Source organism: Podarcis filfolensis (assembly GCF_964270895.1).
Source record: "Podarcis filfolensis genome assembly, chromosome: 6".
NCBI lineage: Eukaryota > Metazoa > Chordata > Lepidosauria > Squamata > Lacertidae > Podarcis > Podarcis filfolensis.
Window position 1 is genome coordinate 86,653,815 of NC_139609.1, and position 571,750 is coordinate 87,225,564.

Genomic DNA, 571,750 nt, shown 5'->3' on the forward strand with positions numbered 1-571,750 from the left:
CCCTGGTCTCATGAGACAGAGCGTTCCACCAGGCCGGAGCCAGTGTTGAAAAGGCCCTGGTTGAAGCCAATCTAACTTCCTTATGGCCCAGGACCACCAGGGTGTTGCTATTTATGGACCTTGAGGCTCTCCGTGGGGCATACCGGGAGAGGCGGTCCCGTAGGTACGAGGGTCCTAGGCCGTGAAATAAGAATAGGATGTGTCACATGCCAGTAGTGATGTTATGGGAACTGGCCAGTTGGTGCCTGTGATATCTGCATAAGTATCCACAGTCCAGACAGCTCATATAACTGCAACGGTCTTTTTAGCTGGGGCAATTTTCTTTTCTTTTCTAAGCAACAATATAGCACAATTTGACTGGTGGGAGCAAAGAAAAAAGTTATGCCCCAAATAGATGGAGTTCTTTGTGGAAAGTTCTTTGGATTTCATGCACCAACAGTGCTTTTAATATTGCAAACTGATTGTCTAGCAAAAGTTCTAGAACCCTAATGCCGTTTAGAGTAAGCATATCAAACCTAGGCAGTGCTGTATTTTAATGCATTTAAAATGGAAAATATCTCAGGGAAAATTCTTCCACCAGAGTGCAGTTCTACCCCCAAGAAAACCAGTGGTGGAATCCCCAATGGATATTAAGGCAGCAGGATAGCAGGCCAGGAGGTATGTCTGCTGTGCTAAGTCGGCTACAAACTCACATCTGGCTGATGAACTTGCGAGACCTTGTTGAAGTGAAACCCAGGGGAGCTTTTTGCGGAACATACTCTCAGATAAAAGCAGAGCTTTGCTATAAAGCAAACAGCCCTCAGGGCCAGTAAATTTGCAACAGCCTAGACATGAATGAAACATGCTCCAGGAAAATGTGTGAAGAATGTCAATGGTCAAAGGTTTTTAAGGAAGAGTTATTGCACGCTACTGAGCTCTGATAGAGCTCGTTATCACAAAAACGACATTTTCTGTATTTGGCATGTCAAGACAAAGGAAGGCTGCAGTCCAAGGAAGAGGAAGATTCACATAGTGAAAAATCACAGATGTGAACAAAGATAGAGTGGGCAGACTTCAGGCTTCTGAGATCTACTTAGTTTTCAGCTAGAACCCCAAAATCTACCAACCACAGCCAGACAAAGACAACTGTGGCAATTAAAAACCAGGGTGCCTCTGAGCATATTCTGAGCATAGCACTTTATTTTCACTGAGAGAAATGATTGGAGCTTTCTGCACCTCCATTAGCTTTCTTAATTTCAGCAGTCCAATTTAGCTGGGAAAAGCCATTTGGTTGTTGCCATGTTTAAAGCAACTGGGAGTTGGAAACTCTTGTCAAGCTGCTATAAATCAACCAATAGATCCCGGCCAATCTTTTCCCCACCCCTGCTTTAAGTAATCTACAGGTATACCTTAGAAGTGGTAACTTGGACTAAAAGGATGGAGAGAAAAAGATGAAAGAAGAACCATCAGCTATGATTGCTGCGGTTATTGGGAACTGGAGCACAATACCTTGTGGAGGGTCACTGCTTCACCATCCCTGCTTTAATCAGAACAACGATAAAGGAACAGTTCAGTGCAATGTAGCTCCACTGTTTCCACAACATCCAAATACTGTTAGTAATAAAAAAAATGCAAATAAGCAGGAGTGAATTGGACAGAAGGTTGTGCAAATACAGTTATACTATAAGGAGGGCATTCCAGAGACTGAGGTTTGGAAAAATGTAGATTTTCCCAGATAGATATTCATATCAATTTACCATAGTTGCTGTTGTGCAAGATAAGATCGTCTAACAGAAGAGCAGTTTTAAAAAAGGCAACATACAATTAAGGATAAAAGGCTGTCAATTGCATAAAGCAAGACTCCCCCTATCTCAACTCGGCTTTGTCTCATTTTCTTAATTTATTTCGTCTGCTCCAAGATGAAATACAGTTGGCTTTGCCGGACTGCGTTTTCTAGTATGTGTGAGTTCCCAGCTACTGGTATAGTTTTGGTCAAAGCTACAGGGCAGCTGTTTTGGACATGACTAAAAAAAGGAGAAGAAAAGGAGGATGGAGGGGCAGACAGTATGCACAAATTGGCTTTCGCTTTTGTCTGCTCTGAGATTGATCTTGTATTCCCCCTCGCTCAACAACAGGGAGATGTACTAGATCAGTTCCAGGCAAGACAGAAGTATGGGGAGGAGAAAATGCAAGTGAATTGAATTGCTGGTCCTATTTTTCTCCTCTTTTGTCCCAGCTGAAATGAGTCTGACTCAAGTCCCCTTTTTATGTCTCTGCCACTCTTCCCTGCCTTTCATCTTGCGCCAGGGCTAGAGTCGGCCACCCTTTGTCTCCCACCTCACCTTGATCTCATTTTATATCTTGAAAGGGTATATAGTAGAATCCAGATGTGCGGCTCAGGTTGGAGGCTGGCAACTCAGAGTTTGGTGGCCACTTGAGAAAGGAGAACAACACTGGACAGATCTATTGTTGTTTAGTCATTTAGTCGTGTCTGACTCTTTGTGACCCCATGGACCAGAGCACGCCAGGCACCCCAGTCCTCCACTGTCTCCCGCAGTTTGGTCAAACTCATGCTGGTAGCCTCAAGAACACCGTCCAACCATCTCGTCCTCTGTCGTCCCCTTTTCCTTGTGCCCTCCATCTTTCCCAACATCAGGGTCTTTTCCAGGGAGTCTTCTCTTTTCATGAGGTGGCCAAAGTATTGGAGCCTCAGCTTCAGGATCTGTCCTTCCCGTGAACACTCAGGGCTGATTTCCTTCAGAATGGATAGGTCTGATCTTCTTGCAGTCCATGGCAGCTCATAGTAGAGAGTTTTGACTAAACAGTGATCCACCTGGAGCAGGAATCGGCAAGCCACTCCAGTATCCCGCCCAAGAAAACTCCATGGACAAAGACAACAGGACTGATCTATTAACTCCCTCCAAAGTTGCCCAGCTCATTCACAGCCCTTCAACAAGACAGCTCATAAAAGAGATAAAAGCACCTACATGCTTAAAAAAAATGTATTCTGTTTCACTGTGCTTATCACACTAGAGGAAATGTGTTAACTTCACAGGAATGAAGCCAGAATTTAACACCTTCTGATGTCAATTTATCATGTCACGGGTTAGCTGCAGGTCAAGCTACTTAGTATTTTAAAGGCGAAAGAAGTTAGGACACCAAAACAGGCATGATAACAAATGGTATGGATTTTGAAACCAGTGGGAGCAGATTCCCAGGCCCTACACTAGCAACTGACAAAGCTGACCATTTTACTTTTTCTCAGTTTCTCATTTTTCCAGTCTTTCTGTATCAGTTTGCCATTTAAAAAAGGTCACCATGAAAATTCACCAGCATTTTAGTAGGAATACACATATTTTTGTTTCAAGTTTTGCTTAATATACACAGTTTTGCAAGCAATATTCTCTAATAAAATTCACGTTTAGATTTTATTTTATACACACGTTTCCCTAATGTACATATTTTTCTAGCTTTTTCTGTTGGAATGCTGCATCACAAAATCCAGAAAAATGCAAATTTCAAAGGGTGGCTGTGTTTTGCTTCACATATAGTTTTGGGAATTGTGAATTAGTTCAGTTCACATTAAAATGCAAAGTGAATTGACTTTCTCCCTCCCCTGACACTAAACCACATTGCATGTTGTGCTTTGATAGACTAAGCAGCCATGTAAGTATAGTTGTTTGTCCCCATACTACAGAAACCATAACATTGAAGCTTGCCAGCACCATGGAAATAGGAGACAGGGTCTCAAATGGACAGAGCTTCCTGTAATTTGAACCCCTTTTCAGAGCTCTGAAGATAAAACATTCAAAGAATGTAGGCTACAAACCATGAAAACTGGAGCGCTTGGATTTAAGATGACGTCTCAGGAGAGTTGCCCTGGATTATTTGGTTTTCAGAACCACATTATTTGGTTTTGACTTAACTCTTAAGGTTGTTTCACACAGTTTCTCCTGCAAGTGAGCAATTACAGCCTGTCTTTGCAGGGAGGTGCCAACTATTGCACAGGGGAAATACTAATATGAAGCAGATGGTTACAGCCAGCATCAAGTTCCATGAACATGGTACCACTTTTCTCAACATCCACAATCATCAGACTCATGATGGTAGTCATATTCCCATCCAGACCAATTCAAATGAATGTTTCTTTATTTAAAGATTTACATATTGTGCCCTGCACTCTCATTTCACTTGGGAGGCCTTAAAAAATTAGAACAATGAAAACCAACGCAGTGTCTAAAAATCCACTTCATACCAGCAAATAATGAAGCCACAAAATCAGTGTTAGCAGCAGAAACCAGCCTAGTCGTAAAAAGCACAGCAGAGGAGAGACTGGAGTTCCTCAGATGTAAGTGGAAGTGACCGGCAAAAAGCTTGCAAAAATTAGTTACATTGAAACCCCATTGAAATTAGCAGGACTTCAGTTAGCTGTGGCTAATGTGGCCTACTGATTTCAATGGGATTGAAGACTGACAAACTGCAGCTCAACCAGGACTCGTAGATCTCATTTCTAAAGGCACATGTGTGGCTGTTTGCAGTCTGAAGGCAAGATGACAGTCAACATGGCAAGTTGATCGTCACTGTCCAAGCAAAGAGTTGTTTGGACAGATGTAGGTAAGCCCACAGTCAACAGCTTCATAAGTCCAGGTGGGACCCAACCAACACCTTCAGTTGACTCCTGCTGACCTTACACCTTCAATACCAACCTTAGGCCATCTTCAGGGTGACAATGAAACACATCAGAAACAAGAGGTGTACCTAAGGTCCCTTGTGCCCTTAGGAAGGAGCTATATTGGTACCCCTCACCCCAGAAAAAAAATTATTTTACTGCAATTGGCAGAGACCAGTTTTGCCAACCCCTAGATACGCCTCTGTCAGATATGCGGGTGGCACTGTGGGTTAAACCACAGAGCCTAGGACGTGCCAATCAGAAGGTTGGCAGTTCGAATCCCCGTGATGGGGTGAGCTCCCGTTGCTCGGTCCCTGCTCCTGCCAACCTAGCAGTTCGAAAGCACATCAAAGTGCAAGTAGATAAATAGGTACCGCTCCGGCAGGAAGGTAAATGGCGTTTCTGTGCGCTGCTCTGGTTCGCCAGAAGCGGCTTAGTCATGCTGGCCACATGACCCGGAAGCTGTACGCTGGCTCTCTCAGCCAATAAAGCGAGATGAGCGCCGCAACCACAGAGTTGGCCACAACTGGACCTGATGGTCAGGGGTCCCTTTACCTTTACCTTTAGGTACGCCTCTGTCAGAAACGAGACCAGCAGCTCTGTCCTCTAGGAGTACAAGGGTGGGCAGACTTCTGGTTTGTTAGATCTACTTCCTGTTTTACTTGACCTCCAAGATTTGCCAACCAGGGGAAGGGATGTAGGTCAGTGGTACAGCATTTGGTTTGCATCTTGAAGGTTCCAGGTTCAATCTGTGGAATCTCAAGGTAGGGCTGGGAATGTCACCTGCCCGGAAACATGGAAAGCCACAACCAATCAGTGCAGGTAATACTGAGCTAGATGGACCAATTGTTTAGCTCAGTATAAGGCAGATTCCTATGCTCCTAACAAGAGCCAGATGGGTTCAAAAGAAATACAGTTGGAATGAAAGAACAGACTGCTTGCTATTCTTTCATACCAAGCTCCATCCTTGGTTAGCTTTCTACATTTCAGCACCCCAATTTAGGTGGGAAAATCATCCTGTTGTTGCTGCCATAGTTAATTGTGATTCAGAAACGCTTACGAACCTAATGAGATCCTGATCTTCATTTTGCCCACGCTGGCAAATAATATAAGTCACTTGGGTCTTAAAGCTAGAGTCCATCTGTTGAAGATCCTGGGTGCATTGCCCTTGTGTTGGGGCAACTAGGGGCTGATACTGCAAAGTATGGAGAGTATGGCAAAGGGAAGCGCATACCCCTCTGTAGAACCAAAAGAAACGAAGGGAAAGAGGAAGCAGGAGTGTAGCACTCTGAGAGTTGACAGCAGCAGCTGGAACTATAGCCGCACTTGGGGTCAAAGGTGTTGCCAGGGTGAGATTGGAGATCCCTGTGACTGTTGCTGAGATAAGCTGACTCGTTGCCTTACTTTCTGCGTAACAGGCAAGAACAGGCAAGGTGCAGTCGTCAGCTCTCCTTGTGTAATCCATACATGGAAGAGGTACGGAATGGAATTTGGCTTTGCGGCATGCCTAGCCTGAGTGTGCTATGCTCATAACGCATGGCACGCACAGCTAATTTAGCGCATGCAGCCGAAGCATTCAAATAAGCAGATAAATACAATAAAATTAAACAATGTCCCTGTCACGACCTCCAGATGTGTGTGCCAAAAAATGCAATATGCAATCGAATAAAAAATAAATCTCACCACTTGTGAAGGATGCCATATGGCCCCCAGAAAACCCCCTGGCCACAGGCTGAACATCAACAGGCAGCTGGGTGAAATTGAATGAGTTACGGCTTTCCCCTCCTTTTAGTCCCGTTTTATTCTGGGATGCCACCCAGAAGACCTGTTGAGACGGAGGCCTGGGTTAAGTGCACACCTCTGACACAGGTCACAACAAAGCCATTTTCCAGGATGGGTTTATGATGAAGTAGCCCGTCTAATGTGATTTTGACCTGCTGTTTCAGAGGTTAACAGCCAGAGTGGCCTCCAATTGTTTGTCTTAGCTGACACATCTGCTGACATAACCCAACTTCAATGGCAACAGATGCTCTTAGGCACTGGAGATGCAACTGCCGCACAGTGGGACCAATTTTCAAAAGGAATTGTCTTCCACTTGGGCTGCAATCCTAAGCAGTGCTTAAAAACAAAATACAACTCCCCCTTCTATGTAGACATGTACAGGATTGGGCCAATGTGAGCAAGCTCCTTTCACACACCACACAACTCAACTCAACTGACCAATTCTTCGTTGGCGATCACTCGTAGCCGAGTAAGATTGTCTTCCATAAACACGGTTTTAACAATGAATCTAGGCATGGGTGCAATCATATATTAGCAGTGCTTTTTTCGGGGGGGATGGGACACAGGGGTACGCATACCCCTAAACATTTTGTGAGTCTAAGTTTGACCTAGTATTTCAAAATGGGTAGGAAAACAAGAGTATCCCTAAACATTTTTTTAAAGAAAAAAAGCACTGTATGTTAGATCAGATATGGGCTGGACATTACAGTGGTACCTCGGGTTAAGTACTTAATTCGTTCCGGATGTCCATACTTAACCTGAGACTGTTCTTAACCTGAAGCACCACTTTAGCTAATGGGGCCTCCTGCTGCCGCCGTGCCACCGAAGCACAATTTCTGTTCTCATCCTGAAGCAAAGTTCTTAACCTGAAGCACTATTTCTGGGTTAGCGGAGTCTGTAACCTGAAGCGTATGTAACCTGAAGCGTATGGAACCTGAAGTACCACTGTACATATATATATGTAGATGAGATCAAGAAGCATTGCTGGAAAATGACTAGGATTAAGTGGTTCCTCGGTCATCTTGGAAATGTATACTATGGCACCAAAATGAAGAAAGCTGGGGTGGGTGGGGTTTTGCTCTCAAAATATTGTGTGATCTGTTCAGTTCTGGGGCTCAAAGCAAATTTGTGGACTTGCAATTCTTTAATCTGAAGCATATATCTATAGTACCACGCTCCAGAATCCAAGAATTCTAGTAAAAAGCAAAGTAGATTCCACAAGTCCAAAGTCTGCTCACGTCTGCTCTATAGTACAGTGTACACTAGGGTTGCCATACTTCGAAGAGCAAAAAAGAGGATGCTACGACAGCCATTCAAAGCAAATAAATGCAATTTGTTTCAAATTTTACCCTCCAAAAAGAGGATGTGTCCTGGAAAAAGAGGACACATGGCAACACATGGTAGTGATAAAGCAGGATATCAAATCCAAACCTCCTCCTCCTCCTCCTCCTCCTCCTCCTCCTCCTCCTCCTCCTCCTCCTCCTCCTCCTCCTCCTCTTCTTCTTCTTCTTCTTCTTCTTCTTCTTCTTCTTCTTCTTCTTCTTCTTCCTGTGTGGGAATCTCTTGCAGACAGCCTGTGCAAGTCGTGCATCCATAGCAGTCACCAGAGGAGTAATGACCACTGGGAGGACTGAAGAGAGAAAACTCTGTGGTGCACCTGCAGCAGCACAACCTTCAGCTACCCCAGCTGCAACAAAACATGTCCCTCCTGTATTAGTCTCCACAGCCACAGCAGGTGCCGTAAGTCTCCAACAGTTTGACTTCCCCCACACTCTTCCATAGTCTCCCAAGACTTCTTTCTTCTGGAAGACACCTGTGTGTGAATTTGTTTTATGTGTGGAGATCAGTGCATGCTGATCAATGCATAGTCTTTGCAATAAGGCTCTATTCTGATGGCATGAATATCATGATGACCAGTAGATTCTTCTCTGCTACAGCCTTCATCCGCCTTCACAGCTGTTGTAACACACCGCTTGTTATCTTGTTATCTTCCAGTTCTGCCGTTGAGGACTTCTTGGATCATGCTTTGTCTTGCTCCTCCCCTTTGACCTTACTGCCTTGGCTGACCCTACTGGGAGTACAGAACTCCCGACAGCTTCGCTCACAAGGATCACAGGAACGTGCAAGACCACTCACCATGACAAGGCGATGATCCTGCGAGTGAGTCTCCTGAGACAGATGGAGGTCAACAAGAAGTGTGAGCTACTAGAGCTGCAGTTTTCAGGCACCTGAGGGTTTTTGCCTTACAAATGATGGTCCTCTAGACTGTCAGATCAAAGACTAGTTTCAAGAAAGGAGACCAGGCATTGCCTTGATGTTGCGCAGCGATAGCTAGCACCAAGGAAGCAATATGCTCATGCAAGCAGGCCACTTGGTCAAAGCTTTCCAAATTACATAGGCACATCTGCAGCTACAGTTTGGCATCAGTTTCAGATGTTGGAAAACAATTTGCAAATAACTAGCAACAAAAGGAATAGGGTATATTCCTCATAATTCCTTCCTGATTGTGATCTCTCAGGGAAAGGCACTTGGATAATGAATTTGTGGTTAGTATATAGGCTTATGCATTTCTGACATATCTAGGCAAAAGAACAGACACTCTCTTGGCTTTTAAATCAGAACTAATGACTGCAGAAGAGTTGTTTAATAGCGGGGGACCAAGCAGCGACTCTCTGTGGGAGAATTGAGGAGTTTCAAACAGGCAAGGGTGTTGAAAATCTTGTTGGAAGTCATGGCGAAAGCATTCGCAGTTTGTTTGAATAGATGAAGGGAGCAAAGGGCAGGAGGCAGTAGAAACTGGGTAGTTGGGTGGGAGGTAGAACTGAATTCCAGGGGCTTCTAATCCTTGAAATATAAACTATCTAAAAGACCCATCCCTTTCCCCCTCAAGCAGCTGCTGGCTGACTTGACCTTGTCTTTGCAGGCATGTGATGGGGGTGGGGAGGACTGGGGAGAGATTTGTTCCTGCTGTCTTGTATTCTCAACCCAGTTGGGAACTATGACTTGTTAAGATCAAGGGGATGCAGCAACAAGGAGAGGTCAGGACCTCAGCATTGCTCCCAACCCCCAAAACTGGTACGTTGTAGTAACATGAATCTGATAATTCACAAATTTTGCAGCAGGACATCCACAGTTGTGAAATGGGCTATGTGAAGTTATGAGTGGACATTACAGCTACATTACAAAACAGTCACCTATAAGTCTATCAGAAGCCTGTTATTTAACTTAAGGGAGGATACTTCTGCTTCTGTTGGTTGTTCCACAACAGATTGGCCAAAATTCTAGAATTCTTATCACTCAATTCATAGAAAGTTTTGCCAAAATATTGGAGAGAGTTAGCAGTTTTTGGAATATCTAACGTCCTAAGCTCAGTGTATTTGCACAGGAGCTTTCTGGGAATAGCAGGTCTCTTATGTTTGATCTCTAGTTCTTTTATATCTAGGAGGAGTGTGGCCCATACTGCTTCCCTAACAACAACAACAACAAGCTCTTTTGCTAATAAAATGTCCCACCAACACTGTCTTAAACGTGTCCTACAACAGCACCAACAAGTATTCTCTTGTATCACGGAGGAGGGGGAAAGTCTACAAACACTTTCTGTATCTTTTCTGCAACCAAGGTGTTAGATAGCAAAGTGGGGTTGAGTCTCTAGCATGGGTGGGTGGGTGGGAAGTAAGTCATCCAAAATAAAGACAGCCGTGAGGGGAAAACGGTTAGATACCAAAACTGAGCCTATCTTAGAGGAGAGGAGTTTCTGGGTCTACTCCTCCGAGATCAATATATGGTCAACACAGAAATAGGAATGGTCTTTCCTGAGAAGAACCCATTTTCCCCCTCCCACTTGTGAATGGCCCTCCAGGTAGCTACAAGTTTAAAATGGTGGGCAACTCTGATCTTCCTCCTCTATGACCAAAACTCTTCCCACTACATCTCACTGGCTCTTCTGCTTTTAATGACAATAACCAGACAATAACTTTGCTTTTCAAAGGGAGCATGAGCTCTCTCTCTCTCTCTCTCTCTCTCTCTCTCTCTCTCTCTCTCCCCCCCCCCCAAACAGTTTGCACAGGACAATAAGTTAACAAAATAAGCAACAAAATAGTAATTGGTGACAAGAATAAATATGAACACCAGTTGACTTTTTCACGCAAACTCTTGTCATGAGCTGTTGAGTAGAATCGGTGGGAGGCCTTCGGTGAAGACGGAGGTGGAAGAGGCCTTGTAAATAAGGCAATTAAAACTAGAGTTTCATATTGCCAAATGTGCTGGAACAGTTTGTGTTTATTGCAAGGTAGAAGGAGAACAGAGAAAGACATCTGTTTGAAATCTGTTATGCTGTTCCGCAAATTCACTGGAACAGATAGACAAATAGTCTGAATGTAAGGCAGCTTTTTGGTTTCCTCCTTTGAGAAAGTCATGTGGGCAGTTCATCTGCATGAGGATCATGTGACTCAGCTGGATGATCAGCTAACCTATAGGCTAGGGACCAAGGCTGAGTAAGTGATAGAAGAAGGAGAGATCCATCTTTGATGGTTTCTTGGGCTGGAGAGGAGATCTTCCAAGCCTGACTGCTGGATCCTAGGGGAAGAGATAAATTTAATAACTGGATTCATGTTTTAAAGTTCTGCTGCACAACTAGCAAATAATAAGGCAGATATCCTGGAAGAGGGCCCTTATTTATTTAATTTATTTCATAAAATTTATACTCTGGTTGACTGTAGAAAAAACCCTCTAAACAGATTACAAAACAGTAAAATCAAGAAACATTCAGAACCATACTTTGAAACATGGAAAAGTTAAAATACTAAAACAGATTAAAATTACCTCAGCTTTCTAAGCATCTTGTAAAGCTTCTCTGTTTACAAGCATTGCTTTGTTTAACTGATGTTTTCCGGTTATCGTTGTAGCCGGTTTGCTTGGCTTTGAATTTCTGCAAAGGGAATTACACAAACTATAAACACATCATGGGTACTGCAAAAATATTACTGCTGCATTAAAAACGGCAAGCATTCCCGACACAGTGGTTAAGCCCCCACATGCCTCAGCTAAACTTTCCCAACAGATGATTGTCTCCCCTGTTGACAGTGTTCGTGTCAAAGTATACAAAGAATATTCTAAGGCTCAAAAAGCTTTGGTTTAAGAGAAAACTTAAGGCTGTTACTAATTCACTCATGCGCCAAACAGCATAGACATGGTAAGTTACAACTTGCACCAAAATTTCAGCACCATGTAAGTAGTAAGGGTGTATTGCAGACTCACTGAGTGTGGCTCCTAGAAGCTGTCAGCATGAACTGCGGCCGCACCCAAAAACAACAACTTTGACTGGCTGGCTAAACCAGCTGAGGCCACCAATGGTTTTCAAACCCTTGACAAGACAGAAGTACTGTTCTTGGGGGACAAGGGGTGGGTGGGTGTGGGAAACTCCCTGGTCCTGAACAGGATATCTGGGAGTCATTTTGGATTCATTTTGGATAGAGGGGCACGTCAATTCTGTGTCCAGGGCAGCTGTTTACCAGCTCCATCTAGTGTGTAGGCTGAGACCCAACCTGCCCGCGGACTGTCTCACCAGAGTGGTGCATGCCTTGGTTATCTCCCACTTGGACTACTGCAATGCACTCTACATGGGGCTACCTTTCACGGTGACTCAGAAACTACAACTAATCCAGAATGCGGCAGCTAGACTGGTGACTGGGAGCGGCCGCAAAGACCATATAACACTGGTCTTGAAAGACCTACACTTGCTCCCAGTATGTTTCCGAGCACAATTCAAAGTGTTGGTGCTGACCTTTAAAGCCCTAAACGGCCTCGGCCTCGGATACCTGAAGGAGCGTCTCCACCCCCATCGTTCAGCCTGGACACTGAGGTCCAGTGCCAAGGGCCTTCTGGTGGTTCCCTCCCTGCGAGAAGTGAGGTTACAGGGAACCAGGTGGAGGGCCTTCTTGATAGTGGCACCCGCCCTGTGGAACGCTGTCCCATCAGATGTCAAGGAAATAAACAACTACCGGTATCTGACTTTTTAAAGCTACCAGAATGCTAGCCCGACTATTTCAAGAAGGTAGCCCATCTAGGAAAATGAAGGAAAACTCACATCCTAAACCACCTCTGCCTTACAGTCTATCTTCGTAAGAAGAAAGGCTAAAGAGTACAGCCTACACATCTGGAGTAGAGTCCCTAAGACAGTTGGAGACATACAAGACATACCTTGTATGCCTCCTTTCTGCAACTCCTGCAGCCATGTTAGTGCCAAACGTATTGCTCTGCTTTCTTTTGGACCACATCAGTGAGGCAGGGGTCTTGTTGTCTGAGCAGCCCAGGACCTCCATGCACACTTCCCGGGCTTGTGCCTCGGGGAGGTCACTTTAATGCTGCTAATGCAGCAGTTGGACTTCACCCCTGGAGGCGCACTCCATTGTCTCTTGAGACGGATGTCAATAATGTTGACAACCAAACTCTTTGCAAAGCTTACAGTGGTGCTTGAATTGGTAACCTCAAGACTGGATTATTGCAAGACACTGTGCTGGGCTGCCTTTAAGGTTATTTCAGAAGCTGCACCTAGTGATGAATTGTAGAGGAATTGTAGATGAATAGAGGAAAAGGAACGAAAGAAGGAGGTGCATCTAGTACAAAATGCAGCAGTGAGGTTGTTTTCTGGGATGACCTATCATCTGCATATATCACTTCCAGGGATAGGCAAATATCTCTGTTTTGGTTTCTCTCTCTCTCTCTTTTTTTGCAGATATTCTGCTTAAGCTGTATTAGTTACCAAGGGCACCTAGAAATCTATAGGGCACAGCTTAAATTGTAATTGACTTTTTTGTGTATCTGGATGTAGGGCACCATGCATGTGTTCTTTTTTTGACCTGTATGTGTGCACTTCTTTTGCAATTTCTTCCACAATGATTTTAATCTTTGTAATAACGTTTTATAAAATACAAACAAAACCCAGTCACACGAACATTAAAATAAACATCCATAATTCAAATACACAATAAGTTGTCCCAGCCCCAACACTAGGCAGCATTGCAGAGATGGGCAAAGATCTCCATTCTTTGTGGCTGTAAAAATTTGTTTTACAAGCTTTCTTTTCTTGCAGCCTCTTTCTTGTGCTGCTTGTTTTGGTTTCTCTATTCTTACTTACCATGGCCAAAAATGGCAGAAGCTGAAAAGCCAGGGTGAGGCCAAGGAGGGATGTATTTTCTGTTTTGCAGTACAACCCCCCCTCCCCAATAATATAAACAGTCATTATAATGGATAAGATATAAGATATTGTGCTATAAGATATTGTGCCAAGCCCAGCAGGAAGGAAAGGGAGGTTCTTTTTCTAAGGTACATTAAGAAATTGCTCATACTGCTATTCCTTAAGAGGTTTTTGTTGTGAATGCCTGATTCTCAGGGCTGTGTGGAGAAAAAAATATATTTACCTCAGAATCTTCCTCACTGGCTTGGAAGGGGATTGCCTTGGATGGACAATTATGCTTCACCTCAGATCAGAGGCAAAGAGTTGCCTCACCTCATTTTGGACGGCTGACCCATTTACTACAAGAGGAAAAGCAACAACTGCCTATACCTTTTTTAAAAAAATTGTTTGGCAGAACTGGCTGGAATTGTCAGGCATATTAGCCCCTTTAGGGTGGAGCGAAATGAAGTCTGCCAAATGTCTGACACATAGATCCAGTGATTTTTGTGCAAGGAGCCTTCTAATTTTGATGGATTTTTTAAATAATTAAAAGGTTTGATGCCCCTCCCTGTGCTTTTGAGGTGCTTTTACATAAATTTACTGGGGTAAAAAACAAGGCTATGTGCTGTCATGGCTCCCAGTTGCTGAAGTCTTGAAAAATGATTCTTCCCAAAGTCTTTAATGTTTAGATTACACTGGTACCTCAGGTTAAGAACTTAATTCGTTCTGGAGGTCCGTTCTTAACCTGAAACTGTTCTTAACCTGAGGTACCACTTTAGCTAATGGGGCCTCCCACTGCCGCCGCGCCACCGGAGCACGATTTCTGTTCTCATCCTGAAGCAAAGTTCTTAACCCGAGGTACTATTTCTGGGTTAGCGGAGTCTGTAACCTGAAGTGTCTGTAACCTGAAGCGTCTGTAACCCAAAGTACCACTGTACTGCAGTACATATGCAGATCACTGGTTTAAGGCACTTCTGGCAATACACATGGTTAAGCCTAAATACAGCTACAACGAAAGCAAATACTCTAACTGCCAAAAGTTTAGATGTTGATCTAACACTGACATATTCCTTTGCACATCCATATATCTAGGAATGGGGCAGGCACATTTAGGGCAGTAAGTGTTTCTGCAATGTCTCGCTATATCTAGTAGGCAGAATCCTTTGTTCCCTTCTCTTTTGGCTCATCCTCATGGTGACAGGGCAGGTGTCTCTACCTCCTGAGAGGACCAGTAAAGCATCCTCCTCTGGAAAGAAAGAGCTACTCCCAGTATCTGACAGTATCTGTTGACTAGACCTCAATGAGTGAGTGAGTTTATGTGAAGAGAGGCAGTGCCTCAACTCAGGTGTGGTGAAGCTTTGGTCCTCCAGATGTTACTAAACACAACTTTCACCATCCCTGGCCAAGAAGCTGCACTCCAGTCTGAAGAATGTGTAGTATTCCACATGAACACATTTAGAGAGGAGCACTACCTTCTGAAAGTAACACAAAGTGTTGATATTAATCTACGATACTTTTATGGCTTGGGACTCCAAGATATTTCAGAGCACCCTTCCCAATGTGAACGTACCTGTAAATTTTGATTTTGATCTGAAGCTCTCCTCCAGGTGCCCTCTCTAAGGAAGGTTCAGATGGAGATGACAAAGGAGAGGGCCTTTTCAGTTGTGCCTCCCTGCTTGTAGAACACTCTTCTCAGTGAGATCCTCTTGATGACATCAATAACACCATTTCTGCACCATTTCTCCTCCCAGGCAGTCAGTGATTATGCTGTTGATTGATGATATGCTTTTGTCGCTGCGGTTTTTGTTGCTTTTTCATTGGGTGTCCTATGATTATTCTATGGCTTTAAATGTGTTGTATTTGTCCTTTTCTCAGATTTTATGTAATGCTTCCTGCTGTTAAAATTTAGTGAATTGCTTAGAGATTCCTTATGTAGCAAGCAACTAAGATATTCAGTTATTATTGTTTTAGTAATGATGATGATGGGTTGTATCCAACAAAGTAGACCTGTTCGTGCTTCTGCTTCTTCAGTGGAACTCCCCCTTTCTCCACACGCCCCAGATCTGTTCTGGGGGTTCCCTTAACTCTTTGGAGTAAAATTTGCAGAGTGGGGTGGAGCACAGGGAGAGCAGAGAGAAGGGAATTTTGGTTATGCAAGCAGAAGTCCTTGAATGAACAGGACAACCTAGTTGGATGTGCCTCTAAAATAATAACGAAGATTTATCATGTGGAACAATGTATTTTTCAGTCTAACACATGATCCTCTGCCAATAACACATGCCTGTTTGCTTTATGGAAGTGAAATCAGGGTGTTGATTGGAGGAGATGGAAGCACTAAGCTTAAGCAGCTGCTGGCCAAGAATCTGTAGTTCTTGAATTTCTTCCATGGTTGCATTTCTTGCTGGACCTCAGGCACTGTTTTTCAGGCAAATCAGTAGCCCTGAAAAAAACATTAGTATTTCAACAGAGGTTCTGAGGTTTATTTAAGTAGGACCACATATATCTGCCTGACTTTTTTCAGGGTTTTGCCATGAAGTTGCTGCTATCTTCATAACTATCAAGCTTTATAAATACATTCCCAGGGATTGTGCAGCTTTTTTCTTTGGTCCACTGAAAATAATTAAATGTATACTCAGCCCATGCATTATTATCGTGTTTTTAGAGTGGGAGATGGGGAAAGGAAGAAAAATAAATGATGATAAAAATCGCCCTTTGGGATTGTGGTGCATATCTGTGGTAACGCCTTGGTTCTCAACTGGAGAAGAATATTTGTTTTCAAAACTCTATTTGGGCACTGTTTCCAGAGCGAAAAGTGAAAAATAGTGGAGGTACACAGAAGGCATTGAAACAATTTAGGGTTGAATCTTCAAAGAGGGAACAGCCAAAGCAGCGGAATTTAACCCATCATGCATCAGCCAAAGAGTAGGGATTAAATCCTGCTCAGTTCAGCAGCTTCCCATTGAAACTCTGACTTAAATGATTTCCCCCATTTCATTTTAGCATGACTTTTGATGCCAGCCCCTTCCTGATTCAAGTTCGTTTAAGGTTGATTCAGATTATCTTTTTTCTGTAGACGGGTGGGAGCGGGAGGGTGCCTTATTGTTTGCTGAAGAAAGCAAGATGTCTTGGGCAAGCTCAATTTCAGAGACCCAGGTCCCAAGTCATGTAGACAGCAAACCAGGGATAGGTAAACCGTAGAACTCCAAATGTTGTTGGACTAGAGTTCCCATCACCTTTGACCGCTGGCCATGCCAGCCAGTAGGGATGGCGGATAAATCAGATTTTGTTCACATTTTAACAAGAAACTGCCTGATTTGCACTTTTCAAAGGAATACAGTGGTACCTCTGGTTCGTACTTAATTCGTTCCGGAGCTCTGTTCTTAACCTGAAACTGTTCTTAACCTGAAGCACCACTTTAGCTAATGGGGCCTCCCGCTGCTGCCGTGCCGCCGGAGCACGATTTCTGTTCTCATCCTGAAGCAAAGTTCTTAACCCGAGGTAATATTTCTGGGTTAGCGGAGTCTGTATGTAACCTGAAGTGTATGTAACCTGAGGTACCACTGTATGTGAAATTCACACTTCTCTAAATTTTGTGATACACTTTTCCAACCAAATCATATGTGCAAAAAAATGCATATAGTAGGGGGATATGTGCATACAGATGCATATATTAGTGAAAATCACATTAAACGTGTAGAAAAGTGCTCAAAAAACATGTATGTTACTTAAAGCTGCACTGAAATATAAATTCGCATGGATGCTTACTGTAGACGAATTTTCATGAGGATTTTAATAAATGACGTAAAATTTCAGACTGCTGTGGAAATACAGAGAGCTGAGTTTAAGACTTGAAACTATGAGGAACCGAAATTCCTTCTGGCTGGGGCTGATGAGAGTTGGAGTCCCACAGCATCTGGAATGCCAAAAGTCTCCTATTCCTTTTGCAAAGGTGAATAGCATCACCTGATTGTGTACATGGCTTCTTCTTCCAAATTCTGCAGACCTCTATCCCTAGCTGGGTTAGAATGCCAACCTCTGAAGGAATGACTAAGCAGTGGGCATTTTTACATTCCCAGGCAGACCAAGAGAGCTGGGCTCCCAAAAGTTGCCTTCAGGCTGGAATGCAGTAGGGACAGCTTTCCCAGCATAGAGATGGAGTAAAGGGAAATTGCTGGACCATAAAGAAGGCTGATTGCCGAAGAATTGATGCTTTTGAATTATGGTGCTGGAGGAGACTCTTGAGAGTCCCATGGACTGCAAGAAGATCAAATGTATCCATTCTTAAGGAAATCAGCCCTGAGTGCTCACTGGAAGGACAGATCGTGAAGCTGAGGCTCCAAGACTTTGGCCACCTCATGAGAAGAGAAGACTCCCTGGAAAAGACCCTGATGTTGGGAAAGATGGAGGGCACAAGGAGAAGGGGATGACAGAGGACGAGATGGTTGGACAGTGTTCTCGAAGCTACCAGCATGAGTTTGACCAAACTGTGGGAGGCAGTGGAGGACAGGAGTGCCTGGCGTGCTCTGGTCCTGGGGTCACGAAGAGTCGAACACTACTAAACGACTAAACAACAACAATAATTGTATTTCAGCCTTTAAAGGTGCAAAGGCTTTGAAAGGGAAAAAAAGGCAATGTCCCAATGACTCAGAGAAAGGGTTTGATTGCCATTGATATATTATTATGTGTCTTACAAATAAGTGAACCATTAATTTGTACCAGCCACTATGATGGCGCTTTGAAAAAAGAATAACTGAAAAGCCTTTTTTTTTTTTTTAAATATCCTTGTGGACATTTGCTGAGTGTAGGAAAAAATGAGGAATAAATTAAAATAATTATTTGCATCATTTTTTTTTAAAGCCCTTTGGATTTTTGCTGAGCGAACGAACGGAAAGCTAAATAATTTCTTCAAGATGGCCCAATTGCCATTTTATGTGGTCTTTTATTGATTCAGTTTTCCACTGGGTTGACCCACACGATGCTGGAATATGATGGGACTTCGGTCAGATTCAGCCAGGCTCTTCTGACATTCTTGCAAGTTATTATTAAAACCACAGGATAAAACCACCATCATTTGTCTACTAGCCCTGATGGCTGTGTCCAGTGTCAGTATGCCTCTGAATACTAGTTTCTGGGGAGCACAAGAGGAGAGAGCTGTTGTACTCAGATCCTGCTTGCAAGCTTCATGCAGGCATCCGGACTATGATGAGCATATGGCCTGATCTTATGATGTTGGAACACCAAAGTCAGGTGTCAAAAGGAGGGTCATGGGCTTGAGCCATGCCAGTTGTGTGCAAGGTGCAGATCTGCCTGGTCAAAAGCCTTCCCAGCCCCCTGACCCTCTTCTGTCCCCAGCTCTGGAGATGGCACAATTTATTTCCCTCCCATTGGGAGCAATGGGTGGGAAACAGTTTTAGAAAGACCATCAGCTGCAAAATGCCAAATATAACTTGCTCGATGGTTCCTCTCGCTTCCTTCTCTGCAGATTGCTCTTCCAGAAACGTCAAGGCCAGTTCAAGCATTTCTTGAGGACATGTGATATAGGCTGCAATTGTACATACTGGGGCGGCTGACCTTTTTAGTCTGAGGGTCACATTCTCCCTTGGTAACCCCTCCAGTGTCAGGGACTGGACAGAGGAGGAATGGTGGGAACTGCCTTCCCTGCCTGACCTTTCCAGAGAAGAGGAGGGCAGTATAGATTTACAACAGTGGTTTGCGGGGGGTCATAGCTCAGGGGCAGATGAGGGGGAAAGCTGGGAAATAATGGAAGAGGAGCAGGAAGAAGAAGCACCAGGGGAGAGACAGCTGACAGACTCAGTGTCTTCAGAAAGCATTCCAGATCCCCCTTCTCCCAGAATCCGGTGGGCATTGAAAGTAGGAGAGCAGAGAGCTCAGAGGCAGAAGGCACAGATCAGCCACCATAGGGATGACGTATAAAGGGAGAGACGGAGAGGGTGGGATTTCACTCAGAGCATCACTATTACTCCAATAGGCAGCATTTATTAAGCCTCTCTCTGTGAATATTGAATAAAAGACATTGGTAAGAACTCTCCCTGATTGTCTCTTTCTGGCAGCCTACTGTGGGGGCTTTGGATTCCCTGAAGTCTGACAGCCAGGGACCACATGCTGGTGGCAGGTATGTCCAAAAGTAGGTGTGGGCACTTCTCACTTTAGCAGGATGCACCCACACAGGCACACAGCCCAAGCTTCTCAGCTGATTCGTGCAGAGCAGCTGCCAAAAGGGTAATCATCATAATAATAATGATAATATTTATTTATACCCCGCCCTCCCCAGCCAAGACCGGGCTCAGGACGGGTAACACCCAATATAAAAACAAATTAATTGAAATACAACTTAAAAACAAGATTAAAATACAACATTAAAACATTAAAATATTAAAATACAGCCTCATTTCAACGGAAACGCAAATCAAAAACTTTTTTGGGGATGAAAACGTCCAGTCTTCACCAAGGCTAACTTTCCAGACTGGTCCTACATGGGCCAGAAAAAAAGGCAGGGAAGTCCCCAAATAGGAGTTCCATCACAGGAGGGGAAAGGAAAAAAGAAGAGGAGGGAGGGAATCAAATTGATTCCAAGCCGAAGGCCAGGCGGAACAACTCTGTCTTACAGGCCCTGCGGAAAGAAATCAGATCCTGCAGGGCCCTGGTCTCATGAGGCAGAGGGTTCCACCAGGCCAATGTTGGAAAGGCCCTTCCCTCCTCATCCCTGGCCATTGACCATTTTGGTTGGGGCTGGTTGTAGTAGTAGTCTGCAACATCTGGATGACAACACATTGAGTACTCTCTGGTGCTGCCCTTTCCCACATGCCACAAGTGTCTTTCACAAGTAGGCAACATATTTTACCTTGACAAACCTTCCCACCACTGTTTTCACCTCTTCTGAGTTTCATTCAAAGCTGATGTTCCCAGTAAAGTTTAATAGTGTAGTTATAAACCTCCTCAAACCCTTTAATCCTTTGGCAAACAGTTCAAAGGCTACAATGGTTTATTGCAGCTTTGTTCCGGCTCAGAACGTCTCACATTTCATCTCATAAATAAGATTCCAAAGGTGATAGCGGGTAATTCTTCACTGTGATTTGCAAATGTGGGTTTTCCCTCCCTAAGGCCACACATAGCTTCGCAACATGGAACACCCTTGCCATAGCCCAACAGACACACAGGAAAACGACACTCTGGAAGAGCAATCTCCTTTCAGACCGATTGCTCAACATACAGAACCTGAAGGCTTATTTTACAACACTGGGCATTAAGTCAAAGTAATCAACAACCATCTGAAAGGCCCCGAAGAAAGAGATTTTTTAATTAGGGTGGCATCAAAACATGTTTTCACTTCTGCAAGAGAAGAAAAGGGAAAGGCCTGAGCAAAAGGTGCTTTGGATGCACGCTGGAGGAAATGGCTTTTTTGAGAGGTTGTGCATAATGACTCCTGGTTACTGTTGGCCTTGAGGCCAAATGAACATAGCTAAGCAAACAGAAACCCACAGTTGTTAATTTGGAGCTATCACCTGCTTCATTCATTCAGTAGAGTGATCTTTTCCTGCATTTCATCTCCCTGCTCCTTGCAGGCGTAGTCAATGCAGTGCTCTCCAGATATTGCTGGACTGCAGCTGACCGTTGGCCATGTAGAATGGGGCTGGTGAGAGGTGGAGCCCCAGCAACACCCAAAGGCACCACATTGGCTACTCTTGGTTTTGACTTGGCAACATTATTACCTTAATGGAATTGCGATTTTGAGCAGATCCAGACGATAAAAACATTTATGAAGGGTGGAGGGGATTTCCCTTGCTTTTATTGTTTCTGTTCTGCACTGTTCACTGGGAGAATTTCTAGAACGGATTTCAGAATCGGAAGATGTGCAGTCCTCTTAGTTAATAGTTCCTTTGGATCTCTTACACTTGCCACATTTCTCTGAGTGATGATAGGTTTCAGGTTTGGTTCCTTGCAGAACCAAGCTCAGCTCAGATTCTTGCAGAAACCAGCTCAGCTATCTGTGTTGTGGGAGGTCAGAGCTATTTTTCTAGAAAAATGAACACGTCCCTCATTCTCTTAGAATAGCAATGGTGCCCCACCCGAGAGGTGGTTAAGAGGTCAAATTTGTAATCAGAGTTGACCTAGAAAACACAGAAGCCCCTGGACCTGTTTGTCTATAATTCAGTAGGCTTTAGTCACTCTGCAGGGGATAGTATGTCTGCAAATTTCATCTACTTCTGTCATCAGGGAAAAAGTAATTTTTAAATTTCCTACTCAGACAGATCATGAGCTAAATTTGGCAAACTATGAAGTGCCTCAGATCAAGACAACCTGTTTTATAAATTGCCAGGAATGTGATCAGTGCACATTCCTAATATGTGAACTTCCACACAACTCATTGAGTGCTACTGAGGCGTTTTTGCAATTTGCTATAAATGGAATTAAAATGAAGGACATGTGCAAACAAGTCAACATAACGTGCTGTCTTTTCTATATCTTGCTGTCCTGGTGATCTGCTTTGAGTGTAACTTTGTACAGAAAAGCAGGAACACTATTGTCCAGTAACACTTTTTTCCCTTGGCCAAAATCCTTGGCCTACTCACAAATAAGGTTCAGTCAAGCAAAGCTCCTTTTCAGTGCCAATTGAAAACTTCCCTTTTGGAGATTCAGCTCATTGTATTGCTTCACTGTAGGGATTAGTGTTTAATTTCACTTTAATTAGCCAGAGTTTGTTGCACATGGGTGTATTGCTTCAATGAGTGATTTCTTTCCATTAGTTCCCACCTTCTTTTTTACAGCACTGCTATTTAGCTATAAAGCTATAACGATAATAAAAATGGAATAATTTGCTTCCCTTAAAAAGGAACAAGCTAACAAAATAAGAGACAGTCGACAGTGGAATGTCCTACCTCGGAACTAGAGCATATCCTCCAACATTTCTTCAATGAAAATAGGGACACCCTATTCCATGATACCTTAAAAAACAGAGACATCACCTTGCCAACTAAGGCCCGTATAGTTAAAGCTATGATTTTCCCAGTAATGATGTATGAAAGTGAGAGCTGGACCATAAAGAAGGCTGATCGTCAAAGAATTGATGCTTTTGAATTATGGTGCTGGAGGAGACTTTTGAGAGTCCCATGGACTGCAAGAAGATCAAACCTATCCATTCTTAAGGAAATCAGCCTTGAGTGCTCACTGGAAGGACAGATCCTGAAGCTGAGGCTCCAGTACTTTGGCCACCTCATGAGAAAAGAAAACTCCCTGGAAAAGACCCTGATGTTGGGAAAGATGGAGGGCACAAGGAGAAGGGGACAACAGAGGACGAGATGGTTGCACAGTGTTCTCGAAGCTACCAGCATGAGTCTGACCAAACTGCGGGAGGCAGTGGAGGACAGGAGTGCCTGGCGTGCTCTGGTCCATGGGGTCATGAAGAGTCGGACACAACTAAACGACTAAACAACAACAACAAATTCCATGATAATAACAATAATTTTATTATTTATACCCCACCCATCTGATTGGGTTGCCCCAGTTACTCTGGGCAGCTTCCAACATATGTAAAACATAATAAAACATTAAACATTTTTTTAAAACCTTCCCTATACGGGGCTGCCTTCAGATGTATTCTAAAGGTTGTATCTCCTTGACTTGAGGGTTGCATAACTCCAAACCATCCAAGGGATTTCCTAAGGAAAAGTGGGACATTCCGGGATCGAATCAGAAACCAGGATGGCTTCTGTAAGTCAGGGACTGTCACTGGAAAATAGGAACACTTGGAGAGTCTGCTAGTGGTGGGCTTTCCTTCACTGGATTTTTTTAAAAACAGTCAGGGATGCTTTAGTTGTGATTCCTGCATTACAGGCAGTTGGATTATGTGACGCTTGGGTCCCTTCCAACTCTGCAGTTCTATGACTCTGTGACAGGCTTCTCACTCTCTGTCATGGCCTGCTGTCGTGTGTGTGCATGTGCCATTGGGAAAGGAGGTTTCAATGGGATCTGTTGAGCCTTTGGGTAAACCTTCTGCACTATGCTTTTGCTAGGGGTAGTTCTTGAGAGAAAGCAAGGATCTGCCTGCATCTTGATCACAAGTCATTCCAGTGCACATGTGGACTGTCAAAGACTAATAAGAAACACTTCACTAATAAGAAACACTTCGGTGTTGTGTCTGAAAACCAGAAGCATACATTATATCTGTGATGCCTTTCTCGGAATTAAGAAAGAATCCTTTTAAACAGCAGGTACCTCTTAAAAATAAAGTCCATCTGGCAATCCTGCTAGCTGCCAACTGCCATGAACTCTAGAAATGTTTGCTGGGTCTCCAATTCTATTTTAAAATGACCAAAAAAAGCCATTCTTTTCTTTATCACTTTATCCCCCTTTGGTCTGGAAAAGTTGTAGTGCTTAATGCAATTCAGACGCATCCTGGTTAGCAGCAAAATCATGTTACTCAAGCCACTGTTATTTATTTATTTGTTTTCCTAAAAAATGAAATCTTGGAAGAAAGCCGGAAGCCAGTGTTATGAAAAGATCTGGCAAGGAGGCAAGGACCGAAACCATTTCCCTCTGAGTACAAATTTGTGTTGATTCTTCAACACTGAACGTCTCACCACACTCTTGACGGTTGAGCAATGGGTAGAAGGCATGCTGGCGCTCCGTGCAGTTCTGAATTGCCAAGAGGGCAGGAGAAGTCTAGATCTCTTACTTCTTGATACAGCCCCCTTTTGTCCCAATTTCTGACAAGTTTTTAAGAACACAAGAAGAGCTCTATTGGGTCAGGCCAAAGGCCCATCTGGTCTCATATCCTATTCTCACAGTGGCCAACCAGATGTCTTTGGGAAGCTCATAACAAGACCTGTGGCCAATAGCTCTCTCCCTCTCTTGCTACTTCTCAAGCTCAGCTGGTATTGAGAGGGACTGTGCTTCTGAAACTGGAGGTAGACATAGTAGGGGTGTGCATCCATTTTGGGTACTTCTTTGAATTATGAGTTGGATTTCCTGAGTCAGTCTGAGCCATTAACAAGGCATCTCAAGTCGGACCAGGGACTCCCTCCAGTCCTAAGTTGCTCTGCAGAATCGGGTGCTCAAAGCACGCTGAATTTTTAAAGAAATGGGCGTTAAAAAATAAATAAAGATAGGGAAGCCAAGCTATGGAAATAGCTTGAGCTCAAGTAGAAGGAAGGGGTGTCTCTGTGTGTATCTCTGTGTGTGCATCTGCACATGGAGAACCTTTTATTTCAACTCATAGGTCTATCTAGGTTTTAATCACAGTGAATCCCCCCCCAGGGCACTCCAATCACAGTGATTTGGGAGGAAGGAATTAAAAATGGTGTTTGCTTTATGCTCTTTCACCACCTATGCAAATTAATTGAGAGATCTCTTTTTCTCCCTAGTAATAATAATAATAATAATAATAATAATAATAATAATAATTTTTTATTTATATCCCGCCCTCCCCAGCCGAAGCCGGGCTCAGGGCGGCTAACAACAATAAAAGAGTAGAAGAGCTTGTATCCCCCGGAAATACATAGAGGGGATGGGGACAGAAGTCCACCTCCCACCAATGATCCTTGCGATGAGAGGGGCTTTGCATGTGACACTTTCCCCATTCCAGTCTTTCTTCGGGATGCATGGTCTCTCTCCACCCCCCATTCCCTTACCCTATGGAAGTCAATGGAGATTGTCTCTTTATCTCTTCAATTAGATGCCTACAATTTTGCAGACTCAGAGGCACCGACTTGGGCCCCAGACTGTGGAAGCACATCTGTGGCCACAGCAGGTCCCAACAGAGGCCCTGCGGTGCCGGTGTAGGTCCTGGTGGCGACAGGAGGCGGAAGTCGGGCACCCACAGCAAAAAAATTGTGGGTGCTCAAGACCCCTGGCCCCCCTGGAGATGGTACCAGTGGGCAGGCTTAATCCATTCCCATGCTGCATCCAGTTCCACGGAAAGGAAAACTGTTTCAGCTGTTTCTAGATTCCCCATTGCAGCGAACAAGGGGGAAACCAGCTTTGATTTTAACGAAGGTTGGAAAAGCGCTGAGCAGCTCAAAACAGATAAGACGTCTTCCCAAATCTATGAATACAAGTCAGCTATTGAGACTGGTGAGCACTGCTGGTACATTTTCACCATGACTTACTGTACATCCCTCAATAGCCCTCGGTCCTGTATACCTGAAGGAGCGTCTCCACCCCCATCGTTCTGCCCGGACGCTGAGGTCCAGCGCCGAGGGCCTTCTGGCGGTTCCCTCACTGCGAGAAGCAAAGCTACAGGGAACCAGGCAGAGGGCCTTCTCAGTAGTGGCGCCTGCCCTGTGAAATGCCTTCCCACCAGATGTCAAAGAGATAAACGACTACCTGACATTCATAAGACATCTTAAGTTCAGGGAAGTTTTTAATGTGTGACATCTTAAGTGTATTTTTGGACTTTGTGGAAGCCGCCCAGAGTGGCTGGGGAAACCCAGCCAGATGGGCGGGGTACAAATAGTAAATTATTATTATTATTATTATTATTATTATTATTATTATTATTATTATTACTATCCTCCAAAATAAAAAAACCGTCCAAGTCGGTGAGCGTCGCTATGTCTTGTGCTAGCAAATTCCACAGTTTTGTGGAAGTTCCCTTTTGTCCGTTCCAGCTCTCCTCTCAATCTGCTTCTTCTTTCCCATGGATAAAGTTATAAGCCTCTATTGTTTCCACTCCTGTTCTCAACTAAAAGGTGCCAGTTTGCTTGTGACCTTTCCTCATAGCGAAATTGCTCCCTCTCACCTGGTCATTCTGTTGCCCTTTCCTGCACCTTTCTCAGCTCTGCAATATCCCTTTTGAGGTGAGGCAACACACCTCTGCCTTTCCGCTCTCTAGTTTCCAAGCAGCACAGTGCCCTTTTGCACTGAGAGATTCAATTAGGAATTTCATTAACAACTCGGTATTGCAGTTGGGTTTTTTGTTTTGTTTTGTTCATAAAGTTATTCAGAAAAAAACAAAACCCTGGGGCATAAATTTATTTATTCTCTGAAAATTAAGAAGGGCTCAGTCCCATAACCTTTATGTTATGGGGCCGTCTGGAGGCTCACGTTGGAGTACATATAATCCTCTTTCCCTCAGACAAACAAAAAAGATACGATCATAAGGATAATAAAAACGGAAACACTAGTCAGGACTATTAAGAGCCTAGAGCACATTCAAGTCACCACCCAGTTCTCCTCAGGAGATCGTGGAGCTAAGCGGATGACATAATGAGTGCCAACAGTTTGCATGTTTCTAAATAAGACTTGTGTTGTCATCATTCGCTATGAACAAAGATGAATTGTGAATGAGGTTCAATTATAGGAGGTAATATCTAGAATAATAATAATAATAATAATAATAATAATAATAATAATAATCTGCCACTCTGGGCAGCTTCCAACAAAACATTAAAGCACAAAAATGAAGGAATAAGAGCTGATCTTAATAAATATGATTACTGCAGAGGAAATTATGCAAATACAGGATCTATTATGAGAGAAACTACCCAGACTGCTTGTTTGTTTATCTATTAATTTTTCATAACCTACCCTTCCTTCTCACAACTAGAAAAACCAGAAATGTAAAACAACACTGTAACATATTACAAATAGCGGTTGATACCAACAGTGTAAAACCCTGATGAAGCTATCTTTCAAAACCCAGAACAAATAGCTTTGACATTGCTCCTGCAGCTGAAAAGGGGGACTGCCTGATTTCCCCTTGCCGGGGAGTTTTATATACGGTAGTTGAGGTGCTACCATTGAGAATGTCCCGCTTTGCAGCCTTTTGTTTGCCTGGACAATAGAGAGGGGTCTATGACTGTGTGTAGAAAAAAATCAGTCTACAATACAAAAGTTAAAATGGACATGCATTGCTTTGCACAACTGGATGTCTTCCTCTGGCCCAGCTGCAACAAAACTTGTCTCTCTGACATTGATCTCTACAGTTACAGCAGCCACAGACAGGAAGTGAAGTCATGAACTCCTGCACATCAAACATATCCTATTCCTCTGAGCAATTACCTTTCCCTCTAACGTGGGCATTTCAAATCAGTTTGCAGCAGAGGCTGGTGGGGCACTGCTTTCCTGTCTTCAGAATGTGTTGTGTTACTGCTGCTTACCCAAAGGGAGACAGAGGCAGCGGGAGCTCAGTGTGGTGCAGGTGGAGTGGTGGGAGAGTCCCATGGACTGCAAGAAGATCAGACCTATCCATTCTTAAGGAAATCAGCCCAGAGTGCTCACTGGAAGGACAGATCCTGAAGCTGAGGCTCCAATACTTTGGTCACCTCATGAGAAGCGAAGACTCCCTGGAAAAGACCCTGATGTTGGGAAAGATTGAAGGCACAAGGAGAAGGGGACAACAGAGGATGAGATAGTTGGACAGTGTTCTTGAAGCTACGAAGGTCACGAAGAGTCTGACACGACTAAACGACTAAACAACAACAACATGTTAGTCAAAAAAAGCATTATAAACATGCAACAACAGATGGCGCAGTAGAGCACAAAATGTTTCTATGCAGTTTTACATAGTGTTTCCCCCCCTTTTGTTTGTTGTTGTTTAGTCGTTCAGTCGTGTCCGACTCTTCATGACCCCATGGACCAGAGCACGCCAGGCACTCCTGCCTTCCGTTGCCTCCCGCAGTTTGGTCAAACTCATGTTCGTAGCTTCAAGAACACTGTCCAACCATCTCGGCCTCTGTCGTCCCCTTCTCCTTGTACCCTCCATCTTTCCCAACATCAGGGTCTTTTCCAGGGAGTCTTCTCTTCTCATGAGGTGGCCAAAGTATTGAAGCCTCAGCTTCAGGCTCTGTCCTTCCAGTGAGCACTCAGGGCTGATTTCCTTCAGAATGGATAGGTTGGATCTTCTTACAGTCCATGGGACTCTCAAGAGTCTCCTCCAGCACCATAATTCAAAAGCATCAATTCTCGTGGTCAGCCTTCTTTATGGTCCAGCTCTCACTTCCATACATCACTACTGGGAAAACCATAGCTTTAACTATACGGACCTTTGTTGGAAAGGTGATATCTCTGCTTTTTAAGATGCTGTCTAGGTTTATCATTGCCTTTTGTTAAAACGATTTAATTTATGACTTATGTATAGTGTCCTCGCCTCCTTGGGCTTCTGTGCTCTTTAGTGCACCTGATGAACACTTTAGTGCACTCTTGCCTCCTGGTATGTATGAGCTACCATAGAGAGCAAGAGTGCCCCATGCTAGGAAGGTTGCAGAATGCAGAGAAACACTCAAAGCACCCAGAGATGATGGTCATCATGGAGGTCCCCTTCGGGTAGACTATGGTAGGGTCAAAATGGTTCACCCTCCTTCCCATGTACCCTCTTTTGCTCATCACTCAGCCTCTGCCAGTCTTCTGTCTTACATTCATGGAACTGCCGAGCTCCTCCCTCCGTGTGTAGAGCAGATGAATCAAAGCCAAGCTATATAACCAGAGGCACCACAATGCGTGTAATTATCACAGAGGCGAAAGAACGAGCATGCTCTGATCCGTTTGCTAGATGTCAGGGAGCAGCTTCAAGTTCTGTGAAATGCAGCTGCCCCACCACCTGTATTCTCATCCATTCTCAATATTTAATACAGGAAAACGGTTATGTCCCTGCGGAGATGGCAGTATTGAGTCAGTGGCTCATGTGCTTTTGGCTTACACACTTTATAAAGATTTGAGGAATGAGGTTATTACCCCTCTATTATTGTCCATGCTGGGTCAATCAACCATTGCTACTGTGTCCTTTCTTTTAGCAGATCAAGATGATCAGCAAAAACTGCAAGGGTTTTAGCAGGGGCAATTAGAATAAGATTATTTGATTTGATTATTGATGTAAACCCCCCAAAATGTATTTTCTATAGTTTAGTTTTTACCTCTGTCTGTACATTTTATTTTATTGCTATGGCTAGTGGCTGATGCAAATAAAGGTTCTTCTGATTCAGATTCAGATGCTTCTTATTTTGCTAAGAAAGCTACAATGCAATGCCACCTAGTGGCCCAGAAATCATGCATTTTCAAGTCTGCTCATTTATTCATCCTTGGGTGACATTCCTTGCAAAATTAAAATAAAATAAAATAAAATAAAATAAAATAAAATAAAATAAAATAAAATAAAATAAAATAAAATAAAATAATTGCTACATTGGTTATATATACAACTGTATACCACACTATTGAGAACGTGTTACAAATCCACTTGGGTTTTGACTGACTGTCTTTCTTTATGGAGGATAACCTTCAAGCTGAAGGCACCCCCAGTTTGAGGGGGTATCTCACCAAAAAAGCCTTTAAAGACAAAAAGCCCTAGGAAGTGAGAGCTGGGGAAGTTGCACATCAACAGCTAGCAACTGGATAGCAGTCTATGGTGAGATGGATTGTATTCAAGTTATAGTAACGATGACTAAATTTGTACCTATATTTAAATCAGCACCTGCAAGTTTCAGGCAAATCTGTGTCCTCTTTTGACCTCTTTTTTTGGCAATGCAGTTTCCCACTAACACATTGCTGTGTCAGTGGCAGCCTTCCAGCCAGTGGAGGAGCTTCATGCTCCGGCACCAGGGGATGGGAGAGCAGCATAGCTGTCAACTGTTCCTTATTTGGTGGGAAAGTCCCTTATCCCAGCACTGTGTCTGGCTGCTGTCCCTTATTGATGATGCCCCTTAAATTTCCTGGGTTTCAAAGGAAGCAGCTCCTCTCCCTCCCTCCCTGCCTGCCAGGGAGGAGGGAGGCTCCAACTGTGTTGCTTGGCTGCGTTGCTCACCCAATAAGGAATCTAAGAACGACTGGGGGTGGAGCTTTCATGCTTTGTGTCGATCAAATCGGCCGTGTTACCTGGGGACTCGCCTTTGCTCAGCGCTTCCCAGCAGAGAGGTGACGGTTGTTTCCCTTGCCCCTTTGCCGGGTTGCTGCGCTGTGGGAACCACCGCTTGAGGCTTCATTTGGCTGCTGGCTGGGTTTTCTGCCTTTGGCTTGGAGGGGCTCAGAAGTTGAACATACCTGTGTTCAGAAAATCCCTTATTTTGGCTGCTGATCCCTTATTTTCGAGGCTGCTGGTCCCTTATTTTCAAATCTGTAAGTTGACAGCTATGGAGAGCAGGCGGGGGCGGGGCTGGAGCACATCCTGGGGGTGTGGCGTGAGTCCTGGGGGCGTGGCGCGCCACCTGTGGGGGTGAGGCGCCCATGTGGGTGGGTGGGGTAGTCGCGATGGCTCCCCCGCACTCCTCTTCCTCCACTAGTGCTTCCAGCGCACCGGAGGCATCTCCCATCCAGGTTCCACTAATGATATTATAGTTTTCTCAAGTAAGGGTTAAAATTGCAACCAATTTGCCTGACTTTGCAAGCACACTTTTTGGCACATAAGACTGCACAACGCTCGACATGGTCGAGAAGCAGAACTTTTTCAGAGTTCCAAAAATTGCTGAAATTACACTTTCCCTGGAGTATATGAGGTCATTTATGGTCTGACGGCCTAATTGCTTTTCTATAAATGATCAAGAGCTCGAAAAACCAAACAAAAAAAGATGTTATTAATCCAAAGGAATTTTGGATAATTTCAGGCAAATAGGTTGCGCAGTTGAGCGATCCAAAATTTAGGATTGGATACACATGCTAAGGGAGTATTTTCGATTCCAAGAAAATGCCAGGAGAGCAAGACCAGAAAGCAGTTCAGGCATTTACCGGCATCCATGTAAATACATATATAGCTATTTATAGCATGGGTAATTCAAGAGCACGAGTTTCCTGAGGAGAAGGGGCAGGAAGCCGCTAGCCCACCCAGGTGCCATTGATGATTCTTAGGGTCATGTACTGTGCTGAAAGTTTGGGAGAGAAATAACAATTCATAACTGCTGACGGTGCAGCATTTGTCATGACATGCCCCAATTACTATTCCCATTTCACAGAGTATGCATGTACAGTTTCCATAAACTGCAGCTGATTTTCCTCATAGCCTGTCAATTCTTCTACGGTACTACTTAAATCACTGTGTGTCAGGTTAACAAGAAGCCCACATTTAGGTCTTGCATTGACCTAAAGTAGGTTGTACCAGCCAACACTGTCGTCGTCTTCTTCTTCTTCTTCTTCTTCTTCTTGCTTCTGGGTGAGGAAAGAGGGAACAAGGCAGACAATTAAGTCATAAAATCAGCATGGGGTCTTTGTTGTAAGATGGAGTTTCTGAGGAGTCCTGTTTCTGGAAATCTGGAACATGGTGATCTTAAATGTTCTCATCCTACATGCTTTGTATTGTGCCTTCAAGATGATGATTGAATTTATTACCTACCCCTCACCAGCAAGTCCCAAGGAAGGTTGTAATAATTAAAAATTAAAAACAGTTAAAACCAATTACAGTCACAGAAACAGGGTAAGCCTAGAACACATACATCTCAGCTATCATAATCCAGGGTACAGAGGTGTCTCTGCAGTTATGTCAAGGGAATTCCATAACTTAGGAGCTGCACCAGAAAATGCTTTTTTTCCCTGGAGCAGCACTCAAACTACTACTTCTTTTTTTTAAATAACTTTTTAAATTCAAAATTGATACAAAACATATTATCCAAAAACATATCATCCTTATTTCCCCCCATTTTTCCTCCCCTCCCTCCCCCCACAGAAACCCCCCCACCCCTGACTTCCCTCAGTTCCAGTCCTTGATTTCTCTAAAAATGCTGTTTTCTGCATGTTACACAGTTGCATAGATGCTCAAACTATTTAGCTGATTATTATCAATAAAAAGTTTGTGAATGTTTATTCAAAACCTGCCAAGGAGTCCAGTTCGCTTTGTTGCATCTTCAGATACTTTGTAAAGGTTTCCCATTCATCCTTAAAGTCACAGTTATCCTTGTCCCGTAGCTTGTATGTCAGTTTTGCCAATTCTGCATAGTCCATCAATTTTTCTTGCCATAATTCTTTAGTTGGGGTTTCTTCAGTCTTCCATCCTTGTGCTATTAAAACTCTTGCGGCCGTTGTCGCATACATGAAGATGTTTTTCAGCTTTTTTGGCAGATCTTTCCCTACAATCCCTAATAAAAATGCTTCAGGTTTTTTTAACAAATGTTAAATGGAACATTTTCTTCAATTTGTTGTATATCATTTCCCAAAATTTTTTAATTACCTTACAATCCCACCACATATGATAAAATGTCCCCTCCTTTTCCTTACACTTCCAACATATATTTGAACTAGTTTTGTACATTTTCCCTAACTGCACTGGTGTTGTGTACCATCTGTACATCATCTTCATGTAATTCTTCTTCAATAGGGAACAATCTGTAAATTTTAAATCAGTTTTCCATAATTTTTCCCAATCTTCCATCATAAAGTTGTGACCTACATCTTGTGCCCATTTAATCATAACTGATTTTACCTCTTCATCTTTCGTCTCCCATTCTAATAGTATGCTGTATGTGGTATGTATAAAGAGAACAAAGGCTCCCTTCACTTATATAGCATTCCAGTTATGATGACGAGAGTCCTCTCCAGATCAAAAATTTGGCACTCAGTGGCTGATTCATTTCGCAGGTTATCTTTCTCCTTCTTCCAAAACACGTCTGTTTCTTAAGTCCAAATTCAGAGACATCTTAAAAGAAACAGAAGACTTCCGCTCATGGCGACCACATTGGGGAGTTTCCAATACGTGCAGTGCTATGCCCTCTGCGTCCCTGACCCCGCATTCCATCAGAGAGAGAAGCAGTTATTGGACGATCCATGAGAGAAAGCTCTCCCCCCCCTGACTTGGGGGGGGGGGAACGGGACTTGCAAGGATAATTGCTCCCAAACTATCCTTAATTAACTGCACGGCTGGCATCCGCTACCACGGGATCATAGCTGTCAACATTTCCCTTTTTTTAAGGGAAATTCCCTTATTCTGAATAGGATTCCTTGCAAGAAAAGGGAAAAGTTGACAGCTATGCACGGGATTGGCAGTTCACCATGACGGCTGCGCTGGAAGTCAAACTATAATACAATCGTTAGCGGTTCTCTAAGCATCCTTAACAAACTACAATCCTTAGGGTTCTCTGGGGGAAGCCATGACTGCGTTTAAATGTGTAGTGCAGATGAGGCCTTGTTCTGTGGACGACCCCTTCCACAAACACATTTTTGGAAATCTTATTCGGAATAACTGACATGCTTAAACATGGTTCCGAAGCTGGTCCTGATCCAAGCAGTTTGCGGGGCCAGCTTTCCTGAGATCTTCATCCTGAACTAGGACAGTGACTTGAGCCTTCCATGGGGTCTGTGGAGCTTGGATATTCTCTTTTTAAATCATAGTTTTGTAATCCTCAGAAGATCACTGGTTGCCAAGATTTAGATAATGCTGGGAAGAATGGGAGTATCTTGTTTTTGGTTTGAACCTCCCAACAAGAGAAGCCAACAATCATAGGTTACAACAGGATCCTTGCTTGAGAATAGTTATTTTGTTTAGTGCCCAAAGCCTGTTTCCACACTGGATACTGTGGGATAGTCACAATTTGTTCTGTTGCTTTTTATGCAGCATCTAGATGGTATCATGGACAAGGCACCCCTGTCTCATGTTTTCCTGATCAGTCTTTCTCCCCGGCTTGGAAAATCATATGACTTTTTAAAAACCCAGAGAAAGAGCTGTGCAATTTCAACTCCTACTGTTGGAATGAATGGCATATGGTCCATCACCTCCATGTGGGTACAGTCCTTTCATTGACCCAGAGTAGAGGACACCAAAGCATAAAGCAAAAGCAAAAGCAAAAGCAAAAGCAAAAAGCAAAAAGCAAAGAGCAAAGCAAAGCAAAGCAAAGCAAAAGAAAATAAAAACCAGAAATGAGGAAACAGGAAAAAAGAGAGAAAGGAAACAGGAAGACCTTGTGTGAGAGACAGGGAAGGGAAGATCTCTCAGGGAGAAGAAATATTTTATGAACAGTACAGGTAAAACTCTACAGGGCTGCCTTCAGATGTCTTCTAAAGGTTGTATAGTTACTTATCTCTTTGGCTCGGGGGTCACATAACTCCATTCCTTCAACATTTCTTCGATGGAAAGAGGGACATCCTAAGGAAAAGTGGGACATTCTGGGATCAAATAAAAAACTGGGACAGCTTCTGTAAATCCGGGATGTCCCTGGAAGATAGGGACACTAAGAGGGTCTGCCATTGAGTTCAATGAGAATTATTCCATGGCAGATTGATATGGGACTGTTCCTTTCTTCTCTCATTCCTTCAAACAATCCATCATATTTTCCTAAGTTTGTATATAAAAATGAGTTTTACTTCTTGTCTGATTGTTTGACAGTTTTTAAATAAGCCAGACCTTCCTGTGCTCTTCTCCGGAAATAAAACTCCTGGAGTAGGACACCAAGTGCCTTCAAAACAAAGAGGGAAGATGGTATTTATTGAGAGAGTGTTGTGTTATGTTCACACCATACCTGCCTGTGTGCTTCCTGACTTTAGGTAATGCGACCTCTCTCTCTCTCTCTCTCTCTCTCTCTCTCTCTCTCTCTCTCTCTCTCTCTGTGTGTGTGTGTGTGTGTGAGAGAGAGAGAGAGAGAGAGAGAAAGAGAGAGAGAGATATTTTCCTAGAAATACTGATTCAGCGTGAAGCCGTTCAGTGATATCAACAACTGTAGGAAGAGGCTGTTAAGTTGTGGGTGAACATATCAGATGACACAGCGATTCTTCAGACAGCTCTTGTTTATTCACAGGACAGAACAGAACTGGGCTGAAGGGTTCAGCCAACCTGCTTATATAGAGCTCAACTACAAAGCAACAGTAACAATTTTTTGTAACTCTCCAATCACTGAACGTCACTTTCAATTCCTTATTTGCATATGTGAACCTGAGTGAAAACTATCTACAGTATCTTCCTGCTGGCCCAGGGTGAGAACTTCAGTACATAACAGAAGCAGTAGCCAAAGGAGACTGGGATGTATCGCTCAGGTTGCTTAGAAGATTATCATAGCTTTCTGTGGCTGTCAGGAGGACGAGAATAGGCACAAAATGGAATCCAACTGGGCAACATCATGGGATGGGATGCTATACTAGCCATTTTTTAAAAACAACAACGAGAGGCCATTATCCTGTTTACTCTGCATCCAGTCTGCCCCCGCTGCTGGTTTGCGAATCAGTTACCCACAATAATATGCATCTACCTCAGTTCCTTATGAAATACTGCATCTTCAGGCATTCCCCCCCAAACCAGCTTTGATCCCAACTGAGAAAATGAGCAGCCTAGTTGTGTCTTAAGCCGGTAACGTGTACACAGTCTGTGTGGGGATGTCTTCCCCTGAACATGTGCTATTCATTTTAATGAGGTTGGAACAGGAAAAGGCCTGAGTTTCTTTTGGTATTGTCATGGTTGTGGCTTTAATAGTGGAAACGGCTAGCTGATAGGATCAGTGGATGCTGTGTGGTGCTTAACCACAACAGGGAGTTCTTAAACCCCCAGGTTTAAAAGAGATGTCGCAGCAGATTATATTGTTCATGGAAAAACGCTAAGTGTTCTTTTTAAAGCTAAGGCAGTGAATCACAGTAAGGACATAAAGCTGCTTTTTGCCCTCCGTCAAATGTCAACATCCCATCAGGTTTCCTGAACTGTTTCCATCCCAGCTTATTATTACAGGAACTGTAACTTTAAGAATGTTTTTCCTCCTCCATTCCCATCATCCTTTCCTTATATGCCATTTGTTTTATATTGTTATACTGAGGGCAGGAGCTGTGTTACTGCTAATCTTTATGACCCTCTCTGAGAGTGGCGGGGGAGGATTTTTTTGGCTGAGCAACAGGGTAAATATGCCTCAAATGCACAAATAAATAGATAAAGTAGCTAAAGTTAGGCAGTTTTTATGTCCCATTATTAAAGGCACATATGTCCTGTTTGCAATCTTATGATAAGAGGTCTGCAGTGAAGCGAACACAATCAGGAATATATTGGAGATTAGTCAATCGTCAGTCAATTATTTCACACCAAACAATCAGCATCTGTACAATATTCTAACAACATGGGAAGTAGCTCATCTAGGAGAAGGAAAACTCTGATCCTAAACCTCCTTGCAGGATATCCTAAATATCTTAAATATCCTTGCAGGATATCTTGGGAAGAAGAAATTGTGTCCTCCCTGAAAGAGGGCACGTGTTGCAGTGAGACCTGGAGACTAGCCTCCTGTGTTGTGGGTGGGTTGGATTGGTTAGCCACAACACCTGATTGGTAGGTCTCTCAATTTTGGGTTCAATCTGGCCAATGGGGCACAGTCTAGATGGATTGAGGGACCTATATACAGTGGCGTAGCGTGGGGGGTGCAGGGGGGGCGGGCCGCACCGGGCGCAACATCTGGGGTTAGGGCAAATCCATGGGTTAGGGGGCGCAAATCCACGGCTTAGGGGGCGCAAATCCACGGGTTAGGGGGCGCAAATTACTTGCCTTGCCCCGGGTGCTGACAACCCACGCTACGCCACTGCCTATATATACCCATGCACGTGACCCAGAGCTTCCTCTTTTGGCTCGTGCATTTGGAACACCCGCCCACCTCTCCCTACTTTTAGGGCTTTGTGCAATTGACCTTGCTATGCCGTTGTGTGTCACCTGTCATTGGGACAGGGACACGGCAGGAATTTCCCCACTTGGCTGATTGGCTGTTGCCATTTGGGTTTCGCCTGCCGCATAGCAAATCGTTACAACTTGTAAGGTTGCAGATAGGCACTGGTTCAGGTGATAGGGATGGGAGAGCGGTTTCACCATCCCCACGTGAAGGGTATTCCGTTAAAGGAATCCAGGGACTCAACTGGTTTGGTCAACCCCCAAGAGGGGGTTGTGCCCATGCCAGAGTCCAGGGGGGCATCAGAGTGGTGAACATAGTCTGTTCCTGGCTTTTCACCTACCCAGGTGTTCACCCTTGGCTGATCTATGCTGGTGCCCTGGGTCAGCGCTGCCTGCAAGGGTGCAGGGATCTAGTCGAACCAGAGCCTATGCAACCACTCACCTTCTGTAATCAATAAAGTTGTGGCCTAAATTCTGCCAAAAACCAAAACTAAAATTTGAGTCAAGTGTGAATTTATTTAGGGGGAGGTCTCTGGGTCTGAACACGCAAAAGGCTAAGGAGTAAACCCTTAATCCCCCTATGGGGGAATTAAGTACAGTGAAAGCTAATTGATCTGACGCAAATAACTTGAACCAGGTTGAATATTTAAGCACCAAATTGCAGAAACCATTAGTTAGTTTTTTTAAAAAAGCATTTCGCTGTAAATAAAGAACAAATGATGCACAGTTTAATAAATAATAAGAATAATCTTGAGTACCGCTCATTAAAACAGCACTTTGTTGAAGAAAACCCTGCGCTGCAGAAATGACAGGCATTAAATCACCTATGACAAATGCCTCTGGAAAGACCTTTTATTTGAACACCCCATTTCCGAGTGCCTAATAAGCATACAAATAAACTTATAATGCCTTCCACTGAGAAGGCATTTAATATTGTTGAAACTGTGAATGTCATACAACAGTGACTGTGAAGTCAGATTGCTGCCTGGGTATATTGTATACCAGCATTTCCCAATTTGGAATCCTACAAGTGTTGTTGGACTACAGTTCCCATCAACCCCAGCCAGGCTGATCAATGGTCAGGGAGGATAGGAGCTGCAGTCCAACAAGCAGCAGCTTTCTTTCCACAAACAGGTGGGGAACCTGCCCTCATTTAATGCATTTAGGTGAAAATTGAAAATAAGCCCAACTTATCTCAGGTATGTTTACCAGATAGGAAACATTATGAAAAGCCCAAAGCAGGCAAGCTTCTACATTTTTATTCTTTATGGTGGAATTTATTGTGCTCCCCAAGTTTTCCTTTTAAAGATGGGGCTGTTACAGTGTTAGGGTACCTGTATGTTTTGTTCTGGGACGCGGGTGGCGCTGTGGGTTAAACCACAGAGCCTAGGACTTGCCGATCAGAAGGTTGGCGGTTCGAATCCCCGCGACGGGGTGAGCTCCCGTTTCTCGGTCCCTGCTCCTGCCAACCTAGCAGTTCGAAAGCACGTAAAAGTGCAAGTAGATAAATATGTACCGCTCCGGTGGGAAGGTAAATGGCGTTTCCATGCGCTGCTCTGGTTCGCCAGAAGTGGCTTAGTCATGCTGGCCACATGACCAGGAAGCTGTACGCCCGCTCCCTTGGCCAATAAAGCGAGATGAGCGCTGCAACCCCAGAGTCGGTCACGACTGGACCTAATGGTCAGGGGTCCCTTTACTTTTACCTATGTTTTGTTCTGCAGTTCCAGGGTACATTTTTTTTGTCAGCACTGCAGAAAATCCTAGTCACAGTTCTCCCACATCAATTCTAGTTTGACCCTTACTGATATCACAAATGCGATCTTGATTTACAGAAAAACTGGGAAACCTTTCTATTTTTTATTTTTTTATTTTTTGCACACATGAAATTGGTATACAAATGACACTTGGGGCTTCACGATTACCTTATCTAGGACTCTAAAATGTAAACAAAAGAGTGCAAGGCTGGGTTTTCTGGTGTGAGATCTCCATGCGTAAATCTTCATGTTTATCTCTCCAAGCCAAGTTTAAGCTTCGCAAGGCGCTGAAATAAATTACAAATGTCATCTTAACAGCTCTGCAAGGCAATAACAGACACATGTTTAATAAATCATATTATACCTTAAGGGAATAGCTAAGGAATATTACTGGCAAGATTTTGAAGGAATGCACTTGGGGAATGCTCAGAAATCTGCATCTTTCTGAAAAATAGCCCTGCGTAGCTGTATTTCATGGTGGCTGGACAAGTTATTTGGCAGTATAAACATATATATACTAAAATTGTTGCTGAGTTTATTGGCTATAATTCCCTCCCCCCCCTCCATTGCTGGGAAATGATCAGGAATTTAGGAGAAGCACCTGCATAGAGGAATCCTGTCCTTATATTGTGGTCAAGAGATGTAACTCCAGGTGAGATTTACAGCCTGTGCTATAAAGGCGATAGAGGAGCAAAGCCACCATGACTGTTTAGATTTATTAATTGAAAATATTTTTAGACCACCTTTAACGGTAAAACCTTCTCAAAACTGCTTATGATTAGAATGCAACAGAATACAACTATCACAATAAAATTGTTGGTAAAAGTCAGAAATATTAAAGCAACCGGCTATCAGCCTAAAGACACAAAGGCTGCTGGGTGTTTATTCATTTCGCTCACGTGGCATTGCAGTTCCACATCCCAAATTCGTTGGCGGATTATTGCTCTAGCTTTCTCATAACCTACAGCTATCAGGGCCTGTGGGGAAAACCCCAAGCCTCTTAGCTTTTCATGAAGTGTAGCTTTCCATTCGGATTGGTAGGAATCCAGTAGGGTTAAGGGTGCCAACCCAACAGGGAAAAAGATAAGTTTTAACCAATTATGGATCTTCAGAATCCCTATCCGAGCGCTAACAGGGATTTGCCTGACCTCCTGGCAGACAACTATGTTAGACACACAAGAAGGGATCCCTAGCAGGCAACGATAGAACTTAGTTTGGAATGATTCTAAGGGAACAAGGTTAAAGTAACTGCAGATCTGAGACCCATATGTCAGTTGTGATGTAATAACACTTAGGGAACAAGCTGTGCTATCATAATGATTAAGGTTTTAAATGATAATTTTAGGTTATATGGCGGGGCTGGATGAATCCCAAGCCGAAATTAAGATTGCCGGAAGAAATATCAACAACCTCAGATATGCAGATGACACAACCTTGATGACAGAAAGCGAGGAGGAATTAAAGAACCTTTTAATGAGGGTGAAAGAGGAGAGCGCAAAATATGGTCTGAAGCTCAACATAAAAAAACTAGGATTATGGCCACTGGGCCCATCACCTCCTGGCAAATAGAAAGGGAAGAAATGGAGGCAGTGAGAGATTTTACTTTCTTGGGCTCCATGATCACTGCATATGGTGACAGCAGTCACAAAATTAAAAGACGCCTGCTTCTTGGGAGAAAAGCAATGACAAACCTAGACAGCATCTTAAAAAGCAGAGACATCACCTTGCCAACAAAGGTCCGTATAGTTAAAGCTATGGTTTTCCCAGTAGTGATGTATGGAAGTGAGAGCTGGACCATAAAGAAGGCTGATTACCGAAGAATTGATGCTTTTGAATTATGGTGTTGGAGGAGACTCTTGAGAGTCCCATGGACTGCAAGAAGGTCTTAAGGAAATCAGCCCTGAGTGCTCACTGGAAGGACAGATCGTGAAGCTGAGGCTCCAATACTTTGGCCACCTCATGAGAAGAGAAGACTCCCTGGAAAAGCCCCTGATGTTGGGAAAGATGGAGGGCACAAGGAGAAGGGGACGACAGAGGACGAGATGGTTGGACAGTGTTCTCGAAGCTACCAGCATGAGTTTGACCAAACTGCGGGAGGCAGTTGAAGACAGGAGTGCCTGGCATGGTCCACGGGGTCACGAAGAGTCGGACACGACTAAACGACTAAACAACAACAACAAAGTTTTAATTTATATATTTTTTAAAAGTTGCTATATCTGTATTGTCCCTGTTATATCTAATTGCAAATTCAAATGTATCCCTATCGTGTTTTGTGACTTCCTTGATATTGTATGTGGGCTGGAACTGGTCTGTGACCGAAATAATAAAATTCATTCATTCATTCACAAAGGCTGCATTCACACCATTCATTTAAAGCACGTCCTCTGACAAAGAAGCCTGGGGACTGTAGTTTGTTAGGGTGCTGGGAATTGTAGCTCCATTAGGAATAAAATACTGCTCCCTGGATTCTTTGGGGTGGGGAAATGTGCTTTTAAACGTATGGTGGCTACACAGCCTAAAATGTAGAGGAAAACTACCACCAAAATCATGAGCAGGTGAGTAATAGAATTCAAGGAAAAGCTAGCAAAAACAAGTCAATCTTTAGGACTTTCCTAAACATCAGAAGAGGGACGCGGGTGGTGCTGTGGGTTAAACCACAGAGCCTAGGACTTGCCAATCAGAAGGTCGGCGGTTCGAATCCCCGCAACGGGGTGAGCTCCTGTGCAAAATATGTTTCTGGGTGTGAGGAATTAAAATCTGCTATTATTTCTGTGACTGGACATCATTTAGCTTGGTAAGTCTACCTTTGATGAAGAAGCACACAAACTGCTTTCAGAAAACCAAAGAATTTTAATTTTAGGTTCTGAAAATGTCAGGCAATGCTTAGTAATAATAATGATGATGATGTATAATATAACTGCAACTTGGCAATCATTTTTAATGGTTTCTGTGTAATTTTACACCCATTTTCTTACACCCAAGCAAAACTAAATTGTACTCATTTAACCAAAATATATTTTGGATTCCAAAGTCGTGTTTGCAACTTTTTAGGACCCCTCGTTTTTGGAATTTGAAAGTTGAAAAATTCAACATGCTCTACTCCATTATACATACAGTTACCTACACAATCTTTTGGCAGGTGTTACTGCAATACATCAACAGTGTCTCTGAAAAATTCTACACATCATTTGGGAAGACAGGCAAACTAATGCCAGTGTGCTGGAAGAAGCAAAGATCACCAATGTCAAAGCGATGATTCTTCAACATCAACTTCATTGGACTGGTCATGTTGTTTGGATGCCTGATTATCATCTTCCAAAGCAACTACAGTGGCGCCTCAGTTTAAGAACAGTCCTGTTTAAGAACAATTCGTTTTACAAACTCCGCAAAACTGGAAATAGTGTCCCGTTTTGAGAACTTTGCCTCGGTCTAAGAACAGAATCTGAACAGTGGAAGGGCACCGGAGGCGAGAGGCCTCTTTAGGGAAAGTGTGCCTCAGTTTAAGAACAGTTTTGGTTTAAGAACGGACTTCCGGAACAGATTAAAATCATAAACTGAGGTACCACTGTACTCTATTCCGAACTTAAAAATGGAAAGCTTAATGTTGTTGGTCAACAAAAGAGGTTTAAAGACTCTCTCAAGGCAAATCTTAAAAAATGTAGCATAAGCACCGACCACTGGGAAACACTGGCCTGCGAGCACTCCAATTGGAGAACAGCCTTTACCAAAGGTGTCATGGGCTTTGAAGATGCTCGAACTCGGGACGAAAGGGAGAAACGTGCTAAGAGGAAGGCATGCTTGGCAAACCCTTAGCATGATCAACGCCTGCTCAGAAACCCATGTCCCCACCGTGGAAGGGTGTGTGGATCCAGAATTGGCCTCCACAGTTACTTATGGACTCACTGTTAAAACCGTGTTTATGGAAGACAATCTTACTCGGCTACGAGTGATCGCCAAAGAAGAAGTCTACTCTGAATAGCATTGGCTACAACCCAAAGTCTTGTTTTCCCTATAACTGCAGCCAGCTGTTCACTCTTAATGTTTCATCTGTCAATACAGTCATACCTCGGGATAAATAAAAAAATTTTTTTTCTTTCCAGTAGCACCTTAAAGAACAACTAAGTTAGTTCTTGGTATGAGCTTTCGTGTGCATGCACACTTCTTCAGATAGAACTGGAACTCGGGATAAATGTGCTTCAAGTTAAGTATTTTCGGGTTGTGCTCTGCAGCGACCCGGAAGTAACGGTGCGCGTTACTTCTGGGTTTCGCCACGTGTCCATGCGCAGACGGTCAAAATGACATCATGCGCCTGCGCAGGAGCAGCGAAACGCGACCCGCGCATGCGCAGACGCATTTTGCGTTCGCTTCAGGATGCGAATGGGGCTCTGGAACGGATCCTGCTCGCATCCTGAGGTACCACTGTAGATGTTTTGCTGACCCTTTTTAAAAATTCTGCCGGCAGCAGGGTGTATATGTTTACTGCATTATTCCTGTCCCCTAATTCCTACTGATAAGGATTAGAATTAAATAAATCACACAGATGAGAATTCCTTCAAAATACGGCTTGAAAAATGGTCACAGAGTCACTCTCTCACTGCTGAGAACAGGGGGTGGGGGTGGGGATCCAATTCAAACATACCATTCTTTCCCAAAAGAAAATTTAATGCAGCTAAGCCCAGTTCTTCGTAGATAAATATTTTCACCCATGATTTTTTAAAATTTAATGTTATGCTCCATGCATGTTCTTTCACCATCCCCCGCTTTTCCCTTCTAAATTTGAGAGCTCGGTCATGTGCATCGTGGAGGAAGGAGTTTGCCTTGGACACTGGAAAGCCAGTTTCATATTCCACTCCATCTATCAAGCTTTCTGGGTGGTCTGGAGGAAGCTGCTTGCTTTCAACCTGTCTCCCAGGGAAGCCATGAGGTGGGCAGGGTAATTCAGTGTTCCTGCTGCACTGGCATCTCTCCAGCTTCTTGAACTATTGATCATTGCATCTGCATTTCATAGAATCGTAGAGTTGGAAGGGACTCCAAGCGTCATCTAGTCTAACCCTCCGCAATGCAGGAATCTCAAATAAAAGACTTCCTTTATCCTGTATCTGGCTGCCTTATTTACTTCTTATAAGCTGTTTCCTTTATGAATAATTATTAAGATTTTTCTAATGATAACTTAAATATCTTTTATTTGGCTGTTTGTATTGTTGCATGTTATGCTTATTGTATTTCTGTATTGGGGGGTGGGGGGTTTATGTTATGTTGTAAATAAAATTTCCAATAAAAATGAAAAATAAGGGCGCAATGCAGGAATCTCAGCTAAAGCATCCATAACAGATGGCCATTCAACCTGCAAGGGATCAATACTTTGATGTTCACCTACTCTTCAGAACCCTATTGCCCATTAATATTAGTTAAACTATAGAACTCACTCCCAAAGGAAGGAGTGATGGCCACCAACTTGGATGGCTTTAAAATAATGATGATAATAATAATAATAATAACAATAATAATAATAATTATTATTATTATTAATACCCCGCCCATCTGGATGGATTTCCCCAGCCATTCTGGGCGGCTTCCAACAGAATATTAAAATACAATAATCTATTAAACATTAAAAGCTTCCCTAAACAGGGCTGCCTTCAGATGTCTTCTAAAAGTCTGGTAGTTGTTCTTCTCTTTGACATCTGGTGGGAGGGCGTTCCACAGGGCGGCTGGTGCCACTACCGAGAAGGCCCTCTGCCTGGTTCACTGTAACTTGGCTTCTCACAGCAAGGGAACCACCAGAAGGCCCTCGGCACTAGACCTCTGTGTCCGGGTAGAACAATGGGGGTGGAGATGCTCCTTCAGGTAAAAGAGGATTTGACCAATTCATGGAGAAGAGGGCTATGAAGGGCTACTAGCCGTGTTGGGTATGTTCTGCCTCCACACTTGGGGTCAGTAATGCTTCTAATAACAGTTGCTGGAAATTGCAGGAGGGGTGGCTTCTCTTATGCTCAAATCCTGCTTGAGGTTCCCCATAATAGGCATCTGGTTGGCCACTGTGAGAACAGGATCCTGGACTAGATGGGCCATTGGTCTGATCCGGCAAACTCTTTTTCATGTTCTTGTGTTCCTATGATTTTAATAGCAGCAGTTTTGATTTCCTACACTGCCTCGTGTAAAATAGAAAGACAGCTTAAGAAATTTTGAATCAAAGATGATTTGTTAGGTGCATTTTATAACAGGGGAGCATTCCCTCCCTCTTCGGTCATTTCATAACCTCACACGGCCTGCAACATGCAGCAGAGCTTTGTGTGGGAAATATTCTGGTTTATCCAATTAAATTTACTTCTTCTGCTGTGTATATACCCTCTCTGGTTATTCTGGCAAGCTAAAGTCTAGCTCATCTGTCCATTTAGGTGGCTTATGCTTATCGGAGCCAGTAATCTGCTGAATTGGATGTATGGCAAACTCATTAGTGTAAATGATTTATTTTTTCAAATGCGCTCCAGTTTCTGAGCTAACACATTTCTGCTCCAGAGGAGAGGTTAAATAACCACAAGGCAGGAACCACGAGCTTGTTCTGGACCTGCAACAAAGGAAACAGGCCCTCAATATTCCATAAGCCTCCATTAGCACCACTGTTTCGTCTTTCTCAGGCAATAACGTAATAGTATCCTCTCAGAAGTTTGGTGCCTTAGATAAAACACTGCTATTATGAGTTTGTGTGTGGTAAGCTCTATGCCAGACCTGGATCCAGCAAGTGTTAAAATTTAATCAAGACTTCTAATTCTTGAAATAGCCGGGCTAGCCTTCTGGTAGCGTCTAAAAATCAGATAGTTGTTTATTTCCTTGACGTCTGATGGGAGGGTGTTCCACAGGGTGGGCACCACTACCAAGAAGGCTGTCTGCCTGGTTCCATGTAATCTCACTTCTTGCAGTGAGAGAATCACCAGAAGGCCCTCAGAACTGGACCTCAGTGTCTGGGCTGAACAATGGAGGTGGAGATGCTCCTTCAGGTATACTGGGCCGAGTCTGTTTAGGGTTTCTTCTTCTTCTTCTTCTTCTTCTTCTTCTTCTTCTTCTTCTTCTTCTTCTTCTTCTTCTTCTTCAAAATTTAACAAGGGATGGGGGGAAAGCAAAAAGAGAGAAAGATAAAATAACATAAAGAAAAAAAGAGAGAGAAGAAATCTCCTCCTGAAGGGACACATCTGCCCTGCTGGGCCTGTGGTTCCTCATTGCTGCTTTATTGCAATGTCAGAGAGTGACAGGATGGGACCCTGGAAACTGGCTTGTTAATGACGTCCTCATAACCTCCTGACCTTGGAGCTTATTAACTATTAAAAAAGAGCTATGGGCTCTTTTTCACTGTTCATCACAGATCAGGGTGGAAAGACAGTTGGCTGATTTAGAACTGCCAGAGCTTTCAATTTCATGATCCTAATATACGCTCCCAACCTGACCCGAAGAGGTCAAGGCTCAACCTAGGGCAATCATTTTTCAGGAAACCTGTACATTCCTTACATCCATTTAGCATTAAAGAAGATGATAAAGCATCTGTGTTGGTACCCAACCGCCTGGATCTCCATTCTTGGCATAATTTTATGAGCAGCATCTTCAGATGCTTAAGGAGGTGAATCTCCCTTCCCCAATCTGATGCCCTTCAGTTGTTTGGGAGCTGGAGGACACAAGGTTGAGGATGGCCGTCATATTAATAATATAAACTGTCAGGGAACTGCCATCGGAGCCAAGAGTGGAGGTAAGGCTCCCCAACGATGCAGGAGAAGGGACCAGCAGGGAGAGAGAGAACACTTCCTTTGGGGAAGGAAATCGGCATGACACCAGGAAGAAAGGGGAGCAGGGAAGGACTTCGGAGAGATGGCTCCAAGACTCTTCCACAGAGACCAGTGGGGAGAGCCCAGGACCTCTGCTGGCCGCGCCCACTCTGCGCAGAAGACTTCCGCGCAGGGAGGCTAGGTGGAGACTTGGCGTCAAAGAGCTTTTATGTTGGAAGAAGTTCAGGAAAGGCCCACTGACGGATTCTGCCAGTGACTGACACAGCCACAGAGAAAGGGCTGTCCAGCCAGGGAAAGGTTTAGCCAGACAACGTTGCCTAGAGCAGCAGCCCCCTTACGCACGAGCAACCCCCAATACCCATTACATAAACAATTCCAATTCCAATTCCATTGTTATGGCTTTGCATGGAAACTCCTTTGTAATCACTGTTTTGAAAGTACAGAATAAATCTTTTTTGATAAACGACTGAGCCCTGCATTCTCACCTTTAAGATAACAACAAGAAGAAGGAGAACAAGAAATTATTATTTCAGGGAACCTAAGGTAAAGATGAGACATACTGTACTTTAATAAGCTTCAGCATCATAAAACAAGGTGGCAACATTCTGAGCCTGAATGATATTAGAACGAAGATGGGCAGTGTGATAATTCTGGACCCCCAATATTTTCATCTGAGAAACTGTATTATGTGAAGGATCAGACTTTACAGACCACAGCCATTATGGATAATACGTCAGCTCACGGAATATAGGGAACTACAGCTAGGTGGTTGTATTCCTAGCCTTTGATCCGTATTGTTGGATCATCTACTAGTCTCCACTAGCATCCATCAGTGCAGGTCAGTGAATTCTGCATCTTTAGTGGGGAATGCTGGTAGCTTCGAGAACACTATCCAACCATCTCATCCTCTGTCGTCCCCTTCTCCTTGTGCCCTCCATCTTTCCCAACATCAGGGTCTTTTCCAGGGAGTCTTCTCTTCTCATGAGGTGGCCAAAGTATTGGAGCCTCAGCTTCACGATCTCTTCTTCCAGTGAGCACTCAGGGCTGATTTCCTTCTGAATGGATAGGTTTGATCTTCTTGCAGTCCACAGGACTCTCAAGAGTCTCCTCCAGCACCGGGAGGCAGTGGAAGACAGGAGTGCCTGGCGTGCTCTGGTCCATGGGGTCACGAAGAGTCGGACACGACTAAACGACTAAACAACAACAAATATAGCCTCCTTTGCTGTGTTAGCAGGGAGCTGGTGCAACAACCCCGCTCCTAACTGGCCACACATACATGTGATGTCTGGCCAGAGCCAGCAGGGCTGCAGATGCAGCAATGGGTGAATCTACCGCTTCCCTTTTGGATTGCTCTTCCTCAGATGAAATGCAGCAGCTGGAGTGCTCAGTGGAAGTGGTTATATTAAACATATCACACCAGTTCATTTCTGGGCACATTGGAAAGCTTGGGTGCTTCTCTGTTAGGCCCTATAACCACTCCACTAAAACCAATGGGATAAAAACATTTTAACTCTAAGCTCCTAAAGTGACTCAGTTTTGAGGAGCTATCTTTTCAGCAAGTCTTCACTGAAGGCCTCATTGCTATGCTTAAAGGTGTTTCAAGAGATGTGGTAGGTTACATTAAAAAAAAAAGTTAACTTGCCTTGTGGTGTCTTTGAAGTGTATGCTCTTAGTATACTGCTTGGCGGTCATCAGGTACTGATTTCAAAAGTATCGTTTTTAAATTTATTTGTTTAATTTCCATCTGCTATAGATTGGGGCTTGGGAAATTTATTTCTTTTCTGTGTCAGAGATTGAGATTTCGGCCCTTTGTAGTCGACAAAACGAAGGATTCATCATTCTTCCAAGGAAACATTTTTTAAAATGAAGTAATGGTAATAATAACATGTAGCCAGATGGCATCGCCAGATGCACAAGGGTAAGAATACTCTGCTCTCTGCAAGTGAATATCTTTGCCCCTCCCTTTAAGTGAATGGGATGGCCTGTATGATTTTTGTGTGCACACAAGGTACTGGATTGGAGAGTGCTGCTTCAGAAGAGACAAACATGTTAAGGTACCAAGGGGTTGCTTGAGAGCAAGTAGGCAAATGCCTCCCTGGTCAGCTGTGAAACCTTGCTTTGGGTGCCAAAATAAACTTTCTCTGTGCAGAGCGCCACTCTCCCGTGGCTGGCTCATTCACTGGCAGAATCTGTGAGTGGGCGGTCCTTAAACCTTCCCCAGCAGAGTAGTTTCTTGATGCTCAATCTGCGCCTCCCCTCTCGGTTCGGAAGCCTACTGAGCAGGGAGGAAAAGTGGGTGGGGTGGAAAATAAGGATGATATATTTCTGGATAATATGCTTTGTTTTAATTTTGAATAAAAAGTTATTTTTTTAAAAAAAAGAAGACGAAGAAGAGGAGAAACATCTCGACCAGAGAAGAATGGCAAACCAAATTGATGGACTATGCCAAAATGGCAAAATTCACTGGGAAGCTCAGAAATCAAGAAGACAAGAACTTTAAAAAAAGAATGGGAAAAGTTTATAATTTATATACGAGACCATTGTAAGCAGGTTAAAACATTGGCAGGATTTTAAACACCCTTGTAATGTAACGGAATGTATGGATAACGTAGAAAGACAAAAAATGGGAGAAGTATTGATATGTAGTTGAAAATAATATTAATAGGACCCATGGAAGGGATGGAGGGAAGTCAGGAGATTCAGAGTAATCTTGATATTTGGATTCTGAATTTGTTTCTGTTGTATGTTTATATTTTTTAAAAAATCAAATAAAAAATTAGATTTAAAGAAGAAGAAGAAGAAGAGGAGAAATGTGAGTGTATGGGACATCAAAGATTTGTCAGAAAATTCTTCTCCAAAAGATTTCATCTCGGCTTCATTGTACACGTTGCCTTATTAGAGTATCACCTGTTGTCCATCCCCAACTAAGTGGAATGCTAGTCTGCGCCAGCTATGAGGATTAGGATAAAATGAATGCCATATCTGAATATGTACACACTGGAACTACTAAAGATTGCTGGTTTTCGAAATCTGGAAGATCCCTGCGATGTGCACTTGAGGCACAGGCACTTAAACCTTCCATTTGGAAACAGATTAAAACCAGAGGCAGCCCGAACAGGAAATTAAAATGCTTCTCCTTACTGCCTGAAATTACTTCGGAATGTGTAATAATAGCTTAACGGACAAGAAGTCCAGTGATCCGAAATTAGCAATTACAAATGGCCAAGTGCAGTGTCATTTCATGGAATGACACTCCATGAGTCAAATATACAACCATAAAGAAAAGCAGATTTTCTTGATGAAAAAAAAGAAAATAAATCCCTTGCCCATTTTTTTTCTCTGTTTAAGAGCTGCCTTGATGTTTGCGTCCGCTCACCAGTGTGTCAGCCAATATGAGTGAATAGAAACCAGCTGACAGCCTAACTATAGTGACTGCGCTGTGTTCGGATTTCCTAGAGACAATCTCCCTATTAAAGAGGTCATCTCTCTTTATGCCAGTGATGGGGCCTATTGGCCACGCTGACAGGGACTGATGGGTATTGGAGTTCAACAGCAACTGGGGGCACCACAGGTTTCCCAAACCTCTTTAATACTATCCTATTCGCTGGCTTATAGGGACGTGGGTGGCGCTGTGGGTTAAACCACAGAGCCTAGGACTTGCCAATCAGAAGGTCGGCGGTTTGAATCCCTGCGATGGGATGAGCTCCTGTTGCTCAGTCCCTGCTCCTGCCAACATAGCAGTTTGAAAGCACGTCAAAGTGCAAGTAGATAAATAGGTGGGAAGGTATATGGCGTTTCTGTGCGCTGCTCTGGTTCGCCAGAAGCGGCTTAGTCATGCTGGCCACAAGACCCGGAAGCTGTACGCCGGCTCCCTCGGCCAATAAAGCGAGATGAGCGCCGCAACCCCAGAGTCGGTCACAACTGGACCTAATGGTCAGGGGTCCCTTTACCTTTACCTATTCGCTGGCTTGGATTTTCTTACGCCCAGGTCTAAGTTCCACTCCTGCACGAAGTGAGAACTGTCAGACCATCCCAAAATTGCTCCTCTTATTTGCTTCTGGAAGGTGTGCCAAACATTCTCTTCCATTTCACCTTTAGTTCAGCAGGACACTTTTGCTTTTTACTGGTCCTGCCTTTTTGCTCCCCCCCCCCAAACCTGTTGAGTTTCTTTAAATTTTCACTATCGGTTTCCGTGAGCACTGGAAAAGTAACCAAAGAATGATTCTAATAACAAGCAAACAAATAAATCTAACTTTTCCTGAGTTCAGTTGCTTGAATTGATTGGTTCACATGCTTCAGTCTCCCAGTACAAAGGATTTTCCCCAGTCTCCATCTGCAATGAATTTGAAATAGTTTTATTTGTTACATTGCATTGCTTTTAATTGTTTTCATATAGATGCAGTTTTTAATTGCTTGTATATATGAAATTGTGTTTATATATGGGATTGTTTTCATTTTTTACACAAGGAATGGCTTTTAACTGTTTTTATTGTTGTTTTTTAAACGGAAAGTGATTAATAAGTGGAATCAAATAAATAGATACCTGAGTGTTACATTCTTATCCAGAAAAAATGAATTTCAGTATTTCACACAATACTTGACAATATTGACTGTAAGACTCCGCTGGCTATTGGTGTTCATTCATTTTAAAAATGAATGAAAAAAATGAAATTGATGCACCCCCATTCATTTCTAATTAATCTCTGTGAGAAATGAGTGAAAATATTTACGAAGGATGTTGACAAGCTGGAACATGTGCAGAAGAGGGCAACTAGGATGATCAAGGGTCTAGAAGCCAAGCCTTATGAGGAACGGTTGAAGGAGTTAGATATGTTTAGCCTGGAAAAGAAGAGACTAAGAGGAGATGTGATAGCCATCTTCAAATATCTCAAGGGCTGTCACATGGAAGATGGAGCAAGCTTGTTTTCTCCTGCTCTGGAAGGCAGGACTCGAACCAATGGCTTCTAGTTACAAGAAAGGAGATTCTGACTGAACACACAGGAAAACTTTCTGACAGTAAGAGCTGTTCAGCAGTGGAACAGTCTCCCTTGGGAGGTTTGGCACTTTCCTTCCTTGGAGGTATTTAAGCAGAGGTTGGATGGCCATTTGCCATGGATGCTTTAGCTGAGATTTGTGCATCACAGGGCATTGGATTAGATGACGCTTGGGGTCCCTAACGTCCCTTCCAACTCTAAGATTCTATGATTCTATATAGAAACAAATGGGAGAAATGAATGGCTTCATTTGGGTCCCCCCATTACTTACTATAAATTTTTTTTTTTTTTAAAAAAAAGGTTATACAAGTTTCTGCAAAACACAGTGTTATCAAACAGGATTTGGTGACATAAACAATCATAGTTCACTGTCAAATGAATTCTCCATTCATTTCTCATGGCAAGGATTCCTGAAACTGAAGAGAGACAGTTCAGACGCTGCAGGATTTTGCATTTAGCTTTGCCCTTTGCCGGTACAGTGGTACCTCTGGTTAAGAACTTAATTCATTCTGGAGGTCCGTTCTTAACCTGAAACTGTTCTTAACCTGAAGCACCACTTTAGCTAATGGGGTCTCCCACAGCCGCCACGCCACCGGAGTACAATTTCTGTTCTCATCCTGAAGCAAAGTTCTTAACCTGAAACAATATTTCTGGGTTAGTGGAGTCTGAAGCGACCGTAACCTGAAGCATCTGTAACCCGAGGTACCATTGTACTGCACTGAACATTCATGGGCTTTGCGCCAAGTGCTGTAACCCTGCACTTATCATGCACTTCCCAATTTTATCCACCCCCCATTCATTTTCAATATAAATTAACATCAGTCCTCGCTGCAGTCTCTCAACAGTTCAGTTTGAAAGCATTTGAAAAAGAGATGTTCCTCCTCTGATTACTTAATCGTAACTCTCCTGCTTCTTCTGCTTCTGACTGACCAGATATTTGCATGCTGGTTTGCAATCCCAAGCGGCACTTCTTATCCAACATACCACCACCTCATCTGCTTTTTCAGCCCATGTATTAACTTGGGATTCAAGCTGTCTGAAAATACTGGCAAGAGATTCTGAGAGAAATAAAGCTACATCAAGTACAATATATGAAAATGATGAACCAGGAAATAGAGTGGAAAATCAAACAGATGAGACAAAAGACATTTGAATCGGCTAATAAATGTGGGAAATTGCTAGCTTGGCAAATGAAAAAAAGACAAAAACTTAACACTATTACAAATTTGGAAGTGGAAGGAAAGAATATACAGAATCCAGTGGAGATTAGAAAATGTTTCCAGAGGTATTTTAAACAATTATATACACAAGGGCCACAGAAAGAAATTGATATAGATCAATTTTTGAAAATAAATGGACTACAAAAAATCTCTCAAGAAAATAAGTTAATGCTGAATTACAAAATAACTGAACAGGAGGTAGAAGGTGCCATCCAGAATATGCAATTGGGTAAATCTCCAGGACCGGACGGCTTAACTTCAAGATATTATAGATCCTTGAAAGATTGGATAATACAACCATTAAAGGAAGTTTGTAATGGAATTTTGGAAGGGAAAAAAGCACCAGAGTCGTGGAAGGAAGCCTACATTACACTTATACCGAAAACTGAGTCTGAACTTAAGAATTACCGCCCCATATCTCTGCTTAATGTGGATTACAAAATTTTTGCAGATATTTTGGCTAAAAGATTAAAAAAAGTACTAGTGCAAGAGATACATAAAGACCAAGCAGGCTTTCTCCCGGGCAGACATTTGTCTGACAATACGAGAAATATAATTAATATCTTAGAAAAACTACAAGTTAATATTAATACTAAAGCAGTTTTGATATTTGTAGACGCGGAGAAAGCCTTTGACAACATTTCTTGGAGCTTTATGAAGAAGAACCTCCAGGGGATGGGGGTTGGTCAAGGTTTCGGAAATGGTATAGGTGCAATATATTCAGAACAAAAGGCCAAATTAATTGTCAATAATGTGGTGACGGAGGAGTTCACGATAGAGAAAGGGACACGACAAGGTTGCCCAATTTCCCCATTGCTTTTTATTTCGGTCCTGGAGGTTCTCCTAAATATGATTAGAAGGGACCAATTTGCAGAAATTTACTGGCAGCTTCGCTTGCTCCATTTGGAGCCCACACGCTTCCCTGCGTGTCTCTGCTTCCCCGGGCTTCCAGCTCCAGTTAGCAGAGCTTAGCACAGCGACAGAAGTAAGAGCCGATGATAGCCGTGTGTGCCCAATAAATCAGGCAGACGCTCGGTGTCTTCCTTATCTTACAAAGAGCTTTAATCTCATACAAATCAACAGATCGTAAATCCCGGTGACATGCAACTCATTTTCTCGGTGCGTTCCGTGAACGACTCAACTCACACTGTGTGTCAGCGTAGTCAGACACTCCCACTTCAGTCAGTGTTCTTTTGCCACGCCTCAAAGAATGTGAGACGTCACTCAGAACTTCTTAACCCTGTAAGTTCTGACTCTCACCATAACCAATTGGTTAAAGGTATACAAGTCGGAGCCAAACAGTACAAATTGAAAGCATTTGCAGATGACTTAGTATTGATATTACAGGAGCCTGAATCTAGTACTAAAAGAGTACTGGAACTGATTCAAGAATTTGGTCAGGTTGCGGGATTTAAGTTGAATAAGTTAAAAACTAAGGTTTTAGAGAAAAATCTAACAGCGATTGAGAAAGAGAGGTTTCAGAAGGAGACAGGTTTAACATTGGTGAAGAAAGTAAAATACCTGGGGGTTAATATGACTGCTAAGAATGTGAATTTATTTAAAGATAATTATGAAAAATGCTGGACAGAAGTGAAAAAAGATTTAGAAATATGGTCAAACCTGAAGCTTTCTTTGCTAGGCCGTATTGCTGCTATAAAAATGAATGTATTGCCAAAAATGTTATTTCTGTTTCAATCATTGCAAATTTTGGATAAAATGGACTGTTTCAAGAAGTGGCAGAAAGATATTTCCAGATTTGTCTGGCAGGGCAAGAAGCCCAGAATAAAATTTAAAATACTAACCGATGCAAAAGAAAGAGGTGGATTTGCCCTGCCAGACCTCAAAACTTATTATGAATCAGCTGCATTTTGCTGGCTGAAAGAATGGCTGCTTCTTGAAAACACAGACATTTTGGATTTAGAAGGTTTCAATAATGTATTTGGGTGGCATGCATATTTGTGGTATGATGAGGTCAAAGCACATAAAGCGTTTAAAAACCATATTGTCAGGAAAGCACTGTTTAATGTTTGGATAAGATATAAGGACCTACTGGAAAATAAAACCCCAAGGTGGTTGTCACCGATGGAAGCGAAGGCTCAGAAAAAACTCAATATGGAGGCCAAATGGCCGAAATATTGGGAAATTTTGGAACAAGAGGGAGATAAATTTAAATTGCAGAGCTTTGAAAAAGTAAAAAACAAAGTGCGAGATTGGCTTCATTGTTATTAAATAATGGAGGCATACAATTTGGACAAGAAAATTGGCTTCCAGGTGGAAAAATCAAAATTGGAAACAGAACTGTTAGATCCCAAAACTAAGATTCTGTCAAGAATGTATAACTTGCTGTTGAAATGGAATACTCAGGATGAAACGGTGAAATCTGCTATGATTAAATGGGCTCAAGATGTTGGACATAACATTATGTTGGCTGACTGGGAACAGTTATGGACCACAGGTATGAAGTTCACGGCATGTAATGCCTTAAGAGAGAATATTATGAAAATGATATACAGGTGGTACATGACACCAGTCAAGCTTGCAAAAATCTATCATTTGCCCGATAATAAATGTTGGAAATGTAAAGAGACTGAAGGTACATTCTTTCACCTTTGGTGGACGTGCCCAAAGCTTAAGGCTTTCTGGGAGATGATCTATAATGAAATGAAAAAGGTATTTAAATATACCTTCCTGAAGAAACCAGAGGCCTTTCTCCTGGGCATGGTTGGCCAATTGGTGCCAAAGAAGGATAGAACTTTTTTTATGTATGCAACAACAGCAGCAAGAATACTTATAGCGAAGTATTGGAAGACACAAGATCTACCCACCCGGGAAGAATGGCAGATGAAAGTGATGGACTATATGGAACTGGCGGAAATGACTGGCAGAATCTGAGACCAGGGAGAAGAGTCGGTAGAAGAAGATTGGAAGAAATTTAAAGACTATCTACAGAAACATTGTAAAATTAAGGAATGCTAAAAGGATGTTGGAATGAAGTAATGTGGCTTTTGCAATAATGTTATATAGGGTAGGAAGAATGGATTGTTAACAGGTCAGAATGTAAAGTTACAATATATTAAGATAAATTAATAAGATAAATACAAGAATGGAAAGGACTTGCTGAAATAATCAATTGAACTAGAATACAAAAAAGGTAGGTGTGAGGAGGTCAAGGAAATAAGTAAATGAAAGACAAGTCATGGAAAGATGGATTTCTTTTTAACTGTTTTTACTTTTTCTGTATTTTGTATTTTCTGTTTTTTCTTTTTCTTTATTTTTGTAAATTTTTTTGAAACTTTAATAAATATTATATTAAAAAAGAAAAAAGAAAATACTGGCTCAAAATCATGTTGGCTTCCTCATACCCGTCCTTAGAGAAGACGCTTTTAGAGATGCAGGATAAAAAAGGGGCTGGAGAATGTTCAGAAGTTCCATTTCTCGCATTTCAGAGACCTTGTGTGCCAAATAAGCCTGAGATTTGTGGTAGGATATACACACTGGGACGCGGGTTGCGCTGTGGGTTAAACCACAGAGCCTAGGGCTTGCCGATCAGAAGGTCAGTGGTTCGAATCCCCGTGACGGGGTGAGCTCCCGTTGCTCAGTCCCTGCTCCTGCCAACCTAGCAGATCGAAAGCACATCAAAGTGCAAGTAGATAAATAGGTACCACTCCAGTGGGAAGGTAAACGGCATTTCCGTGTGCTGCTCTGGTTCGCCAGAAGCGGCTTAGTCATGCTGGCCACATGACCCAGAAGCTGTACACCGGCTCCCTTGGCCAATAAAGCGAGATGAGCGCCGCAACCCCAGAGTCGTCCGTGACTGGACCTAATGGTCAGGGGTCCCTTTACCTTTACCTTTTATACACATTCATTGAGGAATCCTGCACCTGAGAGTCTACAGTGGCAAAATTCCACAGCTGGTGGCTACAGTTCAAAACTACAGAGAAGTTTCATCCTTGTGTAACAAGCTGAACCACGGAGGTTTCAATTGCAGGACATCTTTTTTTAAAAAACCACATAATAGTTATTTATAAGGCTGAGCAGAAATAGTTTGATATTCACTTTTGCCAGAAATCTCATCCAAAGCAAAAGACTAGATGATTGGTTTCATCCCTTTGGGATGCTTTGTTCATTTAAAGACAAGGAAGCAATAAGTCACTTTGCTAAACACAAGTGATATTATTACATTAAACAATGCATTTCAATCAATGCACAGGCCAAACAAAACACCATATGTGGCAATGCATTTTCTTCCAAGGTCACCAGGAATATTACTACGTTTAGCAACAGTATGGGTTGTACAGTCTTACCACACAAGTTGGAGTTTTCTTAGGGGGGCAGTTGCACACAACTTTGTGCAGTGTTGATTAGACAACACTAAAACTGGACCCATACTAATTGAATTATTATTATTATTTATTAAATATTTTAATAAGCCATGTTTTAGGATCAGAGCCTCCTAAAGTTGCTTCCAACAATGTCTCAGCAATATAAAACCCATATAATAAATTAAAACCAGGAAAGCTCAAAAACACAGACATAAATAACAGTATCAACAATTAATTAAAACAACATGCAGCCCTGTAAAATTGCAGATTCACAAAGATAGGAGTAAACCCACACCAGAATACAGCAGCTGTATTAGAATCCTTAGGGTGCAATCTTAAGGGGTGTGTGTTTGGGTGTGAAGACAGTCCTGCTACCATATCCTAAGCACTGCTGGGCTCCTGGGCTGGTCTAAATTTCTGCTCGATGTGTGGGTGTGTCAGGTGACTGAAACAGCATTGGACATAGAACTAACCCCACCAGTTTGGCCCAAGCGACGCTGAATCTGTGGTGTCAATAGACCAGGGTGTCAGAGGTTTTGAAAGCTATGGGGAAAGGGGTGGGATCTAAGATGAGATCTCCCTCTCTGTTTTTATGAGCGCTTTCTCTATGACATCAGAGAGGGAGATCCAATATATCCTTGCATGCCCTTCCAAGATCCTAAGAATCGCCTAAGTCACAAGAAGGCAGCGGCAAGCAAAAAGGTTTTCAGGGCCTGTGAATTTACAGAATTTAACCTTAGACTTCACAGTAACAAGAAAGAGACCCAAGTTTCAAAGGGTGCGTGAGTTTCATAACGTCTCCTCTTCTGGCAAGAACTCAACAAGTTGTGGCTTTTACAACAGCTGTTCAGGACCGTAGTGATGGATGAGGAGTGATGGAAGTTCTTTGGGAATGAGAGCATGATTGGAATTAAATCTTAACTGCTCTCTGCAGTTCTGTGTATACTCACAAAATCCTAGTGGGATAGTTTTCGCGAGATCTTCCTTGATTGTATTACTGCTTCTTACTTAACAATTTGCAATGTCCACATGAGGCACAATGACCTAGTTATGAGAAGCAATCATCAAAGGATGCCTATTGAGGTGGAATAATTTTATAGTCACCTCAAGGGAATTCCTCCCACATTCACAGTAGACTGGCCGATGGATCACGCTCTGAGATTTTTACATGTTTTTGTTTTGTTAGTTTAAAAAGTCAAGTTGCATATTCATACTCTGTTTTTGTTTCTCCATGCAATAATTATTTGCATATGTTTAGTTGCTTAGTCGCGTCCGACGCTTCGTGACCCCATGGACCAGAGCACGCCAGGAACTCCTGTCTTCCACTACCTCCCACAGCTTGGTCAAACTTGTTCGTAGCTTCGAGAACACTGTCCAACCATCTCGTCCTCTGTCGTCCCCTTCTCCTTGTGCCCTCCATCTTTCCCAACATCAGGGTCTTTTCCAGGGAGTCTTCTCTTCTCATGAGGTGGCCAAAGTCTTGGAGCCTCAGCTTCAGGATCTGTCCTTCCAGTAAGCACTCAGGGCTGATTTCCTTCAGAATGGATAGGTCTGCTCTTCTTGCAGTCCATGGGACTCTCAAGAGTCTCCTCCAGCACTAAAATTCAAAAGCATCAATTCTTCGGCGATCAGCCTTCTTTATGGTCCAGCTCTCACTTCCATACATCACTACTGGGAAAACCATAGTTTTAACTATACGAACCTTTGTCAGCAAGGTGATGTCTCTGCTTTTTAAGATGCTGTCTAGGTTTGTCATTGCTTTTCTCCCAAGAAGCAGGCGTCTTTTAATTTTGTGACTGCTGTCACCATCTGCAGTGATCATGGAGCCCAAGAAAGTGAAATCTCTCACTGCCTCCATTTCTTCCCCTTCTATTTGCCAGGAGGTGATACTGTGTCTTATTTCTCCCTTCCCCAAGATTCGTTCATGTACAATGTGCTGTTGATTTCTCTTTGATATTATTAGGCTCGTATCAATCATAAACTCAAATGCATCCACCTGATATCTGCTAATATATTTTAAACAAACCTTTGCAAGCAGATTTTAGCATCTCGAGTCCATTTCAGTTACCACTCAGTTGCCCATTAGGGTAATTTTTCATTTATTTATCTGGGTAGGCTCCTCTAAACAAAAATGGTTTTCGATATTGAAGTGCTTTGCCAGAAAGAGTACAGTGAAGGTGCCTGGCTGATGTCAAGAGGAGTTCCAAAGTGTAGGTTCTGCCATGCTTGAAGATTGATTTCTTACAGGTGCAGAATGGGTAATATCTGGCACCTGTAAACAGTGACAGTTCCACAGATCAAAGCGGCGGCCGGGGGGGGGGGGATAAGGTTACCCCACAAGAAAATTGGTCCCAAGCTGCTCAGGATTCTATATGTTCATAGTAACCCATTGAACTTAGCCCTTATTTCAAGTTTGAAAACTCATTGGAAACTCGGTACTTCCCCTTGGTAGTACTGTTTAGAGAGAGTACATTCCCTTAAACTTTATCTCCTTGGAATCAACATATTTAGAATACATTAGGGAAAGAAAGTCAGTCTCCAGGTGTTCAGCTAGTTGCGCCATTGCAACTCCCACTGCATTCTGCTACTGGGGAGTGGAAAGAGAGGGCCGTCCAACTATGCCCAGTATCTAAGATAAAAACTGCTATTTGAATCAAGGGCAACATTGCACCACCTGTTCCTTGGCCCTCTCAGGCCTCCAATGACTCCAGGATTAATGGACCTGCATTAGAAGAGGCCATAAGTAAATAATAATAAAAAAAATCATAGACAGTGCTGATGGAGAGAATGCTTTGCCCACAAAGCATAGCAACCTACCCTGACATGGATCGGTCAGGGGAAAAACAATGCTGTCCAGGGTTGTAAAGACTGCGGAGAGAATAATTGGGTGCACTCTTCCCACCTTGGATCAAATCTACACTTCCAGGTGTCATGAGAAAGCTGCAGAGATAGTGCAGGATAGTGCGCACCCTGTAAATGATCTCTTTCAGCTTCTGCCTTCTGGAAGAAGGTACAGGGTTATAAAGACTAAGACGAGCCGCCTGAGAAACAGTTCCTATCCAAATGCGATTTTGGCTTTAAAGGCAGTGTAAGGTAGTCTCTATGGGAGTACATTGTATTTAATTATGGGGTATCAGAGTTTTTAGGGGCTAACCAGACTGGGATAGCAGGCTTGTTGGTTTTTGAATGTCTGATGTAGATTTTTTCAATTTCGTTGTTCTGTATGGGACAATGACAATAAAGATTATCGTATCGTACCGTATCTTCCACCATTGCAACCTTGCATGAACAAAGTCATCTTATATACACCAAGCAAAGTATGTTTATGGTGAAGTTTATGGCAGAAGAAACGTGCCCTGGACTATACGTTTATTATTAATCTATTGTACCCCGCTTTTCCTCCAGTTCTGGGCACCACAGTTCAAGAGGGACACTGACAAACTGGAACGTGTCCAGAGGAGGGCAACCAAAATGGTCAAAGGCCTGGAAACGATGCCTTATGAGGAACGGCTAAGGGAGCTGGGCATGTTTAGCCTGGAGAAGAGGAGGTTAAGGGGTGATATGATAGCCATGTTCAAATATATAAAAGGATGTCACCTAGAGGAGGGAGAAAGGTTGTTTTCTGCTGCTCCAGAGAAGCGGACACGAAGCAATGGATCCAAACTACATGAAAGAAGATTCCACCTAAACATTAGGAAGAACTTCCTGACAGTAAGAGCTGTTCGACAGTGGAATTTGCTGCCAAGGAGTGTGGTGGAGTCTCCTTCTTTGGAGGTCTTTAAGCAGAGGCTTGACAACCATATGTCAGGAGTGCTCTGATGGTGTTTCCTGCTTGGCAGGGGGTTGGACTCGATGGCCCTTGTGGTCTCTTCCAACTCTATGATTCTATGATTCTATGATTCCTCCAATGAGCTCAAGGTAATGTCAGTGGTTCTTCCCTCCTCCTTTCCTTCCCTCCTCCTCACAACAACCCCGTGAAGTAGGCGACTGGCCCGAGGCCGCTGCCAGGAGCTGGTGTCAGGAATAAATCGCATGGGGTAAGTGAAGTCATCTCTTTATCAGAAGAAACATGGCCTCCTCAGGAGCACCAGGCCTGATGAGCACAGCAAATACTTCTTGATTTGTCTCACCCCTGTGAGGCAGTTGTGAAGGCTGAAGGTCTTTGTCTTCCTCCAGCTGCCTAAATCTCCTCATCACCTTGGTCCTTCCCAAGCAATCTGAGCCTGTGCTAATGTTCAGCCCAAGGGCCACATTTCCTCATGGGCCATGGCTGGGGGATGGAGCCATCTGTAAAAGTAGTTGACATGACCCTTAACTTTGTACAGTGGGCTGCTTTCCAGTTGCACAGGGGTTTCCTTAGTCCACAACACACATCTTTGTGTCCTCTTTGCAGGCAAATAAGAGGTGTTATTGCAGTTCATGGAGGCTTTTCAGCCAAGCAAAAGCGTTCAAGGGGAGTGTGGAGAAGAATGGCAAGGGTGTGGCCTCAAGAGAACCCTGAAGGCTGTCTAGGAAGATCTGGGTGGCTCCAGCCCTGGCTGATCAATCCTGAGCATAGATGGAATGATGATCCAACTCAGCATGAGGCAGCTAGGTTTGTGATGATCTTGTACGTCTGCCCATGCGTATCCCCAGAATGACAGCCTGATACATTTTAAAGCAAATCAGGTCCTTACTGTCAACTGTGGCCTCGAGTCGTGCAGCCTCCAATCTGGCATTGCTCTTTGGCAGATATACTGTACATTGAGTCCTCTTGAGTAGAAGAGACTTTGAGTGCACAAATATATTTGTGCAAAGAGTCGGAGGAAACTGGAATGAGGAATGTAAAGAGATGATTTAGAACACCAGGTGGGAAGCTTATGAGAAACTTAGCAGCGTACTTTTTCCATTGGCTTGGGAAATGAAAACACGAGTTTTGTTACATGACTGCGGGTGAGAACAGAAGTGTGTGTGTGTGTGTTTGTGTGTGTGGGAACCTACCTGAATAATTTACAGCTTTTAAAAAACACTAGCGAGAGAGCCTCAAAGATGAATTATGATGCCAATTATTGGCACCTTTCCCCCCTCTCTTTATTGCTTTTCTAATAGAACAAACAAACACTAAAACTGTTTCCCGCGGTGTAATTCTATCCTCGTGTCTGGCAGCTGAGGATAATATTCCTCATAAGTCTACTTAGTATAGTTAAGATTCTTCCAGGATTTGTCCTGGTGTAACACTGTGCTGTCTCAAGGCCCAAAAGCAGAAGCATTGGAGATTTGGCAGGGGAGGAGTGGGACTTGGCTAGAAATCTGTGCTTGCATAGAGGTCAGCTCTACCTGAGCTGAGACGATACTGTCACAAGGGGCAAAAGAGGTGGTCTGAAGGGAAACACTTCCATTTAAGTAAGTGGAAAATCCTCCCCCCTCTCTAGAATGATAGAATCATAGAATTGTAGAATCATAGAATTGTAGAGTTGGAAGGGACCACCAGGGGTCATCTAGTATAATAATAATAATAATAATAATAATAATAATAATAATAATAATAATAATATATTTACACCCTGCCCATCTGGCCAGGTTTCCCCAGCCACTCTGGGTGGCTTCCAACAAAATATTAAAGTACAATAGTCTGTCAAACATTAAACAGTCCCTAAACAGGGCTGCCTTCAGATGTCTTCTAAAAGTCTGGTAGTTTTTCTAAAAGTTCTGGTAGAATTTTGAACGCTGAACCCAAGTGTCTTGTAGCCTGGAATTTGGGAGCAATGGGCTTTAATAATAATAATAATAATAATAATAATAATAATAATAATAATAATAATTTATTTATACCCTGCCCATCTGGCTAGGTTTTCTCAGCCACCCAACAGAATATTAAAATACAATAGTCTATTAAACATTAAAAGCTTCCCTAAACAGGGCTGCCTTCAGATGTCTTCTAAAAGTCTGGAAGTTGTTTTTCTCTTTGACATCTGCTGAGAGGGCGTTCCACAGGGCGGGTGCCACTACTGAGAAGGCCCTCTGCCTGGTTCCCTGTAACTTGGCTTCTCGTGGCGAGGGAACCGCCAGAAGGCCCTTGGAGCTGGACCTCATTGTCCAGGCTGAACAATGGGGGTGGAGACGCTCCTTCAGGTATACAGGACCGAGGCCATTTAGGGCTTTAAAGGTCAACACCAACACTTTGAATTGTGCCTAGAAACTTACTGGGAGCCAATGTAGGTCTTTCAAGACTGGTGTTATGTGGTCTCAGCGGCCACTCCCAGTCACCAGTCTAGCTGCTGCATTCTGGATTAGTTGTAGTTTCTGTAGATAAGTTTCTGTAGATTACTACCTTCAAAGGTAGCCCCACATAGAACACATTGCAGTAGTCCAAGCGGGAGATAACTTCCTGCAATGTAAGAATCCTGTAATGCAGGAATCCTTTGCCCAAAGTGGGGCTCAAGCCTACAGCCCTGAGATTAAGTCTCATGATTTACTGATTGAGCTATCCTGCCATCTCCTTTCCTCTCCACCCACCCACCGTTATAATGGAGGACGGGATGCCAAATATCTCTTAAATACTGCTAACAGTATATCAGAGCCCGCTAGGGGGAACTGCATCTCAGAAAACAAGTCTTACCTTGCTACATCACTTGGTCATCACAAGGGTCTCCAGGTGGGGAAAAAAAGGCTCCTGCAGTTTTAATAGGGGCATAGAAGGGGTAGTTTAGCAGGTGTGGCTTGGTATCTCAAGACTAAGCATAGGCAAACTCGGCCCTCCAGGTGTTTTGGGACTACAACTCCCATCACCCCTAGCTAACAGGACCAGTGGTCAGGGATGATGGGAATTGTAGTCTCAAAACATCTGGAGGGCTGAGTTTGCCTAGGCCTGCTCAAGACCATCAACTGAGCACCTGGCTAGTGGATGTTGGCAGGTTGGTGCAGGCAAGTTGGCATTGCTCACCTGCCTTCCTAGCACTGCCAGTTCTGGGAGTGGGGATCTTGGCATGGTGTGGGCACAGCAGCAGGAGTGCTGGATTGGATCCGCTGCTGCACTGACACCGTGCTGAACTCCTCACAACATCCCCACCCCCACGCAAGAACCAGTAGTGATCCTTTGGGAAGGCAGATGAGCAATGCTACTCTGCTGCAGCTGGGCACAGGGTTAATGTTATGTACTGAAGTTCTCACCCTGGGCCAGAAGGGGGATACTGTAGATAGTTTTCACTCAGGTCCACTTTTGCAAATAAGGGATTGAAAATGATGTTCAGTGATTGGATAGTTACAGAAAATGGTTACTGTTGCGTTGTAGAGGAGCTCTATATAAGCAGGCTGGCTGAACCCTTTAGTTCAGTTCTGCTCTGGCCTGTGAATAAACAAGAGCTGTTTGAAGAATCGCTGTGTTGTCTGATATGTTCACCCACAACTTAACAGTTAATGTGTTGTAGATCCTGACTTTTGCTCATGAGAGTCCCTGTGTCACCTAGCTCTTCCAAATCAGCCTTCCAACAAGTTCAGGGACAAGGATATTCTCCACTTTCAGGTCCTAGCAGACCACAAGCAAGTTTTTCCAGTAACAAAGCAACAACCAATGTGAATCCAGCTATTGTTATCTCAGCTTGCCATATATATATATTTAAAAATAGGATTCCTAATTGCTTGACAGCTGCTTGGCACTTTATATAAGGTGAATCCATACTCAGCATGGGGGTCGAGCAACGAGGAAAGCTGCACCTCTTACTCTTCTGTCTTGCTGTCAGAATTCATAACTCAAGTTCAATAAAGGCTTGGGCTGCTTCCCAGCTGCATCTGTGTGACAGTGTGAAACCGCAGTATTTCCAACCGATCAGGTGTGCTGTGCAGTCAATGAGTCACACATTGCTAGGGGCCATGCAAAAAGAAAAAGACATTGTAGCAGACAGGCAACTTTAGAAGAATTCTTGGCATGCCCAAGGTGAAGTGGGATCTGCAATAAGCATTCCAAGTTGGAGCTCCTCATGGCTCCTCAGGTGTAAAGAGTATTTTTTTTCTGGATAATCTAAGTGATCTTACAGGTCTGTTCAGGGCTAGGTAGTATTTCAGCTGCTGTAGAGTTGTTTGGGGATTTTATGGTGTTATAGGTTTAGGGTAAACCCTTGTTGTTGTTGTTGTTTAGTTGTTTAGTTGTTTAGTCGTGTCCGACTCTTCATGAGCCCATGGACCATGTTTTTGTTTTGTTAGTTTAAAAAGTCAAGTTGCATATTCATACTCCGTTTTTGTTTCTCCGTGCAATAATTATTTGCATATGTTTAGTTGTTTAGTTGTGTCCGACTCTTCGTGACCTCATGGACCAGAGCATGCTAGGCACTCCTGTCTTCCACTGCCTCCCGCAGCTTGGTCAAACTCATGCTGGTAGCTTCGAGAACACTATCCAACCATATTGTCCTCTGTTGTCCCCTTCTCCTTGTGCCCTCCATCTTTCCCAACATCAGGGTCTTTTCCAGGGAGTCCTCTCTTCTCATGAGGTGGGTAAACCCTAGAAATTAATAAAAGCTAGAGTTTTGGTTATTTTTGATAGGAAGGGAGAATGCAAGCTGCAAAGGAATTCTTGTGGTTGAGCTAATAGAGAGCAATTGAGGAACATTAACAATACTCCAGTCCCCCTTGCCCCAGGTGTGAACAGAGACTGGGGATTTGGGAGGTTGCCAGGGTAACTGCTCTGGGAGAGGGCAAGGGGTTTCTGGGAAAAAGAGCAGCGATACATCTTTGGAGGGGGCTGGCTGCAGGCTTCTTTGACTGCTGCCTCTTGAAATCACCATTTTTGTAAGATCTGGACCCCCTTCATGCAGGTGTAAATAGTTGAATAGACCACATTTCTTAAAGCCACAACAGTCTCCACCGTGTCTTCAGTTCTCCAAAGGGACACAGACCCTTTGTGGGTGCCTGGGACCCCATGGGCTCCTGCTACTGTTCAGCAGAAAGAGGGGCAGGCACCTGGCTTTTGTAACAACATGTTAATATCAAGACCTTGAACATGGCCTGGTAGCTGATTGGTAATCAGCACATTTCCTTCAACACAGGTGTAATATGTGCACACTCAGACAGTCCATTCACTGCATATGCCAGTAGCCCAATCGTGAAGCTACCAATATGTGAATTGTATATTTTTCTAGGTATACATGGAGAGGGAATTTTGTTTGCTGATTCAAGAGAAAGGATGTCGCTGGCCCAAATAGGACTAATTTAGCCAGCTAGCCCTGGTGATCATCTAATGTTTATCGGATGGTTTCCCCCCCCTAAATTAATTTTTGAATTCTGAATTTATTGTTATTCATGTTTTATACTGTATTTTAAGCTGTTTTTTGTTGCATCAATTAAGTGTTTTAAATTTGTTGTTAGCCACCCTGAGCCTGGTTTTCTGAACCGGGAAGGGTGGGGTATAAACAAAAAAAAATTATTATTTATTATTAAGATGCATTTGCAAGCAGACTGGTTGAGCAGGAGGATATATGAAAACAACGGCCACTTAGCAGCATGTTTTCAATTTCACATGTAGCAATTATGTACCACATGGCTGGCCAACCTGCTGTCTGGATACCACAACTGGCAAAGGCACTTGACTTTTATGGGGCTCCTGGGCTGAGGGCAACCACTGCATGCAGAATGGATTAGTCAAGGCAATTTGTACACCAGTTTATGAGTGCAACCACTGCAATTATGAGGTTCAGTGTGGCATGGAATTGCACACCCAAAACCAGCCCTTGAGATCATAGCTATAGAGAAAGAGGAAGGCTCCCATTTCTATTTCTTTCTAAATTTCCTTGGATTAGAATCCCGGTAAATGCCAATTCCTATAGCCAAAGAATTCTCAAGCCCAGATTATATCATCTGAATTATAAAGCCCGTTTGCTTAAGCCAAACCAGAAACTGCAGAATTGAACCCAATGTTGTTTCTTGGCCTTTGAACTCAGTTCCATTTCTTGGGCTGGATAATTTGTGGTAATATTGTGGATTTCAGGAAAGGAAAAGAGCAGGGAGAACAGGAATGGATATTATATCCCCTCATGTCATGGCATACAGCTACAGACTTTGGAATTCCTTATACAGTGGACACTCGGGTTGTGAACGTGATCTGTGCGGGATGCACGTTCGCAACCTGCAGCATTCGCAACCCGCAGCGGCGCATCTGCACACATGCAGGTTGTGATTCAGCACTTCTGTGCATGTGCGACCATCAAAACCTGGAAGTAACCCATTCCGGTACTTCTGGGTTTTGGCGGTCCGCAACCCAAAAAAACACAACCTGAAGTGTCTGTAACCCGAGGTATGACTGTATAATGTGTTGAAGAGCACAAGAACATGAAAAGAGACTGCTGGATCAGGCCAATGGCCCATCTAATCCAGCATCCTGCACTCACAGTGGCAGGTGGCGCTGTGGTCTAAACCACTGAGTCTCTTGGGCTTGCCCACCTGTTCGAATCCCTGTGATGGAGTGAGCTCCCGGGGCACTGTCCCAGCTCCTGCCAACCTAGGAGTTCAAAAGCATGCCAGTGCAAGTAGATAAATAGGTACAGCTGCGGTGGGAAGGCAAATGGCGTTTCGGTGCGCTCTGGTTTCCGTCACGGTGTCCCATTGCACCAGAAGCAGTTTAGTTCTGCTGGCCACATGACCCGGAAAGCTGTCTGTGGACAAATGCCAGCTCCTTTGGCCTGAAAGTGAGATGAGCGCTGCAACCCCACAGTCGCCTTGGATTGGATGTAACCATCCAGGGGCCCTTTACCTTTACCTTTACTCACACTGGTCAACCTTTTGCCTGTGGGAAACCTGCAAGCAGGGCGCAAGCACAAGAGCACTCCCTCTCCTGCAGTTTCTGGCAACTGGTATTCAAAAGCATTGCTGCTTCTGACAGTGACATAAGCCACTGCCTTTTTACCAAGTGATTAGGGATTGAGTGACTCCTCTGGACACATAAAATCTCAAAAGTCCGAACAATAGTCCTAGAATCTGCCAAACCATCTTATTCACCAAACCTGCCCACAAAGCCCAGAAAGCTCATCTCAGGCTGAAAGTTAAAGCTGTTAAACCTAAAGTGGTATCTCATAGGAGCATGGCAGTGGTTCTCATAGAATTGTAGAGTTGGAAGGGATCTGAGGATCATCAGACTCAACCCTCTGCAATGTGAGAATATGCAACTGTCCTTTACGGGGATCGAACCTGCAACCTTGGCGTTGTCAGCACCGCACTCTAACTAACTGAGCTATCCAGGTCTTCATTATAACTCCTGTTGCCTAACTGCAAAAGAAGCAGAAGCAGAAGCAGAAGCAGAAGCAGAAGAAGAAGAAGAAGAAGAAGAAGAAGAAGAAGAGGGAGTAGGCTGAGTTATGGGACTCATAAGTATGAAGGAGATAGTGGCTGCAAATGGGAGTTTGGGGGAAGATACCGTAAAGATCATTCCCTGTTCGTGAGTGAGCCTCCTCAGAACTCCTCCAGTTTGAAAACACTTTAGGGGACAGTTCCTTTTAAATCTGGGATGGGAAATCTGCAGCCCTCCGGATGTTGCAGGACTCCGGGTCCCATTATTACTGACCATGAGAATGGAGTCCAATGGCATTGGGAGAGCCCTGCTTTACTTCAGCAGTCATGAGGACTAGAAACTCATGCTCCCCCTGAAAAAGAAAAGCAAGAATTCTTAGTAGCCAAAGGAACTCAATGCATACTTCACTAGGAACACCATTCCAAGGTATGTATTGTCAGGAGCTCGTCCTACTCTCGAGTAGGGCCCTGGCAGAGACACATGCCCAACTGGCATGTTCCCTCCCTCCTGGTCGATTGTTCGGGAACTTCAAAAGCTTTCTTCTGCCTGAACATCACAGTGACCGATGCCAACAGACATCAGCACACTTAGGGGTCCGTAGAGTCTTTGCAGCTTGCGTAACAGATCCCAGCAACTCAGCATTTTGGCTAATCTACTTTATTTACATATAAACACACACGGAGCACCTTAACATGGCTCCCTCTCTTTCTAGCATCAGACAACAAAGAGAAAGAACAAAGGACAATAGGCCTACTTCACGGAACACAGTAACACAAACATCCTGTCTCCATCACTTCCCAGTCTGTGGAGTCAAAACATACACCATCATTTGATGGACAAAAATCCCATGACTGCAATCATGGAGCAGGAATTCTAACATGTATCACATGGGACTTTAGGGTGAAGGGTGGGCTGCTAATAATAATAATAATAATAATAATAATAATAATAATAATAATACCATTTGTGACCTTGCAACAACGAAAAGTGTCCCTAGATGATGCATAACAAATGTGGTTTGTTGCTTACAACAAAAATGTCTCAAATTGACTGTAATTGACCTGTATGAAGCTCTACGATTTGAAAATAGAGGCACTGAATGTACTTTCAATAATAATAATAATAATAATAATAATAATAATAATAACCTTAATTAAAACATATTAAAAAAAGAACTAAAAACAGAAAAACAAATGTGGTTTATTCCAGTGGGATGGCCACCTTTATGAAAGAAGCCATCTGTGTTCTGTTCCGTGAACTGGAAACGTGCTAAAGTATTATTGCATCATATGCTTTACACCTGTTTTGCTTTATGCCAGGAAAAGTCTTTCAAGAAGGGTTTTCATACGGAACAGAATAATTCATAAAAGTCGAATAATGTTTTTTGGGGTGAGTTTAAAGGCATTTGATCTCCTCCACGTCCTTCCGTGATTTTGACAGTGAAAAGAAATTTATATTGTGGATGTTGTGTGTGCATAGGAAGGTAATGATTGAGAAATAATTAATGATTTGAATCCGGAAGTTTTTGTTTAAAGGCAGACCACTGCCATTTCATTTGCAAAGCCACAAAGCAATATCTCATGCCCTGGCTGCCTGTTACTGAAACAGATCTTCAGCTCCTTGTCATTCCTGATGTATGCACATTCTCCCTTTGGAATAGCATCAAAAGACCCAATGAGATGATGAAGAAAATATGGGCACCTGGCACACACCTGAAGTTGTAAAGGGCACAGGAACAGATGTATGTCCACATCCCAAAGGCATTCGAGATTCCGGTGCTCCGGATACTTCTCTGTCCTCAATCCTTCATGCTGCGCAGTCTACACTGAATGACAGGAGCTTTCCAAGATTTCCGGCAGAGAGATCTTCTGGTGATACCTAGGGGCATTATGTGTCCTTCCTGAGACCCCGGTAAGTAAGCCAGAGCCCCACTTCTCTGGTGGTGTCAGGGTGCCCCTTGGATTCTGCCACCTGAGGTAGCTGTCTCAGTCTGCCTCATGGATGGGCCGGCCCTGGCTCTCCCAATGAGCTACTCCACCACTGAGGCATCAAAACCGGCCTTCATCTGCATCCCATTGAAGGTGATATCTGAAGAACGTTGTGTCAGATATCGCTGTGTGGCAGAGAGAGCCCTGTAACAGGACATCAGGATTGGCTAGCATGGTGGCTTCCAGAGGTTGTTGGACTCCATCTCCCATCAACCCCAGTCAGCACTGACAGTGGCGAGGCATGGTGGGAGTTGTAGTCCAGTAAACATATTGAGGGCACCACGTTGACTATCCCTGCCCTAAGTGAAAGGAATGGAAGGTGGTGTGTTGACTCATCTGCTTGGTTTCCAGGATTCCTCACACCCAATTAAAGCGTCACACCCATGTGGATGTCTCACACCAAGTCAATTAACCAGCAGATTATTTCAAACAGTAGCAGATATTTCTCCAAACTCTTCCACACCTGAAACCGCACACCCCTTGCATGTCAATAGCCTGTTAGGAAAGATTCCCCCAAACAGCAGTGTGCATTGTGGCTCTATAATTGAAATAGGTATCTCAAGATCAATTTCACCTCAAGGCTGAGGTACTCAGGTAATATTGCACAGGTAATATTAAGATCCACCTGCACTTTTGACGTCCGTGATTGATGGCCTCGGCTCATTTGTCCTGAAAGGGAATGCGTTGTTTGTGAAGTCTTTTGCTTAAAGAACAGGCGGGCAAGAATCATCCAGTAAACAGTCTGATTCCTCATAGATCTCAAAGGGGAAGACCTAAGCACATGCTTAACACTCTTCCTCTGAAATCAGAGGTACTTTTAAGTACTTAGCTCCGACCAGATCGTTCCCAAGTTTTGTTATATGAGATCTTATGTAAACTTAACTGTGCTTTCTTTCAAAAATGTGGAATCCACTCTTGAAGTCCAAATGATTAAGTCTGTTGTTTTCAGGGTGTTAGCTCTGGGCAAGACTGAGTCGGATACCACCCATAGAGTGTTGGATTCTGGACAGCTGCATTTGCAAACCCAGTCCTAACACAGGTGCTTCTGAAAACCAGTCGCTGGGGAACAACAACATGAAGTGGCTATTGCTTTTGGCTTCTCATAGGCATCTGACTGGCCACTGTGAGAAACAGGATGCAGGGAAAGCTAGGCCTCTGCTCTGCATTGCTGCATTCGAGAACTTCCTAATCAGAGGGAGTGGGTGGCACAGTGGTCTAAACGCTGCAGCCTCTTGGGCTTGCTGATCGGAAGGTCAGCGGTTCGAATCCCCGTGATGGAGTGAGCTCTTGTTGCTCTGCCCCAGCTTCTGCCAACCTAGCAGTTCGAAAGCACGCCAGTGCAAGTAGATAAATAGGTACCGCTGCAACGGGAAGGTAAATGGCATTTCCGTGCACTCTGGCTTCTGTCACAGTGTTCCATTGTGCCAAAAATGGTTTAGTCATGCTGGCCACATGACCCGGAAAGCTGTTTGTGGACAAACGCCGGCTCCCTCAGCCTGAAAGCATGATAAGTGCTGCAACCCATAGTTGTCTTTGACTGGACTTAACTGTCCAGGGGTCCTGTACCTTTTTTTTTTTACCTTTTTAAATCTTGCCCAGTAGTTCAAAGTATGGATAGATAGGCCTCAGGTTGCCCTGCTGTCTTTTCAAGCAAGTCTCACACTTGCTGCAGGTGTACTTTTGCACATTCTCGTCAGGACGACAAACATAGCACAGGTTTTGCAGGTCACAGCGGCAGCTCCTTCGCTGTCCATGCCTCTTGGTCTACATACACCATGAGACAGCAGTCAGTATCCCCCCTCCAAAAAAACCGCCCTCACAAACACCCCTGTTTACATGTCCTGCGCTCGGAGAAAGTTCATCGCTTCCATCTGCCTTCTGTTTTCTGCCAGTAATGTTATGTTGAGAGGATAATGACTGGAATTGACTCCTGAGAAAACTTGGGGATGATCATAATTTGCCAAAGTTTTGAATGTGTCATTAAGATAACATTGAGGGAAGACAACATGTCTTAAGAAAGCTTGCTGCTTTCTTGTCCTTAGAGATGCTAAAGAGCAATTGGCTTTCCCTTCCAAATAGTTATATTTTTAGAAACGCAATAGGTTTGCTGGCTGTCATCAACAAACTCTCCTGTGAATTCTGTACTAATGAACACATAAACAAGAAGTTTCAGTCTGGCAAGAGAAGTGAATGTAGGCATATAGGAGCAGAGGAAGCATGGGTCTGTGGCCTGATCCAGCCCTTCTTGTGTTCCTATGTGAAATATACTCGGAGTCGAGTGTGGATTTCATGCTCTTTATTCAGCTCATAGTAGTGTGGAGGAATGGAAGTTCCCCTGAAATGTCTGCCTTATATACATTATTTACACAATGGGTCCCATGTGATTGGCTAACTCTGGGATTCTCCTGTAGGCCAATGAGGCTGCGGATTCACTTCCACCTGGAGTTGGATTGGGTGGCTCCTGTGGACCAATCAGACTGCTGCATTCTGGATCCTATTGTTCTAGGACCAATCAGACTGCTGCATTCTGATTCCTATTGTTCTCGGACCAATCATACTGCTGCAATTTGGATCCTATTCAACTCAGTACATAACACTATGAATATGGGCAAGCAGGGTTAATCTTATTTCTCACTGTGCAGCATGGAATATACACAGCTCTGCTTTCTGTCCCAGTTCTGCCACATTCTGCTTAATTAAGGTTGCAATCCCATGTTCCCTTTTGTAGGTTCCTATGCTGCATTTCAGAGAAAGCAAACAGAAGATAGTTCTATGGAATTCCTGCTTTATTCATACACAGTTAACATCACACGTGAACTGTGTTAACAAACTGTCTTCCCAGATTCTTCCATACAATTGACCTTGCTGTTGAAGATGCCCTTTTGCTCCTTAGATATCCATGTTGCTTTAGGCAATAAGTTGTTCTGAAAGAACACAATTACGGGAACCCAGTGATCCCTGATTTTGTCGATGAATCACTTTTAATTATCTGGCCACATGAAACAGGCAAGGTGAGGTAGAAGAGGTGGGAGCATCATTCATATTGCCAACTTGAAAGCAGCTGCAGGCAGCCTAAATAAGATGTATGTGAATTTGTTTTTAAAGATCCAGTTAATACTGTGGCCCAAAGCGCAGGGGGGGGGGATAGTTTGCAACGTGCCATGGCATGCAACATATTCCGTTTTTCGCGGCCAGAATTTTAGTAGCTGTGTTACAATCTTAAAAACAGTTTATTCTCAGCTACAAAAGGAAGTCCCTACCTTGTTCTCTTGTATGAATCTCAGCAGGGGCAGGGTATATATATATATATATATATATATATATATATATATATATACATATATTATACATAATTTTATTTGTGTGGCATATTTCCATAGTTAAAACCTTGCTCAAGGCGGCTTGCAAGATGAAAAAATACACTAACTACAAACATAGCAAAATAGTCACAAACAATAAATAAAACACCAAAAAGTGCACAACCAAACTAAACAATTTCCACAAAATCAAAATCAGACCTAGAAAAGGCTACTCTAGTGAAGGTATAAAAACACATATACCCAGAAACACACTGCACACTGATTGATCTCTAGAAAAATAAATTTAATGAACGTACATTGAAGGAAGCCTACAGATTGCATTGCAACCGCACCAGCATTATTGTAATTTGGGAAGGAAGAGGAAAGATAGCATGTACCTGTAATTATCTTTGCCATTATTATTTATTAGGCAATTTTCGCAGCCTTAACAGGGTGGTTCTGCATTCCTTAAAGTGTGAAAACAACTTTTCCCCAGAGAATCAACATCTTCCAAGCATGCAGCTTGCCAAGTGAAAAGTAGATCTTGGCTGTGAAATGATGGGCTTGCCATCAATAAAACCCATTGCTTTCTTTCAGGTTGGTGCAAATTAATTTCCCTTCGCAATCGTATATCCTCAAGGGAGTTCACTGTGTTACAGACTATCCACACCTTTTTCCATTGGTTACACAATGGAGTCTGCTTTTATGCAAGTGTCTGTGTTGCAAATGATCTGTAAATTAATACTGGTGTTATCAAATCTGTTTCTCAGCATATGATTTGAAATGGTAGCATAACAAATAATCAACAAACAGATGCAAAAGCACACTAGCACTCTTTATACAAGTGCTCGGGTGATACAGAAATAACCCAGTTCCCAGCTTCTCTCTCTTTCTATGGGGTTGCTTCGAGATGATCTATTTGTTGAGCATTTGTCCTGATTTATTTGCAGGTAAATCAGGCAATTTCAGATATTCAGTGAGCCATCAATCTGATTTGTTTGCATGGAAGATTAAATTGTGTCATTCTTTTATTTATCGATTGGATTTATATCCTGCCCTTCCTTCCCCAGGGCAGCAAACAGAGATATAATTTAAAAAATAAAACAGAAAAGCAAAACAATCTAAAACAGATTAAAACATCCTGAAAACAACCACAATTAAAAATATCAAAAAGCAAAGGCAGTTAAAAATATACTTCCACCCCATGATCTTGAGGCTGCCAGGAAAAGCATTCTTCAGTTGCCTGGGTAAACAGAAATATGTTCAAATTCCTCCTGGAAGTTACTAATGATGGCAACAGGGCACCTCACTAGGGAGGGATTTGGCAAATGGAGAACCACCACTGAAAAGGCCCTGTCATGGGGCAGCACCAAATGGGCAGCCTCTTGTCACCAAGGTCTCACCTACCAATCGTAGGGTCTGTGATGGTTGCTACTGGGGAAGGAATTTTCTTAGGTACCAGGGTCCCAAGCTATTTAGAGCTTTAGTGCAGCTTTCTCCCGATTGAAGTGCAGAGTGTTTGAGGACCGAGACATTAGCAGGGAAACCAAAATGATGGTTTACAAAGCTATGGTACTACCAACCTTACTGTATGCTTGTAAAACATGGAACACTTATAAACACCATCTCCAACTCCTTGAAAGATTCCATTAATGGTGTCCCCAAATTTTTTTACACATCACTTGGGAAGACAGGCAAACTAATGCCAGTTCACTAGTGTCAAAGCAATGATACTTCAACATCAACTCTGTTGGACTGGTTATGTTGTGTGGCTGTCTGATTATCGTCTTCCAAAGCAATTACTCTATTCCGAACTTAAAAATGGAAAGTGTAATGCTGGTGGTCAAGCAAAACAGGTTCAAAGACTCTCTCAAGGCAAATCTTAAAAAATGAAGTATAAACACTGACAACTTGGAAATACTTGCCTGTGAGTGCTCCAACTGGAGAACAACCTTTACCAAAGGTGTCATGGGTTTTGAAGACGTTCGAACTCAGGGCAAAAGGGAGAAATGTGCTAAGAGGAAGGCACGCTTGGCAAACCCTCACTGTGATCAACTCCTGCCCAGAAACCTATGTCCCCACTGTGGAAGGACGTGTGGCTCCAGAATTGGCCTCCACAGTCACTTATGGACTCATTGTTAAAACTGTGTTTATGGAAGACAATTTTACTCAGCTATGAGTGATCGCCAAAGAAGACATACAAACACCTGGAATTTGGCCCAGTGGCTTATTGACAGCCATCACAGTGCTTTCAGGACAGCTGTCACATGGTCCCATCTGGCTGCCCCACTTATCAACCTAGCAGCTGCATTTCGTACTAGTTGGAGTCTCCAGACCAAATTTGCATTCACTGTTTTCATAATTAGCGCATACATTGCCACGAGGTTACGTGTTTCCCAAATCGTCAAGGTGAACCTGGGACAGCAGCAGCAGCAAGCGCAAAAACCCTCAGGGAATGAAGATTTAGCTTCTGCAGGAGGGTCACAGAGTTTAGCAAACAGCCTTGCTGGGATCAAACATTGCAGCTCCATTTGAAAAGCACATCGTTTGACTCGCTTGAGTAAGTTGCCCTGGACATCAATTTGGCAATCTATGAGTTGCTTTCAGCACCTTAAAACTCTTATCGTTTTTGGAGAAATGACTTTCAAACGGCTTCAGTACCACAAGTGGAAACATGCAAGCATCCTGAAGATTCCATGCTGATAATAAGTTTAGCTTCCTGTTCAGTTTACTGGCACTCACCCAACTTGAGCACTGCAGCTTCTGAGCAACAGAAGAGCAGGAAGTGGGGGCCATGCTGAGTAGCCCTCCCCCTGGACCCCTGGACATCAAGAGGAACGGATGTCCTACTTTGCAGAAGACTATCTTCTGTTTGAAGGGATTGCTAGAGAACAGTCCTCTGAACAAGTCCCCTATCTGAAGGGTTGTCCAGTCCAAATCTGGTTTAAAGATAGCAAGAACCGTCCCTCTGCCTCTCACACTCCATTCTAAATACAGTGGTACCTCGGGTTACATATACTTCAGGTTACAGACTCCGCTACCCCGGAAATAGTACCTCGGGTTAAGAACTTTGCTTCAGGATAAGAACAGAAATCGTGCTCTGGCGGCGCAGCAGCAGCAGCAGCAGGAGGCCCCATTAGCTAAAGTGGTGCTTCAGGTTAAGAACAGTTTCAGGTTAAGAACAGACCACCAGAATGAATTAAGTTCTTAACCAGAGGTGCCACTGTAATAGTTGTGGCATCTCCAGTGATGTCCCTGAGGCTCTGTGCCCAGTGTGACTATATTATTAATAATAATTCTGGCTGGGTTTCCCCAGCCACTCTGGGCGGCTCCCAACAGATTATTATTATTATTAATAATAATAATAATAATAAAGTGACAAAACATTGAAGATTAAAAACTTCCCTAAGCAAGGCTGCCTTCAGATGTCTTCTAAAAGTCAGATAATTGTTTATTTCCTTGACATCTGATGGGAGGTCATTCCACAGGACGGGCGCCACTACTGAAAAGGCCCTCTGCCTGGTTCCCTGTAACCTCACTTCTCGTAGTGAGGGAACTGCCTGAAGACCCTTGGAGCTGGACCTCAGTGTCCGGGCTGAACAATGGAGTCAGAGACACTCCTTCAGGTATACTGGGCCGAGGCCATTTAGGGCTTTAAAGGTCAACACCAACACTTTGAATTGTACTGGGAAATGTACTGGGAGCCAATGTAGGTCTTTCAGGACCAGTGTTATGTGGTCTCGGTGGCCACTCCCAGTCACCAGTCTAGCTGCTGCATTCTGGATTAGTTGTAGTTTCCGGGTCACCTTCAAAGGTAGCCCCACAGAGTGCATTGCAGTAATCCTAGCGGGAAATAACCGGGGCATCCACCACTCTGGTGAGACAGTCCGCATACCAGATGGAGATGGTAGACAGCTGCCCTGGACACAGAATTAACCTGTGTCTTGTTGGAAAGCTGTGAGTCCAAAATGACTCCCAGGCTGCGCACCTGGTCCTTCAGGGGCACAGTTACCCATTCAGGACCAGGGAGACCTCCACACCTGCCCTCCCCCTGTACTTCTGTCTTGTCAGGATTCAACCTCAATCTGTTAGCCGCCATTCATCCTCCAACTGGTCGCTCCCCTAATTTTTTACGGTGATCAACTCCTGCTCAGAAACCTATGTCCCCACTGTGGAAGGACGTGTGGATCCAGAATTGGCCTCCACCGTCACTTACGGACTCAATGTTAAGACTGTGTTCATGGAAGACAATCTTACTCAGCTACGAATGATCGTCAAAGAAGAAGAGAAGAAGTCACCAAAGTATTTTTAGGACTAGAAATGAGACTTCCTGGAGGCTGGGAAGTATTGTCTGTGGGTAGCAGGGTGGCGCTGTGGGTTAAACCACAGAGCCTATGACTTGCCGATCAGAAGGTCAGTGGTTCGAATCCCCGTGACGGGGTGAGCTCCCGTTGCTCGGTCCCTGTTCCTGCCAACCTAGCAGTTCAAAAGCACGTCAAAGTGCAAGTAGATAAATAGGTACCGCTCTGGCAGGAAGGTAAACGGCATTTCCGTGTGCTGCTCTGGTTCGCCAGAAGCGGCTTAGTCATGCTGGCCACATGACCCGGAAGCTGTACACTGGCTCCCTCAGCCAATAAAGCGAGATGAGTGCCGCAACCCCAGAGTCGGTCACGACTGGACCTAATGGTCAGGGGTCCCTTTACCTTTACCTAGCAGCTTTCCAGGGTCTTGGGCACGAGACTTGCGAGGACGACAAAGCATCCTTATTGCCTCCCATCGATATGGCAACTTGATCAGCTTGCGAAGGCTGCATTTAAAACATCAGCAGAGCAATAAGGGCAATATTAATCACTGAAATGGAACGTATTTATGTAACAACCTTCATTCTTGGAAAATTGAGTTCTCTCCAAAAGTAATACCTTTGGTATTTGTAATGAAATTTTTTTTGGAGGAGAAAATGTTTCTTTGATGAAAAACACACCTTAGGCAATTTTAATGAACATTCTTGTTTCCTTTTCAGCTGCCGCTCCCAAGCCTAGCAAAGATGCAAGCAGACGGCGCCCTCTTCTGGTCCACAAGGGTATAATTGCCAAAGAGTTTTCCACTCTGGGAATAAGGACGATGAAATGTGTGTTGTGGAATCCCGACATGGTTCTTTAGAAGTACCGTAAGTCCCATGCATTCAAAAGGGACTTACTTGTAAATACCATTCAAATAAAATAATGGCATGGGCGTTTTCTATTTTTTAAAAACTCCACCAACTTTGTGTGAAAGAAGCGAAAGATTTTGCCTAAGAAGATTCAAATTCTTCACTCTAAATATTTATATTTATTTGATTGATTAAACTTTTGAGTCTCTTCACATGCACCTCACATTGTTATTATTGTTGCTGTTTTTAAATTGCTTCAGGATGCTTTATGGGAAGCAGCTGAGAAATGAAATAAATGAAAAATGAATGAAATTAAGCGACTTACAAATAATAGTAAAATGTGCAATACAGCAAATAATTTAAAGTGATGCACAATATAGGGTATTTATTTCTTTAATGGAATTTGTATACTGCTTAATCGTAAACAAAACCTATAAGCGGTGTAACACGTGTGTGTGTGTGTAGTTATTAAATGTCAAAGTTAAATTGGTTTCCCCCCCTAAAAAATCAAAATCAAAATCAATGCAACAGATGAAAATTGAGAACACAATTCATCTAACAAGCCCTGTCAGGTGGAGCCCAGTAACTAATTGGCAACCAGTGCAGATCTCTTAGTTGGGGTCAGGGCCGGATTTAGGTTTGATGAGGCCCTAAGCTACAGAAGGCAGTGGGGCCCGTCATACGTCTAGCTGTCCTTTGTCAACAACAAATTGCCGCTTTTTTTGTGTTGAATATATGCTATATGGTAATTTGTGGACCTAATAGTATCTAAATCCATTTGCACATAACAAAATATGTATTTTATTAAAGTAATAGATATAGAAATGAGCAAACCGGAGATATTTTAGGGAGCAGGCTAGCTGGCGGGGCCCATTACTTACATCATAGGAGCCTATAAAACACAAAACACTGTTGCTGCATGTAGGTTTTATTTTATTTGTTTTTATCTTATATTTTGGAAATGTACATCCAGGTTTTTTTCCCTTTAATTTTTTTTGGGGGCCCCCAAGAGAGTGGGGTGCAAAGCTATAGCTTGTTTAGCTTATACGTAAATCTGGCACTGGTTGGGGTGTTATATACTGACAGGTTCTCACTCATTTCTGACTGAAATTGAGATACTTCCACAACATTCCCCTGACCCACCAAGGTTGTGACTCTTTCAAAAAGAAAGAAAGAAAAAGAAATGAGATTTGTCTGACATAGCTTGTTTTTGAGAAACCCATGCTGGGTCTTAGTAACCAAAACATCCTTTTCTAAGTGCTCATAGAACAACTGTTTAATTATTTGTCCTAGGACCTTTACTTGTATTGACATCAAGCTGATTGGTCAGTAGTTACCTGGGTCTTCTCCCCACCCCCTTTTTTGAGATGGGGGCAATATTTGGCTGCCTCCAGTCTGCAGAGACTGCACCTGTTCTCCCAGAATTCTCAACAATTAGAGACAGATACTCTGAGATTCCATTTGCAAGCTCCTCTAGTGTCCTGGGCCCTGGAGTTCTGAATTCATTTAAAGTAGTTAGGTGTTCCCTTCCTACCTCTTTCCTATCTTGGGCTGCAGCTCCCTCCTTGCATTGTTTGTTCTGTTATCATCAAGTTGAGCATACATGTGGGATGTGAAACACAGAGCAGTCAAGTACAACATCTCTAGAGTGGACATAAAAAGGGGGTGTCTGGACCAGCCAGTCGGAACTTCCTGTTTCCTCCTAGGCTGGGACAGACTTCCTCTACATGTGACCAGAGGTGGGCATGGCCTCACCAGTGCAGGTAACAAAATACCTCAGCGGAGGCCACCATCTCTCTCTCTATGACTACATTCAAAGAAGCAACATCTGCTTAGCCTAAGGTGCTCTCTAAGATGCTTCTAGCCAAGAGAGGACAAAGGAACTGTCTCCTTATGGGATAGTTTCCAGGTGTATGTTACTTTTGTAACTTAAGTCTGCCTTCTGGGATCCATCTGTGAACAGAATGTGAGTGAGTAAACTCTTTTTATACTTTTATAGAAGACTGTGTCGTGTCTATCTTTTTATGAGGGACTAGAGGGGAAATTATCAACGAAACTTATTTTAGAGGCTTTAGCAAGCCTGAGCAAATGCATCTGCTGTGCAAGTTTAAAAAGGGGAATGTTACTCTGCTAAATTGTACAACTTGTTAACACAAGTTGGAAAGGATATAATCAAACAATATATCCTCTCCTGCATCCCTGAACATTCCCACCATACATCATTTTCCTTTTGGGTGAAGACAGAGGCAAAGTAGAATAGTAGAATCATAGAGATGGAATGGACCCTGAAGAACATCTAGTCCAACTCCTTGCAATGCAGTGGTCCCAATCGGGGATCAAACCTGCAACCTCGGTGTTATCAGCACCATGCTCTAACCAGCTGAGCTATCCATAGGTGTTGAGCAGTTCCACCTTCTCTCTGTCACCCAGGAGCATTGCTCTGTCTTTTCCATGCAGAGGACCTATGACCTGCTTTTACTTCCTCTTGCTTCAAACATAGCCGAATAAACCTTTATTATTATTTCCTCTTGCAAGCCTGAGCTCATTCTGAGGTTTGGCCTGTCTGACCTTCTTCCTGCAACTGTTGGCTACTTGTGCATACTCTTTCCTCATGATTTCCCCTTCCTTCCATGCCCTTCTTAACTCTCAGCTTTTCTGTAAGCTCCTTATGCAGCCTCACGGGTTTCTTTCTTGTTGGAATTGTCTGCCTTTGTGCCTTCAATATTCCACCTCTCAGAAACTCCCATCCATCTTGAACTCCCTTCTCCCTGAATATTTCTGACCATGGGATCTCACCCAGGAACTTTTTGAAATCAGACTTCTTAATCAGCTAATCTTAATTTATTTCGCTTGTGTGTACTTCCTCAGAATAACTGCACATCCTGTAAATTTGTAGGGAAATATTAAGGAGACATAATCAAGTCTCTGTTGTTCTTTCTTGTAGTTGTTAAACTGTCTCGAAGGCTGACTTCCACCATCAGAAAAGAAAGTGTGTGAAATATGGCCAGGAATAGTCTGTGATATATATAGCTGGACCCCTTATTCAGTTCTTCTGAGTTTAGGATTGAAAACTATTTTTTGGGGTGTGTGTGTGTGAATATTCAAATTCAGTGGTGTTTTCTTCTTCTTCTTCTTCTTCTGTAGCCCTACAGAAAACCCTAACCCTCCATCACTACAGTGACCACCTTGCTTTCAAGGTTAAAATTAGGCCGCAAATTCTTGTCTTGGTATTTTGCTGCAATGCCTTTTCACAATGCCAGCCCTGTCCACTTTAAATCAAGCAGCATGGCAGGAAAGAGGAACACAGAGTACATCCAAATTTACGGTTGTTATCTGTGTTAAAATGTCATCTCTAAATTCTTCATTTTCATAGTTCACCTTGCACTTTATTATGTGGCAAAACCAAAACATGAGTTCAAAGAAATGTACTTTCCAGGAGAAAAACACCCTTTAAATTATTTCTGCAGTCATGCAGGATTGCAAGACACACAAAAGAGGCCTTCACTTCACCAGCTGAGCACTTGGGTTTTTGATTAGGAGGATAGGAAAAGCACTTTCAAGCGCTGACTCTCCATTCATATTGATTTTCTCATGCTTTCTTTGGATATTTTTATCTTTTAGAAAGCTTCAAAAACATACCTTATGTTTCCTTCGGGGGCTTTGTGGGTTTTTCTTCCCGCGTTTCTGCCTATTTCTTACTTAAAATATTGGTTTTCAAACCAAACGCTTTCCACTCCAACAGAACTCTGCAGTTCTGAAGAGGATTCTGGGAGAAGATTCAGCCAGGCTAGGCTTTCTCAGTGGAGACAAGTCCTAACCACCCCTAAATCATTGAGCTGTACACTTGTAAGTCACAGGTAATGTTCAACAAGTGTACAGTCTGTACAGTGAATATTGGCAGATTCAGGACAAATAAAAGAACGTCATTCACACAGTTCATAGTTAAACTATGGAACTCACTCCCACAAGAGCCCATGATGGCCACTCGCTTGGATGGCTTTGAAAGCAGAGTAGACAAATTCATAGACATCAAGGCTCTCAATGGCTGCAAGTCATGATGGCTATAGTTGGTTGCCTTCATGGCTTGAAGCTGCGGGAGGGCAGAGTGCTTGCGAGTTGCCACTGTGAAAACAGGATGCTGGAACAAATGGGCCATTGCAGGTTCTTCTTAGTTTATATACAATAGTTGAGCTATACAAATCAACAAATTACACTCTTTCACGCAAAGAGTTGTACATGTGTAGCCTCAACTCCCATCAACCCCCACCATCTTGGTTTGGGATAATGGGAGTTGGAGCCCTGTCAGATGGGTGGGGTACAAATAAAATTACAATCTATAATAAAAATATTATAATTATTTTAACTATCTCTGGAAGTCCATAGCCATCACCCCCATCTCTGCTGTGAATGCTGGAGCAAGCAGGAGTGTTTACTGTTGCTCCAGGCAGTAGGACTAGAACTCATGGCTGTAAATTGCGAGGAAGTGATGTGATATTGGCCAGATAAGATCTTGACCTTCTTAGTCCTTCTCTCCCTGCCTATTACAGAAAAGGGAGTCACTAATGGGATTACCTTGGAAAAATAAGCAATAAATTGATCAGACAGCCCCAAGCTCTTATGAGTATGAAGTGTCAAGTATCATAATTTAATACAATGGCACAGGCATTTCCCATTACCATCTCATCACGGCAGTAAAAATGGAGTGGCCCAGAAGAATGTGAACTGAGTACATCTCTCAGTAAATCACCCCCTGTATCTTCTAAATCTGAAGTCCTGCAATGTTCACTCTGTTCCAGCTGTATTTCTCGTCTTCACTTCCCAGAGATAACTGTTTGCACTATATTCCACCTGTCTTACTGTTATTAATTGTGAGACAGGCAGAATTAAGTGCAAACCGTTATCTCTGGGGAATGAAGAAGAGAAATAGAGCTGGCAGAGATCTTGAATACTTCAGGTCTTCAGAAGATACAGGGAGGTGAGTTATGGAGAGATGTTCCCACCTTTGCTTGGGTCTCTCTCTCTCTCTCTCTCTCTCTCTCTCTCTCTCTCTCTCTCTGGAGGGATATGTTTATGTTTGTATTTCGAAAGTCTGGGCAGGTTTTCCTTGTCAAGCGATGCACCTTCAAGGTACCAGTAGACAATAAAAGAATAATACTGCTACTGTCCTTGTTTGCTTCAATGGCAGTTCCAGAAAAGGAGCACTTGGAGAATTGCATCCTATAATATAGTATGTAGAGCTTATGCATGCATCATATCACTTAGCCATGTGCTTAACCATAGCAATGGGATATGTTGGTCTTCTTCTTTGGTGATCACTCGTAGCCGAGTAAGATTGTCTTCCATAAACACGGTTTTAAAAGTGAATCCGTAAGTGACTGTGGAGGCCAATTCTGGATCCACATATCCTTCCACAGTGGGGACATTGGTTTCTGGGTGGGAGTTGATCACGGTGAGGGTTTGCCAAGCGTGCCTTCCTCTTAGCACATTTCTCCCTGAGTACGAGAGTCTTCAAAACCCATGACACCTTTGAAGAGCATGCAGTGCCACGTACTAGAGATACAACCCCTCCCCTAACACTCCATAAACCCCAAACATACTGCACACCCAGTCTTAGAAGGGGCAGTTAAGACAAAAAAACAAATCCAGCTGGGAAGGCGGGAGGGTGGAGAGTCCTCAGGTGGGAAGAGATATTGCTGGAAAGTCTAGCATAACAATTGCTTGAAATTTCATAAGGTAGCCTCTCTGCAAGCAAATCAGAACGAATGCTTTATAAACAACTGACATCCCCACAAACTTTGTGCGAACAAATCAGGATGAATGCTCAGTAACCGGGTCACGTGGAAGCAACCTGGGGCAGTTGAGTCAGCAGGAGAAGCTGCCAACTCATTAGCTGTTAAGAAATTAGACACGTCCCAACTAAGAATTAACGCCACGTGGAAGTAATCCCTATTGAAATCCAATGAATAAGTAAGCTTGAGTAAATATTACTAGGATTGGGCTGTTAGGATATGTTTAAAATTATTCTGAAATATTAAACAATAATATTAGTGTGATGAACTCTGTTAAGGCATAATGCTTAACATGCACATTAATGTTTTAATGATGATGATGATGTTGATAGTAGTAGTAGTAATAATAATAATAATAATAATAATAATAATAATAATAATAATAAAGACCCTGTTTTTGAAAAGGAAAAGCAACTGCATATTGAATAATCCCTGAGCTTGGTAGTCAGTATTCTACCCTGTGACACCTGAGACACTGCCCACATATATTTTCATAATCAAGAGAGCTAGCAACTAAATACCTTTCAATCAGGCATTCAAATCATGCCCTAAATATCACATTCACCTAAGACATAAGAGAGACATGAGGAGCAGGTGAAAAAGAACCAGAGAACAAAGTAGGGTACTTAACTTTATCCAGAGCTGAAAGCAATAGTTCCACATTTTGGAAGGGAGAGGGAAAAAAACCACACATTAGGTTTAGGATGTGAAGCTGCCCCAAGACATTTGGGTTTGAGGCAAGAGAATTCTACAGGCATGCATTTCTTCTATATGGCCATTGGGGTGGGGTATAAATCCTGGTTATGTAAGAAAATGGGTCACGGAATAAAGAATGTGTCTGAATAAGCCTGGCAAATTGGGCTGCTTGACTGTTCCTTTCCCTCAGTCTCTTGGAATCGGACAGCCTCTCAGCCTTCCTGCAATGTATGCTACTGATGTGTCACACCATGACATAACTACAGGGTCTGAGTATGTCAGCATCCATTAATCATAATGAAGGATGTAGACATATATTATAATAGCAGCTTTTGCAAGAGCACCAAAGGAGTCAGTTCTTTCGTACGGATCCATTTCAACAGCCTGATTGGTTCCCAAATCTTTCTGTTTCATCTCCCCTTGACTGGAAAATGTCACCAAGTACTTTGAAACAAGTATGAAGATAGAGTGGTACATGATGCCAGCCCAAAACAATAATCTTTCTTTGGCTGTGTTTACTTTTTCTGTTGTTGTTGTTGTTGTTATTTAGTTGTTTAGTCATGTCCGACTCTTTGTGACCCCATGGACCAGAGCACGCCAGGCACTCCTGTCTTCCTCTGCCTTCCACGGCTTGGTCAAACTCATGTTTGTAGCTTCAAGAACATTGTCCAACCATCTCATCCTCTGTTGTCCCCTTCTCCTTGTGCCCTCCATCTTTCCCAACATCAGGGTCTTTTCCAGGGAGTCTTCTCTTCTCATGAGGTGGCCAAAGTATTGGAGCCTCAGCTTCACGATCTGTCCTTCCAGTGAGCACTCAGGGCTGATTTCCTTAAGAATGGATACGTTTGATCTTCTTGCAGTCCATGGGACTCTCAAGAGTCTCCTCCAGCACCATAATTCAAAAGCATCAAATCTTCGGTGATCAGCCTTCTTGTAACTGCTGCCAATCCAGCACGTCAGGAAGAGCTTTGTACTATAATAGTAGTGAGGCAAAGAAGAGCCCACACTGGGAAAATCAAACTGACATGACCATGTTTGCAATTAAATGACCATCTTTCTTGTGGTCTATCCCTGTAGCTTGGCATCAGCTGGACAATGGATGGACAACTGAACTGAATCATGGGAGAGGTCTTGATTACACTGCATGGACGGAACCACTTTTTTAAAGCCCTAATTTAAGGTGGCCCTTGGCAAAATTTCAAAAGCCCTTTCCAAGTCAAGGAAGCAGAGGGCACAGAACTGTAGGGTTGTATCTAGTGAGGATCCAGTGAGACCCATTGGAATGAATGGGCTTAAGTTAGTCAGGTTCATTCATTTCAATAGTCATTGCTCTGACTAGGACTAACGTTGAATGCAACCCATAATATTGGGGGGGGGGATCCTCATGGAGGATAAGGCTACAAGTCATGATGGCTATACTCCACCTCCACTGTAGGGGGCAGTATGCCTCTGAGAACCAATTGCTGGGAATTGCAAGTGAGCAGAGTGCAGTTGTTCCTGTTTGGAGCATCTTGTTGGCCACAGTGGGAGCTAGGCTTGATGGACCACTCGGCTGATCCCACAGAGTTCTTCTTATGTTCTTAACATAATGCTCAAGATGGACAACACTGACGGTCCATTCACTGATTCACCCCATGGTAGGTCCACAAATAACCCATGAAATCTTTTATTTCTCAAAGTTTCCATTCACATACAAACAAGGATATCTCAGGACAGGTGTGATACTTCTTGCAGACCTTTACAGTGGCACCTCGGGTTAAGTACTTAATTCGTTCTGGAGGTCCGTTCTTAACCTGAAGCTGTTCTTAACCTGAAGCACCCCTTTAGCTAATGGGGCCTCCCGCTGCCGCTGCACCGCTGCTGCACAATTTCTGTTCTCATCCTGAAGCAAAGTTCTTAACTCGAGGTACTATTTCTGGGTTAGCGGAGTCTGTAACCTGAAGCGTATGCAACCTCAAGCGTATGTAACCTGAGGTACCACTGTATTAGCAATGTTGTACCGCTAGTATCTCATTGCTTTCAAGCTTCTCTTGTCGGGGTCTTAACACACCCATTTAATTCGACCATCCCTGCATTTTAATGTTTAATGCAAAAACACTTTCTGTATTCACAACACCCTCCTTATTCATCCTTTATTCAGCTACTCTGTTATCTGAGTTCTGCTCTCCTTCTTTGAAAGAGGATGTGGGTCCTGCTGCCCGTCGAAAGAGACTCATCAGCTGTCTTGCTTAGCCTACTGTTCTAACAATAATCCACTCATTCAAATGCATATGTTTAATTCAGCTGGGACACACTGATAGTTTTATTTCTCTTTGCACATTGGCACGGGACATGTCTCACATAGTGCAATGAAACATATTCCCCACCCCAGTAAATTTGCACAGGATTTCAGAAATGGGGGCTCCGTGTTTTTCCTGAGCACAGCTTGAAACGGTGCAAAAAAACAAACAAACCCAAAAAACAACCCCAAACCCTTCAAAATCCGTTTGAATGGAGACCATTGCATAAAATGTTTCTGCTCACTTCAAGCAATGGCATCTGTAAGGAACAGCCTTACAGAGCTGAGTCCAGAGCACCCCTCCAAGGACTTGTGGGGAGCCCTTGTGGGGGGGAATGATTTCTCAAGGAAGGCCACTTTAAGTCAATTAACTGGCAATTTCAAAATCCAAGTACAGTGGTACCTCGGGTTACATACACTTCAGGTTACAGACTCCGCTAACCCAGAAATATTACTTTGGGTTAAGAACTTTGCTTCAGGATGAGAACAGAAATCGTGCTCCTACGGCGCGGTGGCAACAGGAGGCCCCATTAGCTAAAGTGGTGCTTCAGGTTAAGAACGGACCTCTGGAACGAATTAAGTACTTAACCCAAGCTACCACTGTAGATGTCCTATTTGATAGATTAGGGATGGGGAAACTGTTCTCCTCTAGATGTTGATGGATCACAACTCCCATCAGCCCCAATCATCATGAACAATGGTCATGGATGGTGGGAACTGTAGTCCCAAAATACCCCTCAACCCTGTGTTGCATCAGAAATTAGTTCCATTTGGGGGTCTGCTATTTTGAAGTGATTATGGCTTCCCCCTCTGTGCCTATGGTTGTAGTTGCCCACCTCTAAACACACACACACACAAACACACACACACTCTACAGTTAATGATGTGACAAATATTTTAGACATCTGATCATGATAGTGCTACCCCAGTTATATAGACAAATCAAGCTGTTTTGTTTTCTCTCCCTGTCCAAGAGTGACCTCTTGTGGTTGTGGGACTGCTCTAGTTTTCAGGCAACCTACTGAGATATATCATGTGTTAAGCAATTTTATTAAAAGAAATGTTTAATAAATGCGTTCGTTTATTTTAACTCAATAATTTATATGCCAACCATCTGCCAAAGATTGCTCTCCATGGATGTTCAGCTGCGTAGACATATAAAGCATAACAAAAGCAATTAAGGAACTCAAAAACGATTTAACAGAAAACGAAAGTGCTATCACAACAGGGAAGGAACAAACCATTCAAGATGGGCAGCGGGGAGACGAAATTAAGATGCGCAGACTGTGTGACTTATTAAATTCTTTTTAAAAAGTATTCCTTCTCTGCATAGAGGGGGGTGTCAAAAAGGAACAATTGCCACCCTACTAGGGAGGTTCATAAAAAACTTTTTTTTGAAAATGCCTGCTCCAAAGGTCTTAGCTCACTACACTAAGGATTATATAGCTATATCTGAAATTTCATGCATATCAGTTAATATCTTGACCCTCCTCCACAAAAATAACTTACTTGGCCGTTTTCATATGTCGTGAAGGCTGAAATTTCAATTCAGTGGAGTCAAAACACAATCCATCCTGTAGATTTAAGTATCTGTCTACAGTCGCCTCCTTGTTATCAGAGGCCCATAATCCACATTCATTTGTAAGAAAATATGAAATAATGTACAGTGGTACCTTGGGTTAAGTACTTAATTCTTTCTGGAGGTCTGTTTTTAACCTGAAACTGTTCTTAACCTGAAGCACCACTTCAGCTTAATGGGGCCTCCTGCTGCCGCCACGCCACCACGCGATTACTGTTCTTATCCTGAAGCAAAGTTCTTAACCCGAGGTACTATTTCTGGGTTAGCGGAGTCTGTAACCTGAAGCGTATGTAACCTGAAGTGTATGTAACCCGAGGTACCACTGTAAAGCAATTTTTTGCAGGCAAAAAAAAAAAAAATCAATGCGTGTGGGGGGGGGGGAGTGACAAGAAATTTTCCGCACCGCGTACCACCTGCACAACCTCTGCACAGTCATCAAATAACTTCACAGCTGCGGAAATGGGAGGGAGGAATAACTGAGGGCACTTGGGTCCCAGCTGCTGAAAACAGGTATAGGATTCTGGTGTTTCGCCTGTTCATAGGAGAAGAGAAGGAGAGGATGCAGGAAGCTGGATTGTACTCAAGGGAAGAATGTGCAATTGATTCATGTACTGATAAGCTAAACATGGTTTGTTGTTCGTATTGACTTTGCTTTGGAAAAAGCATTGACATTTGCAGCTGTCCACCTGCATTTAAATTATATCCCTGTGATGTTGGGACTAACAGATGGGCAGTGAAACTGAATCCTGTGAGGTTGCATGGAGACTTATATTTCAAGGCCTGAACGATGAACACCGACCATTCATTAGTGATCCGAAGAGCTCACTTCCCATTGTGCATTTGACACATGTGTCAAATCTCACATGGATAACTAATTGGATTTGAATTTGAATTTGGATTGTTGTAATTTTCCTATTGTTAATGTGAACACTATTCTTTCTATCCCCAATGCATTTTGCAACAAAAAATAAACACAAATGCAATAAAATGAATGTGGCTCTGCTTCTAAAATAGGAGAGTGCTTGGAATAAAAACCAGGAGTGATTGCCTGCACCATAACACAAATCCACAACAGTATCAATGAAGACAAGTTGTCCTTTGAAGACAAGTTGAAGGAACCGAGCATGTTTAGTTTAGAGAAAAGAAACTGAGGCAAGGCCCAAGGACTGTCACACACCAGATGACCTCTACAAGTCACCTTCAACTCAGTGTTCCTGTGATCCAACAGTACAGTCCTGGAGGAAAAAGAAGAGAGAACTTTTTTATACTCATCAAAATGAAGTTGTTATTATTGTCTGGTAGTTCTTCCTGCACTGATTTTGCCTTTCAAAGGGAAAAGAAAAATAGCACAGGAGATTAGAATACTGGTCAGAGGTCACACAGCACTTGCTGAGTAACACAAATGAGGCAGTTTAGAATTCTGCTGACTCACGGAAAAGAGCAAGCCTGCTGACTCACAGAAGCTAGTCGATCAGACATGACTCATTGCTTCCTTTTGTTCCAAAGAAAACATTCTCAAATGGCCAACACGGTCTTGCCTCTTAAAATAGAAATTTAAACAACTAAAAAAGATATTTCTTGCTGTTTTACAAGCAAATTGGATACGTTCTGTCAATTTTGTGTGTTTGAACGCTCATTTGTTTTTGCATTTTTATGCACTACATCAAAGTCACTGAAAAACATACAGCTATCATACCTGGCATGTGTCTGAATGGAGAGACCTAAATGGGCCACCTGATCCCCAAATGAGTTGAGAATGAATACTGTATTTCCCCGTGTATAAGACGCCCCCAATTTTTAGGGACTCCAATTTAAGAGAATGGGGGGGGAGATTGCCCCATGTATAAGACAACCCACAGTTTTTCACATAATTTTAAAGTAAAAAAAATCTAGTCTTATACACGAAAAAGTGCGATACTGTGGGCTGGATTCAACTAGTCAGTCCTGCTAGTGGAATCTCATGCAAGGACTTCTGTTTTGTGAAAAGGGGCTCTCCCCTCCTTCCACCATAGCTGTCAACTTACAGATTTGAAAATAAGGGACCAGCAGCCTCAAAAATAAGGGATCAGGAGCCAAAATAAGGAATTTTAGTTAATCAGCAGCCAAACGAAGCTTCAAGTGGTGGTTCCCATAGCGCAGCAACCCGGCAAAGGGGATGCAGCAAGGAAAACCATGTCACCTCTCCGCTGGGAAGCGCTGAGAAAAGATGAGTCCCCAGGTAACGCGGCCGATTTGATCGGTACAAGGCATGCAAGCTCCACCCCCCCAGTCATTCTTAGACTCCTTATTGGGTGAGCAACGCAGCCAAGCAACAAAGTTGGAGCCTCCCTCCTCCCTGGCCGGCAGGGAGGGAGGGAGAGGAGCTGCTTCCTTTGAAACCCGGGAAATTTAAGGGACATCATCAATAAGGGACAGCAGCGGGACATGGCGCTGGGATAAGGGACTGTCCCGCCAAATAAGGGACGCTTGACAGCTATGCCTTCCACATCTGGCAAACCTCCCACCCCCCCAATCACTTCTCCTGATCCGGGGCTGGGGATCATTCTGTTACTTGTACTGACAGAACAATTCCTACAGCATTGCACTAAATCCCTCCCTTTGCTTTAAACCAAGATAATTCTGTCAAAGCTATTGTTTTCATGGCAAATGAATCTGTCATAGGTCCATCTAGCCCAACCTTGTTTGCACTGGCCAATATCAGCTCTCCTGGGCATTCACAAGGGATCTTTTCCACAGCTGCTACCTGTGATAATTTGACATGCCAGAGATTGAACTTAATGCTTTGCACAGAAACTGCCTTATACTAAATCAGATCATTGGTCCATCTAGCCCAGTATTTTCTTTTCTTTTCTTAATGTTTATTTATGATTTTCAGTTATATACGTTTCAATAGTTTTACAATCGTTCTAACATTTCGAAACTCCTTCCTCCTCTTTCTGTGGTTCCTTAAATTTATTTTTTTTTACATTTCCTACATATTCTAAATTAACTTAACTTACTCATTTATTCATCTCCTTTAAATATGTACTCTTATAAAACTTCAGGTTATTACAATAATCCTGCCAATGTTCTTAACCTGTTTGCAGTTTGTTTGTAGATATTCAATAAACCATTTCCATTCTTTTATTAAAAAGTTTGCTATCTTGATTTCTTATTTTTCTGGTTAGTTTTGCCATTTCTTCATATTCCATGAGTTTTTGTATCTATTCTTCTTTTGTCGGGACTTCTTCTTCTTTCCATTTTTGGGCAAATAACATTCCTGCCACTGTAGTCACAAACATGAATAAATTTCTATACTGTTTGGGTAGTTCTACCCCTGTAATTCCCAAAAGGAAAGCTTCTTGTGCCCCCCCTCCCCAAATGCTATTTTAAACATCTTTTTCAATTCATTATATATCATTTCCCAGAATTTTCTGTACTGGCTAGTAATGGCTCGCCAGGGTTTCACATGGCTAGCCTTTTTCTGTCCTCCCGGGAGATGCTAGTCGTTGAACTGAGGATGTCCTGCATGCAAGTCAATTGCTCTACCACTGAATTACAGCCCTTTTCCATGTGCTTTGCCACTGAACTAAGCAGTACACTGTAGTTCCCCTTCAAGATGGATCTGGCAACCTTAATGTATGATCCATGCTTTACTGCAACACAACAAATAACCACGCTATGCAACCAGCAGGTTCAGAAGGTAAAACTCTTCCTGTACATTATATCTTTAGACAGCACCATGGGTCTAGGGTTGAATATTTGACCTTCTAGCATGTGCAAAGCTAGCATGTCAAGGAGAAGAATTGTATAACATTCTCCTTCCTGACAGGCAACGACTGATGCTATTCAATTTATTACAAAGGCAGTAAGTATTGCATATGGGAAGCTAAAATTTACTTTACTCCCTCAAATAGCAAACTCCGGTGGGAAGTTCCTGCCCCCCAACAGGGCTGCTCAGAATCATGAAGGAGATGTGCTTTGGGGGACCCCCTGGTCCTGAATGGGGTAACTGTGCCCCTGAAGGACCAGGTGCGCAGCCTGGGAGTCATTCTGGACTCACAGCTGTCCCTGGAGGCACAGGTCAATTCTGTGTCCAGGGTGGCTGTCTACCAGCTCCATCTGGTATGCAGGCTGAGACCGTATCTGCCCGCAGTCTGTGGTGCATCCTCTAGTTATCTCCTGCTTGGACTACTGCAATGTGCTCTACGTGGGGCTACCTTTGAAGGTGACCTGGAAACTGCAATTAATCCAGAATGCGGCAGCTAGACTGGTGACTGGGAGTGGCTGCCGGGACCACATAACACCGGTCCTGAGAGATCTGCATTGGCTCCCAGTATGTTTCCAAGCACAATCAAAGTGTTGGTGCTGACCTTTAAAGCCCTAAACAGCCTCGGTCCTGTATACCTGAAGGAGTGTCTCCACCCCCATCGTTCAGCCTGGACACTGAGATCCAGTGCCGAGGGCCTTCAGGCAGTTCCCTCATTGCGTGAAGTGAGGTTATAGGGAACCAGACAGAGGGTCTTCTCTGTAGTGGCGCCCGCCCTGTGGAACACCCTCCCATCAGATGTGAAGGAAATAAGCAGCTATCTTATCTTTAAAAGACATCTGAAGGCAGCCTTGTTTAGGGAAGTTTTTAATATTTAATGCTGTATTGTTTTTAACATTCAATTGGGAGCCGCCCAGAGTGGCTGGGGAAACTCAGCCAGATGGGCGGGGTATAAATAAATAAATAAATAAATAAATAATTATTATTATTATTACTTGCAGACGTTTATCTATCATCTATCTATCTATCATCTATCTATCTATCTATCTATCTATCTATCTATCTATCTATCTATATATCTGTATCTACTGTATATCTAGATAAACCTAAAAGGACAACCCTCCCCACAAAAGCAGCCCACTGAGGACTGAACAACAACAAGGACTCCCACAACATCTGGAGGGCCACAGCTTTTCAAAAAACCATAGATCATAGAATCCTAGAGTTGGAAGGGACTCCAAGGATCAACTAGTCCAACCCCCTGCAATGCGGGGATCTTAACTAAAGCACCCATGGTGGTGCATGACCAACTCTGCATTTGCAGACTTTTCGTGGCATGACATAACCAGGAAGTAGAGAGGGAACTGCAAAGCTGTGTTGTGCCCTGCAGTGCAAGGCCTGATATAACAGCTTGGAAGCAGCTTGCTTGAGGAAACCATTTACTCAGTATATATAAGAACATAAGAAGAGCCTGCTGGATCAGGCCCATCTAATCCAGCCCCTGTTCTCATAGTGGCCAATCAGCCCCATCTTTACATTCAGCTGGAGGGTGCCTGTTACGTGTGCCTGGACCGGGACAGCTTGGCCGCAGCAGTCCACCCATCGATAACTTCCAGTTTGTTTTGCACAAGGCTGCCCTTCCATTTGTTTTGGATCCTGCAACTACTGCAAAACGCAGCTGCACAGTTGTTCTCAGGATCAGCTAAAAGCATTGCACAGGCTGCCAATTTGCTACTGGGCTAGATGAAAGGTTTTGCTGACGATGTATGAAACCTCACATGGTTCTGAACCAGGGTATCTGAGAAGCTGCTTTCCCCTCTACCTCACCCCCTGGTTGCCTAGATCTGTGGATGAAGTTCTGTTGATGGCACCACAACACAATTGCAGGAAAGCATGCTGTGACCTGAAGTGAACCAAGTCCTCAAATGGTTATGTTTCCGATGTTCATTGAAAACTGTCCTTTTGTTCCAAGCCTCCCCGAATTACGTTGCAACCCTACTCCCCAGTTCACTTATCTGGGAGTAAGTCCCATTCAATTCAGTGGGACTTATTTCTGCAGCCTAAGTCCATTTTCTTTCTGCAGCTTTTAATTCTTTGTGGTATCACGCTTTTAACATTGTGGTATAGACTTGCATCATATCCTGCTTTGACACAGCACTATGATATTCTCTGAATGCAGATTGGTTCATAAATTCTGAAAGAATGACACACAAATAAATATTCGCATTGCTTCTACAAGACAAAGAGTGTTGGGTGCATCTCTGCCTGGGGAGTGAAACTCCTTGCCTAATACTATTATGCAAACACCATGGGCTAAGCTGCTTCAAGCTCCTGTTTGAATCACTTCTGTTCACACAGACGTTTCCTGATGTCTAGCTCAACCACCAGTTATTCAGGAATGCACTCCCCAAACAGCATACATGCGGTCAGCAATACACAGTGACCATGACTGTGTGCTCCATGTTGAATGAGTATATTGATGCTGCTTTTATGGGTGTCATGTGCCGTGTTCACCACCAAGCTTATTATATGTAAGCCTATCTATCAGCCAGCCAGTCAATCAATCAATCAATCAATCAGTGTGTGAGAAAGAGGATGGGCTTTCCCAAGTGTTCCCACCATTCTGAGGAGTGGTTGAGAAAAATAAAAAGATGGGTTTGCAGATTGGGAAGGGTCTTAGCCCAGCAAATGAGCGTCTGCCTTGAACACAGGAGGTCCCAAATTCAACCACTCCACCCCGGAAGGGACCCCAAGGTTCATCTAGTCCAACCCCCTGCAATGCAGCTGGAGCAAACCTGCAACACTGGCGTTATCAGCACCACACTTTAACCAGTTGATCAGATTCCTGCCTGAAAAACTGCCTGAAAAACTGGACAGCAGCTGTCACTCAGTGTAGGCAATACTGAGCTTCTCGGTTTGACTCCGTATCAGGCAGCTCCCTGGATGCTAGACATCTCTTCCTTTCCAGTTCCACAGGATCCTTACCAACACACACACACACACACACACACACACACACACACACACACACACCTCACCCCCTGCTTGGGGCTAGAAAAAGTCTAGGCAAGGGAAACGCATGGCCCGCACCGCCGCGACCATGTGTGCCGGAACGTGCGTGTGCCATGAAGGCTGCTCTTGCGTCTTGCCACCGGGATCTCCACCAGCCTCGCCTCTCCTCTCCCTCCTCGTCAGGGGCGTGTGAAGGTGTCGGGTCGGAGCAGGCAGGAGGCCTCCGCCTTTCGCGCACACCTGCTGCTCCCCATTCCTTTCCTTCCTTCCTCCTCTTTTGTGCAGTGCAGGTAAGCTCTCTCCCACCCACGACCCCTCCTCCTCCCTCTTCTCTCCCCCCCTCTCCTTCTCCCCCCATCCCCGGTGATGTCACACCTACTCTCGCAGGGCATGATGGGAGAATCCCTCTGTTTCCCAACAGATGCGCGAAGAAGAAGAGCAGCAGCAGCAGCAAGCAAGCAGTTCCAAGGAGGGTGGGTGCGCGTGCTTTATTTTATTTTCGCCTGCCTTTTCTCCTCTGCCTGGCCGTGATATGGGAAGAGACTCCTCCTGAGCCTAGGACTTGGCTCACTCCGACCTCCTCCCTTCACCTCACCTGCCATCCACCATCCTTGCCTTCCTTCTGACCAAGGCAGCGTGAAGCCAGCCTTCGCCGCTCGCAGGAGAAGATGCCGAGGAAGAAACTTCTGCAGCGCCCCGCCGAGCCCTAGGAGCCCCCAGGCGCTGGGAGGGACGCCCATCCCTGCATCTGGATGGTGCCAGCGGACTGCTTGGCATCGGGGCGCTTGCAGGAGGAGGCTGGTTGCCAGCATGCTCCCGCTGCTGGGACTCCCCGGCTGAGAAGAGAGGCGCGCTCTGCACCACCACCAGCGGGTCACCCCCTTCCCCGTCGTGACCTTGGGCTGCCTCCGGTTTCATGAGCGCCTCTCCCTCCTCCTCCTCCTCTTCCTCCTCCTCCGGCCTCTGAGATCTGCTCTCCCTCCCCTCCCCACCCCCTCCCCTCCCCTCCCTTCCCTTCCCCACCCCCTCATGGCTGCATCAGAAGAAGGAACTGGCTGTTTTCTCCCCAGAGGCAGGTCACAAAGCGACCCCAGCATCCTCGGGGACACCGCCGGGACTGAAGCCGAGGAGCAGCAAGGTAAAAATGCAAGCGGGACTTTCTCTCTCTCTCTTCCCAGCCCCTCCTCCTCCTCCTCCTCCTCCTCCTCCTCCTCCTCCCAGTATAGCAGAGGATGTGGGCTGGGTGGTGAGGAATGGGAGTGAGTCGTAGAGGCAGAGGAAGAGAGAGGGAGAGGGAAACAGATCGGGAATGGGTGTGTGTCTATGTGTCTTCGCATCTGCCAATCTGGCAATAAGCCTGTCAGAGAAGGGAGGGCAGAAGGAAATTAGGAACATATTCTCTGCAGTAAGTCCTGAAATGATGCAGCGGCTTAGCTGTAAATAGGATTACATGAGAGCATTCTCCCCATCCTGGCCCTTCGGAAGGGCAACACTCCCCTCTGCCAGCTGAAGGAAGCATTTCAGAGGAGGGCAAGGGGGAAAGAGCCAGGATTCTTCCCCGAAATTTTTCAGCCCCCCTCTTCCTGGGCAGCAGGCTTCCTTAAACCGTGGATACTCTGTCCTCTCTCAGTACCCCTTCCTCCTTGAAACAGGCTGTCTTATTCACAAATGATAAAGTGAGGCAGAGAGAAAGGGACATGACCAAGGCAGCTCAGGAAGTCATTGGCAGAGACCAGATTTCCAACTGCACGAGTTCTGCATCAGAGGGCAAGCAGTCATGGCTGGGCCTCTCAGGCAGTAAAAACTCAGAACAGGTGATCTCAGGCTCCACCTGGCTGACAGTTACCTGCTGCTGTTCACCTGCTTGGGAAGATGCTAGTCAATAATATTAGTTCACCCTGCTTTTTTTGCCTGCAGTTGGAAGAGACTGGCTTCTCCCTTGTGCCATCATTGGAGAGGGATGCTCGGTCCAAAGCGACAAGAGCTGCTTTATCCTGGAAAGTTGCCTAAGCTCTGTTGTCTCGCTTTCACCCCACACGACATCCAGCCCATCCCACTCCTCTCAATCTACAGGCATGCAAACACACTGAAAATAAAACGGCTAAAATCAACACTGCCTGCTCCTTGTGAGAACATCCAAGAGCTGAAAGCAGTCAGGACGGGAGCTGGGTTGCTTAAGCTGGTCTTTGTTGGTTACCACACATAGCCTAATTTACCTGGGCAATTTAATCGGAGCTTGGGCATGTGCCTGACTTGCCCCTTGCAACAGAGAGAAAGAGAAGGTTGTCTCATAAAGTGGGAGGGGATCAGCTGTTGGCATGAGAAGTCACCATGGAGATGGAACAAGCAGAGTAATAATTAAGTCACCAACCCCACCCTCTGGCCCACCCCATCGAGAAAGCAATTTTCGGGACACACCAAGAAGTAGGAAACACAACAGTGAGTGTTGAAAGAGAGAGGGAGAGAGGCTGGGAGTGGGGGAGTTTGACGTCTGCAACCCCATTTTTCTATTTATAAGTGTGAGAGAAGAAGGCTTTCACCACCAACAAGCCCTCCCCTTCACTTTCTCCTCCTTTTGAAGCATAAAACTCTTTCCACTGAATTGCAAAATCTTTCTAGCAGTGACTCACACGCTGGGGTTCTCAAAGGAGCACAGCAGCAGCAGCAGCAGCAAGGCATTGTGTTTGGGATTTTGTGTGTGTGCGGTGGTGGGTTAATTGCGAGAACAGTTGGTTCTGGGAAGGGAGCCGTTTCCTGTGGCCAGTGTGAAATTAAACACATGCGCACACAACAAAACGGGACCAAACTTGACAGGGTGCTTCCGTGGCAGAATTCAGATGACAATCAGCTGGATGGGAAGCCCAGGACCCACAAGGAGCCAAGGTTGAGTGTCATGGGCTCTTTGTGCAAGAGATGTTGACTTAGGGTCTTGACTGAACACAACAGAGGCAGTGACTGTTCCATTGCAGGCTTCAGAAAAATCTCCCATGGAAGTCTGTAACTAAGTGATATGTGGGAAGGGGCACTGACTTTGACACAGACCCCTCCAAAAAACTAAAACAAATAAAATCAGAATATGCCCCTTCACTTAATATACCCTAGTAGTTGTGTTCTGAGTACTCTCCTCAACACCCACACATTCCTGCCCTCACAATTTCATAGTCTACCCCACTGCCATAATTAATGGGTAACTTCATATTCTGAATCTTTAAACTGACTGAGAGGTTGCTTTTTGGGGGTATTGTGCAATTTCAGGAAAAGTAAATTAACAGGAAACCTGCTTTAAAAGCAAGTGTGTCTCATTAAGGCAGCATCTCCTCCCCCATACATAAAAATGCAATTAAACTCCCCCCTCCTAGACCTCTTTATGCCATCTCTCCCCTCACCCACCAAGCCAAGGTTTCAGCTATAGACCTGTCCTGATGTACTGATATCTGAGAGTAAATCCTGTTTGAGGGCCATTCCAAAACAGTGTTTTAAACCAGCACATGCTAGAGTCGTTCTCTCTTATTTGTCTTCTCCTTTTCACGATGGTCATCCCATCTGTCTGATGGCACCGCCTGTCAGAATATGCAAACATGTTAATAATGAGGACTGAGTGGCTTTAAGCTTCATTTTACACAGTCTAATAATTGAGGATCCTTGTTGCTCTGGAAACAGATTTTTTTAAGGGAATAATGAGAACAGCTGATGAATCTTTCCTGCCTAACCACGCTGATATATCCCAGGTCATGGGAACAAAGGCTGTCACTAGCACAAAGTGCTAGCCTTTCCCCCTAAGGGACAATAGTGTCTGAATGAGAGGAATGTTCATTTGTGTGCTTTCACATCAGAAGGCTGCAGAAATCATACATTCCCTTAATTTCAATTTCGCTCACTTCTTGCCTGTTTCTAGGTAATGAAAAGCAGTGTTGGCAGGCTGGCAAATAGATAGGCTGTATGTGTGATTTTTTTTCTTTTTTAAAGGACAGATCTGTTTGAGGAAATGCATTTTTTTTTATTTGCCTGAAAGAAGATCATTTTTTTTGCCCCAAAATATTAACTTATTTTGTGTTGCTTTTCCTAAAGAAAATGATGTTTAAACGAACTCTAGGCATCCGTGATCAAAACAATAAAGCAACAAGCAACACCCCATAATATACGGAATAAAACACACATAACTTTAAACAACGATTTGCAATAAATTACGAATGAATATCATTATATACCGGTAAATGCCAGTTTTGTCTTCTCTTCCATAATTTCTGTGATTTGCATAGGCTTATTGGGAAATTGACTAAGAACACAACCTTCACACCTCGGTTTAAGAGTTCATACACTGAGGTCAATAGGATTTACACTCAAGCAATTTTACAGTGTTTTGTAATTTCAGGAGCGGTTTGCATTCTGCCATCCATCTAATCTAACATGAAATCAGTAAAATCCCATGTAAGTTAATGTGTGCAGTCAACCACACTCTCCTTCATGGAGGCTGCACTCATCTCATTGGAGCTCAAGACTGCCTTAAAAGAATTCTGTTTCAAAGTGCAGATTTAGGTTGCTAGTAGTAGGGGGCTTGTGTGTCCACACCATGAGGACTGTATTGTCTGCGGCAACACATCCTGCTTTGCTTATCCAAGTTCCTCATTAGCAGATATGTTGACTTGATGGTAAAAGAATACTTGCAACTGTTGGAACAATGGGAGCAGTAGTTGCTTACAATTCTGTTCCTTCCGTCTTCAAAAGTATCTGGAGAAAGAAGAAAAATGGCCAGCCAAAATAACCAAAGACTCAAAGTACCTTTCTTACCTATAAGGTGCTTGAGTGTATGAAAATGTAGGGCACACGTTTGCTTGTGGTCCCAATTGCTCATGGTCCCATCGATGGCAATGGTCTATGGGGCAGTAATGCCATAAGTGCCCTTCTTTCCCCTCTAGAGTCCTGTATGTGGAACACCCTCTCTGGGGAAGTCGACTTATCACTTTCTCTGATGCCTTCCAAGTGCCAGTTAAAGATGCATCTGCTCACAACAGTCTTTGACATGTAGTGGGGAAGTTATCTGATTTCCCCAGTTGCTGGAAATCACAAATAGGAAGAGTGCTGTTGTGCTTCTCTCCTGCTTGCGGACATCCTGTGGGCACTTGCTTGGCCACTGTTAGAACAGGATGTTACTCTAGATGGGCCCTTGCCTTGACTCAGCAGGCTCTCCATTACGTATGTTTGTGCTTCGAGTTATACTTGGCGATTTAATTGTTTTATGTTGAAAACAGGGCAGTGAGGCAGAACAGGGCCTTCTCAGTGGTGGCTCCCTGTCTTTGCCAGCTGAGATCAGGTCATCTCGCCCTGGTGACATCTTGACATTGCCTAGAAACATACTTATTTTGCCAGGCACCTGGTGGCTAAGTGTTCAGTGCGGCAAGAGAGAGTATGTCGTGTTCTGCTGCTATTTTCTAAAGCTGGTGTTGTTTCATTGTGATTTCAATTGATTTTTTGGGTTGTGTAGAATGTGCGGCTGTTTTTGAGAGGTTTTAATTAGGGCTGTTAAGCTGACCTGAGACTCCTCTTGGAGAAGGTGAAGCATAAAAGCAATGAACGGTAACAACATTAAGGCAAGAATTGGGTGTGTAGGGGGCGGGGCTAATGGAATTGAGTAGCAATCTCAGTGTTAAAGCACCTGTTTTGCATGTGTGGCCTCAATCCCTGGGTAGAACTGGGATAAACCCCTGACAGAAATCCTGGATAGGCAGGTAGACAATAATGAGCTACAGAGATAATGAGACCAATGGTTTGACTCAAGAGGAAGGCAGTTCCTGTGTTCCTATGGTAGTAGGGTCAGTGCAGACCAAAACAAAAAAAAAAGTAATTTTGCATAGGCCTAACTGGCTCTTGGAATTTGCTACCAAAAGAGCATGTTGAAGATCACAAACTTAGGTATTTTTTTTAATGGATTGGACAAATTTATTAAGGATAGGACTCTGAAAGGCAATTATGCTTGGCAGCGAAATTGAAGATCCATGTTCAGCAGCAGTCTATCTGAGTACCAAAAGCTGGAGATGAACAACAGTTGAGGACTGATGCTTCCTAGCTTCACTGTAGCTTCTAGCCGGCTGCTGTTGAAAACAGGCTGCGGGTGAGGACCTTGGTCGCTTGTTCAGATATTCTTATGCTCTTTTATCTCCAATACCATTTTCATTTTATTCTCTAAACCAGGCTTTCTTTTTTCATTTAAAGAAAAGTATTTGTCCCACACAATAGCTTTGAGATTCAAAACATTCTGCTTCGCTTTGTTCAGCCAAAAAGAAATTGCCTTTGCATTTTGTCATGGTAATTTCCCCCATGTTCCCTCCTGGTGCGTGACATTGATGATCACAATACAGTCCTGACCTCAGCCAGTGATTACAACTTCAGCAGAGGCTCTTGGTTCCCCCTCAGCCCCTAGACGAAAACATAACCTTCTGGCGAAGAGTCCTAGATGGTCCCAGCTTTGATCCCTGGTATCTCCAGGCAGAACAGGAAAAGAATCCTGTCTGAAACTCTGGAGAGCCATTGCCAGTCAGTGTAGATGACATTGACCTAGATGGACCTTGATGGACCTCTGGTCTGACTTGGTATAAAGGCAGGTTCTGCTGTTCTTAACTCACTATATCATAAGGGAGAGGTCAAGTAATTGCTGAATGCATGTGATTTACCACTGAAATGTAGCTAGGAACTCTTGAGAATTGTAGCTCTGGGAAGTGAACAGCAGCTTCTTACCAACTCTTGGCACCCTTAACCAACTACAGCTCCCAGAATTCTTTGGGGGAAGCCATGACTGTTTAAAGTGGCATCATGGTGCTTTAAAGGTTGTGGGATGTGAAACACAAGAGCAGTCAAGTACAACATTCCTAGAGTGAACATGTTTACATATGGGGAGGAATGTTTGTCCAGCCAGCAGGTAAACTTCCTGTTTCCTTCTGGGCTGGGTCAGACTTCCTCTGCATGCGACTAGAGGTGGGCGTGGCCTCACCTGTGCAGGTAACGACAAAAGCACAGGGCAGGACAGCCATCTCTCTCTCTCTCTGACTATATGCATCGAAGAAGCAACATCTGCTTAGCCAAAGATGCTCTCAGCCAAGAGAGGACAAAGGGACTGTCTTCTTATGAGATAGTTTCCAGGTGTATGTTACTTTTCTAAGCTAAGTCTGCCTTCTGGGATCTGATTGTGAACAGAATGTGAGTAAACTCTTTTTATACTTTTATAGAAGACTGTGTCATGTCTTATCTTTTATGAAGGAATAAGGGGAAAATACCAGAACAGTTATTATAGAGGCTTTAGCGAGCCTGAGCAAACGCACCCGCTGTGAGTTTAAAAGGGGAATGTTACTCTGCTAAATTGTGAACTTGTTAACACAAGTTGGAAAGGCTATAATCAAACAATATATCCTCTCCTGCATCCCTGAACATTCCCACAAAGGTATGATGTGAATGTAGCCACAGTCACATTCTTATGACAGACCCCCAGTTCTGGTGATTCATCAGGGCTCTTCTTAGGCAGTCTTGTCCTGCCCACGTGAGCACTGCCAAACAGTGCTTTGGCTCATGTTCGACTCCACATGGAACCGTGACCATTTGTAAACAATTTGATGTGGCAGGGGCTGATCAGATGGAAGGCTTTCCGTGCCAGCTCTGAATTCAACCATGTGGCAATGTTGACTGTGAACTATGCAGGTGCGAGGTATTACAGCTTCCACATGGAAATGGAATATGTTGCAGTAGATCTGGTGTCTCTCATATAAGCTACAACTCTTTAATTGTCTCAAGGTGTGGGCTCAAGGGGAAAGCGTTCTCTGAATCGTGGCAACGTTACTTTATGGTACATGAAGCATAATTTCTTTGTGGAGGGTTTGTAGCTCAGTGGTATGCTTTGCACGAAAAGAGTTTCCAATTCAATTCCTGTCATCTTTAGAAAGGTGGGGAAACTCCTGCCTGGAAAGCTGGAGAGCAGGTGATGGGGACTGTTGTCCAAAGAACCTGAAGTTTGGCGAACCTTCTTCAAGCTTGGGTCTCCATTCATTGTTGGACTCCAAATCTCATCATCCCCAATCAACTCAGGCAATGTTCAGGAATGATGGGAGTTGTAGTCTAACATCATTTGGGGCACAAAGGTTGAAGAAGGCCAGTGTAGACAACACTGATCTAGATTAAACATTGTTTTGACCATTGATATAAGCCAAGGCAGCTTCCCATTGCAGTTTAGGAAAGGCCTTAGGATTTTTCTTTTTGACCTTGAGCATCTAAATTGTATCTTTTATCGTCTAGTTTTAGGCAGGAGTCAATAGGGATCAAGCTACATGTTACATGCAAATGGGCATAACTTTAATGTCCACTTCGCAAGGGGCTGTTTGAGAGCAGAGAAGCAGCATGAGGAGGAAGTACTTAACCCATTTTCCTGCTGTTTCCTACTGCAAATCATCCCTGAAATGGCTCCCCCACCAAGATTTCAAACACGTTTTCCTTCTCATACATGCATTTGAGACTTCCCAGGGAGAAAAGCTACTGTGGGGAAGCAATTTAGCCCAGCAAATTGTGGGTGGGAAAATAATTAAACACCCCTTCCCTCCCGCTGCTTCTTCACTCCCACTCAACCCCTTCCAGAATTGCGTCCTCAAGAAAGGCGGTTGAACTACAGCTGCAAGCCTTTGTGTGTGTTTCACATGTGCTTTTGGCCTTTTAATGACATTAAAACAAGAGGATGCAATCTCTTGGTTTTCCGTATATTTAGTTCAGCGGGATTACGTCCTGATGCAAATTTTTGCCTTTTTGCAAGGCCCTGCATTTCCTCCAGCTTCATGGCTGAGTTGACCTTGACACTCACACGGAAATTCTACGAATTGCCCAAAGTCACACACAGTTGAGTCATTGGGATCAGCTGGGATAAGAGCCCAGAAACCTTCTGGTTCAATCACAAAATGGCATGAAATGGGCTGGAAAAAACCAGAAATGAGAAATGGCAGCAGGGAGAGATTAAACAGAAGCCAACCTTTGATCAGTAGACGAATTCTAGAAAATTAAATCATGCCCCTTAATTTGTGTTCCTAATGTGTTCCTTAAGTTGTTCTTAGTTGTAAAATAATAATTTGCTGTAGATCCTGTGGCTAAGATAACCGAATCTGATAACAAGCATTTCTTCACCTTTGGAGGCTATGTCCATCTCCCTACCCGCCGGAAGTGTATCGTACTGTGTATTCTCCTCCTAAGGTGGCTAGTCATGGCCACAGTTCTGTGTAAGGTTTTGGTTGCCTGGCCTCAAAGAGGATATTTAATAGTATTTAAGAGAATATTTAAGATATTTAGAAATTTAAGAAGGATGTTGACAAACTGGAATGTGTAAAGAGGATGGTTTGGTTTGGAACAGAGGAGAGGAGATATGATAGCCATCTCCCAATATCTCAAGGGCTTCCACATGGAAGAGAGAACAAGCTTGTTTTCTCCTGCTCTGGAGGGTAGGACTTGAACCAATGGCTTCAAGTTACCAGAAAGGAGGTTCCGGCAAAACATAAGGAAGAACATTCTGACAGTAGGTGCTGTTTGTGAGTGGAATGTTCTCCCTTGGGAGTTTGTGGACTCCCCTTCCCTAGAGATTTTAAAGCAGAGGTTGGATGGCCATCAGTCAGGGATTCTTTAGTTGAGATTCCTGTAGTGCTGGAAAGAGGCAATCAAAAAGAGCAAGGGGATGGAGCTGCTGCTCTATGAGGAAAGGTTACAACATGTTCAGTGCTTTATTTTACAAAAACAGCAGATGATAGAGGTGCATAAGGTTATGCATGGCATGGAGAAAGGGCACATAGCATCTTTCTGCCTCTTTCATAATACTAGGACTTGGGGCCATCCAATGACTTTTTTACACAGTACACAGTTAAACTATGGCATTTGCTTGCATGATAGGCAAGGTAAAAGGCAAAGGACCCCTGTCGAAGGTGACTATGGGGTTGTGGCGCTCATCTCGCTTTCAGGCCGAGGGAGCCAGCATTTGTCCACAGACAGCTTTCTGGGTCATGTGGCCAGCATGACTAAACCGCTTTTGGCACAACGGGACACCGTGATGGAACCCTTAGTGCATGGAAATGCCATTTACCTTCCCACCGCAGCGGTACCTATTTATTTACTCACACTGGTATGCTTTCGAACTGCTAGGTTGGCAGGAGCAGGGACAGAGCAACGGGAGCTCACCCCATCACAGGGATTCGAACCGCCGACCTTCCGATCAGCAAGCGGTTGGTTTAGTGGTTCAGTGGTTTAGACCACAGCGCCACCCACGTCCCTACTTGCATGAGATGTAGTGATGACTACCAACTTGGATAGCTGTTTTTTTTTTAAAAAAATAGACAAATTAAGGGAGGATAATACTATCAAGGGCTGCCACCTTCACATGCAGAATATTAGTTGGCGATTTGGTCATCAAACAATGCACGTGCACATATGAAGCAGCTCTCAATGACAAACATCTGGAAGTCTGCACTGTATCTGGGGTGTTGGGACGTCGTAAGAAATTCCTATAATGCTAGGACTATGATGGTCCATTCATGCATGGAGGTCATCATTAGGTGAGCATCAATTGATGAACTTCTTGTCATCTACACAGATGATTTTCTCATGGTAAGTATTCTCACTTTGGTAGCTTTCATGCTGTGACGTCAAAGCATTTCTCCTTTCAGCATGCCCAGAATTCAACATCTGGACTCCAGACACACAGCTGAATCCCGACATGCATTCTGATCCTTCCACATAAGAAGGATTCCACTAGCCACTTTAATTTAATGTCGGCTTGGGAGCAGAAATCCACTGGAAACTGTATAATACGATTAAATAAAAACTCCTTCATCCCTGGAGCCATCAGAGGACCCACATTATCATTTTTTCCCCTTGAGGAGATGCTGGAAAGGCATTTAATTGCTTTCTGATACGACTGGGATTCAGAAACGGCTGTGGCTTTAATGCTAATATCTCGATATTAGCAAAGGTAATTCAGCTAAATGGTGTTATCACGGTAGGTGGAGAGTTTCATGGCGGAGAACATCTGTTCTGTATGTTCTGACTGGAACTGATAATATATAGTGCTAACTAATCAGCATTAAAGTACTCCTAGGACACTAGGCTGCATCAACAGACGTATAGTGTCCCCATCAAGGGAAATAACAATCCCACTCTATTCTGCCTTGGTCAGACCCCACCTGGAGTCCTGTGTCCAGTTCTGGGCACCACAGCTTAAGAAGGATGTTGACAAGTTGGAACATGTGCAGAGGAAGGCAACCAAGATGATAAAGGGTCTGAAAACCAAGCCTTATGAGGAATGGCTGAGGGAGTTGGGTATATTTAGCCTGGAACAGAGGAGACTGAAAGGAGGTATGATAGCTATCTTCCAATATCTAAAGAGCAAGCTTGTTTTCTCCTGCTCTGGAGGGTAGGACCCAGAATAATGGCTTCAAGTTACATGAAAGGAGATTCCAACTAAACACCAGGAAGAAATCTTTGACAGTAAGAACTGTTTGACAGTGGGGCAGACTCCCTCAGAAGGTGATAGACTCTGCTTCATTGGTGGCTTTTAAGCAGAGGTTGGATAGCCATCTATCTTGGATGTTTGGCTAAGATTCCTGCATTGCAGGAATGGCCCTCAGTGCTCTTCCAACTCTACAATTCTACGCTTCTATGATTTTAAGCCAAAAAAATAATTGTGTAAGTACAAGCCCCCCTACCAGGGATGATAGTTCAAAAGAATTTGCTTGATTTTTGTTTAACTCCATTTCTGAGTCAATTCGTATACAACATCTTGAAGTGATTTAACAATAAAAACATATCTAAAGCAGTTTTATATATAAAAACAATTTCAAATCCAATACAGTTATATATATATATATATATATATATATATATATATATATATATATAAAACTTTCTACTAAAACAATTGCATAAGGGTGATTTTACAGTATGTTGAATACATATGTTGAATAAATACATATGTTCAATAAATTACTTTGCTCAGGTAATAGCCAGCCTATTAAGACTGCAATCTGATACAGTAGGTAAACCAACGTGGTGCCCTCAAGATCCTGTTGGACTACAACTCCCATCACCCCTGACTATTTACCATGCTATTCAGGGCTCATGGGAATTGGAGTTCAACAGGATCTGGAGGGTGCCAGATTGACTGCCTCTGCTGTACACACTTACCTGGGGCTGATCTCATGGAATACAGTGGATTGGGTCACAAAGCTCACAGCCTTACTAACAACATAACATTTTCTCTGTGAGTCCATAAGAAGATGAGAAGAGCTTGCTGGATCAGGCATCCTGTTCTCATAGTGAACACCCAGATGCGGAAAACCTTCAAGTAGAACCCAACTAGGATTGCCATATTTCAAGAAGTGAACATCTGGACACAGAAGTTGTTGAGCTTTTTTTTGGTGTGGGTTTCCCGGACATGCCTGCAATATTCCATGTTTACTCATCCTGATGGCTCCTCCCTGCAACTAGATACTGCTGTCTGTAAGTGTGCAATCACGACTAGTTTGACACAATAACTTTTCTTCTCACTGCACCCTTCAGCTGCAGTACAATGCCACAGATGCCAGAGTGCCCTCCACAAAGACAAATGCACTGTGTCCCCTTTTTGTGCCAAACAGGGATGATAAAGAGCAGATGATGTTTGGGCTCTGCATGCAAATGTTTCCGCAACCTCTCTTGCCCCCACTGCCGTGCATACAACTTCTTCAGTCAGATCTTGGAAAGACTCAACCCTGGCAAGGAATAAACAGTAAATGAAAGATGTTTTGTTCTCAGGGCTGTGACACAGTGTGACACAGTGTACATTCTAGAAGCGGTTCTTGAAATTGTTATATATTGAAGATTAGTGTTCAGGTTTGCATTTTCTGTGTGGATGGCAGTCACATTGGAGGGTGCAAGCTCAGCTGAAACTATTCACTAGTTTCTTTGTGTGTGCATCCCCATGTGAATATTTTTAGTTTTTCTGGAAAAAAAATGCCTCCTTTCTTTGATTATTTTCCAGCACACCTAGCAATAATGTTTGACTGCTCATTTACATTGCCCTCACTCTTGATTGCCTATGCTTGACTTCAGTGGTCTCACACAGCTAAATTTGACTAGCTATGTAGTGTCATCACACCACCCTGCTTCCTGCAGTATCCCTGATTGGTTGGGATGCGACTTATATCCAGAAAAGAGGAAGCAGAAGAAGCTGGGGAGTGAAGTAGCTCGTAAGCAGCAGCGCAACAGCCATGAGAGACAATGGTAACAAACAGGGCTAGCAGCTCAATGGACCAATGGTCTGACTCAGTATAAGGAAATTTCCTGTGTTACTATGGTAAAGGCAGCCCTATCATAGAGAATCATAGAGTTGGGAGGGACCACTAGGATCATCTACTCCAGCCTTTCTCAACCTGTGGGTCCCCAGATGTTGTTGAACTACAACTCTCATCACCCCTAGCTAGCAAGGCCAGAGCTCAGGGATGATGGGAGTTGCAGTCCAACAACATCTGGGAACCCGCAGGTTGAGAACTGCTGATCTGGTCGAATCCCCTGCAATGCAGGAAACTTTCCCCCAAAGTTGAGCTTGAACCCACAGCCCTGAGATTCAGAATCTCATGCTCTATCAACTGAACGGCCCCGGAGCTTATTGGTTGAAGATCCTAAGACATGTCTTACTGGACAGACCCACAAACATTTGAACTGCATCTGGAGTCTTGCATTTGGCTAATCTGTTTGGGCCCTGATCAGATACAGTTATATCTCATGTTGCGTTAGGTTCATGTAGCGTCTTTTCAGCTTGTGAATGCGGTAAACCCAGAAGTGTATACTTCCGGGTTTCACCATGTGCGCACACGCAGAAGCGTTCTGCATGCTTCGTGCATGTGCAGAAGTGTTCTGCGCACTTCACACATGTGCAGAAGCACTCTATGGGGCTCCACGCTTGCGCAGAAGCGCTGCTCTAGTTGCGGACTTTTCGGGTGGCACCCCAGAACGGATCGTGTCTGCAGCTAGAGGTACCACTGTATATTTCTCATTCACTGAAGCATTTGCACATGTATCCAGACACAGACAGGATTTAAGGGAGTCATAACATGAGCAGAGCTCACTCTTGAAAAAAGAAAAATAGAGAGATAGGCTTTGTTGCTGGTTTATTGTCTCTGGAATTTTCCACTCTAAAATTAAACTATTCAACGCAAAGCCACATTGGGGTGTGTGTGTAAAATAATTAAGGCTGCAATCTTATACCCATTTACACGGGAGTATGCCCAACAGAACTCAGTAGGACTTACTTCTGAGCAGAGACATATAGGATTCTCTTGTAAGACACATTCTTAAACTGAGGTAACATTAAAATGCATGCAACAGCTGGTGGGCAACATTGTTTGATTTCATGTACCTGTTGGGTACAAAGAAAGCATATCATAAAATCTATTTATAAATTAGGTTCTGGACATCAGTGAAAGCATGCTGGCGGTGGGGAGTCAATTAATGCTTGTGCAGCATTTGAAAATCCAGCTGGCGGAACAACTGCTAAGTGTTTTCTCATACTGCTTTCTTCAAGGAGCTGTAAACTGTTTACATGCGTAATTAGTTAAGTAGATATAATATTAATTTGTCCCAACCTTTAGCTCTGAAAGCCAATATGCACAATGGCCCATTAGTATGGCAGCAGCTAATGGGCTTCTGAGTTTATTTATCTACAGCGTTTGCTCCATTGTTTCTGACCAAATTGTCGGTTTTGCAGCATGCAATTAATATCTAGAATTAATAATCCCGGCCGCTTGAAAAATGCCTGTCTTGTAAATAGCAGCAACTAAGTACAGCTCAAACAGAGAGCTTTGAATTACATCCTGTCTAACTTAAGCTTAAATAATAACAAGGAGGATCCTCAGTGCCCATTAAGTTCACCGCTGATTGTTTTCAGGTTTTTGTTTGCTTGAAAATTCAAGGTGATTTATTGCACATAATGCATACCCAATTTATATGTGCCCTTGGGATCACATCATTTAACTACATGAAAGAAGTCAATAGCTTAAATGTTTGGATCTACATAAATATTTCACAGAGGTGATCTTAATCAAGAGGCATCTGATCTTGTCTTCTGAGCAAGGGAAGACAAATTGTATACAAAGTGGTTGGCCCGGTAGGATTAATTCATATACCGCACACACTGGACTTCAGGAACCAATAAAAAATAATTCTATGGAGGTTTTCCAGTGCCATTAATATGTCCATCTTGTTCTTAGTCCTTTGTTGTTGTTTAGTCGTTTAGTCGTGTCCGACTCTTTGTGACCCCATGGACCAGAGCACGCCAGGCACTTCTGTCTTCCACTGCCTCCCGCAGTTTGGTCATACTCATGCTGGTAGCTTCGAGAACACTCTCCAACCATCTTGTCCTCTGTCGTCCCCTTCTCCTTGTGCCCTCCATCTTTCCCAACATCAGGGTCTTTTCCAGGGAGTCTTCTCTTCTCATGAGGTGGCCAAAGTATTGGAGCCTCAGTTTCAAGATTTGTCCTTCCAGTGAGCACTCAGGGCTGATTTCCTTCAGAATGGAGAGGTTTGATCTTCTTGCAGTCCATGGGACTCTCAAGAGTCTCTTCATCAGCTCTGAATCTACTTGTACTTGTCCTCCCTTCTTCCTCAGTAGCATGTTGGACGCCTTCCAACCTGAGGGGCTCATCTTCCAGCGTCATAACTTTTATATGCCTGTTGTCTTCGTCCATGGAGTTTTCTTGGCAGGGATACTGGAGTGGCTTGCCTGTTTCTCCTCCAGGTGGATCACGTTTGGTCTAAACTCTCCACTATGACCTGTCCATCTTGGGTGCCCTGCTCGGCATAGTTCATAGCTTCTCTGAGTTATTCAAGCCCCTTCGCCACGGCAAGGCAGTGATCCATGAAGGGGATTCTTAGTCCTAGGAAACTATAAAACTCCTGTAACTCAGGGCTTCCTCAGATGTCTCACAGTCCCTACATAGTACACATTCCTTTCCATAGAAGCCCTTAGTGCTATTATATGTGCTATCTTTCCTCACTTCCTACTGTAAAGCTTGAATTTAGTGATGGTGTCAAGACGGTTATCTCTAAGCTTCGGAAATACTGATTTGGGAGTCTTGCAATGCTCATCTCCATTGCATTCATCCTGGATAGCTCAGCTGGCTAGAGTGTGGTGCTGATCCCTGTATGAGACAGCTGTATATTCCTGCATCGCAAGGGGTTGGACTCTATGATCCTTAGGGTCCCTTCCAACTCTACAATTCTGTGATTCTGTGAGTGACGGCCACCAACTTGGATGGCTTTAAAAGGGGATTAGACAGATTTGTGAAGGATAAGCCTGCCGGTGGTTTCTAGCCGCAGTGGCTATGCTCTGCCTCCATGGTTGGAGTATATCCTGAACACCTGTTGTTGGGAATCAAATGGTGAAGAGAGGCACTGTTTCACTCTGGTCCTATATGAATCTGGTTGACCACCATGAGATCAGGATGCTAGACTAGATGAGCCTTTGGATTGTTCCAGCAGGACTCTTTTTATACTCTTACAGGTCCCAACATTCTATTTTGGCTCCGAGTTCAATTACCGAAACATGTATTTTACCCCCAACGTCCTTTGGGAGGCGCTGTACTCAGGAATGGTGACGTTTGAGCATCTGGCTGAACTGGCTTAACAATGGGCATCATGTGTGTTTTATGTGCATTTTTATGAACTGAACAGAGCAAATGATTTTGAGTTATGGGGGTGTCGAGAGTGCATATGAACTTAACAGCGCTTAGCTCATTTTTAAAGTTGTTTTCTTGTAGTTGTTAACATTGCTTTATAGAGTATAAATGCCTTATTGATTTGTTAATAACATGACTTCCTCTGTACTCTTAGCTTATTCTTTTCAGTTGCTGTTCGTTAATAGTGTCTTGGAGATTGCGACTGATGATTTGTCGATTCTTTCACACGATTTGGGCTGTATTTGTGATGCTCTGCTATGTTTTTATGATGTTGCTGTTATCTATTGTTTGTAAGCCACTTTGAGATTCATTGGATTGAAAAGCAGCATAGAAACACAATAAATATCAAATCGATCCAAACTACATTTCCCAGTGCTACTGGTGTTGGGCATGTAGCATGGCGGGTGTCTGAGAGGGAAGGTAATTGGGGGAAAGAACCCCCCTCTTTGTTGTTTCATTTCTCTTCCACTTCCATTGAAGCAGTGATGGAGGTAATTAGGGATGGGAGTGGGTTGGAGACTCCGTGGAGGAGGAGTTGGGAAAAGGAACAAGCACTGTTTCTCTGATGGCATCACTGGAGAATTCAGCAGGCTTGGAACTGAGTAGGTAAACAATTGTGGTACAGTGGTACCTCGGGTTACATACGCTTCAGGTTACATGCGCTTCAGGTTACAGACTCCAGTAACCCAGAAATATTACCTTGGGTTAAGAACTTTGCTTCAGGATGAGAACAGAAATCGTGCTCCGGCGGCTCGGCAGCAGCAGTAGGCCCCATTAGCTAAAGTGGTGCTTCAGGTTAAGAACAGTTTCAGGCTAAGAACGGACCTCCAGAACGAATTAAGTACTTAACCTGAGGTACCACTGTATAAAAAAATCCTCTAAGGACAGCTTTGCTGGCATCCCAAACGATCTTTAATCAGTCTCCTTATTTAAATTGAAATCGAAAAATTCTTTTAAAGTCTTCATTTTATGGATCAATGGTCTAGTTAGACAGTAAAATTTGTGTTAAATTGCTGTTTTAGGGGGTGTTTTCCATCGTCTGGAATGGATCAATCCACTTTCCATTACTTTCAATGGGAAAGTCCGCTTCAGGTTAAGAATGCTTCAGGTTAAGAACGGACTTCCAGAACCAATTAAGTACTTAACCTGAGATACCACTGTATTTTCTGAGCTTCTGGCAAACATTTCACACAGACACACACACCAAGCCTGTTTGGAGGAGTTCTCCCCATTAGTTCTTCAAAGTGTATGCTCTTTGCAGCAGAGACCATTTTCTTTTGCTCATCTGGAAAGCCACCACATGCACTGATCACATCAGAGCAATGATCATTTGAGAATTGCTGAAACCACACCTAGAATTTCATGTGTGATTAAGCACATGAAATATTCTTAGTGGCATCTTCCCAGGATGGGTACGTAGGTTTTTTGGGCGACTGGAGGCATTGTTCACTAATTGCACTGGGGAAAATAATGCTTGGAAGCTCTCTATTTAATGTGTGAGGAAACACACCTTAATCACAAATGGATAGGGAGCGCCGCTAACAAACAAGCCCCAGTAGCCTGTTGTTCAAAGATGGTTTGCTTAGCCCTCAAACTGGGCTGTTAACATAACAAATGCCTTTGAGAAAAGATGCTTCCCTTTTCCAGAGGCAAAATGTGAACTGCAGCTGTCAGACACCACAACAATGCAGGCATTCTCCTGCGGTGCTCAGGCTCCCATGGTACCCTTCTACAATATTTCCAGCTGGGGAAAGGCTCAAGGGTTGCAGCATCTGCTTTGCATGCAGAAGACTTGAGGTTCAATCCAAGGCATCTGTAGGTAGGACTGGGAATGTCCCTGGCCTGAAATCCTGGAGAGTTGCTGCCAGTCAGTGTAAACAATACAGAACTAGATGGACCAGCAATATGACTCAGTGTAAGGCATTTTCCAATGTTCCTATCAGTGACCAGCTGATACAAATCTCCATATATGTGCACCAGGAGCCTGGGTGGGGTCATCAAAACAAGATGAGCTTGAGCTCTTGGTACAGCAAACTAAATATGACATAATAGGCATCACTGAAACCTGGTGGGATAAGTCCCACGATTGGAATGTAATAATGGAGGGATGCAATCTATTTCAGAGAAACAGACCAGACAAGAAAGGAGGAGGAGTGGCGTTATATGTCAGGGATGTGTATACAATTATACACACGAAATGGACCATTGGCCTCATCCAGCGCTGCTCTTTCTCCCCCTCAAACTACAAGCTGGCGTTCCACCTGAAAAACAGTGATTTCTACTACCTAAGCAACGCCGAAATAAAAGTAAAGCCCCAGTGAAATGGAACTTCACACAAATGAAATGAAGGTTCACACAAATGAAATGAAGCTTCGCACAAATTCAACTTGTCAGAATTCCAACTTTTTACATGTCAGACATTTGTCAAATGTGCCCCTGTGATGTCTGACTTTAAGAAGCACCAGAGAAACCTGTGAGTAAGGGAATGAGAAGAGTCTTTTGCACACATGGCAATCAATGGGAATATTATTTAAATTGAATAAAATCCAGAACAGGAAAATAAGAGAATCCTCCTTCCACTTTCCACCCTGCTTGCACAGACCTCTCAACAAAAATAAAACTGCTCAGCCACTGGTGCACAAAATAAATTGTTTTGACACATTCCCCAAAGATGTTGCTTCGAAAACCTATCCCAAGGTCATGGGACTAATTGGGACAAAAAGGAAAAGAAAACCAAACCCTTAATGGTCAAAAACTCGATTGGTCAAAACGAATTGTTCCTTAGTAATGTTGTTCATTGTCCTATTTGTACTATTGCACATTGTCCTTTTATATATGTCTTGTTTTTGAAGTACACTGCAAGTATATTTCAATATTTGTGGGTCCTTTTGTTGATTGTGTCTGAAGACATAAGAAAAGGTGGACACTTAGCCAATATACAGCACCAATTAGCCAGCTGATTGCAAAGCAGCTGTTAGATATGGTCACACGTCAAATATTGAAATGAAGCATAACAGTAAATCAAATACTGGTATCAAATAGTAAATAGGCTTTGCATAGCTGGAGAATGTCTAGTGAATATGCAACCTAAACATGTTCACTGGGCATTTCTGGAAGCAATTTTGTTTTGGCTGTGGTAGTTTATACCCAGTAAGAGCTGGTGGCTATGCCCTTCTGACCTCAGACTACATAGGCTGGTGCTGATGTTTGGCAGGCAGTCTGGGAATAAAAGACTGTATCAAAGTTTAAAGGAAAGGGGGGGGAAGTCGTTTTTGCAAAATATATCACATTAAGGGGTTTCCTTTGTAAGCGACTCTTTGTAGAAGGCTGCAGAGGACCTCATTGTTCTCCATATGTGATTCAGTCAGAAGTGGAGGAGATCGCTGTCAGCAAGAAAGCAAGTTGAGGGACCCCCCCAAAGCACTCTTTCTCACACCAGAACAAATTGCAATGTTCTGATACTGAGAATGTTGTTGTTTAGTCATTTAGTCGTGTCCGACTCTTCATGACCCCATGGACCAGAGCACGCCAGGCACTTCTGTCTTCCACTGCCTCCCGCAGTTTGGTCAAACTCATGCTGGTAGCTTCGAGAACACTGTCCAACCATCTCGTCCTCTGCCGTCCCCTTCTCCTTGTGCCCTCCATCTTTCCCAACATCAGGGTCTTTTCCAGGGAGTCTTCCCTTCTCATGAGGTGGCCAAAGTATTGGAGCCTCAGCTTCAGGATCTGTCCTTCCAGTGAGCACTCAGGGCTGATTTCCTTTAGAATGGAGAGGTTTGATCTTCTTGCAGTCGATACTGAGAATACCCACGACAAAATGAGAGAATCTCTTTGGGAGGTAGTAATTGTGTTGGCAGGACTCAGAAAAGGATGTTTGCCTTTCCACATGGGAATATGCAGAAGAGGGGTGAGAATTCTGTGTCAGCACAGTATCCAAATGTGTGTGGACCATAGCATGACATGCACTAAGTCAGACCATTGGTCCACATAGCTCAGTACTGTCACTACACTAACTGGCAGTGACTCTCCAGGGTGTCAGGTAGTGTTCTCTTCTAGCCATACCAAGAGATGCCAGGGATTGAACCTGGAACCTTCTGCATGCGAAGCTGTTGCTCTACCCCTGACCTATGGTCCTTGTCCTATGATACTAGTTGATTTTTTTCAGCCCCTTTCCTGACAGTATCTACAATGGTCCATACTAGGCAGCAGCCAACTTGGTGGGTTGCCCGTTGCGCAGACCTTCAAGAGAAAAGAGGAGCAAGATAGTGGAGCTACATTGATGACACAAAGGACGGAAATCAAAGCCTGTTTGGGCTGGCAGGAAACACACAGTTTGGGGAAATCTCTGTTGTTGTAATGGATTATCCTAGTCTCAATTTAAAAGAGCATGATATAGATACAGGCAAGGCTTATTTAGCATGACTTTGTATAGAAAGGCAATGTAAGGGATTAATCTTAATAACCAAGATGTATTGTGATGCTCTGTGTGCTACAATGCCATGTTGCGTGTCTCCGGGATACAAAGGAGAGCCCCTCAAGACTCCTGAAAAAGAAATCAGAACTTTTGAGCACCGATGCAGAGCTGCCACCTTCTCTTCAGTCAAAGTCATGGGATGCTACTCCCATTCTGTTTTGCTGTGGAACAAAAGCATCTTTCAATGTTAGCAGAAGACAACTCATCAGAACTTCAGAACTTCAGGTATACTCGGCCCAGTATACCTGAAGGAGTGTCTCCACCCCCATCGTTCTGCCCGGACACTGAGGTCCAGCACCGAGGGCCTTCTGGCGGTTCCCTCATTGCGAGAAGCAAAGCTACAGGGAACCAGGCAGAGGGCCTTCTCGGTAGTGGTGCCCGCCCTGTGGAACGCCTTCCCATCAGATGTCAAAGCGATAAACAACTACCTGACATTCAGAAGACATCTTAAGGCAGCTCTGTTCAGGGAAGTTTTTAATGTGTGATATTTTAGTGTATTTTTGGTTTCTGTGGAAGCCGCCCAGATAATAATAATAATAATAATAATAATAATAATAATAATAATAACATAGGAATCTGGTTTATACTGAGCCTCAGATCACTGGCCCACACTGTTCAGTACTCTCTACACTGGCTGGCAGCAGCTCTCCAAGGATTAAGATGGGGGACTTTCTCTGTTCTAGCTGGGGATAGAAAATGGGACCTAGGGCCTGCAATGCAGATGCTCTGGTACTGAGCTGCAGCTTTGCCAAGGATAACAATAATAATAATAATAATTTTTATTTCTTCCCCGCCCTCCCCAGCCAAGGCCGGGCTCAGGGCGGCTAACAAGCAATAATAAAAACAAGTTGAATGAATACAACTTAAAAACAAGATTAAAATACAACATTAAAATATTGAAACATTAAAATATTAAAATGCAGCCTCATCACAGGAGGAGAAAGGAAAAAGAAAAAAGAAAGAGGGGGAAGGAATCAAATTGGCTCCAAGCCAAAGGCCAGGCAGAACAACTCTGTCTTACAGGTCCTGCAGAAAGAAATCAGATCCTGGTCTCATGAGGCAGAGTGTTCTACCACGCTGGAGCCAGTGTTGAAAAGGCCCTGGCTCTGGTTGAAGCTAATCTAACTTCCTTAGGGCCCGGGACCAATAGGGTGTTGCTATTTATGGACCTTGAGGCTCTCCTTGGGGCATACCGGGAGAGGCGGTCCTGTAGGTACAAGGGTCCTAGGCTGTGAAGAGCTTTAAAGGTCAAAACCAGCACCTTAAACCTGACCCTGTACTCCACCGGGAGCCAGTGCAGCTGGAAAAGCACTGGGTGAATATGCTCCCATGGCAGAGACCCTGTGAGGTGCCTCGCTGCAGCATTCTGCACCCGTTGGAGTTTCTGGGACAGCTTCAAGGGCAGCCCCGTACAGAGCGAATTACAGTAGTCAAGCCTGGAGGTGACCGTCGCATGGATCACTGTATAATGTATATTATACACTGTATATATGGATAGTATATAAAGGTACCAGAATGGGTACAAAGTCACTTCTGAGCAAGGATGTATTAGAATAATTAAACTAGTTCCCCCAGATTAAAGGCAAGCAAGAAACAGTGGGCTTCCTCCTACATTGGATATGGTCAGTTTGGAGTGTCATATAAATATATCTTTGTGTGATATATTTGCTTTGGAACTGGGAATGAAGGGGCTGACAGTTTTGCCCAGGCTCAACACTTAAGATAGGGAAACCACAGCAATCATAATGAGTAGAACAATGGAATACAGTTCACAGGCTGTATCGACATGCTGGTTCCTTATTGATCAATTGTCTCTCTGCTGTCTCTGGACAGCCAGGCTTTGCGATGAACGAAGGTATGATTGATACTAACAATGGCATGAGGGGTCCAATTACCTCGTAGTTTACACAAACTACCAATCCATTATATTCTACTCTCTTATTATTAATTAGCCCTTCTTTTGCCTGTGGATATGATCAATTAAATCTCTTCTCATTGCCTCCTCACATACCATTCAATGACAATAAAGTTTCTTACCCTAATTAAGCAGAAGTGTCTGGGATTGCCCAGTTGAAGATCCAAAGCTGTCCCTGCTCTTCATGTATTTCCTAAGACTGAATAATAGAATTCTTGAATTCCTCTCCAGTAGATGAGGACTGACAATCTTTGGTTCACCGTATGGCCCTCTCAGGGTTCCCTTGTATCTCTTAATCCTGGGATAAGTAACTTGGTGCCTTCCATATATTATTGGACTACAACTCCCATATGCCCCAGGCAGTCTGCCCAATATTCAGGGACAATGGGAGTCCAGCATTATTTGTTATCCATGTCTTAAAGGGTAAGATGCCATTGTGCTGAGTAAGCAAGCAAATGAGATGTGGATGCCAGGATCATGGTGCTCTCCTATGTTGATTGAAACCCTTTCCCCTCTGCTACCTCTCCCCTTCCTGAAAGTAAGTCTGTTGGAGACAGACTGAGACAAAGATAAAAGAGGGTAGCAAAGGTGGGCTAAGAGCCTCAGTTCAATTAAGGACTTACTCAAGTTGAGGCTGGACTCACTCCAAATTGGAGCTGCTGTATTGGAGTAGTTCATGTGTTTCACTATCCAGAACCCTCCTTTTGAATACTCATATGCCCATTGTCAGTTCAGGCTAAGTTGGCAAACAGCAATTCCATACTGGAGGAAGGGTGACTAGCATAGCTTGGTCTTGCAGCATCTGATTTGCATGCAGAAGATCCCAGTTTCAACTCCCAACATCTCTAGTAAGAACTGGGAGAGATCCTTTCTGAAATGCTGGGGAACCACTGCCAGTCAACGGCTAACACTTCCAAGATCTCTGTTGCATTGTTATGTACCGTATAAGATTCCATGCTGGAACTATTCCGGTTTCACTGCTCATCCCTGATATTTAAGAAGCCTTGCCCTAGCTGGTATCCTCCAGATGTTGTCAGACTCCAACTCTCAGCATCCCTGACCATTGGTCATGCTGGCTGGGCCTGGTGGAAGATGCAGAGGGCACCATTTTGAGGAAGGCTATGAGAGGGGAAAGCAAATCAGGGATAGGTAGGGCAGGCACCAGCAGAAAGAAACATGGACAATGAGGTGGGAGCTGTCCATGGTACTGAAGCAGCATCTGAAGACCTTGGGATGCCTTGCTCAGCCATCGTGCCTGGTAACTGTATCAGGTCCAGACTGCCGTAGTTTTATCCCAGGTTTGGAAGCATGTTGGGAGACTAGGAAGGAGTTGGTTCCTTTGAATTCTTGCCCTGCCCTGGTCCTGGCATCTTTCCAGACTACTCCTAGGGGCCAAGTTTTTGTTTTTGTTTTAAATGAAAAATGAGAAACTAGAGTGCAGTGTCATTATTCTCCCACAATACTTACAAAGTTTCCCAATATGAACCTATCCTAGGTTTAAGGTTATTGTTTGAAGCTCTGTTTGCTTTAAATTATATTTCTTTATGGAGCTCCAGAGACAGTGCTTTTTCAACAGCACCGCCAAAACTATGGAACCCTTTTCGGAGAGATGTCATCTAAACTCCACTCCTTTCATTTTAAAGAAATGTTGAAATGTTTCTCTTCTGGGAGGCTTTCTCTATTTAATTTAGCTACTAATATTATTCTGTGCCGATCCTTGCATTCAGAATTGTATTGATCATGGATTGTATCCAAAGTAGCACTGAGTAATATCAGCACGAGGATTTCCACATGTGCAATGGGACTACTTCCACTCTCTTCCCCCTGTGCACCTGAAACCTGCTCTAGGGGGTTCCCTGAATGCTCCAGAGAAGATTTTGGGAGAGCAGAAAACAGAGGGGGAAGTCTCATTGCACAAGTAGAAATTCTTGTGCTGACGAGACACACAAATTGGATGCCACCCTATATATTTAACCTTAATTTATTTAAAATAAAGAAGCACATTAAAAAGTGCTTAACTTCATGCACATGGTGAAGACTGTAGCAGTTAGATCATTCCAGTCCTCCCTTTTCTCTTAATCATGGCTTAGGGAAGGAACAGCAGCAGAAAAAAAGATGAAAGCAAAACATAAAAGGCGGTAGGACCCTGAACACATGCCAGTGTCAGCACTTGCGCCACTGAATAGACCAACGAACGATACAGAGCCTGTATTCAAAGGCGCAGGATCTTCAGTGCCAGGCTGAATGTAGGCAGCTGTTGTTTCATCCTGCCAGTAGGTTGGCATGGGTGCTTCTCAGCTCCCAGTGTTTTGCACCACCATTCAAAATCACATTCTTTTCCATGAATCTCAAGTGCCCGAGAGCTGCATGCCTAAAACCAGCAGGACAGGCCTACCATTGTGAGGTTGAGCTCATTCTAAGGTGACACTGACTTCTTTGGAGGACAAGGCTTATTTTATTTACTTATTGAAAAGCATTTCTAAACTTGCTAATAGTTAAAGGTCTTTAAGGGGCATACAAAAATAGAGCAAGGAAGGGTTGCAAGGAAGAGTTTCTGGGTCTGCCATTGCAGGGAAACTTCCATTCGCATGCATGCTGCACTATAGAATAATGTAAGTTAAATGCCAGGGGCTGGACTGAGGAGGAATGGTGGGGGCCGCCGCCACCCTTCTCCTGAACCTTCCCGAGAACAGGAGGACAGTATAGATTTAGAACAGTGGTTTGCAGAGGGGCATAGTTCAGAGGCTACAGAGGGCAGAAGCTGGGAAATATTGGAAGAGGAACAGCAGGAAGAAGAAGAAGCACCAGGGAAGAGACAGCTGACAGACTCAGTGTCCTTGGAAAGTATTCCTGACCCCACCCCCTTTCCCAGGACCAGGCAGGCACTGAAAATAGGAGAGCAGAGAGCTCAGAGGCAAAAAGTTCAGATTAGGTGAAGTAGGGGTGACGTAAAATAGGAGAGACGTAGGGGGTGGGACTTTACTTAGAGCAATGCCATCATGCCATAGAGACTACATCCTTTCTCTCTCTGTGTGAATACTGAATAAATTATGTGGTAAGGACCCTTCATGTTATCTGCTTTTTTGGCTGATACCAGGGGAAGGGATGGGAATCCCTGAGTCTTGACATTAAAACAAGAGAATCACAGAATCTTAGAGTTGGAAGGCACCCAGGGGTCATCTTGTTCAATCCCCTGCAATGCAGGAATCTCAGCTAAAGCATCCATTACAGGTGGCCATCCAACCTCTGCTTAAACCTGCAAGGAAGGAGACTCCACTACCTGCTTGTGGGTTTGCCATAGGCAATTGGCTGGCCACTGTGAGAACAGGATGTTGACCTAGATGTGCCTTTAGTCTGATGCAGCAGATTCTGCTTACGTTCCTATGCATCACATGAGATGTAATGTGATGGCCATCTGGCACTGATTAGAGCTGTGTGGTTTAGCTCCCAATAGTATAATGCTGGTTAGCTTGGCTGTGGGAAGAGGGTGGCGGATAGTTTCAGCACAACTAGGAGCCATGCCCACACTGCTAGTGTTTGTGGTGCTTGTGGCAATGCCTGGGGAGAATGGTGGGTGGCAGGTCTTGCCTGTGTGGGTGGGGTATCAGTGGTACCATGCCTAAGACCTACTCAAGCCTGGCACTGGGCCTGCCAACAAGCCATGGACCTTAAGAACCCTGAGCTGCAGATTGCAAGTTTTGGTTCTCAGTTGTACAGATGCCCTAAGAGAGTCTGCTAAATGCACTGTAAATAGCAGAATGTGTTTCAGGAGCAAGTCTTAATCCTGGAGAAATCTCCCCAAATGCCCCATGTCCTCTAAGAATTGCATAGAGGGGATAAAACAGTTTTAACAGCTTCTGCAACATCAGCAATGCATCTTCAGCTGTCAACTTAATCTTCTTTGCACACCCAGCAAGCAACATACTTAATGCCCAAATTAGATGAGACGTGGAGATGCAGTCATGAGGCTATATGTGTGCAAATTTTATTGGAGCAATGGGTAGGGGCAGAAGAAGCTCCCTTACACCAAGTCCGTTCACTGGTCCATCCAGCTCAGTATGGTCTACATTGGCTGCCAAAGGGTTCTCAAGGTTTTCAAGCAGGGGGCATTCCCAGCCCTCCCTGGAGATAGCAGAGAATGAACCCCAGACCTTCTGCATGCAGAGCAGGTGTTCCACCACTGAGCTATGTTTGTGTCTTCTGACAGCCTCTACAGCATTTTTTGCTGAGCCGCAGGATAACAGGATGCTCATCTGCTTACCGGTGCTTGTTAGTACATGCTCTTGGGTAGCAAGGAGGGCCTGTCTACACGCATTTACATCACTGTCAGTCCTGGAGGCAAACATTTGCCTAATGAGAAATAAGCTTTTGCAATAGCAAAGGGAAAACCTGAAGATTATCTGATGCCCGAGATGGCATTTGCATTGACTATCTGTTCTCTAGGTAGAGATTTAAGAGCTTGCAGAAGAACCTCTTAAGGATGAATGATACGTGTCTGTGTAGAATCTTGACTTATCTATACAACAGACATCTTAAAAACACTTTCTGAAAAAAAGAATCTCTCTCTTATTAGACACCTCTGGAGAGCTAGTGTAGCATAGTGGCTAAGAGGGTGACGAATAAAATTCACCCCTGCCATTCATTCTTAAGGTTTTAAGGCAAACCGATATCTCTCAGACCCCTGCCATATTCAATATGGGGCTAATAATATTATAAGCATCTGAAAGAGACCTGGAACCAGTGATGATGATGATGATAACAATTTATTACTTATACCCCGCCTGTCTGGCTGGGTTTCCTCAACCACTCTGGATGGCTCCCAGCAGAATATTAAAAACACAGTAAAACATCAAACATTAAAAAATTTCCCTAAACAGCAATGCTTCTTAAAGACTGGCAAGATGCATCCCACACATCTGGTCTCAGTTAGTAATCTAGCTTCTGTATTCTCTGCTGGTTGTAGTTTCTGGACAGTCTTCAAAGGCAACCTCATGAGCAACACATTGCAATAGTCCAAATGGTATATCGCCAGAGTATGACTAACAGTGGTTAGGCTGTATGGGAAATGTCATAGCTGGAGCATCAGTGGAAGGTGCTCCCTGCCACCAAGGTCACTTTAGACCCCAAAGAGATGGTTGTATGTAACAACACAGCTTAATTATGCTCTTCAAGGGGGAATCCCTCCAACTCAGACAGCTCCCTAGCTCCCCAAATTGGCACACCACCTATTAATAACATCTCTGTATTATTGAAACTGATCTGCATTTTATTGGCCTTCATGCAATCCATTAACCCAGACATTTGTCCCTGATAAATCTTGCAGAGTACAGTGGCTTGGTCCTGCTCAGCATTTCATACATTCGAGAATTGTCTCAGAAACTTGAGGTCCGTAGTGCCAATTAATGCCAACATTGTGAAAACACACAAGAGCCTCTTGAGCTGGCCTTGGTGCTGAACCTTGATTAAAGGGTTGGAATAAATCACTGTCACACCTTAATGGAAGGGGGCATGTATCTTGAGAAGTCATGCATTATGCTGGTAACACTTCAGTTTTATTAGCTGAAGTCTTCAATACTCCAGATTTCCAATAGAATAATTTGGTATGTGGGTGTGGATGCGTGGGTGAGAGAGAGAGCAAAAGAGAGAGAGAGAGAGAGAGAGAGATTGGCCTGTGAAGCATTCTACACATCATGCTGAATGACAGTGAGGTGGATTGGGGCATGTTAGCTTGTGAGTGGAGGATCATATTTTTGAACACTCCAGAACTGGAAAAAACCTCCCTGCAAATAATAAATTATCACAAATTGTTTAGCAAAGTCATTTCCCTATAATGCTAGTTTTCCACATGATGGGTGTGTGTGTGTGTGTGTGTTTGTGTGACCATATGAATATGGTCCTGCATGCATTTTTAACCAGTACAGTCCAAAATTCTACCATCTGGAGCTATCAGCTGTAAGTAATATCAAATAAAATGATGGTGACTGAGGCTGGAACAGACGACAAACATACAGAGGCTGTTCTTATTTTAGATCAGGGCCCTACTGATTTTTTGAAAACCATTAACATAATTTTTCTGGCATGACAACTAGATTTTTTTAGAAAACTGGATTATATTTTGCTGAGTCAGTAGCATAAAAGTATTTTAAAATTCCATACGGTTCCGATGTCAATCCAACATTGCAAGGGAACATGGAAATGGGGCTACAAAATGGACCATGCATAATATAGAGAAATAAGTGTGGTAGAATAATTTTTTTTAACCCAGACTGTAAAATGTAAAATAATATGTATGACCAGATTTTACAGAGAAAAGGCTATTTTAAATATGCTCTGAAAGCATGTGCTAAATGGTGTTCTTGATATCCATGTGTTATTGTTGATACGGCAGTAATTCAAGATCAATAGTTCTGGATGTGTTTCATGCCCTTTTAGCTTTATTAGTTACATGATCGACATCTTTGTAATCCTCTTTTTAATGCTTGTTGGGCAACCTGCATTTAGAAATAGCAAGTGAAAAGATTGAGATGAGCACCCCGATTCAAAAAGAAGTAAAAGCTAGGTCCCCACCTGAATAAGAACTTCTCAAGATGAACAAGAGCCAGTGTGGTGTAGTGGTTAAGAGTGGTGGACTTGTAATCTGGTGAACTGGATTCGATTCTCCGCTCCTCCACATGCAGCTGCTGGGTGACCTTGGGCCAGTCACACTTCTCTGAAGTCTCTCAGCCCCATTCACCTCACAGAGTGTTTGTTGTGGTGGAGGAAGGGAAAGGAGAATGTTAGCCACTTTGAGACTCCTTTGGGTAGTGATAAAGCGGGATATCAAATCCAAAATCATCTTCATGCAGAGGCGTAATGAGGTAATCAGCAATGGTGCCAATAATCTGTCTGATGGAACGAGGGGCTTGAGTGCCCTAGATCTTCCCTTTGGCTTCCACTTCTTCCCACTTTTTTCAAGTTGTTCGAGCCTGATTGTCAATGGTGATTTGCACCTTTCATCCTTTTGGATCTCAAGGCAGTTTCAAAAACAAAAATATAAGAAGTGGAGTCCCTGCAAGCAGAAATGGCTCACTAGATGGGGTGGAGACGCTATTCTAGTTTAAGGTTACCAGATTTTTTTCAAAGAATCCGGGGACACTTTTTTTTTTGAAAAGAGATTTTTTTTAAAAAAAGTTTTTGTTTTTGTTTTTTTTTTTAAAAAAGGAAGTAATATCTTCTCTTCTGTGGGCAGTTGGCTGGGTGACTGGGCGCTCTTGCTCCCGGCTCGATTTGGGTTGTGGAGGGGTCAGCGGTTCCCCCAGTCGATATGCTGGGCGTCCCCAGTTCAATATCAACTTTTCTGGCAAATGTGTTGGCATTGGCAACCCATTGCATTGTAAGGAATAGACTAAAGAAGTGGAAGAGGAGCAGGAAGTGGAATAGAGAAGCAAGATGAAATACCAGATGGAGAATAAGTGGCCCTGAGTACCTTTTGTGCATAACATATCCAAATACCTGTTAGTTGTTTTCAGGAAGGAATAACAAAAGGGTCCTTAAGACATTTCTCAGAACACCCGCAGTGAGCACTGTAAGTTCATCCAGTTGTGTGGTTTTGCATGCTAAACAATGATTAACCTTCTTTTTAAAAAAAAAGAAGAAAAGAAAAATGCAATTTGCAAAGAACGGGTACTCATTATTGCAGGAGCTAAAGCAGCGATTCCCAAATGAGGGCTTAAGTGTGTACCATGAGAAGACCAGTGCTGTGGTGCAATTGATAAATAAGTAATTTAAACAATTTTTAAAAGGCAGACCAAGATTCCGCTCACAGGAGAGGCCGCCTGCCACAATTCTGCCTGATTCGCTGCTCTTAATCTCTCTTATTCCTCTCCACTGTGGCTAAACATGCTATGACCTCACCATCAAGGTTTTCAAGGGGACTGCTGTGTGGAGTGTTCTTCTGGGGTCCATCCATCTACCCATGCTCTCTTACTGGATACTCCATTCCATCCCTAGGTTTTCTTTTTTACTCCATTGCGTACCCACTGACCACAGTCAGTCCTCACTGAGTTGTTTCCCCATTTTAGATTTTTTTCTTTAAAAAATAATAATCAGGGAGGGGGGAAATTCTGCAAAACTTTGAGGGGGGGTCCCTTGAACTTGCTGCTACCTCCTTCTTGATTCTCAGCAAGGTTGCATCCAAATGACTTGTTTATTGGGTATTCATCCTGATCTGCTTTGCAGATGGTTTGTACAGAGGCTATAGGACATTGTCCGTTCTTTGAGAATTCATTCTGGTTTGTTTCTGGGATAGTTGTATGACATCAAGTCAAGCAATTGCTACCACACACTTTCCAATGCATTTTCCATACCACCACCACAACAAATCTGGGGTTTTGCGGTATTTTTGGAAGTGGGTTGGTTGTGTAAAATCACCAAATCCATCTCAACTGCACAATCTGAATTTCCTAGTATGCAGTTTAATCCCACCCATAAAATAGCAACAGTCTGGAAGCAGGTTAAGCAGATCCACACTGTGCATCTAAAGCAGATGCCTTTGCTGAAATAATCCAGGGAACTGTAGTTCCCCCTCAACAGAGTTACAAATTCCATAACAAACTACAGCTCCCAGGAATCTTTGGGGGCAAGTCATGGGCTTTCAGTGTGTGTTGGACATGCTATAAATGTATGGTGTTTCTTTGAGGTAAGTCATGATGTTGAATTGTTCCTGGAGCATTCTTGAGGGGGGGGGGAAATCAGGCTGGCCAGTGGGGTAAGTCTTGCTAACAAATATAGAAGTCCCATTGCTGAAAATGAATGGATATCCAACAACCTCTTGAAAGTCCCTGCAAAAGTGTGTGTGTGTGTGTGTGTGTGTGTGTGAGAGAGAGAGAGAGAGAGAGAGAGAGATATTCTGCTCCACTCTTAATTAAAATGAAGGTGGAACAAAACAAACATGGCTCCAAAAGTGAGAAGCAAAACATTCGCCCTTGCAACTACTCAAACTATTTAAATTGTGATTATTCTTATTGCTTTGAAAACATCCTCTGAAGAACTCCCTGAAGGATTAAAGCAAGTGGATTGGAATTTAGCTTGTTTGAAACCCGTGCCATTCAAGGTGTGTTGAGTAGGCTGGGTATCTTTTTTGGTAGGCTGATTATTATAGCACTTCATGTAGGATTGCTCAAATGCCACATTTTCATCTTGACTTTCAGATGGCACATTGCTTTCTCAAAACATTTTATTTTAGAAGTGAGAATTCGTCAGCCCCACGATGAGGAGTTATCTTAACTTTATGGCGCAGCATGCTATAAATCTAGAGGCTGGTTATATGGTCTTTCAGTGTCGTGTCCTGGTAGCGCACACCTCTCCAGGTGTTCATCATCATTTAGACAAAATGAGTCCAGCACAAGTTCTGGCCTTGGATGGGGTCAGTGCTTGCATCAGATCAGTGGTGACCATCGCATGAAGGTGAGCCCTCTGAAAGGACCTCATCCATGGACTCCTCACCCCATACTAGGTGGGCTTCATTTGTGCTGCCTGTGAATCGTGCAGGCTTGGCTTGCCTCAAAGAAGATCAAACATTGTTCTTGTAGAAGTGAAAATTCACAGTGGCAGCCACAGTCTCTGTCCATAGCTAGCTAGCTACCTGACCATGGGTTGATAGCTTGCTAATTTACAAGCCTGCACAACACATCCCCAAACCCTGGCTCAGATGTGTCTTGGACCAGGAATGATTAAATGGGGGCCTGTGTTTCTCTGTGGTGATTATGGTTGGTGTTTACAAAGCAATGGCTTGCAAAGAAAAAGTAGGTGGGGAAACAGCAGTGAATAACTCCAGCAACCAAGATTATCCTATCCCACTAACAAGCCAATAAATAAATGGGGAAAGGATAATGTTCGATAGCAATCAGCATCTTGCAATTGACTCAACAAGAATGCCTTGTCTTCACCTGCTGTTGCATTATGTTTATGTTTGCAAATACAGATCTTTAGCCTCCCATAGTATAAGTCACCATTTTGCATTAAGCTGATCTCACAAGGAGCCAAACAAATTTAAGGATGCTGGCAATGGACACAGAACTCTTTGCTTTGGCTCTGCTGCCATGGTGCACCTTCTGACTTCCTGGGTCTAGCGCTCCCATTTGCGGCAACGCCTGAATGTGTCGACACTCTTTACAGGAACTCCTGGCCTTTCTTCCACCTCGGTTCTTAAATAAAATTAATCATTAGACTGGCAGTTGGCTCTGCTTTTTCCTCACAGGCACTGTGCCCAGTGCTCTCCTGTGCCAAGACCCATGAGACTTTCTCTCCCTTAAAAGGTTTCCCTCTGGGTATGTCCGGAGTTGCAAGTTTTAATATAAAGACAAACAGAACAGATGCTTTTCTTGGCCTTAGTTTGAGTGTATAGTTGAGTATAGTTGTAGATGTTTTTATATTGATATTGCCTGCATGCATCCATACTTAACTCCATGATTAACCTAAGTCCCATTGATTTCAAAGGGTCTAATCTACATATGATTTTGCCTTGACCCAGTGCTATTTTCCTGGAAAAAGAGGAGCCAGAACTCACTATGAACACCTCCCTTGTTCTCTTATAATGGCACCGGCACCCACCTGAGAGGTGTCGGAACTGAGTTCCGGCAAGTTCTGGCTGAAAAAAAGCCCTGCCTGGATCTGACAGTATATAGGACTCATACTATCTTTGGCACAGTTGTGTGTGTGTGTTTTTTAATGGAATGTGAAAATTTTCCATGAAGTGCAGTAGACAAGTTGGCATCTCTAGATGGATTTGATTTTTTTCTCATAGATCCAGGATGGAATTGCATAAACTATCACTGCCATTGATATAACTGCATGCATTTTGTAAAATACTCTATCACTGCATGCCAATTGCTGAACAGTTCCTTCTGTTGCTCATAGTTCATCTCCTGCTTGCTTGTTCCTCATACTATAGTATTTCTTTAAGTAATCTGAAAAAAGGCTTCCATTCTTGCATGAAACAATCACCATTAGGATCTCATAATTTGGCTGCTCGCTTTTGCCAATTCCACAAAGTTCATCACCTTACTTATCCATTCTTCTTTGGTGGGAACTTCTTCTTCCTTCCATTCATTTCTGTTCTTTTTCTTTGGCTCGATCCGTCATTGTCCCACTGTGTCAAGAGAACCTTCACTTGCTGGATTTTTCAGTATATATATATTTTTAATCTCCCATGCAGGAATTGGGAAAGTGAAGGTGTGCATTTCAGGTCTGGACTTGGCGCTATTCAACATGAAAAGACTTCTGCAAAGATAATGAGCGCTGCTTCCCCGGCAAATAATATATTAGCTCCCCATCCTGGCAGCTTTGTTATGGCCCTGAAAAAGCAAAAGCTCATGCAAAGGGAGAAAGATGCTTATTAGCAGGGACGTGGTTGAAATTTTTTTGTTTGTTAGTAATCTGCGGGGAGCCAAAAGAGGTGGTGAAATTACCTCTTAGCAGAGCACCAGGCATATTGATTACAGGCAACAGAGAATGTCTGTGGCTGTTCCAGCCAAGTAATCAGTGTCACCACAACCGGAAGAAGGTGGCACCTTGCCCCATTAGTGCTTTTCCTCTGCACTGGCAAGGTGGGGAGAATGGGGCAGGACACCAGCCCTGGCTCCTGCTGAAATGGATAGGAATTTTTCATTTTACCTTGTTTAAAAAAAGAAAAAGATAATAGCTTCCCAGCTGTTATCCAAAGGTCTGCCTTTGCAGGTGATTGCCTTCCATTTCTCCCTTTCCTTCTGGAGTCCTCCTGAATTCTTGTGTGCCCCTGTGCACAGCTGGTGAAGGTTGTCCACAGAGAATTGGGGCTGTACAGCACGGAGCATGCTCTTTGCTTGCAAGCGCTTCAAAACCTCCCTGTCGAATTGTAGTTTAAGAGTAACCAACAAACACCACTATTGCCTCATCATGTGAATCATCCTTTGAACACCACAACACACATGTAACTAGCTGTAAAGTAACATAACGTGATGTGTCTTTGACTGGCAACTTCTACGTTCCTGAGGACTACTTTCTACTTTCGGCTAAAAAACCGCCACTGAGGAATTTCCTGTAAACCTTGTTGCTGAAGAAGTCTGATGGGCGAAGCAAGGGTGTATCCTGAGGACTAGTCTACCATTAGCTGCCTTTTGTTGCTAATTAGTTCCATTTGTCACACTTTCAGACATAGGATGATGCAGAAGGTAGTTTCGCTTGTTACACTTTTAAGATGTAGGACGATGCAGAAGGAAGATATCAGCATGAAATGGCATTGCCAACAGGAACTGTGCATTGTAATTTTTGGACTTGACAATCCTTGGACTTTACGATACCAATACATATAGAAGATATGATATGTTGCCATCAGGAACTGTGCTTTTTGATATGACGATTAAAATTACAGTTTTATTACGTTACTTTACATCTAGTTACATGTGTGTTGGAATCACAACCAAGCACTTTCCCCTACCCCAGGGGAGTTGCTCATATTTATGTGTTTATTTAGTATATTGTTACATTCCACTGTCACAGAGTGAGCTGGTCAATAAATCACACAGTTCAAAGTTGCCGTTAACTCTTCATTAGCAAAAACCAGATATCTATAACTTGGGTTGAGTGTCCGACCTGAGCACCTCAGCTCTTTCCCTGTAGGTCTTACTCCATGAAATCAGTTGCTGGCACTAAAGGTCCCTGCCTCCCCATAGCCATCTATGTCTCCTCCTTTCCAGGGCTTTCCCCAAGCAATCAGAGACTATGCCTGTGTGCAGCTTGTCTTTGCTCTGCCCATTTCACGACTCTCCTGGTTCTGTGAGTCATAGGGGGAAAGGAAGCTTGTAGTAGCAGCAGGAGGGGGAGACACCTGTGACGCTTCAGCAACCTGACTCACTTCTGCCTCTTGGCCTTCTTCATCCCACTCCCCTGCTTTTGCCTCTGCCTTTGATTCTGGACTTGTCTTTGGCACAGTCTCTCCCAACTCACTGTGCCCTTTTACCCATTCATCTTCCAAAACCTCCTCTTCCCTGTCTTCTCCCTCTAATCCCTCAGACCCCGGGCTCTGAGCCTTCTTCCCATGGTGGTTCCCCAGCTGGTTCCTCCCACCATTCCTCTGTGCCCAACCAGTCCATTACATCCACCTTTGCTTGAAGGAACTCAATGTGGCATAAAGGGTTCTTGCCCCTGCCCAGTTTCATCCTCGTGAGGTAAGTTAGGCTGACAGAAAGTGTCAAATCCAAGGTCGCCCAGTGAGCTGCATGGCTGACTGGGGATTTGAACCTGCAGTTCTCCAGTCCTAGTCCAATACTCTGCTCAGGAACATCAGGTCTGGGGTCTGAATGTGGCCCTCCAGTCTTCTCTGCTTAGTCCTTGAAACTCTCCTCAGGCCCCACTCCTCATCATCCCTGCTCCACACCCTTCTCAAGTGCCTTGGTCTGGGTGGGAGAGAATGAATCTTTGCACTGTGATAATGCCTCTTGTTTGTCTGGATGGAGAGCTGCCAATCATGTGTAGAAACCACTTGCTTTTACATGGATGCAATGCAAAGGTTAGAGACACACCTGTTGCTGTGCCTGTTCGTTGCCTCTGGCCCTGGCCACCACTGGGACACGGCCCCTAGAAAGTTGACTGTGAGGGAATGTGGCCTTCGGAGGTTCCACTTCCCTGCTCTAACCACTGCACCACACTTACTCACATTTGGTCCCTATGAAACCCCCAACATCCTCCTTAATACGCCAGATATCAACCCAGAGACAGGCAAAGGACTTTCCATGTGAACAGCACGAACCCTTATGCACCTTAGCTGCTCACTCAGATTGTTCTGGGGGTTGTACATGAAGGGGAGTGGGTGGAAAGCCTCTGCCAAAATAATTCTTGGTTATTCACACCGGAGAGTAAAGAATGAACGATTATTTTGGCTTAGTGGTCAGAGCCAATGTTGTACCTGAGGTAGCGCCTGCTCTGATAGGCTGCGTAGTTCTGAGAGAGTTTTCTTCTGTAGATTTGGTTGAATGTCTCCCTGCTATGTACGAAGCCTGGTTTACTCAGCAAAGCATTGTCAGGACTCTATCTGCCTTATTTAAGTGCTAACAAACCGTGTGTGCTGCAGAGGAGGCAGCAAAGACCCGAGGTGGGCCTGGTTTCCAAGGTAAGCTGATTCTGCCCTTCTGCCACCTTTCCTGCACCTCCTCCTCTTCTTCCACACCTCCAGTTAAAAAGGCTTATGGATAAAAAAAGCTCCTGCTGCAGGAGGAAGAGGCATTTGCACAAAGAAGGGGGGAAATGTCACTTGGCAGATCGTTGTCAGGGGGAGGCTGAAAGCGAATGGAGCTGGATTCTTAAACCAGCGTGAAATCATCGCACCAAATGCATTGCAACAGACACAATCCTGGCAGCATGTGCAAGCCTGTTGATGGTCTCCCCCCCACTCCCCCTGGCTGAAATAAGAATCTTGTCCAGCCGTTGTCCACAGTGTAAATAGGATCTGTCTAGACACCAGAGAGAAGCCCATGGGGTGGGGATTTTGAAAGGGGAAAAGGTGAAGGGATTTCCAGCGATTACACTGCAGAAGCCCACGAGGAAAACGGTTGTCTTCCCCACCTTGCTGCATTCAGTGTTCTCCGATCAAGAAGCAGCACGCTTGAGGTGAGCAGCAAGGCCATACAAGCCTATCCAGGAAAGGTCTGTAAATGCTTGTTCTGCCTTAGCGGTGATATTTCAGAAGCAGGAGAACTTGGGCAAATAGACACGAAGAAGGTGACTTCTATTTCTGGAAGCAGAGACGGTTGCTGTAGAAATAGTTCAGATGCGCGCAAGCACACACACACACTACAGCTTTGGTACAGCATATGGCAGGCTTTAAACAAAAATTGTAGAGGCTAAGTATTGTGAAAGGCAACTTGATATTGCAATATCCAGAGTCTGGCAGGAGTGTACCAGAGGATTCAGAGTTTGGTAGATCCATTTGGAATATTGCTGTGGAAGGAGATGTTGCAAGTAGCACTAAATGACTTTCCATTCTTGGCATTATGTACCCACCGTTCTTTGAAAATACTATTACTTATTTTATTTTGTGAAAACGTACATCGGGGTGGGAACCTGCGGGCCACCCGTGGGCCAAGTTTGACAGGTGGGCAGGGAAAGAGAAAGAACATTGCAATGGGAAGGATAGTCTGATCTCATCCTCTGCCCACAAAGGCCTTCACAAGAAGGTAACATCTTGACCTGATTTTAAAAGGATGAGGCCAGACACACCTCAGAGGTGAGAGCATTCCACAACCTGGGGGCCACCACAGAGAAAGCCCTCTCAAGTTGGCCTTTGGGTGTTTCCAGAGTAAACAATTTGATTCTGCTTTCGGCCTTAGCATTTGGCTTTTGTTATTTTGTGGTTTGTTGTGTTGATTCTCATTGTATTTATTTATTTTATTAAGCACATGCATCCAGAGGCCTCTGAACATCGGGTACATTGTAAGGAATCTAAAAGAAAAAAAAAAGTCACCCAGCATGTCCTGGTCGTCATTAGAACGCCAGTAAGATTCCCCGACTTCCCTCATTTTGTTCAAAGAGCAACACAAACAAAGCCAATCTGTGTCAAAGCAAATGATGAGGGTTTTCTTTAATCAGCTTTGAACCTCTTGACCTGCGCTCTAATGCCTTTGTTGTGATGCCAAGAGACAATAATCTGACAGGAATCTCACCCTATACATACAGCCAGGGCAAGTGACCAGAGAAGTGTGTGTGTGTGTGTGTGTGTGAGAGAGAGAGAGAGAGAGAGAGAGAGAGAGAGAGAGATTTATCTGTTTTTTTTATTGTGTATCTTTGGACTCTGAATGTGACAGACCTCCGGCAGCTCCTTCAGCCTCCTGGCCTTTTGGTGAGTGTGGCCTTGTGGCCTCCTTTTTATAGAGACAGACCTCTATTTTGAAGGTATCCTCTATTTAAGAGTCCACATCTTTGTTGTTGTTGTTTAGTTGTGTCCGACTCTTCGTGACCCCATGGACCAGAGCACGCCAGGCACTCATGTCTTCCACTGCCTCCCGCAGTTTGGTCAAATTCATGCTGGTAGCTTCGAGAACACTATCCAACCATCTCTTCCTCTGTCGTCCCCTTCTCCTTGTACCCTCCATCTTTCCCAACATCAGGGTCTTTTCCATGGAGTCTTCTCTTCTCATGAGGTGGCCAAAGTATTGGAGTCTCTGCTTCAGGATCTGTCCTTCCAGTGAGCACTCAGGGCTGATTTCCTTAAGAATGGATAGGTTTGATCTTCTTGCAGTCCATGGGACTCTCAAGAGTCTCCTCCAGCACCATGATTCAAAAGCATCAATTCTTTGGCGATCAGCCTTCTTTATGGTCCAGCTCTCACTTCCATACATCACTACTGGGAAAACCATAGCTTGAACTATACGGACCTTTGTTGGCAAGGTGATAGTCCACATCTTAAGGAGCCATAAAAAGGGAGAGTGGGAGCCATGGATATTGAAATTGCCATTCAGTAGCTAGCCTCACTTGAGCGGATGCAGCAAACCCACAAGACACCTTGTTGTCTTCTCCGTTATGATAATCCGTATTGCATTTATTTCTAAATTATAGAATGTGTTTCTCTAAATTTGCGCCTATACCTCTAATTCACCATATGCAAAAGGTATACAAATTGGTGCCTTTTTTTTTTGAGGAGGGTTGAAGCAAATCCTTTCTCTCTTTTTAAGAAAAGTAGGCTTTCCTACTTTTGGTCTGAGTCTGTCTGCAAACTCAAACGAATGCTTTTGACAATCTGGATTCTAGTTTGCAAAACCTTATGCCAGGGGGGTGAGAAACCTCAGGCCTGTCTGTCCTCCAGGACTCTCCTCAGGGCACACTCCTCAGCATCTCTGCTCCACAAACATGTGTCTTTGAATTGTGACAATGCCTCTTCCATTCTTGGATAGTGAGGATTGAGATAGGTGTGGTGTTATGCTGGTGAGGTAGAAATGACTAGCTTTCATGTGGCTGGAATATAGCTTTCTGTACAAAGGTAAGTATCACACAAATCTCTTTCCTATCTTCCTCTGCCCAACATTTATTTACTTATTCTTTTATGTATCAAGTTTATACCCCACCCTTCCTCCCCAAGGACTGCAGGGCAGCAAGCAGATCCTTTTTTAAAAAAGCAAAAACAAAGCAAAAACGGTTCATAAAACCATTACAATTAAAAGCCTTTAAAACAGTTTCAGTTCAAAACACCCTAAAAGCAATTACAGTGGTACCTTGAGTTAAGTACTTAATTTGTTCCAGAGGTCCATTCTTAACCTGAAACTGTTCTTAACCTGAAGCACCACTTTAGCTAATGGGGCCTCCTGCTGCCGCTGTGCCGCCGGAGCACGATTTCTGTTCTCATCCTGAAGCAAAGTTCTTAACCCGAGGTACTTAACCCGATGGTGTTTCCTGCTTGGCAGGGGGTTGGACTCGATGGCCCTTGTGGTCTCTTCCAACTCTATGATTCTATGATTCTATGTACTATTTCTGGGTTAGCGGAGTCTGTAACCTGAAGCGTATGTAACCTGAAGCGTATGTAACCCGAGGTACCACTGTCGTTAAAAGCATTCTTCTACCCAACAATCACAGGGTGGCCAGAAACACTTGTCCTTCAGTCACCAAAGTCTTGGGTAAAACAGCTCCACGGCTAGGGAACCACCATGGCAAAAGTCCTGTTGTGGTTCATCACTGACCAGACAGCCTTGCCTGATGATGGTAGGGTCCGAGATGGTTGGCATGCAACTCCTTCCTCATGAAAGAATAATAGAATCATAGATCTGCAGAGTTGGAAAGGACCCAGAGGGACATCTAGTTCAGGAATCACCCTTTGGCTGAGAAATGACCTCCAAACTGCCCTAGATATGTTTCAAATTAAGGGCTGCAGGGCTCTCTGTTGCCTTTGCTACAGCAGACTCATCCAGGGATGCTTTGGGAATTCACATGGCAGCTGGGGTTTCTTCACGTTGCAGTTTTGAGCCAGACACTTTCAGAACAATGCCTGGAGTGTGGAGGAAGATGGGATGGACTACAGTTTGGAGGAAGGAGAACCGATACAAAATGCCTCCTATAATGAACGAGTGATGTAGCTCACACATGGTCTAGGGCTGCTGGAGTCCCCCTGGCAGATATACCCAGCATGGAAAATTAATTTGCATGGGAAACAGTTCCATTTTATTTTGGTCGGAATTTTATTTTTACTTTTTAAAGGAGTTCCAAGGATTAAAATGAGATTTGGGACTACTCAGCCAAGGCAGACATTCTCTGTATCATACCTTAAGGATTTCCTGAGCCCTTCTATTCCAGCTTGATCACTGAGGTGATCTGGAGGAGAGCTGTTAAGTTGCCCCCTGTGTTACGGAGGCCTAACTGCTTTACCTAGAAGTTGGCTGTTTAGTGTCACTGACTCCATATTGTGGAACCCTCTTGCAGAGGACAGCAGGCAGGCAGCCTTACTTTTGTCTTGTGCCAACAGGCCTATGCAGTAGTTTAATTGTTTTTATTAGCAGCCATTTCAGCGATCATTGGTATTGTTTTTCGCGGTTTTTTATGTTTTAACATTCCATATAGTAGTTTTTGCGAGTGCTCAGATGAGGACGAAGGAACCCGGATGAACAGGAACAAATGGCTATCTGCTCTAGCATTACATTTCTGAAAGGGGCTAGCCAGACAGGCAACAACCCTGTCTTGTTCTTTCTGGCTACTAGCTGCTATTATCTGGTACAGTGCCTCTGACCATTGAGGTTCAATTGGCTACTTTCTTAGCCACTGATAAATCGACCCACTCCCAGTGTCCCAGGAACCCCAGGAACCCAGTTCACTGCTATGAGACCACCTTGCCTCTGGCCATATAGACTCACAGACTCATAGAACTGCAGAGTTGGAAGGGACCAAGTGGGTCATCTAGTCCAACCCCCTGCCATGCAGGATTTTTTTTGCCCAAGGTGGCACTCAAATCCATGACCCTGAGATTAAGAGTCTCATGCTCTACCAACTGTGAAGTCTGTGAGTCTGAAATCCAAAGAACAGGAAAACCATATGCTGTTTATGCCATAGGGCAGAAAATGTGGCCAGGAAAATGTTGTTGGAGCCCAATTCCCATCAGCTCTGGCCAGCAGCGTTGACCAATGGTCAGGGATCGTGAGAGCTGCTTTCTAACAACATTTGGAGAGTCACAGGTTTTCCAGCCCTGCTATATACAGAGAAAATTATAAGGAGAACACAATTAAATGCATGTCTTCTCAGGAGTAAGTCCCATCCAGTTTAGTGGGACTTTAGTGGAACCTTGGTTTTTGAGCACCTTGGAAGCCGAACGATTCGAAAGCCGAATGCCAAAAACCCAGAAGTGGATGCCTCTGTTTTTGAACGTGCCTTGGAAGTCGAATGGCTTCTGAGGCACGTCTCTCCATTTTTTTCCAATGGAATTTGCCGACCGCCCATTGCGCCTCAGTTGTCAAACGTTTCGGAAGTTGAACAGTCTTCTAGAATGGATTACGTTCAGCAACCAAGGTTCCACTGTAAGTGGCTACAGGATTGCAGCCTTAATAGCTGGTGAGAGTGATTAAGCCAACCCAATGCTATAGCAGGGGGGAATCAACTAGCTAGCCTTTTGTAGTTTTGTGAGCCAACCCAAGATTTCTTCTGAGTCTCAGCTGTCCCAACTTTGATTAACATAATTCAAGAAGAATGTGTGAGATGGGGGTGAGTCCCTCAGATGATCCAGAATGCACTTCATTCACATAAAATGCTGTGTGCATAGGAGCTGGTTGGCGTCTGGAAAATATTACAAACAATGGAATTGGTCCATAGATGTGGGAAGGAAGGGCAGATGGTGGTCACTGCAAACTGTCTGTCTTTGCTTCCCTGCAGGCAATATTGGTGCTTTCCAAATCTGCAAAATAAACAAAACATGTATCAAACACATTCCCTTTCCTAAGATCGCATATGGCGGCAACATGGCTTCCAACACAAAGCTCAATATTCCAAATGAAGGCATCAGAGCTGTCCAATTGGATATGCAAATTTGATTGGACATCTGACACATTTTTAAGTGATGCTTATTCCCTGTGATGCTCATTAGGAAACAAAAGGTTGATGTGGAAAGGAGCAGCAGAAATGACTCTTGGGTACACAAGGCAAGAGTGATGAGTGGGTTTATCGTTCTTTTATGTGGTTGCCCTTTGTCTCCCTTCATAAATGCATTATGAATAGTTTGCTAGCTGTCTCAAGTGACCTATGGAGATATCTTAGCATTCTTGCAAAGAAATCCTTAATAGATCTTTATGAAGAAAGGTTAACTCTTTCAGGTGATGGAGAGTCATCTTAAAAGCTGCACTGCAGATTAGAGCGCAGTTAAGGAATTTCAGCTGAAGGGAAAGATTATTTTCTGACCCATTCATAATGTGACCACTGTCTATTCCCTTCTCACTTTACCTTTGGGATTTTCTCTAGAAGAGATGTCTTCACCAGGCATATTTAAGTATAAATAGAGATAGTAATTTGTGTCATTGTTTTTTATTGGTTTTATTAGCATAGCTTTTCTCTCTTTCTCTTTCTCTTGTTAAAACCTTAGATGACTTTAAAAGAGGATTAGACATGAAGGAGAGGGTTATTAGTCTTGATGACTGTGTTCTGCCTCCACTATCAGAACTTCTGAATACAGGTTGCTGGAAACCACATGCTCAGGTCTTGCTTGCAGGTTTCTCCCAGGCCTCTGATTAGATGAGAACAGAATGCTGGACTGGACAGGCCTTTGGCCTGATCTAGTAGTTTAAAACAACTGACAATCACTAAAATAAGGCGGGTCCTTCTGAAACTGATGAGGAAACTGTCCAGTCTGAAGCACAGATGAAACATAAGCCAGCCTCTGTGTTATGTACTGAAGTTCTCACCCTTTGCCAGCAGGGGGATACTGTAGATAGTTTTCACCCAGGTCCACATATGCAAATAAGGGATCGCAAGTGACGTTCAGTAATTGGATAGTTACAGAAAATGGTTACTGTCGCGTTGTAGTGGAGCTCTATATAAGCAGGCTGGCTGAACCCTTCAGTTCAGTTCTGTTCTGGCCTGTGAATAAACAAGAGCTGTGTCGTCTGATATGTTCACCCACAACTTAACACTCTGTCTGCAAAAGCCTCTGTGGCATTGCAAAGTGATACCCTCAAGGGAAGGTTGGTCAGAAAGCGGCAAGTTAAAAGCATAAAGCAGTAGGAAGCCTAGTACATGCCACACCTTATTTTAGTTGCTTATAAAATGGGGACCTGTGTCCACTTTATTTAAAGTGTGGCAGGTCTCATGCCTTAGGGGATTAGGAGAATGTGTGAAATTTCCATGCCATACGCAGATGAAAACACCAAGGTTATAGGCATCAGAAGACAAAGCTAGGACTGTTTCCCAATCAACATTAAAGTGAAAAACATACAAATGAAAGAAGAGCCCTGCAGGTTCAGACGAGAAGCCCGTCTAGTCCAGCATCCTAGAAAACATTCAAAAGTGAGCACCAGGTGTCAAATTGCATTGTGCGATAAGGTCAACAGGTTCTGCACAGGGACACACATCACTTCCTTACGGACAAGATAGTATGCACTGTAGCTTCTACAGACATTACAATTGCTATGCAACTCCCCCATTTGAATATTACGATCCTACGTAATGACGATCCTACGTCATCAACTCAGGAAATATCTGTGGATTTGGCTCTTGGCTATGCGTTTTGTGGCATTTGGAGATGCTCAAAGAGAGGGGAAGGAAGATGTAGCAAGGGCAGTGTGAGGGCATCACATGAGAAAGGGCAATTGGGTGTCAGGGAGGCAATGAGAAAAGATCTTAGCAGCATGATGCTGGAGAAATGAAATCAACAAAAATCAAATCAGGATGTGAAACGGCCATGCATGCATGCCTGACAAAAGCCATCACTGTCTGTTCTATAAATTAATTAAGATATTAAATATTTTTATTATTATTAATAGCAGCCTTCAGGCTGCCCAACAATTGGCTGGTTAGCTCAAATCAATATATGACTTTTAAGGAGCAACTCAACGCCAAGGTCTGCTAGGATGAACAGAGTTTGCAGTAGGTAGATATCTGGCTGAGATGGTGTTCTGCTGACTGAAGACCTTCATCCCAACTCAGCTAGTGTTACACTAGTGTAAGTCCTCCATCCTGGCTCAGCTAAGGCTCAGCCTAAGCCAGCTGAACTGAGGCCACAACAAGACCCCTGCAAAGGGACATTCTGGGGACACTGATGGAGCAGAGGGAGAAACTTACTCCTGTTCCAAACTCCTATTCCAAACTCTGTTCAGATCGGTCATCTAGCAACCCAGTGAACTTACAATGGCAAAAAGTTGACCAGTAGCACCTTAGAGACAAACTAAGTTTTTACCCCTCAATAATTTTTATTATTTTTCCCCAAATATATTAAACACAATACAGTTTAACAATATTATTCTCCTTTAAATCTATATCTTATCTGAATTAACTTCCCTCCACCCATCTTCTGGCTTCTCTACATTGCTCTTGCTTAAGCATGTACTATATATACATTCTATAAATGTCTATAATTCCTTAATATTTTTTTGTATTATACTTTAAACATACATTCCTTATTATATTACAGCATTACATCTTGTGGTCTAGCCAAATGTTTACAATAAACGTTATGAGTTTTATTTCAGTCCTGTGAGTGTCTTTATATATGTACAGTTTTCTCTAAGTATATCTTAAATTCTTTTTGGAATTTCTCATCATTCTGCTGTCGGATTCTTCCATTAAGCCTTGCTATTTCTGCATACTCCAATACTTTCTGTTGCCATTCTTCAATTGTCGGAATATCCTGTTCTTTCCATCTCTGTGCGAGGAGTAGACCAACTAAGTTTGTGGTGATTGACTCAATGGGTAAGGTAAACCTGTTGATGATTGTTAACAACAGGTTTACCATATGGTATGGTAACAGGTTTACCATACCCATTGAGTCAATCACCCATCTCCTACTACTCTTCTGGGAAAACCCCACCCCACCCTCCCACTATATATAAGGCTCTGGTGACTTCTGTTTCACTGTATCTGAAGAAGTATGCATGCACACAAAAACTTATACCCAGAACAAACTTAGTTGGTCTCTAAGGTGCTACTAAAAGGGACGCATGTGGCACTGTGGGTTAAACCACAGAGCCTAGGGCTTGCCGATCAGAAGGTCGGCGGTTCGAATCCCCGCGACGGGGTGAGCTCCTGTTGCTTGGTCCCTGCTCCTGCCAACCTAGCGGTTCGAAAGCATGTCAAAATGCAAGTAGATAAATAGGTACCGCTCTGGCAGGAAGGTAAACGCCATTTCCGTGCGCTGCTCTGGTTCGCCAGAAGCAGCTTAGTCATGCTGGCCACATGACCCGGAAGCTGTACGCCGGCTCCCTCGGCGAATAAAGCAAGATGAGCGCCGTAACCCCAGAGTCGGTCACAACTGGACCTAATGGTCAGGGGTCCCTTTACCTTTACCTTTTTAAGGTGCTACTGGACAAATTTTTATTTTTATTTTATTTATTTCATCTGCGTGAAACCAACTTGGCTACCTACCTGAAACTGGCAAAAAGGATGATGATATTTTAAAGGCTAGGCTGAGTAGCCCTGCTGCTGAATAAAGTTGGTAATAAATTACACTGGCATGATTTATCTCAACTGTCCCGATCTTGTCTCTTTGGCTGCTTTTTAAAAATATTGTCTGCCTGCATCCCCTGCGAATAGAAAAGGGTCCCAATTGGAGTTAGGAAGGCACCAGTTTGGCTGCCCCTGCTCTGGTTGTCAAATTGCTATACTGGGCTGCTGCTGGTTGTACACTGAGTCTCATGCGCCTTCACATGAACACATGCACAGCCTCCTCATTCACTTCCTCTCGTCCTTGTGCCCTGCCTCCCCCAACTCTCTCAAGGTCACCCTTCTGCCTTTGCCTTGCTGATTCTAAACCAAACATATCATTTTGGAATTGACTTGAGTAGAGTGGGAAGCCCATGCAGTCTTCTACTGATGTTCCTAACGCACGTGGACATGGAGATGTAGGAACAGTCATCAAAGCAAGTGGGCACGTTCCACTTTCCTCTGCAGCTATTTATAAAATGTTGGCTATTTCTGGAACCACGCTGGCCTCGGCTCAGTGGTGCATATTTTATAAAACTCCTTAAAGTATTTAGCAGCTCAGATGTCACATGGCATTGTAAATAAATAATGTCTCCTGCTGGAGGAATAAGGAGAAAGGAAGCGTGAATGGGATGCAGCCATGATAGTTGTCCCTCTTTCCCTGTTGGAGGCAGGAGGTGTCTGGATCACAGGTGGGGAGGGTGCTGTTGCACCCATGTCCTCTTGCAGGCTTCCTATAGGTTGGCCGCTATGAAAATAAGATGATGGACTTGACAGGCTGTTGGCTTGATCTGGCAGGGCTATAATTTTCTTCCTTCTTTTTATTAATTGCATTTATCTCCCACCTTCCCCCCGCCAGAAGCTCAAGATAGTGTACATGATTTTCCTGCTCCTCATTAATCTCCACAACAACCCTGCGAAGTAGGTTAGGCTGAGAGGCAGTGAGTTGCCCAAGGTCACCCAGTGCGCTTCATGGGGTGAGTGAGGACTGAACCTGTGTCTCCCAGATATCTCAATATCTTCTTGTGATATTGACATCTTCTTTTAGGATCCTGCAAGTGGTTTGTCTGTGTGTGTGTGTGTGTGTGTGTGTGTGTGTGTGTGTAGCAGGGATATTCTCACACAATTTCCCATCTAGTTGCTGACTAAGCCAAGGCTTGCTTGGCATTTTTGTATGGCCAGAGAGGATTACTTTTGTGAACCCGTCAACACATACCTGTTTAGTCTTGTGTCCACAAGAAGTGCATTCAGCAGTGGCTTAATTAGCTATGTGTGCACGAGCCGCATAAACTCAGCCCTCCATCTCAACATTTGGAAGTTCAAATATTTAACAACATCCACATTAGGTACCATAGGTCTGTCTGTCTCTCTCTCTCTCTCTCTCTCTCTCTCTCTCTCTCTCTCTCTCTCTCTCTCTCTCTCTGCATGCATGCAGGGGAGAAGTGTAATTTGCTGAGTTCATGTACTGAGTGATTATTGTACATGCATATGGAGAACTGACTTGTCATTAAGGGAACAGAGCATAGTTTTGGGCTTGCAATTCACAGGAATTTCCCCGAAGAATTTCAAGCCAGTTCTGAAGTCCTTCCTGTTTCTCCAGCCTTTTAATTAATTGGTTGCCAACAAGAATACCACACACCCCTCGCTGCTGTTATTTTGTGGTTTTATTTTTTAACATTTTTCGTATGTCGCCTAGGAGAGGGTTTGGCTGTCAATTAATACAAATAAATAATGCAAATAAAATAGATAAGGGAGGAGAGGCCGCTACCAGCAACCAGGCAACTAGATTTGTGGGCTCCTAAATTATGCAACATAGTTTTTGCAATCTGTTACTCACAGCGAGGGTAGACAAGAGATGAACGGTGGCTTACAAGGCATTTCAGATCACCAGGTTTTGAATAATGGAAATTTCCCTCTACTATCTCCGCAAGCACAAAGCCTCCATATTATATGTTAATAATATATGGAGTTACTTTTGAGAGTTCTCTACAGCTTCCAGATTTAAGTTAGAAGTTGGAATCTGCAGGATTTTCAAACAGGCCAATGTATATGTCAACCACGGAAGCAGTTAAATGATGGATGAAATTGATTTTTTATTTTATTTTTTAACCAGATTCCAAATGCACATGCTTGTATTTTTAAAGAAGTGGACGCATGTGTAAAATCAATCAAACAAACAAACAAACCAACAAACCCAAACACCTTTGCCTGCCATTAGATAAGATGAAATTTAAGAGGACACCAGTTAGCTTTTAAAATTACATTTCCTTCTGAAGTTGTGAAAATCAAAAGCCATCTCCACACTTCTTATGAAGGCCCTGGGCCCTCCTTATATTTGTAAAACAAACAAACAAAAAATACATACAGTGGTACCTCGGGTTAAGAACTTAATTTGTTCTGGAGGTCCGTTCTTAACCTGAAAATGTTCTTAACCTGAGGTACCACTTTAGCTAATGGGGCCTCCCGCTGCTCCCTCGCTGCCGTGGCACAATTTCTGTTCCCATTCTGAGGTAAAGTTCTTAACCCGAGGTACTATTTCTGGGTTAACAGAGTCTGTAACCTGAAGCGTCTGTAACCTGAGGTACCACTGTACTTATTATAGATTAATAGGTCTGATGGGGTGATACTCCCAGGGGCCCCTGAGAAGAGGTACCACTGTGTTCAACCTGGCTATCACTATGAATTGGACTGTGTCGTTTTCCCAAAATGCTGCATCAGGGTTCAAAGTAAATCTTGTGATCAGTACGCTCCCTGGTAATTAACATATTTTTTAAGGCACTCCCCCAAGGGTTTAATATCCTGTTTGAAACTGAGCATTAAAGTGTAATTAGGTAAGACAAATGTTGTCAATAATGTACTCTAATAAAAAATAATTGAAGTTATTTTTGTGCAGTGGCAGCAGTTGTTTCATGACGCTCACTACTCAAGTTGATATTCAGGATTTTTTTAAAAATCCCTATAGTCTCTGAAGAATAAAAGGTTAACACTTTCCTGGAGAGTGTGAACTCCTGCATTCATAGGGGAAGCACAGAGTTAGATACAATTCTGGCAAGCAAAACACCAGAGTAAAGAAGCAGCTAATTTGATGTGGATTTACAAACGTGTTTGGTGTGCATTGGCTTTGCCTGTGCAGGTTGCAGTTCATGTGAGCTCACTGTGCATAAAATCTAGTGATTGTTCACCGTCATATGATGGTGAGGAGGCTGCTCAATAACCTGATGGGCCCAGTATACCTGAAGGCAGTGGCGTAGCGTGGGTTGTCAGCACCCGGGGCAAGGCAAGTAATTTGCGCCCCCTAACCCGTGGATTTGCGCCCCCTAACCCGTGGATTTGCGCCCCCTAACCCATGGATTTGCCCTAACCCCAGATGTTGCGCCCGGTGCGGCCCGCACCCCCTGCACCCCCCACGCTACGCCACTGCCTGAAGGAGCGTCTCCACCTCCATCGTTCAGCGCAGACACTGAGGTCCAGCACCGAAAGCCTTCTGGCGGTTCCCTCACTGTGAGAAGTGTGGTTACAGGGAACCAGGCAGAGGGCCTTCTCGGTAGTGACGCCCACCCTGTGGAACACCCTCCCATCAGATGTCAAGGAAACAAACAACTATCTGACTTTTAGAAGACATCTGAAGGTAGCCCTGTTTTGGGATTTTTAAAAAATGTTTGAAGTTTTATCATGTTTTTAATATTTCTGTTGGGAGCCACCCAGAGTGGCTGGGGAAACCCAGCCAGATGGGCAGGACATAAATAAATAATTATTAATTATTATTATTGGACAAAGGAGAGATTTTGTACATCACACAATTTGCATAATCTTTGAGTGCTGCTATATGCAAATGGCTAATGTGAATTGGGATATTTTTTGGAGGTTATGTGTGCCGACTAATATACAAAATTATTGCAATCGATTCACATTTTCCAACCTCACTTGGCAATGATTGTCTGTATTGACTCATGCCAAATCCCCCATTCATGCTGTCACCTGGTCCACATCTTCTGTGCATTTATATGAAAGTACATAATCACCAGTCTTTATGTGCATTCACCACTCAAATTGCTGTAGCTACCAACGTATGCAGGACATTGAGCATGCATCAAGCATTACAACAGAGCTACCACTGTTAACCGCTGCAAAGACTATAAACATCATTGTGTTGTTGTACTGTAACTGGTCTCAGTTGCAGTCTTTATAGCAAAGAATACAGTGTTTGTATGCATACAACTGTGCAATCTTTTACTCTGTAACTACCTGTGGCATGTTTGTGCTTTTGTCTGAATAACCTGCTATGTGTCGTTCTTGAAAACAAAATGCTAGACCACAGGATGTTGGTAATTGCTCCTGGCCTGCTTCTTGCAGTTCAGATGTTCTTATGAACACAGATTCATTAACAATTGGAAGGAGCCAATGGGCTTAATTCTCCACAAACCATTTAAATCGGCTGCAAAATGAGATAAGTTAACTTATCTCAGGATCCAAGCTTGGGTTGTATACGATTTGCTAGTAGAGCTCTTAATACAGGCCTGCAGCAGGTTTTCTTTTAGCCCAAAGGAAGAGAGGCAGGGGATGCAGTCTGGTCTGCACTTAAGGAAACCAGCGCACAGTTAATTCACTGTGCCTGAAGACAACACTGCGTATATATTTCCTGCCACAATAGATTCTCACAATAAACCTGAGGAACAGGTTAGGGTAATAGGATGAGAGATGGTGACTGGCAAATGTCATCCAGTGAGCATCATGGCTGAACAGATACTGGAACTGGAGTCTCTGTGTTTCACTTCCCTATCCTCTCTTCGTATTGTTATTCTGTTCTGTTGACTGCTGCCCCTTCCTCTTGTCTGTTTTTATAGCTTGACCACTGAAAGTGATGGCACCGATGATGACCTGAGGTGGCTGAAAGTTACAACAAACCACTTCTCCTTGATCCAGGGCAGGATGCAAAACACAGTGTAAAGCACATTCAGTTAGTGAAGGAGGAGACAAAGACTTGTGGCTCTCCCCACATTTTTCCCAAGTACAGCCGAAACAGATTGGTCCAAGGTCAACACCTTCATGGGAATGGAGGAAGGAGGTGTAGTAGCCTCCCCAACCAGAGGCTTTGGACTGCAGCTCCCATCATCCATGACTGTTGCTCATGCTTGCTGGGGCTGATGGGAGATGGAGTCCAAAACTACAGGAGGGTACCAGGCTGGGAAAGGCTGGTTTACTGCAGCTCACAGTTGCTTTCCAGAGTCTTAGTCTTACGCAGTGCTTCCACTCCTATCATCTGCTATCTGGTGATTTTGGAGATGCCAGGGTTTGAATTTTGGACCTTCTGCAGGCAAAGCATTGCACTAAGCTATGGTCCTTGCCCTGTGTTCACCCAGTGACACTGCAGTTGCCATGGTAATGCATGTGGTTTATGGAATATCTGAGACATCATCTGGGCAGCTTAAAGTTCTTGAGGGTTGGTGTCCTGCTTATCTGGCTGAAGCATGAGTTATAGTTGCCTTTAGGCGAGCTCATTTTGCCTTAGGCCAGTACTGACATCTCCAAGCATCCTGAGCTGGGAAGCAGTACCCTAACTGTAGCTAGCATCTCTCTCGCTCTCTTACAAGCAGTGGAAAACAGGGTACATGCAGGATTCTGAACCCCCCTCTCCTTTAGGGAAAAAAAAGAGAGCATGGCTTCGATTTAATTTTAATAAACAGAAAACAACTCACAGAAGATAGCCAGAAATGTACTCAGAATCTTCACAACAGGGAGTTTTGCCCATTGATGTTATCTCAGATGTTGGTTCTCCTCCCATTTGCTTTTTATGTAGGGGAAGGACTACAGCTCAGTGATAAAGCATCTGCTTTGCATGCAAAAGATCCCAGGTTCAGTCCCCAGCATCTCCAGGTAGAGCTGGGAGAGACTCCTGCCTGAAATTCTGGAGAGCTGCTGATAGTCAGTGTAGGTGATATTGAGCTAGGTGGGCCAATAAACTCAGTATGAGTTTTGTGTTTTGTTGTGGCGGCTCTTGCAAGGTTGAAGTGTGGCCCTTTGGAATGGGATTACTCCATCAGTCAGACCAGACCATAATGGCCGAGATAGACACACCAGAGCCGGATCTTTCATAATTATTCTTCCTTAGTCCACATTTTCCTGTTCTGCCATCAGAACAACTTTCTATCTCTGTTACTTTTATTATAATTTAATCCATTAAATCTGGATTTTCACATGCAATTTATTAACCCAGTGGGGTCCAATGAGAAGACACAAGAAGGCACATAAGACTTGGTTTCTAAACCCTTGTTCATCTTGGCTGCCCTTCTTTGCACATGTCCTCATGTCCCCTATCAACCTTGTTGGGTCTTCCTGGGCTCCTGGTACTTACTCAGCATGTTGGGTTCTGACCCCAGGCCTTATTCAACTTAAAAATAAGAAGAACGAGAAGTGAAGCATACATGCTCAGAAATTTTGAAAGGGATTGTTTATTGAATGTAATCAAATTCAATCATGCTGCTTGCAGTATTTGCTTGTTACAATTTGAGCAAAGCTAAGGAAGGACGTACAGAAAGGGAGAAATCCTCCTTTGCTCTTCAATATTACTTACATCTCTGAAAGGACTCGCAGCTTCCCCCTGACAATAGAGTGGTATATGATCAAGAGAGACAAAAATAGACATAATTTCTCTTTTCTTTTCATGTACCGAAGCTGCTTTGTCGTTCTATTAATAGCAGCTCTTGTCTCATCTTTTCTTCTGATGATATTTGCTGCTGTTTAAAGCCATAGATCAAGAGAACAAGAAAGCAGGAACAAAGCTATCTATCTAAGTGGGGATTCAAATGTGCCAGTAGTCCACTGGGAAATCTGCACAGTGGGGGGAAATAGTCAGATGCCACAACTGGAAGAGAAAAACCCCAAATCTGGCTCTAAGATTTAGGGATGGCTCTGATGTTGACACCATAGTATGACATGGCAGAAAATGAATGGACTTTGTATAAACGGCAGTCGTTAAGAGTCGTCAACAGGCTCATCACAGCTATCTGCCAACCACCCATTCCCACCACCCTTCTGAGTAATACCCCTCCCCACCTTCTCACTATATAGAAGGATCTGGCAACTTCTGTTTCAGTGTATCTGAAGAAGTGTGCATGCACACGAAAGCTCATACCAAGAACTAACTTAGTTGGTCTTTAAGGTGCTACTGGAAGAATTTTTTTTTGTTTGTTTTGACTATGGCAGACCAACACGGCTACCTATCTGTAACTGGGACTTTGTATAGTTCCTCGTGCTTGAATGCTCCATCTTCTTCCTCACTCCATCATGGTGAGTCCCTGCCTCCTTTATGTACTGCTAAGGCTCAATGCCAAAATAGGTTTCTAAGTGGTATACAAAATACAAAATCCACTTCCACAAACATTTAAATAAACATTCATACTAAAGGGCACAATAGAACAATCCCATTACAATAATGCAGCAATTACAACAGGTCAAGAGATCAAAGCAATGCCTGTGTAAACAGGTCTGTCTTCCAAAGCCTGCGGAATGCCAGTAGCGATGAGGGTCTTTCATATTTTAGCAGGGAGTACATTCTGTAACTTGGGGGCCACCAGTGAAGGAGCCATAAGGAGTTACATGTCACCATAAGCCAACCATCATCAGGCTATGGCAAGACTAAGCAGGTTGCACCTGTTTATCTTAATGCCCTTAGCAGACTGCAGAGGGGAAGTTGATATTGCAGGTAACCTGGTCTGGAGTTTTTAGGGCTTTATATATATGTAACAAGATATTGCAGTTGTCTCAGTAATTAACAGCCAGCCAGTGCAGATGCCTTAGTATGGGCACTTTAGAATGGGAACTTGGTAAGCATAGCATCCCAAATAAAGCGGGGTGGGGGGACTATTACATTCTACTAGTGAGGCCTGCAACAAAATGTTGCAGTGTGGAGTGCTTCTGCTTATGTGGCCTCTTCCAGGACTTTCCATTCCATTCCCTCTCCCTCTTCTCTCTATCCCCTGCTGTCAGTCAGCGTTCTATGATTATTGAGCATGCTCAGTCCACATTGGCCTTTAAAAAAACAACAGATTTGTCCTCCAGCATATGTTTTGTGCATCTGCAAATTTTAGGATTGTTTCAAGCCTGGTGATACCTCCCTCGTGTGTGTGTGTGTGTGTGTGTGTGTGTCTTTCAGTGAGTGCATTTTGTACTGTTATAACTGCATAAACATCAGCACTCATGCTTGAACCTCAGAAGGAAGGATAAAAGTATGACCCATGTAATTCCAAGACAACGGCAGAGTTCTTTCAGGTCTGCAATGATCTGTATGTAGGAGGTGGTGGTTTTGGAAAAGGAGGCAAATTGGTAGAGCTAATTGCTGTCTTATCACCTAATGACCACACCTGGTTATTTATTTATTGCATTTATCCCCCAACTTTTTCTCCAAGGAGATGGCATACATGATTCTTCCCTTCCTCATTTAATCCCCTCAACAACTCTGTGAGGAAGGTTAAGCTAAGAGGCAGTGACTGGCCCAGAGTCACCCAGTGAGCTTTGTGGCTGACTCTAACCATTAGACCACACTGGCTTTCATACACCCCTTATAAGCTTAATATATCCATCAGAGCTCCCCTTTTTATGGTGGAAGAGACCATCATTGAAAGGAGAAAGGGTTGTCTAGATTTCTATTTCATCATACATGGCAAGTGTTCATAGATGAAGTCATAAGAATTGCATGTTGTTAGATACCTTAGCCAGACCAAGGTTTATAATTTCTAGGCTCCAAGGAGCTCTGTACAGTATGAAATCTCTTTGACATGTCTCATGACTCCCTGCTTAGCCATGCACAGCCTGTGGCCATTCCAAAGACCTTCTAGGCAATAATAAATAGGATGGGACATCCTATTAGAGCTGATGTTCTGACAGATTGCTTTCTCTGTCTGTGGACGTATGTTGGCTTCTTAGGGGTCAGTTGAGAAACACATGTTGACTTTTCCTGAAATCTGGTGTAGTAATTTCTGCCTGTGAATGCGGTGGGTGTTGGGAAGGTGCGGATGCTTCTGCTAGGAAGCAGAAAGTGATGTGCTTCCAGAGCACTGTATATGGTCACTAGGGATGGATGAATTTGTCCATTTGGGTTTATCTTGGTTTCTCAGTCTTAGATTCACTTCTCCACATTTCAGCAGCAGTTTGCAACTTCAAGAACAAAATGAAATAACATTTCATGAGAATTCATCACCATTTTAGTGTGAACGTCTCTCAGAAAACACATTTTAGTATGCCGTTTTGAGCAACGTACACATTTTTTGCAAGCGCTTTTTACTAATACAATGCATTTTTGTATGTTGTTTCCACTAATGCATGCATTTTTTAAATTCGCACTCTTCCCTAAATGTATTTGCTGCATTGATATTTGCCTTGCTGTTCCAGTGCACGAAGCAGTGTGCTTTATGTTTCCTTACGAAGACGTCTATAATCTTAAAATAGCTTGATGTTTCTGAGGCTGAGGGGCAGAATGCTCACTTAAGTGAAAACAAGCATCCAGGTTTTATAAGATGGTCGTAAATGTCACGAGTCAGGAAGGTGATGGGTGGGGAAGGAGACAACTTCAAGGCTGTTACTCTGAGCAAGCAGCATCAAAATTAATGGGTGCTGTGCAAGAAGGCTTGTTGAGGAATGCGAAGACAGTAGAATATATTTGCCATATTCAATATACATGCACATGGTGGGGGGGGCACAAACCCCCTTACATCTTGCAGTGCCCCATTAATCTCCCCCTAGTGTGATTCACCTCTCCCTCTCACCCTTGCTTGCCAGTCCAGTTATGAATTGCCTTACCTAAAGATGCTCACCTAGCACCTACATTGCAGTTTCTTGGTGTCAAACAAAAATGTTTTCATTCACCCAGACATGTGAACTTTTTTATTCTTTGTAAATTTTAGCTGGTTTTTTTTTTGTTTTTTTTTACATTTGTATCATCCCACTAATATTTTGTTATTGAGCTATGAGTTGTTGTACACTGCCTTGGAATCTTAATCAGGACTGAAGTGTGTTGCTTGTAGTATCATCATTGTGTGGCGAGTCCCCCCCCCCAGTGGAAATAAAGACACATGACACAATTATTTAAGGTTAATGGCCACAACTTTATTGGTTACAGGTGATTGGCTTAGGCATTGGTCCTAATAGACTATCCGGCTTCAGCCTGTTTGCTTGAAATCCGGGAAGGGTTAACCACCAGTAGGGGGAGTCCTGGTGATGCACATCAACTAGGAGCTCCCCCCGGGGTCACTGCTCAGGGGCGTGCCTTAGGCCCTCACTTCCATAGGCTTCAGACAGGGCCACGCCCCCGGAATCCTTTATCGGACTACCCTTCAATATGCAGGGCAGGTGATGGCGCTCCCCCCCCGTCTTCCATCTACAAAACAATACCAATACCAATGCCTAACCACCAATATTAAGAAAGATGTGACGTTTTGCTACGAGGTAGGTGAAAACCAAGTTGCTGGTGCCAATTTGCCAAGTGGAAAAATTCCTACCAGGCCCCTCAACGGCGACCAACCAAGGTCCATAGCAAGGTCAAGGAACGAAAAGCTTAAAGGGCAGGAGGGTGGGAAACAGGAACAGCTGGTATGCGGGAAAAGAGGGAGATCCCTGGCCATGCCTGCTTTTAAATCGGGCGGGCCTCGCCCCAAAGCCAGCCGATTGGCTGGCCAGGGGGTGACACGGCCATGGATTCCCTCAATTGTGTGGGGGCTGGGCTCCAGACACTGGGCATGTGGTGGGGCCATGACGCCCGCAATCCCACCTCCTCTGCAGGGCGGAAGTGGCATCATCATCATCATCATCATCATCATCATCATCATCATCATCATTTCAATCTGTCTGGGTTGCCCCAGCCACTCTGGATGCCTGGCTCCCAACAAAATATTAAAAACGCAGTAAAACACCAACCATTAAAAACTTCATTGAACAGGGCTGCCTTCAGATGTCTTCTAAAAGTCAATTTTTAAAATCTGATGGGAGGGCGTTCCGCAGGGTGGGCACCACTACCAAGAAGGCCTCTGCCTGGTTCCCTGTAGCTTCATGTCAAGACAGTGAGGGAACCACCAGAAGGTCCTCGGAGCTGGACCTCAGTGTCCCGGCTGGACAATAACAACCACTGCTGAAAAAGTATGATGGATCCAACAGCTGCCATGTCTATATACAAACTCCATCCATGTGAAAGTACATTATGATAATTAAGCTTCCATGTGGCTCTCTCTGTGTGTGAAGGGGTGCATGAATGCTAAAAATAGTACTTAACATTTGCATAGCATTTTTGAGTGCTCAGAGGACCTAGAATTTAATTCTTACAGCAACCATGAGCAAGCTTAGCCAGTTTCATTATTCCATATTTTACTGCAAAGTGTAGGCTGGGATGGAGGCTGAGAGTGGCTTGCCTAAGGCTACCTAATGAGCTCATGGCAGAGGTCATTCATAGATCCTAGATTCACAGCTCCGTCTGAATCATAGAATTGTAGAGTTGGAAGGGACCATGAGGGTTATCTAGTAGTCCAACCTTTTGCCCAACTTGGGGGGCGAACCCAGAATCTCATGCTCTATTGGCAGAGCTACCCATCATGAACCATCTCTTCGCCACCACACGACACCAGGAACATTAAGCATCAGATTTTAAAACCAGACGATTAAATTCATTCTCTTTCCGCCTGGCCTTTGGCTTGGAATCAACTTGATCCCCTCCTCCTCCCCCTCTTTCCTTTTTCCTTTCTCCTTCTGTGATGGAACTCCTATTTGGGGACTTCCCTGGCTGTTTTCTGGCCCACGTAGGACCAGTCTGGATAGTTGGCCTTGGTGAAGATTTGACGTTTTCATCCCCAAAATGTTTTTGATTTCAGTTCCTACTGAAATGAGGCTGCATTTTAATGTTGTACTAAATCTTGTTTTTAAGTTGTATTTTAATCAATTGTTTTTACCTGGTGTTAGCCGCCCTGAGCCCAGTCTTGGTTGGGGAGGGTGGGATATAAATAAAATTCATATTTATTTATTTATTTATTTATTTATTTATTTATATCATCATCATCATCATTATTATTATTATAAAATATGACATGCATTTGAGAAATCAGTGCACATATATAGATATACTTTCTGGAATTTATCTATATACTGTATATATATATATATAAATGTTTTGAATTTCAGAGAATGTAGTGTTAAATGCTTCCATTATAAAACATGAAGGCTCTGCAAGAATGTGTCCTTCAGTCACTGGTGTGAATGTGCTCTCATCTTCTTCCATCTCATTTTCCTCCAAAGTTGACTTTTTTGGTGGGGAGGGGCTGGGATTCTTCTTTGCCAGGAGTGCTTTTTCACCATGGAAATAGTCCAGCAGTTCAATTATGGAAAGGAAACAAGGGAATACCCTTGAGCTGTCCCTCTGGAACTATGTGCATTGCAACTCCAAAGTACAAGCAAACAGTGGGAAATGACTTTGGATTATGACAGTTGGAGGGTGTGCAAACCCGCTGGAAAAGGGCGAAATTATCGTTCACCATTATGATGAACTGGAGAATCTGTCACACAGAAACAGTGAAATTCAGCAAGTACACAAGTGTTGCACATGTGTTCAGAACAGTTGTGAGATTGCGTGCTACAAAGATCAGGGGTGTGCGTCCAGCTCTGTGTGTGTGTCCTGAAGTACGAGGAAAATTGGTGCAATCTGGGTACAGTTCTCATGTTTCTGAGTTGGATTGTGCTGTTAGCAAAGCATCTGTCAGTGGACTAAGAACCTAAATGGCTCTGTGGCCCTGGGTGTAAAAAAAAAATGCATAGCCATTCCCGCCACCCCTCAAGAAATGAAACCAAGCTGAGTAGGGAAACATCAACAACTTGAGACATGAAAGTGTTGGAGGGGGGTGGGTGGGATCTTTCATTTCAAGGGACAAGGATGGCTCTTAATCACAGTTTGTTGTTTTCTTAGGGCACTCCAGTCATAGTGATTTGGAAGACAGATTAAAACTCTTATTCATGTGGATCTACACACCTCCCCCTGTGCAAGTCAATGGAGAGATCTTCACTGTATCCCTCCAAATCTGTGAGATATGGCAGAAGTCAGTTCCCCAACAACTTTTTGGGTAGCAAGGCTTTTGCTTGGGAGGGTGACATTTTCTCCATCTCATCCTATCCTGGGCATCATGATATTTCCCTTACCAGTCCCCTTCCCCTGTTCAAATCAATGGAAATCTCTTTCTCACACACCCAGAAAGAAGAACAGACTGTATTCCCCAAAAATCAATGGTGGGTGACAAAAGCCTACCCCACATTTTGGGGTAACAGGATCATTGCTGGGGAATGACATTTCCCCCATCCCACCCCTTCCCTTTTCACCACCAACCTTCCCCCTTTAATTCTTGTAGGATCCACTCCAAACCAGTAAAGTATGAATTCGTGGGGGGGGGGGTTTAAAAAATCAATCTTTAAGGTGCTCTGTATGAAAACATCTAGGTGTAAAGGTAAAGGTAAAAGGACCCCTGACTGTTAGGTCCAGTCGCAGACGACTCTGGGGTTGCGGTGCTCATCTCACTTCACTGGCCGAGGGAGCTGGCATACAGCTTCCGGGTCATGTGGCCAGCATGACTAAGCCACTTCTGGCGAACCAGAGCAGCGCACAGAAACGCCTTTTTACCTTCCTGCCAGAGTGATACCTATTTATCTACTTGTACTGCGTGCTTTCGAACTGCTTTTTGTACTGCTAGGTTGGCAGGAGCTGGGACCCAGCAACGGGAGCTCACCCTTTCGTGGGGATTCGAACCGCCGACCTTCTGATCGGCAAGCCCTAGGCTCTGTGGTTTAACCCACAGCACCACCTGCATCCCGCATGAAATGCAGGATATATATATATATATATATATATGCATGCGGAAATCCACCCTCTGTATGAAAACGTCTCCACTCAGGAGGGGCTGCTATGCCAGCAAATTTTATCCACATCTGTGAAAAAAGAAGAAGTCATAGCTATTTTTAGATTTTCCATTATAGTGAATGGGAAAAAGACAGAGATTCATTTTTAATGGATCTAATTTGGTCCTGAATAACGAAAGACACAGAACGACCCCAGAACAGACCAGGCTGCTGTTCAGAGCTTTTCAAGTCAAACCTTGCGACTGCTGTACACACTGAATAAGGGCTGTATCATTTCAGTTGCCTGTGCGATGTTTTTGTGTGTTTGATTGGTTCTGCACACAATTCACGCTGCATATAATACTAGCAGACTAGGGAGTTCGTTAAGATTTGGTTTCAATGCTGGGCAATATTTCAGCCACCAGGCTCTTGCAAATCGCTACTGGGAAGCTGTACCTCTAAGATATGCTAAGTACAAATTCGTTTAGACACACCTACCCAGAATGTTGATGTGTATTCTAAACTGCTTTTAGTTTACTGCATTTTAAAAATGTTTTAAATAGTTGTTTTAACTATTTTTACTGGCAATTTTATTGTTTTGTTTTGTTTGGAAACCGCTTGGAGGTTTTGTTACAATCAAGTGGTATATAAATTTTATTAAATAAATAAATGTGCCTGTGCTGGGACAGACAGTTCCAACTAATAGAAGAGATTGCTCCCTTTAAGCAAGCACCCCCAAACTTGGCCCTCCAGCTGTTTTGGGACTACAACTCCCATCATCCCTAGCTAACAGGACCGGTGGTCAGGGATGATGGGAATTGTAGTCCCAAAACAGCTGGAGGGCTGGGTTTGGGGGTGCCTGCATTTAAGGAATAGCTGCAACTGAAAATATATCATGTTTGGGGTATATCTGGACTGGACCTGATCCATACCTGCCCTAGATCCAAATCTGGATCACAATCCAGAAATTAAAAGTCTCTGGAAACCCCACTGGACTCGCATTGCATAGCTAAAAAGAAAGTTGTTGTTGTTTAGTCATTTAGTCGTGTCCGACTCTTCGTGACCCCACGCCAAGCACTCCTGTCTTCCATTGCCGACCGCACTTTGGTCAGACTCATGCTGGTAGCTTCGAGAACACCGTCCAACCATCTCATCCTCTGTTGTCCCCTTCTCCTTGTGCCCTCAATCTTTCCCAACACCAGGGTCTTTTCCAGGGAGTCTTCTCTTTTCATGAAGTGGCCAAAGTATTGGAGCCTCAGCTTCAGGATCTGTCCTTCCAGTGAGCACTCAGGGCTGATTTCCTTAAGAATGGAGAGGTTTGATCTTCTTGCAGTCCATGGGACTCTCAAGAGTCTCCTCCAACACCATAATTCAAAAGCATCAATTCTTGGGCGATCAGCCTTCTTTATGGTCCAGCTCTCACTTGTTTTTTCCCCTGTGGGTCTGAAATTTGAAGATATGGCAGCCCCTACAAAGAGAATTAAAATTTGAGGTATGGCATGTAGAGAGTTATGAAGGACCACATTTCTTCCCAGACCATGAAGCTCCCCAATGCTGCCACATCCTTTCTCCTGTACTGGGAAAATAAGCCTAGAAATTGCTGTACTATTTTTTAAAGAGGGAAAGTGATTCCAGGAGAAAGGCTGACCTCCAGATTCTGGTGGTTGGGATATATTCAGTGGCATTTTTAATCCTTTTAAATATTTTAGGACATACCCGGTTTCCGAAGCCTCTCCTGGAATTTGTCTTCTGGGTCCATTATCATGTATCATCTCCGATTCCTTTCCGCTCTGTCAACATCGCTCTTTATTGATGGTGCCCAGAACTCCCAATGCTCCTGTTGTGGCCTCAGCAGTGTGCGAGCAGCTCAGACGTATGTGGGTTCTCAGTAAAAGAGGTGGTTCAATGTGGGTGAAGCTCAATTGGCCAAGCACAAGAGGCAAAACAAAACATCTTTATGAAATGCTTCTTGAGCTCCCAAGAGGCACCTGTGGCCACTTTAGTAAACAGAAATGCGAGAGCATGAGACTCCTAATCTCAGGGTCATAATATTGGATTGGACAAATTCATGGAAGAGAAGTGCCTGTTAAGATATTCTGTTCCACCTTAAGAGGAACAGGCTATTATGTGTCACATGCCTGGTTACGTTCCAGCACAGCTTGCTTGGAACTTCCATTTGTGTATAGCTTTTGCTTATGCTTCTAGCTTTGGACATGAAGGAGAGCAGACATGGTTTCTCCGTCCTGATGTATGCTGAATAAGTTGCTGTAAATATGCTTTACACATCCTCTCTCTCTGCTCTTCTGTTGCAAAGAGTTATTTTCTCTGCTGGCTTGCGTGCTCAGCTTCTGAAGGTTTCTGAGGTTTGAGTCACAGTTACATGGGGATCCAAGGATCAGAGATTGTGTAGCTGCCGGCCGGTGGGCTGGAGCCATCTGAGGCCTGCCAACTGCCCCCGTTCCCTTGGACGCATCCCAACAGTGCCCTGGTGGGTGCTCTTTGCTGAGTTCAGCAGACCACAACTGTACTGGCCCCAGAGATGTTCTCAGTCCCAATACCAGGGCCAATGGCTCCTGCTCACTTGCTAGCTATGCTGCAGTCTTCCACCCCTGGTGGTTCCTAGGTGTCAGTTCCTAGGTGAGGCACCCCTTGCCTTCACCTCCTACCACCTAGCATCACAACTGTCATTGCTTCTATCAGCCTCCAATGCCCCTCCTCCTATACAACTCTCACATCCGGTTAGTGCCCACCCTGGAAAGCTGTGTTGAGACCCCTGAGAGTGCCTGCTACCTCTCTACATATCTAGCTCTTAGTTGCTGGGCAGAGACTCACCACCTGGGTCTTAGCTTCACTGGTTCCAGGCGCTGGCCTGACACGCTTAAGTGGTGGTGAGTCAGGTGATTTCAATCAGGTGCTCCTTCGTAGAGGCAGCCCCAGCTGTTCTGACCTCCTAATCTTCCTCCTGGCTCTTGGAGACAGGGATGGAGGTGAGGAGTCAGGTTCCTCCAGAATTCTAGTCCCCTCTGTGCTGGAGAGCTGTGTGATCTCTTCTTCCCAGTGCTTCTGGTATTCCATGCGGTTTTCTTGCTCTCCCATTGGCCCCTTTGGTCTGCCAGCCCCTCAAGTGCCTCTTCATGTTCCACAGGGGTACTGAGGCCTCCTGTCCCAAGGACCCCCAGTAGCCACTGATGCCCTTCTCTGTGTCATCCTCATCCTGCCAGCCCTAGTGCCCCCACCACTTCATGGCAAGAAGGCTACCAATGGCAATAATAATAATAATAATAATAATAATAATAATAATAATAATTTATTATTTGTACCCCGCCCATCTGGCTGGGTTTCCCCAGCCACTCGGGGCGGCTTCCAACAAAGATTAAAAATACATCAAAATGTCACACATTAAAAACTACCCTGAACAGGGCTGCCTTCAGATGTTTTCTAAATGTCAGGTATTTGTTTATCTCCTTGACATCTGGTGGGAGGGCATTCCACAGGGCGGGCGCCATTACCGAGAAGGGCCTCTGCCTGGTTCTCTGTAGCTTTGCTTCTTTCAGCAAGGGAACCGCCAGAAGGCTCTCGGCGCTGGACCTCAGCGTCCGGGTGGAACGATGGGGGTGGAGACGCTCCTTCAGGTATACTGGGCCGAGGCTGTTTAGGGCTTTAAAGGTCAACACCAACACTTTGAATTGTGCTCGGAAACGTACTGGGAGCCAATGTAGGTCTTTCAAGACCGGTGTTATGTGGTCTCGGCGGCCGCCCCCAATCACCATTAGCAATGGTGGCTATTTTCAGCCTCCATGGTCAGAGGCAGGAGGGGAGAGTGTTCTTGTGCCTGACTGCTGCTTGCTGGTTTCCCATTGAAGCATGTGGCTGGACACTGTGAGAACAGGAAGCTGGACTAGGTGGGCCTTTCTCCTGATCCAGAAGGGTCTTCTTCACATCCTTAAAAGTTGCAAATGAATGCCTCCCGCCGCAGTCACAGCAATTGCCATCACAATGCCACAGCAGCATATGGCATGGTTAATCTCTCTTCATTAAAACAAGCGTGGTAAACCAATTGTGAACACTTGTATAAGCTCCAAATACTTTCTTGAGAGAAGAGAGCCCTTGCAGTCTTTTCTTGATTAAAGTATTGCTATTGCCCAGATTATCCTGGATCAGTGCTAAATGGAGAAAGTCAGCACTGCTTCTAACAACACATTTGCTAAACCTGTGTGTGAACCTGGACCTATTGTGCTGATGGCTTGCATATGCTATTTAAGCACTCTGGTTTCTATTATCTATAGGGCATGCAGCATTTTACACAGGGAAATTGGTCTATTACAGCTGCTTTGAAAATATTGCATCAATTCAAGGGAATTAGAATCAGGGTGCAATATTGTGTCTGCAATCCTAAACACGCTTTCTCAGGAGTATGTTTCATTGCATTCAATAGGTGTGTGTGTGTGTGTGTGTGTGTGTGTGTGTGTGTGTTAGGCTGCAGCCCTTTGTACTGTTCCTCTTCCAGGTTACTCCATTCCTTTCCTCCTCTCCCCTGGTTTTCCGTTCTCTCTCAGCGTCAGTCAGCATTCCACACCCTCTGAGCACATACTGACTTCACCGAGTTCATTTTTAAAAAATCAGATTTTATAAACAACTACAGTGGTACCCCGGGTTAAGTACTTAATTCGTTCTGGAGGTCTGTTCTTAACCTGAAACTGTTCTTAACCTGAAGCACCACTTTAGCTGATGGGGCCTCCTGCTGCCGCCGCGCCGCCAGAGCCCGATTTCTGTTCTCATCCTGAAGCAAAGTTCTTAACCTGAAGCACTATTTCTGGGTTAGCGGAGTCTGTAACCTGAAGCGTATGTAACCTGAGGTACCACTGTATAAACCATTTAGCAAATTTCAGAATATTCAGCCATTATTGGGTGAAAATTCAAACTCAAAATTCGTGGAGTTTTATCTCCCGCCCCAAAAGCAGTGAAGTCTTCACTGACAATCTTTAGTAGCGTTGCCAAATGCTCCTACCTCTCTTCCGATGCCTCGTATTCCTGATCTCTCCTTGTGGCACATGACAGTCAACATGGTTTGAATTAATCCGTGTTTGAGAGGGCCTGGGTGGAGCCCACTGCTTTGGTACACAGGTTGACTTGATTGCCACCTTTAGTTTTCTGATTCTTTGAGTCTAGCTTGGGAATGGCTAATTTGTAGCTGCCCAGATGTTGCTGGATTCAAACTCCCAGCAACCCAGCAAGCATGGTCAGGGATGATGGGAGTTGTGGTCCAGCAACATCTGGAGTAGCAAAGGTTACTCCCCGCCAAAACACTTGGTCATAATGATGCATATATTGCCATCAAATTTTGTGGTGCTTGAAAGTGCTGCGTATTTGAATGAAGTGTCACTCATATGTTTTATTGGTCATGTGGGCGATTGAATCATGTCCTGTTGTCCTCACTCCCATCTCTGCCATACTCTCGGCTGCATTTTAATGTGGTTATACCAAGTGATGCTGGAACGAAGGGCTACTTCACATATTCTGTCATGAAATCTTGAGGTTTACCACACAAAGGAGATCCACAGCTGATCCCAGCTCCCTCGTATGAAGTACATGTTTGCAAACGCTCTCATTTTGCCGCATGCAGACTTCACATTTTTAGAGGAGCATTTAGAAATTCTCCAATGGGCATTATGCGCAGAGAAGCCTCATGTCACTGATTGCAACAGAGACTACCTGTATGTTTTGTTCCTGATAAGCCCCTTCACCATTTGTGAATGCTTTTTAAGCAAAGAAACAGAAACACACAAAGGAAGATCAGTCAGCGTGTACAAGAACAATGGCAATTGCTTAAGCAAGGGAGCTTAATGTGTCCTGCTATCAGGCATTCTTGGACAGCTGTGATTGAATTTTGATATATTACTCTCTTCATTATGCTTCACCATCTATTTTCTTTTATTACCACATTTGCCATATATATCCATTTGCCCTGGGTGTGAACTTCACTCATCTTGCAAGCTTGACTAACATGACCTTGATTTTCCTCCCACCATTGCTGTACCAAAACCTTTGACCTGCATTCATAAATTGCTCTTGTCTAGACTAAAGACAAAGCACCAGGGGACTGGTTTCTACTAAACAAAGCCAAGGCATTAAGAAAAGAAGAAAGAATGAAACTCTACTCTCTGTAACTGCCTCTAAAGTAGAGTGGGGAAATAATATCAAAAATTGACCTTCCAAGTCACATACCGTATTTTTCGCTCTATAAGACGCACCAGACCACAAGACGCACCTAGTTTTTGGAGGAGGAAAACAAGGAAAAAAATATTCAGAATCTCAGAAGCCAGAACAGCAAGAGGAATCGCTGCGCAGTGAAAGCAGCAATCCCTCTTGCTGTTCTGGCTTCTGGGATAGCTGCGCAGCCTGCATTCGCTCCATAAGACGCACACACATTTCCCCTTACTTTTTAGGAGGGAAAAAGTGAGTCTTATAGAGCAAAAAATACGGTAAACTGAAATTCTAAAATTTGTGACACTTGCAGCTTCTTTCCATACTTACTTGCTGGACCATGGTGGTGAATACTATTCTGATTCTTTGCAAACCATTTTGGGCATTTCCAACAAATTCTGCGAATCTCTGGAGATTGTTGCTTAAATGTGGTAGTCAACATTCATCCTTGTGTGTGTCCAGAAAGTGGGGGGAGGATATATATGTCTTTCCTCAATGAATCTGGAATTGTCAACATGCATCTCTGAATATCAACGTTCGCAAAATTTTGTACATTTACTGTAACTTATTGAGACCCCTTTTTGTTCCATACGAGATCGGTCTGAGCAATGACAGCAGAACAATGGCTTAGTTAAACATTATTATTGGATGGGAGAAGGGCTGGCGTTGCACCATGCAGAAAGACATTTGCAGAAGAATGCCATTGTGTGTTTGCTCACTAGGGAAATCCCCATTGGAGTGTTTAATGTAAGAGCTGGTATTATATATTCATTGGAGGCCTCTGTATGGGAATGGGAATGGTTCCTCTTAGTGCCTGCCTCTAGGAGCAGATGGAGAGGTCATTTGTTCCTTCTCACTGCCTTCTCCCCTGGATTTGATCACTTTTCAACTGTGGTATCATTCAGATAAGCTAGACAGAATGCTGATTATACTCGGGTGTCTGTAAAAATATACTATTCCTAAGGTCAGATTAAGGTTAGTGTGAGCCTAGGGCCATCTTGCTTTGGGGAAAATATTATTACACTACTGGGGTAGCCAATACTGGTAGACCCATATGGTGTCAGACTACAATTTCCTTCATTCCTGACCTTGCTGGCTGAGGCTGATGAAAAATGTAGCCCAACAAAAAATGACACCCCCCCCCCGGTTTCTCTTGATAAGTAATTTCTGTGGGTCTAGGTTTTTTTTCATCACTCTTGATTCTTTGTGTTCAGTTACACAGTTCTTTTAAATTCAAAATTGCTACTCTGCATTTTCCAGCTTCCATTATTCTTTTTCTATGGCAATCGTCATTTTAACGAACTTTTTCTCTGTTGCAAGTAATGGCCAGCTATTGAGAATACAAAAGGGAGAGGATTTTCTGTGCTCATCAGTTTTTAAATATTATTTCTTTGTGAATAGGCATTTTGCATACTCTGAATAATGATTTTCTGTCCCTTTCCCCCGCCATTAGCCACGTTTCACTGGCAAATCAAGTCCCATTGCCAAACAACAGATGCACATGTTCTGACATCAACCAAATAGTCCACAAAATTTTTGTTCTCTAGCACCCAGTGGCTCCAAACACAGGCATCTGATGGCTTTCTTCCAAGATCTGGAGCTTTGCATACTTGACGATATTCAAAACAATTTTGGCCACACCCACTTTGACATGTGACCCATGGTGTATGTGCGTGTGTGACCAGGAATGGGCTTTTCAGTCCCCTAAGAGCCAATAGTAAGCATTCTGGAGGAAGAGAAACTCCCTGTCATACATTATGAAGGAATGTATCCTGGAGGCAGTGGGAAAACAGGTGTTGCTTGTAAAGGTAAAGGGGCCCCTGACCATTAGGACCAGTTGGGGACGACTCTGGGGTTGTGGCGCTCATCTCGCTTTACTGGCCGAGGGAGCCAGCGTGCAGCTTCCGGGTCATGTGGCCAACATGACTAAGCCGCTTCTGGAGAACCAGAGCAGTGCAAGGAAACGCCGTTTGCTTTCCCGCCGGAGCGGTACCTATTTATCTACTTGGACTTTGTGCTTTTGAACTGCTAGGTTGGCAGGAGCAGGGACCGAGCAACAGGAGCTCACCCCGTCGCGGGGATTCGAACCGCCGACCTTCTGATTGGCAAGCCCTAGGCTCTGTGGTTTAACGAAATGAGTCGAACCACCTATTTGAAAAAGAAGACAGATTAAGTGAAATTCTCGTCTTGCAGGGTGGTTGTGGGCTGGTGTTGACTGGCAACCGAATTTGAAAACCCTTGAAAACAGACTCACGCCAAGGAGAGTTCAGCAGGCTGGGGAAGCAGAGGATTCTGGGACTCAAAGCTATCAAGTCCCATGCAATTTTCATGAGTATATGCACAAATGAATGAAGAGGGTTTTAAAAATTGAATTAGGAGGCAATGCTTTCTAGCACCAGACTAATAAATTAATAAAAGCCTGTCCCCTCAGCGGTCTGTCTCCTTGGCTTAGTGCCCGATTTGCACAAAATATGTTTCCACTACAAGAAGCATCACTGGATCCTTGCATTTGCTTTAAGTTCACAGGCTTTTCTTCCATGGCAGGCAGACTCGCTGGCTTAGAGGGATGTACAGCGTTGACTGATTGCATTGCTTCTATAGCTGTGTAAACCAAGAATTGGTTAGTTGGTTGGATGGTTCAAATTAATATATGAAATTCCTTGTCTCCCTCCTAGGGATGGGGGAGGAAATTGGTTCACTTCACATGTAAAGGCAGACCTACTTAATTCTCCGTTTCTGAAATATTACAGAAGTCAAAATGCAGCCGGCTTTCAAAATTCACACTTCTCTGAATTTTGTAATGCAGCTTTCCAGTAATGTATTTTTAAAGCTGCATATAAATCTGAAAGATTTCAATATCTTAATAAGTAGGAAAGCAGGCTTGAACAGGTTCCCATGAAGAAAAGACAAAAGGGAAACATCCATGGATGAGGAGCACAAATTAGCCATAAAACCCTTTCTCTGAATTTTTGGATATTTTCTGAATGGTTTTCTTTAAATATATTTGCCTGTTGTCTGTGCGATTTTTAGTACTGATAGTTGACAACCAATACATTTTACTATATGATTTCAGTATTAGATTCCCGCTTCCCCAGTAAGCCAGTTAGAATTTTAAAAATTATTATTAAGAAGTATACGAATCTTGAGATATAAAAATAAATAAATGTAGCATTATACAAAATATGAGAGCATTTGAAAGCTAACATGCAATAGCATTCACACTTCAACAGGTGACATGCAGCAGTGCTTAATATATAGTTATTAATTAATTTTGTTAGTCGCTTTCTCTTACCCAAGGCAACCCAAAGCGACTTGCAGCCAACAAACCAACCGAACAGTTATTATTATTTGACAGTACAGTGGTACCTCAGATTAAGTACTTAATTCGTTCCGGAGGTCTGTTCTTAACCTGAAACTGTTCTTAACCTGAAGCACCACTTTAGCTAATGGGGCCTCCTGCTGCCGCCACGCTGCCGGAGCACGATTTCTGTTCTCATCCTGAAGCAAAGTTCTTAACCTGAAGCACTATTTCTGCGTTAGTGGAGTCTGTAATCTGAAGCGTATGTAACCTGAAGCGTATGTAACCCGAGGTACCACTGTAGTAGCTTTGTGAGGTTTTTCTAAGTGATGCCAGCTAAAACCTAAACAATGAATAGATACCAATTTGTCTAAACATCTCTGTTTTTTAATTTTAAAGTAAACATTCTTGCTGGGTTTCTTTGGGTTTTTTTGGGGTGGTGTGGTGAGGTAGGCAGCTGAAATAATTATTAAACCCCGATAAGAAATTTCTCATAAGTGAGCTACAGATAGCAGAATTGTGCTGTAGTTTTCCTGCTCTTGTGTGTCTGTTCTTCTAAAATCCTGTGGGGAAGAGCCAGGTGTATTAAAAGCTCTGCAAAGAGCCTTGTTTCACTGGACAGAAAACCCCCAGCAGCATCTTGTCCCTGCGAACTCCGGGGGAAAGGGATGATGGTGGCTTTCCTTGTCTGCCTTCAACTGCCTCAGCGCTGGTATTAATGAGGAAGAATTTCACCGCACTGTTTCCTCTCTCTTCATCCCTAGTCACTACACAGCAGAGACCATCCACTTGATCGAATTATCATAACGACATGTTCCTGAGGAATGCACTGGATTTTTTTAAATAAGCACATAAAGGAACGGGTTGCCCCTATGATAGGGATGGAGACCCTCCAGCCCTCCAGATATTTTTGGATTCCATTGGCCATGGTGGCTGGAATGGACAGGAGTTGTACCCCAATAGCATCTCTGCAGGTTCCTCATCCTGTCCCACATGGTCATGATATTCTTAAGTGGGCATGAAGGCCACTCAGAGTCTTTCATGAATCTCTTTCCTGCAAGCATGTTATGAAGAGGAATTTATGGGTACAACCTGCCCTCAACGTCCGCAGGTTAGGCATGGATGTCTGCCAGGGAAAGCCTGCGTATGAATTCTCTGTTTCTTGTAACTTGGAAGAAATATTTTTCTAGGGCCAGGATGGTCCAAAAGCCCTATTTGCACTGGGAGGGAACCTCGCCAAAGGAATGATAAAGGAGGGGTACTTTTTGCTGGGACCATGACAGAAGCCATGGAGCCATGGAGCCTCAACACTAGTATCTCGCTTGTGCACACTTCATCATTTCCCTCCCTAAGCTAAAAAGCCTCTACCAATCATTTACCCCTTCAAAAGCATCAACCAATCATTTAGTTCTCCCCTAACATCATTTTAGGGGACGCGGGTGGCGCTGTGGGTTAAACCACAGAGCCTAGGACTTGCTGATCAGAAGGTTGGCAGTTCAAATCCGCACGATGGGGTGAGCTCCCGTTGCTTGGTCCCTGCTCCTGCCAACCTAGCAGTTCGAAAGCACGTCAAAGTGCAAGTAGATAAATAGGTACCGCTCCGGCGGGAAGGTAAACGGTGTTTCCGTGTGCTGCTCTGGTTCGCCAGAAGTGGCTCTGTCATCCTGGCCACATGACCCGGAAGCTGTACGCCGGCTCCCTCGGCCAATAAAGCGAGATGAGCGCTGCAACCCCAGAGTCGGCCACGACTGGACCTAATGGTCAGCGGTCCCTTTACCTTTTTAACATCATTTTATTTCCCTTTTACTGGTATCTTCCTTAGCACTACTAATTACCTTTAATTTTAAAGCCTTAAATGAATTTTATTAAATTTTCAAAAGTTTGGCATATATACTCAATACGTAATAAATTTATCCTCCCCCCCTCCAGACTTCCTACCCTATTTTCCAGGGTGTTTTTATCCCCCCCCCCCCCGCTGCATCCTGCCTTCTATCTCTTATACCATGACAACAATACTATAGTCTCGGATTCCTCCTGTTGCTCATAATTCAAATCCTGCACTTGCAATGTAGTATTTCCTTAAATAGAGCTCTACTAATTATTCAAGTGATGGTGATGGATGTCTTAACCTGGCATGTGGGGGTGAGAGAGAACAGTTAAGAAAACACATATTGAGCTGTACCCTCTGGGCAGAGATTCCTCATTTCAGTGTGAATATTAGCTAGATCTGCTTATTCCCTGTGGTTTCCTGCATATTCCTGATGAAAGCTGATTATGATTTATTGCCCTGCTTATCTTCTGCTCCCTTTCAGCTCACTTGTCACTGTGGATTATGGTTCTTTGTTCCTCTTGTCCTCTCCGCATGTAACAGAGAGTGGAATCAAGCTTTGTCTATTCCGGTGAAACAGAAGCAAGGGTTGATATCAAGGGCTGATATTCAACTAAGTTTTGCTCAGAGAAGATCCACTGAAATTCACGAACATGACTCAGCTAGAGCCATTAATGGGTCCACTCTCGTGTGCTGGGCCCGGGGGTAACCCGTGAAACGCAGTCCAGGACTGGTCCAGAATCCAAAGGTTCCGCTGGAAGACAGTCCGACAGGGCCAAGGCAGGACACGAGGCAGGAAACCAGGCAAGGACAGGTACAGGATCTCAGGCAGGATCTAGCATACAGCAATGTTGCTCCCGCAACCTGAGGTGGGGTCCAACAGACTTTTATCTTTGTCCTGATCCCCTGGTGACTCACCTCCCTCTTTTGTCCGAAGGCGAGCACTCCTCCTGCGAGTACTCAGGTCTCTCCTCTCAGACCTTAGTCTCTGCAGCTCGGGAGACACCGGTGGGTTACTAGACCCAGGGGCCGCCTCAGTCTCCCCTGACCCAACTGGTAGTGGAGCAGCTGTAAGTGATGGCCCAGCTGGAGGCAATGAGGTAATCCCCGCATCTGGAGCCAGGGCAGGCTCAGGCCCCTGACTCGGCCCAGCTGGTGTTTGTTGCAGGGGAACCTGTGCAGACTGGGGCTCTTCAGGATCAGGCCCCAGACTCAGTTCAGATGATGCCTGAGGCAAAGGATCCAGTGCAGACTGAGTCTCCTCTGGTTCCGAGTCCGAGCCCGAGTCCCAGGCCATCACATCTTGGTAAGACTTAGTTGAATACCACCCTAAGTGATTACAAAGCCTAGGATTTCCTCCTCCCCCACAAAACAGAATCACAGAATTGTAGACTTGGAAAGGACCCTGAGGGTCATCTAGTCCAACCCCCTAGAATGCAGGAATCTCAACTAAAACACCCATGACAGATGGCCATCCAACCTCTGCTTTAAAACCTCCAAGGAAGGAGAGTCCACAAACTCCTGAGGCAGTGGTTCCCAACCTTGGGTCCCCAGATGTTTTGGCCTACAACTCCCATGATCCCTAGCTCACAGGACCAGTGGTCAGGGATGATAGGAGTTGTAGGCCAAAAACATCTGGGGACCCAAGGTTGGGAAAGGCTGTTTGTGGGATTCCATTCCACTGTCAAACAGCTGTTTACATGTCAGTACTAGACTTAGGGCCAAACTATAGACCAGCACTCTTCAACCTTCAGTCTCCTGATGTTGTTAGACTACAACACTCATCATCCACAGCCATTTTAGCTCACGTGACCATGCTGGCTGGGGCTGCTGGGAGTTGTTGTCCAGAACACCTGGAGGGCAGTAGGTTGGGGAAGGCTGATTTAGTGGGCTGACATCTGAACTGGGGACATCACAGTTCAGCCACTAAGCCTAGACTATAAGTCCCATCAGCCACATGGTCAATAGGCGTGTGAGAGTTCTAGTTCAGCAATATGATGGGGGCTGTAGTTTAGCAAATTCAGACATCTGTGGTTACAATTCATTTACCCCATGGGTAGGCAAACTAAGGCCGGGGGCCGGATCCGGCCCAATCACCTTCTAAATCCGGTCTGCAGGCGGTCCAGGAGTCAGTGTGTTTTTACATGAGTAGAATGTGTCCTTTTATTTAAAATGCATCTCTGGGTTTTTTGTGGGGCATAGGAATTCGTTCATATTTCCCCCCCAAAAAATATTGTCCAGCCCTCCACAAGGTCTGAGGGACAGTGGACCGGCCCCCTGCTGAAAAAGTTTGCTGACCCCTGATCTACCCCCTGCATCAATAGGTGAGCTTAGGGTGCATTCTGTGTTGGAGCAGAGGTGGGGAAAGTTTGATTTCTTCTCCGTTGCGCTGCATAACATAATGTTTGTTCGTGTTCATTTTGAACACTTCCAGAAAGTGATTGAAACCATACACAAAGGAGAGAAATGGAAAGCTTTTATGTAATCACCCTTTGCGGCTGCTCTCTTCTGCTGCCCTTTTAAAGATTCCATTTGATAAGCGCTCAGCTACCTGGGTGGCTCTTCAAAAAACACACACACATACACACCAGCAACAATTGTCCCTTGCCTTAGATAACTGAATCTGTGTTTGCTGTTGGATAACCTCCCAGGGCTCACTTTATTCAGAGTGTTTCCCGCTGTGGCTTTCTGCCACGGAAGTGCGGATGTCATAGGTAAAAATGGGGCAAGGTTCAACAGAAGTGCAGGCGTTCCCAAGTGACGTGAGACAAACAACTTTCTTCCTGACTACGGGGCCACTTCACAGATTATGCATAAGTGTTTTTAGCTTCATTCTATTTCTGTCCTGCCCAAAGAAGCCCCCCCACCCAAAGGACCAAGTAGTTGTTGTTTAGTCATTTAGTCGTGTCCGACTCTTCATGACCCCATGGACCAGAGCACACTAGGCACTCCTGTCTTTCACTGCCTCCCGCAGTTCGGTCAGACTCATGCTGGTAGCTTCGAGAACACTGTCCAACCATCTCGTCCTCTGTCGTCCCCTTCTCCTTATGCCCTCCATCTTTCCCCACATCAGGGTCTTTTCCAGGGAGTCTTCTCTTCTCATGAGGTGGCCAAAGTCTTGGAGCCTCAGCTTCAGGATCTGTCCTTCCAGTGAGCACTCAGGGCTGATTTCCTTAAGAATGGATAGGTTTGATCTTCTTGCAGTCCACGGGACTCTCAAGAGTCTCCTCCATCACCAGAATTCAAAAGCATCAATTCTTCAGCGATCAGCCTTCTTTATGGTCCAGCTCTCACTTCCATCCATCACTACTGGGAAAAGCATAACTAAAACAATGCAAATTTCACCGCGGCTAGAGTTTTCATATAACTTCAGGCACAGTGCTTTTCAATGAACTTAGTCTACAGATCAGCTGTGTGTGAGTAACCAGTCAAGGGTGGGAGAAATCGGGTTTTTTATGAACACATGAATGAGCCCTGATATCAACAGTAGAGGATTTTGGAAACAGCTCTTCCCAGCGTGTTCACGATCAAATAGCAATGCAGAGTAACTGGGGTGCCACCGTTTCCTTGACTTTGCACGTAGGTCACACAATGCATTCTACAGCTCTTGCTTTTATTTTTCGCCAGATTACAGAGCACTGGACAGGCCCAAACTTAGAACTACTAATTAGTTGTTTCTTATAATATACCCACCGACTTTGCAGCTGTTTCCCCAAATGCTGTGGGAGTTTTCCCCAACCTGGTGCCCCTCCAGCGCTGGACTGCAGGCTAAGCATGTGAGCACGAGAGAGAGGGGGGTTTTGTTTTTTTTAAATGTCATTTGATATTTCAAAAAAAGCATCAATGGTTACTTTAAAGAAAGACTTTATTGCATAATCTAAACATTATACAACAGCACCCATGATTAGAGCAGAACACTATTTTTCTCAGCCGAAGATTTATATGCTGTTTTTGTTCCATTTGCTGAGTAAAGTGTTGTGAAGATTTCTCTTCCCTTCCTAGACTCCATTATTTAAGTGACTTTGCTAACAACCTTATGGATGAGAGAAGCCCTTCACTGTGGTATAATAGAACTGTATAGCTGATCAGTCATTTATTACACAGTCAGAGACCTGCTAAGAATTGTAGGGTGGCTTGCCTGCCAAATTCCAAGGCTTCTGTGCTTCTGATAGCTGCACAGAGGACTCAACTCCCGCCGACGCTGCTTTTCCCATCAAAGAACTGTAGCAGTGGGTGAAGCGCACCTTGCGCAGGAGCCCTTCTGTTCGACGTTTCGAAGCACAGATGCCCGTTCACTACTGATCAGGCAACCCCAGCGAACGGCTTCATTCGCAAAGGCCACCACATGGAAGGAAAACCTGCTCCCTGACCTCACCAGTCACATTTAATTAGGGCCAAAGCAAATGATGCAAATTTGCATCATTTATAGCTGCGGCATCATTGCATTCGTGCATTGCCACCGGAGCCCTGAGATAAGTGATACGGAAACAAGGCTAGCTCCCTCGAATTATATAGGGTTGCCGTATTTTGAAGGGCAAAAAAGAGGACACATTTGCCGGCGCCTGGAGAGCGCGGAGGAGGGGGTGCGGGAACAGGCATGGGATGGGTGCCAGGGTGCCATCAGAGGGAACATGGGAGGGCATCGGCTGGCATGAGCTGTCCTGTGCTGAGAAAAAGAGAGGGAAAGGAAGGAAGGGAAAGAGAGAGGGAAAAGGAGATGGTGATTTCACTCTTGTAATCCCGGACATGCCCAGGAAAAACTGCATGTTTGGCAACCCTATTATAAGCTTATGTACTCAGGCATGTATGGGTGTACCATTTTGGGGGGGGGGCGGCGGCGTGAAATTAAAAACAAGAACTCTTGCATCTCTCTTAACCTCAAGCTACAAAGTGAACCTGCCACCAACTTCCTCGGCTTATTTCTCTGCTTGGTCAGAGGCCGACATTGAATCTAACAATTACAGAACCTCACCACTGTCCTCTGGCTAACTCACCACTATCTGTAGCCTAGCAAACCAGGGGGCAGGATATGAGGGACACCCCTTTTCTGTTTCTGCACAGAAGTTTTAAAAGAAGTGTGAGGCAGGGGAGAAATCAGGCTTGCTTTGCGTTTTAATGAAAACCTGCCTAATCGGAGAAAAGTTTAATCGGAGAAAAGTCATTGCCAATATTTACTAAAGATTGGAAACTTCTTCTACACTTTTTGCCAGCAAAAGAAAAAGGAACTTAGGATATTTGGGTTTGAGAATTGAAGATAATGCTGGTTTATAGAAAGTGGATTTGTTGGGTGTTATTTTGAAGTGGATATGTTGAATTTTTTTTTATATAAAGCTGACAGATAAAGAATCAGAAGTTCTCTTCTTTCTGTCACCCTGTCTTGCTTTCTTTTCCTTTCCTTTTCCCTTTATTCTTTCTCTAACTTCCCATCTCTTTCTCTCTCTCCTTTTCTGGTCTGTGTTTTTATTTAAATTAGCTTTTTGATCTGATAAAAAGACACTTGATATTAATTTTTGTATTCCTTTCCCCAAATTTCATTAAAATTTATTCATTTATTAAACCTACCTAACCCACATGACCTGAAAGTAAACCAAAAAGTATCCATCTTTCAAAATTCACACTTCAGAATTTATTTATTTTTGGCCATGCAGCTGCCGAACCCATAATATGTGTCCCAAAATGCACTTATGTGGGGAAAGTTTGCATAATAATGCACACATTGGTGAAAAGAACATGGAAAAGTGCATTATCTAAGGCGAGATTGCTAGCAAAAAATGGGGATGTTAAAGGGAATTCTGCATTATTATTATTTGTTTGTGAAATAAAGCACAAACTAATGGAAATGTGGCAGATGGAGAGAAGCCAGTATTCACAGATTTCTCCATCCCTGTCAAATGTTCTTAAATATTTAGTTTCTGACCTTGGATGGATTGCAAAAGTTTTGCAACCTGGTGAGAGCAGAGCGGGAAGCCCTTCCTTTCATAACAGCCTCTGCCAGAGTGGCAGTGATAACGGCATGCAGAAAGGAAGCTGCAATATCATTCTCACAACATCCCTGTAAGGTAGGCCACTAGGTTTATCCCCACATGGCAAGTGCAGGAGCAGCGAAGCCGCGAGGGGTTTGCTTGTTTTATGCTAAACTTCCTGTCCCAGAATTCATGCCCTCAGCCACAACTATCAGTGTTCAGTACAGCTCTGAGAGATGTCGCTAGGAGTCATATCACAAGATAATGCGAAAGGAAGTCCTGTCCAAAAGAAGGAACATCCAAATTCCCTTTGACATTTTGCTTCATCAGTAGTGACTTAGTGATGAGCAGTTCCTTTCCCAACACCCCAGGAAATTTCACCTGCCTGCTTGCAGCTGTTTCTGCTTCTCTCTAAATTCCTCAGATATTTTGTGCTGAACAGAAACCTCTAAATATTTGTGGCTATTCTCGGAATACTTTTTTTCCTGGTGAAATATTTGATATCTGCATTTGGAATATTTCACTGAGCATCATGTACAATAGGGTTTCTGTTCACAAATGATAGCTGGTATGCAATGGCATGTAGTATCTGATAGGGCTTGGTGCCATTTCATGTTTTATGCCTGCCAAAATCATCCAAGCAAAAAAATCAAGGTATTGCCAGCAAATCTGAAGCACTTACATTTCTAAAGTTTTTTTTGGGGGGGGGGTGCGACGTGTTACAAATGCACATTTCAAAACTGAAATTCACGTTCAAATTTTAAATGGCAGAATTTGGCAAATGCTGACTATTTTCACATATATATTTAACTTCTAGGTAAAGGTAAAGGGACCCCTGACCATTAGGTCCAGTCGTGACCGACTCTGGGGTTGTGGCACTCATCTCACTTTACTGGCCAAGGGAGCCGGCGTACAGCTTCCGGGTCATGTGGCCAACATGACTAAGCCGCTTCTGGCGAACCAGAGCAGCGCACGGAAATGCCGTTTACCTTCCTGCTGGAGTGGTACCTATTTATGTACTTGCACTGCGTGCTTTCGAACTGCTAGGTTGGCAGGAGCAGGGACCGAGCAACGGGAGCTCACCCCGTTGCTGGGATTCAAACTGCCGACCTTCTGATCGGCAAGTCCTAGGCTCTGTGGTTTAACCCACAGCGCCACCCGCGTTCCGCATTTAACTTCTAGCTAGCTGCTATTCTCTGCTTTAAACTTAATGATAAGAGGTAATGATTTTGGGGACAAAAATAGACCAGGTATAGTTATTTGCAAGCTCTGCTTCTACATTTCCATAGGTATCTGGCCAGTTGCTGCAGGGGGCAAACAATTCTGAACTAAATGGACCTTGGCTTGATCCAGGAAGGCAGTCCTTATGTTCTCATTGTTAATGTTTGAACACAGCTAGATCTCTGAGCTCAGGGATATTACAACTCCATTAGTGAAATGATGTTGAGCTCTGATTCAAGCCTCATCGTGCTGCCATGCCAGAGAATAAGAAACTGTGAACTATATCATCAGTTATGACAGCTCGGTTTTTGCTGCAGATCCTCTGAGACGCTGCTCGTTCTCGTCATTCTTCGTTCAGTCCCGCATTGTTTGGTTTTGGAGAGGATTATTCATTACTGCCTGAAGAACATTGAGTTGTAATTGCTTTTTTGCTTTTTAGCATGGGGGGTGTACAAATGTCATGGAAAATTACGTGCCCTGAAATATATTCTGATTGTTCTCAGATCATGCCAGATACACTGCCTCTGCATGGAGGAAAGGCAGGTCTAGGGAGGTCGGAGTTGCTCTGCAGAACTTGTTGCTCTGCAGATGCTATTGGACTCCAACTTCCAACAGCCCTGGCCAGAATGGCCAACGTTCAGCTACGTATGATGGGAGTTGCTGCTCAGCAATTTTTGGAGGGCCACAGGTCCTCCACTACCTGCCCGCGGACTGTCTTGCCAGAGTGGTGCATGCTTTAGTTATCTCCCGCTTGGACTACTGCAATGCGCTCTACGTGGGGCTGCCTTTGAAGGTGACCCGGAAACTACAACTACAGTGGTACCTCAGGTTACATACGCTTCAGGTTACATACGCTTCAGGTTACAGACTCCCTTAACCCAGAAATAGTGCTTCAGGTTAAGAACTTTGCTTCAGGATGAGAACAGAAATTGGGCTCCGGCGGCACGGCAGCAGCTGGAGGCCCCGTTAGCTAAAGTGGTGCTTCAGGTTAAGAACAGTTTCAGGTTAAGTACGGACCTCCGGAACGAATTAAGTACTTAACCCGAGGTACACTGTAATCCAGAATGCAGCAGCTAGACTGGTGTTTGGGAGTGGCTGCCGAGACCATATAACACCGGTCCTGAAAGACCTACATTGGCTCCTAGAACGTTTCCGAGCACAATTCAAAGTGTTGGTGCTGATCTTTAAAACCCTAAATGGCCTCAGCCCAGTATACCTGAAGGAGCCGTCTCCACCCTCATCATTCAGCCCGGACATGGAGGTCCAGCTCCGAGGGCCTTCTGGCAGTTCCCTCCCTGCCTGAAGTGAGGTTACAGGGAACCAGGCAGAGGGCCTTCTCGGTAGTGGCACCTGCCCTGTGGAATGCCCTCCCATCAGATGTCAAGGAAATAAATAACTATCTGACTTTTAGAAGACATCTGAAGGCAGCCCTATTTAGGGAAGTTTTTAATGTTTAATGTTTTATCATGGTTTTAATACTCTGTTGGGAGCTGCCCAGAGTGGCTGGGGAAACTCAGCCAGATGGGCGGGTTATTATTATTCCGGAGGTGGGTGCTCAACATGAGTGCCTGTTCACACCAGATCCCCCACTTGCCTGATTACTCTTCCTCCAGAAAGTGTTTGGCACACACAAAAAAGTGCATGTACAGAGCCTTGGTGAGAGGTATGGAGATCCCAGCCCATATATGTTCCTTCCTTTAAGTGGTTTTGACAATGGGATTGCTCTGCATGATGTATGAATGTATAAGGGAATTGGGTACACTTAGCCTTGGAAAGAGAAGAGTGAGCCATCTTCTAATATTTCAAGGGCTGTCACATGGAAGAGAGGGCAAGCTTGTTTTCTCCTGCTCTGGAGGGCAGGACTCGAAGCAATGGCTTCAAGTTACAAGAAAGGAGATTCCAACTAGAAGAGTTTGGTTTTGATATCCCACTTTATCACTACCCTAAGGAGTCTCAAAGCGGCTAACATCCTCCTTTCCCTTCCTCCCCCACAACAAACACTCTGTGAGGTGAGTGGGGCTGAGAGACTTCAGAGAAGTGTGACTGGCCCAAGGTCACCCAGCAGCTGCATGTGGAGGAGCGGAGACGCGAACCCGGTTCACCAGATTACAAGACTACCACTCCTAACCACTACACCACACTGGCTCTCTAAACTAAACATCAGAAAGAACTTTCTGACAGTAAGAGCTGTTTGGCAGTGGAATGGTCTCCCTCAGGAGGTTGTAGATTCTCCTTCCTTGAGGGTTTTTAAAGCAGAGGTTGGATGGCCATGTGTCGCGGGCTGGATCTAGACACATTGAAGAAGTGTATCATTTTAAAGCATTGCCAATTTAAACAGGGAAAACAGGTAGAGAGAAAAAAAGGACTGCTTGTCGCCATCTGGTGGCACAATGTTATTTCGCACATCCAACGCATATAAATCACTTTTTCTTTACCAGTTTAGATGAGTCCATGGATGCTTTAGGTGAGATTCCTGCATTGCAGGGGGTTGAACTAGATGTCACTTGGGGTCCCTTCTAACTCTGCAATTCTATGATTCTTTCAATGTATGAATTGGAGTTGGGAACCCAAGGCCGCATCCTATATCATCAATCAATCAATCAGTTAATCCATTTTATTTATATCCCACTTTTCCTCCAAGGAGCTCCAGATGGCGTGCATAGTCCCCCTCCCTCCACATTTTCTCCTCACCGCAACCCTGTGAAGTGGGTAAGAGACAGTGACTGGCTCAAGGTCACACGGTGGCTGAGTGACAATTCGAACCCTGCAGTTTCGTGGAAGAAATTCTCCAGTTGAATTTCCCCCATTTCATATATATATATATATATATATATATATATATATATATATATATATAGTTTTTTAACATACCATTTTCCACAGTAATTAAACATACTTTTACATCTTACACATTCTTTTGACTTCCATCATTAATCCTGTCTGAAAAATTTCCAATCTAATCTCTTCTTAGTATACATTTCTTACTTTCCCTATTACATTTAAATCTTATAACCAATATCTTTATTCTTTATCTACTTTGTAACGTTTCATATATTTCTCCTTTCAAAACTTCTTGTAGTCCTACTAGCATAATTTGTTGGTTACAATTGCTGTTCAAATAGTTCATATACTTCTTCCAATCTTCGGTAATTCTCTGGTCCCGCAGGTTTCGAATCATTCCTGTTAATTTTCCAATTCTGCTTAGTCCATTAATTTCGTCTGCCATTCTTCTTTCGTCGGGATTTCTTCTTGCTTCCATTTCTGGGCTAACAATACTCTTGCCGCTGTTGTTGCATATAAAAACAATTTAACATGTTGCCTATTAATATCCTGATCTATAATACCAAGTAAAAATGCTTCTGGTTTTTTAATAAATGTATATTTCAACATCTTTTTCATCTCGTTATATATCATTTCCCAGAAGTTCTTTACTTTCTTACATTCCCACCACATATGATAAAATGTTCCTTCTTTTTCTTTACATTTCCAACATTTATTATCTGCCTTATACATTTCCCCCCATTTCTAGTCAATTGCCTTCTTCCAACAGGGCCCCACCAGATCCTTCCAAAACAACCCCACTAGCAGGGCATAGAGGCAGGGCGAGCTGCAAGTTGGAAGAGACCTTCAGCGCCCCCTGCCTGCTGGAGGGTGAAAGGCTCTCAGTTGTCCGTGGTTCCCCTTGTTGAAGCAGCCGTGTTCCTCTTTGGATCACCAGAACAAAATGGTTTAAAGTGGAGCAGGACAGGTGCTGCTGGTGGTCTCTGCAAATGTGCTGGAGCAGCTGCCTGACAATGCTTCATGTTTGACACACTGCACTATATTCCCTCGGGCCCCATTTCAAAAGCACATGTCAAGTATTCTTAGGCACCCAATGTGGCATTTACCTTTAAAGAAGCGTTTGCAAAGTTTTTGTTTTTTAAAGGATGAAAGGTCATCAGATCACCTTGTATTGTTGCAAGATTTCTAGCCTCCCTTTCCTTTACAAAGCTGCCCCCCTCCATCCAAACACTGTTACACCCCCCACCTTTGGGATGGGTTCCCCCCCCCCCGACACTCTAATCTACACAATGTTCCACTGCAGGAACATTTGAATCAGTACCCTAATGGATGCTTCATTTAGCTATAATGATAGATCAGTTCTCCATGGAAAGCATTAAGTGTGCATAATGATTCTCTGCATGCAAGCATCTATTCGTATAAGTGACATTTTCACCTGGTTTGGCTTTTTTTCTTGCTAATGGCAGGAAATGCTGAACTTGGCAGATTTTCCTTTCTATGTATCTTTAAAATATACGTCTTCTCAAATCTGGAGATGGGCAGGTATTGTGTCCTTCACTGTTTGGCTGAAAGTCCTCTGAGTTTGTCTGTAGATGTGGAATATTTTTGAGGGGCCTTGGTCTACTTCCTTATGCTTTGTTGTTATTGCTCTGATGAGTCAATGGTTGACTTGATCTTTGATGAGGCCTTGAATTTCCAAAGAATAAGAGCAACATTGCCACTGTCTTCTCGAACCCACTTGCCAGACTAGACAGAAGAATGGGTGTGAATGGGAAAAACTTGGTTTATCTGGGTTGGAAAATTATCTGCCCTTCATTTCACCCTTCCTAGTGAGGGGGACAAGCCCACAGCAGAAAAATAAATAGCCATATGAGGACCAAGCTCAGGGGGAGAATTAGACCTGTCTGAAGAAATATTGGGATAAGGGCTCCTGCTGGAAAGAATGAAAGGGACAACACAAGGCAGATGGGGTTCCTGGGAGATAAGTTTGTTTCCTTTCTGAAAGTGCATATACCAAAATGATTTTGGCTACAGACCCTTTCCTGGCTGGCAATCTGGCATGGACAGATTTGATGAATTGCCTCCTAAATCTTTTTCCACTACTTTGTGGCCTCCTTGTAAGAGGAACATAGGAAGTTGCCCTCTACTGAGGGCTTATCCACACTTAACTCTCACCTATGCTTTCCAGGGATGGTCCATGATTTAAAGCTCTGTGTTTGAGCACCCCACCTTGTTTTGTTTTGTTTTGTTCTGGAGCTTTCTCCGTGAAAACCTGCTCTTTAAAGCTGAATCGGAGCAAATAGCAAACTGAAGGAAACCCAAATTGACATTTGCTCCGATTCAGCTTTAAAGAGTGGTTTTTTGGGGGGGAAACTTGGAGGCAGGGGGGTGGAAATCTGCATTGAAGTGCAGGTCTCTGTCTGGAAAAAGCTAGGCAAATGGTAAACGTGGATAAGCCCTGAGTCAGAACATTGGTCCATCTTAGCTTAGCATTGTCCACACTGATTTGCAGCAGTTCTCCAGCACTGCAGATGGGGGTTTCTACCTGGAGATGCCAGGGATTGAACATGGGACCATCTGCATGCAAAGCAGGTGCTCTACCTCTGAGCTTCAACTCTTCTTCTGAGCACTTAGCATTGCAGGTCAACCCTTGCCTTGCGGATCACCTCATTGTGCCACCACTCCTTCAGATTCCCACCTGAGCTCAAACCCCACCCCTCCTTCGGCCTTAACATTAGTACTTATCCCCACCTGAAATGAAGCCCAAGTACATGCAAGTTATGCTATTGTTTATTTATATGCCACTTTTCAGCCAAAAGAGGCCCCTCAAGGCAGCTCATGCGAAATAGCATACAAATGCAAAATTCAAATACAGTGGTACCTCAGGTTAAGAACTTAATTTGTTCTGGAGGTCCGTTCTTAACCTGAAACTGTTCTTAACCTGAAGCACCACTTTAGCTAATGGGGCCTCCCGCTGCCACCGCACGATTTCTGTTCTTATCCTGAAGCAAAGTTCTTAACCTGAGGTAATATTTCTGGGTTAGCGGAGTCTGTGACCTAAAGCATCTGTAACCCAAGGTACCACTGTACAGCACAACTTATAAGAATTTGAGACAATGAAATCTTAACATTTGTAACTGTTTCTGCCAAACAGAGGCCTATTCCCCACAAAACGAAAGTCACAGAGAGCAAAAGTAAATACTTTGGGAGTAGCTCCCAGGCAAGAAGAGTAGGGCAAGGCAGGTAGAAAGGTTTATTCCTTGATGGTTCCTGCAGTCTCTCTGCTGTTGTAATGCCACCAAGGGCAACATTCATCCCTTGATAGTCTTTTGACTTCCTCCCCCCAATCTCTCTCTGTTGTCTCCCTGGTCCCACAAAAAAACTGACAACACTACCCAACTTTAGATTGCATGTCTCTCAGGGCAAGACAGGGCCGGCCCACCCACGGGGCAAGGCAAGGCAACCACCTTGGGTGGCAGTCTCTACAAGGGCAGCAGTTCCGGCCTCCAAGGAATGCATTGCTCACGGCTGCCACTGTGGTAACAAGAGCTGCTGTGCACTCCTTGGAGTCCAGTTCTGCTGCCTCCTTGGCAGCCACTCTCCACAATGCCACCTCTAAAGCAGCCTCTTGGAGAACAGGAGGCACAATTGGTCTCCTCCCCCCTTGTTCCTGATGTAGATCTTTATTCCTGCCATGTTCCTCATGGTCTGGTTTACGGGCAGTCGAAGTCCTGGCGGAGGACATTGGGACCGGGGGCAAGACGGCAGTGTGGGAGCAGAAACGGGAGTTCGGAAGCCAGGAGTAAGGAAGGCAAGGGTCCAAGGGTCAGAGAGCCGGGAGTCAAGAAGCCAAGGGTCCGAGGGTCAGGAAACCAGGAGTCAAGAAGCCAAACACAGCAAGGCAGGAAGCGTGTTGCTGTGGCAAAGAGCGAAAGGGAAATGCTGGCCTTCCTGGCTCTTGCCACCAGGTGCTGTGAGTTACCAAGCGGCCTCACCTGTGCAGCCGCCCCTTGCCTCTTCAGAACAAACTTAGGAAAGCCCCAGTCCTGCGAAGCCCTACCAGTCACAGGGCCTGGCTCCTGCACGCACTCCTGACAATGTAGGTCTTTGCTCACCCCTTCTTCCTTGTTAGGGGGTTGTGTGTGCTATTTTGTGGTTCACCTCACGTACCCAAATGTCGTGGGCCGGTCCTGGGGGGCAAGGACTTATAAATAAACCACCCCTCACAAAGATCGCACAAGTAAAAGTGCTGAAATGGTGGGAAATAAACACAGCAAGGAGGATATTTCAGAGGGCCCCTGGATTCCCCACATGGAGGTGCAAATGAATCACCGAATCTGTTTTTCTTGAGCAGCCTCTCCTGGCGCTGCTGGAGAAAGAAAGCCAGGAGAGAGAGAATGGTTCTGGTAGGCAAGGCAACAGATTGATTGCTCTTAAAACAATAAATAACAAGCACTAATTGATGCCTTATCTTGCCTGAACTCCTGCAGCCATGGATAAGAATGCCAGCAAGAGTTGGAAACCAGGTTGTGCACACCCTGAGCATCCCATGTCACCGTTCTCGTTAAATCTATAGAAGTGGTGGGAGATGGGAAAAAGTCAGTGAGACGGGGCAGCGTGTGAGTGATGCACAGTGATAGAGGATGGCAGAGGAGGGGAGGAGGGGAACTTAAGGCCAAAAAAAGAAAGAGAGACAGAGAGACAGAGAGACAGAGACTGGAAGGTGATTAGAATGCAGATAGGCACGAGGGGAGTGAAATCAGGTTCAGGTGGAGAAGTCAAAATGTAAATAATGCCTTGCCTGGGACAGCAATGGTTTGGAGAGTTAAGGAGGCCAGGGAAGAAACTGAAAGGAGGAGACTAGAAGACTCCAAGGTTCACAGGAATTCGTGAGTTCTCATTCTGCTTTAAATGTATGTTCTTGGGCTGAATGGCTCTTGAAATTGAGGGCTCCTTCAAATAGACTGTAAATTAGGGGACGTGGCCATGATTCCCTTGCAACTTGTCATTTTCACAACAGCCTTTTTTGCCAGAGTCCTCTTTGCCTTCTCTGTTCAGAGTCTGGCACAAGCCACCTTGGGTTCCTGAGGTCCTTCTCAGCCTTTCAGGTTCCACACACGCATGTCAGATGGGTGTGTGCATGCACCGGGGTGGGGTGGGTGTGCACGACAGGGCATGGGGTGCAATGGGGGAAGGATTCCACCGTGTTACCCCAGCCCTTGCCACCAACACGACCCCACTCCGGTTCCTCTGACGCCAGGGAAAGAGTGCCAGGCCAGGAGCTCTGGGGGGCTCTGCTGGGGCTGCCTCCTTTGTGCCCCCTCAAAAATCTGCACCTGGGACCATGGCCCCACTGGCCTCACCTTGCTCAAGGTCCCCTTGAAATCATACATGAACATGTTCTAAAATTATACAGCATAACTAAGGCAAATAAGGCAAATAACAATTGGTTGAAGCAGGCGTTGTCAAATGTATTTGAAGTGAGCCTACCCACAGGCTGTATCTAAATACAAAAGTAACTTATTTTCAGTTTTATACGTTGACACTGGAACGGCTTTACCCAAAGAATCCTGTGGGACTGTTAATTCCTTGGAACAGGACTCTCTTTTCTCCTCTTCTTATCTTACGTAAAGCTGTGTCTGTTAATGGTGGTTGAATGAATGAGAGAGATACTGGAATGAAATAATAGCCAACATAAGATCTGTTTTGAAATATCCAGTTTGGAAAGGCTCCTATTTTTCACCCTCCCCTTCCCCTCCCCTTTCCTTTTCTTAATCTTATTAAGACGACGTTTTCCATATTATCACAATATTTATATATGGTTTGACATTTGACCTTCTCTGAATTTTGCAGTGCTGTTCTCCAACCAAATAAATGAGTGCAAAAATATGTATATCAGGAGAAACTGTGCATATAAGTGATACTGGTCAAAACAACCTACAAAACTGCTTTATTTTAGAAGAAATTGCTTGCAAAATTCAGAAATCCACACTGAAATGCAAATGAAATTTTGTGAGGATATTAAAATTAATAATCGCATATTGGCACGGAAATGTGGAAGACTGAATTTAAGACTGGGAAATTGAAATTGACAGAATTGTCTACCCTTATCTCCAAAGAAAGGATGTATTCACAATTACATTACCAAGCATTACCAAGGAAATAAATGGATGTGCTTCAAGCTCAAAGGCAAGTCCTTAACAGGGAACCTATGAAGATCTGGGAGAAAATAGCCCCTCCGCTACTGCCATGCTTTTATTTGGAGAGCAGAGCCTCCTGCCTTGTTCAGAGCAGCCTGCAAGCTGTGTCACCACGAATCCCAAGTGTGACTCAGTCAAAACAAATTCACATGGCTGGCTCACCTGACTGCATTCAGGTTTGTCCTCTGCTCTAAGGGCAAGTGGATCAGAAGGAAGGGGGCGGGAAAAGCAGGACCATACAGTCCCACGGGATTCATTGGGGCAGCAGCCCAGTCAGATGGGCGACATATAAGTAATAAAATTATTACCATTATTATGAATATGGTTGACACTGTCTACAACCCACTCAGTCAAATGTCCTGGCATGATGCTTTGCAGCAGCTTGCAAAAACCCACCTTCAATCTTGGATTGATGAATTGTAGGGTCAGCAACCTGCTGAGATGTCATCAGAAGCCAGCCAGCTCATCAAGTCTCCACTTAAATGCTTGAGAAAATCTCAGGACAGGCAGCACTTATGCTCATAGAGGAGGGAGGGGAAGTGTCTGGAAAATATGTGTCGATCTCTAGAACGGTGCCGAAGCATGAAGGTTGCATTGCTTGCCTTGAGACAGCTGGCATTCTGGGGTGATTTTTTTAAAAAACATAATTTTTATTAACTGGCCAATCACATCAAATTAAATCACATCACATAATTCCAAATTACAAAGCCAATTTTTTAAATTTTGTTGGGGGAACCCATACTTCAAGATCCAAAGGGGGATTCAAATCATCTTCTTATTACTGCGTTAATGTCCAAATCAGTCCCAATCAGTCCAGACAAAGTTCATAATTCTATCCAGTCTTATCTTGGTGTTTCCACATCATATCTTGTTCATATAATTTCTATTTTTCCTTTACGATCTCTTCTGTTAGTCTCCTTAAGCCGATAAGCAAAATAATAATCCTGTGTGGATTTCCCGTTCCTCCACTAAGTCCAGATGGTTTCCATATATCTCCTTCGTAGATAGCATCGCTCTTTCCATCATGAATTTGGCATTTGTCGCTCTTAAGTCCCACCGAGGAGTTGATCCACGATATGTAAACAACTCTATTTCTCTCTTTCTCCTCCCAGACCCAAGAGCTCCAACAATGCCTCCCAAAATGGCGACGGCATTTTTAACTGCGTCATTCCAAAACTCTTAGCTTTCCAGCTTCATCTTGAAACATTGCTTTGGTTCGAAAGTTTATCTCCACACAGCCTTAAATCCACAGCTTAAGTCCTTAGTTTCTGACTCATTAGGGGAGGGGATTCTTGTTAAATCACATAAGAAAAAGGAAGGCAGGTTTTTCCCCCCTCCCCCCTCAGTCATTTGTCATACCGTATCTTGACGTATCTTCTCATATTTTATTCTTGTCTTGTTATCAGAGATCTCTTCTGTCAGCAGTCTTCACTCCCCTTTTTCCTTGAAGCATGTGCAATTTATCTCGTCCAAATTGTTTCTTTTGAAGATGCTTGCAACTAGCAGCGCGAATCAGGGATGGCGTCCAGGAGTGCCGGAATCCCACAGGAGGGCTTTGTGCCTAGTGCCCCCACCCCCACAAATTCGGGGGTGGTATAGGGCACAGCAGGCAAGGGCCATCCCCCCCACAATCCTGGGGGGGTTAAGGAGGCTAATTACCCCCATCATAGCCTCCAAATTACCTTGTTTGGGTCGGAGAGATGTTATTGTCAGCCATCTTCCGATGCTCCACCTAGTGGCCCCCCCCCCCATTCTGGGGTGATTTAACCCCATGCTTTGATTCCAGCTGAACTGAGATCTCTGTTTTAGTGTCAGTGGTTATTAGATACCTCATCTTTGTGGTGAGTGTGAATATCAGGCTTAGAATATCTATACTGGTGGCAGAAGACAACTTTGGGGATGAAAATCTTTTTATCCCACCTTTACTCCCATGACCTCAAGGTGATATATATCGTTCTGCTCCTCCCCATTTTATCCCCACAAGAACTCTGAGGTAGGTTAGGGTGACAGTGAGTGACTGGCCCAAGGTCACCCAGTGAGCTTCGTGGCTGAATGGGGGAGTTGAACCCTGGTCTCCAAGGTCCTAGTCCAACACTCAAACCACTGCACCACACTGCCTTTCACAGCTGATATGCAAAGGAAAGGCAAGGGAGAATTGTGCTGCTGCTCCCCACTCAAGAAGCTGACAAGAGCCCTTTCTTTTGGGAAAAGGAAGATCACTTCACAGGCCTTGGGGTAGGGCAGCCACTTAGGTATTGTAATATCAAAAGAGACATAGATTTGCATAGAATTTGTATATGGTGGTTTATATTTTTAGGCGCACATTTAGAAATAATTAGTATAATGGAAACAGAAACACAATAAATATCACCACAGTGGGTAATACTGCTACCAACTGATGTAGATACCTGCTATTCAGGTGTGAATTTTGGGTGGGTAACTTCAAGGCCCTGCTCTCCTTTGGGTTCTTTACCTTTAAGATGGACAGACTTGGACTAGAATGTCCTTCAAACAGAGGACTGTCCCCTTGGTAAAGAAGGACACATGACCACACTATCTTGGGGCATGCTCAGATTATTTGCAAAAGGGTCGCCTCTTGGCTTCATGGGCAACTTTCTGCTTTGTCAGCACTAACATCCACTAGGCAGATTTTGCTTAGTCTGAAAAGGCTAAAAGCAGCATGGAAAAGAGTCATGCACTGTTTTCAATCTACCCATTGCCTGAGGCTGAGTGTAGTAAACAACTATCTCATGCACAGATTTAGGCCTGGGCATTAAGATCATTTAGGGATCCCTGCCCCACTCCAGCCCAAAGTGTCACATAGCAGAACTTACTTGGCAAGCCTCCATCCTTTCAGGAATGAGATGTTACTCCAGAGCAGGGCTTTTGAACCAGTGGCCGTCCAGATTTTTCTTGGACTCCCAACTCCCTTTAGTCAACATGGGCTATGATCAGGGATGGTGAGAATTCAGCAAGATCTGGCAGGCCAGTACAGAAGCCTCTGCCATCATCTCACATTGTCAAATGGAAGGTGCGCTTGCAAGGGAAGAACTTGGCAAAATATCGTTATGACAACGTAAAATTGTGCATGTCTTCTCGAATGTAAGTCCAATTGAGTTCAATGAGTTCATACTCCTAGGTAAGTATGTGTATGCTTCAATACCTATTTATCTAGGAGTAAGCTCTGTTAAACACAATGGGGCTTTCTCCTAATAAACATATTGGTTTGTATTCATAATCTTCTGACTTCTCCTAAAAGTCAAACCGTTCATATCGATTTATATAATGATTTTATCCTGCATTTTCCCCATCACCAATTTTTCATTGTACTTGAAGACTGAAAATATTTTTAGATCACTTCCACTAATGAGACGATGAATTCAAACTGTCTCTTATTTAGCCATTCATCTTTGTCTTATCAACCATTTCCCCCCACCCGCAAAAAAATTAGAGGCATAATTGCTTCTGTGCAAGAGCTGCTTACTGCACAGGCACCCACCAAACTTTAAAACCATAATAATTCCAATTTTCTTGAAAGTCTGGCCTCCCCATTAAGCTCTAAAAGCATTATTTAGTTTCGTTGCATTTCCACCTCCCCAGCCTTATAAAATGAAATTGATCATATAAGGCTGTTTGTTTTAAATGCGGTATTCACAACGCAAATTATTATGAAGTTATTATCCTAGAAACAAATGGCTTGGAAATGTGTTCCATATCATTCATTTAAATTTTATGGGTTGTTGAAATAAATATGCAAATTGCCTTATAATTCCCCGGCTCGTGACATCGTGGGTGACGGATGCTCGCTATGCACTTGAGAATTAATGTGTATACACCCACATATATATCCTAGCAATGCTACTCACAACCATTATTTATGGAGCTCTGCTATTCTCTTTCAAGATACTGGCTGGAAGATGCCTGCCACTGTGCTGTCTTTATTACTTACTGCCCCGGCATTGCTTCCTTGCTATTAATGAAATTGATAGTCATATGAGGACCTATTATTAAGTGTGAAAATGAGCTCTGTCTAGAAACAAATGTGGCAAAGGGAGATCTTGGCAGGACTAGTCAATAGCGGCTTCTTGGAGCTATTGACACTGGCTGAGGTTTGGTATCCAATCATATTCTCATTCCATGTATAGATCCATCGAGTCTGAGACCCCATCTGCACTATAAAGCAGTATGATAAACAGCTGTGGCTCTCCCCCCTGCCCCCAGAATTATGAAGACTGTTGTTATGTATTCACTGGTCTGTGTTTGCCTGAGCTTGAGTCTAGACTAAGGATTCTGAGCCCCTGTGTTCTGATTCGATACATGATATCCAACAATTCAGGATTTGGGCCTCTGTCATTGGCCCTTAAACTCTGAGTTACGATTCGCAGCTTGGAAGTTTAGACAGCCAATCACGTTGGGAGTGGGGGTGGCACAGAGCTTCGGAAATGTATATAAGCAGTTGCTTTGCCCCTGTTGTCCAGTTCCGTTAGTTCAATAAAGGGTCTTGCTGTTATCACTGTGTCTTGCCTCATGGGAACCCACCTACACGTCAACAGTAGTTTGTTATTGGTTCAGAAAGTTGTTCGGAGACCCTCATTTCCCTTCGCAGAGTGACAATTCCCAGAGTTCCTTAGGAAGAAGAACTGAGTGTTAAGGTCCAGCAAAACATTGTCTGCTGGACTTCCTGAACATTATTACCCACCTTTGGAGAGCTTAGGTGTGGTACTGGAAGCAGCAGTGGCCATCAGTACTGGTATGATCTGCAATGGGAAGCTAGAAGGCATTTTAGATTTCCCACAATGTCCTGCCATAGGCCACACTCACAGCATACACTGAAAGCAGTATGATACCACATTAACATAATGTTTCTTTGATGAAAATAGGGACGCCCCGTTCCATACTGATAATTTTACTCTTTATACCCCACACATCTTATTGGGTTGCCCCAGCAGCTCTGGGCAGCCTCCAACATATATAAAAACACAATAAAACATTAAAAAAAACCCCTTCCCTATACAGGTTTGCTTTCAGATGGCTCGGGGTTCAGCTAACTCCATACCCTCCAAGATTCCTCCAAGGAAAATAGGGACGTCCTAAGGAATAGCATGACATTCCAGGATCAAATCAGAAACTGGGACGGCTTCTCTAAATCAGTGACACCCCTGGAAAATAATGACACTTGGAGGGTCTGCATTAGACCGTCATGGCTTCTCCCAAAGAATTCTGGGAGCTGTAGTTTGCTAATGGTGCTCAGCGTTATTAAGAAACTCCTATCTCTCCCACAGAGCTGCAATTCCCAGAGTGCCTTGGGAAGAAGAACTGAGTGTTAGACCACTCTAGGAATTGTAGTTTTGTGTGTGGAATAGCAGATACTCTAGGGACTTCCCCCAAAGGCTAATCATAGCTGATGGTACCAATAGCCACGCCTGACAAGCAAGCCAACATTTTCTTTGAGGTTCAGGTAGGGTTTCACCTGAAATTTCACTTGAGGTAGAATTTGGGCAGCAACTCTGCATGTTATCTTGTTGCCTTTCTTGCTGCAACTTAGAGATCAGTCTATTGCAGAAAATAATGCCCCCTGGTCCTACTTGATCAAGGCCAGATTAAGACCTTTAGAGGCCCTCAGCACTTAAAAGATTTTGGTGCCCCCCCCATATATCTTATTCAAAATATAAGCAATAATAAACCGTAAAATAAAATCATATTTTTCAAAATGAAACAAAACCTACAGCAAGATGGAAAATAATGTTATTGGTTTGTTTTTGTTTGTTTTTGTTTTTGGTATACTTCTACTTTATGTATATTTGGTGGAAAAATCTTACTTTTTCTAACTGCAAAGTCTTTGATCAAATCCTTACAACTAGTCTTACATAACACGTCTGCTTCTATACTTAGTAGAGACAAGGCATCCAGGCTGCCTTGGTGCATAGTTTTATGAAGATTTTATGAAGATTTTATGAAGATTACCCGCTCTGAGACCCCACAACTAATTCTCCCCTGGCCTCCTCGCTGGCCCAAGTAGGACCAATTCAGCCAGCTAGCCCTGGGGGTTATCTAATGCTTATTTCCCCTAAATTGATTTCTAAATTTTGAATTTTACTGTTATTCATGTTTTTATACTGTATTTTATGCTGGTTTTATAATTAAGTGTTTTAAATTTGTTGTTAGCCGCCCTGAGCCCAGTTTTTGAACCAGGAAGGGCGGGGTATAAATTATTATTATTATTATTATTATTATTATTATTATTATTATTATTATTATTTGTTCTGTTGGGTTTTTAAAATATACTTCAACTGAGAAAATGAATGCTCAGCTTGAGCAATTTGTGGCCATTAATGGTAAAAATCTGGCGATGGAAAATTTCTATTGGGCCCCCCCTAACCTTGATGCCCTAAGAACATTCTTATTTAATCCAGCCCTGTTCTTGATATCAAAACTTGATGCACTTCAGCCTGTTCAATAGTTCTCTCGTTTTCCTTAACCATCAATTTTGTTTCCTCTCCCTTCTCAGAGGAGATGGATCCATCCCCTGCGGTGCGTTCCGAATATCTGGTCTCAGGGATTCGAACTCCTCCCGTCCGAAGGAACAGCAAGCTAGCCACGTTGGGCAGGATCTTCAAGCCATGGAAATGGAGGAAAAAGAAAAACGAGAAACTAAAACAGACGTCAGCAGGTAAGTGGGGGAAATATATTTATTTTTACTTTGGCCAGGAACATGTATTATGGCAAAAAAGAGGCAGGATTTGCTTGTCTTAAGATCACATTTGTAAAGCATAAGCTGGGCCGTGCATAGTCAAGTGCAGAAAAAGCAGAGAAATGTTCCGTAGATCGCAAAACATGGCTTTTGGAGAGTATCAGTTTTTATTATTTTAAAAGAAAGTTTCAAACCTCCCCCCCCATGATAGCAGGGATAGGCTTGAAATTCTGTAGGTAGTCCCTGAAGAAAGCACAGGAGCTTGGATGTTCAGGGTGATTTCAGGTGGTCATGGGAAGGGTTTAACATGCTTCCTAGGGACGTGGGTGGCGCTGTGGTCTAAACTACTGAGCCTCTTGGGCTTGCAGATCGGAAGGTCGGCGGTTCGAATCCCCGCAATGGAGTGAGCTCCCATTGTTCTGTCCCAGCTCCTGCCAACCTAGCAGTTCGAAAGCACACCAGTGCAAGTAGATAAATAGGTACCGCTGCAGTGGGAAGGTAAACGGCATTTCTGTGCACTCTGGCACTCGTCACAGTCCTTTGTGCAACCAGTAGCGGTTTAGTCATGCTGGCCACATGACCTGGAAAACTGTCTGTGGACAAACGCCAGCTCCCTTGGCCTGAAAGTCGCCTTTGACTGGACTTAATCATCCAGGGGTCCTTTACCTTTTACCTTAACATGCCCCCTGTAGTTCTGAGTCCCTCCTACAGACTAGGAGAAACTGAATAAATTAAGCAAAAAACATTGATAATGTAAATATTTACTTGCTGCAGAATCCAGACTTCCTTCCTAGATTTTTTTTCTTTTTCTTTCTTCAAAGTTTATCGCAGAGCCATCAAGGCCCTGGTTATAAGAGCTTAGGCTGAATGCATGCACTGTTTGGCAGGAAAAATCTCACCTCATGGTGGCTTTTTCTAGTCACCCCCCTCTGGTTAAGGCATGGGGGCTGGGGGGGGGCAGAATGGGGGAATCCACACTTATACACCTTCTGTAGTGGAACCCCAGTGTAAGTGGCTCCCACAAGGGAGCTGCAGAAAGGATGTGGTTGGTCAGGGGCACCATGGATTCAAAAAGGTTGAGAACCACTGTTTTTATGGGTACTGATTTCCCCCCTCAAAGTCGGGGGCCCTTGCCCAGGAATGCAAACAAAGGCCTTCACAGGTATCATGAAAAAACAAACAAAAAATCACTTTAAATATATACCAATTATAATTTATCTTTCTGGCTTAGATTTCTGTTCTTTTAGAAATGCTGTATCTCTCACTAGCCCTTTGATTAAAAGAAAGGGCAGACACTTAAATAAATAATAAGCGAGTAACCTTGTGGTCAGAAATAGCATTTTACTGCAAAAAGTGTTTGTGGGGAGTGAGGACGAAGAAAGTCACGATGCTCAGTTAGGCTTAAAGGCCAAGGATTAAGGATTCAGTTGCAAAACAAGAAAAAAACACACGAATTAAAACTTCTGTATTTTAGGATTATTTAAAAGTGATTTTGAATACCTCATATTAACACAGGAGAACTCATAGCTTATTTAGTAGCTAGACCTAATGATTGGTTTATAATGACAGTGACTCATTGCAGAACCAGTGAGTTGGCCAGAAATATTGACAGCCCTGAGGAATGCAGCCACATATGGTCTAAAATACGGAGGTGGGGGTTTTGCCCCCTCCCTCAATATCCCTGCTGCTTGTTATCCCTTTTCAACAGAGCTGAAAATGGGCCTTAATAAGCGTTGCTAGGCCTTGCCTAGCTGAAAGGAAACAAAGGTTAGGAATTCTTACAAGCAGTTACTGGAGTAGTCAAGCTGTTATTATGCGGCTCCACAGCAAGCTATGAGCCAAAATGAGCTTTTCCTGCTTGCATTTAGCTCCTCGTTGAACTTCTCTCAGCAAGACTTGTGGTTCCATCCAGCTGTGTGTCTTTTCCTTGTTCTTTCCGTTAGGAAATGCAGAGGCCACACTGTCAGGATGGGGAAAGGCTAGTGGGATCCACTCTGGTTTGGGTCGTCCCCCCCGCCACATAGCACACAAATATTGTAGAATTCTTTCCCCAAAAACCATCCTGGAAGGATGCTAGGGGAATTATTTATGTCCTGGCACTGCAAAACTAACTTTAGCACAGTACAGTCTTATCTTTGATCTCAAATGCCTTGGCTCCCGAACAAATCAGCTCCCGAATGTTCGAAACCCGGAAGTGAGTGTTCTGGTTTTTGAACGTTATCTTGGAACCTGAATGTCTGACACAGGTTGCATGGCTTCCAATTGGCTGTAGGAGCAGCCAATTAGAAGCCACACCTTTGGTTTCCAAACATTTTGGAAGTTGAACGGACTTCCAGAACAGATTCTGTTTGGCTTCCAAGGTACGACTGTACTATTGTTCTAGAAAAAAGAGGTGCCGGAACTCACCATGAATGCCCACTTGAGAGGTGCCAAAACTGAGTCCGGCGAGTTCCAGCTGAAAAAAAAGCCCGGCTTTAGCATAAACATTACCTTGCTTGATAAGATCAGAATTCCATATAGCCTGGCAGTCTGTCTCAACTGTCCAGAATCATGGACATCTAGGGAAGCTGAATGTTGGAAGGTTCAGGATAGACCAAAAAAGTATTTCTTCAAAGTGTACATAGCTTAACTACAGAATTCATTCCTACAGGGAGAAATGATAGCCACCAGTTTGGATGGCATGAATGGAGGGTTGGACAAATTCATAGAAGGGTGGGGCTAGTTACTAACCATGGTGCCTCAACTGTTGGAGACAGAATACTTCTGAATACCAGTTGTTGGGAAACAACTACAGGAGGGGAGAATGTTCTTGCACTTGGTTCCTTCTTGCAGGTTTTCCATAGGCATCTGGTAGTCCCCTGGATTAGATGGGCTGCTGGCCTGATCCAGCAAAGCTTTTCTTATGTTTTAGAAACCTGCTTATGGAGCGAAATGAGGTTATTTGTCCCCAGTTTGTCTCCAACATCAGACATTCAGCTCTGAGCAACACCCGGTCCCCTCCAACAGAGTATGGTCTGCTGGACATCATCTACAGTGGGAAACTATGATGCAAATGCCATTTTGGACTTCCTACGATTCTCTGACGTAGCATCATTCCATAGTATCACAGGATCCAAGCCTTTCTTGCTATGTCTTTTGCTCCGGGGTTGTGGGGAGAGTTGGACTAGGGAACTTGCCCAAGTCTTTGAGTCATGATTCAAAGCATGTGAGATGCTGGGAGGAGAGATGGGGACTTCCTGTGATGGCAGAAGCCACTTTACACTGTGTGTCTGTGTGATCCTTCAAGCTAGTGTGGTGTAGTCAACAGAGGGCTGGATCTGGAAGGCTTTGGGTTTCAGTCCCCATTGAGGTCATTGGTTGACTTCAGGATTATCCCCCATGTCCATTTGCCCTAAAGATCTTGGAAGAAGGATGGGATACAAAAGTTAAGAACGGGTAAGGCACTCTGATCAATGGGAGGTGGGGAGGGTGAGAAAGAGAGACACTGCGTTTAACCTCTCACTTGCTGTGCCATCCTTCAAGCTTGACATCCTTCACCCATTCATGCAGGCTTCCTGTGTTCTTCATTTCCACACTCTGTCTGCTCTGATGTTCCATGTTGACCATGCTCACCCCACACCACCCCTTTTTGCAGTGTTAGAGAAGAAGACAACCACAAGGCAAGGTCGGGACGAACTTATTAAGAAAGGCCTGCTGGAAATTATGGAACAAGGCAAGTGAAAACAATCTTTGTATTTTTATTCCCCCCACTCCTTGTCATAGGAAACTGGAAGGGATCTCACTGTTTAAAACAAACAAATCAATTATTTTAGATAGGTACTTTAGCACTCAGGGAGAACAATGAAGGGGGTCTAGACTAATGCCCCCCCAGTGTTTTCCTTCTGTCTGTAGTGAAGGCATATATATAGATTTTATAGGTGATTTTCAGCTTGGAAGACATTTTGCCATGTAAACATTACATCAAAATAACACCACCACCACATTTTGTTCCTGTAAAACCCACATGCGACACACATACATGCTGAGAAACTATCCTCCAATTTCTGTGAAGTTTTCTGAAGTCCCTCCAGATGTTATATCTTTTAAAACACCCGCAGCCCACCTTTCCTTCCAGGAACACAAAGTGATGTACATGGTCCTTCCCCTACCCATTTTATCCTCACAACACCCTTGTGACGCACGTTAGGCTGAGAGGAAGCAACTCACCCAAGGTCACTCACTGAACGTCATGGCTGGGTGAAGATTCGAAGCCTGGTTTCCCAAGTCTTAGTCCAACACTCTAACCACTACACCACCCTGATTCTAACTCCCATCAGCTGTAGCTAACATGGCCAATGGCCTTAGATGATGGAAGCTGTCGTCCAGCAACATCTGGAGTGCCACAGGTTCCCCATCAGTGCCTTACTCTAATGGTTAACCCATTTCTCATTCAATATTTAAAACAAACAGAGGCGAGGAAACTCGTGTAACATTTTTTAGCCAATAATTTCTGCACCTCTGCTCTGTCATTGGCATGGCTTGCGTGGTTACACCATTGACTCCATCACACATTTGCCTTCTCCTCTATTCCACTTTCCTCTTCTCTTCCAAACATCTCTGGAGAAGAGAAGAGCAAGAACTGGGATGTTGTTATTTGTTTCATTCTCGTCTTTGCCATGGTCCTATGTTGCCAAAGAAAGCTTCGAGTGAGCAAATTTACAACGCAACACCGTTTGTCTAGGCAGGAGAGTTTGAATAATGGGATGCCAAGAGCAATCTAGCATGATCCATGTTCTTCCCTCCCAACACGATGGATGCCTTGAGTCTCGGGGGGTTTACTTTACAGTTTTAGTAACACATGCCGTTTATTAACCTCTGTTTAAAATTCACCCACAATGTCTTTTTAAAGAACTGTCCATAAGCCTGTTCCTAGGTACGCGGCAGTTACATCCTCATCTTTTGCAATTAAGCACTGTTTTAATGCAAGGGTTTGCGGTTGTCAGATCTGCATTATTACGCTCAGCAAAGTGCATTAAATCTTGGAAGGCGCTGGAGCTTCTGTTGTACCAGAGGAATGCCAGTTACTAAAAGTGGAATCATAGAATTGTAGAGCTGGAAGGGACCTCGAGGGTCATCTAGTCCAACCCCCTGCAATGCAGGAATCTCAACTAAATCACACATGGCAGATGGCATGCCGTTCCACTTGCTCTTCTGCTTCTGGTTGGCTCCTGTGGTTTTACTTGTGTGGGGGCGCAGAGGTCAGTGGCACACTAGGATTAAAGAGTGCTGCCTTGCTCTCTTGTAGTACCACAAGCCCAGTGTAAAATGCATTACTGTTACAAAATCCTACCACCTGAGACCATACGTAGTATATGACAACTTCCAGTTGTGTTTGCAGGAATTTCTGAGATGATCTGTGCAAAGTGTTTCAAGCACTTTAAAGTATGACATAAATGCAGATATGATTATAGCTTTAAAATGCAAAATTGGAGGTAACTGCACTGAAGAATGAACAATAATTATCAGATCTGTAGGTTTCCTTAACAGACACCCGAAAGGGGTCTCAATAAACTGAACAATTTTGTTGCGGAGTTGCGATCAGCTCCTGCAGATTTATAGCGTGTAGGATCAGGCATCCAGTGAAGAGCTGAGAATACAAAAAGCTTCAGATACCGTTACATAAACATTACAGTCTTCTCAGCTTTGAAGCTGTTTAAATACATTTAAAAGTATATAGAAACATAGTTGATTAAAGGACATTGTGCTGAAGTATCAAAATGTTTGTGCCCAAATTGGATCCCCTTGGGGGTGTTTCTGATGCTTCCTTTTCCCCCTGGCTTCATGCACAAAAGTGACCAGATAATATCTAGAAATGCAGTAAAAAGTCAAGCTTCGGAGAGATTTTGGGTGACATTTTTTTAGCTCTTAACTGAGTAACGCCCATAGCTAGAAGCAGTGGGAAGACAATGCAGGGATGGAACTTAACGGATGGGAGCCCAGAAGACCACTGACACCCCTAACCCTTATCTGAGCATGCAAACCAGGATGCTGTATAGTATACTGAAGAACTGAATTATCAGAGGTGAAAATACAGTTCCTATTTTTTATTTTTTATTAAAGAGGGTGTGAGGTTGGAAGGAGGGAAGCTAAGAGTGGGAAGAAGGAATGAAGAATGGGTTGTTCTATTATAATAATGTGAAAACTGTAATAAATTATAGGGAGAGAGAGAGGGAGAGAGAGAGAGAGAGAGAGAGAGAGAGAGAGAGAGAGAGAAATGCATCTAATCCAATGTGAAGCTCCTGAAGTCCAACTGCAGAGAGTTGAGCATGTCTTAGGAAATGCTGTGTATCAGGGGCGGTGTTGGCGGAAACAGGGCGATGCAACCGGCTTCAGGCAGCACTATGATGTGGGGCATATAGAGGAAGAGAGGAATTATCATCTCCATGTGGGTTGGATGGAAGGTAGAGAAACTCTGGTATCAAAATGTATTGGGCTGACCCTGGAAGGGAGAGCACTGTACTTCGAGTTCCAGGAACTAAACTAGAACACAGTCCCATCAACCAGAGATCCTTTGCTAGGCTCAGGGGGATCTCCAGAATCCAGAAACTAGCCCTTCTCGTGCATCTCCTCCCTGTCCCTGTCCACCCTAATGAATCCCCACCCCTCTTTGTCCATCACTTTTTCTCTCAGTGGATGCTTTGTCTGAAGAATAAGCTACTTGCAAGTTCCGCCACTGTCATTTTGCTTGTTCTTTCTGTGTGGCTCCCATGTCCTCTCCTTCAACTCTCCTTAAATTTCCACATCTTGCCATGTCCAAGGACCTGTTTCCCCTTCGCTTACTTGACCTGTAGTTCAGGAGTGGCTAGCTAGCTTTTTTTTTGGCTTAAAGGTTGCATTCTTTGTTTGAATAATTCATAATGGGCATGGTCCAAACAGTTGAGGCCACTCCACACTAACTCTCTCATGGAGGGGTATCCCTGGCTGCTAGCCACAATATAATTTCGTTGTCCCTGAGAGGGGGCAATGACAATAAAGATATTATTATTATTATTATTATTATTATTATTATTATTATTATTAATTTGATGCGAACTGTGGGTAGAGGGCATGCTGTTGCATTCAGCTTCTGCTTGTGGGCTTCCTATAGACATCTGGCTGGCCACTGTGAGAAAAAGGATGTTGGAATAGATGGGCCGATGGGAGACACAGAGGCATACCAGCAAACGAACATGTTTGCATTAGGGGATGTCCTGAAGTAGAGGACCTTATGCATTATATCTTGCGCTGCCCCTTATATTATGAAGCAAGAGAAAGATTTTTAGTTAATGACAAGGTCCCCTGGCCAGAACCCCTCTGACATTATTTTATATCTCTTTGCAGACACAAATAAGTATGTGACCTGGAGTGTAGCACTCTTTGCAACTGCCGCTAGGAAAATTAGAGGAAATTATATAGCTGAGGTAGCCACCAACTGTAAAGGAGATGAATTTATTTGACCCTATTTACATCAAGCTATATTTTATCCTTATCACCAAACTCCGAATATAATTGCACACTGTATTAATTAGCATCATTTTTTTAATATATTAGTGGCCATCTGATAATTTTAGCTTATAAATTTTATTGTTTAATGTCTTAATTTGTAGATTAAGGTACTTTTATAGCTCTTTTTAGAGTAGGTAACATAAACGTTTTAAGTTTTTTGTATCAATCCAGCATATTTTCTTTTAACTGTTGAAGGATTCTGTGTACATTGCGGCAGCCTTTGGCTATGTGCAATAAAACTGACTGACTGACTGACTAGCTAGATTGGCCACTGGCCTGATCCTGCAGGGTTCTTATATTCTTATATTCTTATAGTCCCTGTCTCTCACACAGCACACACTCATGCACATGCATGAGTGCACATGCATACAGACCACAGAACCAGCTCTCCTTCCCTCGCTCCCTGTCTCTCTCTCACACACACTTACACACATCCAGGAGTGGCTGTTGCCCTTGACCTCCCAGCAGTGACATCCCTGTTACTTACCAGAAGGGGGAGACAACGGAAGGATGGGCTCTGCTGATGCGCCTGCATGGCCTCCAGCTCTCTCTTCGTAAGCCAGGAGGGCGCACTGCGCTGCGCATCTTCACTCACTTCTCCTGCATGCACCTGACACCACACATACTGCCAACAGTGACTAGCAATAGCTGTCTGAGGTTTTAGGCAGAGGTCTTTCCTAGCCATACCTGGAGATGCCAGGGCCTGAATCTGAGGCCTTCTGCATGCAGAGCAGATACTGTATTCTGAGCTACAGCTCTGCTCACCTCCTGCACCACCGCTAAGGTAAAGGTAAAGGGACCCCTGACCATTAGGTCCAGTGACCGACTCTGGGGTTGCAGTGCTCCTCTCGCTTTATTGGCCAAGGGAGCCAGCGTACAGCTTCCAGGTCATGTGGCCAACATGACTAAGCCGCTTCTGGTGAACCAGAGCAGCGCACAGAAACGCCGTTTACCTTCCCGCTGGAGCGGTTCCTATTTATCTACTTGCACTTTGACGTACCTTTGAACTGCTAGGTGGGCAGGAGCAGGGAGCGAGCAACGGGAGCTCACCCCGTCACGGGGATTCGAACCACTGACCTCCTGATTGGCAAGTCCTAGGCTCTGTGGTTTAACCCAGAGCGCCACCCGTGTCTCACCACCAACGCTGCTCGCCTTCAAAACCCATGCCACTGCTTCCCTTGTAAACACCACAGGACCACTTTTCTCATATGGCTCCTCAGAATACAAAGTAAACGCTGATGGGGATTCCTCCCCTCCCCACATTTCTGCAGCTTGTCTCTGCTACAAAAGTGTAGGGTGTCACCCAAACGACCAGATTTTATAGTGCACAAGAAAGGAAAGACAAAAGACACGGGCAGCAAACAATGCGGGTGGCAGTTAATATGCCAATGACTATGTATGGGCTGGCTTCACAATGAGTTGAAACGTAGGCAATGAACTCCCTTCTCTCCCTCCTCGCAGCGTATCATAGCAACTGTGCTGCTGCAAAGGCTATTTTAAGAACAGTAACTTTTCTCCGAACGTGATTACGAGGCAGAGTGGGCGAGCTCAGCCTATAAAAATGTTGCACTGGGAGCTCTGCAGCATGCAGACTAGGTTTCCCCATGTCCTCAGATTGCAAGCAGTGTGAAATGCTGGGTCTGAGTGCCCTTGATGAAACGGGGGGGGGGGGGGAGTTGAGCTCCATAGAAACTCCTTTCAATCACCGCTCCAGAAACTTGTAATGAAATAGTAACAAGGATAAGCCGGTCTTGTCATCAGCTTCTGATGAAGGGTGTCTCAAATGGAGGGATGTGAATTCTCTGGCCGGAGATCATTCCAGGTTCCTCACCCATGTTCCTCTTCCAGTAATTGCTTTGGTTTGGATTATAGTGCTGAGCCTATTATTTCTGAGGCAGGGAGGTTGAAGGAAGACCAGTCTCAGTAAGGAAAACATGGCAACGCTCTGGCTTGGAGCAGAAAATAATGAAGGATTCTCAACCCTCAGTATATTGTTTACACTGGCCTAATAGATTCCTCCACCACCCCTATCTTCTGAATTATTTGGGATCCTATCATGTCACAGTAAAGGTGATTTTTAAAAATGTGACTCCCATGTAAGCTTGCGCATGGGAAACACAGGTATTGAAAACAGAAGTATATATATTTCTTTCTGTCTTCTGAAAATGGATCCAGGCTGGGTTTATTTTTTCCTTTTTAAAAGAAAAATCAAATTGTGTACACATTTTATGTAATTTAAATTATACATAGGAAAATGTCAGTGGCTGACTTGAATGAATACTATAGACCTGCTCTCACATCAAAACAGCATATATCTTCATAGGTTAGTTTTTTTCTCCATGGCTTCACATTTTACAGTTTTTGGAGGGAACACTCTTCTTTGAGTTTGCAATACATGGGTCATGTCTGACAATCACATACATTGAGAGTTTTTTGTTTTTGTTTTATTAAAAAACACAATTTCCAGAGAAATGGTGTACATTGGTCTCTTGTAGCAAAACAACAAAGTGTATTGTGACAATTTAAAGACTAATACATTTAGCATAGCATAATCATTTTAGGAGTACAACCCATTTCATCAGAGGCATTGAATGAGGTCATCAGCTGTCAGGTAACATCTGGTGATGTCACTCCTTGCATCTGCTGATGGGGACTGTGGTCAACAAAAGCTTATGCCATAATAAATCTGTTAGCCTTTAAGGTGCCACAAGACTCTTTGTGGGATTTTGGTTTGTGTATACTCAGTGTACATATACTGGAAAAGTGTGTCTGATAGCTACATTCTAACATGTGCACAGAGAAGGCAAATCTTACTTGTTTCATGTGTTGCATGCTAATACCTACCCAAGTTTGCCTTCTGTGAATACATTTTGTAACACATGCTGCAGCCTGCATCGTGTTGTATTTTCAGACTTAGGGAACTGTCCCTGGTGCTGATTTCTCATTTGCTTTTTAAGAAATTCCCTAATCGCCCATATGGTTCCGTATACTGTAATCATATGAACCATGTTGATAGTAAACTAATAAAAAGCAAGCAAAAAATAAATAAATCCCATGGAGTTGGGTTAAATAGTTTGGGAGAGTAGGGATATATCTACATGCACTAATAAGGGAAGCATACAGCCTTGAGCTATTTTGGTTTGCTCTGTCCTTGCACCTCCCTTATCGGGCGCTTCAACTTCTATGTGATCAAAAGCATCCTATGGTCTCCTCTAGGGGTCTGTAATGGAAAGAAAGAAATTCAACTTCCATTACGCAGCTTACTTCACTCCAGCTGCCATGAAAGAGGCAAGAGGCAAGCAGAGCTTAAGTAGTTGCTTTAAAACGTACAAGAAATGCATTCAACAAGGCCATTCTCATTCCTAAGATGAGGAAATATCTTATAAACTCAGTTAATTTCAACCTAGCAAAATGCCTAGCAAGGAAGCCAGGGAGATACAGTGTACTTCTGTATGCTCTGCACACACAAAGTCAAAGTTCATTCCTCCCCCAGTCCTTGCCAGTGAGAGATGGGCCACTTATGTTCAGGGATACATTTCACCTGTACCACAATTGCGCTTCCAAATGATGTGGGTTTTGTTCTCACTATATATGCAAGAAAGTAAACTGGTGAATCTATTTGAGAGCTGGTCCTGCCATGTGGATTAGACAAATTCATGAAAGGTAAGGTTATCAATAGGGACACGGGTGGCACTGTGGGTTAAACCACAGAGCCTAGGACTTGCCGATCAGAAGGTCGGCGGTTCGAATCCCTGTGACGGGGTGAGCTCCTGTTGCTCGGTCCCTGCTCCTGCCAACCTAGCAGTTTGCAAGCATGTCGAAGTGCAAGTAGATAAATAGGTACTGCTCCGGCGGGAAGGTAAACAGTGTTTCCTGTGCTGCTCTGGTTCGCCAGAAGTGGCTTAGTCATGTTGGTCACGTGACCCAGAAGCTGTACGCCGGCTCCCTCAGCCAATAAAGCGAGATGAGCGCCGCAACCCCAGAGTCGGCCACAACTGGACCTAATGGTCAGGGGTCCCTTTACCTTTACCTTTAAGGTTATCAATGGCTGCTGGCCACAAGAGCTATGTTCTATGTCCACTGTCAGAGGAAGTATGCCTCTGAATGCCTGTTGCAAGTAGGGTCACAAGTAGGGTGAGTGCTATTGCACTTAGGTCTTGCTTGTGGGCTTCCCATAGTCATCTGGCTGCCCATCATGAGAACAGGATGCTGAACTGCATGGGCCTTTGGTCTGATCCATCAGGGTTTGTTGTTATGTTCTTACATCAGGATGAAATAACATGCTTTAGGCAGAACCATGTGGAGGAGGAAGATAGATGAAGACAGGACTTGGTGACTGAATGGTCAGCACATTGGCCCTAGCCTAGCACTATTTAGAATCCACTTAAGGCAGGAAAATCATGTCTTGGGCCTTCAAAGTTTCGGGCCTATGCTTAAAGCCTGTTTCTGTGCTTGGTGACCCCAGGTAATGAGAATTAAGTCTGTTCCTAACTGCATAGTCAAATCTCACTATCTGTATAGCATAACCGTGAGCTCTACTAGCATGTGAAGAAATAGTGGAATGTCTGTCTATCATCTCCCTGTCATTATCCCCTCCCTCCAAACATTACACCTCCACCACACATGGATAAGCGTTTGTATCTCACGTAGAACACCACCAGCACTTATTTAAGGACATCTTGTATATATCTAGTCTGCATGCTTCCACGGCAGTCCATCCCATAGCACTACTATGGAGGCAGTGCACTGCATCATTTATTGGTTTGTTTTGAGCACCTGCATACAGCACCCTTAAAACAGGGGTTCCCAGGCTGGTTTTCTGAGAACCATCCAATGAGGCCCTCCTTTAACTCAGAACCGTAGCATGGGAAGTGGGCGTCAGAAAATCCTTAATGGTTTAACTAATGAGAGAATGTCATGGTGTCCTAGATTCTGAAAGCAAAGCAGCAACTGGTGCCACCAGAGCAATGCTGAGTGACCCTTCATCCCCCACATGCCAGGCACTTACCTCAGAAGAGACGCGGCAGGAACATATATCAGCCACAACCAATGCCACCTCACTTGGCGAGGAGCTGCATTCGGAAGAGCTGAGAGAAGATTCAGGTATTGGCTTTGCAATGGTATTGGCCTTCTTTCCATTCCGCTGAGCTGCAATTGCGTCACTTTGATGCCACAGTAGGATGTAGTGTTGGGCTGGCCCTATTCTTCTTCCCGAGACCAGAAGCTCTCAACCATTTTACTGAGAGCAACTATGAACGAGACTGTATGTAACTGGAGGTAGCATGTTGTCCAACTCAGGCCCTCTCTGTACTACATGTTAAAAGCAGTATCATGCCACATGGCTTTCCCCAAGGAATGATGAGAAGTGTAGTTTGTTAAGGGTGCTCTTGAGTTGTAAGAAGACCCCCTAGTCCCCTCAGATTCCTTGATTCCCAAAGTTCCCTATGAAGAGGGATTGAATGTTAAACCACTCTGGGACTTGTAGCTCTGTGAGGGGAATAGGGGTCTTCTAACAATTCCCAGCACCCTATTGTTCTCAGGGGAAATCACGGCCATTCATGGTGCTGCTTTAAATATAGAGTGCAGATGGGACCTCAGTTTAGTTATAACAGATTTTCCCATGGATCAGGGATGCTAAACCTGTACCTCTGACCATGCTGGCTGGAACTGATGGAGTCCAATAACATCTGGAAAGCCACAGCTTCTCCACCTCTGAACTAGATGTGCCACTATTTCATTCTCTTATACTTTTCTATTTCTGGAGTTTGGGCTACCCATTGGAGCCTCCTTTAAATTGTTCCAATTCACGGCATTCACACAACGATTAAGCCTCATATGATGGTCTCAGGAGTGTCTTTTCCCAGTTGCAGCTAGTAAGCCAGCTGTGGCCATTTTCAGAGAGGCCTGATTATTCCAGTGTGCTCCATGTGCAGGTTCCATGTTCCATGTACCTTTGCACCAGGTCTGGAAGCTCTAGCTGGTGTGAAATGCTGTGGCTAGACTGTTGATGAAGACAGACTGGTGCCAGCACATAGCACCAATGCTCAAAAGCTTGCCCTGGGAGCCCATATATAACCAGGACAGATTCAGCATTAATTTACAATTTGGGTTCCAGATACCTTTGTTAGAATTCCTGCTCCATGATTGCAGTCATGGGATTGTTGTCTATCACATGACGGTATATGTTTTGACTCCACAAAGTGGGGAGTGACGGAGACAGGATGTTTGTGTTACTGTGTTCCGTGAAGTGGGACTATTGTCCTTTGTTCTTTCTCTTTGCTGTCTGATGCTAGAGAGAGAGGGAGCCATGTTGCAGTGCTCCATGTGTTTTTATATGTTAATAAAGTAGATTAGCCAAAATGCTGAGTTGCTGAGGTCTGTTACGCATGTTGCGCTGGTGTCTGTTGGCATCAGTCACTGTGATGTTCGGGCAGAAGAAAGCTTTTGAAGCTCCCAAACGATCGACCAGGAGGGAGGGAACATGCCAGTTGGGCATGTGTCTCTGCCAGGGTCCTACTCGAGTGTAGCTGAACTCCTAACAAGCTTAAGGACCATCTGATCTCTTATATCCCAATGCAATCACTGAGATCTTTGGAGGAGTCTCTGTTGGTGACTCAGCTGCATGGCTTGTAGCTATTAGAAGCCATGCATTCAGTGTAGTGGGCCGAAGCCTGTGGAACTCCCTCCCAATTTTGATTAGACAGACACTTTCCTTGTGGAACTTCAGGTGCATAACTAAGAATTTCTTGATCCAGTAGGCATTTTAAGGGAGTGTTTGATGTTATGATAATTTTTATTTGCCCCATGTTCTGTGGATGGTTTTTATGTATACTGCTTAGTAACTGAGCAGTAAAGAAATGTCTCTAATAAGTAAATAAAGCAGGCTTTGGTAACCCAGTAAGGTGGAACAGCTCAGCTCCAGTGAAAGAGTGCAAGTAGCAGAAGAGATAATTTATTTTAGGCATATTTATTGGCATGAAGAAAGCCACACGATCGATTCTACTAACTGTTTACTACAGGGAAACAACTTCCATGTGAAGTGATTTAACATGTTGGTTATAATGCATAAAAGTATTCTCAGAGATATGAAAAAGACTGTTTATAACCACTTAAAGGCAAAAGGAAACAAATCAGGGTTAACAAATATCTTTTATCTTCCTCAGTGCTGGGTTGTTGTCATTTATAGAATTTGTTTTATTTACTTCCATCATTTCTAGACCACCCGTGGGCCAAAGCCCCCTGGGCATTTTGCAAAAATCAATAAAAACACAAATACAATGCAATTTATAAAATGATCTCTGCAGAAACACCACAAAAACATAGAACTGACATAAAACATGAAGAAAAGCAATGTAGAAACAGAGTAGCATAATATCTAGAAGCCAACCTAAAATAAACCAAAGAGAAGGCAATTTATGCTGAAATCTAAACGAACTAAAACATACTGAAATTAAATGACCTGGGAAACAAAGAAGCCTCAACCTGGTGCCAAGGGGATCATAATTTAGGCACCAGGTGAGCATTTCGGGGGGAGGGCATTTCCCTGTCAGGGTGCCCCCACCGAGAAGGCCTATTTATATGCTACTTTGGGGTCCTAAATGCAGCTCACAAGACAATGAAAGCCAGTCTAAATACAATGAAACCAAGAGCAGAATAAAACAGTCGAAGCGTTGTCAATGGGTGAGACCAAACCAAACTGAAAGCCAGGAAAAAGGAGAAACCCTTATTAGCTCACCTAAAGCTTGAAAGGAAGGGAGCCAGCAGGTAGCCATGGCACCTAACAAGATGGGTGTTTGAGGTCTTCTGAAATCTCTTCCCCCTCCAGTTTAATCAGACACACCCAGGACTTTGGTTTGAAGCAAAAGGCCCCAACCAAGCATCAGATGCAGGCATGGCCAACCTGGCTGCTGGACAGAGCGAGGTGGCTGACTCAGATGACAGATGCTGAAAGGTGAGGAACAGGCTAAACTGTGGGTGCCATGCCGCATTCCTGTTGCCCCTAAGCTACCCTGCAGTTGTCCTTATATGCAGTGGGGGACACTGTCCTATCAATCATGTTAAAAAGGATTGTGGTCAGGCCATCTGTTGGAATGGTAGCAGGAGGTCCCACCTTGTCCTTTGCCACAAGCAGGAGAATGAATTGGGCTGGTCTGAGACAAGTCCTGAAGAGGATTTGGCTCCGCAGACAGAAGAATAGTTCACCCAGCTGAGCCTGAAATGGATGCCTCTGTAGGAAGCATCGTTGTTTCATAGGAATTCCTGAGCACAGCATCCGCAGTCGGTCAGAGTGGAGGAGATTTTGTAGCACACTGGAGGCAGGTGAAGAGGATGGTAAAGCAGAAATAGCTGCACAGGTTTTCCTTACGAAAGAGCAGCTTCCTTCCTTGATGGAGCAAGTGGATCAGACAGTAGGGATCTGTCATTGCAGAAGCAATGGAGAGAAATGAAATGAAAGGAGGAGGAGTCCCAGAATAAAAATAATTGAGCTACAGAACAGCTTATGCAGGAACAACCCACATTTGGGGTGGAGGAGGATAGAGGATATGGAATAGGTAGAGGAGACTAATCTTGGAAAGGTTTTAAAATAATGGCTACTGGAAAACTACTGGAAAACTACAGCCATGCAAAAGCCAGAGGCTTCTATACGCACTCATGTGTCACGTATCTCCATCCTCTTACTAGGCAAGTGAAAGGCTCTATCACAAATTCAAGGTCATATTCCAGCTAGTCCAAAGTACTCAAGGAAAGGCCTGCAGAGGACTCCAAGGGCTCCCATCCATGCTTTACAGAGACTTTAAAATAGACAGCAAAGTTTCACTCTATCGCCAAGTCTCTGGAAGGCTGATTTAACTTTCCCTGCAATTGCAAACTCTGATAAGCCTGGGCTCCTGTTTAATGCAGAGCTTTCTAATCACATTCAGTCACACTTCCAGACCTTTGCACCAATCCTGCAAAGATCTGCAGGGCAGCCAGTGCGCCCAAGATTGTTGAGGGTGCGCTTGCATGCACATCCCATCCCTGGTTTGACCCTTTGTGCTTTCAGTTGAATGCTGAGTTGTGTAACTAGCTTTATGAGGATGCTCTCAGTGAGTGCTGACGGAGAGAGATTAACACTTCATCAAGCCATTACTTATTGCCTCAAAGACTGGAGAAGTTTCTCCACTTACACCTAGCTCTATTTTCCTGCAGCTGCATACCTATATTTGGTAGTCCACCAGAGCTGTTTGAGTTTTGTTTTTAATTTCATCAATCAGTCCATTGCCCACCCCCAGCTTGCATTTACTGTACTTCTTTACATGTATCTTTAATAAAACTCTGTAGTTGAATTAGTGGAAATAGTTACATGGGGGGTTGACTAGATGACCCTCAGGGTCCCTTCCAACTCTACAATTCTGTAATTTCTGGCTTTCAATTCTGAGGCGGGACTTAAGAGAGTGAGAGAGAATTGGCACATTGAGGGATGGACTAAATGGGGACATTTAGGGATGGATTTTGTTCAATCCACTTTTTTTAAAAAAGGAAGTTCAGTTAATTCACACCTCTCAGATGGATCTGAGAGGATTGGAAAATAATTACCCTTCAGATTCTGCAGTTCTCTTTATTTTGTGGTGTAGTTCTCCACTTTAAAATGTATAGAAAATACCAAAATAATAGAATCAGGATTGTTGAGTCAGAAGGCATCCTAATGGTCATCTTGTTCAGTGCCCTGCAGTGCAGGAAGCAGAATGCATATAAATTGTGGATTTTTCAGCATACCTTGAGATAGTATGATTTCCAATACCTATTTTGTGATAACCTACATATTTAAAAAGGACACTGGTGGCTTTGTGGTCTAAACCACTGAGCCTCTTGGTCTTGCCAATCAGAAGGTTGGTGGTTCGAATCCCCACAACGGGGTGAGCTCCTGTTGCTCGGTCCCAGCTCCTGCCAACCTAGCAGTTCGAAAGCACACCAGTGCAAGTAGATAAATAGATACCGCTCCGTCAGGAAGGTAAATGACATTTCCATGCACTGCTCTGGTTTTGGTGTTCCGTTGCGCCAGAAGCGGCTTAGTCATGCTTGCCACATGACCCGGAAAAACTGTCTGTGGACAAACACCGGCTCCCTCAGCCTGTAAAGTGAGATGAGCACCGCAACCCCAGAGTCATCTGCGACTGGACTTAACTCCCAGGGTTCCTTTACCTTTACCCTTTTACATATTTAGATGAGAAATTTCATAAGTTAATACAGAAGCGGAACAGAGCAGACTTATGAAGGAACACAAATGAAACTGATATGGAAAAGACTGGTCCATTCACCCCTAATGCTGCCCTACCATGCAGGAGATCTGAGAGAACATACTACGCATTGTGGCCAGGAAGGGGCCATGGGCAGTGCCGGTTGAACGGTACATTCAGCTGAAGGAAGTGAAGATGGAGAAATAAATATTGGGGTACATGGGACTTAAGGGATACCATGACAGAGGGTTTCATAAGGCAAAGGTGCTTATGATGGATCTAGGACTAGATTTGAAGCCAGTGTAGAGAATTAAGGGTCTGATTTAAAGCCAGCTGCCCAGTCGGTAGAGCATGAGTCTCTTAATCTCTGGGTCTTGGGTTTGAGCCCCATGTTGGGCAAAATATTCCTTCATCGCAGGGGTAGATAGCCCTTGTTGTCCCTTCCAACTCTACGATTCTATGAGTGGCAAGAAAGGTGAATGGCAACAGAGTTCTGAATAGAGGTACGATAAAAAATTCCTGGTGATACTGGTTATCATCAAAACAGGGAAGTGTTCTTCCAAAGGCTTTGGCTGCCGAAATGCAGTGCTTCTTTTGGATTCAGACAGGCAATGAAGACCACCCAGGCTGCTCTGTTTTATATACAGGATGTGGAAAATAAAGAACAAAGGCAGAGGAAACAGGTGGCCTCTTATGAAGCCACCTGTTGCTAGAGATTCCTTTCCCCTCTTGGGCAGGCAATGGGTCAAACTCTTCCTAGGCCATCTCAGTGCAAACCTTGCTGTCAACACCATGAGATGATGTCCGTTGTTTCTTGCATTGTTCTTTATTTCCCTCACCCTGTAAATAAAGCCTGCTAAGGAGCAACTTTGATGGCCCCCATTGCTTATCCGAACCTTAAAGAACCACTGCCTTAGGCAACTGGTACCTTTGGCGTAACAGGAAAGGCAATTAATTGCTCAGCTGGAGCAAGCCCTGTTACAATTGGATGTGCTGTTTGGCATATTTGTCTGTAATGCAGACTATAAAGAATTTATGCAGAGAGCTGTACATTGCACAAAGCCAGGGCATTCTCCCTTCAGAAATAATGCATATGTTTCACAGCACGTTGCCCCTAAAGGCAGATACATTATGATTAAGCATCAAATATTTATGTAGGAATGGGCATTCTGCATTGGGATATTGTAACAATGGTGATAGAAATGCACATTTTGCTTTCCGGGGGAGGCAGAGAAAATTTACAAGTATTCAGAAAGATTTGCATGAACAGCCAGTCGGAAAGGATTTTGAGAAACAGCGGCTTGCAAGTAGCTTTTACAGCAGGTTGGTAATATTTTTCCCTTCAGAGAATACAATGAGCATTCCTTTAATTCAGTTTGCTCCCTCCTTCTGCTGCCCTCTACTGTCTGAACCAGCAGGCTTCTGAATCTCTTTAATTCTGCATTCCTTGGTTTCATTTTATCGTGCACTATTCAGCACATTCCCATAGGTGCACTGCAAGTTACCCACCACCAAAATTGCTGGGACTCATTAGCTGCGACTATGTTGCCATTGAAATAAAGGGGACTAGGAAGCAATGGCTTATATCCTAGTAAGAACTCTGCTGGAATAGGCCAAAAGCCCATCTAGTGCAGCATCCTGTTCTCACAGTGGCCAATCAGGTGCCCATGGGAAGCCTACAAGTGGAATCTGAGTCCCATGGCACTTCCAGCACCTGCCATTCACAGCAGCTAATATTCAGATGCATTGTGCCCAGGGCCGGATTTAGGTTTGACGAGGCTCTAAGCTACTGAAGGTAATGGGGACCTTTATATGCCCAGCTGTCCTTTCTTTGTCAACAAATTGTCACTGTTTTTTGTGTTGAATATATGCTATATGGTAATTTATGGACCTAACAAGTATCGAAAGCCATTTGCACATGTAGAATGTAGGCACCCTATATATAGAAATGAGCAAACCAGTGATATTTTAGGGAGCAGGCTAGCAGGCGGGGCCCATTACTTACATCATAGGAGCCTACACAACACAAAACACTGTTGCTGTATGTAGGTTTTATTTTATTTGTTTTTTATCTTATATTTTGGAAATATACATCCAGGTTTTTTCCCTTTAATTTTTTGAGGGGCCCCCAAGAGAGTGGGGCACTAAGCTATAACTTGTTTAGCTTATACAGTGGTACATCTGGTTACATACGCTTCAGGTTACAGACTCCGCTAACCCAGAAATAGTGCTTCAGGTTAAGAACTTTGCTTCAGGATGAGAACAGAAATTGTGCTCCGGTAGCGTGGCAGTAGTGGGAGGCCCCATTAGCTAAAGTAGTGTTTCAGGTTAAGAACAGTTTCAGGTTAAGAACAGGCCTCTGCAACAAATTAAATACTTAACCCAAGGTACCACTGATTGTGCCTCTCCAGCTGTGGTGATGCAACACAGCCATCATGACTAGCAGCCATTGACAGCTATGTTCTGCCTTCAATATTCTGTTTCTTTCAGTGAGACCAAGCCTGAATTCTCACACTCTTGAAGGATCCCCGACTGAACTCAATAGGGCTTATTTCTGAGTGGGCATGACTATGATTGCACAGTTCCTTATGACTAATGTTAGCAGGATAGTAACCTTTATTGTGAAGTGTGTTGGAATTGTAACACTTGTAATGATGAAGGTAGCTTTTTAAATCATTATATATGTCACCCCAGTAATAGCCTGTGTGGTAGGGTTATCGCTCCATTTTCCTGAAAGAAAATGAGTGTTAAGGGTGCTGAGAGCTGCTAGGTGACACACCTCTCCACTCACAGAGCTACACTTTCCAGAAACTTTAACAAACTCATTATTCCCAGGATTCTTTGGGAGAAGCCATGGCTGTTAGAGTTGTATAGGGGTGCTTTAAATATATGGTACAGATGTGGTCCAAGCTGGCCACACTGAGGGATCTGGCAGCTTTCTATCTATCAGATGGAGCACAAGATTAGCTCTATAATTTCCAAGTCAAGGAGGATTCTGTCCTGGTTAAATCAATCTATATTTCCCTCTTCTGAATGACATCTCCAGATGTCTAGGAAGCAAGAAACCAGAGAACAATCTGAGGGTTTGGGGATCAATGGCATTCGTGATAGGAATATATTCTGCACTTCTTCATCAAGTGGTATTGTAGGAAAGTCAAATCTTTCATTAGCACCAAGGGGTTGAGCTTTCTTATATCTCCCTTGGCCTGCTGTTTAAATCTGTGACCTTTAAAATACACTTTTAAACACTTCAGACATATACTCTATATAGAGAATCATTTTTTAATTCTATTTATGCAAACAAGCTCAAAGCCTCAGTGCTTCATTAAAGGTGTGAGAGGTTTCCCTCTCCCACCCCCACCAATTTCAAAACAGTACCTTGTAATAAAATCTGTTTCAGTAACCCATAAAGGAGCACGCCAAAGAGAGCACTCAAAACTTCAGCAGCAAGAACATCTCCATCTAATACGACAGGGAGCCATAAGCAAAAAGGCCCTCTCTCTTGTTTTGGATTTTGGATTTGATATCCCGCTTTATCACTACCCGAAGGAGTCTCAAAGCGGCTAACATTCTCCTTTCCCTTCCTCCCCCACAACAAACACTCTGTGAGGTGAGTGGGGCTGAGAGACTTCAGAGAAGTGTGACAAGCCCAAGGTTACCCAGCAGCTGCATGTGGAGGAGCGGGGAATCGAACCCAGTTCACCAGATTACGAGTCCACCACTCTTAACCACTATACCGCACCTTCTGAACTGAGGAGGGTCTCAGATGAAGATTGAAGGGTCTGGGCAGGTTCAGATTGGGAGAAACACTTCTAAAGATATTGGGATCCTAAGCTGTAAAGGCCTTTATGAGTTTAAATCAGCCCAGAACCAGTGTCATTTTCAGCCTGTTGGCATCAGGTGGCCACCGTCTGCACTAGCTGCAGTTTCCAAACTGTCTTCAAGGGCAGTCCCAGGTGAAGTGCAGGGCAGGAATTTAATCTTGAGGTCACCAGAGCATAGATTGCTGTAGCCAGGTTAGCCCTGCCAGAAAGGGTCATAATGAGGCCACCAGCTAAGGCAGTGGAAGGCATGCCATGGAGGCCACCTCAAACTACAAACCCACCTAGAACAGGTTGCACACAACTCAGCCAATCAGAAGAACCCACTAATAGCATAGAATCAGAGAATCATAGAATTGCAGATGAGCCGAAGTCCAGCCCCCTGCAATGCAGGGATCTCAGCTAAAGCATCCATGACAGGTGGCCATCCAACCTCTGCTGAAAAGCATCCAAGGAAGGAGAGTCCACAACCTCCTGAGGGAGTCTGTTCCACTGTCAAAGAGTAATGTCAGAAACTTCTTCCTGATGTTTAGCCGGAATCTCAGTCTTGTCTTGAACAAATTTCAGTTTATTGGCTCTCATCCAATCCATAATCGCAACCACCCACCAGTTCAGTACATAAAGCATTTCTGTACAGCAGCCTCCCCCAAAATGGTGCTTTCCCAGGGTTGTTGGACTACAACAACTATCATCCATGGCTATTGGCCATGATAGCTGGGGCTGATGGGAGCTGTAGTCTGAGGACATCCAGAGGGCACCAAGTTTTGGAAGGCTGATGCGCTGTCAAAAAGGGGTGTTATTCAGACCTTGTGTGTATTTTGCATGTGTGCATCTTTGTGTGTGTTGTAAAGAAAAGCCATTTGAGACTCTTGCTTTCCAACACAGTGTGCAATTGTTTTCTTTCAGTCAGCCCAGCTGCTTGTCATTTTCAGCAGTCCTCTTGACTTCCTAGCCATGACTGACCATGTCCATTGTTTACATGTGCAATGCAGCTCCTGTATCCCTTGTCCTCCCTCTCGCCTGTCCCTCCCTGTGCACTGCCATCAGTCTTAATTTGATGTCCCACAAATCCTGCCACCTCTGATCCTGTCTCCTCAGCCAAGAAGACGCCAGCTTCCTCAGATGAACGTGAAAATGCCAGCCTGCCAGCCTCTGAAGAGAATCCACAAGCCTTACTTCTTTCGGAATCCACGGAATCGCCCCAGAAGCAGATGGAAAGGAACTCAGCTCAGCTCCCCAGCCCTCCTCCATCACTTCCAGTTCCTCCACCTAAGACTGTCTCCAAAGTCTCGAAGATTGTACCAGGTGAGCCTCATTCAGGACTTGTCTTTAGGGCTAAAATAGAAATAAAATAGGAAATTGCCAGACCATTCTAGCTGTATAATGTCAACACCGGCTAGCAGCAGCTCTCCAGGGTTCCCTGGAGAATATTTTTTAGCACTACAGGGGGTGAAGAACCTGAAAATGCAATGCATGTGCTCTAAAATTGAGATGCAACCCTTCCCTTAAAAGGCAGAACTCCAACATTATGAGGGGTATGCATTATGACATCAGAACACAAGAGTAATTGTAGTAGCACTGCAGAGGTGTGGAAATGCCATGTTTGGTAGAAACTTCATATCTTCCCAGATCAGTAGTTCTGCTCCCAAATTGTCCTGCAATCTGATACGTTGATATTCAGTGAAAAAGAATGGAGGCCAGAAGGTCTGGTGGTGATAGAGGAGAAAACTGCTCTTCTGATTCATGAGATGGAGACTCAGCCTGTATAAAAATGATAGGATTCCACCCAGCTCCTTCTTATAATTTGTAGGAGTGGTGAAAGTTCACATGTCATGGGATTCAGTGTTTGTTTTCCAACATTTAATAGGTAAGAAGCAATAATTTGTAGTAACTGACTCTTGGCAATGGTTGACATTTCATGTCCGATGCCTTCCAAGATCAAAACAATCAAGAGATACAGGAGGAAATCTTTTGCATCGCCAGGTTTGAATTCACATGGGATATTCACAATGCAAAAGTGAATTTCAGTCTGAACTTAATTGTAAAGTCCCTGTTCACATCAAATATTTTTAAAATACATTAAAATTATTGACAAAATCCAGATTTTTTTTTTTAAGTTTAACAAATATTAGTGAACTCGGGTGCTAGGTTTTATGACAACTGGATACCCAAAATAGAGCTAATGAGGAACAAGAGGGGGAGATTAGCACTCTTGTGGGAACCCCAACTTTTGCAGAAGTTAAATAAACAATCTTTGGGGGGGATGTATCTGAATCAGAGCTCATCAGTTCTATGATCATATTTCTTGCACATAAATAATGGTGGAGATGGTACCCTGCAACTCTGTTAATGCTGATTTTTACTGGTGTCACTAAGGTTGATAGATGCTCAGCTGAAGTTGTTCATTCTCATTCGAATTTGAAGAACAGGAAGCATAAAGCAAAAGGAGGTGAATGAAGCCATTAGGGCTGGGCGATATATTGTCCAAAACCATCCAAGTCCATATCATGATACCGGTTTCATAATTTTTGACCAGGGAATATATCATGAATCATGGTGTGTGTGTGTCTGTGTGTTATGCAAAAATCACAATGTGGGGAAAACCGCGAAGCCAGCCAATGTCTCTACATAGCTCCATTCTAATTTCAGACATTGTGATATATTGCGATGTTGAAGACCAGATATCGCCCGGCCCTACAAGCCATAGGAGATGCCACGTCCTTGAAGGCAAGTGTGGCTAACCTGTGGCTCTCCACATGGTTGTACTACAGCTCCCATCATTCCTGACTATTGGCCATACATGTAAGGTGGAGTCCAACAGCACCTGGTTTAGCCACTCCTGCCTTAAGCTACAAGGAAGGGACCCAGGGAAAACAAAGCACCTTGAAGGATGGGATATCTTTTCTGAGGGTCCCAATTGCCACATGCCAGCACCGTAAAAAGGGCGCACAGTTCACTCAAGCTCCACCTTTAGTCATTTTAAGATACTTGAAAAGTAGAATCCACATTAGGGGACGGTTCTTATTTCTTTCCCATCCACAGCATGCCTTCTAGTTTGGGAGCCTCTGAATTTAAATCCATGCGTGTGCCACTGGGTGGCGTAAAGTCATCAGCAGTGGCTGAAGTCAAGTCTATTGCAGCAATTATTTCAGTGGTTCTTTTGTCAACTGTGTGTGGGTTTGTTTTTGTTTTTAACGGAAATGCGCTGTATTGGGAAATCACCAACCAAGGTCCGTGGGTGAAATCTCAGTGCATAATCCATGCAGCTTCAAAGGCTGGTTTCCCACCCCACCCCATCCCAAGTTGAGACCTTGGCAGTTAGAAAAGTGTTCTTCAAGGACCAGTTATGGCAGTTAAGCTTCCCTGAAGCACAGCTGGCTGACTTGTAATGGCTTCAGCACATAAAGATAAACCACAGAAAGAGTACCTTGTTGTTGTTGGCATCTCAAGAGACAATGGAGTGTGCCTCCAGGGGTCAAGTCAAACCACTGTGTTAGCAGCACCAAAGTGACCTCCCCAGGCACAAGCCTGGGCAGTGTGTGTGGAGGTCCTGGGCTTCCCAGACAACAAGACCCCCAACTCTCGGCCTTGTTGATGTGGTCCTAAGGAGAGCAGAGCAAAATGTATGGCACCTGCTTGGCTGCAGGAGTTTCCAGAAGGAGGTGTACAAGGTGCAATCCAACAATTCCTGATTTGTGTAGGGTTTGCTCCTTAGCCTTTTCTTGTCCTGGTGATATTCCACAAGATATTGAATGCCAAGAACTAACAGTAGCAGCAGAGAAAACATGTCCCCCCTCAGGCAGGGTGGAAGGAGAAAGAACTTGCCCATGTGAAGACCTCCTGGTGGAAACCCTTACACGTATGGTTCTCAATTGTAAACTATATGCTGATTTCCATCAGCAATTTCTAGATCAACTCTGTATCCCTAAATGGAAGCCAGTGTTGGAGGTCATATATTTTCTATTACTGGGGAATGATCAGGAGCTCACCAAGTTAGTGGCTAAATATCTCTATTTGGTTTTTTTTGTCGTCGAAATACACTGCAGACGTCTGATCTCCCTGGAGACCTAGAGATGTGACGATAGACTGCTCTGCCTCCTTTCTTTTAGCAAATGTTTTGTGCCACTGGGGAAGTGGTAATTCTGTATTGATTTGTTTTGGTTGTTTGTATGTGATGCCAATAAAAGGTATGATGAAGATGATAACAAGTGGAGGTTTAGGATCAGAGCTTTCCTTCCCAGGTTGATGAGCCCCAACAGCCCTGAAAGAGTACTGCTAAAAGGCTTAATCTGCAGTCCACCAGAAGTTTGCACAGCTGATCCTGCTCTGCTCTGGTACCCATCTAACCATAGGTCAGCCTTCCTCATAAAGGGCGCCCTCTAGATATTCTCAGATGGCAAGCTCCATGCAATCCCAGCATGCATGGCCAAGGATGATGGGAACTGCAGTTGAACGGCATTTGGAGCACAACCACATTGAGGAAGGCTGCTCAGTGTGGCTCCAGTGGGGGCCTCCTCCATGGCATGCAGCCATTAATGCCCTTTTGTGGTTTTATTTCCCGCAGCAGGAAGTGAAGTAGATGAGCCAGCCTTGAAATCCCCTCCATCCACTGTCTTGAAGAATTATGTAATTGTTGGTTCCTCCCAACTCTCAGGACAAGCTGCTCCCTTCCAGCCCTCAGGCCAGAAAATCTCCGAGCCCCACCTCAGAGGGCAGCACACAACGCCAAATGGCTCCCCTCACCTTGGTGCCGTCCACCTGCCTTTACCTCCCAGCCGAGTCATCGAGGAACTTCACAGAGCTTTGGCCACCAAACACCGGCAGGATAGGTAAGATGCTGGAAGGTTACAGGACACGGCAGGGGCATCCATTTCCATTGCTCAACTTTCCAAGGGCTAGTCCTGCTCAGAGTTGACCCATTGACATTCATGGACATGGCCACCTTCGCTTCATTTATTCCAGTGAGTCTACTCCAAGTAGCTTCATTGGCTGTGGGGAAAGTGCGGATTTTGAAGGCTAGCTGCATTTTGATACGTGTATTATTGTTAATTATTTGTATACTGCCCTGCATCCCCAGGTCTCAGGGCGGTTCACAAGATAAAACCACAAGATAAAAACATAAAATAGATAATAAAAACAAGAAGATTTTAAAAGGGTATTGGATGTCAATCATCCAAAGGCCTGGTTAAAGAAGAACATTTTTGCCGGACGCCTAAAGGTGTATAATGAAGGCAGCAGGTGAGCCTCTCCTGGGAGAGCATTCCACAAATGGGGAGCCACTGCAGAAAAGGCCTCTTCTTGTGTTGCTACCCTCCGGACCTCTCATGGAGGGGGCACACAAAGAAGGGCCTCAGAAGATGATCTCAAGCTCCAGGTACGTTCATATAGAGAGATGTAGCCCTTGAGGTTCTGCAGGCCTGAGCTGCTTAAGGCTTTATAGGTCAAAACTTTGCATTGAGCCTGGAAATTAATTGGCAGCCGGTGCAGTCAGGCCAGGATCAGTGTAATATGCTCAAACCATCTTGCCCTGGTGATCAACCTGGCTGCTGACTTCTGCACAACCTGAAGTCTCTGAACAGTCTGTTCAGAGGCAGCCCTGAAGTTCAGGAAGTACAAACTGGGTAGGTTCATGTTAAAAAGTGAACCAAAGTGCTCTTCCATCCTTATGGTGAATCCACCCTGGACCTCACTATGGACCTTTCCCATCTGCAGAGAACTTATTTGTGTTACTGGGTTCTAATAGCCTCAGGCCCATAACAAAGGCTGATCTAAATGCTTACCAAATGGCAGTCCAATTCTTAGGGGGGAAGAGAAGGTACACATCACCATGCATTTGATGCCATGTGCAATGTGGGATTCTCTGTATATGCAGAGACCTGAATGGTGCACTACTGCCCCACATAAACTAGAGGAGGACTGGGTGCAAATTGGTCTATTATGCTTGAAAAGATTGATGTATTTTGTCCATGCCAAAGAGTATTTTAGATGTATGGTGGAAGGGATGGGCAGGAATGGAACCCATTCCTGGTAAATGTCCAAAAAGGCCACAACTTATTCAGGGTTAATAATGATGTGCTTCCCTTGCATACTTTTTAAATCTTTCGTAAAGCACCCAATTGCCCAAGTGGAGATGTTTCTTTTGAACTCTAGTCTTCCACTAAAAACACACACACTGCCTTCTTTGGAAAGGTCAACCCGGCACCCCACATTAACATATTTCAAAACAAGGTGTCAGTCACTGCCCTCTTGTGCCTTCCCCTTGTGACAGATATTGAGTTCTTGGCTTCCCTGTCATAGACATGGTAATCCCACCGCAGCTCCTTCACAACCCTCTGCAGAGCAAAGCGCTTGAGGCAACAAGCTTGAGACATTGATTCCCTTCCTGTGGTGCTAAGTCGGGGGGGGGGGGGACAACAACCCCAAAACAAATCCGTGTTATCTGCATTTCCACCCCCAGCTTTCAGGGAAGAGAAAACAAAGGTTCTCCCAAGAAGCGAATGGACATCCGCCCATCCAGAACGTGCAGCGTTGATCACAGCAAAGAGAAGGAAAGTTCGGTGAGCTACAACAGCGACCCGGAGAACAAGCGGAATTCCGTCAAGGAGTCGGATGAGAACAAAGAGAACCTGATCATGAACTCTGAAATCAAGGACGACTCTGTTTTCTATCAGGATGAAGAGGTTTTGAATGACTCCATCATTTCTGGTAAGCAAAGTCACTTTGTGAGCCTTTACGAGAAATTCTCAAGGACAGGTCCACTGGTTTTGTTCCTTTTTTACATGTGCGCTACATTGTTGCTCAAGGTCGTGAGGGAAATATTGGCCTCCTTTTCAAATCTGCCATTCCTTCTCTTTGCCTACCCATCTCCATCCGTTAGCTTCTGTCCCATTCTATTAGAGTCTTTGCAACTCCATGCTGTTCTTCTGCATCTCACCCTTCATTTCAGAGTTTGATGCCTGGCTCACCTTCACCCTTCTGGGACAATATTTCCCAGTTTGCTCCTTAGGTTCCTTGGAAGCTGACGTCTACTAAATCAGTCTGCAGCTCTCTGTGGCTTCAGGCAGAGGACATTCCCGGCCCTACCTGGAGATGCCAGATTGAACCCGTGCCATTCTTTGTGCAGTGCAGCTGCTCTCCTATTGATGCTCTTCCTTGGTGATTCCAGTGCCCAGGCTGATCATTCCTGCAGCAGAATGTTCAGCAGCACCTCACTTAGCTACTGCCGCTTTTGCCCAGTAGCAGATCCAAGAAGGGCATTTCATTGACCATCTCCCCCTGACAACTCTCTCTCTCTCTCCACCTGTGTTTTGCTGCCACTGCTCCGACTCTTCTTGTAACTTGCACCGCTGAGTAATGCAGCCTCACATTCATCGTGACTTCTGCCAAGGTCCTTTGTTAAAGAACAAATGTGGGAGGTTAAGATGATGCTTTAACTAGCTTATGGGGGTTATTTTTTAAAACCACCACCACAACAACAACACATTTATTTTACAGAAAAACACACACAAAAAACATCAAAATGCAAAACACCACCAAACTTTTTATCAGCAAAATGAGCTTTAGAATTGAAACTAAACCTGGGCTGAACTTTTAGCTCACCTTTCTTTGACTATTTGCAGGGAGGCAGGGGGCAGAAATTGAACACCCAAAATTGATGGGGGAGGGGCAATCTCCCCTAAGGTTTTTCAGGTGGGGTTGGTTTATTTAAGTTTCAAGTGGTGAGGTAGCTGAGGTGATGTTGTTCTTTGCTCTCTAATTTAAAAAACAACAACAGTGCATGTGGTCCCCATTTGGCTTTCTCTCTCCAGCTCCAGAACCAGAGGAAGTTGTGCGTTTTTGTGCAGATACAGGGATGCGCAGAATACAAACCTGACAGATTTTATCAGGTCCAAGATTGAAATGCATTTGGGAGGTTGCAGAGAACAAATGAGAGCAGAATTCGGGCCCACCATCAGTTAAAATGGCAGGTTTAAAATGCATTTACAGTGCAGTCCTAAACAGGTTTCTGCAGATTGGCAGCCCTCCTTACCTGGAGATGGCAAGAGATTGAAGCTAGGGCCCCTCTGTGCGCAACCCAGATGCTCTGCTAGTGAGCCACAGCCCTTCTTCTTGAGCCTAGGAGCCTGAGTAAAATTGTTCACCCTCCCCAAACTACCCAATTCACAAAGCCCTCCAGAGAAGAAGAGCCATATCTCCATCCTTTCCCCTCCTTCCCTCCCCAACCAAGCACCACTGGAGTATTAAAAACACCTCCCCCCCCCAACAAGTTGACACTCTTGACTGTTGCAGATTTTACACTAATCTGGACTGGCCGGCTAAACCAGGTGAAGGTTTAACCCTTGGTAGGTTAGGGACTTCCCCTGCTTGCCAAGACAGGCTCTGGTGAATTGAGGAGACCCAACAGTGGGTCCAGTGGTCAAGAAGGCAGTTTCTGCATATGCTGTTGAGGGAAGTGGGGTGGGTGGGTGATGAGGCTCGTCCACCTGGGAAGGTAGTCCATCTAGGAGAAGGGAAACTCTGATCTTAACCCCTTGCTGCCTTGTGATGATACTCATTCATGAGAAAGGCCTCAGAAGTAAATCCCGAGGAAAAATTCATACCCACTGCCTTGTGAGACGTCTTTGGGAATAGAAAAGGCTAAGGAGTAAGCCCAACACAAATCCAGAGGGGCGTCCCTAAGATGGCTGAATGGATCTTGTATGCCTCCTTCTGGCAACTCCAGCAGCCAAGCTGGTGCCGTACATATTGCTCTGCTTTCCTTTGGACTACATCAGTGAGGCTGAGAGGAGGGTCGGGTCTTGTTATCTGGGCAGCCCAGGACCTCTATACACTCTGCCCAGGCTTGCATCCTGGAGAGGTCACTTCGGTTCTGCTAACACAACAAAAGCAACACAGGAGGCAGCAGTTATATCTCTGCAAACACAGCAGGCACTGTGATTCTCCAGCAGTTTGACTTTACCCCAGGAGGCGCACTCCATTGTCTTTTGAGAAAGATGGCTGCCAGCACCACTAACCATTTCTGGAGCTTTTACTGTAACCATTCCAGCTGCTATCACTTTTCCTTTAATGTAAACACCTATCATTATCTAAGCCCTGACCCTTCATCTTCCATCCCCCAGTCTCTATTATAACCCTCTTCAACTGTCAGCTGTCACTTCCTGACTGACAACTCCATTTTCCCCTTGCAATATTCTAAAATGACTTTTCACCACTGATTGCAGTACTGTTACTTCTGGTAATCACTCCGGAACAAGATGTTAAGCTCTAGGACTTAACCCCAGAAGATTCTCTTTCCCTCCCTCCCTCCCTCTCTCCCATTCCACCCACCGTGTCTCCAAATGCCTCTCTGATATTTCAGAAGGACCCAGGCTCCAGGTCTTGATCTGAGTGCCTCTATAGGCATCCCTAGCTAGGTCCCGACATATCTTAAGAAGACGCATGCTAATCAGCGAACAATTCTGAACTGTGAACAAATCTGCTTACTGTTTGTGGATATTCTGTGGACCCCTGCAAAATTGTGGTATGTGGAAGAGGGTGTTGTGTAGATGAGAAGAGTTTTAATTAAACGGTAAATGTGAATAATCTACTAGACTTCCTTCTCATAGAACACTTGGCAGGCCTCATGGTGATTATCACAGCTAAGAGGCCTAGGGATTCATTAATTAAACCAAAGGGGCGAGAAAGAAGATTACGATATCCCCACAGGGCCCTAGACAGATCACAGCCTTCCCTGTGCATGTTTCTTCTCTGTGCAAGATGCACTTTTCATTCTGGACACTGGGTGGTGCAGCATTCATTGGACATTGGTTGGAAAAAAATCTTTAACTGACATTTCAACAGGTGGGGCAATGATGCTGGAGCAAAGCTGTCAACTTACAGATTTGAAAATAAGGGACCAGCAGCCTCGAAAATAAGGGATCACGTCACGGCTACCGTCGTCTTGGCACGAGGAGTTCCATCGGCCCTTCCCCGCCCGAGAGAGAGAGAGGGAGGGAGGGAGATTCTCGCGCGCAAGCCTGGCATGAGGTGGTTGCGGTGCCACGGCAGCCGCTGAAGCGCCGCCCTTCTGCGTCCCTCCCCATCCTCTCCTCTTCCTCCTCCCTCAGGCCGCCTCCTCAGCCGCCGCCGCCGCTGCCTCCGGGTTCCCCTGGCAGCGCGACGGAAGTCTCACAAGAGAAGGGCTGCCTGCTCGCCTGCCACCACCTGTCTCCTCACTACGTGCCCCTGAGGGGGGAAAGGGAGAGACGGAGACACAGCAGCTTGTGTGTGCATTCTCTCTCACGGCGGAGGACCCCGAGCCGCTGCTTCCCTCCCGAGCTGGGCAAGCATGAAACCCGGGAAATTTAAAGGACATCATCAATCCGGGACAGCAGCGGGACATGGCGCTGGGATAAGGGAGTTTCCCGCCAAATAAGGGACGGTTGACAGCTATGTGCTGGAGCCTTCATGTGCTGTGCCGCCCAGATCTTCCTTGGGAGGAATCTCTTAGCATGTTTGTTTCTGGAATTTAAATTCCTCCCTTCTTCTCCAGGGAGCCCAGGGCGGTGAACAGAGATGCAATTTGAAAACAAAGCAAAAGCATTCAGCTGCTTCTCTGTTTTATTTTTCAAAAAAGAATGGAGGGCTGCATACAGTGTTTGAGTAAACGTATTCATAGAATTGTGGAGTTGGAAGGGACCAGCCCCTGCAGTGCAGGAATTCTGCCCATAGCTGTCCCTAGATGGGCTCGAACCAACAACCTTCTGGTTAACAACACTAACCTATTGCACCATTAGTATTATTATTTAAACAGACACACAATTCAATACATGTAAAAGTTTTGAAGGTTTGGAAATAAGCTACAATAGCCACAATTTCCTCTTTATTAGCCACAGTTCAGTTAACCATAGTTAAAGCTGATCATCCAAACCCAGCCCTGTGACTTAACTATGGTTTATAAACCATGCTTAGAACATGCTAGTTACAGATAGGTAGCCGTGTTGGTCTGCCATAGTCAAAACAAAACAAAAATTTTTCCTTCCAGTAGCACCTTAAAGACCAACTAAGTTAGTTCTTGGTATGAGCTTTCGTGTGCATGCACACTTCTTCAGTTAACCAAGTTAACCAAGTTAACTGCTAGTTAACCAAGGTGTGTTGTTGGTTTATAAACCTTGGTTAGCTTTAACCATAGCTTACAATTATATGTGAACGTGGACTTCCTCCTTAACTATAGTTACAGACTATTTCTACCCGAATGTTACAGAGCCAGAATTCAATAGTGTGGCAGTGAGAGAAATTATGCTGTAATGTAGCAATCCAAAGTTTGAGTGGTTGTCTGCAAGATGCCTCAGCATCAACCATTAACTATGGCTTAGCATTATGTGTGAACAGGGCTTATGTGTTGCTGCAACAGTGCAGATGTCCCTTTGCATTGATTTTTTTCAGATACAGGCAGCATTAACATTTGGAAAATGGAACCACATGGGTGGGTCAATCACATGAGGCGCTTCCCACTCAGGAAGAAGAGAGAGGAGATCTCAATGGTGTACTGAAAATGCTTAATTTGACCCAACCAATTTCACATTTTGCGACTCCTCTCCAGTTATATCTTATTAAGTTTCAACATTTTTGAAATATATAACCATAGCACAATCTTGTCTTTTCTCTTATTCTTGTCAACTTCCCATCCCTTTTTCCATCAAGTTGTTTCTCTCTCTCTCTCTCTGCTGCACCCAATCTTCTATCTATTTCTACCCATCAAATCATAACTGCAATATTATAATTGCATTTTTCGACTCCTCCCCAGGACCGACTGTTGGAGTAAAATTAAATACAATGCATGTGACAAAGCATTGATAAGACATTTGTAACTGTTCACATGAGCTCATTTTATTTGCTAAACGGCTTATACAAAGCTTTACTGAAGAGGAGACACAAGAAATGCAGAAATGGATTGGGCAAAGTAAAAAGTTATCACCGCACATGGTTGCACTGGTTTCCTCTCTGCTTTTCCCCACTTGGCCCTTCCTGTTCAGTCACTGCCCTCCTTCGAAGGGAAGGCCCCACGTTCCACTCGCAGATGATCCCTGCCGATCTTGCACTTCTGATTCATGAGAAAAACCTGATCCAATAAGTGATGTCCCTTTGCCTATTTTAGCAACAGCCTGTCTGACACGTTCTCGTTCTTTTTCTATGTATGCTCCAGGTACTTTGCCAAGAAAATGCAAGAAAGAGTTGCTGGCAGTGAAGTTGCGGAACAGGCCAAGCAAACAGGAGCTGGAAGATAGGAACATTTTCCCCAGGAGGACCGACGAAGAGAGACAGGAGATCCGGCAGCAAATTGAAATGAAACTTTCCAAGTAAGTTCTGTAGAGCGTAGAGTCCTGTTCAGGCTTCCGTGCTTCCATGTTTACCAGTATGGGAGTAAGGAAAATAGGGATGTACCTAGAAGCTCCACCCACCTCCTACTCCTCATGTAAAGAGCAGGACCATTTGTAACAATGGGACTTTCCTGTGTACAGCTGCACACACAAAGGATGCACACACTCAACTCAAATCCTGCACAATTTGGGTTCCAGGTTGTGAGGAAAGGCAACAGCTTGGTGGTCGAGCAGGTGTCTTGCACACAGAAGGTTGCAGGTTCAATCCTCAGGTTCAATTTCCAGGTAAGGCTTGGAGAGACCCATGGATTGAACCCTTGAGAGTGACTGCCAATCAGCGTGGACAACACCAAGCTGGACAGACCATTGGTCTGACTCAGTATAAGGAAGCCTTCCTTTGCACAGCTGTACATGTAAAGGATCAAGTGGTCATGTTATTCCCTACTCCCATTGTGAAAAAGACGGGAGCATTAATGCCTGAACTTCCAACTGTTTACCTTGCCTTGGTGTATTACACAAGCCTTTTGTATGATTCCTGTTGTAGACCAAACGTTATTGGCAGTCATAAACCTGGTCATGGGGCCACCAATTCCCTTGAGTTCAAATGTCAGGGCTGCTGGTTTGTGGATGGGACCAGACCCCCAAAACTCACAGATGAAACGGAATGGTCTCCCAGCTTCCCTACCCTCATTGCTTCTTATTCCAGAATTGAAGCAGAATCAGAGGGGTTGAGGGCAGTTGAACTACCTGATTCTGAGTTTGAACTTTGTGAGCTCCAAATCTTTAAAGCATGTTAAGAATTTGGGATTTGGAAATCGAAACCTTATTTCTTGAGGGGGCTTGGGCTGTCGGGCCTAGCCTTTGGGACAGGAAGGTTGAAACTTGGTTGTGTGAAGAGTGCCAAGGCCCAAGAAGTGTAGATTGGTGATTCATGCACAGTCAAAGCTGAAGCAAGGAACAGATTGCAAGCCCACTCCCACATTACTTCACAATGGGGCATTCAATGGGCAACATCCAGCTATGGAACTCACCCACCAGAACCAAATTTTATAGGTATTTGAGTTAGGAGTTGGAGCAGGTTGTAGGTAACTGCAAGAACCCAGTTTAAATGCTACTATAGTGTTTGATGTTAGCTTTGGTGTCTTTATCCTGCAACTGAAATATTTTAAAACGGTAGAGTGGCGTAAACTCTCATGTTTCTTAATGCACTCTCTACCACTTTAGAGCTGGGTCTGAGTTGTTGGCTAGCTGCTGTATTGGGCCACATCCTGATCCTGGATCCACTAAGCCCGACCACAAGGTCCTAGGTGGAATATTTGGGTGCTCAGATACTTTTCTCCCCAGACTCTACTGTTGTTGATATGGGGTGTGAGGTGAGGGAGACCTGGGATGGTGCTAGCCTCCTTCATTGGTCATCAGAGTCACTCTCAGAGGCGCCTGTGGTTTGGTCCACAATGGTTTGTGTTTGACAGCTTTCAAATATCAAGAGGAAGGTGGGACAGCTATGGACCTTATAAATGCATGAATGGAGGACATATTGTATCATATGTACTATCTGATAAAAAGGCAAAGTCCACGTATGGGAACATTTGGAAAGAATGTGAAAACAAACCTGCCAACAGCATGTCTTTGTGCAATATCATGTCTTTATACATACCTAAGAAGTCATATGGAGCAGAAGAGGGAGGGAAGCTGCTCTATTAAATCAAAAGAGGTAGAAACTTAAGGGACAGATGCAAAGCTTGTTAGAAGAGATCGGGCTCCTGTGGCAGTATGGAGGCAGCCTTCTACCTTTTGCAGTTTGGTAACTTTTGGAGCACTCAGTCTTTTTCTAAACCAGCCCATCTCCCTGCATACATCATTGGCTCCCTGTAGCTGCAACAACTCAATCATTTCCTCTCCTCCTCAGCTCTGTTTGGGTATCATTCATGCCTGCACACTGTGAGTCACCATGCTTTGGAGCAGGGTTACTGCTGAACCAAATCTAAGTTGAGAGGTAGCCAACACGGTGCCCTCTGGATATTGTTAGACTCCAGCTCCCATCTGACCCAGGTTAGGTTAGGTTAGGTTAGGTTAGGTTAGGTTAGGTTAGGCTAGGCATAGCTAAGCACGGCACTGCTTCACTCAACTGGAGTCTAGAGTAGCTTAAAGGGACAACAAAGCACAAGAAACAATAAAAATCCATTAAAATGAAACAAATATACTAAAGGTGTTCCACCGTGGCCAATGGCTAAGGATGACGGGCATTGTTGTCTAACGTCATCTAGAGGGCAACACACTGACTACCCCTTATTTAAGGTTTAATCTGAAGTTGCATGAGGCCACTGCCTTGGTGAAGGTAAACAAGTCTGGGTTGAACCAGTGCCCTGGTGAGTGACTACCTGGAAGCCACATGTACAGAACCTTGGGTTCCACAATGGAAGAAAGGCAGAATAAGAATAAATATTTAGAGGATATTCAGAGAATATCAGCAGCAAAGATTTGAAAAGGAGCATTTGAGGAGAAGTTCAGGGACCAAATGTATTTCAGCTGCAAACCATCATCTCCCTATAGCTTCTTAAAAAGGAAGGTTGCAGGATGTGGTGTTGGAAGGGCTCTACTGATCTCCTTGTATGCACAGGTGGGGTATTTCACCTGCTATTTCCCCATGTGCTTCAGAGACAAGGTGGCAGGGGAAGAACTTGCATAGCGTGAAGAAACTGATCATTTGTTTTGCAGCTATGAAATGTTCTCAATGGATCTAAATTAGGGGTTTTCACCCATGAATGTACTTCACTTGGTGTTATCATACCTGTTGATAAGCAGTTGGTTATGTGAACCCGCCTTCCTTGAAAACCGGTCTCTCTGAGATTATGTCAGGTGTCATAAAACTCCATCTGTTCGATATGTGGCTGCTTCACACATGCAAAGCATCGCTTGGGTTTCAAGCATGTGTGTCTGGCGTCACCCTGATAATTGTGTGGGTGTGCCCAAGAAGTAGGGGCACACCCAGAAAACTGTTCCCACACAGAAAGTGCAGGAAAGTAGTGCACCTGAAGATGATGGCTGAGCTTGTTCTCGACCTGTTTCAAGCTGTTTTGGTGTTGGTTGCTATTTGTGAATTTAGGCCACATTTCTAGTATGGTAAATGTGGACACTTTGGAGAAAGAAAAATGTGGGTCAGAACTAGGGATGGGGACATGTACAAAAATGCATGCACTTGGGTAAAAAGATGCATAAAAATGAGTATATTGGTGGAAATAGCGTGCAAAAAATGCATTGTATTAGGAGAAATTGCTTTGCAAAAAATGAGCATTTTTGGCAAAATTGCAGACAAATTTATGAGAAGTTTGCACTAAAATGCTGCTGAATTCTCCTGAAGACTTTTTAAAAAAATCATAGTCTCATGCGGAAATAAGGAGAACTGAATTAAGGCCTGGGAAATAAGAAACTGGGGGAAACCAAAATGGATAGATTCACCCACCCTTGGTTGGAATGAAGAGATTCTGTGTTGGGGATTCCCTAAAGCAAATGCATTGAAGAATTGAGGGAGCAAAATCTCATCAGAATGGCATGGAAGAGGTACAACTGTGGCACTTGGCTTGGATGCCTTGAATACAGACTCAAGTGGCTCTGGGTGCTCTTGAAAAATGGACTCAGAACTATGATTGCACTTGTTCTCAGTGACCAGTGACTTGATTTCAGTCTTCCAGCTGGCAGAGGGTTTATATAAAATTATGAATCGTTTGCACAGCATGAATAAGCTGTATGTTCCCATTCTAATGGTTGCTAACCCAGTCCCAACAAAGCAATGCGTTGATTCTAAACTTGTATTTAAGCCATCTGTAATGCCGTCTGCTGTGTCGATCTAATTTTAACACACTTCTAATTTCTTCAGTGTGCTATTTTTTTTTAATAAAAATAAAAATAAGCAGGAGCTTTGCCTAATATGGACTTAAGGGGAATTAGTGATGGGTGAGCCCTCCCCACAACTCAGTTTGAAATAGGCCTACTTCAGAAGAGTTAATCTAGGCTTCACTCCAATAAGCACATTTCAACTCTGCTCCCATTTGAGCTACTGTCCCATTGAACTTAAGAACATTAGAAAAGCCTTGCTTGGTCGGGCAAAGGCCCATCTCATCCACCATCATGTTCTCATTACAGCCAGCCAGATGCCTATGGAAAGACCACAAGAAGGACCTTAGTACAAAAATTCCGTCCCCAATCACGAAACTCAGCAATTGAGATTCAGAGGCCTACTGTTTCTGACAGTGCAGGTCATTGCATTCCAATAAGGTCATGCGGAACAAGACCCTCAAAGCCCTACTACGGTCTCCATTTCTTGAACTAGTTGAAGGGGGCAGCTGTGGAAAGGTCATAGAATCATAGAATTGTAGAGTTGGAAGGGACCCAAGGATCGTCTAATCCAGCCAGTATGGTGTAGTGGTTAAGAGCAGTGGACTCGTAATCTGGTGAACCGGGTTCGCGTCCCTGCTCCTCCACCTGCAGCTGCTGGGTGACCCTGGGCTAGTCACACTTCTCTGAAGTCTCTCAGCCCCACTCACCTCACAAAATGTTTGTTGTGGGGGAGGAAGGGAAAGGAGAATGTTAGCCGCTTTGAGACTCCTTCGAGTAGTGATAAAGCAGGATATCAAATCCAAACTCCTCCTCCTCCTCCTCTTCTTCTTCTTCTTGGTTGCAAAGGCCTCAGACTTGATGCCTGTCTCTCATACCCTCCAATATTCCTAAGATGAAAATAGAGGCATTTCTCACTCTCCCCCCCAACTGACCCTCCTCACCCCCCCTTTATATGTCCTCCCACCCACAGAGCATTTCCTATCAGAAGAAGGGCAAGTGCCACCACCGCCACACCAATGGGACACAGAACACACAGCCTCTGCTGACCTGAGAAAACCCATTCTAGTCTTTGGTAGATTTACAAAAAAAGAAGAAAAAAGTACACACTGTGAGGGTATGGTCTCTTCCTCTGTTGCATCTAGAAAAGCATTTGAGATATAATTTGCAAAGCTTCCCAGATCAATCTGTTGAGCTCTGAGATACTGGGAATTTCCTTTCCTATGGTTTACCAGTAGCAGTGGAAGAGCAACCAGGCCTTAAGCCCAGAGTCTCCACTGCTGCAAACTCTCCTCACCTCTGGTCTATTCATCCCCCTCGACAGGGTATTGGGAGATTGTGAGTGTCTGATATTTTACAAATTTTTAATATGTGCTGTAAGCCGCCCAGAGTGGCTGGGGAAACCCAGCCAGATGGGCGGGGTAGAAAGGATATTATTATTATTATTATTAAGAAAAATGGGCAGTAGGGCTTATGGGGAAGGAGATAAAACAGAAATGTTCTGAGACCAACAAGAATTGACCTACTTGCCATTATATCTAGGGCAGGGTAGTCAACATGATGCCCTCCACATGCTGTTTGTCTCCAGCTCCCATCAACCACAGCCAACATAACCTGCAGTCATGCCCAACAGCATCCTGCAGGCACTATATTGGCTATCCCTGTTCTAATGTTCTTTTATTAGAATAAGGGAGATTGAGCACTTACACAAACTTTCTTTTCCATCTTTGCTTCAGCTTGTAAAGTATTATTCTGCTTAGTTGTTTCATAGTTCTTAGAATGAACATGTGCTGAGTTCATTCTTATTATTCTGAGCGCAGTCTGATCTATGTTGCTTTTCTCTCTCCCTCTGTCTTGATGTTGGGCTCTTCATATGTAGATACCCTTCTGGCTCTGTGGGGGTGGGGGAAGTAATTATCACCTTAATTTGTTTATGACAATAGATGTGCTTGGGTGAAATTTAGATATAACGGCTATAAATGAAATAGAAGTCCTGTAGATCTCAGCATCGTGGGGAAGAGTATCACCAGGTGACCCATGTTGTGTGCCTGCTCTGTTTGCTGTCCAAGTAGTGATTCTGAACAGGCAACTTCAAGACCCTTCCTGCTCTGCTTATGTCATATTCTTTGTAGAATCATAGCACTGCAAGGGACCCTGAGGATCATCTAATCCAACCCCCTGTAAGGCAGCTGTCCCATACGGGGACCGAACCTGCAAACTTGGTGTTGTCAACACCGTGCTCTAATTAGCGGATTTGGGCAGGACATCACTTCAAACAGAGGGCTGACTACTGTAAAGTAGAATGCATGGCTACCTTGATTTAGACACTCAGGAAAATCAGAAAAGAAAAGTCCTTCCTGATCTGCACTACTTCAGGCTGTTATGCATGGGGAATGGAGAGGGTGCAGACAGGGAGAGAATCACATTTTTGGCTTCCCTGCTCATAAAATATCCAGCACATTAGGCTTAGTTCCACCTTCGCACAGCTGCTCTTCCAATGTTTGTGTTCAAGTGCTAGAGCAGCCAGCCTCTGATTTAAGGGCTGCAGCTCAGTGCTAGAGCATCTGCTTTCCATGCAGAAGGTCCCAGGTCCAATACCTGGAATCTCCAGGTAGGGATGGGAGAGATGCCGGTCTGCAACCCTGGAGAGCCCCTGCCAGTCAGAGCTAGATGGGCCAATGATCTGACTCAGTCTAAGACAGCTTCCTATGTTCCTATGTATGGGACTGTGTTCTACATTTAGAGAAGTCCTGTGTTAGCCAAGTGTAAAGGACTCAGCTGTGCAGCTCTTCCTATGCCGGGAAAACAAAATATTCCTGGGGGCGGGGAATCACTTTCTGAACTGCTCATTAAAACACAAAGCTAAATTTGGATAAATTTGCAAACATGAATATTTTAGCTATGGCTTGTTGGGGGAAAAGAAATCTATGTTGAGGGCCTCCTACGCATTGGCTCGTAGAGCAATAAGAAACTAATTGCAGAAATCCAGCCCTCACTCCTGTTTATTAAATATTGAAAGTGTGAATTGTCTCTCAAAGAAATATCTCAAAGAAATATCTTAGTGGGACGCAGGTGACGCTGTAGTCTAAACCACTGAGCCTCTTGGGCTTGTCGATCAGAAGGTCGGCAGTTCGAATCCCTGCGACAGGGTGAGCTCTCGTTTCTCGGTCCCTGCTGTTGCCAACCCAGCAGTTCGAAAGCACGTCAAAGTGCCAGTAGATAAATAGATACCACTCCGGCAGGAAGGTAAACAGCGTTTCCGTGCGGTGCTCTGGTGTCAGTGTTCCATTGTGCCAGAAGTGGCTTAGTCATGCTGGCCACATGACCCGGAAAGCTGTCTGTGGACAAACGCCAGCTCCCTCGACCTGAAAGTGAGATGAGTGCTGCAACCCCATAGTTGCTTTTGACTGGACATAACCATCCAGGGGTCCTTTACCTTCTCTCTGAGAAGTATGTCTAATTGCAGCCTGAAGTGGTCAGTCTTGAAAGTGCCACAAAGGATTGTTAACAAGGGATCATATAAATTTCAGACCCTGGCTTATTCAAATCTACACACACACCCCCAAATGTGGAATCAGGGAGGCGGGGAGACCAGAGCCACAGCCCCATAGCAGACAGAAGAGTAAGCATCATGGGTAACATTTCCTGTCCCTCCAAATCATCCGAAACTATTCTCATCTCTACAGCCAGGAAGATGCCAAGCTGTCTCCCCTGCTGAGCGCTTGGGGTCCCTTCATGTTGGGGGAGATGTTTACGAGATGAGATGGAGAGGAACAGGGTTTCTGAGGTGCTTTTCATTCCCTTTGCAACGTCACCCCGTCTGAACCACCCCGAGTACTAACTGATAATAAGAGATTGCGCTCATTACTCTTCTTTCCAAAGGGCTGTTTGCTTGACATATGTTTTATGGTGTTATCATAAGATGATATCCTGTCCTTTTACAATGAAAGAAGATAAGCTTGCCCATGTTGGAACAGTGTATCACAGGGATAGGCTTGATAAGCAATAGCTCAGCCATCTGTTGCATATTTGTTTCTGTAAGTTCTCGCTTGTCTTTCGGACAGAATTTTCAGAGTGTTTTGCACTCTGTACCAATTCTTGGCAGTACCAAGAATTCAGAGATGTGAGAGTCGTTTGGATGAGAAGCGGACTAATATTTATTATTTTAATTTTTAATAAGACAAATAACCTCTGTGTAGCACTTCTGTTTTCTTATCTTGGTAAGTCACTGCAGCCAGACCTGTTCTCCATGAATGTCTAATACTTTAAAACAAACATAGATCTGATCTATAGTGACCAGGGTCCCGTCTTCTGGCACTGAACTTGAGTTGGGTGAAGTGTGCTTTCTTTGGTCTGCCCTGAACATGGGGAGAGTGCTGTGGCTCACTGGTAGAGCAGCTGCTTTGCATGCAAAAGGTCCTGGGTTCAAATCCTGGGTAGGGGTGGGAGTGTCCCCTGCCCAAAACCCTGGAGAGCTGCTGCCAGTCATTGTAGACAATACTGAACTAGATGGATCAATGGCTGTGACTCAGTAGAAGACATAAGGTCATGCCTTGTGCTCCTATGTTGTCATTTTATTTGGTGACCTCAGGTCCTAGTTCTAAGCAAGAGCAAGACCAAATTCCCTCTATCCATTCTCTGCACCTGGATCATAATTTTATGGTTATGAACCAAGGTGCAAATGTCTCATGGAACTGACTTTGGGAGATGAAGCCAGACTTACCTTTGGTGACTTTGGGTCCAGCGTGTTTATTCTCCCCTACAAATATATGTAGCAATAAGGGCATGTCCTTCTTCCCTGATTTAATAGGCGTATCTAGAAAATTACCCCCATTCACCTCCCCCACATCATCTCTAGATAAAGTCCTATTAAATTAAATTATTTCTCTAAATTAATAATCCTACCCAGTAACCCAGAACTTTATTTTGCATTGTGTTTGTTTTTTAAAAAAGAAAGTTTGGTGATTTTATCTGCATGGTTGTGTTTACATATATTTGCACTCTGTCTTCAAATGTCTATGAGTTGGTGTTTTTCATTTAATATGGTCATTTCATTTGTTAGGTTGTATATATATTTGCACTGTTGTATCCAGGTTGCAATGGCTAATGGCTGATGCGTAGAAATATATGAGTAACCTGGATCACACACACACCCATTTCAATTTCCCCTGAACTCATTGCATACCAAGAAACAGTTGGGGCATCTAAAAAAGATACAGCAGCACCCTAATTCACCTTTTCCTTGATTCCTTGTTACAGTATGTCTGAACCTGGAAAATGAATGTCTGGTGTGCTCTGATAGGGGCATTCCAGCTGATATGGGCATCCCGTTCTGACAGTACTGTCCTCTTTTGCATCACTGCTTCTCTAAGGCATGTCTTCTATCTGTTAGTCTGGCTGGCTGGCTCTCCTGCTTGATTTCCCTTTGCCCCCAAGTTTGCTCAATCTTATACATTTGATCCAAGGGAACAGAAAGGCTCTGCAAACCCGAGGCATTTCGGTGCCAGAGGTGAAATGCCCCATTGTTGCCCCTACAATAATTGGGCATGAGGCTCTCCAGAGGCTACAGCTCAGGGGAAAGCCCTTGCAAAATCTCACTGTCAGGTGTAGGAAGCGGAAATTAGTTGTTCCGCCGTCCAGAGGTAAGGCTCTGCAAGGGCTTTTCCTTAAGCGACAGCCCTTGCAAAGCCTCGCCACCCTGTTGGGTGGGAGGAAGGGAGATTCGACAAGGGCTTCTCCTTCAGGAGGAATTCCAGCAAACTTTGCTACTGGCTCTATCCAACCCTAAGGGTAGAGAGAGACCAGTGGCAAAGCCGAGCAGCAGAATGCCCCATTCTCCAGAGAGCGAGCTGGTGGCAGAAGCAGTGGGGTGGTTGGGCACCACCTCTTGTGTTTCCACAGCCTGAGGCAGCTGCTTCATCCTCCCTCATCTTGTGGGCTGGCTCTGAGTGCAGTTCTTGGACGTGAATCTGCTGCTGGGCGATGAGGTGAAGGCATTCCACAGGTGGTTAGCAAGCAGTTTTTCAGGCATGGGAAAATGTATCCCCAAACCCAGAAGGCAGGGTGGGGACTTTCTTTTCATCCTGGGGGCCACGTTCCCTTCTGAGCAATCTTCTGAGGGCAATGTCCTGGAGGGCAGGGCCAAAGGCCAAAGTGGCTGGAGCAACAGAGATAACGTTTACCTTTGTGCATTTGGCTAGTTTCAACACATGTTCCCACACCCCCTCTTGTAGGAATGGATTTAGATGCTAGGAGGGGATATATTGTTCAGTTATTAACCGTCCTTGCTGCTGTTAGTGAGATCAGAGGAATACCATCCTTTGCAGCTTAAAGAAGGTTGATTTAACTTTCGAGAAACAATAATTGATTTAACTTTCTAGAAACGATAATCCAGGATGTTTTAAGGCAGGCTGGATTTTCCCGGTATTGCCCCTTTTCTCACCTTTAAAAACAACAATCACACCTGATTTTTACATAACCCTGTGTCCTGTCCTAGTTATTTCACGGCTATCACAGGACCACAAACTGCACCTGCTAGAGCAAGTCAATTTTTGAAGAAAATGCAGGAGAAGAATCTCTCCACGTAGGAATGCATGGAAGTGAAAATTGACCGTAGGTGGGTAGAAAGTTGCCATTTCACAAACTGTGGTGGAGGATTATAAAAATGCCGGTGAGGCAAGTTGTGAAACCAGGAGGGAACTTCTACAGATGGCTGATAAGGCATTCTGTGCTATGCCATGTTCAGAAGCCATGCTGCTTTGGTTAACATCGTGCATGGGAAAAATGGGAGCCAAGATGGTAGTCACAGTGTGAAATTATTGGAATGTTGCAAATATGTAGGGGATATTAGCTATCTTGCCAAGAATCTGTATTAGCTTTACTCATGCACTTGCCTTCAGGATCCCTCAGCTGCTGGAAGATGAAATAAGTCTGATAGGGAAATAACAACTCCTAACCATGCAAGAAAGGGAAAGGAAGGCCCATTACCACCTGCCTGCTGTGTAACGTAACAAGAAGGCCCTGAACAGAGGGACAGACTTAAGTATGGCTTGAACCCAGTGGTCCAGATTCAGCATTCTCTAACCACCAGTGCAAGGGCTATTGCACAAGCATAATGGTTGTACAATATGAAATTCAGTGAAATGGTTGCACTAGTGCAACAGGAAGAATCAGGGCTACAGCAGTTTGTTGTGCAACCATCCACAAGAACCCTGCTGGCTTCGTGCACCTTCTCTTATGCAAGCCATTCCACTATTACAACCAGCACATTTTGTGCTTAAACTTTTACACATTGCTTGGACTTTAGCTTGGTGCTTCCTAGAATTCTCCCCCATATTCCTCAGTTTCAGCTCTATGCAGAAAACCTAGCTTATCCCACATTCCAGCCCTATTTTACCACTGACTGGGCAATTCAGGCCATGCCATATGTGACCTTTGCAGCGTCTTTCTGCTCTTGGGTGTCCAATAGCATTGAATCGACTAAAATATGCTCATGCCAAAAAATCATCTTAAAATGGGATTCACTTCCCGGTGCTCGCAAAAAAACCACACAAAATGAAGCTAGCAGTTTCAGCTCGGCTTTAGTACCAATAAGGCAAGTCAGTTTTAAGATACATCATCATCCCTTAAATATTTGATTGCCTGTGTAAAAAAACTGAGCTCCTGATACTGCTTCTAAGACACGCAACATGCTTCAGGGTGGAGACCCTCCTTGTTGAAGCAAGAATTTTTAAAAAATGCTTCTATGACTAAGGCACTTAAATAGAATAAACTTGGTAAGTGTGGCTGTATTTCAAGACTCGCTTCTGTGCATGACTCTTGAAGACGCCCTCATTTTTGCGTGATGTATAGAGTAAGCGCAAGCGATTCGGGAGGGGGCAAACAACCGTGACACAGCCCCACGCCTAGGTTTGGTCCCCAGGATCTCCCTAGAAAGACCGCTGCCTGAATCTCTGGACAGAGGTGAGCTAGAGGGACCAAGTGTCTGATTCGTCTAAGGCAGCTTCCTATGTTCAACAGAGGTCTTTAAACAGGGTGGACTACCCATCAAAGTCACCTAGGACGGTGCATTGCTGCCACCACTTTGCTGCAGTGTGTCAGGTACTGGTTGGATGAAAAGGAGTGGTGGAAACTGTGGGAATGTTTAGGGATGCGTGGGAGGATATATTGTCTAAGATATCCTATCCCAACTTGTCTTTACAAGTTCAACAAAATCAGCAGAGTTAACATTCCCCTTTTTTAAACGCACGCACAGCAGATAGCTTGCTCAGACGCATTAGAGTCTCTGTAAATATTTCCTGGTATTTTCCCCATTTAATCCCTCCTAAAATAAGATGCTACACAGTCTTCTGTAAAGTATAAAACGTTTACTCACATGTAATCATCTGTTCACACAAAGGTTCCCAGAAGCCAGACTTAAAAGGTTAGGACATAGTTTAAATGTGGTGACTATCTCCTTAGGAGAGAAAGCCCCCTTTTCTTCTCTTGGCCTGGAGCCAAGGGTGCATTTTAGTAGTGCTGTTGTTAAGACGGCATTGATAGAGACAAGAGAGACAAGATGGATGCCAGCCTGTGGCTCTGGTTCTTTCTTACTTCAGGAGAGGCCACGCCCATCTCAAGTTACACATCTCAAGTTTTGTCTCAGTCCTGGAAAGCAGGAAGTTCTGGCTGGAGGACTGAGACAACCTTCATGTCTACTCTAGCAATGTTGCGGCACTCACTGTGGGAGAGACATGGTGGCTTGGGTGCACGCAGGCTCCGTGCTGCCCAAACGGTCCGCCTGCTGCCTCCCCCCAGCTGTAAGGTGGCTGAGTGGGAGGAGGCAGGCAGACTCCGGAGGCCCCACGGTGCGCCCCACCCCTATGGGCAGCTCGCCCTGTCCCTGGGCACACCGCCCCAGGTGCCTGAGCTGCTTCCTCCACTGCTGCCTGGATCCTTGTGGTGGGAAACTGGACACACTCCTGAGGAGGGGAAGGGCTGGGAAGTACCAGAGGCTAGGAGTCTGGAGGATGATGAAGAGGAGGAAACAGGCAGGTGCCCCAGCACAGGGCAGAGACAGGAAACAGGCAGCTCCACCACAGAGCCACCCTGATAGCTTCTCTGCTGATAGCCTGCAAGTGCCTCCCCCTCTAATTATTATTATTATTATTATTATTATTATTATTATTATTATTATTATTATTTATGCCCTGCCCATCTGGCTGAGTTTCCCCAGCCACTCTGGGCAGCTTCCAACAGAATATTAAAATACAATAATTCAACAGAAGAAGGAATCTGTTGCATGCCACAGAGCAGAGAGCCAGGCAGAAACAGAGAGGCTCATTTGAGGCTCGCTGGGGACAGAGAGAGGGGCCTGACATAGAGGGGTAGGGAGTGGCGGGGGAGTTATAAGCCAGTCCAGGCAGCTGCTTCATCTAGACAAGAGCAACCCTTAGAAGTCTCTGTGCTCAGTGGCGGAGCTTCATGCTCCGGCACCGGGGGTGGAGAGCAGGCAGGAGCGTGGCTGGCACACGTCCCAGGGGCATGGCGTGCCACCTGTGGGGGCGTGGTGCCCAGTGTGGGGGGGCAGCTGCGATGGCACCCCACCGGGATCATGGTGCCGGGGGCGAAGCCATCCCCCCGTCCCCTCTTCCTCTGCCAGTGTCTGTGTGTTCTCTGTTCTGCTTCCTTAGTAAAAAACACACACCTAACTAAGTTACCCAGTGTTTCACTGTCTTTCTCTGATCTGTGAACAACCTGTTCTCCTTGTCAGCTCCCTGACACAGTGGTTGGAATCCTGTTTAAAGTTAGTGAAAAGTCTGCACACCTGTCGTGTGAAAGTGTTTAGACCCAGGAAGACTGGCCAACATGATTTACCAGCTACTACTGCCTTTCCAGAAACCCAAAGCCGTATGTCTCTATGTCCCGAAAATGTAGGCGGGAGGGTGAGAAGGTGGGAAGTATCTGGCAGGCCAGCCAGTGAGGTGGGTGAGAATAAATCCGGTAGGGAGTGTCTGCGGATGAGCATGGCACATTCTCTAATAACACAATATGCCCAGTGACACACAGATTCCCATTGACTTTCAGGACTCAGCAGGTTCCGTTCATTTTGTGAAACAGAAGGTGCTGAGATTACCCCACACCAGCGGAACTGAAGAGCACATGCTGCCGAAAGCATGCCTCATCCATCCAAAATAGAGCCGGGCTATTTAAAGCCCTCTTAATCAATACGCATATCATAGAAGGGAGAAATGTTGACAGAACAAAAGGTAGCCACATGCTCTAGAGAAACTATCTTTCCCAAGTGGGGGAAGTCCTTGTCTGTATTTACCGTATTTTTCGCTCTATAAGACGCGCCAGACCACAAGACGCACCTAGTTTTTGGAGGAGGAAAACAAGAAAAAAAATATTTGGAATCTCAGAAGCCAGAACAGCAAGAGGGATCGCTGCACAGTGAAAGCAGCAATCCCTCTTGCTGTTCTGGCTTTTGGGATAGCTGTGCAGCCTGCATTCGCTCCATAAGACGCACACACATTTCCCCTTACTTTTTAGGAGGGGAAAAGTGAGTCTTATGGAGCAAAAAATACGGTAATTTTATCTATTATTTCTAATTGTTAAATTCCTGTACCACCCTTCATCTGAGGATCACTGGGTGGTTTGCAGTATGAAGTCTGTAAAGCCCAGAGAGACCTGAGACTGGCTTTTGCAAACAAACAACACACCCCACGTTCCCAAGAGACTGCATTTCCCATGCCAGAAAGAGGCTCTGAAATCCAGCCTCCCCGCTGAGTAAACCGAGAGGGAAGGATGCGCCGGTGTTTAGCTTAGTCATAGGAAATGTTTTCTCATGGTTGCCACCCTTATGACGCCATGTTATTTTTCAGGAGAAATTTGCTAGCAAACACCTCTTCTTTGTCACGTGTATGTAAGGGCCACGTGCAACGTGCACCATGGCACAGAGACAGAGGGCTAAATGGGGTTCTGACATCGATGTATCGGTATTGCAGGGGTGTCTGGGAGCCCACTTGCAAATGCATGAGGTTAAATGATCTCATACACATTACCAAATTCTGGAATGCACCAAATCTTAAACCAGATTTTATTAGTCCAGCAAAGTTAGGTTTATTTTTACTGATTGGCTTAAAGTACAGTATTGTTCTAGGTTTGGGGACTCAGTCTGGGTGATACCTGTGAGTCCTTCCCAAACCTATGATCCTAGACTCTAGGAGAGGAAATCTGCTGAACCAGCCAAATTAGGTCCTTACTTAAGGTAATGGCCTTAGCTAGCCAGTTAAGTTCTGTCGTTTACATTAGAAAGAGGTTGCCTTGTTTTCATAGAGACAAATAAGTGGGCCTTTGTCCAGTGGTCAAGAAGGCAGTTTCTGCACATGCTGTAGAGGGAAGTTAGAGGCTGATGGGGCTCATCAATCTGGGAAGGTAACCCATCTAGGAGAACTCTGATCTTAAACCTCTGCTGCCTTGCGGGATATCTTCGGGAGAAGAAAGGGCTAAGGCAGGGTAGGCAACCTAAGGCCCCGGGCCCAGATCCGGCCCAATTGCTTTCTAAATCCGGCCTATGGACAGTCCGGGAATCAGCGTGTTTTTACATGAGTAGAATGTGTGCTTTAATTTAAAATGCATCTCTGGGTTATTTGTGGGGCATAGGAATTTGTTCATTCCCCCCCTCCCAAAAAAAAAATACAGTCTGACCCACCACATGGTCTGACGGATGGTGGACCTGGCTGAAAAAGGTTGTTGACCCCTGGGCTAAGGAGTAAACCCTACACAAATCCAGAGTGGAGTAGCCATGAATTTATCTGATCCTCTTTTAAATCCAACCAAGTTGGTGGCCATCACTGCCTCTTGTGGGAACAAGTTCCACTGTTTAACTATGTGCTGTGTAAAGAAATACTTTCTCTTGTCTGCCCTGAATCTTCCAACATGTAAGGTAAAGGTAAAGGGATCCCTGACCGTTAAGTTCCAGTCGCAGGCGACTCTGGGGTTGCGGTGCTCATCTCGCTTTATTGGCTGAGGGAACCGGCATACAGCTTCTGGGTCATGTGGCCAGCATGACTAAGCTACTTCTGTCGAACCAGAGTAGCACATGGAAACGCTGTTTACCTTCCCGCCGGAGTGGTTTCTATTTATCTACTTGCACTTTGACGTGCTTTCAAACTGCTAGGTTGGCAGGAGCAGGGACCGAACAACGGGAGCTCACCCCATTGCTGGGATTTGAACCTCCGACCTTCTGATCGGCAAGCCCTAGGCTCTGTGGTTTAGACCACAGCGCCACCCCCGTCCCTAGGCTTCCAAAATGTAGCTTCACTGGAAAGCATATCTGCTGCTCAGATGGATTAGCCAGAGATCTGAAATGGTTCGATCCAGCAAAGCATGGGCAAAGCCAATGTCATCCCATTGCGGGATATGTGTTGCATTTCCCAGTTGGTACCTTGTCTGCTTTCTTATAAACCAAGCCAGGCCACTGTTGCCATAGCAATAGTTTCCACCCTCCTCCCAGCCATCTCTGAAATGGAAGTGTTCTCTGTTTCACCCATATTTCTCCTCTCTTTAGGCTGCCTCTCAAATTAATTCGTCTGTCCCTGATGCCCAAGGCCATTGCACATTTTGGTAATACTCCATTGTCTTCGAGACAAGCCTTGTTCTGCTCTTAGAAGGCTCCTAGCATTCTGTGTAAACCCTTCATTATCCTCCCTGAGTGTAGATAATGAACCCTCAATGGCATTAAAGGGCATTAAAGGAATTGAGCCTTTTGTGACAAGAGGTTAAAAAAAGGAGACATGGGTAATGATGATTATTTACCATAAGAGCTTCTTAGAATTCTGGCTGCACACTATCCTGCAAGGGACCCCTTCATCCGTCAGCTAACCGAGCCCCCAGGGGAGTGAAAAGTGTCTTTTCTGTGAAGAGAGATGGTGAGAGAAGAAGGGGTGAAGGGAGAGACAGGTCCGTTTGATTAGATTTAGAGCATGGCTAAGAATGGATGAATTATTTGGCTAAGTGTTGTTTTCGTGGGACAATTTGTACAACCCGAGCCAGAGATGTCCCATTATTGCTTAATGTTGAGATGAAAACTCAGATTCCTAGAACAAATTATACACCTGCATTTTCTACTTCATGTACTTTTGAACTTGCTCAAGTATTTTTCATAAGACACGATGCATTAAGTGGTTCTCAGCTGTGGTGTCTAGACTCTCACAGACTTGTTGTTTTTGTCTTTTATCTGTATTTTGAGGGCAGCAGGTTGGGGAAGGCTATTTAACTTACCCAGCTTTATTAAAAAGAAACAGTTGTCTTGTTAATACAGTGGTGCCTTGGAAGTTGAATGGAATCCATTCTGGAAGTCCGTTCGACTTCCAAAACATTCGGAAACCAAGACGCAGCTTCCGATTGGCTACAGAAAGCTCCTGCAGCCAATCGAAAGCTGCAGAAGTCGCATTGGACGTTCGGGTTCCAAAGAACGTTTGCAAACCGGAACACTCACTTCCAGGTTTGTGGCGTTCGGGAGCCAAAATGTCCAACTACCAAGGCGTTTGGGATCCAAGGTACGACTACTATGTGATATGTTGTCCAATCCTGTATGTTTATCAGGAAGAAACACTCTGAGTTTGCATAGGATTTCAGCTGAGCACACAATTAAAAGCTTGTCTTGCTGAGTTCCATGCAATGCCATGCTCTCTAATAAATGTTTTCAGGGTTGTGTCCTTAAATCCAATGTCTTCTCATGTCTGATGTTCTGAATGGAAATGGAAAGGGGGGGAGGCAACACAGCACTTCCCTGGAAACGATAAAGATGGGGATTTGGCTGGTGAAATGTTGTGGCTAGGAATCGTTTGAGAGAATTGGACATGCAGAATAAGACTGAGGATGTTTCATGAAGCGTATGGCAAAATAAGGAACCGCTGGGGCAGCTGCTGACCCAGTTACAAGTTTTATCTCAATGGTAAACAAGGGCTCTCTGTCTCTCTGGCAAGTCTTTATAGTAATTGGGTAGAGGGATCTGGTGAGAAGATGCTTCTCAGCTGTAAGAGCAGAGAGCTGTTATTCCTTGAAGGTTTCATTTGGCATCAGGAAACACAATGTTCTAGAACTATAACAACGTTCCTGGAAGACCAGACTGCTGCGAGCAATGATGGTGGTAACCATTCTTACCCTGCATGCAATTCACAGAATATATAAAACTATTACAGTCAGAATGCAATTCTTTCTCTTTACTGCTTGCATTGTAAAGACTGCTGCTTGTAGAACAGATGGGGCTCTGATGAAGCAGTCTGGTTTCCTTGAAAATTCAGCTCACACTGGGACCAACCGCATCCATTGCATGTTCTGATGAATCTCCAAAGTATCTAGATGAAATTTACCGAATGTCAGGGGGGTTGTGGGTTAGTTTGGTCTTGTTTTGTGCCTTCGCATGCAGGGGAAGTCTCCAACTCACCAAGGGTTTAAGCCACATTGGCTATTCTCACCTGGCTTAGCTAGCCAGTCGAAGCTATTTCTTGTGGTGTGGCTGTCTATGGGCTTAAACTGGCTACCCACCTCTGCTTTGAGATAAAAGTCTGCAGATGAAGCTTTTTGTGACACAGAGATGAAGTGATGAGACAGCTTCCCCTCTTGATTTCTGCCTGCTACACATTGATGAAAGGCACAGACTTTCTTCTCCCCTCTGAAAAATAAGGTGGTAGTCATAAACAGTGGTACCTCAGGTCAAGTACTTAATTTGTTGCGGAGGTCCGTTCTTAACCTGAAATTGTTCTTAACCTGAGGCACCACTTTAGCTAATGGGGCCTCCTGCTGCCGCTGCGCCGCCGCAGCCCGATTTCTGTTCTTATCCTGAAGCAAAGTTCTTAACCTGAAGCACTATTTCTGGGTTAGCGGAGTGTGTAACCTGAAGCGTATGTAACCTGAAGCGTATGTAACCCGAGGTACCACTGTATATACCACATCGTTACAGAAGCTCCCCTATTTAAATTAATGGACATAACTTCTCCCTACACACAAACAGGATCTACAAGGAAAACGGCACCTTCCATTGACATCAGTGCAAGAACCCATGTGAGTGTTGCATGCACAGATGAGCCTCTGGGCCTGAAGCAAATCACCGATCATCGTTTGACAAACATATGTAGCAAGTTCCTCTAATTAACTTGTACAGCTCCAGTAAGTGGAAATGAATAAATAATGATCTGAGATCAACAATGACTCAATGGAGATTTTTCTGGACTGGGTGCTAAAAAAACCTCTTGGATTTATTCACTTCCCTGAACTAATCTCTTTGTTTTTAAAAACCAGGCTGACAGGCACAACAACTATTTTATTAGGTGACAGGCTTTAATTCTGCATTTATGAGCATAGGACTGGATTCAGATGACGGGTGCAGCCATTTTTCTTCTCGTCCAAAGCCTAGAATGCATGGGTCCAAGCATGATTAATTAGCTGACCTGATCTTGGAACTGGCCTTCAACTAGGGTTCCCCCATTTGTTTGGGCAGGGCAGGGCAGGGGCGCGCACAATTCCCCCCCCCCACTTGGTGCTGAAGGGACTTCAGAGCAATCCATTACAATCTATTGCAGCCTAACAGGATGGCCCCTCTGGAATTTGTCACACACGCATGTATGTGCACACATACATACACATACATACACATGCATTTGTAAATCTGTCTGTGCTTGGCTACCCAGAGCTTAAATACATAACCTCTCACACACCCTTTCAAACACATGCATTTGAAGAGGATCCCTAACTTGATGGGAGAGAGAGAGAGAGAGAAAGAGAAAGAGAAAGAGAAAGAAGACCTGAAATACAGGACAAACTGTATCAATACAGAACAGAACATTTTGCACTCAAAAACGGGGCACACCTGTATTATATAGAATAGGTGTAAACCCTGTCCGGAGTGCAGCTATAGAGCTGTTGTGCTCTAGTTGGGGATATCCAAATAGGAATACAGTGGTACCTCGGGTTACATATGCTTCAGGTTACATACACTTCAGGTTACAGACTCCGCTAGCCCTTCAGGATGAGAACAGAAATCGTGCTCTGGCGGCACGGCAGCAGCAGGAGGCCCCATTAGCTAAAGTGGTGCTTCAGGTTAAGAACAGTTTCAGGTTAAGCACAGACCTCGGGAACGAATTAAGTACTTAACCCGAGGTACCACTGTATAGGAGGTTGTCTTTTACTAGTTGTCTGTTTACAGTTTTTAGGTGGCTCGTCAGGGCTAAGGCAGAGATCTCATCACCTGAGGCCCATTGCATTAAGTAAGTAAGTAATTTACATCCCACCCACCTGGCTGTCAGGGACTTGGCAGAGGAGGAATGGTGGAGACCGCCTCCCCATCCTGACCCTTCCAGGGAAGAGGAAGACAGTATAGATTTACAACAGGGGTTTGAGGGAGGTCACAGCTCAGAGGCAGATGAGGAGAAAAGCTGGGGAATCATGGGAGAGCCAGAGCAACAGGTGGCTGACACGTTGTCACTAGAAAGCATTCCAGACCCACCATCTCCCAGAACCCAGTGAGCCTTAAAAGTAGGAGAGCAAAGAGCTCAAAGACAGAGGGCACTTAGCGGCACCCATAGAGGAGGTCATGGTGATGATGATAGAGGAAGTGGGAGAGACCAGGGGGTGGAGATTCACTCAGGACAGCACCATTATCCAAGAGGCTGGGTTCTATAGCCTCTCTCTGTAAAGTTTGAAATACAAAAGGACTGTAAGAAACTTTCCCTTGTCTTTATACTTTCCTGGGCAACCAGCCGGGAGCTGCTGACACTGGCTGGGTTTCCCCAGCCATTCTGGGTGGCTTACATCATATATAAAAACACAACAAAACATCAAACGTTAAGAAACAGAATATTCTGTACAAGCAAGAAACAAACCAATAAATCAATAGAAACTATTACAAGAATAACAAGAATAATAAACAGTTTACAGTTATTCCCAAATTAAAATAAACGCCAACTAAACATTTAACCAACACCAACCTGGCAAATACAAAACAGAGGAACCAAAATTGGAACCGTTTAAAACATTGTAAAACATTTTAGCCAGTTGCCCCATGTGACGTTAACATATGAGAGTGCTGGAGGTGAAATAGTTAAACAAGTTACCCAATCAGAACCCAGGGGGGTGGAGTCAGAGGGACTATAAAACCAGCTCTGGAAGGAGTTCGTTGGGAGGTTGGTTGGAGTGGAGTGAATTGGGATAGAGTGTGGGTCGATTGAGTTAGTGTAGCAAAATAAGCTGAGTCCGGAACAGTTAGGAGCTAGGAAGACAAGTAAATAACTGAGAGGTGGTTTAGTGAGAGCAGGTAGCAGAAGTTATAGGTCTGGATAGGCACCCCATGACTATAATTGACCGATACCGTTTATGAAACCACACGCTTGTTAAACTGCAATAAATAAACAGAAGCTTATGTTCCAATTTAACCCTGACTGGACTCAGTATTGTACCAGGTAAGGCCTGGGTGGTGGCAGCGAGAAATAAAGTGGTGGCACAGGGATCAATAGACAGTGAAACGTCTGGGGACCCTGTCTGATCGCCACACCCCAATCTAGCAATTTCCCAGGAGCACTGACAGCAGCAGCTTGATTCTCTTTATTAGGAATGCCAGAGACTTTCTGCATTCAAAGCAGGTGCTCTATTGCTAAGCTATGGTGTCATCTCCCAAAGAAAGAAATGAGATATTGCAACTGGAGGCCACCTAAGACCAGCCTGCTTAGCATCCCCAAATAACTCCACAGCAAAAGATGTAGAATGTTCCCTCTAGATACAATCATTTTGTTCAGGAAAGAAAATGACTCTTAATGTCTGTAGTGGTTACATCCCATCTTGGATATAAATTAACAGAGAATCAGAGCCAGAACTATCAGCGATGACAGTCTTGGGTTTGTTTTTTTCTTGTGGTGGAGTCGTGTATTCAGATATGAGAGGTGTGAATTGAAAGTAGGGTTTGTATTTAGTCAGAGAGAGAGAGAGAGAGAGAGAGACTGAGAGAGAGAGAGAGAGAGAGAGAGAGACTGAGAGAGAGAGAGAGAGAGAGAGACAGAGAGAGAGAGAGAGAGACTGAGAGAGAGAGAGAGACTGAGAGAGACTGAGAGAGAGAGAGAGAGAGAGAGAGAGAGAGAGAGAGAGAGAGAGAGAGAGCTATGAGCCACTGAAATGCCTATTGGGAAATTTAACACCAAAAGCATACATTTTAAAATTGCCGCTGTGGTTAGACCCTTGGATTAGGACCTGGGAGACCAGGAATGAAATCTCTACTCAGCCATGAAGCTCACTGAGTGATCTTCTTACTGCTTTTTAGCCTAACCAGCCTCGCAAGGTTGTTGTGTGGATTAAATGGGGAGGGGGGAGAACAATGTAGACCACACTGAACGCCTTGGAGAAAAGGGGGGGGGATATAAATGCAACAAATAAATAAACAAAATGTAAGAAATAAATAGACTTGGGTTACATTTTATGGAGTACTGCTAAAATGTCAAAAAATAGTAATTCCATGGGGCTGGATTCAACTAAATAGTTGCATTAGTCTGATTAGTGCTATGGGGCTTCCCCTCTCTTCTTCCCCATACTCCCCTTGTACCTCTCCCCCAAAATGGCTCTAGGAACCCTCAGAACAGCCTGTGGGAGGTGGAGAGGGATGATCATTCTACCCAGGAAGCAGAAATGCTTGCACAGACAGAATGATAATATTAGTGTGGTGTTGAATTCCACTCTCTAATTTCATCATTTTGAGTTTTAGCACAATTCAGTGCAAATGTCATGCTTTCCGTTTGGAGGAATCGTTCTTCATAATGTAGTGATGGCACCAAATTTCAAAGTGCCTCCCCCCCCCCCCGAACCCATTCCTAATTGGGCACAGTCACCCAAATGTTGAAACCAAGTCAAAGTGGGACTGTCTTCTTCTAGCCATCCCGGCAAATGCCCCTTTTCACTTCCAATCCAAATTTAGCAGACCATGGCCTCATTTGGGGGGCTCCATTGTGCCTTCCTTTGCTGCTGCCACAGCAGCTTCTCAGGCAAAATCATCCATGGGAATTAGAGTTTCCATGGACTTTGATGCCTCAGTAGCACCGTTTAGGATTAACTTTTATAACCTGCCTATCTTCTGTCGTGGAACCTAAGGCAGCATACACATGGTAGACAAACATTGCCCTTAGAGAGTCTGCCTGCTCCTTTTTTAAAAGTCACCCAAGTAAGTGCTCATCACCACCATTTTTCAAAAAAACCCACACAAATCCCATAAATTTATTGTGTGGTACGCAGATATATTTATTTAAATATTTAAATAAATATTTATTTAAATATATATTTAAACATAAATTTATTGTGTGGTATGCAGAGGGATGCGGGTGGCACTGTGGGTTAAACCACAGAGCCTAGGGCTTGCCAATCAGAAGGTCGGCGGTTCGAATCCCCACGACGGGGTGAGCTCCCGTTGCTCGGTCCCTGCTCCTGCCAACCTAGCAGTTTGAAAGCACGTCAAAGTGCAAGTAGATAAATAGGTACCGCTCTGGCGAGAAGGTAAACAGCATTTCCGTGCGCTGCTCCGGTTTGCCAGAAGTGGCTTAGTCATGCTGGCCACATGACCCGTAAGCTGTAGGCCGGCTCCCTCGGCCAATAAAGCGAGATGAGCGCCGCAACCCCCGAGTCGGCCACAATGGACCTAATGGTCAGGGGTCCCTTTACCTTTACTATGCAGATATACCCTTTATTCAATGTAAATACCTACAGCCGATTTGGCTGGGTGAATTCTTACACCTGCTCTTAGAGAGTGAACAATTTCTCTCACAGTTTGCACCCTTGTAAACCACGGCTGCTATTTTTCAAAAGGCATAAATACATCAGACTTTCCCCATAGAGAAATGTCAGGGTGCCTATCTGTTTCACCACCATCACCAATTATTATATTTGTTAAATTAAAAGGGGGGAGGGGGAGACATTAGGGGATGTGCATGCAGTTTTTCTGATTGAGCACGGACCACTCTGTATGCAGGCGTGGCTGATGGATCTTTCTTGAACCCAAGCACAGAAAATGGCTTCCATTTCCAAATAGCCTTTCCTAGGCTGAGTTGTCTAAGGGTATGTCTTCCTTCTGCTTGTTCATGTAGCAGATGGTATCCAATCTGTAATAGACATGTGCCTTGCTCACTTCCTTGACTGACCAGGTGAGAGGGAGTGACACATAAAAAGCAGCTGCCATGCATTTGTTGGACTAGCATCCTGATATTGGGACAGGTGTGCCTTGGGGGAAAGAGTTACCTGCCTTGTTTAGGAACAGCCCTTGCACCTCTAGGTGCAGCTGTAATGTGAGCATGTCCCAAGAGTTCCTCCTAGGACAGCCACTGGCTATTCTCACCGACTTCCAATTACGTGAGCCCTTGCCTTTCGGGCAGTTTCTGGTGACATTTTCCCAATGCAAATTGGCTCCCAAGAGTGATAGACGAAACAGCAGGCAGGAGATCGCTTGTCCCTGCTGATCAATATGCTCAATGTGACAAGCTGCATCCTTACCTGCTAGGAGTCATCTTTGGGCAAAAAAAAAACTGCCATTCCTCTGGGCTAAAAATACAGAAAGGAGGAAGAACAGGCCGTTGCACAGTCCTGTATTTTCATGCAAGTGGCTGTGCTTAGAAGGAACAAATCACCCTTAGGTAATATTGTCACTGTTTACTAAAAATATTGCAACCTGAGTGACAGCTTGGGATTGCACCGACACCTCTGCAATTGCCGACAGATATTTATAGGGAAGTCAATAATTTCTACTCGTGCCTGAGTAAACACATGTTTCTTACAGCCATAGGGGTGGGGGTGGAGTGGCAAGGGGTGGCAAATTCCTTGCTGGATCAAGCATAATCTACAGATTCTCAACTTTTATTTTTTAAAACAACAAGTTTCTGGCATTTGTAGAATCTGAGACACAAAGCAAAATGTAGAGGCACTTTCTTCTCCTTGTTTGTGTGTGATGTTGCACCTACACATTTAAAGCACTGTTAACTGTAATTTACCATTTGTTGTTGTTGTCGTTTAGTCGTGTCCGACTCTTCGTGACCCCATGGACCAGAGCACGCCAGGCACTCCTGTCTTCCACTGCCTCCCGCAGTTTGCTCAAACTCATGCTGGTAGCTTCAAGAACACTGTCCAACCATCTCGTCCTCTGTCGTCCCCTTCTCCTTGTGCCCTCAGTCTTCCACAACATCAGGGTCTTTTCCAGGGAGTTTTCTTTTCTCATGAGGTGGCCAAAGTATCGGAGCCTCAGATTCAGGCTCTGTCCTTCCAGTGAGCACTCAGGGCTGATTTCCTTAAGAATGGATACATTTGATCTTCTTGCAGTCCATGGGACTCTCAAGAGTCTCCTCCAGCACCAGAATTCAAAAGCATCAATTCTTCGGCGATCAGCCTTCTTTATGGTCCAGCTCTCACTTCCATACATCACTACTGGGAAAACCATAGCTTTAACTATACGGACCTTTGTTGGCAAGGTGATGTCTCTGCTTTTTAAGACACTGTCTAGTACCATTTACATAGCTACAATTGCCAGCACTTTAGGATTCTTTGGAGGAAACTATGTATGATGTGGAAGTAACTTTAGAAACTAGTCTGCTTCCATTTCTGTGTTTTACTTTGCCCCCTGCTACTCTGGAAAAACTGCTGTGGACACCTCTGTTTGCAGCATACATAATAATTAGCAGTCACAAGAAAGTCTGTCCCATGATGCACAGCACATTAGCTATGAACTCTGCAGGCTTGCAGTTGCCTTCCTGTCATCCTGCGTGGTATAAGGATCTTCCGCAGGCCTGGTGCCAAGGCCTTGCAGTAACTCTGCGGTTGTTGCTTCAGGATTTGATGCAGCTATATTTATTTTATGAGGTATCTGCTGTTTGCTGTATTGTATTAATGTTTGCACCGTGCCGCAAGGGCCTGGGCTGGCTGGTCCATTGCAAAGCACATCCACAATACGTTAGCTGTGTTGAAAAAGCTCTGTTCCCTTCTGCATCTCACAACACCTATGTTTTTCTTTCTTTCTCGAAAGTGCTCTCATTTTCTCAGTGAAAGTAGAAAGAGATTGTTTTTAAAGCTTTCCAGGAATTAGAGGTGCCACCACATTCCTGACAAGGGAAATGACACATGAAGAATTTTGGAGAAAGGGCATTGATGAAACCTAGGCCACAGACACACCATACTTTTATTTTTTTTTTAATTAAATATTTATTGGTATTTTCGAAAAACACACAACAAACAAAAACAAAAAATAAACAAAATAAAAACAACACAAAAAAGCATATTCGAAACTAAACAGAAAAATAGAAAAAACACATACAGTTTCTGATACTTATTTTCCTCAACCTTGTTTCTCAGACCTCCTCACACCTCCCCTTCTTGTATTCCAATTTAAATTGTCAATTCAGCAAGTCCTTAACTTATTTCTTCACCTTAACTTAAACATTTATTCTAACATACTGTTATTTTACTTTACTTCTTTTTTCCATTTCCTCCATTTATTTTTAACAGCCTTATTTTCACTTAATTTAAAAAAGAAAAGAAAAAAAAAAACCAATTTCACCTTATTAAAATTACACATCAATACTTATACCTCATTAATTTATTCTTAAACCTTTTTCCTAAGGTCGACCAAAATTTCCCTTCCACGGTTTACCCAATTTCCTTACCACTAACAAAATATAAAACAAACAAAGCAATGCAAATTATCCTTATGTACCCTTTGGATTCCCAACCTCCACCCACCCTTCTCCCGGTTCCAGTCCCCAACCAATATCCATCAGTCTTTATATTATTTATTTAGCCTGGAGATCTCAGGTCCGAGGCCCTTATGTCTCTCTCAGTTCCTTTCTGCCGGTCTCTTTGATAGACCTTGATGTTAAGCCCCAGGTCTCGGAGGGGCTCCGGCCCAACAGAATCGGTGTTGCTTCTAGCCAGTCCTCCATACTTAAAAGCAAAAGCAAAGCCTATGGGGTATTCCAACTCTTGTTTCAAATTTCTTTCAAATCCAAATGTCCCCACAGCTCCAGCTTCCACCTTCAACAAATTTATAATCCTCAGGTCTTCAGATCTCCTCAAAAGAGGATCTCTCCATTTTCCAAACTCCCAATCAAACCAGGCTTTCCGCATCCAGTTTTTATTGTCCTTTTTTATCATCATGTCAGGCCTCATATTGTAGCTCTCCTTTGACTCCTGCAAACCTCCATCTCCTCCTTCGTTTTCTTCAAAAAGAACATATTGCTCCATCGTGTCTACGCTTTCGGTTTCATTTATTTGTTCAGTTGAATAGGCTTCCTGTTTCAAATCCTTATCAGACTCCAAGCTGTTGTTTACTGTCCAGTGTAATAGCGATACCTCTGTAGACAAAGCATCGTACTCATCTTGTAAGTTTCCCAAGAGAACAAGTGCTCTGTCCAATTCTGCTTGGAATTTAGACACTCCAGCCATTTTTGTAATGTAGTATCCTTGTTACCCCTCTAGGGGGATTTAATTCCTTGATCTTCCTTTCAGCTCAAAAACCAAAAGTCCAGTTATTTTGTATCAACCTTATTTTCAACAAGTTATCCCGAATAAACCAGCAAAAACAGCAGAAACAATGTTCTCTTTTTCCAGCTGACAACTAGCTGACTAGCAGCTCACTTGACAGCTGTCAAAATCTTCCATGCAACAGGCTTTCTCATCGGACATTCCCGGGTCTAGGGGGGGGTGTAGTTTCAACTCCCAAAATTCTTTTTATCCTCCAGAATATCTTCTTATAATGTCCAGACCGTGAGGTCAGGATCTTTTGTTAAAAAAAAGCAAGAAACAGATTCTCTCGACCTTAGCTGCCCAGTCCTTTGCTTTAAGTTGTTTACAAAGAGGGGGGGGGTGGACTTCCTTTTTAGCCCCTTCCCGCTCGTTCCAAATCCAAGATAAGAAATTTTTTAAAGTTCCAATCTCCGTATTACTCACGGGTTGATGTTTTAGAATCCAATCAATCTTAGAAGAAGTTGGCGCTCTCTGTCAATGGCTTGCGGCTTCACTCCGTAGACGAGGGAGTACTCTCAGCACCATGCCTTACCCTGCCTCCGTTCCGAAGCCTTTAAAAAGGCTCCGTCGCGGATTGGGGGGGCGCAAATGGTGCCCGCCGAGTCTCTGTGTTCACAGGCATCCGCGCCTGTGATTTTAAGGGTCCCCGCTTCGCCGCAGCGGCCAGACCCAGACGCTACGGAGCCAATTCCCTCCGGAGCTCGGAGGGAATCCGCCATTAAACAATGGCACCAACCTGGAAGTGACACACCATACTTTTAAAGCACTGTGATACCACTTTAAACAGTCATGGCTTCCCCCAAAGAATTTAATTTGTTGGCAGCCTTAATTGATACAGGAAGGAGTCGAGTGCTCCAGTTACCCATTTGCAGCACAGCTGACTGGGAATGCACACAATGCACAGAAAGGGATATGGGAACTTAAGAAGAGCTGTGCAGGATCAGGCCAAATACATATTTGGGACAGCATCCTGTGACCAACCAGATAAGCCTGTGGGCACTTGCATCTGTCATCTGCACTTTAGGTGCTTGCTGCTGAGGGGGCGAAAGCAGGTGAGATACAATACGGTTACTGCTAGAGATGCTGGCAAAACTCATAATTACTTGGTTTCAGAATACCAGTCTGCTTGCTAGCAAACTCCAAAATAATACGAGGTCTTTCTGCACTTCACAATGGAAAGATGGGTTCTCCACATGTGCGGAGGGTTGTTTTTCCCTTGACTCTATTTTTTGGTTCAAGTCATGGGGACAAAATGCAGCTCATGCAGAGGACTTCTAAGGCTCTTAAGATCAACAGGCTCGCCCAGCGATGCTCCTGTGCTTTTAGAAAAGGAAGCTGTGCGGCCCAAGCATTTGTCTAAGCAAGCTCTGGGGAAGTTTCCTCACGCAGCCTGAAAGCTGGAGTGGCCCTTTCCTTGATGGTTTTTTTGGCACGTTGCAAAATGCTTTTATCTTCCCAGCCCTTTGGTCCCATCTGAGGCTCTTGTTCTCTTGTGGATAGATTACTTCAGTCGACTCTAGCATTTGTTAGTTTTTAGCTCTTTTCAAACGTTTTTATTTTATTTCTGTACTTGATTGCTGTGTTTTTAAAAAGTTGTGGGCTGCCTTGGGGGCTCTCTTTGGGCCGAAAGGTGGGATAACAATACCTAAATCTTATTGCTCAATTTTCCCTCTCTGTTTTTTTTTTTTTTTTTTTTTTGCAGGTAGGGAAGCTTGACTAAATGCACTCAAGGGACTCCCTTCTCCAAAAAGTTGCCCCTTTCCCTCACTTATTGATCATTTGAATGATTTGAAAGCATTTATAAACTGCTTGAGATTTTTTATAATTCCTAAGCTTTGTATAGCAAAGAAACAATAGGTAAAGAGACCCCTGATCATTAGGTCCAGTCGTGGCCGACTCTGGGGTTGTGGTGCTCATCTCACTTTATTGGCTGAGGGAGCTGGCGTACAGCTTCTGGGTCATGTGGCCAGCATGACTAAGCTGCTTCTGGAGAACCAGAGCAGCGCACGGAAATGCCGTTTACCTTCCCACCAGAGCGGTACCTATTTATCTACTTGCACTTTGACGTGCTTTCAAACTGCTAGGTTGGCAGGAGCAGGAACCGAGCAACGGGATCTCACCCTGTCACGGGGATTCGAACCACTGACCTTCTGATTGGCAAGCCCTAGGCTCTGTGGTTTAACCTACAGTGCCACCCGCATCCCATAGAAACAATAACCATCATTAAAACAAAAAAGATAATCTAAAAGCAATAAACCAACAGTATATAAAAATGCTTCCCAGGGATTTAAAACAAAAAATAAAAATAAAAACTTGAGTCAATCTTATAGTTCAGGGAAAGCCTTTTTTCACCAAGGCCTATTCATTTACCTTCTTCCATTGGAGTCCTGGATTTATAGAAACAGTCCCGGTTTCTGATTTGATCCCGGAATGTCCCGCTTTTCCTTAGGACATCCCTATTTTCATCAGAGAAATGTTGGAGGTTGTGGAGTTATGTGACCCCCAAGCCAAGCATACAAGTAACTATACAACCATTAGAAGACATCTGAATGCAGTCCTGTTTAGAGAAGATTTTTAATGTTTTATTATGTTTTTATATTTGTTGGCAGTGACTGGGGCAACCCAGTCAGATGGGCAGGGTATAAATAATAGAATTATTTTTTATTATGGAATAGGACATCCCTCTTTTCTTCGGAGAAATGTTGGAGTGTATGAAATAAAAGCAGCTGCTTCCATCTTAGGCTGGGCTGCGTTAGGAAGCTTCTCCAGAGCTTAGTTGCAGAAACTGTTGGGCTGTATTTCCCCTTAGGTTTAGGAGCATCCTTTGGCATGTCCTCTGGTTCCCAGAGCCTTAAAGATTGCTCCTAGGTTGCGTGTGTGCTTTGCTCCGTGTGAGCAGCAATTTGTGTCCAGGACATGGACTAAAAATAGATGACATTTTTAGCCAATTTATAATGTAGTGCAGCCAAGACAATGAATTAATTCAGAAGTCTTGGGCACAACAAGCCATAGGAAGTGTGGAACTGCTCTCTCTCTCTCTTTGGAGAGATGGGGAAGACACGGCAAGCACAACGGGGCAAACAGGCTGCGCTTAGCAAATGTCTAGCCACAGGTTGTAAGCCCAGTTCTTAATCCCTTAGATCTCCCGCTTGGACTACTGCAATGCGCTCTACGTGGGGCTACCTTTGAAGGTGACCCGGAAACTGCAATTAATCCAGAATGCGGCAGCTAGACTGGTGACTGGGAGTGGCCACCAGGACCACATAACACCGGTCCTGAGAGATCTGCATTGGCTCCCAGTACGTTTCCGAGCACAATTCAAAGTGTTGGTACTGACCTTTAAAGCCCTAAACAGCCTCGGTCCAGTATACCTGAAGGAGTGTCTCCACCCCCATCGTTCAGCCCTGACACTGAGGTCCAGCGCCAAGGGTCTTCTGGCGGTTCCCTCATTGCGAGAAGTGAGGTTACAGGGAACCAGACAGAAGGCCTTCTCGGTAGTGGTGCCCGCCCTGTGGAACGCCCTCCCTTCAGATGTGAAGGAAAGAAGTAGCTATCTTATCTTTAAAAGACATCTGAAGGCAGCCCTGTTTAGGGAAGTTTTTAATATTTAATGCTGTATTGTTTTTAACACTCGATTGGAACACTTTCCCCAGAGTGGCTGGGGAAACTCAGCTGGATGGGCGGGTTATAAATAATAAATTATTATTATTATTATTATTATTATTATTATTATTATTATTATTTATTATCTGATTCACACACGTCACAACCATCCAATCGTGCTACATAAGAACTTGCCTTATGCCAGGTTACGATCCAATCCAAACCCCGCAGCTGGCACAACGTTCAGGCCCCAGTCAAGCCTGATGCCATCATGTGATGACAGTGAGGATAGCTCAGAATTCAGCAGATTCTCTAGCTTAGAATTTCCTCTTCTGATTACAAGCAGCAACCAGGCAGAGGTCAGTTGGAGATGCCAGAGTTCAACCTGATATCTTCTTTATACAAATCACTGATCTATCTCCCTGTCTGGTAAAAACAAAGGCAAACATTGAGGCCCAACACCATGTTGTCAATATGAGAGCTCAATCCTTGAATGTGGAAAAAACAAGAAGGTGCCACCTCTGAACATGTGCAGACTGCCTCATCTTGACAAGTATCAAGATCTTATATCAGACGCTAAGACCCAAAATTTCATCTTGCTATGATAACCCTGCTGTGCCATGAGTAAAACAGTTTTGAATGGAATAGAAAGCTCTTCCCAAGCCCCCAGCACCTGAAGCAATCTCTGCCTTCATGGGGATCTCTCACCTAGGAATCCTCCATGTCAACCTTTACACCAAGGATGAAGAACCTTTAGCCCTCTGTAAGAACTCAAGACATGAGTTTGACCAAACTGCGGGAGGCAGTGGAAGACAGGAGTGCCTGGCGTGCTCTGGTCCATGGGGTCCCGAAGAGTCGGACACGACTAAATGACTGAACAACAACAATAACTCAAGAGCTCTGCTGAATCAGACCAAAGGCCCATCTAGTTCAGCCTCCACTTCTCCCAGTGGCCAACCAGATGTCTATGGGAAATCTCAAAGAAGGACATCAGTGCAGTAGCACTGCCCACCCTTCTGCTTTTCAGGAACTGGCAGTCAGAGGTATACTTCCTCTGACATTGGAGGTAAAATAGCCATCATGTTTAGCAGCCACTGATACTCTGATCCTATATAAATCTGCCCAACCCAATCTTTTAAAGCCATCCAAGATGGTGGCTATCACATCTTCTGGGAGCAAATTCCATAATTTTAACAATGTGTTGCTTGGAAAAGTGCTTTCTTTTGCCTGTCCTGAATCTTCCAATAGCCAGCTTCATTGTTTGAGCCCAGAAGTCTAGTATTATGAGAGAAGGAGAATAATCTCTCTCTCTCTCTCATTTCTTCACATGTCATTTTGTACCTCAGTTATCTGTGATATTTCTTGCGTGTTCAGACCTTTAAACCTCCCCCTTAAATAAACAAGACTCAAATCTTGGTTTGGTTTTTGGCAGAATTTAGGCCACAACTTTATTGATAACATCAAGTGAGTGGTTGCATAGGCTCTGGTTCGACTAGCTCCCTGCACCCTTGCAGGCAGCGCTGACCCAGGGCACCAGCATAGGTCAGCCTAGGGTGAACACCTGGATAAGTGGAAAGCCAAGAACAGGCTATCGCCACCACCCAAGTGCCCTCCTGGAACAACCTCCTCTCGGGGGTTGACCAAACCAGTTGAGTCCCTGGATTCCTTTAACAGAATACCCTTCACATAGGGATGGTGAGAGCGTTCCCCCATCCCTATCACCTGAACCAAAGCCTATCCGCAATCTTACAAGTTGTGACAAATTGCTACGTGGTAGGCGAAACCCAAATGGTACCAGCCAATCAGCCAAGTGGGGAAAATCCCTGCCGTGTCCCTGTTCCAACGACAGACGACTGCATAGCAAGGTCAAGCACACAAGCCCTAAAAGTAGGGAGAGGGAGAGGTGAGCGGGTGTTCCGATGCACGCACCGAAAGAGGAAGCTCTGCGTCACGTGCATGGGTATATATAGGTCCCTTGATCTGCTTAGCCTGCGTCCCATTGGCTTGATTAAACCCTGCATCAAGGGACCTACCAATTGGGTGTTGTGGCTATCCAAATGTACCCACCCACAACACAGGGTTAGGTTGCCAGGTCTCACCGCAACACATGCCCTCTTTAAGGGATGACCCGATTTATCACTCATCTCGGGAACATTCGTTGAAGAGTTTGCCATAATTACAAATAAACAAATATAACTCCCATCCACCTTAATCACTGGCCATGCTGTCTGGGGCTGATGGGAGTTGGAGTCCAAAAAACACCATCTGAAGGGAAGGAGGTTCCCCTTTCCTGCTCTGCTGAAGATTTAACGAGGCGTCATCTTAGAAGAGGATTTCTGCTAGGGAATGTCCACGTATTACAATTACCACAGCGTTCTCCCTCCTCACAGAGCACCGAGCTAGCCTCCCATCTCATTGAGGCTGCCAAAACTGAATCCTAATACCCCCCTCAGGAATACACGGTCGCTGCTTCGTTGCGTTCGTCCTGAAAAAAGTGGGTCAATCTGTACAGCGCAGGAATATTGGCGGGAGGCCGGATGACAAGAACGCGCATGTTATTGTGAGGAGAAATGGTGGGATAAAGGTGGGTTAGAGGCCTAGTTCTCGCAAACAAAGGCAAGGTGTACCAGTTTAGCTTGTAAGCGGGGAGGTGTGTGTGTGTGTGTGTCACACAATTGAGAGCTTGTGTGAACAACAAAATCCTCACACCAGATTATTGACATGCCAGTCTTCTGCATGTAGGTTGTTATTTTTTTAAAAAAATAGAGTAATATTGATTTATATGACACACCTCCATGTTGAGAATAGAGTGAAAGAATCCGGAAACAGATCTGCTACATCATTTACTGTTCTCTCTCACACACACACCAAACAGAAAAACATATTGGAAGCTCTGTATTGTCTGTATTAACTGGGAACGACTCTCTAGACTTTGAGACAAGAGTCTTTCCCAGCCCTACATGGGAACTGAACCAGGAACCCTGCAAAACAGATGCTGTACCCCTGAGCTACAGCCTTTTCACTAAAGGAGAAGTAATAAAAAGATGCTTGCCTTTAACTGAATCTTACTTCAGTTTTTTTTATTACAACGGCTTTGCAAATTACATTTTTGCCCTCCCCCAACGTTTTTCAGTGTGATCTCATTTGGTTGACTGATGCAACACGGAACGTGCGCAACCTATCTGATGTAGCTGTGCCTTATTGTTTCTGTTTAATTACCAGGAGGTTGGGTCAAACCTTGGCTGCGTCCATTTTCCTTCGATTGCTCATATTTTATGATTATGTAAGTGTCTGACCTTTCGGAGGCCTCCCTGGTGACCTCTTTATACTGAGCAGAACTTATTTCCCAAGGGGCGCAGAACGTTTATTTTGCCGGGGGGACTTTACATACGAAGAGGTCAAAAGGGTCCCTGGGCTTATAAATATCCTGTCACAAAGGTATCTGGTGGCACGAGGGAGGAAGGCAAAGGAGCTGAAATGCTGAAATCTAGGACTGCGCAGGTTTGGCTTTGCGGTGATATCACTTTCGAGATGAAAGTAGCAATTTAAGCAGAATGGAAATAGCCCTCCAAATTTTCACTGACCGTCTCAGTTCTATTCAGTACTGTTGTTTGCGCTGAGCGGCTGGTTCTGCTTTTTCTCAGATGCTTTCTTTCTTTGGGTTTTGCCACAGCAACTCCTGCTGCTGAAGAGACAATCCAGTTCTCAGTTTTAAGCGTGGCTTGTTTTTCCCATAATGGAAAGTTCCATGAACAAAATCAGCAAGTGAGCTTATGAGAAAAAATGATGCTCTCTCACCAACATGCAGGTCCTTTCTTTGAATTTTGGGGGTACTTTTGTGGGGAGGGGGGAGAGGATTTTGATAGAAAGTATTTTCTGAATTGGTAGTTTGCCTGTTTGTCCGCATCCTAGGATAAATCCTCATCTTTGCCCATTAAAAATGCTGAATAGCTCAGTATCACTTTTCATTGTTCCTTATCAAAGTGCTGACGGGCATTGTATAGCAACTGCTGCTGAGCTATAGTTCAAAACATCAGATTATTGTGTTACTGTTTGGAGCATGAACATTGATAGAGTAACCTGGCATCCAAGAAGGCTTTGTTTTTCAGTAGCAATTTCTGTAACCATTTCTTACCAGAAATAAATTGGCAGGGGATGGGCTCAGGCCCAGCTGCAGACATTTCTGTACTTTTCGAGGAAAACCAAAACAACTTATTAGCACCAGATTGGAACTCAAGTGGGTGTGTGTGTGTGTTGCAACACTAAGGATGGGGAAGACGTTTGGTATGGTTTGATGAACCTACCTAATCTGCACTTCCACAAACGGTGTGCAAACCAAACCAAACCAAACCAAACCAAACCAAACCACAGCTGTCCATCAAAATTCACACCTCTCCAAATTTTAGTAAAATGTAAGTACAAAAATGTGTACAAGGTAAAAGTATGCCTAAAGATGTATCTATTAGTGAATATAGCATAGAATAATTTAGTATATTAGGAAAAAATGTATACCAGCATGTGTATATTATCAGAAAATCACTCTAAAAAAGCTGTCAGATTTGTGTGTGGACTTTTTCTTCCTATATACATAAAAACGTAAGGTTGTTGTCATGCTTCAATATGCAGCCATGCCAATTCCAACATGATGACAGGCGAGCAGGCAACCCAGGTAAGGTTTAACGGAGGTGGACAGCACTTGAGAAAACCACTCTGAAGCACCTTCCCCTTCTTTAAAAGAGGATGGGAGTTGTGGCAAGCTGTGAGCAGAGGGTTGGCGACGCTTAGTGATATATATATATGAGAGAGAGAAAGAATGATGTGGAAATGTGGACTTGCAGAGTCTTGTTTGCTTCAACAGAACTTAGAAATTCCCCTTGGTAGTTCAGGTACAGAGGCTTACACCAAATTCTGAATTGGTCAGGCTTTATTCAGTGATGCATTACAGAACAGAGTTCAAAGAGTTTGCAAGAGCACTTCCATTAGGACTCATACTCTATAGGCAAAATATATATCACCTGAAATGTCCATCCTCTACACAACCACCTTGTGCCATCCCTCCCCTCACCATCTCTCATCCTACCACAGTCCTTGGAAATACTAACTCAACCCATTTTTCACCATATGTATTGGAACCCTCCTTGTACCTTACCTGGAGCTCTTTTTCCCTTTAGGATTCAGCAATACGGCCCACCTTAATAGATCCTTACCTGTTTTGTGGTCATGACACTGGCCTCACAGAAATTCCACATCAGGATATACCAACAAGCCTTTTCTGAAAATGGGACAGAGTAGAAAAACAAAATGTGTATTGGTTTTTCAAAGGTAGGTCTGTCACCCATTCTATGGTGACGATGCCTTTTATGAAGGGATGGCCATTTGATGGCACTTTTGATGAAACTATCTGGCAGGAAGACATGGTACTCTCTCTTGTTCTTGAAGGGACAAGCATGGAGGTGAGATTGGCCAACTCTCACACATGTATTCATTTGCTGGGTCTCAAGAATAGAAACCTGACCTGTTGAAAAGCACATGGTCCCCTAAGTAGCAAATAGCCATAATTCAGATCACGCTTACTTTAAGTTCCACCAATGAACAGTGAGGTGTTACACACAGGTTTCTCAGAATGTCTTGTTCTGTCTCATTTGCACTATCCTGAGGTTTGCTATTGAAGAGGGCTCTGAAGCAAGATAGGACAAAAGAACTTGAGATCTAAGTACAATTCCAGCTCCCGTTTTCCCCACACTCCAGCAGACTTGTCACAGCTTTACATAACACACGTGCATAGTGCGAACTGTGAATAGAGCTGTTCCTTCTGTCATGTACTAATGACAACAACAAGAGCTGGGGACTGAGAGTGTGGAGTCTGTTTCTGCCATAAATGAACATTCTAGATCTTCACATTTCTTCATAACACCAGCTACCTTTTGTAAAGATCTTGGTTCTTCCCAGCACTTCACGTCTGTTATCTTTTTGTAATGATTGCAACAGCCCTATACGGTAGGTCTATATTATTTTGCTCATATTGCAGATCAAAAGCTGGGCAGGGGGAGGCCTGCACAAAGAATTAATGGCAGAGGCAAGATTTGAACTCAAGACCACCCACTTTGTAACTCAGTTTTCTTAACCTCTATGCTTTACATTCTCTGGAACACTACTGTAGCAACACACCCTCTTGTGAGTTCAGGCAAATGATGGCAAATGCCATCTTTGGTTACTTCATGGGGCTTCGTTTTGGTGCATGTGCATCTCTGAAGATGCTATGATTGCTAAGAGACAATTACAGTGGTACCTCGGGTTAAGTACTTAATTTGTTCCAGAGGTCCGTTCTTAACCTGAAACTGTTCTTAACCTGAAGCACCACTTTAGCTAGTGGGGCCTCCTGCTGCTGCTGCGCCGCCGGAGCACGATTTCTGTTCTTATCCTGAAGCAAAGTTCTTAACCTGAAGCACTATTTCTGGGTTAGCGGAGTCTGTAACCTGAAGCGTATGTAACCCGAGGTACCACTGTAACTGCTTCCTATAACTTGTTTGGAAATGCAGATCACATCAGGCATCCCAAATTAATCACTGGAAGTCAGCAGTCTGCTGCTGGATTCAGCTGAAGGGCTGGATCCTTATTTCCAAGCTGGACAGGTGAGTGGAGCTGCCCATCTGTCAGTCATCTGACACCACAGTGCTGTGGTTTGAAATCAAAGCTCCATGCATAGCGCTTCCACTTGCAAAACCCAGTACACAGCACTTTGCAAGCTCTTATGATCAGTTGATCATTGGTGCTTGCAAAGCCCAGCCCACAGGGTTTGCAGATGCTGCTGATCAGCTGACTGGTTGCGCCTTTTGGACCAACACCATCTTTACCTGCCTTATCCCTGACATCATATGTGACATCAGGTGTAGGGCAGGTGGTCATGGCTTGGTTGGAAGAGCTACATGGGCTGAATTAGTATTCATATTAAGAGATTTTCCCCAGATGAGTCCCACAAGTGGTATATTAGAGAAGGTGTGGATTGCAAAGGAGCAGGACCTGTAATTTACTCACCAAGTTTTGCAGTGCTGACACATTGGAAAATGACTTGTCAACACTCCAGCTTAGCTTGGCTCAGCCCTGGTCAAAGCTGGAGCAGAGACTGTGCCATCTTGACGTGCTGCTGCCTGTTCTTAAAAACGCTGCCAAGTCAAAAGTAAGCCTCTTGCTCACATAGCAGGAGCATCTCTCGTGCCAGTGAGGTTGTTCTCGGGGCCTTGTCAGCACATTTCTTCCCTCCGCCCATTGGGTTGTCTGCCATTGTCCTTGGCGCCTTCCCCCACCTCTTCTCTCTTGCATATTTTTTTTCTTAATCTCATCGCAAGTTGTGCATGCAACTTGCAGAGGAATCTCACAGAGCAGTGCACAACTGTGTGCAACAGCCCAAACAAAACAGAGTAGAACCCAGGAAAATAGGCTCTCCTGGGTATGTGACCCTACCGTTGTGACCAGAGAAAAGAAGGAAGGCAGTGAAGAATGCAAAAGGGAGACAATTCTCAATAGCCATGATGACAGAATACAGGGAAATCCCACTGTCCACCTCCCTAAGTTGGTATGACTCCATCCTTTTCCTTCCGCCTTCAAGGAGGTGCCACTTGAACTATGGAAAAGCTGGTTCCCTTGATGCTTAGCATTTATATAGCGCTTGTCCACAGTGTGATGGTATATGGCAGTGTTGGGGAACCTCAGGCTGAGCATTTATATAGCACTTGTCCACAGTGTGATGGTATATGGCAGTGTTGGGGAACCTCAGGCTGAGCATTTATATAGCACTTGTCCACAGTGTGATGGTATATGGCAGTGTTGGATAACCTCAGGCTGAGCATTTATATAGCGCTTGTCCACAGTGTGATGGTATATGGAAATGTTAGGGAACCTCAGGCCTGGTGGCCAAATGTGGACACCCCTCTCCCAAGTCTCTCTGTCCAAGCCTCAGGACTCTTCCCAGGCTGCCCTAAATAGACAGATACCACTGAAAGCTCAGAAGATGACTACCTTGCTTTTGTTTATCCCAAACATCAGGTACGCAGAAATATACCGCCTTTGTATATGAAGGAGCCATAGCTGATAACTTAGTGGCCAGGCATGTGGTTTGCATGCCAAAAGTCCCATGCTCAACCCCTGGCCTCTGTAGGTAAGGCTGGGAGAAACCCCAGTCTGAAATCCTGCAGAGCCACTGCCACTCAGTGCAAGAAAGCTACTTATGTTCCTAAAGGTAAAGGGACCCCTGACCATTAGGTCCAGTCGTGACCGACTCTGGGGTTGTGGCGCTCATCTCGTTTTATTGGCTGAGGGAGCTGGCATACAGCTTCCGGTTCATGTGGCCAGCATGACTAAGCCGCTTCTGGCAAACCAGAGCAGCGCACGGAAACGCCGTTTGCCTTCCCACCGGAGAGGTACCTATTTATCTACTTGACTTTGAAGTGCTTTCAAACTGCTAGGTTGGCAGGAGCTGGGACTGAGCAATGGGAGCTCACCCCATCTCTGGGATTCGAACCGCCGACCTTCTGATCGGCAGGCCCTAGGCTCAGTGGTTTAACCTACACTCACTCTCAAAAAGCCCCAGGGCAGAAATCACCTTCTGGTGTTATTCCTTGCACTTCAAAAGAAGCCAAGGAGGCTGGCTACCAAGAGCCTGAGGTTGGTACGCTGGCTTCTCTAAAAGTAAAAATACTGCTCTGAGAAAAAGAGGAAGGAGGAGGAGGCAGAGACCATATGTTTTACTATCAGGCATATAGTAAGCTTACATACTTACAGGAAAGCCCAGCTGAGAATGTCATGGGGTTTTCAGGGAACCTGCTGCAGAGCTCAGATCAGCAGAGGAGGTTTGCAGAAGGAAATAAAAGGATGGTCACAAACACCCCTTGGCTACCTTAAAAGTAAAGCTAGTACCCAAAAAATCTCAGCGTCTCCACTGATGAGAATCTCACCAAAATTTTCTCTCCCCCTTCATCATCTTTCAAATGCAGTTTCTTCTCTCATTCATTGAGATTGATTGGGGGAGAGAATGCAACAGAACTCTTTGGTTAATCAGACAAATTTGTCTGATTTTTAAAAAAATAGTCACCTAAGCTGCTGGGCATTTTGAGGAATTCCAGAGGTCAGTTCTGCCCCACATAATAGTAAGCCGTTGGTACCCTGGAGTTGACGAGAATAGATCAGGCATTGTTATTCTCGGCGTTCCCCCAGTAACCAGGCTAGCAATAGGATCTGAGAGAGAAGCAGAAAACAGCAAGAGGCTCAGGTGACTGCAATGCAAAAGCAGGAATACCCCCACTTCTGAAAGGAATCGGGGAGGGGGAAGGCAGTGTGGGCGGAGAAAGCAATTCAGACGTATCTGTGTTGCTAGGATGATGCTAAGGGAAAGTTCCCTGGGATCTTAGCAGGTACGTGGGCGTAGGGTACGTTTGTGTCAGGTGCTGTGTGTTCCCTTGAGGCTTTTGGAATTATATTCACATCACTGGTCACTAGCACTTGTTGAGGGAGACAGGGAAGTATCTGTGCTTTCTGCAAGTGCATTGCAGTCCAGAAAAAAAGCAGGAGAGAATCCCCCAAACTGCAGTTTTGGAAAGCCTGTACAGAGCAAGATCCAGTAGCGATGGAGGCAGCAACAAGGCATCCAACTGCAACATTGCTAGGGAAGACGTGCCATACCATCGGCACAGGAACTTCTGCCTACCTGGCCAGCGTCACAGATGCGCCTTTCCCCCCCTCCATATCCTTCCAAATCCCTTGCCAGCTGCCGGGAGAGCTCTTTATAAATAGCTCAGCTCACTGGCAACGGATATGACAGGAGAGTTCGCATCACACAGGGCTGTTCTCAGGATTCCGCTCCTGTGCAGAGAACAGCCCTCTCCCCAACGTGTCTGCAGGCATTTAATGGTGTTTGTGGTTTAAAAGTATTTGCAGGCATTTGACGGGAAGGGGAGTAGCTCAGCAGTGGAGCGTCTGCTGTGCATGCAGAAGATCTCGGGTTCAGTTGCCTGCATCTCCAGGCAAGATGGGGAGTTTCCTGTCTGAAACACTGGAGAGCCATTGCAAGTAAATGGATCAAAAGGTCTGACTCGTATAAGGCAGCTTCCTCTGTCCCTGATGGTAGAGCAAGAGTCATGGCAGGAGTTATGCGTCAGTTTCTTCTCCCTGCCTGCACGCCCAGTACATTGGCCATGCTTATAACACAGTTACCTGGTATCAACAAATTAGACTGAGCAATGGAGTGCCATTGTTTACCACCAGCAATTTAACACCCTTGTTTGCTTTCACACACAACTATTTTTGGGGCTGTGTGTGGTTCCATGTTGTTTTTTAGTCGTTTAGTCGTGTCCGACTCTTCGTGACCCCATGGACCAGAGCACGCCAGGCACTCCTGCCTTCCACTGCCTCCCGCAGTTTGGTCATGCTGGTAGCTTCGAGAACACTGTCCAACCATCTCACCCTCTGTCATCCCCTTCTCCTTGTGCCTTCAATCTTTCCCAACATCAGGGTCTTTTCCAGGGAGTCTTCTCTTCTCATGAGGTGGCCAAAGTATTGGAGCCTCAGCTTCAGGATCTGTCCTTCCAGTGAGCACTCAGGGCTTATTTCCTTAAGAATGGATAGGTTTGATCTTCTTGCAGTCCACGGGACTCTCAAGAGTCTGCTCCAGCACCATAATTCAAAAGCATCAATTCTTCGGCGATCAGCCTTCTTTATGGTCCAGCTCTCACTTCCATACATCAGTACTGGGAAAACCATAGCTTTAACTATAAGGACCTTTGTTGGCAAGGTGATGTCTCTGCTTTTTAAGATGCTGTCTAGGTTTGGCATTGCTTTTCTCCCAAGAAGCAGGCATCTTTTAATTTCGTGGGTGCTGTCACCATCTGTGGTTCCATGTTAAGTGGGTTAAAAAACCCTCCCATGTGTTTGGAGGAGGGGGAGAAGAAAAGAGTCCCAGCTCAGTGGTATAACACCCCAGGATCTTCAGGTTAGGGCTGGGAACGAATTCCTCTGTGAGCTGCTGCCAGCCAGTGTGGGCAGTATTGAGCTGGATGGACCATTGGTTTGAATCAGTATTAAGACATCTTCCTACAATCCAAAAAAGAATCTCTACCCTTCATAATTTCAAACATATGCATTAAAATAGCTTTCCCATGAAGGTGGACTCAGGTCCAGGTTCAGGGCCAGGTGACCCAACTGAGCACTCAATAAATGTAGAATCAAAGAAATGTGGGGTTGGAAGGGACCACAAGGGTCCCTGCAATGCAGGGAAACTTTGCCCAATGTGGGGCTTGAACCCAGGACCCTGAGATTCAGAGGCTCATGCTCTACTGACTGAGCTATCCAACAGTCAGCATGCGCTGAGACGCAGTGTGGTGTAGAGTGTCAGTATAGTTGGAATTATTATTGCTATTGCTATTCATTAAATTTCTTAGTTGTTTTATTCAAGTCTGTAAGCGACTTAACAATATAAAATACAGCCTGATAAAATCAATCAAAAGTTAGACCAAAAAACCCACATTAAAGGGTCAAAGATTGCTAATGGCCAAAGGCCTGATTGTAGAGTAATGACACCTAAAATATGTAAGGAAGGTGCCAGGTGAGCCTTCCTGGGGAGAGCATTCCACAAACAGGGAGCCACCACAGAGAAGGCCCCGTTCTCATGTTGTCACCGCTCAAGCCTCTCATGGAATGTCAGCCTAGGCCCAGGGATCATCCCCCTGGCTGGTTTGTATTTTGTATAAGTAAATCATTTTTTAAAGTCTTGGATGCAAGGACTCTAGTTTAAATCCTCTCTCACCCACGAAACTTCCCAAGTGACCTTGGGCTAATCATGATTTCTCAGCATCACCAATCATACGGGGTTGTTCTAAATATAGCAATGAAATATAAATGTAATAAATAAACAAACAAACGATCCACTCAGCAGCTGAAAGGATTAGCACAAACTGTTCATCTACTTATAAAGCTGGCCTACATTGCATTAATGCTCGCTTGTTTTTTAATTCAAGGGGGGAAATTACAACATCACGGCCCATTTTGCACACACAGGGTGCATCTGAACTATTGTGATCAGATCCATGTGTGCAAATCTGTCATCTTATAAGGTAGGAATCAATCATGCATGCACATTATGTATCAAAGGCATGAATGGTGGACAAATGCAATAAAATTCATGCATCTTGTTGCATTTGCAGCCTGTTTCACACCTTTGATGCATGATTTGCATGGGTGCCATTTAAAAGTAAAATTAATAAAGGGTCTCTGGGCAAAAGCAACCCTTGCTTTGGGGTGCTATTTATGCCAGAGGCACAATCCCTGAGTAGGAATTGGGGAGAAAAACAGTTTTCCGTTGGTGACTGTCCCCCTGATAACAACAAAAATTCATCGGGAATTTGCATCCAGTTGAATAAGCCATGGCATGGCATGGTGTCCAAGGAGACTGATAATCCCTGGAGGGAGAGTGAATGAAAGGATGGTTGGATGAAAGAGGGTTTGCAGGAGCTACATCCTGGATTGGCCAAGGCTCTTGTAAACAGCAAGGGAAATAGAGAAGCAGATGGTGTTGCCTACTTTTCTCTCCTATCACTCTCTCCTGCTTAGGAGTGGATGCAAGCGACAACGTCATGCATTTTGCTCTTTCATTTACTAATGGATATGGTGGTCCTCCCTCTTTAATGACTCCTAGCACAATTATCTATTTTTTGCTCTGGTTTCATTGACAGGCATTGCCTTTGCAACAGCAATCCCCTCTCTTGCCTTGTAATGCCTTAATCCCCACAATTTTGTATCTAGCTGGTTAGGTTGTTTTCACTCTAGTGCCAGGAACGCAAGGGTCTTGTCGCTTCCCGGCAGCTTGTGCTATCGGTGTTTCTACGTTGTAGTGTGAAATTGTTTTGCCTGCTGATTTTGATTCTGAGTCCGGGATGTTGCAGAGGCAGAACTGCTGAATGAAGCCAAGCCACAGGTCTGCCCTCCAGGAGAGAACAGGAGACACTAAAATTGGGCACCCAGTGGAGTTTAAAGTGTATTCGGTGTGTCCATTATGTGCATGGTTTTGTGGTTTTGTGATGTCCGCATGATGTTGTCATTATCCATGTAGCAGCCAACACTTTCCCCATATTTAATTCAGATTTCCCTGATCATCTGATAATGCAGTAAGGAAAACAACAGCAAAGCAACCTAACTTTGCATGTTACCCAACTGTGAATGAACTGAAGTGCATTGTGTAAATATTTGCTTTCTTGTAATGTGTGACATTTTGCTGGGTGCCATCTATGACCATACCCTATACAGTGGTACCTCGGGTTAAGTACTTAATTCATTCTGGAGGTCCGTTCTTAACCTGAAACTGTTCTTAACCTGAAGCACCACTTTAGCTAATGGGGCCTCCTGCTGCTGCCACGCCACCGGAGCACGAATTCTGTTCTCATCCTGAAGCAAAGTTCTTAACCTGAGGTACTATTTCTGGGTTAGCGGCGTATGTAGCCTGAAGCGTATGTAACCTGAGGTACCACTGTACTTCCATTGACAAAGCACTCCTCAGTGTTGTTGGGGCTGGAAGCGACATATGCATGGTGCTGGGTTTTTAAAAAACCACTGCTTTGTGCAAGTCTAGCATATTAGACACCGGTGGTGCTGTGGTCTAAACCACTGAGCCTCTTGGGCTTGCCAATCAGAAGGTTGGCAGTTCGAATCCCCGCAACGGGGTGAGGTCCCGTTGCTCTGTCCCAGCTCCTGCCCACCTAGCAGTTCGAAAGCACGTCAAAGTGCAAGTAGATAAATAGATACTGCTCCAGTGGGAAGGTAAATGGCGTTTCCGTGCGCTGCTCTGGTTTCGGTGTTCTTTTGCGCCAGAAGCGCAAATGCCAGCTCCTTCGGCCTGTAAAGCGAGATGAGCACCGCAACCCCAGAGTCGTCTGCGATTGGACTTAACTCTCAGGGGTCCTTTACCTTTATCTTTAGCATATTGGAAAACTTGCTTCTCAAAAATAAATAAGTAAACTAGCCGCCTGCCCAGGTAAACAAAGAACTGCCCACAATGGGCTTCAGGTTTCTGGAACTTAAGACTTGCGAGCAGGTACTAACCCAGGAAAGAGGACAATAACACACTGCATATACATCCTATCAAACACATAGGAAATGTTGAGACAGAGTTCAGTTGAAAACACTGCTCTGTGGATGCACATGGGGAAATTGGATCTGTGTGACTCACATTAACACACTTGTGTACATACAGTCTAAGTCAGAATTGGCCAGTGTTGTTATAGCAGAAACTTCCATGGACTTTAAACCCAGGGTTCAGAGCTGAGCTCAGCCTCTTACTAAGCTTTCTTTAACCACTCCCATATTTTCTTCAGAAATTAGGCATTAATTCACCTGGCCCTTCACAACTTGGGTCTAGGATTCCTTAAGAACTGCCCGAAATCCCTGTTCAGTCGTTGAGGTTTTCGGGTGGTCCCCATGTCTCAGGTGCACAGCTCATCATGCAAAAAGGCAAGGGGTTATTTTTGGATTCAGGTAGGCAACAAAAGAAGCACCAAATTGCATTTTAACAGGCTTATTTCCTAGATAAAAATACAAGTCACAAAACAGAGATTTCATGGCTTTTAGAGTTGCTGTGGAATTTCCTGCTGAGCAACAGCATGTCCTCTCAACTTTCCAAGTCTATCAATGTAGGGGCTGGAATCTCCAGCTAAGCTGGGTCATTATTGGGCTGTACACTATGTTTAGTATCTTAAGAAGAAGGGACTCCCCCCCACACACACATTCTGATTTCACTCTTACAACTGTAGATTGCAAAAGCCAGCATGTGGCTTCAAAGGACTGGCTAACCTCAGGCATCCAAGCTGCCTGGGCTCCACGTGGCACTTTCTGCACTTGAAGGAATCTTCTGTTTGGAGGGCTGTCTGGTCAACATCTGGCTTAAAAGGTTGCAATGAAATAATCACAAAAGTGGAATGGCCTCTGCTCCTACAATGGACTTACCCATCTCCTCCCCATGTGTACCCCCCTTTACCACCACCCTGAATCTGTCTTTTGGAACAGATCTAGGAAGTTGTGGGGTGCACATGGGGGGGGGGGGGAGAATTATATTTTCATTGCAGTGACTTTATTGGATTCAAGCCAAAGAGCCAAAAGAAAGGGAAAACAAGCCTTGAGGTTTCCCATTGACATTAGGCAACTGGCAATATGGCAAGATGCATTGCGTTTCCACATAAAATTATTGTAATTATTTCTTCATTTGCATCAGTACATATGAATTAGCATGTGTAGCTTTTATGCAAACCAGAGTCCTCTTTTTGGTGATGGTTCTTGCTGTCACTGAGCATCTGTGGGGTGGGGGGATGTAAGATCCCCTACAGAAGATCCCCTATAGAAAGCTTGCTTCAGTAACAAATGCTTTGTTTCATGTCCAGGATGCAAGTGGATCCCACCCCCACCCCCTTTCTAAGAACCACCTCCTGTTTAGATTCCGAAATCAGGGCTGATTCTGAAAAGTGCCGATGTTTTCCGAAGCTCCCCTGGGAGAGTGTTTTGGAAGACATGATCAATCTCTCTCTCCTGTGGCTATAAAGCACAGAGCTCTGATCTGAGCAACAAATAGAAGGAAAGAAGCAGAAGAGGAGGAAGTCTCAAAGTGTACATTCGGAGCACTTTTCTTATTATGAGCTGCTAGCTGTAAGAGGAATTTACGGCCACTCTAAATGAATATATATAAACAAACACATACGTGATCACTTTCCAATACAGATGAATAATTCAATTTCTTCTCCTGGAAACGTTATTATGTGCCATCATTTACAAGCCCCTAAATACTGTCCTCCTGGCAAATAGAAGGGGAAGAAATGGAGGCAGTGAGAGATTTTACTTTCTTGAGCTCCGTGATCACTGCAGATGGTGACAGCAGTCACGAAATTAAAAGACGCCTGCTTTTTGGGAGTAAAGCAATGACAAACCTAGACAGCATCTTAAAAAGCAGAGACATCACCTTGCCAACAAAGGTCCGTATAGTTAAAGCTATGGTTTTCCTAGTAGTGATGTACATAAGTGAGAGCTAGACCATAAAGAAGGCTGATCGCTGAAGAATTGGTGCTTTTGAATTATGGTGCTGGTAGGAGACTCTTGAGAGTCCCATGGACTGCAAGAATATTGAATCTATCCATTCTGAAGGAAATCAGCCCTGAGTGCTCACTGGAAGGACAGATCCTGAAGCTGAGGCTCAAAGTATAAGACCCTGATGTTGGGAAAGATTGAGGGCACAAGGAGAAGGGGACGACAGAGGACAAGATGGTTGGACAATGTTCTCGAAACTACTAACATAAGTTTGACCAAACTGTAGGAGGCAGTAGAAGACAGGAGCGGCTGGCATGCTCTGGTCAATGTTTAGCTGGACACGTCTAAACAACAACAAATACTGTCCCAGGTTTTTAGTGCGAGTTTTCTTTTCGTTTGCAAGTCAGGACTCATGTTAATTGTGATGACCAACAAGGATTCCTACAAGACAATTAGGCTGCAGCCCCATTAGGATTCCATTTGTAGTTCAGTATATATGAAAGCTACAGTTTTCAAAGGGCATTGTTAGCCTGTCTTGGATATCTGCCACTCTTTTCCCCACTGGCCCTATTATTCTTTCAGATTCCATTTTGAATTTCAGGTTCCATATCCAGCTGCCTTTTAAAGTCTGCAAGCAAGTTGCACCCACCCGGTCCATTTATCTGTACTCGATCCCTTCCACAAAGAAGCCACCAACACCTTCTAAATTCATGGAGCAGAGTTAGGCCCTCCCTGGCCACACCCCTTTTGCAATCCCAAGCCCCCTCAAACTATCTTGGAAAATCCATGAACACCCAAACCAATTTGCACATAACAATGTTTTGTTCTCTGCATATAGTTTGTCATTCAAGACTCTGCTACACCCTAGCTCCTGGAATGGTATAGGGAAAGATCCTTCATCACTCAGGGCTAATTTCCTTAAGAATGGATACGTTTGATCTTCTTGCAGTCCATGGGACTCTCAAGAGTCTCCTCCAACACCATAATTCAAAAGCATCAATTCTTCGGCGATCAGCCTTCTTTATGGTCCAGCTCTCACTTCCATACATCACTACTGGGAAAACCATAGCTTTAACTATACGGACCTTTGTTGGCAAGGTGATATCTCTGCTTTTTGAAATGCTGTCTAGGTTTGTCATTGCTTTACTCCCCAAAAGCAGGCATCTTTTAATTTTGTGACTGCTGTCACCATCTGCAGTGATCATGGAGCCCAAGAAAGTAAAATCTTTCACTGCCTCCATTTCTTCTCCTTCTATTTGCCAGGAGGTGATGGGCCCAGTAGCCATGATCTTCATTTTTTTGATGTTGAGCTTCAGACCATATTTTGTACTCTCCTCTTTCACCCTCATTAAAAGGTTCTTTAATTCCTCCTCACTTTCTGCCATCAAGGTTGTGTCATCTGCATATCTGAGGTTGTTGATATTTCTTCCGGCAATCTTAATTCCGGCTTGGGATTCATCAACCCCTTCATGGATCACTGCCTTACTGTGGCGAAGGGGCTTGAATAACTCAGAGAAGCTATGAGCTATGCTGTGCAGGGCCACCAAAGATGGACAGGTCATAGTGGAGAGTTTTGACCAAATGTGATCCACCTGGAGCAGGAACCGGCAAGCCACTCCAGTATCCCTGCCAAGAAAACTCCATGGACAAAGACAACAGGCAGCTACTGATAGAAAGCATGAAAATAACTTCCCTGGTGTATTGTGCATGATATCCCAGTAACAGAGATGGCGATTTCAGATGCTGGGGCCTTTTCCTTCTGATGAAGAGCCTTTGGTTCACGTGAAACGCAGCACCAATGGCCTTCTGGCACAATTTACTCTTCCGGTTTCTTCCACCCATGCAGTCCCTTGATGATGGCCATGCTATCCTTTTGTTTTGAGGTTAAAATGGGGCGGAGTAGAGTGGGTGTGTAAGAAGTGTTCCCCTTTAATCCCACTTGAAAGGCAGCTCTGCTCCACTTGTGGCAACACAGAGCAGAAGAGGAAAAGCTACCATTTGTTGCAAGTAGCTTCTACTTAAGGTCAGATTGATGGACCTCCTATTTAGGCCAATTCAATCTATGTGTTTAGAGTCAGATTTCTTCGGAACTGCTCAGCATCTGAAACCAGGTCTCCACATTTGCAACAGAGGTGGGGAAACCCAAGCCCAGGAACTGAATGGTGCTCTGTAGTCCCTTCTGTCTGGTCCTCCGGACTCTTTCTTGCATAAGAATCTAGTTAGAATCTGGGCAAGACATAGCCAACTGAGCTAAAAGGCAACCCTAGCCTGTTGAATTGCATGCAGCTCAAGCACCCCCAAGACTTGTGGAGAGACGTACTCGTGTCCTCGGCCGAAAAGCAGCAACATGAGATTCGTAGCTTGCTGTTGTTCTACACCCACCATGATTATGTCACTGCTGGGGTGTTTGATTATGAGAACCATTTTCCAAGAGGAGTAAATAGACAACCTTGATGGGGCACTGTTGTTGTAATGCTTCCCCTAAATGGCTCTGTAGTCATTTGCGCTGCTCAAATTACTGAGATTAGCAAACCCACTCACAAATTATGATCTCCATAGTTCAAAGCAAATTCAGGGCTCATTTCTTTTGCCAAGAAAGGTAGAGCTATCATCGAATTTGGGTCTCAACAAAGTCAACTTGACTGCGAGGCACTCATTGCGCAACCATCTTCAAAGCATTGCTTGTTCCCTAAGAAAAAAGAAGATGACATTATAACAAATCTGATTTAACTAGGGAGGTGTTTAGTTTTGGGGGAGTCAAGTTTGGGGGAGTCTGTAATAGCCTTGGAAATTTTGCCACTGTGGATAAATATCAGGTGATGTTTTCCTTACCATCTTCCCTACCCAAGAAAACTTGAAGGTAACAGGATGCTGGACTAGATGATCCAGCAAACTCTTTTTATGTTCTCAAATTTTGATAGCTGCTCAGCAATACATTATTGTCTTCTGCCTTTGCCATTGCTCTCTTCATGCTGGTGTTGCTATCACATCATTGTGTGGTGTTGCGTAGAATGTGTTCTTAAAATGTACATTTTGTCTCTTTTGTACTGACAGTGTTAGTTGTCTTTGAGGTCCCAAAGGTGGGATTTCTTAAGCTCAAAGAGTTGTTGTGCTAATTGGAGATTACCTTGTGCATATCCCTTTGACCTCCACAGAGGAAAGACAGGACACAAACACAAGAACTGCATGGTAAATGCAATATGAATAATAAATAGTATCCTTGCCTTCTTTCATGCAAACATATTCATGTGGGAGTTAGGTCAGCATTTTGTACAGAAACTCTAGGAAAGTATTCTTAGCTTTATTGAACATCCTTTGTTTTTTCCAGGAAATGCTGCCTTGTCTCTAAATTGACATTATCACATAGCCAAGTCCATCTGACTGCTTAGCATCCTGACAGGGAACCCAGAAAATGTTGGCTTCCCTCTCAGCTTAGCCTTCAGTGACAATGCTATGATTGATTGATTGATTGATTGATTGATGGGCTGTGCAGTGTCCTGGCATCTTATTCGCTACACAGTTACCCATGTTCCTAGGAAGAAGACCCCATAATTGTAAGTAAATAAATACCTGGTGCTGATACAGAAACAGGTGAAACAGTTGCAGTGAATAGAAGTGAAGATTCATAAACTATAGGGTGTTTGGGGGAAATATATCTGTCCCTCCCAAGCAACTACTTTGGCTTGAAAGTTGAATCAAGCCAACTTTTGGCACAGTTTGGTCCAGATCCCAATTGGCACTCCTTTTGCTTGAAATTCTCCTAAACAGGAACATCCAGATTTAGGGACAGAGTATGTTGAACCAGATCTTTGGTCCATGAAGCTAAGTAATAACTTAATATGTTTTCAGAAAGGGGCTTTTCCCAACTCTGTCTGCAGATGCAAGGGACTGAAACCTTCTGCATTCAAATCATGTGCTCTGCCACTGAGCTATAGCTTTGACATTTCGCGCCCAATGAAATTTGGTGGCAGCCCTCTTTCCTATCTTTCCATTTGGCCGGCCTTTTCATGTGGCAAACTATCCAGGATCAGCACTTGACTGGAGCAGCTCTCTACATCGCCACACTGCACTGTGGTTGAAACCCCCCTCCCCCCCTTCCAGGCTAACCGTGTGGTAAGCCACAACACATGGCCATCACGCCATGGAGTAACAGCCGCCACGTGGAGCAACTCCAAGTCCCCTCCACGTTTCATCAATCGTTGCTCATAAGCTGGCCTTTATGTCTCATTGATTTCAAAGGCTCAACTTTACCAGTGAGTATGCAGAAGGCTGAAGAACGCAGCAGGAATATATGTACTGTACTTATTAACTCAGAGCCTTCAGAGGACATTCGGGAACTGAGAAGAGGTGAGAAAAAAACATTCACACTGTTTCCTTCCAGTACTGACACATCTTGTGTCCACTTCTCTGTTCCAGTGGAGGGCTCCCAGGATTAACCATCAGAATCCTGGAGTAAGAGAGCTTGACCATTCCCTCCAGGGATGTGCAGTGAAAACAGTTAGGGCCAGAGGCACCATCTTGAGAAGGCGATGGGAGGGGGCATCACGTGAGTGACGTTGCAAGGTCCCAACCTTATGAACATGAGCATTGCACCTCGCTAAGCCAGACAGTAGGTTCCTAGGCTTTGGGAGGGAGGTGGCAGGGGTCTGACAGGTTGCTGGAGCCCTCTTGCCTCCTTCCCAAAACTGGACGGGCTTTGGGAAGGTGGTGGGAGGGCTCTTGGACCCATCAGAGCATCACACCTCACTCCCTAAGCTGGACAGAAGCTTTCCGGGCTTTGGGAAGGAGGTGCCAGGGAGTTCCCCTAGTCCACTGACTGCGTGCCACTGGCTCTTTCACATCTGCAAGAGCCCAGTTCTGTTCAACTGGCTCCAGAACTCCTCCTGAGGTTTGCTAATTTCCCTTAACGATCAAGGGAATTATTTGTCTCTCTCCTCTCTGCAGGAGTTATCGACCTTTTGACTGACAGGTGTAGCATGCATTTGTTGTGTGTGTGCTGTTGGAGGTCGCCCAAAAGGGCAAAAGTGTGGTAATTGGCAGCTTCTCTCTGGGGAAGAGCTCCTCTGTTAGGGATTTGTGCATTCGACAAGCTGAGCTTCCCTCGTGGCAGCACACCAGGCATCTATGCCATGTTCGTGGGCTTCCGAAAGGCTGGCAGAACCATGTAACTCAGGGTGGCCAGATCACTGTGAGCGGCTGGGTGGTTAGAGTGTGGCAAGAGCCTTACTCACTGTTGGAACCAGTCATGTTTTCCGACACGTGGGTTGCATTCCTACTGTACACAGATATGCAAGGGTTCCTTTGGGGTCACTCCACCCAACCACCAAGAAACTTTCTGGACTAAGATCTTTGCCCACAACTAACAGAGGGTTACGGGATGTGGGTGGCGCTGTGGTCTAAACCACGGAGCCTAGGGCTTGTAGATCAGAAGGTTGGTGGTTCGATTCCCCGCGACGGGGTGAGCTCCCATTGCTCAGTCCCAGCTCCTGCCAACCTAGCAGTTCAAAAGCATGTCAAAGTGCAAGTAGATAAATAGGTACCACTCCAGCGGGAAGGTAAACAGCGTTTCCGTGCGCTGCTCTGGTTCACCAGAAGCGGCTTAGTCATGCTGGTCACATGACCCGGAAGCTGTCTGTGGACAAATGCCAGCTCCCTTGGCCAGTAAAGTGAGATGAGCGCCGCAACCCCAAGTCGTCTGTGACTGGAGTTAACAGTCAGGGGTCCCTTTACCTAACAGAGGGTTAGTTAGTTCCAAAGTCAATACAGTTGTGTTATTTAAGGCAATTGCATGGGTAAAAGCACGGTACTCCATGCATATGTTCAGATTATATATACATATATAATTTTTTTGTTACTGTTTGTCTATTGCTGTTGTTGTATTTCTAATGTTTGTAGGCCACTTTTCACCATAAATGGTCTCAAAGCAGTTTTCAGAAGAACCAGTAACAATGCTTCAGTCAAATAACAAGGTGTTTAAAATAATAAAAACCATCAATAAAATCATAACGTAAGTCTAATGTAATGTCTTTAAAACGTCTGAGTTGGAAGGGACCCCAAGGGCCATCGACTCCAGTCCCCCAGTGCAGGAATCTCAACTGAATCATCCAAGCTCACCCGATGAAAAGTGAGCACACATACTTGCATAGTTGCAACCCCCAGTTAAAACCCTCCAACCTCAGCCTTGGTCTTTTTAAAAACAACAGCAACAGCTTCACCTTTTGCAGGCTACTTGTGATCCTTTCTTCCTGGGGAACACACTGATCTCAAAGGACACAAGCTTACTAAGCTCAGGGACAATGAGAATATTTTCTCTTTCATTTTTCTGTCTCTGCTTCCCCCCCTCTTTTTCCTCTTTTTTTATGTCTCAAAAAAAGAAAGAAATGGAATCAGAAGCGAGTACAACATGTTCCACAATGACTGCTAAGTGGTTCAGGGACAGTCCCTTGTTTACTGAGCCTGGAGAGTTCATTCTCTCAGAACAGAAAAAAAATTAACAACTTTAACAGCATATAGGTATACTGTCAAGGTGTGCTATCGTAAAAGTCATAATTCAGGCAACAAAACAAAGGAGTTTTCTATTATGCTACGGAGCATTCGGAATTCTATTTACTAAGCGTGTCTTGAACAGCTGTTGGGGCTCAGGAACCTGGTGAAGTTAAATACATCTTTCCATTTAATGTGCAGGTTTTTTAAAAAAATGTAAGGAGGGGTCAACAGTAAGGCTGGACTGAATGACAAGGGCCATTTTTCTCGAAATTTGCTGTTTTGTTTCAGCAATACTTCAGGGAAGAGGTGAAATTATTCTGAGGGGAAGTGAATCAGAGAGGTTGCCATCTTTGCCTCTGATGTGCTTTTTGAATTTGGGGAAATTCAAAATGGCTGCCGCCCTTTTGCTGCTCACTGGGGGCCACTGTTACAGCGGACAGCAATTGATAATCTACAGAGGAACACGCAGTTTACACCTGCTTTTCCAAAGTGGCAGGATTGTTCCTCCAGCAGCACATTTTATTTGAGAGGGGCAGTGGCAGTTATGCCTCTGAATAAAGGGTCATGATTGAAGTGGGCTTGTTAAAAAAACACAAAGTCACAGCATGCTGTTACATGCAGGGCTTGTGAGTTCTGGCACCTCCCAGGTGGGCACCATTGCAATTATAAGAGAATAAGGGAGGCATTCATGATGAGTTCTGGCACCCCTTTTTCTAGAAAAATAGCACTGGTTACATGCAACCCTATTTTAAATCATAAACTCCTAGGAAAATTATTTCTTAAGTTTGCATTTCTACCCCCTATTGAATATTTACCTAAGGCTGTCATCACGCTACAGTTTGCTTGGCCACAGACAGATGGCGCTGCGAACTACAGCATGAGGATAGCCTTCTGAGAGCCATTGGGCCATTGCAGCACCATCAGAAGGTAGCATCAGTGTGTAGCCCAAGTAAGAATCAAAATCATGGCAGACCAGAGCAGCTCCTCAGCAACTGTCTTTCTATACTCCTGCCACCACTGCCCAACTCACCGACGATGCCATTTCAACCTCAGTGACGAAGTGCAAGGAGGACAGGGGCAGCGGGAGAGCAGGACAGAGTTAGCCCAGCCTGTAATGACTGCTGCTCACCTAGGCTGCTTACCCCCATTTCTTTTCTCCTTGCGGGTGAAGGTCTAAAGCAAGCTTCTTCAAACTCGGCCCTCCAGATGTTTTTGGCCTACAACTCCCATGATCCCTAGCTAGCAGGACCAGTGGTCAGGGATGATGGGAATTGTAGTCTCAAAACATCTGGAGGGCCGAGTTTGAGGAAGCCTGGTCTAAAGGGAGTGGGCTTGGAGGCTCACCATGTTTACTCAACTTTAATGGAGAATGCTAGCAAGGAGCCCTGAGCTAATTTGGACCAGCGTCTTCCTCAACCACCTACCAGCCTGGTGCCTACACTTAAAACAAGACGCTCATAATCTATGTTACTTAGAAAGGTTCCCAGGTAGGCTGCTTCCATCTGCACCTGCTGTGTGGTTTCATGGCACCTGCATCCAGCTGCCTCATTCTGCTTGACGATAGGGCCAGCTCTGGTATAGAAAGTCAGACCATCGTTTCCTCTAACTTGCTGTTGTCTTTTCTGACGGGGAGCAAAGTTTCAAAGCTTTCAAAGTTTTCTGCTTGCAAAGCATGCCGTCTCCCACAGAGCTGTGAAGCTTCCCCAAACGCCGATATATACAGTGGTACCTCGGGTTAAGTACTTAATTCGTTCCGGAGGTCCGTATTTAACCTGAAACTGTTCTTAACCTGAAGCACCACTTTAGCTAATGGGGCCTTCTGCTGCTGCCGCGCCTGCGGAGTACAATTTCTGTTCTCATCCTGAAGCAAAGTTCTTAACCTGAAGCACTACTTCTGGGTTAGCGGAGTCTGTAACCTGAAGCGTATGTAACCTGAAGTGTATGTAACCCGAGGTACCACTGTACTAGCCTTGATCCCATATTTACTCCAAGAAAGGGGTGTATCCCTATGATGTAGTGACCACGGTTTAGAGACAATTAACTGGCCTTTTGCATGTGCCTTCTGCCATGGCCATTTGAGTAATTGTGATTTTGGAATTAGCATGCACAGACATGTTTATAAATGTCAAATCCCAGCCTTGGGAACCTCTGTGCCAAAGGGGATTTGTTGGCAGGATAGGAGAAAGGGGGGAGGGTTTAATTCTTTGCATTTTCAAATGGAGGGAAACAGCCTATTTTGCCTCTTTAGTGTTTCACGTCGTTTTTGAGGGATCTAGAAAAGAAGGGGGAGAGATAAGGGAGATACACATCTTCTGTAGGGCATTTTGTCATATGCTTTGCACATATGTTGTGTATACCTTGTGTGTGCAGAAACAATCAGGACTGGCTGGATTTCAAGATGAGAAATCCTGAGGCTTACTACAAGCTGCATGTAAACACGCAGAGCCTAAATATTCATAAGCGCTTCGAGTACTGCTTTTATCTCTGTCATATTCTTAAATGGGCATTTAATCCCCCTCCTTGCCAGAGTCCCCCCCCCGCCCAGTCCTCTTTACATATCCTTTGTAATCTAATGTAAAGCTTCCGGGAGCACCTATGCAGACTGGGAGCGATGGTTTAATATGGGCCAAGGGAGGGGGGATGTGAACAGCAGGTCGCGTGGCCCTTTGATTTGGAGATAAGCTCAGAGTGTATGCCACTGTTTGCTTTCGGAGATTGTGCAAAGCATGTTAATCTCTGCAACAAAGCTCTGGGAATTGAATTCTGAAAGATTCTTGGAGTGGAAGGGAAGGGGGTTTGCTGAAACAATATGAACTGAAACCCCAACTCCTTGGGATGTAAGTAAACATTACAAGAACAAACAGAGGGCTGCCACCAGAAATCACTGTCCTATGTTGACGTCCTCATCCTTAGGCTGACACACACACACACACACACACACACACACACACAAAACCTCATGGCTTGCACATGTAAAAGAAAAAAGAAAGGAAGGTTCCAGGGAAGGAACAAAAGGAGTGGAAATCTCTTGCACTGGAGGTTTTCAGACGACAATCTTGATCTCCACTCAGATGGTCTTTGGAAAGTTTGCAGGAGTCAAGAATATCTATCCCTGCCCTTGCACTTGGTTAATATTTTGTTCCTGATAACAGTGTGTGAAATGGTTTTAATCCAGTTTGGATTTATCCAGTGGGTGAGCAGGGCCCTGGTTGGCAGTGATTTTGACGATGGCACCAATGGTGAACAAAAGGTGTTATTACAATATGCGTTGTTGGCTTTGATTTGTAGAGACAAAATTATGTTTATTATTAAGCGGTTTGACAAGGCTTTCAGGTGGTCCATGGGTGGGAGAGACTGAGAATTGTTGCTCTAGTGGATCACGGTAAGACACAGAGCACTGGAAAATGTATTTGAGTCAGTGGTGCTGACAAAGATCTTAACTGAAATACATAGGGTCTGATAAATTGTATTTTTGTGCACCAGCAAGCTTTTTGTCTTCATTTCCTTGCTTTTGACAGAGGCAGCTTTTGATAAGGAACAGCAGTAGAAGTAATGTTGTCAAGACTCTATGCTTGTTCACACATTACACTGAATACAGGTAATAAGCGGTCTCTACACATGTGCAAGGGACGCGGGTGGCGCTGTGGGTTAAACCACTGAGCCTAGGACTTGTAGATCAGAAGGTCAGCGGTTCAAATCCCCACGATGGGGTGAGCTCCCGTTGCTCGGTCCCTGCTCCTGCCAACCTAGCAGTTCAAAAGCACGTCAAAGTGCAAGTAGATAAATAGGTACCGCTCCGGCGGGAAGGTAAACGCCGTTTCTGTGCGCTGCTCTGGTTCACCAGAAGTGGCTTAGTCATGCTGGCCACATGACCCGGAAGCTGTACGCCAGCTCCCTTGGCCAATAAAGCGAGATGAGCGCTGCAACCCCAGAGTCGGCCACGACTGGACCTAATGGTCAGGGGTCCCTTTACCCTTTACCTTTACACATGTGCAAGCATTTGTGTGGAAGAGTATTTCATGTAGATTTTGTGTACCCTTGTACACAGAGTATACACTCAACAAATGTTACTTGTGTATGAGTGTATATCCCAACTATTTGTGTACACAGCTTGTACACTTGTTGAAGGCGACGTGTGGACTCCCCTCATTGTTAGCCCTAATCAGGACACAGGATAAGCTAAGGACAGTTGCTGTAGCAAGAGGTCACTCCTGTGCGTATGGAATACTTAAAAAAAACAAAACCCACACATTTATGAATGAACCCATTTGAAACTGATGTAGGTGAAGAGAAACCCTGACTCCCACCCACCCCGTCACTAGTCACTGCTGGATGTTGCAGGGATAAACATGCCTGTATGTATGAGGTTCAAGTGTATACAGATGAATCCATATGTATATACAGGCACAGAATCATAGAATTGGAAAGGATCACGAGTGTCATCTAGTCCAACCTCCTGCAATGCAGAAATCTTTCCCCCAATGTGGATCTTGAACCCTTGACCCTGAGATTAGGAATATTGTGCTCTACCAAGTGAGCCATTTTATGTGAAGATGAATCAGCCACTCTCTGCTCTTTGCTTGACTCTCATTTACTCGGGAGCAAATGCATCTAGAAATACACATATCTCCAATTCAGAATTCCTCCATGCTCACTCCTGTGCAATTAGGGTTCCCTATTCATTTTTTTCCCTTTGTGTGTGCAGAACTACCGTCTTCCTCCGCTGAAATGAAACAAGGCAGCCAGGTCAGACAGGGGCAAGAGTGGACTCACCCTAGCAAGAGCACCACAATATCCCCATTCAAATCCAAAAGGAATTTGGGGGGTTTGACTAGAGCCGCAGTACATCGGAAGAAAAACTTAACTCTGTCCTGAACAGTGTAATAGTATATAGCTCTCTTAACTCCACGGCAGACTGACATAGCCACAAGGACTTTGTCCCAGACCCCAATCTGCCAAGTTGGGTAATAACACTGGTGTGCCTTAGAGGGTTGATCAAAGGTCAAGCTGCGTGTAATGTTAAAGGCATGTGAGCGAGTGGCATGAAATATGTGGTCAGGGGTTAAATTGCTTTGAGATATTTTATAGGAAGCAATTCATAAATGGAAATACATAGCACCCCTTCCCTGTGAGCTGTGCTTGCCCCCTACAGCTGATATTTAAAGAACACTCATCATGCATATTAAACAATTGTGCAGTAAGTTAACAACTTATGCACATTTAACAGGTGTGATGTCAACCTTACTGGCTGGTGGAAAGCACACAATTTAAACACTAATAATAATAATAATAATAATAATAATAATAATAATAATAATAATTTATTTGTACCCTGCCCATCTGGCTGGGTTTCTCCAGCCACTCTGGGTGGCTTCCAACAAAGATTAAAAATACATTAAAATGTCACACATTAAAAACTTCCCTAAACAGGGCTGCCTTCAGATGTCTTCTAAATGTCCAGTAGTTGTTTATCTCTTTGACATCTGATGGGAGGGCTTTTCACAGGGAGGGTGCCACTACCGAGAAGGCCCTCTGCCTGGTTTCCTGTAGCTTGGCTTCTCGCAATGAGGGAACCACCAGAAGGCCCTCGGCGCTGGACCTCAGTGCCCAGGCAGAACGATGGGGGTGGAGATGCTCCTTCAGGTATACTGGGCCGAGGCCGTTTAGGGCTTTAAAGGTCAACACCAACACTTTGAATTGTGCTCATAAACATACTGGGAGCCAATGTAGATCTTTCAAGACCAGTGTTATGTGGTCTCGGCAGCCGCTCCCAGTCACCAGTCTAGCTGCCGCATTCTGGATTAGTTGTTGGTCCCAGGTCACCGTCAAAGGTAGCCCCACGTAGAGCGCATTGCAGTAGTCCAAGCGGGAGATAACTAGAGCATGCACCACTCTGGCAAGACACTCTGCAGGCAGGTAGGGTCTCAGCCTGCGTACCAGATGGAGCTGGTAGAGCTGGAAGGTGGAGGGCTTAAAAACCCTTGTTGTGCAGGGTTTTCCTGACATGGAAAGAGCTTTTAGGCTGTCTGCCTTGCCAGCTGGACTCTGGGCTGCCCTCACGAGATCTTGCAGGAACTTGGGACAGCCCTTCAAGAGCTCGCAAGAGCAACCCAGAGCCCAGCCAGCAAGGCAGATAACCCTAAAGCTCTCTGCCTTCCCTTGGGAGGGGAAGGGGCAAGGGCTTCTCTGCATACAAGTCCAGAGAGGTAAGGATGCTCATGCAGGAGTGGTTGGCGTATACAGTGGTACCTCGGGTTAAGTACTTAATTCGTTCTGGAGGTCCGTACTTAACCTGAAACTATTCTTAACCTGAAGCACCACTTTAGCTAATGGGGCCTCCTGCTGCTGCCGCGCCGCCGGAGCACAATTTCTGTTCTCATCCTGAAGCAAAGTTCTTAACCCGAGGTAATATTTCTGGGTTAGCGGAGTCTGTAACCTGAAGCGTATGTAACCTGAAGTGTATGTAACCAGAGGTACCACTGTACTTGTTTTTACATGCTGTTTCTGGAACAACCCCCAATCAAGACACAATTGCACTGTACAGTCATACCTCGTGCTGTGTTTGCTTCAGGTCAAGCGTTTTCAGGTTGCGTCCTGCGGCGACCTGGAAGTACCGAAAAGGGTTACTTCTGCGTTTTGCGACTCGCGCATGCGCAGACGCTCAAAATGACATCATGCGCATGTGCAGAAGTGGCGAATCGTGACTCGCGCACGCGCAGATACGCAGACGCGGGTTGTGTTCTGCTCATGTTGCGAACGGGGCTCTGGAACGGATCCTGTTTGCAACCAGAGGTACCACTGTACATATTTAACATCTTGTGCAGTTTGGCCCTGAGTATATGGAAATTACTGAAATACATAAACTGTGCCGGTGACTAGTATCACAATATTGCTTTCTGTTCCTCTTTCTACTCCTTTCCTCCATCTAAACATTAACCCCGGATAATCTGAGGCATTGATAAAGTTACTTCTGTGAGGCCACGAGGGATGGGCGGACTGTCCATTTTGATTTCTCTCAGTTGGTCATGTTTCCAATCCGAAACTGAGTTCTCCACATGCCCCCTCAAATCTGCATGTTATTTTCACTAATATATGCACTTTACCCAGTATCCACCCCCTCTCCTTTAAATGTACGTACATATTACTTGCCTGGAGAACTGCATTACAAAATTCAGGGACGTGCTGATTTCAAAGGATGGCTGAGTTTTGGTTCTTGTGTTGTTTTGGAAAGTATGAACTGGGTGAGGTTAGCCTTTCAATGCAAACTCAAGTGAATTTCACCCCATCCCTAAATGCCTCCCGATACCATTTCCCTTTATTTATTCACTTAATCAGTGGTAGTGCTGCTTGCGGTCAGGGGTACCTTTTAACTAGTGCTGCTTGCAAATGTATTTTTGACAGGAAGAAAAAAAAAGGCATGAGGGGGAGAGAGGAAAATATCAAAAATATCGAATATCTTTTTGCAAAGGAAAACAGATGGGAGAAATATATTTTTTTTTATCTTTTCATGAAATCCGTGCACATGTTCTCACTCTCTGTTTCCCTTTTCTGGATTTCGTATATTTATTTATTTTATTTCCGTGTTGGCGACACCCACAGGCTTGCGATTCGAAAGCCAGCCAATCTATAAATGCTTGCCTGAGTGTGGGGGCGGTCAATTACTCTGCGAGAGATTTCCAAGGCAGATATTAGCAAGCGTGCATCTCGGAGAGGGAAGTCTCATTTGGGATGCAGGATCCGAGATGGTCGTAGCTGGGATCATCTGATCTCGCAGAGTCAATCCCGAGACAGCTCTTGTAAAAGGGAGGGGGGAGAGGCACCCGGCTTTGAGTGGCTGCTTCGTCGTGATGCCTTAAAGAGAGAGAGACACAGAGAGAGAGAGCGCACTATTATATGCAGTCCGCTTGCAGGCTGTCTGTCACAGCTCTGATCAGGGAACCATCTGCACTCACAAGTCTCGCTGTTTTCTACCAACACTAAATGCTGTCAGGATGCATCCTTGCTGGTGCTAAGCAAAAGCGAAAAGGGAGTCCTTCTGGCTTTTGGAGAATCTTTCAGCAATTTCCATCAGAAGTGCTTTCAGGATTCGGTTGCTTCTGAGAGCATCTTTGCGAGAGTTGTGGCATCCGCTGAGTGTTTCCACCGAGAACGAGCAAAGAAGAATATGTGTTAGTGGGACAAACCTTAGAGAAAAGGGGCGTCTGCTAGCAAGAGAACTTTTCTCTCCCAGGAAGCAGAAGCTGGCCTTTGGGATGGAAGAGGGGAAAGTCTCCAAGGGCAGCCGATCTCATGCCTTTGATTACATCTCATGATCTGACAGCCCACAAGCCAACTCTCTGGGTCTCGGGGCAAAGTGGACTTTGGCAAAACAAAAACAACAAACAGACAATGGTGCAAAACGTGATCTTGGTTTTCTTCCGCAGGCGACTGAGCCAAAGACCTGCTGTTGAGGAACTAGAAAGAAGAAATATTTTGAAACGTAAGTAATTGATTCCTTTTCTCTAAATGGTAAAATGTTGTTTCTGTTCTTAACACAGGGGAAAATAATTGTTCCCCATTGAGACAGGGTGGATAGGTAATGGCCTGTCCCCTTGCCTGAGTTGGATCTCTAGAAGGCTGCGGGACTGTTAACCAGTAGGATATTTGCTCTTCAAATGTAGATCTACTATTTGGAATGTAGATGAGGATCACTGTTAAATAATGCATGGTTAGTGTGAACACAGCCATAAATAAGTAGTAGTAGAAGATAGGTATAATAATTCCAGAAGTGTTTTGGGATCTTCATATCGCTTGCTCTCACAACAGCCCTGTGAAGTACGCCACAGTTGTTCCCATTTTACTAGTGGGAAACTGAGGCTGAGAGACAAATCATTTGCCCAAGGGAAGCCACAGGATCTGTTGCAGACATTTGCAGACATTTGCAGCCATGTCTCCTGATTTCAAAAATAATTTGTAGTGTCCTGTTTGAAATTTGTTAGAAAAACTGAATTTCTCCTCCTCCGACTCTGTGTAATCATGTCCTGGATTTAGTGGGGGTTTTTACGGGTGTGTTTTAACAAAGAAAAACCAAGTATACCCCAAACTGCAACTCATCACTTCTAAAAGGAAAAGCAAGGGGCATTCATGCGGACGAATGAGTTTTCTGGCAAGTGAATTGGTTGCAGAACACCCTGACCTTTCTATGTCAGCGCAAACTATGAATTAAAACCACAAAAAGCAAATTAGTGTATCATAATTGTGTATGTTCTGCAACATTGCCACTGAATTTCACCTGAAACAAAACCAGGGGCCAATTCAGGGAGCCCTGCTTGGCAAAATCGGTCAGAAGATTTTTTTAAATTTTTATTTTAAAGAATCTGTATGATGTTAGTGAAATTTCACTGATAATTTCACTGAAGAGTCTGCACACCTCAGCAGTTTTGGTTATCACTGTAGAAAATGTTCACTATAGGAAAAAGGGTTGCAAATAAGCAAATTTAAGGCATGTAGAGATTCATGTGTCACCCTACCCCTAAGGTCAAGGCTGGCATCATTTCCTTATCTTCCTGAGCTCAAGAAACAATGAGAGAGGTTGCAAATAATTTACAGATTTAAGACAGAGAGGATTAGGCTGCACTCCTGCACAGATGTGCTTGGGAGCAAATCCTATTCGGTCAGTTGGACTTTTGAGTATATTTGCATAGGATCCGGCCACTCATTACTTGTCTGAAGCCTGCCACTGGTTTCATGCAGAGGCTGGTTGGAATCCTGCCTCTGCCACTTACTTTCACCCACATTCTCCCATCTGCAAGATGAGGGTCACAACAGTGGCGCAACTTGAAGGTTTGTTGAAAGAAGAACTGCGCATGGAATGCTTTGAACGCACCAAAGTGCTCCAAAGTGATGTTGTGGTCAAAATCTCTGGGTACATCCACTTAGGCATTAAGTCTGTCTCTGGTCTGTAAGCTACGCTGATCCACAGATCCTCGCGCACAGCAATTCACTGTGCGCACACAACTTTGCGCATGGGCCTTGTCTCCTGCACATGTGGTTGTACTAATGGCGCTAGTTGCTAGGAGAAAAGTGGAGAAGGCAGCCTAGATTCACACCCAAAATGAAAGGTAGACACCAGCAGAGTTGACTATGACAACTTATCCAGTGGGAAACGTGAGCAAAGGTCTGCTCTGGCAAGGAGCACCATATGTAGAACCCCAGGGATTGGAGCAAAATGCTCTCTCCAGTGCATTGCTCACTGTGTGTGTGTGTGTGTGTGTGTGTGTGTGCAGGTGTGCACACAGAGAGATTGCATTCTGCAAAGCAATTTGTGCATTGCAGTCTGCTTCTGCACATAGGCTGCCCTTGCAGGGATCAGGGTGACTAGTTTTCACATTTCCTTCTCTCTCTTGATCTATTGAGATGAGCACAGGGTGAGAGGTGGAGGATGTGATTTGTACCAAAAGAAAGATAAGCAAAATGGAAGAGGAACATTAATGGGATGTCCTTTGCAGATATAGCAAGCCCATCCTCCTGGACTTCTGGATTTCCTCCCAAGCGAAATCTGGCGGCTAAATTGAATTCATTTTCCCTTTAAAAATCAAAGTTCCTGTTCCCATCAACCAGGAAGATGGGCCACCAGGCAGGTGGGCAAATGGGTGGCCTGGCTGACAACTGCAAATCAGGTGAGAGGGAAGCTGTTAAAGGAGCAAGTTCTAAGAAGGTATCAGATAGTGGGGTCAGGAGATGCCTCTGGTCTGATTTGATCAGCAGCATCTGATTATATTCTCATTTCAGGGGAGTGATTGCAGCTCAGTAGTAGAACACCTGCTTTGCATGCAAAAGGTCCTAGCTTCAAACTCAGTCCAAAGGGGCAAGTGATGGGGAAAACAAACGCCTGAGTCTTTGGAGACCTGCTGTCTGTTGAGCTGACAGTACTCAGCTAGACGGGCAAATGCTTAAGGCTTGTTAGACGGTCATTTCTGATTCTCCTATTCCAAGTTAGCTGTGTCCCACACAAGTTGCAGTGGGGAGCTGTTGATTTTTGAGAGAGCAGGACGGGAGTGTTTTCTTGTGCAAACAAATCAGCAATAATGGAGCTCTCACTGGCGAGCAGGGCTGGGCATGATGCTCATTTGATGCACCAAATGCAAACCATAGAAGCCTTCAAGGCTCTTTCGAGCACTCGCACTGGTAGTCTTCTTGCGAGAGCTGTGCAAGGCGTAGTTATCAGATGCTCTCTCTGCCTTTATTTTGGACTGGTTCAGATATTTGCCATTTGTCACGTGGAGCAACCTGAACTTCTCCAGGGACATGGGACACTTTTGCTTACAGCTGCTGCGATATTTTCCATGAGTGCAGAGGGTACAAGATTGCCTGCAGCGCTCATGCAAATCTCCACTGGGAAGTGGTGGCTGTAACTGGGGAGACCAGGAAAGGCTTTGCTTCTGCCCCTGGAGAAAGGGGGGACAACCCTGCCCCAACAGCCTTCACAGAAAGCCTCAAAATATTTCAGGAGACTCCATCCTGTGCAACCATGCAATAAAAATACCTGGATGTGTTTTTTTGAGGATCAGAGAGTCTTCTCTTGGTTTACAAGTGATTGTTGTGTGCAAGTGTTTTGCCTTGCAAGCTACTAATGAGCACATTTAGATTCTTCCCCCTCTAGGTTGCTTGAAAGACACTGGGACAATTTGCTCCTATTGTCATATGATATAAACCAGGCATAGCCAAGCAGGAGAGGTTCCCAATAGGTTTTGAACTACAACTCCCATCATCCCTGACCATTGGTTACACTGGCTGGAACTGATGGGAGTTGCAGTCTAAAACTTCTGAAGTCCACCATGTTTACTGCTCCTGACATAACAATTCTGCACTTAAAAAGAAGTTTCCCCACTAGGTCCCATTTTTTGTTCAACAGTGGCAACATCTTTTTCTTACTGCTACCTTTCTTCACATGAGTAGTTTAGGATTGTTTACATGGAGTCACTAGCACATATCCAGACTGACTTTATTGCTGCTCACAGCGATTCCCAAGTCTTACTACACTACCAAGCTGGGATAACTTGCTACTATTGCCAAGCTGGGATAGCACAATTGGTAGAGCCTGAAGCTCCAGACTAATGTACTAAAGCTCTGGACTGGTATTTTGAATGGTGAACTCACTGTTCACACGCACACAGACTTTTTTGTTGTTCTGTCCAGGTCCCAGCACAGAGTTGTTGCGTGAATGTTTCAGAATAATACCAGTAGTGTACTTAGCGAGAGACATCGTAGCTATTATCCTTTTCATTCAGCCTAACCTAGGATACAAAAGATTCTTCTTCTTTTGGAGGGTATGGGGGGATTATCTACTATTTGCTGTGACTTCTTTCAATGGAGAAACATTTCCATTTATCATTGACGATCCGTGCAGTGGTGCATATTTCACTTCATGGGACGTAAAAACAGAATAAAACACTGAAACACAAGCTCTAAACTCTAAAAACAATGAAACAATTTCATCAGATATAAAATTGACCTTCCACAATTGACTGGGGAATTCTTCTCAAGCAAAAATGTCTTCAGGAGGCACCTAAACATTATTACGCTAGGTGCCTATCTGATTTGGGCTTGTCATTGATTCCAGAGAGCTGGAGCTGCAACACTAAAAAACCCCGTTTCTAGTACAGGCTAAGAAATAGGAATAGGGACATGCAAAGCTGCCTTATGTTTGCCATCTCACCCAGGGTTATCTCCCCTGACTACAGCAGCTGTCTGTGGCCGGGTCTTTCCCATCTCTTTCTACTGGAAGAGTAGTCCTACTGGAATGGACTTGGGAACTTCTGCCTGCAAACTTTGTGCTCTACCACTGAAGTCAAGTCCTCCCCAATTCCCTCTTTGAGGTCTCCGCAAAACCCATCTCAGCGCCACCAGAAGAATCAGCCCTCCATTGGCTTGACGGATGACCAGTCAGCAGAGGATAGGCCACAACTGTCGGAATGACGTCTGCAGTGATAGTTTCTTCTAACCCAAACATAGGTCCAAACGTTCACAAAGAGTTCTCCGGTTCCTTTCTGTGAGCGACGGTCCTATTCAAGTGGTTTCTTCTTCCATCTGAATGTAACATGACTCGATCCAGGCTTACCCTGGCGATTGTTTCGGTGTCACGGCTAATTTAGAAACCTTGTCAAGGGAAAGGGTATAAATTACACTCTTGTGTTTGGCACTGTAGGGCTGGAGGAGTTTGTCTCATTAAGACGGACGGGCCTCAAGCCAGACACTTAATAATTAATGGATCAAAGGGCAGTCAAAGCCGACTGCCAGGCTGCTGTTACAGAGCCCATTCGCTTCCACTCTATTGTAGTCTAACATTATGATAATATAAATACCTGTCCTAATGCACCATCCAGTAACATTCTTCTTCCTAGCAAAGACCAGCTGGGAAACAACTGCTTGGTGTTGGGCAAGAACAGATGCACTTTGAGGGAGTTTACATTCAATTAGCCGGTCCAGATGAAATATGGATTCACAGCAGTGCTATTTTTCTAGAAAAAGAGGTGCCGGAACTCACCACGAACTGAGCTCAGGTGATTTCTAGCTGGGGAAAAGCCCTGATTCATAGAATCAAATTGTAGAGTTGGAAGTCATCAAATCCAACCTCCTTCAATGCAGAAATCTCTTTGCCCAACTGGGGGCTTGAACCCACAACCCCAAGATTAAGAATATCATGCTCTGCTGGCATGTCTGCTTCTCTGTGGCTGGATCCATTGCCACTCAATGTCTGAGACGAAAATCTACATGTTCCCACACCGTTGCCACCCTTCCTTGGGTGGCAATTGTGTGGGAATCTGCTTGATCTGGCCAAGACACTTGATTTTATCAATCAGATGCCACCAAAGCCGTATGCGACTTTGTACCCCGTGGAGACCCCAGTACAGCGGATGTGAAAGACAGGGCCAACCCCTCATCTGAAGCAGTGTGTCACTTTGCATCCTTTCCAGTGCTTAACTTGAGCCAGGGTTGCCTCCCAGGGCCTTTTTTCACTTGCTTGGACATTGAAAAGGCGCGTGCCTTTGAGCATGTGCAGAGTGTATTTCCCTCGGGGCAACCAGTCACCCTCTGTGCACATAGGATTAGCAGGCAGGGGTGTGATTTCCTAACCCTCTCCTTCCCTATCACTTCCCACATCCAAAATGGAGCACAGATTCTTTCTCTTGGAAAGCTTTTTGTGCATTTTCTGATTTATATATATTTTTGACAGGTAACAACAGATCTGGCTAAATTAATTGTATTAGGAACGGGTGTGCTAACGATGCCCTAAAGGTATCTTGCAATCATTTTGTAACATTGCCCCCCTCCCCTCCCGCCCGTATTGTGTTACAGACAAACCTACCACTGCAGCCACCTAAGCAGAAATCAACAACCCTGCTTGAGATTCTCACAATTCGGTCTTTAAGATCTAGCCTAAGCTGCTTTTTCATGTAACTGCAAAGATTTCTGACTCTCTGGTTACAACGTGTGTGCTTGCAGCTACTATCCTTCCATAAATAGCTCCATGTGGTTGCTTCTTTTCAAAGTGTTCAGTCAATGGCATAAATAGAGAACTGGAGTCTAAAAATACCTTCCTCGCGCTGTGCCCCCCCCGCCCAGCAAGCAGCATCTTCAATGCTTATTGAAGGATGCAAAATCATTCCTCTGATTTAATGCAGAGAATGCCCCCTTCCCCAGCAGGTTGAGGTTATCATGTGCAAATCAGGATTCCCCACAATTCAGTAATCTCCCTTTACCTTCTTCTTTTCTCCCCTTTTCTGGGGAAAAAACGGTTAGAGACCTTTCCCGTAGGTTCCCTGTTCCTTACAGGTCACGGGCGCACGTCTTAATTTAGCAACAGACAGCCCTTGAAATAGAATCAGAGGATGGAGAGAGAGAGAGGGAGAGAGAGAGAGATCCATTAAGTCATATCCCAAGGCTGAGGATATATTCCACACAATGCTACAGCAGCCGTTCCTATTTTTAGCACCAGCGTGTAGGAGTTATCGCAGCTTGAATACTAATCGTTTACGGTGTGCACGAGCGAAACAGGCGGAGGGGTAGAAGAGAGCATCACTCTGGGAAAATAAAATAATAATTTAAGAAAAGAGATCAGGCTAGCCAGCCAGCCAGCCAGCCAGCCGGCCGGCTGCCCCTCCCTCCGCATGGAATATTAAAGGATCTATAATAAGATTGGCACAAGCAGAATATTAGAAGGCAAAGGAATGCGTGGGAGTTGATTGCTGGCTATTGTTATAAATTAATCAACAAAATTACGGGAGCCTGGCAGAGTTTAGAGTACAAGGAACGTGTGTTCCCTGAAGCAGGGCTGCTATACAATGTTCCAGCTCGTAAGGGCAGCACGGATGACTCAGACAGAGATGTGGCATTGCAAAGCGATCATTTAGACTTCTAAAAAGTCCATCGATTTCCCCCTCCGAAAACACTCCTCGTTGTGCTAACCGGGGGATGGGATTGGCTGCTTCGTGTTTGCCGAAGCCCGCTTTCAGTGGCTGCCAGGGGAAGGGCTTGGCACTGGCATCTGTGTAACCCTGCCGCGAAGGAGTGTGATGCTTTTGGCAGGGCATCAGGCAAGGTGGACTGTGTGGTGAGCTGAGAGAGAGAGAGGGGCAAAGAGAGGGACGGAGGAAGAGCAGCAGCGCAGCTGGTCTTGATGAGGAAAGTCATCTCTCTCTTCATCTTTCCTGCAGAAAGGAATGACCAAACGGAACAGGAAGAAAGGAGAGAGATCAAGCAGAGGCTGACGAGAAAGGTAAGGTGTCCCCCCCCCCCCTCCTTCCCTCGAATATTCCCTGTCTTGGTCCTATGTTTCGCACGTGGCTGGTGACAAGGTCCTACTGTAGCCAAGCGGGAGAATAACAAATGGCAACAGGGACCCAGGCTGTTGTCTGAGCAACTGAAGCCTGCATAAGGGTGAGGGCACACCTGCAAATAGAGTCCTAACCCCCAGGTAGCTTCTGATGGAATCGTAATCACAGGACAGGTTGGTCATGACCAACCCTCATTCCAGGGCTTGTCCACACTTGCACCTGTCCCATGCCTAGAAAGCATAACTCTGGGAGGTTTTCCCAGTCCTCTCCCAGGGGAAAAAAATCAATAAGAAGAAATCTGGAACTGTCATTTGCGCCAATTGAGCGCTATAGAGTGGTTTTCGCCAGGGGGAATCAACAGGGCAAGAGGAAGAGTGGATAAGCCCTCAGTTGGGTTGGGTCATCTCTAACTTTGGCTGGATGATGCCCTGTGACTTGTGTGTACTTTTAAACAGGATAGGCAGGCATCAGAAAGACTGATGCCTTGGTTGGTTGGTCTACAGGTGGGCCATAGCTTCAGTGTTCCACAGGTTCTTGAAACCACATGAACCCCATTTGTGGGGCGACAACAAAGCATTGTCTTGCAGCTGGGGATCTACCACAGACCTCAGGTGAGCTGCAGGCAAGGATTTGCTCTTGCATGGGTTGCAATCCAACAGGTGCTGGCCCTTGCAGTGCCCCCTCCTCTGTCATAATGGAGATTCACATGGGAGCAGCCCTTGCCAAATCATGTGTATGATAAGCCAAGTCATCAAGTTGAAGGAAGCAAATTCTGCACTCAGCTAATTGGTGACCATTTGCTTTCACACTTCACTTTTTGCTACCAAAGCAGTTTCATTTACATACGTATGCAGACACAGACACACACCCTGTGGCGAGAAACCCACAATAAACTGGCTCCCTTCATGGTAGCAGGTGAACATTCCTGTATGATGTTCCTCAGTGCAAAGCTTTTTGTGCTTATATGTTGCTGACCTCTCCGTGTACATCACCAAGGGTAGCTAGCTGCATTTATACCCTGCTTTTCCGCTCTAAAAATGGAGTTGTTCAAAGAAGCCAACATGCCGAAAGGACAACAATCCATTATTAGAACACAATTGCCAGACTAAAAGCAGCATCAAGATGACAAACAGCCCAAAGTAACAATCGATAAATTAAAGAACAGAGAGGAATGTTTACAGGGAAACGTCTTTGGTTGCCAGCAGAACAAGACAAGAGAGGAAGATAGCTAAACGTCTTTACAAAGCGCTGAATCCTTGTGCTGGGAGTGCAGACAAACCGCTGTGGAGCTCAGGAAAGAGTCTGCAGAATTTAGCTTGTGCTTTATAAACATATGTATTGCTAGTTCAGCTATATGTCGAGTTGTAGGTTTCTGGTAACGGGATATTTAAAACCCCTTTGTGCCAGCAACCAGAATTACCAGCATAAGAATAATTCCCAGAAAGAGTTTTGTTCATTCATTCCCTGAGGGAGTACATGTACAAATCCTTTGCAGATAGCTCTAAATATAGCCTGGTATTAAAAATGAATGGTACGAGGTCCTAGAAACCTTTCTCAGAAAGTAATGCCAAGATTCATTCATAAGACATGTGGACCAAAAATGAAAGTCAGTGCTGGTTTACTCTGGAGCCTATAAATGAGAATGTGTAACACACTGTGTACACATGACTTCTCCCAAAGAATCCTGGGAGCTAGATTCAATTAATTGGTTTCACTAGCAGAAGCCCAAACAGGGACTTCTGCTAACGCAGTGGGGCTCTTCCCCCATTCCAACCACCCCCCCATGGCTTTGAGGTGTCAGGAGAAACCCTCTGACCAACCTTGTGTAGGGGGAGGAGAAGGGAGACCTCTTCATTGGGCAAGGTGAAAGGTTTGTACTGACAGAGGGTTGGTTTTAGCATGACGCTGAATTCCTCCTTGTAGTTTGTTAAGGGTGCTGGGAATTGTAGCTCTGTGAGCAAGTAAGCTACAATTCCTGGGATTATTTGCTGGGCGCCATGTGCTTTAAATGTATGGTGTGCATGTAACCTGAAAATTCAAACCTCTTTACTATGGGATTGATTTGAACATTAGCGTACAAGGAGAGAGCTGCTGGGTCAGACAGTGGTGAACCAGAAGCCTATGAGAGTCCCTTGCCTTGCTGCGGGCCACGCCCCTCCCAGGTGATAGGATGAAGGGGACCTACATTCATTGAGCTCCTCTATGTCAGCAGGAACCCTGGCCAATCAGGGATCCTGGTGGAATCCTACTCATGTACACCTGCATACAAGTAGATCCCTTTCATACTACTCATTGAAGTTGCAGGCTGGCGAAAGGGTTTCCTTGATATAATGTGTGAACAGGCAAATTTCCCAAGCAGTAAATATAGCTCTACAGCAGAGAGATATTACACTGTTACAACAATGCAAATCTAGAGTAGCAATGACAGTTGAGTATTTGCACCTGTGTAAATGACCTGAGGTTCCGGATCTCTGTTTTGTGAAGGTTGACTTCCTGGATTTCAAATACAAAAACCAAGTTTCCCTTGTGTTCCTAAATGCATATTATGAGAATGAGCAAGAAATTGATGAAAAATCGGTCTTATTTCCATGTCATATTTATATGGTGACTTTTCCCTCCCTTCCAAAGCTTAATCAAAGACCGACAGTTGACGAATTAAGAGACAGAAAAATCCTAATTCGATTCAGTGATTATGTGGAAGTGGCAAAAGCACAGGATTATGACAGACGAGCAGACAAGCCATGGACAAGGCTCTCAGCAGCTGATAAGGTACAGCCCTATTTGCAATTGTTGTGATGTTCATCTATTTGCATCTGTGTTTGTTTGTTTGTTTGATATACCACTGATACAGCATGACTCTCTACATTAGATGAGTAATATAACAGCATATAAGCACTGCATCCAGATTTAAGACATAACTTAAGGACAGACTGCACATTGCACTAATTTCCAGTGGTTAATTTCAATGTTAGTTTCTTGCATCAAAAACAACAAACTGTCTGTCTTGTGGTTCCTTAACAACTATAAACAAGTTTATAATCAATGGGCTGATATTTAAGGTGCCACAAACGTCTTTTAATTATGTGACCCTGTTTGCTGTTTTTAAACTAACATTTGAAAACATTGCAAATTAACATGTCTAGCGATAGTTCTAGATATGTGCAGCCCTAAAGGATCACACTGAGGATAAAGGGCCCACTTGTGCATATAATTCTTCATCCAGATAGGAGTATAGTCTACTATGGTTCCTGGCAGGATTGGGGCATCTACTGTAAAGCTTAGCTTACGATCTTCCATGCCAGTATATAAGAGTTTAGGATGCTCCATAACCTCCTACCGTGGTATAAGTCAGTCCAACATAGAGCCAGCGCAGCAGGGTGACTCAGTCATTTCAGTGTAGAAATGCAAGGGCATTTATTTATTTTTTGCAGGGGCATTATTTATTTGCTGTTGTTCTTTCTTGAACTGATGAAATCCAAATTAAGGTACTGGAATGTACTTACCATGATTTTTTCTAGATGCACACCCCTATTATGTTTTAAGATTTGTTTTAATGACATTGAAAAGCACTTTGAGTTTTTAGAAGTGTCATACAAATCTTTGAAATCAAGGGATTCATTTCCATCCACACATACAACAAGGTGAATCTGTAGCAAAGCAGGTAACATGCCTAGTGAATTGCTTGAGAATGTAATTGCACATACAATGAGGCACATGAAGGACCATCTGTTTATTATTATTATTTTTTTAGTTTTGCACAGCAAGCTGGCACAATTAATGTTCTTTTTTTACACAGCGAAACTGTTTTCTCCCTACATGCAGATGTCATGAATTATTTCTGTTTTGCATTTTTAACAAGGCTTGTTAATAGGTAGCTTAGGGACCTTAAGTTGCATCTGCTTAAAGCAGAAGGGAAGAATCATTGTCCTGATCGGGGGTAGGGATTACCAACTAGGTCACCACTGTGCGCTTGCATGTGGCTCTTTCAGAATGGAAGGCTGGGGCATCTGGTTGAAATCCTGCATGCAGTCACTGGTGAATTTTGTTAACAGTTGAGTGATATGGAAGAGGCTTCCTTGCATAGGGCAAGGTTTCTATAGGAAGGAACTAGTTCGCTGAAGCTCAGCGGTAGAGCATCCGCCTTCCACACAAAGGCAAGGGCGAAATCAGGCTTTATTTCACCCCATTTGGCAAAAGACTAAAACAAAAAACACCTACATTTGTATACACCCACCTACACAGGCTGGGAGCTTCAATGGCGCTACTCTGGAGGTTTCACCCGGGGCGGGGGGGGGAACCAGGTACCCCCCTCCCCCCGGTAGCTAGGGCTCTAACAAAGGCCCAAGGTTCAATCCCTGGGGTTGTCAAATAAAACTGGGAAACGTTCTTGATCGAAATCCTGGAAATCTGCTGCAAGATCCCCTGATCTGATTCAGAATTAGGCAGTTTTCTATGTTTCTGTGTTCCCAGATTAATAAGCATCACTTGGTAGAAATTTATCAATCAAATACATGTTCACACACACACAGCTGTGAATTTGAACAGGCCCTCACAATTTGAGGTAAGCACATGGCAAAGCAGTCGGATGACCATTTCACTGGGAGCTCAAAAGCTAGTGGATTGTTCTGTGCAAGAGTTAAACCAGATTTCCTTTTGTCCTTCCAACTGTTATGATTTTATATTGAGGAGCAGATTGTAGTCTCTGTTGGATTCTTGATTTGATTAATTAACTTTGTTTTCCTTTGAACTTTCTAGGCAGCCATTCGCAAAGAGCTAAACGAGTACAAAAGTAACGAAATGGAGGTGCATGCATCAAGCAAGCATTTGACAAGGTGGGTTACTTATTGCAAACACATGATCAGTACTTTAACCAATTTGCCATTCAGATTCTGTGGTTACACCTCCAGTAGCCAGACTGGGGTGCGGGGGTAGGGAGTGGAACGGACACATGCATACAGCACTTAAAAAAAAAAAAAATCTTGCTTCCTCATCTAATTGGAACTATATGCACATGGAAGCTGCCTTTGCCTTGTAGCAAATTTTGTGGATCAGGGCACTCAGATTCTTTGGCTTAGGAGCACAGAATTGAAACAGCAGCAAAAAATAAATAAAAATGATAACCTATTCTAGAATATTAACTGAAAACCTCTGCCAACAAGAAATAATGTTAGGTGACAAAGACCTTTCAACCAAGTTCAGACTTCAGGTATAACTTAATTAGCCTCCCCTTCAAAAAAGAAAGCAAACAGAAAACCTATGATAATTTAAACTCCCGCTTCTTCTCAAAAATGAGTAAGTAAAGATCAGGGCAGTACTCCCATCCGTAGACGCATGTATCTCCCTATCCACAATTCACAAGTGACATCTGTCACTCCCATCCATCATGGAAGCAACAGGTCTTATAACTTTCCTGAAATCCAAAAAAAAAAAATATTGATCTCTACAGTATCTTCCCTAACAGGTTGCCTTCCTTCCTTTCAAAAGTGGTCAGATGATACAAAATTGGTACTGTGCATAAAGCTAGCAAAAAAAAAAAAAAACAACCAAAAATTTGTCCAATTTCCAGCTCCATGTCATCTTCCATTTAGGGTAGGGGTTGGTTTGAAAAGCTTTTAGAGCACATAAATCTCAATCCTAATTTGGGTGAACATTGGCCAGCTTTTCCAAAGTAGTAACTTGTTATGATTTACATGAAAGTACTGATTCAGCCACTTACAGTGGTGCCCCGCAAGACGAATGCCTCGCAAGATGAAAAACCCGCTAGACGAAAGGGTTTTCCGTTTTTCGATGCGCTTCGCAAGACGAATTTCCCTATGGGCTTGCTTCGCAAGACGAAAACGTCTTGCGAGTCTTGCGATTTTTTTCGCCCCCCCCCTTTTCTAAGCCGCTAATAGCCTTTTAGCCGCTAAGCCTTGAATAGCCGCTAAGCCGCTAAACCGCTAATAGCGCTAATCCGCTAATAGGGTTGCTTCGCAAGACGAAAAAACCGCTAGACGAAGAGACTCGCGGAACAGATTATTTTCGTCTTGCGAGGCACCACTGTATATCCTATGAATCTGGAGCCTATTCCCTTGCTTGGCCAACTTTTTGATCTAGTATGGAATTCTGGTCAAGTACCTAAGTGTGAGAACTGTAGCAATGAAAACTTCAAAGACTTCCAGCATTATGTGCAATTCCTTTAAAAGGGCATAAATGGATGTTTTCATATTGCAACCCATGTTTGCAATATTGCCTGTTTGGCCAGTTTGCTCATAATAAACCAATCAAAAGAATTTTGAGGACAGCACAATCCTGAATATTTCATATTAGCCACATTTTATTGATTCTAATAGTGTTAAATCGTTTGGGGGGGGGAGGGGAACTATTTTTAGGGTTGCTACCAAAATTCTGCCTCAGGTGAAATTCAAAGTGACTTTGGAGGTTCCTCCAAGATACTGAGAGAAGCAAATAACTAGTGAAATGTCTCAGGCTGAAAGTGACATCTCTTGACAAGGGTGTGTGTCCTACAACGAAATTCAAAGTGAATTTGGGGGTTTCACCTCTTAAGCAAACTTAAGAGGCCAAACTGGTCAACGATTTCATGGGGAACCAAAATGTCTGTCAATTCACACCCCTAAATGATGGCATATTGACAAATTACTCTTTATTATGATATAATTTTGAAGAACTGCCATTGCCACTAATGTCCCCTCCGCCTTCTTTTCGACCTGCAGATTCCACAGGCCATAGAGGTTTTCTTCTGAGAAGAATTTGTCTACTTTTTTGATACCACTACTGAACATGCATCAGGGAAAGTATGAAGGTCTTTCCTTGAGGTTCAGTCTATGACAAGCTGATGTTTCGTGTTCAAGAAGGGACTCTGCAGATTCAGTCTCTGCAGCACACACTTAAAAGGGAGCAGCTAGCAGAGGATGGACTTCGCCTCGGAGCTACAACACCACCTGCTGGGTGGGAGGATTATGGAAATGACTGAAGTCGAGCTCATCAAAAAGGAACCCATTGCTCTCCTTTGTTACTTGTTATTAAACTGTATTGCAGCATATCTTGGGAAAGGAGATGTTGTGCATGTACAGGCTTTTTTACCATCCCAAGGCCTCTGACATAAAGGACATGGTGCACATCGTCATTCAGTATTATCATGGTGACAAGACATCTGGAACTTATCACGATTAGTTTGTATAAAACACTTAATTTCATGTTATACAAATTGATTTACTATATTATGGTTTCTTTCCTTTTTTTATATATGTCTAACAAAACACAGCTGCGGCGTTTTTTTGGGGGGGGGCTCCTGTTATTCTTATTTTCTTTAATTAAATGATTACTTACTGCAGAAAACAGATCCACAGTTTTCCATGTTTGGTGGTATTTAGCAGGGGAGAGGGGAACTTAGAAGAAAAGATCTTATCTCATTTTCTTCCCATCTTTCACAGATTCTATGATTACTGTTGGGATAGCCCAGTCAGTAAAGCATGACTCTTAATTCGGGGTCGTGGGTTTGAGCCCCGCTTTGGGGCAATAGATTCTTGCAATGCAGCAGGTTAGATGATCCCTGTGGTCCCTTCCAACTCTACAATTCTAAGTAGATTTCTCTAAAATGAAGACTCCCTGGAAGAGGATCACAGGCTACATAAAGAAGTGCCCGAATAGGGGATGGCACTGGTGCAATTTGTAGCTACTGGGAAAAAACAACTTTCCTTTAGTACTTTTGTATCTCACTTTCCATCATGGAATACAAAGCAGTGTAAACTGAGTTGAACTCACTTATGGAATTGAGCTCCATTGCACAAAGCAGTCGGGTATCACTGACATGCATCCCACTTCTATATGCTTTTGTGGATGTGGCAGTGGTGCAGCAATTGCCATGCCACATTCCAAGTCCTTGTGCGCTGACCAATGAAGCCTCAGAGCAGATTCATCCAGTGACATACAACAACCCAGCTGGAAACTTTTTGAACCTCCTAATTTTTCTGTGTGCTTAAGACCTCACCTGGAGTACTGTGTCCAGTTCTGGGCACCACAGTTCAAGAAGGACACTGACAAACTGGAACGTGTCCAGAGGAGGGCAACCAAAATGGTCAAAGGCCTGGAAACGATGCCTTATGAGGAACGGCTAAGGGAGCTGGGCATGTTTAGCCTGGAGAAGAGGAGGTTAAGGGGTGATATGATAGCCATGTTCAAATATATAAAAGGATGTCACATAGAGGAGGGAGAAAGGTTGTTTTATGCTGCTCCAGAGAAGCGGACACGGAGCAATGGATCCAAACTACAAGAAAGAAGATTCCACCTAAACATTAGGAAGAACTTCCTGACAGTAAGAGCTGTTCGACAGTGGAATTTGCTGCCAAGGAGTGTGGTGGAGTCTCCTTCTTTGGAGGTCTCTAAGCAGAGGCTTGACAACCATATGTCAGGAGTGCTCTGATGGTGTTTCCTGCTTGGCAGGGGGTTGGACTCGATGGCCCTTGTGGTCTCTTCCAACTCTATGATTCTATGATTCTATGACCACAAAAACAGCTGATCAGCCACAATACATTACCAGTTGGCCTGAGTTAAGGCATGAAAAATAAGCCATAGGGGGGGAAATTTGATACAACATATTGTAAAATCATACCATTTACTGAATTAATCTACTGGAATAATTTTATTTGACTCTCTGCTACTCACCCTCGAGGACAAGTGTTCAACTAAATAACTATGTTGGTCTTTATGTGCACAAGTAATTCCCTTCCCTAATAATGTGATTGATGGCCAATCATTCCTTTTAGAAACAACGGATTTTATGGTGCATTTAAGTGCCTGCTGAACAGTTCTGTTTTCCTTCCACACAATTTATTTTAATTGGGAGCACTGCAGTGCAAAAATAAATGAATAATAATAAAAATCCCTACAGGATACTATGTATTGAAATCACAGCCGACAAAATCCTTTTGATGTATTAATGATGGATCTTCCCAATTCATGGCTTGTTACAAAGTGTAAAAACAACAGTCTCCTCAAAAAAACCCCTGAACATTTAAAGACTGAGCACAATATCATGCACACAGAGAACTACTGGGCTATATGCTGCAGCCACACTTGCACAACAGAACCTCCTCTCCCTCTCCCCTGCACACCCTCTAAATTGGGACCAGAAGATCCCACAACTCTCACTGCAGCAGTGGATGCTTTTCTCTGTCACTGCCCATTCCTGGGTCTAGTCACATTTCGAGATTTTGCAAAAATGTAAAGTTTAATAAATTAAGCCAAGTCACTCATGTTCTCATGCAAACACAATGGCGTGCATGGCCTGATAGTTGATGCTATCAGCTTAGACCAGGCAGCTTTTGAGTGGGAAGAAGAGGGTCTGCATTTCGTCTCTCGCCATCTCAAACAGGCACAAACAGCTTCGTAAGTTAGACGTAGGTTTCGCCCCTCATACTCTTATGAACCCAAGTATATTTCCAGTATAAATGCAGATTGCTCAAGAAGTGAAGGAAGTGTACAATGTATATTATTATAATTCACATAGGTGAGAGAAAGTGTGTTTTCAAAACATAGCAAATTCACTTGTACATCTTGTCAGTTCAAATACGTACTCTCCAGTAAATCAATTAGGTTGGTAAGAATGAAATCTCACGAGGACCACCTAGTGAGGATAAGAAGCAACTGCATATAAGAGGACAGGATTTTCCAACGAACAGAAAAAGAAAATCACATAAAGATCTATCTCACAAGTTAGAGAAGTGGACTGTTAGCTGATTAAAGAATTCTTAGTTGGTTTATCATCAGCCTTGGAAAAGATTAATACTTTTACATTTACATCTGAATAAACGAAAGCTATCATTCATTATTTGAAAGAAAAGCAATACTTTATGTTGGCTGTTTGCTATTACAGTTAATGCATCAGAACTAAAATAGCCTCCATCTTGAGGACAAAATCACCCACCTCCACCTAAACTCAAGAGCTGCTGTTGACACAGAGGCTGTTAAGATGCCCAATTTTGTCTAATTTGTAGGCTAATGTAGGGTCAGTTTCTTTTGATTTTGGAGGATGGGGACAAGACATTTGCAGCTGTGCTGGGCACAGTGCTACATGCTCTCTCAACCTACTGCATGCTCATTCATGTCAGCCATGGAGGGTTGGCTGGGTGTATCCAGGGTGCAGGTAAGTTTTTGTTGCATTTCAAGTGGTCACCACTGCCTTGAAGGTGTTGGTTTGGCTGCTCCTGAAAGATGCCAAAGCCAGAGGTTGATGCCAACTACTGCCCAGTCACAAATGCAACTTTTCTGGGCAAGGGGATAGTGGGGTTGTGGTTCAGCTACAGATGCTTTTGGATAAAATTGATTGCCTTCACCCATTGTTGTCTAGGTTCAGGTCCAGTTTGGAGCTTGGTCACTCTAATGAATGGCATTCTTGGAGAGGAACAAGGGGGATTGGACCCTGTTGATTCTACAGAATATCTCAACGTGGTTTTTTTTATATATAGAGAGAGAGAATTTGCCAAGGGTTTGGTTCAAGAGAGTAATATTGAGTGACTGTATCTCAGCCCCTGACCCCACTTTGATATGCGTGGAATTACAATACATACTTTCCCCCCAATGCATATAACATGTATATAAACCACTGGGGATGGTAAGAAGACGACTCTATAACCCCAGTATGCTGACAACACCCAGCTGGACGTCTCTGCAAAATCTGAATCAGGAGCAGTCCTAAATCAGTTCCTGGGTGCAGTCCTGAGAGCTAAAAAACTATAAATGAAGACGGAGACAAGATAGAGAACATATGGATGGGCGATTACCAGGTAACTGGGAGCAGGTGCACAGATCTATCACTGTCCAGGTGACCTCAACAGCTTGGAGTACCCATTACCATTTTCATTTAGTGCGCCACCATCAACTGTTCCTAGACAGTGATAGCCCTGTTGCGGGAGTCCATATATTGCTTACCTCACAATGTAATGTGCTGTGTACGGGCTATTGTTTGGAAGCTGTACATAGTGCAAAGCATAGCTGCTAGGGTGCTTATTGGTACACCTGGCTTTACACATATCACACCAGCACGAAGATACAAAGTGGATGCCTATTAGCTACCAAGCAAAGTTCAAGATTTTGCGGTGCACATTTACAATACAATCTGGGAGGGAGAAGGATATCTAGGACACTGCCTCTGCCAGTACAGAGAAAGATCTTTAATATTTAATGCTGGCTGTTCTATGACCAGCAGAGTGTCATGTGTTAACACTGTGGAAGCAAGCCTTCTGTGTGATACCACACCTTTGAAATGCCCTCCCTTTAGTAATTTGTAAGGTAGAGACCCTAATGACCTTTAAATGCCTCTTAAAATCTTGTATGTTTACCCAAGCTTTTTTGGAGTCCAACTCTTAATGCGGGGGGGGGGGGGTTTCATGCACTGCTCAGCTGTTCATTTTTAGGAAATACTGTTTTCATGCAACCCACTTAAGAGAATATGACAACATTAAGCAGTAGAATTTAAAAAAATAAATAACCCTAAATAAACACGGGAGAAGATACGGTTAGAATCTGCAATAGCAAATTCAGATTCTGTAAAATTCATTATGTGGAATATTTATATTCTATAGCAGTGGCTCCCAAGTAACTACATACGTTGACTACCTGTTTTTCAAAAGCCAAGCCACGGACCCCCTACTTTTGGGAATTTTGATATATCTATGGTAGTTTTTGCTATGTGAATGGCGCTTCCACGGAGCACCATCTGGGAACCTTTGTTCTATAGAACTGCAGTAAATGAGATGTATGTGGATTCCTTTTTATCACTAGCTCAAGGTGGTGGAAAAAGGGTAACAGTTTGCTTCTACTGATATTTTGCAGAATCTATTTTAATTTTCTAAAATGTACATTTTTTGCAATTTTAAATATACATTCCCAAAACAGTTAAAGAACACATTTAGAAATGTTTGGGTTATAAGAAATTCCAGCTGGAAGCTAAGATAACTTGGATTAAACTTGCATGAACACCATCTAATTTCCCTTTAACTGCTACAGAATTTCTAATTACAGACTGCATTTTGCAATGCATACATATGATCTCTCCTATTTTCAATGGTAATATTAACTTATCCAAAGACCTAATTTCTTTGCTCATCATATGGGAAGTTTTTAAAAAAGTACAGTTAATTCTTGGTTTAAGCAGGATTTAATCACAGCTAATTTTAAAGAATTGGCCCCGTTCCAGCTAAATTAACTCATGACTAACTTAAGCTGGCCATTGTATTTTAGAAAAATCCCTCGATTATTGGAATTCCTTTTAGAACACAATTTCTTTTAAAAGCAAAACATCACTTAACATAAAAATACTTTATCTACATAAATTACAATAATGATAAATAGCATTTTCATGTAAATTGTTTGCTCTCTGTAATTACATCCAATCAACAAGTAGAAAGAAACCCCATTACAGAAATGATGGGTCACTCACATTACCAAAATGCAATACAAACATGTTGTCTCTTTTAACTTGTTGCATTTACATCATAAACCACGTTAGAAGTTTTTATCTTCTACCATAAAGAGTGACTGTAGTCCTTTGCGAACATTAAGCAATTCTTCTTCATGCTGTGAAAAAAAGTCATTAAGTTAGGTTTTATTTCTTTTAAAATATTTTAACAAAAGAACTTTGTTTTAAAGTAATGTACAATGAAGATATAATTTTATTTTTACCATTTCCTTAAGGAATTTTTCTTGGAGCCCCTTCATGTCATCTTTCATTAGCTGCATCTAAAATAAAACCAAAAATTTGGTGTATTTTCACTTTTTAATTTTGACTAAAGCTGCAGAAGCTGAGTCTCCTTTGAGACTCTTGAGAGTCCCATGGACTGCAAGAAGATCAAACCGATCCATTCTTAAGGAAATTAGCCCTGAGTGCTCACTGGAAGGACAGATCCTGAAGCTGAAGCTCCAATACTTTGGCCACCTCATGAGAAGAGAAGACTCCCTGGAAAAGACCCTGATGTTGGGAAAGATGGAGGGCACAAGGAGAAGGGGACGACAGAGGACGAGATGGTTGGACAGTGTTCTTGAAGCTACAAACGTGAGTCTGACCAAACTGCGGGAGGCAGTGGAAGACAGGAGTGCCTGGCGTGCTCTGGTCCATGGGGTCACGAAGAGTCGGACACGACTAAACGACTAAACAACAACAAAGCTGCAGAAAGCAAAGTCAAACCAAATGACTCTATAGTTTTTCTGAAATTCTTAGAGCTTCTGTGCTGAGACAGCACAGCTGGAAGATTGCCACTTGCCAGGCAACTAAGGCATCAGAAGTCCCAAACCGTCTTATTGCAGTTTCAAAATAGGTTCTCTCATTCTCCTTTGCCTTTCTGTGGCCCTCCATGCACATCATTTAAACGATGAGTGGAGAACCTTTGGTCCCCCAGATGCTTTCTGGGACTCAGCAACACCTGGAGTGCCAGAGGTTCCCCACACCTAATATCAAACATCAGAATTAAACTAGGAAGCAAGCATCACTGTTAGCAAAGGTTTCTATAAGAAAATTACCCAGAAGAGGCCACCTACCATGTTTCACTGCTGTGGGTGTCTGCAAGGCTAAGTTAGCTTGTCTGCTGACTGGTAGCAAGCAAGTGAATCATGCAGACCCAACACAGAGGTGGGTCATAATCTCTGCTGCAACTCTTTTTCAGAATGATTCAGAACTCCAAACATGTGGTAGAACTGGGGCAGAATTATTTGCTGCCAGCAGAGATTCATTGAAAGGAAGCAAAGCCAAAGCCACAAGTCACACAGGGAGCTACTTTTGTGGATGCATATGCTAGTCTCACAAATGCCTTTAATTACTTAATGAGCCACGTACCAGTTGCACCCTTCTAAACAACAGGGGGAGGCAGATGTCAGTGCTCCTGCTCAACTGCACTATCTCTGGAAATATGAGAAGCAGGAGCCTGGGGAAGGTTTCATGTCATAATAGCAGAGTAGGTGTTATAGGGGTGTTTCAGACATTATGTTTTTAACAGGTACTAGCATAATTCAACACAACACATTCTTGGCAACTATCTTGAAAGACAATGAAGTGCACTTCTGGGGGCAAAGTTGTGGCTGCAGAGAATGGTAACTTGTAACAACTGCCTCCTGTGTTGTTTTTGCTGTGTTAATAGCACTGAAGTGACCCCCCCCCCCCCGGTAAGCAAGCCCAGGCAATGTGTATGGAGGTCCTGGGCTGCCCAGATGACAAGATCTCTCTCAGCCTCGCTGATGTGGTCTAAAGGAAGCAGAGCAATACATTTGGCACCAGCTTTGCTGCTGGCTTACAAGACACCATTCAACCATCTTAGGGACTCCACTCCAGGTTTATGCAGGCTTTATTCCTTTTCTCAAACATGTCCTGCGGGAGTTTGTATGGATTTTTCCTTGGGGGGTCACTCCAGAAGTCTTTCTCACAGATAAGTATATCCACAAGGTAGCGGAGGTTTAGGATCAGAGTTTCCCTTCTCCTAGATGGGCTACCTTTCCAGTTTGACCATTTCCAGTCTGCCCATTTCCCTCTACAGCATGTTCAGAAACTGCCTTCTTGATCATTTGGCTCACTATTGATCTCATCCACTTAATCCACCAGAGCCTGTCTTCAAATGCAGGGAAGTCCTTAACTCATTGAGGGTTTGAGATGCACTGGCTTAGCTGGCCAGTCAAAACCATTTCCTGGGGTGTGGCCACTGTTGCATGCTGACAGCTTCTAGGAGCCACAGGTGAGGGCTTAACAAAACAAACACATGTATACAGTGGTACCTCGGGTTAAGAACTTAATTCGTTCTGGAGGTCTGTTCTTAACCTGAAACTGTTCTTAACCTGAAGCACCACTTTAGCTAATGGGGCCTGCCGCTGCCACCGTGTGATTTCTGTTCTCATCCTGAAGCAAAGTTCTTAACCCGAGGTACTGTTTCTGGGTTAGCGGAGTCTGTAACCTGAAGTGTATGTAACCCGAGATACCACTGTCAAGCAGGAGGAGGTAATATACATAACCAGGGAGCTGAGGCTGTCCTCAGCTACCTGTTGCATTTACTACCTGCAGAAAACACATGATTTATTCAGTCAACTCAGACTGCTGTACTGGTACACCAATTCTCAGGAAAGGTCTAGAATTCATATTTACGACATCACCCAATTAGCTACTATTGAAATTGGTCCTTGATTTATTTTACTTACTTCTATTTTTAAAAAATAGATTTAGGCCCCCTTTAAGGCAGCATATGAACCACTTTCTAAAAACAATGTAGACACAAGATTACTACTGGAAGGAGAACTCCACCATGAGAGGGCTTTTGTATTTTTCATATGTATTGAGCCTTGTTGGGTATATCTTTTGGGATGTTTATAGTCAGGCATTAAAAGCGGTACACTGTAACTGCTTCCCTTCTGTCAAGCAGGAGAAGAAATTACATACCTCAGATGTAAAAATGCTTTCCTCAACGTCAGCAGTATGGTACATGTTCTTTTCGAATGAAGTTTTAAGATTCTGAAATCTAAGAGAATATAGATCAAAAGACCATTTAAGTATCTTTGCTTTGACACAGGGGAAAAACTTGTCCTCACAAGCACCATGTACTCCTGTGTAACATTAAAAGTAGTTGCAACAACAAAGATGCAGTGCGCTGTTGTGCTCCAATAATAAGAAAGCACACTAACCTCTGTTGCTCATTTTTCTTGTAAGTACTAAATGTTTCAAAATGCTTCTTTGAAAAGTTCTGCAAGTAAAATAAAATAAAAATCAGTATAAGAAATCCTTTTTTCACATGTGAAACAAGCCTTGCTTTTTAAATTTATTTTGGCTCTTACTATTAAAATCTGTTGTTTTAACACTATACTATGTTGCTAATTGTGGGGAGCAGGTGGCGCTGTGGGTTAAACCACAGAGCCTAGGGCTTGCTGATCAGAAGGTTGGCGGTTCGAATCCGCATGACAGGGTGAGCTCCCGTTGCTCGGTCCCTGCTCCTGCCAACCTAGCAGTTCGAAAGCGCGTCAAAGTGCAAGTAAATAAATAGGTACCACTCCGGCGGGAAGGTAAACGGCATTTCCGTGCACTGCTCTGGTTCGCCAGAAGCGGCTTAGTCATGCTGACCACATGACCTGGAAGCTGTCTGTGGACAAATGGCAGCTCTCTCGGCCTATAGAGCGAGATGAGCACGCAACCCCAGAGTCATCTGCAACTGGACCGAACGGTCAGGGGGTACCTTTACCTATACCTAAGACCTGGGGAAAGGCCTGTAATAAAGTGATAGCCTGCTGGTAGCAAATGTTCATTCACGAGCACTGAAAAGAATAAACTATTAGAATGTACGGTGACCATTCTATGAATGAAAAGAGGATCGGCTAGGCATGACAATTGTGATTAATCTCGAACTGTTTTTTTAGACAGATGAAAGCAGATATTGGGAGACATTTAATGAACAGGAACATTAGTCAAAGTCTTAATAAAGACACTGACAAATTATTATATGTAATTACATAAAATCATCAAGAGGGTTGATCTGAAAGCTAAAAGATTTTGATTGGTTCTGGATGATGACATTGAGTGGCAAATGCTAAGATTGCTGTGATCCTTTAAGCAGTGAATGGAAATAATGCGTATAATCTGGAAGTGTGCAAGAGAAATTGCTTTGGCTGTGTTCCTTTGCAGCCTCCTAATCTTTGAGACTGTCCCTGTGCTCATTTGTATTTCAATAAAGGGCTATCTTCTTACTTGGAGCCTGCATCTTTTTCTGTTAGGCTTCTGGGAGGGATACCTCCAGTCTAGGAAACCCCTTTAAATTTCTCCATGTTCATAAGTACTTTTAAATGCCCTACGTTCAAATCACAGCAAGTAATTCAAGTAGTTTAATATTTCTGTGAGTAGAAACACCTACTGAGAAGTCTTTCTCCATATTTCTCAAAGCCTGTGAATCTTTTTCAAAACATTCAAGCTCTTTCATGAGACAGGAATGAAGATGTTCCAGCTGTTTGGTCCTGCAAAAATACAAAGAAAAAGAAAAATACACAATACATGCAACAGAACATTCATTTTTGAGCAATTATTCAATACACACCTGCACTTATGTAACTCACTACTCATTGCATCCAAATGCTGGTGAGTTGTTTTCAATGACTGCTTTGTAAAATTGTCCATTCTCTTTGAGCGGCTCTAAAAACAGAAGAGAAAACAAAAATTATGTCCTGTCAATTCCCACCCCTTCCATATAAGAACCACACACCATTCCTCTTGAAAGGTTTCCCAAAACGATGCTTTAAAAACCAGAATTCTGAAAAAAAATATACTCCAGCTGCCATTTTAAAAGATTGCATGAAAGCAAAGTGACAGATTTATCCCCTGGAAGCATTTCATAAGCAATGACAAGCACATGGAAGGCCAGAATATTCTGTACCAGAAAACAGACAATGAATTCTTTTCTCTCTTTACCCTGGCCTTTGACATCTGAGACGTGCCTTTTCAGAGCCTATCCTACTCCTGTGATTGTAATCTGCATTAACTGTTTGAATTTTAAATTGTTGCAACCTGCTCGGTCACCTGCTGGTGAAGGGCAGGTAACAAATTTAGTAACAACAATTCGGCTTACCCTCTTTGGTGGGTGGCATGGCGGCATCCCACTGCACCCAGCCACCTCATCCAGATCCCCAGGCAGCAGCAGATGTTAGAAGCTCTCCCACTGGCCAGGGGGAAAGGTTGAATTGAATCCAGTCGTAGATTGGCCAATAGCAGCTAGACCAAGGGGCGGGCACTCTCGAGGGGCGGGCCTGACTCTGTCATAGGAATTCACTCAGGTATGCTCCCAGGGTATTTAAAGAGTGCAGTCTCTATGCCTGGCACTATGGTCTTGTTAGATCTTCCACTCACCCTCCCTACAGTTAAACTGCATCCTACCCACCATGGGGGGTTAATACTATTTTGAGCTTGCTATGGATTACGGTCAGTTGCTGTATTCGGGGCTGGGGGGGATTTGTCCTTCAATTGGCTGACCTGGGGGTTTCACCTACCTCATAGTGATTGTCACAACTTTGGCGGTTAAGGCATTGGGTTAAGCCTTAGTTATTGGTTCAAAGGGATATTGTAAGCCTTCTGCCTACCCCATCAAGGGATATTAAAGGGATCCTGGAGGAGGTGCTCCTGTCAAGATGCCCAGTTGGGGAAAAGGGCCACTGCACTCCTCAAAAGGCAGTACCTATTTAAAGAATGTCATAGGGCTCCCTCACCAACGATTTAGCCCTGAGGAGAATCAACCAACAGGCAGGATTTGGCCTGAGCCAAAGCCACTAACATATGTAATCAATAAAGCTGTGGCCGGATTTGAACCAAAACGATTGTTGTCACAAGTGGTCATTTAACACTGCTGCAGGGTGGCGGATCACAGTGCCTGGGCACGCAACAATAATGATATTTACAGAGGACTTCTTGGAGAGCAGGATAACGTCTGACGCTATCTGGAATATCCCCACTTGTAATCAAAAGCAACCCACAAGTCTATATGTAACCTTCTTCTTAACAAGACTAAATATTCTACCAATAAAAGGTGTGTGATATTAGGGATAAATAAAAAAGACTCGCCTGTGTTTTCCTGGCAAACTCCTTGCAAACCTTCTGACACATCATCCCTACACTTGAACTGTCAGCATCCCAGATTTCTCCATCAAATGTAGACGCATCATTGATGGACAAAGGAGACATGCTCTCAGAAACTAAAAAATAAAAAAGATTTATGTATCATGATTCAGATGCCATCTATTACATACTCCTATCACTATGGATGCACTTCCTAAGATATATGGTGCTTATTCAAATAACTTCAATGACTGCCCCTCCCCATATGAACTGATTTACACCCTGCAATCATAATCTGAGGCCCTTCTATGTGTGTCCACTCCTTGAGAGGTCTGGAGGGTGGCAACATGAAGATGTTTTTGGAGGTCTTCTGCCATATTTTCAGGCATCAGGCAAAAACTTTCCTCTATAACCAGGCCTTTGGCTTTTAACCACCTGTGGCCTTTCAGATGTGGATCTTTCTTAATGTATTTGCTTTCTCCTTTGGTTATAATGTATCTATGTGGGTATTTTTGTTTGTGTGGTTGGTTGTAAGTTTCTTTGGGCTGCCCTGGGCAAAATAAAGTGACTAACAAAATAAGTAAATAAATAAAATCTTAACTAACAGCAACCTGAACACTGTTTCACACACAACAATTTATTGGTATACGCATATACGGTATATGATAAAGTGTAAAGATCGTGCAAATGTTAGATTGTTACATTGTTAGAAATGTTACATTAATGACCTCAATGCATGGTGCCATACATATCAATCCAAGACCTGATCAAGCCCAGACCTGCTTAGCTTCAATGTTACCCTAAGCCAATTTTGTTAACATATCCCCATTTTGGAAACATATTGCCAATCGTGACTTTCCAACATATGTATGAAACAGATGGGTATGTTACCATCACACATAGCAGCAAGTTTTCCCCCTTATATTCATACAGAAAAACAATCATATGAAAGGCATCCAATAGAGCCCGTTTAGAAGTTCAAAGAAGTAGAGGGGAAAAAAGCTAATACTGCTATGCTCTTCAACAAAATTTGCTGGGAAATTCAAATGATCAATTTGTATTTGCAGAAGATGTTGTTCCGCCTTTCATCATAAGGTGGCACTGTATATCAGAAGCATTTGACAAAGACTTGGACTTCTAATTCTAAAGTATTCCTCTTGCAAGAAGAGGAGTGTGTGTTTGATGAAACTGACTTTTGCAACAATTCTTTAATCTTGCAGTAAACCATTCTTAGGTTTTCATTTTGAATTGTAACCATTCACTATGTATTACGATAACCACAGCTGTGAGCGTAATCTATGTATCTCACATGATGCTATGATGTAAAAATGCAAAATTACAAGGGTATTTTGAAAATATATATTAAGAACACATGCACTGCAACAGCGATGGTCAGAGCAAGATAGAGTTACAAGCACCTATATAGTTTTCTGACACTCCCTGTCAAATAAGGAGGAGGCACTTAATTCACAGTAAGTTTCTTCCCTATTAACAGAGACTTCCAGTTGGGATTCCATAACTACTTTACGAATACCCAAGGCCTTAGAACTTCCAGTGCCCCCCCCTCTATTTCAACTGAATAAAACTGCTTTAGAAACTCTGCCCAGTTTCAGAAGCCATATAGCTGGGTGTGTGGGAGAAATATATGTTCAGAGCCTCCTTGAGCTAATAACTAGTTCAGCGGTTCTTCAGAGCCCAACTTTTATTATTTTACTTAAATGCCTTTTAATATTACAGATGAAATGACTGAGATGGGAAAGTTGAGATGTGTGTACATTTTACATCATTTCAAAGAGCAACTTCAGTTCCAGCTGACCTTTACAAGTGCTATTATCTGCTTTAAATAACTTTCTAGGGAGCAGCTTTCTTTTTCTTCCCTCTCTTTTAACTCCTTCTTCATCAGAATCACTTTCAGTATCCTCCTGGTACAATCGTTTGAAATTAGTATGTATTGTAGGTCCTAAGATAATATTTAAACAAATGTTATAAACCACATCAATAAAATACAGCATTATATAGTTGTGCTCAATTCAATACCTAAACAGCATGTAAGGGTGTGCATATCACAAGACACAGAAGTGCTACATAATTTATTTCTGCAGCTCCTTGGAGCTCAAAAAGTTCATTATATTTAGTTTGCCATGAGAAAGGGGGCATATAGCAGTATTCTGACAAGAAAGAAAGTGCCCTCGGGAATAATGTAATGATTTGCAATCATCCACTTAGAAACTTAGCGAGCCCCAATTTTCAAACAATATGCAGCTACTTGTTTTCTCAGACCATGTAAAATAGACAGCAAGAAATTAAAGACTTTCCATTGTCTATATAGCAAACTACAGATCTGCTGTTTATCTTTTTTTTCAGAAAGCAAAATTTACAAACCAGATTTATGTGTGTTAGTAAGAGGTTCCGCATGCCATAGTTCTTCCTCACTTTTGCTAGGTGTGGATAATTGAGATGGAGATACAGAACCCTAAAAATAGTTGCATAATGTTAACCAAATGTTAAGCCAATTTGTAAGATTACCTTAGATTAAGCTAACATGTGAATATTTAACAGACAACATAAATGAAAAATTGCCAAAAATACAGTTGCTCCAATACTTTAAAATTAATTTTCAACAGTTACACTAATGTGCTTTAGAAACATATGGCATAATCCAGGTACAGTTAAGCACTTGTAAATTCTATAAAATGCTTAAATATCTCTCATTGAAATAATTGGAACTAAAAAATGTTGGCTGGATTGTGTCCTGTGAGGCCCTGCTCAGATCCCCTTGTATTCAATAGGGCTCACTCCCTAGCAATTGTGTTTTGAATTTCAGTCCAAATGTAGCTTTAACAAGTATGGTATGTAGAAATAAATGTTTGCTGGGCTTATAAATTTCAAAGGCAAATAGCAAACAGTTTGTGCCTTTCATAAAAACAGGGGAAAATGTAGTATAGTATTTAGAATTTGCATTGGCCTATTCTTTTTTACTGTTTCCACAACAAAATGTTCAATCTGAAACAATGAAGAAATGTATTTTCAAAAAACAATAACTACAAGAATAAAAGAACAGTAACTACAAGAACAATAACTATAACAATAACAGCAAAAGAGAACTATTTCGCCACCAAACACAACAATTGCATTGGATATCATGTACCTCTTTCCCATTTTTCACAAGGTTTTCAGAAAGATCTTTCAGTTCTATATCAGATGATCTGTTTAAAGAGTAATTTTGCATGCTAATTGCTTCAAGAGTGCCATATTTGTCTGCTACATCTGCTTTTTGGACACTGGTGCCTTTTCTTTTTGTAGTGGAGGGACTAAGGTTCAGCTACAAAGAAAAATGGTTTTTGGTAAATGACTCTAAGGAAAAATACACATGCAGATTTTTCCAATGTGTAAGATCACTGAAGGTTGCAACCTTCAGAAAACTGTTAACCGAGAAGCTTGGTTCAGTCAGAATTTTGTACATGCCTTGGAACTATATTTTGAATGGCTCTGAGCAATGAGTGCAGTACTATTTGAAGTAACATAGAAGGCAACATTGGTTTAAGTGGACTTTATCTCATAGTGTCAGCTGTGACTAGAAAGGATAGTACAGAACCTTTGTTGTATCTTATGTAAGCATATATACATTCAGCCCTGGGGCCTTCCTCCAGTAAGTATATTCCACCAATAACTAGATTACATCTAAATTTGCATTTCCTGGGAAAGTGCCACCTCCCTTCATCATGAGAGACACCTCAATAACCTTATGCTGTTTTTCGATTGTCCAGAGACCTCCTGAGACCATCCTGTCACTCTGCAGTGGGAAAGTTGTATTGATATGTCTGGTAATGACTCAGTACTTGGAAATAATTAACACTCAATATCGCTTCTGTCTAGAACTGTCTTTAAGCCTGACAGGAAGCTTCTTTCCTGTAAATGCATATCTTGCTGATGCCCAAACTGTTCAGCCTTTTGCCCAGAATACTGCTCTACTCTGCTCTGTTTCAAACCTGCTCCAATGGATGCTGGTAGGAGACTCCTTCAACCTTGGCTAGATTTCTTATCCTTGCCTTCCTGCTCCTCAACCAAATGTGCTATTTTATTTGGATTTAGTCAGGCCCCTTGTGGGAAGCTCAAGCCAATTATTCCAAAAGGAAAGCTTTTTCTAATTCTGGAACTGTATCAGGCGGGTTCTTATCAGTCTTCCCATCCTAACTTAAGCAGGTTGAGAGCCTTCTAAGAGAGCACAGGAACTTTACTTTGCAAGCTTAATGTAACTGTAAAGACAAATCAAATGATTTGATGCCAGGAACCCTGGACTCAGTTGTGACCATGTCACTGCAGGTCAAGGTGAAATTCAAGAAACGATGTCTCCTTAACTCTTCCTTCCCTGGGATGTAATTATTAAGGTTACAGGACATGTAATATGGGTTTGGGTATTCTGTGCAACTTGTAACAACTGTCTTGCTGCTTTACATGTCTGTACTGGTATTTCAAGCAGCAAAGCCATTTTACTTATTACTCGCCACTTATAGCTAAATCTTTGTTTTCTTGATAATTCCCCTAATTAAGAAATTAATTAGGCATTTCTAAATTTCTAAATTGATAGTAGCATAGCGAAATAACCACTGTGGTATGAGGCTGTCTCCAGATAAAAATAACTCAAAGTTGTGCCTCCATTAACATGTGGTAGATGAGGGTCCACATGTATGTGTGAACAGACTTATGAGCAAATTCAGTAGTAGGCAGGGGGTAAGCCCACTGAACTCAATGGGGCTTACCTGACCAAATATGCTTACGACTGTGCTGCAAGTATATATGGAAAATCAGATTAATCAAATAAAAACATGAAAACACCATAGAAAAAAAATCACTCCCTTCCTTATATACATATATACACAATATATATATATATATCGTGACCACACAATATACATATATTGTGACTACTAGAAGGAGAAATGAGATTAGAGGCTTTTCTATACTGTATGTTACATCATTTATATTTTAGCAAAGGCAAAGTAAAGATAGCTGTAGTAACCCGCTTTGTCTAATTACTAGGGTATTTTTTGCTGTGAACCACCTTGAAATCTATGAATGAAAGACAAAATACAAATATAATGAATAGGAAGAATAAGAAGGTTGTAATCCTACGCACATGACATTGGGAGTTAGCACCACTGAAGTCAATGGGAGTTACTTCCTAGCAAACATGCATAGGTATGGCCTCTACATATCAAACTAATAGTTTTTTAATATAATATCTGAATTAAGGTAATTCTTTTTTAAAAATCCTCCATATTTACCGAAGGAATTGGACTTAAAACAGGTGACAAGTCTTCAGATTCAAACATCTGTGTTTGGTCCTTTTCAGGAAGCTGCATTAACTTATCCATTTTCACTAAAGCAGACACATTTTTGATATTGCTCAAGGATTCTTCCTTTTCAGGTGTGTGAAGCAAGGATGACAAAGATGACCTTCTCTCTGAAATATGATCAGGAGATTCCTCCCTTGTTCCCTTCTGCCAGCCTAAACAAATAATAAAGGCATAATTCAACATATTGGTTTGTTGATACACAGCATCTGACCACTGAACACTTAAGAATGTGCTTGTGCAAGTCTCAGGCTGTGAACTCTCCTCCCCAACCTCAACCCCCTTTCTAAATTTCAACTGCATCTTCATTTTACATTCTACTACAAACTCATGAGGGAAGGGAAGCTATGGCATGATGAATATATGAAGCTATCTAACACGCAAAGCAACCACTCATTCCTCTAGTCTAGCCCATTTTATCTTCTAGAAGGCAGCAACTCTCCTGAGGCTCAGTCAGGGATCTTTCCCAGTCCTCTTTTGAACTGGAGATTTCTGCGATCTCAAGCATGTAAAATGTGTTCTTTCGTTGTACAGAAACACAGCAAGCAATCTTATAACACTGAATACCATTAGTCCATCTGGTTCATATGTTAAACCATATTTTAAAATAAAACACTTTCTAATGCAAACAAGCAGCATGATAGTGTGTGATGTTCAGTAAGTATCTGATTTGCTTCTCTCCCATCCCTGGGAGGAAACAAACTAGAGCACTGGGTTACTGCTGCATGTGAACAACTCTTGTGATTTGTTTCTTTCCAAACAAGCCACAAGTGGAATCAATTACTGCTTGTGGCATGTTTAGGGGCAACAAACAATGAGTGATGGCTTGCTCATAATGCTAAGCCAGTACTTTGGATACTTTCTTCCAGTGCGACAGAAGCAGGGGAAGAGAAAAGTGGACACTGCTGAGCAGTGTGCACCAACACTCTGCTTCTGCATCTAAGGCAAGCCACTGACTGGTAGTGACTGTCTAGGGTTTAAGACAGATGTCTTTTCCAACACTACCTAAAGATGACTAGGACTGAACCCAGACTCTTTTTTAATGCAAAGCATGTGCTCTGTCAATGAGCTATGTTCATTTGCCATGCAACTATCACCTTTCTCCAGTTATGACACATTGCATTCCTTGACACAGAATTCTTTTCTTGCAGTTTTCTAATTGTTTTCTCCCAGAGTTTTTACTCACCAGACATTACACTTTTCATCAGAAAAGCACAATGACTTACCTAGACTGTCAGTAACAGAGTGAGTGAATTTGTTATCTCCTGTTGCTCTCTTAATTTATCAGATCTAACTTCTAAGTCTGGCAATTCAGAGGTAGCAGGAAAGAAACAGTAAAGAAAGTACAGTACTATAAAAATCTAGAATTACTTGAGTCTAAGAGATACCCAGTAGCTTTTGGAGGGTAGCCTGTGTTGCGTAGGTACCAGTAAAATATCATTTCCCCTTCAGCATAAATTGTAGGTTTTCAGCAGCTCTCAATTATTCTTAGAAAGTCTGCCCCCACCGCCAGCCTACAGAAATTGGTTGTTTTCTCTGAAGTGGAAGGCAGGACTGCTTCTAGAAGAGGAACATCAAGCCATGTTCTCCAAATTAAGGCATCTAACAAGAGCTATTAATAGGTGTCTATCCATCCAGTGAATAGTTTCCTGATGGTGCCTCAGCTGCAGAATCACAGTGTTAAGAGATGTATGGCAACAAAAATCACAAAAAAACTTGCTGGGTTTCACTGTTACAGTTTAATTTTAGTTATCCCAAAACTGTTAAATACTGCATGTTATAAATGACTGTTAGGTTTTTTTTGGTATTTTATGATTATATAATTTTATAATGTTTTGATGCTTTGTTGTACCAGTATGCATGTATTCAAGTTTCAGTATTTACTCAGTATTACACACAATAACAAATATACAAGTAAAAATATAAAACTTACCTCTCAGTGTCTCAAAAGAAGGTAGGCTCTCAGACGAAGACAGTGGTGATAACTCCATTTGTTGTTTTGGCACATTATCTTTTGATTTAGTGGACTTTTTTACTTGCTGTACCTGTTTTATTTTGGTCACCTCACTGGAAGCAACACACTGTTGTACCTTTGGTTGATCTACAGCTTTGTTTTTCATACTTTTGTGTTCTGGCTGGAAATACCAAAAAAATAATATCTGACACATTTCACTAGATACTAAGCACACTGGAGATTTTATGCTGGAAACAAAATTATTAATTAAAATATTAATTTAAAAATATTGGGCCAGATTCACTTAATGAGCCTCATCAGTGGAAGCCCTGCAAAAAGACTTCCACTTGTACAATGGGCTTTTCCATCCTTCCCCCAAAAAACTGATTTGGCAGGGGTGTGTGTCAAAAGGAACCTCCAGAACAGCACACAGGGCAAGAAGAAGGGGGGAATCATTCTATCTGGCAAACTTAAAGGCTTGCACTGATGGAAAACACATCACAGAGTGACACGGAATTCCACTCAGTGTTTTACCATTAGACAAAGTAGGAATCCAAGAGTGTAACTGTATTTCTATCATGCTATGTTTGCCCTAGTATTTTTCCTATAGCATTTCAATTTCTTCTCCTTTAACCTGGTACTAATATTTACACATTTCTCTGCCTTTTATGTTTCCCTTCTCCTGGAACTACAATCTATCATGGGCATTTATTTGGTGCTTAAAACAACAATAAATTTGTACAATTACAAATTCAGAGTGCTAGGGAGAAATGGGATCCTTACACTCTGCTAAAAAAATGTTTTCTATTATTATATTATTACAGCTTGATTGTTTAAGTTCAGTTCAGATAAGGGCATTTCAACATATTTACAATTATTTTTAATTTACTAGGGAGTCTTTAAAATGCAAACTCTAACAGAATCTAAAATAATTAATAACGCTGCACAAAAAACTACAACTTACACGTTCTTTTAAAATGTTTTTCTTTGTTAAGTGTACTGATTCCTCTTCACTTTCAGTTGATGAATCTGAGAGTTCTTTATAACGTTTTTTGGCTAGTGCTGCTTTTCTGGGTTGTCTTGATCTGGTTGGTGCTGCTTTCCCCACAGTATCATTATCACATTGATTGGTAGAAACTGGTACCTTTATTTATTCCAACAATGTACGAACATGTTAGTGATGATTTATTAATTATCTGGCCAATGAGCACATTCAGAATTTTGAGGAAGTGACATGGGGGCCAACCACAAAATGTGAGGTCTGTGGAGGGCATGGAATAACACAAAATGGCTCCCATATCTAAAACAGTCTTTGGCATGTCGCTAGTAGCAGGAAAGTATAACAGAAGTAACAGGAAAAGGGCAGGAAAGGCTAAGGTGAAACACAAGCAAGGAAAACTAAACCCTTGCTTCTACCCCCTTTTTTTAATGAAGAGAAAACAGGCAAATCAATGCGTGGAATTCATTGAACAGGAAAGACTGGCAAATCTTGAGTAAAGATAACAGGCCAGAATAGGAGTTCAAAGAAATTATAGGTCTGCTTCAAGCAAGGCAGAAAAAATGAAATGAAAAATGGCTCCTCCTTATATTGCACAGCAAACTGAATCGACTTTGCTTATGTGATCAGATTATTTATATGTCTTGTCATATGGATACTCAGTATTAATGCTTCTAAGATACACAGTTGAAAGTTTTATCATACCTTATCATTTATGGTTTTCTTCTGTTGAGGTATTTCCCCCATGCTTGGTGATACAGAATATATATCTAAAACAAAACAAAACCTTACAACATCAAGTGCAAAGTAACTTCATTTAGGCCAATTATATTCTGCTTCACTACTCAGAACAAATTTTAAAATCTTTGATTCATATGTCATTAAACATGCCCTAGATCCCCTCAATGTAGGTACTTATAGTCATTTAAAATGTGAAATCAGAGTACCATTAATGAACAGGAACCTGAGTACCATTTTATGAACAGAGTACCATTAATGAACAGGAACCTGTCATTCCTGATCTACAAAGTTTGTTCCAGTGGTGTATATTGAAAAGTAAGTGATATACTATTTTCATATCTTACCCAATCAAGAAACAGCAAAATATCACTAGTTTCCCCCACTAAATCTGTCAGGGAAAAATGTAATATCCAGTTCTAGAAATTCATCTGACATGTTTTAAGTATACTCACTGAAAGTCTACAAGACAGCAAAATAATAAGACATTTACTATCACAGAACAAAGTGAAGATCGCTATAGCTATAAACTTTGTAATATACAGATTGCGTACTTGTATCCAGCGTTTTATACTTCTGTTTTCTGGGTCTGCTATAGTCAACCAGCTGCAGTTTAGGTTTTCTATTTGATTCTCTTAGCCAGCTAATATCTGTCCTGTCATCTCTATATTCTGTATCTGTGTCACTGAAAAGGTGCTTCTTGTTTTTATTAGTTCTGTTCTATAAAATAAGAAAACACTGATAAACCATTTACTGACATTAAATTTGCAGGAGCCTTTCCAGCTAAATTACTTATGACTGAATCCTTATAACAAGTCAAACGCCGAAGACAACCAAAACCAATGAAACTAGTTTGCCATGACTGATTTAAGCCCAGTGGTTGTCAAAATGGCCAACTATGGTCCTGGGTAAAATTATTTCCCAACTGTCAACCAGTAGCTAAACCTGGGTCCATAGCACTCTCATCATAACTTAACACAGCTTAGCTAACACCATATTATAGCGGAAAAGGTGGGTAGGGTTGAGAAGGTCGGAAATACAATGGCTCCCCACTTGGCAAATCCTCATTTCTTTATGGCAGACCAGAGGGATGATGTTCCCTCTCAGGTCTGCCCAAGTTAACTCTACCCCTTCTCTCCTAGTAGTTTTTTGATTGGCTAACAGAAGAACAGAGTGGCTGCTTTGCTCCATGCTAGGCAGCCATTCATTGCCACTGCAGCCTCCTCCTCCTCCACCTCCAGCACACAGAAAGGCTCCCCATGCAAGAAATCTGGATTTGTGAGTATATTAATCTATGGATTACATTCATGATTTGTAGATGGCTTTTTGCGCCCCTTGTATAACATATTTACTGAACAAACTGTTTTAAATATTGGGGACTTTTAATTCTTCTTCTTTTGTATTCCTGGTCTTTAAATACCTTCTTATCTTGCTTCTTTTGGATTATAATTTCCTCTTTATTTCCATGGTTCCTGAAACAAATATAAAGTAAATCATGCGCTCTATTGCGTCACACGCAGAAGCGGCGCTCTACTTACGGATTTTTCGGGGTGCGAACAGCACCCCGGAACGGATTGCGTCCGTAAGAAGAGGTACCACTGTAGTAATCAAATCAAAATATATGTTCTTATACTTTTATAATCATAAGGAGAGTTAAAAGGAATTTGGGTTTAATGATCCAAATATGCTTACTTTTTCTTTGGAACATCAGTACTAGCTTCCAGTTTGGTAAGATGAATTTCTTGGATCTAAAATGTAAATACCAAAGGACATAAATCAAACAGAAATAAATCAAATCTCATTGCAACTTTTTTTTCTTGTTCATCTATTTTTGATGGTTATATCACCCAAGCAATCAAGTATTTTTATTTCCTTTTTGTAATGAAATTTACAAAAACAGACTGTATCCTTCTGCAAAAGACTATAGAGACTTAGTAAAAAATTACTGAAACAGCATAGGAAATACTACAATTGTTTTTCCATATCCTCCATTAATCCAGGCTATTTTGTATATAGCTGTAGCAATGCATAGGGTTAGATACTGATAAGCCCTTTCTAAATAAACACTTTTTACATGGTTCCAAATCTCATTATGAACCTCTGAAGTATCAAATATCCCTATTAAAATGTTAGAGGCATGGAAAATATAATCAGCTCCTTTCAATTTCATATATCCTTATAATATTATGGGTATCTGAGGGAATCACGTTTTCCATACAAATCATGCTGCCCTTTGAATAAAGCATGAGGTGAGCTGCTTCATGCAGCCTGCATTCCACCCATTATAACTGCCATATACACAGATTTCATTTGCCATTATTGCTCTACTGCTGGAGTTACTCTGCCAGAGGAGATCCTTGCAACATTCATGTTGCTTTAGGTGGCAATAGGAACACATCGTTTTCTCTGGGCTTCTAGTGACTCTCATTTGGAAGCAGTGAGCAGGTGGATAGACAATGACAGGCTATGGTGTTTGGACTATCAGTTTTAATGCAATCCTTTTATTTCAGTGAGTGATTTTATGTTATTCCGTCTATGTTTATCTTTGTGTGCAAAATCTCTTCTACAGTTACCTATGATGCAGATGAGAATCTGAATGCAGAGCTAGCAGGATGAACTCTTTGATGTATTTGATGCACCTAAATCTGAGTGCCCTGCTTGTTGTTTAGTTGCCTGTGGCTTGCTGGATTAATGCATTATCATTAATTTTTAAAAAAAATCATTATCACCAAAGGAGCATGCTTAATAAAATGTTTTTTTAAAAAATATGCCAAACGGTATATCACTTATACTATGTAAAAAAAATGAAAGTGGGCCAAGATTATGTTAAAATGGTATTATAATTATTTTTTTACCTAAGCGATCATTCATTTACATTAAGTGCAGTTTGTGCCCTCTAAATTTCTTCCAGTTTGGGGATATGTCTGGAGCTGGAGCCGGAAAATTTCAAAGGCACATGGTGGCAAAAAAGATAATAATCAAGTGCACAATTCAAAACTGTGCTGTTGCATGGGATACAATTAGGAGGTACCCTTCTGTCAACGGTGGGGCTTCGCCACTATGGGGGCCTCACTGTTCCTGTTGTAAGCATGGGTGTCTTGGATCGCTGTTGCTGCTGGCAGTAGTTAGTGGAGGGCTGCAAAACAGGGTGCCACAGAGGCAGCGTAGGACCAGCTATGGATCCAGCCTGAAGATATAGCCTAAGGTTAAGGATGTGGCAGTGAATCTGTCACTCTGTGCTTCCCACCATTAGGACTGCTCTTCCCATTATAACGGTATTACCAAATTGACTGCCTTATGTGGGCTGCTATACCCTACCTAATGTAGGTAAAGGTAAAGGGATAAAGGGACTCCTGACCATTAAGTCCAGTCGTGACCGACTCTGGGGTTGTGACGCTCATCTCGCTTTATTGGCCGAGGGAGCCGGCGTACAGCTTCCAGGTCATGTGGCCAGCATGTCTAAGAAGCTTCTGGCGAACCAGAGCAGCGCACGGAAACGCCGTTTACCTTCCCGCCGGAGCGGTACCTATTTATCTACTTGCACTTTGACGTGCTTTTGAACTGCTAGGTTGGCAGGAGCTGCGACCGAGCAACGGGAGCTCAACCCGTTGTGGGGATTCGAACCGCCAACCTTCTGATCGGCAAGCCCTAGGCTCTGTGGTTTATAATTAGTAACACATTATTTGCTACAATACTAATCTTACTCCAAGTTTTACTGTAGGTTCATCAGATCCACTCAGATTAAAGTTGTAGACATCGTCCCTATCAAAAGAGATAAAACTCTATTCAGTATACTCTTCATAATCTAAATTATTGTACTTGTATGGGATGGCGCTTTACTTACATAAGGTGCCCAGTAGTTACGTTAAGCAAAGTAGTAGTTTTTAAACTTCTAGAACTTCTGCTCTGACTTTTTTTCTAGGCATAAAAGAAGAGTTAGAAAAAAAACTGACCAGTGGCATTAATACTCCTCCTCAACTCATGCAATCCTCTCTTACTTCAACAAGACTTATTTAATTATATGAATATGTAAAGGTTGCTTTTTGGCCTCATGAGGCACCCCCAAATAGGTTCAAAAACTTAAAGATGAAATATCACTGAGGAGTTTTAGATCAGTAATTATTAATAAGTGGTTGAGCCAAACATTAAATTTACTATATGAATGTATTTTTATTCTTACATATTGAAACAATTGTAAAACAAAATTTTAATATACCTCTTTGTATAGAAAAACAACATACCTTGCAAACACTGAAACCTGATTTATTTAAAGATGTGCTGTAAAAATAAGTAAAAATATTATAATAAACCTATTTCACACCAGAAAATTCATTAGTAAAAAACATTTGCTTTAATGCTATGTTTTAGGGGAATTAAGTAATACCATGGTAATTAAAGCAAGATCAGTAAAATGTTGTAATTCTAAATACATTACTAGCCTGCAAGTAACTACTATAAAAAGAAAATATGTATAGAATATGTATATGTATAGAATACCTCCTGTTAGCAAAGAACTGGCACAATTTTCTTGTACTTTTTGCACCATCCATTCCTTTGTATCGGTTGCTGATTTTACTTAGTAACATTTCTGTAGTTTCCATCATTTCTTTTTGTTTTGCTTTCTGTAAGATTTTGAAAATCTGATTAGTAAAATAGTACAGCTTCTACAGCACCATTCAGAAAGTCAAAGGTTTCTGTATACTAGTAGGAAAATGAAGAACATTCATACAACACGCAGGAAATCTCTGCTCCACTAAAGCCATTTGCAGTTATGATATTAACAGCAGTAAGGAGATAAGTGTGCATAAAGCTGAGCAAAAAAAAATTTGGGAGTTGTTTTTTGGAGTTTATCAGCTGGATAAACAAGAAAGCTTTTGAATGGAATCTTTCCAAAACTTTTTTAAAAAAAAAATCCAGCAAACAAGCAAGCTTCTTCCCCCATTCATATTAGTTCTCTCTAGAATTACAGGATATGTCTCTTCCTACATTTTATTTTGTAGATCAGGGCTGGAATCAGTCAAGGATGGTGGAACTGTAGCCCAACAATATCTGGAGGGCACCATGTTCACTATCCCTGCTGCAGACAGTCTCCATTAAGTGACAATAATTTTAAACACGGGTTTAGGTACCAGGGCACTTGTAAATGCAGTCAACTTTAATGATAACATTTATGAAGCACTTACCAATTTTAAGGAAAAATATCTTTTGAAAGTGATAATGTTTAGCAGTTTACAACCTCTTTGAAATAATATTTTAACCTAAAAATTTTATGATATGTATGTATGTCATGGTTTGGTTGAACACAGAGGAGTGGTGGGAGAAACTAGCTGGGGAACCCAGTTCAGAGTGGCGGTTGGACAACTATGACACAGGGAGAAGAATGGGAAGAAGAGGTGTCAAAAGTTGAAGGGTAACAGGGCTCAGTGAGTTGGGAGCTGTGGCAGACAGACAGCATGAATCAAAGGCAGAAGCTGAAGCAGACAAGTGGGAAGAGGGAGGTTCAGAGGCAGAGATGAGAGTAATGGGTATCTCCACCCCTCTGCTGCAATAAACTCCCCTTCCCCCTGAACCAGAAGAGGTATGAAACCAGAAGAGGTATGCAAAGGCATCATGGAAGTTTTAAATGGGTGGCATTTTACTGTGTTTTTAATATTTTGTTGAGAACCGCCCAGAGTGGCTGGTGCAACCCAGTCAGATGGGCGGCATATAAATATCATCATCATCATCATCATTTATTCAAGGCAGGCTGCACAGAGGTGCAGTCTCTGACTGCTTGAAGAAGCCCTGGAGGAGAAACGGATGGCTGTAGGCAGGCGGGACTTTTAGTCTCGGCAGCTGATTTCATGGAGTAGGACCTACAGGGCATGAACTGCTGTGCTCATTAGGCCTGAAACACAGACAAGTTTGTGAAGATCATGTAGCTTTGGAACTGTGTGATTTACTGACCAGCTTGGTGCGTGACACTGTACCAATTTGAAATCTTAACAAACTGGCAGGGTTCCTTGATGTAGTGATTATATACAACTTATTTAAAAAGTCTAAAAAGTCATGACTATGATTTCCAAATAGAAAAGTAATTCTGAGGCTGCTTTGCCTTCTCTCATTTTACCTGATCTGTTTTCTTGTCAGTTCCTTTTCCAAAAGAAACATCAAAGCTAGCGTCATCATTGGTTTCCATAACGAATTCTGAGTGTCTTGAACTCGTCGTTGCTTTAAGTGATATTTCATGTTTATCAGGAGCAAGCTTTATGCTGTCATCTTTTGATATGCTCTCATCCAAATGTTTAAAACTGCTCCGTGACTCTGTGCTCTTTATATTGCCAGTTTTTTCTGGTATTTTACTGATTTCATTGTATTGCTGCTCCACAATTTTTCCATAGCTGTGATGTTTGTTTTTCAGCCCTGGAGAAGGCATTTCAAATACTGACGTGAACACTCTTGGCTTGACAGCTTTACTACATGAATTAGGACCTAATATACACACATACACAAAATGAAGTTAAAAATGGGATTTTAAGAAAAACCCGATTTAACACTTTTAATAAATGAAGTAAAAGTTTAACCTTGATAGTCTGTATTTCCCAGTGCACTACTATTCTGCTTGTTACAATGTGATATTATCTGCTCAGGTACCCAACACTTCTGTTTTTTCCGAGTTCTAGCTTCTGCAACAGAATTTTCCAGAATGCCAGGTAACCTAAATAAAGCAAATGGGGAGAAAATCCTACTTTTATCACTACTGTATGTGGTTGTCCCTCCCTGCTTATTAAGAGGCTTTGTGAATCATAGGTCTGTGAAGTTTTGGGCTCTATTGCAATGAAAAGTGCTCCAGAAAAACACTTCTCTTTTTTTCTTTGGACCTAAGGCCTATAGACTACTGTGAACCAATTGCTCAGAAGCCGCAGAGCTAACCTGATTGTCTGTATAAGGCAGAGTAAAAAACTTTAAGGTTCCTCGTCTCCAGGAACCACATAAAATCTGTTATGAGTGGCCTGCCATCTTCCTGAAGAAATGCAAAAGCCACTGGTGTCTGCTCTGCTCCCCTGCAAAAAATGTGGAGGCTTTGAAAGAGTAAGCCTGACTTTCTCAGCAATCAGCAATGCCTTCTCCCAAAGCAGTGCTCTTAGACACAAAGTCATCTACTGCTTGCCTGGCAAGTAAAAGCCTGGATATGTTGGGAAAGTGGAAGACACAGAGACTATGCCAATTAGTTTACTCTCAGAAGGACAGTTATCTACAGAAAAAATCCCACCTCTTGAATGACAAACCTGTAAAGATGGAAAAACACAACCAGGGAGTGACCAATGAAAAGAAAAAGACAGAAGTATAAGGAAGAAACATAGATAAAAGAAAATACAAAAGTAAGGGGGGGAGTTCATTTCTTTTCCTTCACAGAGAAAATACTTAGCAAAGAGCAGTTCTCCAAGCAAGTTACTGCTGGGGTGATGAAAGGAGAATAGAGTTAGAAGGTGGGAGCCATGCATGCCCACAGAGGGTGGGAGCAGCAGGGCAACCACCAAAACTGTAAGCTAGCTTTAGAACTTAACTGAATTATCTTTGCATGGGCAAATAACTGGCCTGTGTGACTGTGCATGAGCTACAAAGAACTCTTGCACTAACCAAATGCTAACTTCTTTTAAGAGTTGTTTTTTAACCTAGTAAGCAAGGCGTAAGGAAGGCCAAAAGAAAATATGATAAGTGACAGCCAAAGTTTCCAAGCCACAGGCTGGAAGGGATTCTGGACCCCACCCTGCTAACATCCATGTTTTTGCTTGAGAGAGAAGATAACTGATGATGGGCCTATCTAATGACCTCCTGACATGAAATCAGAGCCATCCACCAGAGTATTCTGCTATCAGTACTAGTTAACATTTAGATTTACTGTTTATAATTTATTTCGATTACTTACAATGATTTGTCACTTCTTACTACCAGCTGAGAATCAGGAACAATATCCATCAATTCATCTAAGTGAAATATAGACATAAAATTAGACTTAAAATCTTCATCTTGTTAAAGATTTTCCATCCAAATTTTATTCCTTTTTAGAACATTTTTAACCGACTCTTCAGCTGCAAGAGCTGCATACAATCAACTGAAATGAGGCAAATATGAAAATAATTTAAAAGCAAAACTAGTGAAACGTGTCAAGCAACTTGCCTGCTTTTTGTTTTTCATTAGTGTTTAAAACGTCTTCCTCATAAGGCATGTTTTCAACATTTTGAATTGGAGCTTGCTGTATATAAACACAATAAAAAATTATTGATGTAATTAGCATGCATTTATTTTCATCTCAAGTTTCTCAAATATTGTTCAAACTGTTTCACAGGTTCAAGCACAAAATACATAAGCTCTCAAAGATCAATATCACATATCCTAATAAAACATTTTTTAAAAACTTACAGTACAATGCATGCAGTACATGCATGCCCAAGGGAAATCCTATTGAGTTCAATGGGATTTATTTGCAGGTAAGTGTGAATAGCCTGGACTAATTAAAAGGAAATTGATATGTTAGGTAGCAAAAAAATCAACAGCAGACAGACAAAAAAGCATCTTCCTCCAACATACTCCTTCACTTTGGGGCTTTGGAGCGGAACTGATAAAGTCCGAGCTCAATGAAGGTTGGCTGGATTGACATGCACATACAGAGAGTGCTATAAAAATTAGCCTTTTGTGTTTGTATTTGTCTGGAATTTAATGCTGATCTATTCTGCAATAGAGTTAAGTAGTCCAAAGTCCACTTAGTCTTGATTTATTAGATATTAGACTACAAATTAAGCTTCTGAAAAGGAGCAAACAGTGTACAGAAGGATTCAGTAAGAGCAAAAATAATGGCTTTGAGATTTCTACCTGGCTAAACTCAAAGTGTAGGCCAGCTGTCCCATAGCGATGTCATAAATCCTTGGCCAATGTGTTCTCCAGTATCACAAACCTGGTCCCAGCCAGCCCACATAAGAATGGGCAGCTCTTTGCCAGCTTCAACCAGTAGTATTGTGCAGTTCTGAAGCTTCCATGTGAGTCTACCCTAAGTTACACAAACATATAACTACCTTTTTTGCAGCAGAAGTATTCTTTCTTACAGACATGGTAACCGAAGATAGAGGCACATAATCATCTTCTTGATTGAAATTCACTGCCCTTTCCTCAGTTATTGAGAAAATATCAGTTCTTCCCACAGAGCTCGTCATTTTAAGAGGTGCTTTAACTCTGCCTTTCAGTGGAGTTGCTGGAAACAAATCCACATTTGAGTTATTTTAATGAAGTTTGCATGTTCTGTGTTGTTTGTGCCAAACTGCAGCAAATGGGCTTACTACAACTTGGATATTGAACACAGCAGAACTATTAGTCTCTCAGTTTTAATCTTTAATCTGGAACTCATTACATGCCATGGGGGATCTCACACTATACCTCTTCTTGCTTCAATTACTTGTGGGAACCACAAACACCTTGGAGTCCCAAATTCCATTTAAAAATAGAAAAAAATGTTGATTTACAGAATCAATATGGAGGTCAGCATGTAAAATGACATATGTGAAGTACCAAATGCAATGTTTACAGAAGATTAAATTGTTTCGTTCAAATAAAGAGATTAACACAGGCTACCCAGATCCTGTTGGGCGAACCAAAAAGTTATACTTTAGAATAGGATTAGAGACAGATATAGGCAGAGAGCAGGAATGTTGCTGCGAACATTTCTTTTAGTGGACATGAAGGATGCATTCAGAAAACTAAGAGTTAGTCATCATCTAGGTCAGGTAGTGGGCACATGTCCAGGTTTTCGACATATCGCTCAGCTCCGGAGTCTCTGCCCCTGGTTCTGACCGTGTCTTAGCTGAAGTCAGAGTCCCAGAGCATAGTCATGGCACAGTAGGACTGCCACATTCTAAGCTTTTAAGAGCCAGGTGTAACTGAGCTTGGGAGGGGGGGAGGAATTGGCATTTAAGATGACAGTCACTTTCCTTAAGTCAGCAACTTGGGAAACATTAAAGATCATATTGGAAAGATTTGCCAATACACTTTGAAACTTAACCTTACAATAAAAGTGCTTTTAAAAATAAATCCTATTTCAAATATAAGCCTACTACAGGCACAAAACAATTTTGAGGTCCACTTTCTTATTATGCTGATCTCTTAGTTTCAAGTACATGTCATAAAAAGCTATTGTCAATATCAGAATTTGGCAAATCTGTAGCTGATCAATCCAACTATTAGGACTACTGTCTTTAAGGAAAATCTGTCTCCCACCATAAGAAATGTAACATTAAAAGGTAAGAGGAATACTGATGAACTTGCTTGGTTTTCTAGATTGGAATGTGTATGGGGGTCAACTCTAGTGTTGAGAGACAGTGTGATGTAAGAAAGAGACAGAAAGCCCAGGAAGATCTGGATTCTAAAACCAGGTTGAGGAACCACAGTGTAGACGTCAAGCACATTCTTTGCATGCAAAAAGTCCCATGTTCAACTCAATCCAACACATTTCCAGTTAAAGGGGTCAGGTAGAGGTGATGAGAAAAACTTCTTTCTGGAAACATGGCTATTGCCAGTCAAAGTAGACAATGCTGGGCTAGAGGGACAAACTTGATATAATCCAGTTTCCTATGCTCTTAACCCACCTCTTAGCCAAGAAGCTCACCTTGCACCACTCACAAAATCTTTTATCTCTCATAGAGGTGTTTTTTGGGGGCTGGGCAGAGGGCTGGGGACAGAGGGCATCTCTTTAAAGGGAGGACAGGTGTAAAGATTTATTACAGTTAAAAGTCAACATATAGATTTAACCATTTATCGACTTTAAAAGCTTAAGACTCTGCTACTGTAATTTGATAGTGCCTTTGAAGAGTACTCAGTATCTATAACTGCAATTTGCCTTATGACAGAATGGGCCATCAAAAGCATAGATGACTATAACTTTCTGCCAACAATGCGAAATGATTTTGACTATTAAGTCATAAATCACTGGGTTCCTAGTTGAGGCAACTTTGCACAAAATGAGGCAATTTTCAATTACTTCTGCAACAATTAAGATCAAAGCATCGCCTGATTTCAAACCACCATGAATCAATATCAAACAGAAAAGGCACACATTACTGTTCTCTGGCTTCTCCATAATTATAGACTCCCCTCCCCAGAGTTTTGCCAGAGCCTAGCCTGTGTCCTACATAAATGAATAAGAAAATGCTTGTGGAAACCATTAGCAGGCTCAATAAAGGAGGCCCATTACTTGAGGTACATAAAAAGCAACTACTGGCTGATAAAATTCAAATAAAAAGATGCTTCATTGCGACTTAATGCTGGAAAGTGCTGAATACAACACTAACATTTGAGATTTAGGAGGAAGAAACTATATATTCTATTAACATCAAAGGCCCTCACATATGCACAATCATCTTTCTTTGATATATTTCACATGAAAGGAGGCATTAAAGAAAGTCAAAAGATTAAAATCTTTAAGGGTGCAATGACTTATGTTGCTTCTGGTGTTACTGTTTATGCCTTATTTTGGATTTGAATATTTCCCCCCCCCTTCAAACAGCTACACTAGCAGGAGGATATCCTCACTCGGTTTGCTTTTCCTACTCACTCCGTAAGGCAGAGCTGTTCAAACAAGGCAACAAGTATGCCCTCTGTGGAGAGCACTTTTCTTGAGTGTTTCCTGGGAGAGCAGTAGCTTCTGCAACTTGAAGGATGGAAGAAGGGAGAAAAACAGAGAGAGCTGGAAGGAATGGACTGCTTTCACCAAGGCAGGAGAAAAAACTGAGGAGATTCACTACACCTCCCACAATTCTGCTCTCCTGCCTTTGTCATAGCTTGTAATCATTACCCAACCCAGTTAACGCTTCCTTAACCCATGGAAATGACTTCTTTTGCGGTTTGTGGTGGCTGAGGAAGCCAGGAGCTTCTTGGCATGATTCTAAAAAGCTGTTACGGCTGCTTTTGGTCCTAAAATTGTGGGGGGTGCCCTCTATAGACTGTAGCAGAGAGCATTAGATCACATCTAGTAAAGGCACCAGGTGTCAGGTCTGAGAGGCTATTCCCAACGAGGGCTGACTTTGGTTTAACAGCGTGACACAAGGCAATGTGGTCCCCAACTGTTGTCCTAAGACCTGCACACACCCAGTGGCAAAACTCCAGATGGAGAAGTATTGTCCTAAAAAAATTATGCTTTTGAGCAGCATGAAAGCCTTGAAGCCCTGCCTGTAGGACTGGGAGTAGTGGGGTGACTGTGGTCTGAGTCACCAGGGTTCAGGAAGTGAGGGCAGTGTTATGTCATCTTGTCATCTTATGATGGATGTTGAGGGCTCATTTTTATTTATGTGAATTCATATGCCCATTGTTGCAGGCAGAGCCCTGATTAGGGTATATCAGCCATTTTTGTACAGTTTGGGGGTTTTCTGAGTTGTATTTTTCCCTTGCCTCCTAGGTTAAGCATATATGTCTGCCAACACAGCAGAGCTGTATCTCCCTCACACCTAGCATAACTGGAGTACTGGATTGCTCTGCCCAAAATCTTATTAAGGGTATTTTATTCCCCCTCCCAGATGTTGATCATAATTGTTGATGTGTTATAAAAACAAGGCATTTTTCATAGCAGATGGCTAATACAACAGTAAATTACACCTTACAACATTGCATCTAACTTACAAGTATTAACCGCTGGTAATGGACTTGGCATAGACAACCTGGCAGCAGACAGCACCACCATTGATGCCTCAGACACTTTCCTTTTGCCTGGATTAATCTTGAAATAAAACAGAAAAGCATAATTTAAAATAATGCCAATCTAACCTTGGAATGTAATGTACATTATTTTCCTTTGCATTTTATTATACAAATTACCTTGGATTTAACCGTTTGAAAGTCGCCCTTATTAAGTTTCTGATTCATATTTTCCTGTGTCTGAAGATACTGATGTGGTGGGGAATGAGTATCTTTATCTTCCAGTGGTTTACAGGAGTTTTCTTCCAAAGGAGATACTTGACTTTCTGGTACAACAACCTGTTCAGTGTTTTTTTAAAAAATAAAATCCCAGTTCAATACTAATTAATTTATTAAAAATATTTCAGATAAACTTAATGGATAAAAGGATAGAAGGGAAGGAGGGAAGGCTTTGATTTTGGGGGCTTTTCAGTTTAGAAAAAAGGCAAGTAATGGGGAGCATGACTGAGATGTGTAAAATTATGCATGACATTGGGAGTAGGATTAGAACACTCACATGCAGATTCTGAATAAAATGGTAGCCCCAAAAGCATTTTGTTTAAAATGCGCACATGCAAACAACCAGCTGTTCTGCTGGGATTTAATGTGAATGGATGAGTCACTTTTAGGCTTTTGAATAACAAGGTTTTCATGAGAAAGACTTGAACAGATAAAGAAATGATAAAATATACACCATCTCAGACAATAATGCACGCATTCCATATTTATTAGTCAGAAGCTTGCTTTTAATATTATCCCATTATAAACTGAAATACAAACCTGTGATTCACTTTCATCAAAAATGACATGTACTGTTGTTTTGGCAACTGACATAGTATTCTTCTTTGTAAATCCCTGAAAAATTTAAGTAGTAAATATTTCACAATACAGTGGTACCTCAGGTTACAGACGTTTCAGGTTACAGACTCCGCTAACCCAGAAATAGTACCTCGGGTTAAGAACTTTGCTTCAGGGTGAGAACAGAAATTGCGCGGCAGCGGCCTGGTGGCCCCATTAACTAAAGTGGTACCTCAGGTTAAGAACAATTTCAGGTTAAGAATGGACCTCCAGAATGAATTAAGTTCTTAACCCGAGGCACCACTGTATAACAGAAAATACAAAATAAAAATAATTTATAGTAAGTAGGGAAAACTTTATTTTTGCAGTTTAGGCTCTTTACACAAAGAAAGAATGCACTTTTTAGATTATAAAGGACTTTTTTATGAGACCTCTTTTTGTGTTTTCTCTTGGGCAATGACTAATTCACAAACATTGTTGTGGGGGAAACCGTCAATATTATTATTATTATTATTATTATTATTATTATTATTATTATTATTATTTTGCTTTTTGTCATTTCCAACTCACTGGAAATTGCTTCCGCTTGTTCAGGACACTTTCGGAAAAAGTGTGTATGCATTTTTTTGTGAGGACAGTATGTTTGAATTGTTGTATCACATGTTAGCTTAAAGCCTTATATTAGACTAACACAGCACCCATGGTGCCACAGCACTTTTACTGGTGTCCCTCAGCAGGGGCCTCAGATTTCTGAACTTTTATTTAAAAAGAAAGACTCCAGCCCTCCTAGAAAGAAAGTGATGGGGCAAAATGTTCAGCTACCTTCTATGCGATTTCTGTGAAACGAGAGACTATAGTGCGTCTACTTTGTATACCTGGTATGGAAGAATGCTTCCTGTTACTATTAGACAGCAGCAGTATGTACGTGCGTGTGAAATTAATATTGTGTGATCTCCACAATTAAGACCAGGACATAGCTGACTTCCAATGGTAAGCATAAGGTGATTGGGGATGGCTGTCTCTAGTTTTGTGTTCTGGCATGCCCACACCCATAGCAGCAATTTTGTAACCAGTACCCCCAGTACTCTCTCAAAATTTGAAATGTGGTCCAAAAATGTTCGTGACCCCTGTATTAGACTGTTTCTCATTTAAAAGGTAATTTATTGTACATTTCTATTCTTTCCCCCATTTTGCTTAACAGTTGCCTACACAAATCACCATTGCTTTATTCTGCGGCAGTTTCAGAACTGGAAAACCCTAGCTTAATTTGGGACAAGTGCTTGCATGCGGTGTTCATTTAGGAATAACTGGCAATATATAAATAGAAACAGAACCAACTATGAAAAGAACTATAATCACTAAAAAGTGAAACGTCCATTTTTCAGTTGCTAGATAGAGGATAGATGAGAAAGGAAATTGGTTTGCTTTTACCTGACGTTTATAGGCACCATAAACCTTCAACGCTGCATCCACAATTTCCAATGCCGAATCAAAATGCAGTATTATTTTCTCTCCTTCTTGGATACCCACAGACATTGGATTGTGTAAATGTATTGTCAACAATTTCTTGTTGTCTTTCTCTAGGCAAAAATGAAGCGTGTTCATATTAAATTGTTATTACTTATATGTTAATTATTTGTAAAAATTGCAGAAGCATGCAGCATTCAAATAAACTTAAGGGTTGTTGTGTTTTTTAAAAAAGAAATGAGTAATGATCACACCATTGGTTCATTATGAATCCCATCCTTCCCTTTTAATAGAAACAGTAACTGTGAATAGAAATAAATTTATGTGCTCAATACCTTCAATAATGTATGTTTTTACTTCTTCTTCAGGGATGCAAACAGTTTCCCACTGATGACCCTAAAAATAACATTTGATGAAAAGGGATGAAAGTTCTTACTGTATTTTTGTTTGCTTGCATAATATGGTGTTAAAAGGCATACATTTCAGGTTAACAACTAGTTCTCCTGGAGCACTACTTTCAGAACACTGTGGAGGATTGTGGACCAGCATGTCAACCAAATCTCTAAGTGATCTGCCAGTTTTTTCTGTTACAGACACCACTTTCCACTCACTTTTTTATACCTGCTCCCTTCCCCCAACTATCCAAAGTGGGCACGTGGGCTATAGGAAACTAGGTACGTTTGATTGAGTATATGGACACATCAGCTGGGGAGGAGCAGAACAAGGACTACAAAAGGCCATGCAGCCCCTTGCCACACCTAGTGTAGTTTTGAAAAAAGTCTACATCTACTAAATCCACTCAGCTACTCTAATGTACCTTCATAGCAGAGCTTAACTGATTTTCTTTGAATACTGAACTATCCCTAAAAAATTAATACAATAAGAAAACTTAACCTACACCATCATCCGCAGCAACATAGAAGGATACACTTTTGCTACCAGTATTAAAATCAATCCAAAATTCTTCAAGGTTGTCATCTGCTGGGATCTGTAGCTAAAGGAAATTCAATCCAAATATAAAATTATAAGTGCATGTGTAATGGTGTAAGATTTCTTACTAAATACACAATAGTTTTATTGAACAGGTAAGGCCTGTATACTCAACCCTTTATCTTGCACATCATATCCAGAACTTCATTCCTGGTCCCCTAAAACTATTGTTCCCAATTACAGGAAATATTAATTTACTAACCAGGATCAAACTTAGTAAACCGACATCAAAACATAGTTCTCCATTTCAAAGATAATGGGGAACTGTGACTAAGATGCCAAGAGGACAATGTTTAAAAGGAAGAGATGTGGGGGAGCACACTAGTCAAACACTCATTTCAACATTATTAAATTTAATAAACTAGGAATGCCAGGTCCAAATTGGCCCAGAATTTTATGTTGATGTCAAATCTCCAATGTCATAATAACTCATTTGCCTTTTCATTCCAAAGAACCTCTACTTTTTTGACAATCAATCAAACACATATCTCTGTTTCAATTTTAAACAAAAACACCAATAGTTCTAATAAAACAAAAGATACACAAGACAAAAGAAATGAACTTACCTCATGTTCACAAAGCATAGCTGATAAACAAGGATAGGTAAAAACCCTGTCAAAAAAGTATTTACAGAATGAAGATATGTTCATTTCCCCCCTCATCACTCACACAGGTAATTGTTCCCACTTTCCATTACCTTTTCAAATGGGAAAAAATTAAAGTCCTGCTTATGGACAAAATATTTTCTAAAAAAATGTTTATATATATTTTCCCCACCTGGTTGGAAGATTCTATTGGAGAGATTAAGTTTCTTGCCTCAAGCAAAAGAAGGAACAAACTGCAAAAAGTGGGTACCTGTCATATCTTAACAACATTGCTTTTCCACAAAGAACCGGTAGCCACAATGACACTGCTGTTCTGGGTTGCTGTGGAGCAGGTTTCTGATATTTTGCAGACTTCAATAAGAGTTTTCTGCAGAAAGCAGTGACCCGTTGGGTAATCTGACTACATCCAGTATAGGGCCTTATCAAACTGCTAAACTTGGCCTGGAAGCAGTTTAGCAGCCAGTGCAGATCCCACAAACAAGGTGTTATGACCTTATGAAAGGTCAAATCATATCACTGCATTTGTATATATCTAATGTTGCATTCTTCTCCAATGAAAAAAGTGTTTTCCATTATTATTATTATTAATTACATTCCTATACCGCCTGACATCAAACGATCTTAGGGTGGTTCATTGCTAACTTCATACCTTCTTTTGTCTCCAAAAATGCCATTCACCTGGTTAAGGAACTTTCTGCAATCCTGTTAAGGAGAAAAGCAGCATAAGTATTGCAATCATACCTTTGCTTTGAAATACCCAGTATGTGAATGTGACTTACTGTTTCAAACTCAGAATCCTTAATTTCTTTAAATGCATTACTAACAAACTCCATTGAAAACCATTGGCTTGCCAATTCTCGCCTCTGTTTTTCTGATGTCATTCTGCACAAAGCTTCTGTAATGGCAACTTGGAGGTCATAGTCTATAATGTACAAGAGGAATAATAGCATAAAACCTCCTTCCAGGGATAAATATTACACTTGCTAACTAGTTGCTTAAATTTTAAAAAATGATACAATGCATGATATATTGCATAAGGGAAATGGGTTATGATAGCCATGTAGCTATCTGGGCTATTGAAAAACAAACTGGGCTACTGAGAAACAAAAAGGGTGCATAAGTATGATTTGGGGGACCTCAAGGTTTGCAGAAGTAGGTATAACCTATAGAGGGAAAAGCCTCTAAAACAGCCCAGTGAGGACTGAGCATACTCAGTACGTTTTTTTAAAATATGAAGATGCTTCATAACTAGAGTCCTTGAGTGCCAATGGGGATATCTTATTCAAAGAGTGGAAAAACCCAAATTTGAGATGCCTCGGATTGAAGATGAAGAAAACAACACCTAGCAGATTGTGAAAAAGCTGAACTTTAATACAGCTAGATATTAACATGAAGTACATATTTTGAATAATTGTTATCTACATAATTGGCAAACAGAGAATAAAAAGACCTCTCTCTTTCATTTTAGTTACTTATCTTACATTTCTATGATCTTTAATTATTGTTTTCTTTCTGTTAATTCTATCTATATTTCTGTTTTGATTTTTGAAGTTCCCTATCTTAAATTAAAGGAAGAGACATACAGGAAAGTGATGGAAGGGCCTTGCACGAGATTATCTAAGCTAATAAACATAAGTATCCTCTGCACTTACCCCCAGCTTCCAAAATTCTCTTTCCCATATCATTCCTGAAAAACAAAATATTATGATTCAGGTGTTTTTCTTTTGTTTTTAAATTATATACTTTTGTTTAATTATTTGTGCATCCCCTTCATGGTGATATCCACAATTAAGAATATCTTATTCCAAAAAGTCCTCTTTTCTGTTTATTTTTGGGCTGATTTTTGTAAAAATAAAAATAACGTTTGGCCTATCTTTATCAGGAACACTTGAGGGAACTGGGTATATTTAGCCTGGTAAAGAGGAGACTGAGAGGAGATATAATCGCCATCTTCAAATATCACAAGGGTTGTCACATGGAGCAAGCTTGTTTTCTCCTGCTCCAGAGGATAGGAGCCGAAGTAATGGATTCAAGTTACAAGAAAAGAGATTCTGACTAAACATCAGGAAGAACAGAAAAGTAAGAGCTGTTTGACAGTGGAACAGACTCCCATGAGAAGTGATGGACTCTCCTTTCTTGGAGGTTCTTAAGCAGGGGTTGGTTGGCCGCCTGTCATGTTTGATCTGGCTGAGATTCCTGCATTAATTTACATTGGCTTTCTTTACACTAACATCTTGTGCATAGGATTGCTTCTTATGCTCTGTGTTCTTTCTCCTTTGATACTGCTTTCTAAGAGCAGCTTTCTAAAAATGCTTAACCCAGAGGCTGGATTGTGCCTAAAGAATACTTTAAGCCATGTCAACAAAATGATGTTGCCACAAAATTAGATTCTCTTACCAAGGTTCTAGTTTTATGAAAAGGGGAAATACTTATGTAATTATATTAAAGATTAAATAATTACATGACTTCTTGCATTTCCTCTGTAGAAATAATTTTCTTTCTAGTATCTCGGGGCATAGAATCAAGCATTGTGTTCAATTTTCTTACTGCCTAAGGATAATAAAAATAAATTATTGAATATTAACCACATTAGAACAAGAAATATTTGCAATGCATTAGGTGAAAGAATATTTTTAATTGTCCATTAAAGCTATGTAACTTAAGAATCTCGATCTTAATGACTGCAGATCTTAAGTGTTTATTGTGTAATATATAAATCTGAGTCTAAGGGTACAACACAGGGTTATCAGTTTAGTGGAGCAAGAGAAATTCTTCTCTGCTAAAGTCTGGATAAACTATGTACCCACAATCTGCAGAAGAACATGTCAGTCAGGCCTTTGTTGGACAAGTATGTGGCTGACTATACACAATGAAGCATCACTAAAAATACAAAAGCACTTTTCAAAAGTCAACCCTAGTGGCTGGTATGTCAGCTATGATATCAGCTATGTGCTGATAGAGTAGCCAAAGAATACATAAGGGACTGAACAACAGAAATTACATAAGAGAAAAGGAAATGTTCTTGAAAGTGCTTGAGGAAAAAATGGATGTTAATTTATTTAAATTATAAAAGTGGTATAGTGCTAGCAGAGAAACATTTTTCAAAAATATATAGAAGAAATGCATCAAAATAGACACGTTAAAACAAATGGACACAGAGATCAGAGAAGTAGGTATACGTGCATTATTTCTACAGTCTTTTTAAAAACTGAATAAAAACTTTTTAAAATACTCCAGGTAAAAGGGTAATCATTAAAACCTAACATTATTCAGAATAAAGAAATTTCTTACCTCCTGCTGAATATAAATGTTAATTCTTTTATCAGTAGCAAGTGTGCATGTTCGCAAAACAAAATTTTCTAGTACTTGTATTTTACCTAAACAAATATTGTAATATATCATTTACATAAGTCTCTACAAAGCCATATGATTATATTTTTTAAAAACTGGCAATTATAGTGTGAATAAACACTTTTAAAGCCTTTCATTTAGAAAGCAAGCAAGCTTTATAAATATTGTCTGAAGTGACACAAAACAAACAGGAATTTAACATACAAGCATTCTAAATTTCAGCCATCTTTAATTTATGCAACCTGAAAGGAACAAGGAACAGTAAAGCTCATTTGCTAGAGCTTTTGGCTGCATCTCTGTAGAAAGTTTGGCTGCTTAAATCTTAAATCAATGGGATTTAAGAAGACTGTATAGAGGATTGCAGCCTCTTTCTCTATAACGATTCAACAGTAGTCCTTTTCATTTCTAAAGAGAGCCACAAACTTAGCATCTTTCAAAGCTTGTAGATTATCTGAAACTTCATAATCCAATAAGGTCGCCATGTGTCTTACTTTATATAAGACAGCCTTCTATTTGAAGAGCTGTCTAGTCCAAGATAAAGAATTATAAAGATAAAGAATTATAAGAAGCAGCAGTGGGTTTCTTGAAGAGGCCCACCAACACACAACATCTGGACAGCAAACTAAGCAAGCACACAGTTTACCTGATCACAGTATTCCCCATTATAGTGAAATGTAATGCATTTCTATTTAAATTACTGTAAAAATACCTAAGGCTGTGTACATCCTCCCATTTACTATTTATCCAGTGGCCTCCTAGCACTGTTTTGGGAAGTGGTATACACACAAAATTAGCCACAATCCATTGCATTTCATAAGAAGATGAAACCAGATTCATCCAAATTGGGGGGAAAATGACTTGGCTGCATTTTAAGCCAGTTGTGTGTACACAGCCTAAATGTGCATCCATCAATTTTTCTTTCTTCCTCTCTCTGCATAAATTAGTATATGCAAAGTTTATAGAAGTCTATTTCCTCTCCCTGCCACTTTTGGGGATGCATTTTCTCTTTATGACAATGTGTAAGTGCCTTCCCCCAGCCCAGCATCTAGGCTATTTGGCTGTAATATATAGAATACACTCATTACTGATTAATCAAAACACCTATAGGACCAACAGTATATGCAACTAGAAATATAATAAACATAATTATAGTAATTAGTTTCAGGCATACCTTTACTGCTGGTATCATGTACTATCTACAATTTAAATAAACAACATATTAAAATCACTCTGCACAATCAGGACTACTAATTTATTTGTGGAAATGGATTGTATCCAATGGTGATTTTGTGCTATTAAAAAGCAATTCCATTCATCCAAGGCAGAACCTGAATTTTGCTAAACCCAGAGGTACAGCATTTCAGGAAGCAGCTTTTTAGGAAACAGACAGGCTGCAGTGAATAGGAAGGATCAGCAAAAACTGGGTGCCCCAAAGCCACTGAATTCTGCTATCAATGAGAAATCTTTAGAATTGTTTTCTGTTTCTGTTTAGGCAGACCCCAGAAAAATACACATGTAATAACTATATTTTCACAAAATTATGCTGAAAAAGAAGAGGAAATGGACAAGAAGAGAAGATACAACCTAATGAGATTGCTTATATGTACATAACTATAGTTTACATTTGAAATAAGCAAACAGGAATTTTGAACATGATATCCTTTATCTGCAGATGGGATAAACAATGAAAATCTAATTGGCTTTTTAAGACAGTTGGATTTCTTGTTTTCTTAAAGTTAGATATTTAATTATGACCAATGAGTTAAAATAATAAACATAGAAAAGCTTTCCCCCAAATATTTAATAAGTACATCTTATAAATATTTAATAAATACATGTCAGTTATGGAACAATGCAAGAGGTGCATATTTACCATAAGAACATCAAAGAAGTCTTCAAACAGAGTGGCAAATTTGTCATTCTTTTCATTTACTGTGTTTTGAATAATTTCTTGAGCCTTTTCAAACCAATTTACCATGTAGAGAAAACATAAAAGGTTTGTATAAGTATACATTTAAAAGTTATTATTATTTCTAGAATTCACCAAGCTGCTTTCCAATTGAAAACCAAGGGTAACAAGCCTTCTTTTGGCGCAAGGGCAATGTGCAGTCATGGTCAACTTTGCCTCATCCCAGTGGTAGGTGTGGTCAACAGAGTTTATCACACATGCTTGCATAAAGAAAAAGAGAATGAGGGAGAGAGAAAAGAAAAACACATAGGCACATAACTGCCCCCCACTCATGCAAATCAGCCTGGGGACGGGGCTCATTTCCTCTCCACTTAAATGACTGATACAATTATTGGGGAGCATAATGATTTATCATCATTATGATTTAGTGATGCCTATAGGTAAAGGTAAAGGTAAAGGTAAAGGGACCCCTGACCATTAGGTCCAATCGTGACCGACTCTGGGGTTGTGGCGCTCATCTCGCTTTATTGGCTGAGGGAGCCGGCGTGCAGCTTCCGGGTTATGTGGCCAGCATGACTAAGCCGCTTCTGGCGAACCAGAGCAACACATGGAAACGCTGTTTACCTTCCCATCGGAGCGGTACCTATTTATCTACTTGCACTTTGATGTGCTTTTGAACTGCCAAGTTGGCAGGAGCTGGGACCGAACAACTGGAGCTCACCCTGTCATGCGGATTTGAACTGCCAACCTTCTGATCGGCAAGTCCTAGGCTCTGTGGTTTAACCCACAGCGCCACCTGCGTCCCATACAAGGAGCCATTATCAGTTTTAAATCACTGTTCAGCACGCAAATCAAATGGACGTCCAATATGTTGCTATTACAGTGGTACCTTGGGTTACAGACACTTCAGGTTACATACGCTTCAGGTTACAGACTCCGCTAACCCAACAATAGTACCTCAGGTTAAGAACTTTGCTTCAGGATGAGAAATCGTGCTCCAGGGGCAGAAATAGTACCTCAGGTTAAGAACAGTTTCAGGTTAAGAACAGATCTCCAGAACGAATTAAGTTCTTAACCAGAGGTACCACTGTACTTTATCTCTAATTACTCCTAGGAAATATTTTTGAATTTCCTATACTTATCTTTTGAACAAGACCATATTCTATCATTGCTGGAAACCCAATTTCCCCTAATATGGTTATATTTCTGCCTTGTTTCAGAAGAGTATTCAACATAGTGGAAACATTCTTGACTTCTTCATTGTCAAGTCCCTGCAAATTGAAAAACAAAAATTTCAGTAATTATACAAAAAACTTTACTTAACAGGATGAAAACAATGGGTTGGATCCAGACTTGTCAGCTACAAATGAAGGACTCCTTCCATCCAAAAGAAGAAAAAGATAAGACCCAAGAATCTGAAGGGATATGGGGGTGGCAGAAATGTTGCTGATTCCCTCCTTGCCCCACACCAGCACCAACTTCACAACTATTTTGGGGGGCCCCGACCCCTTGAAGTCACATATTTAAGGAAACATCTTTCTTTAAAAAAGAAACTGCTTGTCTCCACAAAGAAATTGAATTTTACATCACTTTTAATGATAAAATCAAAGTCATCTTAAAAAGGTAAAGGTAAAAGACCCCTGACAGTTAAGTCCAGTTGTGGACAACTCTGGGGTTGCAGCGCTCATCCTGCTTTGCAGGCGGAGGGAGCCGGCGTTTGTCCGCAGACAGTTTTTTTCTGGGTCATGTGGCCAGCATAACTAAGCCTCTTCTGGCACAACGGAACACCGAAACCAGAGCAGTGCACAGAAACAGTGTTTACCTTCCTGCCGGAGCAGTACCTATTTATCTACTTGCACTAAGCCCAAGAGGCTCAGTGGTTTAGACCACAGTACCACCCAAATTGTAAATCACACACAAAAAACATTTTTACTCCTAAAATGCCATTATAACTGGATAAATATGTAAACAGCAGCAGAATAAAAGAATAACAATGCTTTTACTGTAAAATGCATGCTATGATGAAACAATCTTAACAGTCCATTTAAAAGTGAACAAAAAGAGGGAAAAGCAATAGAACTTAAAAGACCTCTCTCCTGTTCCCACCCAACACAGGTCTGTTGACAAAAAGACAATGGAGAAGAACTTAGAAAACATTGAGTAGGTTCATATGTGATTTTGTGCTGAGAGATTAACAGAAATATGGAGTCTGTAAACTCACAACAGACAATTTTCATCTCAAAGAGGCAGAATACTATCAACAATACTTCATAATACTATCAAGCCCATGGTTCTCCTATAATTCAAACTGCCCTAAACAATATTTTATACAATATTCCACTATGTACTGATGTAACACAAAAACAAAAATCCATTACCTGGCATATAAGTTTGTCTAATTTATTGAGAAACTGTTTGCTGCATTTGTGAGAAATGCCACCAGAAAAATCAGTTTCCAAGAACTGTTCCAATGCTTGGAAGTCATTTTTTCTTGTAGCATCATCTATACATTTTTCCAGCTGTCAGAATGGGGAAAAAACACACAAATACTACTACTTAATACTTCAGTTACATTGAGCACAGTGACAAATCTTATGCAAATCTGTATTTTTAATCAATCTTTTAATTAGGACTAAAACGCTTTTATGGCTTTTTTAAAATAAAAGAGAGGTATAGTGCTAAATATTAGAAAGATGTTAATGTTAATAGCAATTACTGGAAAGGGGAGATTATTCCATTGTGCAAGCAGAAATCCTTGCGTTGATGGGATGTTCAAATAGCACTACACCGGACACAACTCAAAGTTTCCATGCTTACAGTGGCTTCTCCATTCAAATCAATGGAAGTGACAGCTGTATATATAAGCAAAGGCATGTACAGGCAATGCAGCCCCTTTCTCTGAAATCAAAGGAGGGGAATATCATGTAGAAGCTCTATGTATGCATTTGTACACGTTCCTTAGGAATTAAGAAACAATTACCTGTTCCTGAATCAAAGATGCTTGGAAGATATATAGTGGTTTGGGTAACCATGTGTGCATTCAATTATACTGCAGTAGTTCCACTAGTTTTATTATTTTATGCACATTCAAAGCAGGAGGGGGAAGGAAAGGGTGAGCTAAACATCAAATAAATCAATTTTCTACAACTCTTTGGGGTCTGGATTGAACAAAAAAATCATTCTTGGGAATAATAATGTATAAGGCCTGTAAGGTAAAAGGTAAAGGTACCCCTGCCCGTACGGGCCAGTCTTGCCAGACTCTAGGGTTGTGCGCTCATCTCACTCTATAGGCCGGGAGCCAGCGCTGTCCGCAGACACTTCCGGGTCACGTGGCCAGCGTGACGAAGCTGCTCCGGCGAACCGGCACCAGAGCAGCACACGGAACGCCGTTTACCTTCCTGCTAGAAAGCGGTACCTATTTATCTACAGTGGTGCCTCGCAAGACGAAAATAATCCGTTCCGCGAGTCTCTTCGTCTAGCAGTTTTTTCGTCTTGCGAAGCAACCCTATTAGCGGCTTAGCGCTATTAGCGGCTATTAAAGGCTTAGCGGCTTAGCAGCTAAAAGGCTATTAGCGGCTTAGCAGCTTAGAAAAAGGGGGGGCGAAAAAAATCGCAAGACTCGCAAGACGTTTTCGTCTTGCGAAGCAAGCCCATAGGGAAATTCGTCTTGTGAAGCGCATCGAAAAACGGAAAACCCTTTCGTCTAGCGGGTTTTTCGTCTTGCGAGGCATTCGTCTTGCGGGGCACCACTGTACTTGCACCCGGGGGTGCTTTTGAACTGCTAGGTTGGCAGGCGCTGGGACCGAACGACGGGAGTGCACCCCGCCGCGGGAATTCGAACCGTCAACCATGCGATCGGCAAGTCCTAGGCGCTGAGGATTTACCCACAGCGCCACCCGCGTCCCTATAAGGCCTGTACAGACTATTAAAAACAAATACCGTATTTTTCGCTCTATAACACGCACCCGACCATAACACGCACGTAGTTTTTAGAGGAGGAAAACAAGGGAAAAAAATATTCTAAACGAAAAAGTGGATGTATGATTTTTGTGGTTCATGCTGTGGCCACAGACATGTGATCTGACAGTGAGTTTGGAGCAGCCCAATGCAAAAATCCTGAGGATCCATGTGGATCCATGCTTTGTAACCACATTTTTGCACCACTGCGGCTCCAGGCAACAGTGGGTGCGTGATTTTTTTGGTGCAAGATGTAGCCATGGACATGCTATGTGATCTGATGGTGAATTTGGGGTGACCCAGTGCAAAAATCCTGAGGATCCATGTGGATCCGTGCTTTGTAACCATGTTTTAAGTGGGGAGGGAAGGAAAAGCACTCAAGGGACAAGGAGCACGCGTGGGGTGTGTGGAGAAGGATGCTGCTAATAATGAAGAAGAGGGGTATAAGGGGAGAAGGCTCCTCTCCTCTCCCGCTTTGCTCCTTTAAAGAAGCAGGCTCTCTGTCCCTCTCTCCTCCCCACTCAGCAGCTCTTCTCCCGCTTTGCTGTTTCAAAGCGAGGCACGGAGGAGGGAAGGAAGGGGAACCATGGAACCTCTGTTCACGACTGCAGCAGATCCCCCCCCCCCGCCACCCGTAGGCATTCCCTCCATAACACGCACAGACATTTCCCCTTACTTTCTAGGAGGAAAAAAGTGAGTGTTATGGTGCAAAAAATACGGTACCTTATGCCCGTAAAACTAATATTTGGTAATGTAAAAGGCTAAGCTATTAAAACAAAAACAACTCAGAACAGATACAGAGCAGCACATACCTGTCCTTCCCGCCTCCTAACAGGCATTTTGACAGTTTCATATACTTAACCTGAGAGGCAAAAAATTGAGAAAATGCATTTTAATTAATATAAATATACTGTACACTACAACTGTTTAATATTACTGATAAAATGTAACTTTTCAAACACAATAAAAATGTACAAGTAAACTGATGGTTAAAATGATGTGTTCTTTAAGATTATCTGTTGCAATCAAAACCTATTTCTTCTTCAAAATCTGACTCTGCATCTACTTTACAATAGTATTGATTCATTTTATGTAGTAGCGTTATAAGCCCCATTGAACACAGTTAACTTCTTCCAAGAATACATGCAAACATTGCAAGTTATGCAACACAATTTTCACCATTTAATATTTGAACTGGTGCAACTGCCTACTATAGCAGTTGTCCTTGAGAATGGTTCAGAAGCTACAACTGATGAAGAATGCCTGCTTGCTAAAGGCAAAAATAGATATAAACATTAATATACAAGGGCTTCTCCAACAGTATCTGTACATTTCAATGTGTTAATAAATCCAGGCCCAGCATACCTTAGGGATCTGAACACTTCCATTCTTTAAGATCAGCACCCATCAAATTTGGTAGATGGATGATGCAGGTCTTTTTCAGTAATGCTACAACTTCTTAGCAAGAGGTCAGCCAAAGTCTGAGTGTGCAGTTACTTAAAAACTCTGCAACTAACCTTATGCCAGATATTAAAGAGCAGTTCCACATTCAACAAGCTAGTCATGTTTACTAGGGCATGTGCCACCATTGAATTTAGACCCCCATTTTCCAAGAAGGGACATACTTGATTATCAGCTGAAGCTTGGTATGAGCTGCTGTCACAGCCTTAGCCTAGCTATCCAGTAGGCACACATCCAGAAGCACTCCCAAGAAGTGAACCTGATGATTTAGTGGGATTATCTTCACCACTCCACTGAAATTAGGACTGCCATGGTTTATTATAATATTGTTAGGCTGGTTTCAAGTTAAAAATAGTGCATTCACTTAAATCCCATTGATTTCACACTAAGTACACCTGACAGAGCAATTCAAATCTCCTTGCACCAGGCCTTTGGGGGGGAGGGGGAAGTATCCTGCTGGCTGTTGAGACTCCATCTACAGTTACACCAGCATCACTGCACTGCCATAGGGGTCCTCCTTCCACCTGTTATCAGGCTCAATTGCAGTGCCAGTGCCAGGCTGCAATTTCACTGCCCCTTCCGTCTGACATGCATAGCAAGGCTGCAGATACAGAAGTGGCCCTATCGCTCCATAAAACCCTGCCAGGCTAGGGAGCTGGTTAGGATTAGATCCAACCCAATGCCATTAGGTTTATTAGCCAATGTATGTAATTTTGAACTTTTGGAGTGACATTGCTTCCTTTTTTCTTGCACAGGCAATAAAAATGTACGCAAACTGTAACCTCCCTCAGTTGCATCCCAAACCATGTTTGTTTATGTTTTGAATGAACAATGAACAAATTGCCCTGGAGTTTACACATTTATTTATTTTCATTTCTGGGATAACTGTTCCTACAGTAGAAAACATTATATTGATGGTCTTCTTTTCTAGGACTGACAAAGTTTGAAATTGTCCCTAGCTGTACCTTTAATGATGGTTCAGTGTGCAGACACTAATGTGATAATGTTACAGATAGGTAGCCGTGTTGGTCTGCCATAGTCAAAACAAAAAAAAAAAATTTCCTTCCAGTAGCACCTTAAAGACCAACTAAGTTAGTTCTTGGTATGAGCTTTCGTGTGCATGCACACGAAAGCTCATACCAAGAACTAACTTAGTTGGTCTTTAAGGTGCTACTGGAAGGAAAAAAAATTTGTTTTTGTTTTAATGTGATAATGCTTAGCCCTGTGTAGTGAAAAACTTCATACTCTGATTACTTCAGGTCAGCATGATTTAAAGGCACAGGAACAGGTATGACTAGGCAAGATCCAGCAATCTAAGCCCTTTGAAGGTTTTTTATCATTTCTTTGGTAGCTGCCTAGCAGCAGTAATTATCAAAGCAACTACAACCATGCTACAGCAGTATGAAAAAAGCTGCTGTATGCTGCATAATTGCTAGTAAGAATTTGGGGGTAACAAGGATGAGTTTTACAGTAGATAAGCTGGGGTTAACACTTGCCTGGATAAATGCAGTTTAAGCTAAAACTCTCAACAGGAGCAGTTTCTTGTCTCCATGAAGTTCAAGCGGACCAAAATACTCAAGGAAGACTTGTAAAACTAATGACTTATTTTAAACCGTTTGTATAACCTCCCTTAGGCAAATGTCACCCACTGTTCCCTCCCTTCCCTTGCAGGCTGACAAGAAACATTTGAAAACGGGGGTCCGTTGTCATGTTTCTATCCCCAATGTAGAAACCGGTGGGTAAAATAACCCAAGGGGCTCAGAGGTTAAAAAGGCGAGCGAAGCAAATACGAAATTTCCACGAAAATTAGCTAGATTTCTCTCAGAAGGAAAAGGAAACCAATGATCTAGCAAAATCAATGCCAAGAAATCCGAAGTGGAATGGGGGGGGGGGAGGGGTATATCAAAACAGGAGGGTTGCATCCGGCGTTATCCATACGTGAGACAGACGCGCTGAAACCAAAAAACGTGACTAACTTAGGCACTTTTTTCCCGTGGGCCTGCTCTACTCAGCGGCTCTACCCTGTTACCTGGCCAGCGCCCTCAGGCGACAGCGGCCCTGAAGCCGCGGCTGCGAGGAAAGGACGGCTTAGGCGCTTCCCTCACACGACGCCCGAACGAAGCCGCCAAGACGCGCCGCCGTCCCGCCAGCCAATCACCTTTCCGGAGGAATACGCCCGCCTCGAGGAACCCTGACAGCCAATCGTTTTAAGCCGTCCTGAGGTGGAAGGCGGGGTCACTCAGAGGCGGGCAGGGGAGGGGCGGGGCGAGGAAATCCTCTCTCCCAAGTCTCACGCGGTCACGCTCGCTTCCTCCTCCTTCTCCACGCTGCCTGTTCCTTCCAGCCAATCAGCGGGTGGCGAGAGTGACTGATAACGGTCGTTGTCAACCGCTGTTTCTCGCCCCGCCCTTCTCGCTCCAGAGGTTGACGCGATTGTCGCTCGCAACTGCTAAAGCTCTGTTAATTACTTGCGCAAATGTCGAGTGCTTAATTTACTGTATTTCTATTTTTTTCCCGCCCCCCGCGAACGCACAAACTGCCACGACCATCTTTAGGGTCTCTTGAGTAGTTTTCCCTTCTCCACAGTATCCCTTCAAGTGCTTTTCAATTCACCTCAGTATTTTCATAACGCCCTCGCTTCATTGGACTTCATGATAAATGGCGCTAGTTAACATTTATTGTTATTGGTAGTAATGGTACCAGTCATAGTAAATAAATACCGCTTCCATTTTTTAAGATGTGAGGGGAGAATTCACTAAATTGCTTTCAAGTTCTTAAATCCTTCCCAAATTCTAGCACTGTTGTTGCGTTTAAAACAAAAATGTGTACAGCTGAGAAACGAGCTCATTTTGGGCGAGCACATGTGGCTCGCTGAAACGCTGCTTCCTTCGCTGCACTTTCTAAAAACGTAGAAAAAGAAGCGCTGAGGTAAATATTGTCCCCCACAGACTTAAAAAAGGGGGCAAAACATCCAGCAGCAGCCACCCTAGTGCCGTTTTATTCAAATCAGTATGTGGATTTTCTAAGTATGCCACTTCAAGCACTGTTCTACTTGTAATAACATTTTTTTTAAAAAGGGAATAGGAAATAGAGTGTTAAACCTTGTGAGGAAAATTTATAAGCACCACCAGATGTCACTGTAACATAAGAAAATATAGGCAACCTATACAGTAGTACATTGCAGCTTTTAAGTACATTTGAGGAACATTTCGCCCCTCAAAGAATCCTGGGCTGGGAATTGTAATTCTGTGAGGGGTAAACTACAGTACCCAGAATTCTTTGAGGGGAATGTGATTTGAATGTGCTTTAAAGCTACAGTATCGAGTATGGGTTAAGCCCCTTGCCAGATTGTGCAGGAAAACATTTGCATCTGCAGCTGTGCAAGGACATGGAAATGCAAGGGGCCAAAACGCTTTCAGTTAAATTCATTGTATGAATTAAATTCACAGTCCCAACCCCTCATCCCCAGCCCCCTCTTATTCAAGAGGGGCTTTGTGGCGTGGCAGAGTCATTGCCACATCTGGAGCCTGGGAACAACAACAAGCAACACGTCGGTTAATAATATACTGACAATATTTTTATAACACTATACTGTTTTGAAATATACTCAGAGTCGAGAGTGGATTTCATGCTCTTTATTCAGCTCATAGTGGTGAGGAGGAATGGAATTTTCCCCAGAATGTCTGCTTTATATACATTATTTACACAATGGGCCCCACGTGATTGGCTAATTCTGGGATTCTCCTGTAGGCCAATCAGGTTGCGGATTCACTTCCACCTGGAGGTGGATTGGGTGGCTCCTGTGGACCAATCAGACTGCTGCATTCTGGATCCTATTGTTCTATCAGACTGCTGCATTCTGAATCCTATTGTTCTAGGACCAATCAGACTGCTGCATTTTGGATCCTATTCAACTCAGTACATGACATGTTTCAAAATTCATATACAAAAGACATATAATATGTGCATAGAGTCCCAAATTAATAAGAATCAAATAAATGTTCCATGAACAGGAATGGTAGGAGTAGTAAGTCACTGTCAAAGATCACTGAAATGGAGGCAGAATGCCTTTCCACAGTCAATTTCCTACAAACATGAGATGATGGGTGCTCCAAATGTCACTGAGCACAGCAGCAGACAGAACAGTTCTTCCAGGAAAATGTACTGTTTCAATGATAATTCTTCATCAGCTGGCAATAGTATAAAATGAAATCCATTGCATTCAAAATACAATACAGAGATTGAAATGACAGGCCTGCATATAAACAACCAATAATAAATACATAGCAAATTAATTGTCCCCAAAGGTACATCAAATGGCCATGGAGCCTGGCCAGTTGCAGGGGGCAGGATAATCAGGCATGATCCCTGCACAGGCACAGGTCCAATCAGGTCTGGATTGGACCCAATGGCAGCGGGTGATGGCTATGAGACAAATCTGGAATTCTGGGCTGGCTCCACTTTGGGGCTTTCTGCTGGCAGGGATACGGCCGGTGAGCCTTTCACCTGGCCATATGCTCAGCAGATGGAAGGGGGAGGACAATGCCACGTCAGTCACTATGTCAGCTGAGATTGGTGGGAGGCCAGTTCAGCTAAGAGAGCCCAATGGAAGGATGCTTCCACTTTTGTATATTGTGCCGCCCCTCAGTTAACTTAATTGATTTTAATATGTGCTTGACTAACGTGGTGCACCCAGTTTACCATGCAGATGTTAAATGTTTTAATCCTAGAAGCTAAAAAGAAGAAAGAAGTCGTCTCCAGATAGTTATCTCCCTCCTCATTTTATCTTCACAACCAACCTGTGAGACAGGGTCTGCTCTAACCCAGAGCTTTCCAAACTTTTCATGTTGGTGACACCCTTTTTTTTTTACATGCATCATTTCACAACATAGTAATTCAGTTGTACTAGTAAACCAGGGGTTAAACGAACCCCTTACCAGCCCCGGAACACGGGGAGTGTTCGTGAGACACAACTACACACTGCAGCTGACACACCGACATGTCGCGACAGTTTGGAAAGCTTTGCTCTAACCAACTTAAAGTTGGGACGCGGGTGGCGCTGTGGGTAAAACCTCAGTGCCTAGGACTTGCTGATCGCATGGTCGGCGGTTCGAATCCCCGCGGCGGGGTGAGCTCCCGTCATTCGGTCCCAGCTCCTGCCCACCTAGCAGTTCGAAAGCACCCTTAAGTGCAAGTAGATAAATAGGTACCGCTTTATAGTGGGAAGGTAAACGGCGTTTCCGTGTGCTGCGCTGGTGCTGGCTCGCCAGAGCAGCTTCGTCACGCTGGCCACGTGACCCGGTAGTGTCTCCGGACAGCGCTGGCCCCTGGCCTCTTAAGTGAGATGGGCGCACAACCCTAGAGTCGGACACGACTGGCGCGTACGGGCAGGGGTACCTTTACCTTTAACGAACTTAAAACAGCTATTTCCCCTTAATCCCCCCCCCCAACAGTAGGGAAAACCTCTTCTATGATGGGCCCTGACTGCAGGCATCATCACAAATCAAAGTGGGCTTTTTCTTCAGAACTATCTGTTTAAAATGTGCACCTACATGCAGACTTAACTGATTAAATGCCATACAGTTAATCAACTTTCTTTCGTTGGGTGATGGCCCCAGATATCTACTTATTTAGGCAAAATGTACTATTTAGTTGATTATTGTCATCCTTCTCGTTTTTTAAACAATTTTTTTTGAATAGTTGAAAATGCTTTGGGCACTGGGGTGGTTGTGGTCCACTCACTGACATCACAGCTTGCTTGGTACCAGGCACCCTGAACCCTCCACCATGTTATAGATCTGCGCAAGCTGTTTTCATGCTTGCAACAAAACAGAGAAAGTGCATCTGTAAATACTGTCTTTGCTACCAGTGGTGCCTGTTGCCTGTTGGAACAGTAGGGCAGAAGACAGGACACCAGCAGTCCATGAAGCCACTTTTAACATATTGGGGAAATGTCCCTATGATTTATATATATTAGTTGTCTCATAAGCCAGTCCTTTAGGTGACAATCTATTTGGGGAGGGGGGGGGACACATTTGGCAAACAGACCACACTGACTTTTGGGTGGAATTATATGCAGATGTCGCTTTCAGATTTTGCGAGAGTAAAGAGGGACAGTTAAACAAAAAGTTTCCATGATGACAGATCCCAAAGCCTTGCGCAAAGTAAGTTTATTTGATTTTGTTTTTTGACAGAAAAAGCTGATATTTATTCAATCTGACCGGAGCATGCTTGAGGATACGGGGGCGGGGGAATGATATTTGTAACAATATCGTATGACTTTCAGACAATAACACAGATGAGTGATACAGTTCAAGGCCAGGTCTGACTTGGAAGAAAACACCTGCAAAGTTCATAAATAAATAAATACACCAATCAGTTTTCAGCCATTCCTGAGAACGTGGCATCTTACAATGGAAGTACAACAAATAAATCCTGTTTCATTACTTATTTTAAGGACATTTGAATGTGACTCATTTCTATGCTTTCAGATCCTAGAAAGTTATGGTCAAAAGCACCAGAGCAGGAGGGAACAAATACATAGTTCAGTATCATTGTACAAATTCAACCAATAAAAGGCTGGTTTAAGTATGCGCACAACTTGCTTTTTAAACTTCCAATTAAATCACACTTGAAGATAAACTGAAGGTATACATACACATTTATTATCAATGTCTTCTGCTGAAGAACATTCTGTGGAAGAGGTCAGGACGTTTTCTTTTTTAAAAAAATAATATTTATTAATTTTTTCCAATCCAAATTATACGAATTATCCAATAATCAAACAAATCCCAATGTTATGCCTAATTATAAATTATTTTTCTTATTTAGCTGACTTCCCATACTTTGAGATTGGAGGGAATCCTAATCATCTCATATTTCTACTGCATTTCAAAATATTACAATAATTCCCTTAATACATTCTGATATTAATTCTTCATTATTTTCAACAGCCTCTGCGTTCATTTTGCAAGTAAGTTTAAGTCCAAACAAAATGTTTCTGTGTGGATTCTTTACTCTTCTTCTTTATAGTCCAAATCTGTAGTCCAAGATTCCCCCCTGTAAATTCACATCCTCTCTTCACAAACTGGTGTTTCTGCTGAATCAGTCCAGGAGCTTCCACTGCAGGTAGCTGCCATATCGACAAACAGTCCAGATAAAATCAAATCATGGCGTCTGCCCAATGTTGTTCCTTAACCAGCTGCTATTCAAACATTAGCTTTTCCCGGGGAGCGGGGTTACCAAGTAAGCTGGAAGTACAAGTATTGAAAAGTAAAATATTAGAGGTTTTCCCCACCCCCACCCCATAGCAATGTAAATTGATTCAGCTAGCTGGTCAGTCTACTTTCGGTTTCACTCCTGGCAGGACGACGTTTTCAACTGCCTTGCCATAACCTTATTCTGCTTTCCAGATCCCCATGTGTGTTCTGATGCATACACAGAGAGTTCATGTGCATGGGTCCTCGCCATTCAGTCCAGAGGAGGGTGGTGCTTTGCAGGCATGAAATGATGCCTCTACAGCCCTGGTCTTCCACTGAAGCAAATGCAGTAGCCCTTGAGGACCAGAGAGCTCCGTGTGTCCACCAGTCTCCTGAGACCATGGTTTAACTATACTGTGGCCATTTTAAATGTGACGTAACACATGGTTCTGAATCAGTACTTCCCTGAATTGGATTTACCAAGCTCCTATCCCCTTAAAACCTGAAAAAAAGCCTGGCCATCTGTTGGAAGCACTGTAGGCATTCAACTCTGGCCTTTCCAAAACAGCTGTAAAGCAAAGTATTGCCTTTGGTATGCTTTACCTGTTTTAAGGAGATTAAAAGATATTTTGGGTGCTTTGGGGTATACCAAGCAAAGAGAGGACTATAAATACAAGTCAATGAATGCATTGAGGACCAAACTAAGCACCAGGATAAGTGGAGAGCTGTTTCCAAAAATCTTAGTGGCACCTCCATTACTAGTTCTGCATAACCTGTCGCAGAACTTACACGTCACACTTTGCTGCCTTTCTCCTCTCCTATTCCATGCCTTCAGCTGTCAATGGAACTTGGCAACGAAATGTAGAACATCATGACATCACAATTTGAGTTAAGTTCTGCTAGATATTATGGAGAGAATCTGATGCATGATGATCATTTGTAGCAGCAGCTGAATGCTTACTATGAAGTCTTGCTCAGACCTGAAGATGTGATCATACAGTCTTTGTGCCACATTGGAAGTACAGGTCAAGCTCCTGCTCACAGATTTGGTGCATGGTGGGAGAAGGGAGGAGTTATGTTGTGAAAGCGGAAATCCTTTCACAGACTAAGCAGGTGAGTTTTATACAACCCAGAGCATCAAAGGATTGGGTTTCTCTTGTGACTGTAATGCTTTTGTGCATGAAGCTGCTGCTGCTATGTCAAACATCAGCTATGCTGATCCTTATTCAAATTATGTGCAAAATCATCAGGATCTTTCACTTCCAAGTATACACTTAGCTTTGTTGGAAGGACCCTTAGAATCCCAACATTTTCAGATCCCATCCCAGATTGGAAAATGGTCAGCCATCACCGAGGCTGAGAAAAATTATGGAGCTCAGAGATGTTTTGACTTTGCATAGATAAAGCTTGCTGGCTCAGTTTTAAGCTGACAAAGACTTTGGAAGGAAAACACTGCCACAAACACAATGGCAGGAACTGCAAACTAGCTGCTAAACACGGCAAAAGGCTTGATCGGGTTCTCATTTGCTTGTTCCAGGATTACGCAGGAGCAAATCCTTCAAAGACAAATGAAATAAATCATTTGTGTTTTCTTCAAACTTTCTGCATTCGAAAATAACCAACCCTTTGACTGAAGACCAAGAGAAAACCCTCTGCTGTAGTGAAAATACTTTCTGCTGGTATAAGATCAAAGATGATGAACTCTTGGAATGTGCGGCTTGAGCAATCTAGCCATGAATATTCCTATGAGGAAGCCAGACTTCCTCCACAAACTACTAAGAGTAAATCAGTGTCAACTTCACAATAAAGCTCTAGTGCATATGGCAACACGTGCTTTGTCATTAGGAGAGAAGGTCCTGCCACCCACCTTGCTGTGTATTCCTAGTCCAGGGAAATTCTACCCCAGCATCTTTGGGATACTTGGATAGTGTGTTCCAGATTCACTGTCTGGCTTCTGATCTACCCTTACCGTGTAAACTCTTATCCTGTTTGAACAGGGTCTATTTAGTTAGGTCTCCCACAGACCTGTCTGTACTCCTTTCATTCAGGGCCCCTCAGTCTGATCAGCTAACGGCTCTACCGTAGGAACATATGAAGATGCCTCATCTAGAGTTGGGTCATTGGTCCATCTAGTTCAGTATTGTCTACTCTGACTGGCAGTGGCTCTCCAGGGTTTCAGGCAGGAGTCTCCCAGCCCTACCTGGAGATGCTATGGATGGAACGAGGGACCTTTTGCATGCAAAGTAGATGCTCTACCACTCAGCTGTGGCCTGACAGTCATGGTACATATTCATCACCCCCAAGGTTCTTCTCATACGACTGTCCCCAAAACTATGCATTCCCATTCTATTTGAAGCTTCCCTGATTAAAGCAAATAAATCTCTGTTTCTCCAAATGTAGCAAGTCTGCAGTATCATTTTAAACGGGAGAAATTCCCATGAATTTTCTGCATGTATTGGTGCTTATAAATGCATCCCTGTGTGGCAAAATCGAGATGCAACTACAGCAATGGTAAGCTTATTTGGAAACAAGCATGTGTTGTTTTTAATATCTGATGAGCCCGGCCTTGGCTGGGGATAAATAAAAAATTATTACTATTATTATGTTTTACTACAGTTTTATAATTGGTTGGAAGCCGCCCAGAGTGGCTGGGGCAACCCAGTCAGATGGGCAGCATAAGAATAATAAATTGCTGGTGCTGTTGTTGTTTCCTTATGAGCATATCGCTATTTCACCACATGACAGCACACTTTGAAGTAACCTTGGGAAAACAGCAAGGTCCTCCCACGTCACATCAGCATTTTCTTGTAAAAACAAAACCAAAAAAACGGAGAAAACTTAGCTCAACAGAAAGGAAAAGGGTTATTGCCCGGCCACTTCAGAACCAGATATTTCAAATCAATGTAGGAACAAGATCGGGTGGGCTTTGAGCAGGTTTTTATGGGTGTACCCTGAAAAGCAAGACCCTTTCCCCACTGGCCCCTGCAGTGGGAGTCACCACGAGAGATGGAGCACTTAGCTTCCTGGATTGTGTTGACTGGGGAGGGGAGAACCAGACCTCTGACACCAAGTCCAATCACAATGCATAGAAAGGGAATCAGGGAGGAGCATATTTCTTCCTTCTCCACAGCACCTGAACTGCTATTCCAGCTCTTTGCCACACAGAAAGGATTGCCAAGCCCCACAGCAACAAGAACAGCAAACTCTGCTACTGCAGCGTTATTTAAATTTACATGGTGTTTGCTTCGTGCCATTTGCCTTTAGCTTCTTATCCGCTGAAACTTTTTTGGCAGGAACGTAACTACCAGCATTCCCATTCTTTTTGGGATTTGGGCAGGCGTGGGCTGGCAGCCCCTTGAGAGGGACAGCTGAACCGTGGAAGGAAGAGGGTTGCTTGGGTGGCCGGAGGTTGCCAGCTCCCTGGATCATAGAGCTACTCTCAGGAGGATGCTTACTGACCAACGGCTGCTTGGCAGTAGGCCGTTTTTTGGCTTCGCCTCGTGCTTCACAAGGCCGCCTGGGGCGAGCTGAGAAGCCACACGTCGCTTCAGCCATTTTCAACTGACCTTCATGGGGAACCTGGCTGGGTCCTTCGCCATGCAACTCTCTTCTGTGACCCTGCTGGCCGGAGAGGACTCTTGGAAAACCTTCGTGGACACTCAGTTGTTTCTGCAGAAAAGGACTGTGCAACGGTTTGTTTTTGCCAGGGCTTTTTAAGGTCCGGAGGGCACCGGGAGCAGTCTGAGGCCTTGTCTTGGCCGCCTTCCCTTTCTCAGCCTGTATAGTCTGCATCTGCAGCCACTCCAGCTCCAAAAGCCGGTCGACGTACTTCTCAAGCGTCCCCGACGGCTCTGGCCGAGGTTCTGATTTGCATTCCGTGTTGACAAATGCCACCAGCCCTTTCAAGTCCCACGTGTTGAAAGGGGGCGGCAGGAAGTCCGGGTAATAGTAATCGGGCTGCTTGAATTTTGTGTCAAAGAGGTGTTCGAAGCACAGAGGGTCAATCTCTTCCGCTCGCAGGTTGAGCTCCGGCGGGGTGCAAGGCGAAGGGGGAATGGGGATTCTCTCCGAGTCGGAAAGGTCACTGGCGCTGTCCTGATCAGAGTCGTCTTTCATAATCCGCATGGATTCGAAGTCAAGGAACATCGCGTCAGCAGAGACGCTTTGATATCCAGGGACGTAGGGGTCTGCTTCAGCTGAATGCCCTCCAGGGTTTCTCTCTAAATTGCTTTTTTGCTTGCAACAAAAACTCTGAGTCAGCCCATCTTCTGCGCCGCTGGAATCACTCCAGGAAGCATCCTTAAACACAGAAGGGATTTTGCTCCAGCCAGCCTCGTAATACTTTCTGACCAGAGGTTCCTTTTTTAACCTTGGCGCTTTGTACGAAGAAGTGCAAACATCTGTTGTTCTAGGCAGGAAAAGAAATAATATTTAGTCTTTTTTGCTTTTCAAAAAGTAAGGCAAGTCATTGCCACAAACGTATGATTGCAAACCAAGCACAAAAGGAGAAAAGACAAAATGTACAAAGACATAAAGATGGTGATATGATCAAGCTAGTTATAAAAATGTTCTATAAAGCAGAGACAGGGAAGCTGCAAGCCTCCAGATGTTCTTCCCATCACTACCAGCCATCATAGCTAACAATAAGGGATGATGGGTATGGGTATGATTTGTAGTTCAGCCACATCTGGAGAGTCACAGGTTCTCCATACCTCTTATCAAGCATCTTAATGGCATTTCATATTGGGTGGTCTTTATTAAAAGGCATTGCAATGGTCTGTAAAAGATTGCTTCTATTTTCCGCCCCCCCCCCCGGTTGCCACTTTAAACAGTGCTACTGTTTAGAAAGCCTATTTACCCACATCGAAGTTGAAAACTGCTTGAATATCTGTAAGCCCCGATAGAGCAGTATGAAAACCTGATGTTGGAGCTTTATACAGTAGAAAGCATGAAAGGAAAACAGAATATACTTCCTTTGAATTTTGGACACGTATACCAAAAATGAACACTCCGGTATATCTGCCATCTGAAGCAGCAGGGGAAGCAAAATCTCATAAATGTTTTCATAAAGGCAGGATATTAAAGGCTCACCTTGATAAAGTGATACCACTCCAGGCACTGGAGTATTCTGTACTCTTCCTACATCTGATAAGAAATCAGCTGCAAAAATCTTAAATTTACAAGGCAATCCGATACTCAGAAGTAAGCCTCATTAAATTTCCCGGTAAGTGGGTTTAGCATGGAGCCAAAGTGATACCCTTCAGATCATAGAATTGTAGAGTTGGAAGGGACCCTGTGAGTCATCTAGTCCACCCCACTGCAATGCAGAAATCCTGAAGTAGGACTTACTGAAATTCCCTCATCTGCACAGCTCATATGGTTGAAAAACTGTCCCTTGCCTCAACTGACCTACTTACCTGTAAAACAGGGATGGGAAACATATAGTCCTCCAGATGTTGGACCACAACTCCCATAATCCATGGCCATTACTCATGCATTGGCTAGGGCTGAATGGAGTTGAAGTCCATCACAATCTTGGACAGAATGTATTGTCAAACATATTGCTCTGCTTTCCTTTGGACCACATTGCTGAGGCAGAGAGGAGGGTCTTATCTTCTGGGCAGCCCAGGACCTCAATACGCATGTCCCAGGCTTGTGCCCCGGGGAGGTCACCTTGGGGCTGATAACACAGCGGTTTGACTTCACCCCTGCAGACTCACTCCATTGTCTCTCAAGACAGACGGATGACAATGACGACAACAACAACAGCAGCAACCTAATGGTATGATCCTAAGCATGTTGACGCAATAGTAAGTCCAACTGAGTTACATGGAACTTATGCCCAAGGAAGTGTGCATGGACTTGCAGCTTTTTCTGTTTAACTTGCGTGCCGAGACCCCGCAGCCACCCCCTCGTTGGGAAATAACTCACACAGAGATGAGGATATTAGGTTTATGTTATTGGGCAAATTTGGCCACAACTTTATTAAATTAAATTACAGAATGCGAGCGGTATTGGCTTAGGCATTGATTGGACCCGACTATATCTGATTCCTGCCAGGTGTGCAGGAAGTCTGGTAAGGGTAAACCACCGGTAGGGGGAGCCCTGTCGATGCAAACCAACTCAAGCGCCCCCTGGTGTTTCCATCGGGGTCGTGTCAAGGCCCTAGCCCCCAACTGGGCTTCAGACAAGATCAACACCCCTGGATTCCTTTAATGGAATACCCTTAAGCATGGAGGGGCAGGTGATGGCCACACCTCACCTCCCCCACACCAGTCCTCTAGCTCGCTCCTCAGTTTAAATGGCCCCGGCCACGCCCACCCAGCCAGCAGATTGGCTGGCCGGGCTCTGACATGGCCGGGATCTTTGTCCCCCGGTGGGGAGGGTGTGACCACGCGGTCCACCGCAACTCCTCCCCACTGGGAAGTGGAGCGGATTTACTCAACTTCTGTTTACTTCTGTTACTTACTTTAACTTAACCTTAAACTTACTTAACCTAAACTTTAACTTCTGTTTAACTTACTCAAGAAAACTGCTTCTAATCTGTTTGGAACACAGCTCAACATCTCAGTGGCGTAGCTAGGCGCTTGGGTTCCCGGGACGTCACATGCTGCCATTTTGGGCAGCGCGGAGCCTGGGCACCAAGTCACTTCCAGGAGAGGCGCATAGCTCAGGCACTTGCAGGCCCCACGGTAAGTGCCGCCCCCTGGGTGAGTGGCACCCACTATGCTCTCCTCCCCCCCCCCGCTATGCCTCTGCAACATCTTTCTGCTCAGCTGAGTTTAACCAGACTGCAGCATATTAAACAATATTTCTAATGATTAACATCTTTTTATAAACAATATGGCTAATGCATGTTAATTTGGATCTAAAATTAAATGCTGGCAATTATATTAAAGAAGGAAAAGCAGATGTGAAGGAAACCAATGAACACTTCTTATTCGTTCTGGGCAAAGCCCATGCTGAAATCAACGCCATTCAATACGTTTCAGCTAAGCTGCATGTTTGCAATTGTGAACATGTGCGTTGTCTGGATATGTGTTCCAAAAAAACTTCCTGTTTCAGGAGCGTGTCTGGTTAGCATAAATGTTGAATAAGAAGAAAACCTGCACCTGGCAACTTTTTACCATGTGATGAAATAAAATGCATGATTTAAGATAAACAGGAAAAATAAAGGTGGCATGATTGCCTTTTCAAATATGGGTCTAGCCCACAGCTGCTCTGTATTGTAGTCAGGGTGGATAAAAATCAATGGTTTTTTAAATTAAAAAAATGGATTTTATTGATTTAAATCAGATTTTTAAAAATTTAAATAGGATTTTTAAAATAAAATGCTTTTGGAGGAAAAATCTTTCTAAAGATAGTTTTCTATTTAAGTTACATTATAGTCCAAAGGCTATTCATCAGGAAATAAGGATTTGTTTTAAGTTTTTCATGTGTGCTAAAACTCAATCTAAGTTTTGTTTTTATTTAAATCGTTTAACCACATCAGTTAACAAACATGGATACATATGCTATAATGTTGTTTTAGTTAAATAAATTGTTTAAATTGTTATTAAGCTAATGATTATTTCCTTCCAATAAAGTACAGCAGAAAAGTTGACAATAATTTCATAATTACCTGTCTTTGTATTTCTAATAGCATAACCAAATCAGTAATTTTTTATATAAGTGTAAAAACTACGCTGAAAATTTATTATTCCCAAAATGAAACCTTCATCTGGATGCAAATATTAAGATTATACCAGCAAGAATTAATCTTTCTCCAAAAAAATGATTTAAATCAAGTCTTACTGACTAGTGATTTAAATCGTGATTTAAATCAATTTGCTCTAAATCAAATCCACCCTGATTGTGGCGCTCTTCCCCAGGCTCAAAGCTTGTATTACACATACAAATGTGATCCAGATTTTCTGTACTTTGATAACTTCTTCCCCAACAATCCATGCTTCAGTTCCTCTGCCCTTCCCTGCAAACCAACCCACCAACCCAACGCCACTTACAATTGTTTTTATCTAACACAAGTTCATCCGCACATCAAGGTTCCAGCATTGATCATCCATAAGTGGCGAAAGGTGAACAAAAATCACCAGCATATTGCCCAACCAGTCAGTAGTTTGGAACAAACATTCATGTCCTATTCCCAGAACTTTGCAAAACTTGACCATGCCAACGGTTGTGTTTCTACCTACGCAGTCTTCATTCGTGCATGCAGTGGGCTTGTATATACACTGCCAAGAGAACTTTACCTGTTTTGTTGGAGATTTTCACAAAGCTGGTTTTTTTCTTTGTAGTGAAGAGTTGTCTGCTTGTGTTCTCCTGCATGACAGGAAGTCTAAGAAAAATCGAGTAATGTATAGTTATAACTGAAGTTGGAAAAATACAGAAAATGTCTGCCAAAAAAAAAAATTGCTGCCATGAAGCGTAAGAAACTTTACCTTTTCAGTAGCGGCTGAAATATTTTTGCCAAGTCTGCTGGGAGAAGGTCTTATATGTGGTGGCGATTTCTTGATTTCCTTGGCGCTTGGATGGCTCTTTCCTCCACTGGAACTATTAATGATTAAAAAGAGGACTGTTTTCAAAGGGGTTTATTTAAAAAAAACACACCAGAATATTTTTTTCTGTTTGCAGACATTTCTAACCCATTACAGAAATCTCTTCTAATTCTCCTGCAGTTGTTAATCCTGTGTCATTACGCCTATGAAATTTTAAATGTGCCATTTCCATTAGCTGAAATCCATTACTGCATCTGTTTTAAGTGTGTGTTTGGGGCATGGACATTTATAGGACCTTACCCATAGAAGAATGGCAAAGACTTCTAAACTTGTGATTTCTAACAGCAAATTTTAAAGAATGAAATACTTTTTTAGATTAGAAGGAAATATAACTATTGTTACATTTTAGACAGTTAGAATTTAGGCTTACAATCAAATTTTTTTTTTAAAATGAATCACCTGTATCACGTTGTATCTAATAAATAATAATAATAATAAATTTTATTTATATCCCGCCCTCCCCAGCCGAAGCTGGGCTCAGGGCGGCTAACAACAATCAAATAATCAAACAATCAAATAATCCAACATTCTAAAAACATTTCATTATAAAAATTAATTAAAATCAAATTAATGGCAACCGTTAAGCAAAATTCTGTGCAGGTTGCCAGAGGAGGGAGTCAGGCTGCGCCTTGACCAAAGGCCTGGTGGAACAGCTCTGTCTTGCAGGCCCTGCGGAAAGATGTCAGGTCCCGCAGGGCCCTAGTCTCTTGTGACAGAGCGTTCCACCAGATTGGAGCCGCAGCCGAGAAAGCCCTGGCTCTAGTTGAGGCCAGCCTAACCTCTCTGTGGCCTGGGACCTTCAGGATGTTTTTATTTGCAGACCGTAGGTTCCTCTGTGGGGCATACCAGGAGAGGCGGTCCCGTAGGTACGAGGGTCCTAGGCCGTATAGGGTATGATCATCATCTGGTATGATTTATAAAGTTCCTGGGCCCATACTCTCAGATGCTACCTATGCCTTTAACTAAAGATGTGGTCCACTTCAGATGTTGTTAAACTACAACTCCCATAATCTCTGACCACAGGTTATCCCCACTGCGCCTGATGGGAGTTGGAATTCAACAAAATCTGAAGGGCCACAGCTTCCCCATCCCTGATTTAACTTCTCCAAGGCACCAAATGAGGACCCAAATGAGGACTGTCAAGAGCAGGCTTCCTTAACCTCGGCCCTCCAGATGTTTTGAGACTACAATTTCCACCATCCCTGACTACTGGTCCCGCTAGCTAGGGATCATGGGAATTGCAGGCCAAAAACATCTGGAGGACCGAGGTTGAGGAAGCCTGGTCAAGAGTTACCCTTCTACCACTTTCCCACAGCTCTTAGCCATTCCTCCACTGTCTGGGTCTAAAAGTAGCGCCTGATTCTATCTTGCTGGTTTGGAACACTGAAAATACAGGTGCCATCTCTGGGTTAGGACCTCAGAAGTCTCAGGAAGCACCAGAATGGTCTGTGGTTCATCTCTCTGGTTTCTGCATTCTGGTTAGGAACTGTGTTGCCTCCTGCTCCTATTTCCTCAGCTCTCTCTGTGCTGCAACCTTGCCAGCCATTCTGGGAGCCTGCTAATGTTTAGGCAAGTAACCAAGCAAATGGAGGGCAATCATCCATATTTCTGATAACCAGATGGGCTTCCTTGATCCAGCAACTACCCACAGGCCTCTCTCTGGCTTGTGACAATGTGCCACCCCCATACGCGGTCTCTGGCAATTGCTGTAAGTCTAAGGACTACCTATCCTTTTTGCTTCTCTTGACTCACTGGACTAGGTTGCCAGCATATAAATGTGGGGGGAAAGGTGGTGGTGTTTAGACAGCCAGTGGAAACAGATCACTTATTGTGTTCACAGGTGTTAAGTACTTCCCCCACCATTCGATGCTGCCTGTGTTAAGAGACAAGGAAGAAAAGGGATTTTACAGGAGATGTTCAAGATGATATAGAGTTGGAAGGGACCCTACAATACAGGAATATATGCAGTTATCCCTTATGGGGATTGAACCTGCAACCTTGGCATTATCAGCACTCTAACCAACTAATCTAATCCATGAGGAAGCAAATGCTGGTGTTCCAATAACACTACTAGCTATCGAGGCAGTGCATATGCCATGCACTTCACTATCTCTTGTGGGATGTGAGGATATTTGTACAACAATCAGAAATAGGTACTCCGCGTTCCCATCACCAAAACAAAACAAAAACCTGAGTAAATAATATCTCTGCTAATTACAATTTGCATTAATGTGCACTTTAACGACAAGATACTAAAACGTGATGTCACAGGGTGCAAAATTCAATTACGGAATTCCCTGCCCAAAGACATTTTGATGGTCACTAGCTTAGAAGTGGCTTTAATATGAGATAAGAGAAATTCACAAAGGATATACCTGAAGGAGCGTCTCCACCCCCATCGTTCTGCCCGGATGCTGAGGTCCAGCGCCGAGGGCCTTCTGGCGGTTCCCTCATTGCGAGAAGCAAAGCTACAGGGAACCAGGCAGAGGGCCTTCTCGGTAGTGGCGCCTGCCCTGTGGAACGCCCTCCCATTGGATGTCAAAGCGATAAATAACTACCTGACATTCAGAAGACATCTTAAGGCAGCCCTGTTCAGGGAAGTTTTTAATCTGTGATATTTTAGTGTATTTTTGGTTTTCTATGGAAGCCGCCCAGAGTGGCTGGGGAAACCCAGCCAGATGGGCGGGGTACAAATAATAAATTATTATTATTATTATTATATGGCTATCAGTGACTATCCGCGAAGTTAAATGCAGTATACTTAACATGAAGTATACTCCATGCAGTTAAGTATACTCCATGTTCACATGCAGTATACTGGGGGAACAATCAATCCTGGAGGGCTGTTCCCTTCAGATCCTTGTAGACTTCCTGGAGGCATCTACTCAGCCACTGTTGGACTGGATTAGACCCTTGGTCTGATCCAGCACAGCTGCTCTTCCCTACTTATATTCTTTAACTTTACTAGCCCTTTTGAGTCTTGAACCCGATATTGCAGTTTGCTACTTGAAATAAACGTCGGCTCGCCGTTCTCATGCAGTTTGTGGTCGCAGGCTGAATTTAGAGCAGCTACGCACACAGAAAATGGCAGCAAGATTTAGGTCAGTATATATATACCCTCCCCCACTCCTACACTTTGAAAAGCAGCCATGGAACAAAAATCGTCACACCAACAAAAGTTCACAACACTGGCGGATTGAAAACAGCCTGGGGTGAAACAGCACCTGTGTATTTGAAAGCTAACAAGGTGTGATAGTGTCTTACCTGAATTATAAACCAGGGGGTTCACCCACCCCCTCAAAAAACACATTCACACACAATCCGGTATGTATCTACTCAGAAGTAAGCCCCATTGTACTACATGAAACTTACTCCCAGGTATATTCGATTGCAGACTTAGCTATCTATATCCCTGTTCCAAAACAAGCATGGTACCTAAACAACAACATACGCACGTTCAAGTGCGATGTCAGAATGATATCACATTTATTCTGAACTATAAGTGCATCATGCAGTGTATGTCTTATATATCGATCGGTTCATCTTGATGCCGGCTTATATCCATGGCATATTTTACATAAAGAAAAGGGGCCATATTTGAGCTTTGGTATTGGTTTGCGACACAAGGAAAGCAAACTTGTAACAGCTATTTGCATAGATGTGGAACAGTAAATTTAAAAACGTGGGGGGGGGGGAGAGATGCATTCTAGCCTAGCTCTTTCCCTGAACTTCATCAACCAGCCGCCCATCTGCATGTTATCATTCCATTAAAAAGCGACGCGTTTGCATGCGCATATCCGACTGCTTCCAGAACGAGAAAAGGGGGGAGAGATCCTTACGTTACCATTCCTTTTCCTTCGACGATCTCATGGGCCGGAGCTTCGTTTTGCAGGCTCCCTGCGCGCAGCGGAAAGGGATACTCTCGGATGCCGGGTCCCATTATAGGCGAATGGCTGCTTTGGGGTTGTCGTTGCGGTTGCTTTTACATCGGCTGATGCGCGATCCTACACCTTGCAGAATCGGATCCTCTCTCCAGCATCCTTTGGTGCGCCCAAGGCAAAGCAAGGAAGCGAAGGGACGCGGGGTCTCTCTCTCCACCTCGCAGCCTCCGGTTGCTGCAGTAAACAAACCCCATGCATCCCTCCCAGGCGCTCTCTCCGTCTGTCTCTCCACGTGACTTCCCTTATCATATCAGTGAGATTTAATCAGCCTTCTCTCCCCGGTGGTATCAGAATCCGCGGCGCGCGCGCGCACACACACACACATCAACCCGGACTTTGCACAAGAGGCAGCTGCATTATTTATCTAGCCGCGTCTGCAGATCCTTGCAAAGCCGTCCACCGCCGGGATATGGAAGCAAAGCATCCACCCCCCCCCCCAAAAAACCCCAGTGCTGGTTAGGTGGGCCATTGAAGTCGCAAGGCATTGTGGTCTCCCGGAGGGACTTCCCTGTGCGGAGGGAAGAGACCATCAATGACTGAAGGGATGCAAAAATCCTATCTTTGATTTATTATTATGTTGCGATCGTCCGGGTGCAGATGAGGTGGGAAAGGGTCTGAGACCTGGAGAGCCCCATCCCAAGGGAAGCGGGGAGAAAACGGCTTTGGAAAGGCAAAATAATAATAATAATAATAATAATAATAATAATAATAATAATAATTTATCATTTATACCCCGCCCATCTGGCTGGCCTTCCCCAGCCACTCTGGGCGGCTTCCAACAAAATATTAAAATACAGTAATCCATCAAACATTAAAAGCTTCCCTAAACAGGGCTGCCTTCAGATGTCTCTATTATTATTATTATTATTATTATTATTATTATTAATGTATTAAATTTGTATACCACCCTATACCCGCAGGTCTCCGAAAGCGTGATGGCATCAAGGCAGCCGCATCCCTGGTTTCTGCTTGTGAGCCAAAATAAAACCACTTCCTTCTCATCCTGGAGCCTACCTGTAAATTGTTGGTAAAGCTTCAGGAGTAGGAGTTGGGTGGGTGTGTCGGTGTTGCAGGAACAGGAAGGCCCCCCCCAAAGGGGTGAAGATACACCCGCCCCCATGTGAACAGCAGTGTGCCAACAGAGAAACAGCACCACTGCATTTTAAGGTGCTAATGTGAACATACCCTAAGAGTTATGGAGAGCTCAAAACCTTTCAGGCTCTTTTGAGACCTTTTAGGTAAAGGTAAAGGGACCCCTGACCATTAGCTCCAGTCATGGCCGACTCTGGGGTTGCGGCGCTCATCTCGCTTTACTGGCCGAGGGAGCCGGTGTACAGCTCATGTGGCCAGCATGACTAAGCCGCTTCTGGCGAACCAGAGCAGCGCACGGAAATGCCGTTTACCTTCCCGCCAGAGAGGTACCTATTTATCTACTTGCACTTTGATGTGCTTTCAAACTGCTAGGTTGGCAGGAGCAGGGACCGAGCAATGGGAGCTCACCCCGTCGCTGGGATTCGAACCACCGACCTGCTGATGCATTGCTCCAGTCCAAATTCTGTAATTGTTCATTTCATTTTTATGCTTCCTTTCTCCTCCATGGGCAGGGTGTCCATTCCTCTGAGTGAAGGGTAAGCTTCCTCAGAGGTTTCTAAGCAGAGGTTGGGTGGCCATCTGTCATGGATGCATTATCTGAGATTCCTGCATTGCAGGGGGGTTGGACTGGATTTGACCCTTGGGGTCCTCTCCAACTCCCAAGTCTGGTTTAAAGATGGGCCTTTTAGCGATGGGCAGGAGCGGCCTAGAATATACCCACTCACACTTAGCATCTGGTCGGCTGACTGTAATGTTAGTTCCACCCTCCTCAGTCATTTTCTCGTGGGGGAAACACAACTATTCCACTCGCTACCTTACTGAAAGATTAAGAAAGAACATATTTTGTTTTGGGAAAACTTGCCCCATGCCAAAGTGCCAGGCGACTCTTAACCATTATTTGGGGTATGTTAGGCCAAATAAAACCAAGGTGGTTAAAAGGCTTTTTAGCAGAGGGGAAAATTAAGATATCCACTTGGTGGCAGCAGCGAACCTAAACAAGAAGGGGCGGGTTGGTTTTCTTGTTAGGAACCGAGCGATTGCTTTTAAGAAACGAAATAATAATAATAATAATAATAATAATAGCCACTGATGCTACAATGTCAAAGGTAAACCAGGGAGAATAGGCAACACAAGTAGGAGGTTAGCTGACCGACGGTGCATTCCGAAGGATGTTTCCTGGTAAATAAGTCCGTTGAGCTAAATAGGGCACAATCCCAGGCAAGGGATTCCGAGGATGGGGCACGTGCAGCCCTGTGGTTGCCCTTCGACTCCAATTCCCATCAGCCACGGCAAACGGCCAGGGATGATGGGGGTTGTAGTGCAAGCAAATGCCGAGAAGCTCCCATCCGCACCTACTCAAAGCACAAGGCGGAGGTGGCGGCGATGGAGTTTCCCTTTCAGTTTTCTGGGCATTCGCGCCCCAGCAGAGAGACATGCACGACCACCTCCATAGGACCCTGGTCTCCGCATTTCGTTGCCACTGGCTTCACCCAAGACCTCCACGTTCTCATGCGTGAGAAAGGAGGGATTACTCTCGGGCGTGCTTGCTGGGGCTTGATGGGAGTGGTAGTCCAAAACGCCTTACTGTCGTGCATCCTGATCTCACGACCCCAGGCTCGTGTTCTGTTTGCCAGCCAATGCAATTTTTGTTTTGCAAAATGTACCTCTCCAGCTATTTCTCCTCCTTTGCTCCACCTTGTTTTTTCCTTTTACGCTTCCTCTCTGTGCGGTGCATGCTTCACCCCACTATTCCCCGGGCTGCTTTTGCTTTCTTGCATTTTTGACTCCCATTCCCTCCCCGCCTCCCAGGGAGTAAGGGCAGGAGGAAGGGCACCGCCGGCTTCCCTCGCTGCTCGCGCGCAGCCGCGGGCCTATTCCCAGCGCGCACGCGGAGCCGCGGGGCGGGCACCCGGACAAGCGGCGTGGCCGCGGCAGCTGCCAATTGCAATGTCCGGGCGGGCCCTGGCGTCACAGAGGGCGTGCTCCCGCTTCCCTCCGGTTGCAAAGCGTCCACATCTCTCTCTTTCTCCCCTTTTTACGCCGGAATCAGCTGGGCGGCCGCAGAGAGCGACAAGATCCGCTAGCAACCGCCTGCCTGCCTGCGTCGCTTGGAGAGCAGCTCGCTGGCTGTGCGCGCTTGCCTGGTGCGGAGCGAAAACCTGCCGACCCCCGTGCAATTCGCGCCAGGGGCGCGCGGGGCCGGGGACAGCCAGCGCGCAGTTGGATGTGGGGTCCAGAGTCGCCAAACGCGGACTCCGCCTCCAGCCGGAGCCCCCATCCATCTTCCAGCAGCAACGCCATCCCAGCCGACAGCCTCCAGGCTCCCATCGCTGGAGGAGGCGGCCTGCAGACTCCCTCCAGCTTGTCAGACAGCCTCGACTCCCTCTCCCCGAAGCCCAACAGCCTCCAAACCCCTTCCAGCCCAGGGAGCGCTCTGGGTTCCTCCAGTATCCAGAGCGACAGCCTCGATTCCCTCTCCGGCTACCCAGACAGTTTGGCATCTTTCAGCTTCCTGCAAGACAGCCTCAACCAGGGTGACAGCCTCGACTCTCTCAACCTCTACCGCAGCAGCCTCCGGCCTGTCTTCAGCCTCTGTGACAGCCTCAACACGTCCAGCATCCAGCGAGACAGCCTCCAGTCGGTGACCAGCGTTTGCGACAGCACCCAGGCCTCCAGCATCCAGTGCGACAGCCTCGACTCGCCCTGCAGCCTGTGCGATAGCCTTGAGACGCCTGTCACTCAGCATCATTGTCCAGGGTCCTTCAGCGTCTGAAGGCTAAAAGGCTGGGCCACTAAGTGCCACCTCCCCAGAAGCCGCTAATTGCTCCTTAAAAAGCAACCACTGGGCCTTGCCGATCAGTGTGTCTCTCTGCCTGGAGCCTTCTCCATGTCTCGGCAGAAGCTGTCGGCAGGAGGGTCACTGCCTGCTCAAGCTGCCCGGCCGCCCGAGCACATGGCATCGAGGGCTCCTCGGAGGACTCCTAGCTACCTCTCTGACCTGTACCAGAACATGCTGCGGGAAGAAGAGGCCCGGAACACGGAGAGAAGGCGGTACCAGCATGGCGGCAGCACCACCAGTCTCCCGAGTGTCTCCAGCTCCGAGGAGACGCAGCAGAAGCATCCTCAGAGTGTCACGGTGGCAAGCTGCGACCCACACCTTAGGCCCATCATGCGTCGTCGGGCCAGGTCCTTGCCCAGCTCTCCAGAGAGGAGGAGGAGTATGATGGCTCCGTGCCGCGTCCCGGGGTGCAGCACCCGCCGGAACAAAGTCCGCTTTGCTGACGCTCTGGGCCTGGATCTGGCCGAGGTGAAAGTGTTCCAGGTGGGGGAAGATCCCTCCATCCCTCTGCACGTTCTCTCCAGGCTGTCCATCAATTCCGACCTTTGCTGCAGCAGGCTGGACCTGGAGTTCACCATGCAGTGCCTGGTGCCTGACTTCCAGCAGCCTGCGGACTGCGAGGACTTCCACAGCCGCCTGCAGCGGCAGCTGGTGTGCCTCGAGCGAGTGACCAGCTCAGATCTGGGTCTGAACGGCACCGTCCAAGTGGTCAACCTGGCCTTTGAGAAGCAGGTGGCTGTGAGATACACCTTCAACCGTTGGAGGGGTCAGCACGAAGTCATTGCCCAGTGGCACAGCAGTGTTCCTGGGAAGGAGGGGCAGGCCCAGGCGGATGTCTTCACTTTCTTCCTCCCCGTGGCGCCGTTCCTCCTCCAGCTGAGCTCAGTGGTTGAGTTTGCAGTGCTGTACCGAGTCAACGGGCAGGAGTACTGGGATAACAACCGAGGGAAGAACTTCGCCCTCACCTGTCGGAGTCACGAACTCAAGATGCCCAGGGAATGCGAAGAGAGCTGGATTCACTTCATCTAAGCAAAGCGAGGAGATGGAAAGAGCTATTTGCAGTTCTCCGGCCCTGTCCTCCTCTGGCATTTCTCTCCTTCCAGAGGCACCAAAGAAACCCTTCGGAACGGCACAGATCCTTTGAAATAAAAGAGTAACAAGTGATCGGCACAAAAGCTATTTATAGAAGAGAGTTAAAAGGATAAAGGGCTATAGCCTACACTGAGTTGTAACCAAATGCTTAAATCACTGCGGAGAAGATGCTGTCAGGAGAGCCAAGCCAATTTCTTTTATTGCTTTGAATCAACTCTTGCAGCAGACTATGAAATATATATTAGGGTATTTTCAATCATACAAATTATTTTTTTTCACTTTTTGACACTGGCTATCATATTGCACTTCAGTCAATGCACTTTTGCACTTTTTTGTTTTGTAAGTAATGCTCTTGATGCTTTACAGCAGAAAAATGTCTTCACTGGTCCAAGACGCTGCAGGGTCTTGGCTGCAAAAGGGATGTTAATAAATACAACTGATGTTTAAATAGAAATATATTTTTACATTGTATTTTATAACACACACCTGACAGTGTCCCTGTGTTAGGCATTTTTAGTTCCTAAAAAGGTTTATTTGGAAGAGGATCGCTTGTTGCGAAAGAAAGACAAACTGCGGTTTTGGTTTTGCTGGAAAATTCCTCTATTTTAAAGTCGGAACATATTTGTAGGAAGGAACAGCAGCCTATGCAGAGCTGCTTCTTTCCTTGCTTGCTTTATTTCGCAGAACAGTTTTGCACTTTTGTAATATATGCCATCTGAGGATAATGGAATGCTGATCATATCATTATCATGCAGCATTGCTGGAATATAAGATATAGAAATGCGGTTCATCTATACAGCTAAGACAGCCAATATTTGTAAAAGAGAAATAATGCTGAACTTTACAAAAGTAAAACATTCTCTGAAATGCTTAGATAAAACGTGGATAATGACATCGCAGTTGCTGATAAACCGCAATTGAATATTAGGAATGTTTCGATTCAAGATACATGTATGCGCTTAGGCTGCAAGAGGCCTTTGGTTCAAATTCCAAACAAGCCATGGTGTTTCGCCCTTGAATGCAGGATTATTCCCCCACCCTCCCCCCAAGAAAAATTGTCAGAGGGGTGGTTGATCTGGATCAATAAGCATGGGGGGCACAGGAAGATTCTGCAGTCTGTCTGCCGCCATGCTAAGGTCTCAGTCCATCCCAGTGCCTCAAATGCTGCCCATTTGTGGTAGTGGGAAACCTTACATTTGGGGGCAGAACTCTGTTGGGCTGTACATACATATAAAGCATGTGTCTTCCTCCAAAGAACCCTGGGAACCGTAGCTCGTTAAGGGCGCAGGGAATTGTAGTTCTGTGAAGGAGAAACTACAAATACTAGGCTTCTTTGAGGGAAAGCTGTGTGTATGGTGTTCAGTCCCATGTGTTCCTTTGGAAAGGTGCTGAGAGTGAACTTCTGTATGCATTTCTAGTGTGAATGTGTAAAGTTAAAAGCTGTGATTGAGGATGGAATCACATGTTGATGTGCCATGTTTCTGCTGCAGTTTATATACGTGTGTGTTAGGGCGATTACTGGCCCTGCCATAGGTTTAGGCACCTATATGTGCTGTTAATAGCGAGCAACTTTGAGAAGCTCGCCATTACAATGCGATGATGATGATTCAGATAGATCTGAATATATCTGATCTGATGAAGATCTGATGAAGATAGATAGATCCTCTGTGCATGGTAGAACTAAGTGTAGCCCTCAGCTGGAGGTGTGGCATGAACATATGAGCCCCAACATTGGAACATGTCATAAATCAAATATCTAATATTAACTAGGCCACACCTGAGCACTGAGTATCAGTGCAAATGATATCTGGGGAAACCAAAACCTCACTCCCCTATTTTGCCTTGTATTGTTGTAGCCGTATGCGAAGCAGCATTATAGCAACATGGATAGCTCAGTCGGTTAGATCACGGCGCTGATAATGCCAGGGTTTGATCCCCCGTAAGGGGCAGCTGTATATTCCTACATTGCAGGGGGTTGGACTAGATCAGGGGTTTCCCAAACTTGGGTCTTTGGCTGCTTTTGGACTACAACTCCCATCATCCCTAGCTAGCGGGACCAGTGGTCAGGGATGATGGGAAGTGTAGTCCGAAAACAGCTGGAGACCCAGGTTTGGGTTGGACTCGATGATCATTATGGTCCCTTCCAACTCTCTTGATTCTGAATTGGCCACTTGGTCATTCATTTAGCAGTGTTTACACCGACTGGCTCGGGCTCTCCAGGGTTTGGGGCAGGCATTGTCCTAGCTGGGACCTTCTGCATGAAAAAGATGGGCTCTGCACTGAGTTTTGGAGCATGTTCACTTTGTTCCTACATGATGAAGGTCCTTGGTTTCAAGTTTCCTGTATTTTGGAATGGGCCTGGGCCTTGGGAAACCTGAGGGCAGCTATATGGCAGTGCATTCCAGGCATGCATAACCTGTGCCTCATGGAGGCTGGAAGAGATCCCAGAGACCCAGAGTAGAAACTCGTCTCAGCTGTACATTTGCTTCCGTGCGGGAGGTTTTCTCAAGGGGCCATCTTTCAGATATCGGAGCTCCTTTGAAGGGTCTGGCTGGCATTAAAGGAGCGTGGAGTAGTGGAAAATCTATTCCTTATTGGTGACTAAGCCAACAAGCACGTTCGTTTGTCTTGTTTATTAAGTAAGCAGTAAGCAGGTTGTGGAGATTTTAAACAAATCTAATGGAGTTTCCTTGTTGAGTTCGAAAGCACGTCAAAGTGCAAGTAGATAAATAGGTACCACTCGGGTGGGAACGTAAATGGCGTTTCCGTGCACTGCTCTGGTTCGCCAGAAGCGGCTTAGTCATGCTAGCCACATGACCCGGAAGCTGTACGCCGGCTCCCTCAGCCAATAAAGCGAGATGAGCGCCACAACCCCAGAGTCGGTCACAACTGGACCTAATGGTCAGGGGTCCCTTTACCCCTTTACCTTAAGCAGGTTGTGGAGATTTTAACCAAATCTAATGGAGTTTCCTTGTTGAGTTCAGTAGAAGTTCAGCAAACACAGACCACTGACAACTGAGCATCCTCTGTGAGCATAAAATGCTGACCAATAGTTGGTTTTTAAAACAAAAACAAATCAAAGTGTGGGGTGAAGCAGAACGGAATGGAATAGATCATATCATAGAAGAGGACCTGGCCGGCTGGTGTCCTGACCTGGAGCAATCCACAGTGGAACATATTTTGTTGCAGGTTTCACCAGTACACCCCAAGTATGCAAAAAATATAATAATTAAGATGTCCATTTGGTATTGTGATTGCAAAAGGTTTTCTGCTTTAAGTGTTGGCTGTTGGGTATTTTTAAAAGCACGCTTGCCTATCCAAACTCTTGAAAGAGGGTTGTCACGATAACAGGGAAGTTGTACTGTTGTAAGATCCAAACACACCTGCACACTGTGCTGTGACTGTTGGCTGGATGATTGCTTACTGTGGGTCTGCATAACCACAACACCAATCCTTGTGCCATTCCGTGCAACGCTATGCTGTGTTTGGGGAAGTTTGGTGTCCTTGCAGCCTGTTTTGTTTTACTCCCCTTGTTATCAGAGCATCAGAACATAGAAGGGCTGCCCAGGACCGAAGGAGTAAAGCAGGGCTGGTAAATAAGAACATGCGGGTTACATTCCTCTATCATGTAGTCCAGAGTTTTGTTCCCTTCAGCCTTATGCCTCTGGGAGCTGAAACTCATAAGCATGACATGAAGGTCATAGTTATCATCCCCTGTTGTTGTCTCCAGCACTTGGTACTCAAAAAGGAGTATATTGCTTCTGGGTGCAGTCCTTTCAGTTAACAGCTCTCAACAAAATTGCATTTCTGTACTTTAAAAATAAAGATTGGTGCCATGACCGAGACCCTGGGGAAAATTAAGAAGCCGGGGGACCACAGTTTGGTTTCCCTATGCCAATGAAGCTCACATGGTCTTGCAGACCTTTACAAAGATGTCTTTGGAAACTCCTAAATGCCAGGGTTCACCGTGAAATGGTGTGTTTGCATGCCATGCAAAAGGGAGGAAAAGTCACCTCAGGGTGGTTTTTACTATGCAAAATATAAATTTTGCATAGTAAAATTTGCATTTCTTAATTAGGAGTCTCTAAAAGTTTGTGTATGATTTCTGTGAGTTTTCTTTCTTAGGGAATAATTTCTAACTGGTTAGGAGGAAAGAGTTAACTGAGTAGCACAACTTCTAGGGCTTGCAGAATACAGGGGAAGGCATTGCATTTTTCTCCCCACTGATGTGTAAATGGGGAAAGCAAGAGCAAAAACTTTACTGAACAACTTGATTATAAAGTTGCAATCCTAGGCACACTTACCCGATAGTAAGTCCCATTATTCAACGGGACGGGACATGCTTCTGAGTTGACATGTATAGGATCGTGCTGTAAACGGCTCAGAAATGTACTTGCATATGTTACATCAGTTGCAACCCAGCATCTATTGAACATTCATCACGATTTATTTACACAAATTTAATCGGGAGGTTGTATAACATTGGCTGTTTCCAGAGCATTCTGTTTTGGGTTTTTTTGGGGGGGGGGTTGTTTATATGACATTGTGACAAGCAATTGTTATCCCATACTTCTCAGGGCATCGCTTTCCTTACTGCAAAAGATCTGATTTGGGGAGGGGATTGGGTTTGTTGTGCAAAAGTGCCAGATCACTTCTTATTGTGCCACCTGAATTTGCTAGTATACCACTGAATTGCACCAACAGCCTGGAAAGAAAAAGAACAAGGCGATTTGTGCAAATGTCTTCTGTTTGGGTGGCCACTGCCATTTTCACAAATTAATTTTCTTGATACATGCTGAGATGTATTTTATTTTATATAGGGCAGCCAAGGTGCATCAAGGAAAAGCACGGAAGACAAATATTCTCTGAAAAACAGGCATCTAAAGCAGTGCTAAAAACCCATTGCAGTGTACGCGCTGCTAACTGCCTCTGTTAGGGTCTGAACCTCTGCCAAATGGTGGCATATGTCACCCTAGTGTTAGTGGAGGCTTCGGACTGCATTAACACTGCCAGAATATGCTAAGCCAAGATTCTGTTTAAAGGTTAGGTCAAGTATTTTGCACTGGCTAAGGGGAGAGTGACATGAGAAATCTGGCTTAAGTCTGCAGGGAAAAGAATTTGCTCATGCAAAGTCCCACAATTAAGGCCTCTAATATGCAAGTCATACTATCAATTCCTATACTGCCAGTGCCTCTGGAGAAGTACAAATCAGTAAATCATTCTCATTAAGCCTTCAGTGTAACATTACAGACCATGTGGATAAGGATGGCGAGCGATCATTTTCATTAGATGCACATAATACCTTTTGTTGAAGTGTTACTGTGATATCCAAACATTAGTCACCGTTTCCATCTTTTGTGGGTGCCAGAGCATCACACTCCCCCCTTTCCCTTCTGCTAAAATGCTTCTCCTCCCCAATTTCCAAATCAGCTGCATTCGCCCCATCTGAAAAGTTGAGACATCAAATCTGAATTCTGCATGAATTGGCCTTGCAGCTTTTACTTCCATTGTTCAAAGGCAGTTTTGTCATCTTTTGCATACAGTTCTCAGGGCAGTCAATATATTGGACTCGCATTGTCTTCTCTACCCATGTTAAGATTCGTGTTTCATTAATGATTTGTCATGTTTAAAAGCACTTTTAAAAAAGATGCTCTATTTACAATATCTGTTCAGCAACTGAATGTCTTTTAGCACACAATATGGTTGAGATTCGGTTTTGGGAATGATATATACAGAAATTATTGTTGGATCGGATCCAGACTAGATCACACTTAAAATAGACCCTTTCAGTGGATCTACTCTAACGATGACTAAATCTGGATCCAAGTAACTTGAGAAGAAAGAATTGTTAATACCTATAATACTGTACAAGAATAAACTTAATTGCAGGTTTAAACTTAAATGCACTAAGTCAACTATCTTTTTTAAAGAAAATCTTGTAGTATTCTTTCATGGCTATTACATATCATGTGTTACGTTTGACCACTTTTGCAAAACATGCTTATATTCAATTAAATACATTTTTCAGAGTGGCGTGTAATTCTTTGTGTTGCTTTCACTTAGCATACATGCTCATTATTGCTTTCATAGAGCGGAAATGCAGAATGCCTTAACGCAGGACAGTCGGGGGTGAATTTTGAGGTATAAAATTTGAAAATCTACAACTAGGGGCCGTTGCTGCTGCTGGCTTTGCGCGCCAGCCCTGCCAAACCCTGCCCCCCTCCCTTGACCCCTCACCAACCCCTTTGCTTCACCTTTCCCCTTGTCCCCTTGCCTTTCAGGTCAACTAACTGCAACCCCGGCCCCACCTTAAAGCTCATTCAGTCATTGCCCAGGTGAGCCACGGAGGAACAGGCAGCTCACCAGCAGACACCTGAGGTACCTGAGGGTACCTGAGGAGCTGCCTGTTCCTCTGTGCCTCACCTGGGCTGCTCATCTGCCTGGGCTACCCACCCGCTGTTTTGTTGCCACCTTACAGCAGTGGTGTCCAAACTTTTTTCAAAGAGGGCCAGATTAGATGAAGTGAAGGGCTGTGAGGGCCAACCAAACTGTAGCCTTTGCCTTGCTACCTTGGGATCCAAGGGCCCGCCAACCCTGGGTCGCGGAGAGTAACAAAGGTTCCAAGGAAACGTAAGTTCGAAGAAAAGAGGTTTATTTGCTGCACACAGGCAACCAGCAGAATAACTTCTGAAAACTGGCTGCGTCACATAACTTCAGGCAACAACATTTATACTTTCTCCCCCCACCCTGGTTCCCCATACATTGTTGCATATGGCTCGTGTATGGCTCGTGATCAGCTCGTGTGCCTGTTCCTGATTGGTTTAAGGGGGCATGGGTGTTCAGAGGTGGTGTGATGTGGGGTGAGGTGGTGTGATGTGGGGTGACAGTTAGGCCATGGCCTCATTTCCTTATTAGGGCAAGAGAAGCGTTAGGGAGAGCAATAACTTTTCCCTCCAAAATGTTGCAACTCACTTAGCACTGCCAAAGCAATATAAGCAAACATTCTATAAGTAATATAAGTGGACACTATAAGTAAAGGCTCTATAAGCAATCAGCTCCCTACAATCCCTCCTCTTCTTCTGGATCGCCATTTGGCGCATCCATAGGCACACTGTGATACCCTCGCATGAAAGCAATCACCTTTGGACCTAGGAGCTGAGATGTAACACGGTGTACCATTTGTTGCAAACACTGTAGCAAGCAGGGGGTACAGAAGCAGAAAAGCAATAAGATTAAAACAGGTCCAGCAATTAAAACCATAACATGACGAAGCCAGCTGCCATCAGGCAGCCAGGAGTACAACCATCCCCAGGGATCCCCAGTATCAGAGGGCTTCAAGGGATTTTGAGCCACCATTTGTTCCATCTGGTCTATGGTTGCAGAAATGTTTACTGATTGGTCAGAAATGTACATACAGCAATGCGAATGAATTAGTGCACAAACCCCTCCTTTAGACGCAAGAATAATATCCAAAGCATATCGGTTCTGGAGAGATACTTCTCTCAGATTAGATAGTTCCTCATTGATAAGTCTCAAGGATTTAATAGTGGAATTGAACAGGGCTTCAGTCCAATTTGCAAGCCTGTGCAAATCACGGTAGTTCATGGCAGAACCAAAAGAGGGTAAAATGCCTCTAGAGATGGCAGTGTTGGTATAGCGAGTAATAGGTGATTTTACTTCCCTTTTGTTGCGTAAACGGACCGCTGGGAGCTTGCTCATTTTATACACCAGGGGTATGACTACCCCCAAAGTGCAGGTCCCAGAGAAGGCAACAGGGATTTCTTTGTAGGCCCTTGTGCCACAAAATAACCACAAATCAGGTTGGAGCAGGGATGTGGATCTCCTGCGCCTTTTCATCCAAGTGAACCATCCGCTAAAATTCTCCCCTCTTCTGGCGGCCACAGAATCATTACATAGGGCCTGCACCTCTTGAGGTGCTTTGGTGCAAGGGGCAGAATGGTTCCAGGCTGCTGTGGTATTAACATAGCTGTAGGTGCGGTTGCAAAATGGGTATTTTCCCAAAAAGGGGCCAGATTTAGAATTAAACACAAAGCAATGTGATGCTTGCTCTGCCAAAGAGAGAAATACAGGGGGCGAACTTGTTCGTCTGTTTTGTAAAGTATTATTAACATAATAGGAGGCGTTTATCGGGAGCCCATGTAGTAGCAAGCCAGGCCTTTTGGACTGTGGGGGAATGTGCATACATACCCAGCACTCAGAGAGATTGAGGGCAGATGCAAAACGGTTTATATCCCCAATGTATGTATTGTTTTTCCAAATTTGATGGTAGGGCTCTGACCGTCCGGTCTTCCGTATAGGTGTATCATCTCCCAGACCCAACCCAAGTAGGGCCAGTAACAGGAGGGTCAAGGGAATGGGGGCTGACCTTTTCCTCCCACAAAACCGGTGACGCTCATGCCAGCAGAAATAAACAAACATCCAAATAACCAGGGCAAGAAGAAGCCCTCCTATCCACCATTCCCATTGCCTCCACAAGTCAAACATTGTGGAAAATATTCTAAGAATTGGGCCCCAAACTGTAACAGTATTGACCAGAAACTCCAGGAGGGAGTACGTGGCTCAAATGACCTGGCGGGAGAGATTCTCTAGGTTGGAGGAGTGGGGAGAGAAAATAGCAAGCTGCACACCCACAAGAAAAGACTGCCACCCGTATCTTACTTGAAAAGGGAGACAAAATCTCCACAGGGGAATCTCTGCTCCAAACTACAGCTATACAGCACCTTGCTCTTGCATGGGGCAGGATGTTCTCTGGGGGTTTTGTGTCCAACACAGGTGCGTTGGGGACTCTGCCCGCGGGCGCCCCTCCCATCCACTTCTTCAGCCGTGCGTGGAGATACCAGCGTCCGGAGTGGTATCAGCAGGGCGGTCGTCCGGTGCCTTCCTGGAGATGGTCAGCTTCAGAGGATCGTCAGGATTCGATGTAGCTGTCCAGTTAGGCAGAACCTTCTTAACACGGGTGTGGTGGACCCACGGGGTGATGCCGGCGACTTTAACAGCGGTGGGGGTGGATATCAGTACGGTATGCGGGCCTTTCCAGCACGGTTGCAGGGGTGCCTGGGCCCAGTCCTTGATCCACACCTCGTCGCCTGGCTCAAACTGATGCAGGGGCTCGGTTAAAACGCATGGTGTGCGAGCCTGGGTCCACCTATTAAGAGAAGAGAAAACTCGGGAGAGTGATTGCACATAGTTTTCTAACTGGACATCTCTGCTCGCGCTTGGCGATATCATCCTAACGTAAGGAACTGGCCTTCCAAACATTACCTCAAAAGGTGACAAATGGGTGCGTTTCTGAGGTAGGCTCCTGACCCTTAACAAGGCTAGGGGCAACATGGACACCCAATTAGAGCCAGTTTCCTGAGTGAGTTTGGACAACTGGTTTTTCAATGTCCTGTTCATTCTTTCTACTTTCCCAGAACTCTGAGGCCTATAGGCGGTGTGTAGTTTCCAGTTGATTTGTAGGGCTTTAGCCAGTTCCTGCAACACTGAGTGAACAAATGCTGGTCCATTATCAGATCCAATGGACCTGGGTAGGCCATAACGGGGTATAATTTCTTTCAAGAGGCATCGAGTCACTTCGCTGGACCGCTCGGATTTGGTGGGCCATGCCTCAACCCATCCAGTATAGGTGCACACTGCCACTAACATATAGCGGTAAAGTCCACATCGGGGCAGTTCTGTAAAGTCCACCACAAGATCTTCCATAGGGGCACTTCCAGTGTGTTGAGTTCCTGGGGGGACCAAAGGTCCTGTCCTTGGATTATTCTTCTGGCACAAAATGCACCCTCTGGATACTTGGGCAGCTAATTGATAGAGATTAGATATATAGAAACACTTCCCCAACTGTTGAGTGGTGGCATCCGGCCCTGTGTGGGTGGACTCATGATATCGCTGGACGATCTGACGAGACAGGGAAGTTGGTACCCATATTCGGTCATCAGGAGTGAGGTACCAGCCTTCTGTGGAGGCTTGCAATCCTTCCTCTTTAGCTGAAGCTTCCTCCGCATCGGAATAACGGGGCTTCACTGCGGTGTCCAGAATTGCTTCAGGAACCAAGGCTCCAATAAACGGTCCTGGAGGTGATTCCCGGGCTGCCTCTTTCGCTACCTTGTCTGCCAACCGGTTGCCTCTGGCTTCTTCACCCGGTCCAGTCTTATGCCCATAACAATGTACTACTGCCACTGCTTCCGGTTCCCAGACGGCATCCAAAAGGTCCAAGAGCTCTTGGGGGTGTGCTACCGGACTTCCCTTAGAGGTGAGCAAACCTCGCTCTTTCCACAGCGCCCCGTGGGCATGCAAAGTCAGAAAAGCATATTTGGAGTCCGTATATATGTTGATCTTCTTCCCCTTTGCTAGACACAAGGCCCTAGTGAGTGTTATTATTTCTGCAAGTTGCGCTGAGGTGCCAGGAGGAAGGGGCTTCGCCTCAATAACCTGGTCTTCTAAGGCTACTACGGCATATCCTGCTTTTCGCTGGCCATTTTCCACAAAGCTACTTCCATCTACAAACCAGGTGGACCAGTGAGGGTTGGCCTTATCCTTCAAATCAGGTCTGCTAGAGTACACTTCATCCATGACTTCCACACAATTGTGGGTCGGCTCCTCACCTTCTCCAACCGGTAGTAAGGTTGCTGGGTTAAGAGCTGCAGTAACTTGGAACTTTAAGCGTGGATTCAATAGCAGCACCTGACACTTCCTCATCTTCGCTTGGGACAGAAAATAAGTGCCTTTCATATCAAGCAGAGCTGGGACTGCATGGGGTGTCACACAAATGGTGTCTTGTCCAAATGTAAACTTGTCTGCCTTTTCCAGCAGAGTAGCCACGGCTACTACTGCCCTCATGCAAGGGGGCAATCCCTGCTCCGTTGGGGTCAGTCGTTCTGATAAATATGCAACGGGCTGCTGCCAGCTTCCCAGCCTTTGGCACAACACTCCCTTGGCTATCCCCTGATCCTCGTCTGTATACAAGGTAAAAGGCTTCTCGGGGTTGGGGATGCCAAGTGCTGGGGCCTGTTGTAATGCAGCTTTGAGGTCCTGGAAGGCCTGCTGTTGTTCAGGTCCCCAAACAAATGGGTCTTTCTCCATTCCTCTTGTGGATTCATGCAAGGGCCGAGCAATGCTACTATAGTTTGGTATCCATATTCTGCAAAACCCTGCAGATCCCAAAAATCCGCGAAGTTCCCGGCGGGTTTTAGGCTCTGGTATTTGGAGTATAGCTTGCTTCCTTTCATCCCTTAACTTGCGTTGCTGGTGGGTTATATCGAACCCCAAATACTTGACGGTAGGCTGACAAATTTGAGCCTTTTTCTTTGAGACACGGTATCCGGCCTCTGCCAAGTGATTTAACAGCTCCTTTGTGGCTTTTAGACACGTGTTCTCGTCAGAACATGCCAATAAAAGGTCATCTACGTATTGCAACAAAACTCTGGTGGGGTTGGTGGGGAAGTTTGCTAGGTCTGATGCCAAGGCTACCCCAAAAAGGGTGGGTGAGTTCTTGAAACCTTGGGGAAGCCTGGTCCAAGTATACTGTACTTTGGTGCCAGTTCCCGGGTCAGTCCACTGAAAGGCAAACATGGGCTGGCTTTCTTCCGCTAGGCGGCAGCAAAAGAACGCATCCTTCAAGTCCAGTACAGTAAAATACTGTGCAGTGGGTGGTATAAGGCTGAGCAAAGTATATGGGTTTGGCACATTCGGGTGGAGGGTCTCCACAGCCTGGTTCACAAGCCTCAAATCCTGAACTGGTCTGTACCCCCCTCCTTCCTTCTTTACTGGTAATAAGGGTGTGTTCCACTGGGATTGGCAAGGTTTTAAAATTCCATACTGCAGTAGCCGGTCCAAATGAGTCCATACCCCTTCTGCAGCTGCTCGTGGGATGGGGTATTGGTTTACTGCCACAGGGTTTGCGAAGGGCTTGGGTTTCACAATAATGGGGGGAATATTTTTAGCCATGCCCGGTGGATTGTCTTCAGCCCATACGCGGGGGTTTGCTTCCTGCAAAATTATCTCTGGGATCTGGCCCTCCTCTTCTTTTACCATCATCAACCTCCAGTGTTCCCTCAAAGGGACTTCTAGAGAAAGTTCTCCCACAGGACCAGTGTTCATAACAACCTTTCCATTGGGGGAAAAGGCAATCTGGGCTTGTAGTTTGGTTAACATGTCCCGACCCAACAGTGGAATGGGGCACTCAGGGATGTAGAGAAACTTATGCTGGACTGTGTGTCCTCCCAGTTTGCATATGACAGGTTGCAGGAATGGTGCCTTTTGTGTTTCGCCCGTGGCCCCTACAATGGTGATTGCTTGTTGGGTTGGTTTGGATATAGCTGTGGGCAACACCGAGTGGGCAGCTCCCGTGTCAATCAGGAAAGAAAAAGTCTGGTTCCCTGTTTTCATTTTGACCGTGGGCTCACGGGAACCTAAGTCAGTTGGGCCCGGTCTGTCCTAATACTGGTTCTCTTGGAGACTCATGGCTCCTGCAGGTCCTCCTGGGGTAGGTGGCTGCCAAGGACGTCCCTGCCCACGACCTCTTCCCTTCCCGGGTACCCAAGACTCAGCTGTGGGGCTCATTGGGTTTTCTCTTCCTTGGCCCCTTCCTTTAGAGTTTGCCTGGGGGCATTCTCGCTTCCAGTGCCCATCCTGCTTGCAAATGGCGCACTGGTTTCGACCTAGTCGGGCTCGCCCTCCTCCTCGGGTGCCTCCTCCTGTTGGGGTTCCTGCCTGGAGCGCCATCAATTTCCTTGCTTGGTATTTTTCCTTCTTCTTCTGAGCTTCCTCCTCTCTCTGGTTATAAGTGGTCTGCGCTATTTCCAGCATCCATTCTAGGGTGTGACCTATGAACCCCTCGTTTTTCTGGATTTTTCAGCGAATATCAGGCGCCGCCTGAGCCACAAAGGCTGCTTTTACGATAGGGGCATTTGCATCATCATCTGGGTCTAAGGGAGTGTACTGCCTGTATGCCTCCTTCAATCGCTCCAAAAATGCCCCAGGAGGTTCCTCAGGCTTCTGGACCACCTCCCTAACCTTCATCAAGTTGGTGGGTTTTCGGGAGGCTCTCCTCATCCCAGTCAGAACATGTTGACGATAGGTATTCAGGGCATTCTGACCTCCCACCTCCTGGTAGTTCCAATTTGGGGTGGTGGATGGATATGTCTGGTCTATGTTGTCATCCCCTGCCCCATTAGCTCTTAAATGTTTCCTCGCCTCCGCATGGACCCTCCTAGTTTCCTCTGTAGTTAGCAGTGAGTCCAGGAGGTACTGGACGTCATCATAAGTGGGATTATATGTCTTAAAAATCCCCTCAAATAACTTTATAATCTTTGCTGGATTCTCCTCAAAAGAAGGATTTTGGTTGCGCCAGTTGCACACATCAGAACTAGTAAAAGGGACATGTTGGATGGTATATGTCCGCGGTGCTAGCTCCCCGTTTGGTCCCGGGGGTCCCGGTGGGTCATAAACTCGGCGTAGAGGGGCTAGCTTTTCTACTTTTTCCTTTAATTCCTTCCTTGCCTCATGCGCCTTTGCCCTTTCCCATGCATTTAACAGGGCTCTTTGCTCCTTCTTCATCTGTCCTGAAGTGCACGTTGCCGCCGTCAGTAAGTGTGGCGACACATCCACCTCATTCTGCCATGGTTCAACATCTCTCCTCACCTTCTCATCATCCTGCTTTGACCATCTATTCCCTTTCCTGATACGTTCCTCAAGCCTTTCTCTAAATTGTTCATCACTCTCTTCCTCGTCCTCATCCTTCGGACCTTCCTGCTCCTCTGGGCTTCCCCCTCCTGGCGCCCCTCCCGCTGCTTGTGGTGTAGGTCCCTGCGGGGCCAGGGCTGGTTGCGCTGGGGGTGCTATCGGCGGGGCATACGGGGGAGGAGGCCTCAATATCCCTCCTTCCTCTTCTTCAGGATCCTGGAGGACAGGGGGCTTTGGTTTTTCTTTTACTGCACATACTCAGGCACTTTTCCCAATAGATGTTCGGCAATTTCTCAGCCAGGGTGGGTTGTTCTCTGTATTTCTCTTCCAGGTAGAAATGTAAGGAATTTGGTCTGGATGGATCTTAATTATGTTCCTCCACAGGGGGTCTATTAGTTGCAGGTCGAATGTCCCCTCTGATGGCCATCCTGTTCCCTGGGTGGGCCAGTCTACCTCACATAGGGTCCTGAGCCGCTCCTTTTTCAGCTTAAAGCCCCAATCATCATCCTTCGTGGCTGCTTTCCAATTGTCCAGGAAACACTGCAAGGGGGTACCTTTGCTGCCTGCAGACCCCATTTCTAACAGGATACTCCGCTCCTATACAGGGTTTTTTCCTCAAACACACGGGATTCGCTACAGACCGTGGCTTGGACGAGCTCGCGCTGCCAAGAACCGCACGGACCTACACACGCTTGACCAAGGGGACGCTAAGCCCCGGCCACTCACACATTCATCCGTTCACTGGAGTATCCTGCACTCTCCACACTTCACAATACAAAATCCCCTTCTCCCTTTTTCCTTACCCTACTGGCGGCACCTTACTGCCACGGCCAGTTGAGGTTGATCAGACCTCTTGCCCTATTTTAATTCCCTCAGGGCTCACCTGTTCCGCTGCGGACCACTCCCTCGCCGGCTGTCCTCTTTTCTTCCCCAACCGGGTGTCTCCACGCAGGTACGGTGTAGCGATCTCCCCCCACGAACTGGCAGGGTGCGCGCTGGAGGTTGCAGACGCCGGTCCTGGCTGTTCACCACGGTCAGGCCTGGCCCTCCGGACCTCTGTGGGGTGGGGGCCTTATCCCGGACGAGCCCCCAAGCTGTAGCCTTTGCCTTGCTACCTTGGGATCCAAGGGCCCGCCAACCCCGGGTCGCGGAGAGTAACAAAGGTTCCAAGGAAACGTAAGTTCGAAGAAAAGAGGTTTATTTGCTGCACACAGGCAACCAGCAGAATAACTTCTGAAAACTGGCTGCGTCACATAACTTCAGGCAACAACATTTATACTTTCTCCCCCCACCCTGGTTCCCCATACATTGTTGCATATGGCTCGTGTATGGCTCGTGATCAGCTCGTGTGCCTGTTCCTGATTGGTTTAAGGGGGCATGGGTGTTCAGAGGTGGTGTGATGTGGGGTGAGGTGGTGTGATGTGGGGTGACAGTTAGGCCATGGCCTCATTTCCTTATTAGGGCAAGAGAAGCGTTAGGGAGAGCAATAACTTTTCCCTCCAAAATGTTGCAACTCACTTAGCACTGCCAAAGCAATATAAGCAAACATTCTATAAGTAATATAAGTGGACACTATAAGTAAAGGCTCTATAAGCAATCAGCTCCCTACAAAACTTGTTAACCTTTTTTTAGGATTGAAGTTGTTGAGCTTTGTTTATGATTTTACCCCAAAGTTGTTGAGCTTTTCTTAGCATTGTTGAGCTTTCTTTAGGGTTGAAGTTATTGAGGTTTTTTTTTTTTTAGGATTTTACCCCAGGAAATAAACTGCTGCAGGAGCTGGATTAAACCGACCGGCGGGCCGGATTAGGCCCCTGAAATGGACATTCCTGCCTCACAGTTTGCATGGTTGCCCATTGCCTTTTCCTTCAAACTGCAGCATGGCAACGTTACTGCATGAAGTTCGAAGCAGCCCATCTGCAGAATGGGAAAAGAATAATGAGTTATGTAGCACATCAATGTGCCGGGTGCCTAGGTTGCCTATGCCACAGGCTGAAATCATGAGTCCCTGAAGTGGTCGAAGACATCCTGTTAATCCTAAACTGACACGAGGGGGGTGGGGTGTGTGTCCAAAATCTGCAAACGTTTTTGCACCCAGTGAGAAAAGCTCTGGATTTCTAGCCATTTTTGGGCACACAAAAGTGTTTACAGGACAGTGTTGCTGAGGCAACCAGACCAATGCTAACTGTCTTCCTTTGTGGAACTAGCTAGCAGTGAAACCACCAGTGCAGCATGGGAAAAAGAAGGAAGTGTTGCTGTGGCAATGCCTTCCCTTCCCCCACAAGGGAAATAGAGTGGGGTTTTTTTTTTTTGCTTTGGGTGACACTACCGTACTAGATAACTAGTCAGATTTGGCTAGCCACTGTGGGAACAAAATGCTGAGCTACATAGGCTTTTGGTCTGTTCCAGCAGAGCTCTTCTTGTGTTCTTGGACTGAGAATCAGAGAGTTGGAAGGGACTCTTAAGGATCATCTAGTCCAACCCTCTGCAATGCAGGGATATGCAACCTCACAGGGTTGTTGTGCAAATAAAATGAGAGAACCATGTATGCCACCTTGAGGTGTGTTTTTAGAAAAACTTCCTGAATTAAAGCTTTTTAAATCGGCATGGTAAACTGGGTGCACCATTTTAGTCAATTACAGGGGTCAGCAAACTTTTTCAGCAGGGGGCCGGTCCACTGTCCCTCAGACATTGTGGGGGGCCGGACTATATTTTGGAGGGGAAAAATGAACAAATTCCCATGCCCCACAAAAAACCCAGAGATGCATTTTAAATAAAAGGACACATTCTACTCACGTAAAAACACGCTGATTCCTGGACCGTCCGCGGGCCGGATTGAGAAGGCGACTGGGCAGGCCCCAGCCCCTGGGCCTTACTTTGCCAACCCATGATCAAGTACATATTTAAATCAAGTTAACTGAAGGGCAGAGCAACAAAGAAAACAAAATACCCTTATGCTGGGCTGAGGAGGTTTTGGGTTCAGTGGAAGCATCCTTCCACTTAGCTCTCTCAGGTGAGCTGGCCTCCCACCAGCCTCTGCTGATGCCGTGACCTAAGTGCCACTACACTTGCACTTAGTTCTCACCTGCCCCTTCCTTCTGCTGGACATGTGGCCAAGTGAAAGGCTCTCTGGTGCTTTTCTTGACAAGGGAAAGCCCCAAAGTAGTGGGGCCCAAAGTGGAGTCAGCTTGAGAGGTCCAGAGAGTGACAACACGAGAACAGGGTCTTCTCTGCAGTGGCTCCCTGTGTGTGGAACAGTGGCGTAGCGTGGGGGGTGCAGGGGGGGCCGGCCGCACCGGGCGCAACATCTGGGGTTAGGGCAAATCCACGGGTTAGGGGGTGCAAATCCACGGGTTAGGGGGCGCAAATCCACGGGTTAGGGGGCGCAAATTACTTGCCTTGCCCCGGGTGCTGACAACCCACGCTACGCCACTGGTGTGGAATGCTCTCCCCAGGGACGTTCACCTGGCGCCTTCATTATACACCTTTAGGCGCCAGGCAAAAACGTTCCTTTTTAACCAGGCCTTTGGCTGATGTGTTTGACATCCTATACCCTTTTAGAATGTGGCTCTTTTTAGGGGTGTGCATGTGTTATTGGGTTGTTGTTTATATTCTGATTATATATTGTGATATTTTCTGTGAACCACTTTGAGACCTCCAGGTATAGGGCGGTATATAAAGTCAATGAAAAAGAAGAAGAAGAAGAAGTTGGTCTCACAGCCACCAGCAATGGGCACTGAGCTCAATTCAGATTAGTCTGCCACCCTGGAGCTGATGCAGGGATGAGGCCTGATCATCGTGTCCCTTATTTGTTTGTTTGTTTGTACATACATACATACATACGTACATAAATACCCTGCCATTTTCCCTGACAGGGCTCAAGTCAGCTTACAGAACAGCTAAAAACACACACCGGGGGGCGGGGGGACCCATTAAAAACAATTAAACATTGAGTGTCCAGGCTGCAGATGTGGCAATGGCTCTGCCACTCCACAAAGCTCCTTGTGCAAGGGGGAAGCTGTGGATGCGGGGTTAGAACTGCAGATTTAATTCATACAATGAATTTTCCTGAAAGCGTTTTAGCCCCTTGCATGTTCATGGCCTTGCACAGTCGCCCATGCAAACTGCTTTTTTTTCTTTTCCAACACAATCTGGCAAGGGACTTAACCTGCCTTTAAAGGTAAAGGTAAAGGTACCCCTGACCGTTAGGTCCAGTAGCGGACGGCTCTGGGGTTGCGCGCTCATCTCGCTCCATAGGCTGAGGGAGCCGGCGTTTGTCCGCAGACAGCTTCCAGGTCATGTGGCCAGCATGACTAAGCTGCTTCTGGAGAACCAGAGCAGCACATAGAAACACCATTTACCTTCCTGCTGGAGCGGTACCTATTTATCTACTTGCACTTTGACTACTTGCAATTTCGAACTGATAGGTTGGCAGGAGCAGGGACCGAGCAATGGGAGCTCACCCCGTCGCAGGGATTCGAACTGCCGACCTTCCGATTGGCAAGCCCAGGAGGCTCAGTGGTTTGGACCGCAGCGCCACCTGCGTCCCTTAACGTGCCTTTAGAGTACACTATATCTTTAAAGCACATTTGAATCACATTCTTTCCCTCAAAGAATTCTGGGCACTGTAGTTTACCCCACACAGAGTTATCATTCCCAGCAACCCTTAACAAACTACAGCGCCCAGGATTCTTTGAGGGGCAAAATGTTCTCTGAATATGCTTAAAAGCTGTGGTGTACTGTATAGGCAGCCTAAGTTTGTATAGTTAGTTACCTTCCTTTTCTTATTATTTATTATTTATTCATTTTCTTATGTTACAGTGACATCTGGTGGTGCTTGTAAAATTTCCTCACAATCCCAATACTTCCTGTTCTTTTTTTAGAAGCATGTTAGTACAAGCGGAACAGTGCTTGAAATGGCATACAGTGGTACCTCGGGTTACATATGCTTCAGGTTACATACGCTTCAGGTTACAGACTCCCCTACCCCAGAAATAGTGCTTCAGGTTAAGAACTTTGCTTCAGGATGAGAACAGAAATTGTGCTCCGGCGGCGCGGCAGCAGCAGCAGGCCCCATTAGCTAAAGTGGTGCTTCAGGTTAAGAACAGTTTCAGGTTAAGTACGGACCTCCGGAACGAATTAAGTACTTAACCCAAGGTACCACTGTACTTAGAAAATCATCATACTGATTTGAATAAAATGACACCAGGGTTCTCACTATTGGTGAATTTCCTTTTTTCTTTTTCAGTCTGTAGGGACAATTTTTACCTCAACACTTAAACTTCTACATCCCTTTATATGTGCAAGCTGTATCTCAGTAAACCACACATGCTTACCCCCTAATGAGTTCCTGTTTCTCACCTGCACTCGTATTTTTAAAAATAATGTTATAATTTGGGAAGCATTTCAAAGAACTGTAGTCTTGGAGGGACCCATGGGGCCATATTTTCCAATCCCTACAATGCAAGAAACTCCACTAGATCATCCATGACAAATGGCCATCCAACCTCTGCTTAAAAACATCTGAGGAAGGAGAATTCACCACCTCTCACACTCCCTGTTGAACAGCTCTTCCTGTCAGAAAGGTCTTCTTGAGTTTTAGTCTGAATCTCCTTTCTTGGAAGTTGAAGCCATTAGTCTGAGTCCTACTCTCTGGAGCAGGGGAAAACAAGCGTACTCCATCCACCGTGTGACAGCCCTTGAGATATTTGAAGATGGCTTTGATGAAGCCTGCAAAAATTAGTCGGTCAAGATATCAGCTTCTGAAGTAATGAAGACCAGTTACAAAGGCATTCACTGGGCAGAACGGCTAAAAAAAGGAAAGGGGTTTTTATGGAGGAGACTGTTGGTCTATCCTGTTAAGAACCTGAAGGCAATTTTGGGGTTGGTGACTGCTGGGGATCCAGGAAATTCCCCATGAGCGATTATGTGCTATCCAATGGTGGAAACTAAGTGGGAAAAATATTCTGAGGCCCAGCATGCAACAAAGTATGCTGCCATCACTAATTTAGATGCTGAGAAATGTAATGTTGGTGAGTGACAGACAGCTGTTAATTCCACCGCTTGCTGGATTAAGGGCTGGCTCTACTCTTAGGCAAATGAGCCAACTGGGCCAAGAAACAGATGCCTCCTCATTGGCACTGAAGGACAGAGCTATGTTTGCCATGGGGCCTGCCCTGCACCATCTAAAGTGTATTAAAGTGGAACAGAGTATGCCGTCCCATCACTAATGTTCTACTCAAACCGTGTCCATACCTTACATTTAAAGTGTTGGAATACCACTTTAAACAATCAGGACTCCCCCTGCAAAGAATCTTGGGAGATGTAGTTTTTTTTAAGGATGCTGTGAGTTGTAAGGAGGCCCCTATTCCCATCATAGAGCTACCACTGCCAGAGTTCTCTGTGAAGAAATCTTTTTTAAAAAATATATTTTTTCCTCAAGTTTTCAACATTATTTCCATCCATTTCACATATTTCCATTTATACAATATTGAGACACTCCCACCCCACAGACTTCCTCCCGCCCCTCCCTGGCTTTCAAAATTAACTTTAATTCCATGCACCAAATTATATTTTCCTAACTCTTTACTTCCTCAGTTATTATATCTTAATATTTTCTCTGCATCACAAATGTTATAATAGTCCTGCTAATGTTTCTATATAATTACAATGGGTTTTAAGGTATTCTATAAATTTTATCCGGTCTTTATTAAATTTTTTTATCATCTTGATTTCTGATCCTGACAGTCAACTTTGCCATTTCGGCATAGTCCATCATTTTAAAAACCCAGTCTTCCTTTGTTGGTGTTTTCTGCTCTTTCCACATCTGGGCCAGTAGCATTCTTGCAGCAGTTGTCGCATACATAAAAAGCATTTTGATGTCTATTGGTATTTCACCTCCTGTTGCACCTAATAAGAAAGCTTCTTTTTTTTGATAAAAGTTATCCTAAACATTTTTTTCAATTCATTACATATCATTTCCCAGAAGCCATTTACCACTTTGCATGACCACCACATATGTAAAAATATTCCTTCTTTTTCCTTGCATTTCCAACATACATTCGATACACTTTTATACATTTTTCCCAACTTCAGAGGGGTCAACTACCATCGATACATCATTCTCATATGATTTTCCTTTAGCGTGCAACATGCCCCCTGTGAAGAAATCGTGATGGTTAAACTACTCTGGGAATTGACCTCACCCCTCCATCCCTATGCTGTTGTTTGCAAAGGTCACTATCCCCACTTTTAGCTAGGAGAGTGTTTAGTTGTTGCAGAGCTTGAACAAAACCTTTCTCCTGACGTCTGCTACACATGAACATGCACCCTATGCTGCCACCTGCTATGTACATGCAAATAAATGTATGGGTGGTGCTGTGGTCTAAACCATTGAGCCTCTTGGGCTTGCCGACTGGAAGGTCAATGGTTCGAATCCCTGTGACGGGGTGAGCTCCCATTGTTCTGTCCCAGCTCCTGCCAACCTAGCAGTTCGAAAGCATGCCAGTGCAAGTAGATAAATAGGTACCGCTGCGACGGAAAGGTAAATGACATTTCCATGTGCTCTGGTTAGGGTCACGGTGTCCCATTGCACCAGAAGCAGTTTAGTCCTGCTGGCCACATGACCCAGAAAGCTGTCTGTGGACAAGCGCCGGCTCCCTTGGCCTGAAAATGAGATGAGCAACACAACCCCATAGTCTCCTTTGACTGGACTTAACAGACTGAAGCTCAACATCAAAAAAATGAAGATCATGGCCACTGGTCCCATCGCCTCCTGGCAAATAGAAGGGGGAGAAATGGAGGCAGTGAGAGATTTTACTTTCTTGGGCTCCATGATCACTGCAGATGGTGACAGCAGTCATGAAATTAAAAGACGCCTGCTTCTTGGGAGAAAAGCAGTGACAAACCTAGACAGCATCTTAAAAAGCAGCGACATCACCTTGCCAACAAAGGTCCGTATAGTTCAAGCTATGGTTTTCCCAGTAGTGATGTATGGAAGTGAGAGCTGGACCATAAAGAAGGCTGATCGCCGAAGAATTGATGCTTTTGAATTATGGTGCTGGAGGAGACTCTTGAGAGTCCCATGGACTGCAAGAAGATCAAACCGATCCATTCTTAAGGAAATCAGCCCTGAGTGCTCACTGGAAGGACAGATCCTGAAGCTGAGGCTCCAATACTTTGGCCACCTCATGAGAAGAGAAGACTCCCTGGAAAAGACCCTGATGTTGGGAAAGATGGAGGGCACAAGGAGAAGGGGACGACAGAGGACGAGATGGTTGGACAGTGTTCTCGAAGCTACCAGCATGAGTTTGACTAAACTGCGGGAGGCAGTGGAAGACAGGAGTGCCTGGCGTGCTCTGGTCCATGGGGTCACGAAGAATTGGACACAACTAAACGACTAAACAACAACCATCCAGGGGTCCTTTACCTTTTCTTACACACAAATGATGATGCATTGGGAAAGAAAGATCACTTTTAGCACGAACAAAGGTACTGGGAAAAGAAATGCTCTGATGATGCAGCAGCCCCCCCCCCAATTCACGGAAGTACAAATTCAGAACAACAGGTAACATCACCCAAATGTATTTGGTTTTTCCAGGGAACTTGTGGAGTATGTAATCAGAAGGTGTGGGGATCAGATTCTCGGATGTGAGAACACAGAACGCATCTGTCTTTAGTTCTCAAGAAGCAAATGCATGCAGTCTCAACGCTGAACTATGTATGATGTTTGAATAACCTATAGTTTGTTTTACATTTAGTGTACATAATGTTCAAACCTTCCCATAAGACAGCTTGTATGCGGCAGAAGCTGAACCAGTTAAACAAGACACACAAGACAAAGGATTTGCTTACTGCACACAACAAACAATAACACTCCTTAAATAATTATGTGATTTCACCTTGCAAAGGCACAACATTTAGCCCTTCTTGGAAGCGGTTATACATGGTTGGGGAATGTGCGGCCTTCAGATATTGTTAGACTACAACACCCATCATCAGTGTCCAACAACATCTGGGTTTGGGCTAGCTGACAATTTAATAGGTCCCATATTCAGATTGTTAGGACCTTGGAAAATTGCTTCAAGTCCATCATCATCAACAGTGCAGTAATTCTCCAGGAAGGCACTCAGAACAGGGAGAGAACTTTATGAAAGGCGATGCTTCTAAGGTCTGCCTGGGCGCAAATATATATAAGAGAAAGTAAAGTGAAACTAAGGTGGTGTAACGGCTTTTCCCCTACCTCAAATTTATATTGAGAGCTTTCTGGATCTATTTTATTTTATTTTAAAGTTAAGAGCATCAGATTCAGTACAAGCCAGGATACTTCTTTAGTTATTTGTGCAGAAGGGAGAACTGTAAGATGTACAGATTCTCTTTTTGCTATCCCAGTAGGATAAGGAAATTGCACCCGATGACTTTACTGCAACTATTAATGACACAAGTAAGGTAAAGGTAAAGAGACCCCTGACCATTAGGTCCAGTCGTGGCCGACTCTGGGGTTGCGGCGCTCATCTTGCTTTATTGGCCGAGGGAGCCGGCGTACAGCTTCTGGGTCATGTGGCCAGCATGACTAAGCTGCTTCTGGTGAACCAAAGCAGTGCACAGAAACGCCGTTTACCTTTCCGCCGGAGCGGTACCTATTTATCTACTTGCATTTTGATGTGCTTTCGAACTGCTAGGTGGGCAGGAGCAGGGACCGAGCAACGGGAGCTCACCCTGTCGCGGGGATTCGAACTGCCGACCTTCTGATCAGCAAGTCCTAGGCTCTGTGGTTTAACCCACAGCGCCACCCGCATCCCAATGACACAAGTACTTTGCCCCATATTTAATCTAGTGATTTAAAAGACATATTTGGATACAGTTTCAGTGAAAGAGTTGCATCTCTCAGCAGGAATTATACACTGATGTTCCTTAGTGCACTGAAAATCTAGAGGTATGTTTCAAGGCACGTTTTCCTACTCTCTTGATAAGGAATTTGTTTGAGGCACACACAGCATTCTGATCTTGGGTAATCTACGGGTCACGGTGTTTCTCCCAGTCTGTGGACTCTACCTGCCAGATGACCATTTATAACAGGATGGCAGATTAGGGTGTCAAGAGAGCCCTTGGGCTTTTAAGTGGGTCATCATCCAGCTCCCTCCAACCTCTGATTAACATCTTGAACACGTGAACAAATCAAAGGTTAAAGTTAATTCAGGGACTGTTTTCATTCCTGAAGCAGTTGGCAGTCTATATAAACAGAAACAAATCCCACAATCCAAGCAATTGTAACTCTGGGATAGAAGCATCTGAAATGGCAAACACTGATATAGTGGAGGTGCTTTCCCCCTTTCCTGACACAGGTCAAGGAAACTTTTTAAACAAAAAACAAAACAAAAACACCTCACAGTTCTCCATTCAACACAACACTTCCAACAGCCTGTTAATCGTCAGCTGCAAAAAGAAATTGGCTCGCTGGAGAAAGCTGTGACTGGCTAGCCCACACACTGAACAGTAATTGTTCTATTAAGTAGCAAGGATACATGGCAAAATTTTGCTGCATGTTCCACTTGCCCCCCCGCCCTTTTTTACTGTAAGTTTAGCACATCCCTTCATCTATCTTTCACTTTTTGCTATGTTGCACAAGTCCATCTCCTGGCTTCTTTGTTCCTTGAGCTGTGTTATGTCTGTAACATTATGTTCCAGTACAACTGAGGAGCAGCAAAACACTGGGCAGAACAGTTAAAGCAATTCTCAATCAAACAGGTTGTTATTGTTAAGTTGTGGGTGAACATATCAGATGACACAGCGATTCTTCAAACAGCTCTTGTTTATTCACAGGCCCAGAGCAGAACTGGGCTGAAGGGTTCAGCCAACCTGCTTATATAGAGCTCAACTACAAAGCAACAGTAACAACTTTCTGTAACTATCCAATCACTGAAGGTCACTTTCAATTCCTTATTTGCATATGTGGACCTGAGTGAAAACTATCTACAGTATCCCCCTGCTGGCCCAGGGTGAGAACTTCAGTACATAACAGTTATCAGATGAGTTCTCACAAAGAGGCAGAAGGAATAGCATCTTTGTAGCATCTCTAGGCTTTCTGCATCAAAATATTGCAGCAGCTGCTTGTGTTCGTGATATATAAAGCTTGCGAACGGCTGGGCTCCAGCCAGTTTTCATAAGGCAATACACTTGCAATATGTAATAATTATAACGAGGTTTGTTTTTATATATATTAAAAAACTCCTCTCTTTTTTCACATAAGTGGATGGAATTTGCAGGCAAATTAGTCCCTCCAGAGTGGATTTAAGCAGATTCATCTAGGGGTTTTTATTCAGAAAAACTCAATTTTATTTGTTTGTAAAAGAATAAAAGAAAATGTCTCTAACTTTTTTATTTTCAGCAGGAACTGGCAGGAAAAGCAAGCTGTTGGAACACCGGGCCCCTCAGTGAGAAATCTGCCAAAGGTCAGGTCCGTGGGCTATAGTGCTAAGCAATTTTATCTTCATTATATAAAAACACTTGGTAAAGTCACAGGTTCCCCCCCCCCCCCACCTCTTCCTTTTCCTCTGGAACTCCATGCCATGGAGAGGAAAAGAAAGTTTTAAAAATTGGTAAAAAAGGAACTGTTGAGCATAGGAAGCTACATTATAGTGAGTCTGACCACTGATTCATCTATCTCAGTATTGTCTACACAGACTGGCAGCAGCTCTCCAGGGTTTCAAGCAAAATATACATACATCTAGAGGTTCAGTTTGGTCAGAATCAAGTACACACTTCCAGGTAAAGGTAAAGGGACCCCTGACCATTAGGTCCATCGTAGCCTACTCTGGGGTTGCGGCGCTCATCTCGCTTTATTGGCCTACAGCTTCCAGGTCATGTGGCCAGCATGACTAAGCTGCTTCTGGCGAACCAGGGCAGCGCACGGAAATGCCGTTTACCTTCCCGCCGGAGTGGTACCTATTTATCTACTTGCACTTTGATGTGCTTTTGAACTGCTAGGTTGGCAGGAGCAGGGACAGAGCAATGGGAGCTCACCCCATTGTGGGGATTCGAACCGCCAGCCTTCTGATTGGCAAGCCCTAGGTTCTGTGGTTTAACCCACAGTGCCACCCGCACCCCACACACTTCCAGAGTTAACACTAAATACATTACTTCTGGTAAATGAGCCACCATAGCCGTTTAGAGGACCATAAAAAATTGTGTCCCAGGCTTTTTAGACTCATCTACCCATCTGAAACCAAAGGGGCACATTGGTGGCCAGATGTGAAATATACTGGCATTGTTTTCAGCTGTCCTTCTCCACTAAATAGTAGAGCCGACCTTGTTCTTGGTTCACAATTCCAGTTTGCACATGTGAGGGCTCACAATCCACTCCACATAGAAAACTCAGGGCCTAGAATCATTCTCCCTGGTATTACGCCAAATGTCTGTGAAATAGCTGCCCTATCTCTTCTCAAAGACAGATGCATTGCTCATGTTTGTACATTACAGTATCTCACTAATGCCAGGGCAGCAGTTTACTGAATCTGGCAGCAACATGCTGTACCGTCCTGCCAGGGTGTCCTTAAGACCCCGTCTCAAGCTCATTGCTCACCTTCCCATAAGACAACCACAGCTGTACAAGCACAACTTACCAGGCGGTTGATTTTGAAAAGGAAGGAAGGAGGAAACATTAGCTAACTCCGATTTCTAGATAATTTGCAAGTTAGGACAAGCACTTGAAGTTTCTTTGGGGGGAAAAACGCGAGGGGGTGAAAGGCATATTTGGAGAGAGGCTAAACAAATGTGGTTTGCTGCCAGAAAACCCTTCCCTGAGGCCTGGGGCACAACCTGAGGTGTTTTGGCTCACTCACAATACATGCAAGTAAAAAGGTCTTAACTTTCAAGGTGTGTATCACTGCTCTGTCCAGCTGCTGAGCAAATTGTTCCCCAGGCACCGGGAGCAGATCCTGCAAGAGATTTATCTCAGGGTTCTTCCTAAAGGGATATACTGTCCAAATAAAACTTCCAGCCTGAGCTCTTCTAGGAAATTTGCACATGCCCAGGTACATTAATCCCTGGTATTTGTCAAAGCAACTGAAGAACAACTTTGAACAGTTCTGCTCACAGACTTGTCATCATGACGGCAAAAGAGTTAGAGAATTCCACTCTTCCTAGGCACAGAAAGCCTGAACTACGTGCTGATTTTTTATGTTTTCCTCACCAACTTGAATCTGCTAAGGATTTCTACAGGACATCATGAAATCGTTGATAATGTCAACAGCAGTTTACGAAACCACTTTTTCCTCAGATGTGTGGCAACGTAGGAGCAAAATGGAAAAATTTGCCACAGGAGTGAATGATAGTGTAGCTATTATTTAAAATTAATTAATTAATTAGGTTTACCATAGGTTTATTAAGAGCCTCTGAAGGGACTCATAGCAAAGGACTTCTATATAGGTAAAAAAACATACAACTGTCAAACTTCAAACATAAATCAGGATGGTAGATAAGAGATATAATTTACGCTAAGTGCTATAAAACTACTAAAACAGAGCACCATCCTCTCAAAGTTCTTCCTTTCAGATTAAGAGAAATGCAAATTTAGGAGGACAGCCATGCTGCAGTTCTTTTACATTGTTTCAGAAAGTGTGCATTGGGTAGATTTGCCTTTAAATGGAAACTGAATCAAATTTCACCCTAATCACGATGCACATGATGAGTACAGTTCAAGAGAATAATAAACAAATCCACATGGGCACCTGAAGGCCTTTCTTCTCAGTCTCTGCCTACAACCCAGATGAGCAGCATGTTTCCTATTTGGGGCTTGGATCCTCCCTGTCCACTTTCAATCAAGGTCAAAACTTCTGTAGGGACCGCAATTAATGCTTGTTCCAACCAGAAACACATGTCTTTCTAATCCTGATAGAGCCAAAGTCTCAACCAAGCAATTTTGAGTGGTTTGACAGTACCATAAAGGTTAGGGAACGTAAGTATTAATAGCGGTGATCCCCAAGAACCAGGACGGTTTCAAAACAGTCCCATCTTTCCAAATTATGTTTGATCTTTTCAATTGCTCTGCTTCAGCTTAAGTTAAACAATGCTGATACGTCTCATTTCTGCTTCATGCCTATTGGAGTTGTCTGAGCAGTCAAAGCCCAGTTTGCTACAGACTCCAGAATGAGCTTCAGCTGAAAGATTTATTACTGACCATGCTGACTTTTCCTGACCCAACTATTGGGCTGTAGCAATCCATTACATGGTAAAGATTAAGTTAGGGAGAGTAAGGGCTGCTCTAATGACAGCCTTGCACCATCTGCAAACAAAGATAGGCTAGCTTGGCTTTGACCTACCCTAATTCCCCTAAAGTTTATTTTTTCTGAAATAAATGGTTAAGGCAAAAGAATGATTTAGGCCTGTTTGGTGTAGGAGTTTGTGCGGTGGTCTTGCACCTGGGAGACAAGGGTTCAAATCCCCACTTGGCAACACAGCTTGGACCACTCATTGTCTCTCGACCTAACCTACCTCAGAGGGTTGTTAGGAGGAGGAAAGGGGGATCTATAAAAGTAATGGTAAATAAATTAAAAGAACAGAGATGACAGTGGACAATCACGTATTGCCCACCTGGTCAGTGAAATTGTTCAGCTTACTTATGAGCTGAACAATGCCCTTTCTGTAGGAGTCCAATGTCCTTAAATTAGTCCAGTTTCTAAACTGTGTGCCAACACAGAATGCTTCTGAACATTGAACCAGACAGCACACAGGAGATTGTGATTGTCTTAGCCCCCTCCTCTGTTTATAAAGTAGCTTTCCTGAGTAAAGATACCTGTCTGTTTTCCATCACGGGACAGATACCAGCTTGGGAGGGCGACTTGGATCTGAGAAACAGAGTTGTGCTGGAGGGGAAAGGGTTAAACCTTCTCCCTGTGCCATGGCCCCAAGCTGACTCAGCCTCCTTTTAAACTCCACCTGCTTTTAACTTGGAGAGGGGGAAATATACAGGAAATTAGGAGCAAAGTGTGATTTGAAACACTGTGTATGTTGGGGAGCTGCGCTGGCTGCATTTTAAGCCTCTAATGTGTACCCCAAGTTCTCTTCCTCTAAATGTCAAAGCAACTTTTAAGAGCTCAGAGAAACCGCTGTGAAGGTAGGCGATCTTTGCCTACTCTTTGATTAATTCCTCTAAAAATAATTCACCTTCCTTAGGTACTATAAGATTTAGTAAGTGGTGTTTAGAACGGGCATTGAAGCATCATGAAACCTTCCCTGCTCCTCTTGCTTGGAAGATGGATGAGCCAGTCTCTTCCTCTCTCTTAAGCTTTTAATTTTGTACTGCAAAGGAACAGTTGGATCTTGAAATGCAGGTGGCCAGTGGAGCTCATTTTTGGTACGCACATGGCTGGCGATGAGAACTGGGTGCAGTCCCAGGAGAAGTACAACGCGCATAGTTCAGGCTTAAAAGCTATGGTTTTCCCAGTAGTGATGTATGGAAGTGAGAGCTGGACCATAAAGAAGGCTGATCGCCAAAGAATGGATGCTTTTGAATTATAGTGCTGGAGGAGACTCCTGAGAGTCCCATGGACTGCAAGAAAATCAAACCTATCCATTCTTAAGGAAATCAGCCCTGAGTGCTCACTGGAAGGACAGATCCTGAAGCTGAGGCTCCAATACTTTGGCCACCTCATGAGAAGAGAAGACTCCCTGGAAAAGACCCTGATGTTGGGAAAGATGGAGGGCACAAGGAGAAGGGGACGACAGAGGACGAGATGGTTGGACAGTGTTATCGAAGCTACCAGCATGAGTTTGACCAAACTGCGAGAGGCAGTAGAAGACAGGAGTGCCTGGCGTGCTCTGGTCCATGGGGTCACGAAGAGTCGAACACGACTAAACGACTAAACAACAGCAACAAGTGTGAGAGTGCTCAGTGGTGAAGGAAAAAAAGGCAATCTGAGCGTCCTCAGAGATTCTCTGGCTTGGTAAAGATTCCCCTCGCAGCCCTTTTGTTTACTAGATTTTAATCTCCTCGGGGTTTATCAAGTTACTGTGATAGTTAAGTATTGAAAATTAGCTGACTATTGGTTATTAGCTGATAATTTGAGGAAGATGGCATTTTTATTACTGTACTAGTCGTCTCTTGCTGTTTGTTTGTGTCAGTGAATTGAAAAAAGTGCCCGGAAGATAAATATTCAAGTCTCTCTCTCTCTCCCCCCTTTAAGTGGGTGTAGCTGGTGTTCAAATGAGCCTGGAGGAGGTGGGGCCAGCCAAGATCAACAATACCTGTGAAAGGCATATATTCTCTCCCTCGGCCGGTTTGTGGAATTCCTGGTCGAAGACCTTGAGAGTCCTTTGTCCACGCACTTCTCTCCATAGGAAGTACTTCGGGGCTCGGGAGGCGCATCTTCCTGCGGCCAACAGGCGGGTGCAGAGAAGCCCAGAGGATCGCCCCCTTTGCGAGGAGCCGCAGCGTCGCCTCCCCAGCCACGAGCGCCGAGACGATGCCGCTGAGATACGCCTTTTTCTCCGGTGCTGCGCTTTTCCTCCTGACGGTAGGGCTGGAGAGGGGTCATGGGTGCTGGGGGTTTGGCTGGCGAAGGGGAGATCGGAGATGGGGCCTCCGGAGGCTCCACGCTTTGCCTTGTCCAGCCCAAGGAGGAGATCATGCAGCAGCGTCCTGGGATTCAAAGATCCCCGTCTCCTTGGAAACCGCCAGGTAGCATCACCTGCTTCTTAAAAATAATCTCTCTCCCTAGTGCGTCGGGGTGCGCACGGTACTGAACTCTAGGACGCGCTCTGCCCCTGTGCCTTTTTCTCCCCCGGGTGAAAGCCACATGCATACAAACGTATATACAATTTTATTTCCCCAGGCTTTTACTGGTGCTTTTAAGTTCTTTTGGACTGCTGTTGGTCCCCATGGCATATCCGGATTAACTTAATTTGCTCATTTATTCGTCTGTTTTAAAAATACTCTTATAAAACTGCAGGTTATTACAATAATCCTGCCAATGTTCTTATCTGTTTAGTTCGTAAATATTCAACAAACCATTTCCATTCTTTTATAGAAAGTTTGTTATCTTGATTTCTTATTTTTCCGGTAAGTTTCGCCATTTCTGCATATTCCATAAGTTTTTGTATCCATTCTTCTTTTGCTGGGACTTCTTTCCATTTAGCGTTCTTGCCACTGTAGTTGCATACACGAATACATTTCTATACAGTTTGGGTAGTTCCATCCCTATAATTCCCCAAAGGAAAGTTTTTGGGTTTGTTTGTTTTTTACAAACATTTCAAAAATATTTTCAATTCATTATATATCATTTCCCAGTAAGCTTTTTTAAACCTTACTACTGGTTATGGTGCTGGAGGAGACTCTTGAGAGTCCCATGGACTGCAAGAAAATCAAACCTATCCATTCTAAAGGAAATCAGCCCTGAGTCCTCACTGGAAGGACAGGTCCTGAAGCTGAGGCTCCAATACTTTGGCCACCTCATGAGAAGAGAAGACTCCCTGGAAAAGACCCTGATGTTGGGAAAGATGGAGGGCACAAGGAGAAGGAGACGACAGAGGACGAGATGGTTGGACAGTGTTCTCAAAGCTACCAGCATGAGTTTGACCAAATTGCGGGAGGCAGTGGAAGACAGGAGTGCCTGGCGTGCTCTGGTCCATGGGGTCACGAAGAGTCGGACACGACAAAACGACTAAACAACAACAACAACTGGTTAATATCATCAGTTGTTTTTCCTTTAGATAAGTGCAATTCAAGTTCTCTCCAGGTCTGGCAGTTTCCTAAGCAGTCAGTATTCCTCTCATGTGAAGACAAAATTGTTCCAATATCCTTCTAGTGTTTTGAACCTGTTCTCCCCCCCCTTGTTAAATGAATAGGGGGAAAATAGATCCCTTTTCCAAAAACATCTAAATTGTTCCAAAATATGAGTTGAATTGGAAAGATACCATAGCTGCTGCTTCCTAAAACTACAAATCTAGATAAAAGTCAAATCTTTTTGCCTTGTGCACATTCCACCATCCCACTGCCCCAAGTACTAAAGCTTAGCACATTGTCTCAGTGTTACAAGAAGAATAATGCTGATGGGGGGGGGCTATTGTCTTTATTTTTATTATGTATTTTGTGGTTTTATATCTTGATCTTCTGTGACCCGCCCTGAGATTCCCGGATATAGAGCAGTATATAAGTTCAATAAATCGATCAATCTAGGCACACATGCTGGGGAATGCGTGCTCCTGAACTCAATGGGGCTTGCTACTGTAAACAGGATTGCACAGTAACAGACCCTTCTTTGGGACCAAGAACTTTTAAGGTGTTGGAAAGCAAAGTAGCCAGCAAGCTGAAAGCAATTCTGCATTCTTTTGTGGGGTAGGACAGATCCTCGCGGGACTTTGGTGTTCCGTCATGCTGTTGTTTGCTCTGTTTCCAGCTTGGCACCAGGCATTAATTATGAAAACTTAAATTCCTGAGGTTTCAGTGGCGTAACAGCATCAACATTCTGTAAAACAAACTACCGGTATTCCTTTAAAAATGGCTTGAGAGAAGGAGATTGTACAACTTTGCAGTGCAACATGTTCCACTCTCTTATCAGAATGGATTTCCCCCCACTGTGGTACAGTTCAGTCATAAGCTGCTATAACCTAAATAATAATAATAATAATAATAATAATAATAATAATAATAATAATAATAATAAAATAAATTTATTATTTATACCCCGCCCATCTGGCTGGGTTTCCCCAGCCACTCTGGGCGGCTTCCAACTGAATATTAAAAACAATACAGCATCAGACATTAAAAACTTCCCTAAAGAGGACTGCCTTCAGTTGTCTTTTAAAATAGTTGTTTATTGCCTTGACATCTGCTGGGAGGATGTTCCATAGGGCAGGCGCCACTACCGAGAAGGTAATTGCCTTTATTTTTATGTAGCTGACTGCCCATTTTTCTTCTTCATCTGATATTAGTTTATCCCACACTCCTTCCAGAGAGATCAGGACTGCATGCATAGTTCCCCTCAAATTTACAACAAGATAGGTAGGGCTAAGTTGGAGATAGCAAGCATTCCAAGGAGAAATCAACCAGTTTGTTTCATAGCTGAGCAGAAATGCGAATATAGGACTTCCTGACCCAAGTCTGACATTTTGTCTACAGTTATTCGCAGCCCAAAGGGAACTGGCTAGAAGAGAGTCCACCAGGTGGATTTCATTCTCTCTTCCAATCTTTTATGTTTTATTTACAAATAATTCTACCTGAAGGAAACTTCATTTTGTCCCAAATCCCACTTTAAGAAGAATTCTCCAACAACCCACCTCAGAACACATGTAAAGCTCTCATTAACTTCTAGAGCCATGTAGTAGTTTTGGGTTCTTTTGAAATCCTGCTGATAATTTATTGAAGCAATCTCTGGATCATGTTTCTAGCACTGAGCAGCCCCTCCAAGCTTTTGTGGCGAAAGGATTGCTATTGAGCAGAGGGCTTTGTTTTTGTTACAAGAGATTAAGTGCATGCCTGCTGCAAAAAGGAAAACTGAAGAACTGTTCCAGAACATGCCCCAATAGTCAACAGAAAGTTATTACAACTGAAGTGTGATATGCCCCAGTTAATGTGAATAGCACATGTCTTATTTCACAATTCCTAGGCTGATCTTCTTTCTTGGTTGAGGGAAGAAAAGGATACCAGCATCAGTGAGAATAGAACTTGGTTTAAACACTTCTTATCCTTGCATACAAATTTTTCTCCCCGTTGTTCTTTCATGTTTACTCTTTCTTCGTTTTCATCATTTTGACATTATTTCAGTTTGAATGAACTCTGTATTCTAGTTGCTATGTAGGCATGTGAAGGCAGATGACTTCAAGGATTTGTTTTTTCATAAATGTTTGGATTGATAAATTGAAAATATCCTTTGGCTTCAGTTCCCAAAGATGGTTGGGTTTATATTTCTCCTTAGCCACAAACTTGGTAGCTGACCTTAAGCAAGTCACTGAGTGCATTCAGACATTGTGCTAAACGATGGCTTGGTATGTCCTGTGTGGAACATTAGGTGAAAGAAGCATGCGTATATTTACCATGCTAGGCATTACTTTTCATTTCTGATGTCTAATCACTGAAAACATTAAGGAGTTTTTGCATATTTCAGTCAATTCCAGGAACACCTGTATCAAAACCTCCCTGGCTACCTTTTCTCTAAGCTGAAAATATGCTGTGTTTTGCTTATCTTATCAGTTTGTTTGGGAAGTGATCATCTCAGTCGTCCAAGAACCACTGCACTAGTATATCATAGTATTTGCATATGTTTGTTCAAGTATTGTCTCATCTGCCTTGAGTTAGCATTTCCTTCTCCAAGGACTACAACTTGCAGCATAAGTAACCAGCACAAACATCTGGGAGGGTTACCGGGTTGGGCAAGGCTGGGTTGGAACATCCTTGGATTGTAGAATATGAACAAGAGAAAAATTGGGGGGGGGGGAGTTAGCCTGAAGGTACATTGTGTTTGGAACTGCTACATTTGCTGGTACATTGGGATAAAATTGCAGATGTTGGTTAATGAAACCAAAATTTTATTGAGCCTAGACTTCAGGAGTCAGTTGAGTATTTCCATTACTTATAAGTGCTGGTTGTGATCCAGCCAAAGTTGAGCACTTTAAATTCCTGCTGAAATGATAGGCGTACTTACCATAGTCTGATTTGTACCCATTCTTACAGATGGTGGAAAAACCTTGTTGATACTGAATTTTCTTATGCATCAATATCTAGGAATAATACTTTTTATATTGCTGTTCAATATACAGTTATCAGGGTAGTTTACAGCTGTTAAAAATAAAATAAGAATGCACCAGAACACTAGCAAAATCGTAAAGGTGCAGGGTAAAAGCAGCAGTAAACATTGATGATTCAAATTCCTGCACGTGGCAAAAGTCTGGGGAAATAAAAAGGTTTTCATATGGTGCTGAAAAGTGATTAAGGGTGGCAATCCTATACCTACTTACATGGAAGTAAAAACGTAAAGGGACCCCTGACCATTAGGTCCAGTCGTGGCCGACTCTGGGGTTGTGACGCTCATCTCGCTCTATAGGCCGAGGGAGCCGGCGTACAGCTTCCGGGTCATGTGGCCAGCATGACTAAGCCGCTTCTGGCGAACCAGAGCAGCGCTCGGAAATGCTGTTTACCTTCCCGCTGGAGCGGTACCTATTTATTTAATTGCACTTTGATGTGCTTTGGAACTGCTAGGTTGGCAGGAGCCGGGACCGAGCAACGGGAGCTCACCCCGTCGTGGGATTTTGAACCGCTGACCTTCTGATTGGCAAGTCCTTAAGTCCCATCAAATTCAGTAGGGTTTACTTCTGGATACCATGTATAGGATTATTCTGTGATGTAGGGCGCAGGTGAGCCTATCTGGGGTGAGACTTCTAAAAGTGGGGTTTTACAAAAGAGCAGGTCTTCTCCCTGTTGGCCACTTGACTCATCTCAAACAGCAGGGAAAGACAAGCAGCTGCAGCTCTGAATACTGTCTCAGTGCCCAGGAAAATTGGTGTGGAATTAGACATTTCTTCAGGTCCCAAGCTGTGTAGGGCTTTAAAAGTAAATCCTGGCACTCAGAAGCACTCCAGCTCCTTAAGCACAGGTAAGATATAATCTGATGCATGGCTCCAGTTAATTGCTTTGTGCTTGCTTTCCTTACTAACCTTTTGCAATCTGGTGCCCTTCAGATGTTCTTGGACTACAATTCCCATCAGTCACAGCCAGCATGGCCTTGCTGGCTGGGGATGATGGGAGTTATAGTCCAAAACATCTGGAGGGCACCAGGTCAGGGGAGGCTGTTCTATATTAAATGCATTTTCTGGACAGTCCTTAAACAGGGAAGTCATAGAGGAAGTCCCAGAGGAGTAATTAACTGTTGAGTAGAGCAGCCCAGAGAAATCTGACGCAGACACCTTGCAGATCAACCATGATATAACAGGTTCAGCAACGTTTCTGTGCTTGGCCAGATACAGTTGATTGCAAATGACAGTTACGTTATAGTTGGGTATAATCCTTAGGAAAACAGCTACAGTTCTGAGTAAGTTTGTTGCATCAAGGCAGATGACACAGAAGAGGGAAAGCTGGTGACCTCTACAGAGTTGACTCATTTTTTTGTTCAGTTTTTCAGGTGAATGGAAGGGCAACATTGGCATAAATGTTCAGGGCTGGGATGAATAAAATAGGTTGGTGCTTGTTGGCATTTATTGCCTGGTTGAGGAACATGGGAAGACACTGCCGGGGTGTGAAAAGAGATTATGGGACATTATGGCATTATAAGCACCCTTGAATTCTGAAGCCTCTGTGGCCACAACAGCCTCAATCACCCAGTGAAAACATTACATTCCTAACAAAGCCAGATCTTTAATTGAAAAATGCATTCATTACAGATGTCAAAGTTGCCTGGCTTTTCAGGGTGTGATACTATGGGCAGCATGACTTTGCCAATGCAGCATCCTCCTTACTCTTGCCCTTTTCTCCATCCGTTAAGGTTCTTGCCATCAACAGCTTCTACCATGCCCTGGGAGATGACAGCAGTCTAAGGAAGACCGTCCACAAGAGAAGCAGTCAGGTGGGGACTTGGTTAAGTTCTCCAGTAAGGTAAAGGTAAAGGTGACCCCTGACCATTAGGTCCAGTCGTGACCGACTCTGGGGTTGCGGTGCTCATCTCGCTTTATTGGCCGAGGGAGCCGGTGTACAGCTTCCGGGTCATGTGGCCAGCATGACTAAGCCGCTTCTGGCGAACCAGAGCAGCGCACGGAAACGCCGCTTACCTTCCCGCCGGAGTGGTACCTATCTACTTGTACTTTGACGTGCTTTCGAACTGCTAGGTTGGCAGGAGCAGGGACCGAGCAACGGGAGCTCACCCCATTGCAGGGATTCGAACCGCTGACCTTCTGATTGGCAAGTCCTAGACTCTGTGGTTTAATCCACAGCACCACCCGCATCCCAAGTTCTCCAGTAGATAACATTAAAAACCAGATAGACATTATCTGCAAATCTCTCTCTCTCTCTTTTTAGAATGGCTTGTGTGTCTGTTGATGGGGGAGGATAATTGAATCTGGGTCTATATTTTGATGAGGCTGGACAGATTTTAGATTCTGAGTCCTTAAGAAGTTATGTGCGTCCATATTCATCTAGTTATGGCATGTGTATGCAAGTCCCACTACAGGTCAATGAACAAAGGAGGAAGCTTATCTTCTGTTACTGAACTTATCAGTGTGGGGCTGAAGGATATATTTGGAACATTATTTTAAACTCCCTATATTTTAATTTTTGTATTGAAAAAGAGGCACCTGCTACAGTGATGCACATAGGTGGCTGTAACATAAGTGCGCTCTTTTCACTCCCAGGATCTGAAGCTGCTCGACAGTCTTCGTCCTTTGCGTCGCACCAAAAGGAGATGGGTTATTACCACCCTAGAACTTGAGGAGGAAGACAAAGGGCCATTCCCAAAACGTGTTGGAGAGGTAAAAGCCAATTTGTAATGTGTTGGAAAGCCTTGCATATTTATAGTCTAGTATTTTGTGTTTCTGGCTGTGTTCCCCAAGGGCAATTTGCATCTGAGTCAAGCCTTCAACAGCTTGTGCCGTGATATGTTTGCTCATGTGGTGCAAGAACAGCCAAGAACATTGTGTGTGCACCTTAAAGTGTGTGCATGTTGGGAGTTTCTTCTGCCTGAGGGCCATATTTGCCCTTTGTCAACCCTTCAGGGGCCACATGCAGGTGGGGGTATGGTCTAAAGTGGACATAGACACCTTCTTGAGAGCCAGTGTGGTGTAGTGGTTAAGAGCGATAGGCTCGTAATCTGGGGAACCGGGTTCGCGTCTCCGCTCCTCCACATGCAGCTGCTGGGTGACCTTGGGCTAGTCACACTTCTTTGAAGTCTCTCAGCCCCACTCACCTCACAGAGTGTTTGTTGTGGGGGAGGAAGGGAAAGGAGAATGTTAGCCGCTTTAAGACTCCTTCGGGTAGTGATAAAGTGGGATATCAAATCCAAACTCTTCTTCTTCTTATAATTCTCTGGCCACATCTGCACCCTACATTTAAAGCATTCTGATCACATAGGATCACAGGAACTGTAGTTTAAGGGTGCCAAAAGCTGTTAGGAGACCCCTGTGCTCTGTTTTTAATTTCCAGAGTACCCTGGGAAGAGGAATTGATTGTTAAACCAATCAGGAAATTGTAGCCCAGTGAGGGGGAAGCCATGACTGCTACATGCAAGGTGCAGATGTGGCCATTCTCGGATGCACACCACATGCCCACAGAGGATGCCCACAGGTTCACAGCTTCCCCACATCTGATCCTTGTAGATAAGCTGAGAAGACAGCTTGTACCCCCTCCCAAATCATTAGATCAATCATCTGAAGTGTGGGGATGGAGTGACCCTCATCTCCTAGGCCAAGGTCACAGTGTGGATTGCTTTTAAATAAATGGAAATTGGGTCAGGGGCTGGGGAATCACCACCTTAAAGATGACCAAGAGTATCTGCACCCCACTCCGCAGAAGAATGTCAGTTGGAGTTACTAGGAAGTCTCCAAACCAAGGAAGACTCGGTTTGGCAAGTCTCTAAGTCCTCACTTTCATGCTTGTCACATGGATGACAGGCCCTATTGACGCTCAATGCAGGAGGAAGCTACAATTGGAAATTTCAAGCCTGTGCATGTTTATAATCATCTTCTTTAAATATAAGTGTCACTGGCAATGTTTACTTATCTTCTGGGAGAAAATTTTTGTCTCCTCCCAGCAAAACACACATACACACAGTCTCTGGCACTTTCTTTAAAATATATCTTTGGAGGCAATTTTTAAAAACACTTTAGAAAATTCAGAGTTGTAACGGAGCAAAGAAGTAGCATATCTAATTGCATCTCTTAGTCTGTGCCACTTAAAAATTGCACGTATCTCATTTTTTTTAAAAAATAGTTTCTATTAAGTTTTCAAGTTATACATCTCAAAATATGCATTTTACACAATACTATATATCCATCGACTTCCCTCCTTCTCCTTCCCATGGTTCATTTTACATGTCTATCATTCCTGCATATTTTACTGTAACCATTTTAGTCAGTTCCCCAATTTAAATCATTCAAATATTAATCACACTGTTGAATTTATCTTAATGCTGCCAGCGTCTTCAACAGTGCACAGTTGTTTTCCAAATACTCAGCAAAAAATTTCCACTCCTCTTTAAATAGATGCTCTTTTTGCTCTCTTTTTCATGTGTTAAACCTGCTGGTTCTGCAAATTCTATCATAAGTTGCCAGTGCTCCTTACTTGGGACCTCCCTTGCTTTCCATTTTTGGGCTAACAAAACTCTAGCTGCCATTGTTGCATACATATATATATATATTAAAAAATTGTAAGTTCTATGCCCGACTTCTATACTTATGATTTCCCTCCCCCCCCCTTATATTCTGAAGCAATATTTCCAATGACAAAATAAACAACATTGGAGATAAAGGGCAGCCTTGTCTATTCCCTTTTCTTATTTGGAATTTGTCTGAGAGATTTTTATTTACTAATATACTTGCAGATTGGTCATTATAATTGCATGTACTCTATTACAATAAAAGGACTGACTGTTGTGTGTCACCAAACTGTAACTCTTGGGGTTTTTTTTGTTTTGTTAAAAAAAGCCTTGAGGATTTCATTGCAATGGCATTGGCATCACTAAAACATCTGTGAGATGGCACAAGAATTAAGGCTGGGAAACTTTTCTTAAGAATCATGCTGCTGATTGTGATAAATATTATTATTATTATTATTACTATTATTATTATTAAATCTTTATTAAAAAACACACAAAAAATCTACATTAGGGGTGGATCTGCACACAGGACCCCCCCCCCCCGCTAGAAATAAGTCAGAAATTAAATTGTTATAACAAAAGAAGAAAAATGCTCTGGAAAATTGCTTCGAAATTTTTTCTTGCTCTCTGGTGCCATGTGGTGTTGCATGTTTATAATGCATTCAAAAAGGTGTTTCTTGACTAATGTAGCTGAGTCCCTAGGATTATCAGAATAGTAAAATGTAGAAGAATCTTGCCATTAAAATATTACTCTGCTGGTAAGATTAACCTTTAATCAACAGCCTATTTTGCTTTGTAGCTCTTTAATGATGTATCACGCAAGCGTGATATAAATGTGAAATATTTAATCAGTGGACCTGGTGTGGATGAATATCCAGAGCCTGGACTGTTTTCTATCGAGGATGATGTGAATGGACATGTATCTGTGCACCGTTCCATTGATCGAGAGCAAAACCCTTCTTTCACGGTATTTACTTTACTTTTAACTTTTTTTCTTTTTAGAAGTCCATAGAACACATGAGCCAGTCGCTAATTTAATTTTCTTTCTGATTGTCCATCGTTCAGATACGTTTTGATGTTGTGGATAGGACGACTAATGAAATAGTGGATAGATCTTTACTCTTCAATGTTAAAATTAAGGATATAAATGATAATGCGCCTGAGTTTTCTAAAAAGGAATTTAACATCACCATGAAAGAAAACCACGACAGAAGTGAGTATCTTGGACACTGTTGATAGCTTCGCTGTATATGGTCCTTGTCAAGGACAGGGTTGCTCAAACTGTCTACTCCCAGAGCCCACCTGAGATAGCGGCAAATTACTGAAGCCAACCCGTCACAAAATGGCAGAGCAGTGGCAGAGCCAGTCACAAAATGGTAGCCAGTGCAGACAGACTTTGGCATAATCAGCTGGCAATTACTGATATCATTTTCTATTGCTATTTAATCCATCTTTGGAAACTGCCAAATTCTTTGGCAAAGACAACATTTTCTTTATGGCTCAGCTTTCCTTAAGCTAAGAACAGAAATTTGATCTGGAGTGATTTTGACTCTGTCTTCCCATTTTAGGAAGAATTTGCTGACCCAGAGGATCTAAGCAAAGAAGGCTTTTTATTTTATATTGTTCCTTTTCCCACCCCATGTGCCTCAAGCATTTTTACTCATCTCCTATAATTTCTTCTCCCATTTGCCTTTCATCCCTTCTCTGGTCCTTTTACATTCCCTTCCTCCTCCTATAGCAGCTTTCATCTTTCTTATCCTCTATCTATCCATCTCATTTATCATCATCATCGCACCCTTTGTCCTACTGTCTAATTTTGTTCAATACCTCCTCTGCCCCTTCTTCTCAGAAGTGGAAGACTTTCCATTCTTCTCCACTCCACTTTTGCACCTCTCTGCTTCCCATCCACCTTTACTCAGGATGGAGTTGCTGGCATTGGTGGAGCCTAAAGTCTGTGGCATGGCTAGGGGTTGCAGCAGGCAAGCGAGAAGGCACTGAGCAGGCAGTGGCAAAAGCTGTTGGCTTTGCTCTGATTTTGGTAACAAATTTGCCCACGTGGGGAAATTGGCAAGAGGTGGGCTCTACTGATCAACTATACAAGTGCCAAGAATGGAAGTACAGTCGTACCTTGGAAGTTGAACAAAATCCGTTCTAGAAATCTGTTCGACTGCCAAAACATTCAGAATTCAAGACGCGGCTTCCGATAGGCTGCAGGAAGCTCCTACAACCAATCGGAAGCCGTGTCAGATGTTTGCGTTCCAAGGAACATTCACAAACCGGAACACTCACTTCTGGGTTTGCGGCTTTTGGGAGCCAAAACATTCGAGTCGCAAAGAGTTCGACTTTTAAGGTACGACTGTATAGAAAAGACACACTATAAAGGCAAAGGAACCCCTGACCATTAGGTCCAGTCGTGGCTGACTCTGGGGTTGCGGCACTCAACTCGCTTTATTGGCCGAGGGAGTAGGCGTACAGCTTCCGGGTCATGTGGCCAGCATGACTAAGCCACTTCTGGCGAACCAGAGCAGCGCATGGAAACGTCGGTTACCTTCCCGCCCGAGCAGTACCTATTTATCTAATTGCATTTTGACGTGCTTTCAAACTGCTAGGTTGGCAGGAGCAGGGACCAAGCAACGGGAGCTCACCCCGTCGCAGGAATTCGAACCGCCAACCTTCTGATTGGCAAGTCCTAGGCTCTGTATTATTCCCTTGCTATAAACACTGCACCCTCCCCAATCATAGATGAACCAGTGTTCAATGCCACGGCCTATGACAAGGATGAAGAAGGCACTCCGAATTCTCTAGTGGAGCATTCTCTGGTTTTGCAGACACCTCGTACAAAAGAACCTATCTTCACCATTGATCCTTCAAGTGGCCTGATTCGTGTCACGGGATGCTCAGATTATCAGGTATAGAACTTGTAAATAAAGCCTGTCTTCTTAAGCTCTATCCCCCCCCCCCTTTTGGGGCATGTATACACTCGTGAAAATTATTTTGCCTTCAGTATGTCACTCTTTAAATCCACTGCCCTAGTATTTCCTCTACAAATTGCCTTTCAGCAGCCTAATCTTTGTAAAAAAATATCCCATGCAAGGCAAACAAATGCAGTGTAAACAAATGGGCCATCAATGTTGGTGTTGGGTCAGGGAGAACTGGCTCAGCCTGATCCACTTAGCAATGAGTCACTGAGTGACCTTTTGCCTTCACTTTGCTCCAGTAGCAGATGGGTGGTGGTGGTGCAGTGGAGCTTACCTTACCACCTGATATGGAGCTGCTGCTTATTGGGAGGAAAAATGGAGGTGCTGGGGAGGTCAACATGGTGCAAATGCATCAGCAGGCTCCTATTGCTGCATTTGCAGTGTGGGGGCTTCCCTATAGCTCTGCTCTTCCCAGTAAGCAGTAGTGACTCAATAGCTGGGATGTCAGGTAAGTGCCACCTCCTCAACATGCCATCTGTTATTGCTCTGTCCCACATCACTGGTGCTGAGAGAATGAGATGAGGGATGGGGAACACCTCCACCACCATAGGGTCTAAATGCCATATTTATACAGAATTATGGTCCTGTGCAAATTACACCATGGAGCAAAAACATTTGAATTTACCCAAAGCCATGGACCTCAAAACTCATCTTTAAAGGCGGTCTCAGTTGTGGCCACACAACATGCATGGGGGAAAAAATTGAATAAAGCTAATAGGTATCTTAGCAGCAGAATCAACCCAAAGTTTCTGGTGGCTAATTGTGGCCATTTCAGGAAAGCTGGATTCTAAGCGGGTCAGTCAGACCATGAGCCTTACGTTTTGCAAATGCATCTTTCCTCTTTGGAAAATCTGCATGGCTTTGGAGTTATTGAATTCACACCAATATCATCTCGGACATATAGAGAGTGATGATGTTTTCATATTTTAACGTTTTCAAGGCAACCTCGGCTTTCAGACTTCTGGTCAAAGCTACAGACCATGGAAATCCACGGCTGTCATCAACAGCAACCATTAATATTGCTGTGGAAGATTCAAACAACAACGCACCACTGCTTGCTAAAGGAACTGTAAGGACTATTGCTTGAGGGCTATTGTCAGGGTGGGAGAGAGTTTTCCAGGTCCCAGTTATGAAGTCAAACGGTTTGCCTTTTTAAGGGTCCACTTTAAGGCATTGTTTTCCGTCAGTGCTGACAGGCCTGCAGGTATACAGCCTAATCAGAATGCTACTGCAAATTCTACAAAAATGTAATTACTTGGAATCTCTTTTATTGTTTGAATCAGATTCACCCTGGTTCTTGGATATGCTTAAGTCATGCCCAGCTTTTCCCTGACCTCTAGGATGGGGCTCTGTCATTACTGAGTCTATTTTTGTATGCCGCTTGGAGAATCTAAAATATTAAGATTAGAAATACTTCAAAATAAATAATAAAAATGCAAATGCCAAACTGTGTACAGGGGTCAGCGGCATGTATACAAGCCCTGCTTCTGAAGTCATTCTGCATGTCATTGCCCATGCGTTGACTTTCCCTAGTGTTGTGCCAGGAATTCAAGAGTAGAACTCTCTGCATAATTGAGGACCACACTTCATCAATGCAACTTCTGCCTGCACAGTCCAATCCTGGGGGCAGATTCAATTAAATAGCTGCACTAGCAGGAACAACAACAACAAGAAATTTATTTATACCCCGCCCTTCTGGCTAGGTTTCACCAGCCACTCTGGGCAGCTCCCAAAAGAATATTACAACCACGATAAAACATCAAACATTAAAAACTTCCCTTAACAGGGCTGCCTTCAGATGTCTTCTAAAAGACAGTTAGTTGTTTATATCCTTGACATCTGATGGGAAGGCGCCACTGCCAAGAAGGCCCTCTGTCTGGTTCCCTGTAACCTCACATCTCACAGTGAGGGAACCACCAGAAGGCCCTCAGTCCTGGACCTCAGTGTCCGGGCTGAACGATGGGAGTGGAGATGCAGCATAACATGTCCTACTTCCGCAGTGGGGTTTTCCCCCTGTCTCCACTTCCTATGCCTCAAAACACCGCACAGTGGGAAGATAGGGGAAATCATTTCACCAGGCAAGCAGGATTTCCTTGTGCTTATAGAGAAACCTCCTAAGCAGTCCACTCCACCCTGGGTTATGTATCTTGGTCACATTGCAGTGTGACAGAAAATGGGAGGAAATGTTTGGAGCTGTCTTTTGTTCACTGAGATGCCCTGTCTGTGTCTTCCAAGCATTATCTGAACATCCCAGAAGGCAAAACAGAACATGGCATCCTTCGCCTCCAGGTGGAAGATAAAGATTCGCCCAACACACCTGCTTGGAGAGCCAAGTATAAGATATTGGGAGGAGATGATACAGAGAACTTCAGCATTGAGACGGATCCTGATACCAATGAAGGGGTTTTAAGCATCACAAAGGTAATGTAGATGGACAAAGCTATTGACAGGATTTGAAGAATTGTTCCAAGCATAGAACTTTTATCAAGATTTGGGTAGCAGCACATCATCATTTACAACCCCCCACCCCATCCTACTAGTTTTTGTGTATAGTTAGTCAGAATTTACTAATGGGAGATTGTGATTTTGTGGTTGCTCTGCATCTTTTCTTTTCAGCCTTTGGTTTATGACAAACATAACAAGAGGAGACTCATGATTTCTGTAGAAAATGAAGAGCCCTTCTTTATCTGTGAAGGCGGTCAGATGCGGAGTTCTCCAGGCAACCAAGAAGCATATGTGAACATAAATATCATTGATGAGAACGACGCTCCTCAGTTCCATCCTCCTGCTCTTGTTCTTTGGAAAGAGGAAGGGATGGTCCCTGGGAACACGATTTCACATTACACAGCCAAGGATCCAGACACAACACCACACATCATAAGGTGGGGAAGAACTGCTGGTCATTCTTGTATGCGTGTCCCATATGAATGGGTCTTCCAAAGGAGCTTGCTTAGGGTTCCACTTCAGAGAGAGTGAGGAGGAATAGATTCAAGAACCCAAGAGTACAGGGAGTCATTGAACATTACACTTTGCCCAATCACGTGTCCCATGACCGCCATTTTGCCAAGTGTAGTGTAGTGGTTAAGAGCAGTAGACTCGTAATCTGGTGAACTGGGTTCGATTCCCTGCTCCTCCACATGCAGCTGCTGGGTGACCTTGGGCTAGTCACACTTCTCTGAAGTCTCTCAGCCTCACTCGCCTCACAGAGTGTTTGTTGTGGGGAAGGAAGGGAAAGGAGATTGTTAGCCGCTTTGAGACTCCCTAGGTTAGTGATAAAGTGGGATATCAAATCAAAACTCCTCCTCTTCTTCCTTTAAGCATGAGTGGCCTACCTGTTTGAGTGCTGTGTCAAAACCTTTCTTCTGATTTTTCACATGTTTCATTCCCCTGTGAAATTCGCTTCTGTTTTCCTGATTCATTCATGGAGCACTTTAAAAATGTCCTTAACATTAAAATTAAATAAATTTGGACCTTACGTTATTGTTGCGAGGTGACAGTGGGTAGTGTGTATGTGGTCACCATGCTCCCAAATTAAAAATATCTTTACAGAACAGTATATTTACCTAGCTACCTATGCTTCCTGATTTGAAAAAAGTCTCATGGGTGGAGTTACAACATGGGAGCATCAGCATCAGGATGTCTTCCCCTAGGGCAGGCATAGGCAAACTCTGGCCCTCCAGATGTTTGGGACTACAATTCCCATCATCCCTGACCACTGGTCCTGTCAGCTAGGGATGATGGGAATTGTAGTCCCAAACATCTGGAGGGCCAGAGTTTTCCTATGCCTGCCCTAGGGTATCACAGAAGTGGGAGATACTGGGGGAGAATGGTTTCCACATGACTGAGATTGTTGCACACCCTGATTTTTGTTTCTGTAGCAATTGCAGTGTTTTTACTTTCAAAGAAGTTTTCTTTTTAAAAAAATGATAAACTGCGGTCTGGTGCATGGCAGACAGCCTCCCTGCCTTCCATCTCTTATAGGAAAGCCCAGCTGTGGAAACCATGGGGATTTTAGGAGGCAGAGCACCCAGGAAGGCTGCAGAATGCAGACTGCTGGAGAATGGATGCATTTTCTCTCCACGGCTGTTTGTTTTTCACCTAATACTATGCCATTCATCTTGCTGTCTGCTATTTAACATAGTTTACACAATTAATTCTGCCCTATTATTTATTTATTTAATTTGTATACCGCCCGTCACCCAAAGATCATAGGGCAGTTCGCAACATAGAAATACAAAATGGGGACTTGCGTACTTCACAAATTTAACATAATTAGCAACATTTTCACGCCATACATGTCAATGTAAAGGAAATGTCAAAACCATGCAAATAAACCCCACCAAAAATTATGTATTGGTTGTAAGATTAAATAAAGACCCCCCAAGAATTATGTGAGCGAATAGCCACTGTATTTGCTAGATTGAGTTCTGTGCTGGACCTGGGACAAAAACACGAGCAGCAACAATTTTTGCTTCAGGCCGAATTCCCTGACACCCCTACTCGCAAAACCCTGGAGCCATTTTGGAAGTAATGTCAATGGAACCAAAGCCTTCCACTCCCCCATGAGAATTTTACAGAAACTCTTCTTTCCACCTGACTTTTTTTATATGAGTGCAGTTTCTTTTTCTTTTCACTGTTGGAGAATGGTTGGGAAAGGAAGTGGAAGGAAATGTTCAGCATAGCACAGCATTAAGTATACCCTTGATTTACAGTCCTTTGGAGGGTGGGAAAGCAAACCCTGCCTCATAGCTACTCTGGAGCCTTCATCGCTCATTTAAAAATAAAACATTTGATTTCCTCTTTAAGGTACAAAATAGCTTCCGACCCAGGTGGCTGGGTGACTGTTGACGAACACTCGGGGACCGTGACAAATGTGAAAACACTAGATAGAGAATCTCCCCACGTGAACAACAGCGTATACACCATTGTGATTCACGCCATTGACGACGGTAAGTAGCTCCTCAGACAATAACGGTGCAAGATGCAAGGCAGCTCTGGTTTAGCACTTAACACTCAGCTTTGAATATTTCTGGGCAGAAAATGAAAGCAACAGAATTATCCTGTGATGTCTAAAAATCATAGCTGTCAACTTACAGATTTGAAAATAAGGGACCAGCAGCCTCAAAAATAAGGGACCAGCAGCCAAAATAAGGGATCAACAATTACTTTGATAAAATACATATTTTGTTGCATGCAAATGGCTTTAGATACCTATTAGGTTCATATATTACCATATAGCATATATTCAACACAAAAAAACAGCAACAATTTGTTGTTGACAAAGGACAGCTGGACATAGAAAGGGCCCCATTATCTTCAGTAGCTTATTTAAGGGACATCATCAATAAGGGACAGCAGCAGGACATGGTGCTGGGATAAGGGACTGTCCCGCCAAATAAGGGACGCTTGACAGCTATGCTAAAAATATGTTGAGAAGCTGTCTTAAAAATGCTTCCCAGTCAGAGAGCCGTTTCTTGGGCCCCAGTGTAAACTCTGACCTAGATGATCCTTTCTTGAGAGTTTGCAAAACAGGTCCAACTTGAATGATTTGGATGACCTGACATTTGCAACAGAGAAATACAGTGTGGGAAGCGTTTGCTGAGGAGGTCAGATGCCGAAACCAGTGGGTGAAATCCATTTCTCATTCTGTGAGTTCCTTCCTGCTCTGTAATATTTGCACTCTCTTTTTTAGCATTGTGCTCATTTGTTCCCCCTATTAGGTGTTCCACCACAAACTGGCACAGGCACTATCCAACTTCACCTCTCTGACCTCAATGACAACGCTCCCATGCTAGTTACATCTTTGCTGGTGGTCTGCAGCGGAAAGGAAAAAGGCCCATTCCTTGTAAAAGCAGAAGACAAAGACTCTGATCTCTATGCAGAGCCCTTTACATTCCAGTTAGTGGAGACAAATGGGAATGTACAAGACACTTGGAAACTGGGACAGAACTTTGGTAAGCTACCCTCCTACTGTGGCGTAGGGATTTTCCATGTTCTGCCCTGTACAGTGGTACCTTGATTCTCGAACGGCTTAGTTGTCGAACAAATCGGCTCCTGAACACCGCAAACCCGGAAGTGTTTCAGTTTGTGAATGTTTTTCGGAAGCCGAACATCCGACGCGGCTTCCGCTTGAGTGCAGGAAGCTCCTGCAGCCAATCAGAATCCATGTCTTGGTTTTCGAATGGTTTAGGGAGTCAAATGGACTCCCGGAAAGAATTAAGTTCGAGAACCAAGGTACCACTGTACTTTTCGCATGCAGAACTCTATAGTATCTATAGAGTGCAAGGAAAACTCAATGCAAATAGGGTTTTGTCTAGTATACATAATTTTGATATTCTGTACATCGCTTTGACAGTCTTCAGACTAATAAAGCTATAGGAGACATTTTTTAAACAGAGTTCAGGTAGGGGAGGAGACAAAAGTTTCTGGCCTTTCAGCAGGGCTAATGGGGCTGCAGGACATCTCCATCTCCTCTTCAACTATAAGCCTGATAGATTGGCAGGTGCTGTTAGATGTGGATTTTGACCTCCATTCTCTGGCCTGTTGTCTGCAGCTTTTCCTGACACCACAGGTTAATAAACTACCTATAAATGATAAGAGAAAGCATTTCTTCTGAAGCTTTCAAAGAAGGCTGGACAGCTAACCAAAGAATTGCCTAGAGGATTTGCAAGCAACCATTCAATTCTTAAGAACCTAAAAATGATTTAAATCTGCTTAATAATATTTGGAAGGGTTCAACCTGCTCATCCTTGTCTGCATCATCACTATTGTCTCATTACCAGCATGGTATTATTATAATTAGCAAAAAGAAATAATGTAAGCATTCTCCCTCTCTCCCTCTTCCCCCACTTTAGATGACTCAGTCGAGCTGTTTATGTTGAAAAGCCTCCCTTCTGGCATTTACGAAGTGCCGTTCCACATTTTCGACAGGCAGGGGTTTTTTATGGAACAGACGCTCCATGTCGGTGTGTGTTCCTGCCGGGATGGGATCACATGTGAGCAGGAGCTGAAACGGGCTTCCATGTCGGTGGGTCTTGGAGCAGGAGCAGTCGCTGCAATCGTGGCTGGGTTCCTGTTACTGATTTGTGAGTGATGTCGTAAAATTTGCCTTTTGCTTACTGGCAGAAATAACGTACTCAGATCTTGTACAGAGAGAATGTAAACCTGTTATCCTTGTTCATCAGTGACTGATTTCTATAGCGGGTGCTCAATTTCAATTCAAAGTGCATGCACACATAGATTAGTAGGGTGAGCTGCTTCTTCATGGGATTAAACCACTGAGCCTCTTGGGCTTGCTGATCGGAAGGTTGGCACTTTGAATCCATGCGACGGGGTGAGCTCCTGTTGCTTCGTCCCAACTTCTGCCAACCTAGCAGTTCAATAGCACAGCAGTGCAAGTAAATAAATAGGTACCACTGCGGCAGTAAGGTAAACAGCGTTTCCGTGTGCTCAGGTTTCCATCACGGTATCCTGTTGCACCAGAAGCGGTTCAGTCATTCTGGCCACATGACCCAGAAAGTTGTCTGTGCACAAATGCCGGCTCCCTCAGCCTGAAAAGTGAGATGAATGCCGCACCCCATAGTTGCCTTTGACTGGACTTAACCGTCCATGGGTCCTTTACCTTTTACGATGCAGGTGGCGCTGTGGGTTAAGCCACAGAGCCTAGGACTTGCCGATCGGAAGGTCGGCAGTTCGAATCCCCGTGACGGGGTGAGCTCCCGTTGCTCAGTCCCTGCTCCTGCCAACCTAGCAGTTTGAAAGCACGTCAAAGTGCAAGTAGATCAATAGGTACCACTCCGGTGGGAAGGTAAACGGCATTTCCGTGCGCTGCTCTGGTTTACCAGAAGTGGCTTAGTCATGCTGGCCACGCTGTATGCCGGCTCCCTTGGCCAATAAAGTGAGATGAACGCCGCAACCCCAGAGTCAGCCACGACTGGACCTAATGGTCAGGGGTCCCTTTACCTTTGTATTGAATTAATTAATTCAGGCAATTTCTATATGCTTAAGATATAAATATATCTCTAAGTGGTGGAGGGGATCTTAGGATGGATTTTCCCTCCCACTCATCCAAAAAAGTGTTAAAGCTCATCCTTTGTTTTTCTTTTCCTTGTTATGCAGTGGGCTTAGCTCTCCTACTCTGGTGTTCCTCAACACCAGAATCGAAGAAAGGCCCTCCCTTCATTCCGTACGAAGAAGGCAACCAGACTCTGATCCACTACAATGAGGAGAGCCAACAAGCTTTGTCTCAGGTGGTAAATAATACCGCTATCCATTGTGTGCTTAAATGGAAAGCAGCACAGGGCTCTTGCAGTTGTATAGAAGAGGGAGCTTCTGCAACAGTAGCATTCAATTCAGATATTAAAGATGTAGGGGTTCTGCTGTCTTTTGCACCTGCCCACCTTGTACTCTCTCCCTATGATGTTCCGGGGCAATGCTATTACTGTACAATCATCATGTGAGATTCATTAAGCCGAATGGAATTTATTCCTATTGAGTTGTATAAGATGGTAGTCTTTGATTCTTTGGGACCAGAGAGCAGTGGAGACTTGGAATGCCTTTGTAACATCTGCTTTCTTTGCATATATACTAGCAGGACATATAGGCAAGCAGGCACTCCTTCAACAGGCAGCAGATCCCCAGAGAACATTTGTGTCGACCTTTTCCAGGCAGGCACCCACAATTTTAGTAGTTCCAGCTAGATTCTTGTATTGCTGTCTGTCAATTCAGAACAGCTGCTTCACACACAACCAACATGTAATAATGCATTTGATTTTGATTTCCATTTAGGATACACCCGATATGGGAGATCCTGCTACATCATCCACAGTCTATGCACAAATTTCCAAAGAGAAAACACAAACAATTAAGGTAACCACAGAACTCCTTGAGCTTTATTGAATGTATATTTAAAGGGCCTGTAATGGAACAGTACAGTTTCCTTGCCTGGTGTTGCTCTTGTTTGTCCTCCCCCCTCTCTTTCTGTTGGGTATTAGGAGAGAAATTTATTTCAGTCTGCTTTTAAAGGGGAACTTGCCTAACTCACACTTTCCCCAACAATATATGAACTGTAAGGAAGCCATCCTTCTCTGAATTTTGCAATGCAGTTCTTAGGCCAAGTAATATGTACAAAAATGCATATACTAGGGCACAATTTTGCTTAAAAATACATTCCTTGCTGAAAATGACATACCAAAATGTATGCTGTGGGGAAATTGCATCCATAAATGTGTATGCTCAAATACACATGAGGGCTTTTACAAAAAAATTCGCAGACTGATGTGGTCGTGAATTTAAGATTGGAAAAATGAGAAACACTGAGAAACTAACTGCAGATCCATCCATCTCTAGCATAGTGTGCATACTGGAGTAACTGGAAAGCTATACAGGGGTGTCTGCCTTGCTGAAAGATAACTGCTCTGACCCTCAAACTCTGTTTATTCAGCAAAAGTCTCTACTCTTGTAGGCTATTCTTAGAGCCACTTGTGTAGGTGAGTGGGAGTCTGCATCATGAAGGGCCTCCTGATCATCCTATACAAAAGTTATTGGCTCCCCTTTCAGACCAGCTCACAGAGGTTGGCCATTAATCAGCAGGCCATTAATGCCAGAGGCAGGGATTGACCTGGAGGTCAAAGGCCTGTAGGTATCTCATAGCCTAGGATGTTGTCCAAGGCAATCACTCAGGGCTGAAATCTGCCTTGTATGTAGGGATTGAGCTCCTTCAAATTGTCCTTATATAGTGGTACCTCGGGTTAAGAACTTAATTAGTTCCGGAGGTCCGTTCTTAATCTGACACTGTTCTTAACCTGAAGCACCACTTTAGCTCATGGGGCCTCCTGCTGCCGCTGCGCCACCGCTGTGCGATTTCTGTTCTCATCCTGAAGCAAAGTTCTTAACCTGAGGCACTATTTCTGGGTTAGCGGAGTCTGTAACCTGAAGCGTCTGTAACCCGAGGTACCACTGTATACATATATATGCTTGTTTATTTATTGTCCGATGCTTTTAATGCCTTGATATTGGCTTGCGTCCCATGCTGCACCAGCAGGGCTTTGCTGGCGCACAGGGCCGTCTTAAGTATATCCGGCGCTGTGGTGCAAAGATCCCTCCAATGCGCCCCCCCCCATTTCCCATAGTTGCTGACCTTTTTTAGGGAGAACGGCACTGCCGGTGCCGAGCTTTGCTGGAGGGCAGCTCCTCTGGCGCGGGGAAGAGGTGGAGGTGGACACAGCGGCTCCTGGCTCAGCAGAGGCTCCAGGTGTGGCGCTGCTTCGGCGCAGCATGGCGGAGGCGGGTGAGGGCGGCGAGCTGATGCTGGGAGGCGCCGTGTCCAGCCTCTGCCTCTTCCCTGGCGCCCTCCAGAACTTGGCTCCCTGCGCCACTAGCCTCTATGGGTAAGACAAATGGAGTTGGCACAAATGGAGTTTTGCTTCCTTTCTTTTCCCCATGTGCCTCAAAAATCTACTTTGGAAGGTTTCCAACCACCTGGAGCTGATTTTGAGGGTGGAGTGGAGGAGGCAGGAGAAGCAGGGAAATTGACTCCATTGCACATGTGGAAGTCTTGTTATGTCAGCAGAGCTACAGCGCTGGATAGCCTGTCATTTGTTTTGGTATTTTATTTCTTAGAGGCCAGCTGGAGCGAGCACCTCACATTCACGGACATCCAGTCAAGTACACTATGAACAAAACCTACTTGTGAGTAAAATGTGCACAAAACCACAGTTGCTTCAGGTATAAAAAAAATGTATGATGGTATGCAGTAGTTCAGGGGTGCCAGATTTTGTTGTTGCTTTCAGTTTGCAAGCATTTATCATCATCATCATTTTCGTTGTATGCTGCCTGTCCATAGTTAAAACCATGGGTAGGCAAACTAAGGCCCGGGGACCGGGTCCGGCCCAATCGCCTTCTAAATCCGGCCCGTGGACGGTCTGGGAATGAGCATGTTTTTATATAAGTAGAATGTGCCCTTTTATTTAAAATGCATCTCTGGGTTATTTGTAGGGCATAGGAATTTGTTCTCCCCCCAAAAAAAAGATAGTCCGGCCCACCACAAGGTCTGAGGGACAGTGGACCAGCCCCCTGCTGAAAAAGTTTGCTGACCCCTGGTTAAAACAATGCTCAAGGCGACTTGCAGCATGACAAGATTTACATAATTACCAACACAACAAAAGTCACCAACGAAAAATAAAACACATCAGAAAGTACACAACCAAATGGAAAACAATTTCCACATAATTCATAAAATCTAAAATTAAGAATACAGCATTAATATAAATCGCAAATGACATAGATAAAAAATAAAAGCAATTTTAAAAAACAAAAACAGAGCCCTCTCTGCCCAGCAGCAGTACTCCTTTGTGGAGCCTGTCAGGCCCTGCCCCAAGCCAGGTGGAGAGAACCAGGACAGGGGGTGGGTTGTGGATGAACGTATCAGACGACACAGCGATTCTTCAAACAGCTCTTGTTTATTCACAGGCCAGAACAGAACTGAACTGAACTGAAGGGTTCAGCCAGCCTGCTTATATAGAGCTCCACTACAACGCACCTGTAACAATTTTCTGTAACTGTCCAATCACTTAAAGTCACTTTCAATTCCTTATTTGCATATGTGGACCTGAGTGAAAACTATCTACAGTATCCCCCTGCTGGCTCAGGGTGAGAACTTCAGTACATAACAGGCCGGGCCCTTCAGGCTCCCAGCAGGTCAGTCCTGGGCAGCAGCAACAGCAGCAGCAGTTCTTTATTATGCCCCCAACTTTACATTGCATTTCCTTTGCATTGAAATGAATGGGGTGGAATAATTAATGACAAAGTAATTTAGGGTTTTTATGTATTTAATTATGTAAATTACATAAGTTACATAATTTCACCATATTTTTGCAGTAAATTGTTATTCATTTCATCCTTATACTGTTTTATATTTTTAAGAAGGAACCTACATTAAAACATCAAAGCATTCCAAAACAAAACATTACAGGAGATCAGATTTAAAATATGCATCTAAATATAGTTAACAGGAAACAAAAATATTACCTTAAATGTTTCACAGTAAGACATTACAAAGGAATGCCAATTATAGAACACCTTAGAAAATGAATTGCAGAAGGAAATAAGCAGCACTGCATGCAATGAATATAAAAGAATAGGTTGTTTGTTAATTTATCGTTCAGAATATTGCTCAAGGTGGCTGACAATAAAAGGGAAATTTATCAAACTAGAGTAAAACACATTAAGCATATTAAAATACATGATAAAAATCACGCAGCACAGAGATGAACAGCCCTTACAGCAAAGAGGAGCACTTGTCATAGCTACAAGCAGCAGAAAGGTTTATAGCAATTGTGACTTTCATCTGCTCCCAGAAAACTGCCAGTATTCTATGACCACCACTGCAAAGTTGGGGGCAGGGATTTTGAATTGAAATGGGCTTCTGAAAGTCCTTTGCAGGCAAGATCACGTGACAACATTGTGGCATTGGGTAATTGACAGCTGGGCGGCTCCACACACTTGCCATACTTGGCTCACAAGGGTTTGGGGGAGATGATGATGATGATGATAATAATATAATTTATTATTTATACTCCACCCTCTGGCTTGGTTTCTCCAGCCACTCTGGGCGGCTTCCAACAAAATATTAAAATACAATAGTCTGTTAAACATTAAAAGCTTCCCTAAACAGGACTGCCTTCAGATGTCTTCTAAAAGCCTGGTAGTTGTTGTTCTCTTTGACATCTGGTGGGAGGGCGTTCCACAGGGCGCATGCCACTACCGAGAAGGCCCTCTGCCTGGTTCCCTGTAACTTGGCTTCTCGCAGTGAGGGAACTGCCAGAAGGCCCTCGGCGCTGGACCTCAGTGTCCAGGCAGAACCATGCGGGTGGAGACGCTCCTTCAGGTATACTGGACCGAGGCCATTTAGGGCTTTAAAGGTCAGCACCAACACTTTGAATTGTGCTTGGAAATGGAGAATCTGACCCACTGGGCAAAAAAGGTTCTTCACTCCTGTTCTGTTCCATCTGTCCACACACCAGAGGACAATGTATTTATGTGGCAGTCATGTTTGCATGCTAGTGTTCTGCAAGACTTGAGAGAGCGGTTTTATAGTGAACTGTCCTGAGGCTTTCTGCAGTTTGATGTCCTAATGTGTTTCAAACATTCTAATTTTAAGGAGAGTGGTTTTAGCAAGATGCATGGAAAGACATGGACTGCAATTGTATTTTTATAAGCTAAGCTTCATTTTCTTTTAAAGGATGACCATAGAATGACCCAAGCAAAGCTGACAGCACCTGGTGGAAGTATAGCGTCACCCATAACCATCCCAGAATATTTCCAAATGATCCCTGGCTGGCATCAGGTTAGATAAATCACAACAGGATCCTGCCCCACCCCCTGCGATTTTTATCTCTAATAACCCAAGATGTGTCATGTTACAAAAAATTGCCATCTGTAGATTTCATAGTTTTCCCTTACATTTGAAGAAATTCTGGGTGGAATGTAAGCAAGTGAGGGCTCTAAAATTCATTTTCTCTGCTTCAGCAGACAACCTTGCTCCCCCAAATCAGTAAGAAGCGCTGGAAGAACCCACATGACCGGATGCTGGAAACATTGGATGAAATCTTAAATCAAGTGAGAAACAGGAAGGAGTTCCCCTTCTCCAAGAACTATGAAATGCGGAATGAGTGGAATGAGTTTCAATAATGGCTCAAATTTGCTTTTGTTAATGCAGAAGCTGAAAGATCTTCTCCTGCCACCAAATTATTTTAAATTGGGGAGGGTCGAAAATAAATCTAGGGAGCTCCTGAATGCATAAAAGATGCTCTATTACTGAGCTGTTGTCCTTCTCCCTGAATGTGCTGGAAAAAACAAAGATTTATTTCATTAAGCAGGGCTGGGAACCTTTGGCTCTCCAGGCCTGTCCTGAGCTCCAGTTCCCATCAGCCCCAGCTGTAGCATGGCCAGTGGTCAGGAATGATGGGAATTGTAATCCAGTGATGTCTAGAGGGCCACAAATTTCTCATCCATGTAGTAGAGGCAGGAAGGTGCTCTTGTTTAGCTATCTAAATGCTCTTTTGCTCACGTACTCTCCTCAGAAACTTAACCACATCGCCGATCTAGAGGACAACGGGGTCTCTTACGCTCCTCATGTTTATGCAGAAGAAGGAATTTTGGAGAAAAGTGAATCCGTTCTCTCCCTACCAGTTGTGGATGATCACAGCCTACCTCCTGATTTCTTGGCTACTTTGGGGCCCAAGTTCACCACTCTTGACAAAATCTGCAGCAAGTGATTCCTTTAAAGCTGTCCTATGAGCAAGCTGGGAATCCTCCCAGTTTAATTTGAAATGGAACTATAGCTATGCCGTTCATAAAGGGATTTTTGCCAGCATTCATTCTGCTGAATTTTTATACTTGAATAAATGGATTCTTTTTTTTATTTTGCAATAAATACCATGTTTTTAAATTTTGATGTTGCATTGTGGGAAATGTTGTGCTTCCCATTGTCTTAACCAGAAAAATAACACGAAAGCTTAAGCTACCCTAAGCCAATTGTCCTCAACTTGGTGCTCTCCTGATGTTTTGGACTACAATATCCACCATGTGTGTTGGCTGGGACTGTTGGCTGATGGAAGCTGTGGTCTACAGTGTCTGGAGGGCACCATGTTGGATGCTGCCCCACCAACTTGTCTGCTCTCTGCCATCCCTGCCTGTCACTTAAGGTCCATGTTAATGTTGGAAAAACGCCCGGGAAGGCCACCACCTTCCCAAGAAGGTGCCTCTCCGGTGGTCACCCTCTGGCTGTAAATCTTTTTTTTTTTTTTTTATAATATTTTTATTTTTTCCATATAAACACAACACAACAAACATAAACATACAAAGACAAAAACAGAACAAAAAACATGTATCATTTCATATCCTAATTTCATATACCTTTCTTCCCCGACTTCCTCATGCCTCCCCTTTCTGTATTCCCAATTCTTATCGATTGTTCAGCAAATCTTCCCTTATTTTAATTTAAATTTAGACTATTCTTCCTTATTCTCCTTGTCTTAACCATTGCTAATAGTAACCATTTACTTTCCAGTCCAACATCATTCTAACTTTCATTAACTTTGTAATATTTCTTTAAATAGTCCTTGAATTTTTTCCATTCTTCTTGCGCTGCCTCCCTTCCCTGGTTTCGGATTCTGCTCGTCATTTCTGCCAAGCCCATGTAGTCTATCACCTTCATCTGCCATTCTTCCAGTGTGGGTAGCTCTTGCGTCTTCCAGTACTTCGCAATGAGTATTCTAGCTGCTGTTGTAGCATACATAAAGAAAGTTATATCCGTCTTTAACACCCCTTGGCCGACAATACCCAAGAGAAAGGCCTCTGGTTTCTTGGGGAAAGTATATTTAAATACCTTTTTAAGTTCATTATAGATCATTTCCCAGAATGCCTTAATCTTCGGGCAAGTCCACCAAAGATGAAAAAATGTACCTTCAGTTTCTTTACATTTCCAACATTTATTGTCAGGCACATGGTAAATCTTTGCAAGCTTGACTGGGGTTATGTACCACCTATATATCATTTTCATAATGTTTTCTCTTAAGGCATTACATGCCGTAAATTTCATCCCGGTGGTCCACAACTTTTCCCAATCAGCAAACAAAATATTATGACCAATGTCCTGAGCCCATTTAATCATGACTGATTTAACCGTTTCATCTTGTGTATTCCATTTCAGCAGTAAATTGTACATTTTGGACAAATTCTTAGTACTGGGTTCTAACAGTTCTGTCTCCAATTTTGATTTTTCCACCTGGAAGCCAATTTTACTGTCCAGTTTAAACGCTTCATTTATTTGATGATAGTGCAACCAGTCTCTCACCTTCCCTTTTAATTTCTCAAAACTCTGCAATCTCAATTTGTCCCCTTCCTTTTCCAAAATTTCCCAGTATCTTGGCCACTTGGACTCCATATTTAACTTTTTAACTGCCTTAGCTTCCATTGGCGACAGCCACCTTGGAGTTTTATTTTCCAGCAAGTCTTTATATCTGACCCAGACATTTAATAGTGCTTTTCTGACAATATGATTTTTGAAACTTTTATGTGCTTTAACCTTGTCATACCACAAATATGCATGCCACCCAAAAATGTTATTAAAACCTTCCAAATCCAAAATGTCTGTGTTTTCAAGAAGTAGCCATTCTTTCAGCCAGCAGAAAGCTGCCGCTTCATAATAAAGTTTAAAGTCTGGCAGGGCAAACCCCCCTCTTTCCTTTGAATCCGTTAATATCTTAAATTTAATTCTGGGCTTTTTGCCCTGCCAGACAAATTTAGATATGTCTTTTTGCCACCTCTTGAAACAATCCATTTTATCAATTATTTGCAATGCTTGGAACAAAAACAACATTCTTGGCAATACATTCATCTTTATAGCTGCAATACGGCCTAACAAGGAAAGCTTTAAGTTGGACCAAATCTCCAAATCTTTTTTCACTTCTCTCCAAGTTTTTTCATAATTATCTTTAAACAAATTCACATTTTTAGCTGTCATATTTATACCCAAATATTTCACTTTTTTAACCACAGTTAACCCTGTCTCGTTCTGAAACCTTTCCTTTTCTATCTGTGTCAAATTTTTCTCCAAAACCTTTGTCTTAGACTTATTCAATTTAAATCCTGCCATTTGACCAAACTCTTGAATTATTTCCAAAACTCTTTTCGTGCTAGCTTCTGGCTCTTGTAATGTAAGTACTAAGTCATCTGCAAATGCTCTCAGTTTATATTGTTTAGCTCCGACCTGAATCCCTTTAACCAACTGGTCCCTCCTAATCATATTAAGCAAAACCTCCAGGACCGATATAAAAAGTAGTGGGGAGATAGGGCACCCCTGACGTGTCCCTTTTTCAATCTTGAACTCTTCTGTAACCACATTATTTACAATTAGTTTGGCTTTCTGTTCAGAGTATATTGCACCTATACCATTCTCAAACCCTTGGCCTACCCCCATCCCCCGGAGGTTCTTCAACATAAAACTCCAAGAAATGTTGTCAAAGGCTTTCTCGGCATCCACAAATATCAAAACAGCTTTAGTGTTTATGTTCACTTCCAGCTTTTCCAAAATGTCAATTATATTCCTTACATTGTTCGACAAATGCCTTTTTGGGAGAAAGCCCGCTTGGTCCCCGTGAATCTCCTCCATCAAAACTCTTTTCAGTCTCTTTGCTAAAATATTAGCAAAGATTTTGTAATCCACATTCAATAACGAGATGGGTCGGTAGTTTTTAAGTTGGGTCTTTTCAGTCTCTGTCTTTGGTATAAGTGTAATGTAGGCCTCTCTCCACGTATCGGGTGCCCTTTTCCCCTCCATAATCTCATTGCAGACTTCCTTCAGAGGTTGTATCAACCCTTCCTTCAAAACTTTGTAATATTTGGAAGTCAGTCCATCCGGTCCGGGGGATTTGCCCAGCGTCATGCCTTGAATGGCATCTTCTATTTCTTGTGCTGATATCTCCTGGTTCAATATTGTCTTACTTTCTTGCGAAACCTTTTTCAGCCCATTTTCCTCGAGGAACTGTTGTATGTCCATTTCTTTCTGCGGCCCTTGTGTGTAAAGTTGTCTAAAGTAGTTCTGAAAACAATTCCTAATTTCCGCTGGGTTGCTTATGTTTTTTCCTTCCACTTCTATATTTGTTACCGTGTTGAGTTTTTGTCTCTTCTTTATTTGCCAAGCCAGTAACTTGCCACATTTATCAGCAGATTCAAAGGTCTTTTGTCTCATTTGTTTAATTTTCCACTCTAATTCTTGATTCATCAGTTCCATATATTGTGTTTGATGAAATTTGATTTCTCTTAAAATCTCTTGGGATTTTGGCTTTGATCTTAGTTGTTTTTCCCCTTCTTTTATCTTTTCCAAAATTCTCTCCTTCTTCTCATTTTGCTTTCTTTTCTTTAAAGTATTTTGCTGAATCAAAAACCCTCTCATCACGGCTTTGCTTGCGTCCCATACTATTCTTTTTTCTACTTTAGACCTTAAGTTGATTTCAAAGTAGTCTTTCAAAGTTTTTTGGGCCTTCTTGCAGATCTCCTCATCTCTGAATAAGGTGTCATTCATTCTCCATCTGAAGGAACCAGTTGTTGTTTGCCTCATCACCATCTTTACAGCGTTATGGTCGGAGAAAGTTTTTGGGCAGATTTCTACTTTTTTTATGTTCGGAGCCATACTGCTAGTCACCCAGATTTGGTCAATCCTTGTCCATGTCATTTTGGCTTCAGAAAAGAAGGTTCCCTCTCTTTCTAGTGGGTGTTTTGTTCTCCAAATATCAATCAAGTCCATATTGTCAGTCATTTCAAAAAAAGTCTTTGGTAGTCTTCCATCTTTTGTTATTACCTGTCTTTGTGCCTTGTCCATATTTGTTGAAACTACTCCATTCATATCTCCCATCAAAATTAAGTTGTAATCCATATGGTCCATCAAGATTTCATGCAACTTCTTAAAAAATTCAGCTTTCCCTTCGTTTGGTGCATAGATTCCCACTATCAAATACTTCTCTCCTTGGGATTGAATTTCAATTGCCAAATATCTTCCTTGATCATCTTTAAAAATTTGTTTCGGTTGCAATTTTTCTTTTGCATAGATCACCACTCCTCTCTTTTTTACTCTGTCTGAGGATATAAATTCCTGTCCCAGTCTTTTATTTATTAGTAATTTTCTGTGTGCTCTTGTCACATGGGTCTCTTGTAGACAAATCAAGTCCAATTGGTCTTTCTTTAAGGCATGAAATATACTTTTTCTCTTCCTGGGAATGTTCAAGCCATTACAATTCCAGGTTAGAAGTTGCAGAGCCATGATGGGATTATTTACTCCTTCCTCCTACAGCTCCCTGTTTTTGTTCCTCGTCTGTCGGTGGTGCCGTGTTCGTGTCCAGTGATGGATGCCCTTGTCCTGGAAATGTCTCTTTCTGTAGGTCTTCTTCGTGTTCTCCCAAGAACTTGTCTTTATCACTTACAGTCTTTATTCTTCTCTTCTTTCCCTTATATTTAAAAGACAAGCCTTGGGGAAATTCCCACCTGAATGGTATGTAGTTCCTCTTCAGCAATGTCACCAGGTCCTTATAATGTCCTCTTGCGTCCAAGATACTCTTAGGGATGTCTTTAAAGATCTCAATAAAAAAATCTTCAATTCGAAGGGTTGTTTGGTAGTGCAGGTTCAGTATTTTATCTCGCTCCTCCTTTGATCTTAGAGTGATAAGACAATCTCTGGGTCGATTCTTCTTCTGTCTTGTTCCCAATCTAAATGCACTTTCTATCTTAAAGTCCTCTTTCTCCAACTCCTGCTTCCAGAAATCAGAAAATTCTTTTGTCAAATAGTCCACCAAGTTGTCTCCTTCCTTTTCCGGCACAAGTCTGATCCTTAAATTCCTCTCCTTGCGTTGCATAACCTGCATAGAGAGTGCCAACTCATACTCGTCCAATTTCTTGTAAACTGGTGGAAATTTTTCCTCCGCAGCAGTTGCAATTTCCTTAGCTTCCTCAGCTATCTTTCGTGTTATAGATGAATCTTCCAATAATTTCCCAATTGCTTCTGCATTTGAGTTCACTTTGTTCCCAAGGTCAGTTATACTTTTTGTATTTAAGTCAATTTTCCCAGAGATTTCTTCAATTTTTTTATTTGTTTCAGCAACTTGTACTTTAGTTTCAGCAACTTGCAATTTAGTCTCTGCGCCTTGCTTTTTTAATTCCTCCAAAGAGTCGTTTATCTTCTCCAATACCTTAGCAAATGATTCTTCTGTAGACATTGCTTTCACTTTTGGCTTTGCAGCAACTATAGTTCCAGAGGCTCCTGTTACAGAAGCCCTTCTTTGCATGGAAGGGTCAATTTTATATTGTCTGCCAGATCTCAAGGTTGTTTCTTGTAAATCCCCTTTCTCTTTACCATCTGCCATAACAAAGTCTTTTAGTCAAGGTCATTCCCAGACTTTGGAGCTCACAAACAAAAGTTCTCAGATTTTAAACTCCACTTGTTGCTGAAACAATTTGTAGGTCCTCTAGAGGGCGTAGAGTCAATTCTATACTTCTCAAAATAATACCACACTCTTCAGAAAAAAAGGATAAAAGTTTTCCTAGTCCCTTCCAATTTTTCTTTTCTCTTTCAAGGGGATCCCAATCAATAGTGTCCTGTAAGTAACTTTGCAGTGCCACAAAAACAATGTTTCAAATTGGAAGTAACCAAAGTCAATTTAAGATACTTTTTAGCCTTCTTATAGCAACAGTCCTTAGCAGGTTCCTTTTCTCCGGCGGTCCGATCCCAGGTTAAAGAGCAGCGGTACTTAATCCAATTCTTTTAAATTGGCAGGGAAACACTTTAAAATCTTCTTCCCCCCCCTCCTGCCTTCGGGGAGGGAGTTTTGCTTTGGTGGTGGATTTCTTAATTCCCACAAGTTTCCTCTCAAGCAGTTACAGCTAGAGTGCCTTTCGCTTTGATCTTGCTACAGAACGGAAAGCAGACTTCCTTTTTAGTGCTTGTCCGTCTCGGTGCCCAATTTCTTTATTTTAAAGTCCGATTATATTTTAGCGGTCAATCCTACTCACGGATAGTTGTTCTTTTAATCCAATTTCACGGGAAGAAGTCAGCGCTCTCCGCTAATGGCGACGCGGCTTCGCTTCGCAGGCTGGGTGAAGACGACTCTCAGCACCGCTCCAAACCCCTCCGCTGCTCCGCAGCCTTTAAAAAGGCTATTTCGCAGCGTCGGGGGGGCGCAAAGGTGCCCGCCGAGTCTCCGGTTCACAGGCAACGCGCCTGTGATTTTTAAGGGTCCCCGCTTCGCCGTAGCTGACAGGACCCGAACCCACGAAGCAGATCTCTCCCGGAGCTCCGGTTGAGATCCGCCATTAAGCGCCGGCGCTAACCGGAAGTCCCCTCTGGCTGTAAATCTTCCCCAGTCCAGAGAGACCGGTGATAAGCGACCCCTCCCTCCTGAGAGGAGCACGCTCATCTTCTGGCATCTCATAGCAGAAGAAAAAGACAATCGTAGTTTTAAAACTACTTTATTTACAGTCTTATATACAGAGAATCCATCAGCATGTCTGTGCTCTCTCAGCACCAGTACAGAACAGCAGCTCACACAGAATTGAAATTAACTTCTCCAGCAGTACTCCAACAGTACTGAGATTCCTGTCTCACGCTCTCAGACACTCACATGATATAAACAACCATAGTGCTACTTGCTGAGCAGCACGGTGAGATAAAAATCCTAACATCACTCCCCATTTTTAGGTAACCCTTGCTGCGAAAGCTAGTGCAGCATCAAGTGACATAAACAAACAGTTGTCATACACATAGTATACCCCTGCTGTACCAGTTCCATTTTTGGAACCCCCTGCAACAGGTTTATGCCATGTTGCTGAAGCCAGCAGCGTAACTTAAACATGGTTATTGGGTTGCACCGGGCAGCCATCAGGTCTCTGAGGATTGCAAAATTCATTAGAAAGAAGGCTTTAAGAAAGAATAGGAAGACACACTGATGCAAAGTCTACAAAGTGCAGAAAAAGGGGTGTTGGACATTCCTCTCTTAAAAATGATTCATGCCCTTGATCCTTTTCTCTAAACCAGGGATGGGGAGCCTGTGACCTTCCACATGATGCCAGACTACAAATCCTATCAGCCGCAACCAACCTGGTCAGTGGTCGGGGATAATTGGAGCTGTAGTTCAACATGTGGAAGGCCACAGGTTCCCCATCACTGATGTAAGCAATGTGTACCGTAACTGTAGTGGGGTTGACTCCATTTTCACAAGCCTACAATGGAGACAGAAGAACAACAATGGAGTTGGACTACATGACCTATGGTACCCCTTCCAACTCTACAATTCTATGATTCTGAAACCTTCAATGGGTTACAACAACAAAAAGGATTTCTTTGTTGCTAAAGGCTAGCACCCAAAGGCTTGGCTGTTAAGAATATGGAAAGACTGAGCAGAGAATATCTGTCTACAGTCAGTAGCTGCAGAGATGTGGAAGGTTGAGGTCCTCTCTTAGTAGGGTTGCCAGACCCCCAGGGCTGACCTGAAGTCTCCAGATTTGCTTGGCTGTCCCAAGGTGGTTGGGAGGGAGGGCTTAAATCTCCAAGTGGACAGGCCTGCCTTTATTTATTTATTTTAAATTAAAGACTGTGTGCAGCTTGCAAGCTTCAGCCCAGCAGATTGTTGCATAGACTCTCTGGGGACCCTTAAATATCTGTGGCCTTGAAGGGGTGGAATGTTTTAATTCTGTCTTTTATTAGAGTTTTGTATTTTTCTGTTTTGCCTGCCTCAACGAATGCACTTGTTTATATTTGGCAAGTTGCTCTGAGTTACCGTGGTAAAAAAAGGCAATAAGTTTAAATAATAAAAACAATAATATTCCATGACCTTGTGGATCCCTTCGGATGTTTCAAGCACTGTTAAGCTACCATCTATCACAACTTCCTACAAATTCTCAAAGACAGGGAATGAATGAATTCAAAGGCAGTTGAATTAATGAGACACTTTAAAAGAATGTTACATACTTCAGTCCTGCCTGAGTTCATTTTTTTGTCCAAAACTATCCCTCGGCTATCTTTCCTTCACTTCCTGTGTTTTGCTTATCTTGACAACTTGTATGGTGAGGTTTCTGGATCACTTCATCCCAAACCTCTAAAAACAGCTGTGCTAAGGCAGCACGGGATGGGATTTGTGTGCATATAATACGTAGTCTTGTCAGCTTTCTGTTGGTACATCCCCAGAGTACGGAATGTGCTTGCAAGATACTTTGGCTCTCAATGGAGTCAAGCACATTGTGTACACAGTCATTTCCTTCCACAAAATAAATTGCAATAAAATCATATTTAAATAAAGGTGATTTCCTCCCATTTGTCTTGGGTTCAGTTTATTTTTTATTTTTATTTTTTGGGTTCAGTTTAGAAGGCTTGGAAGAACCAAGGAGCAGAAACGATTATTTATGTATGCAATGACAGCAGCGCGGATACTACTGGCCCAGAGATGGAAAGAAGATAAAAGTCCCAACCATGACGAATGATGATGAAAATGATGGACTACGCCAAAATGGCAAAATTGACCGGGAAAATCAGAAACCATGAAGAGAAGAACTTTTAAGAAGGAATGGGAAAAATTTACAATGTATTTAAGAGAACATTGGAAACAACTAAAAACTTTGGCAGGATTTGAGTAATACTTGTAATGCACGAAAAACTATGGTAAAAATGGTTTATTTTTTAAATAGAGAAAAGAAGAAGCAGCTGAAAAAAGATTGATAATGGTAACCATGGAAGGGCAGAGGAGTCAAAGGAATCAGGGAATCAAATGATGATGTTGATGATTAATGTTTGAATTTAAATTTGCAATGTAAAACTCAATAAAAAATATTTGACAAAAAATAGAAGGGCTGGAAGAACATAAGAACAGTCTTAGCACCCTCTTCTTTTTCTGAGTTAAATTTTTTATTAAAGTTTTTTTCATGATGCGATAAATAGTACATTCTTTTCTCACAGTAGCCACCCAGATGCCTGTGGGAAGCCTTGGTACTGAGAAATGATTTTCTTCTGTCATTAGGGTTTGCACTTAGATTTTATACATGCTCGAATGGAACTTTCTAAACAAAAATAAACATTACCTTAAAAATGCTTTTGCTACACAATGGAAGATGCAAGACTCCTTTGACTTTCGTTCAGGTCACTGGAAAAGCGATGCTGTAATTTTTAGCAGCAGCTGAAAACGCAACAGTTGTGACCTAGCAGTGTGTTCTGCTGTCTCCTTGTGTCTGTTTCAGGTAGTACAATTTTGCAAACATGTCGTGCCTTGCATTAGAAAGGAATTATTTTCAAAGTCCCCCTCTTTCTCCACACCATTCATAAATCTTGTCTGCCATCCATTTTTTTTTGGGGGGGGAAACAACCCCTAGCTCCTAAACTATTAAAAGTCTTGAATATGTGAAAAAGGAAGCACTGAATACCTTCCTCCCAAAGGAGGAAGGATGGGAGATAAAAATATAGCAGCAAACCAGCAAAATAAATAACTAAACAACAAATTCTCTCTAAAAGTGACTTTGGGTGGTTGTGTGCTGACAAGAGGGAAATATCAGAATGTATCCCAAGATATGCATGCAAAAGTACAGTGGTACCTCGGGTTAAGAACTTAATTCGTTCCGGAGGTCCGTTCTTAACCTGAAACTGTTTTCAACCTTTAGCTAATGGGGTCTCCCCCCGCCGCCGCACGATTTCTGTTCTCATCCTGAAGCAAAGTTCTTAACCCAAGGTACTATTTCTGGGTTAGTGGAGTCTGTAACCTGAAGCATCTGTAACCCAAGGTACCACTGTACAATACATCACCAGACATGGTCCACCTCCAAAGTCCTACAAAGATGCAATAGGCTTAGGAGTCCCTGAATGTTAGCAACATATGCAGCTGCCTTATACTGAGTGTGATTGGGAACCTGGCACCCAGTGGTTCTTGCTACCCTCCAACATTCCTCAGATGAAAATAGGGACATTTCTTTTTAAAAAATTATTTGGTTTTTCAACTTAAAATTTTACAGAAATATATCAAAGATAAATCATAAAAACAAGATGCCAGCGAATCTCCTGGAATTCTCCCCTATGTGGGCCCTATTATTAATCATTTCCTCCTGCATCTTTTATGATAATCCAAACCCTTCACCTCTCCATTGTGTCCAAAATTCACCATTAAACTGCAAGTGATATTCCAATCCTACTAACAATTTTAACTGTTTACAATGGTCTTTGAGTTATAAATCTTTCCCATTCCTTATTACAAGGTTGGTCTTCCCGATTTCTAATTCTTCCGGTCATTTTAGCCATTTCAGTGTAGTTCATTAACTTCATCTGCCATTCTTCTCCAGTAGGGACTTTTTCTTTCCATCTCTGGGCCAGTAACATCCGTATAGCTGTGCTCACATACATAAATAGTCTTTTTGGCACCTAGAATTCCTAAAAGGAAGGATTCAGGTTTTTTTAAACAAAGGTTATTTTAAACATTTTTTTCCCAACTCTGGAGCATCTAAAATGGTTCAGGGGATATGCGAGGAACAAGCTGGAATAGCTAGGCTTCTATTTTTTTTTTTTATATAATATTTTTATTTTCCATTTAAACACAATACAACGAACATAGACATACAAAAAAACAGAAAACAAACAAAAAACATGTATCATTTCATATCCTAATTTCATATCCCATCTTCCCCGACTTCCTCATGCTTCCCCTTTCTGTATTCCAAATTCTTATTGATTGTTCAGCAAATCTTCCCTTATTTTAATTTAAATTTGGACTATTCTTCCTTATTCTCCTTGTCTTAACCATTACTAATAGTAACCATTTACTTTCCAGTCCAACATCATTCTAACTTTCATTAACTTTGTAATATTTCTTTAAATAGTCCTTGAATTTTTTCCATTCTTCTTGCGCTGCTTCTCTTCCCTGGTTTCGGATTCTGCTCGTCATTTCTGCCAAGCCCATGTAGTCTATCACCTTCATCTGCCATTCTTCCAGTGTGGGTAGTTCTTGCGTCTTCCAGTACTTCGCAATGAGTATTCTAGCTGCTGTTGTAGCATACATAAAGAAAGTTATATCCGTCTTTAACACCCCTTGGCCGACAATACCCAAGAGAAAGGCCTCTGGTTTCTTGGGGAAAGTATATTTAAATACCTTTTTAAGTTCATTATAGATCATTTCCCAGAATGCCTTAATCTTCGGGCAAGTCCACCAAAGATGAAAAAATGTACCTTCAGTTTCTTTACATTTCCAACATTTGTTGTCAGGCACATGGTAAATCTTTGCAAGCTTGACTGGGGTTATGTACCACCTATATATCATTTTCATAATGTTTTCTCTTAAGGCATTACATGCCGTAAATTTTATCCCGGTGGTCCACAACTTTTCCCAATCAGCAAACAAGATATTATGACCAATGTCCTGAGCCCATTTAATCATGACCGATTTAACCGTTTCATCTTGTGTATTCCATTTCAGCAGCAGATTGTACATTTTGGACAAATTCTTAGTACTGGGTTCTAACAGTTCTGTCTCCAATTTTGATTTTTCCACCTGGAAGCCAATTTTACTGTCCAGTTTAAACGCTTCATTTATTTGATGGTAGTGGAACCAGTCTCTCACCTTCCCTTTTAATTTCTCAAAACTCTGCAATCTCAATTTGTCCCCTTCCTTTTCCAAAATTTCCCAGTATCTTGGCCACTTGGACTCCATATTTAACTTTTTAACTGCCTTAGCTTCCATTGGCGACAGCCACCTTGGAGTTTTATTTTCCAGCAAGTCTTTATATCTGACCCAGACATTTTTCTGGGTTCTCCTGGTATCTCCTGGTTCAATATTATCTTACTTTCTTGCGAAACCTTTTTCAGCCCATTTTCCTCGAGGAACTGTTGTATGTCCATTTCTTTTTGCGGCCCTTGTGTGTAAAGTTGTCTAAAGTAGTTCTGAAAACAATTCCTAATTTCCGCTGGGTTGCTTATGTTTTTTCCTTCCACTTCTATATTTGTTACCGTGTTGAGTTTTTGTCTTTTCTTTATTTGCCAAGCCAGTAACTTGCCACATTTATCAGCAGATTCAAAGGTCTTTTGTCTCATTTGTTTAATTTTCCACTCTAATTCTTGATTCATCAGTTCCATATATTGTGTTTGATGAAATTTGATTTCTCTTAGAATCTCTTGGGATTTTGGCTTCGATCTTAATTGTTTTTCCCCTTCTTTTATCTTTTCCAAAATTCTCTCCTTTTTCTCATTTTGCTTTCTCTTCTTTAAAGTATTTTGCTGAATCAAAAACCCTCTCATCACGGCTTTACTTGCGTCCCATACTATTCTTTTTTCTACTTCAGACCTTAAGTTGATTTCAAAATAGTCTTTCAAGGTTTTTTGGGCCTTCTTGCAGATCTCCTCATCTCTAAATAAGGTGTCATTCATTCTCCATCTGAAGGAACCAGTTGTTGTTTGCCTCATCACCATCTTTACAGCATTATGGTCGGAGAAAGTTTTTGGGCAGATTTCTACTTTTTTTATGTTCGGAGCCATACTGCTAGTCACCCAGATTTGGTCAATCCTTGTCCATGTCATTTTGGCTTCAGAAAAGAAGGTTCCCTCTCTTTCTAATGGGTGTTTTGTTCTCCAAATATCAATCAAGTCCATATTGTCAGTCATTTCAAAAAAAGTCTTTGGTAGTCTTCCATCTTTTGTTATTACCTGTCTTTGTGCCTTGTCCATATTTGTTGAAGCCACTCCATTCATATCTCCCATCAAAATTAAGTTGTAATCCATATGGTCCATCAAAATTTCATGCAGCTTCTTAAAAAATTCAGCTTTCCCTTCGTTTGGTGCATAGATTCCCACTATCAAATACTTCTCTCCTTGAGATTGAATTTCAATTGCCAAATATCTTCCTTGATCATCTTTAAAGATTTGTTTCGGTTGCAATTTTTCTTTTGCATAGATCACCACTCCTCTCTTTTTTACTCTGTCTGAAGATATAAATTCCTGTCCCAGTCTTTTATTTATTAATAATTTTCTGTGTGCTCTTGTCACGTGGGTCTCTTGTAGGCAAATCAAGTCTAATTGGTCTTTCTTTAAGACATGAAATATACTTTTTCTCTTCCTGGGAATATTTAAGCCGTTACAATTCCAGGTTAGAAGTTGCAGAGCCATGATGGGATTATTCACTCCTTCCTCCTACAGCTCCCTGTTTTTGTTCCTCGTCTGTCGGTGGTACCGTGTTCGTGTCCAGTGATGGATGCCCTTGTCCTGGAAATGTCTCTTTCTGTAGGTCTTCTTCGTGTTCTCCCAAGAACTTGTCTTTATCACTTACAGTCTTTATTCTTCTCTTCTTTCCCTTATATTTAAAAGACAAGCCTTGGGGAAATTCCCACCTGAATGGTATGTAGTTCTTCTTCAGCAGTGTCACCAGGTCCTTATAATGTCCTCTTGCGTCCAAGATACTCTTAGGGATGTCTTTAAAAATCTCAATAAAAAAGTCTTCAATTCGAAGGGCTGTTTGGTAGTGCAGGTTCAATATTTTATCTCGCTCCTCCTTTGATCTTAAAGTAATAAGACAATCTCTGGGTCGATTTCTCTTCTGTCTTATTCCCAATCTAAATGCACTTTCTATCTTAAAGTCCTCTTTCTTCAGCTCCTGCTTCCAAAAATCAGAAAATTCTTTTGTCAAATAATCCAGCAAGTTCTCTCCTTCCTTTTCCGGCACAAGTCTGATCCTCAGGTTCCTCTCCTTGCGTTGCATATCCTGCATAGAGAGTGCCAGTTCATATTCATCCAATTTCTTGTAAACTGGTGGAAATTTTTCCTCCGCAGCAGTTGCAATTTCGTTAGCTTCCTCAGCTATCTTTCGTGTTATAGATGAATCTTCCAATAATTTCCCAATTGCTTCTGCATTTGAGTTCACTTTATTCCCTAGGTCAGTTATACTTTTAGTATTTAGGTCAATTTTCCCAGAGATTTCTTCAATTTTTTTATTTGTTTCAGCAACTTGTACTTTAGTTTCAGCAACTTGCAATTTAGTCTCCGCACCTTGCTTTTTTAGTTCCTCCAAAGAGTCATTTCTCTTCTCCAATACCTTAGCAAATGATTCTTCTGTAGACATTGCTTTCACTTTTGGCCTTGCAGCCACTATAGTTCCAGAGGCTCCTGTTACAGAAGCCCTTCTTTGCATGAAAGTGTCAATTTTGTATTGTCTGCCAGATCTCAAGGTTGTTTCTTGTAACTCCCCTTTCTCTTTACCATCTGCCATAACAAAGTCTTTTAGTCAAGGTCATTCCCAGACTTTGAAACTCACAAACAAAGTTCTCAAGTTTTAAACTCCACTTGTTGCTGAAACAATTTGTAGGTCCTCTAGAGGGCGTAGAGTCAGTTCTATGCTTCTCAAAATAATCCCACACTCTTCAAAAAAGAAGGAATAAAAGTTTCCTAGTCCCTTTCAATTTTTCTTTCCTTTTTCAAGGGGATCCCAGTCAATAGTGTCCTGTAGGTAACTTTGTAATACCACAGAAACAGTGTTTCAAATTGGAAGTAACCAAAGTCAATTTAAGATACTTTTTAGCTTCTTATAGCAACAGTCCTTAGCCGGTTCCTTTTCTCCGGCAGTCCGATCCCAGGTTAAAGAGCAGCGATACTTAATCCAATTCTTTTAAATTGGCAGGGAAACACTTTTAAAATCTTCTTCCCCCCCCTCCTGCCTTCGGGGGGGGGGGAGTTCTTTGCTTTGGTGGTGGATTTCTTAAATCCCGCAAGTTTCCTCTCAAGCAGTTACAGCTAGAGTGCCTTTCGCTTTGATCTTGCTACAGAACGGAAAGCAGACTTCCTTTTTAGTGCTTATCCGTCTCGGTGCCCAATTTCTTTATTTTGGAGTCCAATTTATACTTTAGCAGTCAATCCTACTCACGGATAGTTGTTCTTTTAATCCAATTTCACGGGAAGAAGTCAGCGCTCTCCGCTAATGGCGACGCGGCTTCGCTTCGCAGGCTGGGTGAAGACGACTCTCAGCACCGCTCCAAGACCCCTCCGCTGCTCCGGAGCCTTTAAAAAGGCTATTTCGCAGCGTCGGGGGGGCGCAAAGGTGCCCGCCGAGTCTCCAGTTCACAGGCAACGCGCCTGTGATTTTTAGGGGTCCCCGCTTCGCCGTAGCTGACAGGACCCGAACCCACGAAGCAGATCTCTCCCGGAGCTCCGGTTGAGATCCGCCATTAAGCGCCGGCGCTAACCGGAAGTTGGAATAGCTAGGCTTCTAAGAGAAGTGGCTCTACACAGAAATGGAAGGTTTAGCCTCATTGGGTCGGGGCCAAGGAAGGAATGCTTGCATCCTAGGTTTTACACCAGATACCTTCCTCGACAAGGAAGCATAGAAGTTTAAGCCTGCCAAGGCCAGCAGCATGGAAGCCAAGCGCCCAGGAAGAGAAAGGCTACCAAAGGACACATTGGTGAGAGCAACCTGGGATACAGGTGGAAGCAGGGATATTATGATACTGGGCTTGATTAAGGATCCCCTTACAGAGGCAGGAGGTCTGATGTGTCTTTGAAGTGCTTCCAGCTGTGGAAAGCTACAGTAGGGAGTCTGGATCCATTCCAAAGTTTAATGTGTGCTTCAGTTCCATGATAGCTTGAAGCGACACATTTAGGCTCATGCGGCGAATATTATTATTCCTGGGCTATGGCTGTCTTTTGTGCCGGTGCAATCCAGCTGTGCTTCTCCCATCCGTTGCCAATCAGTATGTGCATCTTGACTAACTTGCTATCTGCCCTCAAGAGGGACCGAAAAACAGAGTCCATTAATCTCAAGTGGGCTGAGAAACAAGGAACATCTGTTCCTACTTTTCCAGTGGCGCTTGCCTCCAGGGAGCTAGGAGTGATGAGTTTAGTGCTCACCACTAGATACCCACTCGGAAAACAAGCTAGTTTAGAGGTTTTTGAGAGACACGGTAATAAATAATTGGAATATCAGAAGGCAGAATGAAGGCTATGACTACCTAAACATGCACATTCCTGGAGCTAACTCAGGCGTGGGTTTCGTGAAGAGCCATAGTTCTGAGCTAACTCAGGCTGAGGTTGAGGAAGCCTGCTCTAGGGAGTTCAGGGAAGCCCACCTTTATTTTTAATCAATTAATGGCATGCATGCTTAATCATGATCACTGCAGATGGTGACAGCAGTCACGAAATTAAAAGATGCCTGCTTCTTGGGAGAAAAGCAATGACAAACCTAGACAGCATCTTAAAAAGCAGAGAAATCACCTTGCCGACAAAGGTCTATATAGTTACAGCTATGGTTTTCCCAGTAGTGATGTATGGAAGTGAGAGCTGGACCGTAAAGAAGGCTGATTGCTGGAGAATTGATGCTTTTGAATTATGGAGGAAACTCTTGAGAGTCCCATGGACTGCAAGAAGATCAAACCTATCCATTCCGAAGGAAATCAGCCCTGAGTGCTCACTGGAAGGACAGATCCTGAAGCTGAGGCTCCAATACTTTGGCCACCTCATGAGAAGAAAAGACTCCCTGGAAAAGACCCTGATGTTGGGAAAGATTGAGGGCACAAGGAGAGGGGGATGACAGAGGACGAGATGGTTGGACAGAGTTCTCAAAGCTACGAACATGAGTTTGACCAAACTGCGGGAGGCAGTGAACACTACAGAAACGCATATTTTAATCTTTTTTACGTTTATTAAGCTATTATTTTATTTTAATTAATTGCCAGTGCTGTCAGACCATTGGTCCACATCCAGCTCCGGTTTATCAATAATGATTGGCACTGGCTGGCACCGACTTTCCAGAGTTTCAGGCAAGAGTGTTCCCTACCAGAAGCTGCCAGGGATGGAAACTGCAACTCACATGTTTTCCAGGGGTCGGCAAAGTTTTTGTGGCTTGGGCCGGTTCATGGTCCCACAGACTCCACGGTGGGCCAGTGTGTGTGTATGCGCGTGCATGTGCAAACACTATTTCCGGCGCTCCTTTCAGCGCAGAGGAGGCGTGCGCAGCTTCCCATTGGCTGCAGGAGCTTCCTGCAGCCAATGGAAAGCCGGCCAGCGTCGCTGAAGGCGGTCCCCGCTCTGCTCTGCACTGGTTTAGCACGGCGCACAGGAGCCAACTGAGCAGGTGGCAGGGGTCCCCAAGCCGGTGGTGGAGGTCTCTGAGGCAGAGACCGATTAAACGACCCCCATGGGCTTCTTGGGGCCCATGGGCCTTAGGTTGCTGACCCCATATGTATTTTATCTGATAGACTATATATGTTCCCTTCAGAAGTCCTTGGTTTGATTCCTGACACCTGCAGTCTGGCCCTGAGCTGCAGCATTTCCCCATAGGACATAGTAACCAAAAGCCACTTCATAATGCTAGGGCGCATCCTGCCACTGGAATCTAAAGGACAGAACTCATTTGCTTGCCTTCTTATCTATCTGGACACATCTTTCTGAGGCAGCCGTAACCATTTTTGTGTGCGTTTTGCTGCCACCTCCTGGTGGGACTCAGAGCTGATCCAAGAAGCATTTGGAGAATACAATCACCTACGCAAAGCCGGTTTTAAAGTAAATATCATGTTTCAGGTGTCTTGCAAAAGCTGCTCTGCTTAATGAGGTGCAGTACAGGCACCAATACGCCTCTCAATACCAGTTGCTGGGGATCACAGATGGGCAGAGAGCTGTTGATCTCAGTTCCTGCTTGCAGGATTTTTATAAGTAACTGGCTTGCAGTTCTATAAGTAACTGTGCAAACAGGATGCTTGACTAGATGGGCTTTTGGCCAGCTGCTTGTTTCCTTATAAAATTATGCAACGCCCCCTACACTCTAATGGATTCAATGAATTCAAATGGTAAGAAAGGGAATTTTGATCAAGAACTTCCTGGTAGCCCATACTGTTCAACAGTGGAACGGACTGCCTCAGGAGAGTTTTTCATGAGACATTTTGAAGCAAAGGCTAGATGGCCCCCTGTCAGGGATGCAGCAGGGGCACATTTCCCTGCATCAGCAAAGTGCTTGAACTAGATGACCTTTGAGGTACCTTCCTAATCTATAATTCTACCATTCTGGCTGCCCTGGGGTTTGCAGAATTTGTTGCCTCCTTGGGCCTGGCGGAACTCCATTAACAAGCCTCCACAATTGCTTTGAAAAGCAATAGAGAGCCATTGCGAGATAAGGGCAACTGTGACTTTAAAGAAGAATGGGAACTTTTCACAAATTACTTAAAAAGACAACAAAATGAATTGGACTCCTTGGCAGGTTTTGAATAAACATACCGTACGCAAATTTATCGATTGATAACATGGTAGACAGATAATGTAAGGATTTGCATAATTTTATAACATGCAGAGAATAATACGTGTTGAGAAATCTGAGCGAAGAGCTGAGGGAAGTCTCTGGGGGAGGGGAGGGAGGGTTTGGGGGGTGGGAAAAAAGGGGAAAAATAATGAATATGATATGTTTTGATAAGCTGTTATGCTGAAATTGCTAATAAAAATCTTTTTTTTAAAAAAAGCAATAGAGTGCCAACACAATAGGTCAGGATCAAACATCTGTGAAGCTGATAGGAAGCTGCAGTTAGTAACTTCCAGATGATTTGCATGAAGCATATATAAGGAGCCCATCATCACGAACTTCCGCATAAACTGGGTCTGGGGCTCTGGTGCCAGGGCAGCCATCCAACCAACCAACAGAAATGCAAGCGTTGCAACCAATGATTTTCCTAGTGTTATCCATTGGAAAGGTCTGTCGCAATGCCGGTCTGTGACTGCCAGCCTGATCACGCTCAATCCTATACTTTGGGCTTGGATTTAGAGTTGCATATCTAGCTCACAACACAGACCGCAATTGATTAGTTTTCCTAGGTGTGGGGCTGAACCACCCTGCCTGTCAGCTATCTGATCAGCTTGCAATTATTGGCCAAGATAGAAACCCGTGTTTGAAATAACTCTCTCATTAGTCTCAATTTTCAGCACCAGAACACATGCAAAACAAACAAATAAATAAGAAATCACCCCCCCCTTCAGCTGTCATTAGTATTTGGACGTGCAACGGCTGAGGAATGAGAAGCCGCCTTGGAAGAGTAGCAAAAGTTTCTCGCCAGAGTGGAGCTGAAAATTGAACATTGATGCAGACGACCTATTAAAAGTCTCCCCCCTCCTGCAGGCTGTGAAACGGCCTGAGGAAGACTGAAAGTGGTGGAAACCCTGGAATTAATGGGTCCTAACTTAACCTTTAAATTCAATGGGTCTGCTGTGAGTAAAACTTAGCTGAATGCCACCCTGAGTGGGGCTGCTGTGGTGATAGTCCTGAGGAATGACAAGACTCAAGTGACTGCCAGACATAGGAGCCAAGGCAGCAAACTTGAGTTGGGAAGTTGGCATGGAAAGCTCTTGTGCCTGACTTAATGGAAACAGAACATCTTGGCATCTTCTGTGGTGGGGTCATCACCAAGTGGTGCATGGTTTAAAATATTCACTCCTTGGCCCAGCTCAGAACAAACTAAGATCTTAAATTGGAGAAATATTGTGCTCCCAGACTAGGGAAGTTGAAGGAATCCATGGAAAATGGACTATCAAGCAGATTTCCTTCTGTCTGAAGACTGCCATCACACCAAGCCACTTTTTCACCTTTCAATGTTCCTCCTTTCTTGCTGTACTCAAACTTCTCCCTCTTGCATTCCTCCACCACATCGTATGAGTAAGATGAAGTACGTAGAGTCCTCAAATGTCTGCCATTGTCTCAAGCTACCACTGTTCCTCTCTTAGTGCCCCTCTCTTCTCACTTCCAAGCCATGGCCGCTGCTGTTAAGCAACCTGCCTTCATTTCCCGCCATACCCCGCCCTGACTTCATGGAAATCCAGGATTGTGAATCAGCAATAGAAATCCTCCGATGGGGTTGCCCAATCACATTCTTGCCTTTCTTTTATATACAGAGAAATGAGGTGAGACAAAGACAGGGGACTCAACTGCCTGGTGATATACTAGCACTACTGGGACCCCCTCTGGCTTCTGCACAGCAGGAAAGGGTCAGGAGATTCACAGTCTTCTCTCTGGCTGGGAGCACTTAATTGAAATACTGTAGCCCATCAAAGACACTTAGCAAACCTGCCAGCCAGGAAAGTGTTTCGTTAATGCAGAGTTTGAGCAAAACCATACTTTCTCCATCCGTCTGCCACCCGCATGCCATTTATGCTGCCAACCTGCTGTGTCTGTGCAAATACACACAAATAGTGCTGCTGTATTGGTAAAGAAAGATCACTTCTATCACACACAAAGCTGCTAGGAAGAATTTTGTTTTGATGATGCATTTCCCCCCCGACCAGAGATGGACAACCTGTGTGCTATCTCACTGCAGTGGGGGCAGTGGGGAAAGACAGTGGTGCCAGTACTTGGCCTGGCATGAGTTTGCCTGGGCTCACCAGGGTGATGTTGACTGCCGCAACACCATTTCTTTTTTTCTTTTATTATTAGTTATAGCCATGAGACAGCCGGTCAGGCATATTAAATTGCTATTGATGCTCATTTTATTATACATACAGGTCCCGCTTACCAAACACAATGCGTTCCCTGGAAATCATTCCTTAGGTGAGCGGTTGCATAACATGCCGACAGTTTCCATCGATCCTGTGTGAAAATTTCGAATGCATTCCAGACCATGGATTGGATTAGGGAAAATTGCTTTGCAAAAATGTGTATGTGTGTGCATTAGGCAAAAGAACCTAAAATGTGTATATTTCATGAGGACTTACAAAAGAGCACAAACTGATGTGAAATGCTGAGAACTGAACTGAAGACTGGATATGAGTTTTTTTTTTGGGGGGGGGCATCAATCTGGATCATACCCTGGGTCCCTTTCAGTTCTTGGGATCCTATCTGAGAGGGTAGAACACAAGCAGTGAAGAGTCAATGCTGCTGCAGGACTTTTGGTCATTTGCGTGGCAAATATTTATAGTTTGTGAATATGCTCCTGTATTAGTTATAAATGAAATATACACAACAGCAACTCGTGCATGTAATAAGAAAATAGATCCTGGACTTCTTCAATAGTTGCAGCCAAGTGTGCGAAAACATTAACAGCTGAATGCTATAAATTCAGACCATTCTACAAATGAGCCAGAAGATGGCAGACATTAGCTTGGAACAGAATAAATGCGGTGTTGGTAGTAGAAGAGTGATTATTTTGCTCAAGTTCAAGGTATCTCTGTTTGTATACTTCTAAACAATATTCATTTCCAAAGCACTTTACCTGTGTTGTTTTCATCCAGTGCCCATTGTGCTCCTGCCTCCAGACATAACTTTGCAGGGTGTGTGTATGTGTGTGTGTGGTGGTCCTGAGATTGCTTGCATGTTTGTACACCTTGCTGAGAAATGTGTTCCGGTGTTTGTATCAGAGATGTAGAACGAATGGATGATGGGTGGATGAATGAATGAATGAAAGGGGAGAAAAAGAAAGAGAGAATGGATTCATGACCACTGCCAACATGATGTGACCCCAGCCACTTTCTCCCAGGGGAATGCTGGCCTCAGCCCCAAAATGGTTGCTCACAACTTCTGCAGCTAATAGTTGACTGGTCTACTGGGCTTGTCCAGGAAAGGCTGGGAATACCCCTTGCCCCAAACCCCAGAGAGCCACTACTGGTTACTGTAGACAGCACTGAACTATATGGACCAATGGTGTGACCCTGTATAAGGCAGCTTCCTATATTTCCCAGATGGAGAATAAATGATGGTCATTCTAGGATGATCTAGGAGTTGGTTCTGCAGCTCCACATTCCTGCCCTTCCAGTTGGGTGCAGGAATTGTCTTTCTAAACACCAGCAACTTCACTTTATGCACCCTACTTTCTGGAGCCGTAGGGCGAAAGAGAAGGAGGAGAGGGATCATGTTATCTTCACAGCGTGGGATCTAAGCTAAGCTGGGCAGTCAGCTGTTTGCTTTAATATCCTCCCCTCTTGCCACCTAAACTTTTGCTATCCTTACAATCCCTTGTGTCTTATTTTGGCCTTCCTTTTTGGAATGAGATCAGTGCTTAGAAACACGACGGCTGCGGCTCAGACGGGCGGCAAACCTCTCCACTCAGATTTGCCGAGGCGACTCAATCCTCACTCGCAGCAAATGTGCTAATCCACTCCCGTAGTCCTCTGCTTAGGCACAGCCAGCCAGTGTTGATGAACCATAGCAAATTGCAAAAGAAGCTAGGAGAAGGCCCACTGAGCTCATTTTCACTGGTGGCTTAAACAGGATTGGAACCCTCATCCCTGAGGAGGTGTTTGTTTAATTGGCTCTCCCAGCTCCCGGCTTCTCATTTCCCGAGCAGCAAACACAGGCAGCTGAACTCTTGACTCGGCAGAGCTTAATCCAGGCCACATGCTGTAGACCACGCAAGTGGGTGGATTGCCATGCTACTGTTACCTATGGCTTAGAAGCATACGGAATGCTGCAAACAGAAGGTTGTTATTCCAATGTTGCTTTTCCAATAATATCCAAACAGCTAGACTGAATCAGAACTGGTGGGGATGGGGGAAGAGAGATTTTAATATAAAGCAGAACACCACTGGGTTTGCTTATGGAGCCCATCTGTGGTTCTAGTAGGGCCCAGCCTCCTTGCACCATGTGAAATGAGATATTATGAATGCATTTGAACTGAGGTCTTTTGCTGGAAAAGAGTCTCGCTGCTGCTTTTCTTTTTCCCATAACCAGGAAAGCCGCAACTATGTGATTTTCCACTCACGATGTGCGGCTCGAATATGGGCTGTTGCAGATAAGTGTCCTAAGCAGGCGTCAGGTTTGAGAATGTTGTCCTCGTTAGATCTACACTAAGAAAAACAAAGTGAAACAAATCTTCTCTCTGGCAATGAGATGTGTAAGCCGATATGCTTGCGAGCCATCTGTGGATAATAGCATGCGTGGAATGCCAACAAATGGGAAGCTGGAAGTATCCATGGAAATAAAGGGTATCTCTCTCACACACCCCCTCAGTGCTAGCTGCTTTAAAAACCACAGCCACTTGCCTTTCCCACAAAGATGTTGTTGTTGCTGTTGTTGTTGTTGAGTCGTGTCTGACTCTTCGTGACCCCATGGACCAGAGCACGCCAGGCACTCCTGTCTTCCACTGCCTTCCTCAGTTTGGTCAAACTCATGTTAGTAGCTTCGAGAACACTGTCCAACCATCTCGTCCTCTGTCCCCTTCTCCTTGTGCCCTCCATCTTTCCCAACATCAGGGTCTTTTCCAGGGAGTCTTCTCTTCTCATGAGGTGGCCAAAATATTGGAGCCTCTCCCACAAAGATACAGAGGAGCAAAGGCTCCGTGAAAGCCTGTATGGGCCTACGCCCAGGTACGTCCCACTGAATTCAGTGGGGCTTACTTCCAAATAAGTGAGGACAAGATGGCGGACTTGGCAGGCCAGGCTACCAATCCATCTACCAAACAATGGAAAGGCTGTGATAAGACAACAACAGGTAGGCTCATGGAGGACAACTCTGTCAATGGCTGTTAGACTGTCTTGATGCATCAGTCCACTTCTGGATCAGTCCACTGGCCTTTTGATGTCTAACAGTCTGTTCTAACAGTGGCCAAACAGATATTTATTGGAAGGAGAGGAGCACAAGAGCACTCTCCCTTTCCAGGGTTCTCAGCAACTTGTATTCGGAATCAACTGCCTCCAACATCGGGTTAGTAGACACGGTCAGCTTTATCATCCATGGATTTGCCCAATCCTCTTTTAAAGCCATTCAAGCTAGTAACCACCAGTGCTTTTTTTTTCCTGGGGGGACGCAGGGGTATGCATACCCCTAAACATTTTGTGAATCTAACGCGAGAAGAAACTAAAAATCTTAATTTTTTTAGTTTCTTCTCTAGCACGGTGAATCATCAGTTCCATTGCTACCCCCGATGGTGGCCTCATTTCCTGTCACGGTGTTTCCTGAGTCTCAGATGGAAGCAAGTGTTTAATGTGTGAAGTAGTTGGAATCTAGCATGGTGGTTGGTCAGCTTCGTTTTTACCACCTCCGATGGCGGCTTCATTTCCTTTCCTGGTGATTTTCTTGAGTCAAAACGAGAGTACCCCTAAACATTATTTTTTTTTAGAAAAAAAGCACTGGTAGCCATCATGAGTAAACCCCATAGTTTCACCATGAAGTGTGTGGAATAGTGATGATGATGATATGAAGTAGTGCTTTCTTTTGTTTGTCTTGAATCTTCCAACACTCACCCTCATTGGATGCCCACAAGTTCTAGTGGACAAATTTTATGATATTTGGAATTTGTTTTCATAAATACCATATTAGATTAAGGTCTGGTTAACTACAATTGGGAAAGGAGTACGACAAGGCTGTATATTGTCTCCCTGTTTATTTAACTTATATGCAGAATTCATCATGCAAAAGGCTGGGCTGGATCAATCCCTAGCCGGAATTAAGATTGTCGGAAGAAATATCAACAACCTCAGATATGCAGATGACACAACCTTGATGGCAGAAAGTGAGGAGGAATTAAATAACCTTTTAATGAGGGTGAAAGAGGAGAGCGCAAAATATAATTTGAAGCTCAACATAAAAAAAAATGAAGCTCATGGCTACTGGTCCCATCACCTCCTGGAAAATAGAAGGGGAAGAAATGGAGGCAGTGAGAGATTTTACTTTCTTGGGCTCCATGATCACTGCAGATGGTGACAGCAGCCACAAAATTAAAAGACGCCTGCTCCTTGGGAGAAAAGCAATGACAAACCTAGACAGCATCTTAAAAAGCAGAGACATCACCTTGCCAACAAAGGTCTGTATAGTTAAAGCTATGGTTTTCCCAGTAGTGATGTGGAAGTGAGAGCTGGACCATAAAGAAGTGAGAGCTGGACCATAAAGAAGGCTGATCACCAAAGAATTGATGTTTTTGAATTATGGTGCTGGAGGAGACTCTTGAGAGTCCCATGGACTGCAAGAAGATCAAACCTATCCATTCTTAAGGAAATCAGCCCAGGGTGCTCACTGGAAGGACAGATCCTGAAGCTGAGGGTCCAATACTTTGGCCACCTCATGAGAAGAGAAGACTCCCTGGAAAAGACCCTGATGCTGGGAAAGATGGAGGGCACAAGGAGAAGGGGACAAAAGAGGGTGAGATGGTTGGACAGTGTTCTCGAAGCTACCAGCATGAGTTTGACTAAACTGCGGGAGGCAGTGGAAGACAGAAGTGCTTGGTGTGCTCTGGTCCACGGGGTCATGAAGAGTCGGACACAACTAAACGACTAAACAACAACAACAACAAAACTACAATAACTAGCCCCCCCCGCTCTTTTGTAATATACACAATATCTTTTGTTCTGTTTTGTTTTCTACATGGGTACTGTTTCTTGTTTCTTCTTTTGTGTGTGTCTTACTCTGTGCACCTGTGATTTTGTACTTTTTATTTTTCAATAAAGAATATAAAATAAAATAAAAAGTTACAGTGTTAACTCTATCCAGTTTCTCCATGACATGTATACTTCCAGGCATTCCTATTATGTCACCTCTTAGTCACTTTTTCTCTAAACTAAAAAGTCCCAAACGCTGCAACTTTTCTCATTGGGGAGTTGCCACACCACTTAGCTCATTTTGGTTGCCTTTCCTGAATCAGTTCTAACTCTACAATAACCTTTTTGGGGCAAGGTGGCCAGAACTTTACAGAGCATTCCACCACAGGTTTGTAGAATGGCATTAGGATATTGGCAGTATTATTTTCAGTTCCTTTCCTAAAGGTCCCTAGTATGGAATCTTGGAGTTGGAAGGGATCCCAAGAGTCATCTTCTCATAGTCGGAAAATGAATATAAACAGAACCCTTTCTAGCCCAGAATCCCGGCCAACCAGGCACCTCCAGGAAACTGCCCAGCGACTTTGTGGCCAGCATGAGGCTCCTTACCCACGATGCACTGCTCACTCTCTAGTCAAGGCAGGCAACTGATGCTGGGGTCAGAGAGAAGCCCGTCTGTCTCTTAGCAACCACACACCCCTCTTCTGGGAGGCCTCCTGACGAACGGATGTGCGCTGTGCAAATGTGAGATGGAAGTATTGATTTTAGGTGTTCGTGGAATATTAATGTTTATGAATCAAATAAAACCAAGCACAGAGATTTCATTCCCGCCCCCCCTTTCCAAACGAGCTGAATAAATATTAAGAATGTGGGTTTTCTTTTAAAAAACACCTGATTTGATTTGCTTTCCTACAGAAGAGCAGCAGTTGCTGTGGGGAAGGGGTGAGCGACCTGTTTGTTACCACTGGGTGGGGTTTAGAAAAATCTCTTAACGATGAGATGCCTTCTAAATGTCCCATTTTCCATTTTCTTTTTTTTGAAGATAATCTTTATTGATTTTATGATTACATACTATACAAATACACATTACTTTTCATTTACATTTACATTTACTCCTAAGAGTTGACTTCCCTCCTTCCTTCTTCTGGCTTTTTTATGTCGTCTCTAAGTTTTTTGCATTGTCTTTATCAATTTTGTATATTGTTGTTCTTCTTTCAACTTTATCCGTACCGTGTCTATATACAAATAAATCTTTCTGTATATACACATCTTGTTGTTTGTCTATATTCATTTACAGATACAATTAGTTACCTTGATTGTATTTTACATTTTAATTCATATTGTCATTTAACATCCAATAAAGTTTCTTTTAATTTCCCTTTATGAGGTTTATTTCCATTCTACTGATTTCACTATTTCACCTTATCCTATGTATAACATAAATTTCCCCCATTCTTTTTGAAATGTTTCATCGCCCTGTTATCAAATTTCCCCCGTTAATTTGGCTATTTCCGCATATTCCATGACCGTGTACTGCCACTCTTCTACTGTTGGCAATTGTTGTTGTTTCCACACCTGAGCCAGCAGTAACCACACCGCTGTTGTTGTGTATAGGAACCAAGTGTCCCGATTTTCCAGTGTCAATCCCGGATTTATGAATGCCATCCTGGCTTCTGATTTGATCCCGGAATGCCACTGAGCCATGGGGAGAAGAATGAGCCGGCGCTTGTCCTGGTCGACTGGTTGTTAAGTTGTGGGTGAACATATGAGACGACACAGTGATTCTTCAAACAGCTCTTGTTTATTCACAGGCCACGACAGAACTGAAGGGTTCAGTCAGCCTGCTTATATAGAGCTCCAGTACAATGTAACTGTAACAATTTTCTAAAACTATCCAATCTCTGAACGTCACTTTCGATCCCTTATTTGCATAACTATCTACAGTATCCCCCTGCTGGCCCAGGCTGAGAACTTCAGTACATAACAGTGGTGGCAGTGGCGGCTCCAAGAGGGCACCCCACTGCCTCTCCATGACTTGTTGCTTCTGGTCTCCTCCCTTGGGCAGCTCATAGTGGTTGCTGGAAAACAGGAGAGGAGGAGGAGCGGCTGAGGCCCAGCTCTGTGTGATGTGCCAGCTCTGAGGAACAGTAATATCCAACACGATGACCAAGTACAACAATGCGATATCAATGTGAACTCTGTATATAATCTATACGGAACATTGAACAATATGAACTATATGAAATATGCACTCTCTGCAAAACCAAATAAACAGAAATCTATAAATCTCTGAAAGTCGCAAAATGTGCACTCTTGATGGATTCTCTTGAAAACATAGAACCAAATAAACATAAGTCTTATAAGTCTCTGAAAGTCTTTGTAGACTATGCAAGTCACTGAAAAAAGCAATGGGTCAGATTCTTATCTGGTGAAAACAAGCCATAAAGCTCTGAGGGGCATGCAGAGGGCAGGGCCACCCTGGGCAGGAAGAAAGAGAGAGTGGAGCGCAAGGAGTTTTCCTATTTTTTATTGGGAAAAATACTTTGTGCTTCTGTGCCTAACCTTGCTTCTTTCTAAAATTCATTTATTGGTGTTTTTTTTTTCTTTTGGCAAATCTGCCAAAGAATAAGACAAAATAAAATCGGGATTAAGGGGTTTTCCTGGACAAGATAAACAAATTTAATAAACAACAATAATGAGGAGGATCAAATCAGTGTTGTCCTATAGTTCTAGTGACTTCAGCGCCCTTTGGCTTCCCTATGGATGGAATTTAATCCTTCCTGAATAGCGTCCGAAGGCCCCTGCAGAGTTCAAGGGCAGTTCATCTGCCTCACATACTGAGAAAGAGTTGCAGCGCTATTAACAGCCCTTTAGCTTCAAGCAGACTATTTCTGTATCATATGAGAACAAGATGACCTGAGGGAAAGGAAAAAAGTGTGTTGTCTGTTGCTACGGAGATACTCTATTTGAAAAGATGAGGACATGGAATCGTGCACAGAGCTGGAGAGTTAACACTGTTTTGACCCCAAATGATTTTTATTCTAATTGCCCAAGACCTAACATGCTAAGATTTGAGTCACACAGACTTTTGCTTTTAGTCATTAGGCACATCCCAGCACTAAAGCTATGGCAACACACACACACACACACACACACACACCTGCCCACGGGATGTTCCCAAATTCTGTGATGCCATTCTCTGACCCAAAGTTGTGTCCAAAAATGTGTGCATTAGGGGAATTCATATTCAGTGGAATCTCACCCACTCCAGTGCATTATATTGCTTATGTATTATTATGTTTATATGCTGGTTTTCCTCCAAAGTGGCATTCCCGGTTCTCTTCTCATTTTATCCTCACGACAACCCTGTGAAGTAGGTTAGGCTGAAAGACAGTGTCTGGCTCAAGGTCACCCAGTGAGTTTCATCGCTGAGTGGAGATTTCAACTCTGGTTTCCTAAGTCCTGTTCCAGCACTTTAACCATTACACCACATTTTCACAAAAACTGTTTGCTAAGATTATACATTAGGCAAGACTGCATGCCCAAAACTTATTAGGAGATTAATTAGGAGATAAATCTTGATAGTATTTTTTTTTGGTAAGGTCTTTTTAATAAAAAAAAATGCAAACAGATGCAGAAATGTTGAGAACAAAATTTAGGATTGGGGAAATGAGAAATGAAAACTGTTTCTCCCATCCCTAGGATTGAAGTTTGAATGTAAAATATACCTTCCAGAAATACATTGTCCCACTAAAATGCAATTTCCTCCATTTGTGCCCCCCTTCCAATATTTTACCCTGCTGCTCCCACTGCACTGCTGATTACCATATGCACGACCATGAGAGTGAAGGGGAAGACAGCTGGGATTTCTGACTCCCTTCTTCCCAGGAAGGATCAAAATGCTGGATTGAACTGTGACTCATTCTAAGTGGCCACAAACTTTTAGCCTTTGTTCCCCTGGCATAATGGAAGGGTTGCAACTGAGTGATCTTTGCATGTGGAAGGTCCCAGGTCCATTTCCTGCAATCTCCAGGTGTGATGGGAAACCCTTGCCTGAAAACAATGGCATACTTTCCAAGTTTCCCGATTTTCCAGAGACAGTCTCAGAATTATGAAAGCCAACCCGGCTTCTGATTTGATACTGGAATGTCTCTATTTCCCCTGCCAGCGCCTAGCTCATGGTGGAGGATGAGCCAACACTTGTCCTGAGTGCTGGCAGTGGTGGCAGTGCTGGCTGCAAGGAAGCACCCTGAAGCCTTTCCATGGCCTCCACTCTTGGCCTCCTCCCTCGGGCAGCTCGTAACCAAAGCCCATAACCAAAGATGTTGGCTATTTGCAGATTAGTTGCGCTGCAGAAGGCATGCAAAATAACTTTTGCTAGGAATACAAGGAATGCAAAATAACTTTTGCTAGGAATACAAGGAATGCAAAATAACTTTTGCTAGGCTTTAATAATAAAAACAAAAACTCCTTTTACATTAAATATATCAATAAGCATGCCCCATCCACCAACCCATTGTCGGAATCTCTGCTCTACCGAGCTACTCCTCCTCTGGTCGAGTCCTTCAGAATCGCCTCTGACAATAATTAACAACCTGAGCCTTTGATGAGGCTCCAAGCACGTTCCCTCGTTACACAGAGAATCAAAGCAGCAGAAGTGATGAGATTTATGAGCTACATCGTAAAAAGCATTTTATTTCTAACTACGCAGACAGAAAAGAAACATCCTCTCTCTGTGAAAGCAGAGAGCAACTGAAAAAAAAGGAACAGGAAACAGTAACATCACATCCATCTCCTGCGAGACTTCCAACAGCCTGGAATGTCTGGAATGTAAACAGTGTCTTGTGACTCAAAGCAACTGCACAGTGGTACAAACAGAAACTAACACCCATTCCCCAGGGTATAGAGAGAGCTTCGTGCTACTCTTTATATACTATCCCCAACAGCTTTATTAACATAACAGCACCTGCTATACTGCTTCACAGCTGTAAAACTAGGTCACATTATTTGCTCTGGCCCTTAAAGAAATACACATCTTGTGGAACAATAATGAACCTTCAAATTTAAAAAGACCATTCAACAGGAGAGGCTGTTGCTATGGAGGACCAGTCCCGTGTGATGTGCCAGCTCTGAGAGGCAGGCAGAGGGCAGGGCTGCCCCAGGTGGGAAGAAAGTGGGAATGGAGAAGAGTTCAAGGATGGTCAGGGATGATGGGAGTTGTAGTTTGGGACATATTCCTCACCCCTGTCTTATAATATAAGCCAAAAGCAACCTAACAGACTCCTGTTGGAAGTTGGAAATTGGTGCAGATGCCATTATCGTGTCGGAATCTGTGGGTTGCTGAGGAATTTGTGAGCAACTGCTAAAACACTCCATCTCCTGTGTTTTGCTAAATTCTCCTGTAAATGGTGTACAATTGTTTTGACATTTCAAACAGCAGAAAGTTATGCTGGATAGTTCCTGGGTCTTTTTTTTTGTCCTATCTTTTTTTTCCAAATCCATTTACATTTTTTAAAGAATAATTCCCTAGGATTTGAAATTATTTCCGAATGCAGGAGGTGAGGGGGATAAAAAAAGAGAGAGTTATCTTCTTCCAGCAGGAGAGGGTGCCAAGACCCCGCCATCGGAATGAGACTAGGTTACAGCAGGTGGAGAAGCACAAAGGAGAGGAAAGGAGAGCAGCAACACAAGAGGTTGACTGGCTTCTTGACGTTTGAATTATAGCAATTATCCTCCCACCCTATTATCACTCTGCAGCTCAGTCCTGCCACCCTTATTCACATAACTCCAAAACGAAGGTGGCTCAGAGCGGTGGATTCCCCCACCCCTTGCCTGGCTGAGAAATCCAGGATTAGAATCTCCCTATGTTTTGGGGCCCCTACAGAGGATGAAAGTGGTTTTTCTGTGTGATATAATTGGATTTGTAGGAACAGCATGCAGCTGGGAGCACTTGAGGGCAGAGATTCTTTCACATACTTCATTGACTGGGCGAATGCCAGATTTGAGGGGAGACCAGGCAAAGGACCCTTCCTACCTAATGAGATCTGCTGGACGTAAATCACAGGGGTGGGTGGGTAGACAGTTTTGCTTTGGGTCATGTTCTTATTTTTTCCAGTCTTCAGGACCTCACAAAAAAAAAAGTCATTAGCATGTTGTCTGAATATGCACATTTTTTTCTAAGAAATTTTTCCTAACATACACATTTTTGGGGCAAGTATTATTCTTTAACATGATACATTTTTGTTTGTTATTTTCATGAATATATCCATTTTTTTGTATACACTTCCCCCCAATAAATGCATTTCTGCACACTTTTTCTTGGTCCACCGCAAAATTCAGAGAAGTGCAAATTTCAAAGGCTGACTGTGTTTCAGCTCATTGTCTTTTGGAACGTGTGAATTACACAGGTAGGTTCACATTGACATGCAAATCAAACTGCATTTCTCTGCCTGCCCTAGTGGTTGGCAGAAGTGACAATCCAAACAGCACCAGGTAGCTGGAGAGACTACCATTTCAATTCTTCTGAATTCTCTTGCATTGCATCGTGGGAAATTTAAATGGGAGCTGATTGGTGGATCTGATTGGTGGATAGGATTATCGAAAATGAAACCCCCACCTCCACATGCCAGTATAGAGACTCCAGCCCAGAGTCCTCCTTGAGAAGGACACCTAAAGTATTCTGAGTTGAAATTCAAATTCAAATGTCATTGCAAAAAATATATGCACCAGACTCACAGTTCAGCTAACAAAATACAAGTAAAGCCTATTTTTTGACTATGTTAAGAAATCTCATAGATTCATATTAACACACATTGACTGCAGTGTCTGTGTGTTTTGGCTCAAGTCACAGAGGGGAAAAAGAGAAGGTAGAGATTAAAATAATGAATGTGAATGGTTAACATCATCACTTCAACAGTCAATCAATGAGACAGAAGCTAAAATGAATACATGTTTCAGCAGTAAGACAGTTCAGATTAGACATCAATGGTGATGGTAGCTAAATAAATTGTATCAAAAACAATGTTGTGAAAAGCGATGAAAGTTGAACCCAACAGATCAGGGTCCCAGCAAATCTTATGTTTCTAGTCTTTCATGTTTTAATGTCTGTCCTGTGAGCTTCAGATGAAGGGCAGTACAGTGGTACCTCGGTTTAAGAACAGCTCTGTTTACAAACTATTCGGTATAACAACTCTGCAAAACCATAAGTAGTGTTCCGGTTAGCGAACTTTACCTCGGTCTAAGAACGGAATCCAAATGGTGGAAGGGCACTGGCGGCGGGAGGCCTCATTAGGGAATGTGCCTCAGTTTAAGAACGGCTTCAGTTTAAGAACGGACCTCCGGAATGAATTAAGTTCATAAACCAAGGTACCACTGTATACAAGTTTAATTAATAAATATAAAATGATTTTCTAGATCCATTTCAATCGGGTTTTGGCCCAGAAACTGATTTGGTTGACCTCTGTTGGGAGAGAGACAGGGAAATGTCTGAATTCTCCTTGACCTCTCAGCAAGTTTTGTAACCAAGGTACCCTTCTGGAATGGCTGTCTGAGTCAGGAGTGAGTGGCTCCACTTTGCAGTGGTTTTGGTCCTACTTGGAGAATCGTTTACAGAGAGTGATGCTTGGGGAGTCCTTTTCAGCCCTGTGGAGCCTTCCATGTGGGGTTCCTTGGTGTTCAATTTCATCTCCTTTCCTATTTAACATCTACATGAAGCCACTGAATAGGGTCATCAGCAATATGCCAATGACACACAAGTCTACTTCTCTTTTACATCTGCAGGTGTGGCAGTGGAAGTACTGGACCAGTGTCTTGTCTCAGTAATGGACTGGATGAGAGCTGTGGCTTTATCTGTGAGAGTGAGTGTGCCCTGCACCCCAAGGTCACGCGTGCAGGCAGCTGAGGCTGCCTGCGGGCAGGGAGTGTGCTCCACACCCAGCGATCATTCCTACACAGGGGTCCTTTACTTTTTGCCTTTTACCTGGTTGGCCGCTGTGAGAACAGGATGCTGGAGGAGATTGGCCATTGACTTGATCCAGCAGGCTCTTCTTGTGTGGGTGAGTTCAGGTGTGGCCTTGGAACTCTTCACAGCAGCTCCCTCATGCCTTCTGGTTACTGACATGGGCAAGCAAATGGCCAGTAGCAGTCACAGGGAGAGTCGTGTGTGGTGCCTCCACTATGATACAAGAAGACCAACAGTGGTGGCTGAAGCCCAGCACCAGGTGGAGACCCTTCTAGCCATTAGACTTCCAGCACTTGCCTGTTTGTCATGTGCTGCCTCTGAGCCTGCTAGGATGGAAGTGGTTTGTGTGCGGAAGAGACCAGGAAATAAATTATAAGACAGCAGGAACCAAAGGGCAAACTCTTTGCAGCTCGGCCACTTTCCCCACTCCTTTCCTCCTTTTATTGTAGCCTTCGTTACTCATGTGAAGACTTGGGCAATTTTCAGCACCATTTATCAAAAAAAGGTGGGGAAAACTGCTGCTGGATTTTTTTTTTTTTTTGGTATTGTTAATGGGAATTGCACAGATAATGCTCCACTGGAAATTTACTTCTCGAGTGCGATTTCAATTTAGCAGGTGGACCGAGGCTACAATCAGTGGCAACAGAGTTTCCTTCCTCCAGGAAAATTTGGAGGTCATCACTCGAGTCTTTGGTGTTGAATATATGATTGCATTATGTTCCCCAACAACAACAAAAGTGGAAAATAGGTTAGGAAATTGCAGGGTAAAGGAGCTAATGCATAACCCATTATAATGCTCGACTGCTGTACAGCCGAATGCCTCCTGTTTAATTATGAGGTGGTGAAATCAGCACAGTGTAGTGACATTAATCACTGAAGTAGTGGAGCATTTTTACTTGAAAAGGAGAAATTCTTCTTACGGGTAGATTAACCTTCACCTCCACGTCCTCCTTCAAATTCAGAATAATCTATGGCAGAGTTGGGGAGCGCTGGGGTCTTCTAGATGTTGCTGGACTACACCTCCCAGCATTCCTGATTATTGGCCATGCTGATTCAGGATGATGGGAGCAAGAGTCCAACAATATCTGGAGCACTACAGTTCCCCCATCATCACCCTCTGGGTTAACAGAGGAAGAGACTGCTAACCTTTGGTCTGGGTTCTTGTTTCAGCCAGACCACAGAACCTGTGTAGCGTAATAGTTAGAGTGTCGGACTATTACCTGGGAGAGCTGGGTTTGAATCCTCACTCAGCCATGAAGCTCACTGGGTGACCTTGGGCCAGTCAACGTCTCTTAGCCTAACCTACCTCACAGGACTGTTGTGAGGATGAAATGGGAAGGAGAGCCATGTGACCACCTTGAGGTCCTCAGGGGAATAAAAAGGCACGTAATAAATAATAAATAAAAGAAAACTCGCCAGGTAGTTTTGGACAGGTAGCAGGTTTTACGGCATTACCGAGCCTCTTAAGCATGTCTACTCAAAAGTCGACCTCATGGAGTTCAACGGGCTTTACTGCCCAATAAGAATATTTTGAATTGCAACCTGAGATTGTTTTCACATCATTTTTTTTAAAATTAAACTGCTTTGAGCTACTGCTTTGTGCTGCATGTGAGTGCTATCATTGAGAGATGAAGCACAGAAGGAAAATGGGCACACAGGATTGTAAGATTCTATTGTTTTCGGTCAATGACAATGTTAGTTTTACAAAACGATGCAAGGAAAATCCAGCAGAAGCCTCACACGCACGAGTGCCTGCAGCTTCCCACTCTGCAATATGAGAATATATCTATGTTTAGATTAAGGCTACCAGATTTTTTTCAATGAATCTGGGGACACTTTTCAATTTCAATGGATTTTGTATGGGGGTAAAGGTAAAGGTACCCGTGATCGTTAGGTCCAGTCGCAGACGACTCCGGGGTTGCGCGCTCATCTCGCTCTATAGGCCGAGGGAGCCGGCGTTTGTCCACAGACACCTTCCGGGTCATGTGGTCAGCATGACTAAGCCGCTTCTGGCGAACCAGAGCAGCGCACGGAAACGTTGTTTACCTTCCTGCCAGAGTGGTACCTATTTATCTACTTGCACTTTTGATGTGCTTTTGAACTGCTAGGTGTATGGGGACTGATTTGTAAATCCGGGGACATCTGGTAACCTTAGTTTAGATCTAAATGCCTGCGCATGTTAAGACTAAAGATTGGCTGTTGCACTTGAGAGAGCAGCTTCACATCATCCTAGCCACCCACTAAAATCTTTCTTGGAAGTCATACTCTCTGTCCAACTGTTGGCATGTCGATTTTCTTCTTCTTTCATGGGGATTTCATGCTGGCAGTGGGTGGAGACAAAACAATGATGGACAGAGCCAGAGACGAACGTGTCATGGATTAACTGACCTGGAATAAATCTGCTCCTATTTTCACCATGGCTACCTCAGATTAGAATTATTAATCCCAGGCAAGTCTACTCAGAAGCAAGCCCCACTGGGTGCGATGGGGTTACTTGCAGATGTGTATTTAACAGACCACTAGAGTTCTGGAAAGTAAGTGGCAGTAATTCCTTTCTGACTTTAGGGTGCAACACACACACGAAGCCTATCCATTTGTTCTTGGGCAGCTGTGGAAAAATTACATCATGTCCTCAAGCCGCTTAACCAGCAGAATTTTTTCAGCCCTTTCCAGTTGCTTTGAGATAGAAAGAGGGAATTCATACTTTTTTTAAAAAAAAGTAAGGAGGAAAAGAATGGGAAGGAAGGAACTGATGAGGGACGCTGGGCAGGGCCTTCTTGGTTGCTGCACCCAGACTGGGGAATGGCATTGGCTCATTCTTTCTTGATATTCCAATGCTTAGCAAAGCCCGTTCCTTTCATAGGTCTCTTCTCTTATCAGTTTAGTTATCCCCCTCCACCCTTGTTTGCTGTGGGCGAGACTGCTTGCTCGCTGGTTATTTCTGCTCCTGCGTTTCTGATTTCATTGCTGCTCTTTGTGTTTTGTTTTACGAGACTCTTTTTATTGTATTGATTGATTGTTTTACATTTTTGTCACTGTTGTTGCGCCATGCCTTGAGGGCCCTTTTCTTGAGAGGAGAAAGGGTAGCCTATATGTTTTCATTATATGAATAAATCGCATAAACATAAATGCACATGGCATTTTTAGTATTTCTTAGAGGGAGAAATGGCAGGCCCCGGACCCCCAAGGCGATTAGAAGCTAAATCTCACCATGTGGAAGGCAAGAGAAGGAGATTCTGAGTCCAGGGTCACAGGAGATGGATGTGAGTCCATGTAACTACATTCTGGCTCTGTTCAGGACTGTAAAATCATACAATGGAGATCATGTGAGGAGCAGGGAAGAGGAATGAGCCAGTTCACCCCACCCTCTCCACTGCATTTGTGCCTGGCTGCAGGTTCTAAATTGCATCTGAAAAAGCAGAGACATCACCTTGCCAACAAAGACCCATAAAGTTAAAGCTATGGTTTTCCCAGTAGTGATGCATGGAAGTGAGAGCTGGACCATAAAGAAGACTGATCACCGACGAATTGATGCTTTTGAATTCTGGTGCTGGAGGAGACTCTTGAGAGTCCCATGGACTGCAAGAAGATCAAACGCCTCCATTCTTAAGGAAATCAGCCCTGAGTGCTCACTGGAAGGACAGAGCCTGAATCTGAGGCTCCAATACTTTGGCCACCTCATGAGAAGAGAAGACTCCCTGGAAAAGACCCTGATGTTGGGAAAGATGAAGGGCACAAGAAGAAGGGGACGACAGAGGACGAGATGGTTGGACAGTGTTCTCGAAGCTACCAGCATGAGTTTGACCAAACTGCGGGAGGCAGTGGAAGATAGGAGTGCCTGGCGTGCTCTGGTCCATGGGGTCACGAAGAGTCGGACACGACTAAATGACTAAACAACAGCAACAACAATTGTATGTTATCTGGTGATTAAGTTTAAAAGAATAAAATGACAATTCCCTGTGTTGGTAGATGGCAGGAGCTCTGTATTTTGAAGCTATAAGTTAAGAACAGAATCCGGTGAGACAGCAGATTTGCCTTGCTCCATCTGGATGCCTAGATCTAGGTTTAGGGTAAATATTATCTTGGTAAGAGAGCCGCAGCTGATATTTAAAATCACAAAACTTGCAGCAAAGTAAAGTGTGGACATATAGGCCTGTTAGACCTGTAAAATATCCCCTTTTAAGTTTCTTTCCAAAGCTTCCCCTTTCTTCCCCTTTAGCACAGAAACATCCACATAGCTTGGTAAGCTGGAAAAAAAAGGTTTTTACTTACAAACTTGTTAAGGTTCATGTGCTTTTCCATACAGCAGTCAGAAAACACAGGCGGCAAAACTTAATTTACAAAAGTTGGCAAAGTGTTCCTTAATTATTGATCTAGAGACACAAAAACGGCTTGTAAGCCATGCACGAAATCTGAACCTTGGTGTAGCCGGGTCCAGACCTCCATTATACATGGAGCTTGGATGGTAGACTGTTTCCAAATTATTTGTATAGAAACACAAATGTGGTTTTGTTAAAGCCACGAGGCTGTCTGGGCTTGGAGCAATCACCCCAGACGTCCTTCCTGTTAAGTATAGTGCTTTAATTTACTGAAATTGGGAATGCTTAAATGCATTACTGTATAATTCTGAGATGTTTCCCAGTAACTCTCATGTGACTGGTTAACTCGGGTCACATGGGAGGTATTTTATTACATTCTCCATTTTGTTTTGGGTGAGAGTGACTTGACTGTAATGGCTGCCATCTCCACAAACACTGAAGAAGGGACGGTGTTAGATAACTCTCTCTCTAAACACAACAGAGGAGAGGAATGCTAATGTTTCTGTGTGAATGTATGTGATAGAAAGAAGTACAGAAGTTGATGTTCTCCCAAAGAAGCAGCAAGGAGAAGTCTACTGGAAGGAGAAAGCATACCCACTAACATTTCTCTGATGAAAATAGGGATGTCCAGCACTATTTTTCTAGAAAAAGAGGAGTTGGAACTCACCATGAACACCTGCCTCAGAATGGCAATGGTGCCGACCTGAGAGGTACTGGAACTGAGTTTCAGTTGGAAAAAGTCTTGGGAATGTCCTGTTCCACCTCCTCCAACATTTTCCCAGTGAAAACAGGGACATCCTAAGGAAAAATGGGACATTCTGGGATCAGATCAGAAACTGGGACTGCTTCTGTCAATCTGGGACTATCCCTGGAAAATAGGGACACTTGGAGGGTCTGAGAAAGTGGAAACTTCAACTTCCGGGTTAGCGCGAACGGCTAATGGCGGATTCCCTCCGAGTTCCGGAGGGAATCGGCTGCGCAGGAGCTGGGTCTGGCAGCTGCGGCGACGCGGGGACCCTCAGAAATCACAGGCGCTGAAGCCTGTGAACCTGGTGACTCGGCGGGCACCATTTGCGCCCCCCGACCTGCGAAGGAGCCTTTTTAAAGGCTTCGGAGCGGGGGACGGGGTGAGCGGCGCGGTGCTGAGAGTCGACTGCTCCTCCTGCGGAGTGAAGCCGCATGCCATGGTCGGAGAGCGCTGACTTCTTCTTGTGAACAATTGGACTTTAAAAGTAACAACCCGTGAGTAGTACGGAAATTGGACTTGTAAAGGAAATTTTTCTTGTTGAATTTGGCACGATCGGGGAAGGTGCAAACAGGAAGTCCGCCTCCACGTCTTGTAAATAATTTAAAGCAAGGACTAGTTAACTAAGGTCGAGAGAATTTCTTCTTTTTTATTGGGTAAAAGATTTTAATTTCACGATTTGGCAGTATAAGCACAAATAACCTTGGAGGATAAGAGCTAATTTCGAAAGCTGAAGTGCCACCCCCCCGGACCCGGGAGTGATCTGTGAGAGAGCCTGTTGAGGAGATATAGAAGAGTTTGACAGCTGTCAAAATTAGCTGTCAAGAAGGAAAAAGAGAACTTTGTTTCTGCTGTCTCTGCTGGAAATATTTGTTGCAATTTGGTTTTATTTTGTTGAAAACAAGGAAGATCTGATACAAACTAACTTGACTTTTGGATTTGAACTGGAAAGAATACTAAGTTACCAAAATCCCTCTAGAGGGGGATTTGGGACATTACAAAAATGGCTGGAGGAGGGAAAATTCAAGCTGGGCTGGACAGAGCTTTTGTTCTCTTGGGAATGTTACAAGGCCAAATGGATGTTTTGGCTACAAATGTTGCAACTCTGAACTTAACAGTAAATAATATCATTGAATTTGACAAGGATTTGACTCAGGAAGCCTATGCAGCTGGACAAAAAGAGAAACTAGAGAGTTTTGAGAATGTGGAGAAGGAGACATATGTTGTTTCTGAAGAAAAGGAAGGAGGAGCTGTAATTTTGCAGATGACAAAGGAGAGCCAGTGGCCTGATATGATGGTTAAATTGAGCCAGAGGTCTGACATGATGGTTATAAAGGAAAACAAGTACTGGATGATGAAAATCTGGTTTGAATTGGAGATTGAAGAATGGAGAGATCTCCTTATGTGGAGATCTGAAGACCTATGGATTACAAATTTGATCAATGTGGAAGTTGGAGCTTTCGGGACAATTGGACTTAAAAGGAGTATGAAACAAGATTTGGGCTCCACTTTTAAGTATGGAGGTCTGGCTGGAAGAAACATGGACTTTATGGGGACAGAGCTTCTCCGAGATCTGGTGTTTAATACTAAAGACTATCAAAAAAACCGGCAGAGAGGAATTGAGAGAGAATTAAGAGCCTCGGATGTGAGGTCTCCAGGCTGATAGTAGATTAAGACTGATGGACATCTGTTGGGGATCGAAACCGGGAAAGGGGGTGGTGGGGTTTTGGAATCCAAAGGGTGTATAATATAATTTGTTTTTTTTCATTTTGCTTTGTTATTAGTAAGAAAATTGGGGAATTCGTGGAAGGGAATTTGGGTCGACTTTTAGAAAAAGGTTTTAAGAATTGAGTACTGATATATAAATATGGATGTTTATAAGTTAAAATTGGTTTTTTCTTTAAAATGAACTAAATATAAAAAGGTTAAAAATTGGGGATAAGAACTTGTTGAACTAACAATTTGAATTGGAATATAAGAAGGGGAGGTGTGGGGAAGTCAGGGAAATATGTCATTGAAAATATGGATTGTAAATTTTATGTGTTTTTTAATTTTTTTCTTTTTTGGTCTTTTTTGGTCTTTTTTTTTTACTAAGATGGAAAATTTTAATAAACATTTATTAAAAAAAAAAAAAGAGAAAGTGGAAACTTCTTGGAACGAACTGCCTGGCCTAGATGGGTCATATACAGAAGGCTGAGCGCAAGTCCTGGAAAAAGAGGAAGACAGAGTTTCTTTGAATGTTTGAGGAAGAAGTTGCGATCTTCAACTAAGAGAAACTAAGCCCATTCTTGGATAAGCATGTGAATGTAAATACTTTGCATATTCTCTTCTTTAGCTATATGTTCTGCAAGTACAGTCGTACCATGGAAGTCAAAAGGAATCCGTTCCGGAAGTCTGTTTGACTTCTGAAATGTTCAGAAACCAAAGTGCGGCTTCTGATTGGCTGCAGGAGCTTCCTGCAGCCAACCAGAAGCCGCAGAAGCAGCGCTGGAGTTCGGCTTCCGAAAATTGTTCGAAAACCGGAACACTCACTTCCAGGTTTCGATCATTTGGGAGCCGATTTGTTTGGGAGCCAAGGGGACTGATATCCAAGAAAAAGCTTTTGAATGTTTTAACAAGTGTTTGGACATTGTTTTAATTTCAAGAAAAGAGTCAGTATTGCACATGATATGGCTTCCTAGCTGCAATTCAGCTACTCTACCAACAAGGTTCTCCCCCTTGTCATTTAATTGGGAAGGAGGTGTGAGGGCTCTGACAGGGTTCTGCCAACTTCCAGTAGCCCAGTTAGCACTTGCCCCGCTTGGGGACGGAGCTGGGGGGCTCTAGGGCCCTGCCAGAGCCCCCATGCCTCCTTTTCAAAGCTTTGGGAAGACAGTGCAAGAGTTGGGAGCAGGGGGTAGGCATCAGTTTACTGAGGTCTGCCTCTGCTGACTGGGAGTGGCTCTCAAGGTTTTGGAGAGAATTAATTTCTAGCCCTCCCTGCAGATTCCTGAGACTGGGAGGTTCTGCATACCAAGGAGATGTCCCGACATCACTTTCCCAATCGTGTGAAAGACTGAAAGCTCAGTAGTAGAGTAGCGGGTGTTGACAGTCACTCAAAAGCCATTGCCAACATTTGCCAGTGTGTGTCTGGAAAAGGGGGGAAATATATACATACAACATTCGTGACATTCGTCTGAGGTTGTTAACAATTGCTGAATTCAGGATATTTACGGTAACACATATATCGATCGGCATTACAAGGGGTTTGCAATATTCCATCAAGGTGAAATAATTCAAGCAGAAAGAGCACACAGATGCAGCGCTACAAGCCAAGGATGCAATTGTGTTTATGCAGCATGCTATTGCTGTAATGCGGAAATTATTCAAGTCAGGAACAGCCTTGTGCTGAGTCTTTTGAAATGAAACCTCTGGGACACTAAAAGGGCTAAAGGGCGATGGTTAGTTGTACTATGGCATCAATCAGTAGCTTTGCATTGCAGTTTTCTCACTTGTGAGATTGAAATAATAATAATAATAATAATAAAAAGGACCTTCATCTCGTTTTCCGGCAACACCGGATGTCCAGCAGGTGGTGCTCCTTACCTTGAAGATGCAAATCTCTTTTTCATTACTGGAAACCAAGGCGGTTTGTCTCAACTCTTGCAAAATTAACAGCTCCAAACAGGTAAATCATAAAAGCGCGGATCAATTTAATTAGTGTCCTGTCAACATGGGCAGCCACCCTTTTTGATCTATTCCCATATGCTGGGATCTGACATGTTTTCCATAGCTATTCAAAGGTGTGGATTGCCAGGAACCTGAGCATCTGCCTGTCCTCCTTCTGATCTCTTAACTTACAAAGCTAGTGGCTATGAGCAGTCAAGGCCAGTTTGCAGGCCCTTTTCCTTTTATATATGAACAGTCCTGACATGTGTCTACTTGCTTACAATGGGGATAAAAAGGGAAAGGGAAAGGGACCCCTGACCATTATGTCCAGTCATGGCTGACTCTGGGGTTGCGGCGCTCATCTCGCTTTATTAGCTGAGGGAGCCGGCATACAGCTTCCGGGTCATGACTAAGCCGCTTCTGGCGAACCAGAGCAGCGCATGGAAATGCCGTATACCTTCCCGCCGGAGCAGTACCTATTTATCTACTTGCACTTTGACAAGCTTTTGAACTGCTAGGTTGGCCGGAGCAGGGACTGAGCAACGGGAGCTCACCCCGTCGCGGGGATTTGAACCACCGACCTTCTGATCTGTAAGTCCTAGGCTCTGTTGTTTAACCCACAGCGCCACCCGCGTCCCCCTATGGGGAATGGGGAACCACAATTTGAATACAGCTCTCTATCAGGCTCTCAGGACTCTTCCTAGGCCACACCCCTTACCAACACTGCTCTGTGCCTTCTCTAAATGGCTCCTACATCCATGGCTTGAAGTATTATGTTACTGAAGACCAGTTGTCAGGGAGCACAAGTGCTGTTCTCATGTCATGCTTACAAGCTTCCACAGACATCTGGCTGGCTACAGTGAGAAATTGGAATAGAGGGGCCTTTGGCCTGATCCAGCTTACGGTCTTATATTCTTAAACTGACAGTATTATATTTGTGGAGTGAAAGGGGAGAGGATGTTCAGTCTTCCCGGCTCCCTTGCTTCCCCATAAATTATCCATCCAAAAGCGTGACTTTGACATCTGATGTTTCTTCTCAGCCAACACCTCATTCTGTGGCGCTGGGGACCAGGACCCACAAAGGGCAGGTGAGGTGGTCAACTTGTTTGCAGGATAACAACAAAACAACAACAACAACAAGATCACAATATCTCAGCATAGTTCACAAGATAAAAGAAAATAAGAATGTACCACTTCACATGGCAGGGGGAGGTGCATTTGCAGACTGTATCATTTGAGACTGGGGGTGTGTGTTTGGGGGGACAACAGGACTGAAAGTTTCCACACTGGGGGGAGATCTATTATATATGTGGCATGTCAGAGAAAAGCAATGACAAACCTAGACAGCATCTTAAAAAGCAGAGACATCACCTTGCCAACAAAGGTCAGTATAGTTCAAGCTATGGTTTTCCCAGTAGTGATGTATGGAAGTGAGAGCTGGACCACAAAGAAGGCTGATTGCCGAAGAATTGATGCTTTTGAATTATGGTGCTGGAGGAGACTCTTGAGAGTCCCATGGGCTGCAAGAAGATCAAACCGACCCATTCTTAAGGAAATCAGCCCTGAGTGCTCACTGGAAGGACAGATCCTGAAGCTCAGGCTCCAGTACTTTGGCCACCTCATGAGAAGAGAAGACTCCCTGGAAAAGACCCTGATGCTGGGAAAGATGGAGGGCACAAGAAGAAGGGGACGACAGAGGACGAGATGGTTGGACAGTGTTCTTAAAGCAAAAACATGAGTTTGACCAAGTTGCAGGAGGCAGTTGAAGACAGGAATGCCTGGTGTGCTCTGGTCCATGGGGTCACGAAGAGTCGGACACGACTAAACGACTAAACAACAACAACAAGAATCCTTCTCATGGATATCTATTTTCTATGTGCAGAAAAATTTTCTTTTTGATATGGAAGAGCATTCAGTCAGGATGTAACCTCCCCCTCCCCCTCCATCCATGGTCTGAAGTGGTATGGTCCACAATCAGGTCTTCTCTATATATTCCAGACTCTGCTGCTACTTTGATCACTGTAGGACTGCCTGGGTCCTTATGTTCTTCAGGACCACCTGAGTCCTTATATCTCAGCAGAACCACTCAGATAATCTGGAAGAGCTCTGCTAGCTGCCCCCCCCCCCATGTTACAGAGACCCATCTGGTCTTGGGCATGTAGTGTCTGGAACTTGGGCATGTAGTGTTTCTGGTCCCATGTTGTTCCAGCAGAGATGCAACAGACACACTCACATTGGGCTTTCATGCATCTCTTGGAGACCTTTTTATGCTGACAGCGCTATGCAGTATTCTTGATTTTAATGTTTGTTTTTGTACTTTTAAAAAGGTGCTGTATGTTTCACTGTATTGTTATACGCTGTCCTGATAGGCTGGCAGTCTATACATAAATAAGCAGTGGATGTTTGGTGGCTAGGATGTTTGGCAACCAGAGCTCCCCACCACACTCCCTCTCTTCCTCCCGCAACACAAATTCTAATCCATCCTTGGCCAGAGGTTACTGAAAAGCTATGGTGGGAAAAGGGTTTATTTACATCACCACTAGGTGTTGTGGAATATCACAGAAACGTAGAATTGTAGACTTGGAAGGGGCCTTCAGGATCATCTGTTGAGTTTAACCACCTGAAATGCACGTGGTCATTCTTGATCACTGGCCATGCTGCATGTGGCTGATAGAATTTGTAGTCCAAAAACTCCTTGAGGGCACCTGGTTGGACTTGTCTGGTCTACAGAAGATCATTTCTCTCCCCCTTTATCTCTCTCTTTTTTAATCTGCCTCTAAACAAACAAACAAAAGCACACGTTTGTTGCAGAATTTTGAATGGAATCTGCCTGTCAAAATAATGAAAGTGAGAAAGCCTTTTTTTTTAAAAAACCAGAGAGGTATATCATAATAATCGGAGCGTTATAGATGTCCCCTGTGCCTAAAGTGCTTTATCACAGCAATAAGTGCAGAAACATCAGCCGGAATGGCAGCCTACGTTGCTTCTCAAATCGCTCCATATACAACGATGCTGTTATAATACTGGGCAGGAAATCGCACCTCTGGCAAATCATAAATTCTCTCCAGGAGCCTTTCAGTTTTGTTACTCCCAATCTTTCAGGTTCTTTGTTGCTTTAAATGTTGCCCTTGGAAAAAATAATACATTTCAGGGGAGGCGGTAGGGCTCTTTTCTAGACATGTAGAGTCCTGTAATCGCCAGGGCTGCATGTGTTCTGTGCATCTGCAGAGACCTTTCCTTGCATTTTGTGTGTGTGTGTGTGTGTGTGTGTGTGTGTGTGTGTTATTTAGGGATGGAGCAATCGGTCATTTTTTGTTTCTCTCTGTTTGTTTCTCTTCTAATTTCCTGATTTTTTTGGGGGGGTAGTGGTGGTGTGGGACACAAGGAACCACCAACTGTATTAAGGTAAAGGGACCCCTGACCATTAGGTCCAGTTGTGACTGACTCTGGAGTTGCGCGCTCATCTCGCTCTATAGGCCAAGGGAGCCGGTGTACAGCTTCTGGGTCATGTGGCCAGCATGACTAAGCCACTTCTGGTGAACCAGAGCAGCACACGGAAACACCGTTTACCTTCCCGCCGGAGTGGTACCTATTTATCTACTTGCACTTTGACGTGCTTTCGAACTGCTAGGTGGACAGGAGCAGGGACCGAGCAACGGGAGCTCACCCCGTTGCGGGGATTCGAACCGCCGACCTTCTGATCAGCGAGTCCTAGGCTCTGTGGTTTAACCCACAGCGCCACCCGCGTCCCTCACCTACTGTATTATAAACACCCAAAGTCAAGGCACTACCAACTTAAGTTCAGTTCTCCATCGCTTCACATCACTTTGCGATTTCTTCCCCCCATGAAAATATGGAAGCTTTTTAGTGCATATCTTGCAACGTGCACATTTTTTAAATGCTATTTCCCCTGATACACATGTTAGCAAGCACTTTCCCCCTTGTTGTTGGCACCCATCTGTCTCAAGAGACAAGGGAGTGTGCCTCTGGGGGGTGAAGTCAAGCAGAGACTGGTACCTTGTAACTGCTGCTTCCCATGTTGTTTTTGCTGTGCTAGCAGCACCAACATGACCGCCTGGGCAGCATGCGTGGCGGTCCTGGGCTGCCCAGACAACAAGACCCCCCTCTTGACCTCACTGATGTGGTCCAAAGGAAATCAGAGCAATATGTTTGGCACCAGCTTGGCTGCAAGAGTTGCTGGAAGGAGGCGTACAAGACTCCACCCAACCATCTTCAGGATTATTCCACAAGGCAGCAAAGGTTTAGGACCAGAGTTTTCCTTCTCCTACATGGGCTATCTTCCCAAGTTGTCAAACCCTGCCTGTCCCTCACTTCCTTTTACAGAACATGCAGGAACTTCATCCTTGACCGCTGGACCCGCTTTCCCCCTAATATGATGATGATAATAATTTTTTATTTATACCCTGCCCTCCCCGGCGAGAGCCAGGCTCAGGGCCAGCTAACACCAGTAAAATTACAATAAAACATAATTGGGGGGGGGGGGAACAAACAAACAAACACCAGTTTATTAAAACACGGGTTAAAATACAGTTTAAAATGCAGCCTCATTTTAATAGTAGCGCATAAACCAAAACCATAAGGGGAGGGCAACATAAGGGTCAGACCAAGTCCAAACCAAAGCCCAGTCATAACAGCTCTGTCTTGTGTTACGATATAGAAGCAACGCAGCTGCAAACTGATAGCTTGAAAACATCACATGATGGGAATGGTGGGACTGACTGTGGGAAACAGCGGGACAGTCAGTTCACAGGGCAATGCACCGGAATTTGCTCAGAGTGTAATTTGAGACCTTCCTCTTGCGTATGCACAGGAAGCATTTGTCACTTGCTGGAAGGAGTTTGAAGTAAATGGACATGTTTTCTGTAGTGCTGAGTAGTCAGAAATAAAAGCATGTAAAATAGATGTTTCTGTCTATCTCCTTTCACTGCCAGGGAGCAGGAGGGAGGGGGTGTGCATCACCCACGCTGGGAGGTGTCGCCTATTGAGACCTAGCCTGGATCCTGCAGGAATTGCAGACAGGGAGGTCACCGTAGACCAAGCTGGGAGCCCGGGAGAGTTGCCAGCTTCTCCCTAGGGGGCTTGATTTACAACATCTTGCAGGCCCTGCGGAAAGATGTCAAGTCCCGCAGGGCCCTAGTCTCTTGTGACAGAGCGTTCCACCAAGTCGGGGCCAGTACTGAAAAGGCCCTGTCCCTAGTTGAGACCAGTCTAACCACCTTGAGACTTTGGACCTCCAAAACGTTGTCATTTGTGGACCTTAAGCTCCCCTGCGGGGCATACCAGGAGAGGCGGTCCCGTAGGTACGTGGGTCCTAGGCTGCATAGGGCTTTAAAGGTCAAAACCATCACCTTATACTCCACCGGGAGCCAGTGCAGTTAGTAAAGCACTGGATGAATGTGATCCCGCAGCAAGGACCCCGTAAGGAGCCTCGCCGCAGCATTCTGCATCCGCTGGAGTTTCTGGGTAGCTTCAAGGGCAGCCCTGCGTAGAGCGAGTTACAATAATCAAGCGTGGAGGTGACCATCGCATGGATCACTGTGGCCAGATCAGGGCGAGAAAGGTAAGGGACCAACTGCTTGTTACGGCGGAGATGTAAAAATGCCACCTTTGCTGTGGCTGCAACCTGCGCCTCCATGGAAAGGGAGGGGTCGAAGGTTTCACATGCTATTTTCAGTAACATGCAATTTTTTACGCTCAATATGCACATCATTTTGTCAGAAAAACTGCATCACATTTCATTATGGGACTTGCTCCCATGGGAGGCAGCTTCTGGCCTCTGACTCAGGGGACTCCAGTATCCAACTAAACAATTCCTCTATGCCAGGAGTTTTAGCTGTGCAGTGAAACTTCCCCAATCTCTTCTCTTCTTGCTCACTACATGTTTTCTCTCTAAATCTGCTCTGGAGGGTTGGGGCCACCTACAGAAATATTTAAGGCATGCCAGGGGAGGGAAGAGGCAGGAATTCCCATTGCACAGCTAAAATCCATTGCCCTAGTGGAACTGCTTTCTACCCCTGTGTTGTAGAGCTTTAAAAAATTGCTGTTCACTTCAGAAATGGGATTGAATGGGTCAAGGGCAGTGACTGGTGTTCCTTCCACAGAATGGAATGGGAATAAACTACCCCTTCCTCATTTTGCTATGATATAAAGGTAAAGGGACCCCTGACCATTAGGTCCAGTTGTGGCTGACTCTGGGGTTGTGGCGCTCATCTCACTTTATTGGCCGAGGGAGCCGGCGTACAGCTTCCGGGTCATGTGGCGCCGTTTATTTCCCGCTGGAGTGCTACCTATTTATCTACTTGCACTTTGATGTGCTTTCGAACAGCTAGGTTGGCAGGAGCAGGGACCGAGCAACAGGAGCTCACCCCGTCGTGGGGACTTGGACCGCCGACCTTCTGATCAGCAAGCCCTAGGCTCTGTGGTTTAACCCACAGCGCCACCCGTGTGGAGCTCTTAAGTTCTGATGTTACATTTGATGTGGGAGTTCTTGAGGGACAGAAAGCTGGGGACACAGGACATTGCCTTACACTGAATGGATGTGGAACATGAGGGAATAATGTGTAATGGATGTGCCTCCACCCCCCCACTCCACAAAATGTCTGCTAGCTTGTGCCGCCATAAAATGCTCAGCCGCCTTAGGAATCCAAAGTCTTGAAAACTTCCTTTGGAACAAACAGGGGCCGTGTTATTTTATTTCCTTGCATTCTAGATGAGAGGAAAGTAATTTTTAAAATCCGAACGTAGCATGGGGTGGGCGCTCTCGTGATACAGCTCACTGAGGCATAAAGTGCTCAGCCTTGGCAGGGGGAGAGCCTGCGCTTGGCAGATGGTGTGTCCTTGTGCAGAAATAGAATTTGAGGTTTATGCTGCGGTTGTAAATAAACAGGCCTCCTAAATGGGACCGTAAAAAGGAGCAAAAGCATTATTGCCCAGAAAGAATAAGGATATGGAAATGGGGCAATAAGATCTCTCTTTATAAATGTACACACAGATAAGTAAATTCAGGATATACTTACGGCCAGTTTTTAGTGGTGCGGAAAGCACTTGTGCATTTATCTACTTGTGCTGGATAATTTATAATTCTCAGTTGCATTTCTGCTTATGTGTTTTTGCTTGAAGTGCCTTTTCTTTCTTTTGTCTTACATCTCTCTTTCCACATTGAAACATAGGAAGTTGTCTTGTAGTTAGAACATTGTTCCATCTAGCTTAATATTGTCTGAACTGACTAGCAGTGGCTGTCCAAGGTTACAGGCAGGGTCTGTCCTGACCCTAGCGGGACATGCAGTCTTAGTTTTAACATTGTAGGCATGGTCATTATTTTAGAAGGCTTTTATTGTGAGTGTATGCCATCCTGGTGGGGTGGGAAGCACCCGGCTTGCAAAGGCGGCTTAAAAATCATTGAGGCAAACAAGTAAAATGGTTTTAGGGGAAACATAAAACACAAAAGTCCCAACAAAGCCAGAATCCTGCTCCCACAGTGGCCTATGGGAAACTGGTGCCAACTCAGGGGGGCCCGGGCACCCACAAAACTTTTGCTGTGGGTACCAGCTTCCCTCCCTCCACTGCCCCACCAACTCACCACCTGGCCTTTGCTCCCCCCGGCCTTCATAGCATTTTTTTTTGGGGGGGGGGAGAGCATGGTGTAAGAGTACAGCACCCAAAATAGCTGCTATGACCTCACATGAAAAAACAGGATGTCCCATTTTTCCCCAGGGCATTGGGGAGGTTCGCAATAACACAACTGCAGTGGAAGAGGAGGGTGACGCTCCCTCGGGTTTCCGTTTTTGTTCTGGTATGTGTTATATTCTGCTATGTTTGTGGTGTGCAAATGCAAGCACAAACCGCCCAGGTGCCCCTATTTTCCATGGACAGCCCAGGATTTTCAGATGCTGTCCTGGTTTCTGATTTGATCCCGGAATGTCCTGCTTTTCCTTAGGATGTCCTTAAGAGAAATGTTGGAGGGTATAACAGGACGTCCCTATTTTCACTGGAGGGTATGGAATAAGACGTCCCTGTTTTCATCAGAGAAATGTTGGAGGGTATGGAATAGGATGTCCCTATTTTCATCAGAGAAATGTTGGAGGGTATGCAAGCATTTGCAAGCGTGTGGGCTGACCACATCCACCTTTGGCTGTATCCACTTTTTGGCCCTGCCAATCATTGCTATGGGGCCTCTGGAAGGTGCAAGGTGAGAGATGCCTCAAAGGGTTTAGAGTAGACTACCAGTCATGTCCAACGTCTGTTTCGGGGGTTTAATCCAGCCCACCGGCCAGTTGGGGTTGGGGTAAAAGCCTTAAAAAACCTCAACAACTTCAATCCTCAAAAAAGGCAAACAACTTTGGTTGGCCCTTTGGTTGGCCCTCACGGCCCTTCATTTCATCAAATCTGGCCCTCTTTGAAAAAAGTTTGGACACCACTGGAACCTAATTTGCTGGGTGAATTTGTCAATTTCCAGTACTGATCCCTTTTACATGTGTTCACCCATATGTCTAGTCCATCCCATTTCAGCACCAATCTGCAATTACAAAATAATCCCGGCCGTCATTTGCATTTAAATGTGTACCTCAGACGATTTTGTCTCAAGATGTGTTCCTTAATGTATTTTCACTCAAAGCACAACTTTCAAAACAGATGCAGGCAATTTTATTTTTTGTAGCCAAGAGCTGTGGCAAAATGAGGGATGAATACAAAGTTGTTTCCATCCAAGGCCCTAGAAAGTGGGCGCACATCCTTGTCCGCACCCAAAGATTCACCTTGTTGGGACTGGATGAACATGGATCCAAAGTGTATCTGCATTGGACTGCATTCCCAGAAGTCTGCTTCTGCTTACAGATCTCACTTGCTAGATTGGGGTGGTTTTCTGTTAACTCTCTTCCTTTTCCTATTCTCTGAGACCAATTTGGGACCACTGGCCTATACTGGTCTTCTCAGCTGGATGGCCATTGATCCATAAAATGATATCACCAAGCTGAGAGGTGCATCACAGAAGAGATGTTAATTGGACACAGCAAAAGAGGGAGCCAGCAGATGGCCGAAGCCAACTTTAACGGAGAGATCCTGCAGCTATGAAGAATGAGCACTCACACTATATTGTGGGTGCCTTTTGCGGGATTGTGTGCGGTGCTACAGTTCCCAGGGAGCTTGCTAGTAGAAGGGGGCTGGCCTGCTTCTCTGTGTATTATTCAGAGGTTCACGCCCAGCCTCAGCTTTAAGTTTTGTTTCCTGGGAAGTGGGGCTAGACCCATTATAAATAGGGGGAGGAGCCGGTATTAGCCAGGCAGATTGCTCTGGAGATTCACCCTCCGTACCCTCCCTTTGTTAATGTTTCTTGTTTACAGGTTAGCTTTTCCTTCCTGTTTAGCGGGTGCTGCTACGGTCTTTGACTGGTTGCTGTTGAAGGACTGGAAAGAAATTTTCCTGCATTGGCAGGTTTTGTCTTCCCCGTAGCAATTCATCACAACTTTGGCAGTTATGGCCTTGGGTGGAATCCTTTAGTCTTTTCTTCCCTATAATGGGGGTGGTGGTGAAGTGATGACTCACCCCTCTGTGGCGGCGATTCCAGGGTCCCCTCTTAAAGGGGTTACATAAATGGGTGTCACTGGCCATACACTGAAAGGTTGTCAGTGAACTACCCTGCGTGCGGGGTTATGGGCTCGGCTGCCTGCCTACACTCAGTCCCCTGGCTGGGGGGCTGGGAGGGATACATGTCCAAGGCCTAAGCCAAGATCTTCCTACATTCAGAAGTTTAATAAAGTTGTGGCCTTATTCTAATTTCATAATGTTGTCAGAGTCTTTATTTCCTTTCCCATGTGAAATATACTCAGAGTCGCAAAGTGATTTCATGCTCTTTATTCAGCTCATAGTGGTGAGGAGGAATGAATGAAAGTCCCCTCAAGGTATCTGCTTTACATACATTATTTACACAATGGGCTGCACATGATTGGCTAATTCCGGAATTCTACTGTAAGCCAATCAGGTTGTGGATTCACTTCTATCTGGAGCATGATTGGGTGGTTCCTGCCCACCAATCATACTGCTGTATTGTTCTAGGACCAATCAGACTGCTGCCTTTTGGATCCTATTGTTCTAGGACCAATCAGACTGCTGTAGTTTGGATCCTATTCAACTCAGTACATAACACCATGTTCCCTGGGGGCTGGGGCTGTTGTGCCTGATCACACAAATAAGGATGATTCAGAGTCTAGAGTTTGTTGATAGTTTTCAAACGGAAAGAAAATTTACGGGAGACTCAACTGTAGTCTTCAAATATTTGGGGGGGCTCTCACACAAATGACGGAGTACAGTGGTACCTCGGGTTACATACGCTTCAGGTTACATACGCTTCAGGTTACAGACTCCGCTAACCCAGAAATAGTGCTTCAGGTTAAGAACGTTGCTTCAGAATGAGAACAGAAATTGTGCTCCAGCGGCACGGCGGCAGCAGGAGGCCCCATTAGCTAAAGTGGTGCTTCAGGTTAAGAACAGTTTCAGGTTAAGGACATACCACCGGAACGAATTAAGTACTTAACCCGAGGTACCACTGTACACTTGTTGTTTGTTGTATAGAAGGGCAAGACTAGAACACAGTGAGTCAGAGCATTGATCTATCTAGCTCATATTTGTCTTCACTGACAATTTCAGGCAGGTGGTCTCTCCCAGGCCTACCTGGCGATGCTAGGGATTGAACCTGGAACCTTCTGCATGCAAAGCATATGCCACACCCCTGAGCTATGGCCCTTCCCAAACCAATGGGTGCAAACTGCAAGGAAGCAGAGTGTAGGTAAACATGATATGGAACATCCCAATGTCAAAAGGTGCATGGAAGTAGAACCAACTGCCTCGGGAGGTGGTGGGTTCTACTTTCCTGGAGATGTTTAAAGAGGCTAGACTGATATCTCAGGGATGCTGCAGCTGTATCCAGCATTGCAGATCCTGCACCGATATTGAACTGGATGACCTGGCCCTTTGGAAGGACCTGAATCTGAAAGGGGCCAGTCCAGAGATGATGACCCAGCCCAGACATCTGAAGGCAACCCTGTTTAGGGAAGCTTTTAATGTTTAATGGGTTATTGTATTTTAGTGTTTTGTTGGAAGCCGCCCAGAGTGGCTGGGGAAACCCAGCCAGATGGGTGGGGTATAATAATAATAATAATAATAATAATAATAATAATAATTATTATTATTATTATTATTATTATTATTATTATTAATCTGGACCCCCAAGGCACCTTTCACAGCTTTCTACCCCCCTTTTGGACAGAAACAACTTGGCCTCTGTACTCCATGCTCTGGGTAGCTTCCAGACTGGATGGTCACAATGAGCTCTGTGCGTCTCAGCGATTTCTCTCCACCTCGGCAAACCAAAGGACCAGAAGCCTCCGTGAGGCGCATTGTGTGAGGCAGGTGGGCAGAGAGATGAAGGCAAACAACAGCATAACATGCATTGGGAGAGAGAAAGAGACATTAAAGGGGCAGGCTGAGCTGATAGCCTTTCTAGTTCTCTTCAGGAGGGGCCTTTCATGTGTGCACCTGCTGTGGCTTGCAAGCCTTTGTTTCTGAGAAGCCTATGCCAAGGAGGATTGGGTAGAAAGTTTACTCAGAATGTGTGAGCCACTGATGTCTCCGGAAAACAGAACACAAAGGGCTTTTTTTTCCTCTCTCCTTTCGTTTCTCAGGTGGAGATAGTGATCTTTCCTTAGGCCATTAAAAACACACGATGTTTGCTACAAGGGATCCTTAAAATCTCACACAGATGGCTCTACAGAATTCTGCCCATAGCAAAATCTGCCTGACAGAAGAGTCATACAGCCCATTTGGGCTCCCTTGGGATGTGATGGAGCCCATCTGAAAGCAACGATGGCCACATTCACACCGGTATTATATCACTTTAAACAGTCATGGCTTCTCAAAGGATTCTGGGAGCTGTAATTTGTTAAGGGCGCTGAGAGTTGCTAGAAGGTCCCCTGTCCGTCTGACAGAGTTGCAATCCCAAGAGTGGTTTAACAATCAATCCCTCCTCACAGGAACACAATTTGGGTTTCTCTGTTTCTCAGTGTTCCCATCTTAAATTCAGTTCTCCACATTTCTGCAGGAGTTTGCCGTTTAAATACTCACAGAAATTCATCAAGAGTTTTGTGTAGGTTTCTCCTAGCAAACAAGTTTTTGCATGCAGTTTTGAGTAATAAATGTCTTTTTGGAGGCAATTTCCCCTGATACATTGCATTTTTAATGCTACTTGATCATTTTTATGCACCTTTCCCCTATGTCGGAGAACTGCATCACACTATTTGGAAAAGTGAGAATTTCAAAGAATGGCTGTGTTTCACTTCAGGTATCAGTGTGAGAAATCGGGTCCTCCCTTAAAGAGGGCACATGTTGCAGTTGGACCTGGCAACCTAACCCTGTGTTGTGGGTGGGTACGTTTGGATAGCCACAATACCCGATTGGTAGGTCCCTTGATGCAGGGTTCAATCAGGCCAATGGGGCACAGTCTAAATGGATCAAGGGACCTAAATATACCTATGCACGTGACCCAGAGCTTCCTCTTTCAGTGCGTGCATCGGAACACCCGCCCACCTCTCCCTATATTTAGAGCTTGTGCGCTTGACCTTGCTATGCCGTCGTGTGTCGCCTGTCGTTGGGACAGGGGCACAGCAGGAATTTCCCCCACTTGGCTGATTGACTGGTGCCATTTGGGTTTCGCCTGCCGCGTAGCAAATCCTCACAACTTGTAAGGTTGCGGGTAGGCTCTGGTTCAGGTGATAGGGATGGGAGAACACTCTTGCCATCCCTATGTGAAGGGTATTCCATTAGAGGAATCCAGGGACTCAATGGTTTGGTCAACCCCTGAGAGGGGGTTGTGCCTATGCCTGAGTCCAGGGGGGCATTTGGGTGGTAGAGATAGCCTGCTCCTGGCTTTCCGCTTATCCAGGTGTTCACCCTAGGCTGGTCCCCTGGGTCAGCGCTATCTGCAACGGTGCAGGGAGCTAGTTGAACCAGAGCCTATGCAACCACTCACTTGCTGTAATCAATAAAGTTGTGGCCTAAATTCTGCAAAAAACCAAACCAAGATTTGCGTCTTGTCTGAATTTACTTAAGGGGGAGGTTTAAAGGTCTCAACAGGCAACTGAGGATTATATTGCAAACAAAATAGAATTTCATCCCCAACCCCTCCTGGAGATGCTGGGATTAAACCTGGCACCCCTTTTGCATGCAAAGCCTCTTGAGCTGACCAACACATGGTTTTAGCTGGCCTCTCCACTGCCTCTGTTGAGATTCATGAGTATCACCTGGCATGGAACTAAGACACAACCTTTAAGCTTCTTTCCTCCATACAGGCATGAGCAAAACCCCTACAACCTTTTCCTCCCGCTGCATCCCCCCCTGCCGAAATAGATTTGCCAAATGAGATTTCTCCATTTCACACAAGTTGCCTCTGCCACATCTTGCAGAAAGCTAGAGCTGCAGCCTGTGTGGCTTTCATGAATGAGTGATGGCCAAGCCCCGTCGCTCTGAGAAAGTATTACTCACCCAAAGTATTTACGTTCCAGCTTGGACTGTCAGGAAGATGAACAGTGGGTTTAGTTGCTTGGCTGGCTTTTGTGTGTTCTCTCTCCCTCCCCAGTGATATTGTCTGTCTATCATCTATCTATCTATCATCTATCTATCATCTATCTATCTATCTATCTATCTATCTATCTATCTATCTATCATCTATCTATCTATCTATCATCTATCTATCTATCTATCTATCATCTCTATCATCTATCATTAGAATAAAATGCAAAATATATTGGATAATTACACAGCAGTCACCAAAACATGTCAGTTAACATGCTCCATCGTAGCGACATTTCTGTAGCTTGGAACAAAGACTGCCTTTAAGCCAAAGGCAGGATACATGTGCACCTCCAAAATATTGTTGGGCACCAACTCCCACCAGCTAGCATGACTAATGGGGGTCAGACACGATGTGGGTTGTAGTCCTGCTTTTCCTTAGGATGTCCCATTTCATCAGATAATTGTTGGAGGGTATGGTGGGTTGTCCCTATTTTCATCAGAGGGTATGGAGTTATGCGACCCCCCTGCCCCAAGCCAAGGAGATAAGTAACTATACATTCTTTAGAAGATGTCTGAAGGCAGCCCTGTTCAGTGTTTTATTGTGTTTTCACATGTGTTGGAAGCCACCCACAGTGGATGGGACAACCCAGTCAGTGTTAGGGTATAGTTCCGTTCCACCTAAACAGATGTGTGGAGCTGTTGTATGTCACATGTCTGTTTACATTCCAGCACAGCTTGCTGGGAACGTCCGTTTCTGTATTGCTTTTGCCTTGTGCTTTCTGCTGTTTGCTTGGACATGAAGGGAAGCAGGCATGTATTTTCCTTTGTCCTGATGCTGAATAAACACTTGTAAATATGCTTACATATGCCTCTGTCCGCTACTTCTGCTGCAAAGAGTTCTTACCTCTGCTGGCTTGCGTGCTCAGTCTCTAAAGGTCTCTGAGGCTTGAGTCGCAGTTTTGATGCTGTTCTGAGAACTGGAGTTGGCCCAGCTGCCGGCCGGTGGGCTGGAGCCAGCTGGGGGCCTGCCAATTGCCCCCGTCTCCCCGGACGCATCCCAACAGTCAGATGGGTGGGGTATGAATATTATTGTTATTGTTGTGATTGTTATTGAAGAGGATGTCCCTGTTTCCATCAGAGAAACATTGGAGGGTATGCACTACTGTTCATGGGCAGCCTTGACCTCACTGCTGCTGCACTTCAGCGGTGGCCAATGTCTGCTGCAAATATGCCAGCTGTGTGGATATTTGGGGCTGGGGGCTGATGTGTGGGGCCATGGACTTCAGCCCTAGCTGCCCTGCTTCTCTTGATAAATAGTACCAAGCTGGGGTGGCCTCCTAGGTAAAAGAACAAGGTCCTTCTCTCTATCGGTAGGTGAGACCTTGATCAGCTACAGAGCAGTGCCTGTGAATGGCAGTTCACAGTGTGAACATCTGCCTCACCCTGTTGGGGAAGTTCTTCTTTTCAAGTCTCAGCAGTTCATGGCACACAAGTTGAACAAGGATGGCATTTGATCCTCTCTTGCTCTAGATAGACTAGTCCTCCCCTTGCTGAGTTTAATTCTGGCTGCCCCTGTTAAGCATCTCTGTGTCAATGGCCACACCTCTCTTTAGTCCTCTGCTGGGAAGGTCCCGCTCTTGCTAGGCAAAGTACAAAAATCACATACGAAGTGATAAAAGTCATTCCTATCTATCTAGTCACAGGAGCCAGAATGTCCCCCCATGGAGTGTAAAGGAAAGTCCACCCTTGGCAATTTAGTGAGTTGTAGCAAGGCGGCATGAGATGGGATGAAAGAGCTGGGGAAACAATGGGTTGAATCTAGCTAAGTTTTACTCAGGGAAGACCTGCTGACATTAATGGACCTATGTTGGTTCATTACAATGCTTTCTTTTTTCTCTAAGACCATCTGCTGAAATGTTCCCTGTTATTAATTAGAAAAATGGTATCGATTGCCAACGAGAGACATAATTTGACTTTCCCGTGACAATATCTATCTGTGCCTCTGTCTGTCTCTATCTGTCTTTGACTCTGTCTGTCTTGGCTCTCCTTCCCTCCTCCTTTCTCATTCTAAGCCTGTCTTTTACTTCAGAACCACTTTGCCAGGGCAATCTACAGGTATAAGAAAGAACACCTGAAAATTGAGAATTGGGGCCCTAGAGTCTCTTATGACAATGGCTAACTGGGCTTCAATCCCTCTTGAATTATACCGCTTAGTCAGTGGGACATTTTCCAGGGCAATACAGATGATGCAAACTCAAGTAGATTGGTAAATATTAGTTGTTTATGCTCCTTCATAGTGTTGTTGGAAGTTTCCCATCAGTTACTGTAGGGTTGCCATATGTCCTCTGTATCCAGGAGAAGTCCTTGTTTTCATAATGAGAGTCGTCACAGAGATCCATAGTTAAAAGTAGAAGTTAGCAAATGTGTCTTCTTTTTTGCTCTTCAAAATATGGCAACCCTAATTTGCTCTGTTCTCTTATCCCTTAGAGAAACTGCTGCCTTATTGCTTCTGTTCAACGGTTATTTATAACACAGTTGTTGCCCATTCTGGTGTCCATCAGAAGATACCAAACTCTTACGCATAATATCTGTTTGACTGTAGCAGTATCCAGTCACATACATAGTGTATTAAAACTGCTGCAAAGTCTGACGGGATCAGAGGCAACCCAGGTGTCAGGGGTTGATTGGTGAGTGCTAGAAGAGATAAGAGTCCGGGAATCCAGCCATATTTACAAGATTTATTGGTTTCTTTCTGCTATTTACACGGAGCTCTGAGAGTACATCTGCATCATGGAGTGTTAGTTGCAGAGACTGCCGATCTTTTCTCTTTCTTCCAGCAGAGCCACTTCCGGAACCCTCCCCCTTTCCTTCCTCTGTTACAAGAGTGGCTGGGCCCCGGAAGCTGCTCCCCCCTCTCTGATTCATTGCTTCCTGACAACCCTTCGTCACCCTCCTCCTCCGAGGAAGTACAACTGCTAACTATTGGAGGTTTATCTCTATAGGTCCCCATTCTCTCCCCCTTCTCTGCCTCCAATTAGAATCATAGAATCATAGAATCATAGAATCATAGAGTTGGAAGAGACCACAAGGGCCATCGAGTCCAACCCCCTGCCAAGCAGGAAACACCATCAGAGCACTCCTGACATATGGTTGTCAAGCCTCTGCTTAAAGACCTCCAAAGAAGGAGACTCCACCACACTCCTTGGCAGCAAATTCCACTGTCGAACAGCTCTTACTGTCAGGAAGTTCTTCCTAATGTTTAGGTGGAATCTTCTTTCTTGTAGTTTGGATCCATTGCTCCGTGTCCGCTTCTCTGGAGCAGCAGAAAACAACCTTTCTCCCTCCTCTATGTGACATCCTTTTATATATTTGAACATGGCTATCATATCACCCCTTAGCCTCCTCTTCTCCAGGCTAAACATGCCCAGCTCCCTTAGCCGTTCCTCATAAGGCATCGTTTCCAGGCCTTTGACCATTTTGGTTGCCCTCCTCTGGACACGTTCCAGTTTGTCAGTGTCCTTCTTGAACTGTGGTGCCCAGAACTGGACACAGTACTCCAGGTGAGGTCTGACCAGAGCAGAATACAGTGGCACTATTACTTCCCTTGATCTAGATGCTATACTCCTATTGATGCAGCCCAGAATTGCATTGGCTTTTTTAGCTGCCGCGTCACACTGTTGGCTCATGTCAAGTTTGTGGTCAACCAAGACTCCTAGATCCTTTTCACATGTACTGCTCTCAAGCCAGGTGTCACCCATCTTGTATTTGTGCCTCTCATTTTTTTTGCCCAGGTGCAATACTTTACATTTCTCCCTGTTAAAATTCATCTTGTTTGTTTTGGCCCAGTTCTCTAATCTGTCAAGGTCATTTTGAAGTGTGATCCTGTCCTCTGGGGTGTTAGCCACCCCTCCCAGTTTGGTGTCATCTGCAAATTTGATCAGGATGCCCTTGAGTCCATCATCCAAGTCGTTGATAAAGATGTTGAATAAGACCGGGCCCAAGACAGAACCCTGTGGCACCCCACTAGTCACTCTTCTCCAGGATGAAGAGGAACCATTGATGAGCACCCTTTGGGTTCGGTCAGTCAGCCAGTTACAAATCCACTGAGTGGTAGCATAGTCAAGACCACATTTTACCAGCTTCTTTACAAGAATATCATGGGGCACCTTGTCAAATGCCTTGCTGAAATCAAGGTAGGCTACATCCACTGCGTTCCCTTCATCTACCAGGCTTGTAATTCTGTCAAAAAACGAGATCAGGTTCGTCTGACATGACTTATTTTTCAGAAATCCATGCTGACTATTGGTGATCACAGCATTCCTTTCTAGGTGCTCACAGACTGTTTGCTTAATGATCTGCTCCAGAATCTTCCCTGGTATTGATGTCAGACTGACTGGGCGGTAATTATTTGGGTCCTCTCTTTTCCCCTTTTTGAAAATAGGGACAACATTTGCCCTCCTCCAGTCTGCCGGGACTTCGCCTGTTCTCCAGGAATTCTCAAAGATGACTGCCAGTGGTTCTGAAATCACATCTGCCAGTTCTTTTAATACTCTTGGATGCAGTTCATCTGGCCCTGGAGACTTGAATACATCTAGACTAGCCAAGTATTCTTGTACTATCTCCTTAGTTATTCTGGGCTGTGTTTCCTCTGCTGAATCATTTGCTCCAAATTCTTCAGGTCGGGCATTGTTTTCTTTATCGGAGAAGACTGAGGCAAAGAAGGCATTGAGGAGTTCAGCCCTTTCTGTGTCCCCTGTTTGCATTTCACCATCTTCTCCTCTGAGTGACCCCACTGTTTCTTTGTTCTTCCTTTTGCTACGAACATACCCATAAAAGCCTTTTTTGTTGCTTTTAACCTCTCTAGCAAGCCTGAGTTCATTCTGTGCTTTAGCTTTTCTGACTTTGTGTCTACACGTGCTGGCTATTTGTTTGAATTCCTCTTTGGTGGTTTCCCCCCTTTTCCATTTTTTGTACACATCCTTTTTTAATCTTAACTCAGTTAAAAGTTCTTTAGATAGCCACCCTGGCTTCTTTAGGCACCTTCCATGTTTCCGTCTCATTGGTATTGCCTGAAGTTGTGCTCTTACTATCTCCCTCTTACAAACTCCCAGCCATCATGAACTCCCTTTCCTTTTAGTATTACTGTCCATGGGATCTCACCCAGCACTTCCCTAAGTTTTATGAAGTCGGCTTTCTTAAAGTCGAGAAATTGTGTCCTAGTATGCTTGGCTGCTCCTTTCCGCTGTATAGTAAACTTCAGAAGAGCATGATCACTCGCGCCTAATGATCCTTCCACTTCTACCCCACTAACCAGGTCATCAACATTGGTTAGGACCAGATCTAAAATGGCTGTTCCTCTTGTTGCTTCTCCCACTTTCTGGACAATGAAGTTGTCTGCAAGGCCAGTGAGGAATCTGTTTGACCTTATGCTCTTGGCTGAGTTTGACATCCAACAAATATCCGGGTAATTGAAGTCCCCCATTACTACTATCTCCCTTCCTTTTGCATGCTTGGCCATCTGTTCCAGGAAGGCATCATCTATGTCCTCCGTTTGGCTTGGGGATCTATAGTAAACTCCCACAATGAGGTCTCTGTTATTCTTCTCTCCCTTAATTTTGACCCAAATGCTCTCACTTTGGCTTTGAGGTTCTAAATCTTGGATCTCTTCACAGGTATACACATCCCTGACATATAACGCCACTCCTCCTCCTTTCTTGTCTGGTCTGTTTCTCTGAAATAGATTGTATCCCTCCATTATTACATTCCAATCGTGGGACTTATCCCACCAGGTTTCAGTGATTCCTATTATGTCATATTTAGTTTGTTGCACCAAGAGCTCAAGCTCATCTTGTTTATTTCCCATGCTTTGCGCATTAGTGTACAGACATTGAAGTCCATTAATCATTCCCCCGTGTCTCTTATTTAAGGATTTTTTCCTCCTACCACTAGGTCTGCGTGCTGTTTGCTCCATTCGGTCTATGACATTTGGATGGTCATCTTCATCAATTGATAGACTCCTACCTTCAGGACCACTGTCTCCCTCCCCCACATTAGTCAGTTTAAAGCCCTCCTGATGAGGTTTCTGAGATTTTTTGCAAAAACATTCCTCCCAACCGTTGTGAGGTGCAGCCCATCGCTTGCCAGAAGTCCATCTTCAAGAAACTGCATTCCGTGATCTAAGAATCCAAACCGTTCCTGTTTACACCATTTGCGAAGCCAGTTGTTCACTTCCACTATTTTTCCCTCTCTCCCTGGGCCACGTCGTTCAACTGGGAGGACAGATGAGATGACAATTTGTGCATTTAATTGCTTCAATTTCCTGCCCAGAGCCTCGTAATCTCTTTTGATCTTCTGGAGGCTATTGCTTGCAGTGTCCTTGGTTCCCACATGAACCAAGAGGAAGGGGTATTTGTCAGTGGGTTTTATGATTCCTTGCAGTCGTTCAGTTACATCTTGGATCTTAGCCCCGGGGAGACAGCACACTTCCCGAGACATCTTGTCAGGCCCACAGATAACTGCTTCTGTTCCCCTCAGTAGGGAATCCCCTATCACCACTACACGCCTCCTCTTAGGTCTGGTCGGGGTTCTTCCGTGAGCTGTCCGTTCCAAGGTCACCTGCACATTCCCTGAGGACTGACTTTGCTGCTCGTCTTCATATACCTGATCGACTGTAATGAGGGAGAGATCCTCAAATGGAGTCTGCTCTTCGTCTTCCATGCTAGGGGAGAGGACCTCAAAGCGATTGTGTATTTCTAAACAATCCGAGCGAACCCTGGCCCTCCTACTTCTTTGAGTCACGTTTCTCCATATATCTGGCTCCTGTGTTGGTGAACTAGCCTCCTTCTCAGGGGAGTCCCCTGTCTCCTCCTTGGTGGAGACGGTGTGCTCTGTTGCTTCCAAAAAGAGCTCCAGCTCTCTAATTCTTTGGAGCGTAGCTACACGTTCCTCCAGTTGCTGGACTTTGTCTTTTAAGAGGGCAATCAACATGCAATTGCTGCACGTAAAGCTGCCTGCAACCTTTGGCAAGATGGCAAACATTGCGCAGGAACCACAGGCGACTGCAGCTGTTCCCTCACCCTCCATCTTGAGAACGTGTCGTTGGGGCTGACTACAGCGGTCCTCCATGATAAAAAGCGTGAAGACAGGACAAATAAATCCCCCCAAAAAACCTAGGTCTCCCCCAACAAACGTTTAAGACTAGCTCCCCTAAATCTAAAAGATTGATCAAACTGCGCGCGCCGCTAGGCGCGCGCCGCTGCCCTACAAGCTCTGATAAGCTCCTCCCACAGCTAATCACCTACTTCAACAGAATTCCCTGACACCAGGTTAAATGGATTCCCTATTATATTGAATCCAGACTTTGCTCCCTGGAATGAGAGGGCACCTTCAGCCTGTGGAAGGCTTGTGATCCATGGAGAGATCCCACCAATCAAGCAGGGGAGGAGACATAGAATTGTAGAGTTGGAATTCACCCTGAGGGTCATTGGTCCAACCCCCTGCAATGGTGCTTGAAAATCTGCTATGGAGAGTTGGTGGACCCTCCAGAACAGCGTAGGAAGTGTCACTGGAGATGAAGAGGGGAAGGAGAAATCAAAAGTGTCCCGAGTGGTTGTGGAAGCAAACTAACTCAGTGGCAAACCCATCACTCCCCAAGGGCAGAACTGCCCACTTGGGAACCACTGATCTATCTGCAGTTTGACAGACCACTCCTCTTCCCAGGCTGAGAGGGAAAATGGTGAAAACAAGTCACAGTGGTACCTCGGGTTATAGACGCTTCTGGTTACAGATGCTTCCGGTTACAGACTCTGCTAACCTGGAAGTAGTACCTCGGGTTAAGAACTTTGCTTCAGGATGAGAACAGAAATCGTGCGGCGGCAGTGCGGCAGCAGTGGGAGCCCCCTTTAGCTAAAGTAGTACCTCAGGTTAAGAACAGTTTCAGGTTAAGAATGGACCTCCGGAATGAATTAAGTTCTTAAGCAGAGGTTCCACTGTATTTATTGGGACAGAGTAATTTTTGCAGCTGTTGTTAGAGTTCTAAAACAATGAAGCATGGGACTGAGCAATGGAGAAATTTCTGAAACAACAATGGGATATCACCTTCGCCCGAGGCATGATGGATAACAGCAAAAACCGGGGGAAAGAAAGACATAACATCTTATGAGGGCAGGAAGAAACACCACGGACAGAATAATTGCCACACACAGGAAGAACAAGGATACAGTTTGAGTTCCTTACTTGTAGTTTTATAAATCATTTAATGTGTCAACACGAATAGAAGTTATTAATATTGCAGTTGTTGTATAAGGGATTATTATTATGACCAGAATGTAATGGAAATTAATAAGATTTTGGAACGGAGAAATAAAGCAAATAATCAAGCCATCAATTCTAGCACATGGGGGGCCACCTTATCTCAATTATATAATTCCGTATTTGAACTATTGGTATTAATAATTATATTATAAATTGGTATTGTTATAATGAGGCTATTATTGGATTGTAATTAAAACTAATAAAAAAGAGTATTAAAACAATTAAGCAGGTGGAGGCAGACAAAATAAATAACAATAACAACAACAACAATAATATTCTTAATAATAATAATAATAATAATAATAATAATAATAATACCACCACAGGCTTAGGACAATCAATTCAATCATTTCTTCTTTTTAAAAAACAGGATAAAATGGTAGTCATACCAAAGTGCGGAATCATAGGGTTGTATCCCACATTAATCATCCTCTGAGTTGACCCACTGAAATGAATGGACCTCATTAACTTAGGCCTGTTCATTTCAGTGGGTTTACTCTAAGGGTGACCAACAGGTTTGAGTATTGAAGCCACAGTGTGTTTATTCATCCAACTTGATAACATCGGGTTTTATTGAAACGATAAAGGCTTAAAACATCTCTCCGAAAGGAGAAATATTTTTTGTCACCTGCAAAGAACACCATATTTCTTTGTTGTCAAAGGGAAACAGAACTGTGTGGGTGTTTCTCCCCCTCTCTGTGGATGTTTACAAACATTTGCACAATGTCAGAAATAATTAGACAATAATGGTTTACTGGGAGTCCCAGTAGAAACAGTGCATGCAAAATGTAGATCAAAGAACTTCTGTTCCCATCATGTAATTCCAGGTAAATTTCCTCTGAAGTGGGAAGGGGAACCCACCAGACTGAATAGTAATAATAATAGTAAGGGGGAAATGCTTGGTCCTTTCTGATGGATGTCACCAAATGTTTGGGGATAAAAATGCTTGGGTTAGGTTATTTATTCCGCTCGTGTAAAACCAGGGTGGGGAACTGGACCCAGTTGGGGGGCCAGATCCTTGCCTAACCCTCCCTTCTAGCCAAATTTGACAAGTGGACAGGGACACCCACCAACCTGACATCACCTGACATCATTATGAGATTGAGTGACAACTTCAAGGGGCTCTCTCTCAAGAACAACTAGCTGGTTGGTGCTGAGAGCAAGTTCTTTTGATGACTCCTGTATCTTTGCAGGAGGGGCTTGTATCCAAACCATGCCTGCTAACGGACTCTGAAGGTTGGATGGTTGGATGCAGAGTAATGGTGGGAGGAACCAGCTGGGGAACTGCCAAGGGAAGAAGGTTCAGAGTTTGGGGATTGGTGGAGGGACAATGATGAGTGGTCAGAGGGAGAAGACTGGGAAGAGGAGGTGTCAGAAGCTGAAGAGGTAACAGGGCTTAGTGAGCTGGGAGAGTCTGCGGCAGAAAGAAGTCCAGAATTGGAGGCAGAAGCTGAAGCAGGGCAGGAGGGAGGCCAAAAGGCAGAGATGAGTCAGGCTGGTGGAGAGTCACAGGTGTCTTCGCCTCCTGCTGTGACAAGCTCTCTTCCCCACTGACTCCCAGAACCAGAAGAGGCATGAAATGGGTGGAGCAAAGGTAGGCTGCATGCAGGCACAGTCTCCGATTGCTTGGGGAAAGCCCTGGAAAGGAGGAGACATAGACAGCTGTGGGGAGGTGGTGACCTTTAGTCTTGGCAACTGATTTCATGGGGTGAGACCTACCCCATAGGGTAGGTCCAAGTCTGAGTTACTGGGGTGGGGGAGAAATTGAGTTTGGTTTACATTTATGTGTCAACCTACCTAAATTATGTGTCAGCCTATCTCCCACAAGCCCACTCAGAAAATCTCTCTAGCACAGGAATTGCCAACATGGTTCCCACCAGATGTTGCTCAACTTCAGCTCACATCAGTATCAGTCAGTCTGGCTAATGGCCAGGTATAGATGGGAGTTGCAGTCCAACAATATCTGAAGGGAGTCGTACTGGCCACCCCTGACCTAGATACTTGATGGATCATCTTCTGCCATTCATATGGGCTCTAGCAGTTGGGAGGGGGAGGAGTAGGAGTGAGAGCATGAGCAATGAGTTAAGGGAAAAGGCAGTGAGCCAGCTACTGGCATCCCCCCCCCCCCGCAGTATGACAAGAAAGTCTCCTCCAGCTTTCTTTGCCTATAAGGAGGGAGCGTCCAGAATTCTTAACAGTTCGCTCTTGACTGTTCTTTGCATGTCGAGTGTAACTTGCATGCAGGCTCTCAGAAGGAAGGAGAAAAGAAAACATCCATCTCCTGTCCCAAGAGGACTGCCCAGGATCTTTTGGGAGAAGCATTATATTTGTATTCAGATTCCCTCGGGATGATGAAATCCCAAATCTGGGAGCTGTGCACAATTGACTCATCTGTACTGGCCCCAAATTTGGGGAGTGAATTAAATACCTTCCTGAGCGACCTCACTAGGACGCCAGATTAAAACTCACCGTCCTGTGACTTCAAGTCTGTCAATCTTTCTGGCATTAGAAAACTTGACTGGTAATATTTGCAGAGGTTTATTAATAGTCACTCTTACTCTTGTATAGATTATAAACCTCTTATTAACTCTCATGCAATAACAGCTTTGTAAAACCCAGCCTGGCAAATCATAAGGAAGATGATTAATTCAGTGAGCAAAAGTGCTTAAACATGGCAGAATAAATCTATACAATTCTTGTAGGCTGATCTCGGAATAGACTTTTAATAAAGGTATTAGGTAAATCAGTATTTGATGTAGAAGACGCAGCAGCAGCAGATGAAAAATAAATAAATAGATGATAGATGATAGATAGATAGATAGATAGATAGATAGATAGATAGGTTAACACAGGGCTGTTTTAATTAGGTTTGCTTTAAATTTTCTCCTCTGGACATTCATTAAAAGTAACATTCAGAGGACCTAAAATGTTTCCTTAAGAGCCACAAAAACTCACTTAGGACAGGGTTCACCTAACAAGTCCTGTCAGCACAAGCCCACAAAAGGACTTCTGATTGTGCAATGAATTGATGATAATTTTTGAATTCTTCACTCATAGGATCCTAGCAACTGTAGTTTTGTGAAAGTACTGACCAGTCTCTGCCCCTTCATGAATCTGTAATTGCTAGGACTTATTGGCTGGGAGCTATAAAAAACAAAAGAAGTACTGACTGATAACTTGAAGCCCTAAGACACTCAAAATCTACTGTTTAAAGCAACCATTTTACTCTGCTCAAAGCAAGACCACTGTAAACATTTCTAGGAAACTCCAGAAAACACCTCTCTCCAAATGAACTGGCCATAGGAATGGATGGGCAAATCTACCTATTTTTATTTATCTCAGTTCCTGATTTTTCCAATCTTAACCTGCATCAGTTTTTAAAAGTTCTCATGGAAACTCTTAAGCATTTTATGTGACTTTCTTGTAATGTGCAGGTTTGTGTGATTTTTGCCTGATATACACATTTTTGCAGTGCATGCTATTTTTTGTAATATGCACATTTTTATTCACACTTTACCCCTGCGTATGTATTTTTGTACATGTTCATTGGCTGGAGAACTGCATCGCAAAATTCGGAGCGGCGCAAACTTTAAAGGCTTGCTATGCTTTGGTGTTTATGTCGTTTTGCAGTCTGCAAATTTGGTAGCTTCACCTTTAAATGGGAGCCAAATCAAATTTATTCCCCATTCCTAGCTGCAGGACACAAGGACACCACAAACAAGCTGAGGTGGTAGCATTGATTCAGCCATTGCTATTTGATCAATGTCTGCAGTGCTCTTTGCAGTATTAGGAATAATCCTTTATTTGGAAGGTTTGCTGCTCAGCTATAGGCTACCATGTTTGTTTTCCAAATGAGAAATGTTTAACCAAGTCTTCAGTTGCCATCCTCTTGTGAACAATTAGCAGATGCAGGATTTAATAGAAGTGTTACATCATTTTTTATGAGTGCACCAACTTATTTGCAATTAAGTTTAGATTGCGTAATAAAATGCGGTGACATTTTAGCCTAGAGTTTATGTCCCAGTAAAAGGCTTTGAATGTTATTTCCATAAGACTTGATGTGGCACCTAAAAGATAAATCCTTTTGTTTCAGCCTGGACAGGTGAAAACATAGGCACACAGGCAAGCAAGCAGAAGGAAATGCTGGCCACTGAGCAATAATTTAAAACTGGGCTGCAAGATTGATTTTACCATTGCATCTTAGGTCTTGTAGGCATCTCTACCTGCTCCTTCTATAATGTCACAGAAAGCAGTAGGATGGGCAAAAGAAGTGAGGATCAGGAGTTATGCAGGAAGACCTGACCGACACTGGCATCCTAGGGTCAGTGAATTGGGGAAGGGTCTCATAAGGCATCAAATCCAACCCAATACAGGAGATACAGGAGATTTAGAGCTAGAGCAAGGATGGGGAAAGTGGTAGTCCTCCATACATTGTTGAACTTCAGTTCTCATCTGCCCCAGCCAGCTGGGGCAATGGTCGAGTTGATGGAACTTGTAGTGTAGCAACCTCTGGAGGTCCACAGGTTCTCCAACCCTGAGTTAGAGCATCCACAATAGACAACAACAACAAGTTTTTTCCACCAAGACGTTTCTCCTAATGCACAACAACTGTTAAGCAGGGTTGGTGTTCCTTAGCTGGAGGTACTCCTAGTCTCTGTAGGGAGGTAGGGAAGAAGATACCAGGTCTCTTCCCTCCACCCATCTCCCAGCTATATGTTCAACTGGGGTTTATAAACCCTAATTAAACATTAACCCAACCCCTGAACTTATTCAAAGGTAGCATGGTGGTCTCCTGGTCAACCCAGAATGGGTCAACATGATGCTCCCTGGTTTGGAGCCATAGAGTGGATTCGGAAGGGGACAGCATACAGTACTAATTATCAAAGTTCAAGGACACATTCCTGTCAGGTGAAATCAGTAGAGGAGAGCACAAGGAAGGAACAGTGGGGAGTGTGGCCTGTTAAGGGAGAAACAAGCCTGGGCAGACTTCCAAGGACCAGCGAGAGAGGCCTGGAAGTCCAAATCCAAGAAGTGTTTGGATTTGATATCCTGCTTTATCACTACCCTAAGGAGTCTCAAAACGGCTAACATTCTCCTTTTCCCTTCCTCCCCGACAACAAACACTCTGTGAGGTGAGTGAGGCTGAGAGACTTCAGAGAAGTGTGACTGGCCCAAGGTCACCCAGCAGCTGCATGTGGAGGAGCGGAGACGCGAACCCGGTTCACCAGATTACGAGTCCACCACTCTTAACCACTACACCACACTGGCCCCTGGACTTGAAGTTTTCCACCTCTGAAGTAAAGGTCAGAAGTGGATTCAGCAACAGCTTCAGTTCCAGTGGGAGCAGAGCTTAAGGGTCGCTGCTGAGGATGCCACAACTATGATTTACAATGGAGCGCAAGAGCTGGAAGGGCACCAAATTTTGACATTGAACTGAAATTTGAGACCACCAAGATCCACCACTGTACAGGCATATCTCAAGAGTATTTTGCAGCTCTCGCAATCCAGCAGCCTGCCTGCACAAGGACTCTGTGTGCAAATACGTACCTGCTATAGGAGTTCTCCAGTCACAAATGCAGCACTACGTCTTGAGCCAGACCTCTGAAGTCCTGCCATCCTTTCTCCTGTCTGCAAGTTGTGTTGGCTTTATTTGTCAGCGCCGTATTGTTCTGCTGTTCCGAAAAATCCTCCCACTTCAGATAGCCAGGTGAAGGCTAAATCTTAACGTTTTATTTATGCACCTTCAAAAAAAACACAAGAGAGAGTTCCGCAAAGGCTGATAGACAAGGATGGATTGAAGCCAAAGCCTAGGCAAAGAAAATCTCTCCCTTCTCTGTTTAAAAGTAAAAGCGACATTCCAGCTGAGAATTCATCTTCAAAAGAGGTCTTCACTTCCTCCCTCCCTCCCTCTTCTTTTTAATGAAAAGGGAGAGCAAAATGCACTTTAAAGCACCATTTTTGAGAGATGTTCAAACATTCAGCATTCTCTAACATGGAGGCTAGATTAACCAGCATTAACAAAACAGTGTGAAATCTTCTAAAGCTGAGTTACTTTTCTTTAAAACCTCAACGATTCTGGGCTCAGAATAAGCATATATCTTAAAATATGCCGGAAGTTTCTTTCTCCCTCCTTTTCCCTTTTTTGTTCTTTATCATATGCTGCAACCAGCACATTAGAAGAGTGCTGTTCAGAGTTTCCCCAGAAACTATTGGCATTGATCTAATGTTATGGGGGAAGAGAAGGAGGATTGCACTAGCTGGTTTTGCTCACAACCTTTTGTATGACCAGAGCTCTGTGCATGCACAATAGAAAATGTCATTCATTTTCTCTGAATATAAATATAAAAGAAAATTGTTTCCAAGCTATGGCGTCTGACTGGCATATATTTATTGAAGCAATAAATATATCATATTTTATTTTAAAATGCTGGAGGTGCAAAAAGCAGAACGGAACATATTACTGCATGTGGTGGACATGTCATCAAGCACAAAAAATACAGGAATGTGTTTATTTGAATAATAGCAAAAAATACCGAAACACAAATTTCCCTTGGATCCAGCCCTGATATTGCTGAACTGTGTATCACCTCTCATAAAGAAAGACCATAACAAACTCACATCCTATCTGTTAACAGCTGCTAGAATGTTAATGGCTCAAAACTGGAAAGTTACATTACTACCTCCATGGAGAGAATGGCTTAATGAAGTTTGGGATTAGGCTATAATGGGGAAAATAACATTTTATATAATGGTGGAAAATAAATAGATTATGGGGATAGTGGTTGCCCCTTATGCAATATTGTTAAGGAAACAATTGCCTCCTATGAAAGCAAAACTCAAGTAGGTTTTATTTTAGAAGAAATATTGCAATTTATGTTAAGTCATCCCAGGGTGTGGCCTCTGTCGCATGCCAACAGCTTTTAGGAGCCACAGATGAGAGCTGAGCGCAGGGTGGGGACCAAAGGTGGACAAACTACCCCAGTAGGAGCACCATCTGTCCCCCACCGAGGTACCACCCCTCTCCTAATACTCCATGTGTGCCTCCTTCCAGCCACACTGGTGCCAGATGGATTCCTCTGCTTCCATCCAGCTCAATTCAAAGCGTTGGTGATGACATTTAAAGCCCTAAACGGCCTCAGTCCAGTATATCTGAAGGAGCATCTCCATCCCCATCATTCAGCCCGGACATTGAGGTCCAGTGCTGAGGGCCTTCTGGCGGTCCCCTCACTGCAAGAAGCAAAGTTACAGGGAACCAGGCAGAGGGCCTTCTCAGTAGTGGCACCCGCCCTGTGGAACGCCCTCCCACCACATGTCAAGTCAACTACCAGACTTTTAGAAGACATCGGAAGGCAGCCCTGTTTAGGGAAGCTTTTAATATTTGATGCATTACTGTATTTTAATATTTTGTTGGAAGCCGCCCAGAGTGGCTGGGGAAGCCCAGTCAGATGGGCGGGGTATAAATAAATAAATTATTATTATTATTATTATTATTATTATTATTATTATTCCCTTTAGACCACATCAGTGAGGCGAAGAGATGGGTCTTGTTGTATGGACTTCTCAGGTCCTCCATACACACTGCCCAGGCTTGTGCTCCGAAGAGATCACTTTTGTGCATCAATGCATCAAAAACAGCCTTGGAGGCAGCAGTTAAGAGTTGTTCTGAGGATAAAATGGAGAGAGGGAGAACCACGAATGCCACAAAATTAAACATGACATTGATGATGATGATGATGATGATGATGATGACACTGCATCATCAACAACATTCCTACCCTGGACCAAACCTCCAGAACTTTTGTTTTGTTTGTTTGTTGTTGTTTGCTTTGCTTTGTGGGTGAAGGCATCAAGCAGTCTTCACCAACCTGAATGTTTTGGACTTCAATTCCCACCAGGTCCAGCCGGCATGCATTCCATAGCCGACGTAAAGGCTTGGTTGCAATCTGTTTTGAGGAGAAACCAAACACTGAGTTATTTTATCTGTTGCTGTTCTGCTCCCTGACTTGGAATAATACATTGCAGAGATTTCCACACACACACACACACACACCTTCCTGACACTGCACTGTGAATTGCATGAGCACATGAGTAAATTTTAAAAAGTGATGGCTATAAACAGCTCTTCCTGCATTTCATCCTCATGCAATATTTATCAAGGGAAGAGAGAAAGGGAGAGGAGCAGGAGCTGAACTTTTATGATGTAATTACTTTGGGTTTTGACAAAATCCATTCAACAGCCTTCAGGTGAGCATCAGTTTGGAAGGGAGCAGTGTGAATTGCAATTGTCATGTGCCATGTTTAATGGAGCCTTAATGTACATTAAACATAATAGCTGGGCTGGGGACTTGCAGAGGCTGTACTATTTAGTAAAATGCCATATTGAAGGAACACAGGAAAGTGACTCAGGTCCCTCCTAGTCACGGCTGCCTGTAGGGACTGGCAGTGGGTCTCCTGGGCTATAAGCAGTCACATAGAACCGTAGAGTTGGAAGGTACCACGAGGATTGTGTAGTCCAACCCCCTGCAATGAAGGAATCTTTTGCCCAATGTGGGGCTGGGTGTCATGCTCCACCAATAGAGCTATGTGCTAGCTCTTCCTGGAAATGAACCTGCAATGCAAAACATGTCCCATGCAAAGAGAGTTGCTGGCTTATGTGACTCTGTTCAGATGCTTTCAGCATGATCTGCATCTTAAGACTCTTCCAATTCTGTATCCTCCTACTAATAATCTGTGCCTGCAGCTTCAAGGTGCCAGCCCCCATAGCTTTTGAAAGGGGTCAAAATGCCATCTAGTCCAGCTCTCTGAAGCTAGACAGAACAAACCTCTCAGCAGGCCCCACATCAACCAATGCAATCTTCCAGAGATGCCCAACTGTTGCCCCACTGGTGCCCCCAGACCATAATGTCTTGTTGCACCAGGTTAGAAGTAGGACAGAAATCTCTTTCACCCACAGGCAGTCCTCCCCACATGAAAAGAACGAGACACGTAGCTGGTTCGTGATGGGTGCTTTACAGGCGACTTTTTGCCAGCCCAAGAATTGCTGGTGTCTGAAGCAGAAAACCGATGGTCTGAAATATAATTTGGAGGAGGGGCTTACACTGAATGAAAACCACATCTGAGGAGGCCTTGATGGAGGTTGCTTCGGATGTGGGATCTTATTGATGGGTTTACTGGAAGAGGGAAGGAACTTCTTTCTCTGGTCTGACTGGTTCCCCGGTTTAGACTTGGTAAATGTATCTAAGTGGTCTGTAGCTATTATCTTTCTACTACAGTGAGTTATACCGTGCCCGTGCCTGTTCAGTCAGATGACAGAATGCAACATGTTAATATTTTTAGGTGGTGGATCAGGGCATTTAAGAATAGAGTCATGGTGCTTTAAAACAACACAGAGTAGAAGAGATAATTAAGTCAGAAGAGAGGAGTAGGTTAAATTAAACAACAACAAATCCTCACACAAATAGTTTTATAAAATAAGTATTATAAAAAATAGGGGGGTGAGGCCTTGATGGGATGGATGGAGGGCATCACTTTGTGACATTTTGGGTTCCTTCCAACTTTTTGATCCTGCATTCTGAAAGAAGGGAAGTACCTAAAACTGACACTGAGCTGAAACAGGGTAGCGGTGCTTTTCACTTCCTGCAAAAAGGATTTTCCTTTTCAAAAATTGTTTTGGGATTGTGAAGGCTGCAAACAGAGGCAAAGGTGATTTCCCATTTAAAGTAAGAGCAGGAAGCTTTGCCCTTACTCCTAATTAACTATGTGGCTCTGAATTGGCTTTGTAGCCACTACCAGTCAGCAAACATCAGCCCTTGCATGCGTGGCTTACCCATTCCATACCCTCCAACATTTCTCTGATTACAATCTTACTATTTATACCCCACACATCTTACTGGGTTGCCCCAGCCACTCTGGGCAGCTTCCAACATATATAAAAACATAATAAAACATTAAACAAAACTTCCCTACATAGGATTGCCTTCAGATGGCTTTAGGGTTGGATAACTCCATACCCTTCAACATTTCTCTAATGAAAGTAGGGACAGCCTAAGGAAAAAAGGGGACATTCCAGGATCAAATCAGAAACCGGGATGGCTTCTGTAAATCCAGGAATGTCCCTGGAAAATAGGGACCTTGGAGGGTCTGCCGTTTGTTTCAATGGATGGAGCCAATTTGCTTTTGGACCCCTTTCTTCATGTGGACTGAATCATGGAGACAAATAAAGTGAAGTCTTTTTGCATTATTATGGTGCTTTGGGGCCATATTGGGAAGAACCAATAGATTCAGAATTGAAAGCTCGGTTAAGCTCCATCAAAAAAGTGAACAAGGTAATTTTCGTTGCAGCATTAAATTAGCCCTGGTGCTTGTTTTATTTTTACGACTCCATGTTTTTTTTTATTTCCCCCCATTCTTTGCAAATAAGCAGCGATAAAGAAAGATTGGCTGATAAAACCTTTCTCCTTAATATTTTGCATATGTGGCATACTATAGGTCACATTCTCAATGTGCCAAAATAAAACTTCCTCCCCTTAACGATCTCTCCCTTATTGGTTATTATGGGAGGGAGAATTTGAAAATGAAGTGGCTTCCAGATGGAGCGTGCCCATTAACATTTAATATTTACGATGCAGAAAGGCCACAGTGCAAAAACTCTCAACTTCCTACAAGCTGTGAGCAAAGCCAAAGGCAAGGGATGGAGCTGGGTGTTCCAGTGGGGGCATATACGTTTGTTGGTAAATGAATGAGCAAAACAGAGAGGACATGGAAATGGAAACTAGATGTAGTTGCAGATAGCGGCATATGCCTGAGCTCTGGTTGGTTGCACCAGTGCTGATTACTGGGAGGCAGAGGGGAGAGTGGTGAGGCAGCAGCAAGGTCAGTATGGTGCAAACACACCAGGAGTGAATCTTGTGCTCCTGCCAGTGTGTTCACACCATGCTGACCTCACCCTTGCCCAGGGGCGGATCTGCTGTGAAACTTAAGCTTCAGGCCCCTAATCCTGGAAGGACCCCACAAACAACTTTAGTCCACATTGCTTAAAAAGTTTGCTTTGAAAGGTGCAAAAACATTTCCCTAATTTTTATCCCCTAATTTTTATCATAGAATAGTTGGAAGGGGCCACAAGTGTCATCCAGTCCAACCTGCTGCAATTCAGAAATATTTTGCCCCATGTGGGGTACGAACCCATGACCTTGAGACTAAGACTTTCATGCTCTACCAACTGAGCTATAACTTGAAAACTATAAGGCATAGGAAATTTTTATTCACACCAGTCACTTTGACATGTGAGATGATCAAGTACAGCAATTGTAATTGAAATCTGAGATGTAGTAGCCATTTTTTTTTTTTTAGAAATGTGGTGATCTGTCCATTGAAGAAGATAACAATGGTTACCCCGACCTCATTGCTGGTTCAAGCTTCAGGGCCCCCAAATGCTAAAGTGGGTCCCATGATACAGGTTGAAGTCTAAATGTAAGTTGGAAGCAATAAAAGATTTCCATAAAATATAAAATATTGTATTCTGCAAAATGGGTGAGCAGATGTATCTCCTCTTTTTTTTTTGGCAATTTTATGCTTTTAAAACTGTTTTTAATCCTGCATTTTAAATTGTTGTAATCAAACCAGGGACCTTGTTTTGGGACTACAACTCCCATCATCCCTGACCACTGGTCCTGTTAGCTAGGGATGATGGGAGTTGTAGTCCCAAAACATCTGGAGGGCCGAGTTTGCATATGTATGCCTTAGGATGAAAGGTGGACAATCACAATACAATACAATACAATACAATACAATACAATACAATACAATACAATACAATACTATTTGCACTCCCCAAGCCTGACATTCCCCACCCTTGGTGATTTTGACACCACAAAGCATACAGCTAATGGACTGTACAGTTGGACATTATCAAGTCCGATAATGGTTCAAATATTTTGGTTACAGACCTACTGGAGGCTTGATTCCTGATCAGGTAAATAATCAAATGAAGACATTCTTTTTCTGTTCGTACTGCAGCACCGTCCTAATTAATACTGAATCCCTTGATGCAAAACAACCACCACCACCTTGTGAACGGTCGAAAAGAATGCAAAAGGAGCCAGCAGCGTTTTGTAAGTTCTGCATATCAGTATTACGCGGCCTCTAGTTTCTCCTTCCTTAGAAGCCGGTTGTTTGAAGCATAATACTTGTGATCATTTATTTACACGCACTCTGCCCAGGAGAAAGCGTTTGTAGGTGTTTAGTATGCGATCCAGATTTCGACAGTCAGTCAGCTGCATTTTGCAGCCACATTAGGCATATGGCAAAATGTTTATTGTGTCAAAAGCTATGTTGTATTCACTAGGACGTTGTAATTCCATAATGAAGTGCTTATCATCCTAGCCTACTCATGGATGATACATTAGTGGCACGTGTACAACAACGCTGTCATAGATAGTTTTTTTTAAAGGATTCTCAGGTGGTTACAAGTCACTACTGTTTTTCCCACCAGAAAAGGAGCAGAAATAGCCTTAGGGCCATTCCACCCCAAGTTATGTTGTAGGAAACCCGTCCCGAGCACAACCACCCAAGCCAAGGAAGGCACATGTCTAATAGTACAGTGGTACCTCGGGTTACAGACGCTTCAGGTTACAGACTCCGCTAACCCAGAAATAGTACCTCAGGTTAAGAACTTTGCTTCAGTATGAGAACAGAAATCACGCGGCGGTGGCACGGCAGCAGCGGGAGGCCCCATTAGCTAAAGTGGTACCTCAGGTTAAGAATGGTTTCAGGTTAAGAACGGACCTCCAGAACAAATTATGTTCTTAACCCGAGGTACCACTGTAATCCTTTACAGTGGTATCTCGGGTTACATACGCTTCAGGTTACATATGCTTCAGGTTACAGACTCCGCTAACCCAGAAATAGTACCTTAGGTTAAGAACTTTGCTTCAGGATGAGAACAGAAATTGTGCTCTGGTGGCGCGGCGGCAGCAGGAGGCCCCATTAGGTAAAGTGGTGCTTCGGGTTAAGAACAGTTTCAGGTTAAGAATGGACCTCTGGAATGAATTAAGTTCTTAACCCAAGGTACCACTGTATTGTCAAAAGCACACACTTAACCGCAGCTCCTAAGATGCCCCGGATTCACAAACACAAACATGCTTCTAGCCTCTAGGCAGCTATTCCCAGGTCTGTGCCATACGGGGTAGTTGCAGCAACAGTGGACCCATTCCCTTGCACCAGTGATGGGGTGCGCTCATGCAACCTGAGACTTCTCCTACATGGAAGCCGTCATGGCTCTTCCCTCTTCAGGCCCCTCCTGGTTCTCAGAGACAGACCAGTGGGAGATGGTGGGGATTTGACCACCCCACCTCTCACCTGAACAGCCCTTTCTTCTGCATCTGACACATCCTGCACCCACACATCTGGCTGCTCCGACCCGCCCTGGCTCCTGCCTCTGGAGTGGCACCAAACCCCATAAATAGCTGCTCCCCTCCTCTGGGTCAGTCCCCATATATATTCCAGAGAAGGCAATTAGAAACCAGCTCAGAATAGCATAGAAATCAGGATGCAAGAACACTGTGATGAGGATGGACGCTAGAAAAGACATATTATTACAAATGGCTCTTGGTGTCATTTGATCAGGACTAGACAGGACACTGGGGACAGAAGCCAAGAATCAGAGTGCAAAACAAGCAGATCAAGAATCAAATCATGACTTTAAAGAGAACACAGGTCCTCTTGAAGAGGTAAGACAAAGAACAGGAGAGTTTGGGGAGGATCCTAAGAACAAAGTCTACTTCTCCACAGGGCGGGTTCCAGAGATCAATCACAAGAAACAAAAACAAACCCATGCTTGTTACACAAATCCAGAAGCCATCTTTATGAAAGAAGAACATCTGGCAACGTGTTATGATATGTGAAGCTTGGCGGCCCAAGTTTGATGCACATTTCCTTGCCATGTTGTTGTTGTTGTTTAGTCGTTTAGTCGTGTCCGACTCTTCGTGACCCCATGGACCAGAGTACGCCAGGCACTCCTGTCTTCCACTGCCTCCCGCAGTTTGGTCAGACTCATGCTGGTAGCTTCAACAACACTGTCCAACCATCTCGTCCTCTGTCGTCCCCTTCTCCTTGTGCCCTCCATCTTTCCCAACATTAGGGTCTTTTCCAGGGAGTCTTCTCTTCTCATGAGGTGGCCAAAGTATTGGAGCCTCAGCTTCAGGATCTGTCCTTCTAGTGAGCACTCAGGGCTGATTTCCTTCAGAATGGAGAGGTTTGATCTTCTTGCAGTCCATGGGACTCTCAAGAGTCTCCTCCAGCACCATAATTCAAAAGCATCAATTCTTTGGCGATCAGCCTTCTTGATGGTCCAGCTCTCACTCCCATACATCACTACTGGGAAAACCATAGCTTTAACTATACGGACCTTTCCTTGCCATATTTGGGTGAAATTGCCTTCATTTAGCCTCTCACTTATCTTAAGACCCTTTGTCCTAATCTTTCCAGGTACAACCCTCCAACCTGCAGTGCCGAGATGCAAATTCCACTCTAGTTCCACAGTGGAGTCCCAACAGATGCACCAGCGGGTTGAGTGTTAAGCCCTTTTCGATTGGCTTTCAAGAAGAGAGCAATTAGGTTGGGGATTGATGCAATTTCTTTTCTATGCTAAATTTAATCCAAGAAAAGTGGCGTTTTCTATCATCTCCCTTCAAGAGGACAGCTCGCCAATGGAAGTGGAGGAGCTTTCTGCCTTGAGTTTCAGCTGTTATCCCTTGAGTGCTGAGCTAAGCCTTTGAAGAAGATTGCAAGAGGCCGTTTCCTCTTTCAGGCATCAGGCAGCCCTTTTGGAAAGTGATATTCCATTGATTTATCTAAACAGCTTGCCACGTATGAGGACTGTGTGAGACGCCTTGCACTTAAAAGCGGAGGTGTTTGCAGGAAGAAAGAGGATCCAATTAAAGGTGTCATGAAGTTAATGAAAATAACAGAGCAATGTTGATTGCTGTACTTTCTGATACTTTCAAGCTGGCCATTAGTGGAGCTCATAAAGCACTCATCAGTGCCTTGGTGCCTAAATTCACCTACACATCCTTCAGCTAATTTCATGATTTAATGAAAACGTCTATAATTGTGTGCTTTATAATACGCCGTAGTTTATTAACTCTGGGCTGTGTCAGACCCTTGATGGGCATAATTGGACTGATTCTCAAGGCAGTACGATGCCCTGTGAATATATTTTGTTATTTTTAGTCTGATCCATACTAGGGGCTCGAAGCAGCTAACAATATTTCACATTCCAGGGTTGGTTCCAGGTGCCAGGTGCCCTTTGGGCAAGATGCTCTCAGGGCCTTAGCCAATGGCTTCAAGTTACAATAAAAGAGGTTCCGACTTGACATAAAGCAGAACTTTCTGACAGTCAGAGCTGTTTTGACAGTGAAATGCATTTCCTCTGAAGGTGGTAGACTCTCCTTCGTTGGATGTTTTAAAGCAGATGTTAGATGGTCACCCATCACATATGCTTTAGCTGAGATTCCTGCATTGCAGGGGTTGGATTAGATGAACCTGGCATCCCTTCCAACCCTACAATTCTATGAAATTGGTATGAACAGCAATATTGACTTCAATCAGCTGCTTTCTCTTCTCCTCACAACACATTTAGTACCTGAACATTTGACCTGAATTCAGGAAGATCCACAGTACCATATTTTTGCACACAATGTAAATGTGCGTCATTTTCTTAAAAGCATAAACCACTTTTAAATTATATTTAGGTGCCTTATGCTTCTGGGTTTCTGGAACAGTCTCTTTCTAATTTCCCGCTCTGATAAGTCCTTGTCATGCCATCTCCTAGCCATGAAATGAGTCATGTTGTGTTCTGATACCAATGGGCATGATGTATCATAGCAACAGCCACTAGTGTGGAAAATTCAGTGTGCGTGTGAATGAGAGAGAGAGAGAGAGACGACGACAACACTTGACAAGTTCTGTAACAATTTCCATGCAGAACTCTCAGGGAACACTCGACTAATATTTAAAAAGTATTTACATGGTATCTAAGCACTGCTCACCACATGATGTCAAGGGCAAAATCTTAATTTAAAACCAGACTGGCTTCAATCTTGCAATATGAGTCACTGGTAGCTCTTGTTCCCCTTAGATTTGGGGTCTCAAGTGCACTGGGGGAACACCTGGTAGACTGGGAATCAAGCTTGAGTCCTGTGATATTTCCACACGGTCAGGACCATTGTGGTAGAAGGTGAACACAGAAGAAGTTAAAACATCTGGGTCCACCACTTTCTTCCACCTTGTGCCCTTCAGATATTTTGGACTCTAACTCCCATCAGCCCCAGTCAGCATTGCCAGTGGTCAGTGCTTATGGGAGTGGTAGTATCCTGAAAGATACCAGGTTGAGAAAGACTGGTCTTGACTGACTGTTGGTGGCTCACAGGGTTTCAGGCAGGGGTCTTTCCCAGACCTGTGTGGGCAGTGGCAGAGCGTATGCTACTGCCACCTAGGATGGGTGTGCAGGGTGCCCCCCCAAGGGGGTTGTGGCACAGAGGGAGCCCTCTGCCACTTGCCTCGTGAAGTGACATGGGGGCTACACTTGTGAGCCACAGCCAAGGCTAGGAGAAGAGTGGGGAAGCTTCCGCTGGCCCTGCTGCTCATCTCTGCCTCTGGGTCAGACTTGATCTAGGAGTGGACCTGTGGCTGGCTGGCGGTGTTGGACCATCGTGTGAGGAAGCTGTCTCCGCGATGCCCTATTGCGCTGGAGTCAGGCTCCAACGAGGGAGCCTGTCGTGGGGGCACCTGATCGTGCTCCCTCAGAAAAATGCACCTGGGGTCACGCACCCCAGCACTCCATGCTACGTCATTGTGTGGGGTGTGGTGTGTCAGAAACTGAATCTGGGACCTTCTGTATACAGAATTTCCATTCGCCTTTGCTCCAACATTTGTATCAACAATAGCCCTTCCATTTTTCTGCAAGACAGATGGGTGTGTGTGTGTGTCTGGGGCTGAGAGAGAGTAGCATGCCTAAGGCTATTGTGTGAACTTACAGATCAAGAGTTGACCTGCAGATGCCTTGTCTCAGAGCTCTAAAGCCCTTTCAAGATCTGATGCTGGCTACGGGCAAAGCATTTATCCAGATAAATGTTCCATGTGGCCTCTGTCTCATTTGAATATGCTCACGACATGCATCAGCCCATATGTTAACAGCACCATTAGCAAAACCTACCGACAAACTGCATCATGGATGGTCTGCATTGCCAGCTGATATCGCATGTACGGGGACCAGTTAAGAGCATTTGACCGAAACAGAATTCTTAGAAAGTTCAAGTGCCTAGGCCAGTGTCAAATTTAAGTCAGACCCAAGAGTGTGGCGCTGGAATGTCGCCAGTTCAAATTTTGCCTTCGCCATCATTATGTTTAAATTGGGTCGGCGCCACTTACGGTGCACCAAATCTCTACAAATAACACAATCTTCTCTCTTACCCCCTCCTGCAGTGTCTCTTGCAGCAAGTTTTAATCACTCATTTAGAGCTGGTATTGCCTTTCCATAATTAAATTAAGCAGAGTGTCTGCACCATTATGCTATCTGAAGTGCTTAATATACTCCGAGCTGCGAGCTGATAGACCTTTGGCTTCCATCTGCATTCACAGCACACTTCCTTTTCCTGGAGCATTGCTAATTGTATAAACAAGGCAAATCTAATCTCGCTGCTCTGTGTTTGCATGAGAGATGGGCAAACTGTTGCCTTGCAGTAAATAAGTGAAAATAAATATAATAATTTGGCTTGGCCAAAGGTTTTATCCCCACTAAAGGCATAGATAAGATGAGAGAATATTCAAAAGGAAATAAAGCTACCTAATCTGTTTGCTGGGCCTCTTTTGCTGCTGTGTGAGTCCTGATCTTACAGATTAGTTTAAGCCAGGGATGAAGAACATTTTCCAGCTTCCACATTCCAGTTGCTGGAAAGCACAGCGTGGCAGAACCAGATGCTGGACTAGACGGGGCATTGGCCTGATCCAGCAGGCTCTTCTTATGGTAGGTGGGGTCACAGGAAAACATAGGCAGAACAATGGCTGTGACTCATAAATTTGTACAGTAGTCTATGTTCCAGCCACAGCATTCTGGGGTTGGTCCACACCCACACGCTTGTCTCTCTATCCAGCTAAGCAAGAGGCATTATCATAGTTCGATGACTGTGGGATTCGTATGGAGCCCCCAGTCGTCTCATGGACTATTGACCCGTACACCACTAATCCACTGCCACCAACCAGGTCCTCCCCGGTAAATCACTTAGTCTCAGTCAGGTTCTTAAGTTAACAAAGAAGAGTGTAGTTTATTGCAGACACAAATAAACTTTAACTGCATTCCAAACGTTGTTACTTTTTACCTTCTTAGTCTTATTTTATCCTGTCTCTATCTCTTCTACCTCCCCTCACACAAGAACCAACTGCACTGTCTATCTATTTCCAAATGTCTGTCAACTGCTTTTCTAACTGCCTTTCCCAACCAACCAACCCACTAAAACCAACCAACTACCCACAACCCAAACCTTGGGCTAAGCCCTTTTATAAACAGGTAGGCTTCGCCTCCGGCTTTCCTATTGGCCTACATATTAACCCTTTCTTTCCCCCTGTACAGACATTTTCAAACGAATGGGCAAACACCACATCGACACAGTCCAGGCATGAAGAAGTACTCGAGGAAGGCACAGTGCAGAGTCGGTGAGGGGTGTGACCTGGGCGCATGTCATGGAAACATGACCTTGGAGCTGTCTCAACCATACCCCTCAACCATTCCATTTTAAGCAGGACATCCTGGAATTACAGAAGCCATCCTGGCTTCTCATTGGATCTCGGAATGTCCCGTTTTTTGGTCCGGCACTCTGGCATGAACCAGCTGGCTCCCCCAAGAGAGCTGGACCAGAAGGCACTCCTTTTTTGGTTTCATGCTCTTGTGCAAATCAGCTGTCTCCCATGAGAGCTCGGGACCAAAAATCAGCGGGATGTTGGAGGTTATGTAGATAGAGAGGTCTGAATCCCATTTGGCCCTTGTGGTCAGAGGATCCCTACCCATGGCTTAAGCCAGGCATGTCCAAAGTCCATTTGGGGGGCCTAATCCGGCCCCATGGTTGGTTTAATCTGGGGTGAAATCCTAAAAAACCCCTCAACAACTTCAATCCTAAAAAAAGGTCAACCACTTAACCACTTTGTTTGGCCCCCACAGCCCTTCACTTCATCAAATCTGGCCCTCTTGGAAAAAAGTTTTGGCACCACTGGCTTAAACAGTGCTGAAAGGTAGTTATGATGTTGTAGTAGTAGTAGTAGTAGTAGTAGTAGTAGTACCTGTGGCATTCGTATGGAGCCCCCGGTCGTCTCAAGGACTATTGACCCATACACCACTAATCTGCTGCCACCAACCAGGTCCTCCCTGGTAAAATCACTTCAGTCTCAGTCAGCTTTTCAATTAATAAAGAAGAGTGTATTTTATTTCAGACATAAAACAAAACTTTTACAGCATTCCAAACGGTGTTCCTCTTTACTTTCTTAATCTTATGTTCCTCTCTCTATCTCTGCTACCTCCCCACACTCAAGGACCAACTGCCCTAACTGTCTCTCTAATACCAACTGCCTTTCCCAACCAGCCAACCCATGAAACCCAACCAACTGCCCACCAACGACTCCCAACGAACTCTCCCCAGAACTCCTCTCAGAACTAGTTTTATAGACCCACTGACTCCACCCCCCTGGGTCCTGTCTGAGCATCCTGTTTAACTATTTCCCCTCCAGCACTCTCTCATATATGTTAACGTCACAGTACCCTGCTCATCTGGCTGGGTTTCCCCAGCCACTCTGCAGCAGGCGAAATGCAGCTGTGCTAGGCTCTGGTCCACTTCTTAGGAAAATATGTTTCCACCTTTACTTTTTGGTCTATGCCATAACCAGTAATTTCTATGTCTGAGTTACAGATAGGTAGCCGTGTTGGTCTGCCATAGTCAAAAAAAAAAAAAAAATTTCCTTCCAGTAGCACCTTAAAGACCAACTAAGTTAGTTCTTGGTATGAGCTTTCGTGTGCATGCACACTTCTTCAGATACACAGTGTATCTGAAGAAGTGTGCATGCACACGAAAGCTCATACCAAGAACTAACTTAGTTGGTCTTTAAGGTGCTACTGGAAGGAAAAAAATTTTCTACGTCTGAGACAGTTTCCAAACCCCTTGTACTTCCTTGCCCATCCACAAGGTTCAACAAGGCTGCCAACAGGATTTCTAGACCCAGAACATTACATCTGAATTGGGCCCTTCACCTCGCTCACAAGAGAGGACACAGATTTGCATAAGCTTTGTGTCATATGCAAACTGGCATCCTTTTCTGCCAGTGGGGTGGAGGTCCCAATAATAAACCCAAAGGCTACAAACATGTAACATGATGAATGGCAGACAGAAAGCCAGCAGGTGCAGCTGTCCCAGTAATGGTTTTTCCATAGCAGAAAAGAGTTAACCTACTGAATTTCTGCCTGCCACACAGCTGTTAAAGGCACACGAGCCCTGCTTCCCCCCAGTGCCAATCCTAAATCATGAAAGAACTCATGTTTCTTGAGTTGTAAACCAGTTATGTTGATGTAGGCCTTTCATCAACTGATCTTAGGCTGGCAATACTACATTCAGCGCAAGACCAGGGGTGGTATTTCAGATGCCCAGGAGGCAGTGGTGGGGCTTAAAAGAGATTTAAGATTTACAGCCATCAAGGTTCAGATGCCCATGCTTGGATAAATTCAAGATTAAATTGCTAAAAAGCAAGCTGTGTGCTCTTAGCTGAGCTTGCTATGGTTACTTATTTCTACCTCATAATGACTGCAGAACAGGTCAAACAGTTACCCCTTTCTTTCTTTTGAAGAAAAAAAGGATTTGAGTCTTTCCCATGTAATACCCATTTAATAATGTATATAAGCAGCAATCACTCACGTCCAACAATTCCTCTGTTTTTATTTATTTATTTATGCTCAGGACAGTGGCAGAGGAACCCTCTCCGGCACCCGAGGTGGGACGCCAAGGGGTGGGGTGAACCGCCTGGCGGTGCACACACTGTCAGCATCGTCCTTGAGCCAGTGCCACTAACTGGACTCATCCACTTCAGCCCCGACTGGGCCAGGCGAGCTGGGGTAGCATTTCCAGAGACCACCTTCTGCACAAGAGCAGGTCTAAGTGCTGTGGACTCACAGCTTAGAGTTGTGAGCACCGGATTCACTTCCACAAGTAGACAGTCATCACACAGCAGAGTATAGCAGAGTATAGCAGAACATAAACAACTTGGAGAGCAGCTCTGTAGAATATCTTCTTTCATTCTATCTACAACTATAATACACAACTATGTACAGAGCTAAATGAGGTCTAAACGTAAATGCTGAACTTCACTGAATGTCTGCAGCTGCTCTTAGCAGCAACCTTATCTATACACACTATCTCTCTCTAACACTCAGTCTCTCTCTCTCTCTTTGATGTGAGGCTGGAGTGGAATAAGTAGAGAGCAGAAACCGCCCCCTCCTCTCTGGAGAATCAGCAGAGAACATAGGCAGATTCTTGGATATGGGAGGGGTGAAATCTCCTCATGCACAACATCCATACGGACTGCGCACATGCGGCATCCCATACAGACTGACAACAATCCCATAACTGCAGACACGGGGAATGAATCTCCAATAACCTGTATGGTCACCATGTGAGAGGCAGCCTGTACAGACGCCATGCAAGCGGTGTCCATACTAACTGTGCGTGTACCCTCGGCCGCTCTACAGCTGGGGGGGGGGGGCAGCGGGCCATCTTGTCAACCCCCCCCGAGTATTGGTGGGGTGGGAAACATGGAAGATTGAGGGAGGGGAGTGAAGTGGAATGCAATGCAAAGCAGTGTACTGGGGAAAGGCATGGCTGGCTGGCACCCTGAGCAGGAATGCTTCACAGGAATGCGATATTTTGTGGCCAGTAGGGCTGCCATACATCCAGATTTTCCCTTCAAAAATGGCATCTGGGCTCCACAACTTTGCCCCCCAAAATCTCAAGAACTTTTGTGTCTGGATTTTCACTTCTTGAAATATGGCTACCCTAGTGGCCAGTCTCACTTGTTATTTTGAACAATATACCACACTGAATTGTAGGTGGGTACCCACGAAGCAAGACACAGTGATAACAGCAAGAACATTTATTGAACTAACAGAACTGGACAACAGGGGCAAAGCAACTGCTTATGTACAGTTCTGAAGGCCTGGACCACTCCCACTCTCAATGTGATTGGCTGCCTAAACTCCCAAATTGTGAATCATAACTCAGAGTTTAAGGGCCAATGGCAGTGGCCCAAATTCTGAAATGTTCTGTGATTGGATATCATGTATCAAGTCAAAACACAGGGGCTTAGAATCCTGAGTCCAGACTCAAGCTCAGGCAAACACAGACCACTGAATACATAACACATACAATACTAGATAACCATGTGGCCCTTTTCAAGATATCCCTGCATTTTCGGGGCCCGTCTCATAGACCCTGGTCACATTGCTGATATTTATGATAGGCTATGCACAACTAGTTGTCATATTTAAGGCCACTGGAAAAAACAACAACAGAAAGTAACCTCTTTTGGGGTAACTAATTAAATATGTGTTGCATATCTTCTCTAGAATCTGATATTGTACTTCCAACTTATGGATCAAGTTATTTACTGTGAAAATAAATATTATTGAGTTCTCTATCTTTCTCTCTTACTCCCCCTCCCACGACATTTCTGAGTATAGACCATAGGAATCGGAAAACATCTTAAGAAAGCTGAATAAGCAACTTTTTTCTGGGGCGTTTCAAAATAGATTGTTTCATGGTAGCCTGGATGAAATTAATTTATTTGATTAATTTATTTAGAGGCTGCTTGTCAAAGAAACTGTAAGACAGACAATCCCTTTATGGCTCTGTAGAATAATTGAGTGTATCCCAATTTGAAATGCTCATAAGAGGCTTAAGGAATCAATTTTCCCATACTATTATTGTTACTCCAGTGAGACACTTTAATTAACACCACTTGAAATAATTTGAGACAAAAGGTGGAAAAGATCAGCTCCCAGAGATGCGGGGATGGTGCAAACTTTCAGGAGCCCTGGGCTCTATCCGAAAAGGGAGCCATGAAATGAAATAAAATAGACTTTCTTGAAAAGAAAAGGAAGAAAAAAACATTCTGGGTTTTTCTTGCCTGAAGCTGAATGGGAGAACAATTTAGCTGAGGAACAGAAAGGGAATCATCAGACAACAGACACATAAGCAGCCTGTGTTTCTTTTGTATTTTGTATTGTGAGCACAGAATGGGGAACATGTGATTCTCCAAGTGTTGATGGACCACAACTCCCATCATCCTTGACCATTGGCCATGCTAGCTCAGTAATGGGGAGCTGATGGAATTTGGAGTCCAACATCATCTGGGGTCTCACAAACCTCCATCACTGTGTTAGCTCTACTTTGCATTTAGCATGCAAGTTTTCTTAAATGCAAAGAGCATTGGCTGGAGTGATGGCTGCATAATTATCAGGCTTGCAGCAGGCAGGGTGGGGGAATTTAACCCTTTCTTCCCCTGCTGTGATCCTCAGGAGAATCCCTCCTCTGATGGGGCTATTTAGAGTGGGAGGAAATCCCACTGTGGTGGAGCAACGGAGCAAATAGCAATGTGTGATGGATTTCTAGGTATGTATAGAATTAAGTCCCTGGGTACCTCAGTTTCTTAGTACAGATTGTTAACTAGAAAGGATATTATCAAAATATTGCATTGTTGAATTCTAGTACAGTGGTACCTCGGGTTAAGTACTTAATTCGTTCCGGAGGTCCGTTCTTAACCTGAAACTGTTCTTAACCTGAAGCACCACTTTAGCTAATGGGGCCTCCCACTGCCGCTGTGCCATCGGAGCACAATTTCTGTTCTCATTCTGAAGCAAAGTTCTTAACCCAAGGTACTATTTCTGGGTTAGCGGAGTCTGTAACCTGAAGCGTCTGTAACCTGAAGCGTCTGTAACCTGAGGTACCACTGTAGTTTAGTTTGTTGAGTTGTATCTGCTCTTCATTTCTTCTACTCCCTGATTAAAGTCAGTGGAGGCTGGTCCATTAGGACAACCAGGATCTAACCCTAACAAGTGGAATGTCAAACTTTTTTTAAAAAAAGTTTCCTCCCAAATCTCAAAGCCACACTCTTCCCTGTCCCACATGTCACCCCACAGTCCGTTTTAATTTAGAGAGGCTCAGAGATATTTCTGTCAATCTACTGTTCTCTGGCCAATCACTCAGCCAATCTCAGTCCAAAAGTCTTGCTGTGGCCAGGATATTCCCTTCATCCATCTTCAGGCAAAGAAACAGTGTAATAGAAAGTGGTATGTTAATCTTGTTTTACTGTTACTTGTTTTACTATTTGTGCGAGTCATTGTGAGTGTCTTGTTCGTAAAATAAATGCTTGTTTTTTATTGCTTACTTATACCTTTTTAAAATAGATGGGGATGATAGGGGTGACAAATTGTTCTTTATTTATTTAAAGTTTTGCCGCATTTCCTGTAGCAGTTCACCCCAATCAAAAGATGGTGGGATTAAGATAATAGCATCATTATCTTTTGAGCAAGCAATAGATACTGTGTACCCTTGGTTCAAACTGCTCTAGGCTTCAGCAAATACATAGACTGGATTCCCTTAACATTACTAGCTGCTAGTGCTAGAGCCACTTGCTAGATGTTGTTTTCTCCTTGGCAATCTGATAAAAGAAGAGCAGTGATGTCACACGTCAAGCAACAGGCAATGAAGGGCTGTATCCGGTGAACTGTCAAACTTCCTGCATTTTGCCATAGAATCATAGAATTGTTGGACCAGGAATTGTAGAGTTGGAAGGGACCGTGTGGGTCATGTAGTTCAACTCACTGCAATGCAGGAATCTTTTGTCCATGGTCTTGAACCCATGAGCCTGAGATTAAGAGTATTGTATTCTACTGATTGAGCTATGCCAATGAGGACTTTATATCATCAAAGTCTTCCTTTACAAGCTCATTAAGGGTGGTTGGAGTGCCACATTTCCAAATGCAGAGACAATTCCCCTTCTTCTTCTTCTTCCTCATCTAAAAAAAAGATTACTCATATCAAATGCAACTGGTGAAAGATTGTTCAACGCCCTTAAAGGAGGCAAAAATTACTTACATTCTACTATGTCTCAAGAGCGTTTCATGAGTTCAACAATTTTAGCAATTGAAAGTTTCTGCACTGCAAGCTGTAAATTGTGACAAGTTAATCGGCGTTTTCGTGTGAAGGAAATGTGGAAGAAAACACTCGTAAATTTATGAATATCTGTGAATATTTTAAGAAAATATTTGAATTTAAATAATGTTCTTTTTGGAAAGACGAGAACTGTTTCCTTCTTACCTCTCTATATACACATATATCACATTTGCTCAAGTCAATTCAATTCAATCAGTTTATTACAGTCATAGACCAGCAGTCAGAGACTAGAATATTAAGTGGATAAAAAAACCCTGATAATTAAATTAAAACAGATAAAAACTAAAAACAAATAAAAACATTCAGTTAAAACAATTGTAAGAGCGTAAGAACTGAAAGACTTGCAGTTAAAACAACTGTAAGAGGCTGCAGAGTAGAAGCCTCTGAAATACTCACAGTATTAGAAACTGATGTGCAAATACGGTTAAAACAGACAATTAAAACAATGTACAACAATAAATTTAGACACACTGTGCAACAATAAACTATCCCAGGGAGTTGACTCAGAATCACCCATGGAACTGGATTTGGGGATTTTCATGCCGGACTATTTTGAATTGGGCGATGGTCTGCGTCTACAGATTTGCACACAGAATCTGGCGACCATCCAGGTCTTCTTCTGGTCTTTGCCTAACAGCAAAAGGTCAAATTTTTGCTTTTGCGGGAGGTCGGCGAGCCTCACCAGTAGGGGATCAATGAACTTACTGCGTGCCTCTTCGTAAAAGGGACATTTAAAGAACAAGTGTTCTGGGCTTCCTATCTCTCCCAATGGACAGGTGCAAAGTCTCTGGGCATAGGGGACTTTTCTAAAGGCTCCATCCAGGACCGGCGAGGGAAGAGCCGCACTTCTGGCAAGTGTAAAGGCCCTTCTTGCATTTCTAGATACGAGAAAGGAGAGATATGCTGCCGGTGCTGCTATGGATCTCTCGATTTCTCCAATTTTATAGTCAGGGCACCTTGCGCAGTCCTGTTGTCTCTCGGTATCTAATATTCTTTGCCTGACCGTGGCTTTTGCCTGGCCCAAGCCCAGACTTAGAAGGGCTTGAGGGGCAAAACCCAGTTTCTGGAGGGTGTTCAGAACTGCAGTCTGCCAGCCTGACTGGAGTTGGTCGCAGAGGATCAGTGGGGCTATCCCTCGGGGGAGCAGATTCAATGTCAGCCATTTGTATATTGATGTTAAGCAAATGCTAGCCTCCACTCTCATCATCCCCGTTTCCAGTCTCACCCATGTGTTTGAGACACATCTGGGGACTTGGAGGAGAGCTCTAAGAAGTCTAGATTGAACTCTCTCAAGGGGGGAGAAAGCAGAGGAAGGCGGACCCAAAAAGGAACCATACAGGAGTTGTGCCAAAGTTTTGGCCTTGTATAATTTTAGAGCTGCGGGGACAAAGAAGCCCCCTTGTGCTCTGAAGAATTTAAGAATACAATTTGCAGTTTTTTCTGCTGAACTCACGATAGAGTTTATATGTAGTTTGTTGGTTCCTGAGGCCTGTACCACCATTCCTAGATACTTATAGTTTGTGACTTGTTCTAATTTATGGCCTTGGAGTTCTCAGCTTCTAAGCTTTGGTTTTCCCCCAAAAGCGAGTATCTTGGTCTTTTGATAGTTGATTTTGAAACATTCAGATTCACAGTATGCTGCGAGCTTTCTTAGTGCTCTTTTGAGTCCAATGGGGGTTCTAGATAGAATTACCGCATCATCGGCATATAGCAGGACCGAAATATGCCAATTTGCAAGCTTTGGCGGGTGGAGTTCTGAGTCATTGAGTGCAGATACTAAGTTATTTAGATAGAAATTAAATAGTAGAGGGGCCAATAGGCACCCTTGCCTGACTCCTTTGAAGGTTTTAATTGGGTCCTTTAGGTGTCCTAGGCGGTTGCACCTGACTCTAAGGGCCGTGTTTGCGTGCAGTGCCTGAATTAAGAGCAGGAGCCTCCTATCTATATTGGTACCCTGTAGTCTGTCCCAGAGTTTGGTTCTGGAGACTGTATCAAAAGCTGCTTTTAGGTCAATGAAGGCAGCGTATAGTGAGGCCTGCCCTCCTGATTTATATTTGTCGATGAGATGGTTTAGTGCTAGGCAGTGATCTGTCATGTTTGCTCAAGTCTAATGTGCCATCGAACCTAAGGCGCACCTACATTTTCCGAACCTTGAAACAGCAACAACAACAACAACAAAAAGTATTTGTCGGCAAATGTAAATGTGCCATCGAATCTAATGCACACCTTAATTTTCGCAACATGATTTGGCCAAAAAACGTGAGCTTTAGATTCGAGAAAATCTGGTAATTAATTAGAAACCTATTGTTTTGTTTCATAATATAATAGTAAAATAATCCATGTTATTACCCATTTAGCTCAGTCATATTTTTTTACATAGTCACATTTATTTAGCTGAATGAATAGGGCCCTCAAAAGGACTGCACACAGGACTCCACAGCCCAAAAACCATAACTGATTGCAGTTTCCCCTCTCTATGAAAATAGCAGACTTGAAGGAGGGACTTTTCTCAGGGCTACAGCAGGGAGGAAAGAGTTAACTTTCCTTTCCAGGCCAACTGTGTTGCTGATAATGGTAGCCACACCCCAGCTGATGCCATGTCCAAAGGCACACTAGTTTCCCGCTTTATTTCAGAACCAGAGAACCTTTTTTCAGTTTGAGGGCCACATTCCCTTATTAGCAAACTTCCAAGGACCTTTGTCATGCCAGTGGTGGGTGGAGCAATGGATATGACTTTACTCCTGTGCAACAGTATGCATATGGTTGCCACACAAATCCAGAGGTTTCTACTACCAGGGCCGGCCCTCCATTTGGTGAAGTGAGGCAGTTGCCTCGGGTGGCAGGCTCTGGAGAGTTGGAAGAGGCACCTGCCACTTTACAGACTACATTCCCCACAGTTTTGTTTTGCAGGAAGTTGAGCCCATTTGGAGGGCTACAGGAGGGAGAAATGAACTGGGTTTGAAAGAGAAGACTCGCCAGGGAAGGGTTTCTTTAAATTCATTGATTGATTTTAGATTATTTATTTATTGAATTAAATCAATACTGGTAGGTCCACTATTGACCTAAATTTATATTATGACACTGTATGTTTAAATTGGTTAAAAGAGTGGATTGTACTAAAAGATGGTGATTTGTTAGATTTGGAAGGATTTAATAATCGCTACGGATGGCATACTTATTTGGCTTACGAAAAAGGGAAAGTACACAGGGGATTTACGAATCATGTTATAAGGAAATCATTATACAAAGCATGGATAAAATATAAGAATCTCCTGGAACCAAAAACACCGTGGTGGGTTTCACCTCTAGAAGCAATTGCAATAAAAAAGAAAAACATGGAATTAGATTGGGCCACATATAAAGATTTGATAAAGGAAAAAGATAATAAATTGATATTGAAAGACTATGAGGGAAATTAAACAACACCTAGTGGGCTGGATTCAGTACCACCAATTGCATGAAGTGTTCAGGACAGATAAGAAAAAAGGTTTCTCAAATGAACCTTCACTATTAGAAAAAGTGTTATTGCAAAATAAAACCAAAGTAATATCTAAAATGTATGATACATTATTGGAGTGGGAGGTCAAAGATGAGCAGGTCAAGGAAGTAATGATCAAGTGGGCTTTAGATATAGGGAAAACTATTAACTTAACAGCATGGGAAGAACTATGGAAAAAGAACTGGAAATTTACAGCCTGTGAAGCGTTGAGGGGAAATTTAATCAAGATGTTTTATAGATGGTATTTAACACCTACCAAAATAGCTAAAATGTATAAAACAAAAACAAATCTGTGTTGGAGGTGTGGTAAAGCAGAGGGGACATTCATACATGTTTGGTGGACCTGTGAAAAAAGCAAAAGCTTCTGGGAAATAGTGTATGATGAAGTTAAAAAAATGTTTAAGTATAACTTTATAAAAAATACAGAAGCTTTTCTATTAGGGATAACAGACACAAGTATAACAAGAGAGGATCAGAAAATATTCCTCTATGCCACAGGCGCAGCAAGGACCTTAATCGTCAGAAATTGGAAAAAAGAATTCTTGCCAACAAAAACGGAATGGCAGGATAAATTACTAAACTACCGTATATCGACTTGGCTAGATTAACAGAGGCAATTAGGGGACACCCCAGACAAGAACTTCAAAAAGAATGGGGAAAATGTAAAGAATACTTTTTAAAACAGTGCCCTAAAATATACACCTAGACTTTTTCGATTAATGTCTGCAGGAGACATTGTGGGTTTTTAAAAGTCATAATTTGAAAAATTGTAATAACAACTCATAAAGGAAACAGTTCATAAGAAGTAAACAAGGAGGCCATGTACAGGATAAAGGAAGTCTTTTATTTTGTCATTTTTTTTAATGTTTATTTTATGTTACGTTTATGTCTAATGGTGGTGGATTTGTTTATTTGAGTTGTGGTGGATTCATGTTGAAAATAAAAAATAAATAAATAAATCAATACTGGTAATTGCAATTCTCCCTCATGATTGCCAGTCATCCCTACCCATAACTGGGTGAGGGACTTGCTGCTGGTGGGCTGCTGAGAAGGAAGGAAGGAAGGAAGGAAGGAAGGAAGGAAGGAAGGAAGGAGACAAAGGAGGGGACTGATTCTCCCCTAGATTTAGACACTCTATCCAAGCAAGCAAGTATCAAGGACCTTCTGGCGGTTCCCTCACTGCAGGAAGTGAAGCTACAGGGAACCAGGCAGAGGGCCTTCTTGGTAATGGCACCCTCCTGGCAGATGTCAAGGAGATGAATAACAATATAACCTTTAGAAGACTGTGATATGGTCTTTTGAAACATTGATATTGGAAACTGCTACATATTAAGTAGAAAGTAATTCGGATGGAAGAGATTCGAGGAAGTCAAATACTAGTTTATGAAGATGGATGGTACTTAATTTTAATTAATTAAGTGGTAATATGTGGTATGTATCTTTTTTCTTTTTTCTCTTTTTCTCCTATTTTTGTTTGTCTTTATTATTGTTAATCTATTCTTTTTTATTATGTTTATCTACTGAAAATAATAAATATTATTTGAAAAAAAAGAAGACATTTGAAGGCAGCCCTGTATAGGGAAGCTTTTTAATGTTTAATGTTTTATTATGTTTTTCTATATCCAGGAAGCCGCCCAGAGTGGCTGGGGAACCCAGTCAGATGGGCTGGGTACAAATAATAATAATAATAATAATAATATTACTATAAGTGAGAAGCATGAGCACAGTTCAATTACACACTCTAGCCATGCAAAATCACGAGGGGAGGGTGCACAGTAGGGCCAGCAGCACTTATGTTACTTTCCTGCTTTAAATATTCAACATCAGGCAGCTCAGTTTGTCCTCATCTCCAAGCCAAGTTTAATTTCTCTTGCTAGTCTCCTCCAAACAAATGCATAATTCCTGTCCTCCAATCTTAATTATTGGTGAAAGTTGGGGCAAATTGGAAGCGAACAGTTGTTGTCGGTTAACACCTAACATCTTGGAATAATTTATCAAACAAGGATATCTTGGAAATCAAAAATGCCACATGAGTACAAGCAAGTTAGAAAACGTTGCTTATTTATCTAATAAACTACCCTGGGGCCAACGAGAACATTAGCACTGCACAAACTTTCTGACTTATTCATCATCAGTATTTATTATTAAAACCTTATCTGTTGCAACGTGGTGAATGGTCGCCTTGGGACACAGAGCTGCAAGCTACAACAACAAAATAAAAGTTTATGGGATTTGCATAATATCCTGCAAAGGGTATTAGTTTGGAACAATATGAATCCCCTGGATCAAGCACATCGCCCCTTTGGTGTTTAATGCTGGTAAATATTTAAATAACAGCAAGCTTATATAATTGTAATGTTTCCTCTTCTTTAAACTGGGCAGGATGTAAACATGTTGTAAATCACATATAGTACATGATTTTTATTTTTTTACGTAAAGCTGGTATGAGAATAGGGAGTTCATTTAGAGAGACTTGTTATGTTAGCCCAGTATTTTGGGGAATTTTGTTCTCTGGTCCAGTGATAGCAAAGTGGTGGCCTGTGGTCTGGAGAGGAACTAAGGATGGAAAAGGCGGGTTATTTTTTTGTTTCTTTCAGATTCTCTGTTTCCCCATTTTAAGTGCAGTTCAACCCATTTTCACATCAGTTTTCAATTAGAAAAAAAATCTGCAGGCAAATGTATGTGCGATTTCATCCACATTTCGCATAATGCACAAATGTTTGTACATAATTTTACTGAATATACCCATCTACAGCAAGTCATTTTGCAAAAACCAGAGGCATTTTTATTAGGTCTAATTGGAGGGGAAATAGATAAAAGAGATGTAAACATGTTTATGTATGCTACAATGGCCGCAAGGACACTTCTGGCTCAGAAATGGAAACAGCAGGAACTTCCAACACTGGAAGACTGGCAGGTTAAGATGGTGGAGTATGTAGAGATGGCCAAGTTGATCCGGAATCAGCATGACGAACTGTTTCAAAAGGACTGGAACAAATTTATATCTTACATGGAAACAAGTGAGCCTGGGTCAAGGAGAATCGGTTCCTTATGCTGGCCCTCGCCCCACCCCCAGCTGGCTGCCCATAGGCCTGCTGAGATGGGGGCAGGGTGATGGCCTCCCTGGAACAAAGGTGGTTGGCTCACCTGTACCAGGAGCCCGCACGGTGTCACAAACCTTGCCCATCCAAGGGAGGGGGACCAAGTGAGAGCTGGACCATAAGAATTGATGCTTTTGAATTATGGTGCTGGAGGAGACTCTTGAGAGTCCCATGGACTGCAAGAAGATCAAACCTATCCATTCTGAAGGAAATCAGCCCTGAGTGCTCACTGGAAGGACAGATCCTGAAGCTGAGGCTCCAATACTTTGGCCACCTCAGGAGAAGAGAAGACTCCCTGGAAAAGACCCTGATGTTGGGAAAGATGGAGGGCACAAGGAGAAGGGGATGACAGAGGACGAGATGGTTGGACAGTTCTCAAAGCTACCAGCATGAGTTTGACCAAACTGCGGGAGGCAGTGGAAGACAGGAGTGCCTGGCGTGCTCTGGTCCATGGGGTCACGAAGAGTTGGACACAACTAAACAACTAAACAACAACAATCATCACCCCACACTCTCCCACCAAGCAACATACGTTTGTACAGAATGGGGGCCATGAAAGGTGTCCCGGGGTTTAATGCCCTCACCTTTGTGGTGACTCCCCAAGTGGTGACCAGGTAGCCACTGCCAGTGGCATTGCTTAGGTGGTCTGGGCGTCTGAGTGCATATGAGCTGAATCACATCCTAGGAGTAATATGACTCTTGCCAAATTTTGATAAAGGTGTGAATTTTCACTTGTAGAGCAATAAGCAATGGAACTTGGTGTGTCTTATTTTTCAATCTCAGTAAAAAATAGTACTGCCAATTTGCTCTAGTGGGGATTTTTCAGGAAGCGACATAGGAAGAAAATATCGCCATGGATTGTTCTTTATTCCCATGTGTTTGATGTGCCATATCTTTCTTGAAGCAACACAAATAATTGCAAACAACCAGGGCTGCAACCTGATGGATATATTTTTTACCCAATCAATCATATGAGTTATATATGATTAACAATATACAAGTGCATTTTCTTACATTTAAAAGCAACATTTCTGAAGCAAAACCACCCTATATTTGTGTTTATATAATGCCCACACTTTTCACGGTAGGTATTCCCTTAGAAAATGCATTTATCCTATGTGCAAAAGAAGACTGCATGCATCTTTATATATAGACCTCAACCTGTGTCCATTCACTACATCTGCTCTCTGGGGCTGATGGGAGTTGGAGCTGAAGAACATCTGGTGGGTCAAAGGGTTCCCCACCTCTGGCGTAGACAACATTGAGTCTGTTTAAGTCAGCACCCTATGTTCCTATTTTAATTTCCCTCCACATTTTTTTTATATAAACTTAGATTATTTGCTTGAACAGGACCCTACCAATTCACCTCAAATTCTGCTTTAGGCAAAACCTGGTGGGTTGACACTAAAATGGTTATTGAAGTTTAAACAGTTTCTTTTAACGTAGCCTGGAATAAATCTCCATGGAGTAAATAGAATATCTCACCCTTGAAGAGTGATTATGTTTCTTTCAACTCTTGAAAGAGGCCTTTATAATTCATCCATACCTGAGGCACTTATGAGTTATGGGGTCCTTCATACTCCTGAAAGAAACCTAATGCTCGCCCTTCATGGATGAGATCTCCTATATATATTTAAATTGTTAAATTAAAGTTTGCAGGTTTTAGGTGGTGGGGGGCAGAAGTTTTTTCCCCTCCCTGAGCATGAAATGTAAATGCAGCCACAGGAATTCCCCCCCTCCTTTTGAAACCCGTGTCAATAGATGTTAGTAGTAATACATGACAAACGCAAAATATTATAGTGACATGAGATCTGTTGTATTTTTTTGCGAGCTAAAAACTGAGAAAGAGAAATTGCCTTTTCCAATGATCATTCTTGCATTGAGCGTCCTGTTGTCACTCCCTTTGGAATCCCTCCATATTTCCTCATTTTTACGAGCTGATGTGACTTTAATAGGAACTGAGGGATTACGCATGAAAATGTCAGCACCATGACATTATGGAAAAGATAGGGGCAAGCCTTACAGGTTGCTCTGACAAATAGCTTATAATGGGCTGGGAAAGGCTCAGGAAATTGTAGAGGTGCCTGAAACTCTCCAGAGGATCATTGTTAATCTGAACAGAACACTTTTTGGACTTCCCGCAACGTCGCTCAGATGTTTTGCTTGAGGAGGAGCTTTCTGAATTCGCTTCGAATGGACAGTTTTAGCAGCTTTATGAAAGCTCCCCTGTCTGCCCTTCAAGTTCCTCAGATGTTCTTAGGGGCAATGGAAAACACCCTTTCCAAGCTCTGATCACAAGGCGGGCGGGGGGGGGGGGAGGTCTGATGGTTGAGTCCCACTGCCATGGAAACATGGGTGGTCTTTGCCCTGCGGGCTTCAAAGCTCTAAAGTTGGTAGGGCTAAAATGAGTGTTTGCTGGGACAGATTGAGGGTCTCCTGGGGATGGACCAGGGAAAGACTCCAACAACTTTCCAGTTCCTGGACATCACTCCAAGCCAGGAGAAACTACACCATGTGTTTCCCTCACATTGGGAACAATTATAGGATTCTGAGCAGACGTGTAGGGATGCACTGCCTGTTTTTCATTTTGGGAGAAATTACATTGGCAAATCTTAGCCAATCTTCCAGGTAGTCATCCAGTGGGCCAGTTCTTTTGCTTAGAAGAGCCATCTGAAGAATTTTAAGGAAACATTTTTTATATTTATATAATTTGATTTATAATTTTCAGTTATATACATTTCAATACTTTTAGTCATTTTAACATTTGGAAACTCGACTTCCTTCCCCCTCATTCTGCGGTTCCTGAAATTTATTTTTTTTAATATCCTGCATATTCCAAATTAACTTAATTAATTCATTTATTCACCTACTTTAAATATATGATCTTATAAAACTGCAGGCTTTTATCCTGCCATTGTTCTTAACTGTTTACAGTTTGTTTGTAAATATTCAATAAACCATTTCCATTCTTTTATAAAAAGTTTATCTTTATTTCTTATTTTTCCGGTAAGTTTTGCCATTTCTGCATATTCCATAAGTTTCTATATCCATTCTTCTTTTGTCAGGAGTATTTTAAGGAAACACAACAACAACAACAACACTCTGGGCAGCTTCCAACATACCGGTATATAAAAACATAATAAAACATCACACATTAAAAACCTTGGGTTTGGGACGTAGCCATAGCAAACCATATGAGGAGAACTTGGTGGTGGTGGTTTGGAGTGCTGTGTACAGCAGAGTATTTTGAGTGTGGCAAGATTATGGATTTGGTCTTGGTGTGTGGGATGTAGGACTGTTTAATGATGCAACACAAGGCATGTGGTTATTTCATTATTCTCCAGTAAAAAAGGTAAAGGTAAAGGACCCCTGGATGGTTAAGTCCAGTCAAAGGTGCCTATGGGGTTGCGGAGCTCAACTTGCTTCAGGCTGAGGGAGCCGGCGTTCGTCCACAGACAGCTTTCTGGGTCATGTGGCCAGCATGTCTAAACTGCTTATGGAGCAATGAAACACCGTGATGGAAACCAGAGTGCACAGAAATGCCATTTACCTTCCCGCCACAGCGGTATCTATTTATCTACTTGCACTGGCATGCTTTTGAACCGCTTGGTTGGCAGAAGCTGGGACAGAGCAACGGGAGCTCACCCCGTAGTGTGGATCCGAACTGCAGACCTTCCGATTGGCAAGCCCAAGAGGCTCAGTGGTTTAGACCACAGCGCCACCCACATCCCCATTACCAAGTGCATCAAACATGGACATTCAATCCCTCCCCCATTTCCAAAGACTGAGAAAAGGAAGGCAGAGTCAGGGGAAGAAACCATCAAGTGGAAAATTCAATTCAGTTGAAACTTGCCACACCACCAACATCCACAGCTTGCTCCATTTCCTTGAAAGCAGATGGTGGAGAAGATTATAGGAAGTTGCCTTACGCTGAATCAGACCATCTAGCTCAATATTGTCTACACTTAACCAGCAGAAGCTCTCTCTCTCCTGAGTTTTGGGCAGGAGGTTCTCTCGCAGTCCTACCCAGCGGTTCTGGGGATTGAACCTTAGATTTTCTACATGCAAAGCAGATGTTCTACCACTGCTAGAGCTAAGATATTCCCCCTGAGGATCCAATAATTTTTTAAAATGGCTGGATTTAGTTACACACTAAGCAGCAGATAAAAGGTAAGAGATAACAGAAACAGCACTAAAAATAGGGAGTTATCAGGCAGAGCAGTCACGAGGGCATGCCATGCAAAAGAAGAGCACTATGGGAAATGTGAACCTGGAACGATGTTTGTGAACTAGAACACCCCATGTGCAAAATGGACCATTCTGGAGCCAAAGGCAGTTTTTCGGGGGAAACTAGTCTTTCAAAAGAAAAATATCGAAGGTTCCCAAAATGGTATCTTTTTGGCAAAAAGGGAGAACTTCATGAATATTTGACAGAGGCCTAATAAAATCCAAGCGCCCTGGCTTAATTAGTTTGTGAAGCAGGTTGCACGTCTTTTTGATAATTCCCTCTTGACGACGAGGATAGTAAATTACCATTACTCGGTTAAAGGCATTAATGCTGAAGAAGGCATCCAAACAGGCTGTGAAAATGCAGCAAACGAGTTAATGTGTTCTTATGGCAAACTTGAACTAGGTTCAAATCCCAGCTTAGCCAGGGATTTGTTGAGAGGCCTTGGAAGCTTTTACTCTTATTCAGCCTCTACTGCTTCCCTGGAACAGAGGAATAATAAAGCCCTACCTCACAGAGCTGCTCTGAAGGATGAATGAAATGCAGTTTGTATGTCCCTTTGCATACTAAATCAACTGTCTGCGTGATTGAAAAAATAATGGTGGTTCCAGAATGGAAAAAGATAGCTGGGTAGCCTTGGAGAGAAATTAACTGCAGTGGTTAAAATGAATTATAGAGGGCAGAACTCTTCGGCGTTGGGTCCCCATGTATTGGTTGGACTACAGCTTTCATCAGGAAAGACCCAAGGTTGATGTAAACTGATACTGAGTAAGGCTTTTATTGGTAGCTAAGGGCCAGGCACTGGAAGGACAGATCCTGAAGCTGAGGTTCCAATACTTTGGCCACCTCATGAGAAGAGAAGACTCCCTGGAAAAGACCCTGACGTTGGGAAAGATGGAGGGCACAAGGAGAAGGGGCCGACAGAGGACGAGATGGTTGGACAGTGTAATCGAAGCTACCAGCATGAGTTTGACCAAACTGCGGGAGGCAGTGGAAGACAGAAGTGCCTGGCATGCTCTGGTCCATGGGGTCACGAAGAGTCGGACACGACTAAACAACAACAAAGGGGCAGGCTACACCTTACACCCACCATGTAGAAAGCACCCCAGTTCTGCTTGAAGTCCTGAAGCATCTTCAGAGCACCATGTTGGCTACCCCTATACTAAGCAATCACTTTTCCTCCTACTTCCACAGAAGAGAGCCCTAGCTGTGTTGTGATGGGCTTGTTCCTTCCATCATTATCTCTCATTTGGGCTAATCTACCCTATTTATTTTTTTATAAAGAATGTTATTGGTTTTACATAAATTTATACATTATAACTTTAAACATTTCCAAACATTAAAATAAAAGGGTTCTTTCGAACCTTCGGACCTCCTCCCCTCCCTCCATGGGTTCCATTTCCAAAGAAAATAAATTCTTTTTTTCTGCTTCTTTTACCGGTGGTGCTGTGGGTTAAACCACAGAGCCTAGGGCTTGCTGATCAGAAGGTTGGCGGTTCGAATCCCCACGACAGGGTGAGCTCCCGTTGCTCGGTCCCTGTTCCTGCCAACCTAGCAGTTCGAAAGCACGTCAAAGTGCAAGTAGATAAATAGGTACCACTCCAGCGGGAAGGTAAACGGCGTTTCTGTGTGCTGCTCTGGTTCACCAGAAGTGGCTTAGTCATGCTGGACACATGACCTGGAAGCTGTATGCCGGCTCCCTTGGCCAATAAAGCGAGATGAGCGCCACAACCCCAGAATTGGCCACGACTGGACCTAATGGTCAGGGGTCCCTTTACCTTTACCTTTATCTGATGTATATTCATAGTTTCCAAAGTTCTTTTCACATTACAAGTGTCATTGTATCCCTGCCAATTAGGTATTTTAACTGTTTGCAGTGGTCTTTTAAGTATGTTGATCTTGATCTTCCTGGCTTCCAATCTTTCCCATCAGTCTCACCATCTCTGCATATTCCGGTAACTTGGTCTGCTATTCTTCTTCGGTTGGCACTTCTCCCTCCTTCCATCTCTGGGCTAAAAGCATTCTTGCGGCTGTCGCTGTGTACATGAACAGTCTCTAATCTACTCTAACCATTGGGAGGGAAAGGCAAAGGCAAATTTTCCCAGAAGCCTCTGCTTGAATCCCCTCTCATTTTCATTGGGCTGGTTCATGCACGCCTATCACTTGATGACTAGAATATGGCTAACCACACCAGGCACCGTGCTTTTCAGTGGAATAAATGCACACAGCTAGTTGTGAATAGTCAATTATGCTATAATAATCTAACACTGAATCCAACAGTTGGGTTGGTTTTGGGGTTCTGCTAATCTGAGTGTAGGGATTCAGCTGTTTTTGATGGCGTTGCATTTCCCTGTCTGTGTGTGTGGCTGTAGGTGGAATAGTCTGCCATAGTGTATTAGCCCTTTTCATTAGACGTGTCACTCATGGGACCTGTACCTTATGCATTCATGCATTGTGCCCCTAAATCTTGGACAGGGAACCTCAATGCCCACCTGCACCACACCTGGCGTCATAGGTGATGACAGGTGCAGGGCAGGTTGAGATACGGCTGCCAAGGCACATTTGGGAGTCCTAAAGTGTGTTCCTGGTTGTGCATTGGCAAAGGAATGCAGAGAGCTGTAGCCTGACAGATCAGCTGCATGAGCGTTCCCCATGGAGAACTTGCTTATTAACTAATTATTTAATTAACTGGCTGCATTTATAAATAAATAAGGAGCTCAAGGCAGCATACATGGCTCTCCCTTTCCTCATTTAATCCACACCTGTGAGGCAGGTAAGGCTGAGAGGCAGTGACTGACCCAAAGCTGCCCAGTAAGCTTCATGACTGAGTGGGGATTTGAATCCTGGTCTCCTAGGCAGTGGCAGAGGATGGGGGATGCCATTACTGAGGGGTGTCATCACTGAGGGGGGTGACAAAATGACAAAAATATGAGTTTGTTTATTTTTTTAAAAGTGGGCTCACGAAACATTTTAGTTCAGTCAAAATATGTGATGAAACGGGGCTGGCACTGGGTGCCACACTGTGGGGGCTGGCACTTACGGTGGGGCCTGCAGCGTGCCCAAGCCACATGTCTCTCTGGGGGTGATGTGGTGGCTTGGGCACCTGCAGGCTCCGTGCTGCCTGAAACAGTAGTGTGGGGCTTGCGCCTGCTGCCCGCCTCTCCCTCAGCCACCCTACAGCTGAGGGGGAGGTGGTGGAGAGGCTCCACGGAGTAAGTGCCCATGGGTGGCTTGCCCGGCGCCCGGCTGCAGGACGCATGCACCACACCAGGCACCCGAGCAGCTAGCTACACCGCTGCTCCCAGGTACTAGTCTGACACTCTAACCACTACATCACACTGCCTTCCCCTAATGCAGCCCATCCCTGCAAAAAGCAGGCTTCAGCTTGACTGCCCATCAGCTAACAGGCAGGATTGCGAAAGCCTGCTGGATCAGCTTATTGGATGTCACAAAGACACCCTGACTGATAGGTTGCCCTGCCGAGGATGCTAAGTTCTCTCCCTGCCCTCCATCACCCTTAGCTGCATGTGATTCAATGGCGACCACACCATTCTGGTAACATATAGATGTGCCTGACTTTCAGCAGCAGCTTAAGGGCAGGGATGAACGTAAAGTGGAAAAAAGTTCTGAGCTGCCTAATTGAATCCTGAAATGTTATTTTTGATTCCTTAAAGGTGAAGCCTTTGTTAACCCACATCATCCATCCTTCTCTCTACGGTGCGTAATCATTGCTTTCTGGAGCGAGGATCTCTGACCTGTGGGTAGGCTCAGAGGATTTGCAGTGCGATATTTAGAACTTCATACTAATGTCAATTAGCTGGTATGGGGATTTTATGTAAATCTTTATGATTTTTGCCTAATTGAAAACAAGCCTTGCTTTCATTCTGCTCCTGATGAGTTTCAAATGAATCTCAGTTCAATTTCTTTACCATTATGTTATGAGATGGAGATTTTATGGTGTGTTTGTTAAGCTTGCACAGCTAATGAGATAGTACATCCGAATTTCACGTGGGAAAATGTTTTGTGTATGTGTTTCAGCACCAGATGGTTGTTGCTTCTCCCCACCCCCCGCCCCGCCACCCCAAAGAAAACTGGCAGGTATCTTATGCTCATATCCTTTGGGGTGCAACATTTATTATGTCGGAACAGAAAAAGAAATACAGTGGTATCTCAGGTTACATACGCTTCAGGTTACATACACTTCAGGTTACAGACTCCGCTAACCCAGAAATAGTACCTCGGGTTAAGAACTTTGCTTCAGGATGAGAACAGAAATTGTGCTCTGGGGGCGCGGCAGCAGCAGGAGGCCCCATTAGCTAAAGTGGTGCTTCAGGTTAAGAACAGTTTCAGGTTAAGAATGGACCTCTGGAACGAATTAAGTACTTAACCAGAGGTACCACTGTAATAAGAAAACATTTAGATAAAACTCTGAAGGACAGGCTGCCAAGAGAAGCATAATGGCAAATATTTACTATGGGTGAAATTCAGTGTCACACTGGATTCTTCCCATTGTATTTAATTTTACCTGTACATCTCACCTTTCTTTCCTCCAAGGTGCTCAGAATGGCATACATGGCTGCTCCCCGCCGCCATTTACATGAGGGAGGTTAGGCTAAGAGTGATTGCCTCAGGGTCACCAAATAATCTTTGTGTCTGACTGAGGATTTGTACCCAGGTCTCCCAGGTCCTGCTCTGAAACTCTTATTGCTTCAACCAGACAGGTTCCCCATTGCTCCAAAGGTGGATCTATCCCTCTTGGGTGAGAGAAAAGAATGAATATGTAGTTTGGTAGTCCCATATTAGCCTGCCCCAAAGCAATCGGATCTTCTGATTGGGCACGCATTTAGAGTGTTAGCCAAAATGATGATAATAATAAATTATTTCAGGGTTGGGCTGAAAATAGACTGGGAACTATTGGAAGATCTTTGGGGGATCTTTGCTGTGGATTGGTAAGGGTTAGCTTTCAATATTTTAACAATACCAAGAAAACAAATTCTCTGCCAGGGGCAACCTTGTGATGATTGCATGTCTCTCAGTGCTCATGCTTATTTATTTAAAGTAATTTATATTCCCCTCTTCTTCCCCTGCGGAGTCAAACCTGCAACTCCCTTTTTTTCTCACCTGGAAACAATAGGCTGGTCTTGACAAGGTTCCTTGTGAAATTCTGCTGAGCAGTTTTAATACTGTATGATGGGATCCCTGAACTGCAATAGCTTAGGTATAGATTTGTATGTGCATGTGAAGGTTATTATTAATGGGGTGTGGTAAGAAATTGGCCGCTGCCTTTAAGCCACCATTTTGCTTTGCTCCAACTATTTTGAACCCGACTCTTGTTGGGGGGGCTTTAAGGTTTTGGTAAAAAATAAAGTAGACCCACAAGCCTGAAATCTTTGAGGGCCACATTGCCTCAAAGACAGCCTTCTGAGGGCAACATGACAGCAGTGGGGTCAATGGCAAAACTGGGTGGAGCAATAGATGTGATGGTTGCCTTTGTGCAATAGACTACTTTTAGCCATGTAAAATTCTATTAATGCAGGGGAGCAAGATGCATTGTCACAGTTCAAGGAAACATTCCAGCCAGGCAAAAATATTCACAGAATGTGTGGGACAGGAAGCAGGGAGTGTGGTCTGGGGAGAGTCCCAAGGGCCAGATAGAGGCACCTCAAAGGCCACATTTTGTCCCCAGGCCTGACTTTCTCCACCCATGGTTTATATGAAGGAAATATAATGGTTAAGAGCCTGAGAGACAGAGGAGGTTGGATTCTGAACTGTATCACTTCAGATTGCAGGGAGAAGATATTTTTGTTAAGTTGTGGGTGAACATATCAGACGACACAGCGGTTCTTCAAACAGCTCTTGTTTATTCACAGGCCAGAACAGAACTGAACTGTAGGGTTCAGCCAGCCTGCTTATATAGAGCTCCACTACAACGCAACAGTAACCACTTTCTATAACTATCCAATCACTGAATGTCCCTTATTTGCATATGTGGACCTGAGTGAAAACTATCTACAGTATCCCCCTGCTGGCCCAGGGTGAGAACTTCAGTAGATAACACCTTTTGTTTACATTCCCTCCACAAAAAACCCTCCCTGCATCAATGTAAGCTAGTGCAACAGGAAGTGGGCGACACCAAAGCTTTCTCTGCCAGCTTCCCACATGCAACCAGAATTCCCGTGTCAGGAATAATTCAAAAATACGAATTCTCCCTTAATCACCTGCTGACCACGTCCAGAAGCCCCTCACCTGAAAAACTGCCTAATTTGGCATAATAGCCCCAAATAGTCCTATTCCATATTCCTCTGAGAAAAATAGCTTGTCCCTTCAGTGCACGTCTAAGGTGTTAATGCTTTTGAATTTCCTTTGCCAGCCACAAGGAAAGGTTAACTGGAGTCGCCACAAATTAGTTTGGCCATCTAGAACTCTCCTAGCTGCCTTAACCTTTCGGAGCAACTTCCCATAAATTTTAATGTTAAGTGGAACAATTCTGAGGCTGAGTAGGGAGGAAACGAGAGAGGAGGAAGTGAAAGGGTAAAGATGAAATGATTTAATATGACTAGGTAGGAGAAAAAGAACATCTACATGACCCAGGTGGGAGCTTGAAATAGAACATCCATCCACAAGCTTCATAAATCACCCATGCTCAAAAGTGTGAGACTAGTTGATCAAATGGATCTCTGTACTATTCTTCTTTTATTTACTTGGTCCAACCAATGCATATTTACCTGGGAGTCTACCCCATTCAACTCAGTGTGATTTGCTTCCACAGACCTGCCCTGAAGTTTGGGTTGAAGGAGGTTCACATTAGTTATTAATTTTTCTTTGCTTAAAGTTCCACTTTCCAGTATGTAGCTGGATATAGACACATTAAAAAAAAAAATGTTTCAGGAAAACGTGTTGTTCCTCATAATGATGTTCCTCATAATGGGAAATCAGGTTGCTGAATGATGGAACTCTACAGCGCCATCTGGTGTCACAGTGTTATAACCCATTTAAAACGACTTTTTTCCTTTTCTTTCTTAGCTGAGTCCTGTGTCTCAAAACCATTCAGAGAAAGAAAACAACAGAGAGTGGGATTCAACAGAGTCCAGTCAGTGGAAGCCCTGCTCAAGAACACCCACTTGCATAATAATGAGGCTTCCCTCCCTATGTGACCCCCTCAAATTGGCTCATTGGGGGGCCAGTGTCAGGAGAATCCCTGCAGAAGGAAGAGAAAATGGATTGTTCCTTTTGACAAGCTGAAATACCTACCCTGATGGAATGATCACCTTAGGGTAACATTGAATTCCTCCCATGCAGTATACAGAACAATTAAAATGTAGTTTGAAACAACAGAAAAGGTAAACATTAGAGCAGCATTTGCAGGGTAGGAGCCTCCTGAATTACCACTTTGCTCTGGCATCTGAAACTTAGCAGGGATGGTGCTGTCAGGAGCTCATCCTACACTCAAGTAGCACCCTGGTAGAGACACATGCCTGACTGGCATATTCTCTCCCTCCTGGTCTTTCGTTCGGGAGCTTCAAAATCTTTCTTCTGCCTGAACATCACAGCGACCGATGCCAACAGACATAGGCACACTTAGGGATCCGCAGAGTCTGCGCAGTTCGCGTGACAGACCTCAGCAACTCAGCATTTTGGCTAATCTACTTTACATATAAACACACACGGAGCACTGCAACATGGCTCCCTCTCTCTCTAGCATCAGACAGCAAAGAAAAAAAGGACAAAGGACAATAGTCCCACTAACACAAATATCCTGTCTCCGTCACTTCCCACTTTGTGGAGTCAAAACATATATCATCATGCAAAAGACAACAATCCCATGACTCCAATCACGGAGCAGGAATTCTAACAGGTGCCTGCCTGATTTCTAATGGGAGGGACTTCTGCAAAGTCAGACTCATTGTACAGAAAGTTCAACTCCTTGTTGCTGTGAGTTGTGCTTCTGGTGCACAAAGGAGCTCTAACTGTGCTCACCCATATGTTCTGATTGTTCAGGTTGGGACATATTTGGTAAGGCAGCTGGTAAGAAATCCTGGGCCTAAGTTGTCCAGGACTTTCCACACTAAGACAAGAACATTAAACCCAGCCTGACAGTAAAGGGGAAACAAGTGCAGGTGTTTTAGCACCAGATGGCAGGATCCTCAAGGCGTGCTCTAGGGGGAACTGGCTTAAGGCACCAGGCCAGTTGGAAGGCCAAGTCTGCATTACAGAGATGTCTGCAAACTTGGCGTGAAGGCTGGCAACATCAACTCCACCATGTGGCGAACCCGTGAAGATGACCACAATGCCTGGAGACAGACATTCAGGTTATGTATCGATAGCAGTGACCAGAGGAGGACTGTCCACTGGGAGGAGCACAGAGAGAAGAAAAGCCATGCTGCATCTGCAGGAGCACAACTGGACATCTTCATCTGCCGTAGCTGCAACAAAACATGTCTCTCCCATGTCGGTCTCTACAGCCACAGCAGGCACTGTAAACAGTCTGCCTTCACCCCCAAAGGCGAACTCTTCCATTGTCTCTCAAGATGGACAGATGCCACCAGATGCATTCTGCAATAGCTGAAGCTTCCAGACCACACCTAAGGGCAGCTCCACACAGAATGAGTTGCACTACTTCTTCTTCTTCTTCTTCTTCTTCTTCTTCTTCTTCTTCTTCTTCTTCCTCTTCCTCTTCCTCTTCCTCTTCCTCTTCCTCTTCCTCCTCTTCTTCTTCTTCATAATTGAATTTATATACCGTCCTATACCTGGGCTTCTCAGGGCAGTTTACAGAATAAAATCAAGAAATAAAACCACAAAATACATAATGAAAATAAAGACAACAGCCCAATTGCCCCCCAAAACACACACACACATTTTAAAAGGGCACTCAGTCAGTCTCGAGAAACTGGGGCTAGGGGAATAAAGCCAATATTGAGTATTACAAAGGACTTCCAACGTGAACATTCCCTACACTTTATCTGCTCGCTATTCATCAAGAAGACATTCGAGACTTTGCACCCAGTGAATCTGATTTAGTGGTAGGAACAAAAGCACCAGTGGAGAATTCACACAGCAGCTCTTGAATCGTTCAGCCTTCACCTAAACAATGCACCTTGTGCTTAAATGAGCGTTATTTATTGTAATTTATGGAAATCTCGCAGAGATGTTCCTGGTACAATTGAAAAGCTTGAAATTGTATTCATAGGAGAGTACTTAATTGTGTGGCATCAAAGTGCTATGTTTCAGAACCATTTTCTCCAAGTTTTAAATTAACACCTGTTGAGGCAAGAACTATAGACTGAACGAAGCAGCAAAGTGCTCCAGGAAGGCATTTCATGACATTGGGAAGCTGAGACCTGAACAACTGCAGGAAAGTGTGTTTATTGAGATCCTGCATTATAGTATAATAATTGTAGATATAATTATATAAGGTATGTGCACAGGGTAGAAGGGCACTCCTAGGAAGAGCGTGGAATTGTTTTGTAGTCTGCAAAGCACGATGCACACAATCCTCTCTTTTAAATACTTGGAATGGAGATAAAATGCAAGGATGTAATAATGATGTTAAAAGCCAGCAAGGAAGCACTGCATTAGCTACTGTAGACATGATGCTGGAGGTTATGCCTCTGAATACCTGGGAGTCTCAAGTGAGTGTGTTGGGGCAAGGTTCTGTTGCCCTCGGGTCCTGGTTGTGGGATTTCTAATGGCACCTAGTTTGTTATGATGAGAAGAGGATGCAGGACTCGGTGGGTCTTGGGTCTGATCCTCCAGGGCATAGCTGTCAACCGTCCCTTATTTGGCGGGAAAGTCCCTTATCCCAGCGCCATGTCCCGCTGCTGTCCCTTATTGATGATGTCCCTTAAATTTCCCGGGTTTCAAAGGAAGCAGCTGCTCTCCCTCCCTCCCTGCCGGCCAGGGAGGAGGGAGGCTCCAACTGTGTTGCTTGGCTGCGTTGCTCACCCAATAAGTCTAAGAACAACGGGCGGGGGGGAGCTTGCATGCCTTGTGCCGATCAAATTGGCCGCGTGCCTGGGGACTCACCTTTGCTCAGTGCTTCCCAGCGGAGAGGTGACGGTGGTTTTCCTTGCTGCATCCCCTTTGCTGGGTTGCTGCGCTGTGGGAACCACCGCTTGAGGCTATGTTTGGCTGCTGGCCGGGCTTTCTGCCTTTGGCTCGGAGGGGCTCAGAAGTTGAACATACCTATGCTCCGAAAATCCCTTATTTTGGCTGCTGATCCCTTATTTTCGAGGCTGCTGGTCCCTTATTTTCAAATCTGTAAGTTGACAGCTATGCTCCAGGGTTATTCTTGCATTCTTAGCTGAACAGGGTTCCAATTACAGCTGAGATGAATTTCCATAGGTTTTGATTATTACACGGAAAGGTGCAATTCAAACAAGATACTGTTTATTACTTATTGCAACTTTTTAAAAAATCCCATTTCCCTCCAAAAGTCTCTCCCGAAACTAACAACAGCGAATTAAAACATAACAAACGGTGGAAAGCTATCACTTTAGCAAGCATTTCTTCTGACACAAATTTTTCCATAGGCGATTTTGCCTAATAAATTTTTGAAGCACATTTCCCTCGAATACAGGTGTTTTTGTACTCATTTGTTTTAATCAGGGAACTGCTTTGCAAAATTCAGAGAAGTGTGAATTTCCAAGGATAGCTGCGTCTGGGTTCATATATTGTTCCGGAAAGTGCAAATTATGTAGGTTCACATTCAAATGTGAACAGAGCCAAATTTACACACACACCCCACCTCTACTTAGCAGTAGCACTGGTTCAAAGCAAGTTGAAAAAGTAACCTAGCGTGAATCTTGCAATCTGTTTTGCACCTCCAAATATCCACAGACCAGAGTGTCAGATCACTTGTTTATTTAGATACTTGCATATCCTCAAAGGGTCGACTGCTGCTGCCAGCCACTGCTGTGTTCCTGTGCCCATTTAAAGAGCACAATAATTCTCATGTAGAGATATGTCTGTCAAACAGCAGTTGTGATGATTTAGCTGTCCATGCACATGAGATATAATCCCAGACTTCCTTCTCTCCTTCATCCATGGCTGAATCTTGCAGTGTTCTGGAAAGATTTGGTCTGAACACTCTTCCTGCTGAAGGAAGACAGCTAAGGGCCAGGAAACCTGTGAGGAAAAAGAAGCTGTGGACACTTACCTGGAACAGAAAATAATCACATGCTGATTACACTTTGATGAAGGCAACCAAATTGCCTTTTTGTTACTATGGAGACAGAAGTGACATTTTTAGTACTGTAGAACCAATTTGATCACTCTCTCATGAAGCTAAAACATGCCATTTCTTTGTAAGCAGCAAACTCTGGGGCGCTGTTGGCTTGGAAGTTTGATGTAGCAGCAAGTTTGTGGACAGCACTAATTGGTTGATGCCTGTGACGTCAACTGAAAACCTCACCCCCAGTTTTCCCCTCCCATAATTCCTAGAGCAGTTCTATACTTTTTAAAAACTAGAGTATTTGGAATAAAAACAGCAACAATATTCTACAACAACGGGAAGGCTGAATGCAGAAATGGGTAAACATGTACACAGCATTTAAAAACACACAGGGAGGATCATAGGAAGAAATATAGGAAACTGTCGTATACATCTTGCTCATTTTGTCTGCAGTTATAGGCATTTTTCAGGCAGGGGGACATTCCAAGTGTGACTTGGAGATGCTGTTGATTGAAATGTCTGTCCTCACCCTGAAAAAGTAAATATGTGAACTAAATAGAATTAGCATGTATTTCTCCTCCCATTCTTTTATCAAATATATATTTAAAAATACAAACATGTAACTCTGAATAATACCATGGATAAGGTTCCAAAATTCTTCGTATCAAAGAAAAGCTATGGTATATAAATAAGGTTGACACAAAAGGTGAGAAATGTTGGCTCAAAATTTGGGGAAGTGGGGGTGGACGTTGCCCTGAAATGGCCCCTTAGCTCACCTCTCCCTCCCCCCTGCGCAACTGCTAGTTTCATGGCTGCGTATCTTCCAATGGTGGCCCTGAAGTCTCTTGGAAATAAGAACACAAGAGCCTGCTAGATCAGACCAATGGCTCATCTAGTTCAGCACCTTATTTTCTCAGCACCCAACCAGATGCCTGTGGAAAGTCTGATAACGGGACTTGGGTGCAACAGCAATCTCCCCTCCTGCAATTAGTGGTTGACAAGGGATGCTACGTAATGAAGTAGCTGTCAGGAGCTCAGCCTACACATGAGTAGGACCCTGGCAGAGACACATGTCCAACTGGCATGTGGCTTTAACCCACAGCGCCACCCGCGTCCCTTCATACAGTATACAGAACAATTAAAATGTAGTTTGAAACAACAGAAAAGGTAAACATTAGAGCATCATTTGCAGGGTAGGAGCCTCCTGAATTACCACTTTGCTCTGGCATCTGAAATTTAGCAGGGATGGTGCTGTCAGGAGCTCATTCTATACTTGAGTAGGACCCTGGTAGAGACACATGCCCGATTGGCATGTTCTCTCCCTCCTGGTCTTTTGTTCGGGAGCTTCAAAAGCTTTCTTCAGCCTGAACATCACAGCGACCAATGTCAACAGACACCGACACACTTAGGGATCCACAGAGTCTTCGCAACTTGCGTGACAGACCTCAGCAACTCAGCATTTTGGCTAATCTACTTTATTTACATATAAACACACACGGAGCACTGCAACATGGCTCCCTCTCTCTCTAGCATCAGACAGCAAAGAGAAAGTACAAAGGACACTAGTCCCACTTAACGGAACACAGTAACACTTGTAACATCCTGTCTCCATCACTTCCCACTCACATACCGTCATGTGATAGACAACAATCCCATTACTGCAGTCATGGAGCAGGAATTCTAACATCAGCATCATTCTGACAGGACTTGTGAGGAAGAAAAAGGCCAATCACTAGCCACCCAGAAGAACATTAGGGCCATCAGTAGCAAGGCCGACACTTGCTGACCCCTTTCTCTTCCATTTCTGGGTGCCTGAAAATAGCTGGAATGCCCCCTCTCTGACGTTTTATCGCTTGTGAAGAGAGCAAAATGAGAGGCCTTTGGGGGGTGGTCATACTTAAGCTGCATTACCTTAAATAAAGTCAATAAAGTATACCTGAAGGAGTGTCTCCACCCCCATCGTTCAGCCCAGACACTGAGGTCCAGCTCTGAGAGCCTTCTGGCAGTTCCTCCCTGTGAGAAGCGAGGTTACAGGGAACCAGGCAGAGGGCCTTTTTGGTAGTGGCACCCACCCTGTGGAACGCCCTCCCATCAGATGTCAAGGAAATAAAAAACTACCTGACTTTTAGAAGACATCTGAAGGGAGCCCTGTTTAGGGAAGTTTTTAATGTTTGATCTTTTATCCTGTTTTTAATATTCTGTTGGGAGCTGCCCAGAGTGACTGGGGAAACCCAGCCAGATGGGTATGTATGTATGTATGTATGTAAAGGTAAAGGGACCCCTGACCATTAGGTCCAGTCATGGCCAATTCTGGGGTTGTGGCGCTCATCTCGCTTTATTGGCCGAGGGAGCCGGCATACAGCTTCCGGGTCATGTGGCCAGCATGACTAAGCCGCTTCTGGCGAATCAGAGCAGCGCATGGAAATGCCGTTTACCTTCCCGCCGGAGCGGTACCTATTTATCTACTTGCACTTTGACGTGCTTTCGAACTGCTAGGTTGGCAGGAGCAGGGACTGAGCAACGGGAGCTCACCCCATCGTGGGGGTTCGAACCGCCAACCTTCTGATTGGCAAGTCCTAGGCTCTGTGGTTTAACCCACCCACATCCCTTATGTATGTATGTATGTATGTATGTATGTATAAATAAATAAATAAAATTATAAAGGAGGGCAATGCTATTCTAAATATGCGGTTGTGCCCAACAATGGGCTCATCTACATTTCCACTTGTTCCCTGTCAAGAAAGCAGTATCCCAACTGCCCGAGTATTTTGCCATTGCCCCTTCACTTTCCTTGGAAAACCTACTCTTTAGTCCTAAATTGTACAACCAGCAATCTGCAGAAAATCTGATGGCTGTTTGTTCTGATTCAGCACTAAAGATGTGGGTTTTCCTGGGGGAAAGTGGTGGGGCAAAGAGAGGTATGACTAAGCCCAAAGTCCAGTGTTGGCACATCTTGCTTCGCGGCTTGAAATGGGAATGTGCTGCTCCCCTCCCATCGCAGCAACCCCCCCCACCAGCACAGCACTTCTCTTACCTGCACTGTGCATAGGAGAGTTGCTTAGCATCTTAGCACCTGAGGCAACTGCCTCACCTGTTTTAAACAAGCGAAAGATTTGCTACTGCCATTTATAGGAACAGAGCAGTTGGAATACAGCCTCTCTCAGCAACCAGGCCATGTTTTGCAGGAGCTCTAGGAGCAATCTGTGGTATGAAAACAGGAGTATAACAAGTGCATCCCTATTGTACATGTGTCGTGCTTAATGGTACATTGGTCAGATCCAGCAAGGCAGTTCTTGCTTCTTCTTCTCACTTGCAGAAAGAAATTCTTTGCAACCTATAGATGGCACTGTTGCATTTCGCTGCTCGCTGCTTAGACGACAATGCAGGAGTTTTTTAATTGAAAAAGATTAAACTATGCAGCAGGAGTTGCATTCAAGCATTTTTTGATGCTAGTGTCACCCTCTGGATCAAAACTTCCACCCTTTTCTTCCTGCTGAACCTAGATAACTTTGTTGATCTGCTTTAATTCAGAAGGAGGTGTGTGTGTGTGTGTGTGTGTGTGTGTGTGTGTGTGTAGGGTGGGAAGATGATATTTGACTGTGCAATGAAAATCTTTGGGATTTTGCCCTTTGGAATGCTTATCACCCGTACCTGAGAGCAATTGGGGCTCAAGGAAGTGGAATTTCTAATGCACTTTGAAAGAGAAAGGGCTGCTTATTTTTTTTAACATTGAGATTTCTCTATTTAGATTTTGTGCAGGGAAAGGGGGAGAATAGTTAATCTTATGGCTCTCCAAAAGGCATCAACTGCAATAATTAATTCATAAGGCCTGCATGGAAAGGAATATGTAGAAGCAAATGAGTTTTCAAAGGTGGAGATGCAAAGTCGTCGTCTCCCCCCCCCCCCCCGCAGTCTCGCAAGCATGGCTAAAGAAAGCCCAAGCTACTACGTGCATTATTAGGTTTCCTATGTGGCTGGGTTGTATAATATGCTAGGTATTGAGATTCTGAGATAACCCCCAAAGCATACATCATCCCTGCTAGTGATATGAAGGCATAGGATGCTGCTCTCTCTGCCTGGGAAATTGTGAACCACACATAAATTAACCTGAACACCGTGGATCGGAGAATAATCCCAGCAAATAAATAAATAAACAAATAAATCCATCCCAAGTCTGACAATAACACTTACTGCTAGAAAATCTGGTCCCAAGGCTGTAATATATTGGGTAAATTATTGCAAATTGTGACCATGCACAGGCAGTGACCCCCCCTCAAAAAAAGACTTGAAGGCTGAATGTTAGACCGAGCATTGCCTGTGGTTATCTGTGCTAATTCCTGCCCACCCCACCTTAATAAGATCTCTGGTCAAGTACACTTTGCAGGAATTTCTGTTGGTGAACATTTCCTGGGTATTCTCTAGATCTGCAAATGTTGGTCAGGCACTGGATATTTAGTACCAACATTTGACCTCCATTTGACATGGCTGTATTTGGCATGTAGTTAATCAGCATTTGACAATATTGGGCAGCTGACATGCAGCAGCAGTTATTACTTTTGAACATGCAACAGTAAACAACATTTGCTAATTTATGGCTCACGAGATTGTTGGGAGGACAAAATAAGATCCTGTTTCTGAGCTTCCTTGCAGGAAGATATAAATGTGAGGAATAAATACATAGATTGGTTCAAAGGAGCTGTGTCATTAATATGTGCTGGGGCTATATAAAAATTAAGCGCTAATAGTGCATTACAAGTGTGGTGATGTTATAGCAACTAATATGATATACATAATTATATTTATTCTGTTATGGTGCAATCTAAGCCCCACTAGGGGTCTTGGGAAGTAGCAAGATACCCCAACACATGCCTCTGGAATTCTCTCCGTGGAAATCTTATCTCAGAGACCTGGAAACCACTCCCCCATGGGGCTTAAGGGGGGTGGCTATAGGGCAGTAGTACAGAATCTGCCTTGAATACAGGTGGTCACATTTTGAATTCCAGCACCTCCAACTCCAGCTGGGAATGTCCAAAGTCTGAAGCCCTAGAGAACTGCTGTCAGCTATATCAGGGATGGCCTACTCCCAAGAGACTGTGATCTACTCACAGAGTTAAAAACTGGCAGTGATCTACCCCATTTTGGGGGTTCAGGTCAAAGTTGTTGAGCTTTTGAGCTTCTTTGGCGGGAACCAGTCATCTACCAGTGATCTACCCCAGACATCCGGTGATCTACCAGTAGATCACAATCTACCTGTTGGCCATGCCTGAGCTATATGGACCACTATATGAACCTAACTGAGAATAAGGAAGAATCCTATGTTCTGTTTTGCCAGGATTCATCTTCCATTTATGGTCCCTCTTTGGCCACTGGAAATCTCCCAGTATGAAGGCAAAAAACTATGCCTGTATGATGTGGGGTGACATGGAAGACAAGGTATGTTGGGGACATGGTAGAGGAATGTTGTGGTGAAGTGTGGACTCACCAAATCCTACCAAGTCCCTTTGACACGTTAATGGAATAGGAAGAACACTACATTAGCCCTGGTCTGGTGCAGTTAATTCCTTTCCGCTGTATTCAATGCGAGGGGGAAAGGGAAATGCCAGCCCCATCTCTTGTCCTGTCTGCAGCGAAAGGGCAAGGCAATGGATTTGGCAGTTGCATTTCCTTTTTTTTTTTATAAAATTTTTATTAGATTTTAAACACATAATAAAAGACAATACAAGACAATACATAAACAAACAAACATATAAACACGTATACTTTCTTAACATTTTTTCCTTGGCCTTCTTTCGGCGACTTCCCCATACCTCCCCTTTCTGCATCCCTGTTATCAATCTTTTCAGCATCCCCTAATTTCAATATAAGACTTTCTTTAGATCTTGTTTCTCATATCCAATTGCTAGTCGCTGCAATTCTGTTTTGCATTACCCAAAACATTTTAGCATTCATTAATTTTACAACAGTTCTTAAGATAGATTTTAAACTTCTTCCAATCTTCTTCCACCGTCTCTTTCCCTTGGTCACGGATTCTGCCGGTCATCTCAGCCAGTCCCATATAGTCTATTACCTTAGTCTGCCATTCTTCCAGTGTGGGTAGTTCTTGTGTCTTCCAATACTTTGCTAATAATACTCTTGCTGCTGTTGTAGCGTACATAAAAAACGTCCTGTCTTTCCTTGACACCAATTGGCCTACCATACCCAGGAGGAAGGCTTCTGGTTTCTTCACGAACGTGCATTTAAGCACCTTTTTCATTTCATTATAAATCATTTCCCAGAAAACCTTGATCCTTGGGCACGTCCACCAAAGGTGGTAGAAAGTACCTTCAGTTTCCTTACATTTCCAACATTTATTATCGGGCATGTGATAAATTTTTGCAAGCTTGACTGGGGTCATGTACCACCTATAGATCATTTTCATGATGTTCTCTCTTAAGGCATTACATGCCGTAAACTTTATACCGGTAGTCCATAACTGTTCCCAGTCAGCAAGCATAATGTCATGGCCAATGTCTTGTGCCCATTTAATCATAGCTGATTTAACCATCTCATCCTGTGTATTCCATTTCAACAGCAAGTTATACATTCTTGACAAATTCTTGGCAGTTGCATTTCCAATGGATCTCCCCCATTATAATGTAGGATTGCTCTGCCAAAACACAGTAAGTTATATTAAATCTTAAGCGTGCGTTATATTATGTCAAAAACGCCTTGCAGTAGGAGTGGCACACTATTTTTAATATTAGCTTGACAATAAGGCGGACAATATTTTCAGAAAACCTGAGATCAAAGCGGGGATGGCAATAGCCATTTTGATTCAGGCCGAGACTAGGCTGTAAAAGAGCAATAGAAATGAAAAATAATATTAAGGCACATATTTTTATTTTCCCTTTCTCCGCACAGACTGCTCCCCCCAAAAGAATGTGATTTAATGGGGCATTCCGGAGAGCAACTGCACGAGTTCTGGCGGTATTTATGGCATTTATGTGCAATCAGCAAGAATAGGAAGGCGACAATATTAGATCGTCAAGCCAACTTCATCTTCTCTGCGGTGCAGAAAGTCAACACGATCAATGGCGGCAGCTACTCATTTGACATTTTCGGGGGAAATGGCTTCTCAGGGCCTGCTGTACCAGAGAGATAATGAGACATTCACCCTATTGCTGGGAATGGTGATGTGGCCATCAAGTGTTTGTTATATACAACAAACCACAACCCCTAACCTTTTGCTATATATATATATATATATATATATATATATATCCACAGTTTAGACAAAATAATAATTTACTAAAGTACAGAATCACAGAATTGTAGAGTTGGAAGGGGCCATGAGGGACAACTAGTAATAATAATAATAATAATAATAATAATAATAATAATAATAATGATTTTGCTATTATGTATATGCTGCCTATTGATTGGGTTGCCCCAGCCACTCTGGGTGCCTTCCAGCAAATTATAAAATTGCCATAAAACATCAGACATGAAAAATGTCCCTATACAAGGCTGCCTTCAGATGTCTTCTAAAAGTTGTTCATCTGGGGTTGTTCATCTGTTTGACTTCTGATGGGAGGGCATTTCACAGGGTGTTCTGACCCTCTGCAATGCAAAAATCTTTTGCCCAATACGGGCCTTGTTATGTACTGAGTTGAATAGGATCCAAACTGCAGCAGTCTGATTGGTCCTAGAACAATAGGTTCCAAAAGGCAGCAGTCTGATTGGTCGTAGAACAATAGGATTCAGAATGCAGCAGTCTGATTGGTCCTAGAACAATGCAGCAGTATGATTGGTTGGCAGGAACCACCCAATCATGCTCCAGATAGAAGTGAATCTACAACCTGATTGGCTTACAGTAGAATCCCGGAATTAGCCAATCATGTGCAGCCCATTGTGTAAATAATGTATATAAAGCAGATACTTTGAGGGGACATTCATTCATTCCTCCTCACCACTATGAGCTGAATAAAGAGCATGAAATCACTTTGCGACTCTGAGTATATTTCAAGAATCAAACCCACAACCCTGAGATTAAGTGTCTCAGGCTTTACTGACTGAGAATCATAGGGCTTGCGTCCTACATTAGTCATACTTGGAGTAGAGCCACTGAAATTAACGGACAGGACTAACTTAGGTCTGTTCATTTTGATGAGTCTATTTTGAGAGAACGTGGTTGTATACAACCCATAGAACAGGTACACCCAAAAGTCATCTACTCCAACCCCCAGCCAGTGCAGAAAAATATATAATGCAGCATCCTTTACAATAGATTTAATTTTGTCTCGAAACATATTGTCAGTTCGCATTCAAAAGTGGAGCCTACCAAATTTGTACTTTCTGAAACAATATTTTAAAATTAAAATTCATGCTTTTCTGAATTTTGCAATGTAGTTCTCCAGACAAGTAATGTGTAGAAGAATGTACATACTACGGCAGTGTTGTGTGTGTGTGTGTGTGTGTGTGTGACATTAAAAAATTCATTATATGGGAAAAAGTTTTGCGAATACGTCTACATTAAGCAAAACTGCATACAAAATTGTGTACAGTGGAAGAAACGTTCACTAAAATGCGGGTGAATTTTCACGAGGACTTCGCAAAAATAAATGGCAAATGGATATGGAAATGTGGAGAACTGACTTTGGTGGGGAAAATGAGAAATGGAGAGAAACTGAATTTGACAGGTTTGGCTATCCTTATGTCTGGATTGAGCAGAACATTAAGGACATGACCCATGGTTATAATATAGTTCAAAATTTATTAAAACAAATGTTAGATGCCTTGTACAAATTGTGACCCACAAAATTAATTATGCTGCAACTCTGAACTCTGACCATTATTATCTTTCCCCCTTCTTTTCTTGTCCTTAGACACAAGCACACACACACACTGGTCAGAAGTCAGTTAAATATAATCTATCAATGGCAGAAGGTAGCATTAAGGCCATTTAGCTGTTATAGGCTGGCGGAATATGTGATATGGGAGGGGCTGGCATCTCTGCTTAAAAATCCTCAGTGTTGCATATTTGCCTGCCATTATGCATTTAGTCAAAGGAGCTACATTTGCTGCTCAGCCTTAAGTATGCTTTTTCAGAATCAGGCTCCAATGAATTCAATGGGAATTACTCCCTAGTAAGCATGCCTAGAATTGCAGATTTAAGCTTTGGAAACTGCAACTCCCTTTGACATTTTTTGTTAATCTTGTAAGAGAAGCCTTCAACTTTCCTTGAATGTTCTCAATCTGTTTTGCCTGAAGACAACCCTACAATTTTACCTTGGAAAAAAAACCAGATATGTGTTTTTTAATATATATAAAAAAATTGCTGATGACCTACCTGATTTGCCGTAATTGTTTGACTTGAGCCCTTCTTCCAGGAGAGTTTTTGTGCATTTTAAAGGGAAGATGCAGATAAACTCTTAAAGCTATGCAAAATCCCTCTGACAGGTTTGTTCTAATCTTTCCTAAAATCTTCTTGAAATTTGCAGCGCTAGGCAGGAGAAAGAGAGGCAGCAGCAGAAATGGGAGCTGTTCCAAACACCCTAAAGCTAAAACCTAGAGAGAATAATATGACATCATTCCTATTAAATGCAATACAAAAAGCTGTCATTCTTCAGACGTGTTGTAACACTTGGAACGTCCTAAACAACAACTGACATTTGTATACTTGGGGAAGGGCTGTAGCTCGGTTGTGGAGCATCCGTTTTGCGTGTACAATGTCCAAAATGAAATCCCCGGCATCTATCTGCTGGGTTGGGGAAGACCTTGTCCAAAACCCTGGAGAACCTCTGCCAGGCAGTGTAGACTATGCTGAGCTAGATGGAGCACTGGCATGACAACTGTCAGGAGTTCAGCCTACACTTGAGTAGCACCCTGGCAGAAACACATGCCCAACTGGCATGTTCTCTCCCTCCTGGTCGATCGTTCGGGAGCTTCATAAGCTTTCTTCAGCCCAAACATCACAGCGACCGATGCCAACTGACACCGGCACACTTAGGGATCCGCAGAGTTTGTGCATCATGTGTAACAGAGCTCAGCCACTCAGCATTTTGGCTAATCTACTTTATTTAGATATAAACACACACGGAGCACTGCAACAAGGCGCCCTCTCTCCCTAGCATCAGACAGCAAAGAGTCTGGAACAAAGGACAAAAGTCCCACTTCACAGAACACAGTAACACAAACATCCTGTCTCCGTCACTTCCCACTCTGCAGAGTCAAAACATATACTGTCATGTGATAGACAAAAATCCCATGACTGCAATCATGGAGCAGGAATTCTAACAACAACGTGTAAGACAGTTTATTCCTATGGATTTCATGTCTGATAGTAGGGTGCAGTTTTTAGCACTTATTGAATTTAACTGTTCTTGATAACAAATGAAGTGGTCTTTGCAACGGATTCCCCTCACTTTGAATGGACCAACAATTTTGCCATCTTCTGAAAAACAACCTAAATACCAGTGATTTCCTTTTTATGACAGAAATTTCACCCAAAAAAGGTGGGGGGAGAATTGTCCCCCCCCCAGCTCCGCTGTCAGATGTACCCTTGGATGTGAGCTGTTAACTGCTAAACAATATTGCAAATCAAACTCTGTCAAATATACGGTTTTAGCTGCAAATAGTTGGGGGGAATCTTTGTCAATAGAGATGTGCAGCATCAACATTTGCAGAGGGGAATTTGGGGGACCAAATGCATCGTACCTCTTTTTACAAGCTGGACATGGAAAATGTGGCCAATCATTTTATCTCCTATATCACCTGCCGATTTCGTCTCCTTGCCCCTTATCACAGAACCTGGAAGGTTGCAGTAAGCAAGGGAGTGGGGGAAATCGCTTATGACCAGGCGTACTGCTTTGTGGAAGAGGAATCGTTTTCCACCAGAGCAAAGCAGTCATTGACTGCAACTCTAGTCTATGCCATCACAGGTACGCATGAATCTTCAATGCAGAAGCAGCATTCAGTTGTGAAGGCGCAGAAATCAAGTGCAATTTAGTGCAGACGTGCATTTCCATAGCAACTAATGGTTTTCTAAAGTAGCTGAAGGGGCTTCTTCCTGTACAAAGTACCAACAACGAAAACAAAACACCTGTAAAAAGAATAGGAAGGCGAGGAAATTAGATACTAGCCCACACAAGAAGAAAGTAATAGCCAAATGCCGCAATGTTGGTTGTTGTTTTCTAACATACATTGTATGTGGAATATAGATTCACTTTGGGGGAGAGGTTAAATCAATCTTCCCTGTGCTTGTATGGCTGGTACGAGTTGTAGTCTAAAACACCAGGAGAGGCTTAAAGTTCCTCACAATGCAATTGCTGAGACCCCCTCTCTCAGCCCCATCAAAACCTGTGGTATTGCTCTGTTTTTGGATATTTTTTCCCAGAACAGAAATAACTGTGTGCTCCCCTATATCTCCATATGCACCCAGGAGCTTGTCAAGAAGTGCAGTTGTAAAAAAGGTTGCATCTGGAGGAATACAAAGAAATAATCTTTTAAGTTGTTGCTTTTTTAAAAAAAAAAATCTGATATTGCTCTGCTTTAATAAAAACAACCTAGAGTCCTCCAGAACTCTGCAGGCAAGATTCATACATTTACCAGTGGTGGACTTTGGGATCTCAAATTTCAGTGGTGCCTTGTGTGATGCTAAAATGTTGTGCCCCCTGTGTCCCGCACTCCATTCTACAGCATTGTTGTGCTCCCCCCTGCAGCATGGTGCCCAATGCGGCCGTGCTGGTTGTGCTACCCTAAAACCACCTCTGCAGATAACCTCTATCCCCACCCTAAACTAAAGAGCCCTACATGTTGCAAACTTCCTTCATAAAGTAGCTGCTCCAACCCCTTTCTCATTTTGCTTGCCCTATATATATATATATAGAGAGAGAGAGAGATCTGCCATTCTCCCTTCCCCTTCCCCAAATACACGGAAGAGCGAAAACCAAGCTTATACACTCAGCTGTGTTTCCTGTGGTCCACTCTGCAAATACCCAGTCGCCTGCATTTATCTAAATGTTTCTCAGGATTCATCATCCACCCTCGAACTGCCCCTGCAAAGAAACAGCAGTCGTACAAGTTGACTTGGGTGAGTTACAGCTATAAATAATTCTGACAAGCAAACAGGCACACCAAAATGAATTGCATCTGATACTAGGTGTCAGCTCGCTGGGTAGTCTACAATCTTTTATGGTCAAAAAAAGAATGATATGAGTACTTTAAAAAAAAAAAAGGAGGAGGAGGAGGTGGAGAGATGGCAGATAGAGTTTGTGGTTAAGGACAGATATATTAATGCAGCTCAAGTGTTTGGTAGACTAGTTTGATTGCCAGCTGCTAGATTGCTATTCTGGCTCTGTTATTTTCTACTAGCACACTGAGACAAGATTGGAAAATAAAGTGTCTGTGGTTTGGCAGAATCGGCTCTTCCAGTTCTAGCCTCCCTCTCAGTTTGGGAATGTACCTAAAACATGCAATTGTAAGGCACCGTTAGAAAGGTGTCTCTGTATGATGTAGAGCCAACCCAATTGGACCCAATTGCATGCAAAGCTCAGCAGGCCCATATTTTTCAGAGCACCAGCAAAGCAGTATCCTCTCCAAGAGGTGCAGCCTACCATGCCTGGTGAAAGTTCTTGCATCTCACCTGTCAGATTGCATGACTCAACGACAGCCATCCCATCAGGCTGCAGAGCAGAGGAAGAAGAGAAGCTTGGCCATATTCCAATGCCTTTGCCAAGAGTCCAGTCATTTTTGGCCTTCCTGTAACTGTCACCTAGAGACAGCTGTTCCATTAAGCTATCTTAATTTCCCATTTCCATCCTGGCTGGCTGGTCATTATCAGAACTGAACCTTCTAGGACCTGATGCCTGAGTCTGCTCTCCCTCACCACCCATTTGCCCTTTTGTGTTGTGTCTTTTTTGAGACTGTAAGCCTGGGGGCAAGGACTGCCTTACTACTGATCTTTTTAAAGCTGGGAGTCTTTTCAACCAAAGAGAGGGGAGAAAATAGGAACATGGGGAGATGCTTTACATGGAATCAAACCGTTGGTCCACCTAGCTCAGGGCAGTCTACACAGGCTAGCAGCAACTCTCCAGGATTTCAAACAGACCTACCTGGAGATGACAGGAGTTGAACATGAGGTCTCCTGCTTGCAAAGCAGAAGTTCTACTGCTGAGTTATGGTTCTGCTGGAACTCACAGCAGCTTTTGATACCATTGGCCAAAGTATCCTTCTGGACCATCTAGAGCAGTGGTTCTCAACCTGTGGGTGCCCAGATGTTGTTGGACTATAACGCCCATCATCCCTGAGCTGTGGCCTTGCTAACTAGCAATGATGGGAGTTGTCGTCCAACAACATCTGGGGACCCACAGGTTGAGAACCGCTGATCTAGAGTATTTGGGAGCTGGGGGCACTATTATGTAGTGGTTCCACTCCTTCCTCCTGGGCCTTGTCCAGAAAGCAGTGTTGGGGGGTGAGTGTTCGGACCCCTGGGCTCTCAATTGTGGGGTACCTCAGGGCTTTGCCCTCTCCTCCATGCTTTTCAACATCTATATGAAGCTGCTGGGAGGGTTGGGCTGGATGTTTACCAGTATGTGGATGATATCCAGCTCTGCAAATAAATAAGTAATTTCACAATGGAGACAGAGAATCATAGAATTGTAAAGTTGGAAGGGACCATAACGGTAATTTAGTCCAAACCACCGCAATGCAGGAATCTTTTTGCCCACTTGTGGGGCTCAAACCCACGACCCCAAGATTAAGAATCACATGCTCTACCAACTGAGCTATACTCTGAAGGTCAAAAGCATTGAGCAGGATTCATTATCAGCACTAGGACTCATCCTAACAAGGGATATAAGAAGGCATCACAGAATGCAACACAGTTTCCATTCCACTGCAGTTTGCTTTCCATCAAAAACTTCTTTATTTGTCTCATGGTCTGCTGCAATGAAATTATGTAACTTATGTAATTTACATAATTAATTATGCAAATCACATTGTCGTTACCTTGTTCTACTTCATTCATTTCGGTGCAAAGAAGACCCCATGCAAATGGTGTTGGAGCAGGGATGTAATCAATTTTGTATCGTTTGCAGACGGAAACTACCAACAACAGTGAATACTGATCATATTCAAAGGATTGATTTCTGTTCCAGACATGGGACTAATAAGTGAACGTCAGCAATTTCTACTCCTGCTGGAATTCTCCAACATCCCTAATCCTAGCAAAACGTTTAGAAAGGCATCTCTGTACAATCTCTCCCAAAAGAAAAAAGGAGGGGGGAATAAGTTGGTAGAGACAGGAAACAGAAAACAGACATTGGCCTTGATAAAGGAACAATGCAACAGAGAGCTCACATCCCTTGCCTCTATCTGGGTGTCTCTCATACACCCAGCCACTCAGCAGCTGCTTCAGACTGCTGCTGCAAGCAGGAGCATTAGTAATAGTAATAGTAATAGTAATAGTAATAGTAATAATAGTAATTTATTATTTGAACTTCACCCATCTGGCTGGGTTTCCCCAGCCACTCTGGGAGGCTTCCAACAAAGATTAAAAATACATTAAAATGCCACACATTAAAAAATTCCCTGAATGTCTTCTAAATTTCTTCTAAATGTCAGGCAGTTGTTTATCTCTTTGATATCTGATGGGAGGGCGTTCCACAGGGAGGGCACCACTACTGAGAAGGCCCTCTGCCTGGTTCCCTGTAACCTCACTTCTCGCAGCGAGGAAACCGCCAGAAGGCCCTTGGCGCTGGACCTCAGTGTCCGGGCAGAACAATGGGGGTGGAGACGCTCCTTCAGGTATACTGGGCCGAGGCCGTTTAGGGCTTTAAAGGTCAGCACCAACACTTTGAATTGTGCTCATAAATGTACTGGGAGCAAATATAGGTCTTTCAGGACTGGTGTTATATGGTCTCGGCAGCTGCCCCCAGTCTAGCTGCCGCATTCTGGATTAGTTGTAGTTTCTGGGTCACCTTCAAAGGTAGCCCCATGTAGAGCACACTGCAGTAGTCCAAGCGGGAGATAACTAGAGCATGCACCACTCTGGCAAGACAGTCCACAGGCAGGTAGTAATTTAGGTGTCAATCTTATATACCTGGAAACTGCAGGTTCAGGAGTCAAAATGTGGCCCTCCAGTCCTCCCCATCTGGCCCTCAAGGCTATGCCATTATCCTGGGCGACTTTCTTCTCTGGACCCACTTACATGTCATAGAATTATAGAATTGTAGAGTTGGAAGGGACTCCGAGGGTCATCTAGTCCAACCCCCTGCAAATGCAGGAATCTCAGCTAAAGCTTCCATGACAGATGGCCATCCAACCTCTTCTTAAAAACCTCCAAGGATGAGAGTCCACCACCTCTTGTGAGAGACCATTCCACTGCTGAACAGCTCTTACTGTCAGAAAGTTCTTCCTGATATTTAGTCAGAATCTCCTTCCTTGTAACTTGAAGCCATTGGTTTGAGTCCTGCCCTCTGGAGCAGGAGAAAACAAGCTCGATCCATCTTCCATGTGACAGCCCTTGAAATACTGGAAGACGGCAATTATTAGAGGCCACTCAAATCAGAGAATAATTAGAGAGTGGGATGGAGTGAAGGAATACATGAAAAAATATGGGTCCAGAATTGAAATATTAATAGAGAATGTGTAAAACATGCAGGGGTGAGCAAGAAAATAATAATAGAATCAATTGAATAATTATTAAATTATAACCACACAACAAGATGGAAGAAGTAAAATATTGAGATCACACATGGGTGAGTGGGGGGAGTGGGGGGTAATAACATTTATAATATAATTTGTTAATTGTGTTGTATTTACATACAGTCATACCTCATGTTACGTCTGCTTCATGTTACGTTCTTTCAGGTTATGTCCCGCAGTGACCCAGAAGTACCGGAAAGGGTTACTTCCAGGTTTTGCTGCTTGCGCAAAATGACATCATGCGCATGCGCAGAAGTGGCGAATCACAACCCGCGTGTGTGCAGACGCACCGCTGCGGGTTGCGCTCTTTTCATGTTGTGAACAGGCCTCCGGAACGGATCCTGTTCACAACCAGAGGTACCACTGTATAGCAAAGGGAAGCCTAGAGCAATTAGATATATTTTAATTTAGGTAATCTATGTAACAGGCTTATGTCATAAAATGAATATGGATTTTGAATTTGACATTGCAATTTTTTTGGTTTTGAAATATTTTTTTTTTAAAAAAAAGAAATATTGGAGGATGGCTATCATATCTCCTCTCAGTCTCCTCTTTTCCAGGCTAAACATACCCAGCTCCTCATAAGGCTTAGTTTCCAAGTACATGGCTAGAATAGTGTGCTTGCTGTGGTTATGCCCCTTGCTTGTTTGGATGGAGGGATGTGCATGTTTGGAGAAACCTCTGGTCTCTGCATGGCTAGAAAACAATCTACTGTACAAATGCAAGAGTCCCAGGCATTGTCCCATCTGGTTCTATCTTTTGTCCTGCTCACCACTGACATGGGGCCCCCAGAAAGTCAGCCCTAGGGTTGACAAGGTTTCCCCGCTCCTGTTATGCACACTTACCTGGGAGCAAGTCCTACTGCATGCAATGTGGCTTACTTCTGAGTAGACTTGCAAACAGTTTTCTCAGAATTCAGCCCCATTGCGTTTGATGGGATTTACTTCCTGTGTTTAGATCCGCAGCATTAATTTCTGCCGCTCTTAAATCTCCATAACTGCCCTGGTTAGTGGGCAAAGAAAAGTAAGTTTTGGAGATTGCTTGTTTTTATACCTTCTGACACATAATTCCCCATTCTCATGTTGTATCTTACTTTTCCACATCCTGTGAAGAACAAGGCATAAAACATTTATCCCCACCTGTTAAGAAGAAGAGTCTGGGAGGAAGAGAGAGAGAGAGACACAGAGAGAGAGAGAGAGAGCGCAGAGGAGATGAGAGAAATCTAGCGGTTTTCTTCTCCATGGCATTAACTTGGGATTATAACACAGGTTTGGTCCCAGTGGTGGGATTTGCACTATTAATGCTCATGACCACATGTTGGAGAACAGAGGGATGGGTTGAGGGTGGCCTGCACACCTTTCTGAGGGTTTGCTCTGTGTGAAAGTTATTGAGCTGAAAGCACGGCAAAGGAGACTCTAGTCTTCCATGCATTATTCAAATATGTTTCAAGTTAAGGTATAGTCTGAAATGTCTCCAAGGTGGGATTCTGTCTTGGCTGTGATTCCAGCCGCAGTTCCACAGGGGACCACACTACAAAGACAGTACATACTATGAAACCATAAAATGGTGTGTCTCATAGATCATTGTTCTAGAAACAACAGAGATTGCATGATGCTTCTTCCCTGCCCTGCGCCCCCATGACACTGTGCACACAGGATAGAAACGGCAACATCTGCACCATGCATTTTAAACAGCACTATACCATTTTAGACCATCATGACTTCCCCCAAGGAATCTTGGGAATTGTAGTTTGTTAAAGGTTCTTAGAGTTGTTTGGAGTTGCCTGTGCCTGTTTCCCAGTAGTGATGTATGGAAGTGAGAGCTGGACCATAAAGAAGGCTGATCGCCGAAGAATTGATGCTTTTGAATTATGGGGCTGGAGGAGACTCTTGAGAGTCCCATGGACTGCAAGAAGATCAAACGTATCCATTCTTAAGGAAATCAGCCCTGAGTGCTCACTGGAAGGACAGATCCTGAAACTGAGGCTCCAATACTTTGACCACCTCATGAGAAGAGAAGACTCCCTGGAAAAGACCCTGATGTTGGGAAAGATGGAGGGCACAAGGAGAAGGTGACGACAGAGGATGGGATGGTTGGATAGTGTTCTCGAAGCTACCAGCATGCGTTTGACCAAACTGCGGGAGGCAGTGGAAGACAGGAGTGCCTGGCGTGCTCTGGTCCATGGGGTCACGAAGAGTCGGACATGACTAAACAACTAAACAACAACAACTTGCCCCTCTCAGGGCTACAGTTTAACCATCAGTCTCATACATGTCTCCAACATTTCTCCGATGATAATAGGGACATCCTAAGGAGATACAGGACATTCTGGGATCAAATCAGAAACTGGTATGGCTTCTGTGAATTTGGGACTGTCCTTGGAAAATAAGGACACTTGGAGGGTCTGCAATTTCTGCTGCCAGGGGGCTCCTGGAATTATAGCTCTGTGAAGGTAGAAGAGATCTCCTAACAACTCTCAGTGCCCAGGATCCTTTGGGAGGAATCGTGACTGTTTCAATTGATTTAAATGTATGTTGCAGATGTGGCCCAGGAAGAGAGAAGGAGGCAGGTGGAAGTCATTTGGAGTCTGCTCCTTCTACAGTCAGAGGTTGCTTGGTTTTGTTTAAAGGTGCATGGGTTCTCATCCTGCATTTTCTAAATGTTGTGAGCTGCATGAAGAATGCAAGTCAAAAAGTGGGATATGCCATTTTGAAAAAAACAAACAAGCCAGCACACTTGTTTTGGTTTTTGGCAAGTGTAATTCAAAGGCTATAATTATGGAATGGAGATGGGGAGCACTTGAACAGGGCCTGGCTGGAAGAACAGGCAGTCATCGGTACCTTTCTCTCCCCGCACCTCCCTGCAGTAAAAAAAAAAAAAAGAGATTTTTTTTTTCTCAGCGGGGCAGTATAATCTTCAGTTGGTTTCCATGCAGTTACAGATTATTGAGACAGAACATCCTATGATTAGAGTGTCTGCCTTGTACGGACCTACTTGCTGCCGTATTAGCCACCCTTAGAGCAAAATGCAAACGTGTGTCACATTTCTAAATATAACCATTAATTAGCTAACTCGTCGTCCTCGCTGTGCATGACTAGAGGCTTCCAGTAGTCCTCTCGATTGGATGCAAAATGGCAAAAATCATGCCAGTGCTTCCCCCCTGTGCAACTTGCTCTGTCTTCCAGAATCTGTGTGGGACAACAGATGGTAATTTTTAGGTGTTGTAGAAAACCACCCATTCAGAAAAGAGGTGGAATAACCTGATTGACTGGGAAGCTCTTCTGCAAAAAGTCCCTTTGAAGTGAATGGGCAATATGTGAGTGCCCCTGCCTAGGATGGCACATACTGTTATGGGGTTGCTTTTGGATTTTTGTGACTGGGCCTTGAAGCAAAGCTGAATTCTAATTCGGAATTGGATTTAGGAATGGGAATAGTTCAGGATACTCAGGTGATATCTCTCAATGGGAGTTAATTGCTGGAAGACTGCTTCTTGATACAGAGACCACTCTGAAAAGTTATGAAATGGCAGAGATCAAGGCTCCATTCATGCTTTCCCTACCTTCAGTTGAGGTGAAGGGCTACCTAAGGTCTATATGTGTGCATGAGAAAACAATAAAAGCTTTTTTTTTAAAGTGTAGCAGAGAAAAGGATGGACATTTTAAAGTCCTTCTGGTAACCTCTCTGCAGATTCAATGGGGCAACAGATTTACTGTTCACAGAAGTGCTGTGGCCTTTACCATCATCTAGATATACAATACAATATTGTTGGTTTTTGTTTTCGTTAAATAATAAAATAGAGATATAAAATGGAGAATTCCGGGGATGCCTAAGATCCAGGTTTGGGGCAAGTACACTTTGATGAGAGATTTAAAATCCCAAAATATGCTTCAAAGTAAAGCATGGAAATATAGACTGTTAGACCTTAAAAATATCCCCTTCCAAGTTGCTTCCAAAGCTCAACTCTTCCCTTAGGATAGAGAAAGACCACTCCCTTTTCAAGTTAAAAATGGTTTACTTACAAACTCTTCAAAGGTCAGATTCATGTGTTTTTCCATACAGCAAAAAGAAAACACAGGCAGTAAAACTTAAGTTCCAAGTGGTAAATGTTTCTAAATTATTTGTACAGAAGCACAAAGATAGCTTGCTTAACCCACACAATCTGAGCTTGGAGCAACCAGCTTACAGTAGATCTCCTTCCTGGTAGGTCCACATGGTGGAATAGAAGAGAACAAAGAACTTCATAACCCTTCCTCCCAAGGTGAGGGGGAGCGACCTAGCTAAGCTTGACAGGACAGCTTACTCTATAGCCTTAACCCAATCATGCATTAATTAGACTTAAGCATGTTGGTTATATGAGACTGATTATCCCACAAATATATCTCTAATTTTGCCCCATTTAATTTTACATGACTGACAGTCTGATTCTATGCAGGTTTACTCCAAAGTCTGTGCCCACTGAATTAAATGGGACTTACTTCCAAGTAAGTGTGGATAGGATAGGAACAAAGTCTCAAGCGTGCGATCAGCTTCCTTTGCAAGCACTTTCTAAACAGGCTGTTCTTCTGTGCACTTTTCACAAAACCCCGAAACATCTCTGCTCGGCACCTTCGAGGTCCCACAGTTTCCTGGAGCTCCTGAGTAGGATGCAAATGACAACCATCCTGCTAACATTAGCATGTATAGAAACCAAACACAGGTATTCAAAACCCCATTTGAACCTCATTAAGAATCTCGGCTCTTCTCCAGTGGGGACTAGGCTCTATTTTTTAACAACTCCCTTGGATACTCTCATAGCTTTATGAGCGAACTTTCTGCACATCTACTTCCAAATTCATAGCATGCCTTGGCCTCAGTCTCAGTGCATTGCACAGTAAGATTACTTAGCTGAAGTCCTGCCATTTATAGCCAGAGGAAAGTTCTTTATTAGCTTTAACACTGAGATGTGTTCTTTCATCTTGCATATTCTTTGTTGTCAGGTTCAAAAAAAAGATATGGATGAGCACGGACTATACCCCAGTGACTCAGGGTATACTGTTGTCTTATTGTTGCTGGTCAATCTTTAAACACACAGTGCCCAATGATATGTGCAGACTCTGCTTCTCTCGAAAGCTAAGTATGTTGTCAAGCTAAGAGTTACTCCACCTCCCTCATCCCCTAAGGAGATACCAATCTAGGTTTGTGCGCTATGAGATTTTCCACACCCTATTACACTTACCTATTAACAGCCACATTTGTATGTATTATGGGCTGTAAAGACCAACAGCTTGAGAATGTGCATATCATTTGAGTAATTTGTGACTTTGAGTGTGTGGGTCTCTCTTGTTTCTTTTTACCGGGCAATTATATTCATCTGGCGTGTGATATAGTGTTGCAGAGTGAGTAAGACTGGCTTGTGAAATGTTAAGACCCCACTTCAAATGCTGCCACTGCCATGCCTTTCTGCCCAGGCAGCAAAATATTTTTGGCCAGCCCTGAGAGTGTGGAAAGGAGGACAAAGAACATTATGAGGTCACCACAAAAGGTTGTGGCTACCTAGCTGGCCACTCTCGAAAACAGCATAGCTGGTCTAGATGGATCATTGGTCTGATCTACCAGGTTCTTTCCAATGTCCTCAAAGGATGTAAGAAGGCTTCACCTCCCATTCTGCCCTGCATTCATCGCATGCAGCACTGTTCCCATTCCACCACAGTCCATCTCCAACAAAAAAACTAAGTTCAATGCTGCAAAATTATGTAACTGATGCAATGAATTACATCAATTATGTTGGATGGAATTCAACTTCACTACCTTCCATCTACTCAAGCACTGCAGCTTACCTGATGCAATGATCCCCTGTCTCCTCTGCCCATGCACTGCTCTAGGGGGTTCTCCAGACCCACTTTTGTGGGGAACAGGAAGTGTGTGGGAGGAGAAGAGGTGGGGGAAAGCCCCATTGTGTGCATGGAAGTCCTTGCACAAGGCTTCCCTTGACAAGGATGGTTAGATGAATCCCATATACTATCCTTAAGTTAGTCCACCCCATTCATTTTAATGCAAGGGGAACACAATACAAAGAGGGAATGTAACCAGTTATGCATTGTTTGCAGATTGGATGCAACAACAGTGAATACCATAAATATTCACTGGATTGATTTCCATTCCAGACGTGGGACAAAGAAGTGACTTCCAGTGATTTCTGTTCTGTTGGTGGTTCTCCACGCTTGGCCACTGTTATCCTAGTGAAGGCCCAGAACAAACTGGGAAGTTTATATCCTCACAGGATGCTACTGCCCCTTTCTGGTCATCTGATGGGTCTCAGTGCACAGCTAGTTCTTCTCTAGAGTTTCCTCCCTCTCTCCAGCTGCCGGGAAAGCCCTCCTCCCTCAGCTCTGGACTTTTTGTCAGGTCCAGCACCGACTTTGCTCTTCAGGGGCTGCACATGAAAGGAGAGACTCTGAGGTCAAGGTGGAGGTCTAGGTGCAGCATGTGGAATCGTTGGGGAGTGCCAGATAAGGTGTCTTTGGGAATGGGAATTGGGGTTGCTTACTGTGTCGGTGGGCTCTTCATGTTCCCCAGTGGTGTGGGAGGTCCCTACAGAATCCCCAGAGTCATGGTCAGGCTAGATTTTGACAGCAAGCTAAGGGCACTGGATTGGAAGTAGACCAATGGTAGCCAAACTTGGCTCGCCAGCTGTTTTGGGACTACAATTCCCATCATCCCTCACCACTGGTCCTGTTAGCTAAGGATGATGGGAGTTGTAGTCCAAAAACAGCTAGAGGGCCAAGTTTGGCCACTACTGAAGTAGACTAAGTACCTTGCTCTTACTTCTCAGTGAAATCAGTTGGAAGTCAGGGTATGGCTTGTCAAAAATGTTTTTGTGGTCAGATGGAGAGGCCTTGGCTGGAGGTGCCCCAAAACTGAGTTAACTGATGAGTACATTTTGCCATTAATTGGCACCTGAGTTCAACTAACTGAGGTTACAGTCCTATCCCTGCATACTTGGGTGTAAGCCCCACAGAATTTAATGGGACTTCCTTCTGATTAGACACATGGTTTGGCTTGTGCTGGTAGTGGGACCCAGTCCATTGGTTTGGCAGGAGTGGTAGGCTTAGTTTAACACATTTGGCAGTGTGTGTGTTTTTTTCTTCAAAAGCAACTCGGAAGCTTTTGCAATGAGCTATTGTCATGAAAATTGAGAAGTCAAAACACACACAGAAAATTAAGAGGTCTGGATCGCAAACCATATGCATATTTTGTGGGACATTTCACAGTTCGGGCCATCGTGTATCCTGCTATTCATGTTGCTTAAATATATATATTTCCATTTAAACAACAACTGCAAACCACAGTCGATAAACATAAAACCAATTTCTGTGATTTAATGGTCCCAGAATAAAAGTGAACATAAACACAAGGGTTGGTAACTTTATGGAGAAACGGAATATGGAAAGTGGATGATTTTGTCAAAATTAATAGGAAATAAGGTTTTCCCCATCAGCTGTTTTACTGTGAAATTGCTACTTGAAGTTATTCAACCTGATCTTCATATTTTCTTTGGAAACACATGGTGCCTTCATAAAAGCAAAACAAAATAAGAGTAAAATAAAATAGCAGAGGGCGGGGGAGTTCCCACACTTGAGATGAAACGAGGCTGGCCCTAAAATTTCTGTTTCATCAGAAAAACGGGAACGGTTTTCATTTCACTCCAAGAGACTTTGAACAAACTGTGGGCACAGACTGTGTGAGGACAAAAATCGCTGTCCGTGTGTTCTGCACAATTAGCTCTTCCTTGATTGTGTTTGCATAAACTGTGGAAAGCTGACATGTCATGGGCTAAATTCAAGATTTAGTATTTTGTGACAGGCTCCTTAGCTACTGCTTGGGAATACTACCATCTCCCACAGTCCTCCTTGCCATGATCCACCATGTCTCTCTGTGCTTGGCTGTGGATACCAGTTTGGTCTCCATCTATGCATTATTTTATTTATTCAGGCTGTCTATCCAGATCCACCCATGTTCAGTGCTTGAATTACAGGGAGCACCCCCAGCTACTGTTTTTAGAAAGCTCAGTGGGGTTCATGGTTTGGGTAAAACGAGGAAGAGTCAGGGACTGTATCTGTGGATTGCATTAATGGCCCTCATATTTCTCCTGGAATCCAAACACAGAACCCCACCTCCCTGCAAATTTATCTTAAATCTGGGACAGTAAAATAATAATAATTAATAATAATAATAAGTTCTTTGCTTTATTTCTGACCAAAATAATGCTAACAGGTATTGGTACATCATAAAACATTTGGCGGTATTAAACCTAAAATCTTCCCAGTTTATTCTGTAGCTGTAGGGCTAGCCAAAAAGTGTCCTATTCTGAATAATGTCTTTTGTAACATTCCCTGTATGCGATGAAAGCCAACTCTGGAAGGCAGATGAGACAGAAAATAATTTCCCCCTCTTTCCAGGTTCTCTAATGTATTAAAGGGGAAGGAATTAAGTTCTGAGATAGAGGCTTCTGCAGGATATAAATCTCCAAAGATTTGGCCTTTGCTGCACCGTCTTCCTCAATCAGAGCTAAGTTTAGAATAATTTATGCCAATTTAAAAGCATCTTCAATAAATAAGGGAGAAATGATTTCATACAGGGTAGGGACCTTCCTATCTAGTGCCAGGTTAGATTTAAAAGAAATGGCTCATCTTCCCTTGCATCTCCTTGCTATTAATCAAAATTGCCATTCTCCATGCAGTCTCTTCATATTAGTTCAGCGAGAGGAATAAAACAGAAGTTGTGCATGGAACAATTGCATTGCCAAACCATGAGATTATAGTGGAATGCTCAAAAACCACAGCAGACTCATGTCAACAACCTCTAAGCCAGGAATGGGCAGACAAGATCTATGTTGTTTTACTAGCACCCCGAAGTCCACCAAGTGGAGCCAGGTGCAAATGGTGGTTCACATACCCTCCAAGAGTTCTCTGATGAAAACAGGGACGTCCTATCCCAGAATAATAATAACAATACCTCACCCATCTGACTGGGTTGCCCCAGCCACTCTGGTCAGCTTCCAACATATATAAAAACATAATTAAACATTAAGAAACTTCCCTATACAGTGGTACCTCAGGTTACAGACGCTTCAGGTTACAGATGCTTCAGGTTACAGACTCCGCTAATCCAGAAATAGTACCTTGGGTTAAGAACTTTGCTTCAGGATGAGAACAGAAATCGTGCAGCGGTGCAGCGGCAGCAGGAGGCCCCATTAGCTAAAGTGGTACCTCAGGTTAAGAACAGTTTCAGGTTAAGAACGGACCTCTGGAACGAATTAAGTACTTAACCTGAGGTACCACTGTACAGGGCTGTCTTCAGATGTCTTCTAAAGGTTGTGCAGTTACTTATCTCCTTGGCTTGGGGGTCACATAACTCCATACCCTCCAGCATTTCTCCGATGAAAATAGGGATGTCCTAAGGAAAAGCAGGACATTCTGGGACTGCTTCTATAAATCTGGAACTGTCCCTGGGAAATAGAGACACTTGGAGGGTCTGGGTTCATAGGGGGTAGATATGCACCTAAATTAAGAAACATGGCGTGTCTGAATGCATGGTTCAAGACAATGATTTGTTTTTCAGTGCCAGAACTGAGCTTGCAGTCTTTTAATACACAACCAACTACAGTCCTTGACTGCGTAAATGTCAGAGTTCTCTCCTGATGTGTGTGAAGTAATAATACAGAAGTGAGCATCAGAACATGTGGACATTGTCATTACTGAATAATTCCTGCTAGGCTTTATTATGCTACAAGTATAATGTTTGCGTTGGAGAGGGCTAGAGCAGGTGATACACACCTCCCATTATCCTAGACCTAAGGTGGGTATTTTAATTGCCACTTCACAGAGATGAGGAATTCAATTCCAATCCTATTCTGAGAAAACCAATAGGCGCTCCGTTAATATTAATTAATTCAATTACATTTTCCATGATTAAAAAGGGTGCTTCCGTAAATATGTTTTATGCAGAATTTGTGTTTGATTTCATTTGAAATGATATGTCACTGCTAAGGGATTTGGGTTGGCGTACGCATTGCTCAGCTCCTCTACTGCATTAAAGTACAACATCTTATAATTCAAATGCCATGACTGATTTCTTTTCCCCATTTTTTTGTTGCTCAAACAGCTCTGTGCTGGAGAAGAACCCCACCCCCATCTCACTGCACTGTTTAATAAAGAAGAGGTGTTTTAGCCTGTTTCAAGTTTAAACACATTTTTGAAAGTTTAATATTTAACATGGAATGAATGTTGAGCAAATTAAATTCCCACCCTAAGTCCTGTTGGAGAAGTGTTTGAAAATGTACCCACTCGGCAGGAGATTGTGAGATGAAATAATAGAGAGCAAGTTCAGGTGACCCTCCCTCCTTCTCAATAACTTATTTCCACAAGATATTTTATTTTATTCTAGGTTTGGTGAAGGTCCGCAAGGAACCAGAGACCTGGAAACAGTTTGCTCTCTCTCCTGTCAGCACCACCATTGTGAGACGAGCAAGACCTATAATTCGGGCCTGCTTGTTGAATGCTGGTGGAACTACCACTAGAAAGTGCTTTCCCCCCAAATCACCTTGTAGCAGGAAAACCATACCATAAGGGACGCTGGTGGCACTGTGGGTTAAACCACAGAGCCCAGGGCTTGCCGATCAGAAGGTCGGCGGTTCGAATCCCCACGACGGGGTGAGCTCCTGTTGCTCGGTCCCTGCTCTTGCCAACCTAGCAGTTCAAAAGCACTTCAAAGTGCAAGTAGATAAATAGGTACCGCTCTGGTGGGAAGGTAAACAGCATTTCCGTGCACTGCTCTGATTCGCCAGAAGCGGCTTAGTCATGCTGGCCACATGACCCGGAAGCTGTATGCCGGCTCCCTTGGCCAATAAAGCGAGATGAGCGCCACAACCCCAGAATTGGCCACGACTGGACCTAATGGTCAGGGGTCCCTTTACCTTTACCTTTTTAAGTCTTCCCATAAGGACTAAGAGTCCTTCTTTGAAACACTGTACTCTGTTGAGTAAGGCCTGACCACATTGCCTGGGGTTGGCCAGGATGCTAGCAAGGGTTGGGACAGCAGGAAAGTACCATCAGGAATAATAATAATAATAATAATAATAATAATAATAATAATAATAATAATATGGCGCCCATCTGAATGGGTTGCCCCAGCCACTCTGAGCTGCCCCCAACAAAATATTTAAAACACAATAAAACATCAACCTTTAAAAACCTTCTCTGGTGTCAGGCAGCTGAGAAACCAACCCCCAGGGCAGGTTGCCAGGAACAGACGAGACAAGGAAAAGTCCTTACCATCTGTTTTTATTCAATATTCGCAGAGGGAGGCTTGAGAATGAAGCCTCTCGGAATAATAGTGTTGTACTGAGTGACTCTCCACCCCCTTTTCCTCCCACTTCCTCATTCATCATCTCTTCTACGGGTGGCGCTGAGGGCCCTTTGCTTCTGAGCCCTTTGCTCAATAATAATAATAATAATAATAATAATAATAATACCCACTCTGGGCGGCTTCCAAAAAATATTAAAATACTGTAATACATCAAACATTAAAAGCTTCCCTAAACAGGGCTGCCTTCAGATGTCTTCTAAAAGTCTGGTAGTTGTTGTTCTCTTTGACATCTGGTGGGAGGGCGTTCCACAGGGAGGGCGCCACTACCGAGAAGGCCTTCTGCCTGGTTCCCTGTAACTTGGCTTCTCACAGTGAAGGAACCGCCAGAAGGCCCTTGGTGCTGGACCTCAGTGTCCGGGTAGAACGATGGGGGTACGATTGCTCTACTACTTTCAAGGCTCGCCGGATTCTGGGAGAGGGGGTAGGGGGGTCTGGGTTGCTTTCTAAAGACACTGTGCCCATCAGCTGTTGCCCTCCTAGTGGTTCCTCTTCCTCCTCCTCCTCTCCCATTATCTCCCAGCCTTCCCCCTCATCTCCCTCTGAGCTGTGACCTTCCTCAAACCCCTGTTGGAATTCTGAACTGTCTTCTTCTTCTCTGGAAGGGTTGGGCTGGGGAGGCAGTCTCCACCATTCCTCCTCTGCCCAGTTCCTGACGCCTTCAGATGACACTGGGTTGACTCTGTAGGTGCAGCCACATAGCTGTGACCTTGCCCTTGCCCCATTGCCATCCATGTAAGCAACGGACAGACACATAAACTCCTTATGAAGTTGATGTTGATACTTTGCAGTCAGGAGTTGACTCAGGCTCCCCTGGGTTCCATCTCCTTTTTCCATTTCCTGAAAGTTACATGTGGGCTCCTGCCCTGATAGGGTATATTACCTTCTGTATGACATTGCTCAGTTATCGTATCCTGTATCCTTAATTTACAGAAGCGGTGGTATATATTTTCCCTGGGAAATGTCTTTTCTTGGCACCGGTTGGAGAAACAGAAGCTATTTTCTATGCAAAAGGATGAAAGGGATTTCCCATTTAACTTAGCCAGATAATATTTCTTTTCTTTACACAAGTCTACCAGAGTCTCTTCAACTTATTTTACATCTGTGCAGTCTAAGCCAGCTGGGTTCTCCCCCCCCCCCCCCGATTCCCTTCGTCTTTTGATACAGGCTTATCATTTATTTATTAGATTGGCTCAATTTTTAATTGGACTTTCTTAGTTTTTAAGCTGCTTCTGCTGCACAACTGGCTCCCTGATGAAACATCCCCACTCTGCTGCTCTGACCCGAGCGCATGATTTTTTAATTTCATTTTATTTTTTAGTTTCATCGTGTTCTCTGGGCTGGACCAGAGGTTTAATCTAGAGAGAGGTGCCCTCCGGGCAGAAGAGTTCACTGCAGATATTTTAAATACTTCCTTTCACTTCAGAATAGTTCTGGCGCTTTCTTGAATTTCAGCATGCTCTGATGGGCTTTCTTGTTGGCTTGCTTTTGAACACATCCTAAACCCTAGAAGTCTTGAGCCATAGGGTGAGAGAGGAGCAGGATAGAGAGAAGGCTTTCTTGCAGCAACACTTCGTTAATTTAATTAATTAACTAATTTGTGGATTGCCAACCTGGTGCCCTGCAGTTATGGACTACAACTCCCATCAGCCACACCCCAAGCATGGCCAATGGACAGGGATAATGGGATTTGTAGTCCCAAAAATCTGGGGGCAGGTTGGCTAGCCCTTGAGCTAATTAATTAATTAATAGCAAAGAGTCTTCTGACACCTTTACGGCTAAGCTTCTATGGGCTTTTGTAGATTAATTTATTTCAAACCAATCAATATGTTTGGAAATCTTCTTTTCTGAGCAACTCATGAACTGTGGGAGAGTTTCAGTTAACCTCTGCAGAACGTTCAACTAAATCTCTCCCCCTAGGTTTCACCAGTGAATAGGGTAGAGGATTTGGGGTACAGTTCTGAATCCAGGTTTAATGTTATTTTAAAATAACTTTAATATCACTGAAGGCTTCTCATGAGATTTTGCAGAACCCAGATCAAACCAGAACCCAGAAGCCAATTCCACTTCTCTCTGCTTCTCAAGCTGGGTGCTCCTGGCAGCGTCCCTGGGATTTTGCTGCCTGAGGCAGCTGGCTCATCTGCTGCATGGTTGTGCTGGCCCTGCCAACTTGGGTTGACTTTCTTCTAGCCTCATTCTGTCTTACTGTTCTCACAGATGATAGTGCTTCACTTTGGGATGGGATAATGCTCTCTCAAGAGAGTTGTAAATATTGTCCCACTGCCACTGACTAGATGGCAAGGAGAATTTGCTACCTGTAGGAAAAAACCAATCTATTTTTACTACCTGGAGTGTGGCCTAACCAAAATAATTGAAATGTCCTCGGTGATGTTTTTCTCCGTATGTCCCTTCTGAGAATTAGCTATTGATTAGATTGCAGGCCATTTCCAATGTAACAGCACTGCGGCTTTGACCCAGAGCAGCCAGCTTTTGAACCAGCCCCTGTAGCTGTGTCTTTAACAGTGTTTTGATCGCACAGCAATTAGCAGCCAATCCTGTTTATCTCCTTGGCAGGAAGAGTTTCCCTTGGTTCCTGCAGATCAAGCCAGCCTGATTGCTTGGCCATCATACCAGGACCCCAAAGAGAATGGTACTGGGGAATAGGACATCATCAGATCAGCATTTCCAACATGTGAAAAAGTTTATTAGAGCTTCTGGTCTAGAGATCATTTTGACTCCTCGTGTCACATTTTCAGACCACAGCTTGGTGGAAGTCCCCTGAGCAGTGCCCAGGTTGTAGAACGCCATCCTGTCTGAGAAGCTTCTTGCACAGACATTGTACAGCTTCCATCAACAGGTCTCCACCCACATTGTTCAGCCTGGACACTGAGGGTCTTCTGGTGGTTCCCTCACTGCAAGACATGAAGCTACAGAGAACCAGGCAGAGGGCCTTCTTGGTAGTTGTGCCTGCCCTGTGGAACACCTCCCATCAGATGTCAAGGAGATGAACAACTATATGACTTTTAGAAGACATCTGAAGGTAGCCCTATATATGGAAGTTTTTAATGTCTGATGTTTTACTGTGATGCTTTAATTTGTTGGAAGCCACCCAGAGTGGCTGGGGCAACCCAATCAGATGGACAGCATCATCATCATCTTTGTGTCCTGAATTTTGTTTAGAAAAAGTTGGAGGGTATGTCCTGAGCTGATGGACTAATGGTCTGACTCAATATAAGACAACTTCCTATGTTCCTATATAATATGATAGAACTCTCACCCCAATTCCTCATCTCCCTGCCCCCTCAACAGCTCCCATATGGCTCGTCTTACGAAGAAAAAAACCAATAAGCTTTGAATATGCTGTATGTTCCTGTATTGAGCTTTCTGATTTCCTCCCTATATCCCTTTAATCTCTTGGTGTCAAGATTCTCATCTAATTCTTTTCTCTACATCGTGATGCTCCGTGAATGCATTTCCCTGCCTTGTCAGCGCTCATCATTATAATTTTGTGAGGGGGTGAATCTTACCATGTCCAGGTTCCTGATATTCGTAAGCCAAAGTCTAAGCCTGATTATTGTCAGGCTCTTCTGGCTCAGTTGTATCAAGACTTCTATTTCTCC

General features: G+C 43.8%; 5 protein-coding genes and 1 long non-coding RNA gene across 13 annotated transcripts; 3 read left to right on the plus strand and 3 right to left on the minus strand.

The window, feature by feature from the left end:
• The first annotated feature begins 96,085 nt into the window (after positions 1-96,085).
• On the plus strand, positions 96,086-301,273 carry PHACTR3 (phosphatase and actin regulator 3). 4 transcript variants are annotated; one of them, XM_083618764.1, is made up of 14 exons: positions 96,086-96,242; positions 96,374-97,090; positions 190,527-190,688; positions 194,344-194,421; positions 203,163-203,336; positions 213,370-213,576; positions 216,926-217,100; positions 218,729-218,976; positions 224,456-224,609; positions 286,544-286,599; positions 293,816-293,877; positions 296,564-296,704; positions 298,691-298,767; positions 300,649-301,273. In XM_083618764.1, the coding sequence occupies exons 2-14, from the start codon at positions 96,982-96,984 to the stop codon at positions 300,662-300,664; spliced, it is 1,659 nt and encodes a 552-aa protein (XP_083474890.1). In that variant the 5' UTR covers positions 96,086-96,242; positions 96,374-96,981; the 3' UTR covers positions 300,665-301,273. The 4 variants fall into 4 exon arrangements, with proteins under 4 accessions (XP_083474890.1, XP_083474892.1, XP_083474891.1 ...); XM_083618766.1 differs by lacking the exons at positions 96,086-96,242; positions 203,163-203,336 and having other exon boundaries at positions 96,354-97,090; XM_083618765.1 differs by lacking the exons at positions 96,086-96,242; positions 194,344-194,421 and having other exon boundaries at positions 96,354-97,090.
• Positions 301,274-305,759: 4,486 nt separating this feature from the next.
• Positions 305,760-350,923, minus strand: SYCP2 (synaptonemal complex protein 2). The gene is made up of 44 exons (XM_083618316.1): positions 350,801-350,923; positions 348,123-348,172; positions 345,732-345,872; positions 344,494-344,624; positions 343,318-343,420; positions 342,616-342,640; positions 341,385-341,470; positions 340,555-340,643; positions 339,746-339,780; positions 338,873-339,015; positions 338,743-338,795; positions 338,055-338,100; positions 337,397-337,492; positions 336,834-336,894; positions 336,463-336,611; positions 335,014-335,088; positions 334,375-334,533; positions 334,180-334,276; positions 330,591-330,766; positions 329,698-329,773; positions 329,447-329,504; positions 328,101-328,234; positions 327,647-327,939; positions 326,035-326,159; positions 325,779-325,815; positions 325,382-325,455; positions 325,242-325,299; positions 323,230-323,285; positions 322,958-323,009; positions 322,092-322,257; positions 321,505-321,569; positions 320,767-320,946; positions 319,782-319,983; positions 317,780-318,003; positions 315,643-315,816; positions 314,877-314,967; positions 314,311-314,454; positions 312,501-312,631; positions 310,987-311,081; positions 310,807-310,906; positions 309,590-309,648; positions 309,348-309,426; positions 306,617-306,673; positions 305,760-306,511 (listed from the first exon to the last, which is right to left on the minus strand). Exons 2-44 carry the CDS (start codon positions 348,147-348,149, stop codon positions 306,440-306,442), a joined length of 4,494 nt encoding a protein of 1,497 aa, XP_083474442.1. The 5' UTR covers positions 348,150-348,172; positions 350,801-350,923; the 3' UTR covers positions 305,760-306,439.
• Positions 350,924-354,926: 4,003 nt separating this feature from the next.
• On the minus strand, positions 354,927-358,042 carry LOC310764825. The gene is made up of 2 exons (XR_014549238.1): positions 356,574-358,042; positions 354,927-355,488 (listed from the first exon to the last, which is right to left on the minus strand). It is a non-coding gene; the product is annotated as an uncharacterized lncRNA (long non-coding RNA).
• Positions 358,043-358,578: 536 nt separating this feature from the next.
• Positions 358,579-369,114, minus strand: FAM217B (family with sequence similarity 217 member B). 2 transcript variants are annotated; one of them, XM_083618848.1, is made up of 4 exons: positions 368,365-369,114; positions 364,409-364,520; positions 364,220-364,305; positions 358,579-360,378 (listed from the first exon to the last, which is right to left on the minus strand). In XM_083618848.1, the coding sequence occupies exons 1-4, from the start codon at positions 368,463-368,465 to the stop codon at positions 359,190-359,192; spliced, it is 1,488 nt and encodes a 495-aa protein (XP_083474974.1). In that variant the 5' UTR covers positions 368,466-369,114; the 3' UTR covers positions 358,579-359,189. The 2 variants fall into 2 exon arrangements, with proteins under 2 accessions (XP_083474974.1, XP_083474975.1); XM_083618849.1 differs by having other exon boundaries at positions 368,370-369,113.
• Positions 369,115-369,535: 421 nt separating this feature from the next.
• Positions 369,536-429,906, plus strand: CDH26 (cadherin 26). 4 transcript variants are annotated; one of them, XM_083618484.1, is made up of 20 exons: positions 369,536-369,633; positions 398,580-398,640; positions 403,526-403,701; positions 409,660-409,740; positions 410,522-410,638; positions 413,279-413,446; positions 413,545-413,692; positions 415,222-415,388; positions 416,398-416,526; positions 417,693-417,878; positions 418,074-418,339; positions 420,264-420,406; positions 421,178-421,411; positions 422,312-422,542; positions 423,576-423,709; positions 424,245-424,325; positions 426,078-426,182; positions 428,698-428,802; positions 428,985-429,074; positions 429,539-429,906. In XM_083618484.1, the coding sequence occupies exons 3-20, from the start codon at positions 403,651-403,653 to the stop codon at positions 429,731-429,733; spliced, it is 2,631 nt and encodes an 876-aa protein (XP_083474610.1). In that variant the 5' UTR covers positions 369,536-369,633; positions 398,580-398,640; positions 403,526-403,650; the 3' UTR covers positions 429,734-429,906. The 4 variants fall into 4 exon arrangements, with proteins under 4 accessions (XP_083474610.1, XP_083474607.1, XP_083474608.1 ...); XM_083618481.1 differs by lacking the exon at positions 369,536-369,633 and adding an exon at positions 369,932-370,023 and having other exon boundaries at positions 398,577-398,640; positions 426,078-426,146; XM_083618482.1 differs by lacking the exons at positions 369,536-369,633; positions 398,580-398,640 and having other exon boundaries at positions 403,432-403,562; positions 403,634-403,701; positions 423,576-423,706.
• On the plus strand, positions 372,446-373,943 carry PPP1R3D (protein phosphatase 1 regulatory subunit 3D; the record flags this gene model as incomplete). Its single annotated transcript, XM_083619088.1, has 1 exon — positions 372,446-373,943. One exon carries the CDS (start codon positions 372,446-372,448, stop codon positions 373,424-373,426), a length of 981 nt encoding a protein of 326 aa, XP_083475214.1. The 3' UTR covers positions 373,427-373,943.
• Positions 429,907-571,750: the final 141,844 nt, after the last annotated feature.

What these genes read in the sequence shown, in the direction of transcription:
- PHACTR3 (XM_083618764.1), top strand. Translation starts at nt 96,982, where the DNA reads ATGGCTGCATCAGAAGAAGGAACTGGCTGTTTTCTCCCCAGAGGCAGG. An exon ending in ACTAAAACAGACGTCAGCAG is followed by an intron (nt 190,689 to 194,343) that starts GTAAGTGGGGGA and finishes CCCTTTTTGCAG; the next exon opens with TGTTAGAGAAGAAGACAACC. An exon ending in AGAGCTGAGAGAAGATTCAG is followed by an intron (nt 203,337 to 213,369) that starts GTATTGGCTTTG and finishes CTGTCTCCTCAG; the next exon opens with CCAAGAAGACGCCAGCTTCC.
- SYCP2 (XM_083618316.1), bottom strand. Translation starts at nt 348,149, where the DNA reads ATGCCTGTTAGGAGGCGGGAAGGACAG. An exon ending in GTAACTACTGGGCACCTTAT is followed by an intron (nt 325,300 to 325,381) that starts GTAAGTAAAGCG and finishes CTCTTTTGATAG; the next exon opens with GGACGATGTCTACAACTTTA. An exon ending in AGAAAACCATAAATGATAAG is followed by an intron (nt 320,947 to 321,504) that starts GTATGATAAAAC and finishes GAATAAATAAAG; the next exon opens with GTACCAGTTTCTACCAATCA.
- FAM217B (XM_083618848.1), bottom strand. Translation starts at nt 368,465, where the DNA reads ATGGGACCCGGCATCCGAGAGTATCCCTTTCCGCTGCGCGCAGGGAGC. An exon ending in GAAGGAAAAGGAATGGTAAC is followed by an intron (nt 364,521 to 368,364) that starts GTAAGGATCTCT and finishes AATCATTAATAG; the next exon opens with TTCCAGTGGAGGAAAGAGCC. An exon ending in TTTCAGCCGCTACTGAAAAG is followed by an intron (nt 364,306 to 364,408) that starts GTAAAGTTTCTT and finishes GATTTTTCTTAG; the next exon opens with ACTTCCTGTCATGCAGGAGA.
- CDH26 (XM_083618481.1), top strand. Translation starts at nt 369,955, where the DNA reads ATGGGAGCTCACCCCGTCGCTGGGATTCGAACCACCGACCTGCTGATG. An exon ending in TCCCAAAACGTGTTGGAGAG is followed by an intron (nt 410,639 to 413,278) that starts GTAAAAGCCAAT and finishes TTTGCTTTGTAG; the next exon opens with CTCTTTAATGATGTATCACG. An exon ending in TGATCCCTGGCTGGCATCAG is followed by an intron (nt 428,803 to 428,984) that starts GTTAGATAAATC and finishes TCTCTGCTTCAG; the next exon opens with CAGACAACCTTGCTCCCCCA.